The 573,150-nt window shown below is 33.3% G+C and overlaps 10 protein-coding genes across 14 annotated transcripts; 4 read left to right on the top strand and 6 right to left on the bottom strand.

Moving 5' to 3' along the window:
* Positions 1-6,896: 6,896 nt before the first annotated feature.
* LOC114327415 (equilibrative nucleoside transporter 3) lies at positions 6,897-119,300 on the bottom strand. 4 transcript variants are annotated; one of them, XM_050642541.1, is made up of 10 exons: positions 119,094-119,300; positions 87,115-87,365; positions 48,409-48,542; positions 38,801-39,047; positions 30,258-30,308; positions 23,488-23,625; positions 15,317-15,607; positions 11,508-11,593; positions 10,284-10,483; positions 6,897-7,094 (listed from the first exon to the last, which is right to left on the bottom strand). In XM_050642541.1, the coding sequence occupies exons 2-10, from the start codon at positions 87,173-87,175 to the stop codon at positions 6,986-6,988; spliced, it is 1,317 nt and encodes a 438-aa protein (XP_050498498.1). In that variant the 5' UTR covers positions 87,176-87,365; positions 119,094-119,300; the 3' UTR covers positions 6,897-6,985. The 4 variants fall into 4 exon arrangements, with proteins under 4 accessions (XP_050498498.1, XP_028131828.1, XP_028131827.2 ...); XM_028276027.2 differs by lacking the exon at positions 119,094-119,300 and adding an exon at positions 104,311-104,665; XM_028276026.2 differs by lacking the exons at positions 87,115-87,365; positions 119,094-119,300 and adding an exon at positions 77,963-78,050.
* Positions 119,301-164,918: 45,618 nt separating this feature from the next.
* Positions 164,919-172,422, bottom strand: LOC114327419 (uncharacterized). The gene is made up of 3 exons (XM_028276032.2): positions 171,997-172,422; positions 166,965-167,079; positions 164,919-165,221 (listed from the first exon to the last, which is right to left on the bottom strand). The coding sequence occupies exons 1-3, from the start codon at positions 171,999-172,001 to the stop codon at positions 165,033-165,035; spliced, it is 309 nt and encodes a 102-aa protein (XP_028131833.2). The 5' UTR covers positions 172,002-172,422; the 3' UTR covers positions 164,919-165,032.
* A 9,011-nt stretch (positions 172,423-181,433) lies between these two features.
* On the bottom strand, positions 181,434-228,172 carry LOC114327417 (uncharacterized). Its single transcript, XM_050642540.1, has 6 exons — positions 228,000-228,172; positions 212,788-213,001; positions 206,686-206,804; positions 202,205-202,462; positions 188,937-188,987; positions 181,434-181,711 (listed from the first exon to the last, which is right to left on the bottom strand). Exons 1-6 carry the CDS (start codon positions 228,058-228,060, stop codon positions 181,560-181,562), a joined length of 855 nt encoding a protein of 284 aa, XP_050498497.1. The 5' UTR covers positions 228,061-228,172; the 3' UTR covers positions 181,434-181,559.
* A 5,613-nt stretch (positions 228,173-233,785) lies between these two features.
* LOC114327416 (target of rapamycin complex subunit lst8) lies at positions 233,786-248,165 on the top strand. The gene is made up of 5 exons (XM_028276029.2): positions 233,786-234,171; positions 234,225-234,590; positions 242,653-242,855; positions 244,584-244,729; positions 247,892-248,165. The coding sequence occupies exons 1-5, from the start codon at positions 234,049-234,051 to the stop codon at positions 248,002-248,004; spliced, it is 951 nt and encodes a 316-aa protein (XP_028131830.1). The 5' UTR covers positions 233,786-234,048; the 3' UTR covers positions 248,005-248,165.
* A 2,608-nt stretch (positions 248,166-250,773) lies between these two features.
* On the bottom strand, positions 250,774-276,966 carry LOC114327405 (ADP-ribosylation factor-binding protein GGA1). 2 transcript variants are annotated; one of them, XM_050642538.1, is made up of 8 exons: positions 276,824-276,966; positions 276,200-276,771; positions 270,728-270,947; positions 270,367-270,645; positions 270,166-270,292; positions 268,375-268,930; positions 263,152-263,399; positions 250,774-257,795 (listed from the first exon to the last, which is right to left on the bottom strand). In XM_050642538.1, the coding sequence occupies exons 1-7, from the start codon at positions 276,861-276,863 to the stop codon at positions 263,193-263,195; spliced, it is 2,001 nt and encodes a 666-aa protein (XP_050498495.1). In that variant the 5' UTR covers positions 276,864-276,966; the 3' UTR covers positions 250,774-257,795; positions 263,152-263,192. The 2 variants fall into 2 exon arrangements, with proteins under 2 accessions (XP_050498495.1, XP_050498496.1); XM_050642539.1 differs by having other exon boundaries at positions 270,184-270,292; positions 276,824-276,960.
* A 384-nt stretch (positions 276,967-277,350) lies between these two features.
* On the top strand, positions 277,351-498,960 carry LOC114327420 (dynein axonemal heavy chain 2). The gene is made up of 59 exons (XM_050642537.1): positions 277,351-277,490; positions 281,151-281,576; positions 284,436-284,592; positions 294,498-294,619; positions 296,523-296,787; positions 298,199-298,406; positions 300,430-300,448; positions 302,100-302,329; positions 303,890-304,111; positions 307,758-307,904; positions 321,432-321,646; positions 324,949-325,249; positions 335,062-335,665; positions 338,598-338,946; positions 349,479-349,725; positions 351,929-352,177; positions 356,110-356,279; positions 357,407-357,599; positions 358,001-358,137; positions 362,095-362,281; positions 362,334-362,706; positions 367,222-367,460; positions 367,664-367,883; positions 370,796-370,958; positions 371,058-371,374; positions 373,651-373,847; positions 375,022-375,330; positions 381,118-381,409; positions 386,303-386,601; positions 396,614-396,816; positions 408,982-409,167; positions 412,061-412,317; positions 414,963-415,129; positions 420,688-420,867; positions 427,630-427,859; positions 431,270-431,580; positions 433,266-433,534; positions 435,187-435,471; positions 439,027-439,208; positions 443,598-443,805; positions 446,840-447,064; positions 447,360-447,586; positions 455,892-456,063; positions 456,295-456,507; positions 456,566-456,790; positions 458,442-458,826; positions 467,686-467,870; positions 473,672-473,871; positions 474,860-475,026; positions 475,130-475,276; positions 480,596-480,902; positions 483,118-483,334; positions 483,492-483,683; positions 484,840-485,024; positions 487,300-487,647; positions 489,324-489,466; positions 492,006-492,160; positions 493,163-493,409; positions 498,766-498,960. The coding sequence occupies exons 1-59, from the start codon at positions 277,403-277,405 to the stop codon at positions 498,918-498,920; spliced, it is 13,518 nt and encodes a 4,505-aa protein (XP_050498494.1). The 5' UTR covers positions 277,351-277,402; the 3' UTR covers positions 498,921-498,960.
* Positions 498,961-499,942: 982 nt separating this feature from the next.
* LOC114327421 (protein MTO1 homolog, mitochondrial) lies at positions 499,943-522,970 on the bottom strand. The gene is made up of 10 exons (XM_028276035.2): positions 522,709-522,970; positions 522,533-522,651; positions 519,764-519,971; positions 519,586-519,708; positions 518,826-518,992; positions 512,971-513,244; positions 506,620-506,813; positions 503,276-503,610; positions 500,767-501,046; positions 499,943-500,115 (listed from the first exon to the last, which is right to left on the bottom strand). The coding sequence occupies exons 1-10, from the start codon at positions 522,899-522,901 to the stop codon at positions 500,014-500,016; spliced, it is 1,995 nt and encodes a 664-aa protein (XP_028131836.2). The 5' UTR covers positions 522,902-522,970; the 3' UTR covers positions 499,943-500,013.
* A 10,577-nt stretch (positions 522,971-533,547) lies between these two features.
* Positions 533,548-537,518, top strand: LOC114327422 (uncharacterized). The gene has a single exon (XM_028276036.2). The coding sequence runs from the start codon at positions 533,821-533,823 to the stop codon at positions 535,087-535,089; it is 1,269 nt and encodes a 422-aa protein (XP_028131837.2). The 5' UTR covers positions 533,548-533,820; the 3' UTR covers positions 535,090-537,518.
* Positions 537,519-563,050: 25,532 nt separating this feature from the next.
* LOC126880672 (uncharacterized) lies at positions 563,051-563,617 on the bottom strand. Its single transcript, XM_050644727.1, has one exon. It carries the CDS (start codon positions 563,615-563,617, stop codon positions 563,051-563,053), a length of 567 nt encoding a protein of 188 aa, XP_050500684.1.
* A 1,418-nt stretch (positions 563,618-565,035) lies between these two features.
* On the top strand, positions 565,036-571,036 carry LOC126880671 (uncharacterized). The gene is made up of 3 exons (XM_050644726.1): positions 565,036-566,032; positions 566,153-567,166; positions 570,909-571,036. The coding sequence occupies exons 1-3, from the start codon at positions 565,036-565,038 to the stop codon at positions 571,034-571,036; spliced, it is 2,139 nt and encodes a 712-aa protein (XP_050500683.1).
* Positions 571,037-573,150: the final 2,114 nt, after the last annotated feature.

The following is a 573,150-nucleotide window of genomic DNA, read 5'->3' as shown; positions in this document are numbered from 1 at the left end:
AGTTTCAGGGGAGGGGGCAACTGCCTCCCCTAACCCTATCAAATGACGCCCCTGGTGCGGCAAAAATACTGTACAAAAAAAATTTGTATTTAAAAATTAAAATCAAATAACAAATATGTATATTCATCATTCATCCATCAATGAAATAGAAGTGGGCGTTCGTTTCTAAATAAAAGAAATTGCATTCATATCAAAAATAAAACAAACATAGCATTCTGTTATCTTAAACCTAACACTATTCATCCAAAAAGAACGGAAGTCATAAATTTAGTGATTATTGGGCCGCCAGAAGCTCCGCAAACACGGTGAATTGACTGAAAACATCAATATTGCAGAAACTAAAGATTACCAGTAGGAAATCGAGTTAGAGTTGGGATTTTCAAACTGTATTATTACAAGGAGATAACATTCGTGTCGTCGCACTGATATAATACTCCATCCAGGGAAATAAGCAAGAAATAAACCATGTTCGGGACAATGAAATTAATATCAAGGTAGCTGACTACTTTTTTAGTTATTGTGGGTTTGACCTATAGGATGAAAACCTTCATGTTTCCTGCCTAGAGATCGTGTTTTTTAATTATTAACAATTTGGTGCAATCAATGCGATTTTTTCCATTTTTTGCACTCAATTAAAAAGCTAAATAGTTGACATAAAATTACAAAATTTATTTTTTTAGAATATTGAAAAACCTCCACAATGACGATTTTTGAAAGTCAAAAAGTTAATTTGTTGCTTCGTAAACTGCAAAATAACTGAAAATCGTTATTTATTAATAACTTTTCCTAAAACTAACTTAGAACTGTAGTGTTTCGCTTTACTCAAAGTTGGGTATTGGGGTACATAACAAACTCCCAAAATTTGAGACCGATCCATTAATTACTTTAAAAGTTAGGTATTCTATTTTTTTTATCCCAGAGACCTTTGTTTTGCAATAACAAATGACAGAAAATAATGAAGATAGGACAATTCTGTGTATGCCAAATGAAAGTAGAAAAGTGATCCTATCAAAATGTATTAAGAAAAGATAACAAATTTTCTAATATAGTAAAAAATACTAGTTTATAAACATTTACAAAACATCTTACATAGGTATTCGGAAAGAAGATATTTTACTCGAATTTTTAAAAATGTAGTTCAAATGATGATTAGTCATAGTAAGTGAAGGGGGAGCTTCTGCGTTGATTGCACTAAATTGTTAATAATTAATAAACGAACGCCAACTCTAGACAGGAAACACAGTTTTCAGCTACCTGGCAGGAGCCGAAAAATGCACGAGTTCAAAAACTAAAAAAGCAACTTAAAACTACTACCATTTTCTATATCTTGGGATCTACTCAATGAATTTTGATATTTCTTCTTTTAATTTGTATGTACTTTTGTGTAAATTACAAATATGCAATTTGTCTAGACATTTATTCATTAATAAACAGTCTAATTTTTTAAACAATGTTTGAAAAAATAATATTTTCTCAAAAATCCATTTTTTGTAATGATACTATCATTATTAATCATAGAAAAAGTTAAGGTATATTTTAATGAATAAATTATGTTCAATAAATTATTAGTTAATAAAAATAATTTATTTATTAAAATATAGGTACTTTAACTTTTTCTATGATCATTAATAGTATGATAGAATTGATTAAAAAAATGACATAACCCAGACATCCAAAGTGAAAGTTATCCTCCAACACAAAATTGTTCTATATCGTCCATATAATGTTCAGAAAAAAGTCACACCTTTTTGAGCATCGTGTTTGGGGGGGAGAGGGGGGAGAAGTCGGTAAATTCGTAGTCTTTTAAGTTTTTCGTCAATATTTCTAAAACTATGAGGTTTAGCATGAACAACCTTTTATACAAAAATGTTCTACAATAAATTTGAAATAAAAAATGCCCCTATACATAATCCTTCTAAAATGAACGATTTCAAAGTTACGGAGGTAGTATAATTGGTCCAAAAAAAGGCCTAACCTAGACATCCAATGTAAAAGTTTTCCTCCAACACCAAATTGTTCTATATGATCCACATATTGTTCAGTAAAAAGTTACACCATTTTGAGCGTCCGGTTAGGGGGGAGATGGGGGGAGAAGTCGGTAAATTAGTTATTTCTTTACGTCAATACATATTTCTAAAAATATGTTTAAGCGTAAACAATGTTATATACAAAAACGTTCTACATAAAATTTAAAACAAAAATGGTCCTATCCTTAATTGTTATAAAATCAACGGTTCCAGAGTTACGGAGAGTGAAATGTGGAGGTTTTCGATACTTTTTATAATTCTTGGGCAATTGAAGATGATTTTGGGTGGTGAGGTTGACGTTTCTTCAAGGGCTTATCACTAACATACCATCGGCCACTGAAATAGCAAATCCTGTTAAAGAAAATTTCTTTCAATCAGTAAAAATATTATAAATTGCTCAAAAAATATAAAAAGTATCGAAAACCTCCACTTTTCACCCTCCGTAAACTGTGGAATCGTTGATTTTATAACAATTATGTATAGGACATTTTTTGTTTTAAATTTAATGTAGAACATTTTTGTATAGAACATTAAAGCATATTTTTAGAAATATTGACGAAAAACATAAAAAACTACTAATTTACCGATTTCTCCCCTATTTACCCCCCAAACTGGACTCTCAAAATGGTGTAACTTTTTACTGAATAATATCTGGACCATATATATAACAAGTTAGTGTTGGAGGAAAACTTTTACTTTTAATGTCTGGGTTAGGCCTTTTTTGGACCAATTATACTATTCTACCTCCATAACTTTGGAACCGTTCATTTTAGACGGATTATGCAGAGGACCTTTTTTGTTTCAAATTTAATGTAGAACATTTTTGTATAAAAGGTTGTTCATGCTAAACCGCATAGTTTTAGAAATATTGACGAAAAACTTAAAAAATTACGAATTTACCGATTTCTCCCCCCTCTCCCCCCAAACCCGACGCTCAAAATGGTGTGACTTTTTTCTGAACATTATGTAGACCATATAGAACAATTTTGTGCTGGAGAATAACTTTCACTTTGGATGTCTGGGTTTGGATCTAGTTATACCATACTATAATGATATGATTAAGAAAATAGGTATTTGGAAAAAAAAATTTTCAAGAAATGTTTAAACAAAGTAGACCCTTTATTAATTAATACATTTATAATAAAATTGCATATATGTAATGTATGTAGAAATTACATACAAATTAAATTGTTAATAATTAAAAAAACGGACGTGAACTCTAGACAGGACACGGGTAGGTTTTCTTGCTATAGGTCTACAATAATTAAAAAAGTAGTCAGCTACCTGAATATTTCAGTTATTATGAAAATGATGTAACAGTGTGAAATAGCTTCAGTGAAATAACAGTTAAAGAATAGCGGCTACTGCTATCGCAACACATTCCTATCTTATACTAGTGCAAATTGCAAATTATACATAATCATAATTTTTCATTTTTATGTAAAACATTCTGTGTTTATTTTCATCGGTCAAAAGTGAATTCATACCATACTGTGATCAGTGTGATTTTTGTTCTTCTCACTTGTGTAAAATATTATTTTTTATAATTTCTATGTTCCTCATTTTAATACATTTCCAAACAATACATTTCTTATTTAAGGGACCGTTCAAGTATTACGTAACGCAGGTTAGGTGGGGTCAAAAATCTTCAAAAATTGCGTTACGTAGGGGCTGGGAGGGGGGGTCAAAAATCTTCAAAGATCTTCAATAATCGCGTTCCATAATACTTGAACGCTCCCTAAATAAAAAATTCTGCTTGCATTTTTTTCTCGCAAAAATGGTACATGTTTGAAGGGCGGCTACTAGAGAATTGCCTAGGGCGGCAATTGACCTAAACGCGGCCCTGATGGTGTGTATTAAGAATTATGCTACTGCTACAATATGGAAAATATTCAATGATGTATAAACTAAGAAAAATTCGATAAGGGCACAACAAGATCAGCTGAATGTTGGACAGTCAGCAAGAATGAAGAATACACGAATACTCATGGTAAACATGAGAATAAGCAGATGGATGATGGATGAGCAAAGATATTCTTAGCATCACAGATAAAGTTAATGATACCATGTAATCAAATGAAATATTCGCGCCAATAAAGTCGTTTCAGAAACAGATCTCAAAATGTATTGAGAGTACCAATTTCCTCATCTGTTCTCACTTCTTCTAGTGAAGAAACACACAAACTACACTCCTGGCCAAAAAAATCGGGACACCAAAAAATGGGTCATTTTTGATTTCTCGAATCTCCTAAACCTGTTGTCCGATTTTAGTGATTTTTTTAATATGTTACAGCCTTATTCTCTAAGAATATCGATGTAGTAATAGGGTAATAGTGTTGCTGAACAGAAAAATGTCATTGTATACCGGGTGTAACAATAATACTGTGTTTTTCCTGAAAGTTCGTAACACCCTGTGGAATATTCTAGCATTTAAAAAATATTGAAATTAAAACTCAATTGTAGCTTTAGCCTTTCTTAACATTCTGCTTTTTGACTCGTTCACTTATGTTGGATAATGAAAAAGTTAGGTACTTTGACAACTGGCTATGTTCTTCATCAATACAGGGTGTTTCTAAATAAGTGCGACAAACGTTAAGGATTAATTCTGCATGAAAAAATAATGACAGTTTGCTATATAAATATATGTCCGCAAATGCTTCGTTTCCGAGATACGGGATGTTGAATTTTTTCTTACAAACGGACGATTTATTTATTGCTCTAAAATCGGTTGAGATATGCAAATGAAATTTGGTAGGTTTTAAGAGGTAGTTATTTCACATTTTTTGATATACAACTAAAAATTTTATATTCATCAGTGGCGTACATACAGGTAATATGACCCGTATGCACGCCAATGGTGAATATAAAATACATAGTTGTATGTCAAACAATGCGCAATAACTGCATCTTAAAACCCACCAAATTTCATTTGCATATCTCAACCGGTTTTAGAGCAATAAATAAATCGTCAGTGTGTAAGAAAAAATTCAACATCCTGTATCTCGGAAACGAAGCATTGGCAGACATATGTTTATAATGAAACGGTCATTATCTTTTCATGCAGATTGCCCCTTCAAGTTTGTCGCACTTATTTAGAAACACCCTGTATTTTGATGAAGAACATGGCTAGTTGTCAAAGTACCTAACTTTTTCATTATTTAATATAAGTGAATGAGTCAAAAAAACAGAATGTTAAGAAAGGCTAAGGCTACAATTGAATTTTAATTTCAATATTTTTTAAATACTAGAAAATTCCACAGGGTGTTACGAACTTTCAGGAAAAAACACAGTATTATTGTTACATCCGGTATACAATGACATTTACCTGTTCAGCAACACTATTACTACATCCATATTCTTAGAGAATAAGGCTATAACATATATTAAAAAAATCACTAAAATCGGACAACAGGATTAGGAGATTCGAAACATCAAAAATGACCCATTTTTAAGGTGTCCCGATTTTTCGAGACAAGAGAGTAGATAACAAAAGGGAGAAACATGACAGAGCATCATTTTGCATTTTAGTATTTCAGTGCTTCAAAAGTTATTGCTCTCTAAAGCTATTGATACATAGGTTAAACATATCTATCTCACAAGGTCGAACCACACCTATATTTGAACCATAATTACATATATTGGAGATTCTTTTGGAAAGAAAATCTAGATGCAAAAAATTGATCATACCGTAATAAGAATATTGCATAAGCAATTTAAAAAAACAGTGCATCAGGAATCTTCTTTGAAATCTCTGTAGCTTTTCGATACATACGAGTGAGTAAAGGAAAATCAGATCACAGTTAAACGTTGGGACCGAAAAAGACAAGTTTTTAGAGTTTTTAGAGATGTAGTCCTACGAAAAAAGCTTAAAAAAAGCTTCAATGAAACGGAGTCCAAGTTGAGAAAGTTCACAAAATGACATATTTGGGAACTGTGATAACGGACCAACTAGATCCAGATATAGAAATAAAACGTAGAATAGCAATGACTAAAACTACTTTTATGAAAATAAAAGTCATTTCTTTGCAATAATAATCTCAGTTTAGAACTAAGACAAATAATGGTTAAGTGCTGTTTGGTCCGTACTTTTGTATAGTACAGAAGTGTGGACGCTGAAAGTATCGATCATCAACAAAATTGAAGCATTGGAAATGTGGATTCGTAGACGAATGCTGAAGATACCTGCTAGGACAGCAAGGAAAACTAATGAAGAAGCACTAAGGAGGGTCAACAAAGATAGAGAACTGCTAAAGACTGTTAAACATCGAAAAATGTCTTATCTGTGACATATAGTGAGGGGAAGTCGATATAAAATATTACAACCGATCCTTAAAGGCAAAATAGAGGGCCGCAGAGGTGTAGGAAGAAAACAAGTTTCTTGGTTAAAAAACATTCGAGAATGGACTCAGATACCAAATGTAGGACAATTATTCCATATTGCAGAAGATCGAGAAGCCTTCGCAATGGTGATCGCCAAGGTCGGATAATTCTGATATGGCACGTGAAGAAGAAGAAGTTCTTCGAAAATCTCTGGTATTATTTAGTCTCTTAATACAACCAAGCAGTTTCATAGCCTTGTTGCATCTTTATGAAGATTGAAGATCTCTATCACACCTAAATCTCTGACATTATTGATAGTCTCAATCAAAATATCCTCTAAATTATAATTAAAAACTATAGGTACCATAAGGCTCCAGAGATCGACAAACTATCCAGAGATCGATTTTGACAACTAATAATTAAAGTAAAGATGATTCAAATTTGATTACAGAACAGGGCCTTCACTATGTGTTTATATGTATGTATTTCGGCTTTAACGTGGCCTCATCGGAGCACCAGGTGCCAAGAAGGTGTAAGAGAAACAAAATCTTCTTCGTATGTTTTATTAAAAAAACTATTCCAAAATGTACAAACGTTTCTAACCTAAATATAAATACCAATCAATTTATAAAAATTGCCTATAATAAATTAACACACAATACTCCTAACGGTGAAAATACTGCTCCAGTTATACCAATGACTGTTTGCATAATCAAATATGCGTTTTCTTCTTCCTCCGGGGCCAATCTAAAAAGAAAAATCATCTTTATAAATTTTTTTGAGAGACAGCTTTAGATTACATTCGATTCGAGGTCACTAGCATCAGCTGACCAAGGTTTCTGCTTTTCAGCGTCTTCAGAGCCGCCTGTGATGTATCCCGAAGCGAACTGAATACAAGCTGTCGAAGTATGTATATTAATAAAATATTAAATGCGTACGGACGCGTTAGCGACATCTATCTAGAGACAGAGAAAATTCTCTATAAGTCGGAGTGCACATAGTAACTATCTGTTACCTGAGCTTTTTACAAAATAAAGACACAGGCCGATAAATAGCGGACATTGATTTTTTGATGGAATTTTTTTTATATCGCTCCCCTACTTCGTTAGTGCCATAGCCCTAAAAAAATGGAAAAAATTTTTTTTTTTTGCCTATTATGTTCATTTAGGTGTTGTCTTCATTGTGCAATAATTTCATATAATTTAATTATTTTAAAATCAAGATATTGCGTCTATGTCATTATGACGTTTTCCGGTTTTGGCGCTTCCAGCGACAGCAAGACTGCCATAATACAGTTTGTGTCACGCGGCTGTGGTCGAGAGTAGATGTGTGGTAAGTAGATTTCATTTTTCAATATTGCCCTAACATGTGATCATGCATTTGTTAACCAAGAAAAATTACTCAAGTAAAACTTCTCTAGTGCCGTAATCTGTGATATGGCAGTAATGCAAATTGGAACTGTGGGTTTGTGTGATACACTCAACGTTGCTGACTGCCCTAACCTGTGTTATGGCTGTAATGCGAACTTGATTAGAAATAGATTTCCGATGGTAGATCATTTGTAATACTGTTACATTATGTGCTAAGGCGTATTGTAGGATAACTATAATTGATCTGTGCTGAGTTTTTAATAGCTGTATATAGCGTAATATGGAGTTGGCCCTTCATTGTTCGGAGTCAGCATTTCATTTTGACACATTGCATTATCACATTCCTTAATATATGGACTGCAGTTTACTATCACTAACATAATTTCTGGGGATACAAAGTATCCCCTTTGATGACAACTTTGGCATCAAGGTGAGGGAAACAGGGGGGCCAATGAAATTGCTTCATGCGTCTATGATTATTTGAAAGATTTGAGCACAAAATATGACAATGACTGCTTTGAGATCACTTTTTACAGTGACAACTGCTGCGGACCAAATAAAAATAGATTTTTTATAGCTATGTTTAATTTTGCGTTAAGTACACTAAAAATTAAGGCCATTAACCATAAAATTCTTATTTACGCAGGTCATTCTGTCATAGAGAAAAAGGTAAAAAGACACCTAAAATGTGGACCGATTTATATACCTCAGCAATATGTGACTCTAATTAGAGAAGCAAAGAAAACCGTAAAACCATTTGAAGTGAAAGAAATGTCTCATGCACATTTTTATGATTTCAAGGTACTCCAAAAACAGATGGGTGCCAACTTTGATGTTGATGAAGCTGACCAGAAGCATAAGCTTACTGAAATCAAGATTGCAAGGTACGAAAGGCCGGACTACTACTTAAAAGCTCCTTCGTACGAAGACATCGATGAAATGAAAAAAGTTTTCTTCAAACAGCGACAAAGCAACAAAAAATCTGTCAAATTATTACTGACGCATGCCTACAAGAAAAATGATATTGACGAAAAGAAAAAGCGTGATATTGAAGACTTGCTTAGTTAGCGAGTCATTCCCTAAACTTATGGTCCCATGTTAAGAACCATTTTAAAGTCACGAATGATCTTATCATTTTAAACAATTACAGTGTTTAGATTTTTAGAATAATATCCTCATTTGTATATTTATAAAATGACAAATTTAGTTTATTAAATACAGTACAATATATTGACCAATATTTTACAATTTTGCAGTTTTATTTCGTTTAAAGTTCAAGAAAACGATGTCTATCGCAATGAATTAATACAGGTTCATAGGCCCTAAGCCTCGAATTTTAAATATGGGCGCCACAGCAATAGCGCCTTATCATATTTTAAGGGTGAATTTCAGGGTAAAGCAATGTCAATAACTAAAAATACATACTAACATTAGATAGCTACATATCTAGTCAACATGAGTGCAGAATTTGGTTAACTTAGATACTGTAGTTCCAGAGAAAAAAAAAATGAAAAGTTCACATAAAACCTTGTATTTGCTCTCCTGAAAAGTTTGCGATTTCGGAGTAATGGCACTAACGAAGTCGGAGAGCGGTATATTCATATTTATATCTGCTAGTCTAATAAGTTAGCCGCTCAGGGAGGTGTGATATCAAAAGAAGCTTTCCCAAAAAAAGCCAATGCAAAGTAGTGCAATGAACACCGTACCATAGCCTGAATGAGTAATGTCCTGAAATTATTTTGAAAAGTACCTAATTCACAATAGAACACATACAAAATTGGTAGATAGATAATACACAAAATTTTTACCAAAAAAATAGATATCAGCTTTATTTGGGCGTAACTTGCTTACTTTGGATGCTAGAGACTTTTTTAAAAATCAAAAATAAAGGTTTTTTAAACAAAAATGGTTAACCATTTTCAATTTCGTTGCAAGACGAAAGTACAGCCGCATCATCATTCCAGTTCAATCACAGAGTTCAGCAAGCACCTCTACCGGTTTCGAAACTTATTAGTCTCTTATCAGGAGGCACATATGCTGCTCTCTCTGACCCAACTAGGGCAAACCCCGGCGTGCAGTCACGGATTGCAACGAACGAAATGGCAGGGATGCCCTAGCGGCAACTACTAGCAAAAAACGAAGTTTTCAATCTAATAGCACATAAAACAACACCCAAAAATGTTACTCTACATCCTACCAGACTGAAAACAATGGGAACCTTCTCTGGTAACACCTCCGAGGCTTCTACAATTTGCAAGCCATAACGGATGAGCTGAGCTGATAACGGAATGGAACTTTACCGCGCTGAGCAGATGGGACGTGAATAATTATAAATTGTAAAATTCCCTCATCTTCTTTAGTCTCAGCATCCGTTATGGCATGGCTTGCAAATTGTAGAAGCCTCGGAGGTGTTACCAGAGAAGGTTTCCATCGTTTTCAGTCTGGTAGGATGTACAGTAACATTTTTGGGTGTTGTTTTATGTGCTATTAGATTGCAAACTTAGTTTTTTAAACAATTTAAAAAAGTTGTAATGAGTTAACACATTAACAATGTTTTAATACTTACTTGATTACGTTTAAAAACGCTACATTAAAAAAGTATCCACTGGATATCATAAAACTACCCAATATTAACACGTACTGCCAGTCATGAGGGAAGAGCACGTGCAAATGTTTCCTAGGAAGTGCGTTGCAAAATATAAATAAAGGAACAAAAATCACCATCCTGACTACAGAGAGAAGAGCTAAAACAGAGGGACGAGGTCTCTGAAAGAAAAAAAATTATTTAGTAAATATTTAGATCTATTTAGAAGATATTAAATGGTTAATTCGATCTATCTTTCTATCTATAGCCCAAAATCTTTTTGCCATTTGTCTCCCATTTGTCTCCATTTGTCTCTGTCTTCTTGCCTTTTTCACATTGGATCTTTCCATCTTATTTGCGGTCGGCCTTTTGACCTTTTTGCAATATATGGTCTCCAGTGGTCAATTTTTTTATTCCATCTTCCATCCTGATATCTTTCGTTGTGCCCAGCCCATTTCCATTTTAATTTCAATGCATGTTCGACAGCGTCTGTTGTTCCGGTTTTGCCTCTTATCCTCTCGTTCCTCTTTTTATCTCTCAGCGATATTCCCAACATTTGTCTTTCCACAGCTTTTTGAATTTTCTTTATTCTATCTACATAAGTTGCTCTTGGCACACGTCTACGTCTGGGCCCAATATGGCAGAACAGGTAGGACTCATGCATTAAACACCTTGGTTCTTAATTTTAAAGGCTTTCTTGGTTTTTGATAGTACATATATGAGAGTTTTCCGAATTCCGCCCACCCCATTCTTATTCTTCTATTTATTTCTTTAGGCTGGTTACTTTTATCTGCTCTGATAGCTTAAGTAACTATATTCTTGGACGTGTTCTATGTTTGTTCCATATATGGTAATTACTGATGTGTCTCCTGTATTAGTAATTATTTTAGTTTTCTTTAGACTCACTTTCAGTCCTTTTTCGAGATGTTTTTTCTAGGTCTGAAATCATTATTCGTAGTTGTTCCATAGTTGTTGCTATCAGGAGTACATCATCGACGAATCTTAGATGATTTAAATAGATTTAGATGATTTAAATGCTTAATTCTATACTACGTTTATTTCCAAGTTAATCTGGTTATAAATTAATTTCTAATAATGACAAGCTGCGACGACACTACACACCCACCGATAACGTCTCTGAAACTGTGATCTCGAGCTTATCTTGGGATTGAACGAACTATTGTAGGTGCTATATTTATATCTTACCTTGTTTGTGGCAGTAGCAAGTCCTCTTCCAATCAGGCAACATATATCACTAAACAAAAAGGTAACTACGGCAGCAAAATATTTTTCTGAAACAAATAAATAGCTTAATCATATATATGTCGATGAGATTATCTAATAAAGTAATTAGAATAGGTAAGGATACACGGCCAAAAGAACAATGTGCGGAAATACAGCTAGGTATTACAACACAAACACGATTCATTCAGTATGCACAAAAAAGTTAAAGAAGCTGCAGGCTTATAAAAGCCTAAAAGAGTGGGTGATTGGCAGATAACCAAAGCGAACTACGATTAAAGTTTTGTTCCAACTCGATACAAAATGACAAAACCATGCAGTAACCGTTCAACGCATGTGCACTACATTATATGCGTTCCAACTAGATTTGTACGATGCACAGAATGATTTAAAATACGTTCCAACTAGAAAATTGGTGATTTCGGAACCGTTCATGTACGGTCAAATCGATTCACGAATTTTTGAAGAACTGATAGTTCTGACATGCGTAAAGCAAACAATTTCCGTTTGTAGGTTACATTTGGATAAATATATTCTAAAATATCTGAGTTGCTGTAAATATCGAAGTTTTAACAAATTTTAGACTTCGAAAACGGTTTTTATTAATTTTTTTAAAATGAGTGATATCGAAGGCAACAATGATTGCACCAATGACGAGCGTTACAAGCGTTCCAACTAGTATCCAATTCCAAAACTATTCAGAACTGCTTCGGACATATACAAAGAAAGGATGAACAACGAATACAAAAGGAAGTACTAAAATTCCAAAAGAACGAAAGAGAAAACGCGGTAGGCCAAGAAAAAATGGGAGCGAAGGAATAGAGAAAGAAACATAGAACAGGACCTATGAAACAACCGGACTAAGTGGCGATTGGAAGTTAGAAATCAGCGGAGGACGTTGTAAACTGACAAGTAGTAGTATATTTGTGCTCTTCGAAAAATCAATATGCCGCCAAAAAGATGCGCACTGGCCATAGATATAATATCACAATAGATTAAGCCAGGTCCGAAAAATAGCGTAAGGCGGAGCAGTTCGGGTCGGTGGTCTATCTATCTCTCTCTCTACCGGCGCTTAGCTTTCTCTCTCTAGCATATGATGGCTGCCGTCCCCGTTTCATTACTCCCACCTCTTGGTAGATACGCTCACACTCGCACAACAGACAAAGATAGCTAGACCACTGTACTTGATATTGGCGTTACACCCCGATGCATTGAGTGGTATATCCCTAGCCTGATCTATTGTTGACATATCTCTGGCACTGGCACTGTTTCTTATCTATTGATATATTTTATATTTTAATATTTATTTAAATTTTATTTAGCGTATGGCTTAAGTACATCACAGAATATTATTTAGATTTATGCATTATACAATGCATAACAAACATATGTCAAGTTTTTTTATATATTCGATTGACCCTTCGGTTGCCATTACAAAGTCTATAGTGTCGCCTGTGTATGCTCTGCGTGGGCAGTCCTGAACAATGTGTCTGATCGTCTGTCTTGCAGCGCCGCAGTCACAAGAAGGCGAGGGAAGTTTACCCCATCTGTAAAGGGGGGTCGGCGCATCTTCCACAGTTTGTTCGAATTCGGTTAAGGGCTGTCCAAATCTTACGGGGACGCTCAAATTCGCCAGGTTTTTTTATGAAGTCCGGTAGGCTATGGTAATGCGGATCTGTCTTACTTTCCCAATCTTCTCTCCATCGGGTATTTAATTCAAAGTTGGATTGCTGCAGCGCTTGAGCAGATTGTAGAGGGGGTAACCTGGATCGGAGTCGGTTTCCAAGAATATCGGGGATGTCGTTGTGGACTAGAAGCTGGCGACTCTCCATTATTTTGTTGTATTCTTTAACCAATGCATGTTCGCGGCGTAGGTTGGGTGGTGCTATATTACTAAGGGTGGGTAGCCGCATTGTAGGGGTGGGCTTAATTGTGCCCGTTATCATACGCATAGTACGGTTCAGTTGAGTGTCGACTTTTGGGTATGCTTGCTGTTTAGTTACACTGGTGCAGAGTATTCTGCCACGGGATATATCAGGCCAAGAGCAGAGGATCTTAAAGTGGATGCTGTGGACCCCCATGTAGTGCCGCAGAGTTTCTGTATTATATTGTTGCGTGTTTTCAATTTTGCTGCTGTTTTCGTCAGGTGTTCTCTGAATGTGAGCGTTCGATCTAGAGTAACTCCAAGGTATTTCGGGTATTTATTGTGTTTCAACAGCTTATTATTAAAATACACTCGCAATTCTGTTTGCCAGCTTGTTGTTGAGATGAAAAGCTGATACTTCAGTTTTTGTAGTACTTGGTTGTAGTCTCCATTTCTTAAGGTATTCGCTGAGGATGGATAGGTCATTCGTGAGAGTGATTTCTACAGTTTCTAAAGATCGGTGGCTTGTTGCAAGGGTCCAGTCGTCAGCATATCCAAACTTCCGAGATTCGGTTTCAGGCATGTCAGCAATATAGAGGCTGAAAAGTAAGGGGCAAGGACAGAACCCTGTGAAAGGCCATTGTTTAGTTTCATCTGTCTACTCGTCTCCTTTCCCATTATAACCTGGAAGGCTCTGTTTGTCAGCATGTTGTCAATGAGGTTAATTATCTTTCTGCAGGGGATAATACGGGCCAGTTTATATATTAATCCCTGTTTCCAAACAGTAGCATATGCTGCTGTTAGATATATGAATACTGTTGCTGTCTTTTGTTTCTTTTGAAAACTAGCTTCTATAAAAGTTGTTAATGACAGCACTTGGTCCGTACAGCTTCGATGAGGGCGGAAGCCAGCTTGTTAAATGGGGACGTTTTCTAGAATCCTGTGACTAATTCTGTTGAGGAGAAGCTTTTCTAATAGTTTATATACCATGCTGAGTAGAACTATGGGGCGGTAGTTTTCTGGCTTATCATTTGATTTGCCCGGTTTCGGAATTGCAATTATCTTTGTTCGCTTAAGTGAGAAAGGAATGTTACCTGACTGAAGTATATCATCAAAGAACATTGCCAGCCACTGTTTCGTGTATGCACCACTATGTATCAAGAACTCAGGATGGATACCATCAAACCCAGATGCTTTACCCGATTTCATTTCTCTCAGCGCATATGTGATTTCAGAAATCAGTATTCTTGCTGAATATTCGGAGTTCGTTCTGTTCGTTTGTTTTAATGCCCGTAAGTCTCTTTTCACGTTGGTAGTATGTGTTCGATCTCGTGGAGCTCTGGATAGAGATACTATATGGGAGGCAACCTTGTTGGGAGACATTTTAGAGTCTCTGGATTCCAGCTGGTTAGCTCCTCCAATTTTCCGCAACAGGGACCATGTCTGCCGGCTTGATCTTTTGAAGTCAAGGTTTTCGACAGTTTTTATCCATTTTTGGCGTCTAGCTGTATCGATGTTGTGTAAAAGCTCGTCGGCTATTTCTCGGTCACCACTTTCGAGAAACTTCGCGTATAAGTCTTCACATGTTTCAGTCCATCCGGGCACATATTCTTTGCGATACCCCCTAGGGATGGTTTCCTTGACAGCGCTTATTACTGCACCCACGAACCCCAGCTCAAGGTCCGGTCTAGTTGTTCAGAGAACTTCTTCCAGTTTGCTTTTCTAAGATTACACCTGGGTCGAGGATATGATCTAATTATTGGAATTGATATTCCGATGGTGATAAGCACAGGACGATGTTGAGTATGTGGGAAGTCTGCAAGGACACTTCTCGCAGTTGTTAGTGGTCTGTCATTAGTATCTTTTATTTATTTAAAGAAAACCTAGGATAAGACACTTGTTTACTTACTGGTGAAGTCGGTCTTGTATTCAGACACCACCAAGGCTGCGACGGAAGGGTGTGTAGGAACATAAGCCAAGGCGCCTGCAGTGACTATAACCAAACTGGTCCAAATTTTGCTAGAGATCTCCTTCACCTCACTTAACGTGATCAAATCTTTTTTGGTATCTTCTATGGAAGTCCCTGTTACTGATCTATAGAATCCTTGTTGTTGAATGAAATGGTAAAGCATCAATGTCGCTGTCGTGAGGATTGTTCCACATAGAAAGTAGATGAGGGCTGCTGCTTCTGATGATGTACCTAGAAACGGGATGAGATTTTTAATAAAAAGAGCAACAAGAAAAATATAGAAATAATTATGTATGTATAGTAATACAGAGTTATCTGCAACCGTGGGGAGAAGAGACGACATACGTTCATTTATACGGTGCAAGTGACCTTGAGGGTTTTTCTTAACTCTGTTATACTGTATGTAGGTATTAGTACAAATAAAGATAAAGTGAACTATGAAAAACTAAAAATAGACAAGGCGAAAACGACGGGTTTGTTGGAGAAAATATTCCCATGAGATTTTTTTGCATAATCACATTCGTGAGACATCCCAGAATAAGGTACAAGAAGTCGCCCATGTGAAAAGTGGGCCAAATTTTTTTTAACCATTTTTTTTAATCAAATTTCAAAAATCAATGTTTTTGGCCAGGGCAATTTTTTTTAGATGTTTTAAACAATTCTGGACAAAAAGTTCTCTTATAATTTTTCTCTGAAGTTGATCGTTTTCGAGTTATAAGCAATTTAAAATTGAAAAAACCAAAATTGGCGATTTTCAAGGCTTAATAACTCGATTAAAAGTTATTACTATAAAAGTCAGAAAGTGACTAAATCAAAGTTTAAAGCCCCCTACAAGATCCTGAAGAAATTTTTGTAATTATTTTATTACTAAGCTGTTATTTTTAAGTAATAATAATGAGCGCCATACACGTATTAGGCGACCGTGAATGTGAGTGCAAGAAAGTAATAAATTATTGACACAATTTTTTAGGATCATGTAGGGTAGGCTTTAAACTTTGATTTAGCCACTTTCTGATTTTCGTAATAATAATTTTTAACCGAGTTATTAAGTTTTCAAAATGGCCATATCCGCGTTTTTTAAAATTTAAATTGCTTATAACTCGAAAATGATCAACTTTAGGGAAAAATTACAAGGGACCTTTTTTGTCCAAAATGGTCCAAAAAACCTGAAAAAAATTGTACGGACCGAAAATATTTATTTTTAAAATTTGATTAAAAAAATTGTTAAAAAAAATTGGACCAATTTTCGCGTGGGCGACTTCTTGAACCTTATTCTGGGGTGTCTCACGAATGTGATTATACAAAAAAATATCATGGGAATGTTTTTCCGCCGTTTTCGCCTTGTCTAAAAAGGATTATAGTAACGAAGACAAACAACTGAAGTCCCTAAAACAAAAAAAAAATGACTATATTCATAGACAGTATTGTTCTTCGCGTGCTAGTCAAAAGTCCCCTCTCTCCTCGTATCTTTTGAACGGTTATACTTATAATAGTGACATTTGGAGGGAGAAAATAAACGGACCTAGGCTTCTCAAATAACAGGTGACGTAGTAGTCACAGATGATATAACAGGGCCACTTTGACGAATAATTTTAAATGGGACCTTATGGCAAGCGATATCTCGTTTGAAAGGAATTAAAAATACGTATTCAATCATACTAATTTTGTTTGGGTTTAAGATGATTTTGACGTATAAATTAAATAAATATAAAAGTGTAGTTTCGCATTTAATTAATAAAGATTCAAACGTCCGCCTATGGTTAGGATTTTCAAAGAGTGCTATTCTTTTTCTCATAGGCATCTTTCAGTGCGTCACAGTTTTTCGATTTCTTTCTAACGCATTAAATTGTATGTGACAAAAAAAGGCACGTCCGTGATTACAGACATTTATAACATTTATTCTAGTTGTCGATAGATGGCGCTATAATCGAAAAAAAAATATTTACGAATTATATAGGGGAGAGGCTTGTATCTTGGGCCAGCTTGTACCATGGGCCACCCCATTTTTCTTTTATTTTGCGCGCGAACTGTCAATGTTTCATATCTAAATTTCTTCTACAATCGTCGTCTTTCTGTGGATAGTTGTTGAACGTGATTAGAAATCGTTTGCGGCTATCTTAAAAATATCGTGTTTTATTTCGTGGTAAGTAACTAGTAATTTATAGGATAGAAAATTTTCTTGTCTAATTTTTGTGTTAACAGATATCGTAAATTAAATCACAAGGTGTGTATGCCCCTACTAATAGGTAGTTAAACAACATAGAGAGAAATATAACAAAACCGTTTTATTAGGTTAAATTCACATTTGTTTTCTTTTCGGCCAAGTCTTGTACCTTGGACCGCTATCACGTCTTGTACGTTGGACCGTACAAAATTAATGATAAAAAAGAAGACACAGTTTTATGTTGCACAAGTAACTGCTGTAAGTACCTATTTAATGGTCCAGTATCTGAAGAGAATTCTGAACAGCAACAAATATTCTGGCATAAGTGGTGAACAATTTGACATTGATATTGGAGATGTTTTGCTCAAACCTAAAGAACTAAGTCTGGCTGGTTTGTCTGAAACGCAAAAAGCAGTACATGTGTTTCACTTAGATTTTGAGAGGTTCAAAGTTGAATAACACAATTTTTTTTATATATTTTTTTAAAGGTTTACGTATAGGACTACGTACAGGTGGTTCAACGTACAGGACTACGTGGTTCAAGGTACAGTACTGGTTTGTACCTTGGACCAAATTAGCTCTGATAAATAAAATTCTAAAAAATGTGTTTGGTTTTGTTTTATTAAAAAAATTATGGTGTGTAAACTACAAGTTAGTCTAAAAATTTGTCCTTGAAATTTAAAAACAAATAATTGAGCTTTGAAAAAATCCGGTTCAAGGTACAAGCCTTTCCATATATTTACGAATATAATCTGTACAATTTATAAGTAAACACAATTGATTTGTTTTCATGTCAAATTGCAAATAAAATGTGACAACTGTCAGATTTAACTAAAATATCCTGTTAGAATAAATGTTATAAATGTGTATTATTACGGACTTACCTTTTTTTCTATCATTTGTGACGCACTGAAAAATGCCCATGAAAAGGACCATATTTAAGTTTCTTAATGTTTATAAACAAAGTCACGATTAATTTTTGAGAAAAAAATAGGTAAGTAGCTCGGGTTTTAAGGGTCGTAGGGCAATGTATTGTTTAAAGTCGTGTAAAAATCAGAGACATGTTAACTGTAGACAAGGCATACTGAGCAAAAAATCGTAACGCGCGGGCAGTCGATCGGTGGTCTATCTATCTCTTTTTACTAAGCGATGCCGCTCATATGACGGACAAAGATGGCTAGACCACTCAAAATGAATATTGACCAATGGCGTCCTTGATATCGGCGTTACACCTCGATGCACAGAGCGGCCCATAGCTAGCCTAGTCTACAGGTTATTATATCTATGGTAAAAATACATACTAACATGTCGAATAAAGAAAAATTACCTTCCGACATGTTGATGCGTCTGAGATATTGTAAATATTTATGAGCTTAAAATCACAGAACTTTTGTAAACCGATTTTACAATATTTAACATAACTACACTTTTTATTCATGATTTAATTCGATAATATGTCTTTATCTTTATCTGAGATAAACAAATTCAATTTTGCACTAACAATTAAGTGAAACTTCTTGAAATATTTAAAAATCAAACAGCGATTTTACATTGTTTATAAATTAAAAATGACATTTATGCCTGGTTGCACCAACAGATCTTAAACTTAAGCGCCGCTTAAGTTTAAGCGACTTGCTTTAAGCGCAGCTTACGAAATATACGCGTTGCACCATTGAGTCTTGGATCAATTTTCAGCTTGTCACAATGGGCCACGTGGATTGGGATCTTAGATCAATTTTCAGCTTGCCACAATAGTAGGTAACACAGTGTGTCAATGAGCCTAGATAGGTGGACAAAAGTCATATTCGAAACTAAAAGAATTATTATTGGAATATTGTAAACGATACCCCAAAACATGCTATTCTAATATTTGTTTATGTCTAATACATCCCATCGTTGAGTAATAGAGCCCAAAAGTACGTATTCTCATTGTAATAGAATAAATCAGTTGAATTCTGTACATCATTTCAATCACACGAAATTAAAATTTTCCTTAATTTTTAAAGATCAATAATTGTTGAAGATGGATAATAGTTATGCCGGTAAGTGCTTATTTTTTGTAATCCAATAAATCTATCTGATAATCAAACAATATTAAAAAAAGTTTTTATGATGAACAAAGCAAATTTTTTTCGTTTTGAAACTTTGGAAGGGTGGCAATTACTTGTACCCTTTTGTACCCTGGCTAAATTTTCTATATATCATAGCTGCACCTTTCCCATTAAAAATAATAATTATAACCTGCACACGCTTGCACATTATTTTTTTTTTTTAGTAATAGCGTCCAAAGGTACGTATTTTTATTGTAATAGAATAAATCAGTTGAGTTCCGTTCATCATTTTTTTCACACGAAATTAAAGTTTTCCTTAATTTATACCGATTATTTGTTGAAGATGGATAATATTTATGCTAATTTTTTCTAATTTAATAAATCTATCTGATAAACAAACAATGTTAAAAAACTTTGTATGATGAATTTTCTTCGTTTTGAAACTTTTAAATGATAGCAATGCCTTGTACCCTATTGTACCAGGGCTAAATTTGCTATAATAGCGTCCAAAGGTACGCGTATTTTTATTGTAAGAGAATAAATCAGTTGAGTTCCGTTCATAATTTTTTTCACACGAAATTAACGTTTTCCTTAATTTATACAGATTAATTGTTGAAGATGGATAATATTTATGCTAATTTTTTCTAATGTAATAAATCTATCTGATAACCAAACAATATTAAAAAAACTTTGTATGATGAATTTTCTTCGTTTTGAAACTTTTAAATGATAGCAATGCCTTGTACCCTTTAGTACCAGGGCTAAATTTGCTATATGTAATATCTGCACCTTTTCCACTGATAATAAGACTTATTATAACCAACACACTCGAGCACAACATATTTTTAGAGATTTGAAAATTTCTGTCTTGAATGCAGAGAACTTTTTCTTAGCCATAAGAACCATTTCATGGTACTGAAAGCCACTGTACATAAAATACTTATACATAGTATGGAAGTAATCAAATCAGCATTAGTTTCACTTGGACCGCTTTCAAAAGAAGCTCAAGAAGCAAGGAACAAAGATTGCCGCAAGTTCTGGGAGCAATACACCAGAAACTGTTCACGATTGCCACGACTACAGATTTACTTTCAATGTTGATCATAACATCTGATCCACTGATAAATAGCCTCTGAGAAATTGTAAACAAAAAAGCTAGTCAATTGTACCCAGAGGTTTTAAAGTTTATTATAGCTCCTACAGTAGAGTCTTAACCTCTGTCAAGTCTACTTCAAAATCAGACGAATATTTATTTATATATTTATGTATTTGTATTTATAATGTATTATATATGGAAAAACTTTTGTTTTAAATTTTTTTATTTATTTTCTAGGCTTCTAGACCTCTCTGATTCAGTTTTTAACTAATAATAATCATTTATTTTATTATCAAATTATATTATTGATCGATACAAATGTAAATATGATGAAAAATAATTTTGTCCACCTAGCTTGTTCTAATCGAAACACTGTGCGTAAGTGAGACTACCTATAAGCTGAACTGGGCTAAGCTGGAGCTTAAGATTTGTTGGTCCAACCAGGCATTAAACTTTTGCATATTTTGTCAATTACATATTATCACCAAATTTAGAGAAATCAGTTGTTAGATACCTGTATCAAAGAGTGTCTTGGAAAAATCGTTACTTTTATGGTCTATGAGAATTGTTCTCATGTTAGGCCTATTTTATAAATGACGAAAAACACATAAAAAAGTCAAGCTAACATGTAAAAACTTTTAGATCAAAATCTATGGAAACCACACATTTCTGTATTTGGAAAAAAATATCAGCTTTTTACAAACCAAATACCTATGTATTTTAAAAGACGGACCTGTATCCGAGTTGTGAACCTTGAAAATGAACTCTAACAAAATTTAAATAGTCAAACAGTTTTTTTAGGTATATTCACTATAGTGTTTTAGGTTTGACTCATTCATGCGACAAATTTTAGCAAAAATAATATTTAAATTAGTAGAAAATCCGCTGGCGCTGTTTGTTTTATCTTCACGGAAATTTTTAATTTTTTGTTTTTAAATTTATTGAGAGAAACATCTGCAAATAATATTGGCAACTGGCAAATCATGGTTGACCAATTGTTTGGCTTAAACAATTAATTATTGCTTTATTAATGTGGCCTCCAAATATGATCTGAAAGATTCGAAGATCATGTCAATAATCTGAGCGTTGTAGTCCAGGGATATAAATATGTGAAATAGTAAAGAAATATATGATATTTTTTATAAACAATTTCTTCTGCAGAAACAACAGAATGTTCCTCTTCTTTTTCCTCTCTTTAAGCAGTTCTCCTTGTTCATTGGCGGATTGATACCTCTACGAAAGGTGGTTTTCATCTGCTGATTGGTGATTTATCTGTTGCTGTTTCGACCACATGTGTTTCCTCCATGCTGCTTATGTGCTTATTCCATTATCTTCTTCTATTGATTATCCATTCGGTTATACACTATACGTTAGATTTTCTTCTAATGTCTTTACTCCTCTTTCAATATCCCAGCGTACATTTCGTGTAATTCTTTCTGTACTCTCATATCTACCGTTTTCAGTAGTCTTTGTGTTGTAGCTGTGTCAGGTCTTGATTCTGAATGCATATGTCCTGATAGGTCTTACATTGGCCTTTATAAATTCTTGATTTCATCTCAGTATTAATGTGTCGGTTGCACTTGATCGTTCATTTCTTTGTCCAGGGTCCAGGATCATAGCAGGATAGTGTAATTCCAAGGTATTTTATTTCTATTACTCGTTCAATACTTATGCCATCAATTTCTATTTTACATCTGATTGGTTCTTTACTTATTACTATTGTTTTAGTTTTCACAGATGAGATTGTCATATTAAATTCTTTTACTCTATGTTAAATCTGTGGACTATTTGCATACTATCTTCATCTTGGACTATCAATGTTGCATCATCTGCGTAACAGAGTATTTTTTCAGAGATTTCAAGAAAAGGTAGGGTCGAAAATTGCACCATTAAAGAAATGATGGGTATTGAACGAACAATTATCAATGATATCGACAAAAAACCGTATAGTAGACATGTGCTAGATTCTAGATCATTATTGCAAAATATTGCTTTTATCCAAGGTTATTTGCGATATAGAAAGAAAAGATACCATATCGTAAGCTCTTCGAGTGAAACACTTTTTTTTATAAAATGGTTTCTTTGACGATTATTATTGAGGTTAAGTTTCTTTTGACATATTAGCTGATTTTTTATTTACTGATGCACAAAAATACTATGAGGTAGCAAAAAAATGGTTTACACCATTTAACTGGTTTTTATAACGATGGACTTCGGATGACCAACCTTTTTTTGTTACACGGATGACCAACCGGGGTAAACAATGACCCCAGGTCAAAAATGACCTGGAATGAATGTTTTCAGCATTTAAATCTTCATCTAACAATACATCCTCGTTTTCTGATACTATTTCATCTTCTATATCATCATAAAAATCGTTAGCAGTAACAATTTCCTGTAACTCAGCCTCAGTATGATATTTGAGGGGCCATATCTTATATGTACACAAAATACTAAGAAACTATAATAATATACGCCAGGAAATAATAATAATGACTAACTGTAGCAGACAGGAATGTCATGATTCGTACATAACAGGCACCACAGTCTAAAAATAGATTTTGATAACGCGCAGTGTAAAACTACTTGGAATTCCACATAATAGACGGTATTTTACTAAACATCAACTTCAGAATATATTTTTTATTCGTAAACTATAGGGAATTTTTTTTATTTCAAAATATGAGGATATTTAGAATGATATTAAAGTCAAATAAAAAAATAATGAGGTAAAAATTAAAAATACTTTTGAATTTATTAAAGAAAAACATACGCATAGTAAGTATACGGTACTACATACCTATTACTAATGCGAGAACTTGAAGAGCTGAACAAAATATTCCTCCGATGCCTTGGCCGGTGAGGAAAGTTTTCATGTAGATTGGAGGAAATTTCGCCAGTAGTGCTAACGAACTGACTTGAAACAAAGCGAGGATACCTAAAAAAATAATTAAAACAATTAAGAACTGTTTTTTCTAGTCTTGCTAAAACTTACAAACATCTATATCGTTAAAGTATTGCCACATACAAGGTAGCAAAGTAGACTGTTTTCAGCGGTCCTTGTTCTTCTTTGTGTACCGTGCCCAAATTTTAGGAAATTTTAGGCCTGGGTAGCATCCATGCCAATTTGCCAATACTGTTTCATTTATCTGCTGATAAAGCACTCCATTGACGAAGTTTTCGGAGCCATGAATATTTCTTCCTACCAATTCCTCTTTTTCCCTCGATGTTTCCGTTGAGTATTAACTGCAGTATCCTGTATCTGCTACGTCTCATTGTAAGGATATTCAAGTTTTCTCTTTTTTATCATCTTCGTCAAGTCACCTTCGCCTTGACCTACTCTGTTTTTAAGACTTCGCTGTTTGAAATGCGTTGAGCCCATGAGATTTTAAGCATTCTATGATTCAGTGGTTCGCTTTGTATAAAATAGACGCAACTGATAGTTATACAGGGCGAGTTTTAAATGCGACGTTGGCCGATAACTCCATTGTGGTATATAGAATATCCAAATAAGTTATTTAGGAAAAATATAAACAATGATATTCTCCAGCCTTGGATAATATGCCGAATTCTACAGGGAGTTTAATAACTACGTTGTAAAACAAACATAAACATACATTTTTTTTAAATAGCAGACCCTGTATATTTTCTCATATTTAGATTCCTCTTATACTTATTGTTCTTACAGTTTGTAGTTTGACATAACTATACAAGGTATTTACCATACAGAGTATTTAACGGGTTATGACCATTTTTATTTGGAGATCGTTATGAAATAAACACCCTATATATTATAAGGAAGAAATACATAAACAATGTTTATGTATTTTTACTAAGGTAAACAATATACTCTAGTTTTTTAACTAAGTTTAACAGAAATCATTGACAAATATTCATATACAGGGTGAACTACAAAAGATTATAATTATAACAATAAAAAAGATAAAAAATAGTAATTATTACTATATTCTTAAATTTTTAAATGAACAACAACCCCAAGATTAAATTTATAATACTCTATTATTTTTAAAACGTTTTTATATACTTGGCTTCGTCTATGTCACTGTCTCCGCAAATATTGTAATCCATTTTAAATATAGTTCTAGGCTACCTAGGCACCTAAAATTTTCAGAATAGCTCAGAACTAATTAACAAAGCAATATTTAACTACTATTATATGCAGTGGCGCACCCAGGGGGTTTTGGGGGTTAAAACCCCTCCCAGAGCATATACAAAATATGTAAAGAATAGTAGGAAAATGTAACTTGTCTTTCACAAACAATACAAAAAAATTTCGGTACCCAAGCCAACCCACCCAGAGGAAAATTATGGGTGCGCCACTGATTATATGAATAAATCGATTTTTTAAATTTCAAATTTTTTAAAAATGTAACTAATGCAATGACATTTAGATTCCATTTTAAAGTACGTCAACAAATCGATGTTACAAATAATTGAAGGTGGCACAGTTGTAGGGCATTAAACTGCAGATCGAGAGGTCCCGAGTACGAAACCCGTCTGTTGCATATATTTTTTTAATTTTTTTAATAAATAATTAAAAGTTAATATAGTTAAAATTTATATTTTATAAGTTAACTATTATATAGTGATGAGCGCGCTAATAACCGGCAAAATAGCTCAAAAGATGGGAAACGTACATTGCGAAAAAAAAAAGAGATGAAACTAGTGGAGGTGGAAATTATCATTATAAACGTATAAAATTAACATTACACTACATGGTTTTTCCACCACATTACATGGTTAGACGTATCAGAGGAGTATGACAACTGTCACTGTGACAGTATAATTTTATAAAATACTCCTGTCACAGACGTCTGAACGTGGGATACTATGTAATGTAATGCTAATTTTATAGGACTTTTCATTCAGTCATTTGTTTCGAGCTTCTGTCATGTGTCACATAATATTAATATATCTACGTCATACGTTATTGGTATTTTACTATGATACAAACCAAAGACGTACGACGTAGATATATTAATATTATGTGACACATGACAGAAGCTAGAAACAAATGACAATCGATGAAAAGCCCTATACGTTTATAACGATAATTTCCACCTCGACTAGTTTCATCTCTTTTTGTTTCGCAATGGATTATGTTTTTCATCTTTTGAGCTATTTTGCCGGTTATTAGCGCGCTCATCACTGTATATAAATATTATACAGTGATGAACGCGATAATAACCGGTAAAATAGCACAAAAGATGGAAAATGTATAAGTTGTGAGATAAAAAGAAATGAAACTAGTCGAGCTGGGAAATTTAGCTATAATAACCTATAAATTTACGTTATATTGATTATTTCCCACCTTTACACTTATCAGGAGTATGTCAACTAAAACTGCCACTGTGACAGTGGTAGTTGCCAGACTCGTGCAATACGTCTTAAGGTGGGAAACCATCAATATAATGTAAATTTATAGGTTAATATCGATAAATTTCCCAGCTCGACTAGTTTCATTTCTTTTTATCTACCAACTTAATACGTGTTCCATCTTTTGTGCTATTTTGCCGGTTATTAGCGCGCTCATCAGTGTATATACCATTTTAAATATTTGCTTTGATTTATATGAGTTAAATCCGCTAGAGAAAATATGCCTCTCGACATACCTATATATAGGTCGATTACAAAATTATTTTATGACAGAAATTGAAACAACAAAATAGTTTATAATTTTATATTGGGTCCTATAAATAATGAAAACATGTTATTATAAAAAGTTATTTTTGATAAAAGTGTAATTATTTAGAAGCTTTCTCTATACCGAAACTTATTTTCCAAGATCGAGAATATCTTAAATTTTTGTAAGTAGTGTAATAATATGACTATTCTTATTCAATAAATAACTAATAGGTAGACATCAAACGTAAATCAAAACAATATGCAATAAATGCGACAGTTTTTAGATTAATGCTATATCAACAGTAGGTATTCTAAGTCAAGAAGTTTTTTACTAAAACATTCATAACTGTCAATAGGGTTTTTCAATGATTCTCATTTGTTTCGAGCGTCTGTCATGTGTCGTATAATATTAATACTTATATCTACGTCATACGTTATTGGTATATACCAATGATACAAACCAAAGACGTACGATGTAGATATATTAATATTATACGACACATGACAGAAGCTCGAAACAAATGAGAATCGTTGAAAAGCACTATCGTGACGAGCAATTATTAATAAGTAAAATACCACTTTTATCAGTTAACAACGGTAAAATATTAGGCTTTAAAAAATTGTAGTTTTCATATTATTATTATTATCTTTTTAATAGGTCTGTGTAGTTTGTCTTTAATTTTAAAAATGAAGTTTTCTAAAGAATAATTAACATAATTATTATCTGGGTATTAGGAGTAAGATCAAGAAATTGCCTACTTAGTACATGTGGTGAGACCGCTCCCGTCTGAAAAAAATTTCTGATTCGGTTTCTTTGTGGATTCCTATTCAAAAATGTCCCTTTTAAACAAATCTGAAGGGTGCCGGGCGGAATTTTTGGGCAGAAATTGTTTAAACAATTTTTTTAAACAAATACAAAAGATAATGTTTTTTTGCTCTGGTACATATATTTTTAGATTTTTTGGGTCAATCTAAACAAGAAAGGTATCTTATAATTTTTCTCAGAAATTGACAGTTTTGGAGTTATAGGTGATTTAAAATCTGAAAAATGTGAAAATACGCATTTTCGAGGCTAAAAACTCATATTTAAATTAGTATTTTTGAGGTTGCCAGATACTTAAATTGAAGACTAAATATTCATCTTCAAGATTCATTTTCGGATTTTAAATCGCTTATAACTTTAAAACTATTAACTTTTGAGAAAAATGGCAAGATACTTATTTTATTTAGAATATCACAAAGAATCTAGAAAAAATATTTTTTGGAGGAAAATAGAAGATTTCTGAAATGGAGCATACCGCACCGGCAAAAAAATCGGATAAACACGCATATTTAACAATTAAAAACAACGGTATAAATTAAAGTTAGACGCGATCACTCTTCAGAATCTTGAAGATGAATATTTAGTCTTCAATTTAAGTATCTGGCAACCTCAAAAATACTAATTTAAATGAGTTTTTTAGCCTCAAAAATGCGTATTTTCGCATTTTTCAGATTTTAAATCGCCTTAACTCGAAAACTATCAATTTCTGAGAAAATTTACAAGATACCTTTTTTGTTCAGAATGACACACAAAACTCAGAAATATATGTTTCGGAGCAAAAAACGTGATCTTTTTTATTTGTTTAAAAAAATTGTTTAAACAATTTCTGCCCAAAAATTCCGCCTGGGACCCTTCAGGTTTGTTTAAAGGGGACATTTTTTAATAGGAATCCACAAAGAAACTGAATCAGAAATTTTTCCAGACGGGAGCGGTCTCACCACATGGACTAACTCGGCATCCAGAATATATCAACAGCGATATCCTGAACAGACGAAAGTAATGAGTTAAGATATGGAGATGCTGTATAAAAATGTAAGAGTATCATAAATGCAATCCTTTGAATAACTAAAATAGGGGTTGTTCATTTAAAAAAGATGTGATAATTGTAATTTTATTTTGTAGTTTACCCTGCATACGAATATTTGTCAATGATTTATGATTTCTGTTAAACTTAATTTGAATAAATAAATAAACATTTATTTATTTCTTCTTTATATACTGTGTGTTTATAACAAAAAATTATATAAATACACAGGGTATCCTACTAATAAATATGTTTATGTTTGCTTTACTACGTAAACATCCTGTAGACTCCATCGGCACATTATCCAAGCCTGGAGACTATGGTCTACATTTATTCTTAATATTTTTTTTGGGTAATCTGTACTATAATGGAATTATCCAATGTCGTACTAAAAATTCACCTTGTACGTATGTTTAAGAGTTAGCAACGTTTTCGAGAAATCATTTTAAGACGGCTGATTCTTTCATATATTGTTCCCTATGCTTCCTCGAACATCGTACCGGCCATCTGGCTGCTGATACAGGTTGCGTTCATTACTGCGCAGCACACCCTTACAGGTAAACACAAAATCAGGGTGATTGATTAGTGTGAAAAATCTTAGTAGATCCGCTATAGTAATAGATAGCAATAGATCTTCACATTACAAAATTAGTTATAATGTTATAGGGTGTTCGATAACATAGTGGCAGACCAAACTTTTGTTTTTTTAAATGGAACACCCCATATTTTATTTTATATTCAAAATCTTCTTAACTTCCCCATCACAAAAATATAAAGCTTTGTTATGCTATACAGGGTATTTACAAAGTTAAAACCAATGTTCTATGAAAATCGTAATAAGTTCAGCTCCCTGTACAAATAAAAATAAGCACAACAGCAATGGTTTATTGGTGCCATATTTTATTGTTGATTGTCAGAATTTATAAAAATGGTTGACATTGCTAATTTTCTTTATATCGAATACAGGGTGAGTCAAAACGCAAGTACATTCTTTTCACAGTAACTTTAAATAGAACACCCTAAACTTGCTCTGAAAAATGGAAATATCTCGAAAACGGTCAAATTTAGGCATAGGGAATATTATATAAAAATTAAAGTACGGTAATGATATTTTTCGATGGTAATATAAAATACAGGGTGTTCCATTTAAAATTTCTGAGAAAAGAATGTACTTGCGTTTTGACTCACCCTGTATTCGAGATAAGGAAAATTAGCAATATCAAAAATTCTTAAAAATTTTCACAATCAACAAAAAATATGGCACCGATAAACCATCGCTGTTGTGCTTTTTTTTATTTATACAGGGAGTTGAACTTGTTACGATTTTCATAAAAAATTGGTTATAACTTTGTAAAAGCCCTATATAACATAACAATCCTTTATATTTTTGTAATGGGGAAGTTAAGAGGATTTCGAATATAACATAAAATATAGGGTGTTCCGTTTAAAAAAACATAAGTTTGGTCTGCCACTATGTTATCGAACACCCTGTAACAATCTAACTAATTTCGTAATGGAAAGCTAAAAGTTGGCCACAATTTTTATTATTAACTTTTATTGCTATCTATTACTATAGCGGATCTACTGAGCTTTATCAAACTCATCAATCACCCTGTATATTTAATTTAAATTATTTTAGGACGAAAAATTTTTTTGTCATTACTTTTTAAACCACAGAAATGTCTGGCAATTACAGTTCATATTTCTAATAATGTTTAAAAAGTAATGACACAAAAAATTTTCGTCTTACAATAATTTTAAATTCGACATGTTTACCTGTACAAGTGTGCTGCGCCGTAATGAACGCAGCCTGTATCAGTAGCCAGATGGCCGGTACGGTGTTCGAGGAAGCATAGGGAACAATATATGAAAGAATCGGCCGTCTTAAAATGATTTTTTTCCGACGTTCTAGCTCTTGGTCCAGTATTATCTAACCCACTAAACTATTTTACTTATACTAGAAAATTTTATAATCGACATAAAAACACAGATTTTTTTTATGTTTTTGCTTTTTAACTGTTTTTGTACGGAAACGGTTTAATAATTTACGTCAACTCGTAAAAAAAATGTTAATTACCGTTCATAACTGCTAAAATCGCCATGGTTAGTGCAAAAAATCCTGTTTGCCCTAAAAAATAAAATGATAATATTAATCACCTCGAAAAAAAAAAATAAATATGTTTTATGCATTGCGTGTGTAGAAATTAAACTGGACCGGAATTATATAAAATGTTAAAAGTTTATGAAAGAAGTAGTTGTATTATAGTTATTAAGGTACCAAGGGTATTATAAGGATAATAACGCTTGAGGTCAATGGTGTATATACCGAGGGCCTTTGGCTCGAGGGATATACGTTGACCGAAAGCGTTATTATCTATGATCTATAATACCCGTGGTGCCTTCAACGTTTAATGTCCGAGTAAATATTCTTTATATGCAAAAAATTTGAATGAATTTTGAATTAATTAGTTTTCAAATAAGTACATTTACTAGCAATAGTCGTAATGTAATTGCGGTAACTATAGTTTTACTTAGGTTGTTATTTGTCAACTTGACAGTATTTAACTAGTTATTTAAATATAATACCCTAGGGCGTTATTTTTCAAAATAACGCCCTAGGGTATTAAATCATACTTAACTGACTTCGAAATCATGTCATTATTTGTCGAATAATATACCAATCGGACATTAACAAAATAACAGAAAATAACAGAAATTAATTAATAATTAAAAATTACTTTTTTTTGGAAATTTACAAAAAAAAATCGGCCCGGGCAGATATTGTTTTAGATATTTTGGATCATTCTAGATCATCCTTCTTCCCATAAGGAACCTTTCTCATTAACAATTGAAAAAATATATTTTAAAATAAAACATGTCACAAGGTTTGAACTTGAATCAAAATAATATTTTTTATTTGTGCTTTTGACCCTTGAACATTTACATATTTCCTTTTATTTTAGTTTTAAATTATTTAAAATTCGAAAACGATCAGAAGGAAAAATTACAAAAGACCTTTTTTGTTTAGAATGATCCAAAAAACTGAAATAATATCTTATCTGCCCCGGTCTAATTTTTTTAAATATACAAAACAGTTATTTTTTATCAAAAATGAATAACCACTTTTAATTTCGTTGCAAAACGAAAATAGAGCCGCATCATATTCTAGTCCAATCAGAGAGGAGAGTGCAGCAAGCACCTCTACCGGTTTCGAAACTTATTAGTCTCTCATCAGGAGGCACATATGCTGCTCTCTCTGATCTAACCAAAACAAACTCCGGCGTGCAGTCAAGGATTGCAACGAACGAAATGGCTTAGATGCCCTAGCGGCAACTGCTAGCAAAAGACTAAGTCTGCAATCTAATGGCAAATAAAACAGCATAATGTTATTCTACATCCCACCAGAATGAAAACAATGGGAACCTTCTCTGGTTACACCTCCGAGGCTTCTACAATTTGCAAGCCATAACGGATGCTGAGACTAAAGAAGATGAGGGAATTTTACAATTTATAATTCACGTCCCATCTGCTCAGCGCGGTAAAGTTCCAACGAGAATAGTTCCCTTCGTACTCCAATCAGAGTAAACATGTAAATCAAAAATGAATAACCACTTTCAATTTCGTTGCAAAACGAAAATACAGCCGCATCATATTCTAGTCCAATCAGAGAGTGCAGCAAGCACCTCTACCCGTTTCGAATGCACTCTCTGATTGGACTAGAATATGATGCGGCTGTATTTCCGTTTTGCAACGAAATTGAAAATGGTTATTCATTTTTTATTTACATGTTTATTCTGATTGGAGTACGAAGGGAACCATTCTCGTTGGAACTTTACCTCGCTGAGCAGATGGGACGTGAATTATAAATTGTAAAATTCCAAATTCCCTCATCTTCCTTAGTCTCAGCATCCGTTATGGCTTGCAAATTGTAGAAGCCTCGGAGGTGTCACCAGAGAAGGTTCCCATTGTTTTCATTCTGGTGAGATGTAGAGTATTATGTTGTTTTATTTGCCATTAGATACCATACTAAATTACATATCAAATAATTTTAATCCATTAAATAGATCGATGCAGATCGACCATGTATCGGATCCTCTACTATGATAAGAAGCGAGGACTGCGAAGAAGAATAATTTAAGACAAATGCACAAAAGCGTGTGTAAATGCAAAAATAAGAAGTTATGTGCAATACACGTACTGACCATGAACAAGACAGGAAGTACGTAGAAGTATGTGGTAGACGCTCATGAGTAGAAATAAAAATAAGTTACACCAAATAAAACATAACGATATTAAAAAAAAAACAAAGTAGGATTAATATTATTAAAAAATTCAATGAAGATAACTAAACTACTATTAGTCCAGGAGACAGTGCTGTTTCGTGGTCAATCAAAGTTCAGGGAGTTTCAGAGTATGTTCCTGTGTATTTTGACTTGACCCGGTAAATTCGAATTTGAAGCTTGCTTTTGATTATAAATCGCAAATTATCACATGTAAATAATTTTGATTCACGGTTATATGTTGGTGGTCATATAATTCAAAGGGTTTTTTTTTAGCCTTTTTTTCTATTCGAAATGTCGAATAAAGGCCTCTCCCATTTCTCGCCATTCATCTCTGTTGTGTGTGAGGCGTTTCCACATTGGTCCTGCGACTCTTCTGATGTCATCGCTCCAGCGCATTTGAGGTCTTCCTCTTGGTCTCTTCGCTTCGTACGGTCGCCAGTTTCCAACTTCCTTGCTCCATCTACCATTTTCGAGACGTTCGTTGTGTCCAGCCCATTTCCATTTTAATTTAGCCGTTTGTTCCACGGCATCCCTTACTTTTGTTTTGTTTCGGGTTGCTTCGTTTGTTTGCCGATCTATTAGTGAGATACCAAGCATCTGTCGTTCCATGGCTCTTTGAGTTTTTCTAATCTTGTCCATGTTCATTTTTGTGAATGTCCAGGTTTGAGCTCCGTAAGTGAGAACGGGAAGGATACAAGAATCGAACACTTTGGTTCGAAGGTATTGTGGTATCTTTTTGTCTTTTAGTATATATGAGAGTTTTCCGAATGCAGCCCATCCCATTCTTACTCGTCTGCTTATTTCGGTAGTTTGATTTTCTTTGTTTACCTTGATATTCTGACCTAGATATATATATTCTTTTACATGTTCCACTTTTGTTCCTTGGATGGTTATCGTTGGTTGATCATCTTTGTTAGACATTAGCTTAGTTTTGCTCAAGTTCATTTTTAGTCCTTTTTTTAAGGATTCTCTATGAAGCTCATCGATCATCACCTTCAGTTCTTTCCAGCTGTCGGCTATTAGTACCACGTCATCTGCATATCTTAGGTGGTTTAAATACTTGCCATTTATCGAGAGTCCCTTTGTTTCCCAATTTAATGATTTAAAGATGTCTTCAAGTGCGGCAGTAAATAGTTTTGGAGATATGGTGTCTCCCTGTCTTACTCCTCGGTTGATTTTGATTGGCCTAGTTTTCATGTCGTTATCCATCGTGACTACCATTTCAGCATGTTTGTATATATTATGTATTAATATCCTATATCTAGAATCGATTCTGCTATTGACCAGTGCTTCCTCAATAGCCCATAATTCTATGCTGTCAAAAGCTTTTTCGTAATCTATAAATGCTAAGCAGATTGGTAAGTTGTACTCGTTAACTTTTTCCATTAGGATCTTTAGTGTGTGAAGATGGTCGCATGTACTGAAGCCTTTTCTAAAACCGGCTTGTTCTGCTGGTTGATATACATCGAACTTTGTTGTCAATCTATTTGTAATTATTTTTGTGAATGTTTTATAAAGTTGTGATAGTAGTGATATTGGACGATAATTTTTCAGATCTGTATTGTCACCTTTTTTGTGTATTAAGATTGTGTTAGCAGTATTCCATTCCTTTGGTATGTTTCCTTCAAATAGGCATTTATTGAAAAGTATTTTTAGGTATCTGATAACTTCTTCACCGCCGTCTTTCAGCATTTCTGCCAGAATTCCATCGTTACCCGGTGCTTTATTTCTTTTCATTTCTTTAAGTGCATTTTCTATTTCTGCTTCGCTTATTTCGGGCATTAATTCAGAGTTTACGTTTGTTATTTGCCTTTTCAGATTTTGCTTTAAACAGTCGGGGGGATCGTTTTTTGAATGGTATAATTCAGTATAGAAGTTTTCAATTATCTTCGATATCTGAGCTTTGCTTGTTTCTAGTTGGCCTTGTTGATTTTTTATAGCTATAATATTTTTCTTGCCTAATTTCGGTTTGGTATATTTCAGACTTCGATTTTTCTCTATCACTTCTTCTATATGGTCTTCTTGCTGTTTTCTAATGTCGTCTTTTATCTGTTTTCGTATGGCTCGGTTAAGTTCCTTGTATTCTGTGGTATTTCTTTTGTTTCGTGACAAGAGCTCTCTTCGTTGTTTCAGAATTCAAAGAGTACCCACTTTTAAATATCTTGGTTGCCATATTACTGAACAACTAGATCCAGATAAAGGGATAAAATGTAGAATCGAGATAGCCCGCACGACATTTTTAAAAATGAGGTCATTCTTCTGTAATGATAACTTGCAACTTCAACTTCGAAAGCGCATGATTAAATGTTACATTTGGTCAGTCCTCTTGTATGGTATCGAAGCATGGACATTAAAAATATCCACCATTAATCGTTTGGAGGCCTTTGAAATGTGGCTGCATAGACGTACACTGAAAATACCATGGACGGCTATGCTGACAAATGTGGCAGTCCTTAAGAGAGCAAATGCTGCCCGCGAGCTGCTTAATAACATCAAATATAGAAAGATGGCCTATTTTGGACACGTAGTAAGGGGAGACCGGTATAATATTCTTCAACTTATTATGATGGGTAAAATCGAAGGACGCAGAGGAATTGGTAGAAAGCAAGCCTCTTGGTTGAAGAATATTCGGGAGTGGACAGGAATAAAGAAAGCAGAACACCTATTTAGAATAGCTCGAGACAGAGACAGTTTCGCCATGTTAATCGACAACGTCAAGGAGACTTGATAGGGCACGTTAAGAAGAAGAAATAATTTTGACTAAATGCAATCTGTTGCTTTAAAAAAACCTACAAAATGGTGTTTGATAAACCTTGATCCCATAATTAGAACCGGAGATACTGCAAAATAAATACAATAACATTGCACAATATCCGTTTATAATTATTGTTATAACTTTGTTATAAATAATACTGCGATTATAATTATGTTTATATTATATGTATAGATTATATTATAGTTTAGTTTTAAATCTGATAGTTTTTACTTTAATTTGAGCTATTTAAAGTTATTTTACTCAATATGCAGTCTAGTTACCTACAAGTGAAAAATCGTTTAAATGTCGTAATTTACCTCTTTGGCAATGTTTTTGCATTAATTTTGCAATATCTCCAGTTCTAGTTATTGGATCAAGGTTACCAAAGATTGTTTTGTATGTTTTTTTAAGGAACAAATTGCATTTTGTAAATATTATTTATATGTATTCTTAGTATACAAATTATAATTATTTAAACAATGGAATTGTTTATAATAAATTTCCGCCAGTACCGCCAGTACCGACGCAAACTTGAAATTCGAATTCAGTGTCTCAAAATACATAAGGATACACTCTGAAACTCCAAGAACTTTGCTCTGACACGAAACAGCCCTGGCCCTATAGACATTAACAGGATTGACCAAGGAAAATAACAAATCAGTTTATGGAAAACAAATGAAATGACATAAGAAGAAAGAAAACACCAGATCTAAAATATCATCATCGTCATCATTACCATCATCATTATCATCATCATCATCATCATCATCATCATCATCATCATCATCATCATGGTGCTAGAGCCCTTAAGACCTGGACCTTCTCAAGTTTTCTGCGTCATTCTGCTCTGCCACTTGCTTGAATTTTTCAATTGGCAACAGCGATCTTCTCAAAAGCGATTTTAGATTTTCCAGTCGTCAACAAAGATCAAAAATATAAGTAGAAAGAAAGACAAAAATGAAAACCGTATAAACGCATGAATAAATTGTAAAAAGATCAAAATAAGTAGAAGATATGAACAGAAAAAATTAGGTTAGTGCCTCAGAAATGGCACAATCAATGTTTAACAGAATGAGAAAACTTTTCTGTAATCGCAGTATCAGTATAACGCTCCGCTAATGCTAAATAATGTTTGGATGTTAAATTTTCTCCACCCTTTTGTATGGGATGAGGCCTGGACACTAAAACAATCCAACATTAAGAACCTGGAAAAATTCGAAATGTGGTGTTATCGACGTATTCTGAAAATATCACGGATGGATCGCAAGACAGACGCAATAATTTTCGAACAGCTAGGAAAACAATACAAGTGGGAATACTTGGGGCACGTTATGAGGGATGAAAAATATGAACTAAGCAGGGGTGAGCAAAAGCCGGCCCGCGGGCCGGATCCGGCCCTTTTGCTTACTTTATCCGGCCCGTTTAGAAATTTCTCCAGCAATTTTTTTAAGAGCGTACGCGCAAAATTTCGGGCATATGCTTTTAAATGCATTTATTTTTTTTTTCTAATCCTGAGAGTATTTTGAAACATTTAAACGCAGAATGAAACATTACATTATTACAGAGGGCCGAAAAGTCCCTGAAAACTTCTATAATGTTTATTTTAATAAGTCACAGGGGTGAAAAAAGAGAAACTTAAGTGTGATTTTTAATTTCAAATATCTCATTCAAAAGAAACTTTTTGTTTATTCTAAGGAACTTTCGGTCCTTGGTAATAATGTAATCTTTCATTCTGCGTTTAAATTTTTCAAAAATATTTTATTAGTTTTCTCAGGATTAAAAAAAATGAATAAATTTAAAAAGCATTGGTCCGAAATTTTGCGCCTACGCTCTTTATCTCTTTAAGGCGATTTTGTTGAAATCAACAGTATTGGTGTTCGTAGTTTTCATATAAATAATGAATCTCTATCTTCTGCTTTTCTTAAAATTGTCTGTGTGTTTAACCCGGTCCAGACGCGAATATTTTTCGGCCACGTCATTTGTCGTCTACCAAGACCCCTTTTCCTTCGAGTTTACCCTTCATAATAAGCTGCTGCAACAACTTACAACAACGTACTTATCACATCTAAGTATGTGCCCTTTCTCCTTGCTGTCTTTCTCCTTTTAATAAAGGTCAAAAGCTCTCTAGTCCTTCCCCATTCTGTGTAACACCATTTCGTTCGTAATATGATCGGTCCATTTTTCAAAATTCTCCTAAAAAGCTACATCTCAAAAGCTTCCAGATTTTTCATTAAGTCAGCATTAATAATCCAATATTTTGCTGAAAATGGGGAAGGAATGAGAAGTCATAAAAACCAAACAAACGAGGAAACTCTAATATCTGGGCCACATAATGAGAGGGGAAAAGTACTCCCCACTAAGGCTCATAATCCAAAGAAAAATCTCGAAAAGGAGAAACGTGGGACGTAGGAGGATTTCCTGGTTGCAAAATTTAAGGGGGTGGCACGGGTGCAGTTCAATACAATTGTTCAGAGCTGCAGCCAACAAAGTTACGATTGCTGTGACGGTAGCCAACCTCCGATAGAAGACGGTACTGCAAGAAGAAGAAGAACAATCCAATAAAGAAGAATAGAGTAGATATAACATTTTTATTATTATCCCGGTTTTTCATGGTGTTCTCCGCCTTCCGGTTCCCAGTTTCCAGCTTCGTCGGTTGTTTCATTCGCCAGGGTGAAGGTTCCTTTCCGACATTGCCTTCTGAATGCCCCCTAGTCAGGATTGTTTCGGCCTTCCTCTCTTCCTTCTTTCCCTTGGCGTCCATATTAAAATTTGTTTTGGCAGCCTGTCATCGTCCATTCTTTCTACATACAAGATCAGTTGTCTCCTTTAAATTTCCTCTATGATGGTTGACTTGACATAATATTTTAGCATCCGATATCAGATTTGGAGATTGAATCTTTGGTTACTCAGAAATTTCTTTATCTTCAAAAAGACTGCTCTTGATTACTCTATTCTTGGTCGAATTTCTGAATTTCCATTTTTTATCTGGATCCTAGTTAAGGCTTAATATAATATAATGGACCATATTAAAAATTTTGTAATTTTACTGGGCATAAATTTTTCGCATGTACACCCAAGTAAGACAATTTATTTTTACTATTATTTATTATTAACAGTCAAATGTACTTGTCCAAATGTTTTAAAATGATACTTATATAGTATTTTTGTCAAAAAATTTCTTGGGCTGAAAAAAACTACCAAAAACATTAGCTTGTGTGTAGCGTACATAATGGGTATAGTCACAGACACAGAATAGGAAACAATTGCTTCCTATTCTGTGGTATAGTTCTCCGGCCCGGGAGACATTTTGAAAATTTTATTTTGGCCCGCGCTTAAAAGTATTTGCCCACCTCTGAACTAAAGGAATATAATGTGGCTATACAATGGTCTCGTGGCTATACAATCTCCGTGAATGGTTTGGATGTAGTTCAATTGAACTAATCGGACGTGTAACCAACAAAATTATAATTGCCAGAAAGATTTCCAATTTCCGATAGAATCGGAACTTGAAGAAGAAGTGCTTCAGGTATACCTAAAGGACATAAGCAATATGGATAAAACATAATACAAGTAAATACTTACATCCATCCGTGTCCGATTTAATGAAAACAGTGGATACCACAAAACAGGTAGCCAAGACGTAGAGAGAAGTGAGAATCCTGATCTTCACCTTGATTTTGTAAGCGAACACCACGGCTAAGACCATACATATCACAGTCGGAACTGATTGCGCTACATTCGTTCCTGATGCAAAGTTGGATTGAAGGATAGACCTGTAATTTGGATCCGTGTTGTCTGACGTCGTGTTCCGAAATTTGTACATCCAGTACTACAAAAAAAGTAATTATTAAATAAATTCAAGCATAGGTAAAGCAATTTACAAATTAAAAAGTTAAAAAGAAGGCGAAAGAAAGTTTTACTTTTAATATTAACAATATTAAAAAATAAAACTTTATCAAAACTAATTTTTTGGTCACACCATTCGTGGCTTCTAAAATTTGCAAGCCAACGAATCGCCGGAGCAAAGAAGGCCGAGGGAGATCTATCAAGTTGCATCTCACTGCCCGCCTGTCCAGCACGGTAAAATTTCAACAAAGATTAGTTCCCAATACTCAGAATAGGAGTAGAACTAATAAAAATAATGGATGTTTTAAAATCGAACTCTGAAAATTAATTCAAAAAACCAATGTAATACTAACAAATATTTCATTAAGTAGTGATTAAATAGTGTAATATCAAACAATAAACACAACAGAGACAGTAAGTCACTTTAATGTTAACAGTTTTTATTATTATTATCGAATATATTCATATCGGAATATACCTAAGCAGATAACCTACAAAAGCTAAGACCAGTAGTAAAATTGTTTATAGTCTGGGCTGATTATCGGAGAATAGGCCATTTTTGGGAAAAGTTATTTACCAGCAATTTTATTGCTGGAATCGAATTATAAGATCCTATATATTAATAATATAGGTATGCAAAGTCCTCAGATAGTGTGCTACTTTTTTTATAAACAAAATGGCGCACGAAAATCGTGTTTTTTTCAATTATTGCTCTATAACTCCGAAGATTTTAACTTTACAACAAAAACTCTCAAATAAAAATTCACCGTGATTAAATTCTGCATAGAGCCGCGTTTTTTCCGATCCGCTTCGACGAAAATTTTCCTCGGAAAATGCGGGTTTTCCCAACAAAATCTTTAATTTTCAAATAAAGTTTTAGATAAGTAATTATCTGCCAATAATTAAATAATTTGGTGACTTAAAAGCCTTTTTGGTTTAGATTATAGTTCTAGAAGCTGATGAAAATTAAACGAATATTTTAGCAACAATTCAATTGTAAATTGATAATTTACTGTCGCAATAATAACCAAAATAATTATGATACACTGATCAAGCTTTGAAATCTTATAAAGATGAGATGCCTATTTAATATTTTGTCGACAAAATATGAATTTTTTATTTTTTTGCATAATCTTTAAATGTTTAAAAAAAATAGTTATAAACAAATTAACGTTTCTCAGAAAGTTTTTATTATATTATAATTTAAAAAAATAGCTAAAATGGGCATTTTAAATATCTTTAAAATGAATGCTTTAAAACTTTTTTGCAATCATTTGTAAAAAAGTTATGAAACAGCAAAGTAATCATACGATTACTACTGTGTTTATACTTTTTTTAATTCTTTCAAAGCGTAGAAGTGAGTTTAAAGTACAAGCTAATTATTCACAAAAAAATATCGATTATCAGTTTAATAGTTATATTTTAATTAAAGATTATAAATATATTTTTTTGTAATTTACACGCGCGAAAGTAGAGTAACACAGTACTGTAGCTAACATTTTCACTCGGAGCGACGACCGGCCGCGTGATGTACACTTTCAATAAATAATGCATGCTGCGTGTCAGTCGCTTCGAGTGAACATTTTAGCTCCGACTCTGTATCAGGCCTACGTTTGCGCTAAAAATTACAAAAAAAAGTGTTTTTAATCTTTGATTAAAATATAACCATTGCAGTAATTTTTGACATTCTTTGTGAGTAATTAGGTTGTACCATAGACTCACTTTTAAGCTTTGAAACAATTAAAACTAATTGTAAACAACGGAGATTTCGTATATTTACTTTGCTGTTTCATAACTTTTTTGCAAATGGTTGGAAATTTTTTTAAAGCATTCATTTTCAAGACCTATGAAATACGCATTTTAAGTATTTTTTTAAATTAGAATATAATGAACAATTTCTGAGAAATGTTAATTTGTTTATAACAATTTTTTTTAAACATTAAAGATTATGCAAAAAAATGAAAAATTTATATTTTGTCGACAAAATATTAAATAGGCATCACACCTTTATAATCTTTCTAAGTTTGATCAATGTCTCATGATTATTTTGGTTGTTATTGCGACTGTAAACTGTTAATTAACAATTGAATTGTTGCTAAAATATTCGTTTCATTTTCACCGGCTTCTGAATTTATAATCTATAACAAGAAAGCTTTTATTTCACTAAGCTATATAATTATTGATAAATAATTACTGGCCCAAAAAATTTATTTGAAAATTCGAGATTTTGTTGGGAAACCCCACATTTTCCGAGGAAAATTTTCGTCGGAGCAAATCGGGAAAAACATGTCTCTATGCAGAATTAAATTGGGGTGAATTTTTATTTGAGTGTTTTTGGTGTAAAGTTAAAATCTTCGGAGTTATAGAGCAATAATTGAAAAAAATAAGATTTGTCGGCGCCATTTTGTTTATAAAAAAAGTAGCACACTATATGCGGACTTTGCATACCTATATTAATAATATATAGGATCTTATAATTCGATTCCAGCAATAAAATTGCTGGTAAATAACCTTTCTTTGTACTTTACTAATTAGACCAGCGTATTATAACTATTTTTTTTCAAAATTTAAAGATTATGCAAAAAAAAAAGAAAAATTTATATTTTGTCGATAAAATATTAAATAAGCATCTCATCTTTATAATATTTATAAGTTTGATCAATGTATCATGATTATTTTGTTTATTATTGCGATCGTAATTTGTTAATTAACAATTGAATTGTTGCTAAAATATTCGTTTAATTTTCACCGGCTTCTGGAATTACAATCTATACCAAAAAAGCTTTGATGTCACTAAGTTATTTAATTATTGATTAATAATTACTTACCTAAAACTTTAATTGAAAATTAGAGTTTTTGTTAGGAAAACCCGCATTTTCCGAGGAAAATTTTCATCGGAGCAAATCGTGAAAAACATATCTCTATGCAGAATTTAATTGCGGTGAATTTTTATTAAGCTGTTTTGGTTGTAAAGTTAAAATCTTCGAAGTTATAGAGCAATAATTGAAAAAAATACGATTTGTCGGCGCCATTTTGTTTATAAAAAAAGTAGCACACTATCTGCGGACTTTGCATACCTATATTATTAATATATAGGATCTCATAATTCGATTCCAGCAATAAAATTGCTGGTAAATAACTTTTCCATGAATTTTGCTAATTAGCCCAGAGTATTACTGTGGACTACGGAAGTTGTTTGTCAGGACCGTATTCTGATTAAACAAAAATGATGACTAAAATGAATAGTTTTATCCAATCTGAAATTTTTACTACTAACAATACTACAAATAGCTCCTCTACAAATCAGTTAAATGGATCACCTACATATTCTTCCGTAACCAACCAAACACCACACACCAACATATTTCCATCAAGAAAACAAGGAATTATATTTGATGCAATTGAAAATACCAAACAAGAAGATTACCTGTCTGCTCTGAGTCTTTTGCTACAACCAACCGACATTATTTTCTGTTCAAGGTTATCAAATAACAGAGTATGTATATATTTAGCAAACGAAAAACTAGTTGAGAATTTTATAAACAAAAATGAAAAAATTAAAATAAACCAACAACTCTTACAGGCTCGCAGACTTGTTAACCCAAGTCAGCGATTAGTATTGTCCAGTGTCTGTCCCTCAATCCCACACTCGGTCCTAATATCTGCATTAGAATCATATGGATTAAATATTCAGTCACCTTTAACATTCCTAAGAATAGGTACATCTACACCGCAATTCCAGCACATTTTGAGTTTCAGACGCCAAACCTACATATCTCCACTAAATAACCAGACACTACCAAATTCATTCCTTATCACACATGAGGAAACATCATACAGGATTTACCTATCATTAGATAACCAAGCTTGCCAAACATGTAGGCAAACCAACCACTTAACAAAAAACTGCCCAATGTTTACTTCGATTACAGCAGATAATTCAACATCAAATAACTTTTTTCCAAACCATTTACCAATTCTAAAAACCCAAAAAAAAACAATTACCAACAACAACAATCAAAAGAAGAAATTACAGTCGACTCTCGTTAATTCGAAACTCGAGGGACTCTTAAAATATTACGAATTATTGAGTGTTTGAAATATCAAATGGTCATCGCACACATCTTATGGAAAATATAATGTCACTCAAATTCAATAAAATTTATACGATTAGATTCGTTTTAATATAACGATCAATTCTTATCATTGCGCCAACTCTTAATTATGATTAATTACGGCGCAAATTGCAATTAAAGTTTATCGAAATCACATTTTTGGAGTCCATAAAATGTTAGTTTACAATCATTATTGCTCTGAGTGCTATTCATAACAGCTTAAATCCCGCTGGGCCTAAGCGGATTAGTGAAACTAATCCGCTGATTTATGGAGTACCGAAAATCTGGGTATTTTAAAATATTTTTTCTCTCTCTAACTTATGTACCTACCCATTTGTTTTCAGATTTATTTATATCAATTTCTGCTTTATTTTTGAAAATAGAGAGTTGGCGCAATGATAAGATTTGATCGTTAATTTAAAACGAATCTATTGGTATAAATTTTATTGAATTTGAGTGACATTATATTTTCCATAAGATGTATCGCACAGATGTCCTTTGTGAGAGAAAATAAATAAAACTTCGAATTATTAAGTGTTGATCAATTATTGTTTATTAAGAGGAAACAGTAGCGATCAACAGGTAGCGAAAATGCGTTCCAGGATTGCGGCTGTAATTTTGAATAATTTTTAGAGATATTTGGCACACATATTCGTAATATAATAAAGAATGGCGGTACAGAGTCCAATTTGAAAAATATATTAATATGTGGAAATTACTCTGTAATTAAATACAATATGTATTAAAAAACGAGCCTGTACTGCCATTAAGAAGAACAAAAAAATACACTTTCTTCAAATAAACTTTTTTATCCGATGCCTAGATTTTGTGTCATTTTGGAACTACTAATGAAATAAAAAATTTTAGTAGTTCCAAAATGACACAAAATCTAGGCATCGGATAAAAAAGTTTATTTGAAGAAAGTGTATTTTTTTGTTCTTCTTAATGGCGGTACAGGCTTGTTTTTTTAATATTGTATTTAATTACAGGGTAATTTCCACATATTAATATATTTTTCAAATTGGGCTGTGTACCGCCATGCTTTATTATATTACGAATACGTGTGCCAAATATCTCGAAAAAATCTTTAAAATTACAGCCGCAATCTTGGAACGCGTTTTTGCTACCTGTTGATCGCTACTGTTTCCTCTTAATGCTATTCTATAACAATGACAAAAGTTTAGAGGTACAGTTACGATCATTGAATAGTTTACAGGCTTACGTATCTAGGAGCCAATTTTTTAAATTTTTACCTCGTTTAAACCCACCTTTTACGTCAAAGTGACGTTAACAGTGGTGTATCTACAATAGGTTGATTAAAATTAAAAAATCAAAATGATATAAATATATTTTACAAAATTTAACAAAATGTATAGTATAGGAATAAGTTTTTTTGAATAAAATGGACGAGAAAATGGATTATGGTCTTAATAGGTAACGAAAATAGGGAAGTATGGTTTTAAAATATCCATTTTATTTTAAATCTATTTTATGTTAAATAATGATAAACAATGTTAAATAATAAATAATAATTTGTGTAATTCTTCTACGAGCAGTGCAAATACTGCCCGGAAACGCTGTCTCTTCGTTAGCTTTCATAGCTTCATCTTTCAACTATACAACAAAAAATCCAACCACTAACTACACAACAAGAACCATACATACACCCAACCAAAGAAGAGTCACAAGCAACAAGCGACCTAAAAATTGATCTAGAAAATGAGGCAATGCATATAAACACAGGCAGAAAACAAACCAAACGCACAATATTCCAAACCTCTCCATCGGCTACTACACCTAAAGAGGAACATACTTTCATAACACCGAAAAATAAAGAGAAGCAAGTCAAATCAGATCAAAATATCAAAACAAAAAAAACAATAGAAGAAATGCTAAGTTACAATGAAAGATTATATGATAACCCAAATTCTAACTACCCCCTAACTTACGAACAGGTAATAGATTTTATTGAAAACTGTGATGGCTCACCAGATCCATTGAGTATCGCCAAAACGTATGCAGGAGAAACAGCAGAGATTGTAGATCTGTTGAATAAAATATATCCTTACCTGAAGGACCGAAAAATTAAAGTCAAATGCGCTCGAATAAAAAATAAAATAGTAAAACAGAGCAACCTAGAAACAGACTTAGATAGCGACACATCTACCGAAACTTATTAATATATCAACAAATACCTACAACATATACACCGATACGTCAAAAATGAAGACAGAGAAATAAAAGACAGAAGAAAGCAACGCAAAAACAGACTAGTTTGTGAAGTGTGCAACAGTGTTCTAACGGTAAAACAGTGAACAGTAAACAGTGAACAGTGAACGACGGAAATATAATATACTCAACTACTTAAAAAATTATTCCCTAGAAGAAAACATAGATACCTATTCAAAATACTTTCTTAACTTAAAAACTACCAACTACTTCAATTGATCAAACACACATTGTAATACACATATTGTAAACTTATGTACAAATTTTATATCAACTGTAACAGTAATCTAAATACGCTAATGACCCTACGTGGTAGATGCGTTAATAAAATAAAAAAAAATTAAAAAATAATAAATAATCATTTCGTTGTGAATCAAAACAAGAGCCGTTTTATTTTAGTTAGTTCAGAGAGGGCCAAAAGTGCTCTAACTAGTTTCGACTCTTGTTAGAGTCTCTTCAGAGAGCACATATTTGATTCTCAAAGAGAAAGAGAATCAAATATGAGAATCAAATACTCTTTCTCTTTACGAATCAAATATGTACTCTCTGAAGAGACTCTAATAAGAGTCGAAACTAGTTAGAGCACTTTTGGCGCTCTCTGAACTAACTAAAATAAGACGGCTCTTGTTTTGATTCACAACGAAATGATTATTTATTATTTTTATTAGTTCTACACCTATTCTGAGTATTGGGAACTAATCTTTGTCGGTATTTTACCGTGCTGAACAAGCGGGTAGTGAGATGCAACTTGATAGATCTCCCTCGGCCTTCTTAGCTCCGGCGATTCGTTGGCTTGCAAATTTTAGAAGCCACGAATGGTGTAAGAGGATTAGTCCTGATAATAAAGTTTTATTTTTAATATTATTAATATTAAAAGTAAAACTTTCGTTCGTCTTTAGCAGATGCCGCCACGGCATCCATGTCATCATAATTTTTCGTTTGTGGGTAGAGACTGACGGCCAGAATTTTAGTGGTTCAGAGAGAATCAAATATGTGCTCTCTGAAGAGACTCTAACAAAAGTCGAAACTTGTTAGAGCACTTTTGGCCCTCTCTGAACTAACTAAAATAAGACGGCTCTTGTTGCAATTCACAACGAAAAGATTATTTATTATAAAAAGGAAGGCTTTTTTATTAAAACATGCACGTAATCCTACAACTAACCACTATTTTTATTTAGTCTCATCTGCTACAATTCTGGCCTAAGTATTTCCAGTGGTTCAATGTCTTCTTCTTCTTTTAATAAGACTATGTCCTGCATTGTCCTGTTTCTTCTGTTACAATCTCTGCTGCGATCCGGAGCTCCAGCTCTCGTACCATCGTTTTTTGGGTCTTTCTATGGGTCGCTTGGTGTTGGGCTTCTGTGTCTTCGACCATTTCGCCAGATGTTTAGGGTCCATCCAATCTACGTAGTCTCTCCACATGCGTTTTCGTGCTCTTGTCCATCTCACTAGTGAACCTACCTACTGAGATGGCAGTCTTAAATACAATCAAGACAAGAATATTGGAATATCTCGGACGTATTACACGTGGAGAGAGATACAACTTGCTCCAACTCATTACGCATGGTAAGATCCAAGGAAAAAGAAGCAGAGGGAGACGTAGAATATCATGTCTGCGCAACCTGAGAGAATGGTACGGATGTACATCAAATGAACTTTTCAGAGCAGCCGTCTCTAAAGTCCGAATAGCTATGATGATTGCCGATCTCCGTCGCGCAGATGGTACCTGAAGAAGAAGTGAACCTACGGCCAAACAAGCTCGAAAGGTTTGGTGCATTTGAGCCTATAAACTAGGTATTGTTTATCTATCGGTTCTAAGTGTGTGGTGTTGTTTTTTCTGTGTGCTGTGAGGTTCCTTTGTAACAATTTCTTCAAAATAAATTAAAAATTAAGCCAATTTTTCAATAGGCGTCAGAAATATTTACATTTTTCTTGAAATGTGTGTAGTTTTGTTTACATAATATCAGATATGTATCTGTTTTTTAAAGTGATAAGGTGTAGACAAAAGGATGATATTATATTTGTGAAAAGATTATTTGCAGCATCTTGTTTGTAAAGATTGTTTAAAAGTAAAAAACTAATAATAAAAATGGGCTAGAAATATTTTTTTGTTCATATTTGAGTTGTACAAAACTTTGTTTATATGCTTTATTTAGGTCTAAGTATTTTTCGGATGCTTTACTGATAATCCCTAAATATTGTTTCTTGTATAAAAATTTCACTTTTAATTATTTTGGCAATGATTTGAAGAAAAATGGTTACTTTGGAATAGACATAATATGAGATGAGCAGATCGTACAACGTGGATATCAAAGATTTCTGATTACGTCCCAATAGGAAAGAAAAAATAAAAAAGACCCCGAAGATCGTGGAGGGTAAAGTGGACGAGGCCATGGAAAACAACACCTTAGAAATGGAGAATAATTTGTAAAATGTTAGGTTTGGTATGTTTGACTCTATTTTTGGGATAAACAGAACGATAAGGATACAGTTAGAGAAAACGTGGCGGTAGGAAGAAACTATGCTGGTTTCCTAACATTAGAATTTGAGTAGACTTTGAACTACAGAACAACGCGAACGGACAAAAATTTGGTACCATAACCAATAATTTTCAGGTGACGGTGGTGAAGATGGTATATGAAATAGAAGAATTATTTAACTGATATATTTTATATCATTGTATATTGGAACTCTTCTAGTTTCGAAAAATTCGATTAACGCTTTGCTTCGCGTGGTTTTTGGTAAGATTCTATCAATGTTTTCTAATCATTGACTTCATTCTTTTCACAAACATCTCATTATCCAAAGCAACCATTTTATTTATGCTAGATATTCTAATCTCCTAATAAATTTTTAAACTTTTCTTCAAACATTGTTATGTATTGTCACAATGGCACCAGAAAATAGAAAATACAGATTGCGATCTGCGCAGATAGTCAGTAAAGATAACCCGGAACATATTGTTAATAAGTTATATAAATTATTCATGTATGTACTTACATCATTTGCCGTTACAAAAAAGGACACAGGTAATAAATGCATGATTCCAAAAACTAGAAAAACTATATGAGCCAAGTAGAATTTGTCTGTTTCCATTGCATTTTTCTTGTATGCAATGGCGAACTCTGCGTGACCTGAAAAAAATAGTTAATATGTATATATTTGTCAAAAACAAAACATTCTTCAAATAAAGGTAGTATGAGAAAATGGTTAAGCTTGCGAAATTTTATTTAACCCTACGTTAGGCGCGCGGTTATTGCTGACGAGCTTAGTCGCGCGGTCTACGATTGTAGACCAATAGTTTTTTATCGTATAATACCGGATTTTGACAAAATTAACAAATTAATGGTTAACAACATATTTATTTATGTCCGTACTTTAATATTAGATATGTCTTGTTCCTGGGCTTTTCTCATTTTGACAGTGGTAAAATTAAAAACGAGGTCATGATTTTTTGGGTCTTTATTCGCACGTAAATGAAAATGGTCACAAAAATAAGCTCAATTTAGTAAAAAACACAAATATTTTTTATCTTTGAACTTATAGAATGACCAATAGGGATGAATAATAAAGAATAGAACTAAAAATTAAATAAAAAAGAACAAAACTATTAAATGGTAAAAGTTGCACAATTTTAGTCCGTCAAACATTCAGTGCAAATGTCCCTGAGATGATCCTTGCATGCAAATATGTCACATCTTTGGTATGCCGTTCTTGTTGACATATTGCAAATTCGTGCACAAATACAGCATCGTCCCACGTAATTTGTTGGAATATTAGGGGAGGGGGTACGACCTCTTGAACTCCGAGCAGAACGCGAGCTCGTAGTTCTCTTAGGCTAAGGCTACGGCTCCACGGGCGAGAAATTGACGCTAGCAGTAGCAGTAAAATGAACTTAAGGTTCCGCGGAACGGAATGGGAATAGCCGAACTGTACCGACTATACAGGACTTGTGCGTAGTCGGTTCAGTTCGGCTACTCCCATTCCGTTCCGCGGAACCTTAAGTTCATTTTACTGCTACTGCTAGCGTCAATTTCTCGCCCTTGGAGCCGTAGCCTAAGGCTCCACGGGCGACAAATTTACGCTAGCAGTAGCCGTAAAACGAACTTAAGGTTCCGCGGAACGGAATAAGAATAGCCGAACTGAACCGACTACGCACAAGTCCTGTAGTCGGTTCAGTTCGGCTATTCCTATTCCGTTCCGCGGAACCTTAAGTTCGTTTTACGGCTACTGCTAGCGTAAATTTGTCGCCCGTGGAGCCTTAGCCTTAGCAGGGAAGGTATAGTTGATCCATATTCAATTTGTGGTTTGATTAGTTCCCACGCTAAGTTTTCAATGAAGTCGCTTCTTGAAACTTTTTCATTTATGTTTTAGCTTTATAGACACAGAAGGTTACATATGTATTAGCTTTATATATACAACTAAAAACTGGAACGCGCTTAGTCGCGCGGTCTACGGTTGTAGACCAGTGCTCTTTGAATAATGGTAAAAAAAATAATGCAAACAGATCGGCGGCGTTTAGCAAAAGCAAACTGAAAAGTAAGTTGGAAGTATTAGTGACAGCTACTAAGTGGGATGCGACCACTTAAAGGAGAGTGGTCTACGATTGTAGACCGCGCGACTAACGGTCGTTAAATGCTAACGTTAAATGAAAATTTTCTATAAATAAATTTGTATAGGTGAGTGTGCATGGTTTCTTCATATCTATAACAATATATTATTGTATATAAATCTTTCCTATGTTATGTCTTTCCTATATCTACTGTTGTACGAAGTTGAGTCGTGGACTTTAGAGATGTGTCTTTATCTTCGAATCCTGAAAATATCCTATATCGACCACGTTACTAATTAGGGTGTTTCATTAAAAATACAAGAAGAAAAAGAGCTGTTAACCACAATAAAAATAGCCATAATCGAATACATCGAAAAGTAGAAGGAAAAGGAAGACCAGTAAGGCGAGTGAAGGATTTCCTGGCTGAAAAGTCTACGTACGTGGTTCAGCACAACAACCGCCATTAAAAACACAATGCAGCAGGTTTCCGCCAGCGCGCTTGAACGTAGTGAGCAACGGTCAACAGCTGTTCCCATTCTTTTTACCCTGCGATTCAAAAACATATTCCGGCGTGCATCACTTTACGATTTGACAAACAGAAAAGACATTGAAAATAAAAGTTGACAATACTTTAAACGCATTTTTCTCAAAACGGCTTTTTTCAAAGGCGCTTTTTTCACTCAAAAACTACTTGACCAATCCTCCTGGAATTTTGTATATTTCCTTTAGACATTTTGTGAGGTAACGCTGTCGATATATTTTGTAATGGTATTTTTTGTTTTTTGCTTATTTTTTATTAACAATAATGAATATGTTGATTTTCACCCTGTTTAAAAAGACTCGACAATGTAACCACGAGAAACGCATAAGCTAATAAAATCTTTTTGGATTGTTTGTTTATCTTGATCCAATGATGAGTTGTGATCTCCACCGCAAAATCCATTGTTTTTTGGGGTGTCTTTAAAAATTTGCTACCGTTAGCTTTTTTTAATATTGTATGAAGTGTACTGAATATAATAATTAGATATTTCATTTAAAAACAATTCTACAAAATATTTCAAAAAAAATTTACAAAAATGTGCTTGTAATGTTGATTTTAAACCCTACGCCCCCTTAACGACGTTCTACACCTTCGGCAAAGAATTAAGGATTTGCCTGAAATTTTAGTATGTTATAGTTTACTTCAAAAAACTAAGACTTGATTTTTTAAAAATTGTTTTACCGTGCCGTTTAATTACTATTAATGGTCAAAGTTAAGTTTTAACATGGGCTCTTATGGGAATTCCTAGAAAGTTAATAACTGTTGACCCAAATTTACGATTTTTAATTATTTGTGCTTAAATTAAAGGTTTTTTTGTAAGGAATAACATATTAAAAAATGAGGATTGTTTACCGTACCATTTATTTTTAATTTATTTATTATAATTAATTCCGTAATTTATTCCGTAATTTCTGTAATTTATTATAATTTATTTTTTTAAAGTATTCAATACTGAAATATATGATTTGAGTATTCTGCTATAAATGCATTGTTACCAACTTTCGCTTGCATATAAGTTTCCCCCTTTCCTCTGAGAGGCATACCCCGCAACGAAGGTGTAGAACGTCGTTAAGGATAGCTCTAACAGACTTTGATAGGCAACCCATGCAAGTCATATTTGTCTGTGTATGAAATTTAATAAAAAAATGTTTCATCCCGTAAACTGATGGGTGAAGGTCGATCTAGATTCGGAGTTTGGACTAGAAGTGCGCTATTGATAAATGTAAAATAAATTGTACCGGGTGTCCCAATAAGAATGGCTCTCGGCCATATCTCAGGAACCGTTTCTAGTACAGATTTGAGAAAAAAATATTTATAACAAAGTTGCCTCGGGAAAAGCCTGGAAATTATTTTCATAATTGTAGGTTCACCGCTAGAGGGCGTAATTGAATCTCAAAAATTAAAAAATCTAAATTTTGCAAAATTTGCCTAATGAAAGTGAACTGGAAATCGGATCATTGTATTCTTCATGAAACTCTGCGCATACTTGATTTCACAAGTTTAAGTCTACCTTTGCAAATAAGAGGTGGGGTGAGTGGGAACCTTGTTATGAAAAAATGGCTATAAGTCCTCTTCTGCTAAATCTAATTTTGCAAACTTGGTCTTGTTGAAAACAGCTCTTTTTCGTCAATATAAAAGTTATAATTTCGAACCAGCTTACTAAGTACCTACCTAATATGCCAGCTAGGAGGCGTTATTTAATTTTTTTCAGAAATCTAGTTTTTTTTTTGAAAAATATTAAATACAAGTATGCATTTTTAATCCTATAGTACAAAATTAGACGAAATTAGCAACAGAATAGCGAAACCCGCATGTTGATACCTTTTTTCTATCTCGAGATATCTTCCGAAACGTGTAAATTTAAAAACGTAACTGTTACCGGTAAATTAATGAAGTTAAGGAAAAGTAGTGTGCTATGCAAAAAAACAAAGGAACATTTTCCAGATATCAACGTATATAATAGGGCTTTCCAACGCTTCTCATTTCTTTCGAACCTCTGTCATATGTAGTACATTAATATTATACACGAATTATAGGATAATATGACAGAGGCTCGAAACAAACCAGAAGCGCTGAAAAGCCCTATTAATTAAAGCAACAATAAGACAAACAACACTATAAAATATAACAAAGAAATAAAAACAACTATTTAGCAATGACCTAAATGTTCAATTTTTAGCCCATCATTTTCGATGCAAGGCATTTACCCTTTCTATAGTTTATTTTTTAACCAGGAGGAGTAAACGAAAAAGACAGATTCACACCCAAGAAAGTCACTAGAATAATAACCAAATACATATTCTTTTTTGGTTGATCTAGTCGGCCCTCAACGGTAATCCATAAATATTATATTAAATTAATACGTCGGTAAAGAGTTCCAAAAACAACTGCTTTTTATATAAAAGTAGACCAACAATATAAAAATTAAAGGAATAACCCAGAAAACACAAAAATCGCCGATATAACTTATTAACCTATGAAATGTCAGTAGTGTCAAAATTTTATAACAGTGGAGTAAACTTGCCTGCGGTTGGACCAATTACAAACAAGCAATAGAGCGCGGTAAATTTGAATCACTCCTCTTGGTTAAAAAACAAACCATAGAGTAGATTGAACAGCTGTCTCAATTTCTGCTCTCGAAATGTTTTCTCGAGTAATGTAGTAAATGCTTGCATCGAAAATGATGGGCAACAATTTGAACATTTAGGTCGTCACTAAGTACGAGTAGCTGTATTTATTTCTTTGTTTTATTTTGTGTTGTTTGTCTTATTGTTGTTTTAGTTAATTATATTTATATACCTTAACATCCGGAAAATGTTTCTTTGTACTTTCCATAATACACTACTTTTTCTTAACTTAGTTTACCGGTGACGGTAACAGTTATGTTTAAAATTTACACGTTTCTTAAAATATCTCGAGATAGAAAAAAGATATCGACATGCGATTTTCGCTATTCTATTGCTAATTTAATCTAATTTTATAATACAGGCTTAAAAATGAATACTTGTATTTAATATTTTCCAAAGAAAACTAGATTTCTGAAAACAATTAAATAACGCCTCCTAGCTGGCATTTTACTTATTGGGCTGGTTCGAAATTATAACTCTTACATTGACGAAAAAGAGCTGTTTTCAACAAGACCAAGTTTACAAAATGCGATGTAGCAGAACCGGACTTACAGCCATTTTTTCATAACAAGGTTCCCTCTCACCCCTAGCTCTTATTTGCAAAGGTAGACTTGTGAAATCAAATATGCGTAGAATTGTATGAAGAATGCGATGATCGGATTTCCAGTGCACTTTCATTAGACAAATTTTGTAAAATTTAGATATTTTATTTTTGATATTCAATTACGCCCCCTAGAGGTGAACCTACAATTATGAAAATAATTTCCAGGCTTTTCCCGAGACAACTTTTGTTATAAAATTTTTTTCTCTACGCTGTACTATAAACGGTTCCTGAGATATGGCCGAGAGCCATTCGTATTTTGACACCCGGTAATTACAATTAATTAGATATAAATTAACAAGTAATTCTTATTGGTACAAAGTAATTACATATAAATTCTATGTTTTATATATGTTTTAGTGTGTAAATAAAGTAAAAATAAAGACTAATAAATTAAATGATTTAAATTAAAATAAAGTGTTAAAAAGTTAATAATTAAATAAATAAACTCATTACAATACTATGATGTAGTTGATATTTATAACTAATAGTCCAATCAACAGCCATTTTCTCGTGGAATTTTGAGAATCAAGGTCGATTTCCTTGAAAATTTGGATTTAGGTAGTATTTATAACCTTTGTCAAAATCTACCCTAAGCCGAAGCGGGCTTTTGCCCTGAGGTGGAAACAACCCCATCTAGGGGATGAAATTGTTTCAATCAAAATATCTATCGAAGTCGATAGATTGACCTATTCTGATTAAATTTGGTCCTATAAGATTTTTTTGCAAAGTTGATAAATACTTTCCAAGCTATTAGCGATTGAAACTATACATTTTTCATTGAAAAAACTCACGTTTTATAACCGTTTTTCATGAATATCTTAAAAAAATTTAATTTTATAGAAAACATCATTAAGAACAAAATTGTATCTAATAAAAAAAGAAAGAGATTTGCCTCAGAAAGACCTATGCAAACCGGATAACGACTGAGTTATTGCTCTTTAGAGGATGGTTATTTTCGAAGAACCTCGAAATGGAAAACCTTCAATCTCAAATAACTCGAATGTGGTACAATTTTTTGGAAAAAGATATATTTTAAAGTTCATTAAAAAAACCTTTTAAATGAGCTCAGATAAAAGTTGTTGCATAAGAACTGACTGACTTACCGAAAATAAAGTCGCTCTTTTTCTTGAAATCGTTTTTTTTAACCTACCAATAATAACTAAACCCTCGTCATTACAATCTAATAGAAATGAATAGCTTCCCACCTGAAATTAAATTAATTTGGTATAATTGATACGATCCATGTGATTTGATCGGTTTGGAATGCTTAGTTTAGAAAAAATAATTGATTAAATCGAAAATGACATTTTCGTCCATTCATCCCCTAGATGGGGTTGTTTCCACCCCGAGGGCAAAAGCCCGCTTCGGCGTAGGATAGATTTTGACAAAGGTTATAAATACTGCCTAAAACCAAATTTTCAAATAAATCGACCTTGATTCTCAAAATTCCACGGTTTTACAGTTTTTTACTGGTGATGAGTGGTCTATAAACAAAAAACCAAAATAATTAACTGGTATGACATAAAATATCTTAAAATTTATTATCAAAACATCGGTAAAAGTAGAAAACTAAAATTATGTAATTAAATAAAAAATGATACAAACTGCACAGCACTATATCGTACTCGTATTACGCACTGATAGTATTTTACTATTAAATGGACTTATTAATTGCTATTTGTGAAGTCAATGTCAATGTCGCAAGCAACAACGGTATGTAATAATTATTGTAGGTCAATCAGATAATTTCTCCGACATGCGACAACTCATTAATGCTTTACTGGACTGTTTGTTTAACTTTTTGGACACAATGTTGATAAGGGTCATAAAAATACTCGAGAAGAAAACAAAATTGCAAAAAGTTGGAAAGTAATTGCTACAATTATCGATTGTTGTCAAACATGTCGACCATAATAAACTTTTTATTTGACGTTTTGACTTTCAGATCGGAGATTACACCAATTTAGTTATACAGGGTGACAATGTGCAAACTTTCCACCGACAGTATTTTCATTCTCATACATAAGATGAAGACAAGTCAATTTTCAATCCCCTATGAAGAGCAAGAGTCAAGTGACTTATCACTTTACAGGATGCTTAAATTTTTTGTCCAATGGTAGCTTTTAGGCTTGACCACAGGGGGTGCCGTGGAACCCACACTAACTTTCAAGATTCGCAAAAATTGGAATCGTTTACTCTGGTTGGAAAAATGTGTATAGGTACCTACTTATGCCTGATAACCACTTTTCTTTCTAAGTATTTAAACAGTTTTTACTGCCTAGACTACGCATTATTTTCATTTAAAATAGCTGACCATAAGTATGTTAAAAGCGCATGAAATAATTGCAACTTTAATGTCTTTTTTACGTACCCCGTTATAACGCTCATATTACTCTTCAAATATTAGTTAATCTGCTTAAAGCTATAAACAGTCAACACCAATATTTTATTTCATTTCTTAGTTTGTTGTCGAAATGGCTGCTGATGTTAATTATTTAGGTTTTATGAGTGGTGAAAAAAACCACGTTGTGTGGTAAGTTTTAATTATTTTTCTAATTCATTTAAACATGCTATTGAACAATTGACGCTCACCTCAGAGCATTTGATGTCTGATGTCTGATTTTCGGCAAACACATTCTTCTACAGTTTCCCTTGCATCTGCAAAATATTAATTTCAGAAGTTCGGGGTGCTGGAGTTTTGGATTGGTATCAAAATTTTTCCATACTTTTTTCAGTCCCAATCTTCAGGATCATAGTGTTTACCAAGCCACGACTGAATCTGGTAATAAACTCTGAGAATGTGGAACCTGGCTGTATCTTGTGTTGCAGGAAGCAATGTTTTTGGTCACTGTCTTGGCGAATCGTTTGTACATCATGCTGTCTAGGGAATTATCTTTATTTCCACCATATAAAGAGACGAAAAAACTTTTGTCAACGACAGTGAGTAAAGACGGCTTGACTTTCTCACTGGAAATTAATGCTATTTGGCTAGCTAAGTCAGGATGTTTGTGTAAAATTTGGATGAATTTTGAGTTTGCCGATCTTGTAACCTGTATATTGTGTCGCCTTCTGAAAAATCATGTAGAAACAGCAAATTCTCTGCAATGACATTGCCATATATAAAATTTAAAGGAAAGTGTAATTGATCCGACTTACAACCCTTTGAAGGTTTAAAAGAAATTTATATTAGTCTGCTTCCTTCACAATGCTGCCAGCAAGACAAGAATGTCAATGTCCTCTGTTAAGATAGTCACAGAATCATAGGATGGGGATGCAGCAAGTGCAGAATGGATGATGAATGCATCTACATCTGATTCAGCCTGATCTACAAGAATACCCACTTCTGATAGAGCAGTTTTGAGATGGTCTATTAAGTTCGTTTTGTTCTTTTTATTACCAAGAAATTTGTCTTGGGATTATGTTGATACGGAGCTCTTATTAAACTTTATTTCTGTCAATTGGTACTTTTTCCTGGGACTTTGTTTCGCGATATCAGGGTTTTCGGAGTCTTGGCTATTCTGGCTATGATGATTTTGTTGGTTGCTATTACGGAATAGTTGTGTTGAGGTCTTTCTATACCATGCTCTGAGGTTAGCAAGCCAGGATGTTCTTCTTCGTCTTGGGGCCCTTTTTCCTTCAATTTTACCTTGCAAAATGCATTGGAGTAGCTCGTATCTGCCTTGATTTCTCATTATATGTCCCAAGTACTGCAGCTTACGGTCCTTCACGATGCCGATGTTGACAAAATCTGCGGTTGTGTTCATCCTCCGTAGGACTTCTTCATTGGTGACTTTGTTCATGGTATCTTCAGGAATCTTCTGTACAACCATAGCTCAAAAGCCTTAGGTTTTGATAGAGATTCCGCCTTCAATGTCCACGTTTTCGGAGTAGCAGTCAAATAATATAGTTACAGATAGTCCATAGTGTACAACTTTTCTACCTACTTAGAATTCTCGTAAATGTACTACAATGTATTGTAAATACCCCAATGATAGGTATTCCATGAATAAAAGCCAAGATTTGAGGGGGAGGGGGGGAATCGCTAATAAATTAATAATAACAGGAATGATAAGAAAATGATAAATTATGTCAATGAAAAATAAATTAATGTAATAGAAAACTAACCTTAATGGTTCGTTTTTATTGTATTCGTAAGAGTATTCAAAAATCCGGTCAACTTACCCGCAGAGCGCTGTAAAACCCAGATAAGTTAATGAAATTGAACAAATTTTTAGTGAAAATTATTAGTTGAAAAACCGTCTATAATATTGCTCTGATGTCATTTTATTATAAAATGACCAGAAAAAAACCCAAACGAAACGTACAAACGCCCAACAAAAAGCTAAATATTTTTCAGTTATTTTTGCTAAGTTTTTGATTTTCCATTTTACTATAATAATAATAATATCGTATGACATTTTTCCCGGGGAAATCCTTTTGGACAGTTCCAGCGCCATTTACATCTTTAACCCTGTTTTTAAGTAACTAGTGCCGATGTACACTAGCCCAGGGGGACCGACGGCTTAACGTGCTCTCCGAGGCAACGTGAGATGGCTCGTGTCATTATTGGAAATGAAAATGATTTGTCTTTGGCAGGGCTCGAACCCACGTGCACTGGGGTATGAGGCCAGCGATTATGCCGTTACTCCACGGCCGCTCACCATTTTACGATAAAAAGTACTAATAGAAATAAAGTGGTAGACAATTTCCTACGAATAATATTTTATAAAATTTTCTGAAGGCTTGCTAGTTTACGAGATATACTGAGAAAACCCTTTACACCGCTTTTTCCAAGATGGCTGGAAAACCCAAGATGCTTACACCCCTGGTATTTTTGTGTTTAAAAATGTCTTAAATTACTGACAACAAAAAATATAAAAGACTAAGTGTAAGTGTAACATCAGAACTTAGACAACTATCATCGTTGCTATTCAATTTGGCCTTAGAATATGTAATAAGTAAAATATCATCTGAGTTTTTGCCTGATGTGGTATTCCCACTGACCAGTATATAAATTATGTAGGATAAGTAGGATAGAAAATGTTAAGTAGATAGGTATAGGAAAATATATAGTAAAATAAATGAGCAAAATTGGTGAATCGGCGAATGAGCCTTGAAGGGCCCGTAGTCATACAATTCCAAATAGTCCAGAAAGCCACTGCGCATCCGCTAGGAAAAATATTCTAATTCAGATTTTTTGCACAATCTTACTCAAAAAGGACTCCTTTTAACAAATTTGCATGTTGCCAGGACCAAAAGGTGGTCAAAAATTTTTTAAACGTTTTTTTTTTTTGTTTTTTTCCTAAAATTATTTTTTTTGCATGAAAAAAAGTTTTTTTAGGTTTTTTGGATCATTCCAAACAGAAAAGGTCTTTAGTGACTTTTCTCTAAAAATGATAGTTTTTGACATATAAGCGATTAAAAATTGAAAAATTGCGAAATCGGCCATTTTTAACCCTCAAAAACTATGTGAAAAACTGAAAATTTGAATGTTGCCAAGGTATATTCTTTAAACATCTATTGATGAAATCCCGAAGGGTTTTTTGCAATACAATATTCCAAACTCCTATTTTTTTTTTAATTGCTAATCAAGCGTGCTCGACACTATTTTCCACCGACAGTATGGTGCAAATGAAAGGAATAAATTCGTTATTTCGTAAACCGGCGACTTTAAGGAAAAATCCCGAAACAGATCGATTTTTATTTCTAAGTTATGATATTGTGGCATATATGGTATACTAGTGACGTCATCCGTCTGGGCGTGATGACGTAATCGATAATTTTTTAAATGAGAATAGGGATCGTGTGGTAGCTCATTTGAAAGGTTCTTCAATTCTCTATTCAGTAATGTAAACATTTACATAATTATTTATACAGGGTGTCCTTCTACTTCTTTTTTTGTCAAATAATTTAATTTAATAAAAATTTTTTGGACACCCTGTATAAATAATTATGTAAATGTTTTTATTACTGAATAGATAATTGAAGAACCTTTCAAAGGAGCTAGCACACGACCCCTATTCTCATTTAAAAAAATCATCGATTACGTCATCACGTCCAGATGGATGACGTCACTAGTATATCATATATGCCACAATATCATAACTTAAAAATAAAAATCGACCTGTTTCGGGATTCTTCCTTAAAGTCGCCGGTTTACGAAATAACGAATTTATTCCTTTTATTTGCACCATACTGTCCGTGGAAAATAGTGTCGCGCACGCTTGATTAGCAATTAAAAAACAAAGAAGTTTTGAATATTGGATTGCAAAAAACTCTTAGGGATTTCATCAATCGATGTTTAAAGAATATCTACTTACCTTGGCAACATTCAAATTTTCAGTTTTTCACATAGTTTTTGAGGACTAAAAATGGCCGATTTCGCAATTTTTCAATTTTTATTCGCTTATATGTCAAAAACTATCATTTTTAGAGAAAAGTCACTAAAGACCTTTTCTGTTTGGAATGATCCAAAAAACCTAAAAAAACTTTTTTCCATGCAAAAAAAATAATTTTAGGAAAAAAACAAAAAAAAACGTTTAAAAAATTTTTGACCACCTTTTGGTCCTGGCAACATGCAAATTTGTTAAAAGGAGTCCTTTTTGAGTAAGATTGTGCAAAAAATACGAATTAGAATATTTTCCCTAGCGGATGCGCAGTGGCTTTCTGGACTAAAAGAAAAAAAATATCATCTGAGTTGACAGGGCGATTTGCGAATCGAGGATCAAAATTATTGTTGGTCTTTGCTGATGGTCTAGGGGCAGTCGCTCATCCTGAATCCTGCAAGAGACGTGAGAGAGATGTTTTTACAACTCGAGGAAGGAACAAGTAGTCTGTGTCTTCGAATAAATGAAGAGAGAAGGCAAAACACATGCTAGTAACCAAAAATACAATACCAAGAGTTAGACAGAACATAACCATTAATGACCACAACTTCGAAGTAGTAAAAGAGTTTAAATATCTAGGGGCGGTAATCACAGATGACAATCATATATAAAGAGGTCTCAGCACGGATAGCTGCGTGGAATAGAACATTTTACTTCCTATCATCATTATTGAGAGCTAAGCTGCTAAAAAGACAACATAAATTAAGACAGTATATGCCAATTATTCGCCCAATTCTTCTATAATATGGAAGTGAAACATTACATAGACTTTAGATCAGTGAGAAATAAATAAGCTGCTGGTATTTGAAAGCAAAGTTCTCAGGATGATATTTGGTCCTCAAAGAGATGAGTTGACAGGATCGTGGAGAAGGCGACGCAAAACTAAATTGGTGACTGTATGGTACTGAAAACATCGTCGTCAGACATATTATAAAAGCTAAGATAAGATTGGCAGCTCATGAGGTAATATCAGAGGAAGACAAAATGCTAAAAACAGTGTTTTTGAGAGATGGAAGATCAATCCCAGAAAAAGTTGGATGAATGATGAAGAATCGAAGTATCAAGTATCCTATCCTGAACTAGTAAAAGCTGCTTGTATTAGAATTATTTGCATATTTAAAACAACCATTTTATTTTAATTTAAAATTCGTGAAATCCGAACATTGGGAGAAAAATTTAATACTTTTTTACACTTTTTCAATAATTGTTTAATTGCGGCTCGCGAAAAATTTCAAATTTTGAAAAATGGCTCGGACTATCAAGGAGCTTTGCCATCCTTGGCTTATAATAACTCCCTACACATCACAAACGTAAATTTTTGTCCTCTAAAAATGCAACTATATACTTATAATGACTTTATATAATAAATATCATGACGCAATAATCTTAAACGCAACTCACCAATAACCATTTTGATCGTTATTCCTATAGACACTACTCACTACTTCACCTGACTAATAAAGCAAATGAAACAATAGAACAATTTTAACTTTTTGTTAATAATTTAACAATCTAGATAACACTTTATATTATAAGAATACACAGCATGTCTTAGTTTTATGATCGCGCGATTACGATTACATGCAATTTCTTCTACTCCGCCCGTTTAGCCACAACTTTTTCAGATCAGACTTTAAAATGTATTCAAATCGTTTTGCGTGATCACGAATTCTTAAAACCCTTAGGCTATCCCAACAATTCCACCAGCATATTGTATAATAAACAATAATAATAAATAGCAACAACTTTTATGCAATTGTTTTCACTATAACAGAATCCAACAGTTGAAAAGTGTTTCTGATTATTTTAGATTTATATACACCTAAAAAACTTAGAGAAATAACTAAACTATTCAGAAACACACGTTTCAAATATAACACGAAACAACAGATTCATGTAATCGAATATATTTAATGGGTATTTATGCAAAACTACAATCTTAACCGAAAATACATTGTTTTGAGAAAGATGTGGAAATCGAATCGTCAAAATAAAGTTATTTTCAATTAAAATGAGAAAAAGATAACATAGAAAGGAAATAAGAAGATAGTTTCAGCAGTGGCGAGTTCGGTGGTGGCGACGCGTGACTTTTTCTAAAGTGTTACCAAAACCAGAAGTATTTTATAAATATTTTTATATATACAGTGTTCCCATACATCAAAGTTTGTCCGACTAGACACCGTGAATTTTCAGCTTGCTATTAATCAACTTTTTTTTGGTACGCGCGATCCAGGTCTAATATAAAAATAGATGAAATAGAGAAATAAAATTAAAAAATTAAAAATTTAAGAAACTATATAAAGTATCTACAAACTAAAAACATATTTGTTGTTTTTAGGTAAAATATGTATTATATTATTATATCACCTCTTTATACTTTATTAAAAAATCCAAATTGTATAATTAGTATACTAATCAGTACATTCATTTGTCATTTTTAGCCTAAAATATTAAATAATTTTTATTTTATTGATTATACACTACAATGTACTGTATAATCAATATTATTATATGTCATATAATAATGTTGTTGTTAATTAATATATTTCGACAAGTAATTAAAATCGATTAATATGATTTATATAGGATAAAAAGGTATAGATATGTTATCTGTATAGTAAGCAAGTACAGTTACAAGTTATAAACTAATAATTAATAATGCACATTATGCAATAATCGAATCCAAAGGGCCGGTACGGTTAACTAACCGGAGTTTAATCGAGAAAATACCGGCCCTAAGAATAACAGACTTCAAAAATGGAATTATAATTATTACCTATAATTATAATAATAATTAAAATGGCATTTATTAAGTCTGATATTCTTACGGTCGGTATTTTCTGTCCCGATTAGCTAACCGGGACATAAAGTACCTACCGGCCCTTACCTAGCCGTGTCACCAAATTAAAATTTGGTAACACGAATACTAATCCACAGCAGCTTAAGAGCCATCGTGCCCGCAAAATTTTCAGAGACGATCCAGTCCTCTGACCGATACAAAGATCCTACCATCGTTGCCACTCACAGAAGTGGTAAATAACGGCGCGGCGCACGGTAAGTAAGGGCACAGTATAAAGAGGGAACCTCTATATACTGTGGTAAGGGCGTATTATAATAACGTGCAACCGATTTTACATAAACTCTCTGATATTTTCGTGCTTCTAGTTGGCTATTTTACTGAATTAGGTAGATACTATTAACAAATATTTCTATTTTTAAAAAATATAAATGGAATTATTTCATAGTAGTCATAAAATATTTATTTGCAAATTTTAACTGTTACCAATGGTAACAATGGTTAAATGGACGCTTCGCCAGTGAGTTTCAGAACCCTACAAAACAGAATTATCACTGCATATAATGAGCTACGCAAAATCTGGAAAAATCTGGCAATCTGGGATTTGGGTGGAGGAAAGCATATTATCTCCTTATTCATGTGCCTCATCCTTTAAGGACATTGGCGGACATAAGTGTTCCAGCGGAACCACTGTCCTATGTTCCGCTTGAACCCTTCCTTCTTTATCATTTTAATGAATGACAGTCCACAGCTGTTCACTTGAATATACAATGGTGTAGGTGTAGTGCAGCCATATTGTCTTTAATAAGAATTTAGATGTGATTTTAATAATTGTAAAGGGTTTTCACCCTAGATCTGAGGCTTAGCCCAGTATCTACCCATTTTTAATATGTTGTTTTGCAATTATTACTCTTTTATGAAGGATTTATAGCTATAAGACGTAGATAAGTTTTTTTAATCTTGTATTTTTATAAAAAAAATCTCTTAACTTAAATGTCCTTGACATAGGAAGCTCTGATGATGCCACGTGACGTGCTGAAAGTACTCAGCTAATTTTAATAAAAAAATTTTACACACTATCAATTTTTTTTGAGAACTTACACCTGTTTGCCGGTTTGACCTACTTAGAAGTGAGTAGAAGTCATACAGTATTTTTCAATTAATTAGAAAAGAGCTAAATTGTGACATAAAAAATGGAACGGAAACTTAATAGAGCAAGCTATAGGAAACAACAGAGGTTTAAAATATCTAAGACCAACACTGGGTGTTCAGAACATTATCAAAATTAAAAACACAAATAAAAAGGAAGAGAGGGGCAAATATAAAATAACAAAGATAGTTGAAGACTTCTACAAAACCTTGTACATCTCACACAGCCAGCCTAATGAATCGACAAAAGAGAAAGTCAGAAGAAAAAGAAAAACTTTGGATCAGAGATACTACTAAATATTTATTCGAAATAGAATGGGCTATAAAAAAAACTAAGAAATAATAAAGCTCCAGAACACGACTGTATAATGGCCAAGCTTTTGAGAACAAGCAAGACAATAACAATCCCAATACTAACCGAAGTATTCGATATATATGTCTCCATAATAACAAAATCCCTAAAGATTGGAATGAGAGTCTAGTGATGTTCCTACATAAAAAAAGGGGGATAAATACGATCTAAAAAATTATAGAGCTATATCGTTGCCGAGTCAAATGTACAGACTGTTTACGAGAACTATTAAAAATGATTGACTTACACCATGGATAATTACCACCTGTAGGACAGGCTGGCTTCCGCAGAGTATATAGTACATAGTAGTAGTAGTCTACAAATAGAACAAGTCAAAGAATATATCTACCTTGGCCAAATTCTGAAAGTTGACAATGAGATAAAAAGTGTGGAAATCACTAGATGAGCAAGACTGGCATGAGCAGGATTTGGAAAACTTTATTGGATACTTAAGAGCCGCAAAATACCTCAATACTTCAGGAGCAAAGTGTTCAACCATTGCATCCTTTCTATCATGACAAATGGATGTCAAACCTGAACCCTAATCAAGGCAAATATGGACAAATTAACCACAACAGAAAGCATAATGAAAAAGGCAATTTTAGATACTCGACTGTCAAATACAAAGAGCTGGGAACGACTGGGTAAGACTTTGCAAATCTCTTTACTCATAGTTGTTTTTACAATTCCTATTAATTTATCGGGAAAATATGGAAAAATTCATGGATGACTTCATATAATTTACATCTTAGGACGCTATAAGCTTCAGTAACTACGCTGGCGGCTGAGGCTATCATGGAGAAACATTGTCAGAAATGGGAAAATATTATGTAGAGCTTTTTTTGGCTTTTGAAAACTTTATTTATTTCTTTACCTAATTTTACATACACTTAAGAAGTGTTCAGTCTGACAAAAAAATATGAATCTAATTTTTCTATGTACTTTCTTTTCGGACAGGGGGTGCTAGTGCACCCCCTTACACACCGATGCTGGCGCCAATGTATTTGAGGAACTATATGAACAGATATCATCAATTGCCAACTATTATAATTGTTACATCACATTCCGGTAAGTATAATGACACAATAGCGACCTCGAAAAATGCAATTTAACGATTTTCATGCCAGACGATTATCCAATTCTGAAAAGCTGACGAAACATTCGTTATGATGACAATACGAATTAACCTGGAGAATATTGCATTTCGGAATTGCCCAAACGTTCACCTGAAGATAGACAACTAAACAAAGCTTTACTTGTTTATAATAGATATAATTCCTGACGAAAACGAGTAAAATGTTACTAGGTATTGATGTGCAGAAATAAACATACCTACTAGATAAGATACGTAACGCAGGTGACATTGAAAAGCGACTTTTGTAGCAAATTTGTCTAGGAACTTTCCAAAAAATGTTTCCTTATCTTCTAACCACCACAAAAATGACAACAACCCAGATCAACCAACAGAAAACTTCCATTCTGATGTTTCAACGACCACAAGAACCGTAATATGATCCACAATATTAAAACAATCTGTACATACAAAGATACCAAAGATATCGTCTTTAACACGTTGGCGGACAGTGCGTCAAATGTGTAAGCAAGTGTTGTGACACTAGGTATATGTATTTTGCAAAGTAAAATAAGGAAATTGCTTAATTTCCTTTAGCGCTTATAGTTTATGGAAACAATGAGTTTTTTAACATTTTTTGTAAACATGTGCACGACGACGCCCATGGACATCGTGTCACATTTAATATGCATATGTATATGTAATGTGACATTTTTTGACACCGAATTGTGTCACAACTTGTTATTTTAAAATTGACGTCTAAAGACGTTGTGTCACATTACATCAATGAAAATTAGACGTCTATAGACGTTCTGTCCGTCAACGTGTTAAAAAAAGAATTTAACTTCACAGAATACTATACAAAAATTAGATTCTTTTCGTGATCAATATTTGGATAGGATTTATATTTAATCATCATCGTCAGTGGCATCACGGCTCTGTCACAGTATATAGAGGTTCCACAGTAAAATCACTCTTCTGTCGGCGCTTTGATCTCAGGAAGTAATACCGGCAGTACGCAATTGGTAATTCACCAATGGTGGATGCGGGTTTTCCCTGTTAAAAGCCGTACGTTTCTATGCAAATAGCAATGCGAGAGTGGGGCAAAAGCGACTGCCAACATTGCGCGGTCGCCATGCGCGACTACAGATTTTACTTCCAATTTTTCGGAGAGTGGTTCTACTGTCCCTCTTTATACTGTGGCTCTGTTATGAGCCAAAATCTTCTTCAGAACAATCCTCTATTCGCCCCTGTCTATGGCAGCTTTTCTCCATGCTATAGCTCCAATAGATTTGAAGTCGTCATCTAGGTTGTCTTGATACCTAAGTCTCGGTCTTCTTCTGGATCATCGTCCCATCAGCCCTCTTCGGTCAAAAACTATTCTGACTCGTGCACCTTCATCTCGCCTGATTAACATGCCCTATCGAGCTAAGGCGTGCTAAAATGAATTTTACAACGTCAGGTTCCCCAAAACTTCTGTACAACTCAAAGTTGCAACACCCGCGCCACAATATTCTTTTTAGGATTTTTCGCTCAAAAAGAAGAAGATGTATCTCTTCATAGTTTTTATTGTGTTTATTCTTGTACTGTCTTCTTTCATATACAGGGTGTCCCCGAAAATAGTGCGTTCCTTTAAGGTATGGATATAAGACACAATTTAGAACAAAAAAGTTCTATAACATTTTTTTCTAAAGTTAACCGTTTGCAAGAAAAAAATTACATTGTTCTCCATATAAGTGAATTTTTATTTTCATAAATTTGAATGTCATGGCAAGGTAGCCTTGAAGAACTTGCGTGACTGTGGAAATTTAACCTAATAACCCCTTGTTTATTTACTTTGAGGTGTGATTTTTGGGTTGTTGACATCGTAGGTACCTACCTGCAAAATAATGGATATGGGTTTGGTTAATATTTACATTATTTTACCTACCAGATGCAACCGACCTACAAACCTACTTTTTTAATCTTTAGATTTTTGAGTTGCGCGTTGTTGCCAGACTTCAATTTGCATATCAAAATGTATTTTCGTTTTTCGGTCAAAGGGATCGATTTAGAAAAAAATGTTATTAAGAATTTTTTGCTCTACATTGTGCCTTCTACCTATACCTTTAAGGAACGCACTATTTTCGGGGACACCCTGTATTAATCTTAGAATATTTTGGATCACCTAGGGACTCTCTGCTATTTGTTACTTTCTGTTGGCAATTTGGCAAATACCGATTTCATCAATCGGCCAATCGCGTCCACTGCTAAATATAGGCCTCCCTCAGTTGCATCCAGTGGTCTCTACACTAGCCCGCTTGTAGGTTTTTCGTGCTACTCTTTTACTTCGTCAATTATCAACCCATCTAGTTAGTGGTCATCCTCGGCTTCTTTATAGTTTCTGGATTTCCATTCCATGATTCTTGTCTACTGTGCATCTTATGTTCTAGCAGTGCCCTGTCCAGTTCCAATTTAGCGTCGTGATTCTTGTTGTGATAACGTCTTGAACTCCTGGTATTGTTGCATGATTTGTTGATTTGTAATTTGGTCTTTAAGACTCACGTCCAGCATTAAACGTTACATGGCCAGTTGTGTAACTCTAAGGGTAAGAACAGAACAAGTGGGTCGCGGTGGAGGTGGAGGTCGCGGTCGATTTCGATATCCATGTAAAACAAACACATTGTAGTGAATGAAAGAGAACAGAGCAGGTAAGTCGCGGTGGAGGTTTAGCGCGATGCCATCCAGGAGGTTTACATCGATGCTTTTGAAAATAAAATGAGTTTGTTTTACATGGATGGTTACTGCGCGGCCTACAAGGATGATTCCCTGTGATTGGTCCATTCGAAGCCAAGTTGTCATTACCTGCGCTATCTGAGTTGATACTTTTTATATAATCCCTTTTTTGTATTCAGTCTATTTTTGAATTTCTAAAGCACTCAAAGACAGTAAATTTTTGAAATATGAAGGAGGATCTGATTATTTACAGCTGATATTTCATCACTATCATCACTTGGCTGACACAACATCGCAAAAGCACAGTCTTTTTGTCATTCAAATTTCATTAAACTACATCACTTGATAGTGATTCTAGCTCTACTGACAGCGCAGGTGACCTCCTTGCTATGTGCCGTCGACATCGACCGCGACTTAACTAGTGGCATCCACCGCGACCTACACCTCCACCTCGACCCACTTGTTCTGTTCTTACCCTAAGGTTGTTTGCGGATTCTTCATCATCCAGCCTCAAAAGTCCACTGCTGAACATAGGCCTCCTTCCCTCGTTTCCAACCCCGTCTATCCTGCGCCGCCCTCATCCAGTTCTTATTCACCTTTCTTAAGTCGTCAGTCCATCTTGTAGGCGGTCGACCGACGCTTCTCTTGTCTTCTCTTGGCCTCCATTCCAATAACCTCTTCGTCCATCGCCCATCTGTCATCCTGGCTACGTGTCCTGCCCATCTCCACTTCAACCTGGCTATCCTCTCGATGACGTCAGTCACCTTTGTTCTTCTCCTGATTTCTTCGTTTCTGATTTTGTCTCGCAGAGTTATTCCTAACATTGACCGCTCCATTCTTCTCTGCGTGACTCTTAGTTTGGTAGCCGAGGCTTTAGTTAAGGTAAGTGTTTCTGATCCGTACGTCAAGACTGGGAGGACGCACTTAATACCTTTCCACACTGAATACCTTTCCACTGGGAGGACGCACTGAATACCACAGGAATACCTTTCTCTTTAGACATGTGGGTAACTCACTTTTAAAAGTTTCTCTCAGTTTTCCAAATGCTGCCCACCCAAGACCGATTCTTCTTTTCAGCTCATGAGTCTGGTTATCCCTGCCAATCGTAATTTCATGTCCCAGGTATTTATATCTATCTACGAGTTCTATTTCCTTCCCACCAATACTGATGTTCTGGTTGGGTACCAAATTTGTCATTATTTTTGTTTTTGACATGTTTATATTTAAACCTACATTTTCTGTAGCTACAACGAGTTCTTGTACCATCTCTCTTGCCATACCTAGATCCTCAGCTACTATGACTATATCATCGGCGAAACGTAAGTTGTTTAGGTATTCTCCATCTATTTTTATTCCCTTTGTCATCCAATCCAAACTCTTGAAAGCATGTTCTAAGACCGTATTAAAAAGTTTAGGTGACATTGGGTCTCCTTGTCTAACCCCCCGTTCTATTTTTATGCGATTACTCTTAGTATGTAATTTGGCAGTGGTTGTTGCCTGTAAGTATATTTTGTGTAATAATTTTGTATACCTATAATCTAGCCTGCATTCTTTAAGCGCCTGTAATATTTTGCTAAGTTCAACTGTGTCAAAGGCTTTATGAAAATCGATAAAAACTAGAACTAGGGGTTTATTGTATTCCACTACTTTCTCTATCAGGGTTTTTATACTTTGTAGATGGTCATTTGTTCCGTAATTTTTTCGGAATCCTGCCTGTTCTCTTGGTTGATAAGTCTCTAACTTTCTTTCCATTCTCTTAACTATTATTCGCGTCAATAACTTATATAAATGGCTGAGGAGGCTAATCGGTCTGTAATTCTCTAAATTGGCTTTGTCTCCTGCTTTGTGTAATAGAATCATAGTAGCGTTGTTCCAGTCTGTTGGAATATTGGCGTTGTGAAGGCAGATATTGAAAAGTTGTTTAATTTTTTCAAGTAGTATATTTCCTCCAATTTTTAGTGCTTCTGATACTATTCCATCTTCACCTGGGGTTCGATTATTTTTCATTTTCTTCAGAGCCTCTTTGATTTCTGATTTTGTTATATCGGGCATTAAATCCGATCCTTGATTTAATACCCCAGTTTTTACTGTAATTGGAGGTTGCGCATTGTCATCTTTTTTTCTTGATTTGTATAACACTGTGTAGACCTCTTCGACTATTGTTAATATTTCATCTCTGTTTGTAGTTTCTTTTCCAGTTCTGTTTCTTAGTTTGTTGATTTCTATTTTTCCTTTTTGTACGCTTACGTTCTTCAAAACTATCATGTTCTTATTTTGCTCTATTGCTTGTTTTGTTTTTTCTACATTGTAGTTTCTTATGTCTTTTCTTATTGACTTTGTGATAGTCTTATTTATTTGATTTAGCGCTTCTTTGCTGGAACTTGTATCTCCTTTCATCTGTCGTCTTCTCCTTTCATCTGACGCAAGAATCTGCGGATTCTTGCGTCAGTGTTAATCTCTGCTCCATAAGATTGTACAGGCAAAACACATTGGTTATATTATCTTTTTTATATAGCTTTATTTAATTATTTTTTGGTTCCTCTTTCCTGGGTTGTCTTCTTTCTAGGTCGATTTCCATATTTCCATGATTAATAATTCTGTTCTTGGTAGAACTGGAGAAGTCTCTCCTAATATTGCTTATTATAACGAACGAAAAAGAAGATAGATAGAATAACGTTTATTTCAGTGGTGGATCTACGAGGTGGGGGAATGGGGGAAATTTTGCCCCGCCCTCAAGAAGGTCCAAAATTAAAGAAGAAAACTTGTTGAAACATAAAAAAACATGACTGACATGAAACTTAAACCATAAATAGACAAATTCAACCCAATAAGACCAGATAGTTAGAAAAATTAAGAAAATTTAATGTTTATAAGTTATTATTTATGTCTTTTATGTAGTTTCGGTTTATCTTTTTTATGTTTTTGATTGGTGTTCCAGGGGGGGGGGAACTTCTCCCCTCCAAGGAAAGTTCCCCTCAAGCATATGTCTAGATTCTAGATCCGCCACTGGTTTATTTTTAAAACAGAGCAACTTTAATATAATTAAATTTAGATAAGAAATTCATAAAATTTTTCAGACATTTATTCACGTAGTCACTGAATATGTATAATAATAATATCTTGCAAGGATAGATATTGTTTTTGCTATAACTGTACATAAAATTTTCCTATTTGAAATCGGCCATAGGTAGTATTGTTTACATGAACTATAATATATCGATCTAATTGAAAAGCATGCATACTATTTATGACTCAACAAAGAAAATCACGAACGTTGTGACGTCGTGTTGCATAGAATTGATTAGGGACGACGCGACGCATCAAATTTCATTCACGCATTTCAATGCCATTTATTTTTATTGAACTTGAAGAAACCGATGCGGCGCGGCGCCATGGCGACGAGAGGCGACTCGTCAAAACAGTTGAGCGATTATTTTGGGCATTTTTTTATTTGTGATTGATAACGAATATACGTAGACGTAGAACCAAGGCCATGGTGGAATACAGAGTGAAATAAAATTTAAAAAAATACTAAATTCCTTTATAAAATAAAAGGTATATTTTATTAAAATCCTTGAAAAGGGCTACATCACAGAACGATTTCGGAATATCAATTCCATCATCAGTGCTTTTTACAGGTTAAAGGACATGCTTGAGCCTTTAATCTGTAAAAAGCACTGATGGTGGAATTGTTATTACGAAAACGTTCTGTGTTGTAACTTTTTTTGGGGATTTTAATAAAATATACCTTTTATAACAGATTTTAGTATTTTTTTATTCATGGTATACAGCCAGGATTTTGAAATAAAATCATTAAAGATCGGCAAGTGTCTATAGATATATTATTATAAAAATCAAACAAATTTTAATAATTATTATTGCAGTCAAACCCACTTATTATATATTATAATATTATTATAATATGGAATAGGTATGAATAGGAACATAAAAACGGTACATCATTGTGGATCTGCAAAGAAAAATCAACTATCCATCAAATATTTCTTCTAAGATGAGCATTGATACTCACCATTTGTTTGTGGATTTTTGAGGTGCCTATGACAGTGTAGACAGAAACGCACTACACAAAGCCATGGTAGAATCATAGAATTCAATATCTCAATACACTTAGTGAAATTGGTGAAAGTCTCAACAGTCAAGGGTGAGGTTAGAGTGCAGGACGCAGTATCAAGAATTTTCGGTAGGAACATTAATATTTACTTTCGAAGGTGTAGAAAGTTTATATATTTAGGCTCACAAATCAACCAAAGGAAATTAACAGACGTATCGGTCTAGCAAATAGAGCATACTATGGACTAAAGAAACTTTTAATATCAAACATAGTCAGAAAAAGAACAAAAATATAGAACTCTTATCAAGCCGATCCTCACAAACGCGTCAGAAACGTGGACAAAAGCGATGCAGAACGTTTTTAGGCTGTGTTGAATGTAAAATCCCCATACATATTTAATAGGGCATGCAGGTAAACAGAATATGGCGTAGGCGCTGTAATTTTGAACATTACCGCCTTTATAACGAACCTAGTATTGGTAGGTTCATCAAAATAAACAGCCTGCGGTGGTTAGGCCACTTTTATCGGGCATACAAAACGTACTCAAAAATATACACTTTGTCTAGTGTAGTGTATACACACTAAGTGTTTTCTCTACGGCTTTTTACCTCAGTTGGAATCCAGATTCTTGAATTGTCTGAAGTTTGTTTAGTGAATCTTTTTTGAAAGACATTTTTTATTATGGCGGTAACACCTCTGATTTCTTTTATTTTTTCAACTATAACAATACAGTGCCTGAAAGGAAACGGGATGAATAGGGAAAATACAAGATGGTCAGGGGAGTGGCTTCTGAAAATAAACGAGTATTCCCTTGTCTCGTTATTGAAAAAACTAGGCGAACCTGATGATTGGAGCAATTATTTGTGAATGGACACTTCAGCCTAATGTCAATTGCTAGGGTTGGTAATACCATACATAGTGACAAAACAACCTGCATGAGAGAAGCCATTACACCCATGAAAGACTCGATTATATCATAATCTAGTACAAGAGCAAGCAGTAGCACCATTACACTAATATACAGCCATTTGGTTCAATTTAGCATTGGCAAAACAAAACGTCAAAAAATTGACATTGGCCCTTTTAGCACTAAGCCACAGATATACAACTATACAATCATTTTACAGGTATGTACTTTTGGATTTTTGGTGGAATGATGCAACATCCACTTCTTAAATTCCAAGAAAAATTCAGACAAGAAGATGGACAACCATTTTATACCTGGGAATTCCTGAACAGTTAACCGTAATTATTTATCGTAGCAGCTGAAAATACTCGTTCAACTAAACTTTATTTGGTATTGGGAGAGAGTAACTACGAGATCACCCTTTCATTGAAAAACAGTTTTTTATTTTTTATCGGAGCTGTTTTTTGGTTAAGCTTAGATTTTCTCTAAAAAAGAAGTTAGAAAGGCTATTATGTTTCATTACACATAACTCTTGAATAATAGGTATTGAACTATTCTGGATAAATGCTAATCAATTACAGTCTTTCCAGTTTTGCTAATGTAAGTAAATTGTGTGAGTGTATGAGTCCTCAAAATGAAACAAATAATACCAATAAATAGAAACAGAAACAGAGAAAAACTTATGATGAACAAGCTAGTCAGGTTACAAACAGAAGAAGAAAAAAAGGTATACCAGTTCACACTTAACAAGAAACTGGAGCTTGTTACAGAAAATGACAACGTAGAACAAACATGGGACTTAATTAAAAATACTGTAAAAGCCTTGCAGATGATACTAACAAGCCAATCAAGAAACAACAAAAGGCCTAGTTCGACGATGAATGTAAACTAGAAATAGAGAAACGAAGCAAGCTACGATTGGAAAGTCTAAGACTAAAAACAAAAACAGCGGAAAGACTGTACATAGAGCAAAGAAGAAAAACCAGCGCAACTTTACGAAATAAAAAGAGAAGATTTTATGAAGATAAGTTGAAACACATTGAAGAAAACTATAAAAATAATCTTATTAGAAATATATATCAAGGCATTAAAAATCAAAAAAGAGAATATAAACCACAGCCCATTTATTACGAAGATAAAGAAGGAAAAATGATATTTGACGACCAAGAAATATTAAAACGATGGAAACAATATTTTGATGAATTGTTAAACGGGGAGTACAAAATAATCACAATGAAGAAGGCACAGATGATGGAAATGAAGAAGACATAAATCACGATAATGAAGGATACACAGACGAAATCATGAATATGCATTGGAGGAGCGCAGCTGACAGACAAAATACACAAATTACTAAAAAACATAAGGGACAAGGAAGAACTACCAATGGAGTGGAAGCAAGTAGTGATATGTCCTCTTTATAAAAATGGGGACAAAGCAGAATGTCAAAATTATAGGGGTGTGGCACTATTAAATGTAATATATAAGATATTAGCAGTACACATCAAAAACAAGCTAGCAAGAAGTCTTAACAATAGCATAGGTAGGTGAGTACCAGTGTGGCTTTAGAAATGGGAGAAGTACTATAGATAACATCTTTACTTTAAGAGAAATACAATCTGAGAGCTATGAATATAATAAACCGACAATGGCACTCTTCAAGTTTCACCAAAAATAATAAGAATGATAAAGCTTACACTTACGAAAACAAAAAATAGAGTAAAAGTAAATAACAAAGAAAATTTTGAAGTGAAAGAAGGAGTAAGACGATCCGTTATAATCACTGCTATTTAATGTAGTATTGGAAATGATAATAAAAGAGGCTACTAATACTAACAGATCAGAACACATATATCATAAAAAATATCAATGTTTGGCATTCGCGGATGATGTAGTAATTCTATCCAGAAGCAAGAAAGAATTAAAAGAGGTAGTAGAACGACTAGAAAAGGCAGCTCGAGAAAAAGGACTTTATATAAATGAAACAAAAACTAAGTACATGGAATGGACCGACAAAGAATTTGAACAGGGCAATATTTAATGATAACAACGAATGAAGGAAAAATGTATAAATTTGAAAAGGTAGAGAGATTTGAATATTTAGGTACCTTATCTTCTAGTAAACCAAGTATCAGGGAAGAAATACACAAAAGACTAATGTGAGGGAATCGTTGCATGTATGCACTCAATAGAATACTCAGAAGCAAAAATATATCCAAAGCAGCTAAATTAAGAACGTATAAAACTGTGACACGACCAATAGTTACGTATGCCTCAGAAACCTGGACTATGACAAAAACCGGGCAATCAATGTTACAAGTATGGGAAAGAAAAATACTTAGAAGGATATTTGGGGGGAAATGATCAACAATCAGTGGACACGAAGAACAAACAAGGAGTTAGAAGAATTGTATAAGGAGCCTAATATAATTGCAGTTGTAAGAGCACAAAGACTTAGATGGTTAGGACATGTCCAAAGAATGGTCCAAGTTAGAATGCCCAAAATCATATTAAGCGCTACAACAGGTGGTAAAAAGAGAAAAGGAAAACCTAGGAACAGATGGAGCCATGAAGTTAATGATGACCTGAGGTATCTCAATGCAACCAATTGGAAAGAAAAAGCGAAGAACAAGCAAAAATGGAGGAAGATTGTAAACCAAGCCATGAGCCTGGTTGGCTCGAAGTGCTAATGTATATATAATATGTATATATAATATGAGTCCTTCCATTAAATCAACAAAAAAAGGATTTATGTATGCTCATAAAGTCGCCTTATAGTATCCCCATGTTTTTAAAACCATGGCATTACTTGAACGATACTCCGATAGATTTGCGCCCTCCACCATCTCTGGCGGAACTTCTCCAACATCTGATGCTGTATCAGAAATACTTAACAAAATTTCTAAAATATTCACAATATCTAAGAAGGGTTTAAAATAGACTCTTCAGAAGAAGAAACCAGTTAGTAGAATAGTCACCACAGCGTTTTTTTTTCTAAAATTACACAGTTATATAGGGTGAGGCAGATAACTGGCCTATTAGAAATATCTCGAGAACTAAATGCAACAGAATCATGAAAATCGGAATAAAGGGGTTTTGATGGATGATCTATTAAATGAAAATATTTTCAGCTCTTTGCAACTTCCGGTTATACCGGAAGTTGCTTATAACTTGGTTTTTTTAAATGGCACACCCTGTATATTTTTACATTTTTGGATTCTCCTCAATATCTTCTTTCTTAAAATATGAGATTTTGTAATATTATACAGGGTATTTTAAAAGATATTTACGGTTTTTTATTAATTTCGTAGCAACCTTCACACCATGTACAATTGTAATAGTTTGACATTAAAAACTCTGCTTACGTTCAAGTGATTTTTAATATAGTCTATTATTGTTAAGAATCATTAGTATGGCTAATTTTGAAATTTTAGTTTACAGGGTTGGTCGAAACTCAGAATGAATATTTTCTGAGTTTTCTCAAATAGAACACCCTGTATTTTAGTATTGTAATGAAATGATATTTCATAGTACGTTTTTATTTTATAAGTATTCCCTATACCTAACTGCTTTAATTTGTGAGTTATTGGTGATTCAAGCTAAACACTAATTGCAACAAAAAATACGTAAAATTTTATTAGGTTAACCGTGAAAATATTCAATCACAAATAATTTTTCAGAAATAAATACATATTAATCTAGACTGATCCTTAAAATTACCAATAATGGTTTAGCTATCAAAATACCTACGTAGTTAAGATTGTTGGTGCGACTAACAATTAAGCACAAATTAAAGCAGTTAGATATAGGGAATGCTTAAGAAATAAAAAAATACCATAAAATATCATTTCATTACAATACTAAAATACAGGGTGTTCATTTAAGAAAACTCAGAAAATACTCACTCCGAGTTTCGACCAACCCTGTATACTAAAATTAAAAATTTAGCTATACTAATGATTATTAACAATAGTAGACTATATTAAAAATCATTTGAACGTAAGTAGAGTTTTAGTTGTCAAACTACTACAATTCTACAGGGTGTGAATATTGCTACGAAATTAATAAAAAAACGTAATTATCTTTTAAAATACCCTGTAAAAAATTACAAATCCTTATATTTTAAGAAAGAAGACATCGAAGAGAATCCAAAAATGTAAAAATATACAGGGTGTCCCATTTAAAAAAAAACGAAGTTATCAGCAACTTCCGGTATAACCGGAAGTTGCAAAAAAATAAAAATATTTTCATTTAATACATCATCCTTCAAAACCCCTGTATTCCAATTTTCATGATTCTGTTGCCTTTAGTTCTCGAGATATTTCTAATAGGCCAGTTATCTGCCTCACCCTGTATACATTTTTATACTAATTATGTAATCTCTAACCTTGTTCTTAAAGTTCTATCTTCTATCGAAGACTGAAAACCATCATTACTATGCAGATCTTGCTGACTGTCACTCGAAATAGTTCTGCACCAACGCATTCAAACCATTTACATACTCGAGTTCTAAAGCTAGGATATTCTTCTTCTTCCCACATTTCGCTTTTTTCGAATTTGGCCTTGCATAATAAGTAGTAATAGAGAGTATTTTTGCCCTCCCATCACATGTCCTAAGTACTTAAGCCCTCGTCTTTTGATGGTTAATCTTCCTCATTTGACATTCTTTGAATCCATGATATTCGTAGGATTCTTCTGTTACGCCAAAATTAATCTAACCTAACTGCACCCTCTCTATTGCTCACTGGTAAGATAGATCAGAAGGGGGATCGGTACTCACCTGAGGGACCGCAGACTTTCGGATACACTAAGCGTCTCTTTATAAAGGCAATGAAGTCGAAGTAACAAGACATTATTTACTAACACACACAGTCACTACACATTACACACTATAATCTGATTGCGACTGGCCGAATGGTATATATGTATATCTATTCCATTTAAAGATAGAAAATAAAGAAAAATAAAGAAAAAACTAATTGCACTTATTGAAATAATATTTGACCCATCTTGACCTACTACTTTTGATATAACTGTTTATAGTTTTTAAATATAGATCCAAATAATTTCCAATCAAAATCTGTTGCAAAATATCCTTCCAAAACTGGCAAAATAATAGAAAAACCATTCTGGTTTTTCCTGGACTAAGTCAAGAATATGGAAATTATTATTGATTCCTAAGAGTTCCATATAATTATGCAATGAGTTTACAAAAATACGAGTACGTCAAAAATACGTGTTTTGAATGACGAAATATGCATTTGTAATTATTTTTATGGCTTTATTTTTATTGCGACAATGTTTATTATAATCATAAATGTAATGTTTAATGAAATTTTTAATTTAATGTACATTATTTTTGAGATATGCTGTTACTAACCGAAATCCAATCAACGAAAATTTTTATCAAGTAGTAAAAAGGACAAGAATGACGCAAAATAAAAGCAAAATGACGAAACAGAAACATTAAGGGGATCGGCACAAAATAAATGCATTTATTTTTTTTCGAATCCTGAGAAAACTAATAAATATTTTTATAAAATTTACACGCAGAATGAAAGATTACATTATTACCGAAGCTGAAAGTCCCTTAGAATAAACAAAACGTTTCTTTTGAATGAAATATTTGAAATTAAAAATCACACTAAATTTTCTTTTTTTTTTTTCACCCCTGTAACTTATTAAAATAAACATTACCGATAGAAGTTTTCAGGGACTTTCGGCCCTCGGTAATAACGTAATATTACATTCTGTGTTTAATTTTTTCAAAAATACCTATTAGTTTTCTCAGGATTCGAAAAAAAATGAATGCATTTAAATAGCATTGGACCAAGATTTTGCGCCCACCCCCTTAAACAGATGGGCAAAGTATTTCGACGAATTATTAATGGTAGGGGAGCCCAAGCGGGGATTTTTGCAGTTACTCGAGCGCGTCAGATTATCATATGGGAGAAATCTGGTACCCTGCAAATGTACCTCTACCATATATTGGCTCTTAACACAGGGGAGTTCGTTAAGGGGGCACGAAAAAAAATTTATCCTTAAAAAACTCGAAATTGTCAGATTAAGATAATAGACGGAGAGGCAGCGCTGAAAAATCTCTTTGAATTTACTAAAGCTTTTTTTCTTTTTACTAAAGAATTTTTCACAGTTCATTACTGTGAGTGTGTAGAGAAACATACTGCGGTCGGTCAAACGAAACGTAGAACAGGGGTTACTGAGAGGGCATCAAAGTTGCTTTCCTACGAAGGTAATTGTTTCTATTTACTAAGGCTGAAAATCAGTACACAAATTCTAAATTAAATATAAATAAAAGTTATTATAGTCGGTCAGCTGTATGACGGGACAGAGCCGGTCAGTCGGCCCCAATAGTCGATTGAGGAAATGAAGCATTTTGGCCCACAATTTTTTCGTTCAGTATAGATTTACTTGAAATTTTCACAGAAGGTAGGGAATAGTCCAAGGATCATTTTCTATATCATACCGCTATCATACGCTAAAACCTTGGGGGTGGTTGCCACCCCATCTCGGGGGGTGGAAATTTTTTATTAAATTTTAACCATGTAATTCGATGGAAAAAGTGATTCTAAGAAAAAAATGTTTTTTACATTTTCTTCGAAAAACTAATATTTTTCGAGTTATTCGCGCTTGAAAATAACAGTTTTTCGACGAAAAAATCGATTTCTTTAGAGGGTTTTTTGAGAATACCTCGAAAAATATGCATTTATTCAAAAAAACTGTAGATATCAAAATTGTACCTTTTAGTAACACAAATCAAATTCTTTTCCAATAATATCTTTAAGACCAATACAAACCGAGATACGGCATGTTAAAAGTTGGCTATTTTAGACCTTTAAAAAATAATAATAAAAAGTTTCTAGCATGAAAATTAAGCGACTTATAATCAAAAAAATGTCGGTACCTGCTTTTCTCTACGAAAAAATCAGTGAAAACAACCCCCTAACTACCTTCCTAATTCAAAATTGGTCTTCAACTTTCTGTAGTTCCTTTTATATTTATATTATCAATACACTCAAGGAATTTGACCTATTTAAAATGCCTAATTTTGGAAAAATTGGAGTTTAAAGAAAAATTGATTTTTTGCCATTTGGTATTTTTCACCTTTTACTTCAAAATATCTCAGAAAATACTGAAGATACGAAAAAAATTATAAACTAGTAAATTGTAGCTTTTTAAAGACTAAAATTACCCTGTGCATAGATTTTCATTACAGTGAATAGTTAGCCAAATATAGCTGTTTATTTACCAGCTAACACCCCCTTATTCGAGCCCTTTAAACCCGCTCCAATTAAAAACTAAGGGATCTTACGGAAATTAATTTACACAGTCTTATAGCTCTTTAAAAATCCTACAAAATCATTTTTGAAGAAACTTTTTATCGCCAAAAATATATAGAATATTTTTCGAGGTATGTATGCTCAAAAAACCCTCTAAAAAAGTCGATTTTTTCGTCGAAAAACTGTTATTTTCAAGCGCGAATAACTCGAAAAATATTAGTTTTACGAAGAAAATGTAAAAAACATCACTTTTTCTATCGAATTGCATGGTTAAAATGTAATAAAAAATTCCCACCCCAGAGACGGGGTGGCAACCACCCCCAAGGTTTTAGCGTATGATAGCGGCATGATATAGAAAATGATCCTTGGACTATTCCCTACCTTCTGTGAAAATTTCAAGTAAATCCATGCTGGACGAAAAAATTGCGAGCGAAAATGCTTCATTTCCTCAATCGACTATTGGGGCCGACCGACCGGCTCTGTTCCGTCATACAGCTGACCGACTATAATAACTTTTATTTATATTTAATTTAGAATGTGTGTACTGATTTTCAGTTTTAGTAAATGGATTTAATTACCTTCGTAGGAAAGCAACTTTGATACCCTCTCAGTAACCCCTGTTCTACGTTTTGCTTGACCGACCGCAGTATGTTTCTCTACACACTCCCAGTAATCAACTGTAAAAAATCTAGCTTTAGTAAATTCAAAGAGATTTTTCAGCGCTGCCTCTTGGTCTATAAGGTAGGTTAAGTACATACGAAAGAGTGATATTTAAAAAATCTGACGATTTGAGCGGGGCTTAAGGAAATAGGTGAGTCCCAAAGTTTCATAAGAAAAAAGCGAATATTTCGCGAAATGCATGACAAATCGAAAAACTAAAAAATATGTGCTTAATATTTTTTAAAAATCTATCGAATGATACCAAACACGAATTCCCTCGGAGAGGGATGGGGGTAAATTTAAAATTTTAAATACGAATCCCGTGATATTTCTCGAGATGAACATCAGTTCGAAAAACTGTAAAATACACTTATTCAATATTTTTGAAAAATCTATCGAATGGCACCAAACACGACCCTTTACGGAGGTGGGTGGGGGGTTACTTTAAAATCTTAAATGGGAGCCCCCATTTTTTACATTTTTTCGAATTATGGATAGATGGCGTTATAATCGGAAAAAACGATTGTTGGAAATGGAAAATTAAATTAAAAAATGGCAAGCGCCCATTAAAACAGAAAACTTTACTTAAGTTTTTTTGGTTTTAGGACCTACTCTTCACAACCCAATAGGTCCCCATAACGCTCGAGTGACTGCACATTTAGCATACTTTGCTTCCCTACCATAAACGATAAAGACTAATACACCAGGGAAATAAGGCAAAAATATACCATGTTTGGGACACTTGAGCAGCCAGGTTGCAAATGGGTTTTTTGGGTACTATATACCTAATACATTATAAATACAAAAATGCCCGTCACAGTTTGGACGAGAAATTTAGTTATTAACAAATAAGTGTCAAAAATGGAAGTTTTTTCGTTTAAATCGCTACAGGTAAAAATAGGGTAATTAAATATCTTATTTATAATATTTTTTTTGGTAGATGACCCAAGGTTTAAAATAGCGCTTTTTGAATTCTGTTCTGATCCTTTGTTGCTTCGGATATTGCAAAATAAAACTAAAATTTCGAAAATAAAAAATTTGCTATAACTTTTGCGAAAATCAATTTAAGACTTTCATATTGCACGAAAAGTTGAGTCAAACAGTCCACACAATGCACAAAAAATTTCAAGACGATTAGTCAGTTAGTTTAAATTTTATTCAATTTGTTTATCGCAAAAAACTTTTTTTTTTGCAATATTATTGTTCAGAAAATAATAATGATATAGCAATTCTGTGAAAACAACGTGAAAGTAGAATAGTCATATTTTCAACGTATTTAAAAAATCATTAAAAAGTCTTTTTTGTCACTCAGACATTTTACTAAAATAGAGTCTTTTTGGCTTATTAACAATTTGAATAACTTTGTTAGTATTGACTGTAGGCTAAATTACAATGGGATTTAAAAAACTGGTATTTTTATACGAATTTTCAAAGAAAAACTTTTCGCCTAGGTTAATTACGGTCAGAGTTAGCCACTTTTTTTATTTAATTGACGGCTACTTTGTTTATAACAATTAAGCAAATTAACTAGAGCTATTTTGAAGTTGAAGATATATAGTTTATGTGTAAAAGTTTGAGTAAACTTTGAACCTCAACAGAGTGGTTAATAAAGTTTTAAAAATGGCGTTTGAACGGAATTAATTCGTGGTCGGTGGAGGGGAATTATAAAAATCCGTGCACTGAAAAAATGAAACTGATTCTGCAAACATATGCTGCGATTAATATCGCCGGAGCTTGTTGATGGATTTTGATCATAATTTTTTTAATTTGTGTGTACTCGTAGTCTTATAGAGTGCGTTATGTGCACGCATCCCCACCTAACATTACAAAATGTTAGGGGGAACTCCCCTTATCACTCAGGGATATGAAAAATAGATTACGACCGATTCTAAGACCTACCGAATATACATATATAATTTCATAAAAATCGGTCAAGCGGTCTCGGAGGAGTATGGAAAGTAGCACTATGACAGGAGAATTTTATAGATGTAAATATATAGATGGCTGTTAACAAATAGGGGTTGGTGATAAAAGAGTGAAAATGAAGGGTTGTATGTATTTTTTAATTCTATATCATATAAAATTAAAGTAGATAATTTTGTCTAAAAAAATAAAAAAAAAATGTCAGGGGAGCAACCCCCCTTATAACTTATGGGTATAAAAAATAGATTAAAACCTCTTCTCTGTCCTACAGGATATACGTGTAAAATTTTATAAAAATCGGCCAAGCCGTTTCGGAGTAGTATGGTAACTAACACTGTTACAGGAGAATTTGATGTATATAGAAGTAAGTCCGAATTAAATAATAAAGGTGACTAATTTTGAGCCTAATTAACCTAGGCAAAAAGTTTTTCTCTGAAAATTCGTGTAAAAATACCAGCTTTTTAAATCCTAAAGTAGATTTACTCTATAGTCAATATTAACAAAGCTATTCAAATTGTTTATAAGCGAAAAATGACTCTGTTTTACTAAACTTTTTTCGGAGTGATAAAAACGACTTTTTAATGATTTTTTTTCAACACGTTGAAAATATAACTATTCTTCTTGTATGTGGTTTCCACAGAATTGCTATGTTATTATTATTTTCTGAACAATAACATTGCGAAAAAAAGCTCTTTGCGATAAACAAATTGAATAAAATTTAAACTAATTGACGAATCGTCTTAAAAATTTTTGTGCGTTATATGGAATGTTTGACTCAACTTTTCTTGCAATATGAAAGTCTTAAGATCATTTTCGCAAAAGTTAGAGCACATTTTTTATTTTTGAAATTTTATTCTTTTATTGCGATTTCCGAAGCAAAAAATAATCGTACCAAAATTCAAAAAGTGCCATTTTAAACCTTGGCTGATCTACTAAAATGCGATTACTATAAATAATATATATAATTACCCTATTTTTACCTGTAGCGATTTAAACGAAAAAACTGCCATTTTTGACCTTTATTTGTTAATAACTAAGTTTCTCGTCCGAACTGTGACGGGCATTTTTGTAATTAGAATGTATTAGGTATATAGTACCCAAAAAATTGATTTGCAACCTGGCTGCTCAAGTGTCCCGACAAAAACCTTATTTCCCTGGAGTATAAACAGGATCAGAGATAGAACAACGAATACAAGAAACAGAATAATAACAAACGTAAGAACCGACAGAGAAATAGGTAACAGAAGTAATACGAGACCTAAAAAATAACCAAATTTGAGGGAGAAAGCGGAGTGCGAGAAGTATTAAAAGTAGAAGGAGATATACTGCAGCAAAAGATAGCTCGATTTATAAAAATATGGAAAAAAAAAACGAAAAATTGCCATAGCAATGGAACTCAGCACTCATCCGCCGAATTAGAAGATAAAATTGTCTGGATATTGGGAGGAAAAGTGTGAGGATCACACTATTGGAATTACCTAGTAGGTATATGAAGTACATATTAGCAAAAATTATAAGAAGTAGAATAAAACCTACGAAACAGAGATAGTATGAGAATACCAGGCTGGTTTCAGACAGGGACGAACAACAACCGACCAAACTTTTGTCCTAAACTTGTAACAAGATAACAATAATGAACAAAATCTAGTTTTGCATATGGAGATCACTAGGAATACTAGAGAAACTGATACGATTTGTTAAAATAATGCTAAGTAATACAAACAATAAAGTAATGAGAGAAAGAAGTACTTCTAATCAGTTTAACGTCAATAGAGGATTAAAACATGAAGACCCTGTCAACAGACTTATTCAACCTAGTACTAGAAAAAATAATCAGAGGAGCCATGATTCAGAAAATCAGCACGATTTTGAAAAAAAAAAACAACAGTGCATAGGTTTCGCAGATGACTTGGTATTTCTGACATGTTCAAGAATAGAACTTCTAAAAACGTGATTAATTATTTATATGGGAAATAAGCCACAATTAAAATGAAAAAAATAATTTTATTAACGTTTCGACGGCCAAATCGGGTGCCGTTGTCAAAATACAAAATATTACTAAAATAAACAAAAGTGTTGTTGCTAAGCAAAAAAATTCTTCTAATAATTTATTTAATCTCACTCATTTATATTGGCAATTCAGACATATATTATACATTTTAAAGTAGAAGACTTTAAAATGATATTGTCAATATTTATGAGTTGCGTTCCTGGGACGACTTACTGAAAGATAGTTCATTCGATTACATGAAATTAACCCCAACTCAAGAATATCCGTCATAAAAAATTATAGCATGTGATATGTCTTTAAAAAGACAACCAAATGCAACGACAGTAAAATTCTCGAGTTAGAGATTTCATAGTAAATCACAAGGGAAAACCAGGAAAAACCCTGTGATACTATCCCGACATCGTAAGTATTTGGTCTTACATTAATTTACTCTCAAAAAATAATACCAAATTCTGACTTGTAACATGTTTACATTATAAATAATACTAATAATACTAGATATATAAGTAATGCTAAAATATAAAATATGTACTAGCTCGATATTATTGACTTACTAATCTTGGTATTTTCTTTCTATTGACTTCCTCTTTCAGTATGGGTAACCACATCCTACTGCATTCTACCGAGGAATTTGCGACACAATTGGTTTCATTTAGCATAATTAGAGCCGCTTCTTTGATTTTTCTCTTTTTACTATCTGATTCTTTCAGGACTATACTTGAATCTCTCCACTGAACTCTATGTTCATTATCCCATGCGTGTTGACATATTTGAGATCTCTCAAATTCTCTATTTTTAATATAAGATTGATGTTCACTTATTCAGTGGAGAGATTCAAGTATAGTCCTGAAAGAATCAGATAGTAAAAAGAGAAAAATCAAAGAAGCGGCTCTAATTATGCTAAATGAAACCAATTGTGTCGCAAATTCCTCGGTAGAATGCAGTAGGATGTGGTTACCCATACTGAAAGAGGAAGTCAATAGAAAGAAAATACCAAGATTAGTAAGTCAATAATATCGAGCTAGTACATATTTTATATTTTAGTATTACTTATATATCTAGTATTATTAGTATTATTTATAATGTAAACATGTTACAAGTCAGAATTTGGTATTATTTTTTGAGAGTAAATTAATGTAAGACCAAATACTTACGATGTCGGGATAGTATCACAGGGTTTTTCCTGGTTTTCCCTTGTGATTTACTATGAAATCTCTAACTCGAGAATTTTACTGTCGTTGCATTTGGTTGTCTTTTTAAAGACATATCACATGCTATAATTTTTTATGACGGATATTCTTGAGTTGGGGTTAATTTCATGTAATCGAATGAACTATCTTTCAGTAAGTCGTCCCAGGAACGCAACTCATAAATATTGACAATATCATTTTAAAGTCTTCTACTTTAAAATGTATAATATATGTCTGAATTGCCAATATAACTGAGTGAGATTAAATAAATTATTAGAAGAATTTTTTTGCTTAGCAACAACACTTTTGTTTATTTTAGTAATATTTTGTATTTTGACAACGGCACCCGATTTGGGCGTCGAAACGTTAATAAAATTATTTTTTTCATTTTAATTGTGGCTTATTTCCCATATAAATAATTAATCATAAAAATGCCACAAGGAAATAGCTTCAGAACAACATTCTAAAAACGTTAATAAAATTTGAAGAAGAAGCTAGAAAATATGTCCTGACCACAAATCAAGAACAAACCAAATATGTATATGGAAATGAGAGGGGAAATGCAGAAGATAATAAATATAATTAGGTTAATTCTACGACTGTGTTTTGTAAAAAAATGTCATAGGTCTTGACCTACAGAAATAAATGCAAATAAAGAATCTAGCTGTATGAGAAACTTACACTGAGTATACAAAAAGGCGGGAAATTGTAGAGAATGACGCAACTTTTACTATAGTTTCATAGAAATGCTTACTTATTAATTTTAAATAAACTACAAATTGTAAATCATTCTAGCAAATAAAAGTATTACTTTGTGACTGAAATTTCAAAAAAAACTTCAAAAACTTACCGTTGAGTTTTATTTTTTCCTCCGCAGACGCGATTTCTTGAAAGTCTCCTGGTTTTTTCATCTTGAAACGTTGAGTTGAGATGCTCACTACATTGGTCCAGAACTGATCAGATTAATTGGCCCGCGTCTCCCCGGCTGTTTTTTGATGTCCTTTGATTGTTAACACGGTTCCTAGACGCTCGTGATAATATCAATTCCATTCAATTCAACGTCGTTAACATTATCAGAGAGAGTTCAAGCTGATTGATAATCTATTTAAAGAAAATATACATATGTTAAAACATGGTGAAAACCGTTAAATCATTGCATTCTATTGAAATGCAGCGCGCGGTTTGATATCAAGTGCGATTAGCAATAAAAAATGGTTTCGGCGTATTTTGCAGGATTGTGATTATTTGCGACTATTGCGACAACTTATGACGAGTTTGCCATGTGGTCTTTTATTACGTTAAATAACAATGCCGACAACGTGGCGTATAAATAGTTTTATATTTTTTTACAGGGCGGATTTTTAAAACGGATATACTTAAGTATCTATACAGTGCGGACAAAAATTATTATTAATTACAATGTGCAGAGCGCTCAAATACGTCTATTAGTCCAAGTAATGAAGCTAAAATAGGACAAATAGGTCTGGATCCCGCGTATGAAAAAAAAGTTGATTAATAGCAAGCTGAAAATTTGTTAATAGCTTAAGGGTGTCTAGTCGGATAAACTTTGATATATGGGAACACTGGAACAGGGGCAGTTTTAATTGTGGAACAGGTTAAAAATTTGGAACGGTCAGATCACGAAAACGGCACATTTATTTTGTCCGACAGAATAGACTTAAACTCTCCGAACAGAGATTAAACTTTCATGCAAAAATCAGACTGCTATTTATCACCAAATGGGCGTTTTAATGAGTGGAACATGTAGAATATGTAAAATGACAGGAATTATGACAGGTGATAGATAGCAGTCTGATTTTTGCATGAGAGTTTAATCTCTGTTCGGAGAGTATAAGTCTATTCTGTCGGACAAAATAAATGTGCCGTTTTCGTGGTCTGACCGTTCCAAATTTTTAACCTGTTCCACAATTAAAACTGCTCCTGTTCCAGTATTCCCATATATCAAAGTTTATCCGGCTAGACACCCTTAAGCTATTAACAAATTTTCAGCTTGCTATTAATCAACTTTTTTTTCATACGCGGGATCCAGACCTAAAAGCCTCGCAATTTTTACAGAATGGATCGATTTGCTTGAAAATTTGAAAATGAGTAGTGGATACTCCAAGGATCAAAATCTATATGATGCCGAAAGGCGCTTGTACCATAAGGGTGGTTGCCACCCCATATCAGGGGTGGATATTTTTTATTATATTTTAACCGCAAAAGTTGGTAAAAACATTCATTCTTAGCAAAAAACGTTCTATACATTTTTTTGATAAAATTGATAGTTTTCGATTTATTTGCTATCGAAAGTGTTACGTTTTATATAAAAAAAAATCAATGTTTTTAAACAGTTTTCTAACAACTCAAAAAGTTTTTATTTTATCAAAACAACTTTGCTTAACAAAATGTACCTTTTGAAAAAATAAACAAAATCGTTGTTTTTAATTTTCTCTAAGACCAATAGTAATCGAGCTATGCTGTTCTTCGTCAAATGCTAAATATTGTAGTTTCAAAGTCAAAAGACGGGAAAACTATGCATTTTTCGAGGATAATTTGTTGAAACTAATTTAAAGCATTTTAAAATATCTATTTCCAGAAATAAAAAAAGTACCTACAAAAATTAAGTGACTTATATGAAAAGAATGTCAGTCCCTATTTTTCCAGCAAAAAAGTGATCGGAAACAGCCCCCTAATCACCACCCTAATTAAAATTAGTCATTGACCTTATTTGGTCGTCTTTATTTATGTATTATTATTAGGTTCTAGAAGTTTGACCGGCTTAGAATGATAAGATTAAAAAAAATGGAGTGAAAAGCGAATAACGAATTTGTGTACTTCAGAATAGAAAGATAACCATCAAAGATACGAAAAAATGTTTAAATATAAAATTGTAGCTTATTTAATTCCTAAGAACTTGGTTTGCAAAAATTTTTCTACGGCAAAAATTGAGTGAGCTACTGACAATTAAAACTTGTAATAACATGCAAAAACTACCTTTACCAACCCTTTCAAAGTCACCTCTTTTTGCGACTGAGAATTTTAAAAGAATTTAGTATTAATAGCCTTATAGTATGGTATAGTTAGACCCAAACCCAGACATCCAAAGTGAAAGTTATCCTCCAACACCAAATTGTTCTATATGGTCCACATAATGTTCAGAAAAAAGTCACACCATTTTGAGCGTCGGGTTTGGGGGGGAGAGGGGGGAGAAATCTGCAAATTCGTAATTTTTTAGGTTTTTCGTCAATATTTCTAAAACTAAGCGGTTTAGCATGAACAACCTCCTACACAAAATTGTTCTACATTAAATTTGAAATAAAAAAGGCCCTATGCATGAGCCTTCTAAAATGAACGATTCCAAAGTTACGGAGGTAGTATAGTATAATTGGTCCAAAAAAAGGCCTAACCCAGACATCTAAAGCAAAAGTTTTCCTTCAACACCAAATTGTTCTATATGGTCCACATATTGTTCAGTAAAAAGTTATACCATTTTGAGCGTCCGGTTTGGGGGGGAGATGGGGGAGAATTCGGTAAATTAGTAGTTTTTTTAAGTTTTTCGTCAATATTTCTAAAACTGTGCTTTAGCGTAAGGAATGTTCTATAGAAAAATGTTCTACATGAAATTCTAAACAAAAAAGGATGTATACATAATTGTTATAAAATCAACGGTTCCAGAGTTACGGAGGGTGAAAAATGGAAGTTTTCGATACTTTTTATATTTACCGATTTCTCCCCCCCAAACCCGACGCTCAAAATGGTGTGACTTTTTTCTGAACATTATGTGGACCATATAGAACAATTTGGTGTTGGAGGATAACTTTCACTTTGGATGTCTGGGTTTTCGGTTTAGTTATATCATAAATATTGCCCAAAAAATATAAAAAGTATCGAAAACCTCGACTTTCACCCTCCGTAACTCTGGAACGGTTGATTTTATAACAATTATGTATAGAACATTTTTTGTTTTAAATTTCATGTAGAACATTTTTGTATATAACATTGTTTACGCTAAAGCATAGTTTTAGAAATATTGACGAAAAACTTAAAAAAACTACTAATTTACCGGCTTCTCTCCCATCTCCCTCCCAAATTGGACACTCAAAATGGTGAAACTTTTTAATGAACAATATGTGGACCATATAAAACATTTTGGTGTTGGAGGAAAACTTTTACTTTGGATGTTTGGGTTAGGCCTTTTTTTGGACCAGTTATACTATACTACCTCCGTAACTTTGGAACCATTAATTTTAGAAAGATTATGCATAGGGCCTTTTTTATTTCAAATTTAATGTAGAACAATTTTGTATAGAGGGTTGTTCATGCTAGACCGCATAGTTTTAGAAATATTGGCGAAAAACTTAAAAAACTACGAATTTACCGATTTCTCCCCCCCTCCCCCCCCCCCCAAACACGACGCTCAAAATGGTGTGACTTTTTTCTGGACATTGTGTGGACTATATAGAACAATTTGGTGTTGAAGGATAACTTTCACTTTGGATGTCTGGGTTATGCCATCTTTTGGATCAACTATACTATACTATTATAGATATTGTAAAAACCTACATTATTTTTTATCAAACTTTCTAAGATAAAAGATAAAAAGTTACGGTTAAAAAATCAATATATTTTTTTGAAAAAAAAGGAGAAATCAAATTGGAAGCATAATAATCTAATTTAGCGGTGTTTTTAGTCATTGGCCTTATTCATTCTTCTTTATTTGTGTATTATTAATAGATTCTAGAAGTTTGACTGGCTTAGAATGATTAATTTTAAAAAAACTGGAATTAAAAGCGAATAACGAATTTTTGTAGTTTGGTAAAAAATGCCATTTTCTTCAGAATAGAAAGATTAGCATCAGAGATGCGAAAAAATGAATAAATATGAAATTGTAGGATATTTAATTCCCAAGAATTTGGTTTGAAACAATTTTTTCTACGGCAAAAATTGAGTGAATCGTAAATGAGTATATCGAAAAACATTGATTTTTTCGATATGATACTAACACTTTCGATAGCGAATAAATCGAAAACTATTAATTTTATCAAAAAAATATATAGAACAGTTTTTGCTTAGAATGATTTTTTTTTATCAACTTTTACGGTCAAAATATAATAAAAAATTTCCACCTCCGAGATAAGGTGGCAACCATCCCCATGGTAAAAGCGCCGTTCGGCATTAATATAGATTTTGATCCTTGGACTATCCACTACTTATTCTCAAATTTGCAAGCAAATCGATCCATTCTGTAAACATTGCGAGGTGAAAAGTTTCGGTTCCTGGACTATATATGTTTTCCCAGTTTTCCAGAATGTGATGCAATTTCATTGAAAATTCATAATTGTATTATTAATATATCAGCAGCGTACGATACCGTGTGGAGATAAGAGATAAAATACAAATTAATGCGAGCGATTCCATGCATAAAGATCACTAATCTCATTAAACCTAGAATGGTTACCTTCGCAAAATATTTGTTTAAGCATAGATTTTACGCAGATACTTGATGATGTCTTTTTGCGTTTTTTATATATAAAACCATAGTTTATTGAAACCATTATTGAAAAATAAAACAATGGTTAAAACTAAGTTAAAGCTAAACATCTTCTTTATAGACTTCAAACAAACTTAATAAGTTGATTCTGTGATAAGAAGGCTTCTAGCGCCTGTACCAGGCTATATAAGTAATTTGGAATTCCGGAAAAGATCATCAGACTATTATATAATATAAAAGAGATAGATATATTATATATATAAAAGATATCATTAGAGATATTATTTATACTAAAAATGAACTTAATGAAGACCAACAATCAGTGGCGTAGCTGAAGATTGAGGGCCACCCCGCGAAAATTTTTGTGGGCCCCGTATTATAAGCATAACGACAACTAATAACAGTATAATTACTAAAATATGTGTAAATGACAATATTTGGCCTTCATCAGTTAGTGTTAATACTTAGATTGTTTGGGAATAGTCATGAAAACCGATACATGTATCTTAATCCGACAAACACGCTCGAACAGGTCGATTTTTAAAATAATCATAGTATATTATAGCATCAAAGTTTCGAACTTTACGCGATCCCTCTTCAGGTAAATGTCATACTTTTGATTTTTGAAGTTATACTTCTTTACCGGCGATATGAGGGTGAATTTTTATATGTTAAAACCTATGATCCCGGCGCATGCGCATTATAACTTTGTTCTGATTGGATGTTCAAATGACATGTCAAAAATTATTCAATATGGCGGCTGTGGCACAGCTGCAGTTAGATTATTTATGGTTGTTGCGTTTTAAAATTTGTGTGAAAAGAAACAACAAACAAAAGTTAGTTAATAGTTATACTGCCTTTTTAAATAGTTTTCATATACCTATATTTTTGGACTTTTGAACTATTTTGGACAAGGAAAACTCATTCTAATTTGGTAAGTAGTTTTTATTATAATCATATTGTAATTATACATTTGGATTAGGTTGAAATACAGTAGAGCGTCGATTATCCGAACTAATTGGGGGACATAGGTGTTCGGAAAACCGATTTCTTCGGATAATCGAACTACAATATATTGATACATATTTATAGTCATACATATTTATCCACAATTGAATAAAAGCCATATTTATATACCTACATATTTATTTATATCTTGATAATGACAACTAGCAACTAAACAAAAAAGTGCAGTCTTTGCAACAGCATAATTATTTTTGGATACAATATTGAAGAAGATTGAAGATATTTTAAGCGTCAATTACTAACGCTTGCTCGGTATTCGAGTGCAGGACGCGGGAGTCGATAGTTCAATAAGCGGTCGTTCGGTTGATCGACGTTCGGATAATCGACGCTCTACTGTACATTTCTTTTCTCAAGAATGGGGATTTTAGAGAGAAATCCCAAATTAGGTCCGATTTTTATTTTTAAATTATGATTTTTTGGCGCAGATTTATTAATCTAGTAGGTATGTAATGCTTTGATTTACATACTTAATTTGATTACCAACAAAAGTTCTATCAATCTTCATCTAATATATTGTTTTCTTACTGTTTTGTTATATTTTAATATTTTCTTCCACAAAATTTAAACTACATAATTTAATTATATTCAAAACAACTGTCAAACAGTAAAACGTTCAGTTACCCTATTTTTCCACATGACAAATAATGTGGAATTGGACGAGTGAGTCTAGGCTTCGATTACGAATCAAAGCGCCACGAAATTCACGGGTTCGATTCCCGATGCAAGTTTTTATTTTTTTATGCATTTTATGATTGTAAGTATATTTGCTATATATTTTTTTTTTCAGAAAATGCGTATTTAAAATTTTTGCCAAAAATTATTATCGTTCAGAAATCATTTTTTCTTTGTGGCATTTTTCAATGTGTTTGTGTGCGTTTTATTCTTTTATTTTTTTAAATTTTTGGTATTGTCTTAAAAATCACATAATATGTAGTAGAAGTATAACTTCTTACGTGCGTACAAAGTACACACACATTCTTTTTTTTTAATGGGAAAGCTCATCATGTGACACCTCACTTAAAAGCTTTTGAAATACTGATTACAAAAATGTATAATACTTGGCCAAAATTTTGGTCAAACGCTTTTTAAATGCATTCATTTTTTTCGAATACTGAGAAAACTAATGAGTATTTTTTGGAAATTTAAACGCAGAATGAAAGATTACATTACCGAGTGTCGACACTCCCTTAGAATAAAAAAAAGTTTCTTTTGAGTGATTTGAAATTAAAAATCATACTAAATTTTCTTTCGTTTTCACCCCTGTAACTTATTAAAATAAACATTATAGAAGTTTTTAGGGACTTACGGCCCTCGACAATAATGTAATATTTTATTCTGCGTTTAAATTTTTCAAAAATTCCTATTAGTTTTCTCAGGATTAAAAAAAATGAATGCATTTAAAAAGCATTGAGCCGAAATTTTGCGCAAGTATTATACATTTTTGTAATCAGTATTTCAAAAGATTTTAAAAGAGGTGTCAAATGATGTACCTACTTTCCCATTTAAAAAAATCAAAGTTATGCCTGTCACCTGAAGAAGGATCGCGTAAAGTTCGAAACATTGATGCTATAATATACTATGATTATTTTAAAAATCGACCTGTCTGACCGTTTTGATTATGTGCTAAAAATAATTAAGTTAACTTCAAAACTTTTTTGCTATAAGTTATTTTTTCGTCTCAGCTGAGCTCATCGTAAAATTTTTTATACGTTTTATCCGTTTATTTTTAAATTTTGGTGTAATACCCACTATTCTGCTATTCCTGCTGCTTTTGCTAAATTTTCGGAAAACGGATTTCTCATCTCTCGAGGATTATCACGAGGTTTTTAAAAAAGTTGAAGGGCGGTCGTTAACTCTGCCATTTCAGATTGCAAAAGTCTTGATGTTAGATTAATAAAGTTAAGTATTTTAGATTGAATAGTAATATTAACGACAAATTCAAAATTATTCATATGCTCTAATAATGCATTAACTTTAATTTTTCATCGTTTTTTAGATAGCAATGAAATTTTCAAAGATTTCATTACTTGTCGGAAAAAGCTCGACGCAAAGCCCTAACAGCATCATGTCTGGATGACCACCGGGTTTCACCTTGTAACTGTTGGTAAACGGGATGAATCCAAAGTCATAATAGTACATAGTACATACCATCTTTTAATACTTGCACTAACAAAACATAATCGTTTAATTAGGTATATCTTAAAAAAACAACTCCTGTACACCATCAAAGGCATCATTCAACACTAGGTTCAGATTATGGGATGCACAATGAACATAGGAAGCTGTTTTTCCAATGTCAGTTATGCACCTTTGTACGCCTGAATATACACCACTCATAACGTCCCATCATAACCCTTTCCTCGGCAGTTGTGTACGGAAAGGTGCTTTCTTTGATTGTATAAATTTTAAAATTTAATTTACAAGACTTTCTGCAATTTGGTCTAATATGCGAATAAATCCCAAAACACTTTCAACAACTTCTGCTTTGTAAGGTAAATTATTTTCTTCGCAACTTATTTTTTTATAAGTACCGGAAAATAAACCTCAGCTGATCGTGTTTTGAAATATCTTGAGTGGTATCAAGAATTATTGAATAAAAACAACAAAATATGTTTTGGTTCCCAATTTAAAGAAAGTAGAAGTATTAAACTTGAAGGCTTCAAGGGGCCCCTCCCAACGTCGAGACACCCCGCCTTGCGGGCCCTGCGGGCCTGTCAGCTACGCCACTGCCAACAATAGAGTAAGGATTGAAGGAAGTCTAATTAAATAGGAAAATTTGAAGTTAAAAAGAGATTAAAGCAGGGAGACCCGCGGTCCACAGTACTCTTCAATTTTAGTTGGAACCAATATTGAAAGATAGTGAAATACGAACGAAAGGTAGGTATGATCTATGACAACAGAAGTCAGGTCTGGACTTTTCGGGCGACGTAGTGTTAATAGCAAGAGCTGAAACGGAACTGCTGAGGATTTTCACTCTTCGAAGCAGTATGGACTGAGTATCAATGAGCAAAACACAAGTACATATATGGAAATGGAGCAGACCATATAGGTATGAATACACACAACTGAAGACTACCACAAACAATGAGAGTAGAGAGTATTGCTTAAAAAAGATGACGGAGTTTAAGTATCTAAGAGTAACTCTAACAGTAAAGGGGAACAAAGCCAAGAAATTGAGAAGCGAATTTAGAGAGGAAGGAAGACTGTAGGAGCCTTACCAAAACTACTAAAAATATCTCCAGAAAGGCAAAATTGAGATGATGACGAACAGTGATCCAGCCCACAGTCCTTTATGGAAGCGAAACATGGGTTATTAGGAGCAAAAATCAAGAAAATATGCTGAATAGCCGGGAGCAAAGTGTCCTAAAGGAGCTATTCGGGGGAATAAAAGACGATGAAGACGTTTGGAGGAAACAAACAAATGCAGGGATCAGAGAGCTGTACCGGAAACCAGAAATAAGCCAGATCGTTAGAACAAAGAGACTTAGTTGGTTAGGTCATCTTGCGAGAATGGCTGACGGATGGTGGGCATAGGACCTGCTGCTGAGAGGGGAAGGAAAGAATGCAAGAGTTAAGAGAATCTTAAAACAATAAAGTGCGAATGTATTAAAAGCAATTCAGAGGGTTTCGACCAACAAAGACGAATCTGGGCCAAACTAAACAGAAGAACAAACTGTGGCAAATACTCCGACTCAAATATAGCCATCATCATCATCATTCTCTTTGCCTTATCCCTATGCGGGGTCGGCTTCCCTAATTGCATTTCTCCACACAATTCTATATTGGGTCATATCAATATTAATCCCCTTTGCCAACATGTCCTCAAATATAGCCATACGCTATATTATTATAGTTGTACATTTTGTTTTGTTAACACGCTAAACAAAATAAAATTATTCGAAAAAGTTCAACCAGGTCAAAATAAAATAGTAACGCCGAACCAAATTTAGTAATTTATCTCGAAAAAATAATAGATAAGACAAACCATTAACTAGAAAATACGCAACAGGAAGTCAGGCGCTTCCTGTTGCGTGGTTGAATTTTCCAAGAAGAAAAACGCTAAGTGAAACAATTTCACCAAAATAGATTTTCCAAGAAGAAAAACAATAAAAGTGAAACAATTACCAAAATAGATTTTATGAAAATAACCACTGATGATTTGTTAAAAGCAACAAGAGTCACATAACCTACAATACTGATAATTAATCAAATCAACACACCAAAGCCTTGGAATGTACTGAGGAACAGCTCAGCTAGAATTTTCGCCAGGAACTATCACTTAAACTTAAAGAAATATTAATAGTATAATGGTAGGGAAGCCCAAGCGGCAATTTTTGCAGTTACTCGAGCGCGTCAGGTTATCCCATTGGGAGAAACCTTGTACCCTGTAAATGTACTTCTACCATATATCGACTCTTAATACAGGGGAGTTCGTTAAGGGGAGTCCGAAAAAAAATTCGATTCTTAGAAAAACTCGAAATTGTCAGATTAAGATAAGGTAAGTTAAGTATGTACATGTAAAACAGTGTATATTTCAAAAACCTGACGATTTGAGCGGAGCGTAAGGAAATGGGTGAGTCACAAAGTTTCACAAAAAAAAAGGGAAATATTTCTCGAAATGAACGTCATACCGAAAAACTAAAAAATACGTGCTCAATATTTTTCAAAAATCTATCGAATGATACCAAAAACGACCCGCTACGGAGAGGGGTGGGGGAAACTGTAAAATTTTAAATACGAACCCCGCGATATCTCGCGAAATAAACATCAGATCGAAAAACTGCAAAATACACGTATTTAATATTTTTGAATACGTGTATTGAAAGTAAAGATAAATAATAGGCATAGCATTAAGAGTCAGACAAATCAACAGAAGTATACGTGAACGATGAAAAATTCAAAATATTAACAGGTGGATAAAAACAAGAAAAACTGGAACGAACATGTTAACCGAATGGAACCAGATAGATTAGCGAACATCTGTAAAAACAACAAGCCGTATAGCAGAAGACCCGTTGGAAGGCCGCCGAAAAGGTGGAAAGACAATGTACAGTCAACAACAACTGAAACAGAATAAGAGGCAGACAAACAGGATTATTCCTAGTCGCACAAAAAAGAAGAAGAATATTTTTGAAAAATCTATCGAATGGTATCAAACACGACCTATACGGGGGTGGGATGGGGGTTACTTTAAAATCTTAAATAGGAGCCCCCATTTTTGTTGCAGATTTAGATTAATTAAATAAAAATAAGTAACTTTTATTCGACATTTTTTCGAATTATGAATAGATGGCGCTATAATGGGAAAACACGATTGTTGGAAATGGAAAATTAAATAAAAAATGAAAAGTCCCCCAGTTTATGGAAAACTTAACTTTTTGTGGTTTTAGGACCTAATGTTCACAACCCAATAGGTTCCCATAACGCTCGAGTAACTGCAAATTCAGCATACTTTCGTCCCCTATTAGAATATGAATGAGAAAACACTAATAAAATACAATAGTAAAGACAATAAGGCGATAGATCTCATTAGCACGACCACAGCAAGCAATATAGTCCAGAAAAACTCTAAGTACCTACATAAAATATAATTGTATCATTACCTACTCGAAATATCTAATAACTTTATTATTATAAAACTTTTTGTCGCGTTTGTTTTTGGATAATTAAATAACTTAAAAAAACGGTAACTTTTAAATCTTACTTAAAATTTTATACGACTATAAAAGTAGGTATTTACTTATGACTTAAGAGTAAACAGTAGCGATCAACAGGTAGCAACAAAATATAACTTCGGGAGATAGTATCATAAACTTTGGCAACAGTGGTAATCTTTGACATTATCTAAGATTAATATTTTGACAATATCATAGTCGTGCTAAATGGAAGTAATAGAAAACGATTTTATTATTAATAAATAGATATTTATAAAAATAAACCAAAATGGGTGAAAATTTTATGTTAAGATAGGTATTTAGAAAGGTATTTGCATGAAATATCTAATAATAAAACAATAATAAATAATCATTTTTTGTTGTGAAGCGAAACAAATTTCGATTTTCGCATAATTTTGGCACGGTTTTTAATGGACTTTTTCTTAGGTTTCACTTTATTTTTCGTTTGATTTACTTTTTCCATTTTGTTAAACTATTAATAATATTTTTAGAATAAAAAATCCTCCTAAAACTTTATATACTCGCATTAGAATTCGAAATATTTTTACGTAAAATATACTTACCTACATACATATAACTAAAACTCACAATTAACAACAATCTATTCTTTCAAAGAGGCCAAAAACTTATACAACAACAACAAATATATAATAAATTAACTATCAATAAACACTACTTTCCTATGAAACAACAAAAACGAATTCTTAAATTAACACACTACTGCACTGAACAGATATCGATAAAGATGACAGAACAGATTAGAGAAAATCTGACGCAGGTTTGTCAAAATGATAGTGATAATTCCTCTATGTTGCCTAATTAGTTATTTAGTTATAATATGTTCGATTTCTTGTTAGAAATAAAAAATTTTAGTAGTTCCAAGATTAGACAAAATCTAGGCATGGGATAAAAAAGTTTATTTGAAAAAAGTTTATTTTTTTTTTCTTCTTAATGGCGGTACAGGCTCCTTTTTTCAATATTTTATTTAGTTATAGAGTGATTTCCACGTACTAACATATTTCTGAAATTGGGCTCTGTACCGCCATTATTTATTATATTACGAATATGTGTGCCAAATATCTCGACAAAATATTCAAAATTAGAGCCGCAATCTTGGAACGCGTTTGTTGCTACCTGTTGATCGCTACTGTAGCCTCTTAAATTAAGACAATAAGACAACCATTTTTTTGTTTAGATTTGTATACTTTGTAGTTTATTTTTTAAATAACTGATAAGCAGCAGATGCTTGATTAACGACCAACACAACTCAAGTCTCGTGATATCTCGTGTTGATTTTCAGAAACCTTGATATACCATAATATATTGAAAATAAAAATAAAACCTAATGAAATAAAAACAAATCTGGTATTTATTGTAAACAGGGCCGGCGATAAGGGGCCTGGAAGGAATGCACTGAAGGCGGACGCCCCTGTTGGGAGTTCTCCAAAATGAGCTTTTTTGCTGGTGTTTTACAAAATACTAATTTTAACAAAAATACTTAATTAAAAAATCGAAGGGCGTCTGTGCTAGTTTTGCAGGCGGCAATTTGAGCTAAGGTTTTGAATATTTGGAATTTTTGGGATATAAGACTGGATCGGTATCCATACGACAGCACCTTAAGCCATCCCTGGATGCGACGTTAACTCCGACAATAACAGTACGGGAGAAAAGTATGCTAAATTTGCAGTTACTCGAGCATTATGAAGATCTATTGGGTTGTGAAGGTTAGGTCCTAAAACCAAAAAAAGTTAAGTTAAAGTTTCCATAAAGTGGGGGACTTTCCATTTTTTAATTTAATTTTCCATTTCCAAGAAGGTTTCTCCCCATTTGATAATCTGACGCGCTCGAGTAACTGCAAAAATCTCTGCTTGGCCTCCACTCCCATAATCCAATTGTAGTCACAATGAGAATAAAAACAAAGAAAATCCTAAACAGCAGGACAAGACAAAATAGCATGGACTAATGCAAGAGATGAACAAATAGAATAGTAAAGGGAGTATGAGTAACTAGAGGACAAAAGAAACAAAATTCTCTTTTTAACAAAAGCGATAAGCCTTCATTTCTTGCACTAATAGCAGACGATGGTCATGGTAATGGTAGATCGGAGCAGGACCCATTTGTGAGCCCTTTAGATAACAAATAATGTTTCTACGCAAACAGATGGCATTCGTCTTTCTTTACTTTTTTGACGGGAAAATACATGAGCAAATTTGAGGTTTTTCAAATCCGGAAAGTCAAGATGCTGTTGATATTTCAAACAGTATTTTGATTGTTACGCGCACCAATTTAAAAAATTATTGCAATATGCTTGGAACTGCGTAACTTGGAACCATATGGGAAACTTTTTTAATATCAATTTTACGAAAAAAAGTCATTCTTTATAAAGTGCTCTGCATAGTCTAAAACCTAAGATGCAATCATCAGATATCAAATCTTGTCAACAGTATACGAGGTATGTCAAAAAATATGAATTTCGCTCAAGAGCAAACTACCTTTATATTTCAAAATATCAAAAAATTTTATTATGAAAAATTATTTGTAATTAAAAACCATATTCAAATATGCAATAACAGCCTTCTACTTGAAAAAAAAAATTCTGAAATTTTCCTAAATTACCGATTCCGAACATCATTTTTATTTATTAGACATGTAATAACTCTTTTACTAATAATTTTAGGAAAGAAAGTTATTCTTCATAAGAATCTGTGCATGGTCTAAACCTCAAGATGCAACCATCAGTTATCCAAGTTTGTTAATTTTATACGAGGTGTGTCAAATAATATGAATTTAGAAATAATTTAGAAAGAATTCTTTCTAAATTTATAATATTTGACACACCTCGTATAAAATTAACAAACTTGGGTAAATGATCTTGAGGTTTAGACCATGCACAGAGTTTTATGAAGAATAACTTTTTTTCCTAAAATTATTAATAAAAGAGTTATTACATGTCTATTAAATAAAAATGATGTTCGGAATCGGTAATTTAGGAAAATTTCAGAATTTTTTTTTCAAGTAGAAGGCTGTTATTGCATATTTGAATATGGTTTTTAATTACAAATAACTTTTCATAATAAAATTTTTTGATATTTTGAAATATAAAGGTAGTTTGCTCTTGAGCGAAATTCATATTTTTTGACATACCTCGTATACTGTTGACAAAATTTGATATCTGATGAATGCATCTTAGGTTTTAGACTATGCAGAGCACTTTATAAAGAATGACTTTTTTTCGTAAAATTGATATTAAAAAAGTTTCCCATATGGTTTTGTTACGCAGACACCCTGTATATCAAGCGCCCCTAGTGTCAGTGTATTTTTTGGTAACATAGACAATATATCTGCATTTTTTTCTAATTCTCCTAGCAGAACAACAGCATTAAAGCAAGTGATGAACAAACGAACAACGAATTGAAAAACCACCGCAAACACGATGAATGCGAGAGTGTGACACAAACGGTATTTAAAAATCGCGACTAGTCCAGAAAGCCACTGCGCATCCGCTAGGGAAAATATTCTAATTCGGATTTTTTGCACAATATTACTCAAAAAGGACCCCTTTTAACAAATTTGCATGTTGCCAGGACCAAAAGTTGGTCAAAAAATTTTAAAACGTTTTTTTTTGTTTTTTTTTCCTAAAATTATTTTTTTTTGCATGGAACAAAATTTTTTTAGGTTTTTTGGATCATTCCAAACAGAAAAGGTATTTAGTGACTTTTCTCTAAAGTTGATAGTTTTTGACATATAAGCGATTAAAAATTGAAAAATTGCGAAATCGGAAATTTTTAACCCTAAAAAACTATGTGAAAAACTGAAAATTTGAATGTTTCTAAGGTAGGAAGATATTCTTTAAACATCGATTGATGAAATCCCGAGGAGTTTTTTGCAATACAATGTTCAAAACTCCTTCGTTTTTTAATTGCTAATCAAGCGCGCGCGACACTATTTTCCACCGTTGCATGTGTATGCAGTATGGTGCAAATGAAAGGAATAAATTCGTTATTTCGTAAACCGGCGACTTTAAGAAAAAATCCCGAAACAGGTCGATTTTTATTTTAAGTTATGATATTGTGACATATATGGTATACTAGTGACGTCATCCATCTGGGCGTGATGACGTAATCGATGATTTTTTTAAATGAGAATAGGGGTCGTGTGCTAGCTCATTTGAAAGATTCTTCAATTCTCTATTCAGTAATATAAACATTTACATAATTATTTATACAGGGTGTCCAATAATTTAATTTTTTTTTCAATTTGCCAAATGATTTAATTTAATAAAAATTTTTTGGACACCCTGTATAAATAATTATGTACAGGTTTATAATACTCAATAGAGAATTGAAGAACCTTTCAAATGAGCCAGCACACGACCCGTACTCTCATTTAAAAAATCATCGATTACGTCATCACGCCCAGATGGATGACGTCACTAGTATACCATATGTCACAATATCATAACTTAAAAATAAAAATCGACCTGTTTCGGGATTTTTCCTTAAAGTCGCCGGTTTACGAAATAACAAATTTATTCTTTTCATTTGCACCATACTGCATACACATGCAACGGTGGAAAATAGTGTCGCGCACGCTTGATTAGCAATTAAAAAACAAAGGAGTTTTGAATATTTTATTGCAAAAAACTCTTCGGGATTTCATCCATCGATGTTTAAAGAATATCTACTTACCTTGGCAACATTCAAATTTTCAGTTTTTCACATAGCTTTTGAGGGTTAAAAATGGCCGATTTCGCAATTTTTCAATTTTTCATCGCTTATATGTCAAAAACTATCAACTTTAGAGAAAAGTCACTAAAGACCTTTTCTGTTTGGAATGATCCAAAAAACCTAAAAAAAAATTGTTCCATGCAAAAAAAATAATTTTAGGAAAAAAACAAAAAAAAACTTAAAAAATTTTTGACCAACTTTTGGTCCTGGCAACATGCAAATTTGTTAAAAGGGGTCCTTTTTGAGTAAGATTGTGCAAAAAATCCGAATTAGAATATTTTTCCTAGCGGATGCGCAGTGGCTTTCTGGACTAGACAGCATCCTGGTGTTTTGAAAATATTGACTCCGGAAATCCTAAAATAGACACAAAACACATGTTGGAAATGGAAACAGACAATGGAAACAGAATAAATGCAATGGAAATGACGTTTTGGAGAAGGAGCTGCAAATTGACAATAATGGACAAAATGAGAAATGAGCGAATTAGAGTACCAAAATGAATGTAAAGGAGACAGTAGACACTAAATGACGAAATAGGAAAACGTATGGACATCTGCGAAAAATGAAGGAGACAAAAATACCACTAAGAATTTGGAAATTGAAACCAAATAGAATGAAGAAAAGATGATGTCCTCTATTACATTGGAACGGGCAAATAAAAGAAGCAAGAAATGACGATTGGATGTGGTAAACGGCAAACAGAATATACACTGTACATAGGGTAGGTAAATATTGTTAGATATGGTGATGAATGTGGACTTCAGCTATTCTTAAGGTCTGCGATAAGGGTCCTGCAGGCACTGCAAGCGGTGGTGTACAATACATAGGCATACTAATTAAAAAAAACCGGAGGGCACCTATGCTAATTTTGCAGGCGGGCACCTTATACCCAAGCACCGGTGGAACAGTACGACAGTGGAGGTAAATACATTAGAAAATTAGAACAAAAAAATAGTGAAAAATAGAGCGAAAACATAAAATGAAAATAAAAATAATGTCAAAACGGAACTAAAACCTACTAAGACGTTAAATTACAATTTGTGAAAAATCATAACACAGCTAAAATTTTCACTACAAACAACTGAAAAACACGTGGCCTATACTATAGGATCTGTAATACTTACTTGCCGCACTTCATTTTTGTGCAAAGTTCTTGCTCATATTACGGAAATAGTATAGGATGCGACACAATAATTTTTTATATTATCGATTTACACTGTGTTTTTACTACAACTGCCACTTATATCAATTTCCTTCGCTTAAATTTACACTTAACGTACACATATACGGAATTATTATCAATCTCTCAACTCGCGGTATATAAGCCAAACACGTGGTTTCACTGTAAAACCACGTTTTGAGCGGATATTATCCCACCACATGTAAATTAAAAAAGCAAATTGCTAAAGGTGTTTCAACGGAACGGAGGAGCCGAGTCAGTGACATAGAATTTTTGGTTGGCTCAAGTACAAAAACACCCACTTTGTGCTATCTATTTTTACTTTGCGTTATCGTATTTGGTTTATGTATCCAATGTATCGGGAAAAGCACCGTGCGTCGCTGCTTGTAATAGTAGTAGAAGTATTGAACTATTTTTATCAAAGTGTACGAGGACAGGTTAATTAGACGACCGGTACACGCTAATTAATATAGTATATGTCAGCGTTCTTCGCGTGTACCTGCACCACTACCACTATGCCATGGACTATCATTAACGGCCATTACTACAATTTCACTTTCTCTTAACGTTTCGATTTCCATTTCTTTTTATGTTTTTGTTGTTGTTGTTGTCTTTTTGTTTGTTTGTTTTGTTGTTTGACGAAAATAGTGCTAGAAACAGCAGATCTGAGAACCCTTGGAAAGTCGATGGTAAGACACTGTGGGACAGAGCTAGAGCTAGAAGCAGTGGTGTCATGGCAAAATTAGCAGTGCGGGAACGCAGTGCCGGAACGCATTGCTAATTTTTGTTTACAAAACCTAAATTATCTATTATTTTTTTTCTTTTCTTAACCAGTGTGGGAACGGCGTTCCCACGCGTTCCCACACCATGACACCACTGGCTAGAAGTACAGATATACGACGGACAAGCAAGATAGAGAAAATTAATAACTAGGTAAGAAACAGAAGAGTAGCATGGAACGAACACATAAGCCGAATGATAACAAATAGAGTAGTAAGGATGGTTCCCAATAGGAAGACGATCACTGGGAAGACCAGGAAAACTATGGGACAACAACTTACTGGAGGTACATTGACAAAAACAGAGTCAAGTTTACATAAAAAGAAGAAGAAGAAAAGATTTTTCCATTTCGGCAATCATTGTATTCAACATGCCCAACAAACATGACAACATTGTGTCAGTTGAAAAAGAAACCCTTAAACCACTATTTGTAGAAAAAAGAAAACCTTGGATGACATTAGAAATTCTTGAACCTATGGAAGAATGAAGAAAACATGAATGAATAAATACAACCAAATTCAGGTAAATATCAGAAACAAAATTTGAGAGGCAAAAGAGAAGTGACTCTCAGACAGATGCAAGGAAACAGAAAATAGGAACGGAAAGTATAATACATAACTTTAACTTACACAAAAAAATTCAAAGAAATGACAGGTTCTAAAAGAATCCCAAGAACAAATATCCTTAAAAAATATAAAGGAGATATTATTACTGACGTGAAAGAGAGATTATGTCACTCGCTGAATTACATCCAACAACTGTTTAATAATGAAAAAAAACTGTCATTAGAAACCACAGAGGATACAGGACCACCAATATTACCTCAAGAAGTCATCTATGCCATCAATCAGAAGTCATCTATGTCATTAACACAAAAGAGGGCAAAGCTAGATGTGCCAACGGCTCTGTCCCTAGGTCTGTTCATTTAATATATCAGACTGCCACAATTCTAAGACAATGGCTGCAATCCACTTTTGTAGCAATCCCCAGAAAATCCAGGGGCAAAAATCTGCTCAGATCACAGAACAGTAGGTAGCCTTAATAAGTCACACACTTAAAACATTTTTGAAAATAATACGAAGCAGAATTTTTAAAACTGGTGAATATGAAATTAGTGGCACACAATTTGTCTTTAGAAATGGTATGAGCATAAGAGAGGCTTTGTCTGGCTTGAATGGACTGGGGACTGACCCACAGATGCATGGACATGAATCAGGATATGTACTTTTTTGTAGACTTTGAAAAGGCTTAAATATAAAAAGCTTGCAGATTTATTAACACCCTAGATATCAAAATACAGAGATGAGTCCGCCAGGGTTAAGTGCTTTCCCAATGTCTGCGATGAAACGTTATCGGATTAAATACAAGGTATATCTATCAGAAGCCCTCTCAGATTCAATACAAGGTATATCTATCAACGGAGAAGTTTTGAATAACTTACGTTTTGTAGACATTGCCATTGACAAAAATCAGTGGCGGCTCGTCAGGGTCGGCAGTGCCGACCCACACATTTATGGACACATTATAGATTTTTTAAATATTTAATTTTAATCGGAGTTGATGATATTCGTTTCTGTGAAATAAAAAATATATCTGTGAGATAATACAGACTAAATTTTATTCATTGTTTTTAAAAGACTTCGATCCCGATACGTTAGTTAAGTGGTCCCTGTGCGCTGTGCGTAAGAGACTTTTCAAATTAATGATCCTATAGTCATGCACTGATCCTATAGTCATGCACCCGCACCCGATTGCGATTGTGTGAATTCTTATTATAAAGCCCGGCACGGCATGCCGTCCCCAGATCGAGGATTTGCTATATAATAAGAAGATATGGAATATTAGCCGATAGGCAACCAATTATACATTCTCCGTACTTATTTGAATGGCAAGTACGGCAGCGGGTACCTCTGCCGAGGCCGAGCGGTGATCTGCAAAAGGGTGGAAAGGCACGTACGTAGCCACGTATTGCCTTGCTATCGCGCCCGGGATAATTATGAAATAGGTAAGTAGTTTTACGTCGTTTAATTATTAATATTATTATTGATATTGTAATTCTTTTAAGTTGTTAGGAATTACCATTTAGGGGACAGGATGTATCGAAGCATTCGTTAAATCAAGTTAATTATAGAGAACAAATAAAATTGTTTAACAAATACGATCTGAAATTTTCTAATTTATTTTCTGACTCGAAGAATATACCGGCGTACCTAAAACAGCACAGAATGAAAGAATCAATTAGTAGTTACATTTTGATCCTTTTCGGTAGAAGTAGACGAAACTACTGATAGAGGTAACATGTCATTCACAAGTATAAATAATTGTTCTTCGATACGCGTTACGTCTAAATTTATGAGAGGTTGTTAGGTTTTCAGACTTGAGTAGAAGCCATAAGACAGAATATATTTTTGGTGTTTTAATTTAAAGGATAGATTAAATTTTTTGATATCAAAAATAAATTGGTAAGGCAAATTTATGACGGGGCTGTCTTGATGTCCAGTGAATTGTATGGTCTCCGGACAAAAGTTAAAACAATTGCACCAGGCAAAACTATTATTTACTCACTGTTATAAGTCATTGACCTCTTTGACTATTCAAAATTTAAAAGTTACGCCAAAGAATTTTCAAATTATCTATTAGACAAGTTCATTAAAAATTATCCATCATTTTTTAATCAAATAAAATAAGAAAATGAATTAACAGTTTTATTTTCTGATCCAAATATTTTCGGAAGGTGGGATAAGTTACAGACTATGTATAATTTTATATACTGCAATTCATTAGGTACAACAAACTGTTCCCGAAATTAATAAATTATTGTGCTCAAATGTGGGCAAATTCTGTCACAAATGAACGGGATTTCTCTTGTCTCAAAAGAGTCAAAACGTATTGTGGAAACACCATGAAACAGGAGGGAATGTCAAACTTGTCTCAAATTTCGATAGAAAAAAACTTTTAAAATCCCTCCAAAACAATAATAAATTTTACAATTACATACATTATAACCCATTTTGCTACTTCGAAACAACATAGACTAGAGTTAATTTATAAACAGGTATAGTTTCTAAATTTATAGGAAAAAAACAAAAAAAAAACAAAAAAAATAAAAAAAAAAACAAAAACCAAAGATCTTCTATGAAATTGAAGCCTTTGGAGACAAAACCTTGCCGACCCTGTCCCTAAAGCCAAGAGCCGCCACTGACAAAAATGTAGGAATTGCTATGTTATTGCATGTTAGTTGATAGATAAAATAAGAGTAAGCCCTTAGATCTTAGATTTAAGTACATATGTGTTCTTTACTAATTTAAGTCCGAAAAGAACTGTTATTTGGTCATTTGTGACCAGATCGCAGTAATATAAATATAAATACTACACAGGTGAAAAAAAGAGGTAGCAAAGCTTTGTGTGAAAGAGAATCATCATCATCTATCTTCTATATGTCTGTAATTTAAAAAAAAGAACACCCTTCATATTTATTTAGACGGAACGTTGATTTTTGCTAAATATAGAATAAAACTGTTTTAGCAGGACGGGAGTATAAAATTCATAAAACACGCCGATACTGAGGGAAACAGCAAATTAGATTGCATGTCGATGGAAAATCATAATGTGCAATATAAATGAAGATACTGACGGCAGTGGTTTTGAGTATGGATCGAATTTTTGATTATATGCGCTTGTAAAGTAATGTTTTCATTTTCTCATTAAGAAAAAATTTTGAGTGTGATTGTTATTATTTTATCAGTAAATACTTACCTACCACCAAAATTTACAAACAACAGAATTTGTAATTATTTTCTTCTATTTATGCTAATATGTACTTATATATTTATATTTCTCTAAATAAATATAAACTAAATTATCAGTTAAAACCAAAACAAAAATGTTTGCTTTTTCAACAGTGTTTCAAATATTGGAAAAATTTGCTATAAATGTTTTATCACAAAACCAATAAAAGAAAAACAGTAAATTCCAATGATGCAATCAACCAAAAACTAAATAATTAACGAAAATGTTTGTAGCCTTATCAATAAAAATTAAGATTACATAAAAAAATTCTGGTAGGTATCTATATCATAATAATATATTTTAAAGATTATTTCATTCATAGGAGATTCTGACCAATAGAAAGCTACAGAAATGCAAATTAAGGTGATCATTTTTGATAATATCCCGTCGTCAAGTATATTACGTCAGATGCCCTTCGTTGCTACGAAAAAATACATTCAGTGACATTAATGACAATTATTAATGTTTTAAAAGTTATGAAAGGGATGACTTTCAACCGTAAAATATTTTATATCAACTGTGTGTTTAACAGTATTAATTTGTACTTACATTAATACATTACAATAAAATTTTGGTTTTGAACAGTTTTATTCATGAAATAATCGCAACAAATTGCACTCGGTCTCTAAAATTAATATAGAATTTATGCCCTCGTGACACTTTGACATAATTTCAGTCGCCTTCGGCCCGTGAAATTAAAACTGTCAAAGTGTCACTCGGGAAAAATTCAATAATTTCAGAGCTCTTGTGCAATTACTACTGATTATTTCATTCATAGGAGATTTTGGCCAATAGAAAGCTACAGGAATCTAAATTAAATTGATAATTTTTGATAATTGCCCGTCGTCAAGTATATTACGTCAGATGCCCTTCGTTGCTACGAAAAAATACATTCAGTGACATTTATGACAATTACCTAATGTTTTAAAAATTATAAAAGTGATGACTTTTAACCGTAAAATATTTATAACAACTGTGTGTTTAGTTGTACTAATTTGTACTTACATAAATAAATTACAATAAAATTTTGGTTTTGAACAGTTTTATTCATGAAATAATGGCAACAAATTGCACTCGATCTCTAAAATTAATATAGAATTTTTGCCCTCGTGACACTTTGACATAATTTCACTCGCCTTCGGCTCGTGAAATTAAAACTGTCAAAGTGTCACTCGGGAAAAATTCAATAATTTTAGAGCTCTTGTGCAATTACTACTGAAAATTTACTATCGATAAGGAGATAATCTTGTAAAGGATTGACCCATTTTTATATATAAAAAACAATCTTACCATGAAACAAAATAATATCACTTTGCGATTTATACAAACAATTCGAACTGCCGTGAATGAAATTCAAGGTTTGTCAAATAAAATTTAAATTATGACGATTGTTTTACATAAATTACATGCTGATGATATTTTTATTGACCGCACTAATACTATACATTCCGATTGTTGAGGAAATACAATGCGAATACTTTGCTGAGAGAGACGCAGGCAGCTAGACATATGGCAGATATGTGCTAAATAGCAAACAAGTTAGAAAGACAAGAGTTTACAAAGAAATTGCAACGAAATTGAAATTTACGCATATATTGAACCATCTGCGCTGGCTGGTGCTCGTAAAAGTAATCGAGAGTCTGTAGGATGGCAAGATGACCATTGTTTCAAGAGACCTCTATATTCTGCAACACTGTCACGGACCAGGTTTTTGCAAATAATCAGCTGGATGCGTTTTGCTGATAAAGCTACTCAGAAACACCGTAGACAAACCCAAAAATTGGCACCTATTAGCAACGTGATTGAAATGTTCGTAAGTAATTGTTAAAAATACTATAATCCCGGTTCTCATCTTACCGTTGATGAAGTTAGTTCCATTTCGTGGTAGATGTCCATTTAGTGTCTCAATTCAAATCAAACCACCAAAATATGGGATATTACCCTAAGTTTGTCATAGTTTGTTTGTGTATTGACAGCGAAGATGGCGAGACGTGTTTTAGATATAAGTAATATTTAATTTGTACGCTTTTTTTACTGCTGAAAAAGCCAATGGAGGCCCTTTGCCCTTTACGACCAGTTCAATCCGTACATAAATGTGTGTCATGCATTACGTTCTAGTGAGGCAAAACTCAAGTCAGTTTTGAAAAACAGAGAAAGTCACGCAGCAGTTTTGGAAACATGGCAAGAAGAAGAAGAAGCATTGAATATTCAACAACGGAAGATGCGCTGACTCCCTCTACAATTAGCGTTTGGCCACACGCGCTATTTTTTACGGCCGCCGTAAGAGCCGTAAAAATCAGCGCGAAAATTGGTCCCACGGTGAGAATAGTAGATGGCCAGATTGAGCTGTAAAATATCGCGCAGCAACAGTCTGGCCATCTACTATTCTCACCGTGGGACCCATTTTCGAGCCGATTGTTACGGCTCTTAGAGTTTGGCTACACGGGCGATTTTTCAAAATCAGCGCGAAAATGGGTCCCATGGTGAGAATAGTAGATGGCCAGACTGTTGCTGCGCGATATTTTACAGCTCAGTCTGGCCATCTATAAAGCTACGGCTCCACGGGCGAGAAATTGACGCTAGCAGTAGCAGTAAAATGAACTTAAGGTTCCGCGGAACGGAATGGGAATAGCCGAACTGAATCGACTACGCACAAGTCCTGTAGTCGGTACAGTTCGGCTATTCCTATTCCGTTCCGCGGAACATTAAGTTCATTTTACTGCTACTGCTAGCGTCAATTTCTCGCTCGTGGAGCCGTTCGCTTATTCTCACCGTGGGACCCATTTTCGCGCTGATTTTTACGGCTCTTACGGCTTACGGCCGTAAAAAATCGCCCGTGTGGCCAAACGATTACGGCAGCCGTAAAATATCGCCCGTGTGGCCAAACGCTTAGGGCGTTAGGGTAAACAAGTAAACATCCCTCGCCCTCTTTATGATTGCGGCACAGCAACATAGACGATCAGGCACATCAATGACGGATCTACGGGGAGGGAAAATGGGAAAATTTCCTCCCCTAACAAGGTTTAAAATTAAAGAAAAATAATTGTTGAAGCATAAAAATATATTAGCTGACATGAAACTGAAGCCACAGACAGACAAATTCAACCCAGTGGCGTAGCGTAGTGGGGGCGGCAGGCACTTTTTAGGGGGCGGCAACATTTAACAATAAATAATAAAAATATTTTGTAAATATTTGAACTATTTTATATTTGTATCGCAACTACAAATTCGGACCGATTGAAAGGAGCACGGAATTTTTCATTACTTATTTTGTGACGAATTCGGTGAATTCCTTTTCTTTGAATGATATTTTGTAGCGACTGGCAACAACGTCTATACTGACTTGTGGGAATTCCCCGTTTATGACTAACAATCAGAACAACGTAAGACGCGAGGTGGAGTGCAAGAGGCGATGCCGTAAATGTGACATCATTACAAAGACATTCTCGTCACTTTGGATTTTGGAAAAACTGACAGAGTCAGGTGAAAGCTTAAACACTAGGACAGATGCAGGTGCTTTACTAATTTCGATGCAGTCATTTGCCTTTCTTTGTTTTTTGGGCCTGTGGCAGCCGGTGCAACATGAAGTGAATGATGCACAAAAATATTTACAAACAAGGGGACTTGACATAAGATTGTGCGCTCAGTAAAATGCTTTGCAGATGATATTGACAGAGAAAAGAGAGGAATAGGCAAATGGTGCTGTTGGTTATGCAAAAATATGTGTGAAGAACTTGGAATTTCCATAAAACCTCGGAAGCGCATAACAAGAAAGCATATTTTTGATGACGGAACCAGAGGTGCTAACTTGTCCTGTGAAAATGAGTTGAGACGAAAGTTGTTTTCTTCCTTAGATAGAGTTATTGTAGAAATTCGTGAGCGTTTTCAACAGCTACAGAATTTAACGGATAAGTTTGTTTATCTAACGTCGGCTATATTATTAGATTCAGACAAATGTAGACTACGCATCTGACGAAATTGACGAGCAGGGTTTCAAGCTATAAAAACTTCGACTGCGGACTTTCGTTGCTGCTGCAGGCAACGAAATTGATTAATGCAGACTCACTGGAATTATTTAAATTTGTTATTAAATCCAAGCTGGAAGATACTCTGCCCAATATTGTAATAATATTCCGAATATTTTTCACAGTAAGCAATGCCAGCTGTGAAGTTTTTCAAAATTGAAATTGATTAAAAATTATTTAAGATCGACAATGAGTACTCTAATTGGCTATTTTGTCTATTGAGCAAGAGGTGTGTGATGCGATAGACATTGACGGTGCAATAAAAGACTTTGCTCTTAAAAAAAAGTAGACGTATAAATTTTTAATTGAAGACGGAAGTTTTGTTTTTAATTCTAACAAATACTCATATTACTTTTCAGTAAAAATAAAAATATAACATTATAGAATCGTTCTAGTTCTAATCAAAAATTGATTTTATTTTTTAATTTTGTCGATCGTCAAGGTGTACCTAATAGTAATCGTAAGTGATAGGTACCTAAGTTATATCAATGTATCTAATTGGTTAAGTAAAATAATTTTTGTATTAATAAACGTGATTGTAAAACTTAGATAAACTTTTTTTATTTAAAATCCAACCTGTATAATGCAAAATAATGATGACTGGTTTCGCCGAAAAGTTCTCTATAATTAATGTATGTAATGTATAGTACACAACACAATAAATTAAAATACCCAAAGAGGGCGGCAAAATTGTCTTTCGCCACGGGCGGCCGACACTCACGCTACGCCACTAATTCAATCCAATAAACACGCCTGTCGGGAAAATTAAGGGAACTTAATTCATATAAGTTATTATTTGTGTCTTTTAGGTAGTTTGGGTTTATCTTTTTTATGGCTTTTGGTTGGTGTTTCACTGGAAGTTTCCCCCTAAGGCAAATTTCCTCTCCCAAGGCAAATGTCTAGATCCGCCACTGAGGCACATAGTACAGGACTGCTCACAGAGAGCATAATACACCCATACCTCGCTTTACGGCCTAGATACGTTACACGAAACATGGCCGCAAAGCGAAATGCAGTATAACGAATCAATTATTCTAATACAAATTCATAAAAATTTAATGGGATAGGTTCCAAATTTGTTAATAGCCTAATAAAATAAAAAAAAGTCAAAATGTAAATTCGTACAGGTTAAAACAAATTTTATATCAAATTTTAGGTGTGTACAAAAGATATTTTCAAGAAAGTATCCAAATCATACAAGGGGATCATTGTTTAAATAATTAAAAAGGGGTCATTTTTGCAAAAAATATACTTTTTTAACTGCTGAGGTAATTCACTTATTAATGAAGGTCTATGAGATTTTTTTTCTGCAAAGTTGAAGGGTAAATCTTTCTAAATTCGACCCCCTATTTATTTAAATAATTGTATATAAAACTTTAAAAACAAATTTGCAAAAAAATATTTTTAGCGTTTTAAATAAGCACTATAAAATATCTTATTTTACGGTGTAAGTTGCGCTATGTTACCAGTATTAATTAAAAATAAATTGGTCGAAAAATATTTAATAGTTTTTGAGATATTGAATTTGTTTATTAAATGTTACTATATTTTCAATTGCAAAAACGTGGTTGTTGCCAAAGAAATATTCACCTGCTTAAGATCCTATTATTTTTATTTTTATGTATATTTTCGATAAATGTATTGATAAATTCAAATTTCAATTAAACTGCCCCCTAAAATGGCATTTGAAAACTATTCAAATTTGTTTATAATTTGTTTTTTTAATAACGTCGCGGGGATTGAGTATTTTGAAATGCCGTTTGGATAATTGGGTTCCTGGGAATTTTTTACTAATTAACAAAATTTTTTTGTCGTTTTTTCTTCTTCTTTTTTTCTTGGAGTTATATTAATACGGGCCCTTTTAATGTAAAATTTTATTAAGAATGTCGAATCTCTGAGTTGTAGATTCTAGACCTAAAAATATTAAGATTTAACTAAAATCTCTTAAATAAAATGTGGCTACTTACTGAGTTACAGGGTGTTTTATTTAAAAATTTAAAAATTATTTTTACCAACTACTTTAAAACTATTTGACGTATCCTTATCATACTTGGCAGAAAGTGTGGCTATTATACTATACACCCTACTAAATTGTGATTAATAAACATTTCTAGCTAGTGCCAGAGGCGTACGACAGGGATAGTGAATTATTGACCCTTCCCAAATTCTACGCCACTGAGTGAATTACTATTTTAGCGTAATTTTTCGATTCTCCGATACTTTGTATGTAAATAGCTTTATTGGTATCGATAAAGTCATCAGTTTGAGAGATATTGGAAGTTTAAAATGAATGAATGAATGAATCAAAATAACTATGCTGTTTCATTTTTAACGTCCAATATCTCGAAAACTAATGACCTAATCGTTACCAGTAAAGAGTATATTATTTACATAGAAAGTATTAGAGAATCGAAAAATTTTGCTAAAATGGCAATCCCCTCAGCGGCGTAGAATTTGGGAAGGGTCAATCATTAACTATTCCCTGTCGTACGCCTCTGGCAGTAGCTAGAAACTTCAATTTATCACAATTTAGTAGACTGTATAGTACCCACACTTTCTGCCAAGTATGATAAGGATACGTCAAATAGTTTGAAAGTACTTGGTAAAAATAATTGTTAAATTTTTAAATAAAACACCCTGTAACTCAGTAAGTAGCCACATTTTATTTAAGTGATTTTAGACCAATCTTAATATTTTTAGGTCTGGAATCTAAAATTTAGAGATTCGACATTCTTAATGAAACTTAACCCTAAAAGAGCCCGTAGTAATATAACTCCAAGAAAAAAAAAAGAGGAAAAAAGAAGAAAAAATTTTGATAATTATTGAAAAATTCCCAGAAACCGAATTATCGAAACGGCATGTCAAAATATTTATGCCTTGCGACGTTATTAAAAAAACAAATTATAAACAAATTTGAATAATTTTCAAATGCCATTTTAGGGGGAAGTTTAATTAAAATTTAAATGTATCAATACATTTATAGAAAATATACATAAAAATAAAAATAATAAGATTTAATACGGGTGAATATTTTTTTGGCAACAACCGCGTTTTTGCATTTGAAAATTGAGTAACATTTAATAAACAAATTCAATATCTCAAAAAATATTAAATACTTTTCGACCAATTTTTTTTTGTTTAATACTGATAACATAGAGCAAATTCTCTTGTAAAATAATATATTTTATAGTGCTTATTTAAAACGCTAAAAATAATTTTTTGCAAATTTGTTTTTAAAGTTTTATGTATAATTATTTAAATAAATAGGGGGTCAAATTTAATTTAGTAAATCTTATGTGAAAGATTTACCCTTCAGCTTTGCAGAAAACAATCCTATAGACCTTCATTAGTAACTGAATAACCTCAGCAGTTAAAAAAGTAATTTTTTTGCAAAAATGACCCCTTTTTAATTATTTAAATAATGATCCCCTTATATGATTTGGATACTTTCTTGAAAATATCTTTTGTACCCACCTAAACTTTGATATAAAATTTGTTTCAACCTGTACGAATTTACATTTTGATTTACATGTAGTGTAATTTTATTTTACTAGACTATAAATATGTTACATGGTTTGTCGTTAAAAATGCATTTTATCTGTTTATTTTATTTAAATCAAAAATACATACAAAAAAGCACATACACTGGTATATAAAATAATAATAGATTCCAAAAACCAAAAATAATCTACAAACTCCAAGCTTTCTTGTTGTATCCCCATATAAAGGGTAAACGATTTTTATTTAGTCCTGTAATAGGCCTTGGATTTTTGGATTTTTGGACAAATTAGGTGGTTTTAGCTTAAAATCGCCAGTGGCATTCGCACCAAGTAGCAAAGTTAATCGTTCTTTAGACCATTTATAACCAGGCGCAGATTTTTCGGTTTTTGAAATGTACGTGCGATCAGACATTTGCTTCCAACAAAGTCCTGTTTTGTCTACGTTAACCACTTGTTCAGGTTTATAACCACCTTTTTCTATAATTCCCTTTAAAATGTTAAGATATTCCTTAGATGCGGCCTCATCTAATTTTATTTTAAAATTATGAATACACAAGTGGAAATAGAAAAGAGTGTGCATCGAGATTGCGTTTGCTCGAGAATGACAGACAACATGGGGTCGTTATAGCGAAACATTTTAGGCCGTAAATCGAACCCGTGCCGTAATTGAACAGGGCCGTTATAGCGAAATGCCGTATACAGAGCGGCCGTATAGCGAGGTATGGGTGTATACAGGCGACCCTACAAACTTCCTCATGGCAACGGAAGAGTCAACAGAATATGTATAATATAAAAAAACTGGACATCTGTTTGTAACGTATTTTATAATGCATGGTACATTCCATGTCAAATCACTCAGGCAAAAAATTTTGGATCTCCGATTTGTCTGAAAATTGGTATGTAGCTTCTGCGGGACGTAAAAATAGGATATTTAAGGTCAAAAAATCTTCTTCTTTTTTTCTCAAAATGTTATTTTATGCGATTTTACAGTGATTTGGTGTTTATTTAAACAAATATGCATTTTCTGTCGTAAAGTAACAATGAAAAACATAATATTTTAATAGAAAGGACTCAAAAATGTCATTATATGGCATTATAACAAGTTATTTTGAATCAAAACAAGTTTTTGATCAAATTTTATAGTGTAAAAACGTTAAAATACCGTTTTTTACATTTTCCTCCATTCCCAAAATACATCATCATCAATTTGGCTGAAAATTTGCCCACAGATAACCAAAAGATAGGACTTTAAGTGGATAGAAGGATTTCAATTATATTATAATACCAAAAAAGTTACATGCAGTAATATCAGACTCAAAAGTATATATTAGTCCAGTCGGGATAGCATTTGACCTTGAATGCCGAGCTGCCCAAAATTTTATTTTTCTGATCTTTAGGGGAGTCAACAGTAGCCTAAAGTTAAAATCACGAATGAATTCCTCCGTTACGTTAGCCGCCATCTTGATTTTAAAGGAGAACCTGTTTTGCTCAATATCTCCGCCATTTTTAACTTTTCGACAAAAACGGTAGGAACTGAAATTGTTCCAAATAAATCGTATTTACAATTATTACAATTTCTTTTTAACAATTTTTGTCGTGAGGTCGATATTTTCGAGTTAATTGTACTTACAGTAAGTAGACGCCTATATTTTTGACTATAATATTGCATGTAACTTTTTTGGTATTGTAATATAATTCAAATCCTTCTCACCACTTAAAGTCCTATGTTTTGTCTATCTGTGGGCAAATTTTCAGCCAAATCGATTATGATGTACTTTGAGAATGGAGAAAAATGTAAAAAACAGTATTTTAACGTTTTCTACACTATAAAATTTGATCAAAAGCTTGTTTTGAATCAAAGTAACTTGTTATAATGCCATATAATGACATTTTTGAGTCCCTTCTATTAAAATATTATGTTTTCTATTGATACTTTACGATATAAAATGCAAATTTTTATAAATAAACACCAAATCACTGTAAAATCGCATAAAATAACATTTTGAGAAAAAAAGAAGAAGAAGATTTTTTGACCTTAAATATCTTATTTTTACGTCCCGCAGAAGCTATATACCAATTTTCAGACAAATCGGAGGTCCAACATTTTTTTTGCTCCCAAATTGAGTGATTTGAAATGGAATGACCCGTATAAATGTAAATTCAATTACCTATTCTGTGATGTAACCCATATCGACGCTAAATAAAAAAATAAATAATCACTACAATTTAGAAACAGTAGAATCTGTAATTTTGTTCTATTTCTGCACTAATAATAATTGTATAATACCTAGTTCTCTTAATGAATGTAAAAGACAATTATCAGTTAAAACCGAATTTTTGCTTGTCGTAGACCATGCTTCAAATATTGGGGAAATTTTCTATAAGTTTTATCACAAAACCAATAAAAGAAAAACGTTAAATTCGAATGATGCAATAAACCAAAAATTAAATAATAATTATTATTATAATCAATGAAAATGTTTGTAGCCTTAGCCTTATAAAAAATTAAGATTCAAGATAAAAAACTCCTGGTGTAGGTATTTTATATTTTAAAGAAAATTTTGATCTCGATAAGAAAATAATCTCGTAAGTAAAGGATTGACCCATTTTTATAATATAAAAAACAATCTTACCATGAAACAAAATATCACTTTGCGATTTATACAAACAATTCGAACTACCGTGGATGAAATTCAAGGTTTGCCAAATAAAATTTAAATTATGACGATTGTTTTACATAAATTACATGCTGATAGTATTTTTATTGACCGCACTAATACTACATGCCGGTTGTTGAGGAAATACAATGCGAATACGGTGCTGAGAGAGACGCAAGCAGCTAGACATAAGGCAGACATGTGCTAGCAAACAAGTTTTATGAATGTCTACTGGGTGGAGCATCTCATCTGCCATTCATTGGATCCTCAAAGAATAAGAATGATATTATACCTCCAGCCGCCCGGCCGGCTTTTCCTAGAAGTGGAGGTAAACGATCTAATAGGTATCAAATAGTTTCGCAAGATACAGGATGTCCTTCTTCTATAAAGGAGTTTATGTATTGTCTCTTGTATATTGAATAACCGAATATCTAAAATGCATTTTGACTTTTGACTGTGTGTTATAGTCGAATCTATTGTCCCTTTAATAATTATTATACCTGCTATTCAGTATGTTTACCTCTCAAAACTTCAGGAGGAAACAGGACTACCATTCAAATACAAATGACTTTGTAGTTTACTGAACATACGGTTTAACATACGAATGGCTGAACATACGAACGTATGTCGTGTCTTCTCGTCGGGGTTGCAGATAAATGGGTTTTACTGTACAATCTCTCAAACCTATGTAAGTCATCGTCATCATCATCATTCTCTTTGCCTTATCCCTATGCGGGGTCGGCTTCCCTAATTGCATTTCTCCACACAATTCTATCGTGGGTCATATCAATGTTAATCCCCTTTACCAACATGTCCTGCCTTATCGTCTCCCCCCAGGTCTTCTTTGGTCTTCCTCTCCTACTCCTTCCAGGAATCTGCACTTCAGCTATTCTTCGTATTGGGTGACTAACGTCTCGACGTTGAAGATGATCAAATCATCTTAACCTATGCTCTCGCATTCTTGCATCAATTGGTGCCACATCTAGACTTCCCCTAATATACTCATTTCTAATTTTATCCTTCTTTGTCACTTCACTCATCCATCTAGGCATTCTCATTTCCGCCACATGCATTCGTTGTTCCTCTTTCTTTTTCACTGCCCAACATTCAGTTCTGTACATCATAGCCGGTCTTATGGCTGTTTTATAGAATTTTCCCTTCAGCTTCATTGGAATTTTTCTGTCACACAACACACCACTCGCTTCTTTCCACTTTATCCATCCAGCCCTAATTCTACTGCATGCATCTCCATCTATTTCTCCATTACTCTGTAATACCGATCCTAGGTACTTAAAACTATTGCTTTTCACAATCATTTCACCATCCAAAGATACCATTTTATTTGTAGTAACTCCATCTTTATATGAACATTCCAAATACTATGTTTTTGTCCTACTAAGTTTTAAACCTTTTTCCTCCAGAGCTTGTCCCCACTGTTCCAGTTTTTGTTCTAAGTCTCTTTCACTATTTCCTATTAACACTACATCATCAGTATACATTAGGCACCATGGAATGCTACCCTGTAGTTTCGCTGTTATCTGGTCCAAAACTATGAGAATAAATAAGGACTAAGCACCGAGCCTTGGTGCAATCCTACTTTCACCTGAAATTTATCAGTCTCTCCCACACCTGTCCTAACACTAGTCGTTACTCCCTCATACATATATCTCACAATCTTTACATATTCGCCAGGGGCTCCTTTCTTATTGAGTGCCCACCAGAGAATCTCTCGAGGAACTCTATCATATGCTTTCTCAAGATCAATGAATACTATATGAGCGTTGGTCTCTTTATTCCTGTATTTTTCCATCATTTGCCTTACAATGAAAATTGCATCTGTTGTTGATCTTCCCTGCATAAAGCCAAATTGATTATCGAATATTTCGGTTTCTTCACGTATCCGTCTATCAATTACTCTCTCCCATATTTTCATGGTGTGGCTAAGTAGTTTTATAGCCCTGTAGTTTGTACATTGTTGTATGTCTCCCTTGTTTTTGTAGACAGGTACTAATATACTGCTTCTCCATTCGTCTGGCATTTGTCCAACTTCCATAATTCTATTAAATAGACCTGCTAGTTAACTTATTCCTGTCTCTCCCAATGCTCTCCACACTTCCCCAGGAATATCATCTGGTCCGACTGCTTTTCCTTTCTTTATTTTTTGAAGGGCTTGAGCCACTTCCGCGTTTGTTATTCTCGTAACCATTGCTGTTACTGTCTCCGTTAACTCCACAGGCTGTCTGTCAAATTCTTCATTTAATAAACTGTCAAAATACTTTCTCCATCTCTTTTTGACATCCTTTTCGTGAATTAGTATTTTATTATTTTCATCTCGGATACATCTAATCTGATTAAAATCTCTTGCTTTCTTTGCTCTCTGTTTGGCTATTTTATATATCTTTGCTTCGCCTTCCCTGGTATCAAGTTGATCGTATAGGTTTGAATACGCTTCTGCTATGGCTTTTGCTACGGCTACTTTCGCTTCCTTTTTGTCGACCATATAGTTTTGAAGATCTATGTCCGATCTGGTTTCTTGCCACTTTTTATATAATTTTCCCTTCTCTTTTATTTTTCTTTGTACTTCATTTGGCCACCACCAAGTCTCTTTATCCTCAAACTTCTTTCCTGACGTCTTCCCAAGTATTTCAATAGCCGTCTCTCTAATAATATTGGCCATTTTTCTCCAAATTGTGTTAGGGCTTCCTTTCATGTTCCAATATATTTTTTCTACTAGTCTTTCCCTTCTCTCAAACCTATGTAAGTATGTACTGTACTGTTAAATAATTTTTATGGGGAGAATTTGAAAATAATTTTATGTCAAAGACCACGAGACCGTAGATTTTCATGACCCTGTATATGGTCAAATTTTGTAAATAAAATAATTTAGCTGTAAGAAGTGTTTCGCGGACGAGTAAAATATTAGTTGTAAAGTGTCTACGAACATTTTATAAATTTCAACAGAACCTACTGCAACGGTTGTTTAGAAAGTTAATGCATGCCGCGGTTGATTGAACAATAGATATTGCTTTCTAAATGGTTTCCCAGAAAGAAACGATCGTAAACATTTTTGTTTAGTTTAGGATAAAAGTTTTTTTTAGATTGTAAATAACAATAATTTTAATATCTCCTAGAAATTGACACGAAAGAAATTTTGTATACAATACTATTTTTTCTTAAGAAAGGAAAGTAGGGATATGATGTGTGGAGAATGCTTGTGATTGGCTAGGAGACCGATGGAAGGAGAATAGAGTGGTGAGTTTCAAATTGATGAGAGAAAAAGGGATTCATTGTGTAATTACCATCCAAAGCAATCAGTCCAGTTTGAAAGTAAAGTATTTGTGCAAAGTGTGTTAATTTGGTGGTCACAAATATGAGATCAAGTCGAGAAGTACAAACCTCTTGTGTCCGAAAAGATTCCAGTTTCTGTCAGTAACGAGTAGCAGTACTAAGTATATAAACTTGCACGAAATACCCAGCTAAGGAAAAAGATCTTTGAATTCTAAAGATTGATATTTTTTTATCGAGTCAGAGATTTTAATTGGAGGAGAGAATTCAAACGAGTGCTGTTTTTTGAAACAGTTTGAAGGAGAAGGACAGTTTACAGAATCCGAGGAGCACGTTGTGGGAGAACTAAGGGCAACACAATCCAGCAAAAGAAATAAGGACGTCGGCAAAGGTTAGTCAGATTATTTGTGAAAAAAGAGAGTTATTTTGTATTACATACCATATTTGTTTTTGTCAAATTAAATTAATGTCAAATTAAATTATTAAATTTATGTAAATTATTCATTCATAAATTCATAGAAGATATAAGTAATCTATTTAAAAAGTGGAAATTAAAATTTGTTTCTTTTTTATAATAATAATAAGAACAGTCTACCGATTCAATTGAATGAATTTGGTTCACAAAAAGGAGATAATAGACTTAAAAGTTTTTTATGATTAGATAAGAAATTTTACAACAAAATAAAGTTTAGCATAAATTGGACTTTTTGATATTTATGGTATAGTAAATAAATAAATAGTAGTTATAAAATTTATATGAGTTTTTGAGTATATTTATTTTCCCTGTTTTGTCCTGGATAAACAAGCAACGAGAAATACTAGAAGCCACAAAATAAAGGTAATACATACAATCAATTAGCCCTATACTCTGGGCTAATTAGCAAAATTCATGGAAAAGTTATTTACCAGCAATTTTATTGCTGGAATCGAATTATAAGATCCTATATATTAATAATATAGGTATGCAAAGTCCGCAGATAGTGTGCTACTTTTTTTATAAACAAAATGGCGCCGACAAATCGTATTTTTTTCAATTATTGCTCTATAACTCCGAAGATTTTATTTTTACACCAAAAACACTCAAATAAAAATTCACCCCAATTTAATTATACATACAGGCATGTTTTTCCCGATTTGCTCCGACGAAAATTTTCCTCGTAAAATGTGGGTTTTCCCAACAAAATCTCGAATTTTCAAATAAATTTTTTGGGCCAGTAATTATTTATGAATAATTATATAGCTTGGTGAAATAAAAGCTTTCTTGGTATAGATTATAAATTCAGAAGCCGGTGAAAATGAAACGAATATTTTAGCAACAATTCAATTGTTAATTAACAATTTACAGTCGGAATAACAACCAAAATAATCATGAGACATTGATCACACTTGGAAAGATTATAAAGGTGTGATGCCTATTTAATATTTTGTCGACAAAATATAAATTTTTCATTTTTTTGCATAATCTTTAAATGTTTAAAAAAATTGTTATAAACAAATTAACATTTCTTATAAATTGTTTATTATATTTTAATTTTAAAAAATACTTAAAATGCGTATTTCATAGGTCTTGATAATGAATGTTTTAAAAAAATTGTCCAACCATTTGCAAAAAGTTATGAAACAGCAAAATAAATATACGATTCCTCCATTGTTTGTAATTTGTTTTAATTGTTTCAAAGCTTAAAAGTGAGTCTATGGTACAATCTAATTACTCACAAAGAATGTCAAAAATTAGTGCAATGGTTATATTTTAATCAAATATTAAAAATACTTTTTTTTGTAATTTTTAGCGCGAAAGTAGGCTTGATACAGAGCCGGAGATAAAATGTTCACTCGAAGCGACTGACACGCTTAAACTCGCGCGAGTTGTGTATGTGGGCGGGTAGCTACGGTACTGTATTATTCTACTTTCGCGCGTGTTAATTACAAAAAAAATATGTATATTTATAATCTTTAATTAAAATATGTATAACCATTAAACTGATAATCGATATTTTTTTATAAATAATTATTGTACTTTAAACTCACTTCTACGCTTTGAAAGAATTTAAAAAAATTATTAACACCGTAGTAATCGTATGTTTACTTTGCTGTTTCATAACTTTTTTTCAAATGATTGCAAAAAAGTTTTAAGGCATTCATTTTCAAGATATTTGAAATGCGCATTTTAGCTATTTTTTAAAATTATAATATAATAAAAACTTTCTGAGAAAGGTTAATTTGTTTATAACTATTTTTTTTAAACATTTCAAGATTATGCAAAAAAATAAAAAATATATATTTTGTCGACAAAATGTTAAATAGGCATCAGGCATCTCATCTTTATAAGATTTCAAAGTTTGATCAGTGTATCATAATTATTTTGGTTATTATTGCGACCGTAAATTATTAATTAACAATTGAATTGTTGCTAAAATATTCGTTTAATTTTCACCAGCTTCTGGAACTATGATCTAAACCAAGAAGACTTTTAAGTCACCAAATTATTTAATTATTGGTAAATAATTACTTATCTAAAACTTTATTTGAAAATTAAAGATTTTGTTGGGAAAACCCGCATTTTCCGAGGAAAATTTTCGTCGGAGCAGATCGGGAAAAACACGTCTCTATGCAGAATTTAATCATGGTGAATTTTTATTTGAGTGTTTTTGTTGTAAAGTTAAAATATTCGGAGTTATAGAGCAATAATTGAAAAAAACACGATTTTCGGGCGCCATTTTGTTTATAAAAAAAGTAGCACATTATCTGAGGACTTTGCATACCTATATTATTAATATATAGGATCTTATAATTCGATTCCAGCAATAAAATTGCTGGTAAATAACTTTTCCCAAAAATGGCCTATTCTCCGATAATCAGCCCAGACTATTTTATTAAATTTTGGTTTTGTATTATGAGTAGCAATTAAAATAATTAATTAATTAATCTATATAATAAGATGCATCTTAATCTCATAACAAGGAGAAAATACAGAACATAATAGTACATACCAGTGACATGGGAGAGAGTATGTACCAGAGATATGGGAGTACCTATGTATAAACCAGTGATATGGTACATACTTATATCCTTAGATGCTTTATCGCTTTTCACGAACATTCCATTTAAACTGATCATTAAAATTTTAGAACAAAATTGGCACTTAGTAGAACCAAATACAACTTTATTTTTTCTAATATGGGTAGGTACCTACTTTTCCTTTGGTGGAACTCTTTACTCACGAATCTTTGGTACTCCCATGGGCTTTCCACTTTCCGATTAGCATAATATTCTAGTCAACATAAGTTTAGGTCATCTATTCAATATAGTAACTTCATATATCATCACTACCGTTCAAGTTACCGTTTATATAAAAAAATATGTGGATGATGTAATAAGTGCGATGCTCGAGGGCAGTATTCAAACTGCACTGGACATCTTCAGTGGATTTCACAAACATCTACAATTTTACCGTTGAGGTTGAGCAATAACATTTTTAGGAACTATTATAAGGTGATAAGAACATCAGATAGAGATAGAACATAAATATTTATAAATTATTTCTTTCAGCACTCAAAAAGCTAAAACCATAACGCTGTTCTTAGCATGAAGAACAGAATTTTAAACATTAGCAATGATATTTTCATACAAAATAATAAACATACAACACGTTTTTGAACAACGACTATCCTAGTAAAATGATCAAGCAACTAATCTACAACTCAGACGTATAATATGACGGGCAATATGATAACCGACCAACAGATCTTGTTATCTACAAAAAGTTACAGATATCTAATTAGAGTTTAGAGCTTATTCTCGAAGGTTAAAGACCAGACACCGCTTCTAAATCAGGGTCATCTCATTTACCAACTTTCTTTTCTCGAATGATATCTGATATGGACAGTAGACAGTATACAGTATACAGTGATGAGCGCGCTAATAACCAGCAAAACAGCGCAAAAGATAAAAACATAATACATTGCGCAACAAAAAGAGATAAAACTAGTGGAGGTGGAAATAATCGTTATAAACGTATAAATTAACATTACATTACTTAGTTTCCCACCTTTAAACGTCTGTGACAGGAGTATTTTATAACATTCTACAGTCACAGTGACAGTTTCCATACTCTGATACGTGTAAAGGTGGGAAACTATGTAATGTAGTGTTAATTTAAACGTTTATAACCATCATTTCCATCTCCACTAGTTTCGTCTCTTTTTGTTTCGCAATGTTTATGTTTTCTATCTTTTGCGTTATTTTGCCGGTTTTTAGCGCGCTCATCACTGTATAAAGCAAACATCGCAGTGGTTAAAACAAAACACCATACCATTTTAACATACCAGGCCAAACATTTAATTTATCAGATGTCAGGATCTTGGATAGAGAAAACAACTACTCGTATAAAAAGACAACTTATTTCTCGAAATATACAAAAATGCCGCATGTGAAAAAGGACCGAAATCAGTGCTTTTTCGGACGTTCGCAGAAAAACATAAATGTTTGTCTCGTATAAATACCTTCACAAAATAAATTAGATTTCTTAAGTGATACTAGTGATAGTGATAGTATTGCGAATGGTACCTGTATTTTTGTATTTAATTCTTGGTTAATTTTGTAGTATTACTTGGTTAGTTTTGTAGTATTATTATTTTGTAGTATTTGTAGTTAATAATCAAGTATATTCAAATGGGAAATAAGCCACAATTTTACCTAAAAATGATTTTATTAATTTATATTTATTAATATTTGAATATACTTGATTATAAAAATGCCACAAGAAAATAGCTTCAGAACAACATTTGTAGTTAATTTTGTAGTATTTTGTAGTAATACCTATATTCTTGATGAAGTTGCAAAAATAAACAAAATCAACGACATATCGTACTTCCGAAATATATTAACGCATTTAAACAATATTCCGTAGTGTCATACAGTCATACAACATCAACATACTTGCACGGTCGATAAAATTACTAAGTAACTACATACGTATACTACAAACAAGCTACAAGTAGCGACGAAACAAACTGAATACTCTCTCAGCTGTCTCAACCGACAGGAATTATAGACTATGAACTCCTACTATGCTCCTACGCTAACATGTACGGCGCCTTAGGGCGCCACTATGCCGTATAACAAAAGATATCAGTAATTATTACTAGTAATCGTTTTTAACATTTAAATGAACTACGGTTTTCCTTATACATATAGACCAGGGCATTTAGCACTAAAAACACCGGAATAAATCGATTTTTAAATACAGCATTTAGAGATTTGCAACCTTTTGCATTGTGTTCAGGATGATGTCAGTAAAAAAGTCTATGATAGAAAAATGGGTGGAAATGCATACTTGCATTTTAAAGTGTATAAAATGCATCTAAAATTACATAAACATGTCAAACTAAGCATCGACCCCCGGAGGCGTATTTCCGTTTGCGTGTTCATTTCAAGACATTGCGGTTTTGAAACGGACACCGAAACGGTGATACATATCTAGTTCCAAAAAAGTGTTGATTTGAAAGCGAAATGTGCACGGGTTTGTACCGAAACATGTGGCGTTGGAATTCTACAAACAAGTGCATAGAACCTAGAACTAAAAGGTCTATTATTCGTTGCACGTGCTGTTTATCAACTTAGCTTTGAGGGTCGCGTTGTTGTGTATTTAAGTCAATTACTTACGGTGCATTCGTAACTCGTTGGATCCATGGTATTTTCAAAATCCTTCTATTGCACCATATCTCAAATGCTTCCAACTTCTTTATGTTGTCTACTTTCAGTGTCTATCTTTCCATTCCATACAAAGAAGTCGAGAACAGGTAGCATGTTAAGGCTCTTATTCTCAGTTCCAGAGAAAGGTCTCGATTAACAAACATTTTTTCATTTTCATAAATGATTTTCTTGCAATTTCTATTCGTGTCCTGATTTCTCTACCTTGGTCGTTGTTTTCTGTTACCCAGGTTCCCAGATATTTATAGTTAAGTTATTCACTCTTTATACTTGTTTTCCCTCGATATCTAGCCTTGCTATTGTATGTTGCTTAGAATTAATCATGAAATTGGTTTTCTTAACGTTCATTCGTAGTCCATATTTTATACTGACTTGATATATCTATTTAGGTACTACTCGTTGCAGTGCTTCTAAACTGTCTGCAAAAATAGCGGTGTCGTCTGCGAATCTTATGTTTTTCAAGAATTTTCCGTTTATTGATATACCCTGTTCTTCCTCTGATATTGCTTCCTTAAAAATAGCTTTAAAAATAAATAACAATATGTTTGCTGAACAATAATTGTTTAGCTGAAACTAAAATATGTTTTAAATATATGTAACACTTTTAGTACCTATAGATATTGTTGTGCATTACTACAAAATGTATACGTATGTAATAGTTTATTTTGACAGGATATTTTGGCACTACTTTGAGTTTTTTGAAAAATTATAAAGAAAAAAAGAAGGTAACTTTGGTAACAAAATTGTTTTATTTCCACAGATCCAATGAATGGTAATTCGTTATTCTGCAGATAGGAGCTATTTGTGATAAACCGTTCAAATAAAATAAAATAATGTTACAACTTAACACGTATTTGTGATAATTTTACGCGCGAAGTTCTTTTACAAACCAGTGCGCATTTCAAAATTAAACGTCTTGAAATGCACACGTGTTTGAAAGCAGATATGTTCCGCCGTTTACGTGCCGACTTCAAAACTACCCGGTCTTGAAATGAACACGGAAACGTAAATACGCCCCCCGGAGCACCTGGTGGCGTATTTACGTTTCCGTGTTCATTTCAAGACCGGGTAGTTTTGAAATCGGCACGTAAACGGCAGAGCATATCTGCTTTCAAACACGTGTGCATTTCAAGACGTTTAATTTTGAAATGCGCACTGGTTTGTAAAAGAACTTCGCGCGTAAAATTATCACAAATGCGTGTTAAGTGGTAACATTATTTTATTTTATTTGAACTTCTTCTTCTTCTTTAGGTGCAGTGTCTGTATTCAGACATTGGCCGTCATCATGTTTACAATTTCTTGAAATCTCTCTCTATCGGCTGCTGCGCGAAATAATTCTTCTACTGTGCAGCCACACCATTTTCTAATATTACGCAGCCATGAAAGTTTATTTCGACCAATCCATCTCTTCCCCTCCGCTTTTCCTTGTATTATAAGGCGAAGCAGATGGTATTTTGGTCCTCTAATTATATGGCCGAAGTATTCTGTTTTTCTCCTCTTTATGATGCTTATGAGCAGACGTTCTGAATTCAGCATTTGAAGAACATTTTCATTGGAAGTGTGCGAAACCCACGATATCTTAAGATTCGTCGATAGCACCACAATTCGAATGCTTCTATTTTGTTTAGCATTGTGGTTTTTAACGTCCTTGTCTCACAACCATACAATAGGATAGACCACACATAACATTTCAGCACCTTTTTTCGAATATTCATCGAAAAGTTTCTGTTACATAAAACTAGTTTCCAGGTCATAAAAGCCTTCCGTGATATTTCGATCCTAGTTATTATCTCTTCATCAGAGTCACAATTTACATTTAACCAGCTGCCAAGGTACTTAAAATAATTTACCCGTTCTAACTCGTCTCCATCAAGAGAAAGCTGACCTTGATCTATATTAATCTTTCCAACTGCCATCCACTTTGTCTTTGAAATGTTGATTTTAAGGCCTCTCCGATAACTTGCTTCACTGACTAGATTTAGTAGTGTCTGAAGATCTTGTAAATTTTCAGCAAGAATGGCTGAAAATTTATTAAAACGTATTTGAACTGGGTAACAGAAAACAACGACCAAGGTAGAGAAATCAGGACACGAATCGAAATTGCAAGAAAAGCATTTATATAAATCAAAAAAATATTTGTTAATGGAGACCTTCCTCTGGAGCTGAGAATAAGAGCCTTAACATGCTACCTTTTCTCGACCTTTTTGTATGGAATGGAAAGATGGATACTGAAAGTAGATAACATAAAGAAGTTGGAAGCATTTGAGATATGGTGCAATAGAAGGATTTTGAAAATACCATGGATCCAACGAGTTACGAATGCAGAAGTGTTGAGAAAGCTACAAAAGGATTGCGAGGTGATAAATAACATCAAAACAAGAAAACTGGAATATTTGGGCCACATTAATAAAGGCGCGAAATATGAGATATTAAGGCTCATAGTGCAGGGCAAAATTAAGTGGAAAAGATCCATAGGTAGAAGAAGAATTTCCTGGCTAAGAAACTTAAGAGAATGGTATAGTTGCAGCTCAGTAGATCTATTCAGAGCAGCCGCCAATAAGGTACGGATAGCTGTGATGATAGCTAATCTCCCATATGAGAAGGAACTACAAGAAGAAAAAGAAACATATATTTTAGTTTCAGCTGAAAATTTATTGTTCAGCTGAAACTAAAATATGGACACTAAAGTATTATTGTGCATTACGAAAAAATGTAGTAAGTATACATATCATAGTTTATTTTAAAACAGAATATTTTGGTACTTCTGTGAGTTTTTTAAAAATTTGTAAAGAAAAAGGAAGAAAACAGATCCAATAAATCATAATTTTTTTATGTAAATACATATACAGAGAGAGTCTGTAAAGTGGAATAAATTCAATATCTCAAATACTAATTGTTTTTTTGGAAAATGCTGAGACCCGTCGATTAGTATTTCAAATTGTCCTTTTTGACATTCAATAATAATGTATACATGGTGTCCCAATTTAGAGATATGACGTCATCGTCGATTTTCTTAAATGGCAACACTGTCATTTTGATAGCTAATTTGATAGGGTTTGTAAAGTTATACATAACTGCAAAATATCAAATTTTTATTCTCTACCATTTACAAGATAATAGAAAATAACAAAGTTATATCTGTAATTTGGAATATATTCAATAATTAAAATACTAACTGTTTTTTTGAAAAATTCTCAGACCCGTCGATTAGTATATCAAATTGTCCTTTTTGACATATAATAATAATGTATACAGGGTGTCCCAATTTAGAGATATGACGTCATCGTTGATTTTCTTAAATGGCAACACTGTCATTTTGATAGCTATTTTGATAGGGTGTGTAAAGTTATACAAAACTGCAAAATTTCAAATTTGTATTCTCTACCATTTAGATGATAATAAAAAATAACAAAGTTATGAAAAAGAAGTAATCAACTAATAATTGAATTTAATTATTTCAATAAATTAAGCAAAAACTCATAATGTTGCCCTCAATTATTGTCAAATTGTCAATGGGCAACGTTATGAGCATTTTCTTAATTGAAATAAATAAATTCAATTATTATTTGATTACTTTTTGTTCTTCATAACTTTGTTATTTTTTATTATCTTGTAAATGGTAGGGAATAAAAATTTGAAATTTTTCAGATGTGTATAACTATACACACGCTATCAAAATAGCTATCAAAATGATAGTGTTGCCATTTAAGAAAATCAACTATGACGTCATATCTCTAAATTGGGACACCCTGTATACATTATTATTATATGTCAAAAATGACAATTTGATATACTAATCGACGGGTCTGAGCATTTTTCAAAAAAACAGTTAGTATTTTAATTATTGAATATATTCCAAATTACAGATATAACTTTGTTATTTTCTCTTATCTTGTAAATGGTAGAGAATAAAAATTTGATATTTTGCAGTTATGTATAACTTTACAAACCCTATCAAATTAGCTATCAAAATGACAGTGTTGCCATTTAAGAAAATCGACGATGACGTCATATCTCTAAATTGGGACACCCTGTATACATTTTTATTGAATGTCAAAAAGGACAATTTGAAATACTAATCGACGGGTCTTAGCATTTTCCAAAAAAACAATTAGTATTTGAGATATTGAATTTATTCCACTTTACAGACTCTCTCTGTATATCATTTTGCATAAAATTGGTATATAGGAGGTATGTAAGTTGATAAACAACACGTGCAACGTATAATAGACCTATTAGTTCTATGCACTTGTTTGTAGAATTTCAACGCCACATGTTTCGGTACAAACCCGTGCACATATCGGGGGTTGGCGCTTTCAAATCAGCACCTATTTGGAACTAGATATGTATCACCGTTTCGGTGTCCGTTTCAAAACCGCAATGTCTTGAAATGAACACGCAAACGGAAATACGCCACCTGGTGCCTAATGTACCTGCTAAGGCACATCATCTTCTGGGGGCGGAGGTAAATTCCTCACCAACCAGTAAAAACATATAATCTGACAGGTATTTTCCTCACCAAATTTAAAGGTTCCTATTAATCCGGTAGGTATTTTCCTCACCATTTCACTCAGGTAATAAAATAAAAATATAGGTTTAATTTAAGAATGTCTATTATGAAAGCATCCGAAATCCGAATACAAGACATTAATTTCCTTACATTATAATAATAGTTTATAATATAGATAATATGCAAGACGTATAAATTATTATTTAATATTTACTATAATAAGACAGACACTTTACAAAATCCATTCTAGTCATTTGATTAGACTGATATCTTATTAATAAATTTACTACATTTTTCAATTTCAGTTTAACTTGTGTATCTTTGATAGGTTTTGCAATATGCAAACTTTAAATTTTAACATACGTAACTACCTGAAATTCTTTAATTTTTTCAAAGAAAATATAATATATGGATGGATGCGTATTACAAAACGATAAATTAAAATGCGAATGAAAAGATTCGCAAGCATTCGTAATACGAATAACAGAAGAATTTGCCTCTGTCCACAAATATGGGGAGAATATGGCATTTTCGTCTATATAAGGTTCAACTAAATAATCAACATATCTATCTTAAATTTCATTTCCTGGTTTGCATGACATTAAATCAAACACAAAACAATCTGATACGTCTTCTGGTTTTATATGTAAGGCCAATAGTATGTTTGAGCCACTTGCCTCTTTCAGAATCATTTTTATATTCTGATATTTGATGACCTGTCCTATACATTTGTAAAAATGTCTTGAAAGGATCAATAAATATTTCTATTTCTATTTCTATTTCTATTAAATCAAGAGACCAAGATATTTCTATACCAAGCTTAGTGTAGGTGAAATTTACAACCATGTATTTTAGTGTTCGGACACATTTCAATGATTGCATTCCTTTTCAAAATCTTCAAAAATTTTACTAACATTAAACTCAATTTTGAGAGCTTTAAAAATTTCAGATTTTAACAAATAAAAAATATTTTTGTAAATTTCTGTTTTTTTGTTTGGCAGTAAACAGTATAATAAAGAAATATAATGCCCATTAATTAGCCCATGAATAATGAATAATTGCAATGTGCCATCCATATAATAAAATTCAATGTGGCTAAAAGTCTTATATTTGTTTCACAACTAAATACAATTATCCTACTTTTGACACAGTGTATAAAGAGAACATTTTCCCTCTTGGTTGTTTTTTGAGCACACCCCGTCACAAATTCTTGAACCTCATCAATATTGGAAGGAAGTCGACCAGGCATCATTTTTAGTCGATAATTATATATTTTTTCTTATGTAATTGACAACAATCGTAGTAATTGTTTCAGACAAATTAGCTGCAAGTGCTTGGCGTATAATTTTTGCTGGTTTTTCAATTCTCTTCTGCTTTACGTTTACAATAGTCAGAAACAATTTTTCGATCTAACTTCTGACAATCTGGTTCATGATTATGTTGTCGGCTATCTAGATATTGTAAAAGTTGCACCAATAGTAAAAAATTTCGCACTACAAGTTGTTTTATCCTCCAGAACACTTCTTCACTTTTTAAAACTTTCACTTTATAAAAAATAAAATTTTCAAATACCAATACCGCGTAAGGTTTACCGCGATCACTTTCTATTAAACATGCCATTTTTGTCAAAATTCCAATTGTGACTAAAAATAAAATACTATAATTAATTAATTAATTATTATAATTATAGGTACCTACTGTAATTTAATAGTAGATAAATAATTCAATTGAATGCCTTTTAGTAAAAGCTACCTGAAATAACTGAAATAACCATTTTGGTCTTGGTGAGGAAAATACCTGTGGGATTATGACATACCCTTATAAACGCAGGCAAAAGATTATTTTGGTGAGGAAATTACACCCGCCGATCTTCTGGAGTTTCGAAGGTTTTCGGCATTATATTGATGCAAATAGATTACTAGGTGTTTTTGGGGTCGCTGAATACGAATACGCCATCAGAACCGGCACCCGGAGCACTTGGTGTCTAGGGTCACGTGATCTTTTGGAGTTTCGAGAGATTTGGAACTAAAATGATGCAAACAGATTACACGAGGGGTTTTAGGGGTTATTGAACCTGAATACGCCATCAGAACCAACCTGACCAGATGACCACTCTAACTGTTAACGCACTTCATCTTCAGGAATTTCGAAGGTTTTCGACCTTGAATGCATGCAAATATATTACTAGGTGTTTTTTGGGGTCGCTGAATACGAATACGCCATCAGAACCGGCACCCGGAGCACCTGGTGTCTAGGGTCACGTGATCTTTTGGAGTTTCGAGAGATTTGGCACTAAAATGATGCAAACAGATTACACGAGGGGTTTTAGGGGTTATTGAACCTGAATACGCCATCAGAACCAACCTGACCAGATGACCACTCTAACTGTTAACGCACTTCATCTTCAGGAATTTCGAAGGTTTTCGGCCTTGAATGCATGCAAATAGATTACTAGGTGGTTTTTGGGGTCGCTGAATACAAATACGCCATTAGAATCGACCCCCGGACCACCTTCTGTCCAAGGTCACTGCTATAAGGCATTTTATCTTCTAAAGTTTGGAGGGTTTTTGGGTACCAGGTGAATCGGGGGTCGGTTCTGATGGCGTATTCTTGATCAGCGATCTCAGAAACCCCCGAGTAATCTGTTTGCATCAATTTAGCGCCAAAAACCCTCGAAACTTCGGATGACGTAGGTACCTTAGCAGTGAACCTGAGCACCAGGTGCTTCGATGGTCTGTTTTGATGGCCTATTCGTGTTCAACGATCCCAAAAACCCCCGAGTAACAAAATCTGACCCTACAGTTATTTTGACATGTTTATGCACTTTTGATGAATTTTATGCACTTTAAAATGCAATTAAGTATTTTCTATGGGAAATAAGCCACAATTTTACTAAAAAAATAATTTATTAACGTTTCGAAGCCCAAATCGGGTTTCGTTGTCAAAATACATATTGATTAATAATAGTATTTTGTATTTTGACAACGAAACCCGATTTGGGCTTCGAAACGTTAATAAATTCATTTTTTAGTAAAATTGTGGCTTATTTCCCATAGAAAATACTTAATTATAAAAATGCCACAAGGAAATATCTTCAGAACAACATTAAAATGCAATAATGCATTTCCACTCATTTTTCTATAGTAGACTTTTTCTTGACATCATCCTGAATAGAGGCGGATTTGAAGATTTGCCGCCCTTTGGCTATCCACAATTTGCCGCCGTTCCCCTCGCCATTTTTTACCTTTTTACCAAAATTTGCCGCCTCTGAATTCTGCCACCCTGGGCTATACCCCATATGTAAATCCAGCCCTGATCCTGACCACAATGCCAAAAGTTGCAAATCTCTAGGTGCTGTATTTATAAAATTGATTTATTTTGTGCTAAATGCAGGGGCGTAACAGAGGGCCCCGCAGCGTGAAGCTTGCGGGGGGGGGGGGGGGGCAATCGCTCCATCTTGTCATCTGATATTATGTAAAAATCTGTTATTCTTATATTATTTTTACGTTGTCTGTTTAAATTTAAAAACGTAAAAATTTCTAACTAGACGTATTTGCCAAGTGAATCATCTCATAATATCTATATATATTATAGAAACTTAATTGTTTCCGGCCTACCGAAATTTTATGGCAGCGACAATAAACTACCTATAATGCTTTGTACGTGACTATTGAAAGATATTAGAATTGCAATTTGACGAATTTAAGAACAATATTTTTAAATCTAAAAATGGGTTTTCTTTCTCTCTGTTCTTTACCTACTTTTAGTATTTCGATACAATATTATCGCCAGTAATTTCATATTGGTGGTTTGCATTGAATGTTATTTATGTTTGTGTTGTTTTACGGTTATAGTTGCATCAGTTTGGTACGCATTTATTTAACAATTATTGACGACTTTTCTTGTGTAGGTAATCATTGGACAATCTCTCAACAGATAAACGGTAAGATAAGGAAATTATAACACTTACGCTTTAGGGGAGTCAATGTAGAAAAGCTTGCATTTTTTCGGTTTCGGAAAAAATCAAACAAGCTTATATTTTTCTAAAACATTTTTTGTTAGTTTATATAAAATATCTTATCTTAAAGTGAAAAGTTCTACTCACAGATGCCTCTAATTGTTTATTAATTCTTTAAACAATAAAAATGTTTTATATTAAATAATTTTAAAAGATATCGGCGAATTTATCATTTTACTTTGTTCAAAAATATTTCTATTTGCTTTTTGATTATGCTGAATTTGAACATGTCATTAAATCAGGGCCATAAGTACGATGTTGGAGGCCCCGGGGCAAACGTGATCTGGGGGCCCCCTACCGGTAGGTCTGGGGTTAATCACCCAGCAGAAGGAGTCCGGGAAAGGATTTTACGAAAAAATTCTTTATAAAATTCTTATCAGATTCTTTATAAAAAGCTCTGCATTATCTCAAAACGAAGATTCAATCGTAATATATCACATTTTACCAACTTTATACGAGGTATGTCGAAAAATATGAATTTCTCTCTAAGAGTTAAGTACCTTTATAGTTCACAATATTTCAACTGGAATGATATAATTGCATATTTAAACATATGTTTTATATGTTTTATATGTTTTATAATAGTTTTTAATTGCGACCAACTTTTTATAATAAAATTTTTCAATATTGTAAAATATAAAGGTGGTATAGGTACTATTGAGCGAAATTAATATTTTTTGATATACCTCGTACAAAATCAATAAAATTTAATATCTGATTATTGCAACTTAGGTTTTATACCATGCAGAGCATTTTATGAAGAATAACTTTTTTTCGTAATATAGATGCCTATGTAATAAAAAAGTTTTCCATAGGTTCCAAGCTACGCAAACACACTTTTTTGGAATGGGTCTGTATAAACTTGTTAAATAAGTCGTATTTAGTAATTGTTTAACGCGGGAGTAGTCGCGCTCACTTCTGTCACGTAAGCAGTCGCGCGTAGAACAAAATCTAACAATACGAATTTAAAACAAATTTCAATTTTATAATATTTTTGTTTGCTTGTTATGTTAAAAATATCTATTTCTAACAATTTTAAAACTAATTGGTTTCCACCAAAGCCATAAATTCCACCAAAAAAAAATAAAAATGAAATTAAAAAAATTTTTAAAAAAAATCCTAAGCCTTTTCGAGGCACTTACAAGTGGAAAGTTATGTTGCAAAATTGTTCATTAAGTTATCACGGAAAATGATAAAAAGTTGGATTTTTTCTAACGGCGCGACTGCTCCCGGATTAAAAGGGGCCCCATTTCAAATTCTGCGGGGGGGGGGGGGGGGGGCGACGGAGTTTGTTACGCCACTGGCTAAATGCCCTGGTCTAATATCGGAAGTAAGAATATTATCGCAATAAATTAGCTTTACGCTTTATTTACGCTTTTATGAATGAATTCTTATCCTTATCTTTAGTAGCATTGGTTTATTTACTCAGATATGCGATAAACAAAATAATATGTTTCTTGAAATTTATTTCGTTTTGGTAAAATATTACTACCAAGAAATACAACATATCAATATTGAGTATGTTTAAAATAAAAAAAATGTTTCATCATTTTTTTGGTTGTAGGAATATTTTTAGAAGTTTACAATCAGTAGTGAATCAGTCGCATTTTCCCCAGGTATGTATCTTTCAGAACTTCAGGTATAGGTACTATGTATACAGCCTTTGAGTCAGGGCAAAAATAGAAGAAAAAATGAAGTTTTTGCGGGAAATGAAGTCCTAAACCAATTTGGTGAAATATGGCTATACTCCATATATACCAAAATTATATACACATACAAATTATAAAATATCTACAAGTGTTGGGATTGCGGATACCAAAGATATAAGAGTTATTGCCAATCTATATCGGAACCAGATAGACAGCAACAGTACGTCTTCAAAATTTTAACGAAACTTCAAGATTTCTCAATAAAAAAAGGAAATAAGGCAAGGTTGTATACTTTCTCCAATGTTGTTTAACTTACACGTAGAAAAAGCATTCCCAGAAGCAGTGGCAGTGGCAGATCCTAATAAGAATATTAAAGTAAATTGCCTATTTATGTATTAACAAAATTAGGTATGTCGATGACACAGCGATAGTTGCAAGTTGCAGATAATATCGAAGATCTTCAATGATGGTTTTAAATGATCTTAAATTTCAACTAAGCATTGGGTTTGAAAATATATATCAAGAAAACAAAAACAGTGACTTTAGGTAGTATGTACGTAGAAATAATTACCCAAATGCAAAAATATGTGTAGCTGAAGAAGAAATCAAGCAAGCAAGGCATTTTAAATACTTAAGTTGTCTGCTAAGCTAAACGATAGTTGGTACCGTGAGACTGAAATAAAGAGCAGAGTATAACAAACCAGAAATGCTTTTTTGAAATTTAGTAAATTTCGAACTGATGGCAAGTGGCATTTCAACCTGAGACAAGATACTAAATGTTACAAGTGTTACGTTCTATTGTATGGAATGGAATCGTGGACGTTAAAGGTAAGATTCATTAACAAACTTCAAAGTTTTTGAATATTATGGAAGGGCAGACTCGGAAATGAGGAAGTACTTATTAAGAAGAGTGAGCCTTCAGGATAGGGAACTTTTTGATTATGTAAAAAGTAAGCAGACTGCATGTCTGGGCACATATTACGAGGAGAATAACATTTTTCAGTAGCTAGTAGTACTAGAAGCGAAAATAGAGGTCAATGGACAGGAAACCAGTTATGAAATGCTAACATCTTACTTGACAATATAATAATGTATGGTGAACGCTTACGCAGAAATGCACGACACCTTAAGAAGAAGAAGAATAAAAACTAGATGAGAAGCTATTTCCTTGTGGCATTTTTATAATTAACTATTTTGATTGGGAAATAAGCCACAATTAAATTGAAAAAAATTATTTTATTAACGTTTCGACGTTATTAACGTTTTCGTGATGCTCTGGGAATACGGAAGGCCCTTTTTTCTGTGCAAGTGCTATTTCAAAGATTCAGGGATGTAAATTGTATTATATACGTATGCTTTATAGATTACCAGAAAGCATTTGACAGAGAAAAACATGACAAATTATTAACTCTAATGCAAGGAATTGGAATTGACAACAAGAATCTAAGAATTATCAGAAACATTTTTTATTACAATCAAACGGCCAAAATCAAAATAGAAGACCAGTTAACTGATAAAATTGCAATAGAACGATTTTATCTCCACTACTATTCAATATTTACTCTGAATGGGTATTTAAGGAAGCTTAGACGGTTGTGCGAAAAGAGTATTAATAAATTAATGGTGAATGGTTGAATAACATTAGATATGCAGATGACACCATAGTTTTTGCCGATAATCTGAATGATTTACGGATATTAACAAATCGTATAACAGAAGAGCAACAGACACGGACTAGCTTTTAACACAAAGAAGACCAAATTCATGAAAATTAGTAAAAAACCAATATTAAACGCTCAACTTAAAGTCAACCAACAGAATATCGAAAGAGTTGAGCAATATACATATCTGGGTACGAATTTAAATAGCCAATGGGACCACTCAACAGAAATTAAACAGCGAATAATAAAAGCGAAAGCAGCATACGTTAGAATGAGACCCATTTTCAAGAGTCGAGACATATCATTAAAATCAAAATACCGTCTGTTGAAATGCTACATATTCACAGTTCTGCTCTACGGAATGGAAGCGTGGACACTAACTGTTGCATCTATGAATCGGCTCGAAGCTTTCGAAATGTGGTGTTATAGGCGCGTCTTACGTATACCCTGGGCTGACCGAATTACTAATGTGGAAGTCCTGCCTAGAATGGGGAAAGAGTGTGAATTTCTCATAACCATCAAAACAAAAAAATTAGATTATCTAGGACATGTAATAAGAAATCAAGAACGTTACGGCCTTCTCCAACTGATTCTCCAAGGGAAGGTAAATGGTAAAAGAGGACCGGGAAGAAGACGCATTTCCTGGCTTCAAAATATACGAAAGTTGTATAACACCACTACCACTGAACTGTTCCGCGCTACGGTAAACAAAGTCGAGATAGCCATGATGATCGCCAACATCCGGAACGGATAGGCACTTTAAGAAGAAGAAGAAGAACGTTTCGACGTCCAAATCGGATGCCGTTGAGGACGGCATTTTTTTAAACGGCATCCGATTTGGACGACGAAACGTTAATAAAATTATTTTTTTCACTTTAATTCACATATATGTGCAACTCTCATCTATATAGTTAACTATTTTGATTGGGAAATAAGCCACAATTAAATTGAAAAAAAAAAAATTTTATTAACTTTTCGACGTCCAAATCGCATGCCGTTTTATACGGCATTTTTTTTCAACGGCATCCGATTTGGACGTCGAAACGTTAATAAAATTATTTTTTTCAAACTGTCGAAACCCAAAAGACTCCATCTTTAAACAAATAAATGTTTAAAAATAATAAAATCTTTGGATTTCTTGGTTCGGAAGCAGATTCTCTCTTATACCTATTCCACATCCTTCTAAAAATTGCAAGGAAAAGGGTGATGAATGTAGAGACATGGGGAGTCTACATATCTGCTTCCTAGTACTCAATACGTGAGTAAAACCGCGGGTAGATAAAGGGCATTATATTTAATTTCGACTCAGACATCATTACCATCTTTCTATGGACCATTTCGAACTCTTTTGTTCTCGTCAGGAAAGCATATGCAATGATGCTCTGAATCGAAAAATAAATACCTTTGCCATTCATGTCAATTACAAAATATAATTAACATTTAGACGCTATAGCGACCTCTTTTAACAAACTGTCGAAACCTAAAAGACTCCGTCTTTAAACAAATAAATGTTTAAAAATAATAAAATCTTTGGATTTCTTGGTTCGGATGGTAATGATCTCTGAGTCGAAATTAAATATAATGCCTTTTATCTACCCACGGTTTTACTCACGTATCGAGTACTAGGAAGCAGATTTGTTGATCTTTACCTCGGTGAATTGATATGTTGTGGAGTGCAACTATGTAGACTCCCCATGTCTTATCTACATTCATCACCCTTTTCCTTGCAATTTTTAGAAGGATGGGGAATAGGTATAAGAGAGAATCTGCTTCCGAACCAATAAATCCAAAGATTTTATTATTTTTAAACATTTATTTGTTTAAAGATGGAGTCTTTTGGGTTTCGACAGTTTGTTAAAAGAGGTCGCTATAGCGTCTAAATGTAATTATATTTTGTAATTGACATGAATGGCAAAGATATTTATTTTTCGATTCAGAGTATCATTGCATATGCTTTCCTGACGAGAACAAAAGAGTTCGAAATGGTCCATAGAAAGATGGTAATGATCTCTGAGTCGAAATTAAATATAATGCCTTTTATCTACCCACGGTTTTACTCACGTATTGAGTACTAGGAAGCAGATTTGTTAATCTTTACCTCGGTGAATTGATATGTTGTGGAGTGCAACTATGTAGACTCTCCATGTCTCTACATTCATCACCCTTTTCCTTGCAATTTTTAGAAGGATGGGGAATAGGTATAAGTGAGAATCTCCTTCCGAACCAAGAAATCCAAAGATTTTATTATTTTTAAACATTTCCCAGCAAACAGACTTGAGCCCAATTACGTGATAATTACGTTAAATTTACGGCAAATTTCAACGAATACGTAACTCGGTGATTTATGACGGGAAAAAAACGTATTTCAGTGCCAAATCATTCACCTATATATTAGTGCTTTCTTTATACATGTTTGACATTAGAATAATATAAAATCATAATGACGAATATAGTATCTACATGTTTTTTATATTTGTGAATTTCGGTTACATCGCAAAGGTACGTTTATTTCACGTCATAATCACGAAACAGAAATAACTTCCTTTGGTTAAATTTTGAGAAATATTTTGGAAAAAAAATTTTACAACGGTGTTGGTTAAATACGTATCGCTTGAATTTTACTCACTGTATTTTATGGACGTCGAAAAATTAGATGTATTTCACGTAAAAGTAATGTAAATAATACCATTATTTAAACAAAAAGTTTATGATTTCGCTTTTAAGATCATTTAGCATAACTATTTCAATCCAACTTGATTTAAAGCTATTTTTTTCTTTAAAAATATCACAGGAGCTAAAATGATGTCTTATTTTCAAATCGCGCGCGGTGATGAAGTAGGTACTACCAAGCCTTTCTCCTCCTTTAAATACCATCACGTGACTAACATAGTTGGTTCGAAAACTAAATTAATCGATTTATCGAATAATAGATACGTTTCGATAGGATTATTTTTTTTATATTATTCTGGTATTGAAATAGATTTTTAGTAAGACCAATTAGTTAATAGTAGAAAAAATTTAAAAACAAAAAGAAAATTCGTAATACTAATTTAAAGTAAGTAGAATAGTTTAACTGTAATTTAAAAATAATCGATTTTTATAATCGATGATCATATCCTCTAATATCAGCTTCTCTGGCTCTGGGCGCTGGCTTGGCTTCTCACATACTCACATTTCTCACAACAAAAAGTGAAACGTGAAGAGCTTTATTTCCCTCGATTTATTTTAGGCTGGTTTATTTTATAATAATGTCTTTCGTATTAACGTTTACCTCACTGCTCGAGGGTTGAAGTGCCATGATGCAATTAGGAAAAACAAGAAAGTGTCGAAGTGTCCTCCTCGAAATAAAAAGTGACCTGTGTTGTGTTTTATGTTGGCAAATTTTTTAATGTGTCTTTAGGTCGGTACCATTTTTGGTTCATTATCTTGTATAATAATTATACAGGACAAATGTTTTAAAGTCTCTAAATTCTACTAAATAAATACATTGTTAATACTTTATATGCTTGTTTTATTTATATCATATTATGAGGATAATAATTACGTGATTCATAAATTAATTAAGGTCGAATTATTTACGTGAACCGAGGACGTATCTTTCACGTGAATACTAATATATACATTCCCTAAAAGATATGTTAATCAACACGTATTTGCAACGTGAATTTCCCGAAACATTTTATTGCTATTTAAGGTAAATAACACATCTATTGAAGACGAGTTATTCACGTAATTTAAAGACGTATTTTCAATGTGACATTCCAACCAAATTTTCACGTGAAATTCACGTAAGCAATTTACGTATATTTGGTGACAAATGTACCCAAAATTCACGTAATTAACACGTCGGTCTGTTTGCTGGGTTATTTGTTTAAAGATGGAGTCTTTTGGGTTTCGAAAGTTTGTCAAAAGAGGTCGCTGTAGCGTCTAAATGTTAATTATATTTTGTAATTGACATGAATGGCAAAGATATTTATTTTTCGATTCAGAGCATCATTGCATATGCTTTCCTGACGAGAACAAAAGAGTTCGAAATGGTCCATAGAAAGATGGTAATGATCTCTGAGTCGAAATTAAATATAATGCCTTTTATTTTTTTCAATTTAATTGTGGCTTATTTCCCAATCAAAATAGTTAACTAGATGAGAGTTGCACATAGGTATGTGCGGATGGAAACAAGAGGATGCATATGAGGCTCGATGGTGGTCAGAATTTGTAAAGCTGTAAGAGTTGTTTGCCTAAATTTTTTGTAGATGGTGGATGCAGGTTTCTATTCTCAGTCTATAAAATTTTAAACAGATCAGCGAATACTATACAAAACAACCCACTTTTTTCGAGTTCAATAAAACCTTACCGTCATTGTACTTGACAAACTTATTGGTACTAAATTAAAAAGCGACAGTTTATGAATCATTTAGCATATTTAATTGGCGATTCAGACTTACCAATTAAGTATAATGTTACTTTTTTTAACCTTAGGTGAAGCGTTTTGTATTGGCATTGTTTGGCAAAGTGCATCAGTTCTGTTGCCCCATCCCATAACACAAAACAGCGAAAAAATTATTATTTTTTAATTATGAACATTAATTGACAACATGAATGACAACACGAATTTTATCAAAAATCAGTAAAAACGCTTAGGGCCGGTTGTTCGAACGCTAATCAACAATGATTATTATCAAATATTTAATTACTGTCACCAACTGTCAATGTCAACTTTGTTTGGGTTGCTGAAAACATAATTGATTACAATTATGAGACTAGTTAATCAATTAACATAACAATTATTAACATAATCGATTAATAAATCTCATAATTATTGTAATTAATTATGTTTTCAGCAACCCAAACAAAGTTGACATTGACAGTTGGTGACAGTAATTAAATATTTGATAATGATCATTGTTGATTATAATCAATCAGTTTATTGTAATCAATTTTCTTGATGGGAATCAAATTGAGACAAAGAAAATTAATGTAAAACACTAATCATTCATTGATTGTAGGTAAAGCAGTAATTAAAATGTAGCCGCAGCTCTTATATTATTAAAAATTGCTTATTTTTATTATTGATTTGTAAGTAAAAACAAAAAATTAACATCAAAAAGAGTTTAATTATAGTTTATTTTAAATTAAAACTAAAATAATAAAATAAAACAGTCCACATAACCTCAAAATGTGACATCTGTCAAAAGTACGCTTAATCAAATATAATTGTAATTAAATATTTGATAATGATCAGTGGATTCCATTTTTGATTAGCGTTCGAGCAACCGGCTCTTAGATACTAAATCTCAAATCAATTTTTTTATTTAGCTTAAATACCTCAACAACTAAGGCCAAAAGGCCATTGACATGGTACAGTGTATGATTTATGTGGTAGGGGAGCCCAAGCGGGGATTTTTGCAGTTACTCGAGCGCGTCAGATTATCACATGGGGAAAAATCTTGTACCCTGGACCTTTACCATATTATATTGGCTCTTAATACAGGGGAGTTTGTTAAGGGGGGTCCGAAAAAATATATCCTTAGAAAAACTCGAAATCGTCAGATTAAGATAAGGTAAGTACATGCAAAATAGTGTATATTTCAAAAATCTGACGATTTTAGAGGGGCACAAGGAAATGGGTGAGTTACAAAGTTTCACAAAAAAGCGAATATTTCGCAAAATGAACGTCAGATCGAAAAATTAAAAAATACGTTTTCAATATTTTTCAATAATATAATATCGAATGATATCAAACACGACCCCCCCACGGAGAGGGGTGGGGGGTAAATTTAAAATTTTAAATACGAACCCCGCGATATTTCGCGAAATGAACATCAGATAGAAAAACTGCAAAATGCACGTATTCAATATTTTTCAAAAATCTATCGAATGGCACCAAACACGACCCCCCACGGAGCTGGGGTGGGAGGTTACTTTAAAATCTTAAATAGGAGCCCCCAATTTTTATTGCAGATTTGGATTCTCTACGTAAGAATAAGCAACTTTTATTTCAGACATTTTTTCGAATTATGGATAGATGGCGCTATAATCGGAAAAAGCGATTGTTGGAAATGGAAAATTAAATTAAAAAATGGAAAGTCCCCCGGTTTATGGAAAACTTTACTTAACTTTTTTTTCATTTAGGACCTACTCTTCTCAACCCAATCTCTCCCCATAACACTCGAGTAAATGCAAATTTAGCATACTTTCCTCCCCTAGTAATACAATTATCAAGAAATTACAAAATAGGTACTTACCTATTAATTTTTATAAAAAAGATTAGTGGCTTTAAGGGATTGTACCTAGCACTTTGGCGTACTTGGTTCCTTTGGAATATCTGAAAGCGATATCTTCAAGTTATTTTTTCGGGTACAGCTGGTGTTCTGTTGGCGTTGGTAGTGTTGGCCTGACAGTCCGTTAATAATATGGTCAAAGAATATATACTACATATTATATGAAGGAAAACCTAGCAGTTTTGTTAGCAGTTGCCGCTAGGGCATCCCTGCCATTTCGTTCGTTGCAATTCGTGACTGCACGCCGGGGTTTGTCCTAGTTGGGTCGGAAAGAGCAGCATATGTGCCTCCTGATGAGAGACTAATAAGTTTCGAAACAGGTAGAGGTGCTTGCTGCACTCTTTGATTGAACTGGAATAATGATGCGGCTTTAGTTTCGTGTTGCAACGAAATTGAAAATGGTTATTCATTTTTGATTTGCATGTTTACTCTGATTAGAGTACGAAGGGAACCATTCTCGTTGGAACTTTACCGCGTTGAGCAGATGGGACGTGAATTATAAAAATTGTAAAATTCCCTCATCTTCCTTAGTCTCAGCATCTGTTATGGTTTGCAAATTGTAGAAGCCTCGGAGGTGTTACCAGAGAAGGTCCCCATTGTTTTCAATCTGGTAGGATGTAGAGTAGCATTTTTGGATGTTGTTTTGTGTGCTATTAGATTGAAAACTTGGTTTTTTGTTAGCAGTTGCCGCTAGGGCATCCCTGCCATTTCGTTCGTTGCAATCCGTGACTGCACGCCGGGGTTTGTCCTAGTTGGGTCAGATAGAGCAGCATATGTGCCTCCTGATGAGAGACTAATAAAATAAGTTTCGAAAAATAAGTTTCGGTAGAGGTGCTTTCTGCACTCTCTGATTGAACTGGAATAATGATGCGGCTGTAGTTTCGTGTTGCAACGAAATTGAAAATGGTTATTCATTTTTGATATACTATATGGTTTACGGTTAAGAGCACAATTGCACTGTTGACATGTTGGACGTTCATCGGTGAATGGTGAACATTGAGTAGCCGCGATTCGTTACGAGTGAGGTTAGTATGTTAGTAAGACTTGGCCGGGTGCTTTAAAGGTTGAATTTTGTGTAAGGCTGTATCACAGTTATTCCAACGAGTTTGCCAACATTCTAGGATTGACTTTTTAAACTTAAGGTCTTTGCTTAGTTGGATCGTTGTGTGGGTTGTTTGGCTAATTGATAAAATAATTGTTTCTTTAGCATGGCGATCAGCAGTTTCATTACCGACAAGGCCAATGTGCGATGGGATCCAGACAAGTGAGACTTTTGTTTCTCGAGCATGAAGCGATTGGTATATATCGTGTATACTCTGAACTAGTGGATGATCAGTAAATATTGATCTTAATGAGAATGTGGAAGAAAGGGAATCCGTGAAAGTTGCTACATTTTTGTATGAGGTGGAAATTAATTTTAAGACTTGGAGGATGCTAAACAGCTCTCCCGTGTGAATGCTGCATAATGGTGGTGCGCTTTGCTTCCCTGTTTGCTACCTTGTATATATCCTTATCTTTTTCCTGTTTTAGACCTGTTATTTTTTTTTCTAGCCTCTTTCTTCTCTCTAACCTTAGGTTGCACTTCATCATTCCACCACCAAGTCTCTTTGTCACGAGGACCCCTTTATCAGACGTTTTCCTTGGACTTCCTCTCCCACTCTTACCACAACTTTGCTGTTGGTTCCCATCAATCATTGACCGCATCTTTTACCTGAAACTCTTTCAGCTCTCTACTCTTAAACATTCTTGCCATATCTTTATCTTTCAACTTCCACCACTTTACTTTCTGGTGTCCTTGTTGCTCCTTTCCCCCTCACTTTTATCTCTATTCTATATCTGCTACCGTCCAAACCCGATTTCAGGACAAACTAGTTTGTCCTACACGCGATAGGATAAACTAGTTTAGCCTAGGCCAAAATAGTTTATTCTGATATCAATATCAACACTGCAGGATAAACTAGTATGGCCTAGGATAAACATTATATTATACCTTCAAAGCCAAAATAAATAGATAAACTGAATAAAATACTCTGTCATTGGAAAATAATAATTTTTATTAAAACGATAATGAGTCGTTGTTCAAACTAATGGACAATTATTAATACAAACATTCATATTATAAAAAATAATCAGTGTTTTTATAGAAACAACAATTATACTTCAATTATAAAAATTATTAAAAAAAAAAACCAGAGAAGGTTCCCATTGTTTTCATTCTGGTGGTATGTAGAGTAGCATTATGTTGCTTTATATGCCATTAGACTGAAAACTTAGACTTATAAAAATTATTATTTATTTTTCCATGGAGTGCTTTGGTGACGCTTAGAATCACGGTGTATATTTACCTTCTTGCACTTGCATTTTAAAGCCTTAGTTTACTTACATCTGCTACCTCTAGAATATTTTGATGGCAAAAATGTCTAATTCTCATCTAGAAAAAAAAAAAAATTAAAAACGTATGACAGACTTTAATACCCCAAAAAGTTAGGTAAATTATTAAGTAAGAAAAAATAAAACCCAGAATATAGATTTTGAAGTACACCAAGTTTTGTACTAACTTTGTAAAACCCTTCATCATTTGTCTGAAGAATAACTCCAATGATGTTTCTGAGATCACCTTTGCCTTTGTGAATATCTGAAATATGTGTAGTCAAATTATCTACAATGTTGGGTGGTGGATGAGACCTGTCAGAAGTTGTTTTCATTTTATTAGCCTATTTCACACGATTTTCTGCTACAGTTCTTCTATATTTTTGAATGTCAGATATAGAAAGTTTTTCTTAGTTACTAACTTCTTTAAAGTTATCACGTCTTCTCTTAGATTAACATTTCAATTTATTCTCTATTACCTTCCTTATTCTGGCTTTTATTTTTTCTTACTTAATAATTTATCTAACGTTTTTGGGTATTAAGGTCTCTAATAAGTTTTTAATTTTTTTTCTAGTTTAGAATTTGACATTTTTGTCTTGAGGAGGCAGATATAATAAGGCTTAAAAATGCAAGTGCAAGAAGGTAATGATACTCTGCGATTCTAAATGTCACCAAAGCACTCCATGGAAAAAGAAATAACAATTTTTATAATTAAGGTATAATTATGGTTTCTATAAAAAAAACTTTTTATAATATAATTGTTGGTATTAATAATGGTCCATTAGTTTGAACAACTAATCATTATCGTTTTAATAAAAATTATTATTTTCCAATTACAGAGTATTTTCTTCAGTTCATCTATTTATTTTGGCTTTGAAGGTATAATATAATGTTTATCCTAGGCGGTACTAGTTTATCCTGAAGTATCCATATTAATATCAGGATAAACTAGTATGGCCTAGGCTAAACTAGTTTATCCTATCGCGTTCAGGACAAACTAGTTTGGCCTAGGCCAAACTAGTTTATCCTGAAATCGGGTTTGGCCGGTAACATATCCACTATCACCGGTCGGTATTACGTAAATAGCTAGGTTTGATTTAAAAGGTTGTAAAAAAAGCATTAAATCGTCACATGAATATTTATTTACTATATTTTTATAATACATATTTAGTAACAAAAATTAATCTCAATCATATGTGCAGTTGGGACAAAAAGATCAGTTCTCTGTAATAACAGCTTTTTGGAAGATTTATTTATAATATAATCTGAGAAGAACTAAATCAAATTTAATAACATCTAATATTTATGAGGTAGTGTTGTGCTGAGTATAACGTTTGGTACATTCACAAAAAACTATAGAATAAGAAAGTTCTTGAAACGTATGACTATACTGAGGTTCGATATTTTTTACCTTTTTTGTTTTTTCCTATAATATTGACCATTGTATCAACACCAGCAGCAAGCAACATCCAAAATTATATGAAATCATAAGAATGGACAAATATTAAACAAAGTATTGTCTGAGCAATCGAATTTTTTAGAAGGAACTCCAAAAAAGTAAATCAAACAGATGTTAAATTGAATGGAAAAACCTTATTAAGAGTAAGACTAACGACAAAATTGTAAGTAGGGCAAAATTATGTCACAATGGAATAATTACGAATCATTTTAGTGACAGGACATTATCAAAATAATTGAAAAAATATCTGAACGCACACTGAAGGACCTAAAAAATTTTAAATGTCGAAAATATAAAAGATAAGCAATAATTCGTATAGGTATATTAAGCTATGTATTTAGAAAAAACCGTAAGTTTTTTCAAAATTACCAAATGACCTTCAAGTACCATCAAATTTTCTGAAAATTTTAAAGTAGGCAAGACTCATGTGACTCAAGAAGGTGGTGACCTAAAAAAAAGAAAATTTTCTAAAAGCGAGGGATTTGCTGTGGATCAAGCTGTCTTCAAAGCCGTAGGGCTCGAAACAAACATTGGCAAACATGAACTTGCCAATATCTGGGTTTATAATTCAAGCCAAAGCCATCGAAGTTGCGCAAGCGCAATGTGTAGGACTAATGCCTGGTTGCACCAACAAAAGGCTCAGAATCATCCGAAATGGAATAACTTTTGAACATCTAATAAGAATAGGGCAGAGAAAAGTTTGCAATTGTCTAGCCAACCTCCATTGCCTAAGCTCCTTACGCTCCCTACCTCCTTAAGCTCTATCTTAGCCCAGCTCAGCTTATAGATAGGGCCGCTTTAAGTCTCACTTATGTTGTACCATAATTTTCGTCTCTTATCTAAGTACGTCTTAACTGAGACGAAGTTTAAGATACAATCCACGTGACTTATATATACATTATGGCAAACTGAAAATTCATCTAAGGCTCAATGGCGCCACGTGTATGTTTCGTAAGCTGAGTTTAAGGCACGTTTTAAGCCTAAGATCTGTTGGTGCAACCAGGTATAGGTGAATTCAAGGCATCAAATTTTTGGTTAGAAAGATTTCGTTGTCGACACGATTTTACTTTCAAGATAATCTATCACGAATTCGCTGATGTTAATGTCGAAAGCACATGAATGAATGACATGAAGAAAAAACTGCAAAACAATGAATTACAATAAATTTGTGCTGTGCAAATATGGAAAATGAAAAGGAGGAACCATTATTTATCATAAGCAAAAGCAAAAATCCTTAATGTTTTAATGAGGCACACATCAATAAGTTGCTTCTTGAATGAGTCGCCAACAAAAGCATATATACCAGCAGACATTATGATGACTTACACAATTTTTACAAAAAGATGAAAAAGCAGAATAGAGAAGTAGTATTGTTTTTGGATAATGCTACATCTCACTTCATGATTGTACTAGATAATCTTAAAGTAATTTTTCTTCCACCCAATACTACCTCACATTGCCAACTCTTGTATCAAGGCATTATCCAGAATTTTAAAATGATATATACAAGCCACTTTAATAAAAGACTTTTAACTTGTATAGAGAGTGACTGTGCTTTTCAAGAAATAGACAATAGAAGTAGAATATTTACATAACCAACGCCTTGATATCTGGCTGAATGGCAAAAGCCTATGCCAAAAAAAACGCCTTGATATGGGCTACAGAAGCTTTTTCACTTTTCGCTGATGATAATAAAAAAATGTTTTGCTGAAGCCAGATTTATCCGTAATGTTGATGCGAATGGTTTTAAGAAGAGAAAAATATTCCAATTGAACAACTATTTCTCACCATTAAAGACACATTAGTAGATTTAGGACAATTTGCCTTGATTGATAGTGATATGCCAACAAAAAGTGAAGAATATACCATCAACGACTGAATTGAAGAAAGACAGTAATAAATAAAACTATGCTGAACTCCTAATTATTCTGAACCTGAGGAAAAACAACCTGAAGTTTTTCCATTGTCGAATACATAACGTAAGTAAGTCTAAGGGTGTGCTCACTACGGAGACCAAAGGATTGTATCCTCGCTCCGACCCTCGCTCCCTGGTATTTATATTCGTGAATTCTCGCATTTAAAATTATGTATTTATTTTACATACCGATCGAAACTATATTATCGATCGCTATATAAAATAAATACAATATTTTAAATGCGAGAATTCACGAATATAAATATCAGGGAGCGAGGGTCGGAGCGAGGATACAATCCTTTGGTCTCCGTAGTGAGCACACCGTCAGAGACTAAAGATGTGCTCACTACGGAAAGCAATGGATTGTATCCTCGCTCCGACCCTTGCTCCCTGGTATTTATATTCGTTATATTCGTGAATTCTCGCATTTAAAATAATGTATTTATTTTACATAGCGATCGATAATATAGTTTCGATCGCTATATAAAATAAGTACATTATTTTAAATGCGAGAATTCTTCTTCTTCTTCTTCTTCTTTTTGTATAGACATGACTCTGTCTGTTTTTTCAATGTGCCTCTAGTAAGTTGTCGTTCCATCTTTTTCGTGGTCTTCCCACTGATCGTCTTCCTATTGGGGAACCGTCTCTCGCTGTCCTGACTACCCTATTTGTTGTCATTCGGCTTATGTGGTCATTCCATTCTATTCTTCTGTTTCTTACCCAGTTGTTAATGTTATCCACCTTGCATCTCCGTCGTATATCTGTACTTCTAGCTCTGTCCCATAGAGTCTTACCATCGATTTTTCGGATCAAGGGTTTTCATCTCCGCTGTTTCGAGCATTTTTTTCCTCTCTGTGTCGGGTCGTGTTTCTGCCGCGTATGTCATTATTGGTCTGATGACTGTTTTGTAAATTCTGCCTTTCATTTCTTTTCCGATATTTTTATTTCTCCATATTGTGTCATTCAGGCAACCTGCGGCTCTGTTTGCTCTATTCACTTGATCTTCCACTTCTGTTTCGAGTCTTCCGTAGCTAGATAGTGTGATGCCTAGGTATTTAAACTCCATCACTTGTTCTATTATCTGACCTTCCAGCTCCAATTTACATCTTATTGGATCTGCTGTTATAACCATGCATTTTGTCTTTTTTGAGGAAATTAACATGTTAAATTTTCTGGCGATTATGTTGAATTGGTGCAGTATACGTTGTAAATCATCTTCACTTTGAGAGATTAGTAATGCATCGTCCGCATAGCAGATTATTTTAAGTTGTTTTTCTCCCATTTGGTATCCTTTTTTAGTTCTTACTTTTTTTATTATTTCGTCCATGATCAGGTTGAACAATAAAGGACTCAAGGAATCCCCCTGTCTTATCCCATTGCCGGCTTCAATTGGGTCAGTTAGTTCATCTTCCACTTTTACTTTTATTGTGTTGTTCTGGTAGATGCGAGAATTCACGAATATAAATACCAGGGAGCAAGGGTCGGAGCGAGGATACAATCCATTGCTCTCCGTAGTGAGCACACCCTTACACACTTATGGACACACCTCGCCAGGCACATTGCTCGATTTTCGATGTGATGCGATATGTTCTACCATGGCAATTATGCAATTTGTGGCGATGTGACTGGCGAGATGCTTGACTAAGTGTCTGATGAGGTGCATGGGGATGTACCTGGCGAGGTGCGATGCTCTACTCTAGCATATTTCTACAATTAAACTTCTTTAAATGAGAACAATTTTGACATGCTCACAAATATTTCTAAGCTTTGAATAAAAAGTAAATCTAAACTTTTAAAAAATAAATTTAACAGTATGAAGGAATCATTATTTTCCGACTATTTTAAAAATGAAAAAATTTGCTATACAGTGTGCCCAAAAAAAGTAGGTATGTAACCTATTCTTAAAATTTAATTGATCTCATTGTGCTCATTGGTCTCATTCTGCTTATTTCTTTTTCTAATAAATTAACATTATATTTCATATGTAAATAAACAACATAAATGCAGATCAGTTGCTTTAATTTTCCTATGTTCTCTCTTAACACTAGAAAGCCGGAGGGGCCAATTTGGCCCCTGTTGCGTTTTAAAGTTATTGTAGTTTTTTTATTTGAGGCAATAATATTTTCATATTTTATGACTTTTAATATTTTGATATAAAGCCTTATTTAAAACAAAAAAATATTGTTTACTAAATTTATTAAATGGTTCTTTTAACAAATCTACCATAGAAGTCTAAAGGGGCCAAATTGGCCCCGTGTAAGTTATTATCGTTTTCTGGTAAATTCGACGATCCTTTCTTTCAAATTCCTGTCGAATGGGTAAAATTATATTTATGTATGTTTATTGTAAATGGTTAGTTACCCTTATACTGGTACTGATCATCTACGTAATAAAGATACAATTGTTGGCGAACACAAGTGAACACAAAGATGCAATTGTTGGTGTAGAGTGTAGAGGACCAAATGACGCGTCTTTATACTACAAAAGCAACTTCAAGACGATGGCCTATGTACGTGTTTTATCATACTCTTGACTTGGAAGCAATAAATGCATGGATTGTTTATAAAGAAATAACTGGAAGTAGGCTCAGTTTCCGTAAGTTTATTCTTCGACTGTGTGAAGAATTATGGGAATATATACCTTGTCTCCCGAAATCTGGAACTACGTCTAGCAACACCAGGTCTACCAACAACTATCACTGTTACTATCCAAAAACGAAAAAAATATCAGTTGAAAATATTTTGTAAAGGAAATCATACTTCAAATAATTGCCACGGTTGTAACAAGGCAATGTGTGGCAAATATCAAAAACTGCAAATTGTATGGTGTTCCGAATGTTTTTGATGGGCAGCGAATGTGTTAAACAATAAAAGTAAAAAATAAAATTAGATTCTACCGTCTAGAGTTGATTTAATTTCTTTAAACTGAGTTTTAATTGATTAAAGAACGTGGGGCCAAAATGATCCCTTCCGGCTTTCTAGGTAGGTATGCTAAGCCAGACATTCTAGTGTTAAACGACCACTCCTCTTTAGCGACCAGCTTTTAATTACATGAGGATGGTCGCTATTGGAAGGTTTTACTGTACTACTATGGAAATCACATAATACGAATGTTAGAGCAAGACAGAAGTGCAGAAGGTAGGTTTAAGTTACATAATACATTAAATTTAATGTTTTAAAATGTAAAGTATGTAAAGTTTAAACTTTCTAAACTGAAAAGAGATAAAAACAGAAACTAACAAAAGAGGACAGGAAAGATGAAAAATAATGAGCGTACTTTTTATGGATAAACATGAGAATAGAGGGATACTACAGAGGATATTAAATAGCAAACGAGTTAAACGAACAATCACATAACTAAGTAGAATAGCTACGTAGAATGTATTTCGAGCTGCCTTAGATTTAAAGGTTGATATAACGATGGCCTAGCGTACAAATGTGCTAAGTGCTAATTTGTTGGTTTTCCAATAATTGAAAATTAAGCTTTTAAATCTTATTAAAATTATAGTTTTTATCATGTACCTATTAATAATTGCTCACATATTTTGTGACATCTGAAGACCTTGTGTAAGTTCTAAAGAGCCTTAAAATGTTAGCGGGTCCCGAAATAATAATAATAATAATAATTGTTAAAAAAAGTTAAGAAAAGTAAGAACGCACCTCATAAAGGCACAAAAACACCATCCAAAAAGTGCAGTAGAAAGAACGACATTACCACGGAATTTAGGAGGAAGAGGACTTATGGATATAGGTGAGCAATTAGACAAACAAATTGCTAATCTAAGATCTTATTTTCAGATGCAGGCTGAAACATCTACTCTACATCGCGCTATCTGCGCAGTAGATGACACAACACCGATAAAACTGAGGGAAGCAGAACTGCGCATAAACCACCTTACTAAAGACGAAAAAGTGCGCGCCTGGATGGGTAAACCTCTGCACGGGCGACATCCCAATGAAGTCAGCCAAGATTATGTCGACAATATAGCGTCGAACTACTGGTTGACATCAGGAAAGATGTTCCCTGAAACGGAGGGTTCATTACTGGCCATTCAGGATCAGGTTATACCAACCAGAAATTACCTGAAATATATAATCAAAGACCCTCATGTTCAAAACGACAGATGCCGATATGGATGTCAAGCCCAAGAAACCATCCAACATCTTACAGGGGGCTGCCAGGCATTTGCTGCAACTGAGTACAAGGAACGGCATGATGCAGTAGGAAAAATCCTTCATCAGCAGATAGCTATCAAGCTGGGACTTCTCCACACCGACCATCTCCCATATTATCAATACGTCCCTGAGAGTATGCTTGAGGATGGCAACTACAAGCTATACTGGGACCGCACTGTGCTCACAGACCAAACAGTGGCGCATAATAGACTAGATCTCGTATTAGTCAATAAATTAACGAGACAAACAACCCTCATTGATGTGGCGATTCCTAACAACAATAATCTACGTACTAAATTTACTGAAAAGATCGCCAAGTACAGAGATCTGGAAATTCAAATACGGAGACAATGGAGAATGCAAAGTACCCAGACGATACCGATTATTATGTCTACTACTGGAGTCATTCCGAAGACCCTCCGCGAAAGCATAAAAAAGCTGGGTCTTAATGAACATCTTTATAAGACCATGCAGAAAGCAGTACTACTCGCAACGGCCAGATGTGTACGAAAATTTTTGGGAGATACACCTGCATACCAAGTCACCTAGGGCTCGATAACACGGAAAGAGTCCCACCAGAGCTCAATCCTTTTGATACAGTAGGTATCTGGGATGAGTCAATTTTCCCCTTAGAGGGAGTGTGAGCCGTATGGCTAAATCTGGGCATTGTTGCTGTTACTTAACACCTTTGTAGTACCAAAAAAATTTTTTAAGGAAGTTAATACCACATTGAAAAAATAATTATTTTTATTGACACAAATACAAAAAATAATACTCTATCAAAGGCAAAGTAAAAAATCCTAAACTAATATTTTTATCGGATATTTATAGAGAATTGTCTAATCTGAAATGTCAGACTCTTCATTTCGACTTGGAATATTGTTGGTTGACACTGGAATGTCTTTTATAAACTGGGAGTATTCATCGGGAATAACTTTAGAATTTAAAAGATATTCCAAATCTTTTTTCTTTTTATGTGAAACTGGTAGTCTTGTCAAATACTTTTGGTTTAGTTCAAGGTTTGTGCTTGTTCTTTTTCTTTCAGCCTTTCCCTTACAATTTACTTCTATTTCTTCAAAATTTTCTTGAGATAAACAGTATTTATATCGTATTATAAATGGTTTTTCTTTGTCAAATCTCAACCCTTTAATATTTAGCCAATTCACTTTTTCTTTTTTTGTGTTCATGGCTGTGTTAAAAACATAATTATTTACCAGGTTTTGTAAATCAAAAAAATCATTAAATTTCATGTTTTCCACAATGTATTGTCTTGGTCTTATTCTAGAGGCCGAAACTAGCAGACACCACTCGCGAGTTGAGTAAATTTTTTTATGGGGCTTAGCTCGTTCAATCGTGGTATGCATTGAGTCGGCCTCCAAATAGGAATGTCCGACTCCATGAACTTCAGATCAACAATTTGTAGGTGGTTGATGTGACAACATATAACTGCATATAACATTGCGGCCGCAACATTTTTATTTCTGTTTTGGCCGCTACAGGTATTTGAAAATGATGCAACGTGGCAAACGGTATCAGGTAAGCTTTTGAGGTATTTCAAAAGGCAAGTACCTATCTCTGCACTAGGGTTATGTTATTTAAGCATGTTATTTATCTTGCATTACTTCTGGGTTCCACATTAATTTTCAAGAGCATTTTTTAATATGCGAATGGTTCTGGAACTCATTATCACTAATTAAACTGCTAACAATCAAGACCACTATTTTTCTTAACGTTTACCGACAAATTTGACGTAATCTAACCTGACTTTTAATTGTGTTTGGTGTAGCACAAATGTGTTAAGTAATTAACTCTGAAAGTTTTACGAATTTCGATTAGTAGTACAAATGTTCTAAGTGCACTTGACACATAAGTTGTAGAAACCTGCAGGTGCGTAGTACTTATTCCTTTTGAAAGATGGCGCTAGAAAAAAAAAATATGTACATATTTTACTTACCACATGTGTTTGCAAGATAATAATGTCTTAGGCGGTTTAGGTGTGCCAAATAACACGTTTTGACCATAATTGACACTTAGCACCTTTGTACGCTAGACCATCGATAAGTAGGTACTATTTTGGAAAGGCAGTCAAAGTGACAACAAAAACACAAAAGATCTAAATTAAAATAATTAAACATTTACGTATTAAGTTGTTTCCTAGATTCTGATGTGCATAAAATATATATTTTTGTTAATATATTAACCAAATATCCCATATCTGGGCCACGAGATTAAATTAGGAATAGTTAATCAAACAATAGAGTTAAACCGGAGAATAGGTCTAAGGGTACGAACATGCCGAAGATACATGGATGTGCGCGGTGTAGGTCGCGATCGCGGGCGCTACATCGATGTCAAAACAAACCTTCATTAAACGCTTTTATCCAGTGGCGGCCCGTGAGGTAGTGCCATAGAGCCATGGCACTACCTTGCTAACTATGCAGAAACATATTTTTTATCTTAAAAACATCTTAATGCCTGTTAATTTTTTTTGTGATTATTTCTGTGTAGCGCAATGCACATCTAACCACCGACTCTGGCCACCCACAGCTGACCGGATAAGGGATGAAGATCATGAAAATCCCGGTGCCGAAAGGTATAGTGGCACGCCAGAAAAGAGAAAGATTGTATGAGCATCCTATGTAAGTGACAGAGATAGAGCGGTATTGCACTTTTAATATACGTATTGGACTCTCCGTGCCAGGCTCGAAATCTCGAAAAGTAGATCTTAAGATACAATATTTTAGATCTATTTCTAGTTTCTTTACGCGTTCGCTTGACGCTATTGTGTTTATTATCTACTACTGTATTGTATATTTGTGTTTATACTCTACTATATTTTTTAATTTGTAATTATTAGTGCGTCGTGGTCGTGGGTGTCGTAGGTATATAAATAATATTTTGATTATTTTCTACGTTTAATTTATTTATTGACAATGAATCAAATTAGTATATTAAAAAACTCTTTTGGTGGTTTTTCGTTAGAAAAAAAAAACTTCAAAATAAAGAACTCGGTCGGCCTTTACCCGATTTAAAAATTGAAAAACAAAGTGGAAATGGACAAAAACTTCGCTGTCGTAAGTTTAATAAAACTATTTATGATAAAAATAGCTGGTTGTGTGGTTGCGAACAAACTAATAAACTGTTCTGTTTTGTATGCGTTTTGTTTGGAGGTGACGAGATATGCGATGCAGTTTTGTTGCGAATAAAAACAAGGCAGTGGCGACGCGTGACTTTTTCTAAAGTGTTACCAAAACCAGATGCAAAAAATCTTATTTAAAAAAATGAAGATATTGCAAAATGTATATATAGGTAGCTTCAATAATATCATTTTGTATATCACTTGAAACTCTCGAAAAAACAGTTGATGTTTCTAGATTTTGGCAAAATTTTTGATCTTTTTTGGCAATTAATGTTAACAATTCCCTGTAATTGCCTCCATTGTCAGAGTCGTCGCCCTCAAAATGACCACGAACCGTTAATTCTTGTTTGGCCAAAAAACATACGGTATCTATTATAAGTGTGCTAAGGATATACCTATCTATTTTTTTAACAAACTCATTATGTTTAGCAATATTTGCTTTAAAAGCTTGGTTAAGAGAACTTTCGATTTTTGTTTTGCCAAACTGAATCAAATTGGGTATACATTTTCAAGGATTTTCACTGTACAAACTAAATTTAAAATATCGAACTACTTTTTTGATTCCTTTTTAAATTGTTTAAAATAGGTCTTTCATTTTCAATTATCTCATTTTTTTCTTCAAAATTATACAAGGAGAATTACTTTTCAAGTAGTTGATCGATTACGCAGCGACACTCATCCATGGTTAAATGCACGCACACTTTTTATAGGTACTGTAACCAAATTGAAATCTGGTAACAGGGCTACTGATATACACAGTACGCTCAGCGCCGTCGCTCCTTCAAAATTTTCAGACACTAGCCGGTCCCGAGCGACAGCGAGGATATAACCATTGTAACCACAAATGAGACTGGTAACAAAATATAATAAAGTGCAACTGAGTCACATAAACTCGCCAATATTTTCGTGTGTCTACGAGTAGTTGGCTATTTACTGAATTAGGTACTACTAACACATAATATAATATATTTCTATTGGTAAAAATATTGGTAAATGGAATTATTCATCGTCATAAAATATTTATTTGCAAGATTTTTAACTGTTACCAATGGTAACAGTGGTTACATGGACGCTTCGCCAGTGAAACAAGGTTTACCTTCTCTGGACATTTAGTTGCTTCTCATTTATTTATGTCAAAGAAGTTTTCTGCTTATAAGGATAAGTTCCCCGAATCATTTCTTAATGAAACATGCACACAATTTTTATTTTTAAACAAAACTCGGCTTAAAACTTAATTACAAGTATTGTATCAGCGAGACGAATTAAGTACTACCTCTGGGGCTGTTTCGTTATCAGTTTTATTAAATGATGAAGGTTTAAAATGTACATTTGAAGAAACTGTTAAACTTTTAAGTATATTAATAACCATTCCCATGTCAACATCTGAAGCAGAACGTTGCTTTTCAATGCTAAAACGAATTAAGACATTCCTCAGAAATACCATGAAGGAAGAACGACTAAGTGATTTAGGTATGCTGTCTGCAGAAAGACATTTTGTAAATGGCATTGACAATTTTAATAATAAAGTAATTGAAAACTTTGTCACCAAAAAAGAAAGAAGGATGGACTTCACATATCGTAAACTTTAACAGCGATATTAAATAACTTTGTGCGTGTGTGTAAATAATAGAATAGTGTTATTTTTATAATTTTCTAAATAGGCTCTAGAGACCAAATCGTAACAACAAACTTCAAGTACATCAGCAGTGGTAGGAAGAATGAAAGATTGACAGCATAGGATTAAAGGACGTGGTGGTCGGATGAGTGCGAGAGACGGAAGCTGATGCGTGATGACGAGCGATTGAGAATCGGGCAAAAGAAGGACATCGGGGAGAAATCATGCCCTAACGGGCGATTCCACCCTGATGCCCTAGTATGAGAGGGGTGGGGTTTAGCTGGTCCCGGCTACATCGGAGTTACGGAGGGCAGGGAGGTCCGATTTAGGGCCAAACTGGTCGACGTGACACTGATGAGGTTTCAGCTCAGGAACCCAGCACTGTTGGAAATGTTTACTTCCGACGTATGTTTGCAGATTCCCCACCTAGTGATGAAAAAAAAAAGTACATCAGCAGTAAATACTGGTGGTAAGTTGAGTTTTTTTATTGTTAATTACTTAATTTACGGAACTGTTTTGATAAATTTTGGTCAATTTCTTGGCATCCCAAAAATAGTAATATAAGATAAAAATATCTGCACCTATTTTTTTTTAATTTCTATTTTATATCCTTTTTAACAATATCGTGAAACCGTCACTAAAAATTTAGGCAGCTGCCCGGATTCTGGCACTACCTTCCTAAAGTTATACGAGCCGCCACTGCTTTTATTTAGTTCAATAGTTTGCATCAAATCTTTAGACGTTAATTTGACTGCCTTTTCTTCAATGCAAATGAATGAAAATTTGCAGACATATGTATTCGCGGGAACAATACACGAATAGTCAATAAAAAATATTTTTTATGTTAATTAATTGTTTAAATAAAAAAAAACGATTTTAATGGGAAATGCTTAAATTCGCTTGTTTTTTACAATGTAGAAAATTGAAACTTTTACCTTTTGTAGCTAATGATATGAACTATACATAATTTCCACTTTTTCTGTTAATTGTTTACGTTATGCTTCATAGATAAACAATGAAGTTTCAAATTTTGAACGCTCATATTTGTTTATATAAAAATCGGCGCTTATGGTAGCGGAGCCCAAGCGGGGATTTTTGCAGTTACTTGAGCGCGTCAGATTATCATATGGGGAGAAACCTGGTACCCTGCAGATGTACCTCTGCCATATATTGGCTCTTAACACAGGGAAGTTCGTTATGGGGGGCCCGAAAAAAAATCTATCCTTAAAAATACTCGCAATTGTCAGATTAAGATAAGGTAAGAAGTACATACAAAATACTGTATATTTAAAAAATCTGACGATTGGAGCGGGGCGTAAGGAAATGCATGAATCAAAAGTTTCACAAAAAAGCGAATATTTCGCGAAATGAACGTCAGATCGAAAAACTAAAAAATACCTCTTCAATATTTTTCAAAAATCGATTGAATGGTACCAAACATGGGGTAAATTTAAAATTTTAAATTCAAACCCGCGATATTTCGAAAAATATCTAAACATCAGATCGAAAAACTGCAAAATACTTATAATTTCATTATGTTTTTGAAAAATCTATCGAATGGTATCAAACATGACCTCCCACGAAGGTGGGGTTGAAGGTTACTTTAAAATGTTAAATGGAGGCCACAAATTGTTATTGCAGATTTGGATTCTTTACGTAAAAATACGCAACTTTTATTCGAGACATTTTTTCAAGCTATGGATAGATTGCGCTATAATCGGAAAAAACGATTGTTGGAAATGGAAAATTAAATTAGAAAGTGGAAAGTTCCCACTAAAATGGAAAATTTTACTTAACTTTTTTTTGGTTTTAGGACCTAATAATCACAACCCAATAGGTCCCCATAACGCTCTAGTGACTGCAAATTTAGCATACTTTGCTCCCCTATTATTCGTGTCAAATTTCAATATGATACGAAACAAAACGATAGCTTTGAGTGAAAACCACGTATGTCATTTCACAGAAAATTTTACAGGATAGACTTTAAACTTAATTTCTGCATACTATAACTTAAAACAAAAAAACTGTGTTTACATATTTTTGATTCTGAGTATGTTTAGATCATTACATATACATTTTTCATATATATATTTTGGGTTAGAGTATGCAGAAATTCAGTTTAAAGTCACTCATGTAAAATTTTCTGTACAATGAGATACGAGGTTTTTACACTAAGCCATCGTTCAACCAAACCTCGAATTAAAAAAATTCCTGTTTTTATCGTAGTCTTAGAAAAACCACCGGTAGAGAGGTTTTGTGCTACAATTAACATTAACGCATTCGTTTTGGCGTATTAATTAAACGCTTTTCTTTAGTTCAATCGTTTGGGTTAAATCTTTGGACGTTAATTTGACTGCCTTTTCTTCAATGTAAATGACTAAAAATCTGCAGACATATGCATTCGAGGAAACAATACACGAATAATCAATAAAAAATTGTTTATGTTTATTAATTGTCTAAATAAAAAAACGATTTTAACGGAAAATGATTAAAATCTCTTGTTTTTTACAATGAAGAAACTTGAATCTTTTACAGATTGTAGCTAGTTATATGAACTATACATAATTTCACTTTTTACGTTAATTGTTTACGTTATGCACCAAAGTTTCAAATTTTTTGCCGAGTCCGCCTACTTTTCATGTTTGTACCTACATCATATGTGTTATACATATTTTAATAAACATGACGATATATTTTAATGTTTGAAATTGAAAAGTGTAAGACTAAAAAGTAAAAAATAAAAAAATATAAAAAAAAATTTTAAGACCGCTTTTCTTTAGTTATGAGTGCCTAAAATTAAAAATATAAAAAATCAACTAAAAAGCAAAAAATAAAAAAATTGAAAAAATCTAACACATTCGTTAAAGAAAAGCGTGGGGCGAAAACCGTTTATTCGATGAAGACGCGCCACGCTTTTCTTTAACGAATGTGTTGGATTTTTTCAATTTTTTTTATTTTTTGCTTTTTGGTTGATTTTTTATATTTTTACTTTTTAGGCACTCATAACTAAAGAAAAGCGTTTTTAAAAAAAAAAATTTATATTTTTTTATTTTTTTATGAGATTGCACATACCAAGGATGTGTCACCCGTTCACACTCGCGACCTATTATCGCGGTTTACAGCGATGTCGACGTCAAAACAAAATAGTTTGTTTTACATCGCGATCCTGCTGGTAATCGCAAAGAACACTGACAGGAAGGTATCTTCGGTATGTTCTTCCCGTCATCGATGTAAACCTCGACCGCGATCGCGACCTACACCGCGCTCATTTATGTATCTTCGGCATGTTCGTACCCTTACATAGGGAACTTATGGTACTACCGTACACATGACAGCGCTTAATGTCACGGTTTATCTGTTAGACGCGCGCTTGCATGTGTACGATACTATTTGTTCCTTGGTAACTTGAAACGCAGCGTTAGGGAAACGCGACGTCTAACACCTTCATGTGTACAGGATCTTACGGAAAACTGAGGAAAGTCTTTAGATCAGAAATTCCCATGTGCTTGAAAAGGAAGGTCTTTAATCAGTGTGTAGTCCAGTTCTAATGAATGGAGCAGAAATATTGACCCTTACTAGTAAAGTAATCAACAAAAAACCAGTGGCACAGAGAGCAATGGAGAGGTCAATGTTAAATATATCCTTCAGAGATAGAGTTTCTAATAAAATAGTTCTGGTGTCACGGACGCAGATAAAAGACATGTTTCCAGATTCAAAGATGGAAAATGGACCAAAAAATTTTTAGAACGAAGACCTAGACACGATGCTCATCGTAATCGAGGAGATCTTCAATAAAGTGGTCGGACGCATCAAGTACAACTGGATTTAGGGTGCCCAACATCAGATGCAATGGAATTATTTACGGGAGGTCTATGCTCAGCAGTGCGCTCGAAATGGCTAATGATGATGATGATGATTAACCAAAGATAAAGAACTGATACAGTAATTCCAATATTTTTTAGCCTGCTGTCTAAAAAACCATACGAAGCACCTTATTCTGATTCTAAACACGTTTTAAAATAGTCAATATATTAATTATTTAATATTCTAAAATACACAAAACAAAATGTAATCTGCAATATTGAAGTACAGAGAACTGTTCCGACATCGATTCCTGATTCCTGATCTAGCGGCCTTCGCGGTACATCTTCTGGCTTTCTTCTGATCCGATAATGGCGTTGGTAACTTCTGAGTTTCTTTTGCCTTGCAGTGGTAACCGGTAGGGGATGACGGGAACTTCGACGGGGATGATTTCTTTGGGCCGTAGCTGGGAAGCTAACCAACTGGCTAGCTGGTGGGCACCTGGACTAGCCAACTAAGAAAAAATTATATGTGATAAATAAAAAAAGTAATTTTGACAACTTTGTAGATCAAAGAAAATTATTATATGATAATACGAACACAGGAAGAAATAGAAGAACAGTGAGCAAAATTTAGGAGTCTTCTTGTTTACGTACCATCTCCGCGGAGGAGACTGGTAACCATCCAACCCTAATTTCAACAACATAAAGCCATCATACAATAAGCACCAGCAACTGCTAGGCTGTAGTTGCCGGTAATCTGATCCAAAACTAACGAGAATAAATAAGGACTAAGTACCGAGCCTTGGTGCTATCCCATTTCCACATGAAATTTATGAGTCTTTCCCATACTTTTAAAATTAGCTGTTATTCCTTCATACGTGTCTTTTACAATCTTTTTATATTCACCAAGGAATCATTTCCCATTGCGTGCTCACCACAGAGTCTCTCGAGGAACGCTATCATATAATTTGTCAAAATCAATGAATACCATATGAGTGTTTATTTCTTTATTCATATATTTTTTCATCAACTACCTTATAATCAAAATTGCGTCTGTTATTGACCTGCCTTGCATAAAGCCAAACTGATTATCAGATATTTGAGTCTCTTCCTCTTCACGTATCCGTCTATAAATTATTCTCTTCTATATTTTCATGGTGTGACTTAGTAGTTTTATGGCACTGTAGTTTTAAAATATTGTATATCTCCCTTGTTTTTGTACACAGGTACTAATATACTGCTTCTTCATCTTCCTGCTGTGCCCAACTTCGACAATTCAATTAAATAAAGCTGTTAGCCAACCTTTTTCTGTCACTCTTAATGTTCTTCACATTTCCCCAAGAATATCATCTGGTCCAACTGATTGACCTTTCTTTATTTTATGAACAGCTTGAACCACTTTGGCGTTTGTTATTTTGGTGACCATTGCTGTTACTGTCTTCGTTAACTCAACTAATGTTATGTAAAATTGTTCATTTAATAAACTGTCAAAGTAATGTTTCCATCTCTTTTTGATATCCTTTTCGCGAATTTCTATTTTGTTACTTTCATGTCGGATAATTCTAGTTTGAACAAAAGCTTTGTCTTTCTTTGCCCTATGTTTGGTTATTTTATATAATATTATATTTGTTTCGCCTGCCCTAGTATCATGTTGATCGTATAGATTTATACACGCTTCTGTTTTAGCTTTTGCTAATGCTACTTTCGCTTCCCTTTTGACGACTGTGTAGTTTTGAAGATCAGCTTCTGACCTATTTTCTTGCCACTGTTTATATGTTCTCTTCTCTTTTATTTTTTCTTGTACTTCGTTTGACCACCACAAAGTCTCATTATTCTCAAACTTCTTTCCTCAATTTTTTCAAGTATTTTAATAGCGCAGTGTCTCTAATGATACTAGCTACATCCCTCCAAATTATACTATGGCTTGCTTTCATGTTCCAACACATTTTTTTCTACTATTATTGCTCTGAATAGATCTTCTTTTTCATCTTTCAACATCAACCACTTGATTTTTGTCCACTTTTGAACGTAATAAGTTGAGATTTTCTCTGATTTTACTGATTACCTACTCAGTGAACACAAGGTTCAAAACTATAAAAGAATTTACCAAAAAGAAAGAGTTTGTGTTGCAGAAACAGTGTCAAAACAGAAATTTAGAGAACTGGACGAAAGCATTGAAAGGAACGATTGAATACTACTATATTTATTGGTAATTAATCACGATTGTAATGAAAAATATAGTAAATCTTACTTACATCTCGCTCAATGTATCTGTAGTCTTCTCCAGGGAATCCTTGTACCAGAGAGGCGGTTACGTAGCAGAACAGAAGAGGTAAAAGTATTCTGTTATTTGATTTTTTGGAGACGCACCTATGAACAGAAATTTGATTACTATTAAAAATATGATTTTTTTGCGTCACGTATTTATTTTATTGAAATTTAAATGTCTCGAGATTGTATTTCACTGGCAAAGGTAATTTACAGTACCTACTAGAACACACAGTTGCATTACAATGGTTTTGTACATAAACTTTTTGGCTTTAAATAATCAGAAATAAGCGATTGGAGACACTTAAACCGATTATAGAAGAAAAAATGTAATTATAATTATAAGTCTAGGTTGGTAATCATCAGGAGAAGCGTAGGAAGGAGATGCATTTCCTGGTTGAAGAACCTGGGAGAATGGTTTGGTTGCAGCTCAAGGCAACTGTTCAAAGCAGCTCCCTGGAAGGTCAAAATAACCATGATGATTGCCAACCTTCCTCGCGGAGATGGCACTTAAAGAAGAAGTTTGGTTTTAGAGAAACCACTCAACGATAGATCAGGTGCATAGAGATATAGTAGAAAAAGCTCTAGAAGAAAGAAAATTCGTGGAAAGTGATCTGGAATTTTTCTCGATGTATCGCAGGCTTTTGACAAAGTGTGACATGACGGATTATATCATAAAATGAGATGCTACTTACCAAAACAATATTCTCAACTACTAGAATCATATATTAATATATATATATCCGACAAATACTCTCGAGTTAAAAATGAGGAAGCATACCTATTCAGAATTAAGACAAGTTAAAGCTGGAATTCCACAAGGAAGTGTCCTGGGACCAGTGCAATAGGCTCCTGCTCTATACCAGCGATAGACCATCATTAGATTCTAGCACAATTGCGACATTGTTGAACAAATTTACATCTGGACCAGGCGATGTCATATCAAATTGAATGAAACAAAATCTGTTCATGTCAATTTCACTAACAAAAGAGAACAACCTATTCCAGTCAGTATAAATATAAACCAAATACCTTTGCATATACGGCAAAATATTTAAGTATGATATTAGATTCAAAGCTACGCTGGAAAGCGCACATTAAGAAGGAAAGGAAGAATTAGAAATTAAGTTCAGAAAGATATACTGGTTGATGGAAAAAAATCCAATCTTTCTACTTACAACAAATTGTTATTGTATAAGGATGTCCTTATCCAACGATATAAACCGATATGAACATATAGGATACAGTGATGTTCTTCTTCTTGTAGCTCCTTCTCCTATCGGAGGTTGGCTATCATCACAGCTATCCGTACCTTATTGGCGGCTGCTCTGAAAAGATCTACTGAGCTGCAACTATACCACTCTCTTAAGTTTCTCAGCCAGGACATTCTTCTTCTACCTATGGATCTTTTTCCCTTAATTGTGCCCTGCATTATGAGCCGTAATATCTCATATTTCGCACCTCTAGTAATGTGGCCCAAATATTCCAGCTTTCTTGTTTTGATGTTCATTATCACCTCGCAATCCTTTTGTAGCCTTCTAAGCACCTCTGCATTCGTAACTCGTTGGATCCATGGTATTTTCAAAATCCTTCTATAGCACCACATCTCAAATCCTCCTAGCTTCTTTGTGTTACCTACTTTCAGTGTCCAGCTTTCCATTTTATACAACAAAGTCGAGAACACGTAGCATCTTAAGGCTCTTATTCTCAGCTCCACAGTGATGGGGCTTTTACAAAAGAAACTAACATCCAAATTATACAACGATATCAGAACAAAGTGTTAAAGACATCGTCAACGCTTCCTGGTACTTCAAAAACTGTGAAAGTTCTGTGTGTGTGTGTGTGTGTGTGTGTGTGTGTGTGTGTGTGTGTGTGTGTGTGTGTGTGTGTGTGTGTGTGTGTGTGTGTGTGTGTGTGTGTGTGTGTGTGTGTGTGTGTGTGTGTGTGTGTGTGTGTGTGTGTGTGTGTGTGTGTGTGTGTGTGTGTGTGTGTGTGTGTGTGTGTGTGTGTGTGTGTGTGTGTGTGTGTGTGTGTGTGTGTGTGTGTGTGTGTGTGTGTGTGTGTGTGTGTGTGTGTGTGTGTGTGTGTGTGTGTGTGTGTGTGTGTGTGTGTGTGTGTGTGTGTGTGTGTGTGTGTGTGTGTGTGTGTGTGTGTGTGTGTGTGTGTGTGTGTGTGTGTGTGTGTGTGTGTGTGTGTGTGTGTGTGTGTGTGTGTGTGTGTGTGTGAAAGAAAAAAAAGTCGTGAACAAAGGATCTCCAACCTTGTCCAGGGAAATAAGGATTTTTCTCGTGACACATCCCCCTCCAGGCCGAAACCAAATTTTTTGAGTAGTATGGACATCTATATTAATAACCCTTATGTTTCCTGCAGCCGATTTTGATGATATACTTAGTTATAAACAAATGAAGATCAAAAAATGGTAAATTTTCGCTTTTTTCGTCTATAACCAAAAAATTAAGCATTTTAAACAAATTTGAGAGTAAGAAACTCACAAATCATCTAAAAAATTTAAATATGGTGTTCGCTGAATATGTCTATCCTTATTGGTTGCTTAGAAAATTGTAAAATAAATAATAAATTTTGAGTTTTTATAAATATTCATAACTTATGTAAAAATTAACTTAGAACCTTCTTATTACACGAATTGCTGAGACTTCTGGTGCTTAAATTATATTTTAAATTTCAAAGCAATTGGTCAAATAGTTTAAAAGTTATTTAATTTGTTTATCACAAATTCATTTTTTTGCAGCACTATAGGTCAGAAAATTATGAGGTTACAGTAACACTTCTGACAGTTTATGGAAGAAGAACATTTATACTATTGACTTAATTAAAAAAATGACAAAAAGTAAATTTAAACAGTGTAAAATTATTTTTCAAAACCACGTCGATTTTTTGCTTACTTATAAACAATTAGAATAACTTTTGAACCGTTACCCGTAGAAAAATTATTTTTTCATATTTGGAAAGACTGAATTTTTATACACATTTAGAAAGAAAAAAATTGTCCTAGGACAATTAGGGACGAAGTTAGCCCCCCCCTTTTCTTAATTCACATGTTTTTGCAAAATAATTTTGCAGTATTTAGAATTATTTTTTGTCATTTTTTTAATTAAATTAATACTGTAAATTTCCTTCTTCCATAGACTATCCAAAGTATTACTGTAGCTTCATCATCTTCTGACTTATAGCGTGGTAAAAAAAATTAATTTGGGATAAACAAATTAAATACCTTTTAAACTATTTGCCAATTGCTTTGAAATTTAGGGTATCATTTAAGCACCAGAAGTCTCAGCATTCCATAGAATAAGAACGTTCTAAGTTAATGTTTACATAAGTTATGAATATTTATAAAAACTCAAAATTTATGATTTATTTTGCAATTTTCTAAGCAACCCGACATATTCAGCGAACGCCATATTGAAGTCTTTTATACGATTTATGAGTTTCTCACTTTTAAATTTGTTTAAAATACTTAACTTTTTGGTTATAGACGAAAAAATCGAAAATTTACCGTTTTTTGATCTTCATTTGTTTATAACTATGTATATCATCAAAATCGGCTGCAGGAAACATATAGGTTATTATTATAGATGTCCATACTACTCAAAAAATTTGGTTTCGGCCTGGAGGGGGTTGTGTCACCAACAGGATATTTTTTTCCCTTATTTCTCTGAACTTACCATTTGAATGTCGGGGCCATTAAACTCCTAGACAACACTAATCAGATAAGAAGACTTAAGAGAACGAGGACGTTTGAGTAGGTGCGATAAGTGAAAAAGCAGAACAAAGTGCGGCTAACCGCACTAAAAGCTACAGAGAGATATCCGAGAGATATCGAAACTCTAAGTTAAAAGTTCCTTTATTACAGGATCTTTTAATAGGACAAATACAGGACATGTCTAATGAGAGTTATCGGAAACGCAGTTTTAAAGGAATCTCTTATTTTGACAAATGACACATTTTTAAAAGGAATCTCTTATTTTGACAAATTAATGACACATTAAATATTTTTGTAAATATAAAAATATCTTATAAAATTCTATTTGTTGATAAAAACATAAATATAAGTGAAGTTAGACACCTTTCTTTTCTTGTTTCTTCACATAATTTGACAAATTTGTCACATTTTTGACACGTTACGTCAAAATAAAGGATCCTTTATTAAAAGATTTTTGTCCTCTAAGAGAGATATCGAAACCGTCGTTTGGTAATAAAAGATCCTTTATTTTGACACTTTTGACATATAAGCATGGTTATTTATGTCAAAATAAAGGATCTTTTATTAAAGGACGATATCTCTCTAATAGAGAGATATCGAAACCCTATTTAACATCGTCCTTTAATAAAAGATACTTTATTTTGACATAAATAACCATGCTTATATGTCAAAAGTGTCAAAATAAAGGATCTTTTATTACCAAACGACGGTTTCGATATCTCTCTTAGAGGACAAAAATCTTTTAATAAAGGATCCTTTATTTTGACGTAACGTGTCAAAAATGTGACAAATTTGTCAAATTATGTGAAGAAACAAGAAAAGAAAGGCGTCTAACTTCACTTATATTTATGTTCTTATCAACAAATAGAATTTTATAAGATATTTTTATATTTACAAAAATATTTAATGTGTCATTAATTTGTCAAAATAAGAGATTCCTTTTAAAACTGTGTTTCCGATAACTCTCATTGACATATCCTGTATTTGTCCTTTATTAAAAGGTCCTGTAGTAAAGGAACTTTTAACTTAGGGTTTCGATATTTCTCTAGTACCTAGTGTTGTTATGTATTAGAACCTAAGGATTATTGGTAAATAGGACCTTAGATAAGTTTATTGTAATATTATAAGATAGCTTGTTTATTGATAGCAATGATCATAAAATTCCTGCTGGAGTTTTACTAAATATATAAAAAAGTTAGTAATATTTTGTGCAGAACATACATGAATATAAAAAATATATAAAAGAAGCATTGATTACCCAAGATACACAAAAAATATTAAAATAAAACACTTCCTACCTCATCTTTGCAATATGCACTTAAAACACGACGAGTAGAAAAGAATACTCTAAACTGAATCCTCAGGTTTCCTGAAGCTTTTTAAATAGTCAGCAATAAGCGATCGGAAACGCCTTTTCCTCCGATGGAAATCTATTGTTTTGGACATTTCAATGACATCTTAATAAAGATATTCCTGTTTTTCCTCCAATATTAAAATATTCTTTTGTCAGGTTAATTTAGTTTCTGGCATTTACGTCACGAACACGGCAATAACAAAATCTCAATCCGAGAATAAGTTTAGGAGATCGATTATTTTGTTTTCGCGGAAATAAGTCCTTTATGTAACTTAATTATATCCCAAGCGTAAAAGGGGGAACTGAAAACTACGTATTAATCAAATCTACGAACATAGGTACAATACCGTAAAGATAGAGAAAACTAAAGTTTAGGAGAAGTCCTGATATCGATAAAATTATAACACTGTGTTAAAAGACAAAATGGAAAAGTTATACATATCAAAAAAGAGAAAACTTAGAGAAAGAGAGAAAACGTAATAACCTTATAGTAGCTGATAACCTTATCACAAAAAATAAACAATATGATACAACAGATGTCTTTATGACCTTCAAAGCCTTATAAAATTGAAATAAAACATAACGTACAGAGATACAACTATATAAAACAATCATACGACCCGTATTGATGTATGGCAGCGAAACGTAGACGATAACAAACGCAAACGAAAAGTGACTACGTGTTTGGGAAAGAAAATTCCTAAGGAACATCTTTGGACCTGTGCCCAAGTAGCACCGAACGGGTTTATTAAGTCTTTTAAGGATGCTTTAAAACTGTAGAATAAAACTAAAATTAAAACCATTTGGTTTTTAAGTAAACCTTAAGGTTGTAATAAAACCGCTTTCAGCATAAAAGGGCCCACTCTGAAAGAGGTCAATAAAACCAAAAATAAAAACCTTTTTAAAACTTTGTTTTCTTAAGCAACTGGTTTTAACGCTTCTGTGAAGGTGCTTTTAAAACCATGTTAAAAGACACTTTAAGTGCAGACAGTTTTATAGCAAACTTAAAAAGGTTTTTTAAATGGAGACTTTTAAAGTCAATTTACCATATTAAATTATTCTTTAATAGTTATTTATGATATAAGTGTTAAAAGTACACGTTTAAGGCGCGCATGTGAAAGTTTGCAGAATGAGCGAAGCGAGTTCTGCAATTCACATGCGTGCCTTAAAAATGTACTTTTTAACATGCATATCATACAACATTTTTTCTACAAACGTAAGTACAGGACAATATCTACAAAAACTTTTACTTGAACTTGACTGACATTCCATTTTTATATTTTTCTGACATTACATCAAAATTGCCTATACGGTCAATACGAACTGCAGTGCCAGAAAAATTTTAAAGCACTAGTGCCTTAAATAGCATTTTTAACGCTCGTATGGAGTGCTAAAAATTGCATTTTTAACACGGTTGTAGAAAAACCCATATATTCCATATAGGCCAACAAATTTTTACATGTGTTATGATAGGTAGATACGTATTTGTAACCATAAAATACTAAAAAGTAATTGGTTATTTCTGACTTTCAAGGTAGAAAAACACTTGCGCACCCAACTTTATTGATAATGTTAACAAAAGTAGGTCTAAATAACTCACGCCCCCTAAAATTTCTGACTTTTGGCGATTAAAAAATAAAAAAAATTAAATCCGAAAAATATTAATTTGAAAGAAAAATAATTTTATCTACAATTTTAATGTTTTAATGTTAAAATAAATCGAATTTATGTCTTTAAGACGCTTATTTATAATTTTTATGTAAGCCTTATATATCATGGCTTTCAGCATCTGAGAAAGAAATATGGCCAAAATCCAAATAAAACTATTTGGTCTATCGACAGAGAATTGTTAAGATCAAATGGTTTTATTTTATACCTTTCCAAGAGTATATATCCTACATAAAAGCAAGGTTGCCTTGGAATTAAAACCGTTTAGTTTTAATGCTGCTGTCAATAATGCTACTTGGTTTTAATGTGAATCTAACCTAAAATCGAGGCGTCGTAGTGCTGTGTGTGTTGTATTTTTCTTTCAAAATAACCAGTTCGTTTATATTTTAAGTACTTGCGACTTATTTCTTCCATACTAACTGTACTTCCACTTCTGTTTCGCTCTAAAACAAATAGCCGACCATTTTGGATATGAAAGAAGAGGGGATGACTTTAGTTTTATTGTTTCTAACAAGAAGCATAGTTTAGTCTTTACGGTAACCAAATTGATTCAGTTAAGAGCGTTCGGTTTTATTAGAGCCTACAAATTGCATTTATGAAAGCAACTTTAAAGAAAACTAAAAAATAGTTTTAAGGCATATGTTTTACTGACATAATAGTCTTGAGATCAAGTAGTTTTAATAATAGGTTTTATTAGTTACATTAGGAGAATCTTTAAAACTGCAATAAAACTAAAAGGTAACAAACTAGTATCTAATAAAAGTTTTTCATAAAACTGATTAGTTTTAAAGTGAACTGAGAATAAACCATTTTAAAACTACAATAAGACAAATTATCTATTAAGATTAATTAGTCTTATTTGATACTCTTATTAGATACTTTAAAACTAGTGACAAATGCTTAACAGTTTTAAAGTTCTGGCAGTATATCTACAAGGTAACTTTAAAACCATTATCTTCTTATTTACCACAATAAAACCTTTCTAAACCTTAAATAAAACTAAAATGTTTTTATTGTGCTACTTACGTGCTTGATGAAGCAGCAAGACAATATCAAGAAGACTCCAATGGGCAGGCCACTTCAGAAGACATTCTCATGAAAGAACAGTAAGGATGGTATGGAAAGAAGCCCCAACCGGAAGAAGACCAAGTGGACGCCCTCAACTCCGGTGGCGAGATATTATAGCAGGGAACCTGAAAGCTATGAGCATGGAGAAGTGGATGGAGATTGCTCAAGACAGAGAAAAATGGAGCATGTTGTCAAGTAGGCTAAAACCACGAAGGGTTGTAACGCCACGGAGTAAGTAAGTAAACTGGTAACCTCATAGCAACGAAACCATAGAAGAAATAGATAACAAAGGAAATAAATATGTATTAAAAATATATAATACTTTCTGCAATAAAAGGAGAATTTCAAAGAAAACGTAAGAGTGTACGAGTGGGTCCTAGTACTGTAATAAATTAAAATATGGAAGCGAAAATTGTGCCATATTAGGCCCTCCTAACGTTGACAATTACGTTGGCGAGTTTTTCACGATCTTCACTAATCGCAATAGTTATTCGGCACTGTGTATTTCAGTCCAATGACAAATGTTTTTGAGCCATGGCATCTGTTTCCTTCTAATTCTCTTGTAGCCCTTGGTTTTAACTTTCATGATAGGCTGAAGGATTTTGTACTGGTCTTCTTTTATATGCAGATACTATCAGAGTAATGTCCCTATAGTCTGTAGTTATTGCAATTATTAAGTTCATCACCCTTTTTATGCAGTAGGCATATTAATCCCTCTAGTGAATCTGCTGGTATCAATTCGTTCTGCTATATAAGCCCATTATAAATTTATAAAATTGATAACAAACTGAGTTTGTTTAATATAGCATTTCACCGTTAATATCTTTACAATTTTTTATTTTTGTCTTAAGTTCCTGGCGACTACTATTTGGATTTGTAATTTTAGTGGCAGAGCTAGACATTTCCCTTGGGAGGTGAAATTTGCCTTATTTGGGGGAACTTCCAATGAAACACCGACCAAAAGACATAAAAAAGATAAACCCAAACTACATAAAAGACATAAATAATATGCATTAAGTTCCCTTAATTTTCCTAACTAGCGTGTTTATTGGGTTTATTTTTTTGTCTGAGGGTTAAGTTTCATGTGAGCTAATATATTTTTATGTTTCAGCAATTTTTTTCTTTAATTTTGAATCTGGTTAGGGGGGGATATCCTCTTTTTCCCTCCCCGTAGATCCGCTACTGGTAATTTGTAGTATTGTCTTGTTTCATTTTTATTAAATATAGATACTTTGTAAGTCATTTAACGTTTTATGTTCTACTTCCACTTCTAAAGTCGATGGAAAGCTATGATTTTTCCTGTGCCTTGAGGCGTCTATACTCTTCTTTTTTTTCTCCGTGTGTAATCTGCTTCAAGAATTTTTTTATATGCTGCGTATTTGCTGTTTGTTGCAATCTCGTACTCATTATCAAACCACTGAATTATTTTTTTAAGTTATACTTCTTTAGGCACGATTGAGGGTGAAATTTTATTATTCCCGGCGCATTCGCACACCGACAGTATGGTATTAGTCGTTATACGGGCTCTGATTGGGTGTTGAAATGATCTGTCAATAATGTTCAATATGGAGGTTATCGGTAAACAAATGTTGTATAATATATTAGTTTTTATCGTTGTGAGGACAGAAACAAAAGCAAGTTTATAATTGTAGTGACTTTTAAATAGTTTTTAAAAGCCACAAGTATATAATTCTAAATATTTCAGTTGTATTGTAATAAAAAATTATCTTCATAACCTATTTGGAAAATGTAAAAAAATAATGTAGGTATTTACCTATTAGTAGGAGTAGGTAATGCTTTAATTTACATAATTTGATTTCTGCAAATCTTTATCTAATATATCGTTTTCTCACTCTATATTTTGTTGTATTTTAATTCCACAAAAATCAAACTAATTTGATTAAATTCATATAAGTAATAAACAACTGTCAAAAAGTTTATGATAGGTTTGTTCTAGCAAACAGTCAAACTAGTCAGAAACCGTCAGCAAACAGTTGGTCAGTGAGAGAACATAATACAGTCACCAGTGCTATCCCCTCTACTCGCGCTGGTCCACTATTCGCTGATGGTTTCAAACAGTTTGAAACTGCTGCTAGAACAAACCTGATGTAAACGTTCAGTAGGTGTATATTCCCACATGACATTTACGCGAAGGTGGCGCAATGGAAAAGCGATCTGGGCCTCGATTTTTGACCCTTCGCTTCGTTATCGAACGTATTCGCTTCGTATCTGTTTAGTATACGTAGCGAATACGTTCGATAACGAAGCGAAGGGTCAAAAATCGAGGCCCCGATTTTCGATTGGCGGTATCGACTGGAAGCGGGTTCAATTCCTAGTGCAAGTTTATATTTTTTTTATACATTTTATGATTGTAAGTATATTATATAATTTTTTTTTCAGAAAATACGTATTTAGTTAAAATTTTTGGCAACAATAATTATTATTGTTCAGAAATTATTTCTTTGTGGCATTTTTCAATGTGTTTGTGTGTGTTTTATTCTTTTATTTTTTTTTTATTTTTGGTATTGTTTGAATAAAATTTTTTGGAAAGTAATAAGTATTAAAATTAGTTTAATATTTAAATAAAATATAAATAAACTGTTTAAAGTATATTGATTTCGTTGAAATCATAATATAATAGAAGTATAACTTCTTACGTGCGTACAAAGTACACACACATTCTTTTTTCTCCCCTGCTTCTACCCAATATTTAATACCGAATTCTGAAATACAATATCTCGTATTTTTATCCAAAGCTGGTTAATATCTTGTTTTTCTTCTACGTTTTCTGTCCTTATTTTATCTTCTATTGGTTCACTATATACATTTGTTTTTTCCGGATCTCTTAGTTTGTGAGTATTTATTTTTTCCGATCTCCTTTTTTGATTACCTACGTATTTTCTTTCTAAACCGTGACTTAACCAAATAGTGATCACTATCTATGTTTGCTCCTCTGAAAGACCTAACATTTTAAAGGTTGAAATAGTGCCTTGCATCAATGACTATATGATCGATTTGGTTAATCGTTTCATTATCAGTAAATTTCCCAATTTCCTTATGCATGTCTTTGTGGGGAAATCGTGTCCCACCTATTACCATGTTCTTGATCATAGAAAAGTTTATGAGTCTTCGTCGGTTGTCATTTGAGTCTAAGTGTAGGCTCTCTTTACTGATGGTGGGAGAAAAGATATTCTTTTTTCTAACTTTGGCACTAAAGTTTGCTGCTATTAAAAAGCATGGATCCGATCACAATAAATTGCACTGTGATAATGTAGGTACCCGTAAGGCACATGCAAAATAAGCAGGAATCAGTTCAGAGTCTGGCTGCCATAGGTATTAACTTAAAGATTAATTGCCCAAGAAGCAATTGGACGTAATATTACGACGTCTTAACGTTGGATTAAATGCCCCAAAGTTAATACGCGACGTTGCGACGACGGTCAGAAAAACGCTATTTGCACCTAAGTGGGGAATAGAAATACGGGTTGCCTCGACGTCCCCCTCTCGACTTCTCAGCTCGAGATATTTTATCGTCAAATTACGTTAGTTTTTAGGACTTTGGTCTTGTAAAGTAATAGTATAAAATTCTCTACTACAGAAGTACAGCCGACACACTTCATTTTTACCAAATAGGTTAATAATCTTGGAGGATATTAAATAATCAGAAACTAAGATGCATGACGGCCTGTTGATACTTATTTAAGTAGGTTCCTACTCTATTCAGAATATAACCTAAGTGACTTGTATAATTATTTTATTAATCATCTGCCTTATTGCATAATGCGCTCGAAAATGTACAAACGCAAGGAAGTGTACTGTTAAACTAGGTATAAAAATTGCTAAAAACTGAACGCGCCTCAGAAATTTACAGGTTAAATCGAAATAACCGAAACGGTAAAAATAGAAATAACCATCGTAATTAAAAAACATATTATTATGTCTAGACCCATACAAAATTATCCTTGATTTATATACAGAGAGAGTCTGTAATTTGGAATAAATTCAATATCTCAAATACTAATTGTCTTTTTGAAAATTGCTTAGACCCGTCGATTAGTATTTCAAATTGTCCTTTTTGACATACAATAATAGTGTATACAGGGTGTCCCAATTTAGAGATATGACGTCATCGTTAATTTTCTTAAATGGCAACACTGTCATTTTGATAGCTATTTTGATAGGGTGTGTAAAGTTATACATCACTGCAAAATATCAAATTTTTATTCTCTACCATTTAAAAGATAATAAAAAATAACAATGTTATGTCTGTAATTTGGAATAAATTCAATAATTCAAATACTAATTGTTCTTTTGAAAAATGGTCAAACCCGTCGATTAGTATTTCAAATTGTCATTTTTGACATATAATAATACTGTATACAGGGTGTCCCAATTTAGAGATATGACGGCATCGTTGATTTTTTTAAATGACAACACTATCATTTTTATAGCTATTTTGACAGGGTGTGTAAAGCTATACATAACTGCAAAATTTCAAATTTCTATTCCCTACCATTTATAAAATAATAAAAAATAACAGTTATGAAAAACAAGTAATCAAATAATAATGAAATTTAACTATTTCAATTAAGCAAATGCTCATAATATTGCCCATTGACCATTTGACAATCATTGAGGGCAACATTATGAGCATTTGCTTAATTGAAATAATTAAATTCAATTACTATTTGATTACTTGTTTTTTACTACCTACTTTGTTATTTTTTATTATCTTGTATATGGTAGGGAATAAAAATTTGAAATTTTGCTGTTATGTAGGTATAACTTTACACACCCTATCAAAATAGCTATCAAAATGACAGTGTTGACATTTAAGAAAATCAACAATGACGTCAAATCTCTAAATTGGGACACCCTGTATACATTATTATTATATGTCAAAAATGACAATTTGAAATACTAATCGACGGGTCTGAGCATTTTTCAAAAAAACAATTAGTATTTGAATTATTGGATTTATTCCAAATTACAGACATAACTTTATTATTTTTTATTATCTTGTAAATGGCAAAGAATAAAAATTTGATATTTTGCAGTTATGTATAACTTTACATACCCTATCAAAATAGCTATCAAAATAACAGTGTTGCCATTTAAGAAAATCAACGATAACGTGATATCTCTAAATTGGGACACCCTGTATACATTATTATTGTATGTCAAAAAAGACAATTTGAAATACTAATCGACGGGTCTGAGCAATTTTCAAAAAAAAAATTAGTATTTGAGATATTGAATTTATTCCAAATTACAGACTCTCTCTGTATAAACAAAATTCTTTAATTAAAATCAAATATTTATTAAAATCTAGCAAAAAAATTGCCAAACATTATGTTTCAAAAAATGGCTGAACCATGGCGATCTTTCATTAATGGCGGATTTGACTCGCGACCTAAATTGCACTACATTTTAACTGATTTGGACAAGGACACCCCCTGCCGACCTTTAGTATAACCTATTTTTACCTTGCACACCTCGAATTTACCTATTGGTATACCTAATACGTCCTAAAGTAAGCGCAAACAACCTGGTCTTGACGACAGACTCCCGACGACCGGTCGTCGTCGTGAACACGCCTTAATCTGGTGGACGATTTGAGATTGTTTTTCTCAAAGAACAACTATATATTTTTTTAACTACATATATAGGTATTTCATTCAATAAATTGTTATTGTTAATATACTGTTTATAGAAAAACTAGAAAAACCAAGTGTAAAAAAGTAAGGTTATGTTATGCAATGTAATATCTGTCATATTATAGTCATATAAGTCAAGATGAGTCAAGTCAGATAGGCCCTAATCAGCAAATTTTTACATCGTTTTGTAGTTGGAAACTAAACAACCAATTGTCGAAAATTTACTTTACGACGTTGGATAGTCGTCGACGTTTTTTAGTAAATTACAGGTATCTTATAAAAAAAACTTTGACATCAGGTTAACGTATACAACTTTACTTAAGTACTACGTTGTTATTACCTACGTTGTATTGTCGTTCTCACCTTCCCGCAAGTACACGCAGCAATCTACCATAAACCTACTGAGAAAACACCCGACGTCTCCTGAACGTTGGGTTCAATACTAATAAATACTCTGTAATCCCCGACGTTGAGCTGTCGTTAAATGTCTTCCAGTAAATTACATTGTAGTATCGAGGTTATACCCGACGTCAGCTTAACGTTAAACCTTAACCTAATAATTAACGTTGGTATTCTCAACATTGGATTGTCGTTGTCGTCTTCCCGAAAAATACGTCTACCATACTCGATAAAACACCAACGTCCTCTGAACGTTGGCATCTATCCTAAAAAATACGTTGTAATTCCCGACGTTGAGTAGTCGTTGATGTATGCCACTGAATTGCACTTATACTACAGATAGGTTAAGACCGACGTCAGCTTAACGTCAAACCTTATCCTAATAATTGACGTCGTTATTCCCGATGTCGGTTGGTCAACAGATTATATTACTTATTAGCAGCAACGTTGGTCCATAGGAAAAACAGACGTTGTCCTTGGTTAAGGCTTATTGTGAACCAATTTTGTCCTTAAATTTAACGTCCCATTAGGACAAAATTGGTTGCAGGTCGTAAAATTGCTACTTGGGTGGCTATTGGTCAGTTAAAAATTCAAATTTTAAAAGATGTTTATTTTCTATTTATTACATAAACATTGTATTTTCCAGCAAATTTCTTGTGTCATTAAAAACTGTTAATATCTCATGTTACATATCTTCAGATCCAAATTGATTTCTTCATAGATAGATTATTTTTTGTCTGCAAGTGAGGAAAGGTGGCAACTTACATTCGCATTGGACTCTTCTATCTTTATTATCGAAACTCTTAAAGACAGTTTCCATTCTTTCGCCTAGTTTATACGTGTCCGTTCCAAATTTGCAAGTCAAACCTAAAAGAAATATCGTCAGAATTATATAAGCAATAAAATAGGTTTTAAGAGAAAATAATATGAGTTTATGTTATAAGTTATAGTATGGTATAACTAGATCCAAACCCAGACATCCAAAGTGAAAGTTATCCTCTAACACTAAATTATTCTATATGGTCCACATAATGTTCAGAAAAAAGTCACAACATTTTGGTGTGCGGTTTACCATGAACAATCTTTTATAGAAAAATGTTCTACATTAAATTTATAATAAAAAAGGCCCTATGCATAATCCTTCTAAAATGAACAGTTCCAAAGTTACGGAGGTAGTATAGTATAGTTGATCCAAAAAAAGGCCTAACCCAGACATCCAAAGTAAAAGTTTTCCTCCAACACCAAATTGTTCTATATGGTCCACATATTGTTCAGTAAAAAGTTACACCATTTTGAGCGTTCGGTTTGGCGGGGAGATGGGGGAGAATTCGGTAAATTAGTAGTTTTTTTACGTTTTTCGTCAATCTTTCTAAAACTATGCTTTAGCGTAAACAATGTTCTATACATCAAATTTAAAACAAAAAAGGTCGTATACATAATTGTTATAAAATCAACGGTTACAGAGTTACGGAGGGTGAGAAGTGGAGGTTTTCGATACTTTTTTTATTTTTTGGGCAATTTATAATATTATTACTGATGAAAGAAATTTTCTTTAACATGATTCAATGGCAGGTGGGATGTTAGTGATAAGCCTTGAAGAAACGTCAATCTCACCACCCAAAATGATCATCAATTGTCCAAAAATTATAAAAAGTATCGAAAACCTCCACTTTTCACCCACCGTAACTCTGGAACCGTTGCTTTTATAACAACTATGTATAGGACCTTTTTTGTTTTAAATTTTATGTAGAACATTTTTGTATCGAACATTGTTTACGCTAAAGCATTATTTAGAAATATTGACGAAAAACGTAAAAAAACTACTAATTTACCGACTTCTCCCCCATCTCCCCGCCAAACCGGACGCTCAAAATGGTGTAACTTTTTACTGAACAATAATAATAATAATATATCCGTTCTTTAACGGTAAAATATTGCAAAATCTCTAAATTTTAAAGAACCGCTTGGATTGACATGAAATTTGGCATACACATAGCTAACAAGTCAAAGAAAAAAAGTGATATTGTGCCGATATGTGCTTTTGCCCTGGGGGTGGTTTTCACCCCCTCTTGGGGGTGAAAAAATATTCGTCCAAAGAAAGTCAGGAAATGGATAAACTGTTCTATAGAGTTTTTTCACTAAGTCAATTCTTTTCGAGTTATTTGGCAGTGAACATGTTCATTTTTTCAACAAAATATCCACGCTTTTAGACGGTTTTTCGCAAATAACTCAAATAGTAAGTATTTTGTCGAAAAAATATTCTTAGCAAAAATATAGCCTGTAAAAATTAAAAAAAAATGGTGTATATATCACGTCTCAACACCTAGTAGAAGCAGAGTTATAGCTAATGAAAAATAGGTTCATATTCGTTAAATTCCAAATGGAATACTTTAACGTGAAATAACCAAAAATGAAGCACATATCGGGGAAAACTCATTACAACTTATTTAAAGTGTTAAAAAAAAGCTTCATTTTTGTTTTATAAAAAAAATTTCTATCATCAAAATTAAACAAGTTACGCTCAAAATAAAGTTAGTCCCTTTTGGTTTTGGTAAAAAAAGCGAGAAAATCACCCCCTAATTAGTATCTTAAATTAACTTAATCGTTACGACTTCACAAGTTTCTTGACTCGTGTATATATTTTTTATATGATCTGTAAGTTTCATCGGTTCAAAGTCGTTATTATTGAAAGGGCTGTAGTTAAAAGGGGTTGAACGAGTCACTGATCACGAATGTATGCAAATTTAGAAACACCAAATCTTAATCAATTTTTGTCTAACAGAAAAACAAAAAAATACATGATATTCAGAAAAGCAAATCTGACTTTTTTTTGTTTTTCGAGATTTTTGGTATCTCTAACAATTTTTAAGTTATTTTGAAAAAAACATATTTTTCAAAATTAAATTTTTAAAAATTTTACTTTGTAACCACTTTGAATCGATAAAACTTACAGATCATATAAACACAACATAAGTAAAATAATTTGTGGAGCGGTAACGATTAATTTCATTTAAGTTGCTAATTAGGGTGTGGTCTTCCTGATTTTTTTTTTGCAAAAACAAAAGGGATCAACTTTATTTTGAGCGTAACTTACTTAAATTTAATGCTAGAAACTTTTTGCAAAAACAGAAATAAAGCTTTTTTTAAACACTTTAAAAAAGTTATAATTGATTTTCCCCAAAAAGTGCTTAATTTTTTCGATATTTCACGTCGAAATATTCTATTTGAAATTTGGTGAATATGAATCTATTTTTCATTGGCTATAACTCTGGTTCTACGAGATCCAGAGACCTAACGCGTACACCATTTTTTTTACTTTTTTATAAGCTATATTTTTACTAAGAACGTTTTTTTCGACAAAAGACTTACTTTTTGAGTTATTTGCGAAGAACCGTTTAAAAATGTGGTTATTTTGTTGAAAAATGAACATATTCACTCGCAAATAACTCGAAAAGGGTTGACTTGGCGAAAAAGCTCTATAGAACAAAAGTTACTTAAAATTAGTCAGTTTATCCATTTCCGGACTTATTTTGGACATATATTTTTTCACCCCCAATAGGTAAATAACATTAATTTATCTTAAAGGTTAACAAAAAGGAATAAAATATAGTCTTTTTCGATCATCTGACTTCAAATTTGGGCTCCTCTTCTCACCTAATTCAGTTACTGTTAAATTTTGTTTATGGGACCTCCGAAAATCTCTCATAATATTCAAGAAAGGATTCCAAACAATTTCTGATGGGATTCTTCTGACGAACTTCGTTTTCTATGAGAATTATAATGATTTTTTGAAGGTGTTTTATCCATTTTTACCATAATTTTCACAATTTAAACATTTATAAGTGACATTTGTCCACAATATGTGGACCATATAGAACAATTTGGTGTTAGAGGCCAACTTTTACTTTGGATGTTTGGGTTAGACCTTTTTTGGACCAATTATACTAGACTACCTCCGTAACTTTAGAACCGGTCATTTTAGAAGGATTATACATAGGGACTTTTTTATTTCAAATTTAGTGTAGAACATTTTTGTATAGAAGGTTGTTCATGCTAAACCGCATAGTTTTAGAAATATTGATGAAAAACGTAAAAAACTAGGAATTTACCGATCTCTCCCTCTGCCACCCAAACCCGACGCTTAAAATGGTGTGACTTTTTTCTGAACAATATGTGCACCATAATATAGACCAATTTGGTGTTAGAGGATAACTTTCACTTTGGATGTCTGGGTTATGCCATTTTTTGGATCAATTGTATCATACTATTACTGATATAGAAAAAAAACTGATATAGAAGGGGTTAGTTCAAGATTCAAGTATTGATATTATCAACAAGCTTAAGACTTATTGTATTTTAGCCTAGCTAAAACTAAAACTAGACTTTGTTTGGTATTGAAAGTGAGTTATAAATGTCCATTAGATATAACAAAAGTCTTGTCGGTCAGATAGCCTAGCGGTATGAGGCGCTCGATCGACAAATCTAGCTAGAGGATATGCGATAGAGGTTCGAGCTCCGACTGGTGAATAGAAAAGTAAAAAGGTTAACGTCGTAATAATCCACTGAGACCGAAGACCATTTAAGTACCTACTTGTTTCCTCTCTCTGTTATCGGAAGTGGACTGAGAATATCCATTGCAAGTCATTTAAAAGGCTCTCTGCAAAGAAATTTTTACGACGACATCTTGTTCTAGGACCTTTTCTACCGTTACATAGAATCCAGTAAAATCTGTCTCGAACTCTGGCAAGTTGTCGTCTTTCGTGCATATTTCCGTACCAAAAATATCTTACTCCATTTTTAAGACATTCTCGTACAACTTTTAAGTCATTATCTTTCTTTTGGCACTTTTTAAGGTTTTGCAGGGAAGTCTGATCATCATCTTTCTCATTTCTTCAAGTCTTTTATAAAACAGACCTTACAGAATGATCAATGATCATTCCTCTCTTTTACCCCAAAATCCCCACATATCCTTTTACTTTATCTTTTGCAACTTTAACATTAAACACTAAAATTACTATTTTTATCTTCTTTTTTGAAGATGTTCACCTTCTTCTTCATGTGCCTTGTCCGTTGCGGACGTTGGCTATCATCATAGCAATTTTAATTTTGTTTGCGGCGTTTATGAATAACTCGATCGATGTTAGTCCAAACCATTGGCGTAAGTTTTGAAGCCATGAGTGCCTTCTTCTTCCGGGTCCGCGTTTGCTTTCTATTTTACCCTGTATTATCAGTTGGAGTATATGATATTTATTAAGTCTCATAATATGACCGAGGTATTCAAGTTTCCGTTTCTTAATTGAGAAAAAGATATTTTTTTGTTTTCCCATTCGGCGCAGTACCTCTACGTTGGTGGTGTGAGTCGTCCAGGATATTTTGAGGATACGTCGATACACAAACATTTCGAATGCCTCCAGCCTTCTCATTAATGTTTCCGTCAGTGTCCATGCCTCTGCGCCATACAGCAAGACTGGAAATACATAGCACTTTAGCAGCCGTATCTTTAGTGGGAGAGATTAGGGCCTATTTTACCACTAGGCCCTTGAGGCCCCTGTAAAACAAAGTAAATTTAAAAAATTATTTTAGTTTACGAACAGGACTTATATTCATAAACCATAATCCGTTCTTATCATAAAACTGCAATAAGAGTAGGTTGATTGCCTTGTCGGTCGGTATCAATAACAGTAACATCACTCCGAAGGATTAACAAGAGGTAGGATTAACAAGAGGTATCGGCACGTATTGTCATAATATTATTTATTCGAAATGCACTTTTAAATTTAACATTTAGTTTGATGTTTAATGCCGTTTTCTGAATAGATAAGGTATTGCATTAGTCGTTTTATTAAATTTTACACTTATTTTTCTTAACTAAGTAATCGTTTCATTATTATCATGAGTTACAAATATTTAAGTGGCAGTGAAAACGAAAAAAGCAAAAATTAAGAGAACAGGAACGACAGACACAAAAAGATGCACTATTATCATATTTTACACCCCACAACAGTGCGCAAAAAGGAAGTCCCATCCTGTTCTTCTTCTTTTACGGCACTACAGACCAAATTGAGCCTTGACCTTCTTTATTTTTTGCCTCCACCCTTGTTTGTCTGTGGTCAGCGCTTTCGGCTTTCCAACCGGTCTCTTTTCCTGCAACCTAGCGTTCAGTGCTCTTTTTGGTAGCCCATCCTCTCCAATTCTTATCACATGTTCGGCCCATTGCAATCTTTGTTTTCTAATGAAGTCTGACAGGGGTGTTTCGTTATAAAGTTGATAAAGCTCGTTATTGTATCGAATTCTGAAGATTCTGTTTCCCCTCACAGCTCCTAGTATTCTCCTCAGTACTTTCGAATGTGTCAAGTTTGTTTTTGGATGTTTCTTTCAGGACCCATGCTTCACTTCCATAGCATCGTATTGGTCGAATTAAGGTTTTATAGATTCTTATCTTTGTATTTCGGTGGATACTTTTAGACCTAAATTTATGGGTGAGGGCAATATAAGCTGTATTTACTTGCGTTATTCTCTTCCGTATTTGCCCTTCTTCTCTTCTTCTGATCCGTCGGCATATATTTCTATTCCCAGGTATGTAAGCTTTCCAACCGTTTCAATGTCATCTTCATGTATAATGTTTTGTGGGACGACTATATTTATTCTCGTCTGTATCATTATTTTCGTTTTTTCTGTGTTAATTTCCAAACCTAGCCTTTTCGTTTGCGTTTTTAACTCTGCGTATGTTCCCTGTGCTCCTGTTGATGTTCTACTCAAAATATTAATATCATCGGCATAAGCGGCCAGTTGAACGGTTATGTTGGTCAGTAGGTTTCCTCGTCCAGTTTGCATTTGCCCAACAACCGCATAACCCAGTGCCAGGTTAAACAATGTTGGGGCCAGCCTATCATCTGCTACAATCCCTGCGAGATTTTGAAAAAGTCTGTCCGGTGGTTTTGTACTCGTACACATGCCTGAGTTTCATTAATTGTGGCTTTAATGAGTCTAATTAGCTTGTGTGGTATGCCAATTCAGCCAATATATAGTATAGTCTGATCCTTTTGACTATGTAAGTCGTATGCCTGCTTGAAGTCTACAAACACGTTGTGAACATCAATGTCGTGTTCTCATGATTTGCTCAAGACCTGCTGGACTGTAAATATTTGATCCATTGTCGGTCTTCCCCATCTGAAGCCCGTCTGATACTCTCCAAAAATAGGTCTGGATCCCGCGTATAAAAAAAAGTTGATTAATAGCAAGCTGAAAATTTGTTAATAGCTTAAGGGTGTCTAGTCGGACAAACTTTGATATATGGGAACACTGGAACAGGGGAAGTTTTAATTGTGGAACAGGTTAAAAATTTGGAACGGTCAGACCACGAAAACGGCACATTTATTTTGTCCGACAGAATAGACTTAAACTCTCCGAACAGAGATTAAGCTCTCATGCAAAAATCAGAGTGCTATTTATCACCAAATGGGCGTTTTAATGAGTGGAACATGTAGAATATGTCAAATGACAGGAATTATGACAGGTGATAAATAGCAGTCTGATTTTTGCATGAGGGCTTAATCTCTGTTCGGAGAGTTTAAGTCTATTCTGTCGGACAAAATAAATGTGCCGTTTTCGTAGTCTGACCGTTCCAAATTTTTAACCTGTTCCACAATTAAAACTGCCCCTGTTCCAGTGTTCCCATATATCAAAGTTTATCCGACTAGACACCCTTAAGCTATTAACAAATTTTCAGCTTGCTATTAATCAACTTTTTTTTCATACGCGGGATCCAGACCTATAATATTTTCTGCTGGTGGTTGGAGCCGCTGGTGGGGTGCCTCGGGCCTGATTTGAAATAAAATAGGCTCTGGGAGAGATATATGTCGGAATGGGTGAATATATTTTTCATGTTGTTAAATGTTTCACCTCTGTACTAATACTTGCAGACAAAACACTGCATCGCTTGTATATTCACCATTGAAAATAAACTAGTGTTCTGGTCGCGCTATAGACATTAAAAAACGCGTTATATATTAATAATTATTTTGTAGTCTCTATCACTTTGTTTCGCTTAATTCTTTATGATTTGTTAATTAATAGTAAGCACATTTTATACCTGTATCTTTCTCCGCTTTTGGATTAGCAGCTACCCTTGTTATATTTGTACCTAAAAAAACAAAAATATATTAAAAAAATATATAATTATTGAATCGGTCATTTCAGAAACAACACGGGTCAGATATTTTAGTTTTAATCCAGGGAAAACAGAAAAGTCAGTCGCAGTTAAGAGCGTAGGCGCAAAATTTCGGGTCAATGCTTTTTAAATGCATTAATTTTTTCGAGTCCTGAAAAACTAATAAATATTTTTGAAAAATTTGAAAAGATTTGAAAAATTTAAACGCAGAATGAAGTATTACTTTATTACCGAGGGCCGAAAGTCCCTCAGAACAAAATAATTTTCTTTTGAATGAGATATTTGAAATTAAAAATCACGCTCACTTTTCTCTTCTTTTTCGCGCAATTGAAAGATGAAAGCAATTGGGAGAGACCTACATTCAGGAGTGAATGGAAAGTTTTTGACGAAGAAAAAGAAGTAAATAAGCAATTGGGCTTCGTAAGTTCTAGGTTTTCACCCAAAGTGGTAGAAAGTAGAACTGGAAGTTGATATTTGAACTCTTCGTGCAACTTTGCGTCGATTGATATACGATTTCACCAATTTTGAGTCATTTTTGCTAATCTTCCGGTCATTAATTTTTACCGGAAATGACATCAAAACCGGAACTAAATATTCGATCTTGAGTTTTCAATACGCGATAACTGCTATATCATAATGTACTATTCCTGCGCCTATAATGTGGTACTTCCAATCATCATCATCATCACGTAGCGCTATACCCTAGGTGTTCCTAGAATGTTTATTTTTCGGAGATCTGATTGGATCTTATCTCTCCATCGCATTGGGACGTCCGAGTAGTCTTTTGCCTGTAGGAATCTCCTCCCATACCAGTTTTACAAGTCTCTCGTTATGAAGTCTGTGCACGAGGTCTGCCCATCTTAGTCGCTGTGATTTAATTTCATGGAAAATATCGGTGTCATTGTAGAGTGCTTTTAATTCGATGTTGGTTCTGATCCTATACTGGTTTGTGTTAATGTCGTGGTGAGGTCCGAAAATGTTTCTAAGTATTTTTCGTTCAAAACGTCTGAGCTTTTCTTCGTTTGATTTGGTCATGGTCCACGTTTCGCATTCATATTAGTACAGGTCTGACGATGGATTTATAGATTTTGATCTTGGAACTTCTTGTAAGATTTTTTGATTTTATAAGCTTATCCAGTGCGAATAGACAGCGATTTGCTGATTGGATTCTGTCTTTTATTTCTTCAGTAACATCGTTGTCACCTGTGATTACGGCCCCCAGATACTTAAAACCTTATACTCTTTCGAAATTAAAGGTGTTGACCGTCACATTTTGTCCTATCCTGTCTCTTCGTGTCGTTCTATTTATACACATATATTTCGTCTTCTCTTCATTAATCCTCAGTCCTACTTCGCTTGTTGCTCCTTCCACCTTGTTGAAAATGACTTTTGTGGATATAATGAAGTCTACAACGAGATCAATGTCATATGCGTAAGCTAGTAATAACTTGGAACCTTGAACCGATAGCAGTTCTGTTTTTATTTCGGCCGACCTCATGGCTAATACAAGGTTTAAAAAGTAGTGGAGATAACGCATCACCCTGTTTGAGTCCACTGTTGATTTCGAAGCTGTCAAACAGTTTATTATTTACACGTACTTTTGATATTCCACCCTCCATAGAGACTTTAGTCATCCGAATGAGTTTCTTTGGTATTGAGAACTCCGCCACGGCATTCCATACTTGGCTTCTTTCTACGCTATCATATGCCTATCGAAAGTCTATGAAGAGATTGTGTATGGGTCTGTTATACTCCCATCCCTTTTCTAGAAGTTTCTTCTTCTTCAAGTGCCGTCTCCTAATCGGAGGTTGGATATCATCATCACTATCTTTACTTTATCCACCGCTGCTCTAAAGAGTTCTATAAAACTGCATCTAAACAAGTCCCTTAAATTCTTTAACCATGACACTCTCCTTCTTCCTATACTCCTTCCGCCTCTTATCTTTCCCTGTATTATCAGTCTTAGCATTTCATATCGCGGTCCCCTCATTACGTGTCCCAGATATTGTAACTTTCTTATTTTTATTGTGTTTATTATTTCGCATTCTTTACCCATTTCTCGCAGTACTTCTGTGTTCGTTTTCCTCTGTGTCCATGCTATTCTAAGCATTCTTCTGTAACACCACATTTCAAATGACTGTAGCTTATATATGTGTTCTTGCTTTAATGTCCAGCTTTCAAGTCCATATTGTAGTATCGAGAACACGTAGCATCTCAAAGCTCTTGCTCTCAGTTCTAAGCTAAGGTCTTTGTTGCAGAGAACTGTTTTCATTTTTACAAACGCATTTCTTGCTATTTCTATCCTGGTCCTTATTTCTGTTGTTTGATCATTTTTCTCTGAAATCCCGGTTCCTAGGTATTTGTATTTATCAACCCTTTCTATCGGTACATTTCCCAAATGTATGCTTGTTTGTATGTTTGTTTTCTTAGTTATTATCATGTATTTGGTCTTTTTTATATTCATTTTTAGTCCATATTCTTTACAGAAATTGTTTGTTTTGTTCAGTAGTAGTTGGAGTTGTTCAGCAGAGCTTGCTATAATCACGGTGTCATCTGCATATCTTATGTTGTTAATAGATCTTCCGTTAATTATTATTCCTTCACTTTGAGATAGCAATGCTTCTTCAAAAATGGCTTCACTATATGCATTAAAGAGTAATGGAGACATAATACATCCCTGCCGAACTCCTCTCCTGATTTCAATTTCTGGACTGGGTTCGTTATCTATTACAATTTGTGCTCTTTGATTCCAGTAAAGGTTTGTTATTATTCGTAAGTCCCTTTTGTCTATGTTTTTTGTCTTTAGAATTTGGACTAATTTTTCATGTCTTACTTTGTCAAAAGCCTTCTCAAAATCAACGTAACAAACATGCACATCCACATTCATGTCCATGCATCTTTGAGCTAACACATTAAAAGCAAATAACGCCTCTCTGGTTCCTAGTCCGTTTCTGAACCCAAACTGACTATCATCTATTCCTTCTTCTAGTTTTTTGTTTATACGACCATGTATTATTTTCAAGAATAATTTGAGAATGTGACTTATTAATGATATTGTTCTGTATTCACTGCAATCTTTAGCGTTTGTATTTTTAGGGATAGCACAAAAGGTTGAGAGTAACCATTGTTTTGGTATGTTTCCTGTTTTGTACACTGTGTTAAACAAGTCTACGATAATGTCTAAGGTTTCATCATTTATACATTTTAAGCTTTCTACTGGGATTTGGTCTGGACCTACTGCTTTACCATTTTTGCTGTTTTTTAATGCCGATTTAATTTCTTCTTTTAATATCTTCAAAACCGTATCATCTTCTACTTCGACTTCCATCTGCTCTGTTCTATTGTCTTTGAACAATTCATTTATGTATTCTGTCCATCTCTTTAATTTTTCGTTAGTACTCAACACAAGTTTCCCATCTGTATCTTTTAGTATTCCCGGTTTTCTTTTTCTGTTGATCTGCGTTAATTCCTTAATTTTTTTATGTGTGTTAAAATTATCATGTCTTTTCTGGTGTTCTTCTATTTCTGCGCATTGTTCTTTTAACCACTGTTCTTTAGCCTGTTTAATTTTGGATTTTATTTGTTTATCCACATTTTTGTACATCTGATTATCTTTGTTTTTATGCTGACGTCTTTCTTCCATTAAATCTAAGATTTCTTCCGTCATCCATTGTTTCTTTTTGTATCTGGTTGGTGTAAGAATTTCTTTTTGACATTTATCTATTTCTGTCTTTATTAATAACCATTTTGTCTCTGTTTCAGTATTTTGCTGGATTTGTTCTTTAACATTCATTAAACGGTTATTAATTTCATCTGTCAGGCGTTGTTTTATGAGTGGGTTTCTTAGTTTACTTGTATCGATTTTTACATCTGTTGTTCTGCGTTTTATTATTTTCATTTTGAGCCTAATTTTGGTCACTACTGGGTTGTGATCTGATCCTATGTCGGCACCTGGATAGGTTTTTGAAGATATAATTGCGTTCTTGTATCTTTGTCTAATCAATACATAATCTATTTGGTTTCTTACAATTCTCCCTTCTTGATCTGCTGGTGACTTCCAGGTATATAGTCTTCTCTTTGGCATTTTAAACAATGTATTAGTTATGACAAAATTATTGTTTTGGCAAAATTCGATAAGCCAGTCACCTCTTTCGTTTCTGTTGCCCAGACCATATCCTCCTGTACATTCTAGAAGCTGTCTCAGCGTAAATAGTTGATCTATTGTGAATCTGTTTGCCCTAAAACCGGCTTGCTATTCTCCTAGGACATTTTCAGCATAGGGGGTTAGTCTACTAAGAATGATGTTTGAGAGGGTTTTATATGCCGTGTTTAGGAGTGAAATTCCTCTATAATTCGCGAATTTTGTTTTGTCCCCTTTTTTGTGGATGGGCACTATGATGTTTTCCTTCCATCTTGCTGGTATCCTTTCTTCTAACCATATTTGTGTTATTAACTGGTGGATTTGGCGATGTAGTGCGTCTCCACCATAATTCAGAAGTTCTGCTGGTATATCGTCCGTACCCAGCGCTTTGTGATTTATCAGCTTATTTAAGGCCTTTTGGGTTTCTTCAAAAGAGGGATTTTCGACGGGCATGTCCGCTGTGATATAGATCTCTTCTTTGTGCTGTTCTTTCTGTATTTACAAGGTCCCTGAATTCCCCTTTCCATTCTTCTGTTAGTTCTTTATCGTCGATTATCTTATGACCTTGATTGTCTCTCAGTGTATGGATAAAATTGGTTCTATGTCCTCTTTTCTCAGTGGAAATTGTTTTATAGAATTCTCTGGAACCTGGTTTGGGTCGGTCTCTCTCCATAGCTTCATATTTTTGTTGTTCGTAGTTTCTTTTCTTTGTGCGTATCATTTTTCTTGTTTCTTTTCGGCAGTCGTCGTATTCCTTTTTACTTTTGTCTGTTTGTGGTTGTATCCATCAGGGATTCAGAATAACATCTTTAAATTCGCTATTTTTTACACAGAAACCAATCTTGTTTATCTTGCATTGCAATACATTAAATAAATTATCTGAGAAAAGCAAGGTTAAAAAATTAAAATTAAAATAATTTTTTAAACTATCCAAAAATCCTCTCGGGCTATTTATGGTTTCTGCATCCCACTTTTCACATTTTCACCAGTCTCCAAAACCCTAAAATATATTTATAATATATTTATATAAATATTTAGTATTTATAATATAAATAAAATTCTATATATATTTATTTATATAAATAATTAAATAAAATCAATATCCATAATTCCACAAAATCAGTCGACGAAGCCCGTCATTGTCAAATGCTGGTAAATCCCATTTAAACTCACGAAAACAGCTCTTTGTATGCAATTCACAAAATTGCTTATAAGCGAAAGATATGCCCGAAATTTGAACTTGCCCCTCAGAGTGTAACCCCGGTAATTTTTACATAGGTTGAGGAGAAGCAAATTTGACATCAGATTATCTGCCGACATGTCTCCGAATACCAACGTAGAAATACGATCATGGCCTATGATGGGTCCGCGTCCGCGTACGGAACGAAAGCTTGCTCTTGCTATTAGATGCAGCATGCATTGCTGCTTACGAGTATTTCATTGCTTTGTTATTTACTGTATGACAAAAATAGAGTAAAATACGTTTGTCTTTTCTTATTACTTACTGCTTGTATTACATAATTAAATATTCTCGTATGCAACTTAAAATCCTGCTTATGTGTTTGTTAAATTTTTTTTGAAAATAATCTCAGGTAGTCAGTTGGTACGGTATTACCTACGGAAACCAAGGGAAGCAATGCTTCCCTTACTTCCATGGACCGCACGCCCCTGGTATCCATGTCTTCCTTACTGTTTGTCTTTTTTCCAGCTGTTTCCGACATTCCTCGTCATAGGTACCATGTTTTTGCCCTCTTCTGCCTACTCCTCCCAAAGATCTTGTCGGCTGTCTTGGTTATTATTTCGGCAGTCGTGTCCCACAGCTCTTCTATATCATTATAAACTGTTTCAGAGTTCAAGGTTTGTTCAAGTTGTTCTATATATTTTTGATGTTTCTCTGTATTTTCTGCATTTCGTCCATGTTCCATTGTAGGTTCATTGTTGTTTTGTTGTATTTGTGGCTAGATATTCTGGATTTGACTTTTGATCTGACTAAGTAATGATTTATATGTCTCCGTCTATTCCTCTGAGGCTTCTTTGAGGTACTTCCAATGACACCTTTTTAAACGGAAGTAATATAAATGCCGAATATAAATTTATTCTCGTTTTGCTAAGGCGTGTCGAGTAATATAGTATAGATTGTACTATTTCGGCGACTTTAAAACACCCTTGTTGAGCTGGCCCCCCCACTTGCAAAAATTAAAAACAAATAGCGCTGTTTATGAGCTATTTCTGAGCTTTCATATTCCGCACATCAAAAATTTTGAGCTCGTTACACTGAGCAGGAATTTAATATTTTAATGGGGGGGCTGACTCAGCCCCCCTCCACTACTTAAAAATAGGGATATTGAATCGATCTTTGTGACAGAATTACGAGCTATTTATGAGCTCTTGAAATGATATAGTTTCGATTTTTGAGCTCATCCCCGTCACCCCCAAACAACCCTTTAATTGATTTAACTTAAGAGAAACATGCTCAAAAAAATTAAAATATATCGTATCGCATATAACGAGCGATCCACAATTATTGGGATCAAAGCTAGCCGTGCAAAAAATTACGTATGTCTTGTTTTAATCTAAATTTATATCATTGGTTTATCAATTAATTTTGATTAACATTATAAAACATAAAAAATCAGTTAAAACCTTATAACACAGAACTTTATTCAAAAATAAAAAGAATTAACAAAATTATAAGTAACAATAATAAATAAAATCAAACAAGATGCTGTAAATGTCCACCACCAATATCTCTACATAACCTAACTTTTCTTGTTAAGTTGACGTACACTGCAAAGTTGACGTAAACTGGAAAGTATATCTGAATTAAGAATAGACATGCACTGTATAGCTATCTCTGTCGTTCAGAGCCACCTATGGTGACAATAAATTTGGATCACACGTTATAATTCCTATAGCTTATATATTCTAAGAATAAACTCTTAAATCAAGCGCATTTCGATTATTGAGTTACAACCCCTTCGCAAGAAAACCACCCCATCTTCCTGGCTTAAGAGTGAGTTGTACTTAAAATGCATTAACTTAATTAGTTGGCGACTACATATCATTTAATAATTTATGAGCTCCCAAAATACGCGCATTAAGATCATTAAATGGCAATTCCTTTTGTATAGTGCCGTCACTGAAGGTAAAAATCAACTATTACCTTTAATTTCAGTGAACCTTCATCGATTTTCACGAAAATTGGTGAGAGGTTATAGGATACATCAAGAAACAAAGGTGACATGGTGCTACCTTGCGCCTTTACCCTGAGGGTGGATACCGCCCCTTCTCGGGGGTGAAAATTATTTTATTAAAAATACTTCCACAAATCGATAGTAGGACAAATTATAAGTAGAATTTGTTATAATAAAGTTATTAAAATAAATCAATACTTTTTGAGTTATTGAAGATCTAAGATTTTAATTTTTCGTGAAAAAAATGCATGTTTTAAAGCGGTTTTTCATACATCACTTAAAAATTGTAAGTTTTTACAAAAAAGTTATCATTACCAAAATTAAAGCTTTGGAAAACCGTTTGTTATTAATTCAAAGAGAGTTATAGGTAATCATGTATTTTTTTTCGGCGTGTACTCAAATCTAATTATTCAAGCCTAACTAACAGGAAACCGATGCATTTTATAAAATATACTTAATATAAATTTGTCAAAGTACTCAGAAATACCTATTAATTGAGCACCGTAAGAAGTTAATATGATCAAAGTTAAGCAAATGAACATGAAAATAATAGGACCCTTTCAAATTTTTTAGTAAAAAATGAAGAATAAAACGAACGGCATCTCCACAAAAAAGAAAATCTTTAGTAATTCCTATAAGACTTTATTTACTTTAGCATAAGTAATGACCTTGAACATTTTGACCGATTTAGAATGCATATTGTTAAAAGATATATTTTATATGATTTTAAAAAATCAAAACTTTTCAAATTTTCGTAAATTATTTGCTTTTGATAATAACTCCAACAATACTCGATACACGTAAAAAATTCTAGATAGGTAACGAAATTTGAGTTTTTTTATTAGCAAAGATTTTACTTGTCTTTTGATTTGTGTATGAATCAAAATCACCAAGATAGAAAACGTTTAAGTCTAAATTTTACTGCGAGAACAATGTAACTGGAGCCCTTTAACCTATTATCCTAAAAAAAATAAAGTATTTGAAAATGTAATACAGTTTTATAGCTCTTCAAATTATCTTTCAAATAGTTGGATGTGCCTGATACCATAAAAATTAACAGAGTTATTCGATTATTCGAAAAAAAACACAATTATTTTTTTGGAAAAATTTTTGGATTATAAATTTTGATGCTATCAACTTTTTCTGAAGCTTATTTGATAAGCATTTCTAAGTACTTTGACAAGTATTTTGTAAGTGTTCTCGTTATTTAAGCTTGGATCCTTAGATTTAAATACTCGCAGAAAAAAAATATATATGTATATATTCAATTGCCTATAACTTACTTTAAATTAACATTAAATGGTTTTACAAGTAAGGAATTTATTATAGTTTTTATTAGCTTCAATTTTAGTAATGAAAACATTTTGTAAAAACTTACAGTTTTTGAGTTATTTATGAAAACTCGCTTTAAAACATGCATTTTTTCACGAAAAATTAAGATTTTTGATCTTCAATAACTCAAAAAGTATTGATTTATTTTAATAACTTTATATAACAAATTTTGCTTAGAATTTGTCCCACTATCGATTTGTGGAGTTATTTTTAATAAAGTAATTTTCACCCCCGAGAAGGGGTGACATCTACCCTAGGCAAAAACTGCAAGTTGGTACCATGTTATTTTTGTTTCTTAAGGTATCCTCTATCCACTCACCAATTTTCGTGAAAATTAATGGAGGTTCACTGAAATCGAAGGTCGCAGTTGGTTTTTACCTTCAGTGACTGCACTATAGAAAGAAAATTGCAATTCAATAATTGAAATGCGTGTATTTTGTGAGCTCATAAATTATTAAACGATATGTAGTCGCCAAATAATTAATTTAATTCATTTTAAGTACAATTCCCTATTAAGCCGAGAAGATGGGGTAATTTTCTTGCGAAGGGGTTGCAGCTAAATAATCGCAATGCCCGTGATTTAAGAGTTTATTCTTCGAATATATAAGCTATAGGAATTATATCCGCGATACGTTATATTTTAATTTTTTTCAGCATGTTTATCTTAAGTTAAATCAATTATAGGGTTGTTTGGGGGGCTAATCAACTAAAGCTAATCAACTAATCAGCTAAATCAATTATTAAAGCTATACGAATTAAACTACTATTAACTTTTTTGGAAAAACTTACAGTTTTTTAGTGATTTACGAAAAACCGCTTTAAAACATGCATTTCTTTCACGAATAATTAAAATCTTTGAAGTTTAATAACTCAAAAAGTATTGACTTATTTTATTAACTTTATATAACAAATTATGCTTATAATTTGTCCTTCTATCGATATGTGGAGTTATTTTTAATAAAATAATATTCACCCCCGAGAAGGGGCGGTATCCACCCTCAGGGTAAAGGCGCAAGGTAGCACCATATCACCTTTGTTTCTTGAGGTATCCTATAATCACTCACCAATTTTCGTGAAAATCGATGAAGGTTCACCGAAATTGAAGGTAATATTTGATCTTTATCTTCAGTGACTGCACTATACAAAATGAATTGCCATTTAATGATCTAAATGAGCGTATTTTGGGAGCTCATAAATTATTAAATGATATGTAGTCGCCAAATAAATAATTTAATGCATTTTAAGTACAACTCTCTCTTACGCCGGGAAGATTGTTTTCTTGCGAAGGGGTTGTAGCTCAATAATCGAAATGCGCGTGATTTAAGAGTTTATTCTTAGAATATATAAGCTATGCAGAGCTTCCCAAACCGTGCGTCGCGACGCCCTGGGGCGTCGCGGCGTTGTCCCAGGGGCGTCGCCTGTCAGCGCGGACTTTTAATACAGAAAATATATTTATTTGATTTTAAATGTGTAAAAAATATAAAAAGATGTATTAATAAATAAATTAAATAAAAAATATAACATCAAGTCGATAGACCCTTGAAATGCACAAAACTTTATTAATTCAGAGTTTATAATAAAATTAGCATATCTCTGTGACATATTTGACAAATTAAATGATCTTAATAAGTCTTTGCAGGAAAACTTTGCAGAAAATTACTGGGTTTCAGAAGAAGTTGCTTGTATGAAAGAGAAAATTAGAAGATCAGGAAATTGATGGTTTCCCTGCTTTACAAGGTATTCTACAAAAAAATTCGATAGAAATCCTCTATCCCTCTTTAAAATTATGTTTACACAACACATATTATCACTGAGCGAACAATTTGAGAAATATTTTCCCGAAGATCTGGAGCAATATGACTGGGTTAGAAATCCTTTCCATCCACACCATCGACACTTTGACCAAAGGAAGAAGAACAACTGACAGAATTGTCCTGTGGTTCCAGCCTAAAGCTTCAATACGACAAAGACAAATTGTTTGAATTTTTGAGCTCAGTTTCTCATGAATATCATGCCATCAGCACTGCTGCATTAAGGTTTTATTACCATTTGCGACTTCGTACTTGTACGAAACGGACTTTTCTGCAGTTGCAGTAATTAAAAACAAGTACAGGTCAAACATAAACTTAGAAAAAGAAATTAGAGTGACAATTTCCATATTGGAGCCCTGGTTTCATAGCTATGCTCAAACAAGCAAGCACTTCCCTCACATTAACCAGACTGTTACATAAATAAATATTCCTTTTTTTGTGCCTATGTCTTGATTTCGTTTTCAATTTCTAATAAAAATTATAACTGTTTAAATAATGTATTTGATATAACTATAACCTGTTACTAGGCTAGTACTAAAGTCTAAAATTGGTAAGTATTACTGGGGATTCGGTTGAGGAGCATCGCAAAAAAATAGCAAAGTCCCAAGGGCGTCATAGGACGAATAAGTTTGGGAAGCCCTGAGCTATAGGAATTATATCCGCGATACGATATATTTTAATTTTTTTCAGCATGTTTCTCTTAAGTTAAATCAATTAAAGGGTTGTTTGGGGGTGAAGGGGATGAGCTCAAAAATCGAAACTATATCATTTCAAGGGCTCATAAATAGCTCGTAATTCTGTCGCAAAAGATCCATTCAATATCCCTATTTTTAAGTAGTGGGGGGGGGGCTGCGTCAGCCCCCTAAAATATTAAATTCCTGCTCAGTGTAACGAGCTCAAAATTTTTGATGTGCGGAATATGAAAGCTCATAAATAGCTCATAAATCAGCGCTATTTGTTTTTTAATTTTTGCAAGTGGGGGGAGCAGCTCAACACCGGTCTTTAAAACAGTACTTTCAGTTGGAACTCTAACACCGAAAGTAGTAGGTCAAATGTCTCACCTTTAATGCCATTGTTGGGTTATAAGCTTTCATTAGAAATCTTATTTGTCATTGTATCTGATCTAATGACGGAGAAGTTGTATTTTTGAGACAGACAGACACGGATAATTTAAAGCTTTCACATTTTTTCAAAATGGGTGAAAACAAAATACACTATAATACAATATAAAAAGTCAATATACTTTTTTAACTATTTATAATGGGAAATAAGCCACAATATTATTAAAAAAATGATTTTTATTAACGTTTCGACGCCCAAATCGGGTGCCGTTGTCAAAATACAAAATACTACTAACAGAAACAAAAATGTTGTTGCTTAGTAAAAAAATTCTTCTAATAATTTATTTAATTTGACTCATTTATATCGGCAATTCAGATACATATGATACATTTTAAAGTAGAAGACTTTAAAATGATATTGCCAATATTTATGAGTTGCGTTCCTGGGACGACTTTACTGAAAGATAGTTCATTCGATTACATGAAATCAACCCCAACTCAAGAATATCCGTCACAAAAAAATCATAGCATGTGATCTGTCTTTAAAAAGACAACCACATGCAACGGTGACATTATAATTCTCGCGTTAGAGATCTCATAGTAAATCACGAGGAAAAACCAGGAAAAACCTCGTGATACTATCCCGACATCGTAAGTATTTGGTCTTACATTTAAATTACTCTCAAAATTAATACCAAATTCTGACTTTACTATAATTTTGTTTAAATTATAAATAATATCAATAATACATGGATATATAAGTAATACTAAAATATAAAATATGTACTAACTCGAAAAAAATCAAAGATGAGAAAAATCAAAGAAGCGGCTCTAATTATGCTAAACGAAACCAATTGTGTCGCAAATTCCTCGGTGGAATGCAGTAGGATGTGGATACCCATACTGAAAGAGGAAGTCAATAGAAAGAAAATACCACAATTAGTAAGTCAATAGTCGAGTTAGTACATATTTTATATTTTAGTATTACTTATATATCCATGTATTATTGATATTATTTATAATTTAAACAAAATTATAGTAAAGTCAGAATTTGGTATTAATTTTGAGAGTAATTTAAATGTAAGACCAAATACTTACGATGTCGGGATAGTATCACGAGGTTTTTCCTGGTTTTCCCTCGTGATTTACTATGAGATCTCTAACGCGAGAATTTTAATGTCACCGTTGCATGTGGTTGTCTTTTTAAAGACAGATCACATCCTATGATTTTTTTGTGACGGATATTCTTGAGTTGGGGTTGATTTCATGTAATCGAATGAACTATCTTTCAGTAAAGTCGTCCCAGGAACGCAACTCATAAATATTGGCAATATCATTTTAAAGTCTTCTACTTTAAAATGTATAATATACGTCTGAATTGTCTGAATTGAAAATGTATCATATGTATCTGAATTGCCGATATAAATGAGTCAAATTAAATAAATTATTAGAAGAATTCTTTTACTAAGCAACAACATTTTTGTTTCTGTTAGTAGTATTTTGTATTTTGACAACGGCACCCGATTTGGGCGTCGAAACGTTAATAAAAATCATTTTTTTAATAATATTGTGGCTTATTTCCCATTATAAATAGTTAAAATTGTAAAAATGCCACAAGAAAATAGCTTCAGAACAACGTCAATATACTTACTTGGACAAACCCATGAATGGGGACAACAAAGCGGGTTGTCATTATCGTATAAATAAAAGGGGGCGCAGTTATCTTTGATTTTATCTCTGTTATGAACCTGCACTAAACAGGACCTTCTCTGGCAAAACTCCGGAGTATATTTTCCAGCGAAACCTTTTCCGCATACACAACTTAGACAAGTGCCTTGTGGGTAGAATTCCTCGCCTTCCATGTGGATCGCTCCATCGGTTTTGCATTCGACAGGATGGTCTTTTCTGGCTGCAAAAATTAGTGGTCACCCTGTAGTTACAGATCTTAGGCCCACATATAAAATTATTATTTATGACCATACCGTTGCAACTTTTTGTACTTGTTATTTGGGTGGAGTTGGACAAATTTGGAGCTTGGCGCATTATGGTAGTGGGGCGTTTGTCTGTCACGCTGTGACGAAGTTGTCAATTTTATGCAAGAAAAAAATTTATAACCACATTGGTCATTTTATTTTAATCAATGGTTTTTATCATATAAACAGCGAAAACAATTTTGTCGGACAAAAATATTGGCGCATATGACCTGTCGGACACGCTAAATATGTCAAATTTATGAAAATAATAAATTTATTACCACATGGATAATTTTAACGGTATTAAAACCTTTTTACAATAATGTGGTAACCTTGTCGGACAATTTTCACGGGGCATATGCGCAGTCGGATGCGCCGAAGATGTCAATTTCCTGGAATTTTTATTTATTACCACAGATGCCATTTTTATTTTGTACTGTTTTTTTTACATGTGTAATGCATATTGAATCACTTGTCGGAAAAAAATAATGGGGCGTTTTGGTACAATTTAAAAAAAAGTAATTTTTATACATTTTTGACTTCATATTATATTACGTATTTTTCGGCTCATATTACCCGTATGTGCGCCAATGGTGAATATTAAATTCTTAATTGTAGTTAAAAAATGTGCAATAACTACCTCTTAAAACCCACCAAATTTCATTTGCAAGTCAAGTATGATAACTGAAGGTATTATAGGAACTATTGAGCTTGAAAAACCGTTTTTCCCATAGGAAATAGATTTGATCACATTTATGAAGGCTATAACTTAAAAATTCCAATTTTCCCAGATATGAAGTATATACCGTTAGACGCGTCTAGAGTCCTACTCAGTTATTGGCGCAATTCGTAGGTTGAAATTTTGAGTAATTATCAAAAAACCAAAATTTTCAAAGTTTAGTTTTTCAGTTTTTCAGCTGTACTGAGCCGTGCGTATCTCTGATTCTAACCACTTAGGCACTATTTGAAAGGGTAACTCAACGCTATAAATTTGGTGTATTTGCGGTTTTCCTGTCTCTCCTTGAACCTAAGATATATACCCACAAAAAATATGCCGTTTTGTACCTACCAAGTCCTATAGCTGGCTTAAGGTTGGTCGAAAGTCACAAGCTATACCGGTTCTGAATCGGCCCTGACCCCCTCTTGAAATGTAGAAAAAAAATTCAGATCGGTGTAACTTTTCCACAAACATACACACATACAAAACATTTTCCCCTTTTTAAATAGAAATTGAATAAAATTTCTGAGATCGGTAACTTTTGAATGGTATAACCAATTTTCAAAATTAAACATGCGTTGGAAAGGTAATGATCAGTACTATAAGAGGCCGTAAAGGTCGGACTTAAATTTTCGAAATTTTTGGGAGTTTTGGGGACGATAACGAAAAACAGACCCTAAATGGGAATGGCCGTAAAATCCACACCCTTGGACCAAAATGGATGGTTGACATATGTTGACATATCGATGGGCGAGTCTTTTCCTATATTTTAAGATTGGATTTGGCCCAATTTTTTCGATTCAGTCACATTTAGAAAATCGAAAATTTCTTGTACTTATATATAGTGTCGTATGTACGGGAACAGCCGTTCTCTGGGATATAAAAAAATAATAAGCATCAAGGAGGCCAAAGCGAACTATAAACAATTTTCTCGGTTAGCTCTACATAGATCAAACTGAAAATTTGTAGAAATACTTCTTATAATATTTATAAGGGCGTAACATAGAGAACATTCCAAAATTTTAGAAAAATTTTCCGAAATTTTCCCTCTTGTCGGAAAATTTTTTTGGAAAATTTTGGGTACAACTCTCCGTCATGCTCTTTTAAGTGTTGAACTTAGTGTATGTACCAATTTTTAGCTAAATCGATTCAAAAGTAACCGAGAAAAACTTTTAAAATTTATTTTGATAATACCTGCTCCTCGTCGATAGCCTAAAAGAAATTAAGTGTTCTGTTCGTTTGCCCCAACATTTTTGTCAGACAATTATATTTGTTGTTTAAGAATATAATTACTTGTAACTTACTACCTTTGTCGGAAAAATGGTTGTAAAGATAAGGGATGCACAAACTCATCATAGTTTAAAAGTATAGTTTATTAATAAAAATGAAATTTTTTGTCCGACTTTGGATTTGTCGCAATATTTTTGTCGGACACTTAGATTTTTTCATTTAGAATATAACTACTTATAACATGATACTTGTGTCGGAAATTTTTTTTAATTCGAGAAAAAAACTACAGAACGATCTTTGTCGTTGTTCAAGAAGTATGTACACAAATTATCAGATCACAATTTTTCTAAAATTTTTCCTCTTGTCGAAAAATTTTTTGGGAAAATTTTGGGTACAACTCTACGTCATACCCTTTTAAATGTTTTACTTAGTGTGCGTACCAATTTTCAGCTGAATCGATTAAAAAATAACCGAGAAAACTGTTTTAAATTTTTTTTGATAATACCTCCTCGTCGATAGCCTAAAATAATTAAGTTTTCTGTTCGTTTGCCCCAACATTTTTGTCAGACAATTACATTTTATGTTTAAGAATATAATTACTTGTAACTTACTACCTTTGTCGGAAAAATGGTTGTAAAGATAAGGGATGCACGAACCCAGCATAGTTTAAAAGTACAGTTTATTAATAAAAATTAAATTTTTTGTCTGACTTTGGATTTGCCCCAATATTTTTGTCGGACACTTAGATTTTTTGATTTAGAATATAACTGCTTATAACCTGATACTTGTGTCGCATTTTTTTTTTTAATTCGAGAAAAAAAACTACACAACGATGTTTGTCGTTGTTCAAGGAGTACGTACAGAAATTATCAGATCATAATTTTTCTAAAATTTTCCCTCTTGTCGGAAAATTTTTTGGGAAAATTTTGGGTACAACTCTACGTCATACCCTTTTAAATGTTTCACTTAGTGTGCGTACCAATTTTCAGCTAAATCAATTAAAAAATAACCGAGAAAAACTGTTTTAAAATTTTTTTGATAATACCTCCTCGTCGATAGCCTAAAATAATTAAGTTTTCTGTTCGTTTGCCCCAACATTTTTGTCAGACAATTACATTTTTTGTTTAAGAATATAATTACTTGTAACTTACTACCTTTGTCGGAAAAATGGTTGTAAAGATAAGGGATGCACGAACCCAGCATAGTTTAAAAGTAAAGTTTATTAATAAAAATTAAATTTTTTGTCCGACTTTGGATTTGCCCCAATATTTTAGTCGGACACTTAGATTTTTTGATTTAGAATATAACCTGATACCTGTGTCGGAAATTTTTTTTTTAATTCGAGAAATAAAACTACAGAACGATGTTTGTCGCTGTTCAAGGAGTATGTACACAAATTATCAGATCACAATTTTTCTAAAATTTTCCCTCTTATCGGAAAATTTTTTGGAAAAATTTTGGGTACAGCTCTACGTCATACCCTTTTAAATGTTTCACTTAGTGTGCGTACCAATTTTCAGCTAAATCGATTCAAAAATAACCGAGAAAATCTGTTTTAAAATTTTTTTGGATAATACCTCCTCGTCGATAGCCTAAAAGAATTAAGTTTTCTGTTCGTTTGCCCCAACATTTTTGTCAGACAATTACATCTTTTGTTTAAGAATATAGTTACTTGTAACCTACTACTTTTGTCGGAAAAATGGTTGTAAAGATAAGGGATGCACGAACCCAGCATAGTTTAAAAGTATAGTTTATTAATAAAAATTAAATTTTTTGTCCGACTGTCGATTTTCCTCAATATTTTTGTCCGACACTTTGATTTTTTGATTAAGAATATAATTACTTATAGCCTACTAATTTTGTCGGAAAAATGGTTGTAATGTCCGACGCGTCATATGCCCCAATATTTTTGTCCGACAAAATTGTTTTCGCTGTTTATTTGATAAAAACCATTGATTAAAATAAAATGACCAATGTGGTTATACATTTTTTTCTTGCATAAAATTGACAACTTCGTCACAGCGTGACAGACAAACGCCCCACTACCATAATGCGCCAAGCTCCAAATTTGTCCAACTCCACCCAAATAACAAGTACAAAAAGTTTCAACGGTGTGGTCATAAATAATAATTTTATATGTGGGCCCAAGGCCTATTATTTATTGTGATTACATTATGAGATACATTTTGCTGTTAACGCTTATGAACTTACCACATATTCTGCCTACAGAGCAACATTCTCCAAGTTTATACTTTAAATAGCAGTCATTGCTGGTGGGGCTCGGGTTTTCGTATTCAGGGCAATCCAATTCAGCACATTCGAAAGAGTTACTGTAAAAGAAATGTAAGTATTTTAAATAGGGTAAAAAATAATCTAGGTATAGACTACCATCCATGGGGTCGCCTCTGGAAGATTGGTTTGAAAACTCACTGATTCCAAACTTGAAGCCAAAAAGTACAATAATGCTTGACGATTAACCCTCAACTGGTATGGTGGGTCAATATGACCCAAAAAAATTTAGTTTGACAATACCTTAGAAGGATAATTAAATTACCATACCAGTTGAGGGTTAACAACGCTTCCTATCATTTCCGACAGCTCGCTATGATACCCAGAGCTGGCGATAACGGGTCTGCAAGTGATGTGCTTCAGGCGGGTGCCCCTGTTTTGCAGGTGCGCACCTTATACTCTAGCGCAGCTATACTCAACCTTTTTCTTTCCTGGGCCACATACTAGTTATTGCCACAGCTTGCGGGCCGCAATCAAGATGAAGTAGTATACAGGGTGTTTCATTAGGAAACGGAAACACTTTAATGGTGAATAGAGTTAAATGAGGCGGTTCTAGACATACTAAATTTATTGCTCCACCGACTTTATAACCAAGTTACAGGGTGCTTTATCGATTTTGCCCATTTTTTTCTGGACCCATAACTTTAGAACCACCTTGTACATTTTTTTGATATTTGGTACACATATGTCACATTTAGAACCCAAACCACCCAACTACTAATCACAAGAAAAATCAAGGTCCGGATTAAACAAAATTATAAATCCATTGTGACTTTGAAACAACTTCCTGTATATTGAAATTTTCAAAACACGTTTGCACATTTGAAAAGAGCTTTAATAGCTTCCATTTTTTGCGCAGACAATTCAATGACTTTAATTTCGAAATTATGTCGAAATTCTTAAAAACTCGAACTTTCAAAACAAAAATTTCGATAAAATTTCAAAATTATTGTCATTAAATTATCTACGCAAAATTGAAGCGAGCAATTAAACTTAGTTTTTTGGGCTCTTTTCAAATGTGCAGACGAATTTTGAAAATTTTAATATACAGGGTGTTGCTTCAAGGTCACAATTATTTAAAAAAAAATTTTGTTAATCCGGACCTGAATTTCTTTGTGATTACTAAATGGGTCGTTGCATTGCAGTAAATAAGTATTGATTATTTTTAAAATGATTATTTATTTGTTCATTAACTTTAATAATTTATTTTAAAAGTTAATAATACCTTGCTTTTTAATCAGACTTCTTAGGAATTTCACTATAATTTGAAATTAAAGTCTAAATTGTCTTCATCGGCACACTATCAAATAATTTGAAAAACACGTGTAATTCGACAAATAATTTGATCACAGGGCCCTTTAGTTAGCCTTCGGGCCGCATAAAAAACGCTAGAGGGCCGCATGCGACCCGCGGGCTCATGTTGAGTATCACTGCTCTAGCGCAAATGATTTGTATTTCTAATATTTTTATACAATAAAACAACTTATTGAAGTTCTACACACGAATCAATTTAACAAATTATTATACGTCCTAGCGTCAACGCTTCAGGGTTGATTTGGGGAAAAGTAAAACCAAGTATAAGGCGTACAAATATAATTCCTAAATTTAGTAAGAAGGTATGTAATTGAGATAATTAAAAAGAAGTAGGTATCTAATATTACCAAATATATTACCAAAGAAGATTGGCAGAAAAGAATCACCAAAGTGATCAAACTTAAAGAATACTATAAGAAGATTGGGCACATTAATCGTGGAAATAAATTTATTATTGAATTAAATGATGATATTGACGCAGAAAATACGGATGAAGGAGAAAATGAATTAAGTGTATTTTAATTGTTGTGTTATGTAATTAGTATTCCGACCAATTACAAGTGAGACGATAAAAAGACTCTCGTTTGAAAAAAATAAATTTAGGTGTTGTAATTCTAAAATAAATAAAAAACGGGGAAAGCTTGCATTTTTTGCTGAATTTAAAAATTTTTGAATACTCAAGTTAATTTTAAATTTAACTATGTTTTATCCTAAAGTTCTTTTAGTATAATTTTAACAATAACAAGAGTAATTGCAAAAGCTATTCTACCTAAGTGATTATTGCAAGCATGCTGTAAGAGGTAGAGTCCCCATGAAGTTAAATGTAAATTAAAAATGGTCAAAATTAATTTTAGCACCTATACGATATATCCTGCTTTAAAAGGAAACAGTAGCGATCAACAGGTTGCAAAAACGCGTTCCAAGATTGCAGCTGTAATTTTGAATATTTTTTGGAGATATTTGGCACACGTATTCGTAATATAATAAAGAATGGCGGTACAGAGCCCAATTTGAAAAATATATTAATATGTGGAAATTACTCTGTAATTAAATACAATATTAAAAAAACGAGCCTGTACCGCCATTAAGAAGAACAAAAAAATACACTTTCTTCAAAAAAACTTTTTTATCCGATGCCTAGATTTTGTGTCATTTTGGAACTACTAAAATTTTTTATTTCACTAGTAGTTCCAAGGGGGTGTAATGATAGATCGCCTCCACGTGGTGCACCCTGGGTAACGCTAAATGGTCTATCAATTTTTGGACGCCAAACTAGCCGCTAAGCTTTCCTGGCAACCAGTACGATAAAGAAAAGCAAGGAAAGGAATCTCCATATAGGAATATGGAAAACTACAAAGGTGTTTATCAACACCATTTGACGAGACGTATCGGACCAACCCTCCGTATATGTCAAATAAACATAGAGGGAATTAGTAGATCAAAATCTGAATTTCTTTCAAAAATACTAATCGAAAATAACGTTGACGTCATAGCTATTCAAGAAACTCACGCACCATCAGAAACCGAGCTTCTTAAGAGGGGTAAAATTCCGGGATATAGCATGATTGGAGCCACTTACAGCAATGTTTACGGAACTGCAACTTACGTGAATAACAGTATACAAAATTCCAAGGTGAAGGACTGCAGCTGCGAAAATAGTGTATCCATAATCTCTACAAAAGTGAATGACATAACCATAAAGAACATCTACAAACCACCATTAACTAAATGGCCAACAAATGTAATCAAAACTGAGGACAACCAACCTACAGTTTACATAGGGGACTTTAACAGTCACCACAACAAATGGGGGTATGAAAACAATGATGAAAATGGGGAAAAACTCCTGGAGTGGGCCGAAGAAAACAATATCCACCTTATCCATAGTCTAAAAGATAAACCTACTTTCTTTTCTAGAAGATGGCGCAAAGGCTACAACCCTGATCTATGCTGGGTTTCGAGTAACTCACAGTTACAACCACTCCCAAGCTCCCGAACTGTACTGCCTAGTTTCCCTCGCAGCCAACATCGACCTGTCATAATCGAAATAGGCATACAAATTTCTATCGTTGAATCCACGCCGAGACCCCGTTGGAATTTTAACAAAGCAAATTGGCCTGAATACACCAAAGAGCTGGACACCTGCATTCGCTTCATTGACCCAAAGGCCAACAATTACCACCGTTTTTTAGGAATGGTTATCTCTATCGCCAAAAAACATATCCCCCGAGGTTTTCGAAAGGAGAACATCCCAGGCTGGACGGAAGAAAGCCAAAAACTATATGAAGAATTTTTGAAATCAGAAGATCCCGAAATCGGTGACAACTTACTCAAGTCACTGGATTCAACTAGACTTAATAAATGGAAATCTACCGTAGAACATATTGATTTCTCCCGTTCCAGTCGGAAGGCATGGGGACTGATCCGCAAACTGGGCGAAGCAAGCAGAGCACAACACTTAAACAAATCAACAATTGAGCCAAATAAGATAGCCAATAGAATAATTGAGAACTCTCGAGCTCCATCTGAGAAAACTCATACATCGATGGTAAAAAAAGCTCTTAAACAACTTAAAGCAAATACCCCCACAATATCAGAATACTCACGTGCCTTCTCATTGGATGAAATAAACGAAGCGCTTAACCAAACCAAAACGGGAAAAGCAGCTGGTTTCGATGGAATATATCCTGAGTTTATAGTCCACACTGGTACAAAAACAAGACAATGGCTCAAAGAATTCTTTAGCGACATTGTGACTACAGCTTTGCTTCCCCCAGAATTTAAAAGAACAAAAATTATCGCAATCCAGAAGCCTGGCAAAGACAACAAGCTGCCTGAAAGTTACCGGCCTATCGCCTTACTCAGTTGCTGTTATAAATTACTAGAACGACTCTTATATAATAGAATATGTAACACCATTGAGGACGCTGTACCAATTGAGCAAGCTGGATTTAGAAAAGGACGAAGCTGTTGTGACCAAGTGCTGTCCTTAACTACATTCATCGAAGCTGGCTTTGAAAGACGTGAAAAATCTGCCATAACATTTATAGACCTTACGGCTGCCTATGACACTGTGTGGAGAGAGGGCCTTATTTATAAGTTGATGAAAATCATACCCTGTCTCAAAACTTGTCAGCTGATAAACAATCTACTAACTAACAGACTGTTTCAGGTATATATAAATGATGCACGAAGTAGCGTTAGAAAACTTAACAACGGCTTACCTCAAGGCTCAGTGCTAGCTCCTTTATTATTTAACCTTTATACGGCGGATATACCTGAAACAAAATCGAGAAAATTCGCTTATGCAGACGACCTGGCCATTGGCTTCCAAGATAATAGTAAGGAAGCTGGAGAACGATCTCTAAACGAGGACCTAACTACACTTAGTAACTACTTTAAGAACTGGCGCTTACGTCCTAACACAAGCAAAACTGAAACCTGTCTCTTTCACCTGTCGAACCAACTTGCGGGCGATACCCTCATTGTAACTCTAAATGATGCAGCTATCAAACATAACAACAACCCCAAATATCTAGGCATTACACTTGATAGAACACTCACCTTCAAAAGCCATCTTACAAACGCAGCCGGTAAACTGAGAACAAGAAATAATATAATAACAAAACTTGCTGGAACAACTTGGGGTGCTTCTGCAGATACTCTTCGGACCTCTGCTCTAGCTTTGGTTTTTTCAGTGGCAGAATATTGTGCACCAGTATGGTTAAATAGTGCACATACAAACAAAATCGATGTCCAACTTAATCAAACCATGAGATTAATCACTGGAACAATAAAATCAACCCCAGTGAGATGGCTGCCTACTTTGAGCAATATTGCCCCACCAGATCTACGCCGTACAGCAGCATTAGTGAGAGAGTATCAGAAAATTGTAGCCAACATACAATTACCAATCCATCAAGACATACCAGACATCTCAAAAGAGCACCAGCGACTGAGGTCTAGAAATCCTCCAATCAGAACTGCCCGAACAATTGGTGATTCCTATGATATACAAAGGCAATGGTTCACAAGATGGATGCCAACAATAGCAGCAGACTATATTCAGATATCCACCCCAACCCAGGGTTTCATCGGATCGGGTCTGCCCCGGCCCAAAAAAAAAAAAAAAAAAAAAGTTCCAAAATGACACAAAATCTAGGCATCGGATAAAAAAGTTTATTTGAAGAAAGTTTTTTTTTTCTTATTAATGGCAGTACAGGCTCGTTTTTTTAATATTGTATTTAATTAGAGAGTAATTTCCACATATTAATATATTTTTAAAATTGGGCTCTGTACCGCCATTCTTTATTATATTACGAATGCGTGTGCCAAATATCTCGAAAAAATATTCAAAATTACAGCCGCAATCTTGGAACGCGTTTTCGCTACCTGTTGATCGCTACTGTTTCACCTTAACGGTATATACCTAACTAAAAAATAAATATTTTTTATTACATATTTAGGTAACTACCAGAAAAAACCAGCCACCGCACTATAGCTTAAAACAGAACTATCAAAACCTACAAATCTGATCGTTCTACTATTTACTTAACTAAGAACTTCCTAATATAATACTATACGAGAGAATCTAACGAAATATATCGCTAAATGGAAAACCAATATATCAAAAAAAATTCTAAGTAATACTATATTAAATAAAATTCAGAATTCATAAACAAAAAAGAAAGCTTTTACTAATCTACTTACTCTTCTTGACAACTACACCCTACACTACAAGCGCTGTACGTATCGTTGTCAGATAGATAAGAACCAAAAGGAATATCTCTGTTTCTAAATCTGCAAGTATTGCCTTTGGCTTCCAAATCACACTTAAATTCTACAGGGCATTTGTGGCCTTCCTTCGTTATAGGCTTGCAGTGCATATCTTCATAAACAAGCGTCCCCCGGTTGTCACATTGGGCTGGAAATAAAACAAATTTTATTGAATTACGAATCCAAATTTTCCAGCTAGACCAGGAGTTCTTAATATTTGTCACTTATGGAAACCTAAATAATCAAGCTTCTTATTGGAATCCAAAGTCTCGTTTATAGAGACCTAATTGATTAACATTCAGTGGCGATGCGTGACTTTCTCTAAAGTGTTACCAAACCAGATGTAAAAAAATCTTATTTAAAAAAAATTATTTTGAACCTTTGAACCTCCCAAATGTAAGTTTTTGTTTTCAATCCTGTGGGATAAAATTAAACAAATCACTATTCCCAAATTATATGTATGTAATTATGTATATGTAACAGGTATAACAATAAATAATAAACAAACTAAACATATTATTCTACCATAAAATTAACATAAAAAATGAACAAGTAGGAAAAAGAATAGGTTTTGAAAACTATTTTTTATTCATATTTTAATTCTTCCACTTTCAATAATATCATTTTTTCTTCAAAACTATATATAAAAAAATATACAAGGAGAATAACTTTTCAAGTAGTTGATCAATTACACAATACGTAGCAACACCTGGCAACACTCTTGCATGTTTAAATGCACGCACACTGTAATCTGTAATAGGTACTACAGTTCACCAAGAATAGCTGAAAGTCTGAAAATAACCACGCCCATGATGCGCATTCGTCATCCGACGGATCTCACACTGAGCGTTCACTTAATATCTACCGTTTGTAACGTGAACAAGTCGGTACAGTCTGCGAAACAATTTTTGTAAGTACGAACCGCAAAGGAGAATCAATTTAAAATTTGCAAATTTTGTTTAAATCGAATCTGAAGAGAAAAGTTTTAAATAATCAGACACGGGAAGTGATAGCAAACGTGATTCATTTTATGATAAATGAAGCGAAAAACAATGAACCGTGTAAAGATTTGAAAAAAGTGCAGGAACGTGTGGTATTGGCAACAGGTGTTAGTTTAAGCAGCGTTCAAAAAATTGCTCGGGAAATGCAATTAATTGAAGATGGCGAATATTCCTCATTTGTAACTCCAAACAAAAAGAGAAAAAAAAAAGCGCTTCAAAAACGTGCTTGGATGATTTTGATATAGGGCGTCTTCGACGTTATATAATGGATTTTTGTATAACACAAAAACAAGTCCCAACTGTGAAACGCATACACAGAACATTTGCAGAAGAGTACGACTACTCAGGTTCCATAGAAAGCCTACGAACAGTAATTAGAAAGATGGGATTTCGTTGGCGAAAAACCAGAAATAATAGAAAATGATTAATGGAAAAGCCCAATATTCAACATCTTAGACTGAATTTCTTACGTAGTATGAAACGTTACAGGAACGCAAATCACCCAATTATATACATGGATGAAACATACGTCCATTCATCTCATACCTACCAAAAGAGCTGGTCTGATAGTTCAAACAAGGGCATACAAAAACCAGTATCTAAAGGACAGATGCTTGTGATAGTGCATGCTGGAGGTGAAAGTGGTTTTGTTAAAAACGCTTATCTGCGCTACAAACCTACTATAAAAACAGGAGATTATCATGATGCAATGAACTACGACAATTACAAAAACTGGCTTCAGGATAAACTGATACCAAATTTGCCCCCGAACAGCGTTTTAGTGATTGATAATGCACCGTATCACAACGTACAAACTGAGAAATGTCCAACTATGTCTTCCAGGAAAGCAGAAATGCAGCAGTGGCTGACAACGCGAAATATTTCCTTTACAGATGACATGTTGAAACTTGAATTATACGACATTACAAAATTACACAAACCTCTGTTTAAAACCTATGAAATTGACAAAATACTCGAGGATAAAGGACATTCAGTTTTACGGTTACCCAAGATATTATGCGGATTTGAATCCTATAGAGTTAGTATGGGCTTCTATGAAGCAATATGTCGCTGAAAAAAATGTCAGTTTTGATTTTAAATTAGTGAAAAGTTTGTGTGGACTGAATAAAACGATGACCACAAATGCTATGGAAATGGATACGAGAAAGGTTATAAATATCTCTTTTAACAAAAGGTACTGGTATAAAGACACCATATTTATGCTTCACCGGGACCGAACATCTAATTTCTATTTAGTATTGTAATAGACGATTTTATTACTACTTTATTACCCTACTGCTTACTTTACGCCCTTTTTCTCCGAAACCTTTTGGTCAATATAATGGTAATATAAAGTATAAATAGTCAATATAAAAATATAATTTTTGGTTTATAATGCCATAATTTATAGCAACACAAGCGGTTTTTGTTGGATCTATTTTATTACATCTCACTTTGTAAAAAAATACTACAAATATACTGAAGAAAAGTAATGACAGTAATAATAATTGTGTACGGGACCTATTAGAAACTATTCAAACTTTACGTTTCTATATTTGTGTCTCCGATTGTACCTATATTTTAAAGTTCACCCGCGCGTACAAGCTATCTTTTTCCTTCCGAGTGCGTTCTCACTTCATTGTTCGCGCAGGCAGTTAGAATTTCAGACTTTCAGCTATTCTTGGTGAACTGTAAACTAATGTTACCAATCCTCAAAATGGTGACAATACTGATATACACAGCGTGCCCCCGCGCCGTCTCTAACAGAACAGAGCCGTCGCGTCGCTCCTTCAAAATTGTCATAAACGCAAGATCTACACATTGCAGAAGTTACTTCAGGAATCACGGAATTTTAACACTTCCATCTTTATATATTCTAGAAACGGTTTGTTTAATTCGTAAACACCTTTATGCTTTTCCAGCAAGGCCCAATCATCTTTACTCCACCAGAAATTCAATCTTTGATATTTATTTACCGATCCCATGCACTGAGTTAGTAAAGAAATCTATATTATATTTCGCAAAAAAACTTTACAACCATCTGCCTTTACAACTTAAATCTGCAACATCTTTCCCAAAATTCCGTAAACTGACAAAAGCCTATCTATCTGAAAGACCATATTATTCAATAGAAGAATTTCTTAATGAATAACTAAGAACATTGGGTTTCATACGCAGTAGCTTAAACTGTCAATTCCTAATGTTGTATTTTAGTTGTTGTAAGTATGTTCAACTTTCAATTTGCAATGTATATAAATTTTGCAATTAATTGTTTTTGTCTTTGGTTTTATATCTTATTTACTGTATATTGACGATTTATCTAATTTTATTGAATTGTAGTTGTTATTTGTTATTTCTTGTTGATATTATTTTTCTTTTGACTGTATGTAAGCTTTGTCCATAAAATTGTAAAAATTTTCAGTGACAATAAAGCATATTTCTATTCTATTCTATTCTATAACGAGCTAGTCCCGAGCGATAGCGAGGTTTCTCCTGCGTTACCACTGCCAGTATTGGTAACGGCATATAATAACGTGCAATGGATTCATATATCTCGCCAATATTTTCGTGCGTCTAGTTGGCTATTTACTGAATTAGGTACTATTTTAACAAATATTTCTGTTGGTAAACAATATAAATGGAATTATTATTTCATAACAGTCATAAAATATTTATTGCAAGATTTTTAACTGTTACCAATGGTAACAGTGGTTACATGGACGCTTCGCCAGTGTTAACATTCTTTTGTTGTAGACCCTCAAGAGTGTCTTCTTTAAACAAACGTTTTATGTCAGCGATCCTAAATTTGAACTATCTCAATGGAGTCGTACATAACGGAATCTATAAAAAGTGCGAAACATTCATCGGAGATGATCAGTTTGTATTAAGAGCCGGCATGGGAAAGAGAGAAGCCCTATTCAATTTACTAGTTCTGGCCCAAAAATGCTACGACCAACAGAAAGATATATTTTTATGCCTCACAGACTTCGAAAAAGCATTTGATAGAATAACACGATCTACTATTAGAGCGATTGCAAGAAGTCGGATTAGATGGGAAAGACAACAAACTACTACAGAACTTATACTGAAAACAAAACGCCAGAATTAAGATTGAAGGTTCCACTTCCGCAGAAGTAGAAAGGAGGGGAGATAGACAAGGATGTGTTTGATCACCTTTGCTATTTAATCTTTATTCCGAATTTCTATTTATAGAGGCACTGGAGGATTCCAAGGAGGGAGTCAAGGTGAATGGCGTAAACATCAATAGCAACAGATATGCCGATGACATGGTGTTTAACATTTAGAAAACAAATGTCATGTCATTCCGAAAAAAACAGAATGTTACATCAACCATGCACAATAAACGGACACATTTTAGAAGCGGCCAATAAATTAATATTAGAAATAGTAGATAATAAAAGGTACAAATAATACTAAACAAACTATTTATTTTATAACCGAACCGTATTATAATAATATACAAACAAAGAAATTAAGATGTGTCTTCTACAACGTATACTTCAAGACTACTGTAAAAATATCAAATACAAAACCACTAAAATCGCTCTCACATCCATATGTCTTGTAACACGATACTTTCATGTAATCAATCCTATGTAAGAGTTTTCGACCTAAAAGGTTCGGGGAATTAGCCCGCCCACTTAGACTGCATATGTCCATTTTAACACTAATAGGAATACCATAATTTATAGTTGAATATATTCTAACATCCCCTCGCAACTAAAATTATTTTTGAATTAGTCAAACAGACCCCCTTTACTACTTAAGTACTCTAACTTAACCCTATTCAGCGGCTTAGTCAACATATCAGCTATCATATCCTCGGTAGGACAATATCTAAAGTTAACAACCCCTTTTTCTATATAACTAATTCCGGCTCTAAACCCACAAATTCCTTTATAACCTGTTTTAACCAAATTGCTTCCTGACATCCTTCAGCCAATGCTATGTACTCTGCTTCAGTTGATGGTAGAGACACGCAATTCTGTTTTCTACATCCCCAATTTATAGGCGAACCCCGTAATAAAAATATATACCCGCTATTTGATGTTCTGTTCCCTTTGTCTTCTGCCCAGTCAGCGTCTGCATAGCCATATAATGCGCTATCTGTTCCTTCTTGTCCTAAAATAAGCTTTTTATATTTTCCTTTATTTAAATATCTTAACGCCCTCTTTGCTTCGTTCCAATCTACTTCATTTGGATTTTTATTCTGTTGGCTTAGTATGGTGACGCTTGCCAATATATCCGGTCTAGTATTTACCGCAATATATACTAAACCACCAATCAATTGTTGATATATTTCACTGTTTTTCACCGGCTTTTCTCTGCTAGGCTTATAGTATCCAACATCCAGCGGTATATTGAACTCTTTTCCACCTTTCATCATAAACTTGTTCAGCAATTTGTCAATACAACTGGCCTGATTTAAACTACATATCCCTTTATCGCACATTTCAATCTTCATACCTATATAATCTTGTAATAATCCCAAACTCCTTATATAAAAATTACATTTTAGTTTCTCTTCAAATATATCAATTATTACCTGTGAATCCTTTGCTGCTATTAAAATGTCATCCACGTATATAAGTACGTAAACCCTTTCATGATTTATTACCTTGATATATAAATATATATCAATATTGCTTTTACAAAAAATTTTCCGTAATGACGTGATTTTCTCTTCCATAGCTTGCTTCCATTTTTCACTATCACTTCTTTTAAGCGCTTCTTTAAAGTTTCTAGGTTCTACTTCTTCGAGTTCTGTCAACTTTGCTATGTAGCGCTCAGGTGGAGTACCTTTATTTATTCTGCTAGATCTACGATCACCTGAATTCTCTATATTGAGATCTGTATCTAATTGATAGTTAGAATCACCGTCATCGTCATGGGATTCTTCCCAACTTAAGCTCTCATACGTGTTAGATGTGTCCGTAGAATTTTCTATTTCCTCCGTGTTTTCAAAATTTGCAACCTCTCTGTCTTCTACGTCGTTTGGCTCTATTTTTTCCCGTTCCATCATGGACCCAATGGATATTTCCTCACTTTTTGCCTCCTTTTTCTCGACGCATATATTTCTCTTGGAAAACACCACACTACGGCTAATTGTAATACGTTCTGTATCTACATTTAACAATCTATACGCTTTTGATTCATCAGAGTAACCTACAAATATCAGTGACTCACCTTTTGGATCAAATTTATCCTTCATTTTTTCTTTGGGAATGTGGCTATAAACCGTAGACCCAAATATTTGCAAATTCGACACATTCGGTGTTACTTTATGCCACAATTCATAGGGCGTTTTTTCTTTCGACTTAGTAGGTAATCGATTTTGCAAATAATTGGCTGTCACTATCGCTTCCCCCCAAAATTTCTTTGCTAAACCCGCATCGATTAACATGCACCTAGCCATTTCAACTAGAGATCGATTCTTTCTTTCTGCAACCCCGTTTTGTTCTGGAGAGTACCCCGCTGTATATTGAATTTTTATACCTTTACCCTTTAAAAATTCCCTTAAATTATTATTTACGTACTCGCCACCCCTATCCGACCTAATTACTTTTGGAACCCTACCTAACTGATTACTCGCAAATTCTATAAACTCTTTTATACATTTTACCGCTTCATTTTTATGATTTAATAAATATATAGTTGTATATCTAGAAAAATCATCAATTAAAGTCAAAATATAACGTTTACCCCCTGGAGTAACAGTCTTCATGGGCCCGCAAATATCCGAATGTAATAAGTCAAGAATATTAAATGTATTGCTATGAGAAAATTTTGGAAAACTCTTACGTAAAATTTTACCTTTCATACAGCATTCACAAGTTTCCCTAATCCTACAGTCAGTCATATCAATCCCGACTGCCATTTCCTTTTCCATTAAGTGTTTGACTGCATCCATGTCCCTGTGTCCAAACCGTCTATGCCATGCATGTTGACAGTTGCTGGAGTGCTCCACAGCACTCAATCCATGGTCCACAGTTGAAAGTTTGTATAAATCCGGTGAAGGCACCGCACTAGCGACGACTTTTCCGTGTAAAGCGATTTTACACTCGTTTTTATCGAATTGCACATTATGTCCCGCACTTGTTAGCTTTTTCACCGAAAGCAGATTTGAGTCTAATCCCGGCACATACAACACTTCGTCGATTTTTAAATTTTCCACTCCCGATCCAGTCACGCACTCAATAAGTCCTGTTCCTATACCCTGAACCTCGGAGTATTGCCCTTTCTCCGCCAAACTTACGACGCCTTTTCTGCTACCGTCAAATTGGGTATAGAATCCTTTGTAATTAACCATGTGGCTCGAAGCTCCTGAGTCCACATACCACGAAGCAGAATCCCTTTTTCCGTCCCTTGAGCTATAATTGACCATAAAACATGCATCATCAGTACCTTCAGTGACTTTATTGGCCTTTTCCTTCTTAAACGCTTTGTACTTAAAGCAATCTCGTTTAAAATGGCCCTTCCGGTTACAAAAATAACACTGCCTTGCTTCTGCCCTTGCAGTACCATTATTTTTGTTACCCTCGTATACTGACTTCATCACCGACTCCTCCTGATTTCTTCCCAAAGCTCCCTGACGTCTCCTGTACTCATCTATTAATTTACTGGTAACAAATTCTAGAGTAAATTCACTCGATGGCCTACTTTCCAGCGCTGTAATCAAAAAACTGTATGAGTCTGGAAGACTTCCCAGCAAAATTCCTGCTGAGAACCTGTCCTTAATTTCTTCCCCTAAGGCGGTCAGTTTATTCAACGATTCTAGGAATAAACTAATGTGTGCTTCCATATCACCATTCTCCTCTAGCGATAGCCTACAGATTTGCTTTAACAAAAACACCATACTAGACAAACTTGATTTCTGATGATACTCCCTTAGCGCTATCCACGCATCGCGCGCGAATTCCCTGTTCCGGATATGCACTAATTGATTAACGTCAACAAGTAAGGCTATAGTTGACAAAGCCTTATCATTTTGTTTTTTCCAAGAACTGCTTCGATCTGCTTCTAATGGTAACTCACTCGAAACTATTTCCCATAGATCAGCATTGATGAGTAACATTTTCACTAAATAACTCCAAGATTGATAGTTCTTGCCGTTCAACTTTTCGACGTTATATTTCGCACTCTCCGCCATTATGTATTCGGTTAACACGAAAATTTCGCGACTGTACACTTTTAATTATTATCTTAATACAGGTGAGCTAACAACGTAACTGAGCCCAGAACCTATTAGAAATAGTAGATAATAAAAGGTACAAATAATACTAAACAAACTATTTATTTTATAACCGACAACGTATACTTCAAGACTACTGTAAAAATATCAAATACAAAACCACTAAAATCGCTCTCACATCCATATGTCTTGTAACACGATACTTTCATGTAATCAATCCTATGTAAGAGTTTTCGACCTAAAAGGTTCGGGGAATTAGCCCGCCCACTTAGACTGCATATGTCCATTTTAACACTAATAGGAATACCATAATTTATAGTTGAATATATTCTAACAATTAAAGTACATAATATGGGGTGTTGGATCAAAAGCAGCCTAAATCCTGATCTAGATATATGATCGAGCATAGAACAGGCCAGAAAATTTTTCGCCTTTTAAGATGGAAATATAAAGCAACACAGAGTGGTGAATTACTCGACAAGGGAATCTATAATTATTGTTGCATTCACGACTTGTCGTTCACCGTTATAACAATCTTTAGCCAACTATTTCCTTTTATACCAACAAAAGTGAATAAAAATAAACTAAAGTAAAGATGATTCGGATTTAATTACAGAACAGGGCGTCTACTATGTGCTTATACGTATTTCGATTTCAACTTAATCTCATTAGAGCACCTTTGTAGAAGCACTGAACTGGAATCAGTGGCGTACTGATAGATCGGCGGGCCCTGGTTCCAGTTGGGAATAGTTGGGATGCGGGCCCCCGCCCAAAACATTAAATACAAATCATCATATATATCATAAAATATATCATAAAAACTCAAGCTAATTTATAGTCCATTTACTCAGGGTTTTTGCTGTAAATTTTAAAGAACTGCTCGGATTGAGATGAAATTTGGCATACACATAGCTAACATGTTAAACAAAAAAAGTGATACCTATTGTGCCGATGTGCTCTTCTGCCCTTGGTGTGTTTACCCCTTCTCGGGTGAACAACATACGTTCAAGATAAGTCCGGAATTGGATAAACTGACTAAATCTAAGCAACCTTTATTTTCTATAGAGTTTTTCACTAAGTCAATACTTTTCGAGTTATTTGTGAGTGAGTATGTTCATTTTTCAAAAAAAACACGTTTTGAGACGGTTTTTCCGTATATTAAAAATATAACTTATAAAAAAGTGAAAAATATAGTGTATATCGAAGTCTTTAAACCCAATAGGTCATAGAATGTAGGTTCTTATTCGTCAAATTCCAAATCGAATATTTCCACGTGAAATGACCAAAAATGAATCAATTTTCGAGAAAAAGTCATCACAACTTTTTTAAAATTTTTTAAAAAAGCTATATTTTTGTCATTTTTTAGTTTCTAGCATCAATATTAACTATGTAACGCTCAAAATAAAGTTGGACACTTTTTTTGGTAAATAAATCGTAAAAATCACCCCTTAAGAGGAAACAGTAGCAATCAACAGGTAGCGAAAACGCGTTCCAAGATTGCGGCTGTAGTTTTGAATATTTTCTCGAGATATTTGGCACACGTATTTGTAATATAATAAAGAATGGCGGTACAGAGCCCAATTTGAAAAATATATTAATATGTGGAATTTCACTTTCTTGAAATAAACTTTTTTATGCGATGCCTAGATTTTGGGTCATTTTGGAACTACTAATGAAATAAAAAAATTTAGTAGTTCCAAAATGACACAAAATCTAGGCATCGGAGAAAAAAGTTTATTTGAAGAAAGTGTATTTTTTTGTTCTTCTTAATGGCGGTGCAGGCTCGTTTTTTTAATATTGTATTTAATTACAGAGTAATTTCCACATATTAATATATTTTTCAAATTGAGCTCTGTACCGCCATTCTTTATTATGTTACGAATACGTGTGCCAAATATCTCGAAAAAATATTCAAAATTACATCCGCAATCTTGAAAGCGTTTTTGCTACCTTTGTTGATCGCTACTGATTCCACTTAATTAGCATTCCAAATGAAATTAATCGTTACCGCTTCACAAGTTACTTGACTTATGCATTGCCTATATGATCTTTAAGTTTTACCGCTTCAAAGTGCTCATTTTTGAAAACAATTTGGTTTTAAATTAAAAAAATTTAAAATTGTGAAAAGAAATTATAACTTATTAATTATTGATGATACCAAAAATCTCAACTAGTATAAAAATATAGGTTTTGCTATTGTGAATATTTTGGACTTTTTGTTTTCCTGAAGACAAACATTGGTTATAAGATTTGTCTGTTCAAATTTTGCATACGCTCGTGATTAGTGACTCGTTTAAGCCCATTTTACTACAGCCTTTTCAAAAATAGGCACTTTGAACCAACGAATCTTACATATCTTATAAACAATAAGTAAAGTAATTTGTGAAGCGGTAATATCATTTCGGATGCTAATTAGAAAGTGATTTTCACGACTTTTTACCAACCAAAAAAATATACCAACATTATTTTAACCGAAATTTACTTACTTTTGATGATAGAAACTTTTTAAAAAAGCAATATACTATTAAAACAGTAAATTAATATTTATCCTATCGTTTTTCATACTCACATCATTGATCACTTTACGCCAGCCGTTTTTATAAATAATTAAACTCAAAAATTTTCTACATCCAAAATTCCAGTCATAATTAAAAACCTTAATATCGGAAAACTAACACAGCTTTTAAAAAATGAACATTGGAATAAAATTTATATCAACAAAATAGTGTATGTAATTAAATAATTAAATAATTACATACAAATCTGTAGGAAGATAAAACGATTAAAAAAAAAGTACAAAAAAACCTTGGATAACGGTGGGATTGATATTTTTTATCAAACGACGAGATTTTCTTAAAAGGAAATTAGTGTCTATATATAGTGTCTTGTTATCCTTACTACTATTGTCTATATTTAGAATTTAATTTCAATTTTTAAGAATAGGGATGTTCACTAATTTTTAAATATAGTTTAATTCAATAGATTACAAGGTATATAAAAACGTAACAATCATAAAACTGTTTAAAAATGTATATTTTTTAAGATAAATGAGTTCATAATGTTGATTTTCTTGGAGGCTAGAAAAACGGTACCCTGCAGCGAGGCTACGGTCTGTGACGTCAGCAGTCGTAACGTCTTTGATCGACGACTGACGACTAGTTTTGTATACTTATTTACTCAGTGTATTTGAATGTGCGCAGTTTTTTACGTATTTAATTATTAAAAATAAAGCCAAATAAGTAGTGTTTTGTTCCTGGGTGTGTAAATACATCAAAAAACAGTTCTGACAAGATTTTTATTACCGTTCCAGCCAATTTAAAACAGAAAAAGAAATGGTTTGTTGCAGCTAGAACTTAAAATAACTAACTTAAAGAACTAACTTAATAAAATAAACATAGAAGTTTTCCAGAGACTTTCGGCCCTTGGTAATAATGTAATTGTTCTTTCTGCATTTACATTTTTCAAAAATACTTATTAGTTTTCTCAGGATTCGAAAAAAATGAATGAATTTAAATATCATTGGACCAAGATTTTGCACCTACCCGCTTAAAGAGTAAATGAAAAAGTTTCGGGACCTCAAATTTGTATTCCTTAAACTGGGATATTCCTAAACACGGGATTCTAATAATACATACAGTAAAAGTAAACCTTGAAATAACTACATGTGGATGTAGGTATGACTTTATATTATATTAAAATCATTAATAATTTAGTGAAAAGATTGGTTGAAATGAAAATGTATAATACCCAAGTTCAAAAATATTTTTTACCTTGGAACAGTTGTCAACTCGAAATACGAAACAACCGAAATAAGATCTAGAGTTGAAAAGGACATAGCAACATTTAACAACATGCATGAGAAATATTTTCACCCATTGCGACACAATATCTCTCCCACTAAAAATGCGGCTGCTAAAATGTTATTATTTCCGGTCTTGCTATATGGCGCAGAGGCCTGGACAATAATGGAAACATTAATGAAAAAGCTAGAGGCATTCGAGATGTGGGTGTACCCACGTATCCTCAAAATATCCTGGGCGACCCACACCAAAGTACAGGTATTGCGTCGAATGGGAAAACAAAAAGAAATCTGTTTTACAATTAAGAAACGAAATCTTAAATATTTCGGTCATATCATGAGGCATGATAAATATCGTATACTCCAACTGATAACGCAAGGTAAAATACAGAGCAAACGCGGATCCGGAAGAAAAGACACTCATGACTTAAAAACTTACGCCAATGATTTGGACAAAAATCGATAGAGTTATTCAGAAACGCCTCAAATGAAATTAAAATTGCCATGATGATAGCCAACGTCCACAACGGACAAGGTACATGAAGAAGAATAAAAATATTTTTAATACACCTAACCAAGGTAAAGTAATAACCAGCCAATATATGCATACAACTTTCTCTATTTTTTTTTGTGGAGTATTAAGCATTTATTTTTTTAGCTTAAAGAAGACATGGAAAATTATATGGAATATACACTCAGTAAAGCTGTGGTAGATTTATTTTTTTACAAGATGCCAATAAATCATACACCATTGTTACATCTACACTACAGTCGGTAGTTTATACGAATCGGCTTTCTGAAAACCTTCTTCCATTTTATTTGTTTATTTTTGTAAAACCCAAAATATGTCCTTACAAACAGTCTATCCACTTTAAACTAAACAAATTCACTATAAAACTCCACTTTAACCCTGATAAAACAAGAAGAGAACAAAATAAAATGACCTGAAACGTCAAACAGGTAAACAGTAACACTATGAGAATGGCGCGCGCTTGGGGTATGCAACTAGTGACGTCAGGCCAATAGAGAAGCGTTCTTGAAATTTAAAATAATGCTAGATTTCTAATAAAGATTTTTTATAGAAAGGCTTTTTCAATTTTGTTGAAATTTTGGACAATTATTCCTAGGGTGTTTCTTAATCGTTTTACATGTTTGAAATGACTTTTTAATTTTTTGTGAACATCCCTATTACGTACCTATATAAAAGTACAGGCTGAATGATGACGGTTCTATAAACACGAGTATCGAGCCTATTGTATTGGGATTATTTTTATGACCGTATAAAACTTGCAATGCATATTTACAACTTTGTAGTTTACCTACATCTTATTCATGGATCTTGCTAATATACAAGTGTTTGAGTTATCACGTATAGGCATGTCCTGTCGGTTAGTCTGTACAAATGTTGAAACATGGGCTTTGGAAAGCACGTAAAACGTGTAAGAAACGTTACAACAGCAGCGTTCCCTGTATTTCAATCAATTTTGTTTTCAAATTTTTTGAGAAATAGGTATTCTTCGTGTTTATTTATAAGTGCCTACACAAAAATTAAAATCTATTAAGCAGTTACATTTTCTATGTGTGTACTTGTGCAGTTCAAAATTTTCCCATCAAATCCCCATCAATCAAAGCGGGTTCCTGCGGGGCCCGGGCCCTGGTTCCGCGAAACCTGCGGAACCATGCTCAGTACGCCACTGACTGGAATCAAATATCTAGCACATATGGTGCTATTGTTGCTAGTTGCATCTTTTGTAATTATTTTAATAATTACACCGAAAAGATGAAAAGATCTGATTCCAGTTCAGTGCTTGCACACAGGTGCTCTGATGAGATTAAGTTGAAATCGAACTACGTACTTATAAGTACATAGTGGACGCCCTAATCTGTAATCAAATTTGAATCACTTTTACTTTAGTTAACAATAATAAAAGTTGTGTATGTACTCCAGTATAATAGTATAAAAGCCAATTGGAATCATAAATTTATAACAAACAAGCTGAAAATGCGAGCATTATCATAACGAAAACTTTGTTTATTTACGTATTTTAGTTCATAATATGGAAAGTTGCTATTATGAAAAGTAGTTTAGAATTAATAATTATGTTTTAATGTGCAATTATATCATTCTAATTTAAATGTTATGAACTATAAAGGTAGTTTACTCTTGATCGAAATTCATATTTTTTATATACCTCGTATAAAATTAATAAAATTTGATATATGATGGTTGCATCATAAATCCTAGAACATGAAGAGCTTTTTATGAAGAATAACTTTTCTTCGTCAAATTAAAAATAAAAGAGTTATAAATGAAAATGTTGTTGGTATCCATATTTGAGAAAAATCTTCAAATATTTGTTTCCATTAGAAGGATGTAATTGCACATATCAGACCATAATTTTTATACCAAACAATATTATTTCATATACTGTCGGTTCGCTAAACTCAAACACAACTGGCTAGTGATTTTAGTCAATAATTTTTCCAATTGGGCAAAAAAAATGATTACTAATTAGTTAGTAATTACTAAATGATTAGTAATTTTCCCAATTTTGGCAAAATTCGCAAAAAACAAAAAAATTACCTACTAAAATCACTAGCCAGTTGTGTCGAGTTTAGCGAACCGTATACTCGTATAAACCTTTTTAAAGCTGTTAATAAATTATTGCTTTTAAAATATACTCAACTTGTATTTTTGAACATCTTATTTATTTTATATAATAATTAAATTCACTATCAAATGTCATTGATGTTTTATTAATACTTAATTTAAAATTTAGTTTGACATTCACGAAGTGTCAAGCTCAAATGTAAATAACCTATGCTTTGCTTAACAAATAGAGATTAAAAAACTAGCCTACTTAATAGCAACGATTTCAGCTGGAAGTGTAGTGTGTCGGCAGAAAATAAAACGATTGTGACGTCACATTTTAGACTTTGAGGTCGATTATCTCGAAGACGGTTAGAAATATCGAAATGCCGTTTTCATATTTGGATTCAGAAGAAAAAACTACATAAGAATCCATCGATAAATCTGATCTGAGTATTGCAGGAGCGGCAACGTAATAACACACACACTTTTGCGAATTTATAAACGAAATGTTTTCGTTGAAAATCTTAAAGTTTAACTTACAATCCAATTCCAAGCTGAACACCAATTTTAAACAAATAAGATACACTGCTAATAGCTTCATCTTGATGAAATTTTATAATAATTAACAATATTATTTGGTAGGTACATATACCTACATATATTATTTTATATCTATCGTCTGACTTTTATCCAATACGTTATCCAATATTTACATAAAATTTTATTATCAATCTCTATAGCTTACAGTTATTACTTACTGTCATAATAATTTTTGTTTAGAGAAGAGTGGGGCGTTTCTTCGACTGAAGTGTAGGAAATTGGTAAAAATAAAAGGGAATTGGAAGAACAAATTATGTTTTCTGTATTTTGAGCTCTGATCGAGCTATGCATCTTTTGTATTAAGAGGCTACATTATCGAGGCATCAATATTTTTTTTGTAAGTTTAGCGAACTTTCATCAGTGCCGCAACAGTACGTCAGCAGAGCTACAGTGACAGTGACACTATACTATCAAAAACAAAAGGCAATATTGTGACAGCAATAATTATTATACTCACAGGCGCTCTAAATATTGCCAAGTCAGTCAAGTTCGATTTCTTGTTATAGATAATCGATTTTTAGTAATTCCAAATGTGACACAAAATCTAGGCATGGGATAAAACAGTTTATTTGAAGAAAGTGTATTTTTTGTTCTTCTTAATGGCGGTACAGAGTCGTTTTTTCAATATTTTATTTCAATATTGTTTAACTTTTATAAGGTATAAAATTATCAATTTTAAATAATAAGAAACATTTTAAATATAAATTTTATTAAATTTTGATTATATTTATAATAGGGAAAATTTAACGTGGGCAGGGTTTGGAACGTTAAGATGTATACTAAAAAGCACAAAGATACAACAGTACCTAAAAACCCGTGTATTTGACCAGTGCATCCTTCCTGTTCTGACGTATGGCTTAGAAACATGGACATTAACAAAGGCCAACATAAACAAAATAGAAATAACTCAGAGAAAAATGGAAAGATCCATGTTGGGAATAAAACTGCAAGATAGAAAATCAAACAAATGGATAAGAGAGAAAACAAAAGTAAAAAATGTAACTGAACATAACAGGGTTAAAGTGGAGATTTGCGGGCCACAATGCAAGACAGGAAGATAAAAGATGGAATGCTGAAATACAAAACTGGAGACCGTGGAAAGGAAGAAGTGGAAGGGGAAGCCCTCAGATGCGATGGAAGGACGATATTGTAAAAGCTGCAGGAATTCACTGGAAAAGCGCAGCCAAGGACAGACAGTTATGGAAAGATTTAGGGAAGGCCTATGTCCAAAGTTGGATAGAAATGGGCTAAAAAAGAAGGGAAATTTTTTATAATACAGGTGTCTTTCGAGTTTTCAGGTTGGCAAAGATGTCTATAATTTTCGAAAAATCGCATGATTTTACCAAATCATTATCAATGCACAAAGTTGCTAGGCCAGTTAACCGATCCTATTTCATTGTAGATTTCATAGCATTTTTAATGCGAGAAAGTCAACTAAAAGATCTTTCCTCTTCAGCGGGTTAAATTGCTTAAACAATCTATGGCAATATTAAATATTTCGTCGTGCTCAAAATTATCAGTTGCGTTACTACTAGGCCTAGGCAAATCATAAAAAAATCTGACAAGCTTCTTGCGCCGATTTTAGAATAAAACAATAAAATACCGTGCGTCCATAAAGTAACGCATAAATTCATTATTTCGTAAACCGGCGACTTTAAGGAAAAATCCCGAAACAGGTCGACTTTTATTTTTAATTTCCGATTTTTTGGCGTATATCATACTAGTGACATCATCCATCTGGGCGTGATGACGTAATCGATGATTTTTTAAATGAGAATAGGGGTCATGTGATAGCTCATTTGAAAGGGTATTCAATTCTCTATTCAATAATGTAAACATTAACATAATTATTTATACAGGGTGTTCAAAAAAACATTTTTTAATTAAAATAATTGAGACAATAAGAAGAATGTACTGTCAGAAAACAGAAAAAAAATTTATTTGACAAATAAACATTGATTTTCGCTTAACTGAAATGTCCAAACTAGTAAGAGGCAGATGGGTGGCAGCTTTAACATTTTACTTAAACAAAAAACAATATTTATTTGTCAAATAAACATTTTTTTCCAGTTTTCTGACAACATTAACACGTATTTTGAATTAGATAAATTACATACCTACATTCTTCTTTTTGTCTCAATTATTTTAATTAAAAAAATGTTTTTTTTGAACGCCCTGTATACCTAAATAATTATGTTAATGTTTATTTTAGGAAATGAGAATTGAATACCCTTTCAAATGAGCTATCACATGACCCCTATTCTTATTTAAAAAAATCATCAATTACCTCATCACGCCCAGATGGATGACGTCACTAGTATGATATATATGCCAAAAAATCGGAAATTAAAAATAAAAATCGACCAGTTTCGGGATTTTCCTTTATAGTCGCTGGTTTACGAAATAATGAATTTATGCGTTACTTTATGGACGCACTGCATATTTCAAAATAGAGGTAAAGCTAATATAAAATATAGCAGAGTGTTAATTAAACGCATTATGCACATAAAGTGAACAGCAAAAATACGGAAAAAACTACGTCTTTGGTCTGGTCGACGCCGGGCCCCTTACATTGCCGGACCCCGGTAAAATGTACCGGCTGTACCCCCCTCTCGGCGGGCCTGCCTGTGTTGCTCAACGTGGACTTAGTGAGAGTGGTAATGCAGTGGTACGTGGTACGGGCATGTACACAAAGAATGCCAGAGCTCAAGTGGCCGAAAAGAATCTTGAACTGGGACCCGTCAGGAAGAAGACGAAGAGGAAGACCTGCTACAAGATGGAAAACTTACATAGAAAAATGCTATGATAGAGACCTCAGAGAAGCGAAGGTGACTGGGAGAGTACAGTGCTGTGGAGACCGAAAACGGCAAACTCCTAATAGTGTGACACCCGACTGTTTTCAGCTCCCGGACTAACAGACGCCGAAGGTGTTTACCGGGAACCTATTTTTATACAATGATTTACGCACCTGTGGTTGATTGATTTATGGGAGACCCTCATTTAAAGAAAGATCTCGACCGAGTTTGTTTACATACCTTTCCTAATAATTGTTCTTTTGTTATTGTACTAGAAAATTCGATTTTACGTGCTTTAAGTTATTATGTAAATACTCGTTTATTCTGGATCATTCTTTTGTATTCGATATGATTAAGCATTGTATAAATAAGAGGGATTTGGAAATTAGCAGTTAGTTGTGAATTTGAATACGTCGGTGTACTTGATATGTATCGAGCGCGATATTTTTGAACTTGTAATTATGTAAATAAATGAATATCTAGATTTAGTGTAATACATAAATTAGACATCGTAGTTTGTAAAATAAAAGATATAAATTCAGTGTCCTTCATTTGTTTAGAAGTAAGTTATTAATAAATAAATAAAGTCAACTAAAATTAAACTTAGTGCCTAAAAACATAAATAATAAAATAGTACCTAAAGTCAACCGCTTAAAGTCAGTTTTGTAACAATAGGAAAAAACCGAAGAAGAAGTAGGTATAGTAAATATTTTTTTTATGTGAACTGTATTCTATGCACATATATGATTTTGAACAGTTTTGCTCCTTTTACCCCCCGTCAGACATTAAAAACACATAAATTCTTTGTTAGGCAATCAAGATATTTTAATGTACCTACAAGTGATGATGGATTGTTAAATAGCGTTTAACTCGTAAAAACATTTACAACTCTCTCCCAATACATAAAATAATATTTAAATAACAAAAACAAAATGTTATATTTAAACCTTATATAATAATATATATTATAATATATCGGTTATTCAAAACATTTCGAAGCTTAGAGGTCAAATTGCAATCTCTGGAAATATTTTGACTGATAGACGTTGCAATACGGTTCAGGTTGTGAGGCTTCCGTATGAAAAAAAAATTAAATCGGTTTCTTTGCGGATTCCTACTCAAAAATGTCCCCTTTAAATAAATCAGAAAAGGACGAAATTTTTGGGCAAAAATTGTTTAAATATTTTTTTTTATTAAAAAAATCACTTTTTTTCTCCGGAAAATATTGTTTTAGGTTTTTTGGGTCAATTTAAACAAAATAGATTTCTTGACATTTTTCTCAAAAGTTGAAAGGTTTCGAGGTATAACTGATTTAAAATCTGAAAAATGATAAATGCAAAAATACGCATTTTCGAAGCTTGAAAACTCATATGTAAATATTTTTGTGGTTTCTACGTGCCTGAATTGAAGTTTAGATTAATTTCAAGATTATGAAGAGTAATCGGGGCTTATTTCTATTTAGACCGTTGTTTTTTAATTGATAATTATAAGCGTCCACTCGATTTTAAAGCCGCCGCCCGTCGCACTATACCGTGCGTCTCTGTTAAACTATTATATGAACTTATGCGAAAAATTCCCCTATATCAACAAAAATAGCCAAATACATAAAAAAAAGAATAGAATAACATCAGCTTTCAGAGCAACCAACAATTTAAGCAAATACAAGAACAATAAGACAAGAAACAAAAAGCAATTACAGAATGGTGTTATGGTGTATATGTACTTGTATACAAACCGAGATTGGTGACTGTCCCAAAACTTAGGTACATCGGTCAAACTGGCAGAACCTTTGACAAACACATAGCAGAACACAAAAGGTCTTTCAATAATAGAAAAACACACTTCTACATACGCACTTCACTTTCTAGATTCTAGATCATAATTATTCTTTTAATGAAGAGTTTCAAATTCTTCATATTTCTTCATATATCTTCATATTTCTTCATATTCAAAATAAAGGCCTTAAGCTATCTTTATTAGAATCTGTGGAAATTAATAAATTAAAAAATATCTAGGTACAGATATCATTCTGAATGAACAACTTAAGACAAACAACAAACAGCTCCCCACTCCTCAACCTAGCCAGTGAAGGCCGCGTCTCACCATCAAATAATTTGATTAAACAGTTTGAGCAAACTCCGGAAGTACGTCAAAGTGACGTCACAATTGCAGTTTTTTTGAAATTCTAAAAATCTGTGCTCTCACTATCAGTCTAGTTTGATCAAATTTTTTGTATTGAGTTGTCTAACTTGTTTGTACTTTATTTGACACGCTGTCATTTTATACACGTATTCTTATGGAGTAAATGACTTCATATGCAGTCATGACCGCGAATGTGTTAAAATTAAAATTTTTCATTATTATCCACAATGCACACTCAGGATGTGACGTCACTAACTGTTACTTTCAGTTTGCTCAAACCAGTTTGATCAAATTATTTGATGGTGGGACGCGGCCTTTAGAGGCTTTAGAGTGCAGACACATAGTAAAATAATCAAATAAGAAAGGCACTCTGCTTGCAAATGTAAAAATTGCAATAAAAGCTGCACTCTTCACATGTAAAACGCATTTTGATTTTTTTTTTTTCGGTATGACGACACACTCTTATCAAAAGATATCAAATTTTTATCGTCGAGTTGATACAAATGTTATTTAAAGAAATTGATTTCGCGCACGTAACTGACATACGAAATCGCCGGTCACTTCAATCGTTGTCTCTAAAACGGTTCATATACAAAAAGTGCTGATACAACATTTTTGTTAAAAATTCTGTGCTAGATCTCCTCTTTGAAACAATTTTTTCTACGGAGTACAGGTCTTGGTAAATCGATGTTTTCAATTTTCCCTCTATTGGATGATCGGGAATGAGGGAAGCCCGGAGGGTCCGAGTAGCAAACTTTTTTGCATCTTTGTTGAGGTCCCAAAATTTTAATTCTCAACAAAATTCGGCTTATTCGTATGATGTTTAGAGACTATTACACATCGTTTGTATTTTTATAGATCTCATTTATTATTATTATTATTTTTTTTGCAATTTATTTGTTTGTAGCGTCTACGCTTTAGACACTGGCATCTGTCGCGCTGTGAAATGTGAAAGTTTAGCCATATTCTAACCTAACTTTTTGACAGTGACATTTGCTTGTTATTGAAAATTATTGTTTTGAATCAAAAGAATGTTAAAATAGTCTGCAAAAATGACTATAGAAACTTTAGAAAACGACAATATAATTTTAGCCACTGGGGGCTACGACCATACCATAAAATTGTGGCAGACGCACACAGGAATTTGTACTAGAACTCTACAACATGCAGAATCGGTAGGTACTTAGTTATTATAAATGAAGTGAATAATAATTAAGAACTATTTCAGCAAGTTAATGCTTTAGAAATAACTCCAGACCGACAGCATTTAGCCACAGCCAGTTACCAGCATATATACATGTATGACTTAACTTCCAACAATCCAAATGCCATTGTTAACTATGAGGGAACATCCAAAAATGTTACTTGCGTTGGCTTCCAGGAAGACGGAAAATGGATGTACTCAGGGGGTGAAGATAGTAGAGCGAGAATATGGGACTTGAGATCTAGGAACAACCAATGCCCCAAAATTTTCGAAGTACAAAGTGCTATAAACTGTGTTGCTCTGCATCCAAATCAAGTGGAATTGTTTGTTGGGGATCAAAACGGTATCATTTACAAGTGGGACTTACGGACTGATCATAACGAACAACTTGTAAGTATTTTTTAAGGGTGAAAATCTTTTAAAGGCTGCACCAGGTGAATTGTACTTGTAGAGAGTTGGATTTAGAGTAACTGGAATACATCTGAATGCAATTCTCCTTCTGGGTGTCTAGGTCTAGGTCCTTTTAGTATCAAAGATTCCATTTTATGCGTAGCAAGTGTCGACTCACGGTCTTTCAGCCACATTTTCGTACTATCTTGTGCAGTATTACGTTACTGTGTTCATTATAAGCCTGTTATCAGTGTGCTCTACTAGAATGACCTGATTATCCTTATAAGCTATAACCTGTGTCTTTTCTCCTAAATCTTCTTCCTGTATATCATTGTAGAGGACATTCTGAAGAAACCATCCTAGGACCGAGCCCTGTGGCACCCCAGCCGATGTCTGCATGACATCACCCCTCGCTTGTGTCTACTTGAGAAGTATTCTTTCACCATGTGTTGTAGGTGTGGAAATACCTCCAATTTCTCCAGTATTCCAGTTATTACTTGTCAGCTTGCGCAGTTGATGGCATTTTTGATGTCTAAAAAGGAGGCCACCAACCACCTGCTCCTACATGTAGTGTATCACGAGTGTATCCAAGATGACGGACGGAGTGAATGTGCCGTCACTTCTCTCTCAAATAGATGAGGGAACATTTGAAGATAAAACATTTAAATGTTGTAATACTAAGCCAAATAAAACGATAGTATGTGTGGTGTGCGGAAAAAGTTATCGTATTTCCTGTGTCATCAAAAGCAAGTTAAAATGTTCTAAAATATGTGACACGCGCATGGTGTGTTGTGAAAAACAATCTGATGTTACCGAACCCATGAATCTTATGCAGTTAGAAAATAAAATGCTAAGACACTTACTGGAGGAAAAAGAAGATAAGTATAAATTACTGTTAAATAATAATGAACTTTTAAAATCTAATAACTATTTGCTGCAAGAAAAAGTCGATTTATTGAAGACTGAATTAAAAAACTATCACACCAAAGATAAAAATAAAATACCAATTAAACTTAATGACCCAGAAAATAAAAATATCGAACATAAATATAAACAACCAATTCAATCAAATGTCAACAATTTTGTCAACAAAGCAAACAAGTTATCAACAAATATACCTAACCTACAGGTGGAAAACGAATATCAAAACAATAAAATGGAGGACATAATTAATCTAGCTTTACCTGTGGGACAGGAGTCTAAATTTCCTGATACCCAACAACAAGTGAAGGAGAATATTGGACAGAATAATAGTGCAATTAAAGATCATGAATGGCAAACAGTTCAATATCGTCGAAAAAGTAGTAAACAAAACATTATTATTGGAAGTAATAAATCAACCGACATAAAAACAATTCCGAAAATGGGTTATTTACATGTCTACAGAATGTCTGCAAACGAATCTGAGGAATCATTGAAGAAGTCTCTGGCGAAAACTGCTCCGCACATTCATTTTATCTGTGAAAAAATTGATAAAAAGGATAAGTCATCTTCTTCCTTTAAAGTAGCTTTCCCTATGTCAAATGTGGGAGACGTATATGATTCTGAAATTTGGCCCGACCAATGTGCAGTGAGAAGATATAAGTTTTTGAAAAATTTTCAGAAGAAACCAGTGAATCAGGTGGTAACATAAGTGCTGACGATTGTATAACCACTTCTGAACATTTACATATTTTTAATCTTAATGTACAAGGTTTAAACATAGGTTGTAACAAAATATCATTAATTGAAAATTTTATTGCTGATTTTGAGTTCTCTTTTTTATTTCTGTGTGAACACTGGTATAATAACCAATATATAGAAAATGTTTTCTTAAATAATTTTAGGCTAATCAGCCATTTTTCCCGTTGTAATAACGTTAAGGGGTGGAACCTCAATATTTGTAAAAAATGATTTAAGCAGAGAGTGTCAGCCTTTGAATTTCATTAACAAACTGTCAATCGAAATGATTATTGAGGTATCTGGTATAACTTTTAGGAGAGACTACTGTCTTATTAATATTTATAGAAGACCCTCTGATAAGGCCGAAGATTTGGATAGGTTTTTCGAGCAATTTACACATATTTTAACTGTTGCCTATAGTAAATTTGAGTATGTCATAATTGGCAGTGATTTTAACATATGTCAGTTTCAGTGGCGGCTCGTGATTTTTACAATAGGGGAGGCTATACCTAACGTAAAATATCTAGAAAAATTTGCAAAAAAAAATCCGCCAAAAAAATCTAATTTAGGGCCCCATTTTTTTGACCATTTTTTATTTACCTTTTATAATATCATCATAATTCACAATTTCATAACATCATATCATTTTAAAAATAGCTAGTCTAATTGTAAAAGTGTATTACCAAAGTTTGTGTCGTTTATTTGTTAACAATTCTCTGTAAGTAGATATGCATATCAAAATAAATACAGATTTGAAGTTTTGCAGTCCATTCAGGTTGAAGCTTCACAGTTTTTAAGATACTCAACTGAATTTTTTTAATTCTAAAAGCGGCCTACTGCGAATCCAAAAACACGTTAAATTACTGATATTTTGCTTTGCATTACAGATATCGGAAAAAGTTATTTGAACAAGTTGTTCCAAATATTATTCTAATCCCACATACCAAATTTCATCACAAAATTCGCACTTTTAGTTTTTTCATTATTTGTAGTCAGGATTCTAAAATCGCCGATTAGCCGCCCTTGCCCAATCTCCGGACAGCGTGTGAGTTAAGCGATAATGCAGCTCTAAGGAGACCGGGTCTCCTCATGGTAAAAGTACCATGCTTACACACTACTGGGCTGCGCGAAGCATTAGCAAGTGAGATTTTCCGGCCAGCAGCCTCCTCTGCGATTTTAGGATTCTGACTACAAATAATGAAAAAAACTAAAAGTGCAAATTTTGTGATGAAATTTGGTATGTGGAGTAAGAATATTATTTGGAATAACTTGTTCAAATAACTTTCCGATATCTCTAACGCGAAGCAAAATAGCAAAGTAAACAAAACAGTGTAGCACATGTAAAAAATTTATGGGGAGGCTAAGCCTCCCTTGCCTCCTCTGACCAGCCGCCACTGGTCAGTTTGAAAACTTAAATAAGTCAAAAAACTCTTTGATATCTTTAATGCTTTTAAGCTTAACTCACTAATTACTGAGTATACGCGAATTTGTGCAACAATAAACTATACTAGTTTTACTTCTATTGATTATATACTAACAAACAAACCAGAAAACACCACTATTTCCAATTTTGATCCGGCACTATCGGATCATCATTGCCAAATACTTAAGTTTGACTTTGGAAACTACGTTACTGAGGGAATTTATAAGACTGTTTCTAGTCGAAACATTAATGAACACTCAATAGCAGAATTTTGCCAGTCCATTGCGCGATCTAATTATGTTATCAATTCTGAGGAGGATGTAGATGAAATATTCGATAATTTTTTAAATGATTTTTTATGGCATTTTAATATAATTTTCGAAAGGAGGGAGAAAAACATTAATGTGAATAAATTGGATGCGCATTATAAAATTAAATTCTCTGACCAACTCAATATCAAAAGACAGAGACTTAGAAATCTTAACTGGCTTAGGAATAGAACATTTGATATGAATGTCAATAATGAGTATAAATTATTAAAAAAGGAAGTTAGTTCAATGATTGTAAGAGAAAAACAAATATTATTTTAAAAATAAAATCGATCACTCCAGTAATAAAAATAAAACAGTATGGAATATGGTCAATTGTATTAAGGGCAAAAGGACAGATAATTCTATACCAAAAGTAGAATACAAAAATCAAATAATCACTAATTCTTTTGATAAATCAATGGCTTTTGGTGATCATCTCTCAGTTGCCGTTGTTAATAAGCTTACGGCTCATTTTGGATCTAATTTCTCAGCAGTTGTACCACCGGTCCACAACTGAACAATAGTATGTTTTTTAATCCAGTTGTAGATGATATTATTGAAATTATTAATAATTTGCCAAATAAAAAATGTTCTGGACCCGATGGTGTTCCTGCTTCAGTAATTAAAAGTTGTAAATCAATTATAGCACCCACATTAGCTGATATTATAAATATATCAGTTACTCAAGGTAAGTTTCCGTCTAGTCTGAAACTTGGGTCAGTAATTATGCTTTTCAAAAAAGGTGACCGTCTGAATATGGATAATTATCGTCCTATATCTTTATTAAGCTTGTTTTCTAAAATAATCGAAAAGGCTGTAAGTAGTAGAGTTGAAAAATTCTTATCGAGTTTCAGACGGCTCTGTAATAATCAACATGGTTTTCGTCAAGGATCATCTACTGAGACTAGCTTGGTAGAGTGTACTCAATTTATTAGTGATAGGATGGATGAGGGTCATTTTGTTGTATCCTTGATGTTTGACTTGAGTAAGGCGTTCGATACAGTTAATCACGTATTCATTAGCAAAAAATTGGGTTCTTTAGGTATTAGAGGTCCCCTCAATGATTGGTTTATGTCTTTTCTTAAAAACAGGAAAATGATAGTGAAAATTGATGATACTATCCAGCCCATACGACATAGATATGGGCACCCCACAAGGAAGTGTCTTAGGTCCACTAATTTTTTTAATTTTTATTAACGATCTTCCTTCTTATATATCTGAAGGCAAGGTCCTTATGTATGCAGATGATACGTGTATAATTCTCTCTGATTCTACAGAAAAAGGTTTAAATGAGAAAATAAACATTGTTCTTAATGAATTTTCAAAATGGTGTCATAGTAACAAACTCATGATAAACTATGATAAAACAATCTTTGTCAACTTCCACACTATTCAAAGATGTCCACCGAACTGTAGTTTTTTGTTTAATAATGTTTTAGTAACACCAACCAAGTCAGCAAAGTTTCTAGGAACAACCTTAGATAGCAGTTTGTCTTGGGTACCACAAATAAATATTACTTGTAAAAAATTAAACAATTGATTTTATCTTCTGTTGACATTAAAACAAATGTTAGACAGGAATACATTATTAGCAATTTATTACTCTTATGCATATTCCGGTATTTCATATAATGTAATAGTATGGGGCCAATCGAGCGACGTACAGCGAGTTTTCGTTCTTCAAAAACGGCTGATTCGACTAATATTCGACTTACCATTCCGAACTTCATGTCGACATACTTTTAGACATTTTAAAATCTTAACAGTCCCATCTATTTACATCTATAAAATAGTTTCATATGTGTTTAAGAAGAGATTTAATTTGTTGAAATTTTCGGATGTACATTCATACAATACCAGGTATAAAGACAACTTTATTCTGAATAAAATATACAATTTTTCAAAAAAATCACCTTTAAACTCAGGTATCGCTTTATATAATATGCTACCAGAACAATTAAAGAACTCAAAGTTAACAACTTTGTTTCAAAAAAAAAACTTAAAAGATTACTGGAAAATGGATGTTTTTATTCCATTCAGGAATTTAAAGACAGCCTTATGAACTGCGTGTAGTGTAATAGTGTTTTTGTATTGTTATCTGTTTTTTGACTTTGATTATGTTGTGTATGTTAACACACTATATTTTATATTATATGTAATTGTAATTATTTTTAGTTTTAGCTTATTACTTATTATTATATACTTATTATACATTTTTTTGACACGTCCAATCTGTATATTTACAGTGTAAAGGGATTAAATAAATTTGATTTGATTGATTTGATTTGTAGCAGTTAATACTCTGATCGGACTTACTGTGCTATTGCCAATTTCCCTGTCCTAAACTCATATTATCGTTCAGACAAACCCACTTTGTCTATGAATTCTTTTTATAGTCTTGTCTTTATAAGTACAGTAAAACCTGTCACATTCGGATCAATGTGGCGACTATGGAGACCTGTAAGAAGGAGTGGAAACGCAATGCATCGTTTGTGGGCTAACTTTTCAACCTCTAATTCAACTTTCAGCAATCGCCGCTAGAGGCGCAAGTGTTCGAATAGGTGCTACAAATACATTAGCTCTTATGGACTTATTTAATATTTAACTCATTTTATTTTTGTTTTTAGCGTAATTAGACATTAATTTATTGGTGGATTGTAGCTGAATATGTTTTATGCCAAAAATAAATTATTTTAACCTTATAACATATCGACGTGTGGTAAAAAGTGTATTCTTTTTATACCATTGTAGATGGAGATGTGACATCAAATTTAAATTTGTCATTACTTTAATATGTAGGACAGCTTATTTTGAAGCGGAAATATTTTGTCACATTATCTAACTGCCACATTTATATACCAATGGTATTTCAACTGCAAATTAATTTTTTAATATCTTTGTAACTGATATCAAAAAGTTTGTTAGTTGAAAAAATTGACTTAACTGTACGTAATTGTTTTTAAAAAGTTTAAAAAGTTATTTAAATAATTTGAAGTTTATTGATAAATTTTTTTTAATTATTCTTTTTATCAAAATTTAAACTGCTTTTTCTTTTGAATACTATCATTTATCTATATTCTGAAAGCTTACCTATCAGATGTTTAAATTTAGTTAATAAAAATATATGTCTATAAACTACGCAGACGATAGTCTGACTTTTATAAAATTAATGTTAATTTTTGTGAAATATTTTGTCTCAAAAAATGCATTGTTTCGACAGAAAAACTTTCCAAGATCCTCCTACTATTATCACTATAATTTTCAGGTTAAAATAAAAACCAATAATAGACACAAATTTTATTTACACCGAAGGAAATAACATACAAACGAATAGGTATATTCCATGAACGTTATAAATAACATAAAGACAAATATTTATAAAAAGTCTTTATTAACTTCATTAAGTTCCCTTTTGAATTTTTTATCGGAACGATAACTCGATATAAATCCCGGTATGAAGCAAGTTCTTTTAGTGTAAGCTTTCTTGGAACTCATATTTAAATAATATTAACCACCAAAACCAATAATCTTATATTAACTACGAATAATTAATTATTTTCGAAATTTTCACATTCACTCCAATGCAAAAGTAGCATCTATCTCTACGCCACCGCCGCCCTAGCGAGAAACCAAGCAAACAGGCAAAATCGTGTACAAAAATTTCAAGGTCGTCCTATCTCGATTCCTCTCCTCTGTGTAGGTCTCCATAGTGGCGACAGACCGATCCGGATATGAAAAAATCCGGATATCAACAGGATATACGCTGTGAGCTTCGCTGGTGTCGCTCCTAGTGGATTACTAATCAACTTTCACTGGTAATTTTTAAATTTATTATTTAATTGTTATCGCTTAATATTTACAACGCAAAAAAGTAATTAAATTATAATCGATTTTTTTTAAATTTTGCTAATCATTTTGACGTTCTATTGATAAAATATGAATTTCTTACTTCGGATACTTTCACAATTATCGTGTAGATGGCGGTAAGATTAATATATTAATTTATAATTAGATATTACGGAACATTAAAAAAACTTAAATTCAGTATTTAAAACTTAAGTATATTTAAGGTAAAAATATATAACACAGCTTTGACAAACTAATATTGTTTATAATTAATGTTTTTAATTTTAATTTTAAATTAATCACTTTGACATTTATGTCAAATTTCCAGTAATCGTTTACAGACTTGTCACTAGTGGCGCTCGCGAATTTGTAAATATCCCTTCTACGTACGAGCTCACAGCGTATATGAAAATATCCGGATATGTCCACTTTTTCTAGAGTCTCTAACGTTTTCTCCTTTCATCCATTCCAGCAATCAATGGCGTCAATAACTTTCGTCGATAGACACGTTTTATAGATTCTACAACAGCTTGGTCCATAGACTGACAGAGGGATGTAGCATTTGGGGGCAAAAAAGACACTTTATTTCGCCATCTCTTAGTTCTTTTTTCTGGGTCGGGGTGAGAGTGTGAGAGGGTGCATTGTCCAACAGCAGGACTGCCTTTCTCGGCAGATCCGGACAGTAGAACCATCTGGATATGGGGAGGTCTGGATATGACCGGCCCGGATGTGACAGGTTATACTGTATTTCGAAGATCTTGTTGTAAGCTAACATGGTTTTCTCTCCTGGTAGTTATTATTATAGACTGTTTTATTTTAGATACCTGAAAATGATGCTATGATCTTGGATGTGGAAGTATCTCCTGATAGCCAACTTATGGCTTCTGTAAACAATAAAGGCAGGTGCTACATCTGGAGTTTGATCTCCGGAATGATTGACACTCCAACAAAGATGATACCAAAACAGAAATTCGAGGCGCACACAAGGCACACATTAAAGTGTAAATTTAGTCCAGATTCAAAGTAAGTATTGTAGTTAGAGATTTTTCCTATGTACAGGGTTTTGATAAGTGAAGTTTTGATGAAATAGTAATAAAGTATGATAAAATGAAAATATATGCTATAGTCCAGCCGCTGAAAAGATGGACTGATCACGTGAACGGCACGCACTCTTAAACGTTCCTCTCCCGATGTCACCACTTTTCCCACATTTACACCGCTCAACAAAACCGAATTTTTAAGCACTGCCAAACTAAATTCACCAGCGGAAGTGCGAAACATAAATAATGACGGTGTAAACCGTTCTTAGAAGGTCTGGTTTCGAACGATCGGTCAGTGCTTGCATTGAGTGATCATGCGACCTTGGATTCCATCTTTTAAGCGACTCGAGTATAGAAATGCATCGAATAAAAAAAGTCACTTTATAGGTTAGAAATCTATAGAATAAAAGGGTAACAGATGAAAATCAACACAATTCAAATGCAGAAATGTTTCACCACAACTACCAAGTATTGGTAAACCAGCTAAAAAAACTAAGTGTCCTATAGTCATTATCATTCTGCTGTCATTATCCATTCCTATAAGATAACCTGTCCAGCATAATCTTTGTATTTTTGCATAATTTGCTATAGAGTGTTCTGTGTAATATTGATACAACTAGTGGTTGAACCTTAAGGTACTAGTACACTTTAGAAGCCCAAAAAAAAATTATTTTTTTCAAGAATTTTTTTCTCAAAACCTTTATTAAAAATGAACATAAAACTTTTTACATATTAATATTTAACTCTTAAAGAGTACAAAAAATATATCTTTTTTTATTTATGCACGTACGATAATATGATAGACGACGCAAAAGTCGAGGCCTCGAAAAATGATGGCGGACAGTTAATCTCAGGATTGGGATATATGAAACAAAAAAATCGTACTGCATTTGAAAGAGGAAGGTTTCTTACGTGACAATTTACCACAATTTGATCAAAAAATAAAAAATAAATATTTTGTAACCATGAAAAACTGTACAAAAACGGTCGATTTTTTCACAAAATTTTTTCCCGAAAAATCTTTTTTTTTTGCGGAATTTTTCACTAACGGTGGTAAATTGTCACGTAAGAAACCTTCCTTTTTCAAATGCCGTACGATTTTTTTGTTTCAGATGTCCCAATCCTGAGATTAACTGTCCGCCATCGGAACTACTTTTTTTCGAGGCCTACACTTTGGCGCCCTCTACATTAGTGTACATGCATAAATGAAAAAAGATATATTTTTTGTATTCTCTAAGAATTAGATATTAATATGTAAAAAGTTTTATGTTCATTTTTAATAAAGATTCTAAGAAAAAAAATCTTGAAAAAATGCTTATTTTTGGTCTTCTAAAGTGTACTAGTACCTCAAGAATTTCAGCTGGTGTGTTATCAATACCTGGGCTTTGTTATTCTTCAGTGCTTTAATGCATCCATTGTTTCCTGTCTTGTTGGTAGGTATGTTAATTCGTTACTCTAGTTCTGATCTTGTGTCTCGAAATCTGCTACTGCATGGACTGCGTTTGTTTGTACTAGCACTGTTAGTAGACCTCCGAAATAGTTTTTTCAGCCTGCTTTTTTTACTGCATTATCACTGATAATTTGTCCTTCACTCATGCTCTCTAACTGATTAGTTAACTGAGACTGCCTGGTGACTGTTAAAAACTCAATCCTCAAGGTCCGCAAAAAGAAAATAAAGCAAACAAAAACTTATCAGTAATATATTTTTTAGTATGTTGGTAACAACTTCAGCTGATACAACTGCTCGAATATGGAATTGTGCTGACTTCAGCCTATTACAAGAATTAAAACAGCCAGAGAGTCAAAGATGGGTTTGGGACGCCGATTTCAGTGCAGATGGCCAATACATTTTTACAGGTAAAGTACCTTTTTGGGGTAAAGAAATTGTTGTATTGTATTACTTGTACAATGCAATTACATTTTGTCATTATTACACAAAAAGATGCAAAAAACACTATAATATCTAACTTAACCCAGATGTGCCTGACGTACAATAAATTGTACACCATCAACATGTTTTGACTTATACATATATGCACATTCTTTGTCTTGGTAACAGCTTAAATACTTTCAGTAAGTCTTAACCAAGTCTTAACGGACCATAAGGTGTAGTTGTGAATTGCTCACTTTGTGATAAATAATAGAATAGAATAGAAATATGCTTTATTGCCATGAAAAATTTTACAATTTTATCGACAAAGCTTATAAATAGTCAAAAAAACAAAACAGTAACAATCCAATTTACTAAAATTACATAAATCGTCAATATATTTGGCGATAATTTTATGATAAAGATTATAAGTTTTATAATACGGCTAAAGGAAAACGATTTGCTAAATAATTAATTATTTCAAAGTAAGTTATCAATCGAAGTAGCACAGAAAACGACAAGAAATATCGCTGTACCACCAGATTGACAACAGGTGGAATACTTTCTTTGGGTACACCTCCTGAGATTTTCAAAATTTATAAATCATACAGGGTGCCGAGGAAATTAAGATGAGAGAATTTTAAATAATTCACAACTCATCTACTCAGCGTGGTAAAAGCTCCAACAAGAAAGATTCCTTAATACTCAAACAAGAGTAAATGAATTAAAAATGTATAAACGTTCTCAATTTCTTTGCAATACGAAAATGCAGCAGCTGTATAATACTCTGGTTAAATCGGAGAGTGCAGGAAGAGTCTATACCGGTTTCGGAGATCTTTTTCCTCTCATCAGTAAACCCATATCCTCTTCTCTCCGATTTACCCAGGTACCATAGCTTGGGCCTTCCCGAATTGCAAAGAAAGAAATGTCACGTATGAACTAGGGCCATCTACCGAAAAACAAAGTAAGTTATCAGTCGAAGTAGCACAGAAAACGACAATAAATATCGCTTCCGTATCACCAGATTGACAACAGGTGGAATACTTTCTTTGGTTACACCTCCTGAGATTTTCAAAATTTATAAATCATACAGGGACCGAGGAAATTAAGATGAGAGAATTTTAAATAATTCACAACTCATCTACTCAGCGTGGTAAAAGGTCCAACAAGAAAGATTCCTTAATACTCAAACAAAAGAGTAAATGAATTAAAAATGTATAAACATTCTCAATTTCTTTGCAATACGAAAATGCAGCAGCTGCATAATACTCTGGTTAAATCGGAGAGTGCAGGAAGAGTCTATACCGGTTTCGGAGATCTTTTTCCCCTCATCAGTAAACCCAGAGTATTATGCAGCTGCTGCATTTTCGTATTGCAAAGGAATTGAGAATGTTTATACTTAATTAATTATTTGTTATATTTATGCAGAAAATATATATATTTTTGTACATACCGGTAGAGAACACGTATTGGGACCGTGCAAGTTCGGCAAAGCGACCCCTATTTCTGCGCTCTGCAACTTTATTCGCACTTTTAATTATATTGTCCAATTATATTAGTCCTGGTTACTGGATAATTGTCGAGGCCATAGCTCAAAAAAATAATAAGAAGAAAAAATAAGATTCAGGTTATGTTATCAAAACGTATCAATTGTATGTAGTAAATAAAATTAGTTATTAAAATGCAGTACTGCAAGCAAAATACAATTAATTAAATTTACCTTTATATAATAATTGCATATCATATCAATATTGTGGAGCAATATGTAATTTTTCTGCTTCATTGACAGAAGGTATGAAATATACGTCAATTTGACAATTTCAATTGACGATATGAATTATTTAAGATAGTTGCAATATTTCTCCGCGACTCGCGCACGGTCATTTCTCGTTTCCCTTCCAAGTACTTGCACACCGCGAATATATTTCTATTTAGATTTAGAAATTGATTAAATTTTTATTCTACAATATGCGTTGGGCTATTTCATTTTAGTGTACAAAATATTGTACGCCAGGAAAATACCATACTATTTATTATTAGGGGCTTTTCACTGGATGATGCGCTTGGTATGTTGGAGAATCATGAAAATTTAGTAGCAATTGTAGACAGTATTTCAGTGGAGTCTCCAGTAAATGCATGTGATGTCCTTACAGACGAAGACTGATGATAGAGATATAAGGGCAATGGATAATTTACCTGGCTCGCAATTATAACCTCGTTCGCAAATATATGTGCAAAATAATGACGAAGGCATATTGTTACCCGATTCTCAATAAAACATTCCATTCACAGAGCTGAGAGGTAAATGGACAGGTAAAGGATCAAAGAAAAAATACATATCACTAGGTAAAAGAATACATGCAGAGAGAAGGTGAATGTATTGGTGAAAAAGGAACTTCCAAAATATGATTCTAAGCGTTCCGCTAAATGTTCTTCACGTTTCGTTGATAAGTAACTTATACTAAAGCTTATACCGTCAGCGTCAGCAGCCAATCGATATGCTTCACAGAAGGATCGCCAACAAGAAGTTCGGGAGTATGAGGTCAAAGCTTTTCTGGGAACTCTACTATTGAGTGGTTATGTCAACATTCCTTGCAGGAGAATGTTTTGGAAACGTGAAAGGGAGGGAACTTGAAATCGACTCCAAGCTGTGACTCTGTTAATGGGCCATAGCCCTTGTGAAGGGCTCCCTTACTTACAAAATTGGCTCAGTTATAATTTAGAAGACGCTAATGTAGATTAGGTCGTCCATCTGCCAATGAAAACGTCTAAATTTGCTATGATCGACTAGACCATTTGGTGATTCCACAGGAAAAAAGAACTCGAAAGTATGATTTGTGCCATAATATTTCATAAATAAGGTGTTCAAAATGCAACGTATTCTTAAATTTCAAATGTTTTGTTTTATACTATACCCAAACCTAATACTAGGTTATATGCCTGGTGTACCATATTTTGTACAGCATTTTTTTTACTTATTTTACATAAATATTTTGTTTTGACGACAAATATGTTTTTGTTACCTTACATTCTTACATAACACGTAAATTTGAAGAAAAATAATAAAAAATATTTTAAGGTAAGTTTTAGGCACATCTGGGTTAATCCTGACTACAATGAATGTGATGTAACCTTTTTGAATATTTCAGCTTCTTCTGATGGTTGTGCAAGACTGTGGAATGTCAAAACTGGAGCGATGGAAAGGGATTACACAGGGCATCAAAAAGCAGTCACAGCTCTGGCGTTTAGAGACTCTTCTTAAACCATTTATGTATAAAGATGTATTTTGGGTTTTTTTATTATGGGTTTCTACGAGTATGACCCAAAATAAAACACAGTTTTTAATTTAAGACAATTTATTAACTTTTGTACATAGGTACCTTTGTTATAATATACATTAAGACAAATAAATATTTATAAATACTTTTCTTTTAATAAAAATACAACGTAAGTAACACAGTACACAGAATGGCATCATTTCTTAAGCAAGTAAGTACAGATATTTTTATATTTCGAAGTTATTTTTTGGGAACAAGACTGTGCAAATTAATTTTTTACAGAAATATACTAAATATTTGACTCAGTGACGTCGTTTAATGAGTATGAAAAAGGTACTAATCCTTTTTCTACCGAATGAGAAAAACTTTTACAGATGATGATAGAAAAGCAAAGTCGCTTATATTTCAGTGTGTTACAGGTAAGCATTTAGAGATTATCAAAAATGCTAATACCTCTAAAGAAATGTTGAAAGCACTCGAAGCCATTTTGCGAAAAAAAGTAAATTCACCAAGCTTACATTAAAAAAGAAGCTGTTGACTTTAAAATATAAAAGAAATCAAAAACTGGAAGACTATTTTATGGATTTTTACAGAAATATAATAGACGGATAGGCAGCGCTAAAAAATCTCTTTGAATTTACTAAAGCTAGATTTTTCACAGTTGATTACTCTGAGTGTATAGAGAAACATACTGCGGTCGGTCAAGCGATACGTAGAACGGGGGTTACTGAGAAGGCATCAAAGTTGCTTTCCTAAGAAGGTAATTAAATCCATTTACTAAGGCTGAAAATCAGTACATACATTCTAAATTAAATATAAATAAAAGATATTATAGTCGGTCAGCTGTATGGCGGGACAGAGCCAGTCGGTCGGCCCCAATAGTCGATTGAGGAAATGAAGCATTTTGGCTCTCAATTTTTTCGTCCAGCATGGATTTACTTGAAATTTTCACAGAAGGTAGGGAATAGTCCAAGGATCATTTTCTATATCATGTCGCTATCATACGATAAAATCTTAAGGGGGGTTGCCCCCCATCTCGGGGGTGGGAATTTTTTATTACATTTTAATCATGTAATTCGATGGAAAAAGTGATTCTAAGAAAATGTTTTTTACATTTTCTTCGTAAAACTAATATTTTTCGATTTATTCCCGCTTGAAAATAACATAGTGCTATTTATGTGCTAATTAGTTTTTCGACGAAAAAATAGACTTTTTTAGAGGGTTTTTTGAGAATACCTCGAAGAATATTCTATATATTTTTGGCGATAAAAAGTTTCTTATCCCTTAGTTTTTAATTGGGGCGGGTTTAAAGGGCTCGAATAAAGGGGTGTTTGCTGGTAAATAGAGGTTTTAAAGAGCTATATCTGGCTAACTATTCACTGTAATGAAAATCTATACACAGGGTAATTTTAGTCATTAAAAAAGCTACAATTTAGTAGTTCATAATTTTTTCGTATCTTCAGTATTTTCGGAGATATTTTGAAGTAAAAGGTGAAAAATACCAAATTCCAAAAAATCAATGTTTCTTTAAACTCCAATTTTTCCAAAATTAGGCATTTTAAATAGGTCAAACTCCTTGAGTGTATTGATAATATAAATATTAAAGGAACTACAGAAAGGTGAAGACCAATTTTGAATTAGGAAGGTAGTTGGGGGGTTGTTTTCACTGATTTTTTCGTAGAGAAAAGCAGATACCGACATTTTTTTGATTATAAGTCGCTTAATTTTCATGATAGAAACTTTTTATTATTTTTTGAAAGGTCTAATTGTATACTTGAAAAAAGATTATTTAAGTTTTCCTCGAAAAATGCAAATTTTTCCCATTATTTGGCTTTGAATATTTCAAATTATGCATTTGACGAAAAAAGCTAACCTTTAACATGCCGTATCTCGGTTTGTATTGGTCTTAAAGATATTATTGGAAAAGAATTTGGTTTGTGTTACTAAAAGATACAATTTTGATATCTACAGTTTTTTTGATTAAATGCATATTTTTCGAGGTATTCTCAAAAAACCCTCTAAAAAAGTCGATTTTTTCGTCGAAAAACTGTTATTTTCAAGCGCGAATAACTCGAAAAATATTAGTTTTACGAAGAAAATGTAAAAAACATTTTTTTCTTAGAATTACTTTTTCCATCGAATTACATGGGTAAAATGTAATCAAAAATTCCCACCCACGAGATGGGGTGGCAACCACCCCCAAGGTTTTAGCGTACAGCGGCATGATATAGAAAATGATCCTTGGACTATTCCCTACCTTCTGTGAAAATTTCAAGTAAATCCATGTTGGAAAAAAAATTGCGAGCCAAAATGCTTCATTTCCTCAATCGACTATTGGGGCCGACCGACGGGATCTGTCTCGTCATACAGCTGACCGACTATAATAACTTTTATTTATATTTAATTTAGAATCTGTGTACTGATTTTTAGCCTTAGTAAATGGATTAAATTACCTTCGTAGGAAAGCAACTTTGATACTCTCTCAGTAACCCCTGTTCTAAGTTTCGCTTGACCGACCGCAGTATGTTTCTCTACACACTCACAGTAATCAACTGTGAAAAATCTAGCTTTAGTAAATTCAAAGAGATTTTTCAGCGCTGCCTCTTGGTCTATAAAAGAAATGGAAGGTGCAGGTAGTAAGATAGATGAATCAGGCAAAGTATGTCATCTTCTCTTAACCCTTAACAAAGAGTGTGAATCAATAAGTACTGCAATAGGTACAACACTGAGGTAATTATAGGTTTTGTTAAATCTAGATTATTGGATGAAGAGCTGAAGAAGTTTGATAAAAAGAAACCACCTAGTATGAGCAAATGAGGCAGCTTTCAAAATAACCTATATTAAATGCTTCTAATGTGGTACACTGAGCTATAAACCATTTGAGTGTAGAAGCATGAGCATCAACTGTAACAACTGGATTTTTTGTAGGCCTTTAAAAAATGCATTAAGGGATTAAAGACATCTGACAAACTTGGAATAGATATACATAAATCTTAAAAAAATATATTTTGCACATCTCATTTTAAAGTAAGTGTCAGATTAACAGTACATAAAATATTTTTAATTTACTTAACAAACATAAACATATGAAACACAAAAATACAAAAGTTACCCTAAAGAGAGTTATAAAAATATAAAAAGTAAACAAAATGAATTACAAAATACTAAAATCAGTTTTAATGCTCTTTAATAGGTTCGTTTCTGCAGCAATTGTGGAATGATTCACTTAATATAATTTTTCTTATAAAATAATAATTTTTTATACATTATTTCCTAAATTTAATTGCACATTTTGCAATATACAGCTAAGTGACGTTACCATCTTTTTTTGAAGTCATACTTCTTTAGGCGCGTTGGGAGTAAATTTATATGTGCGCGAATTCATCAAAAGTCTTGGTCCTGAGCGCAGCTCAAACGTTATACGGGCTCTGATTGGGTAATTACAATGGCCTGTCAACAATTGTTCAATATGTCGGTTATGGGTAAACAAATGTGTATATTAATTTTTATTGTTGTGAGGACAGAGAAAAAAGCAAGTTTATAACTGTAGTGACTTTTTAAATAGTTTTTAAAAGCAACAGGTACGTAATTATTGTAAATGTTTCAGTATTGTAATAAAAAATTACATAGGTACCTACTTACCTTTTTGGAAAATCCACAAGGAAAAGAAAATGTTTTTCCTGTAGTTGGCTGTATACCATCAATCACAAAAATTGGAAAAAATCCTTTGTAAAAGGTATAAAATTTTATTAAAGTTGCCATTAAGTCATTGGAATGTAAACAACTCAATTTGCATCCCACGTGTTGGGAAATTCAATACATTACCTTAGGGCATTATCCTAGCTGCCATGTGACCATCATAAGGCATTTTATTAAAGTATGCACTTTTAATGCATCCATGTTATATATAAAGGGTTTTTACCCGAATATTTTTCTTTGGTGGCTCAGCTAGCATCCAGTCTATCTAACACTGATGATTTTATTTTCCCTCCTTTTCCCTATTTATAGTAATGTCTTTTAGTAATTTTTAAGAGGTTTTTTTTTCTTTTGACTATTTTGATCTGTTTGCAATAGTAGGTATAGATAGACACTTTTTTATTTAGTATTAAGTAAATTAGAATAATATGTTTTTCTTTTTAATAATTTGTATGGTTTAATAGTTTTTTTGTATTAGTATTAATTATTATCAAGTTGTATCTGGCTAAATAGCTAAGTGCTAAAGTCACAAATAAAAAAAAAAAAAAACACTGATGATGATTTTTCTATAAAATAAACGTTTTGTTGTGATGTAGCCCTTTAAAGGGATTTTAATAAAATTTTATACCTTTTACAAAGTATTTTTTCCAATTTTTTATTTGGAAAATGTATGTACCTACTTATCTAGTAGGTAATGCTTTGATTTACATTGATTACCAACAACATTTCTACCAATCTTCATCTAATATATTGTTTTCTTACTCTGTTTTGTTGTATTTTAATATTTTAATTTCACAAAAATCAAACTACAGTACAACCTGCCATATCCGGACCTCCCCATATCCGGACGGTTCTGCCGTCCGGATCTACCGAGAAAGGCAATCCTGCTGTTGGACAACGCACCCTCTCATCCCGACCTAAAAGAACTAAAAGATGGCGAAATAATTTATTATAGAATCTATAAAACGTGTCTATCGACGAAAGTTATTGACGGCGTTGATTACTGGAATGTATGAAGGAGAAAACGCAGAGACTATAAAAGAAGTGGTCTTGATATCCGGATTTTTTCATATCCGGATCGGTCTGTCGCCACATTGATCCGGATACGGCAGGTTTTACTGTAATTTGATTAAATTCAGAACTGTCAAACAGTAAAACTTTCAGTTGGCCTATCTTCGGACCATGACAGGTACGTGTAAGTGGTCAAAGGAGTAGAGGCTTCCTCTTCAAATCATAAGCACCCGAATAAACGCGGGTTCGAATCCCAGTGAAAGTTTTTATTTTTTTTATACATTTTATGATTGTAAGTATATTTGTTATATAATTTTTTTTCCAGAAAATGCGTATTTAGTTAAAATTTTTGCCAACAATTATTGTTCAGAAATCATTTTTTTGTGGCATTTTTCAATGTGTTTGTGTGTGTTTTATTCCTTTTTTTTAATTTTTGGTATTGTTTTAATAAAAAAATTTGGAAAGCAGTAAGTATTAAAATTAGTTTAATATTTAAATAAAATATAAATAAACTGTTTAAAGTACATATTAATTTCGTTGGAATCATAATAGAAGTATAACTTCTTACGTGCGTACACGTACTACGTACACACACATTCTTTTTTTGTTTCATTGTTCGTTGTGTCTCTGTCTTAAATCAAGTATATATAGCAATGTCTCTTTTTGGTGGGAGAAGAAGTGATGGTTTCAATGAGATAGGGAGAGATAGATCACAACAGATTTTGTCGTCTATGTATGTATATGTCGTACTGACGACAAATGAAAAAAAAGATAAAAATAAGGTAAAACTTGTACAGTAAAACCAATTTATCTGCAACCGTGAAGAGAAGACACGACAGATGTTCGTTTATGTGGTGCAAGTGAACTTGAGGGTTGCAGTCAAATCTGTTTGCCTGTAGATAGCGTTTCAACCGGAACGTTTTGATAGCAAACAAGTTTCCTGAGGGGATTTCCTCTACTGTAAGGGAATTATTATTGTAGCTTACTTATTAAATCATTTTTCGGTTATTCTGAGCCTCCTAATAGTTCAAAAAACGAGGGCGATTGCAAAAACGGTGTAGTTTTTATAGGCTTCTATTGAATGTCCTCCCAATATTTCAGACTTTGTTCTATGTGATTAGCAGGAGCTTAATTTGACGATAATATAATCAAGTGAAACAGTTAGTATGCACATTATTTCAGGCAAACACCACTTCCTTTTTATTATAAAATTGGGATAAAGAACATAACCATATGAGAAAAATGTATCTAGACTGGACGAATATACAAGAATTATAAATTATTTACTTATTGTAAATATTACTGTAAAGCAAAAGTGTAAAGGAAGATCATCTTATATTAAATTTCATCCTGCCTCGTAGTTGTAAGAAAAATAAAGAATGTGTGTGTGTACTTTGTACGCACGTAAGAAGTTATACTTCTATTATAATATAATCTAACTTCATATTATGATTTCAACGAAATCAATATACCTATCTACTTTAAACAGTTTTTTTATTGTATTTAAATATTAAACTAATTTTAGAAAGAACAAAAAGAATACCATAAATTACAAAAAAAAAATAATGTGTGTACTTTGTACGCACGTAAGAAGTTATACTTCTATTATTATGATTTCAACGCATGTTTAATACACTTTTAATATACTTAACGTTGAATATACTTAACAGGTTATTTGTATTTTATTTAAATATTAAACTAACTTTCTTTGCCTACCACTTTTAAAAAAATTTTATTAAAACGATACCAAAAATATGAAAAAAAAAGAATATGAATCGTCCGGGATTTGAACCCGGGACCTCTTGATCTCCGGTCACACGCTCTACCACTGAGCTATATCCCTTTTGCTTTGACAGGTTACAAGATTTCTCATACATATTGACCAAGTGAAGTATACAAAAATACTTTAAATATACTTACTATTATTATAAAATATCTTATTCCCGAGGAAGACAAATCCAAAGACACAAAAATTATAATAAATAATACAGTAGAACGTCAATAATCCGGATTAATTGGGACTGGACCCGATCCGGATGAACAAATTATCCGGATTATCGAAATTACCTTAAAAAAAGGCCAGTATACACATTAAAGTACAACAAACGTTTTAAAATTTTATGTTTTCTCTTGTACAGTAAAGTGTCTAGAGGTGAAATTAATCAAAACATTTTTTTATGTTTAAACACTGTATTTAAATTAATTTATAATAGCACCATGTGTACAGTAAAAACATCAGACAGTATTTGGGCTTTTAAAAAAATGTGTAAAATATTTTTGAACTGCGGTAGAGGTTCGTTTTTCGCAGCGAAGTTCTTAATTTATTTTAAAAGAATCAGATATTTTTGCTAGATACAAATCCGGATTATTGAGGGGCCGGATTTTTGACGTCCGGATTATCGACGTTCTACTGTACATTTACTAAGAACACTAATATATCCTTTTATATGATATAATATGACTTATTTGCGCTGACAGCGCTGATACATACATATCTTAAAAGATTAGCAACGCGAAATACATACTGTCTGTGTGCGCATGCGCCCGGCATGTGATAAAAGTTCACTCTCGATCGTAAAGAAGTATAACTTCAAAAAAAGGATATGACTTTGTCAGGATTCGAACAGGGGACCTCTCAATCCCTAGGCGAATGCTCTACCGATCAGCTACCACCGCTTTTGTAGTCGATCATTTCTCGGACATAATTACAATGACGGTGACAGATACATTAATTGAAAATAAACATTTTCAATAATACTTATAAGGAGGAAGACAAATCCACAGACATAAAAATTATAATAAATATATTTACTAAAAACACTAATAATATATAATTATAATATATTCTTTTCACGCACACTTTATTTGCGCTACATAACTTAAGAGGCTACAGTAGCGATCAACAGGTAGCAAGAAATGCGTTCCAAAATTGCGGCTCTAATTTTGAATATTTTGTTGAGATATTTGGCACACATATTCGTAATATAATAAAGAATGGCGGTACAGAGCCCAATTTCAGAAATATGTTAGTACGTGGAAATTACTCTATAACTAAATAAAATATTGAAAAAAGGAGCCTGTACCGCCATTAAGAAGAAAAAAAAACTTTCTTCAAATATACTTTTTTATCCCATGCCTAGATTTTGTGTAATCTTGGAACCACTAAAATTTTTTATTTCTAACAAGAAATCGAACATATTATAACTAAATAACTAATTAGGCAACATAGAGAAATTATCACTGTCATTTTGACAAACCTACGTCAGATTTTCTCTTTATCGATATCTGTTCAGTGCAGTAGTGTGTTAATTTAAGAATTCGTTTTTGTTGTTTCATAGGAAAGTAGGGTTTATTGATAGTTAATTTATTATATATTTGTTGTTGTTGTATAAGTTGTTGGCCTCTTTGAAAGAATAGATTGTTGTTAATTGTGAGATTTAGTTATATGTAGGTAGGTAAGTATATTTTACGTAAAAATATTTCGAATTCTAATGCGAGTATATAAAGTTTTAGAAGGATTTTTTATTCTAAAAATATTATCAATAGTTTCAACAAAATGGAAAAAGTAAATCAAACGAAAGATAAAGTGAAACCTTCCAAGAAAAAGTCCATTAAAAACCGTGCCAAAATTATGCGAAAATCGAAATTTGTTTCGCTTCACAACAAAAAATGATTATTTATTATTGTTTCATTATTAGATATTTCGTGCAAATACCTTTCTAAATACCTATCTTAACATAACATTTTCGCCCATTTTGGCTTATTTTTATAAATATCTATTTACTAATAATAAAATCGATTTCTATTACTTCCATTTAGCGCGACTATGATATTGTCAAAATATTAATCTTAGATAATGTCAAAGATTACCACTGTTGACAAAGTTTATGATACTATCTTCCGAAGTTATATTTTGTTGCTACCTGTTGGTCGCTACTGTTTACTCTTAAAAGATGTAGCGACTAATACCATACTGTCGGTGTGCGCATGCGCCAGGGAATATAAAAATTCACCCTCGTGCCTAAAGAAGTATAACTTCAAAAATCTTGGTATTTGGATCTTTTTGGTTATTTCATAGTTCAGTTTTAGTATAATAGAGTTTTAACAGAATTGCCACAGACACAAACAGTTCTCTGTAAATAACAAAAATCGTATCCATACATCAGACCTGAACATTCAAATATTTATTTTTTACAAAAATGACTAGATCTAATTCACAAAAAGTGTTAAAAAAGCATACAATACTTTTTGGTAATAATGAACTTACTATTTTCTAAGCAAATGAGATCCGTCTCCAGCCTATTGAAAAGGAACATACACTTTATGCAGAAACAAAATATTATAATATTAATAATGTTCACCGCTCAGTAAATTGTTCTACAATCACTTAAAAAATATTGTTTTCCTTGTCCTTAAAAATCAAAGAGAGACATGTACAGTAACTATACCTCGTAGTTAGCCTAGGAGTAATTCAAATTTACCGCGCCGTAATGCTTGTTTGTCATTGGTCCAACCGTAGGCAAGTTTACTCCACTAACTTATGAATTGACTCTAATGACATTTATCAAATTTTGACACTAATGGCATTTAAAATCGAAGGGTTAATTAAGTTATATATGCGATTTTTTGTGTTTTTTGCTTTATTCCTTTAATTTTTAGATTTTTAAAAAGAAGACGAATTTGGTGATTTTTCAAGTGACAATATGGGGTGTGAATATGTCTTTTGAGTTTACCCCTCCTGGTTTAAAAACAGGGTGTACTACACCTGAACTGGATTTTATTCTCCACTGGTAAATATTCTAGCCCCCAATTCCCAACTGGCTTTTGGTGAGAATAATAAGTTTACTTTTCGCATATAGCTAATGTTCCTGATTATTAAGTTAAGGATAAATACATTGACTTAAATTAAAATATTTTCTGTTGAATTAATCAACAAAAAAAATTAGATAATACCTTAGTTTTTACAGTCCTACAAGACCTTAGCCCCTCTTACGGCCAAAGTATTTTTAAGTTTAGAAAATTGATAGTATTGTGGGATGAAACAAGGCAAAACTTGCAGTTGTGTTTCCTAAAATAAAATAGATTAAGTTAGAATGTTGGTTTTGAAGAATGTTGCAAATAAGTTGGACAAGCAGCATACAACCGCAACTACCTAACACTTGGTAATCTATTATGACCTAGAGAGTTTGTGCTGTTTCACATTATAAGATTTTTGAACGTGCGGGGGATTTCTCGTGCCGTAGTTTTGTCGCACTTGTCCTTTTCACACAATAAGAATTGAGTCGCACGAAGATATTTTGCTGTGTTGTTTGGTATATTATTTTTATTTACACTTTGTGGCTGAGGTTACTGAGGTAGATACATGATACGATGTCGGATATGTATCATTACGATGTATCATTACAAATGGTTATTTTTTGACCATACTTTTGTCCTAATGTACTGTTGTGCGTATTTAATTCATTTGCAATTTCTATTTTGTCAGTTATTATTTCTTATGCTTTTAATTAAAAGCCTTAATTTGTTCTTCTATCGTTGTTCTACTAAGTTATTTGTGGGATCTTGGATTAGCTCATCTAATTAGCTCATACAATCTATGTAATAAACTATTCTAAATGGGAAATAAGCCACAAATGAACTAAAAAAATGATTTTATTAACGTTTCGACATCCGATTTGGGCGTCGAAACGTTAATAAAATTATTTTTTTTTAGTTAAATTGTGGCTTATTTCCCATTTAGACTAGTTTATTATAAAAATTCCTCAAGAAAACAGCTTCAGAACAACATTACAATCTATGTTTTTCATGTACAGAATTTAAAAGACCCTCTGTCCATTCATTTCATTTTTAAATGTTGTTCCCCTCGTTTTAAATAATGTTGTTTTTAGATAATTTCACACAAGACGTGACCGCCGCCCTACTCTAGTTTTCACCGAGTTGTTTACCCTATAAAACTAAATATAATTTCGTAGAATAAAAGTTATATTTTATATGGAGCGAAATCAAATTATAGCGTTGTTTTCTTATCGTCGAAGAAAGAGAAATACGAGGAACCGAATTCATTGGGTCCATCCTATTAACTCAAAAAGATCCGATTTATATATTTTATATTCACATATATTGATGGAACACCCTCTATACTCATCGTTAATTGCAACTATGTAAAATAAAGTTTATTATAATATACTTAGCAGTTTTAATTACTGTTGTTATCAGTAACGGGCGTGCATGATTTGGACGCTAAATTTAAAATTCGACGCTGAAAAATAAAATTACCTATTTCTGCATACATGATTTGGACGCTGGGTCTAATTGAAATGTAAATTGAAAGTCAGGTAATAAAATTCTAGAGATTAAGCTTGATAAGATTTATTTGTCACTTTGAAATAAATACGACATACATTTTACGAAATGGTATCGATCGATACAGTTAGTTTGATACTCATGTATCCTATCTCTAACGAACATAATTTTTTTTCTACTCTTTGAATCTTTAAGTCTATTACTTTCATGGACACTATTAATTTTTTTAATGTAAGTTTCAGTTTGAAAATTTTTTAAAACATCAATAAAATGGAAAATATTTGGATGAGCATGGTAAAAATTATCATTAAAACGCGAGTGGAACGATTCACAAGCATTAGTTGTTAATTCTAAACTCTCACTCATCGTAGCCCACATCTCCGGCGGAAATGTTGCGTGGTCGCCAATGTAGTTGTCCAATAAGTAGTCGGAAAACTTTTCAATTTTTGCATCCTTTGGTTGAATAGCCATAAAATCATATATGAAAGATTCTTCGACTTCTGAGGGAGGTAAAAATGGCAGCTCAAAAATATATTTCAGCCATTTAGATATTTCACTGTCTGCCAATTTATATTCCCGAATTAAGCCACAACTGCCGATATTACGATACCAAGCTTGCATAAGATGAAAACGGCACCCTTTAATGTGCACATTTGGAAATTCAAAACGCGCAGCATTGTGGATAGCAATTTCAAAATCGGAGAAAATGATTTTTGAATTGAATTTCAGACCAATTACTTCACATTTGCTTTTCAAAACATTAAATAGTTTTATATAGGTTTGTTCCGATTTGTCGGGAAGTAAACAATAACACAATGGTATATAATGTCCGTTGATAAATACATGTATGGTAAAAACTTGCTTGAAATATTGAGCACAGTAACTAAATGTACCGTCCATATAAATCGTTTCACTGCCTCACAGAAAACGCATGTTAGTGTTACACGAGAAGATGATAATGTTAGAACTTGGTTCAACCGCAAATATAAAATTCTCGTCTTTAAGTGTTTTCATATTCATAATATTTACCGCAGCAATAGTTTCTTCTTTACTTTTGGGCAGTTTCGGTTGAGCCATTCGCCGTTCACTGTATATTTGATTTCGTATTAAATTAACGTCTTTAACAGTCATGTGGCTCAAGCAATCTACATTTTCTTTCAACGCACTATGTATGATTTTGGACGGCCTTTCGGTCAAATTATCCTTAGCCTTCCTTTTGACACTGCTACGCACAATCTGTCTATTAAGCGTCTTGATATCACACTCGTGATTATGTTCTAGATTACTTCGGATCACTAACTTTTCTGGCCCTTTCGTGAATATCTTCGCTTTACACGACCGTTTTACGCACCTCCAATACGTTTCTCCCGATTTTAGTACTTTATCTTGAGAAAAAGTAAAACTGTTCACTTTGAGCAAAATTTTACCACGATTACTTACTAACGTTGAAATTTCCATATTCACTATTAGTTTATATTCCTGTCTAGTACATGAGTTATTGTAAATAGACACAGGTTTATGGATTACAAACAAATTACCAGTTTGTTTTTTGCGGGAAACGAAAGTAATTAGTTTCGGTAGTACCGTAAATAAATTATCAATATGTCATCAGATGTTACTATACAGAATGTCTCACCGAATAAATCCTATTCTACCTCTTACTCTACATCAGTGGAATTTATACAACCCGTTAGATGTGCATGATTTGGACGCTAAATTTAAAAGACCCAAAGGAGGAAGACCCAACCCTTCGGTCCTAACTTTACTTTCTGGCAGCGTCCAAAACACGGGTACTTTTAAGACCCTCAGGTACTTTAGCGTCGAAAACATGCCCGCCCTCAATTTGGCTGTACTTATAAAATGTGTTTTTTTCTTTATCACCTAATTCGTCAAATTAATTAATTCAAATTAATTCGTACACTGTTAAGTGCACGGCATACACCATTCCAAGCATTTCTCGTTAAGTTTCTATCTTTATATATTTCTATTGTTTTGTCCCAATGAACAGGTCTCGCTTCAATTAATGTTATTAATATTTCACTATCAATCTGAGATATCATAATATAAAATATATGCACCTACTTTAAAAAGCCACAAAGTGTAAATGAAAATAATGTATCAAACAACCAAAGAAACTACTTTCTTGCGACTGAACGACAGTATCATATGAAAGAATGCATTAAGTCCCCTATGCTAGTGGGTGCGTAAAGACGGCACGGCTGCCGTCTGTTGTTGTAAGCGAGGGACGACATAAACACGGCAACTTCACCGAACGTTTCAACCAGGGCCCCCGCTACCATATGTGCAAAGTGTGCAATGCACACGGGCGCCATCCTTTAGGGGCGCCAAAATCCGGGGTCAAAAATTGCAAAAAAGCAAAAAGAAACAAAAAAACAAAAATTAATTTTAAAATAAAAGTTGAGAAATTAAATAGGATTCAGTTAAACACACACGAAATTTTATTAGTATATTCAGGTAGTCGTGCATTTTAATTTATTTTGTTATGCTTTTACTCTGTTTGTTTCATTTTGATATTTTAGCCTACTAATAATAATCCATTTACTCACGGTTTTTGTTGTAAATTTTAAAGAACCGCTTATATTGACATAAAACTTGTCATACACATAGCTAACATGACAAGAAGTGATACCTACTGTACCGATGTGTGCTTTTACTGTGGGGGTAAAAGGGGTATTCCCAGGGGAATACGCCCGAGAATCCCTGAGGGTATTCTCGGGAGTGAGAAAACATTCGTTCAAAATAAGTCCGGAATTGGATAAACTGACTAATTCTAAGCCTTTTGTTGTATAGAGATTTCCACTAAACCAATTCTTTTCGAGTTATTTGCGAGTGAGTATTTTCATTTTTCAACAAAATAACCCCGTTTTTAGACGGTTTTTCGCAATTAAAAACTAATTATTTTATCGAAAATATACTCTTAGCAAAAATATAGCTTACAAGAAAGTGAAAAAAATAATTTATATAATAATATGAAGTCTGAAAAACTCAGTAGAAAGCAGAGTTGTAGCTAATGAAAAGTAGGTTCTTATTCTTCAAATTCCAAATCGAATATTTCGACGTGAAATAACCAAAAAATTAAGCACTTTTCGGGGAAAACTCATTACAACTTCTTTAAAATGTTTAAGAAAAGCTTTATTCATATGATCTGTATGTTTCATCGGTTTAAAGTGCTCATTTTTGAAAAAATTCGGTTTTAAGGTAATTTTTTTCAATCTTGAAAAAATTTATTTTTCCAAATAACTTTAAAATTAATTAGTGATACCAAAAATCTCAGGCAGTAAAAAAATGTAGATTTTGCTTTTCTGAATATTTTAGATGTTTTGTTTTCCTGTAAGACAAAAATTGGAAGACATGGATGTTCAAATTTTGCATACACTCATGATTAGTGACTCCTTCAACCCTTTCGGCCTTTTATCTACAGCCTTTTCAAAAATAAGACCAACATTATTTTTAACTAACTTTTGAAGTTAAAAAAATATAGCTTCTTTTAAAAACTTTTGACGAATAAAAACCTCCTTTTCATCAGCTACAACTCTGCTTCTACTGGGTCTGCAGATTTCATACATCAGTACTTACACCATTTTTTTTCACTTTTTTATAAGCCATATTTTTTTGATAATATAATACTTACTTTTTGAGTTATTTGCGAAAATCCGTCTAAAAACTTGTTTTTTTTACTCGCAAATAACTATTGAAAAGTATTGACAGAGTATTGAACAGTATTTTTTGAACGTATGTTTTTTCACCCCCGAGAAGGGGTGAAACTCACATTCTAAAGTTCAGTTTTCTGGTTTATTTCAAGCATCTACCTACCTTCAAAAAATAAATAAAAAACATGATCCAAAATGCCTTAAGGGGCGCCAAAATCCTTTTTTGCACACAGGCGCCGGTACCTCTTACGGGGGCCCTGAAAGTTTCAACACCGTCTAGTGAGAAAGGCTCCATATGATTACATGCGCCACCACTGGAATGTCGTCGTGCGTTCTAACCCTCGCACGTTTAAACTCTTATAATGCGAAACAGCACTTTCAAGTAATATTAGACGTGAATATTAAAATTTTCTTTAAAATTAAAATATTAGCAAAAATAGTTACACTCACCCGTTTTTTAAACCCTGACACTATTTTATCCGCAATAAAAACTAGTGAAGTCTTGGTAACCTCTCCACCTCGCCCATTTCAGTAGTCGTTTCGTCGTCCATTACATAACTTACAATAAATTTTAGAGAGATCATCAGAGATTCGGGGTTCGCTATTAATAATATTTGAGTAATGGCTGACGGCGGTAAAAATGGATTATATGCGGGAAGATCAGTTGACGATGGAGGTTGCAGCTTCAATTTGCATCCCTAAAATTAAGTCGTATATTTATACAATGGTCCTTTGAGCCGGATAAACAACAGTCAGAATACCCCAAAAATAGACACTAACAAAAAGTATCGCATAATTTTCGAAACAGAAAAAAAGGATAAAAATAATTTTTAATTTTTAGCAGAATGTTGTAATACTCGTCTATCGTCTCCTTTAGGTGTCTACAAACCCGAAGCGTGTTTTTGCCAGAAAAAAAAAACAGTAAACAAAACGTTGTTAAAGAATTCTATTATCTTTTTAATTCTATTATCTCTACTTTATATTCTCTATTTTTTTTCTGGTTTCCCTTATCTCTTTGCACCGGGTGTCCCAATGAGAATAGCTCTCGGCCATATCTCAGGAACCGTTTATAGTACAGCTTTGAGAAAAAAATATTTATAACAAAAGTTGCTTCGGGAAAAGCCTGGAAATGATTTTCATAATTGTAGGTCCACCGCTAGAGGGCGTAATTAAATATCAAAAATTTAAAAATCAAAATTTTACAAAATTTACCTAATGAAAGGGCACTGGAAATCCCATAATCGTATTCTTCATAAAATTCTGCGCATATTTGATTTCACAAGTTTAAGTCTTCCTTTGCAAATAAGAGGTGGGGGTGAGTGGGAACCTTCCTATGAAAAAATGGCCTGTAAGTCCGGTTCTGCTAGATCAAATTTTGCATACTTGGTCTAGTTGAAAACAGCTCTTTTTCGTCAATGTGTCTTATTTTCGAAATATCCTAATAAGTAGTATGCAAGCTAGGAGGCGTTATTTAATTATTTTAAGAAATCTAGTTTTCTTTGGAAAATATTAAATACAAGTATGCATTTTTAATCCTGTATAACAAAATTAGACAAAATTAGCAACAGAATACCGAAAACCGCATGTCGATACCTTTTTTCTATCTCGAGATATCTTAAGAAATGTGTAAATTTTAAACATAACTGTTACTATCACTGGTAAGCGAAGTTAAGGAAAAGTAGTGTGCTATGTAAAATACCAATAAACATTTTCCAGATGTAAACGTATATAATTATTAATTAAAACAACAATAAGACAAACAAAACTATAAAATATAACAAAGAAATAAAAGCAACTACTTACTTAGTACTTAGTGATGACCTAAATGTTCAAATTGTTGCTCATCATTTTCGATGCAAGTATTTACTCTTTCAAGAGTAGATTGAACAGCAACTGATTTAACTGTTTTAGACTTTTATATACGGATTAAAGACCTTGTTTTTGCCGCTAGGCCTACTACTCGAGGAAACATGATCTAGAATCTAGAGAATACGAAACGCCATTTAAAGCATTGGGAGAGCAGAAATTGAGACTGCTGTTCAATCTACTATTGAAAGAGTAAATGCTTGCATCTAAAATAAACAACAATGAGCAACAATTTGAACATTTAGCTCGTCACTAAGTAAGTAGTTGCTTTTATTTCTTTGTTATATTTTATAGTGTTGTTTGTCTTATTGTTGTTTTAATTAATTATATACGTTTACATCTGCAAAATGTTTATTTGTTTTTTCCATAGCACACTACTTTTCCTTAACTTCGTTTACCGGTGACAGTAACAGTTATATTTAAAATTTACACATTTCTTAAGATATCTCGATAGAAAAAAGGTATCGACATGCGGTTTTCGGTATTATGTTGCTAATTTTGTAATACAGGATTAAAAATGCATGCTTGCATTTAATATTTTCCAAAGAAAACTAGATTTTTGAAAATAATTAAATAACGCCTCCTAGCTGGCATATTACTTATTAGGCTATTTCGAAAATAAGACACTTACATTGATGAAAAAGAGCTGTTTTCAACAAGACCAAGTATGCAAAATTTGATTTAGCAGAACTGGACTTACAGCCATTTTTTCATAAGAAGGTTCCCACCCACCCCCACCTCTTATTTGCAAAGGTAGACTAAATCTTGTGAAATCAAATATGCGCACAATTTTATGAAGAATACGATGATGGGATTTCCAGTGCCCTTTCATTAGTCAAATTTCGTGAAATTTTGATTTTTTAATTTTTGATATTCAATTACGCCCTCTAGCGGTGGAACTACAATTATGAAAATAATTTCCAGGCTTTTCCCCAGGCAACTTTTGTTATAAATAATTTTTTTCTTAAAGCTGTACTATAAACGGTTCCTGAGATATGGCTGAGAGCCATTCTTATCGAGACAACCGGTACAAAGAGATAAGAGAAACCAGAAAAAAATAGAGAATATAAAGTAGAGATAATAGAATTAAAAAATCAGAGCTGGAAAATAAGAGGAATTAGAAAAACAAAGCAACATCTAAATGAGGTGGAAAATAGATTGGAAAGCATCGACAAGGAATTGAAAAGAAACAATATTGTAGTAACTGGAATAAAGATGAATACAGATGAAGAGAAAATAAAAGAAGACATGACAAAATTTTATACGACTAAACCTAAATGGAGAAGTAAATGTAGAAACAGCAACACAACTAGGGCAGAAAACAGAACGGCAAAAGAGCAATATAAAGGCTATAGGGATGAGGTTTTTGAAAGATTTGTGAAAAGTAAAAGACTGTCATGGCTGGGACATGTTCAGCTACAAGAAGATACGAAAACGATAAAGAAGATATTACAGTGGAAGGCGGAAAAAAGGAAGGCCCAGGACGAGATGGTTGGATGACGTGGAAGACGACCTGAAAGCATGAATATAAGACAATGGAGGAGAAGGGCACAAGAGAGATTTGAATGGAAGGACATAGCCAGACAGGCAAAGACCCATCCAGGGTTATGATGCCAAAAGAAGAAGAAGAATAAGAAGGGATGAGGTTTTTAAGAAGAGTTAAAGGCGCTACCAAAATGGATAGAATGAGGAACGAACTGAAAATATTATTCACATTGGAGTTTTTATAGAATAGAAACAGTTGAGTTGGTGGGGTCATTTACCCCTGATGAGAGATATCATACTAGTGATAAGAGTGTGGGAAGCAAAATATTGAAAAACAAAAAAAGAGAAAGACCAAGATAGACATGGGATTAAGTAATCCCATGGTAATTATAGTCCAGGAACCGAAGCTTTTCACCCCGCAATTTTTACAGAATGGATCAATTTGCTTGAAAATTTGAGAATTAGTAGTGGATATTCCAAGGATCAAAATCTATATGATGACAAAAGGCGCTTTTACCATGGGGGTGGTTGCCACCCCATCTCGGGGGTGGAAATTTTTTATTATATTTTGAACGCAAAAGTTGAAAAAACATTGATTTTAAGCAAAAAATTTTCTATACATTTTTTTGATAAAATTAATAGTTTTCGATTTATTCGCTATGGAAAGTGTTAGTTTTATATCGAAAAATCAATGTTTTTCGATATTATAATCGTTTACGATTCACTTAATTTTTAACATAGAGAAAAAATTTTCAAACCAAGTTCTTGAGAGTTAAATAACCTACAATTTCATATTTAAACATTTTTTCGTATCTCTGATGCGAATCTTTCTATTCTGAAGAAAATGGCATTTTTTACCAAACTACAAAAAATTGTTATTCGCTTTTATCTCCAGTTTTTTTTTTAAACTAATCACTCTAAGCCAGTCAAACCTCTGGAATCTATTAATAATACATAAATAAAGAAGAATGAATAAGGCTAATGACTAAAAATACCGCTAATTTACATTATTATGCTTCCAATTGGATTTCTTCTTTTCTTTTCAAAAAAATATATTGACTTTTTAACCGTAGCTTTTTATCTGTCATACTAAAAAAAGAATATTGTAGGTTTTTACAAGGTCTATAAGGCTATTAATATTAAATCCTTTTAAAAACCTCAGTCGCAAAAAGAGGTTACTTTGAAAGGGTTGGTGAAGGCGGTTTTTGCATGTTATTATAAGTTTAATTGTCAATAGCTCACTCAAATTTTGCCGGTAAAAAAATTTTGACAAACCATTTTCTTGGGAATTAAATAAGCTAAAATTTTATATTTAAATATTTTTTCGTATCTTTGATCCTAATTTTTCTATTCTGAAGACAAGGACATTATTTACCAAACTACAAAAATTCGTTATTCACTTTTAACTCCATTTTTTTAAAACTAATCATTCTGAGCCGGTCAAACTTCTAGAACCTATTAATAATACACAAATAAAGAATACCAAATAAGGCCAATGACTAATTTTAATTAGGGTGGTGAGTAGGAGGAAGTTTCCGATCACTTTTTCGCTGAAAAAAAAAATAGGGACTGAAATTCTTTTTATTACATGTAACTTAATTTTTGAGCTACAGACTATTCTTTTATTTCTGGAGATAGACATTATTAAATACTTTAAATTAGTTTGAACAAGTTATCCTCGAAAAATGCATAGTTTTCCCGTCTGTTGACTTTGAAACTATAATATTATTATAAGAAGAGCTAACATATAATAAAGTATAGCGCGATTACTATTAATCTTATAGAAAATTTAAAAAATAGGTTTTGTTTATTTTTTCAAAAGGCACATTTTTGTTAAGCAAAGTTGTTTTGATAAAACGAAAACTTTTTGAGTTATTAGCAGAAAACTGATTAAAAACATTGTTTTTTTTTTCGATATAAAACTAACACTTTCGATAGCGAATAAATCGAAAACTATTAATTTTATCAAAAAAATGTATAGAACGTTTTTTGCTCAGAATGAATGTTTTATCAACTTTTGGGGTCAAAATAAAATAAAAAATTTCCACCCCCAAGATGGGGTGGCAACCACCCCCATGGTAAAAGCGCCTTTCGACCTCATATAGATTTTAATCCTTGGACTATCCACTACTTATTCTCAAATTTCCAATCAAATCGATCCATTCTGTAAAAATTGTGAGGTTTTTTCCTATTTTAAGCTTCATTACTTGGACTATTAAAAGATATTGGAGAGAAGAGGAGTGACATGGAGAGACGCAAAGATATTGACACAAAACAACTTCGAATAATATTATCCCGATAAAACATAAAGTAATAACTTACCTTAGGAACGACGGCTTGGAATAAGTAATTGCTCAATGGCGCTTCATTCTTACTGACAGTTGTAATGACAAAAACGTTAACTCCGTCCCTTGGTTCATCTCTGGCCATGTGCAACGTCACAGTTATGCCATTCTTTTCATCAAGAATCACCATAGGTGGCAAACCGCTTGGTTTAATGCTTTTCAAGTCAACGAAGATATCGTTCAGCTTCACCTCGGGTTTAACAAATTTTTCCGACACCGTATTCTGTTCAATAGAGCCTTTTTCCAGTTTTGATATGGCAGATAAGGTGTGTATAGCATCTGAATCTGGATTCTTGTCAACTTCCAACATAGTTTCGTCAGCTATGTCAACTAAATAATCGTCGGAGGTGTCGTTACATTTATTCATTTCGTTGCTGTTTAAGTTGGTGTCGTTTTTAGTGTTCAGCAAGTAATTTAAATCAAGGTTTAAAGATTCCATATTGTTTGTTGGCGGATTCGAAGTTGTTTGTTGGCTTTGCTTTATTTCTGATATTTTGTTTAATAGGTTCATTGGTACCTTTTCAGTGTTAGTTCTAAAAATAAACAGCTTAATTATTTAAAATATATTTATAGTCCGTTCTTTAACGGTAAAATATTGCACAATCTCTAAATTTTAAGAACCGCTTGGATTGACATGAAATTTGGCATACACATAGCTAACAAGTCAAAGAAAAAAAGTGATATTGTGCCGATATGTGCTTTTGCCCTGGGGGTGGTTTTCACCCCCTGTTGGAGTGAAAAAATATTCGTCCAAAGGAAGTCAGGAAATGGATAAATTGGCTAATTTTAAGTAACTTTTGATCTATAGAGTTTTTTTCACTAAGTCAATACTTTTCGAGTTATTTGGCAGTGAATATGTTCATTTTTTCAACAAAATAACCACGCTTTTAGACGGTTTTTCGCAAATAACTCAAATAGTAAGTATTTTGTCGAAAAAACATTCTTAGCAAAAATATAGCCTGTAAAATTAAAAAAAAAATGGTGTATATATCACGTCTCTACACCTAGTAGAAGCAGAGTTATAGCTAATAAAAAATAGGTTCATATTCGTCAAATTCCAAATGGAATACTTTAACGTGAAATAACCAAAAATGAAGCACATTTCGGGGAAAACTCATTACAACTTATTTAAAGTGTTTAAAAAAAGCTTTATTTTTGTTTTATAAAAAAAAATTTCTAGCATCAAAATTAAACAAGTTACGCTCAAAATAAAGTTAGTCCCTTTTGGTTTTCATAAAAAAATTGAGAAAATCACCCCCTAATTAGTATCTTAAATGAACTTAATCGTTACGACTTCACAAGTTTCTTGACTCGTGTATATATTGTTTATATGATCTGTAAGTTTCATCGGTTCAAAATCCTTATTATTGAAAGGGCTGTAGTTAAAAGGGGTTGAATAAAAGGTCACTGATCACGAATGTATGCAAATTTAGAAACATCAAATCTTAATCAATTTTTGTTTAACAGAAAAACAAAAAAATACATGATATTCAGAAAAGCAAATCTGACTTTTTTTGTTTTTCGAGATTTTTGGTATCTCTAACAATTTTTAAGTTATTTTGAAAAAAAGGATATTTTTCAAAATTTTACTTTTCCAAATTTTTTCAAAAATAAGCACATTGAATCGATGAAACTTACAGATCATATAAACACAACATAAGTAAAATAATTTGTGGAGCGGTAACAATTAATTTCATTTAAGTTGCTAATTAGAGTTAGTTTTTTGATCTTTCTCGTGTTTTTATTATTATTGCCCCTATGAAGTTACCTGCTAAACCCAACTTGCCTTAAGCTTTGTAAGTTTTCTCTTAGTAAGTGATCTCCAAGAACATCAAGATCATCGAAGCCTGTGGGTTTTGACTTTTCTTTGCTGTTTTCACCTAAAACGGTGGTATCTAAAAAGATTAAATATATGAAAATAATTAATAATTTATCAAATTCAGCTTGAATTGTATATGATAGTACTCACCACATTTTCCAAGAGTGACAGGCTGTAAGACATCTCCTGAATCTGATAAAGCAGATGCAGTAAAAATATCACATAGGACATCAATTGATTTGTCACTATCACAATTCTGAGCCGTTTTAATTTTGCCATCAATAAGTAATCCTTTGGAACTGGTGCTGTCAAACTGAAGAAGACATTCAGCCGAATCTGGCTTCTCTGGCAAATGTTTTTGTTGAACAATCAGTATGTTATATTTATCAAAAGTTGATGATAGTTCGTCATTTGTTTTTAAAATGTCATCTAGAACAAAAAACATTTCATTAATTGTTGTTTTTCATTCAAACAAAGCAACAAACATTTAGAATGAATAAGAATGGGTTACCTAACATTCCTTCTTCATGGTGAGTTTCTAAAATTAATTTATTTACTGAAGGCCTTAGCCTTTCACAGTTTTGATATAATTCTTTAATGAGATCTAGTTCACCAGTTGAAGAATATCCTGGTTTATATGAATCCAGCATTTCGTTTAAGAGCCTTACATTATTTTGAACAGATTCCAGTTCTGAGACCCTTCTACTTTTAAGCTCAGCCCTTTTGTCATCCTAAAACATTGTTAAAGATGTATTCTGGTTCTTAAATGGGTGAAATTGATTTAAGCTTCATTTTTTATAAAAACCACAAATGTTTAAGGTACACTAGTACACTTAAGAAGACCAATAATAATAATTTTTTTCAATAATTTTTTTCTCAGAACCTTTATTAAAAATGAACCTAAAACTTTTTACATATTAATATCTAACTCTTGAGAGTACAAAAAATATATCTTTTTTCATTTAGGCATGTACACTTATATTGTAGAGGGCGCAAAAGTCGAGGCCTCGAAAAATGATGGCGGACAGTTAATCTCAGGATTGGGATATCTGAAACAAAAAAATCGTACTGCGTTTGAAAAAGGTTTCTTACGTGACAATTTACCACAATTTGACCAAAAAATAAAAAATAAATATTTTTTTACCATGAAAAACTAAAGAAAAACTGGCGATTTTTTCACAAAAATTTTTCATATTTTCGTAAAATCTATTTTTGCGGAATTTTTCATTAACGGTGGTAAATTGTCACGTAAGAAACCTTCTTTTTTCAAATGCCGTATGATATTTTTGTTTCAGATATCCCAATCCTGAGATTAACTGTCCGCCATCGGAACTACTTTTTTTCGAGGCCTCGATTTTGGAGCCCTGTATAATATTAGTGTACGTGCACAAATGAAAAAAGGTATATTTTTTGTATTCTCTAAGAGTTAGATATTAGCATGTAAAAAGTTTTTTGTTCATTTTTAATAAAGGTTCTGAGAAAAAAAAATCTTGAAAAAATGCTTATTTTTGGCCTTCTAAAGTGTACTAGTACCTTAATATACAAATTACACTTTTAATAACATGCAGATAACAAAATTCACTCAAATATGTGATTTGCTACTATTACTATTACAGTTATATTTAACACATTCACTGCTGACCACACCATAGTGGCGTGGTGTTCAGGTTTATGGACAACGATGTTTTTAAGTAGTTGGCACCTGAGGTTCTATTCAAATTTTACACCTGCAGTGAACAGGTGTAAGAAATTCGCTGAAATCATTACTATCCTCAAGCCAGGAAAAGAGCCCAATGAAGTAACATGTGAACCGATCAGCCTACTCCCAACTATAAGTTTTTGAAAGATTGCTACTACAAATGATATACGCAGATCGTGAATTCCTAACATTACTACCAAAACATCAGTTTGTTTTTTTTTGGGAAATCAATCTGCTACCCAACAAGTCCATAAAATGATAAATGAAAAATCAAAAAGTTGAAGAAAAGAAATATTGCAACATTATATTCCTAGACATCTCACAAGCGTTTGGCACAGAGGCCTGCTGGTTTTTTTTTGGAAAATCAATCTACTACCCAACACGTCCATAAAATGATAAATGAAAAATCAAAAAGTTGAAGAAAAGAAATATTGCAACATTATATTCCTACACATCTCACAAGCGTTTGGCATAGAGGCCTGCTTTACAAAGTAAAAATACCACTATCCAGTAACTATTTTCTCCTGGTCAAATCCTACACATCAAATAGATATTTTTCTGTAAAATTCAAAATAACCAACAGTCCAACCTCTGTTCTATCAAATCTGGAGTACTCTAGGGTAGTGTTCTCGAGCTGCTGCTTTTCTCATTCTACACAGCTGATACAGAAGAGACTAATTATACTACAATTGTTTCCTTTGCTGACAATACAGCAATACTAGCTATAAATGAAGATCCCATACTGACCTCACAAGACCTGCAACATCATCTGGATATACTCAGTGAATGGGACACTAAATGGTGAGTAAAGGTAAACAAAACAAAATCATCTCAAATAACATTTAACAACTGCCACAAAAATGCTCACCTCACCTGTAAAAATGGACAATGTTAGAATACTAACAGTAACAGAAGCTAGATACTTTGGCCTCCATCTTGCCAAACTTTTCACTTAGAAAAAACATATCCAAGCCAAAAGAAGGCAGCTTGAATTAAAATTCTGGCAAATGAATTGGCTCCTTGACAGGAAAAATTAAAACTCAACATCCAAAACAAAATTCTTCTATAGAAATCCAAACTCAAACCAATCTGACGTCTCTTAAGCTGGCAGAGCAAGGTCAGCAGAATCGAAAAATTTTTTGTGCAAAATTTAAGGCTAATTAAAGGCTAATTAAATGCCCTAATTAAAAATTTAGGGCTCAATTAGTTTGCCGTAAAATAAATGTTCTGCTAGCTTAAGTTTAAGTCAGCAGAACAATGCGAAAAACAGTGCTAAAACTATTTAATTCGCAATTCTATTGAGCCCTGAATTAAAGGCTATTTAAAGGCTCTAAGAAAAACCAAAAATGAAATTGATTGAATAAACGATTTTCCGAAAAATTAACCATATCTATAATCAGAAGTTCGAACCAGCAGAGCAATGCAGAAAAAGTAATCAAAACTATTTTAATCGAATTTAATCCAACGTCATATTTGAAGGCTATTTAAAGGCTCTAAGAAAAACCGAAAATGAAATTGATTGGAAAAACGATTTTCCGAAAAATTTCCCATTTCTATAATCAGAAGCTCGAACGAGCAGAGCAATACAGAAAAAGTTATAAAAACTATTTAAATCGAAATTTATCCAACGTCATATTTAAAGGCTTTTTAAAGGCTCTAAGAAAAACCGAAAATAAAATTGATTGAAAAAACGATTTTCCGAAAAATTTCCCATTTCTATAATCAGAAGCTCGAACGAGCAGAGCAATACAGAAAAAGTTATAAAAACTATTTAAATCGAAATTTATCCAACGTCATATTTAAAGGCTCTACGATAAACCGAAAATGAAATTGATTGGAAAAACGATTTTCCGAAATTAAATTTTTTGGATAATCGTTTTTCCAATCAATTTCATTTTCGGTTTTCCTTAGAGCCTTTAAATATCACGTTGGATAAATTTCGTTTAAAATAGTTTTTATAACTTTTTCTGTATTGCTCTGCTCGTTCGAGCTTCTGATAATAGAAATGTTAAATTTTTCGGATAATCGTTTTTCCAATCAATTTCATTTTCGGTTTTCCTTAGAGCCTTTAAAGTGCCTTCAAATATGACGTTGGATAAATTGCGTTTAAAATAGTTTTTATTACTTTTTTTGCATTGCTCTGCTGGTTCGAGCTTCTGATTAGAGAAATGGTTAAGTTTTCGGAAAATCGTTTTTCCAATCAATTTCATTATAGGTTTTTCTTAGAGCCTTTAAATAGCCGTTAAATATGACGTTGAATAAATTTCGATTTAAATAGTTTTTATAACTTTTTCTGTATTGCTCTGCTCGTTCGAGCTTCTGATTATAGAAATGGTAAATTTTTCGGAAAATCGTTTTTCCAATCAATTTCATTTTCGGTTATTCTTAGAGCCTTTAAATAGCCTTTAAATATGACGTTGGATTGAATTCGATTCAAATAGTTTTTATTACTTTTTCTGCATTGCTCTGCTGGTTCGAACTTCTGATCATAGATATGGTAAATTTTTCGGAAAATCGTTTTTCCAATCAATTTCATTTTTGGTTTTTCTTAGAGCCTTTAAAGAGCCTTTAAATATGACGTTGGATAAATTTCGATTGAAATAGTTTTTATTTCTTTTTCTGCATTGCTCTGCTCGTTCGAGCTTCTGATTATAGAAATGGTTAAGTTTTCGGAAAGTCGTTTTTCCAATCAATTTCATTTTCGGTTTATCTTAGAGCCTTTAAAGAGCCTTTAAATATGACGTTGGATAAATTTCGTTTAAAATAATTTTTATTTCCTTTTCTGCATTGCTCTGCTCGTTCGAGCTTCTGATTATAGATATGGTAAATTTTTCGGAAAATCGTTTTTCCAATCAATTTTATTTTCGATTTTTCTTAGAGCCTTTAAAAAGCCTTTAAATATGACGTTGGATAAATTTCGATTTAAATAGTTTTTATAACTTTTTCTGTATTGCTCTGCTCGTTCGAGCTTCTGATTATAGAAATGGGATATTTTTCGGAAAATCGTTTTTCCAATCAATTTCATTTTCGGTTTCTCTTAGAGCCTTTAAATAGCCTTTAAATATGACGTTGGATTAAATTCGATTAAAATAGTTTTTATTACTTTTTCTGCATTGCTCTGCTGGTTCGAACTTCTGATTATAGGTATGGTTAATTTTTCGGAAAATCGTTTATTCAATCAATTTCATTTTTGGTTTTTCTTAGAGCCTTTAAATAGCCTTTAATTCAGGGCTCAATAGAATTGCGAATTAAATAGTTTTAGCACTGTTTTTCGCATTGTTCTGCTGACTTAAACTTAAGCTAGCAGAACATTCATTTTACGGCAAACTAATTGAGCCCTAAATTTTTAATTAGGGCATTTAATTAGCCTTTAATTAGCCTTAAATTTTGCACAAAAATTTTTTCGATTCTGCTGACCTTGCTCTGCCAGCTTAAGAGACGTACCAATCTGGTACTACAGACTACACCTATGAGGCTGTGCAATGCCAATGTCATTGAATATCATCCACATTTCTAAGATTGATACTAGATGCACCATGGTACCATTCATCAGAGAAGAAATCGACAGAGTTACTAAAGGCAGGTACCTATTGGGACCGTGCAAGTTCGGCAAAGCGACCCCTATTTCTACGCTCTATACTAAAATTCGCACTTTTAATTATATTGGCCAATTATATTAGTCCTGGTTACTGGATAATTGTCAAGGCCATAGTCCAAAAAAATAATAAGAAGAAAAAATAAGATTCAGGTTATGTTATGAAAACGTGAACAATTGTATGTAGTAAATAAAATTAGTTATTAAAATGCAGTACTGCAAGCAAAATAAAATTAATTAAATTTACCTTTATATAATAATTGCATATCATATCAATATTGTGGAGCAATATATAATTTTTCTGCTTCATTGACAGAAGGTATGAAATATACGTCAATTTGACAATTTCAATTGACAATATGAATTATTTAAGATAGTTGCAATATTTCTCCGCGACTCGCGCAGGGTCGTTTCTCGTTTCCCCTTCCAAGTACTTGCACACCGCGAATACCACGAAAATGTGCTAGTAAGGGAATTATTCAACAACGGTTCAGCCATAAGGAGGCTAGATAGAACCTGGCCCCAAAACATACTTCAAAATTAAAACAAAATAGGATAAGGTGAGACACTATTGGATGTTCACCGATTCACGCCCAAAATTTTACTTAATACTCTAATGTAGATTGTAAATAAATATAGGTACCTAATTATAAAAAAATGAGCACAAAATACAAAATGTCATTACTTACTTCTTTAACCATACTTTTTATTAACCAATTTGCAGCTTGAATGTCCTCCGGATCTTTGCTCTGTAATAACTTCTGTAAAATTTTTGATTTTTCCTCATCTTGAAAGACAGAATTCGCCACCTTTCTTTTCGAAACACTGCTAGCATCTAAGGAAGGAACATTTGGATTCGGAATGTCCCTCACAACCCCTTGCTTTCTGAGCATATCAAAAGCTTCGATAATCTTAGTTTCTTTGGGATAATCTAATGTCCAAACATACAATAGTTGTAAGATTTTTTGTTTGACACTCAAAGGTGTTTGGGAGCCTAGATATTTTGGTGAAACCAACTTGATCAATTCGTTTAAAAATCTAAATTTTCCTACTTCGTTTTGGAAGTTTACGCCGCACTTGGACATGCAATGATCCAAAACATTCAGTGTTTGTAACATTTCCTTTTCTTCGCCTGTAGGTAGACGAGCAGCGATGACTTTGACTCCAACGTGGGGCCCATCCTTGTCCTTGTTAATCAAGGTACAAAATGCATCCACAGCGGCTGTATCGAAGTTCAGATTTTTGGAATTCGTAGCTTTTACTAAAAATTATATTGCCAACAATAGTTCTTTTAAAGTCTATATTATACTTACGTAGTAATGCTTCTAGGCTTGTTTGAGTGACCAGATCCATTTCGATGATTTTTGATAGTTATCGTTTTATCTTTAATAACGAACTATCATTTTAAAAGACTTTTTTAACAAATTAAAAAATGTTTATTTTCGTTAACATTGACAGTGACGTTTGTAGTTTGTAGACGTCAAATAACCGGTTCATTTTGTTCAAAAAAGTAAGAGGCCACTAATACAGAAGAATTATCTGAAGTTAGAGACAATTGTGCCTATCTTGCTCTTAGAGAAGGAAAGAGAGACTTGCGCCAAATATAGGCAACTTACAGTATCCTCATTGGAATACCGAGAATACCCAATCTAAAATTTCACTTAAACCCTTATATTAAGCTTTTTAAATTCGATTAAGTATGTACTACATAATTATTTTAAAATACTTTGGTAAAATTTTCAAACAACAAATTGTTATACAATAAAAAACCATCTAAGAAATTAAATTATTGATAAAACAGTGGGTTGCTACAACAAACTGACGTTGATATTAATTTTAATAACGAGAGATTATCAAAGTTAAAAAAATATTATTATATATACGATTAAGATATGGCAGCTACGCCGCCACATGTTGTCTTACACGAAGATGCAGATGTTATAGAAAAAGATTCATTATTTTCTTCGGAGGAACCAGAAGGTATTTTTATTATCCAGTACCGTTACTGTATAGTGTCTTAGTTTTAGTTAGTGCTATCTTTAGATGTGTCAAAGAATTGATAGTTTAAAACGATTAGATAATATTCTTAGATTGTTTATACGACTTTTATTTGTCTAGGCGGGATCTGATTTGAATTGGACAATTTCCATAAGAGTCTATTTTTTGCAGGAATTTAGGTACTTCAGGATGTAAATTCCTTGTAGGTGCTAGAGATGCCCGTCTGCAAAACTAGCATAGACAACCCTCGGTTTCTTTAAATTAGTATTTTGTATAACACCTGCCGAAAAAAGCTCATTTTGGCGCCCTCAAACAGGGGCGCCCATCTCCAATCTATCCCTTGCAGGCCTGTTATCGTCGCCAGCCCTAGTGCAGCAAGCACCTCTACCGGTTTCGAAACTTATTAGTCTCTCATCAGGAGGCACATATAGGGCTTTTCATCGATTGTCATTTGTTTCGAGCTTCTGTCATGTGTCACATAATATTAATATATCTACGCCATACGTCTTTGGTTTGTACCATGGGTATATGTATACAGGGTGAGGCAGATATAAAAGTTCTATTAGAAATATCTCGAGAACTAAAGGAAACAGAATCATGAAAATTGGAATGAAGGGGTTTTGAAGAGTCTCTGGGGTTGATCTCTTTAATGAAAATATTTTCATCGATTTGCTACTTCCGGTTATACCGGAAGTGGCTTATAACTTTGTTGTTTTAAATGGAACATCCTGTATATTTTTACATTTTTAGATTCTCCTGGATGTCTTCTTTCTTAAAATATTACGTTTTGTAATGTTATACAGGGTAGTTTAAAAGATAATTACGTTTTTTTTCTTAATTTCCTAGCAATATTCACACCCTGTAGAATTGTAGTAGTTTGACATCAAAAACTCTATTTATGTTCAAATGATTTTTAATATAGTCTACTATTGTTAAAAATTGTTAGTATAGCTAAATGTTGAATTGTACTATACAGGGTTGATCGAAACTCGGAAAGAGTATTTTCTGAGTTTTCTTAAATAGAACACCCCATATTTTATTATTGTAATGAAATGATATTTTATGCTACTTTTTTATTTCTTAAGCATTCCCTATACCTAACTGCTTTAATTTGTGAGTTATTGGTGATTCAAGCCAAACATTAATTTCAACAAAAAATACGTGAAATTTTATTAGGTTGGCCGTGAAAAGATTCAATCACAAATAATTTTTCAGAAATAAATACATATTAATCTAGACTGATCTTTAAAATTGCCAATAATGGATGAGCTATCAAACTACCTACGTAGTTAACATTCTTGGCGCGATTCACAATTAAGCACAAATTAAAGCATTTAGGTATAGGGAATGCTTAAGAAATAAAAAAGTACCATAAAATGTCTTTTCATTGTAATACTAAAATACAGGGTGTTCCATTTAAGAAAATTCAGAAAATCCTCATTCCGAGTTTCGACCAACCCTGTATACTAAAATTTAACATTTAGCTATACTAATAATTTTTAATAATAGTAGACTATATTAAAATCATTTTAACATAAATAGAGTTTTTGATATCCAACTACTACAATTCTACAGGGTGTGAAAGTTGCTACGAAATTAATAAAAAAACGTAATTAGCTTTTAAACTACCCTGTATAACATTACAAAACCGCATATTTTACGAAAGAAGACATCGAGTAGAATCTAAAAATGTAAAAATATTCAGGGTGTCATATTTAAAAAAACGAAGTTTTAAGCAACTTCCGGTATAACCGGAAGTGGCAAATTAATGAAAATATTTTCATTAAACAGATCACCCTTCAAAACCCCTTCATTCCAATTTTCATGATACTGTTGCCTTTAGTTCTCTAAATATTTCTAATAGGCCAGTTATCTGCCTCACCCTATATACCAATAACGTACGACGTAGATATATTAATATTATGTGACACATGACAGGAGCTCGAAACAAATGACTGTGAATGAAAAGCCTTATGCTGCTCTCTCTGACCCAACCAGGACAAACCACGGCGTGCAGTCACGGATTGCAACGAACGAAATGGCAGGGATGCTCTAGCGGCAACTGCTAGCAACAGACTAAGTTTTCAATCTAATATTACATAAAATAACATTAAAAATATTATTCTACATCCCACCAGATTGAAAATAACAATGGGAACCTTCTCTGGTTACACCTCCGAGGCTTCTAAAATTTGCAAGCCATAACGAATGCTGAGACTAAAGAAGATGAGGGAATTTTACAATTTATAATTCACGTCCCATCTGCTCAGCGCTGTAAAGTTCCAACGAGAATGGTTCCCTTCGTACTCCAATCGGAGTAAATATGTAAAACAAAAATGAATAACCATTTTCAATTTTGTTGCAACACGAAACTACAGCCGCATTATATTCTAGTTCAATCAGAGAGTGCAGCAAGCACCTCTACCGGTTTCGAAACTTATTAGTCTCTCATCAGCAGGCACATAGATAATTTTATTAAAATCCTTTCAAGGGCTACATCAAGTCACAGAACGTTTTCGATATAAACATATCATCATCAGTGCTACATGCTCAGTGCTTGGATGAAAACCTCTAACTTACGAAGTCCAGTTGCTTGTTGTTGTTATTTCTTGTTCTGTTCTTCAATGTTCTGTGAATTGTTCTACAAATATACCCAATATGGAACTTGCATAAAATTTTAATTTCGTAAAAAATGCTATAAATCACAACAGAACATAATTTAAAACATATATCAAAGAAAAAAAGTTTTTTTAAAAAAAAATTTAAATTATAGCAGGCAGCCCAAAACGTGCCCTCATTGGTCGTGACGATATCATTATAGTATTTGAGGTCCTCGCCATTAATTCATTAGGTTTGGCATTCGTTATGACCGTGTATGACACTCAGTTTTAGAAATATTTTGATTGTTGCTATTTCTGACTAATAGTTTTTAGTGTCTTTGTTAAGACATATGTATACAGTGATGGGCGTGCTAATAACCGGCAAAATAGCGCAAAAGATGGAAAACATATTAAATTGTGAGATAAAAAGAAATAAAACTAGTAGAGTTGTTAAATTTAGCGATAGTAACATATAAATTGACATTATATTGATTGTTTCCCACCTTTAGACGTATCAGAGGAGTATGTCAATTAAAACTGTCACTGTGACAGTGGCATTTCTCAAATTCGTCATATACGTCTGAAGGTGGGAAACAATCAATATAATGTCAATCTATAAGATACTATCGCTAAATTTAATACCTCCACCACTAGGTTCATCTCTTTTTATCTCACAACTTAATATGTTTTCCATCTTTTGCGTTATTTTGCCGGTTATTAGTGCGCTCATCACTGTATATTATTACAATCACATATACGATAAATGTCATTATAGAATATAATAATGTGACGTCACACGTGTTCCCGCGCTTTTTGGGTCGTTTGAAATGGTTTAAATACACAGATAAAATTTTAAATTTGTACTTCTAAGTTATTATGAGTTTTTGAGGAGTGAAATTTTGGAAATCTCATTTTTAAACAAAACTGAACATTATTATGTAATAAAAAATGTACAAGTTCCCTATTCTGCCAAATTTGTGATCAATATATTTCTATCTGTATACCTATATCAGTTATTTAGTTATTTTTTGTAATATTTCAGAGGTCGTAGTAGAAGAAGTACAAGAAGAAACCTCCCTAGACCGCTTGGTGGACTACAGCGAAGAAGACATAAATACTTTGGTATCATACGTAAAAAGTATAACAACATTATACAAGCTAAAACCGACAGACTGGACGGAAGAAAATGAAGATGTGATAAAGACTTGGTTCCGGGATCCGAGTCTACCAATTCTTTGCGTGTTCTTCAGCACCGATAATTTAATTTGCACGACCGGCTTGCCCGATGGAGCAATCGAGATTGATCTGATGTATTTTTTGCGAGAGACAGCCCAGGAGTTCAGCGTACAAACTTTTCATGACAATATAACTTTTGGGACGGTAGATGAAAATATCGAAGGGACGCTGTTGAATATTATTAAGGATGTGTTCGTTCCCATACTCTTATCTACCGAGAAATGGCCTGATAGAATCCTTTTTGTCTAGTTAGCCCTTATAAATATAAATAGTCCTTTGAAATGTTAAGGCACGTATCCACTACACTTGCGCTCGGCGCTCCTGCAACTGCTCCACATAGTGGATACATTGGCGCTCCCGGACCGTGCAACAGTGAGCGCTCCACCTCGGCGCTCCAATCGGTGGCGGCCTATATGTAGAGGAGCGCATGTCGTATCGATTGTCGAAGTGTAGTGGATACGTGCCTTTACATTTTTTTAGAACAGCGTAAGTTTTTTAGAAAATGCAATTTTATGGGTGGAACTTAATCGATAACTGGTTGAAAGAAATAGAAAATTTGAAAATAGAGGTAAATGCAAAGAAAACGAAGACCATGGTAGTAACACAAAAGAAAATGGAAGAAATAAACCAAACGATATTTAGGTGCAAAGACAAAAAAATTGAAACAATCTTGACGTTTGAATACCTGCGAGTAATAATTAGTCCAGAGAAATAAGATTTTTCTCGTGACACATTCCCATCCAGGCCGAAACCAAAATTTTTGAGTAGTATGGACATCTATAATAATAACCTATATCTTTCCTGCGGTCGATTTTGATGATATACATAGTTATAAACAAATGAAGATAAAAAACGATAAATTTTCGCTTTCTTCGTTTATTACCAAAAAGTTAAGCATTTTAAACAAATTTGAGAGTAAGAAACTCATAAATCGTATAAACAACTTCAATATGGCGTTCGCTGAATATGTCTATCCTTATTGGTTGCTTAGAAAATTGCAAAATAAATCATAAATTTTAGAGTTTTTCTAAATATTCATAACTTATGTAAAAATTTTAGAACCTTCTTATTACACGGAATACTGAGACTTCTGATGCTTAAATCATACCCTAAATTTCGAAGCAATTGGTAAAATAGTTTAAAAGTTATTTAATTTGTTTATCCCAAATTCATTTTTTTTGCAACACTATAAGTCAGAAAATTATAAGCTTACAGTAATACTTCGGACAGTTTATGAAAGAAGAATATCATTTATACTATTAACTTAATTTAAAAAAAAAAATGACAAAAAGTAATTTTAAACAGTGTAAAATTATTGTGCAAAAACATGTCAATTTTTTGCTTAATTGTAAACAATTTGAATATCTTTTTAACCGTTACCCATAGAAAAATTATTTTTTCATATTTAGAAAGACTAAATTTTTATACGCATTTAGAAAGAAAAACAATTGTCCTAGGACAATTAGGGCCGAAGTTAGCCCCCCTTTTTTAATTCACATGTTCTTTGCAAAATAATTTTGCAATATTTAGAATTATTTTTTGCCATTTTTTTTTAATTAAGTTAATAGTGTACATCTTCTTCTTTCATAAACTACCCAAAGTATTACTGTAACTTCATCATTTTCTGACTTATAGTGTTGCAAAAAAAATTAATTTGGGATAAACAAATTAAATAACTTTTAAACTATTTTACCAATTGCTTTGAAATTTACGGTTATGATTTCAGCACCAGAAGTCTCAGCGTTCCTTTTAATAAGAAGGTGCTAAGTTAATTTTTTACATAAGTTATAAATATTTATAAAAACTCAAAATTTATGATTTATTTTGCAAGTTTCTAAGAATCCAATAAGGATAGACATATTCAGCGAACGCCATATTGAAGTTTTTTATACGGTTTATGAGTTTCATACTCTCAAATTTGTTTAAAATGCTTTTTGGCAATAGACGAAAAAAGCGAAGATTTACCGTTTTTTGATCTTCATTTGTTTATAACTATGTATATCATCAAAATCGACTGCAGGAAACATATAGGTTTATATTAGATGTCCATACTACTCAAAAAATTTGGTTTCGGCCTGGAGGGGGTTGTGTCACCAACAAGATATTTTTTTTTCGTTATTTCTCTGAACTAAATGTCAGAGGACGGAAAGCTAGACCAAGAAATATCATACAGGGCGAAAAAATCAAATAAGATCTACTATGCACTAAATACAACAATATTTGGAAAAGAAGAAATAGATGAAGGAATAAGACTGAAGGTATACTATGCAATATCTGTGTACCAACTTTAATATATGCAAGTGGGGCATGAGATAATGGGGCATAATAAGAAATGAGGATATTAGACAAAGACTGAAACAGGAATCGATAATAACAAAGATCCAAAAAAGAAAATTAAAATGGTATGGACACATTAACAGAATGGACCAGGGAAGGCTACCAAAGCAGCTGATGAAATCAAAAAGATATGGTAAAAGCAGGAAAGGAAGGCCAAGGAAAAGATGGATCGATCAGATTATAGAAATTGGACAGGAAAAAAGAAAAACACATTAACAAATGAAAGAGATAATAGCAAAGAACCGCAAGAAATGGAAGAGATGGATAGAGGATGAATATAACCTCCGACGCCCCTATTGTGGGGCATAACAAATTTCGAGAAAGAAGAAGAAGTTGTGTTGAGTGGGGGGGGGGAGGTTAGTATAAACTTACTCAAGTTTGTGGAGGCGCAACTTTTATCCCCCACCTAAAGTTGTAATTTTTGAAAAAGGGGTGCAAAAGGTTTTCGCGCTGTATCTCGTAAACTAGAAACCAAAACCATAGATAAGAGGGTGGAACCAAAACCCGCTAGAAATTAAACAAATTTGTAGCGGAAAGTATTTGTTGAAAAAACGTCTGTAAAATTGCTAAGATCTCATTTTATGGTAAAATGACCAGAAAAAACGTTATAACTGCTAAAAAAATTTATTCAATAATATTCAGGTATTTTGTTTACCTATAACTTTTTTATTTTCCCTTTTACGTTAAAAAGTAGTAGGAATAAAAATGGGGGATTGAAGATAGCTAGGTATATTCCTTAACAATGTTATTATAGGTGTTAAAAATGAGTTTTGTCAAAATGTTCAAATGTTTCTGGCGAGACTGACCGACCTTCATTATAAGTTGTTCGGTTTAACAATATTATATGTTCCTCAAGAGGTTTTGAGAATATCCTTGGAAGATGCAAACGTCGACAAGGAATTGATTAAAAGGTAATATTTACAAAACATCGGTAAGTATCATTTGCATTTTTATGATTTCCTATACCAATTGAGGACGAAAGATAGACTGAAAAAGAGGAAGAGCAATTGGTAGGAAGAAATATTCATGGCTCCGGAACCTTCGTCAAAGGACTGGCTCATCAGCAGATGAATTGTTACATGCCGCGCAAGATCGAGAACGATATCGGCAAATTGTCATGGAAGCTACCCACGCTTAAAATTTGGACACGGTACTCAAATAAGAAGATACAAATTGTATCAAATCATTTATATAGGCTATTGATTATATTCAAAATAAGAGAGCCAAAAAGGAACTACAACGTTAACGGGATTTTATTGTATCGTATGGTCAATGGACCTCTAGATTTGAAAAAACCGCGGAGAGCTACCATTTAAATAGGTGCGTTTTTGAGAAAGGGGTGAATTAGTCCCTAGGCACAGGGTGAATTGGGTGAGTTCTATGCACTTTTGGTACAAACACGTCCACAGGAAAATTGTTCCAGGTTAAATTTACTATCGAAATCTTCTTCTTTTGCCCTTTAATTCGTCCAATTTTGAACATAGGCTTCCCCCAGTTTCCTCCATTCGCTTCTGTTTAGTGCTTTCTGTTTCCAGTGCGTTCCTCCTATCTTTTTAATGTCGTCTCCCCATCTCATCTGGGGGTCGTCCTCTTGCTCTCTTTCCTGTCCATGGTCTCCATTGTTGTATCGTGCTATTCCACCTATTGTCCGTTTGTCTAGCGTTATGACCTGCGAAGCTCCATTTTAGCCTGGCTATATGTTGGCCTGCGTCTGTGACTTTTGTTCTATTTCTGACCCAGTTGTTTTGCTTTTTGTCTGTCAATTTTACTCCTAACATTGCTCTCTCCATGGCTCTTTGTGTCTTCATTATTTTATCCATGTTTGCCTTGGTCAAGGTCCATGTTTGGCATGCGTATGTGAGAATTGGGAGTATGTACTGGTCAAACACTCTTGTTTTTAAGTATTGTTGTATTTTTTGATTCTTTAGGAGCCATTTTAATTTTCCAAATCCTGCCCAGGCCAATCTGATCCTTCTTTTTACCTCCGCTGTTTGGTTTTCCTTATTTATTTTTATCATCTGTCCCAAATATATATAATCATTAACCGCTTCTATTGTGGTGTCGTTTAGTATTACGTTTCTATTGCCTTGTGTGTTTGTCATTGTTTTTGTTTTGGCAAAATTCATTTTTAGACCTATTTGTTCGGATTCATTTGCTAGTTCGGTTAGCATGGTTAGTTCTTCAAAACTTGATGCTATGACTACTACATCGTCTGCATATCTTAGGTGGTTTAGTTTCTTTCCATTTATGTTTATTCCCATGTTTGTCCATTCCATTGTTTTGAAAACATCTTCCAGTGCTAATGTAAATAGTTTAGGAGAAATAACATCTCCCTGTCGCACTCCTCTGTTAATTGGTATGGGTTTTGTGGTTTCTTCCAATTGTACTGTCATTGTTGCTTTCTTATATATATTATGTATTAGCATTCTGTATCTGGAATCTATTCTACAGTTGTTTATAGCTTTTTCTATTGCCCACATTTCCACGCTGTCAAATGCTTTTTCGTAGTCAGCGAACGCTTAGTGCAGATCTATATGGTATTCGTTAGCTTTTTCTATTAGTGTCCTAATTGTTAAAAGATGGTCAGTGGTGCTATATCCCTTTCGGAATCCTGCCTGCTCTACTGGTTGATACGAGTCCAATTTGTGTGTTAGCCTGTTTTTGATAATCCTCATGAATAGTTTATACGTTTGAGACAGCAGTGAGATGGATCTGTAATTTTTTATGTCCTTTCTGTCGCCTTTCTTAAATAGCAGGATTGTAAGACTTTCGTTCCATTCGTCGGGTATTTCTCCTTTATGTAGACACTGATTAAACAGATTTCTTAATGTTTGTAAGATTTCTTCTTTCCCTTCTTTCAACATTTCAGCAAGGATTCCATCTGGTCCTGGTGCTTTGTTGTTCTTTAATTGTGATAGTGCTGCTTATATTTCATAATTTTCTATTTTTGATAATGTTTCTGAGTTTACATTCGTGATTGTTTTCTTGATATATTCCTGAGTGTTGAAGTTTGCGTCTTTCTTTGAGGTGTATAGTTCTTTATAAAACCTTTCTACTTCTTCTGATATCTTATCTTTTCTCCTCTCTTCCCGTCCTGTTTCATCCTTTATTGAAATGAGTAGTGGTTTCCCTAAATTTGGTCGTAAGCATTTTAGGCCCTTATTTCTCTCAATTACTTTCTCGATTTCATTTTCAGTGTGTTTTCTTAGATCCTCTCTGGTTTTTCTCCTAATAAGTTTGTTCAGTTCTACGTATTCTACTGTGTTTCTTTTGTTTTCGCTTATTAGTTTTCGTCTACTTTCCATTAATTTAACTGTCCCGCTACTTAATCTATTTTCTTTTGTTGTTAGTTTTTTGCGGAATGGGACGTTTCATCGCCGCCGGTTCATCGTCGCCGTTTCGATGCCGCCGGTTCATCGCCAGTCCATTTCATCGCCGGCCGTTTCATCGCCGGCCGTTTCATCGTCAGTAAGTCAGTTGATCTTGTATTATGGGAGATGACACGACACGACGTTAAATTCAGTTCAAAACTTATGACAAATAAATAGATAAAAAATATTATTATATTAATTTACTGTTCTATTTCTACTTCCCCTAAATTTGATACTAAACAGTATTAAATTTGTAGTGTTAAATTATATTTTATATTATAAAAGTTTAAAAGTCTATTAAAAGATTAAGTATGGCAACGGGAATGGTCATATCTCGCATTTCATAGAATTCCTAATTAATACTAAAAATAAATAATAAATGTAACTGTCGAAAATTGGTCGAAAATTCGGAAATACATCAGTTAGCAATTAACTGACTGGCGATGAACCGGCCGCATCGAAACGGCCGGCGATGAATCTGCCGGCGATGAACTGGCGGCATCGAAACGGCGGCGATGAACTGGCGGCGATGAAACGTCCTAGATCCGTTTTTTGGCAGTTTTCATTCCCGCTTCCAAGAGTTTTTCTTTCATTTCTTCATTAATCTTATTAATTTCTGACTCTTCCTTTGCTACTTGTTGTTTATAGTTTTCCCTAGTCAATAGCCGTTGGTTTTCTTCTAGGGTTTTGCGTCTCTAGTTTGCTTATTTCTATTTTGGCTCGTAGTATGCGGTGGTCGCTGCCAGTTGAGAATTAATTAAGTGCAGTTACGTCTTCGAAGATTTGTTTATTTTGGCAGAGGAAGTAGTCTATTTCATTTTTTGTCACCCTATTTGGGGAGACCCATGTCCATTTTCGGTTTGGCTTCTTATTAAAGTATGTATTTATTGCATGAAGGTTTTGTTGTTCCAAATATTCTAGTAGTCTTTCACCCCCAATATTCCTTGATCCAAGTCCGTAGTTTCCTATTTTGTTTTCTGAATCTTCCATTTTCTTTCTGATTTTTGTTTCCAATATATAAGAGAATATAAAAGTTATCAATTTCTTCCTCATCATGTGTTGTTGTTGGAGCATATACTTGTATTAGTTTCATTCTTGTCTTCCTGTTAATTTCTAGTATGATATATCCTACTCTATCTGATATACTATCGAAATATCACATTTGAAAGTCAAAAATATTTTTTTTGTACAAAAATATATTCAAAAGAAAAGCAAGAAAAAAACACGAAAGAAAGCAATTTTGTTTTTTGCCTCATAACATTTTTCCACAGGGATATAGGTATAGGCATTGCTTCAGCGAAAAATAACTTCCACCCTTCTTCTTTAAAACGAAGTTTGGTAAAAGTCTATAGGATTTATAGTTTCCGAAATAGGATTTTTCAAAGTTCGCCGCTTACATCATTTTTGGGCAATTTTCCCCATTATTTCGCAAACATTGTACTGTAACTTTTTTCTACGCATTTCTAGGTAGGTATAATAATATGCAATGGTATATGTAGTGGAAAGAGAAGTCAATTACCTTTAAAATGGTCTACTGTATAAGGTTATACGGCTCTTTTTAAGCATGTTATTCTTTTTCAAGGTTTTATACTTTTAATGATTTTTGATATTTTTAATGATTATTTTTTAAATTTCTCATTATGACTTTTTTTCTTGTACATTTAAGCATTGTTTATTTACACATGGTCTACGCATGGTTTACACATGGTCTAGTTATACAATGATTTAAGTATATACATTGTGAAATAAAAAAGCTTATTTTCTTTGGGTACTTTAAAATCGTGCATTGCAAAAAATTCTAGGGCTATTTTTAAACAAGATACCCGTATGATATCCAAGGGTATCCGTAATTTGAGAAAAATTTTATTTTTTTAAATTTTTTTCAATTAGAAGAATATAATTGCATATTACAGTAGAACCCCGGTCAACCGAAATCGGGTTAACCGGAACCCGGGTCAGCCGGAACGTAAATATTTAAAAGTGTTTGTAATACTCCTACTGACGTCCTTCTAATTAAAAGATGGCGGAACATCGCCGCTCGAAAACGATGTGAAGGACCTAAGAAAAAACAAACAAAAATTACTGACTTCTGTATTAAGTAATGTACAATGCTGTAGTAACTTAAGTTGTTCAGTTTATACAGTACATACTCTAGTAGCCTACTATGTATGTATTTACCAATCCATTATTGTATTTTAAATATGTTGTATAGCTGTAATAAAATACTGTATTACTGTACTGTACATACTACAGTATATATAGACATTGTTTGTAAATTCATTTTCCCTATACGCCATGTTATTAGGCTATTTTTAGCATAGGACGGCTAAACCGAAAAATTGGTTATCCGAAACGGCTCTCCCCCTTTTATTTCGGTTAACCGGGGTTCTACTTTATAACATAATTTTTAATTCCAAATAACTTTTCCTAATAACACTTTTCGATATTGTGAAATATAAAGGTACTTTACTCTTGAGCGAAATTCATCTTTTTTAACATACCTCGTACACTATTGATAAAATTTTATATCTGATGATTGCATCTTAGGTTTTAGACTATGCAGAGAATTTTATAAAGAATTTTTTTTCATAAAGTTAATAATAAAAAAGTTTTTCATATGGTTCCAACTTAGTGGGAAGTGGGACCTATTGCATGTGCATATGTCACATTTTGAAAAAGCATAGCTTCTTTAAAAATAGTCCTACAATTTTTTACAATACACCATTTTAAAGTAAAGAAAAGAAGCTTTTCTTCTTGTTAGACAATGTATCTACCTAAAGATACAATAAAAAAAGTTATAATGAGAAATATTAAAATAATCGTACAATATATCAAAAATGATTAAAAGTATAAAACTTTGAACAACAATATCTTGCTTAAAAATAGTCATACGGCCTTCTACAGTAGACCATTTTAAAGGTAATTGACTTTTATTCCATTAAATATAACATTGCATATACCTAAATCTACGTAGAAAAAAGTTACAGAACAATGTTTGAGAAGTAACAAGGAAAATGGGCCAAAATCGCTGTGAGTGGCGAACTTTGAAAAATTATATATTGGAAACTGTAAATCATAGAGACTTCTACTAAACGTCGTTTTAAAGAATAAGGATGGAAGTTTTTTTTCTGTAAAGCAATGTTTATACCTATATCACTGTGGAAAAAAGTTATGGGCCAAAAAACAAAATTGCTATATTTTGTGTATTTTTCTTGCTTTTCTTTTGAATATATTTTTGTAAAAAAAAATATTTTTGACTTTAAAATGTGATGTTTCGATAGTAAATTTAACCTGGAACAATTTTCCTGTAGATGTGTTTGTACCAAAAGTGCATAGAACTCACCCTAATTCGCCCTGTGCCTAGGGACTAATTCACCCCTTTCTCAAAAACGCACCCCTTTAAATGGTAGCACTCCGCGGGTTTTTCATATTTAGAGGTCCGTTGACTATATGAAACAATAAAACCCCGTTAATGTTGTAGTTCCTATCTAAAATACAAAATCAATAGCCTAATATTTCCGCTATCATAACTACATATTTCATCTTCATTATCGTCTTTCTTCCTTAAGTGCCATCCCTAAAACGAAATTCGTCTATTTTCATGGTCACTCTGATTCCTTTTAAAGATATTTGTGTTTTTACGCATTATTATGTTCGTTATTGTATGTTTCGTTCCATTATTGTCCTTTGAATTTCTTTTTCTTTATTTTTCTTAAAACTTCAACGGTCCTAAGATCCACTGATGAGATCTTCGGAATCCGTCTATATATATATATATATATATATATATATATATATATATATATATATATATATATAATGAATTTCTACGGCTGTCGCCGCCTCTCCATACCCAGCTTCCAATTTTTTCTATCGTAACACGTATCTTCATCTAATTGCCTCGAATCCATTGCGTCCTGAATATTGTCCCTCCAGCTTCTCCGTGGTCGTCCCCTTCTTCTTCTCTCCGGTGGGACCCACTCTAATATTTTTCTCGGCCAGCGAGTCTCACTCATTCTTTTAACGTGCCCGAACCATGTCAGCTGTCTCTTTTCAATATCGTCCATTATAGTTTTTTCCACCTTCATACGTTCTCTAATTGTTTCATTTCTTACATGTTCTAATCTGGAAACCTGACAACTTCTCCTCAAGAAGTCCATTTCTGTACTAAGTAGCTTCTTTTTATTTCTTGCACTTATGTCCCAAACTTCTGCACCGTAGATTGTAGCGCTCTTCATTATACTTTCATATATTCTTTTCTTTGTTTCCTTCCTGATATCTTTGTCCCATAAAATTGAATTGAGGGATCTAGTGATGCTTCTACCTTTATTGATCCTGTGTTGTATTTCATCTTCACTATTTCCTCGTTTGTTAAATATAGCTCCCAAATATTTGCATTGTTTCACACCAACAATATGTCCTTGTTCCAACGGTAGGTTTTCAATGTCTTCGTTTCCCACTATGAAGTATTCTGACTTATCCATATTTATTACTAATCCTGCCTGTTGGTAATGCTCATTTAGCTTCCGTATCATATCGTCGCCTTAGTACTATAACTTGATAACTCCAAAATTGACGTTTTTGAGATAACTAGTTCACAAGATGTATTTCATTTGCCTCCATATTGTGTAAAAACTTGATAGCTCACTTCAAACGGGTTAAGTATTTATTTATGATTGACGAAAGTTGATAAAACTCAAATGCCACTAATATTCAGTGCTAAAACTTGACAAGATAAGTTATCAAGCTATTATTTAATCGAAATAATCGTGAATACGACATACACTGAATGCTATAACTAGATAACTCGAGTTATCTAGTTTTAGCACGTGTTTCTCTGAAACCATTGAACTTACCAAATAATTGCTATCTGTTTATTCGGTTCATTTTAATGCAAGAGTTCGAGAATTGTTAGCAGATCTGGCAACCCCCATGGCAGAGGGCTAATATTCAACAAAATAATGTTTAAAATATTAGTTGTGTTAATAAGTTCACTTATATGCGACTTAGCACAACATGCGACATTACCAAATGTTAACATTATGGTAGCGCTAAAAGTTGATAACTTTAATTTTTCATGTTTTTTTCCATATTGGAAAACAAATTTACACCATATTCCTAAATAGATCAGTTGCCAAAAAGTTAAGGAACAGTATTTTAGAGCCGCAGAGTGAATTCCGTATTTACCAACATCATGGTAGCAGCACAAATATCTTTAAAATCTTTAAACTCGTTTATCTCAAAACTACTAATTTCGAGTTATCAAGTTATAGTATTAAGGCGACGATATAGCTTAAGTCATCTTGATCTTGGGCTATTACAACTTGGTCGTCCGCAAAGTATAATGTAAATAGGGAGTCATCTCCCACTTTCAGTCCCATCGGTTTTACTGCTTTTGTCCACCTCTGTAAGGATTGGTCAAGGTATATTTTAAAGAGAGTGGGAGATAGACAACATCCTTGTCGGAGGCCTTTTGAAGTATTAAATGCCTCAGTGAAATTTTTGCCGTTTTTGATTCTGGTGTTAGTGGTCTCATACAACATTCTAGTTGCTTGTATGAGTTTTCCATCGATACCGATGTCTTTCATTGAATTCCATAGTTCTATAATGGGGACACTATCATAGGCTTTTTCTAGGTCGATAAGAGCGATGTGGGTTTCCTGATTTCTTTGTATTCTTTTTTCTAGTGCTATTTTTAAAGTGAAGAGATTGTCTACCGTTGAACGTCCCGCACGAAAACCAGCTTGTTCTTCAGCTTGCTTTCCTTGAATTTCTTGTTCTATTTCATTTCTTAATAGCCTGGAGTATAATCTTCCAATGGTGCTGATGACTGCAATTCCCCTATAGTTTTTGGGGTTATTTTTAGGTCCCTTCTTATGTGGGAGTAATATGTGATGTTAGCCATTCATCTGGTACTTTTTCTCCATTCAGGCATCTTTCGAAAAGATTTTTAAGCATATCCCATAGTTTGGGTGGTCCATATTTTATTAATTCAGGATTAATTCCTCCAGCTCCGGGTGCTTTCCGGGATTTCATATTTTTAATAGCTTCTTCCACTTTGGTTTTATCTAGTTGTATTTCGTGTTCACTCTGTATGCATATCATTCTCTTTTTCTTGTATTCTTGTTATGTATTGTGGTCGTTTTTCTACCAATAATTCCTTAAAATGTTGTTCCCATTCGGCATCAGATATACTCTTAATTGTGTGTCCACCTTTATGTGATGTTCTGACATTCTTTATCATCTTCCATGCTTCTGAACTCCTAGTTCCTCCTAATTGTTGATCTATGTATTCACATTTTTTGATCCAGGTGGCGTTTTTTCTTTTAATCACTTCTCTTTTTACTTCTCTATTTAGGTCCCTGTATTGTTGTTGAATCTCAACGTTTTCCTGATTTTGTAGACGTTGTAGGTGAAGTTGTTTTTTCTTCTCTATTTTCTCTTCGATATCTTTATCCCACCATTCTGGTTTCTTTCCGTTTTCTAAGTTTCCTAGTGCTTCTTGTGCTGCTTGTTTTATGCATGCTTTTATGTGATTATATTCTTCTTCGGTTGTTCTTTGTTCTTGACTTAGTTTCTGTTCAAGTCTGTTACGGTACAGATATTGTGTTCTTTCATGTTGTAAGCTATTAATATTATATTTTTCTATTTCTGGATTATATGAATTCCTTTTGTGTTCTTTTTCTTCAGAGTTATTTTGTTTTGGTATAAATGGAACATAAATTTTACCGATTACTAAGCAGTGGTCTGATCCGCAATCAGCCCCTCTGAAAGCTCTAACATCCTGGATGCTAAATTTTGCATTTTGTCTCGAGATTAGATAGTCAATGATTGACTTAAGTCCACGTGTATGTTGGTACCAAGTCATATCCGTCTATACTTCTATAAATATACATTTCAAAAAAATTGTTTGCTTTATCTGCTATATATTTCAACATTTCTGGACTAATTTCATCGTTCCCAGGAGCATTTCTAGCCTTTATCCTTCCTATCGCTTCCTCAAGAGCTTCTGCTTCCTAAGCGGTTTTCTCTAATCCGCCCATTACGTCCTCTTTTCCATTTCTTTTCCTTCCTCTACATTCAACAGTTGTTCGAAATGTTCCCTCCATCTTTCCATTATATCCTTGTCAGAGGTTAATTCCATAATGTTTCCATTTTTGGTCATTATTTATCTTAGCTTTATTTCTTTTTTTACTTCGTAGATTTTTCAGTGTTCTATCAAACAATTTTACATTTTCTTTATTGTGCTATTAAATTTTTTTTCCGAAGCTGTCTCGGCTTTTCTTTTTATTATTTTTGAATTCTTATTTTTTGTTTAACTTTTATTTTCTGTATTTTGTATCTTTCATATTTTTGTAAGTATAAATATTATAAATAAAACAAATTATTATTTTCTAATAATTGCATATTGCTAATGATTTTAGTAAACAATCAAACTGTTGTAGGCTTGAAGGTATAGTTGTCTACTGGACCAAACAAATACGTGTTGGTTTACAAGACCAAGACCAAAATACTCCAGAAGATCTCTTATGTCCTCAAGACGAGTTTGAGTTTTGGAAATACAGATGTAAGTATATAGGTAATATGTTTCTTGTGTGGTTCTTAGTAAATAATATGTAAGTATTCATATATATAGTACATTCTTTAACGGTTTTGGCTCTAAATTTTAAAGAACCGCTTGGATTGACATGAAATTTGGCATAGCTTACATGTCAAAGAAAAACAGTGATATTGTGCCGATGTGTGCTTTTGTGCCGATGTGTTCCTGGGGGTGACTTTCAGCCCCTCTTGGGGGTGAAAAAATATATGTCCAAAATAAGTCCGGAAATGGATAAACTGACTAATTTTAAGTAAGTTTTGTTCTATAGAGCTTTTTCGCCAAGTCAACACATTTTTAAGTTATTTGCGAGTGACTATGTTCATTTTTCAACAAAATAACTACATTTTTTAGACGGTTTTTCGCAAATAACTCAAAAAGTAAGTATTTTGTCGAAAAAAACGTTCTTAGTAAAAATATAGCATGTAAAAAAGTAAAAAAAAATGGTGTACATCTTAGGTCTCTGGACCTCGTAGAACCCCAGTTATAGCCAATGAAAAATATATTCTTATTCGCCAAGTTTCAAATAGAATATTTCGAAGTGAAATATCCAACAAATTAAGCACTTTTTTGGGAAAACCCATTATAACTTTTTTAAAGTGTTTTAAAGCTTTATTTCTGTTTTTATAAAAAGTCTCTAGCATTAAATTTAAGCAAGTTACGCTCAAAATAAAGTTGGTCCCTTTTGTTTTGGCAAAAAAAATCGGGAAGACCACCCCCTAATTAGCAACTTAAATGAAATTAATCGTTACCACTCCACAAATTATTTTACTTATATGATTTGTAAGTTTCATCGATTCAAGGTGCTTATTTTTGAAAAAATTTGGTTTTAAAGTAAAATTTTTAAAAATTTTAATTTTAAAAAATATGCTTTTTTTGAAAATAACTTAAAAATTGTTAGATATACCAAAAATCTCGAAAAACAAAAAAAGTCAGCATTGCTTTTCTGAATATCATGTATTTTTTTGTTTTTCTGTTAGACAAAAATTGATTAAGATTTGATGTTTCTAAATTTGCATACATTCGTGATCAGTGACTCGTTCAAACCCTTTTAACTACAGCCCTTTCAAAAATAAGGACTTTGAACCGATGAAACTTACAGATCGTATAAACAATATTTACACGAGTCAAGAAACGTGTGAAGTCGTAACGATTAATTTCATTTGAGATACTAATTAGGGGGTGATTTTCAAGATTTTTTTACCAAAAGAAGGGACTAACTTTATTTTTAGCGTAACTTGTTTACTTTTGATACTAGAATTTTTTTTATAAAACAAAAATGAAGCTTTTTTTTAAACACTTTAAATAAGTTTTAATGAGTTTTCCCTGAAATGTGCTTCATTTTTGGTTATTTCTCGTTAAAATATTCCATTTGGAATTTGACGAATATGAACCTTATTTTTAATTAGCTGTAACTCTGCTTCTACTAGGTACAGAGACGGGATATATACACCATTTTTTTAAATTTTTTACAGGCTATATTTTTGCTAAAAATGTTTTTGCGACAAAATACTTACTATTTGAGTTATTTGCGAAAAACCGTCTAAAACCTTAGTGAAAAAACTCTATAGAGCAAAAGTTACTTAAAATTAGTCAGTTTATCAATTTCTGGACTTACTTTGGACGAATATTTTCTCACCCCCAAGTGGGGGTGAAAACCACCCCCGGGGCTAAAGCACATATCGGCACAATATCACTTTTTTTCTTTGACTTGTTAGCTATGTGTATGCCAAATTTCATGTCAATCCAAGCGGATCTTTAAAATTTAGAGGTTGTGGAATATTTTACCGTTAAAGAACGTACTAATAGGCATACCAATCAATTTACAGCATGTCTGTTTTTCTTAATTTAAACAATATGTTCCCAATTTAAGATGAGAATCTCCTCGGTTTGAACTACCAATTGAATGATGAAGGTATACAACACATTTGTAACATTTTACAGTCTGTGCAGTCGACTTACGTTCGACAATTTAAAACCTTTGAAGAAGAAATCGTTAAATGTATTGAAGAATCGAAATCAAACATTGAATACTTAAATGTGCTAGTGGAACCGTGCGACGAATTAGCTCAAACGAAGAATCCTGAAGAATTTGCAGATAAGTTGCCGAAAATTTTCCATTTAATTAGATTTATTTGGTAAGAAATGTTTAGAATATAAATATAGTGTACCCTAGAGTTTTGGCCCTGAATAGATTGTGGTCTGATCCACATCTGATTCTAGTATGCTCCTAACATCTTGTAGCCAGTTCCATTTTGACTGGATCAGTACGTGGTCGATTTGATCTCTGTATCTTCCTGGAAGACCTCCATGGTTCCTTGTGTATCTTTTTGGGCTTAAACATACTTCCACCAAGTATAATCTCGTTATGTTCACAAACCTGTAACAGTCAACTTCATTCATCCTTTCTTTTTCCTAATCCTTACTTTCCCATAACTTATTTATGTCCTGTATTATCAATTCCTACTTAGCGTTTATGTCTCCAATTACTATTTTTATATCTCTTTTGTATTTACTGTTCACATTATCGTATGTTGCTTGGAGTTGCTCATGGAGATCTTCCTTCTCTTCTTTATTACTTTCGTTTATAGGAACGTAAACGTTAATTGCTAATATGATGTAAGTAGTATTTTGCCTTGAATCTCGCCCATACAATTTGGAGGGACGCCGGTGTTCAACATTCCTCCATGGAGAGTTTGGAGTAGTTCCAATGTCTCTTTCCAGCGTTTTGCACTTGCAGTAAGTTCAATGTGTCGCTAAGCTTTCGATAGCTAAGAGGAGAACTTTTAATGAACCGTAAGATGCTGTAATTCTGGCCTGTTGAATTGTTTATGTAAATAAAACACTTTCTATTTTGCTATGACTGTAATGAATTTGAAAAAGGGCAAGAAATAGAATTTTACATGTGAACAATTGAGTTACAACTATCCGTGAAAGACGCCACCACACATAATTTTACACTTCATGTACCGGCTTTTTGCTAATTGCCGCGTGAAGAATACTCTTCGAAAAAGCGTAATGAAAAAGTGCGTTCTTAAGAAGTGTCGATAGTTGACTGACTGTTAGTGCTGTTTACCCTTGCATCTTGCATCCCGTTAACAAATTTTCCGTTGGGTGCTTTGGGTAAAAGAAGGCGGAGATTAACATTCTTGGAAGATTTCTCCAGTCACTGCGTGATGGAATTATTTATGGTTGTTACAGAGGCGGCGCGGAAATTTGTTGTTGGTGAAATAGAGTTTATTTTGGGTGGAGAATACAGTTCTCCAACACAATTATTATTCTTTCACATGATGCATCCAATTGTAATAGACTATTTTTTCCTATTTCTGACATTATTATTGCAAAACTTATCGTTTTCATTTATATTTCTTGAGTATTCATTTATGACTCGTTGAGTATTTCTTGAGTATGCGTTGTCTATGCCAAGTCCGTCATATCTTTTTTATTATGGTACGTTATATTGTTTACCATTTTTTTGAATTTTCGGGAAACAAGCTTTTTTCTCATAGGTTTTTGTCTCTATTCCATTATAATTTTTAACGATTTTAGGTTGAAGAGTCCGTATTACAATACCAAAGAGAAGATTACTCAATTGTTTCGAGCAGTGAGCAACCAACTAATATTTCAGTGTAGAGAATTTATAGATCTAGAGGTTTTGTTCAGAGACAAACAAACTAGAAAGGCCATTAAGATGTTTCAAACCTCAGTAGATGCGTTAACAAATTATATCAGAACTTACGTATTGGTAAGTGCACTGGTAATTTTATTGTATTCAGTGTAAGAAAATGCCTCGAGTTCGAAGACACCAAAATTACCACCATGTTAGCGATTTTGACAGTGGTAGAATTATTGCCAATAGAGATATGGTTTGGTCGTATTACGAAATTGGCCATCGTGTTAATTGTACGGCAATGACGGTTATGCGTGTGTGTCGTGTACGGACAAACGAAGGTAAAGGAATACGAAGAAGACCAATTGGTCAACCGAGGAGTACCACAGAGCGTCAACATTAGCGTTTTATACTACTGGATCTGCGGGACCGTTTTACTACTACATGTTTGACCAATGATTTGGAGTAGAAGTTAAACCTGTTAATATGCGTACACTATTCGCGGTGTGCAAGTACTTGGAGGCGATACGCGAAACGATCGTGCGCGAATAGCGGAGAAAAATTGCAACTTTCTTAAATAATTCATATTGTCAATTGACGTACATTTCATACCTATTGTCATTTAAGAAGAAAAATTATATATTGCTCCACAATATTGATATGATATGCAATTATTATAATAAAGATAAATTTAATTAATTGTATTTTGCTTGCAGTACTGCATTTTAATAACTAATTTTATTTACTACATACAATTATTTACGTTTTAATAACATAACCTAAATCTTATTTTTTCTTCTTACTATTTTTTTTGGACTATGGCCTTGACAATTATCCAGTAACCAGGACCATATGATTGGCCAATATATTTAAAAGTGCGAATAAAAGTGCAGAGCGTACAAAACCAGGTGTCGCTTTTCCGAACTTGCACGGTCCCAATACAGTCGCATTCGAGCCTTTGGAATGGTTTATTCCGTCCACGACTAGTGCTTCCTTTGACTGCGAACCACCGTCATTAACGTTTGAAATGGCGCAGAGAACGGCAGCATTGGGTGGCAGATTGGCATAATTTATATTTCAGCGATGAATTGCGATTTTGTTAAGGAATTCATGATGGTCGTAAAATGGTAAGATGCAGCAATGGAGAGCGACGAGATGTCGAGTTTGCTGTTGAGAGGCATGTATATAGGACAGTTGGAGTAATGGTTTGGGGGGGGGGGGGCTATTGGCTATGGTAGCCGATCACCATTTGTGTTTATTCGACATATTACAAATAAGACATATGCCATATTAAAAAACACTTCACGCCTTATCTAGATCGATGCTTCCTTTTTCATCATCGAAGATGAAATGGGTATGAACTACGTAGAAGAGAATGAAGTAGATAATGGAGTAGAAGCTCCAACTGCAGAGGAAGTTCTCGAAGCTATTAAGGCCCAGAAAAACAATAAAGCTCCGGGAGTTGACGAAATACCAGCAGAACTGTATAAGGTAGGTGGCGACCACCTAGCAAGTCACATCCACGTGCTCATCAAAGACATATGGCAAGAAGAGAAAACACCCGACGACTGGAAGAAAAGTATAGTATGGCCGATCTATAAAAAAGGAGACAAATTCCAGTGCAAAAACTACCGTGGAATCTCTCTACTATGTACAGCATATAAAGTCCTCACGTATATTATAAACCAGCGGCTCCAACCACTAGCAGAAAATATTATTGGAGAGTATCAGACGGGCTTCCGACGGGGAAGATCGACACTGGATCAAATATTTACAGTCAAACAGATCTTGAGCAAATCATGGGAAAACGATATTGGTGTTCACAACGTGGTTGTAGACTTCAAACAGACATACGACTCAGTCAAAAGGAACAAACTATACTATATATTGGCTGAATTGGCAATACCACACAAGCTAATAAGACTCATTAAAGCCACAATTGATGAAACTCAGACATGTGTACGAATACAAAACCACCGGACAGACTTATTCAAAATTTCGCAGGGACTAAAGCAGGGAGATGGGCTGGCCCGAACATTGTTTAACCTGACACTGGAGTATGCGGTTAGGCAAATGCAAACTTAACGAGAAAACCTACTGACCAACCGAACAGTTCAATTGGCCGCTTATGCCGATGATATTAATATTATGAGTAGAACATCAACAGGAGCACAGGAAACATACGCAGAGTTAAAAACACAAACAAAAATGCTAGGTCTGGAAAAAACAAAAATAATGACTCACACGAGAAGAAATATAGTCCCACAAAACATTATACATAAAGATGACATTGAAGCGGTTGGAAAGTTTACATACCTGGGAGTAGAAATATTATGCCGACGTATCAGAAGATGGAGAAATACGGAAGAGAATAACGCAGGCAAACAGAGCTTATTTTGCCCTCTCCCATATGTTTCGGTCTAAAAGTGTCCCCCGAAATACAAAGATGAGAATCTATAAAACTTAATTCGACCAATAACATGCTATGGCAGTGAATCCTCGGTCCTGAAAGAAACATCCAAAAACAAACTCGACACATTCGAAAGGAAAGCACCGAGGAGAATACTAGGGCCTGTGAGGGAAAACGGAATCTTCAGAAGTCGATACAACAACGAACTTTATCAACTTTATAAGGAAGCACCCCTGTCAGACTTCATTAGAATACAAATATTGAAATGGGCCGGACATGAGATAAGAATGGCTTAGCGCAGTAAGTTCCAACGAGAATGGTTCCCTTCGTACTCCAATCAGAGTAAACATGTAAATAAATAACCATTTTCAATTTCATTGCAACACGAAACTACAGCCGCATCATATTCTAGTTCAATCAGAGAGTGCAGCAAGCACCCCTACCGGTTTCGAAACTTATTAGTCTCTCATCAGGTTAATAAGTTTCGAAACCGGTAGGGGTGCTTGCTGCACTCTCTGATTGAACTAGAATATGATGCGGCTGTAGTTTCGTGTTGCAACGAAATTGAAAATGGTTATTCATTTTTGATTTACATGTTTACTCTGATTGGAGTACTATTCCGGTGGTGATGTTGACGGAATTAATTGAAAACAATAAGAATAAATGTAACAAAACGGACGGTAAATATTTTGTGTTTTGTTTAGTTCTCGAAAGGGCATGTTGATAGTGTCGAGCAGGGGTGTGTCTACCTCGTGCGGATGCTGGGAATGAACTGCCTCCTTCGAACCCCACTTATCATGTCTACTCATTTTGTGGTTTTAGATAATGACCAGAAAAGCCATAAATTCTGCCTCTGCGTTTTAAGGATGAGAAACTTTTATGGATTTCAAGAAATTGACATGACGAGTGTGGCACTCTGGAGGCATCGTAATCAATTAAGTGTTTCTTTGAAAGAAACATTAATCTTATAGAATCGTTTAGGATAACATTTCGTTTCGTAAAACGTGTCCCTCTTAGCATCTGCTCTGTATTTACATGTGAATTTTGAATGACTAATGTTGTTTCGTTTTCGAGAAAAAATAATTAAAAATTAAGAAAATAAAATTAGCAGAAATAGTAATTATACCGTATCGCTATAGTACGAAGGGAACCATTCTCGTTGGAACTTACTGCGCTGAGCAGATGGGACGTGAATTATAAATTGTAAAATTCCCTCATCTTCTTTAGTCTCAGCATCCGTTATGGCTTGCAAATTTTAGAAGCCTCGGAGGTGTAACCAGAGAAGGTTCCCTTTGTTTTCAATCTGGTGGGATGTAGTGTAATATTTAGTATTATCTTATGTGTTATTAGATTGAAAACTTAGTATTTTTATTAATTATATGTTTATGTACCGTAGATAGCCAAAAGCCATAATACTTTTGGCGAAAAAGAAAAACCTTGGGAATTGGACAAAGCCCCGATATTCAACCACATCGATTCGTTTATTCAAAGATGCAAAGACTTGATCGAAGTCTGTGAGACGATGATCTGCTTCGGCAGGTACGACGAGACCGAAAATATCCCTAAACCGATGTTTGGTGGAGCAAAAGGTGTCGATTTTGACAACTGGGCCAAGAGAATCGAATCGATGTATAATGAAGCATTGACAGATATTGACAAAGTAAGGATTTTAAATATTTACTATGTACACTACCGTAGAATCATCCCACATTCTTAGTTTCCTTTTCTTTTTTAACGTTTTTCACAACATTTGGTCTATTGTTACTTTTATCACTATTACCTTTCCATAATTTTCAAACAATGTTCTGCTTGCTCCCCCATATTACCTGATAGGTACTCTAAAATATTTTTTGGGCGTATATATCTCAGGTTCAAGGAGGGACAGAAAAACCGCAAATACACCAAATCAATAGCATTGAGTTAAACTTTCAAATGCTGCCTAAGCGGTCAAGATCATACCTACACACGGCTCAGTATAGCCGAAAAACTGAAAAATTAAACTTTGAAAATTTTGGTTTTTCGAAAATTACCAAAAATTTCAAGCTACGAATTGCGACGAATACCTGAGCGTTTGTAGGAGGACTCTAGACGCGTCTAACGGTGTATACCTGTATTTTTGTACTTTTACCTGTATACTTGTATTTTTAAGTTATAGGCTTCATAAGTATGATCAAATCTATTTCTTATGGGAAAAACAGTTTCTCAAGCTCAATAATTCCTGTAATACCTTCAGTTATCATACTTGACGTTGGATGCGTCAGATGCGTACTTTGACGTCAGATCAGGAGCGTCATTTGAAATTTTGCTAGGGGGGGCAAACATTATATATACAATACATTATATATGCAAACATAATACAAAATTGATCTATATCAAATGACGCCCCTGCATCAGATACTACTTGTCAATACGTTTCAAACTCATGTTTAATGATCAAAATCGGTTAAGCCGTTCATAAGTTATCGAGCTCCAAAAGTATAATCCATTTAACCATTATCGCCGAAATGGTTTATGTAGTTGTAGCGGTTACGACGCTAAGTTTAATCGGGCAATCCGAGTTCATTTGCCGGCCATAATTATTAGGATGGCTGGGATATGAACTCGGATTGTCTTATCACAAGTCTGGTGTCGTAACTACTAGATCACTTGGGAGAGAATGCGACAAAGGCGACCATTTTAACGCTTAACGTGTAATCGAGAAACATTACATTTATCTTCATACATTTAATTTATAAAAAACTTTGAAAAACTCCTGATACAAGAATAAAAAACCGCTAAACGCCGTAAAAATGAGTGGCGCGTACAATATTCCAGCTACAAAATACAAAAAAGCTGTTATGAATATTACGTGGCGAGAAAATGTATTTTTATTTTAATGGAAAATAAAATTTTAGTTTTATTTTGAAAGATTTTTTCCATAATATTTGCTAAATTTGAAGTAAAATGCAAACTGTATCAAAGTTACTCTTTTGTGTCGCGCTTTATTTCAAATTTAGCAAATATTATGGAAAAAATCTTTCAAAATAAAACTAGAATTTTATTTTACATTAAAATGAAAATACATTTTTTGGCGCCACGTAATATTCATATCAGATCTTTTGTAGCTGGAATATTGTATGCGCCACTCATTTTTACGGCGTTTAGCGGTTTTTTATTCTTGTAAACTATACCTTAAAATTTATTACACGTAATATAATATATTATACGTATATGATCTTAGGTCAAATTTAGAATATTGGAAGTGAATGCCTCGGAATGGTACGACGATATCCTCAAATTCAGGACGAGAATGAAAGACATTGAAGTGGTTATAGAGAATCTGACCAACGCAGTGTTTGATAATATTGCCAATATTGAAGAAGGCATCGAATCTCTTGCTGCGTTGCACAATTTCACAAAGAGAAAAACGTTGACGTCGCTATTTGAAGGAAAAACTCTTTTGGTAAAAATATGCATATATTATAATTTACGTAGTTTACCTATAGGGTAAGTGCACTAGCAATGGACACCCAAGAGAAAATTTTGTACTATTTTTATTCGTTCTAATGAAGTATTTGACTTACAATTTTTTTTACTGTGCTAGGATACTAAGAAAGGTATATACAAAAAAATATTTTTTGCTACACAAATGCCAAAATCGCCAGTAATGGTCACAAAAACTCTAGTGATGGACTCTCGATAATTTAGTAATGGACACTTTATCAAATATATTTTTATATAAGCTTTTCACTGCGTTACATTGCTGAAATTTTTAACAACCATTCAAAAAAAACATAGCAAAATGTAAACTTATGTCCCATGGGCGTAGCCGGGGGGGGGGTTTCGGGTTTCAACCCCCCCCCCCCTATTAAATATTAAGATTTATAAAATTTTTCTTATGAATATAAGGGTTATTTTATGTACTTTTTGTCGTTTTATTTTCTTAAACCCCTCCCGAAACTAAAACCTGGCTACGCCCGTGATGTCCTACAAAAAAATGTTTCACTTAAAAATTGTATAACGCACTTTAAAGAAAACTAGATAGTTCTGGTACTGAGTAATAACCCCGTTTGCCTTTAACTAATGGTTCCCTTATAATCTTTTTAATGTCCTCATAAAAATAAAATAATACATCTTCTTTTTCTGGCCATTTCCAGTCATAGCCTGCTTTTTCCATTGACGAAACTTCTGCTCCTTCCTGGTTAGCTTTTATCACTTTTCCTAGAACAAAGAAAAATTTTGATCATTAAAACATAATTCTGTTAGGAGACGGAAACAACAAATATATTATAGTTATAGAATGTTACCTGGATAAAGATTTCCATTGTATTTGATAATAACAAAATCTCCATCATGAATATTCTTGATCGTATAATTTTCAACATCACTCGCATCTAGATCTTCATCACAGTAAGGAACATCATCGGCAGAAGATTCAGATTCGCTTATTACTTTTCTCTTTACTGCAGGCTTTTTTATTTTAATTTGTGATTGTTTTGAAGGGCCACTTTTAGACGTTATATTATCATAATGGGCCCTGTAAAGTGTAGTGGATACAACTGCTGGAAATATTTTTCGTTTTCTTTTGGGTGGTTCTTTTTCAGGAGTCTTAGGAAAAATGAGACATTTTTTGAAAGGAGTGCTAACCACATATCCTTGGTCTTCTTTGTCCTTATACAGCGCAACGTTTTCTAATTTATCCGGTGAAAGAAATGACTCTGAAACATTTAGTGAAGTAGTACTTTTATCTTGTAAAATAGTGCTGTTCCCGTTCTGTGACTGTTCTTCATTTGGAAGAATTACACTCTCTTCTCTCTGCTTACCGTTTGGAGTTGAAGTTGACGCTGTTGGAACTGAAAACGATATTGACATTTCTTCATTTCCTTCCATTAAGTTAGAGTCATCCTCCCCAGTGACATGTTTATGTTTATTTGTTACTAATAAAGCTTCATTTTTAAATTCTGCCCAAACCTTATAAAGTTTCTTAAATTGTAAGTCTCCCTTCCAGTCATCTTTATTGTCGAAATTTGTTCTGAAATGATTCAATTCAAGTGGTGGTATTTTTTTCTCAAGTTCGGATAATATATTCCCTTTTGTAATAATTGTGTTTTTAATATCTGATAGATTTGTAGGATCTACAACTTGCCGAGTGGAAACACATTTGGTGTAATCAACATTGCTTTTTTCAAAAGGAAACAGTTCACATTTTCTAAAACCGTTGCGTATTGTACTTTCCGTTGCATATTTTTTAAAAACCGTACTTAGAATGGTTGCAAATGTATACTTTGTTACATCCTTCGGAAAGTTTTAAAATTTCCATGTTCTTACTATTGTCTGCCAACCAGATTTTAAAGGTTTAAAAATTGAAACATCGGCTGGTTGGAGAATATGAGTGGCGTTGGGGAAAAGAGCAACCAGGATGATACCACTTGCTTCACATAATTCGCTGACTTGTTTAGTTAGATGGGACCTATGTCCATCCACGAAAAACAAAACAGGTTGTGGTATATTTTTTTCTTTGAGATAGGGCAAAAAATGGTTGCCGATATACTCATAAAATACTTCCGAGTTCATCCATCCGGAGTCTGATCGTCTCACTGCCCATTCTGGTGGTGCAGAATTAACTATATTCTTTGGTATTTTTTTGTACGGATATATGACCATTGGTGGAACTGTGATACCATCGGCTGAAAAACAGGCCATAACAGTTATTTGCTCTTTTTCTGCATTAGATTTTCTCTCATAAAAGTCTTCTTCCAATTTCGCCGGCCCAAGGACAATACCAGATTTAGGATCAAGGCTAAACCCGGTTTCGTCTGCATTGTATATCCTATTTGGGTATTTTAGTATGTCAATCATACCTTCTTCTTTTAAATAGTTTTCAATTTCATTAAACCATTTTTCTATATCAGCTTTAGAGACGGCAGCTCTTGATTTTGTAATAGACTCTGCTCTTCGTTTTTTTTTCTCAGGATGTCTTCGAAGAAAAGCAGCGAACCAAGTTTTCCCGGGCATCCCATCTTTAAAAACAGTCGACCTCCCAGTTTCTTTCATAATTTTATGCACCATGGAGAGTAGATTTGTTGCATTAACAGGAAAGCCCTTTCTGCCCATAGACAAGATCCAATTAGCTAATAATTTCTCTTCGCCTTCTGAAAGAATAGTTTTAGGACCCATTTTTCGTTTAAGACAATTGTTTTCAAGTCTACGCTTTAAGGTTGTTCTAGGAACACAAAATTCTTTAGCTGCACATTTTTTGGACATGCCTTCATTTTTTACTGCGTCTATAGCAAGGCTCATTTTATCTTCCATCCATTTAAAAAAAGGCCTTTTCTTTCCTCTCTGGGTATCCATGTCTATAATAATAAGAAATTACAGGTTACTTTAAATTCTTTAAAGCTCTAAATTCGAAATGGATAACGAGACCATTAATAAATGATTGTATTTTAACGATGGCCACCCATAATCAAAAACCTCCACAATGATGTAATAAGCAAACAAACATAAATAAAAAAATAACACATAATTTTTAAAGCGCTAAATGGATCGAATATATTGGTGACCATTAATAGATCATTGTATTTTAGAAATGGACACCCGTGGTGACCATTTCTAAATTTCTAACAGAATTTTCATTCAGTAATGGTCACCCATGATCAAAAACTTTCATAATAATGTTTTTAGTAAATATGAATAAAAAATACAAAGTACTTACCCTTTAAATGTGTAACAACACAAAATAAATATATAAATTTCAATAATACGTTCACGGCACTAATTTCAACCCAACGACTACACAACTTGTCTGATAGATCAAAACAAACTGATTTTTGGCGCGCCAAAGTTTTACGCATGACAGTTAGTCAAAAACCATTGTCAGATGGCGCAGAGTTCGTCCTTGTATTATGGATAGTATAATCAACAGGGTAATGTAAAAATGTGCGGTAAAATGTAATAAGAAATGAATATAATGACGTTAATTGGCTTAAGGTGACCAACACTAGCGGTATGTCCATTACTGGTGCACTTACCCTATATTTTTTTCTACATATTATACGAAATATGTTACCTATATGAAATCATGTTAATAATAATAATAATATCTTTAGATATACAACATGTTCAAAGAAGAAATAATAGATACCAAACTAGATATCCAGGCAGAGTCTGAAATGCGTCCAGCTTTAATGCCGTATTTTGCTGGAAGAGCACATATGATGAAAATGAAGAAACGTAGGCTTAAGATGCTTCGATCGGTAAGTCAATGAAAAAATGTAATATCTTTAATAATATCTCACCATATTGTGCCAATTCAACACTTGGTTTCTGAAATGCTCTCCCCTCATCGGGAACAAGAATTTTTTACTAATTCTCTTGTAAGAAATAATTGTTTGGGTAAATTCCTTGTGAACGCATTTACTACACAACCGCACACTATAATTTGATCCAGACTAATGGAAATAAATAAGGACTAAGCATCGAGCCTTGCGGCAATCCTACTTTCACATGAAAAATATCAGTATCTTCCATACCTATTTTAACATTAGTTGTAACTCTCTCATACATATTTTTCACAATCTTTAGATACATACGTATTCACATAACTGCAGCCGATTGCAAGCCGCGGAAATGAGGTATTTAAGAAAAGTGGCGGGAGCTAGGAGAACCGATAAAAGACGTAGCGATGATATTAGAAGAGAATTAAAAGTAAAATTATTAAAGGACCCAGATGATAGACGAACGTATGCAAGATCAAACAGAGAAGTAAAAAATCTAGTAACGAAAGCAAAAAATAATTCCTGGGAAAGTAAATGCGAAGAGCTCAACAAATATATAGGGTCAACAAGATCAAGAGAAGCATGGAAAACGATAATAAATCTGAGAAAAAACAGAAAAGAGACTAGTAGAATAGATTTAATAGAAGAAAGATCTTGGATCGAACATTACTCGCAACTTTTGACTGAAACAAGACCGCAATTCACGAACATCAGTACAACAACATATGAAGTAGAATACGATGAAGACGATGAAATAACAGTACAGGAAGTCGAGAATGCAATACGAACTCTAAAAAATCGAAAGTCATGCGGATTACAAGGAATACCGAACGAATTACTAAAACACAGCCCACAAGTATTACGAGAATTACTTGCGTATGTTTTCACCTTATTCTATAAAGGTCATGATTTACCACATGAGTGGACAAAAGCACATATTAACAATATATACAAAAAAGGAGATAGAAAAAATTGTTCAAACTACAGGGGGCTTAGTGTCATAAACTCACTCTCAAGACTCTATGGAAAAATAATAAAAAATAAAATTGAAAAAGAGATGACAGATGTCGAAGAACAAAATGGCTTTCGTGCAGGCAGATCCTGTATGGACAGCATATTTTCTCTAAAGCAAGTTATTGAGAAAAGATTAGCCCACAACCTTTCCACCCATATAGTTTTTATTGATCTGACAAAGGCATACGATAGTGTACCACTTTCAATGCTCTGGATAGCAATGGAAAAACAAGGAATAAGCAAAAAAAATATACAAGCAGTACAACAGCTTTACAAAAATATGACGGTAAACATTAAAACTGGAAACAAATTAACGAGAGAAATTCCTATTAGTAAGGGCCTAAAGCAAGGCTGCTGCATAGCACCTACACTCTTTAAAATATATTTAAATGAGGCACTCTCACTGTGGAGAAGAAAGTGCTGCAATATGGGCATCCCAATCGATGACGATAGATTGTACACAATACACTTCGCTGACGACCAAGCCATTCTAGCTGAAGACGAAATTGATATAGACTATATGCTCAGAAAACTGGAAGAGGAGTACACTAAGTGGGGCCTTACAATTAATATACAAAAAACCGAGTACTTAGTTGTAGGAGAAACACCAGAACGCCTAGAAATTGAAATGGGAACTATAAATCCAACAGAAGTCTTCAAATACTTAGGAGTCCAAATATCTTCAAAAGCAGGGAGTAACGACGAAATACATTCCAGGATTGGCCAAGCAAGATCAGCCACCAGACAGCTACACGGACTATTGTGGAGTAATAAAATAACAAAAGAAAATAAAAGAAGAATGTATAAAACAATAATAGAAAGTATTGGGTTGTACGGCGCTGAACTCTGGGAAATCAACCAAAGAAACAAGTCAAAAATCAAGGCGATGGAAATGAACTATTGGAGACGATGTTGCCGACTCACTAGACTTGATAGGGTGAGAAACGAAGATATTAGGAGACAAATGGAAATCGATCTAGATATAATAGACACAATCGAAGCCAAAAGACTTAACTGGTATGAACACCTTCAGAGAATACCTGAAAATAGATGGCCGAAAAAAATAGAAAAATGGACTTCACCCACAAGAAGATAACGAGGTTGTCCAAGACGATCCTGGAGAGAAGATGTCGAAGATGCAATGACCGCCAGAGACTTAAAAACTGAAGATTGCTTCGACAGAAATCGCTGGAGATTAGGATGCGAGAAGCGGCGACAGCTGTAGAAGACTCGCTTATTATATTATATATATTATTAAAGGAAAAAATTCATAAAAAGAAATTAAAATGGACTGGGCACTTATTCAGAATGAACGACGGCAGACAGGTTAAAATGACATAAGAAGCGAGGCCGATAGGGAAAAACAGGAGAGGCCGACCAAGGAAAAGTGGAATACCAGTGTAATGAAATATTGCAGGATAGAGGAAAATCGTGGCAGGAAGCCAAAGAATTAGCTAGGGACCGAAAAAAGTGGCGTAAGTTCGCAGAGAATAACGAGTAAAGAAGACACCTCGACACCTTCCGGTATAAGGAGATCATCGATTATGTATGTATGCACGTATTCACCAGGACCTCCTTTCATATTGAGCAACATTGATCACAGAATTTCTCAAGAAACTGTATCATATGCTTTCTCAAGATCAATTAGTACCAAATAAGCGTTTGTTTATTTATTCCTGTATTTTTCATCAGCTGTTTTACAATGAAAATTGGATAGGCTATTGGAACCGTGCAAGTTCGGCAAAGCGACACCTGGTTTCAACATTTTCCGCACTTTTAATTATATTGGCCAATTATATTAGTCCTGGTTACTGGATAATTGTCAAGGCCATAGTCCAAAAAAATAATAAGAAGAAAAAATAAGATCAGGTTATGTTATTAAAACGTAAACAATTGTATGTAGTAAATAAAATTAGTTATTAAAATGCAGTACTTCAAGCAAAATACAATTAATTAAATTTACCTTTATATAATAATTGCATAGCATACCAATATTGTGAAGCAATATATAATTTTTCTTCTTCAATGACAGTAGGTATGAAATATACGTCAATTTGACAATTTCAATTGACAATATCGTCGGTGAAAAGTGTAAACCTGCTAACTCCACTTTTGGGTGATTTTGTGATTTTGACGTAATTAAAAAGAGAAAAAAGATCTCTACATAATCGTAAAAAATGCCATATCCATTACAATTCTAATAAGCGAATTAATTTGCCTCAATATTTCCTGCTAACTCAACACATTCTTAACTTATCACGGAAATACTGCTATCTCCAGTAGTTTGGTTAGAACATACAAACTACAAGCACGCCGGGTGATTTTGCTAACGTTTTGTTTAGATTTTTTATTATTTGGAAGTTCTTTTGTTACCAATATTTAAAGGTATGTATGTTTAATGTATTACATAATTGTTTTTGTTAGATAAATAGCTTTAATATTTTAATAATAATTAGCTTTAAATCATAATAAGAAAATTGGCGCGTTTTTTCATTGGCGTCATGTTTTACAATTTTGGCGCTATTAGTTCAGGCGCTTCATCTCTATTATTGTTATTTATATTTAAATCGAAGATAAAGTTTTTTATGTTTTATGTTGAAAGGGTTTCCTAATATGTTTGTTATTATATTATGCTTTAAGATGTTTACTATTGTTACAACCTTTCTTTTTTATTTTATAGATGTCTTTCAACTCTCGTTCAAAGAGGATTATATCAATGGTAGAGAAAATGAAAGAACCGTCAAATTTTGATACCGAAGACATCTACTGCCTCGCTAGTAGTTCGACCAGCAGCAATTTTTCATTATCAGGAGTAGTATTAGCTAGTAATGACCTGGAAAAAAATAGTGAAACTTATTCTACAGAAAATCTAGCTATTGTTGACAATATAGACATTGAAGTAATAGATGTTCCATACGTAGAAAATAACGAGAGAACTGATGAAGTAATACAGGTGTGCCTTACAAGTGAAAGTGAAAATAGTGAAACTTATTCTACAGAAAATCTAGCTATTGTTGACAATATAGACATTGAAGTAATAGATGTTCCATACGTAGAAAATAACGAGAGAACTGATGAAGTAATACAGGTGTGCCTTACAAGTGAAAGTGAAAATGAAAATACAATGGGTATTTTAAGCCACCGCGGCAAATTGGTAACCTATTCTGACTCCAGTTCAGATTCTGAAAGTTTACCTTAGAAAAGTAAAAATAGAAAAAGGCGGTTCCAAGTAGATAAGAACAACTGGTTTAGTGAGCAGAACAAAAATAGACGAGAAAAAGGTGAAGCATATTTGTGTCGCCAAAAGGTAGATAAAAAATGGGCTTATGAAAAAAAAAAGAAAGCTAGGCAGATGAAGACAAGATGTTCTTGTACCGATAAAGCATCAACACTTTTGAAATGTACACAAGTAACGGACGATAAACGCAAAAGTATTTTTGAACACTTCTGGAAGAAATTAACGTGGGGAGAGAGAAAAGTTTATGTAAATAACACAGTCACAGCCGCCCCTACGCAAAGACACAGAAATCGTAAAAATGCACTGGTTTCTAGAAGATCCCAGTCACTATTTTATCATCTCAGAATCAACGATATTAATATACGAGTTTGTAGAACCATGTACTTGAACACATTATGCCTAGGAAGATGGACAGTTCTCAATTGGAAACATAATGGAAATATGGACATTTCAAGTACTCCAAAGCCAGCGGCAATGAATGAAAATCGTGCAAAGCCATTTAAAGCAGAGAAACAACATCTAAATGCCTTTTTAGATGCATTACCTGTTATGGAATCTCATTACTGTCGAGCTTCGTCGTCTCGAAAGTACCTCCTGCCTGAATGGTCCTCAAAACAGTCACTTTATAAGTTTTATGTAGCAGACCATTGTCAGAAACAGGATATAAAACCGCTTTCCAGGACACATTTTAACCTGGCTCTAGACATGCGTAACATTTCTCTATTCCGTCCAAAAAAAGACGAATGTGAAAAATGTGCTGGTTTTAAGGTAGGAAGTGTTTCCGAAACAGAATATACGGCACATCAAACGAGAAAACAGGAAGCTAGACAGGAGAAGGATAAAGAAGAAGAGGCCCATGTTTTCACCGCAGACTTGCAGGCGGTTTTATTGGCACCAAAATCGAAGGTGAGTACTTTGTACTATAGAACAAAACTACAAGTTCACTACTTGTGCTTCTATAATTTAATTAATCATGATGGATTCTGTTTCCTGTGGAATGAGACTGAAGGTGGTTTAAATGCAGAAGAATTTGCTTCAATTTGGGTATATTTTCTAAAAGAATCTGTTATACCAAGTGCTCTACATGACGGCGCTAAAATAATTTTATACACTGATGGCTGCACCTACCAGAATCGTAATGCCGTTATGGCAAATGCTTTACTAAATTTAGCTGTCAATAATAACATCACAATTGTACAAAAATATTTGGAACCTGGCCATACTCAAATGGAAGCGGATAGTATGCATTCTACAATTGAAAAGTGTATACGTAATAAAGTCATCAACATGCCAGCAGAATACATCCAGCACTGTAAGATGGCTCGAAAAAATCCGAAACCATATAGTGTTAAGTATTTGGAACATACATTTTTTAAAAATTTTACTGAAGTAATGACTTACAAGGGCGATTTAAAGGTGACAGACATTAAAGCCCTAAAATATACACCTCAAGGCGATATTTTTTATAAAGTGCAATTTAGTCATCCTTGGAGTAATTTGCCACAGAGAAAATTTAATATTATCCACAAGCAATTCGACGAATTGAAACAATTACATGAAAATAAATTGCCCATAACAACCCGGAAATATAATGATTTGCAGTGCATTAAACGCACTTTGCCAGCTGATTACCATGCTTACTATGACAATATACCACATCTGTAAAATTGATTGAACATTAAACATACAAATATTATTGTGTTTTTATTCTTATACATCTACTTACATCTTACACAAAATAATACAAATAAACAATTCAGACTAACTATAGAATGTTACATCACATGCTGCTAACTCCCGAACATTTGACAAGTTTTGGTTAAGAAATCCTGCTATCTCCACTTTTTTTAAATAAATGAACAGTGAATTCCTCATTCTTATGTTATTTGTATTCCAAAATGCGGCCCTTTTGCATATTCGTTATCAAATGACTTCATTGCTTGCTAAAAGCTACTTTAATTTTTTTTATTAAGTTTTTACTCTCTCCTGTAAAGTTAGGTCAAATGGAGATAGCAGGTTTACACTTTTCACCGACGATATGAATTATTTAAGAAAGTTGCAATATTTCTCCGCTATTAGCGCACGATCGTTTCTCGTATCCCCTCCAAATACTTGCACACGGCGAATTGATCTGCCTTGCATAAATGCAAACTGGTTACCGGTTATTTAGAGTTCTTCACATACTCGTACTCGTCTATCGATTACTCTCTTCCATATTTGCATCATCTGACTAAGTAGTTTTATGGCCTCTATAGTTTATGCGTTGTTGTATTATATTATGTCTTGTTTTTGTAAACAGTTACTAGTATACTGCTTCTATATTCGTTTGGCATTTGTCGTACTGCCGTATTTATATTAAATAAATCTGTTAGCCAACTTGTTCTTGTTTCTTCCAATGCTGTCCATACTTCCCCAGGAATATCATCTACTCAAACTGTTTTTTTTTTGCACGATTGATCATTTTTTACTGTTTACCGTGACAGATTTTACGTCAGTAGGTGACATTTACTAGCAACTCGACGGTAAGTAATCCAACTCGACGGTAAGTACTCCAACTCGACGGTAAGTAATTCACTTAACCGTCGAGTTAAAAAATCTCTTAATTTTAATTTATTCTCCATTGTTGTTATGCACCCTAGTTACTACCTACCAAAGGTAAATTTATGGAGTTCCTGAACCATCGGGTCCTGAAAATTTGTCTAAAACTATGCTTGCTATATTTACAACTACAATGCATCTGGAATTAGATGAAAGAAGTATAGAGTTCTGCTATCGACTGAACAAGAAAGAAACCCACAAAAGTAGACCAGTTTTGGTGAAATTTTCCTCAAATTATTATAAAAATGTTGTTTACAAAAATAAAAGGTCACTGAAGTCTACAAATATAATAATTCGAGAGGATTTAACGAGAGAGCAGCTAAATATTGTAACGGAGGCAGTGAAAAAAATTAATGGTTCAGGTGTGGTTTGGACAAATTATGGTCAAGTTTACGTCAAACTGAATGGTCAACAAAATGGTAGAAGAATCAGCTCACTGGAGGATGTCGCTAAACTACTTACTTAGTATATAATGTATTATTATTATTCTCTATTTAATGGCTTTTGAAATTAACAGATAGAATCATGATGTTTGTTATTTTTATCTTTTACGAGCATAACAATGTTAAGGATTATATTTGCAGCATTTGACCAATTGAGTTGTTCCCGTTACTAGATTTTTATCTAGGTGGAACAAAAACTACAAGAACTATAATTTTTTGTTTAAGTTAGATATCGTTTGTTTTGGTATTGTTTTAATTTCGAACTCGAGCATTTAAATTGTTTAAAATAAAACAAAATGTTTAAAGTAGGTTGCTGTAATGCAAGATCATTAGTACCTTCATTGCAAAATATTAAACAAATAGTTTCGGATAATTCTTTAGACATTCTTTTAATATGTGAAACATGGTTGAAATATAGTATTGTTGATGACCAATTAAATTTTAATAATTATAAATTATACCGGGCGGATAGAAATTGCAGAGGTAAAGGAATATGTATATATGTTGGAGATGGATTGCGTTGTGAACCACTTATAAGTAGGCAGGATTATATCTGGGAACAGTTATGGATTAAAATTACGGTTCATAAAAAAACATTTGAAATAGGTGTAATATATAGACCTCATGAAAAAAATTTAAATTCTTTTCTGGATGAGTTTGAAAATAGTCTAATTGATATTGGACCAACTGTAGATGAAATAATTTGTATGGGTGATTTTAATTTAGACTTGTTTGACTATGACAATAGTAGTGTTAAGAATTTTTATTCAATTTTAGAATCACTGAATTATTGTCAATTGATAGACGTTCCTACTAGAGTCACTGCTACATCTGCAACACTTCTAGATTATGTAATAGTACAAAAAGGAGCTGCAGTGGAGGGGGGTGTCATACATCATAACATCTCAGATCACTCTATTGTTTATTGTAAGGTAAATGTAGGTGGTACATCGCAACAATCTAAAATGTGTACATATAGAAGCTTTAAAAATTTTAATCAAGAATCCTTTCAGGCTGATTTGTTTAATACTTCATTTTTCAGAATATATGACCAGGAAAATATTGATGCAAAAATATCGTACTTAGTTAATTGCTTAAATAATTTATTTGATAGACATATTCCCATAGTTACCTCTAGAGTCACTAAAGCCAGAGCACCATGGATGACATATGTCATCAAAATTATGATGAACGAGAGGGACAAAGCTTTAAGCAAATTTAAAAGGACTAGATTACAGAGACATTTAGATTTTTATAGACAAATGCGTAACTTTACTAATCAGGCTATTGAGAGAGAAAAAAAGGCATACTTTATACATCAATTCAATAATAATTCATCAAAAGAAATGTGGAAGAAACTAAAGTTGAATAAATTTCTTCCCGATAAAAATAAAAATATTCCAGAGGATTTAAAAAAGCCTAACGATCTAAATAATTTTTTTATAAAATCTGTTCCTAATAAAAAACCACCCCAACATCTTTTAAATTTTTATAATAATAATAGATTACTCAATGAAAACTTTAAATTTAAGGAAATTAATGACTTGTTTGTTTTTAAGACCATATCAGATATAAAAACGAATGCGAGAGGGTGTGATGGTATAAATATTAAATTAATTAAACTTTGTTGTCCTCATATCGTACCTTACATTACACATATTATAAATTATTGTTTAACAGAGAATGTCTGTCCGGCGATGTGGAAGAGGGCAGTTGTGAGGGTATTGCCGAAGAAACAAAATCCAAAAGAAATGAAAGACTTGCGAGGTATCAGTATTTTACCTACTTTATCCAAAATATTGGAAAGAGCTATGGAAATTCAAATAAAGGAATATATACAAAAATTTTCTCTTTTACCTGACGTTCAATCTGGATTTCGCAAAGGCTTTAGTTGCACAACTGCACTTTTGCATATTGTCGATGACATACTTACGGCTATAGATGACAGAAAATGTACTATATTGATTTTATTAGATTTTAGCAGAGCTTTTGACACTATTAACCATGAATTAATGATAAGCATTTTAAAGTATTTAGGATTTTCCTATGATGCGTTGTTACTTATAATAAGCTATTTGGAAGGGCGACAACAGCATGTTAATATAGAAGGTCAAAATTCAAACTCTTTGAATATTAATTCAGGAGTTCCACAAGGCTCAATATTGGGTCCTTTATTATTTTCTCTATATACTTCTAATCTTCTCTCTAAGCTTCAGTCATGCCAAGCTCATTTATATGCTGATGACACTCAGCTCTACTACAGTTTCCCAATCGAAAATTTAAAAAACGCTAATGATCTGATTAATGCCGATTTAAAAAGATTTGTAGAAGCTGCTTTAAACCATTGCCTATGCATCAATTCCAGTAAATCAAACATATTAATATTTGGGCCAAAAAATCAAAGGGAATTAGTTTTACCATCAATCCAAATCCAAATTCAGGATTCAATTCTTGATGTTGTTGATGTGGCAAAGAATTTGGGTGTATTAATGGATTCAGAGTTAAGATTCGAAAAACATATAAATAAATTGATACAGCGTGCCTACGCTTCAATTAAGATTATATACGGTAATCGACATTTTCTACCATTTAATGTTAAGAAAGTTTTGTGTGAATCTCTTGTACTTTCAAATTTTAATTATGCTGACGCTCTTTACGGTCCTAATTTAGCCACTCACTACAAGAATAAAATTCAAAAAGTTCAAAATTCCTGTCTAAGACTCATATTTGGCATTCGCAGAAGACAAAGGGTTTCACATAAAATTAAGGAAATTGAGTGGCTGAATATGGAAAATAGAAGGGTACATCATACAGTCTGTCTTTATCATAAAATAATTCTAACAAAAAAACCGTCTTATCTTCATCGTAAAATCACGTATCGAACGGACATACACAACTTAAATATTAGATATAAAGGTTTGCTGGCAATACCGAAATTTAAAACAGAGATATTTAGAAGGTCTTTTAGGTATCAGGTATGTCATTTGTATAATTCATTACCATCAACAATAAAAGTATTAAACATTGGGCAGTTTAAATCCAAATCTAGAGACTATTTGTTTATTTCTCAATCATAATTTTGGTTCTGGACGAACATAATGCTCGAGCTCGAATAAATTGGTAAATGAAACGAAATTATTGTTGTTTTTATAATGGCACTATATAGATAAGTTTCTTTTTTCTTTTTCGGGTTAAGTGGAAGAACATTTTCTGTAAATGGCGACATTTCAGAAAATGAACTTCGCCCTTTATTTCTGAAAATAATATATTATGTTTTATATAAAAATGTACATTTCTATATTGAAGAAATAATAAAGACGATATTATTATTATTATTATTATTATTATTAAAGTATCTATCTTGTCAAAATGGATGAATCTAGTCAATATGACGAAAATGTTTAATTTTATAATTTATAATGGTATCAATCGTGCAAAAAACGTTATAAGCATGTCGAACGTTAAGGGTAACCGATCTCAGACAATAATGGGAGTCGTCGCTCCGCTCCTCCTCCAAACAATTGTCTTCGATCGGTATAAAACCCTTACCGTTCTCCATACTTAATATACTATTTCTTACTTTATTTTTGAAGTACTTGAACCACTTTATCGTTTATTATTTTGGTGACCATTGTAAACTTCAAAGTATTTTTTCCATCTAGGCCTAGATCCCGCGTACCAAAAAAAGTTTATTAATATCAAGCTGAAAATTTGTTAATAGCTTAACGGTGTCTAGTCGGACAAACTTTAATGTACGGGAACACTGGAACAGGGGAAGTTTTAATTGTGGAACAGTTTAAAAATTCGGAAAGTCAGATTACGAGAACGTCCCATGTATTTTGTCGGACAGAACATCCAATTGATTTGTTACCCCTTCATTAAACTCTCATGCAAAAATCAGACTGCTATTTACCACCAATATAATTCCTGTCATTTGACATGTTCTATGTGTCGGACTTATTAAAATGCCCAACATATTTGTCAGACAAACATTTTTTCAAAATCCACAAGGAAGAATTTCCTGTAACTCGCTGTATACCATTAATTACAAAATCATTTTTTCATATATTATATAAAGTTTGCTATTGAATAAATTTAAAAACAACCTGCTAGTTTTCACAATCATAAACTTGTCAGGATGACACGTTCCACAATTAAAACTTGCCCTGTTCCAGTGTTCCCATATATCAAAGTTTGTCCGACTAGACACAAATATGTCAATATTTGTCAATAGTTAAGCTATTGACAAATTTTCAGCTTTTGATCAACTTTTTTTTGGTACGCGGGATCCAGGCCTAATCGCTTCTTGAAACCTATTTTGAGAAATATTTTATATATCTCCCAATTTTTATTTTTTCTATATTTTATATTTTCAAGTCATGAAAATGCCTGTACAGTTGTTAATACCATGTGTTTAATTTTAAATTAGATATAGAAGTACACCCAATACATGGCAACACTGCTTCCTCGCTTTCCACACCCGAGTCGCTCCAATTTATTCAGTCATTCATCGATTCTACAGTGGCAATGCAACTCATTCTCTTAAGCAATGTTGCCGATTTTTTTGGTCGCCTATCTAATCGAAAACTAAACGTATGGTATAATAGCTTTTATCGCCAACCGTCACTAAAGTCATTCATTATTGTACTCATTTGACGCCATTTGCGGCAGTAAAGTAACACTTTATTGTACTGAAAGAAGAATTTTACTTTACCTGCCGCGATTAATCAAATTAACCGAGATTGAATGTAAGTGGTCGATGGCAGTAATCGATTATTTATTTGAGTGAACTTAAAATTTATTTACTTTAATTATTGAAAATATTGTACACAATTTACGTTATTATTAATTCAATTTATGCCAAAAAGTAATATTCTGTAGTATTTTGCAATTATATTCATATAAAATTAATCAAAATTTTACCGATTTAGTAATTATTCAATATTGATAACTAGCTATCGATTAAAAATCGAAAGCGGCATGCAGAAGTCACCTGTCATCATTGTCATATTTAAAAAATTTAAATTGAAAATTGTATTTATTGTACTAAAAGTGTTAAAACGAATATCAAATTATAGTACAGTAGTGCTGCTTTGGAAATGGAAGAAATTACATGTTATGTACGCCACCTAAAATACGCAAGAAATCGTTAGAGGCAGTTTCAGAGCTTCTCCCAGCAAAATCTATCGAAAAATACAATAGGCAATATGACATATTTGAAGCATGGCGTGAAAAAAATTGTATTACAAATTATAGTGAAAGTGTTTTACTAGCATATTTCTCTGAATTGCCTAAAGAATATTCTCCATCGCCTATGTGGTCCTATTATTCAATGTTAAAGGCAACTTTGACCAGAAATAAAGACATAGATATAAGCAATTATAAAAAACTGACAGCTTTTTTTAAACAAAAATGAAGGATCTCACAATAAAACACTGAAAAACGTTGGTTTTTCTATAGTATAGAAAAACCAACGTTTTTCAGTGTTTTATTGTGAGATAAAATGAACTTCCATCAAGTAACGGTCGAATCCATCAATTATCAAAAATGAAGGAATTACATTCCCAAAAAATCAAAAACCCTGCCGCAAGAAGAAGTGCTAAATTTCTTATTAAATGCACCTGATAACGATTATTTTTAATGATGAAGTTAATTCAACAAAAATGAAATTACTATTACATATTATATTGTACGTAAAGTTCTTTTTCATATCGTTGAATCTACCATGATTTATGCATAATGTCTTTTCATTTTATGTCAATTATTTTTTTACATTTTTTACTTGCCTATTTATTCTTTTTATACGTAATATCGGCTGTGTCTAGCAAGTGGTTGCGTAGGCTAGCGGTATGTGTATCTAGCTACGGACGTGTCAGTACTTGGTTCGAATCCCACGTAAGGAAAACTTTTTTGTTAATGGTTATTGACATACTTAACTATTATAAGGACTAAGTACACACACCCTTTTTTCATTAAAAAGATATAATTAAGTAGGTATATGTTAAGTAAGTGCTAGTGTTTTTTACGATTGGCGATAAAATTTTGTATGCACCACGTCAGTAAAGACTCTTTATCGAACTCGTCTGTTATTCGCCTTGCTCGCTACGCTCCCTCGGCTCATAATATCAGACTCGTTCGATAAAGAGTCACTTTACTGACTTGGTACATAAATAACTATTATGTAATACCACTACAAAGAGTGATGTTTTTCAGTTATTCGAAGGTGCTGGATGGATGATGCCTTGTAGCATAGCAAGAGACGTTTTTGGCCAATACGAAAAACTCATTGCCGCCATTGCTGATATTATTTTAAATTTATACCGAAAATGGGTGGACAATATAGGAGAGGATGTCAATTTAAGATTGAACAGATCGCTAATGATAAAAAGTGTCGCTAGACCTGGACTTCTAGAGTGTAACATAGACAGGTAAAGGTTACTTTGTAATTTTTTATTATATCAGAACTTAACTGCACAAACGTTTGTTTATTATCTTAGACAAATATCACCCGATCTTGAACCAGAATTTTACCACATGAAAAATATTTGGAAGAACATGAAAATTGACGGAATAATAGAAGCAGTACGTACAGGTCATGGTTACAGAATGGAGTACGACAACAAAGCTTAAAAGCAAGTAAAGCGGCGCGGCGGGATCTCTTAATGACACAATCTGGAAGAATAAACACCTAACACCAGACACAACACCAAGAATCTATAAAGCAGCAATTAGACCTATATTGACATACATGGCGGAGACAGGACCTGACACATCTAAAACGAGACTACTAGAAACAACAGAGATGAAAATACTTCGACGAATTTCAGGGAAAAGTCTGTTTGATAGGGAGAGAAGCGAAAACATAAAAAGAGCATGCAATGTAGAAGACATAAATGGATGGATGACAAAACGGAAGCAGGAGTGGAACGAACACATTAGTAGAATGGCAGAGGATAGGATAGTACGAATAGCACGGGATAAGTCACCAAATAGACGAAGAAGTATTGGCAGACCAAGAAAAAGATGGTGCGATAATTTAAACAATTTAAGAAGCTAATATTGAAGAAGAAACAGGCTTTAAAGCCTACATACAAGAAGGAAGCAGAACAAGAAGAAGAAGACTTGTAAAGTGAGACAGGATACCCCGTAACTCGACAGGTTGTCATAGAGAACTGGACACGTTGTCACAAGTTAATCTTTCTTCTTCATCTTCTGCTTTTTTCTGTTATATTTTCCTCTCTTTGGCCCTTATTTTTTGTTTCACTCAAGACTGGTATATCTGTGGCTGGTCTTTCAATTTCCGGAAGTATTTTATTTTATTTCGTGACGATTCCTTGTATATTCTACGATCCTAGTCTCATGATCCTTTTTCTTCGCATGATGTCCTAGTCTCATGAACCACAAGGTTCGCGTAGGCAGGAGCGCATCCCTGAAGCAGATTTGTTACATATCGGAATCATAGATCAGTATATACCCGCTTTGTCTAAATTTAAAATCGTTAAACATTTTGGCTATCGTACTGGAGAACATTTTTCGAACTGTTGTTATTTCTTCTTTTTGATGTGCCTATCCGCGACGAATGTTGGCGATCATCATGGCAATCTTTATCTTATCTGCAGCAGCCCGGAAAAGTTCTTTGACCAGGCCTGTTCTTTGACCAGGATATTCTTCTTCTTCCTGGATCTCGCTCTCCAAATATTTTTCCTTATAGGATGGCTTGTAGGAGGGCATATCTGTGTTTATTTTGCATAATGTGTCCCAAGTATTGTAACTTTCGAGATTTGATGGTGGACAGTACCTCTCGGATCTTCTGAGGACCTCTTCATTTGGGACTCGGTCAGTCCACGGAATTTTAAGAATTCTCCGATATAACCACATCTCAAATGCTTCCAATTTTCTGCACATATCTTCATTAAAAGTCCACGATTTAACACCATAAAAAAGGACAGAGAAGACGTAGTATCGCAACATTTTTACTTTAATACCAAAAGAGAGGTTGTCGCTCTTAAGAAGGTCCCATTCTGTTGAAGGTGGACCTAGCTTTTCCGATGCGCGCTCTTATCTCTTGATTGTCGCTCCATTCTTAATTTATTATAGTGCCGTGATAGTTGTAGTGCGTAACTCTTTCCGATTCGACCTATTCCGATTCGATTTTTTTTACACAAACTTACTCAAAAAGAGGTCCTTATAACATATCCACAGGGTGCCGGGCGGTGCCGTGGTCGAAAAATTGTTTAAAGTTGTTTTTTTTAAACAAATTCACAAAAATAATTTTTTCATTTCAAACAATATTTTTTTAGATAATTTGGATCATTCTGAGCAAACAATTTTTTTTTCATTTTTCTCTAAAATTGATTGTTGTCGAGTTATAGGTGATTAAAAATTTGAAAAATGCGAAAATAGCCATTTTCAAGTCTTAATAACTCGATTAAAAATTATTATTATGAAATTCAAAAAGTGATCGAATCAAGTTTAAGCCCCTTCTTCAAGGTCCTGAGGATATTTTTGTCATTATTTTATTACAAAGGTGCTATTTTTAATTATTATCAATTAGCGCTATAGTCCAACTGTATCGTCGCCCCCGGTAGCGAAACTATTTCGATTAGATTTTTTTGCACAAACTTACTCAAAAAGAAGTCTTTATAACACATCCATAGGGGGCCGGGCGGTGCCGTGGTGGAAAAATTGTTTAAACAATTTTTTTAAACAAATTTACAAAAATAATTTTCTCATTGCGAACGATTTTTTTTACATAATTTGGTTTATTTTGATCAAAAAAGGTCTCTTGTGATTTTTCTCTAAAATTGATTGTTGTCGAGTTATATGGCCATTTTCGCATTTTCCAAATTTTAAATCGCATATAACTCGACAACAAATTATCAAAAAAATTTTGTTCAAAGTGAAAAAATTATTTTTGTGAATTTGTTAAAAAAAATTGTTTAAACAATTTTTCGACCACGGCACCGCCCGTTACCCTGTGGATATGGTATAAGGATCTCTTTTTGAGTAAGTTTGTGCAAAAAAATCGAATCGGAATAATTTCACTAACGGGGGCGACGATACATCCTGGACTATAGAGCTAATTGTTAATAATTAAAAATAACAGCTTTGTAATAAAATAATGACAAAAATCTCCTCAGGACCTTGAAGAAGGGGTTTGAGACTTGATTTGGTCACTTTTTGAATTTCATAATAATAATTTTTAATCGAGTTATTAAGCCTTGAAAATGCCCATTTTCGCATTTTTCAAATTTTTAATCGCATATAACTCGACAACAATTAATTTTAGAAAAAAATGACCAGAGACCTTTTTTGTTCAGAATGACCCAAATTATCTAAAAAAACTGTTCGAAATGAAAAAATTATTTTTGTGAATTTGTGTAAAAAAAATTGTTTTAACAATATATCCACCCTGTGCATATGTTATAAGGACCTCTTTTTGAGTTAGTTTGTGCAAAAAATTCGAATCAGAATAATTTTGCTAGCGGGGGCGACGATACAGTCCGGTCTATTAGGGGTTTGGTTTACGTAGAGTTGACCTTCTGTTATCTTTTTATTGTTAATGATCATAAGCTTTGTCTTGTTTAAGTTTATATTGAGCCCATATTGTTGACTGTAATACGTAATTTTGTTCATAAGGACTTGTAGGTCTTCTAGGTTGTCCGTAGTTACTGTTCTTTGATCAACTGATTTAGCAATGCTTTACTTTTTAAGGTATGAATTTTTGTAGGTCCCTTCTGGAAATCTTTCACGAAGCCACCTACTGGGAAATGCTGCAATACGAGATCCCTATGTACGTAAAATCGGTGTATCAGAAGAAAGACACTATTAAGTTTATGTACGAATGTGTCTTGAACGTGGTTCTTGATTACAACAAAATAATCTCATCGTTCTCGGACGATGAGCGTCTTCTGTTCAAACCGCTCATATCTGCAGTTGAAAAGAAAATATCGCCAGGATTAAGTAAACTTACTTGGGGAACTGATATAGGCGACGAGTATATTGCTGAATGCAGTAACACAACAGCAGAGGTGAGTATCTATTATTAAAGTTGGGACTTTGTTGCATAAAAATGCTTTAAATATTCGCACAAATATGTAAAATAATTAGCTTAAATATGTTAAAAATCTTCTTTTCCGAAAATCGGTCAGGAACTTTGACAGTTTTGACAATATTTTTGAAAGAAACGTTCGATATTTCCTTATACCACTTATACTTAGCCGTTGCGTTTCTTGGAAACGAAAAATAACTGTACGGAATAGCTATTTGTATAGCAAGGGAGAAAAGTGCTACTTTTCCTCCCGAGAATGAAGTTTATTCCCGAGTTTATTCCTCCCGAGAAATCATTCAAGGGAGGAAAATGCACTTTACTCCCATGTTATACATATGGTTTTTCCACCTTCCTCAAGTACAAGTAATTTTTTCATTTTTACTTAATTTATTTATGTAACTAACCAACAAAATTTATTAATAGAACTAAAACTAACAAGTAGGTACAATATAACTGTCAACTGTCAAATATAAGTCAAATTATTAATGTAAACATTGTTAAATCAAAATACAAATTTACTGTTTTTTACCATTCTGCAAAATACAGGGTGTTTTATAAATAAACGTTAAAATGTATAGATACTTAAGTAATAGAAAATAGATATTGTACAGGGCGTCAATAAGTTATATTTCATGAATGAAATACCATGACGTCACTTTTACTTTTCCTCCCTAGGGAGGAAAAGTACAACTTTGCTCCCTACAATCAGGTCCGGAAAAGTATACTTTCGCTAGAGGTAGGTGGAAAATGTTATTTCCTTACTGTAAGGAAATATTTTGTCCTTACAGCAGGAGAAAACACCAAAAATCAAATTTGACAATTCAATATTTTTGTTTCTATAATTACAAAACCTGTATTTGGTGGCATCACGAATATTTGAGTCAAAATAATAATATGTCTATTTGAAAATTTTAACATATTTATTTTAATATAAGTTAAATGTTCGATTTTCGGAAAAATAGTATGTATTCCTTGTAGGAAAAGCCACATTCCCGGACTCTGTATTGCCTTGTCTAGGCTTGCACCTCGACGGCAATCTGTACATTGTCCGGGAATGTTAAGCTTTTCCTACTAGGTACACAATGTACTATTGTTTTTATCATTTATATATTTTTTCTACAAACGTGTTAAATATGCAATTTTTAGCACTCCTTAAGAGCCTTAAAATGTCATTTTAAAGCACTAGGTGCTTTAAAATTTTTAAGGCACTGCAGTTAAAAGTGAAATGTCAAATTTTGAAAGCAAACGTCAAAATATTTATATTTCATTTATTAACATTAATATTAAGAGCAAACAGTAGCGATCAACAGGTAGCAACAAACGCGTTCCAAGATTGCGGCTCTAATTTTGAATATTTTGTCGAGATATTTGGCACACATATTCGTAATATAATAAAGAATGGCGGTACAGAGCCCAATTTCAGAAATATGTTAGTATGTGGAAATTACTCTATAACTAAATAAAATATTGAAAAAAGGAGCCTGTACCGCCATTAAGAAAGGCAAAAAATACACTTTCTTCAAATAAACTTTTTTATCCCCTGCCTAGATTTTGTGTCACATTGGAACTACTAAAAATCGATTTTTTTGTAACAAGAAATCGAACGTCACTGACTTGGCAACATTTCGCGCCTATCCCGTTGTCCTAGGTGAACGACAAACGCGACAACGCGACACGACGCGACGCGACGCGAAAATATCAAGTAATGGTTGTATTTGTGTATGGCCTACGTTTTCGGGTTAATCAGTCTACGACAAGACGCGACGAAGTGCGAACTTGATTTGTTCGCGACGAGACACGACACAGTGTGACGCCCCATTGCTTTTTTCAATTCAAATTATGCTACGCAATAACGCAATAGTTTATTAAATAAATAAAAACTAATAATAACTATATAGTACCAGTGTTTTTTCATTAACATACCTTAAAGTCAGTAACAGCCTCTCCTCAATAGAATTTGGTTTTTGAAAATTACTTATTGATAGTTATTGATAGCTCAGTTATTAATACTGAGTTTAACAGCTGCAATTATTTAATCGAAAGTGAATAAGCCACAATACTCTTTAAACCAACGTGGATTATTTCATTAATTTCGGATATAAATGATTAAACTCTCCAAATTTACTCGTTCTAAATATATGACATTTGTTGTCTTTCTTTTTCGTTTATGGAATTTTTTAGCTAAGTATTTAAAATATGAATTTTCTAGTAACACTGCCGTATACTTCCCCACACTTAAGAATAGGAATGAATAATTGACATCGTCACGTTTGTCCTGGTTTGAGTGATGGAAAGCGACGCGATGCGACGCTACATAAGCCACACGTCGCGTGAATTACTGGTCGCATCGCATCGCATCGCGTCGCGTCGTTTTCCGTCGCTCACCTAGGACAACGGGTATGTGTATAAAAATTATCGTTTTTGATAGTATAAACGTCACTGTCAGTGTCAGTGTCGAATTACCGACGCACTGTTGCCTCACTTTTGAAAGTTCGCAGAACTTTCGCAATCTTGGACCGCGTTTTTTGCTACCTGTTGATCGCTACTGTGTGCTCTTAATAGTACAATTTGCGCAATTTAAAAAAATGAATTTCTTTAAAATTTAATTTAAACTGTATTATTGCATTTTTAACACGTTTGTAGAAAAAATATTTATGATATAAGTGTTAAAAGTACATTTTTAAGGCACTCATGTGAATTGCAGAATTCGCTTCGCACTTTCTGCAAACCTTCACATGCGTGCCTTAAAATTGTATGTTTAACACTTATATCATAAATATCTATTATTCACTTAATTTTTGAAGAGAACAACTAATAAATTTGCAATATATTATATAGCGATATTTTGCTATATTGCAAATTTCGACAATTTGCAACATAACATATAATACATGTCGTTTCATCCACAACAATTTACAGAAATTGAGGATTTATATTCTACCCCTCTCGTCTGCTAGATACCATGAATCCAATGACTAAGCAGTAAATTACCTTTGAGGACGTGAGAGGAGGATTTGTTCTCTCTACCCTATGGCGCTATAGCCCAAGTTGGCCCTGGACTCCCCCAGCATCCGCCTTCAAGTATCTATGTCCCTGGATGCTCTCCTCCAGTTATCCACCATCAATATCTCCTATCGGTTCTCACTTTGTCTACTCACCTCCTTCTTGATCTTCCTACTGACCAACATGCCACCATAGTTCCACTAAGCGTTCTACGTGGTGTTATGTCATTATCTATTCTTATAAGATGACCTGCCTTACCTGTTGGTTGAGCCTTATTCTTTACATACCATTATCGCAGATGGCCCCAATAGACTTCTTAATATCTGTCTTTCAAAAGTATTGATAAGGCCTTTTCTGGCATGATCCATATGTCTACACCATATGTTGGTAGTATGATAGTTTTATATACTTTGAACTTTACTTCCCTATGGATGTTTTTGGATCCAAATACCTGCGACAGATATAAGTATGCTTTATTAGCCAGCAATATCCGTTTCCATAGTTCCTCCTCCTTGCTGCCATCTTCAGTTATCTGTACGCTCAGGTATATGACCTGTTTTGCTACTTCAATATTAGCGTCGTTTATTGTCAAATTCTGAAAATTTCGATATTTCCTTACATGTATTATGTATTTCGGCGTTATCGAAATGCCTCCCACTTTTTCAGGTGAATATTTTCATACATGAAATGCCTCCCAGGTACAATCGAAATGCCTCCGTTTCGTTAATCATTTAGGCTTATATTTTGTCTATTTAATCTCTGTTTAATGCCACAATGTTGCCAAATCATAATTTAAATAGGTAGTATCTATCTCACAATAAAACACTGAAAAACGTTTGTTTTTCTATACTTCCACAAAATGTATTACAACTATGTTATTACTACAGCTGTTTCGGCAAAGTGCCTTTCTCAAGTGATGTCGAATCCATGAATTAGTATCTATCTATTTTGATTTTTCTAAATCTTCATGCAGTGTACATAAAATTTTTTTCACATAAATATTTCACAGTACGACATATTTCTTTTTAGAAAAGAAAGTTGTTAGCCGACAATCTAATATCTAGCTTTTCTGGGTAATTCCAATTCCGATTCTAAGCTCTTCCATATTTATACATAATTCCATTTTATAATTCCATAAATAGGTACTTTTACCTTAATCTTTTTGTTTCTTTATATTATCTTTTGTAAATTGTGCTAATGGGCTAAATGTTGTATAAATACGTGAAAGTTTATTAGTTCCTGCATCAGTCAATTTGTCTATTTCAAGCTTGTCAGTTCGTCGATTTCAAGATCAAATTGTGTTTAAGTCATAACATCCGAAATAATGGAATCAACGATAAGTGTGAGTCAAAAGGGCAAACCTTTATTATCAATTGATGGTTTTACATTCGGTTTTCAAATGTTGGCCAAAGATACAGTAAAACGGTGGACATGAACTAAAAAAAACCTGCAAAGCATTTGTGAAAACCCAGGGATGTGAAAAAGGGATAAAGTTTGGGCTGAACACTCTTCATCCTTACAAAGAATCACAAACCCATGCAAAAGTTTTCATTCCAGGTATATTTCTTCTTTCTACTGCCCTCATCCTAACATTAATAATTTTATTGATATAATTTTAGAATTTCAAATAAATACCTACATTAAAATAAATTCTGTTTCGACACCAAAAAAATTGTTGCGGAAAGTACAGCAAAAATAAATTTCTAAATGAAAGTAATTTCTAAATGAAAAAATTTTAGAATTAAGAGAATGTAAAATACATAAATAGATTAGAATTTGTCAAAGTAGTATCATATAAATTTAGGAAAAATATTTTGTAATTTTATACTTCTATACACATTTTGTAATATTTTCCAAATAAGTTTTTTGTGATGTTATTTTTAATAAATCTATAAAATACTTATTACATTTTTGTATTTTTTGTTAAATTATTAATAACAAAAAATAATGGTTATTATAAAATATATTATAATGGTTATAAAACTAATTACATATGTATAAGTTAGATGAAATTTATAAATACCGCCAAGTGTCAATAATGTTTAATACATAAAGGTTGAAAATAAAATAAATAACAAAATACCAATTTTGCCAAAAATTTACAAAGAGACGAAGATGTGGCAACGTCTCACGTTCACATAAAGATTAGAAGCATGTAAGTAATTTATTTAAAGCTTGGGAGGCAATTCGTATGTGACCATTTTAGCGACAGGTAAGAAAACCTTTTTCGGGAGGCATTTCATATGCGGCCATGTATTTATAGACCAGTAAGGATCTGTGAAAAAACGTCTATTTTTTGATGTGAGAGGTGGCATTCGGATTTTTGCATATAAAGTTAGGTGACACCCAGTAATAATAATTGACTTATGCTCCTTCTCAAATATGCCCGGAACATTAATAAAAAAATTAAAATATTTGAAAATTTCGAAAAAGGTCGATTTTTTTCTGCTTTCTTTGCTTGTAACTTTAAAACGATTCGTTTTGGAACAAAGTCGTCAAGAAATAAAATAAAGATAATTGAATTTTGTATGATATACGACTGGTCAAAAATGTCTTAAGGTATTACCGTTTCTGCAATATAGCAATAAATACAAAATAAGGGGGCAAAATACGCCTGTTGGTATTCAATGTTTCTTAACCACTTTGGTGGCACTTAGGACCTTAGTAATTCGCTTAGAAAAGTTTTTGTAATAGACTTAATCTGTGTACCAAATTTCATTAAAATCGACCTAATAGATTTTGCATAATAAAGGACCAGGCAACACTCCTTATGGAAAAGTGGTCCCGGTCAAATTTGATGAAAGTTTGGTCAATGATACTTCTTGATGTGTAGATTAAAAAAGTCCATGGCACCTTGGTCTGAATAACTACTATTCTCGAGTTACAGCCTTCTGAAGTTATTGGATTCGAGTGCTCGGTTTACGTTAAGTGCACTAATTCACGGTCAAGTTAACGAAAATATTTATTATTAGAAGAAGAGAAACTCATGTTCTTCATACATACTTGCGTGTTGTATATGAATTCGTAGTCAAAAATAGTTGGATCGTATTTTAGTCTTCAGGAAACCTCCGAAAAGTCTTCAGAAAACTAAAGAAGTGCGGTATAAAAGGTGCTGCTAGATCGATATAAGCATTATCATGTTTTTATGAATGCTTCTCAGTTATGGAATACCAGCAAAACTACAGTTCCGCCTTATCTTTACAAAACTACTGAACAGTGGTGGATCTAGGGGGAATGGGGGTAATTCCACTCGTAACATGTTCCAGAATAATTAAAGAAAAAAATTGTTGAAACATAAAAAAATACATTAGTTGACATGAAACTTGTGCCGCATATCAGATATAAGACAGGTAGAGAACATAGACTTGATTTCAATACAAAAAAACAAAGTAAATGGTAGTTTGTAAATGCTAAATATTAATTACAATTGTCTATGGAAAAATCGGGTTTAAATCATCTTCGACTATTCGTAAGTTAACTTTTGCTGATTTCGCTTAGATGCATCATACGTCGTGTTAACTAACGACCTATCAGGATACTTAACATTGGGTTGATGTCTTGCAAAGCCTAAAAACCATAACACACTGGTGAAATGAGCACAAGTACCTACAGTTCTTGTACCAGATTGACAGGTACAGTAGTACCCGTTATTCGGTTCTTCTACAGGCTCATCTTCATCATTATCTTCATCAACTGTATAGGAAATGAATACTTGGTGTTTTGTAGCTTGCCGAAACCTAGAAAATATTCGAACTCTTATGAATCCCGGTTCATCCATATTCTCATCAATTTGAAACTTTTCGTCATTTTCTCTTATTATTTTATCTTGTATGTAAGATGGTGCCAATTTAATTTGATATATCCCAATCGTAAGGTCTTTTAGGTAGTCTAAGTCGAAAACAGGAAAGTTAGCAAAATCATGATTATGAAGCCTTCTACATTGACCATTTCTTCTATATGATTATACCTAAGTATGAATATTATAGTTGTTAAAAAATAACCCTACAAAATTATTCTCCATAACATTTTGTATTAAAAAGCTCATCATCATTGGCTGTAGAACCCCTGGTGGACCTCGGTCTGTTCGAGAATCAGCTTCCATTCCATTCTATCCTCCGCCTTGGTTTTCCAATTTCGTACTCTTAACACCCGTAACTCATTTTCTCTGGTCCTTAAATCGTACTCTGGGCCATGGGCGCCCATACTCATGGGCAGGGAGGGCCGTGACCCCCCTGGCTTTTCGGGTGCTTTGAATTATATCTGGTTATTCAAAGTATACAAAATATAATGTGCAACATCTTCACGTTTGCCACCCCCCTAAAAATTTTTATATGGGCGCCCGTGCTCTGGGCTTACGTCTTTTCGTCACACTATCCGCTCTTTGGTTATAAATGTGTTTTGATGGCTCCATCTCGTTCATTTTCGTTAAATAAAGTTATTTCATTAATTCTGGAACATGTTATCGGTGGAATTACCCCTATATCCCCTAGATCCGCCACTGTTCAGTAGTTTTCTAAAGATAAAGCCGAACTGCAGTTTTGCTGGTATTGCATAACTGAGAAGCATTCATGAAAACATGATAATACTTATATCGATCTAGCAGCACATTTTATACCGCACTTCTCTAGTTTTCTGAAGACTTTTCGGAGGTTTTCTGAAGACTAAAATACGATCCAACTATTTTTGACCACAAATTCATATAAAACACGCAAGTATGTATGAAGAACATGAATTTCTCTTCTTCTAATAATAAATATTTTCGTTCACTTGACCGTGAATTAGTGCACTTAACGTAAACAGAGCACCCGAATCCAATAACTTCAGAAGGCTGTAACTCGAGAGTAGTAGTTATTCAGACCCAGGTGCCATGGACTTTTTTAATCTACACATCAAGAAGTATCATTGACCAAACTTTCATCAAATTTGACCGGGACCACTTTTCCATAAGGAGTGTTGCCTGGTCCTTTGCAATCTAAATGTTTTTAAAAAAGTTCAAATTTTTTAAAATCTTTCTGAACAAAAAGTAGACCATTTAAAAGTTGGCTAATTTTTTTACATATAAAGAGGTGCTCTACCTATCTAATACACTTTACAGAATTAAAATCGGATTATTTAAGGGGCCTCAGCAATGTTTTAAACTTATAAACAATTTTTTGGCTTATTAACAAATAGCTTTGTTTAATAATAAAAAAATTAATTTTTAGCAATGCAAATAATTAAAACCGGTACAATTTGACTTAAACTTTCAAATGCTGTTAGCAGAATTGCTATTTTATTTTTTAATCAAAAGCTATTCGCGTTTAAAAATTGCAATTTTTCGATTTTTTGAAAGGTCCACTGCGTTTATCTCGAAAACTATGCATCCTACGAAAAAACTTGTAAGAACATTTTTTGCTTAGAATTACCCAAGAAATACAAAAAAATGTTTTATTTTGCGAAAAATCGATGTTATGTAATTCCTCAAGTTTTTTGTTTATAACAATCTTATCGAAATCCGGATCAACTATTACCCAAAAGAATCGTGTTCTACGGGTCAAAAAATACATAAAAATCTTGGGTAAGTCCATCTAAATAAAGGAGCCCGTAGCACCCCCTCTTGGCCACAGCACTAATTTGTTTATAAACCAAAAAATTGTTTATAAATTTAAAACATTACCGAGGCTGCTTAAATAATCCGATTTCAATTATGTAAAGTGCATTAGATAGGTGGAGTGCTTCTTTATTTGTAAAAAATTGACAAATCTTTGTATGTTCTAGTTTTTGTTGTGCAAGAGTTTAAAAAAATTTAATTTTTTAAAAAATGTTTAGATTGCAAAATTATTATTCAAAATCTAGTAAGTAAATTTCAATGAAATTTGGTGTACGGTTTTAGCACATTACAAAATTTTCTAAGCGAATTAGGAAGGTTCCAAGTGTAACCTAAGTGATGGAAAATCATCGAATAAGGACAGGCTTGTTTTGCCCCCTTATTTTATATTTATTGCTATTTTGCAGCAAGGGTGATAAATTAAGACATTTTTAGCTAATCGCATCTGATAGAAAATTTAATTATCTTTGTTTTATTCCCATACGACTTTGTCCCAAAATGAATCGTCTTAAAGTTATAAGCAAAAAAAAACGAAATTTTTTGAAATTTTTAAATATTTTATTTTTTTTTTATTAATGTTCCGGGCATATTTGAGAAGGGGCATAAATCAATTATTATTAACGAAGTTGTCACCTAACTTCATCCATAAAAATCTGAATGCCACCGCTCACATCCACCTAAAAACAGATCCTTACTGGTCTATTAGTTTTATCTACATTGACGGCTAGCCCTATTTCTGTCGCATTTTCTTCAAGCTCCACATAAAGTTCTATAATGTATCTTGCGGTTCGTCCCATCGATTTAACATCGTCTGCGTGCAACACAATCTGCTGAGACTAATTAAACAACATTTTTTTTGGGTTTATGGTCATTTTTCTTATAACATATTCCATACATATATCAAACAGAATCGGATCCAGCCAATCTCTCTGTTTTGGAAGGGATCTGTCAGGAGGACCAGATCTGGAAGGGATTTGTCAGGAGCACCAAAAGGGAGATCAGAAGGGATCTGGAGGATTTGTTGGCAGAACTTAGTTCTAGAAATAATAACTTAGTAGCAACATTTGGCATTTCTCAAAGTTTTTATATGAACTGGAATTGTCAAACTAATTCATTCGCCTCCAAGAGTCCCCAACTTAACCACCCTTAGCCTTAAAATTGTGGTTTATTCCAACAATAAATAATAGCTGACTTTCTTTCAGTTACAAGCATTTGTTGACGATTACAAAAGCTGCAATTTGAAAATAGTGGCCATTTGCGAGAAGATATGTGACAGCCCTCTGATCTGTCTAAAACCAAATTACGCATTCGACAAAGACGAGTTGATAGAAGAATTAACTGACAGCATAGAAAATGTCGTTTCGAAACTTGTAGATTACTATCAGGAAATCATTCAGTTTCTTATTTTCGTTTTTGAAGGATTTGAGTTTCACATGGGCACAATGGGCAACCAATGGATAAAATACATAAATAATTTTGACACGTTGATGGAAGAAGCATTAAAAATATGTTGCAAAAATTCCCTCGAGCTAATGTACGAAGCATTACATGGAGATGGCACGACAGAGCCCAATCCTTTGATAAAACTTCAAGCTAATCTGATAGATAATAGAATCAAGTTTCAACCGACGCTGTCTGAAGTTGCGCACGTCATAGCAAACATCCACAAAAGTTTAGTCGAAGCTTTGACAACTTTACCCAGACTCAATGACAAGTTCCACATCGCCGAAACTGCTTTTAAACCCTACAGCGAGATTATTGCGCAAGATCCCAAATGTCAAGAGTTACAAGTGTTGTTAGATAAAGGTAAGTAAATTGAACAGTTGTTTTACAGTTTAAAGGGGTGATACACACGCGAGTAAGTACGCGAACTTACGGCTCGCGACCTTTTTCGCGCGTGTATCACCGCAAGTACGCGTACTTTAAGTCCGCCGAGTAAGTACGCCGTCGATCCAACAAGTTTGAAATCTTACTCGTAACCCGTACGTGTATCACTGCTACGAGCCACGAGCCTCGAGCCATCATGATATTGCGTTTAAAGTTACACTTATATTTTCACTAATTAAGCAAATTGCCTAGAAATAATTCAATCGTTTATTGTTGAAAGGAGACAAGATACATTTTATAAGTTTTGAGAAAACCGTAAAACACTATTTTAAGCTATACTAAATTATTTTGATTATTTGTTTTTGAGTAAACCTAATTATTTATAGGCTGTTTTATCCTCCTGATGAAAATATTACCATCTTATCTATGATATTTTGTTTGTTTATGCCTACCTTGTATTAAATTAAAATAGATCAAAAACAAGTGCTATGCCATCACGATTTTGACAGCTTACCACACTTATAAAAAATCAAATTATTCTTCTATTTAACAAAACCTGATCAAAAAATAATCAAACTTTACTAAAAAACATAAGATTTCAGAAAAAATTAGGTACACAGAAAATAAAAAATTTAACCACGAGGACAGTTTCTAAATTTTTTGCTACCGATGGCGACCGCGATCTTTAAAACCGCGTACTTTAAGTCAGCCGTGTATCACCGACGGCGAGCCGAGTAAGTCCGCGATCTTTAAACCCGCGTACTTAAAGATTGCGTGTGTATCACGCGCTTTTACAGTTTGTAGTACTAAACCTAAAAACATAATTAATTTATAATAGGTTTGTTCTAGCAAACAGTTAAACTAGTCAGAAACCGTCAGCATACAGTTGGTCAGCGAGAAAACATAATACAGTCACCAGTGCTAACCCCTCTACTCGCGCTGGTCCACTATTCGCTGATGGTTTCAAACCGTTTGAAACTGATGCTAGAACAAACTTAATTGTATACTTACCACTTATAATAATAATAATATGTAAGCACTACGAGCGTACCTAGTAGGCCCATAGCTTGATGCAGTATTCTTTTCCACCTCCTTTTGTCAGTCGCTTTTCTTATCCAGTTCCTAAGGTAAAGCCTTTTCATATCTTCTTTAACCCCATTACTCCATCGTGACCTCGGTCTTCCTCTTCGCCTTTTCCCTGCCAATGCACTAGCACTAGATAGTATCATTATGGGAATTCTAGATGGAATCATTCTCTGCACATGGCCCAACTATCTAAGTTTTATGCTCATGAGTGTTTTCCTCGCTTGTTCGATTCTTATTAGAATTTATTTTTTTGGATTACACTGGCTATTGACAGTTGCTCCAAATATTTTATGGACGTTACCTGCTCTATTATTTGTCCCTTGGAATACAAATGTACTTTTATTGATGTCTTTGAGAATACTAAAACTTTAGTTTTGGAAACGTTTAAGTGTAAACCAAACATTTCGCTATGACGAACTACTGCATTTATTATATTTTGTAGTTTTTGTGCGTTGCTTTCTATTAGGACGGTATCATCGGCGTACCTGATGTCTATGCTGGTTCCGTTAATCTTGGCTCCACCTTGGAACTCGTCTAATGTTTCTCTGAATATAGAATCCGAAGTCCGAATACAAATAAAATAATACCGGTGATAAGACGCAACCCTGTCACACTCCTCGTCGAATTTTTATATCTTTGGATGTTGTGTGCTCTATTTCAATTGTTGCTGTTTGGTCCAATATAGTTATGAGATAATTCGCAGGTCTTGTTCTTCAATTCCAGTTGTTCTTATAGAGAAGGCGAAAACATCGGGTTCGTTGGGAAAAATACTACCATGAGATTTTTTTGCATAATCACATTTGTAATACACCCCAGAAGAGGTTCAAAAAGTCGCCCAAGCGTAAAGTGGTCCAATTTTTTTAACAATTTTTTTTAACAATTTTTTTAATCAAATTGCAAAAATGAATATTTTCGATCCGAATAAATTTTTTTAGGTTTTTTGAACCATTCTGGATGAAAAAGGTCTCTTGTAATTTTTCTCTAAAGTTGATGATTTTCGAGTTATAAACAATTTAAAATTTGAAAAACGCGAAAATGTCTATTTTTAAACTTAATAACTCGGTTAAAAATTATTATTATGAAAGTCAGAAAGTGACTGAATCAAAGTTTAAAGGCCCATCTACATGATCCTGAAGAAATTTATGTCATTGATTAACAACTAAGCTGTTATTTTTAATTATTAACAATACGCCGTAAGATCGTATTGACGCGGCTGTAAATGTGAGTGCGAGTAAGATGCCCCATTGGGCTGCCGGAATGGCATTTCTCTCTCACTCACCATAGACGGCCGCCTAATACGCGCAGGCGCTCATTATTATTAATTAAAAATAACAGCTTAGTAATAAAATAATGACAAAAATTTCTTCAGGATCTTGTAGGGGGGCTTTAAACTTTGATTTAGTCACTTTCTGACTTTCATAATAATAACTTTTAACCGAGTTATTAAGCCTTGAAAATCGCCATTTTTCGTTTTTTTCAATTTTAAATTGTTTATAACTCGAAAACGATAAACTTTAGAGAAAAATTACAAGAGACCTTTTTTGTCCAGAATGATCCAAAAAATTGTCCGGGTCAGCAATATTGATTTTTGCAATTTGATTAAAAAAAATTGTTAAAAAAAAGTTGGACCAGTTTTCACGTGGGCGACTTCTTGAACCTTATTCTGGGATATCTCACGAATGTGAATATGCAAAAAAATCTCATGGGAATATTTTTTTTAACGAACCAGCCGATTTCGCCTTGTCTATTAGAATTTCGATCATCTGTTGATGGTTAACGCAGTCAAATGCTTTTCGATAATCAATAAAAATTTCCTCTTTTATAGAATTTAAAGTAAACGTTGACAAAATAAAGGAGTATCTCCAAACTTGGGAACCCTTCCGCGACCTGTGGGAGGTCGATAAAGAGAAGTTTATAGTGCGCTACGAGAAAGAAGATCCCAGCCCTCTATTATTCGACGCGAACATCGCAAGATATACTGAACTGGCGAATAACGTCAACATTCAGGAAACGGTGACTGCGGTGCATTTTATGCAGATCAATTGCGCCGAACTGAAGCATGCTATCATAGAGCACTGCATCGAATGGCAGGAGAAACTCTGCGCTTTGCTGTTCAAAATGACGAATACGAAGATCATGGAGTTGTACCAGTATATCAAGCTTTACAGCGAGGAGTAAGTTAATATTTTAGAAATTAATTTTATTAAGCCTCCGTTAGTACGGCGGGGCCCATTAGACTCTAGCCCACAACAAAATTAATATTTAAATATTTACGCATATTGCTGGTAAACTAAAAGTCAAACAAGTAACATTTAATAAAAAATGTTTGTCCTGGTAAAAGGTATATTAGTTTAAAAATCCCCTATAGGGCTACAAACATAGAAACAAAACGTTTTCGCTCTGTAACAAGAGCATCATCAGTGTTACAAGGACATGGTGAGCCACCCAAAAATACAAAGGTTAAAACCTTTTAAAAATAGACTAAAAGTCTTATATAAATGTAAACATTGTAAAACCCGAAGTATGGATATAATTCCTATGGATGTGGCTTTAGAGCAACATATGACTCCCACACGTGGTAAGTGGGTTACTAGGTAATAATTAATTAGGTCATTGTGTTGTAAGAGGTGACAGCAACTGAATTAGGTCATTATGTTATGTATTAATGACCTAATAAATTATCACCTAGTAACCCACTTACCACGTGTGGGAGTCATATGTTGCCCTAAAGCCACATCCATAGGAGTTATATCCATCCTTTGGATTTTACGATGTTTACATTTGTATAAGACTTTTAGTCTATTTTTAAAAGGTTTTAACCTTTGTATTTTTGGGTGGTTCATCATGTTCTTGTAACACTGATGATGCTCTTGTTACAGAACGAAAACGTTTTGTTTCTATGTTTATAGCCCTATAGGGGCTTTTTAAACTAATATACCTTTTACCAGAACAAACATTTTTTATTAAATTTTACTTGTAATTAATGGTATACAGCCAGCTACAGGAAATTCTTCCTTGTGGATTTTTAAAAGTCAAACAATTAGGCATGCACGTCATAGAATTAATGACATCATTCATAACCCACCGCTACAAACTTGAAGGCAAACAAATTCAACAAAGTTTTCCTAAATTATAAGATAAAATTGTATTAATATCTTCAAAAATGAACAATGAAGATAACGTGTATATGTTACAGTTAAAGTTGATTCTCAGTTAGAGTTGACTCCAACTAGTTGGAGTCATGAGTCGTTGACTCAATAGTTGACATGAGTCAACTAGTTGGAGTCAACTCCAACTGAAACGAGCAGTAAAAGTTGATTTTAAAAATTTAAATCAACTTTTACTAGTTGGAGTTGACTCTTCCTGGATCGATTCAGTAAATGTTGATTATACGAGAATCTCAAGTGCATTTTTGATGAGTGTGCGTTTCTTTGTTTTGACCGTTTTAAGTACAGTGGAACCTCGATAACTTGGATTAATTGGGACCGCGGCCGATCCGGGTTATCGAAAATCTGGGTTAGCCGGAGAATATGGTAAAAATTAATAAAATACGGTATACTTACAGACAAACTCCGTTATAATTGAAATAACATGAAATATATATGCATAGTACACATCTAAATTACGTATATAGTTGTATAGAGTATTGTTCATTTCTTGGTAAAAAAACTCGGTACTGTTACAATCGTATGGTCACAATCGGAACTATGTTATGTTATTTATGAATAGTGGAGACTAAGGCCATTGTTTAAAAACGAATTTTTTAAATAGTATTTTTTAAACAATGCTAAGACAGTTTGAAATAAATAAAGGAACGTAGATACAGGTGCCTGTTATTTCCGATAATCCGAGACAATGAACGTCGCTCTGCCGACGTGTGCCATGAGTCATTTTTACTATCGTATAGTTCAAATTACACAAATACACATTATCTCTCAAATATTATATTACATACATTTTTCTTGTTGAAATGATTGTCTGATGAAAATCGGTCCGGGTTAGCCGGACTTCCGGGTTATCGAGGGCCGACTTACCGGGGTTCCACTGTACTTATTAGTATAGTCTGTAACGTCGCCCTCGTTAGGTAAATTATTCTGATTCGATTTTTTGCACAAACTCTTACTTAAAGAAATATGTACATCCGTATAACAATCCTTATAACAAATACACAGGGTGTCACGCGGTACCGCGGTCGAAAAATTGTTTAACCAATTTTTGTTAACCAAATTCACAAAAATAATTTTTATCTACTCTATCTCATATTATGTAAAGCAGCGGTTCTCAATCTGTGGTACATGTACCACTGGTGGTACATATAATTATTTGCGGTGGTACACAATACACACAAAAACTTAAAATAGTAGTACATAGTAAATCTTGATTATACAATCTAAAAATATAGAAATACAATAAAATAAACTTTAGATGGTACATGACTCATAAAGATTGAGAACCGCTGATGTAAAGGTTTTATTGTGTGAAAATTGTAAATATAGATAGCAGTACATGAAGGGTTTAAAGTGTGTCTGAAGTAACAATGTATTTTAAATGGGTTTTACTTTTTCGCATTGTTTTTTAGCACACTGTCATATAATTAAACATCCTTAACTTTCGCCTTCGGGAGGAAATCAGACACGCCCTTGCAACGGCAACTGAAATGCTCACAAAACAGCGACCACGGAAGCAAAGATGGATGACAGAGGAAATATTGGATTTAATGGATGAAAGAAGAAAATGAATATTACCATCCTTGGATTATAAGCTTTCATTTGACACATCATTTGTCATATCGGAAAAGAAATGAAAGGCAGAATTTACAAATCAGTCATCAGACCAATAATGACATACGCGGCAGAAACACAACCCGACACAGAGAGGACAAAAAGATTGCTCGAAACAGCCGAGATGAAAACCCTTCGAAAAATCGATAGTAAGACCCTATGGGACAGAGTTAGAAGTACAGATATACGACGGAGATGCAAGGTGGATAACATTAATAACTGGGTAAGAAACAGAAGAATAGAATAGAATGTAGTCAGGACAGCGAGAGACAGTTCCCCAATAGGAGGACGTTCAGTGGGAAGACCACGAAAACGACGGAACGACAACTTACTAGAGGCACATTAAAAAAACAGACAAAGTAATGTTTATACAAAAAGAAGAAGAAGAAGAAGAAGATTTGTCATTCTACCTGTTATAATGACGGAGGAGTTATATTCGCGGACGGACGGATAGACAGCTTAGGTTAAATTTGTCACCTTTAGTACCATCCTTGGATATTAATCTTTCCTTTGACACCTCATTTGTCATTCTACCTGTTATAATTAACGAGGAGTTATACTCGCTGTCAGACTGATGGTACTAGGCAGTACCGTGGTCGAAAAATTGTTTAATAGTTATTTATGTACCAAGTCAGTAAAGTGGCTCTTTATCGAACGAGTCTGATATTACGAGCAGAGGAAGCGAAGCGAGCAACAGACGCGTTCGATAAAGAGTATTGAGGTGGTGCGTACAAAATTGTATCGTCAATCATAAAAAACATTAACACTTACTTACAACTTTGAGCAAATTTTTTTAATTTTAGACGAAAAAAAAATTCGTATGACAGTAATGACAGATGACTTTTGCACGATGACCGGTTTTGATGTTTAATCGATAGTTATCAATATTGTATACCTACCTAATTACTAAATCTGTAAAGTTTTGATTTATTTTGTATGAATATAATTGCGAAACACTACAGAATTTTACTTTTTGACATAAATTTTATTAATAATAAGATAAATTTTGTACAATATTTTTAATAATTAAAGTAAATAAATTTTAATTTCACTCAAATAAATAATCGATTGCTGCCATTGACCACTTACATTCAATCTCGGTTAATTTGATTAATAATCGCGGCAGGTAAAGTAACATTCTTCTTTCAATACAACAAGGTGATACTTTACTGCCGAAAATGAGGGCAAATGAGTACAATAATGAAGGATTTTAGTGACGTTTGGCGATAAACAATGATTTTAAACAAATTCGCAAAAATAATTTTTTCACTTCGTACAATTTTTTTTTAGATCCTTTGCGCCTTTTTTCTCTAAAATTGACTGTTGTCGAGTTATTAGCGACTTAAAATTTGAAAATCGCAAAATAACCATTTTCAATGTTTAATAACTCGGTTAAAGATAATTATTGTGAAAGTCGAGCGAGCGGCCGTGGAGTAACGGCATAATCGCTGGCGAACGTGGGTTCGAGCCCTGCCAAAGACAAACCATTTTCATTTCCAATAATGACACGAGCCGTCTCACCGTGCCTCGGAGAGTACGTTAAGCCGTAGGTCTCCCTGGGCTAGTGTACATCGACACTAGTTACTTGAAACAGGGTTAAAGGTGTAATTGGCGCCAGAACTGTCCGAAAGATACGATATTATATATTATGAGTGTCAGAAACTAAAAAAAAAATCAAAGATTAAAGCTACCTCTATAAGATCCTGAAGAAATTTTTGTCATTATTTCATTAATAAGATATTATTTTTAATTATCAACAATGAGCGCTAACCGTGTATTGAGGCGGCTGTCAATGTGAGTGCGGGTGAGATTCACCATTGGACGGCTGAATGGTGCATCTCTTTAGCACTCACCATTGACGGCCGCCTAATACGCACTTAGCGCTCATTGTTAATAATTAAAGATAAAGCTTAGTAATAAAATAGTGACAAAAATTTCTGCTGGATCTTGTAGAGGGGGCTATAAACTTGGTCACTTTCTGACTTTCATAATAATGGATTTTAACCGAGTTATTAAGCCTTGAAAATGGCTATTTTCGCATTTTTCAAATTTTAAATCGCGTATAACTCGACAACAATCAATTTTATAGAAAAATCACAAAATACCTTTTTTCTACGAGCGTGCAAAAATGTCTACTTTCGCGAACGCGTTTTAGTTTAGAAAGTTTTACTTTTCCGCACGCGTGTTACTTTTCCGCACGCGTTTTACTTTTCCGCTCGCGTTTTACTTTTCCGCACGCGTGGTAATTTACATATGTTAATATGGTCTTAAAGTAATTATAATACATACAATAAACTAATATTTAGATATTATTTACTAATTTATTTCAAATATATCTTATTGTGTTACATGTTTTAATGAAATTAACGCGAGAATTCGATGAAATAAAATAATTTTGACATAATATTCGAAAGTCAAATCAGTAGACAATAACAGTGGTTTTGAATCGTCGTCATGGAAACCAAGATCGTCGTCATGCTAACCAATTATGCTGAAAGTTTGGTTTTGACAACCTTGTCAAAGAATTAATTTGTGTATGTATTTTCATATTAATTAAATTAATTGATTAAGATTTGGTCATTTTTTAAAGACTCGTACCTACGCCTGCAGAAAGTCTCTTTTCCGCACTCGACTGCTTGCCGAACTCCGCGTCGTTCGGCAAACTGCAGTCGCATGCGGAAAAGTATGACTTTCTGCACTTGTTAGGAAAATTATTTTGTAAAGTGAAAAAATTATTTGTGTACATTTGTCTAAAAAAAATTGTTTAAACAATTTATCGATCAAGGTACTGCCTGGCACCCAGTAGATTTGTTATAAGGACCTCTTTTTGAGTAAGTTTGTACAAAAAATTCGAATCGGAGTAATTTACCTAACGGGGGCGACGATACAGCCTAGACTAATTTGAACATATTCAGTAACATTTAATTTCTAGAATCGGCTGTTTGTGTGAATCAGAATAAACTTTTACTAAATGGCATTGGGAAGAGTATACTTTTCCTAGTTGGAGTCTACTTTTACTAGTAAATGTTGAATATAAATCTTCATTTTATATTTATAATCAACTTTTACTGAAACCAGCCGTTAGAGTTGACTCCAACTAGTTGGAGTCAACTCCAACTGGATAATCAACTTGAACTGTAAATACACTATTAGGCAAATATAAATTATAATTTGTATGGAGAGGTTAACGCGCGAACCTTTACGCTGTGAGCCGATCATGCGCCTCAGAGCGCGCTATTAAAATATCGCTATGTTGGCCAAAAATAAACCTACGAACATTTTTCTAAGCTCAAAATGTTCCTTTTGAGTTCTTCTGTCATTAATGTTAATTAAAGTATAAATGTTTATTGCTCAAATTTGCTTAAAACCCTTATAAATCAATGAATGTATAATTTTTCAAAGAGAATTATAATTTCAAACTGCTATAACTTTAATAAAAATAAAGATAAAGATATTTATCAAACTTTGTTTGGAAGTCTATGAATTAAGCTTTAAAATGAGACTTTGCAAAGCTCATTTTCATGCGTAAGAACCGGGTTACGAGCGAAAAATTTCTATAAATTTGAAAAAAAAAATGTATCTGTTTTTGTTTGTGAGCTATAGCTTTATAAACAATTAAATTGTTTATAACAATTTTTGACCATTCTTATCGAAATCCACCCTCGAAATTCGTAATCAGCAGCCAAAAATACATCCAAATACAAACAAAACTAATCCCATAGAAATACGTAGAGGCGTAAGACAAGGAGATGTAATATCCCCAAAACTCTTCACCTTAGCTCTGGAAGACGTCTTTAAAGAACTGGAATGGGAAGACATGGGTATCAACATAAACAGGAAGAATCTCAATCACCTCAGATATTGCGATGATGTTGTCCTTATTACAACCAACCAAGAAGAACTAGCCACAATGCTGACTTATCTAGCACACGCATCAGAGAAGATAGGATTAAAAATGAACATGAGTAAAACAAAAATCATGACAAATACAAATGACAGAATAATTATAGATATAAATAATGTCAATATTGAGAATGTTGACGAATATATATATACCTGCGTAAAATAATCAAAGCTAATAAAGAGAACCAAACAATTGAAGTACAGAGAAGAATCCGATTGGCGTGGGCAACGTTTGGAAAGTTAAGATGGATACTAAAAAGCACAAAGATACAACAATACCTAAAAACCCGTGTATTTGACCAGTGCATCCTTCCTGTTCTGACGTATAGCTCAGAAATATGGACATTAATAAAGGTCAACATAAACAAAATAGAAATAACTCGGAGAAAAATGGAAAGATCCATGTTGGGAATAAAACTGCAAGACAGAAAATCAAACAAATGGATAAGAGAGAAAACAAAAGTAAAAAATGTAACTGAACATATAAAGGGTACACGGAAAAAACCGGCTAAGTCCATTTTTGTAGAAATTGCATTTTTTACGTCATCTTGTTGTAAATTCCAGTTTGCATCTTCTGAAACCTTTAAACAAGGCAATAACAAGACAAGTCACGAGAAAAAGCCCATAAATATATAAATATACACGAGAAAAATAAGCTAAGTCCACGCGGTACAGGATAATAACACGTTAAGTCCAAAATATCGAGACGCGACGGCTTCCTTATTTCGGTATCAATCAGACGGTTAGTCATAACAACGCCACATAAACAGAATGGTATTTTATTTTCTTAATCCGGAGAATTAACATATAAATATAAAGCAATTGTTTTTTTTATTGAACAGGGAAAAAGCGGCTAAGTCACTACCCTTTTAAGATACAATGCTGGATTCCCAGGGCTGAAATTATTATAGCAAAGTTAAACTATTCGCAGAATGTAACAAATATATCTTCTTTTATAGTTTTTTTGTTAGAAATCTAAGAGTCAAGCTAGCGACAAACATACAATGGACTAAAAGTTAAAAAATCCAATAACTCCAAATTGTTAATCTGTGACAGCCGGTTTTTTTTTTGTGTACCCTTCATATAACAGGGTTAAAATGGAGATTTGCGGGCCACAATGCGAGACAGGAAGATAAAAGATGGAATGTTGAAATACAAAACTGGACAGGAAGAAGAGGAAGAGGAAGACCTCAGATGCGATGGAAGGACGATATTGTAAAAGCTGCAGGAACTAACTGGAAAAGCGCGGCCAAGGACAGACGGAAATGGAAAGATTTGGGGAAGGTCTACGTCCAAAGTTGGATAGAAATGGGCTAAAGGAGAGCCAAAAATACGCACGAAATACTTGGATTTACCCATCAGAATTGAACAGACCACTGTGACCTCTATATTTCGCCTAGACTATTAGGTCATTTGCTGTTAAAAATGATTTTTCAACAGAAATTTTTCACTAAATAGACCAGGGCATTTAGAACAAAAAACACCGGAATAAATCGATTTTTAAATACAGCACCTATCGAATTGCAACTTTTTGCATTGTGTTAGGAATGAAGTCAGGAAAAAGTCCACAATAAAAAAATGGGTGGAAATGCATATTTGCAAGTAGGTACAGTTAGTCCAGAAAGTCATTGCGCATCCGCTAGGAAAAATATTCCGATTCGGAATTTTTGCACAATCTTACTCAAAAAGGACCCCTTTTAACAAATTTGCATGTTGCCAGGACCAAAAGTGTGTCAAAAATTTTTTAAACGTTTTTTTTTTGTTTTTTTCCTAAAATTATTTTTTTGCATGGAACAAAGTTTTTTTAGGTTTTTTGGATTATTCCAAACAGAAAAAGTCTTTAGTGACTTTTCTCTAAAGTTGATAGTTTTTGACATATAAGCGATTAAAAATTGAAAAATTGCGAAATCGGCCATTTTTAACCCTCAAAAACTATGTCAAAAACTGAAAATTTGAATGTTGCCAAGGTAGATAGATATTCTTTAAACATCTATTGATGAAATCCTGAAGAGTTTTTTGCAATACAATATTCAAAACTCCTTTGTTTTTTAATTGCTAATCAAGCGTGCCCGACACTATTTTCCACCGTTGCATGTGTATACACTATGGGTATGGTGCAAATGAAAGGAATAAATTCGTTATTTCGTAAATCGGCGACTTTAAGGAAAAATCCCGAAACAGATCGATTTTTATTTTTAAGTTGTGATATTGTGGCATATATGGTATATTATTGACGTCATCCATCTGGGCGTGATGACGTAATCGATTATTTTTTTAAATAAGAATAGGGGTCGTGTGCTAGCTCACTTGAAAGGTTCTTCAATTCTCTATTCAGTAATATAAACATTTACATAATTATTTATACAGGGTGTCCAAAAATTTTTTATTAAATTAAACTATTTGACAAAAAAAGAATGTATGTAATTTATTTAATTCAAAATACATTTTACTGCTTTCACAAATCAGAAAACAAAGTTTATTTCACAAATAAACATTGCTTTTTGCTTAAATTGAGGCTTGTGGCTGTCGGGAGCTGGCTTGAACATTAAATTTAATCGAAAAGCAATGTTTATTTGTGAAATAAAGATTTTTTTAGTTTTCGGGTAACAGTAAAATATATTTTGAATTAAATAAATTACATACATTCTTCTTTTTTTTTCAAATAATTGAATTAAAAACTTTTTTGGACACCCTATATAAATAATTATGTAAATGAAAAAGAAAATAATCGTTTTCGTTTTGATTCAATTCGAGTCTCTTGCCATCCTCTGACCGAATTGACCGAAAGAGACTCGAATTGAATCAAAACGAAAACGATTATTTTCTTTTTCTTTTTCATGCTTTACTCGGTTTAGAGTACAAAATGACCAAGTGTTCTTAAGATATTCTGAGATGCATTGTTGGAGAAGCTCCTCCTAGCGGCGCCGCTTGATACTATCGTATCTCGGTTAACAGAATCCTGACTCTTGGTCGAAATTTATTTTATTAATTATGTAAATGTTTATATTACTAAATAGAGAATTGAAGAACCTTTCAAATGAGTTAGCACACGACCCCTATCCTCATTTAAAAAAAATAATCGATTACGTCATCACGCCCAGATGAATGACGTCACTAGTATACCATATATGCCACAATATCATAACTTAAAAATATAAATGTTTCGAGATTTTTCCTTAAAGTCGCCGGTTTACGAAATAACGAATTTATTCCTTTCATTTGCACCATACCCATACTGTATACACATGCAACGGTGGAAAATAGTGTCGCGCATGCTTGATTAGCAATTAAAAAACAAAGGAGTTTTGAATACTGTATTGCAAAAAATTCTTCGGAATTTCATCAATAGATGTTTAAAGAATATCTACCTACCTTGGCAACATTCAAATTTTCAGTTTTTCACATAGTTTTTGAGGGTTAAAAATGGCCGATTTCGCAATTTTTCAATTTTTAATCGTTTATATGTCAAAAACTATCAATTTTAGAGAAAAGTCACTAAAGACCTTTTCTGTTTGGAATGATCCAAAAAACCTAAAAAAACTTTGTTCCATGCAAAAAAAAATAATTTTAAGAAAAAAACAAAAAAAAAACTTGCTGAACATGAATACGCCATCAGAACGGAGCCCTGGAGTATCTGGTGTCCAGAGTTACTTCTAAGGCACATCATCTTCTGGAGTTTTGAGGGTTTTCGTCACTAAAGAAATTCGAACAGGTTACTCGGGAGTTTTTGGAGTCGCTGAACACGAATACATTATCAGAACCGACTCCCGGAATACTTGGTGCCTGGGACGTGTATAGTAGTTACTTACAGTCCGAGGGTGGATTCTAATATCATATTCGTGTTCAGCAACCCAAAAAATCTCCCGAGTAATATATCTGAATCAATTTAGTGCCGGAAACCCTCTAAACTCCAGAAGGTGACGTGCCTCAGCAGTGACCCTGGGTACCAGGTGCTCCGCAGATCGGCGTGTAGGTCCTAGATTATAAATTGTATTTCTTATTTCCTATTTATCAATTTTTAGGATAATGAAAGAACCAACTAATCTTGAAGAAATGCAGGCAGCGATTAACCTTTTCGATATATTAAACGCAGAGGTGCCCATTCGCGAGGAAACATTCTTGCTAATCCATGAACAAATCGTAACTCTAGATAAATATAACGTACCCATCCCGGATCTATTGCGACAACAGGAGAAGAATATACCTAAGGAATGGGCTGCATATCTGGAATTACTGGAACAAGCTGACAAGATGTTAGAGTATTCAAAGGTACTCGTCAACGAAGCCAAAAAGAAGTAACCTATGTACCTTTCTTTCCTTCTCAATATAAAGTTACAAGTATTCTTCTTCTTCAAGTATCATCTCCGCGACGGAGGTCGGCAATCATCATAGCTATTCGGACTTTACAGACGGCTGATCTGAAAAGTTCATTTGATGTACATCCGTACCCTTCTCTCAGGTTGTGCAGCCACGATATTCTGCGTCTCCCTAAGCTTCTTTCTATTTCTCTTCTATTTAAGACTTCCATTTCTTTATTCATCTTTCTCAGAACCTCTTTGTTTGTGACGTGTTTTGTCCATTATATTTTCATAATTCTTGTATATACCCACAACTCTAATGATTACAGTTTTTTCATTGATGCAGCATTCAAGATCAAAGCTTCCATTCCGTAAAACACAGTCGAGAAAACGTAGCACCTAGCCAATCCTTATTCTTAGCTCTAACTTCAGATCTCTTGTGCATAGCACTTTCTTCATTTTGTTCAAATTCGCTCTAGCCTTTTCTATTCTAATTTTAATTTCCTGGAAGTAATCATTTTTGTGGAGTTGATCATTGTTCCAAGATATGCATATTGGTTTAGTCCTAGTCGTTCGACCTTGGTTCCGTTTATGAAGAGATTCTCGTTATTTCTTTGCGTTTTAGATGTTCTCATAAATTTTGTCTTCTAGACGGAGAGGCAGCGCCGAAAAATCTCTTTGAATTTACTAAAGCTACTTTTTCACAGTTGATTACCGTGATTGTGTAGAGAAACATACTGCGGTCGGTCAAGCGAAACGTAGAACAGGTGGTACTGACAGCTTGTCAAAGTTGCTTACCTGCGAAACTAATTACATCCATTTACTAAGGCTGAAAATCAGTAGACACATTCTAAATTGAATATAAATAAAAGTTATTATAGTCGGTCAGCTGTATGACGGGACAGAGCCGGTCGGTCGGCCCCAATGAATGTACAGGGTTATTCACTATATTTTGACCCGCTTGTAAACTGCTTTATTTACAGAAGTAGAAAATAATGTAATGTTATTCGATTTTTTAATTAGGATTTTTTGACAAATATATCGTACTAGTGACGTCATCTATCTGGGAGTGATGACGTAATCGACTATTTTTTAAATGAGAATAGGGGTCGTGTGCTAGTTCATTTGAAAGGGTATTCAATTCTCTATGCAGTAATATTAATATTAAGATCATTATTTAAACACGGTGTCCAATTTTTTTTTTTAATTATTATTTAAACAATTAATTTAATTAAAAAATTTTTTTGGACACCCTGTATAAATAATCATGTTAATGTTTATATTACTGAATAGGGAATTGAATAGCCTTTCAAATGAGCTAGCACACGACCCCTATTCTCATTTTAAAAATAGTCGATTACGTCATCACGCCCAGATGGATGACGTCACTAGTACGATATACATATATGTCAAAAAATCATAATTAGTTAACGGTGAACAATTGTGACTGATAGCTTGGGGTTACAGAGCATTTTACGCATGTTCATGAAACCAGACATTACTATTTCAATACGTCCTCTAATTTCTTTTGAGTGGTCTAGCTGGCTATTTAGCTCTCTGCCCAGGTATATGAAGCTTTGGGAACTCTAAATATATTCTTCCCATCTATTTATTTTCACTGCACTTTCAATTATTATTTTGTTGTTTTTGTCCATTATGTTTTTAATACTTTGTATATGCCAGCTGTTTCTTTAATTTTCCTGCAAATATTAAAGTTGTCATGTTGTTTTTCTAATCTTTCACATTTTTCACATTTTTCTGCTAGCAACAATTCCTCCACTTCTTTGATTTTTTGTTTGATTGTTTTATTTGCCTTTTTGTATTGTTGGTCGTTTTTATCCTTGTATTTTCTATCTCTCAGCATCAATTTACCCATATGTCTCTTTGTTTTCCTTTAATTATTTTTTGTTTCGTTATGCTGGCTTTTATAAGAGACCTGATTTCTGAAGTATACTCTTCCTAAGAACTTGGTTCTTAGTAACACTTAAGTTAGCTTTTGTCTACATTAACGACATGCTTCTCCTACTGTAACTTTGAATCCAATTTCCTACTCCTTTCTTGTTTAAGCTACTTCAGTACTTCCGTACTTCAGTACTTCTTCACAACATCTCTTTGAGCATGTAGTAGGTATATTCTATTAAAAATAAAGATTTTTTTTAATTTGATTCTTTTAGGAAAAATTCAAAACTGCTCTTTTGGAACAAGCTGAAATATCCAGAAAGGAAGCGAGAGAGCTGTTGGCAGATTTCCAAGAACATGGACCGTTCACTTCAGAGATTTCCGCGAAAGATGCCCTCGCTTACTTAGCTGATATACGAGCTAAATTGAACGCAATGAGAGGCAGAGATGAAGAGCTTAGAAATGACTTGACTATATTCGGTATAAGCTTTGGAGATAACATCGATTTATCTAAACTTGATGCTGTAAGTTTTTTGTTTTTTTTTACATTATTATATATATACAATAACCGCCACGCTACTACCCAGACAACCAAATAACGTTTACAAAACGTTGAAAAGACGTCATAATTATCACCAAACCACGTCAGTTTATCACGTTTTTTCGACGTCGAAAGTCCCGTGAATATGTCCCACCACAACTGACGTCATTTTTATCACCTTTTAACCTACGTGATATCAATAACGTAGTTTTTATGTCGTTTTTTATATTATTTTTCATTTTATGGTTTTAAAAATACACAACAATTATTCGTATGGGCATTGTTGGGTATTGCAATTTTTCATTTAACTGTTCTAAATTTAGCACATAGGCTCAAAGTGAAACCAAATGGAAGACTATCTAAAATGTATAGAATTACAATACTCTCAATGCAACAAATACAGAATTTTCACTTTTTATATATACTTACTGTATCAAAACTGAAACAACATATAAACTAATAAATAATTTATTAACAAATTAATTTAATTAAACTCGATAACACATAATTAGTTCATTAACAGAAAATAAACACCAAAATAAAACAAATAACATAACCTCAAACAGTTTTCAAGAAGAACTATTGCACTGAACTAACTCACTTGAGAAAAACGAACAAAAATCTCTTAATCAACACGTTTCTTAAACTAAATATCTAAATGAAAAATCTTATTTTACCACACAATAAATGAAAAATTTCGTATGGAAATTGTTTGGAGTCATAACCATTACCTAAATCTTTAAGCTCCTCCCAATTTTGTGACGTCAGACTTAGGCTATCAAATGAAAACGTGTTTTTAAACGTATTTTAACGTCATTAATCTTACGTATTTAAAATCACCTACAAAAGACGTTTCTACGACGTAATGTTCAAACACGTGTATATATTCAACCAAAAACTGACGTTTGCTCGACGTTATTGACGTCACTTGGTTGCCTGACCCGGGTATATTGAGCTAATACAGTCCTGGACCCTTCACTTGGTGCACCGTTTACTTTTATGTCTAGTGACGTCTAAAACGTCAGAAAATGTATAGAAACCAATATAAACATAGAAAGTTGACCGTTTATAGAACAGTTGTATTTGAAGTTTATAGTTGTCATTGTGTTAAAGTTGTAAAAGTTATAAAGTATTGTAATACTGTTGGTGTTTGAATAAAGTTTTTTTAAAGCAGTGTAACAATACTATTAATTAGTGTATTTTTTGTATGTAAAAGCAATTATCTTGAATAGTTTCATGACAATCACATGACATGACAGACAGCTGTGAAAGTCACAGGTGAGAACGGGCCGGATTAGCCCAAGCCTAGGTGTGTCTACTAGTGTGGCGCTTACTGTATTTATTATCAATTAGAATTAAACATTCAATAAGCTAATTTGATAACAAGCACGACTTATATAAACTACAATGCCATATTGTACACTAAAATGGCGTTATGAGGTACATCACCCAGCGGTTTTACCTCAGTTTCAGCGAAGATATCCACAATCTTTGCAATCTTCCATTGTTTAGTGGCTGCAGTAGTAGTAATATTAACTGGTTGGGGTGCGTTTCAGTTTTTCATGGTACAGTCGAACTCGCTTATTAGAATACCTGTTAAAGGAATATCCCGGTTTAAGGAATAGAAATTTGATATCCCGAAACGTTTTTACTAGCCAGCAATGATCGGTTATTAGAATATCCCGGTTATAGGAATACTTTTGCTTGGCACCAAGGCTATTCCAATAAGCGGGTTCTGTTAGATCTGTTGGCTCTTTCTTGAATAACTGTGCTGACTAATGGGATATTTAGGTCTATGAAGTGTTTAATTAGTAATGTAGCACAGGGCATTTCCGATGGTGCGTAGAATTTTTGATTTTGTTCTTTGGATTATTTTAGTATTTGATTTGCTAGCACAACTTCATAGTTTGATTCCGTACGTCCATATAGATCTGATGACTGTTTTATAAATGAGCTAGTAGAGATTTTCGACCTATAAGCCAACTAATTTCTTTCACTTTTAACTCAATTTGTTTCTTATTTTTTAAAATGCATTGTTTCCAGTTTAATTTAGAATCAAGCTGAAGTCACAGGCATTTGACGATATTCTGTTGGGATATGTTGACTTTATTAAGGCTAATATTTGGTCATTGGTCTTTCCTCAGTGTGAATGTTATACGTGTTGACTGTTGTTCTCGTTGATTTATTGGTAAGGGTAGGCAGTGACTGCTGTACTTCTTGTACTTGGTCATTGTCGTATGGCTTGAAGACTTCAGTTAGATGTTCATCGGTACCCCGTCAAAATAGCCCCGTCAAAAAAGCTCCGACAAAATAGCCCCGACATAATATCCGGCACACAAAATAGCTTCGACAAAATAGCCTGCAGACAAAATAGCCGCGGAATAATAGCCCGCCGACAAAATAGCCCCGACAAAAAAGCTCCCTTCAGAATTCATCATGAAATAATTCCTTAAAAATACATTTTTTCGGAAATGGTAATTATCCTCTATTCAGATGTTTATCTTAACCATATTAAAAAATAAAAATGATCTTTTCAGAGAACTCGAGTCCTGTCTTCTCTGCCTCTTGGAAGTTTGAACATTTAGTTTAAGCGAAAATCAATGTTTATTTATAATAAACATTTTTCTGTTTTCGGGTAACAGTAAAATGCATTTTAAATTAAATTAAATACATTCTTCCTTTTTGTCAAATAATTTAAATTAAAAAAAGTTTTTGGACACCTTGTATAAATGATTATGTAATTGTTTATATTACTAAATAGAGAATTAAATAACCTTTCAAATGAGCTTAAAAATAAAAATCGATCTATTTCAGGATTTTTCCTTAACGTTGCGGGTTTACGAAATAACGAATTTATTCCTTCCATTTGCACCATATTGTACGTCTGAATGGCTGATATGAATGAGTCAGATTAAATTAAATTATTAGAAGAATTTTTTTACTGAGCAACAACATTTTTGTATAATTTATTAATATTTTGTATTTTGACAACGACGTCCGAAGTGGAAGTCGAAACGTTAATAAAATAATAAAAAAAAGTAAATTGTGGCTTATTTCCCAATTAGAATAGTAATTTAAAATAAATGGTACTCCGTTAAAAGGTAAAACTTTTTAATGGAGGTGTTTTCTAAGAGGCTATTTTAGCCGGGGCTGTTTTGACCGGGGCTATTTTGTGTGCGATCTATTTTGTCGGGGCTATTTTGTTTGCGGGCTATTTTGTGTTCGGGCTATTTTGACGGGGCTTTTTTGACGGGGCTGTTTTGACCTGGCTATTTTGACGGGTCACGATGTTCGGTAAATATAGATATCATTTCTTTGTTGCTTTTGCCCATGGTCCTGGTGGTGTTGAGTTTTTCCGAATTGGAGGTGAAATATTTATTGGTTGATTTTTGTTTTTGATTGGTTTCAAGATAGATTTATCTAGACGGGAAAGGTTTGATTCATATTTTTCAAATGAGTTGTTTTTCATCTGTTATGTTGTTTTTAATTTCCTAGTTTTGGTAGTATAAATTGTCCTGTCGTCTGGTTTGTGAGTTTTTGGTCAGATTGATCTGGCTTTTCCTTTTTCTACTACTAGTTTTTTTATTTCAAAAGCCATATTGGTTAAATTTTTTTGCCCAGGTTGATAGGTAGACTGTTTGGCAACATTTTGATGTAAGTTGATTAGATCACTGGTTTCTGTTTCTGTCTGATTGGGAGTTTGCAATCTCACTAAGAGATTTACTTCATGCGCTATGATTTGCCTAGATTTGCCTAAGAGTCCTAGTTTGTTTTGAAATTGTGCAGTCGAGGTGTTGGTTTTTTATTATCACCGTTGTGCTAATTGTGGCTATTATGGGACTATGATCTGGTGATAAATGGAAACTTGGTTTTTATGATATTAACATTAACTAAACATATTTTGACATATTTAAGGAACTGACTACCTTAGAAATCGTGTGGACTATAGTGGACGAATGGGATACGGCATGGGAGAAGTACAAATCGGGAGAATTTTGGGCTATAGAGACAGTAGAAATGGAGGAAACTGCTCAAAACCTCTTTAGAAAACTAACGAAACTGTCAAGGGAGTTCAAAGAAAAGGGGTACGTTCTGGTGCTGTTTATTTTTTGTTTTATATTAGGTTTATTAGACCAGAGCTAAAGCATTTGAAAGTGGTAAAAGTGAAACAAAGTAGAAACAGGATAGAACCCAAGGAAGAAAAGATAAAAAAGGGTTTATAACCATTTCCGCAAAACTACAAGTCCTAAAAATAATTTTTCCTTTAATTCTTGGTATAGTCGGTTCGCGGTACCCCATCAAAATAGCCCCGTCAAAAAAGCTCCGACAAAATAGCCCCGACATAATACCCGGCACACAAAATAGCTCCGACAAAATAGCCTGCAGACAAAATAGCCGCGGAATAATAGCCCGCCGACAAAATAGCCCCGACAAAATAGCCCCGACAGAAAAGCTCCCTTCAGAATTCATTATGAAATAATTCCTTAAAAATAAATTTTTTCGGAAATGGTAGTTATCCTCTATTCAGATGTTTATCTTAACCACATTAAATAAGAATGATCTTTTCAGAGAACTCGAGTCCTGTCTTACCTGCCTCTTGGAAATTTGAAATTAAATAAATTAAACACATTCTTCCTTTTTGTCAAATAATTTAAATTAAAAAAAGTTTTTGGACACCTTGTATAAATAATTATGTAATTGTTTATAAGAGGCTGTTTTAGCCGTGGCTATTTTAGCCGGGGCTGTTTTGACCGGGGCTATTTTGTGTGCGATCTATTTTGTCGGGGCTATTTTGTTTGCGGGCTATTTTGTCGAGGCTATTATGTGTTCGGGCTATTTTGACGGGGCTTTTTTGACGGGGCTGTTTTGACCGGGCTATTTTGACGGGTCACGGTCGGTTCGCTAAACTCAGACACAACTGGCTAGTGATTTTAGTCGGTATTTTTTTTGTTCTTAGTCAATTTTGTCAAAATTGACAAAATTACTAACTATTTGGTAATTATTAACTATTTAGTAATTATTAACTATTTAGTAATTATTTTTTGCCAATTTCACCAAATTGGCAAAATTACTTACTAAAATCACTAGCCAGTTGTGTCTCGAGTTTAGCGAACTGACTTTATATATTCTTCCTTTTACAATGGGTTACATCCTGTTACTAATTCTTTTTGCTCTGTCCTATAATTAGTTTCTTAAAAAAACTTTGATATAGGTGGACAATAATTGATGACACTAGAGCTCGCGTAGATGCCTTTAGAAGAACTCTTCCATTAATAGGAGATCTGAAAAATCCAGCTATGCGAACGAGGCATTGGGATAAAGTACGGAAAGTTGTAGAAGTCGATTTTGACGAAACTTCTAAAGATTTTAACCTGGAAGCAATATACGCAATGGAACTACACAAGGTAATGAGATGAATATTGAATCCCGAACGAACCTCTTTTATATATTTAGTCAAGCTATCTCTTCTCTCTCTCTCTCTCTCTCTCTCTCTCTCTCTCTCTCTCTCTCTCTCTCTCTCTTCTATTTTCCAACCTTCTTTTGCTTCATGTTGTGTATTATTGCAGGCGTTCCTTTCCTTTCATTTTTTTTGCTTTACCTTTTTTCCGCCTTATCATTTTCATCTCCCTTGTTTACTTAATCCTCTTTCACTTTTCGTTGCTCTCTCGCTTATTTTCATTTCATCTGGTTTCCCTTCTTTTCCTTTCTTTTGTTTTTCATTTCTTTATTGTTCCTTTATTTTTCATTCTCCATCATAAGAATTTTTTTATAGCTATAATCACAATCTTCTAATGTATCGTTTTAGTTCGCTGAAGAAATAAACGAAATATCCAATGCTGCTACCATGGAATTACAGATTGAAAATGGTATTGCTGCCATTTCTAAGACCTGGGAAACTATGAAGTTTGAGATGATTCCGTATAAAGAACGACATTTATATAGGTACTGACTATTACCTGTGACATACGATAACCTGTTTTTAATCTAGGAGGAATAATTCAAATTTAACGCGCCGTAATGCTTGTATGTAATTGGTCCAACCTCAGGCAAGGTTATTCCACTGTCACAGAATAGGAAACAATTGTTTCCTATTCTATGCCACTGTTATGAAATTTTGACACTATTGGCATTTATGAAATTTTGACACTATACGCTGTGAGCTTCGCTGGTGTCGCTCCTGGCGGATTACTAATCAACTTTCACTGGTAATTTTTAAATTTATTATTTAATTGTTATCGCTTAATATTTACAACGCAAAAAAGTAATTAAATTATAATCGATTTTTTTAAGATTTTGCTAATCATTTTGACGTTCTATTGATAAAATATGAATTTCTTACTTCGGATACTTTCACAATTATCGTGTAGATGGCGGTAAGATTGATATATTAATTTATAATTAGATATTACGGAACATTAAAAAAACTTAAATTCAGTATTTAAAACGTATTGTATATTTAAGGTAAAAATATATAACACATCTTTGACAAACTAATACTTTTTATAATTAATGTTTTTAATTTTAATTTTAAATTAATCACTTTGACATTTATGTCAAATTTCCAGTAATCGTTTACAGACTTGTCACTACTGGCGCTCGCGAATTTGTAAATATCCCTTCTACGTACGAGCTCACAGCGTATAGGGCATTCCAAGACTTTGACATTTGGGAGGCAAACTGACAAACATTGTGTTTGTTTATATTATTTGCACCACATGTTTCTTAAGTTTTTTATCGTTAACAGTTTTTTAATTGTATTTTCCGAACATTTTGTTGTAGATTTTGTTAGTTTTTAGTGGTAGAAGTACTTGAACGATTGTATTTAGTTTTAAGCAGTGAATAAATAAGCATGAGTGCATATAAAGTTGTTGGTAGACAATACAAATTAATGTTACTAGTACCTAGGTACCTAGACGCACAGTGGTAGGTGGTAGGTACAAGCAAAAGATTGGTAAAATTAATAATATAGGTCCACTTTCCCTCCAAGGATCTGAGTTAATCTACGGTCTAGACGTTTTCCAAGCGTAAGTACACACGTTAAGTTTACAAACGTGGACACAGTTAGTTATTTAGCATTTTTATAGGTTATTTTATAGCATTTAGCCATTGTTCTTGTCTCTCAGATAATGACTTATTTAGTTGTTTTATGTTTTTGTCTCTCAGATGATAACTTCTTTAGTTATTTTATGCTTAAAATGTAGCACTGATGGTAACCGATAAAACTGAACTTTATCATGAATACTTAGCATTCCACACTTCAAAACACAACAGAAATGAGACATATTATCTTTTAAAATTAATTCTTCTAGTGAGAATGTTAAATTATTCCTTTTAAAAAAATTAAAAAGAAATGCAACTAAAATGATCTAAAACACATTAGGATCTGATAGAATTTATGTTTGCCTCCCCACTGTTAGATTGATTTAATTTTGACAGCATGTTGGAATGCCCTATTGGCATTTCATAGGTTAACTTTAGTACTCTTTAGCGACCTACTAGTATAATATATCTAATATTTATGGATTCCGTCGAAGGTCGACATGATCAACCAAAAAAGAAAATTTATTTGGTGATTTGTGTAGTGACATTGTTGGGTATGAATCTGTCTTATGAATTTACTCCTCCCGGTTTAAAAATAGGGTATAGTAAAGTTGTAAACATTTTTTGATGTTTTTTGGAACAAATAAATAGTTGTTTGACTGAGAGCACAACTGATAATCTCCTCTTCTTATTTTTCTTAAGGCCATGGGTACATAATTTGCAAATATTTTACGGCTATCCCTACTTTTTCTGTCTTTACACGGCAAATTACGTGTAGTAAAATTCACACTGGTATGGATATGTAAACATTACTAGAATGTCATTCTACTTGAAAATGTCATCATTAAGTTAAAGAGATGGCTTTTGAATGTTCTTGGATAACTGTTATTTATATAATTGCAAATTATTAATTTAGTTAATAAATGTGATCATTTTTTCACTAACTACGTATTCATTGATGGTAATAATTTATACGTACAACAAAAACTAATACTCAATCGAGAAAAGAGAAAACGTGTTAAAGTGATTTTTTAATAATATATTGTTACTATGGAACGCTTACAATTTTGAACATCTTTAACAGCAAAATACTTGGATCACAGAATATATTATCCTGATGTATTCTCTGCTTGGATCTTCCACAAATAATACACAATAAATAACTTTATCAAATACACTATACATACAGGGTGTCCCGAAAAGATTGGTCATAAACTATACCACACATTCTGGCGTCAAAAATAGTTCGATTGAACCTAACTTACCTTAGTACAAATGTGCTCATAAAAAAAGTTACAGCCCTTTGAAGTTACACAATGAAAATCGATTTTTTTCAATATATCGAAAACTATTGGAGATTTTTTATTGAAAATGGACACGGGCATTCTTATGGCAGGAACATCTTAAAACAAAATTATTGTGAAATTTGTCCACCCCATAAAAATTTTATGGGGGTTTTGTTCCCTTAAACCCCCCAAAACTTTTGTGTACGTTCCAATTAATTCATTATTGTGGTACCATTAGTTAAACACAACATTTATAAAACTTTTTTGTCTCCTAGTATTTTTTAGATAAGCCAGTTTTTATCGGGATGCGGCTTCTTTTTTAATAGGTTTACATAAAAATTTTATGGGGGTTTTGTTCCTTTAAACCCCCCAAATGTTTGTGTACGTTCCAATTAAACTATTATTGTGGTACCATTAAGTAAACATAGTGTTTTTAAAACTGTTTTGCCCCTTAGTCTTTTTTTTGATGTCACCTTTTATCGAGATGTGGTTTTTTTTCAAAATATACCTAATAATGTAAATTATAAATAAATTTTCAGATTATTAACAGATCTGTATAATCGTACTTAACCATATACACATATGTGGTGGATTCGACAAATATTCAAAATATCTCGATAAACACTGGATTATCGAAAAAGTACTGAGAGGCAAAAAAGTTTTAAAAATATTGTGTTTATCTAATAGTGCCACAATAATAATTTAATTGGAACGTACACAAAAGTTTGGGGGGTTTAAGGGAACAAAACCCCCATAAAATTTTTATGGGGTGCACAAATTTCACTTTAATTTTTTTTAAGACGTTGCTACTGTAATAATGCCACATGTCAATTTTCAATAAAAAATCTCTGTTTTCGATATATGAAAAAAAATCGATTTTCAGTTTGTAACTTCAAAGGGCTGTAACTTTTTTTGTGTGCACTATTGTATATAGGAAAGTTAGGTTCAATCAACCTATTTTTGACCTCAGAATCTGTGGTATAATTTATGACCAATCTTTTCGGGACACCCACATCATTATTATTTAATCAACAACTCAAAATATTCCCGATGCCATGTCAAATATTTAAAATTGTCACTGATTGTCAATGTCTGACTGACAATATTATATTCGACTGAGTGCGTTGTAAGACAAAGATAGATTTGGAAAATATTACCACGGACATGGTGTCCATTTTTTTCGAATCCTGAAAAAACTAATAAATACTTTTAAAAAATTTAAACGTAGAATGAAAGACTAGATTATTACCGAGGGCCGAAAGTCCCTTAGAATAAATAAAAAGTTTATTTTGAATGAGATATTTGAAATTAAAAATCACACTAAATTTTCTCTTAGTTTTTCACCCCTGTAACTTATTAAAATAAACATTATAGAAGTTTTTAGGGACTTTCGGCCCTCGGTAAGAACGTAGTCTTTCATTCTGCGTTTAAATTTTTCAAAAATACTTATTACTTTTCTCAGGATTCGAAAAAAATGAATCTCCATTTGAATAGCATTGCAGCCGAAAATGCGTACCCATCCTCTTAACCAGAACTAAAAAAATAAAAATTAACATTTTGACCTATTTAACAGGATTAAATCTGTGGACGAATGCTTTCAAGTGCTGGAAGAAAATCTCATGCAACTCTCCATAATGAAGAGTACACGGTTCGTGGAACCGTTCACCAAAGAAGTGGACAGATGGGAAAGAGGATTGTCTTATATTATGGAATGTCTAGAAATGGCTCTGCAAGTTCAAAGAGAATGGCTTTATCTAGAGGTACAACAAAATTTTATCGTCTACCAGTCCTTTCTATTTATTCATGTTTCAGAACATATTTTTTGGCGAAGACATCAGGAAGCAGTTACCGAAAGAAAGAGAAGATTTTGATCATCTGACCGAGACTTGGGTAGATATCACTACTAGGTTGTATTTTTCTAAATCAGCTCTAAAGGCCACTCATTTCCGACCACCTCCGTATCTGTTAAACAAACTAAACAAAATGTTCGAAAGGTTAGATCTACTTCAAAGAGCTTTGGAGAAATATTTGGAAACGAAGCGTCACATATTCCCCAGGTTTTATTTTATTTCCAACGACGATATGTTGGAGATTCTTGGGAACTCAAGAAAACCTGAGCTGGTTCAGCAGCATTTGAAAAAGCTCTTTGATAATATAATCAAGATCAAAATACTAAAAAATGTAGGTATGTATAAGACAAGTTTTTGTTCATTATCAAATTATGTCTATTAGTACAGGCGGGATCTGTTTTGAATAGGGCATTTTCCATAGGAGTATTTTTTTTGTTTTAATCACTTCAGGATGTACCGTGTATCAATAATCACTATATGCTTCAATCGAAAACCTTGTGCTTAATTTTCTATTTAACGAAATCTGAAAAAAATTGAAAATTTTTTGCTTTTGCGCTTATATTTTTTAATTATAGGTTTCTATTGATAATTTTCCACCTCTACTAGTTTCATCTGTTTGTGTTTCACAACGTATTATGTTTTCCGTCTTTGCGTTATTTTGCCGGTTCTTAGTGAACCTATCATTGTATACAGTATGGTGCAAATGAAAGGAATAAATTCGTTATTTCGCAAACCGGTGACTTTTCGGAAAAATCCCGAAACAGGTCGATTTTTCTTTTTAAATTATTATATTCTGGCATATATGGCATACTAGCGACGTCATCCATCTGGGCGTGATGACGTAATCGATTATTTTTTTAATAAGAATAGGGGTCGTGTGCTAGCTCATTTGAAAGGATATTCAATTCTCTATTTAGTAATATAAACATTTACATAATTATTTATAAAGGGTGTCAAAAAAATTTATTAAATTAAATAATTTGACAAAAAAAAAGAAGAATGTATGTAATTTATTTAATTCAAAATACATTTTATTGCTGTCACAAATCAGAGAAAAATGTTTATTTCACAAATAAACATTACTTTTCGCTTAAATTAAATGTTCAAACTTCCAAGACGAAGGTGGTTGGTGGGAGCTGGCTTGAACATTGAATTTAATCGAAAAGCAATGTTTATTTGTAAAATAAACATTTTTTTCTGTTTTCGGGTAACAGTAAAATGTATTAAGTATTTTCTATGGCAAATAAGCCACAATTTTACTAAAAAATGAATTTATTAACGTTTCGAAGCCCAAATCGGGTTTCGTTGTCAAAATACAATAGTATTTTGTATTTTGACAACGAAACCCGATTTGGGCTTCGAAACGTTAATAAATTCATTTTTTAGTAAAATTGTGGTTTATTTCCCATATAAAATACTTAATTATAAAAATGCCACAAGGAAATAGCTTCAGAACAACAGTAAAATGTATTTTGAATCAAATAAATTACATACATTCTTCTATTTTCTTTGTCAAATAATTTTACTAAAAAAAATTTTTTGGATACCCTGTATAAATAATTATGTAAATGTTTATATTACTGAATAGAGAATTAAATAGCCTTTCAAATGAGCTAGCACACGACCCCTATTCCCATTTAAAAAAATCATAGATTACGTCATTACGCCCAGATGGATGACGTTACTAATATGACATATATGCCAAAATATCATAATTTAGAAATAAAAAACGACTTGTTTCGGGATTTTTCCTTGCAGTCGCTCGCTGGTTTACGAAATAACGAATTTATTCCTTTCATTTGCATCATACTGTACATTAAACAGCAGTTGTGACAATATATAGCCCTGTCTTACGCCCTGAAGAAATTTCTATTTCTTCCAACAGTTGATCCTCAACTATTCTTATTTTGACTTTGTGGTTTCAGTAGACGTTTGAAATTACTCTGATGTCGCGGCTGTCGATGTTGTTCAGTTTTAAGATGTTAATTAATTTATCGTGCTGTACCTTGTCAAATGCTTTTTCAAAATCAATAAAGCATGTGTACATGTCTTGGTTCATGTCTAGATTTCTTTGCATGAGCATATTTATACCGAATAATACTTCCCTTCTTCCCGTGCCGTTTCTGAAGCTTTTCATCATCATCCAGCTTTCTGTAAATTATGTTGTGGATTATTCGTGAAATACAAAGCTTGGCTCATTATTGCAATTGTACGGTGTTCTGAGCATTATTTTGCATTTTGCTTATTGGGACCGTGCAAGTTCGGCAAAGCGACCCCTATTTCTTCGCTCTGTACTTTTATTCGCACTTTTAATTATATTGGCCAATTATATTAGTCCTGGTTACTGGATAATTGTCAAGGCCATAGTCCAAAAAAATAGTAAGAAGAAAAAATAAGATTCAGGTTATGTTATGAAAACGTGAACAATTGTATGTAGTAAATAAAATTAGTTATTAAAATGCAGTACTGCACTCAAAATACAATTAATTAAATTTACCTTTATATAATAATTGCATACCATATCAATATTGTGGAGCAATATATAATTTTTCTGCTTCAATGACAGAAGGTATGAAATATACGTCAATTTGACAATTTCAATTGGCAATATGAATTATTTACGATAGTTGCAATATTTCTCCGCGACTCGCGCACTGTCGTTTCTCGTTTCCCTTCCAAGTACTTGCACACCGCGAATAGGAATAATTACGAGTATGGAAACTAACCATTCTTTTGATAAAATTATTCATCGATCAGTTTAAGAAACTCAATCTGGATTTTATCCGGACCTGTAGCCTTTTTTCCTTTTTGGTCCCGATTCTTCAGATTCCTCAGCTATGATTTGTTGTCTGTCATCCCCGAATAGTTCTTTTATGTATTCTGTTCATCTGTTTAGTTGTTATTTTATATCTGTGAGAATGTTACCGTTCGAGTCTTTTATATCATGTATATTATTTTGTTTTCCCGACGTCATTTCCTTCACTTTCGGATAAATAGTGAAACTATCACATTTCTATTCATGTTCCTCTATTTCGTGACATTGTTCCATCCATCCAACCATCTTTCATTTCATTTTTTTTTCTTCGTCTTCAGATGCAAATCCACTAATGGATGTTAGCGATCAAATTTTCCATTAACTATCTGCTTCTTGCAATGTGTATCAGATATTGTATGGCGTTAATCCCTGTCCATTGCCTTATGTTTCGGAGCCAGGACATTTTTTTTCTTGGGTCCTATTCCTCTCTTGCCTTCAATTTTACCCTCGATTATATGTTGTGACCCAGATACGCCATTTTCCCGTTCTTGATGGTTTCGAAAAGTTGGCGTTCTTGGTTGATTCTCTTAAGGACATCTACATTTGTGACTTTCGCCGTCCAGGGTATCATTAGGATACGGTGATAAAGCCACATTTTGAAGCCTTCTAATGTGTTTATATCCCTCGTTTTGAGTGTCCAGTCCTCTACGCCATATAGCAGCACCGACCATACGTAGCACTTAGTAAACCTTAGTCTCAGTTGAAGATCGAACTCTGAACAGGTCAGTACATTCCTGAATTTTACGAAAGCTTGTCGAGCTTCTTCTTCTTCTTCTTCTACGGCACTACAGCCCAAATTGAGCCTTGACCTCCTTTATTTTTTGCCTCCACCCTTGCTTGTCTGTGGCTGCTCTTCTCCATACACCGACTCCTAAAAGGGCTTGTGCGTCGCTGTTTACTGTGTCTTCCCAGCGCTTTCTTGGCTTTCCAACCGATCTCTTTCCCTGCATTCTAGCATTCAGTGCTCTTTTTGGTAGCCTATCCTCTCCCGTTCTTATCACATATCCGGCCCATTGCAAATTTTTGTATTCTAATGAAGTTTGACAGGGGTGCTTCCTTATAAAGTTGATAAAGTTTGTTGTTGTATCGACTTCTGAAGATTCCGTTTTCCCTCGCAGGACCTAGTTTTCTTCTCAGTACTTTCCTTTCGAATGTGTCGAGTTTGTTTTTGGACGTTTCTTTCAGGACCTAGTCTTCACTGCCATAGCATGTTATTCGTCGAATTAAAGTTTTATAGATTCTCATATTTGTATTTCGGTGGACATTTTTAGACCGAAATATATGGGAGAGGGCAAAATAAGCTCTGTTTGTCTGCGTTATTCTCTTTCGTATTTCTCCATCTTCTGATCCGTCGGCATATATTTCTACAATCAGGTATGTAAACTTTCCAACCGTTTTAATGTCATCTTCATGTATAATGTTTTGTGGGACTATATTTCTTCTCGTCTGAGTCATTATTTTTGTTTTTTCTGTGTTAATTTCCAGACCTAGCATTTTTGTTTGTATTTCTAAGTCTGTGTATGTTTCCTGTGCTCCTGTTGATGTTCTACTCATAATATTAATATCATCGGCATAAGCGGCCAGTTGAATCGTTCGGTTGGTCAGTAGGTTTCCTCGTCCAGTTTGCATTTGCCTAACCGCATACTCCAGTGCCAGGTTAAACAATGTTGGGGCCAGCCCATCTCCCTGCTTTAGTCCCTGCGAAATTTTGAACAAGTCTGTCCGGTGGCTTGTCGAGCTTGCTCAATGTGGTATTTTGCTTCCCTGTCCGTTGCCCAGTCTTCAAAAAGCCACGTTCCCAGGTATTTCAATTTGCTCACTCCTTCAATGTACTTGGTATTCAGTGTTATGGTGGAGTTTTCAAGTGCATCCGGAATGATCATGAATTTGGTCTTTTTGGTACATATTAACCTCTAATCCCATTCGCTTACTGTATTCTCTGATTATAGTCAATTATAGTGTCAAGTTGTTGATTGAATATCGACTAAGTCATTTTTTATATAAGAATAATTTAAAATATGGTCGATCGTTGTAGGTGCCAATAAGCAAGAATGTGTAGGAATGTTTTCTGACGACGGTGAGTTTATTGAATTTTCCAAAGTCTTCTTCATAGAGGGTCCGTCAGAAGAATGGTTGGGGCGATTGGAAACAGCGATGCAGGTCACGTTAAAGACGCTTTTTAAACCGATTAGAAGTGATCTAAAGAAAAACCTTAACAAACGGGATAGATGGTTGATGAATAACTGCGGGCAGTTATGTAACGCTTGTAGCTTGGTAAGTTCCATTATTTATAAACATCCTTGAACTTTGCTTACGTAGACAGGTTAGATAACTTTACAGGTTCTGATAATTTCTAGCCTTGTTAATCGACTTGCTTCCAAGCTGGTGTATCTAGTAGTGTCTGTCTACAATTTCTATGGTTATTATTACAGTGGCTATTATAATGGTTATGTGCCAATACAACATATTTATTTCAGATTCAATGGACTACAGACTGTACGCGGGCTTTAGTACACTCAAAAATCCTAGAAAGCAAAAAACCTCTGAAGAGGCTCCGAAAAAAGCAAAATCAAGTGCTAAACAAATTATCAGAACTCAGCAGAAAAGAACTGACGAAATTACAAAGACTGAAGACCAACGCTCTTATTACGATAGAAATTCATTCGAGGGACGTCATTGATAGATTATATAAAGCAAGTAAGTTAACGTTTTCTCCTTCTTGATTCCAGATTTGTATGGATTGGTTGAGCATATTTCATTCTATACAGAGTGAGTCTATAATTTGGAATAAATTCAATAGTTCAAAGTTCAAATACTAATTGTTTTTTGAAAGATGCTCAGACCTGTCGATTAGTATTTCAAATCGATTTTTTTTTACATACAATAATAATGTATACAGGGTGTCCCAATTTAGAGATATGACGTCATCGTTGATTTTCTTAAATGGCAATACTGTCATTTTGATAGCTACTTTAATAGGGTGTCTAAAGTTATACATAACTGCAGAATATCAAATTTTTATTCTCTACCATTTACAAGATAATAAAAAATAATAAAATTATCTCTGTAATTTGGAATAAATTCAATAGTTCAAATACTAATTGCTGTTTTGAAAAATGCTCAGACCTGTCGATTAGTATTTCAAATCGAAAGTTTTGCATACAATAATAATGTATACAGGGTGTCCCAATTTAGAGATATGACGCCATCGTTGATTTTTTTTAAATGGCAACACTGGTATTTTGATAGCTTTTCTGATAGAGTCTGTAAAGTTATACATAACTGCAAAATATCAAATTTTTATTCCCTACCATTTAGAAGATAATAAAAAATAACAAAGTTATGAAAAACAATAATCAAATAATTGAATTTAATTATTTCAATTAAGCAACTGATCATAATGTTGCCCCATTTTAAGGATATTCTCAGATATTGTCAAATAGTCAATGGCAACATTATGAGCATTTGCTTAATAAAAATAATTAAATTCAATTATTTGATTACTTGATTTTCATAGCTTTGTTATTTTTTATTATCTTCTAAACGGTAGGTAGGGAATAAAAATTTGATATTTTGCAGTTATGTATATCTATTATCTCTAGCAGAAAAGCTATCAAAATACCAGTGTTGCCATTTAAAAAAATCAACGATGACGTCATATCTCCAAATTAGGACACCCTGTATATATTATTATTGGATGTAAAACATTTCGATTTGAAATACTAATCGACAGGTCTGAGCATTTTTCAAAAAAACAATTAGTATTTGAACTACTGAATTTATTTAAAATTACAGACTCACTCTATATATTCAAGCAACGTCCTACACTGTTAAAATAAAAACACACAGATACACTCTTTTTTTTTTCTTTGTACCATTTATCTCCTTTTAACAACCTCATTTTCCTCTCTTCTTTTCAAATAATTTTCCCATATTTTAAATATAATTTTTGATTCATTTTATAGCGTATCTTGAAGTTGCTCCAAAAAGAGCAAGTTATTAAATACAAATTTACCAAATCAAATAACGTGAATAACAGGAAAAATCTAGACAAGTTCTAACTGAAAATCGCCATCAAACAATATAGAAGCGAGGAAACCATTACCACCTACTTGCAATTCAGCCAAACACTCAAGAATAAAAATCACATCCCAAAATATCAAAAATCATTTTTGCTTGGCAACATTTCATATTTCACAAACTTGAAGCATTTGAGTTTCCAAAATTTTTTTAAGATATACTTCAAAGGCTTAGGTACATTGGTAGGGACCGAATTTAATGAATAGTTGAACAGTAGAAGAGTGAGAGGCGAAATTTCTAATTAGTGTAATGCGCACAATTGCCCGACCTATTCGGCTAATGGTGCGCATATGTCGGATAACTGTGCGCAATAATAGAACTTTAAAATGACCTTCGAAAATGTAGCTTATTGAACATAAATATTAAAGGAACAAACAAATATACGAAAAAAGTTAAGAAACCAAGTTACAGATATTTAAAAAAAATCTAAGTATTGCAGAAGTCACAAATAATATATCCTTTTGGACTATCTGGTCGTATACAGATGGCATGAGACCATTGACAATATATCGAACACTTGCACCATACCTCGTCTTTTTTGCTACCATCACGACAATACAAAAGAGTCATTTTTATCTGACACGAGATCTTCCAACTCATTATCATGGCACAGTTCACTTTCTGAAATAACTTCGGAGCTGTTGTGTTCAAAAATTTTCCTTTTTGTATTTTTTTTCAATTTCGTGGTTTTCTCTTTGCCCCTTTCTCTACTTTGACAGTTGTTTAACGCTTGTTTACGTTTTATGACGCAGTCACAAAACGTAAAAAATGCCTTTATATACCTTCCCGGTAACGACGTTACACTTCGCCACATAACACAAAATTTGATAAAAACAAAAAATTATCGAGCAAAACTAACTGCATCAGTGTTTATAATGGTAAATAAATAAAGGATATAAGTATTATTTAAACTATATTTCTGTCAAGAAAAAAGTTATCGCTTATTTTCTCAGTCACACAGACAATATCATACCACGCGAAAACATGCAAACGATAACTGCCAACCGGTAAAGTATCTCCCGACGTTCGTTTGTGTCGGATAGATATGGCAGTTGCTACTAGATGGCCCGACAATATAGTTTTTGCAATTTTATTAAATAGGAGATTAGAAATTTGGATGCGCACAATTACCCGACGCGCACCATTAGCCGACTCTCCCCTAATGTGTCCTAAGTATTCTAACTTCCGAATTAACACACATACACACACAATGCGATATAAATTCAGATATACCCTCCTACAAGCCATCCTACAAGGAAACATATTTGGAAAGCCAGGTCCAGGAAAAAAAAGAACAACCTGATTAAAGAACCTCAGAACCTGGTTCAATACAACATCTGTGCAGCTTTTCCGCGTTGCTGCAGATAAAGTGAAGATTGCCATGATGATCGCCAACATTCGTCACGTGTAGGCACATCAAGAAGAACCCTTTTTTATTTTCTTCGTGGTAGAAAGACCTTCCCTTCAATTTGTCAGTTTACTTTTATTATATTGTCTTCTTTTTACGTTTTATGTTACTTGACTTTTAGATTGCCGTGATACAAATGCATTTGAATGGTTTTCCCAGCTTAGATTCTATTGGGACAGAGACTTGGATGACTGCGTTATAAGGCAGACCAATACAAGCTTCATGTACGGTTATGAATACAATGGAAACTCAGGACGTCTAGTGATAACCCCCCTAACAGACAGGTAGATTTTTCTGATCTATCAAATCGATCTACCTATTTCTGATCTATCTGAAAACTAGCAAATAGGTAAATAAATCCAACGGATAAATTCCTTTTTCAGATGTTACATCACCTTAACCACCGCCCTCCATTTATATCGAGGAGGCAGTCCCAAAGGTCCCGCAGGTACAGGGAAAACGGAAACTGTCAAAGATCTCGGCAAAGCCATGGGGATGTGGGTCATCGTGAACAACTGTTCAGAAGGGCTGGACTACAAGAGCATGGGCAAGTGTTTCTCTGGATTAGCTCAGACCGGAGCTTGGGGATGCTTCGACGAGTTTAATAGAATCAACATCGAAGTGTTGTCCGTAGTTGCCCAGCAGATCTTGTGTATTTTGTCTGCCGTGTCGCAAAAGGAAAGGCTGTTTGTTTTTGAAGGTAATAAACTACTTTGGTATTCGTAATATAAGAAACATAATAATACATGAAAACGAATGTTCACACCTGGTCTAACTCACCATTCTGTGACACATGTCTCGCTATTTTTAGCTCTTCAGACAGACCTTGCTTGAAAGACGAGGCACAGAAAATCCGTTTCATATAACGGTTGTTAATAATAAAAAAAGAATGTGTGTGTACTTTGTACGCACGTAAGAAGTTATACTTCTACTACATATTATGTGATTTTTAAGACAATAATAAAAATTTAAAAAAATAAAAGAATAAAACGCACATAAACACATTGAAAAATGCCACAAAGAAAAAATGATTTCTGAACGATAATAATTGTTGGCAAAAATTTTAAATACGCATTTTCTGAAAAAAAAAATTATATAACAAATATACTTACAATCATAAAATGCATAAAAAAATAAAAAAAAATAAAAACTTGCATCGGGAATCGAACCCGTGAACTTCGGGGCGCTTTGATTCGTAATCGACGCCTAGACTCACTCGTCCAATTCCACATTATTTGTCATGTGGAAAAATAGGGTAACTGAACGTTTTACTGTTTGACAGATGTTTTGAATATAATTAAATTATGTAGTTTAAATTTTGTGGAAGAAAATATTAAAATATGACAAAACAGTAAGAAAACAATATATTAGATGAAGATTGGTAGAACTTTTGTTGGTAATCAAATTAAGTATGTAAATCAAAGCATTACATACCTACTAGATAAATAAATCTACGCCAAAAAATCATAATTTAAAAATAAAAATCGGACCTAATTTGGGATTTCTCTCTAAAATCCCCATTCTTGAAAAAATAAATGTACAGTAGAGCGTCGATTATCCGAACGTCGATCAACCGAACGACCGCTTATTCGAACTATCGACTCCCGCGTCCCGCACTCGAATACCGAGCAAGCGTTAGTAATTGACGCTTAAAATATCTTCAATTTTCTTCAATATTGTATCCAAAATAATTATGTTGTTGCAAAGACTGCACTTTTTTGTTTAGTTGCTAGTTGTCATTATCAAGATATAAATAAATATGTAGGTATATAAATATGGCTTTTATTCACTTGTGGATAAATATGTATGACTATAAATATGTATCAATATATTGTAGTTCGATTATCCGAAGAAATCGGTTTTCCGAACACCTATGTCCCCCAATTAGTTCGGATAATCGACGCTCTACTGTATTTCAACCTAATCCAAATGTATAATTACAATATGATTATAATAAAAACTACTTACCAAATTAGAATGAGTTTTCCTTGTCCAAAAGTCCAAAAATATAGGTACCTATATGAAAACTATTTAAAAAGGCAGTATAACTATTAAGTAACTTTTGTTTGTTGTTTCTTTTCACACAAATTTTAAAACGCAACAACCATAAATAATCTAACTACAGCTGTGCCACAGCCGCCATATTGAATAATTTTTGACATGTCATTTGAACATCCAATCAGAACAAAGTTATAATGCGCATGTGCCGGGATCATAGGTTTTAACATATAAAAATTCACCCTCATATCGCCGGTAAAGAAGTATAACTTCAAAAATGTTTTATGAATAATGTGGATAATGATAAATATCGACAAATATTTGCATTAGTAAGTATCTGTATTTGATGAACCGAATGATCATATTTGCCATGGTATTGCTGAACTTCTACACAATTGATACATACCCCACGAACATTATGCCCCTATTTCCATATCCTCTGCTGCTAAAAAGAGCCACCCTCCGTCATTTTTAGTCATTCTTTACCTATATGAAAACTATTTAAAAAGGCAGTATAACTATTAACTAACTTTTGTTTGTTGTTTCTTTTCACACAAATTTTAAAACGCAACAACCATAAATAATCTAACTACAGCTGTGCCACAGCCGCCATATTGAATAATTTTTGACATGTCATTTGAACATCCAATCAGAACAAAGTTATAATGCGCATGCGCCGGGATCATAGGTTTTAACATATAAAAATTCACCCTCATATCGCCGGTAAAGAAGTATAACTTCAAAAATGTTTTATGAATAATGTGGATAATGATAAATATCGACAAATATTTGCATTAGTAAGTATCTGTATTTGATGAACCGAATGATCATATTTGCCATGGTATTGCTGAACTTCTACACAATTGATACATACCACACGAACATTATGCCCCTATTTCCATATCCTCTGCTGCTAAAAAGAGCCACCCTCCGTCATTTTTAGTCATTCTTTAATGTTTTTTAATTACCGTTTCTCAGGATTGGAAATTAAGCTGAAACTCACAGTTGGCATTTTCATTACCATGAATCCTGGCTACGCCGGTAGGACAGAATTACCAGATAACCTTAAATCCATGTTCAGACCCATATCCATGATGGTACCAGACAGCAATATTATCGCAGAGAACGTGTTGTTCAGCGATGGGTTCCAAAATACAAAACAATTGGCCAGAAAGGTAAAAATTCGAATTATGGTATAGGTTCGGTAGATACATTATTACACTTTCACATATTCTGAGGTGGATTGGTACTGTTTCTCTTTTGGTTACAGGTTATTGGTTGTCCGAGCGGATTTCTTTATGTGTCTCTTTTTTATCCTTTGGATTTCTTTCGTCACTTTTCTTTTGGTTGGATACTTATTTATTATTCCTCTTGCACATATACCTCCTCTTGATTTTCTCCATTTTCGTGGTTTCTTACCCTTATTTTTTATTTTTTTTTCTACATTTTTTAAGCTTGAATGTCTCTTTTACCTGCTCCGCTTCATATTCTGTTATCCCCTTCTTTGTTGCGTAAGATATAAGATTTTTATGTTTTTAGTATTTCTTTAAATTTCCAACAATTATTTCTGTTTCCTTCTCTATTCATACACTCTTCCTTTTATTGGTTGCCTCTGCCATGTTTCCTTTAATTTGTTTTATCTTGTTGTTTAGTTTTGTCGTTTAAGTTTTTCTTCCTTTTTTTGCTGCCTAGCTTCCTCAAATACTTGATCGCATTATTCTTTACTACTTGTTCTGCTCTATGTCTGTTGTAAGACAAAGGAAGATATGGTCTGACTAAACCATACATGAGGCTAGTACTGAAGAAGAAACAGGCCTTAGGAGCCTATATATATATATAAGAAGTAAGAGGGAGAAGGAGGTATAAATTAGTTATATATAAATTTTGCTTTAAATAGATGATTATAGATGAGTTGTAGGTGATCATTTCAATAAGTGTCTCTTAATCTATGTTTGTCCCGGATTTAATATTCCAACATTGTATCCAACAAGTATTGTTTCTAGTAGTCCTTTTCCTTGATAAAGGCGTCTTCAAATGTCTTTATTCTATTCCGAGGTTTATAATCAGATCTATGAACGTCTTTATTTTTACTGGGACAGGCTGCTCGACTCACTTTCGAACTTTCCTCTTTTATTTAAGCTTCGGATGGATTGTCCTATTGTTAAGCTAGGTGATCTACCTAAGAACAGCACAGGATAACATCAAGGTACCTACTTAATCCCTTTCGAGAATGATGGTCTTGTTCCATTTATGATTGGAGGTTGAATTGCTAATCATCTTACAGTCCAGAGCACCAAATTCCTCTATTTCTAGATTATTTAATTTCAAAATGTTGCTATGTATTCGCAGGTATTTACATTATATCGATTGGCTGTCCAACAACTGAGTAAACAAGACCACTACGACTTTGGACTACGATCTATGGTTGCCTTATTGAGATACGCAGGTAGAAAGAGAAGACAAATGCCGAATTTGCCAGAGGAACAGATGGTATATTTGGCGATGAGAGATATGAATATAGCTAGACTTACTTCGGACGATTTACCCCTCTTTAATGGAATTATGTCCGATATATTTCCAGGAGTAGTTATTCCCATGGTCGATTATATGGATATGAATATTGCTATGACTGAGTATATGGAAGAACACAATTTACAGGTGAGTTCTGTTATTTATGAGTACAGGTGATTTCTGTTCTTGTTCTAGTGCCATACAGTGTGAAATTATATAGCAACACACAAAAAATTCCTACATCCTGGAATGAAAAACATAAGAAGATAAAAATTACACTGATAGGTCCTAAAATGATTTAGAATAACATCTACTGAACACTAAAATGGACATCGATATTGTTTTTCTAAATAATTCTATTGTTTTACATGTCTTCTAGCGTTTAATTTTTCCTGAATTTAAAACTTTTGGTTAGACCTGTACTCAGTTGTATTATTCTTTGAGTTTTAGGGTCCCGGTGAATTCGTAACTATTTTAATCCCCCATCCTAATTACAGGCCAACTGGTAACTCTTGCGCGGAGGTAATTTTGCGGTAACCCATCAAGTACCGGTGAATTTGTAACTTACTTTTCTAAGTAATTACTAACGATGTTGATAATCTAATACCGGTATTCCAGGTATGTACCTGTATAAATTACCCTCTTTGAATGTGGTGTAAAAGTTATTTATCATTTATGTATTATCTCTTGGACGAGTTACATGAGAAAGTCGAAATAAATTTTGTTAAAATGGCTGAAATACTTGTAGCAGATTTCGTAATGAGTGAACGTGGATAAAGTTAGGTGACAACTTCAATAATTATAATCGACTTATGATCCTTCTCAAATATGCTCGGAACATTAATAAAAAAATTGAAATATTAAAAATTTTTGAAAAACATCGATTTTTTCTACTTTCATTGCTTATAACTTTAAAACGATTCATTTTGGAACAAAGTCGTAGTGAAATAAAATAAAGATAATTGAATTTTGTATGATACACGACTGGTTAAAAATGTCTTAAATTATTTGGTTGCATTTAGAACCTTCTTAATTCTATTATAAAATCCTTACAATATACTTAAATTGCCCACCAAATTTAATTAAAATGGACCTGATAGATTTTGCATAATAATTTTGCAATCTAATTTTTTTTTAAAAGTTCAAAATTTTTAAAAACTTTCTGAACAAAAAGTAGACCATTTAGAGGTTTGCTAATTTTTTTACATAGGGAGCGTTCAAGTATTACGTAACGCGATTTTTGAAGATTTTTGACCCCCTTCCCCCTGCGTAACGCACTGTAATGGGCGTTTAACTATTACGTAACGCAATTTTTTAAGATTTTTGACCCACCTCCCCAACCTGCGTTACGTAATACTTGAACGGTCCCGTATAAAGAGGCACTCTACCTATCCAATACACTTTACTTAATTAAAATCGGATTATCTAAGCGGCCTCAGCACTGTTTTAAAGTTATAAACAATTCTTTGGCTTATAAACAAATACAGTGAGGACGCTTGAGACGGAATAAATTCATTTTTTCGCGAATGGGCAACTCTGGAGATAAATCCGAAACAGGTCGATTTTTCTTTTTTTAATTATAAATTTTTTGGCATATATATCAAACTAGTGACGTCATCCATCTGGGTATGATGACGTAATCCAGTGGTTCCCAACCTTTTATGTCTGGCGACCACCTTCTGATGTTTTTTCATATTCGCAACCCATCCCTCACCCATGATGATATATAATGTATGCTACTCAGCTACTGTAAGAACCACGCCGGGACCCACCTGAAATCTGCCCGCGACCCACTAGTGGGTCACGACCACAACCCACCGGTTTGGAAACGCTGACGTAATCAATGATTTTTTTAAATGAGAATAGGGGTCGTATGATAGCTCATTCGAAAGAATATGCAATTCTCTATTTCCTAATATAAACCTTAACATATAATTATTTATACAGGGTGCCCAACTTTTTTTTAATTAAATTGAGACAAAAGAAGAATGTATGTATATAATTTATTTAATTCGAAATACATTTTACTGTTGTCCTAAAACAGAAAAAAAAAGTTTTATTTGATAAACAACTACTGTTTTTCACTTAATTCAATATTAGTTGCCACTCACCAGCCTCTTAGCAGTTTTAACATTTAATTTAAGCGAAAAGCAATGTTTATTTTTCAAATTCACATTTTTTTCTGTTTTCTGACTGCAGTAAAATGTATTTTGCATTATATAGATTACCGTCCTACATTCTTTTTTTGTCTTAATTAAATTGAATCAAAAAACTTTTTTTTGGGCACCCTGTATAAATAATTATGTTAATGTTTATATCAGTGAATACAAAATTGAATAGCCTTTCGAATGAGCTATCACACGGCCCCTATTCTCATTTAAAAAATCATCGATTGCGTCATTACGCCCAGATGGATGACGTCACTAGTATGATATATCTATACCAAAAATTAGAATTTAAAAATAATTTATCTCCAGAGCCATTCTCCAGAAAATGAATTTATTCCAACTCAAACGTCCTCACGGTATTTGTTTATAAGCCAAAAGATTGTTTATAACTTTAAAACAGTGCTGAGGCCACTTAGATAATCCGATTTTAATTCTGTAAAGTGTATTAGTGTATGTAAAATTTGTAAAAAATTTGATTTTTTTTTTAATTTAGATTGCAAAATTATTATGCAAAATCTATCAGGTCGATTTTAATGAAATTTGGTGGATGATTTAAGTATGTTATAAGGATTTTCTGTGCGAATTACGAAGGTTCTGAGTGCAACCAAAGTTGTTGAAAAACACTAAATAAAAAGAGGCTTGTTTTGCCCCCTTATTTTGTATTTATTGCTATTTTACAGAAAGGGTAATAATTTAAGACATTTTTAATTAGTTGTATATCATACAAAATTCAATTATCTTTATTTTATTTCCCTACGACTTTTCTCCAAAATGAATCGTTTTAAGTTATAAGCAAAGAAAGTAGAAAAAAATCAATGTTTTTCGAAATATTTTAATTTTTTGAAATAATGTTCCGGGCATATTTGAGAAGCAGCATAAGTGAATTATTATTATTGAAGTTGTCACCTAACTTCATCTGCAGAAATCCGAATGACACCTCGCACATCCGCAAATAGACGTTTTTTTTACAGATCCGCCCTTGTCTATACATATAATATTGTTTCAATTATTTTATTAAGAGATTTAAATTTTTATTTTTTTATAGGTACATATTATACTACACAACATGTTTTAAAGTAAACCAAGAACCATTCGCTTACATAATAATGCTATATGCCCCGTGTTGGCTTAATCCGTTACTGTTCAAATTCATTTGTTACCTTTTAAATTAACTAACTGGTGTATTAGAATTAAACAATGGTTTCGAATTCACCTGTATAAGTTGTGAGTTGGGAGGGTCAGGTAGTAAAAAAGTTACGAATTGGCCGGTGTACATTTTGATTTGAAAAAGTTTGTCATTAAGAGTTACGAGTTGGCGCGTGTCCGAGTTTTATATGGTTAACCGGCATGTGTGTATAATAATTATACCCGATAGCCAATTTGCTTTCTAAGTATAATATAGACAGTTTTTATTGCCTAAACGACGCACTATTTCAAATGTCCCCCTATAATTAAAAACGTCTGGATGTAACTATGTCTAAGTGCAATTCCTTCTGTTCAGTACCCCTTAGGAATGTTAATCTATAAGTTTTTTGAGTAGTAAAAAAACCACAGTATGTGGTAAGTTGTTATTATTTTTCCAATTCCTTTAAACATGCTATTAGAGGTATTTTTCTTTTGTTAAAGGGTTTTTGGCATGCCTAATTAGTCCGTTCTTTAACGGTAAAATATTGCAAAACCTCTAAATTTTAAAGAACCGCTTGGATTGACATAAAATTTGGCATACACATAGCTAACAAGTCAAAGAAAAAAAGTGATATTGTGCCTATATGTGCTTTTGCCCTGGGGGTGGTTTTCACCCCCTTTTGGGGGTGAGGAAATATTCGTCCAAAGAAAGTCAGGAAATGGATAAACTGGCTAATTTTAAGCAACTTTTGTTCTATAGAGTTTTTTCACTAAGTCAATACTTTTCGAGTTATTTGGCAGTGAATATGTTCATTTTTTCAACAAAATAACCACGCTTTTAGACGGTTTTTCGCAAATATGTAACTCAAATAGTAAGTATTTTGTCGAAAAAACATTGTTAACAAAAATATAGCCTGTAAAAAATTTAAAAAAATGGTGTATATATTACGTCTCTACACCTAGTAGAAGCAGAGTTATAGCTAATGAAAAATAGGTTCATATTCGTCAAATTCCAAATGGAATATTTAACGTGAAATAACCAAAAATGAAGCACATTTCGGGGAAAACTCATTACAACTTATTTAAAGTGTTTAAAAAAAAGCTTCATTTTTGTTTTATAAAAAAAAATCTAGCATCAAAATTAAACAAGTTTCGCTCAAAATAAAGTTAGTTCCTTTTGGTTTTGGTAAAAAATCGAGAAAATCACCCCCTAATTAGTATCTTAAATGAACTTAATCGTTACGACTTCACAAGTTTCTTGACTCGTGTATATATTGTTTATATGATCTGTAAGTTTCATCGGTTCAAAGTCCTTATTATTGAAAGGGCTGTAGTTAAAAGGGGTTGAACGAGTAACTGATCACGAATGTATGCAAATTTAGAAACACCAAATCTCAATCAATTTTTGTCTAACAGAAAAACAAAAAATACATGATGTTCAGAAGAGGAAATCTGACTTTTTTTGTGTTTTGAGATGTTTGGTATCTCTAACAATTTTTAAGTTATTTTGAAAAAAAGCATATTTTTCAAAATTTAAATTTTGAAAAATTTTACTTTGAAACCAAATTTTTTCAAAAATAAGCACTTTAAATCGATGAAACTTACAGATCATATAAACACAACATAATTAAAATAATTTGTGGAGCGGTAACGATTAATTTCATTTAAGTTGCTAATTAGGGGGTGGTGTTCCCGATTTTTTTTTTGCAAAAACAAAAGGGACCAACTTTATTTTGAGCGTAACTTGCTTAAATTTAATGCTAGAAACTTTTTCTAAAAACAAAAATAAAGCTTTTTTTAAACACTTTAAAAAAGTTATAATGGGTTTTCCCAAAAAGTGCTTAATTTTTTGGATATTTCACGTCGAAATATTCTATTTGAAATTTGGTGAACATGAATCTATTTTTCATTGGATATAACTCTGGTTCTACGAGATCCAGAGACCTAACGTGTACACCATTTTTTTTTACTTCTTTATAGGCTATATTTTTGCTAAGAACGTTTTTTTCGACAAAATAGTTAGTTTTTGAGTTACTTGCGAAAAACCGTCTAAAAATGTGGTTATTTTGTTGAAAAATGAACATATTCACTCGCAAATAACTCGAAAAGTGTTGACTTGGCGAAAAAGCTCTATATAACAAAAGTTACTTAAAATTAGTCAGTTTACCCATTTCCGGACTTATTTTGGACATATATTTTTTCACCCCCAATAGGGGGTGAAAGTCACCCCCAGGGCAAAAGCACACATCGGCACAATATCACTTTTTTTCTTTGACATGTAAGCTATACGTATGCCAAATTGCAAGTCAATCCAAGCGGTTCTTTAAAATTTAGAGCAAACACCGTGAAAGAATGGACTAAATCGTAGAGCAGCAGTGCTGCTGCAGCACTTCATCTCTTCAACTGGTGTAGTACCGGTCTCTGCCTTGTCTAAGAACGCTATCTGAGGGCATAACATCCTCGTCTTTTTGATGTCAGCCTCTCAAGATCTGCTTTCTTCCTATAATGGTTTTTGAGAGTTCATCTGCTCTTGAATTATTAAGGTATTTAGTGTTTAATGATTGTCAAAAAAGTTGAAAAACTGTAAACTTTAAAACATTGTATTTCTTTAATACTCTAACAAATTTATAAAATATTTTAGCCCATCCCTATTGCCACCATCAAGGTACTACAGCTCTACGAAACGAAAAACTCCCGTCACTCGGTTATGATACTCGGAAACACTTGTACTGCCAAAACGGTCACCTGGAAAATGTTGCAAGGAGCCAACAGGATACTGAAGAAGCAAAAGAAGCCTGGATTTAACAATGTCGAGGTGTTTCCTTTGAATCCGAAGGCGTTAAATTTGGCAGAACTGTACGGTGAATACAATTTAGCCACCGGTGAATGGTTGGATGGTTGTATCAGTGCGATCATGAGACAAACGTGTCATGGTAAGATTACATTTTTTTCTGTATGTCTACAGAAATCTTTAGAAATTAAAACCTTTCAATATGCTAGAACCATCTATGAGAATTTGATACCAGGAGTATCCTAGATTTGATATATGAGAGCCATTCGTAAAATAAGGTTCCCATGATAGACCATTCATCAGCGGTAAAAAAACTATAACTGTGGAATTTTGAGAACCAACACCGATTTTTCAACACACTTCTTCAAAATCTACCCTATGCCGAACCGGGCTCTTGCCCTGGGGATGAAAACAACCCCATCTAGGGGATGAAAATTTTTTCAATGAAAATAACTATGGAAGTCGATAGATTTACCAATTCTGAGTAAATTTTGTTCTATAAAATTTTTTTGCAAAGTTGATACTTTCCAAGTTATTAGCGATTGAAACTGCATTTTTCATTGAAAAAACTCACGTTTTATAACTATAACCATTTTTCATGAATAACTTAAAAAAATTTAATTTTATAGAAACAATTATTAAGAACAAAATTGTAGTTAATACAAAAATAAAGAGATCCGCGTCAGAAAGACCTACATAAACCCAATAATAACTGAGTCATTGCTTTATGGGATGGTTATTTTGAATAACCTCGAAATGGAGAACCTTCAATCTCAAATAACTCGAATGTGGTGCACTTTTTTTGGGAAAACTTAAGAGACATGTTTTAAAGTTCATTAAAAAACCCTTCAAATGAGATCTGATAAAAGTTTTTTGCATAAGAACTGACTGACTTATATCACGAAAATAAAGTCGCTCCCAGTTTTTTTTTGAAATGTAACAATTAAACCCTCGTCATTACAATTCTAATAGAAATTAATAGCTTTCCAGTTAAAATTAACTTTACTTATGTTTAATTGATACGATCCATGTGATTTGATCGGTTTGGAATGCTTAATTTTGAAAAAATACTTAATTAAATCGAAAATGGCATTTTTATAATTTAAAAAAAGTGAATTTTTCTTAAATAAACCTAAAAGTTTTCATGATACAAAAACAAAAAAAAATCAAAATTTTGAGTAAAAAAATTCTACAATTAATATTTGAAACGTTTTTTATATATTGTGAATACTTTTAGATTTATTTAGGAAAAAATGAACTTTTTTTTTAAATATAAAAATGTCATTTTCGATTTAATCCACTATTTTTTTTAACTAAGCATTCCAAACCGGTCAAATCACATGAATCGTATCAGTTATACCTAATACTCTGGGCTAATTAGCAAAATACAAGGAAAAGTTATTTACCAGCAATTTGATTGTTGGAATCGAATCTTATGATTGTATATATTAATAATATAGGTATGCAAAGTCCGCAGATAGTGTGCTACTTATTTTATAAACAAAATGGCGCCCAAAAATCGTGTTTTTTTCAATTTTTACTCTATAACTCCAGAGTTTAACTTTACACCAGAAACACTCAAATAAAAATTCACCGTAATTAAATTCTGCATGAAGACGTGTTTTTCCCGATTTACATCGACGAAAATTTTCTCCGGAAAATGCGGGTTTTCCAACAAAATCTTTAATTTTCAACTAAAATTTTAGATAAGTAATTGTTTATCAATAATTAAATAACTTGGTAGTATAAAAGCTCCTTTCGCATAGATTATAATTCCGGAAGCCAATAAAAATTGAATGAACAGTTTAGCAACAACTAAATTGTTAATTAAAAATTTACGGTCGCTGTAGTAACCACAATAATTACGATACATAAGAATAACTATAATTTTTGTATAAAAAGACACTGTACCTATCTAATGTACTTTACAGAATTGAAATTGGACTATTTAAATGGCCTCAGGAATATTTGAAAATTATAAACATTTTTTGGCTTATAAACAAATAGAATATCTCGGGAAATATTAAATTAAATTAAATCATGAAAACGGTATTGGAAAAAAAGCGGCAGGACGCTTCTCTTAAAAGAAAAGAACGTTTAATTGTGATATATGTTTTCTGAGATACAATCGGTTAAAGTTGACCGACATTTACGTGAAAGATATAAACAATAGGATCATATTTTTTGAACCGTCACCTTTTTATTTTTATCCTCTTTCTTCACGCCAATTTTCATATCTTTAAAATAATTATAACATCTATTATTATAATAAAAACTATCGATATTACGAGTGAAAATTGCCAAAAATAGCAAAATTTGAATAAAAAATCAGGTTGGAGAAAATGTAATCTCAAAGTTCAAAATCGGTATACGTTAAAAAAATACATTTTCTCGGCTTCCCATGGAGTAATTTTCTTCATTATTTTTTTGTTCCCAAGTAACTCGAGTAGAGCCATCTAATTAACGCATTACTAAATGTCAAACTTGCTTTGTTTTGTTATAATAAATTAATTTATTTATAAGAAAAGAAAACTACATATTTTTTCCAGTTGTAGACTTTTTTTTAGATAAACTTACTAAAAGTGTACCTTTTAACATTAAAAACACAAATATTCTCATTTGAAAGCTGTATAATTATTTAAACAATCTTTATTTAAACAAATTAAAATTTTTGTTATAATAAATAAATTAATTTATTATAACAAAACAAAAGCAACTTTGACATTTAATAATGCATTAGTTAGTTGGCTCTACTCTAGTTACTTGGGAACAAAAAAAGAATGAAGAAAATTGCTCCATGGGAAGCCGAGAAAATGCATTTTTTTTAACTAATACCGATTTTGAACTTTGAGATTACACTTTCTCCAACCTAATTTTGGATTGGAATTTTGCTATTTTTGGCAATTTTCATTCGTAATATCGATAGTTTTTATTATAATAATATATGTTATGATTATTTTAAAGATATGAAAATTGGTGTGAAGAAAGAGGATAAAAATAAAAAGGTGATGGTTCGAAAAGTATGATCATATTGTTTAAATCTTTGCCGCCAATGCCGGTCAACTTTGAACGGTTTTATCTCAGGAACCACTCATCACAATTAAACGTTTTTCTTTTAAAAGAAGCGTCCTGCCGCTTTTTCTCCTATGCCGTTTTCATAATTTAATATTTCCCGAGATATTCTATTTGTTTATAAGCCAAAAAATTGTTTATAATTTTAAAATATTCCTGACGCCGCCTAAATATTCCAATTTCAATTCTGTAAAATACATTAGATAGGTACAATGTCTTTTTATACAAAAATCATAGTTATTCTTATGTATCATAATTATTGTGGTTATTAAAGCGACCGTAAATTTTTAATTAACAATTCAATTGTTGCTAAACTGTTAACTCAATTTCCATCGGCTTCTTCTATACGAAAAGAGCTTTTATGCTACCAAGTTATTTAATTATTGGTAAACAATTACTTATCTAAAATTTTAGTTGAAAATTAAAGATTTTCTTGGAAAAAACCGACATTTTCCGGGGAAAATTTTCGTCGAAGTAAATCGGGAAAAACAGGTCTCTATGAAGAATTTATACGGTGAATTTTTATTTGGATGTTTTTGGTGTAAAGTTAAAATCTTTGGAGTTATAAAGCAAAAATTGAAAAAACACGATTTTCGGGCGCCATTTTGTTTATAAAAAAAGTAGCACACTATCTGCGGACTTTGCATACCTATATTATTATTATATCCTATATTATTTGCATACCTATATTATAAGATTCGATTCCAGCAAGAAAATTGCTGGTAAATAACTTTTCCCAAAAATGGCCTATTCTCCGATAATCTGCCCAGACTATAAATAAAGTTAATTTCAAGTGGGAAACTATTCATTTTTTTTAGGATTGTAATGATGAGGGTCTTTCTTTGACGAGGACATTTAAAAAAACCAGGTAGCGACTTTATTTTCGTCATAAGTCAGTCAGTTCTTATGCCAAAAACTTTTATCAAAGCTCATTTGAAAATTTTTTAATGAACTTTAAAAGATTTCTCTTAAGATTTTCCCAAAAATTGCACCACTTTGAGATTATTTGAGATTAAACGTGTAGTGCTCCATTTCGAGGTTCTTCGAAAATAATCATATTTTAAAGAGCAATAACTCAGTCGTTACTGGGTTATAAAAGAGTTTTTCAATGAAAAATGCAGTTTCAATCGCTAATAACTTGGAAAGTATCAATTTTGAAAAAAAGAATATAGAACAAAATTTACTCAGAATTGGTCAATATGCCGACTTCCATAGTTATTTTGATTAAAAAAAATTTCATACTCTAGATGAGGCTGTTTTCACCCCCTGGGCAAAAGCCCGCTTCGTCGCAGGGTAGATTTTGACAAAGGTTATAAATACTACCTAAATCCAGATTTTCAAGAAAATCGACCATGATTCTCAAAATTCCACGAGAAAATGGCTGTTGATTGGACTATGAATTTTAAAAACAGACAGCGTTATTTTTGTTCTTAGTGTTATACATCATTTGAAAACCTAAAACTTACTCTATTTTTTTTCACATAATCGCCGTTTCTGTCCAAACACTTCTGCAGACGATGCTTCAACTTATCTATCCCCCTGTTATAGAATTCTACCGTCAATCCTCTGAGGAATGGAGTAACCTCTTCCTTGATATCATCATTGCTACTGAAGCGTAAGTCACGTAAGTGTTTAATTTTGGGAATAAGTGATAATCACTTGGTGCCAGGTCTGGACTGTAGAGGGGATGGGGCACAATAGTGCAGCCAGAATCGTTCAGCAGTTGTTCAGTTTGATGTGTTCGAGCGTTATAATGGAGATGTCTACACAACTGGACAATCGTCCACGCCGGCGGTTCTGGATCGCACGTCTCAGTGTTTTTAATGTCGCGCAATATCTATCGGAGTTAACTGTTGATCCATGAGGCAATAAGTCGATTAATAGTAGGCCCTTCCTGTCAAAAAAGACAGGAAGGGCAATAAAATAATTTCAATATTGGTAATGCAGCAATCCTCCTCTTCAGACGAAAGCCCAGATGAAAAATGGATTCTGTTCGACGGTCCCGTGGACGCCGTATGGATTGAAAACATGAACAGCGTGATGGACGACAACAAAGTACTTACTCTTATTAATAGCGATAGAATAACGATGCCTGAACAGGTGTCTTTGTTATTTGAAGTTGGAGACTTGGCAGTTGCTTCTCCAGCTACTGTCAGCAGATGCGGAATGGTCTACAACGACTACAAGGACTGGGGTTGGCAGCCATACGTGTATTCTTGGGTTAAGAGTAAATCGTCATACGGAAATGAATTTATGGAAAGGGTAAGTATTCGTAGTTTATTAAAATAACAGAAAAATGGGTGAAGCTAAATTGTTTATATGATTTTTTTATTACCGCAGAACGCTGATTTTATTATACGTCTAATTAATAGTCGGTGACTACCAATGTGGCTTCAGGCCAGGAACATCGACTATTGATCAAATATTTTTTTCATAAATAACAAACTAGAGAGATAGATTATTAATAATCTGAATAATATGTGATTGATGTGATCGTTCATGGGTATTCTTTCATTTTTCTATTAGACTCTTAGATATATAGGTACTAAACAGGAATACGAATCAATTCATCGTCTAAGACTATGGAATGCAATTATTGAGTTGCAGTAGAACAATCAGGAAGAGAAGTTAAGGATACTTTTTTGAGCTGCATTCAATATCGGTCTAAAAGTGAATGAACACAAAACAAAATACATGGTCATTATTATGGTTACCTTAATAGGAAATACATTTCAAACGAAGAACGACAGCGTGAAATTTTTTTTATCTTGTCATGTTTTTCCCACACCAACCAAAATTGCCAGTTAACTAAAGAAGAAGAAGAAGAAGAAGAAGAAGAAGAAGAAGAAGAAGAAGAAGAAGAAGAAGAATAAGAAAAAGAAAAAGAAGAAGAAGAACAAGAAGAAGAAGAATAAGAAGAAGAAAAAGAAAAAGAAGAAGAAGAAAAAGAAAAAGAAGAAGAAGAATAAGAAGAAGAAGAAGAATCAAATTGTACAATGTACTAACTCCAAATTGTAAGTGAATAAGGGATTTTTCCCTTATTCCGCGACGATGAGCTGGCCAAATACCCAAGTAGGTGGAGGCCAATAAACTAAAGAAGAAGAAGAAGAAGAAGAAGAATAACGACAGCGAATAAGGCAAAATGTTACTATAAACGATCATAACTTCGAGTTGGTTATAATTATGAAGGTACCAAGGGTATTATAAGGATAATAACGCTTGAGGTCAGTGGTGTATATACCGAGTGTACAAGAATTCATCTGTACTCAGTAGATATATCTTAAAAACACCCTGTAATTATCTACGATAATTACTTTCAGTTATTTATGTCATCATAACAATATTACAACCTTCATTCGATTATATAAATATTGTTATCCTAGATCACGATTCAACTAATAATTGCAGAGTCAATTATAAACACTTTTCATGGTCGATGCTGAATAGGCATTTCTAAATATATAAACAGTTAAACTATAACAAGGGAATTCATATTATTATAGAGACATTCGTCATTCTATTTTGGTGATCAGACGTAATATTTCCACATTAAAGATAGTGTCTCTTTCTACACGAGACGTTCTTTGGGTGCGGTGCTACCAGCTTATGCTCATGTGAGTGTAAATAAAACAACTCAACAAGTAAAAGCGTATCAATTATTCCACCCCTCGGATAAGGGATACCACCCTCACCGGGAGCAGATAGTCTTAATGCCAGGGCTGTCATATGGCGATCCAAGACCAGGCGAGAACTCAGAACTAGCAGTCTAGAACGAGAAATGGGAAAACACGTCAATGTTCAGGCACCTAGACCACCTTAGACAACAGTGTGGTATGTAAAATGGATGGAGACATCAGGCCGACGCGGAGCTGAAAAGGGAATAGTATGGAGATGGAACATCGTGGGACAATGGAAAATGGACAATGCTATGGAACGTGCAGCGAGGACTTGTGATACGAACAAAGACGCGTAAAAGTGGTAAGTCCATATTAGCTATTTTTATGGTATTTCCTGATTAATATAAAGTATAAAGTATAAACATTATGTGCTACCTTAATTACATTAATATATGTTTCAAGGTTACCTATTTTTACTTAATTATTCTATTCTATTACCAATATTTATCAATATACAAAGATTTTTTTTACCCTCATATTAAGTTATTATAGGACGCAATGATACAATTTTATATGATTTTTACATATTTATCAACGTATACTTTATCCTTGCTGACTTTTATTCATTTATTATTTGACTACTGATTTTTAGTACATTTTTGCAATTTTTATGATTTTAATATTTGCTATCGTAAATATACCTATCAAAATAAATATACGATATATAACAAATATACGCTATATGCATAATACATTTAAATTATTATTCTAACTACTTATTTACAAGGGTTAATATAACGTTATTTATTTTTGAATTTTTTATTACCACTGCAATTTTTACATATTTTTACCATATATTGACGTATTATTTTATCTCTATATTTTTTTACTATATATCTATATACTACATATCTATATACACCGTAAGACTATCGAATTTATATTTTCGCTAAGAAGGGCAGAAGCTGGAAAAAAGAAAAAAATTATGTATAAATGAGTAGCAACAAAGTTACTTGGGAAGATTTTGTCAAAATAGTTGAGGAAATTGCACAAGAAATAGACAGGCAAAGTAGAAGAGTCTTAAAGAAAAAAGTTCCGAAATCTAAGGACATAAAGGAAGAAGTGACGACACAGCTAATTAAAGCTTATAACAAGTTCACGCAATTGACTAGGAAAAACTGGGAAGCACTTTCGGACAAACAAAGGGAATCGTGCAACAAATATTTTGGAAAAATCAGAGACAAAGTTATACGATCATTTCAAGCAGTAAATGTGAGAACAGTGGTTCCAAGTTCAATACATCAACCAATCGACAAGGAAGTTGAAGAGGAACAAAGCGATGAGGAAATAGAAGAAGGAAAAAGCGACGAGGAAGGAGAAGAAGAAATAATTAACGACGGAATAAAAGAGAAAAAAGGTGACATAAAACAAGATATAACAATATTAAACATGGCTTTGACAATCAATGAATTTTTGAATATCGCAAGCAAGATATTGCCCAACGAGTTCGATGGAAGCGCAGGGAAATTACAACCATTTTTAGACGCATTAGAACTACTTGGAAAATTGGCAGAAGGTCATGAAGACACAGCTGTAACGCTAATAAAAACGCGACTCACCAATAAGGCTAGGAACCTAATAACCACAGAAGATACGATTCCACGGATAGCTGAAGCACTAAAGAAAGAATTAAAAGGTGATAATCCGAAGAATTTAATAGCCAAATTAGCCCAGAAAAGGCAAGGGCATAGAGATGCAGCAGTGTACGCATCTGAAGTGGAAGAGTTAGCAGAACAATTAAAAGTAGCATACATAGCGGAAGGAATGCCACTTGACTTAGCAAAGAAATATACGACGGAAGCAGTAGTAACAACAATGAAACGAAACGCCAATGCAGAGAAAGCTAAGCTAATACTGGAAGCAGGTAACTTTACATCACCGCAGGAAGTAGTATCTAAATTTTTGTCGATCGATACGACTGAAGAAAATGCACAAGGAAGAGTCTTAAATTATAGGACAAACTACGAGAATAGGAGAGGACAGCAGCAATACAGAAGAGGATACCATAACAAATATGACAGAGGAAGAAGAAATAACTTCGGACAACGGAACGAAGGAGAAGCAACGGACAATCAACGAAATTATTCGAACAGAGGATACAGACAATTTAACAATCAAACATACAGAGGAAACCAGAGAGGCGGACGTAACAGGAACGTAAGGTTACTAGAAATAGAGGACAGTCAAGAAGAGCAAGAAAACCAGCAGTTGGGGTTTTGAATGAACAAGAAGTTGGAAGCATACAGGCAGAAATAAAATATAACATTTACAACTTCGACCTAAACCTAACGAACTTTGTACGAATGAAAACAGGAATTCTTGAAAACACAAGCACTTTTATCATAGACACAGGAGCTGACATTTCAATACTAAAATGTTCACAAGATTTTATGAAGGAACAGGTGAAACCAAACACAAAGGCGAAAATAAAAGGAGTCACTAAAGGAGAGTTGCAAACAATGGGAGAAGTTGAGACAACACTCGAAGTAAAAGGAACTCGATTCCAACACATCTTTCAATTGGTAGAACCTAACTTTCCAATTCCAACAGACGGAATCATTGGGAGAGACTTTATTTCTAACTTTCAATGTATACTAGATTACGCAAACCTTAAAATGCACATTAAAGAGGACAACGATTGTTACATTAGTACGAAAATTCTGGATAATATAGACAATGACACCATAATAATACCGCCTAGATGTGAAATTTACAGAATCGTAAAAATTTTTCAAACGTTAAAGAAAGACAGGATAGTGGAACAGCAAGAAATACAACCAGGAATGTTCATAGCAAGAGCAATTATTTCAAGTAATAATCCATACATCAAAATTTTGAACACAACGTACGAAACAGTAAATGTAGACGCAAGCACAATCAGGACGTTGGATATTAAACTATTCAATATATATAGGCTAGTCAACGACAGCAAGGACAGAAAAAAAGAATTACGAGAATCACTGAAATTAGACATACCAGAATACATACGAGACAACTTAGTATCGTTATGCGAGGAATATTCAGACATATTCGCCCTAAGGCATGATATGTTAACCTGTAACAATTTCTACGAACAAAAACTAAGAGTTAAAGACCAAACTCCGGTATATATCAAGAATTATAGGACACCTCATGCGCAAACAGAGGAATTAAATCGACAAGTACAAAACCTAAGAGACCAAGGAATCATAGAACCATCTACATCCGAGTACAACAGCCCAGTAGTACTGGTACCGAAAAAAGCTATAGATGGAGGAAAAGCATGGAGATTATGCATAGATTTTAGACAACTGAACAAGAAGATAGTTACAGAAAAATTTCCATTACCAAGAATAGATTCGATATTAGATCAACTAGGAAGAGCAAAATGGTTTTCAGTTATAGACTTAATGTCAGGCTTTCACCAGATACCATTAGAAAAATCATCGAGAAAATACACATCGTTCAGCACAGAAAATGGAGCATTTCAATTTACCAGATTACCTTTTGGATTAAATGTAAGCCCAAATAGCTTTTCAAGAATGATGTCAATAGCATTTTCAGGATTAACACCAGACAAAGCATTTCTTTACATGGACGATATCGTAGTAATTGGAATATCCGAAAAACATCACTTAGACAACCTGAAAAAGACATTCGAGACATGTCGAAAATTCAATTTGAAACTTAACCCAGGAAAATGTCAATTCTTTAGAAGGGAAGTAACATATTTAGGACATGATCTTTCTCAAGAGGGAGTATCACCAGACAAAGCGAAGTATGCAGTAATTGAACAATATCCGACACCTAAGACAGCGGAAGAAACAAAGAGATTTGTAGCATTTTGCAACTATTACAGACGTTTTATTAAAAATTTTGCGGAAATATGCAGACCACTCAACAAATTATCGAGGAAAGGAGTAGAATTTTCGTGGACCGAGGAGTGTGAAAAAGCATTCAAAAAGCTTAAAGCATCTCTGACGAAACCACCAATTTTAAAATATCCCGATTTCAACAAACAGTTTATCTTAACAACAGACGCATCCAATGAGAGTTGTTCAGCAATCCTAAGTCAAGATTATAACGGAATTGACCTACCTATAGCATATGCATCAAGAAGTTTTAGTAAAGGAGAATGTAATAAACCTATAATCGTTAAGGAATTACTAGCGATTCATTGGGGAATTAATTATTTTAAATGTTATCTATATGGAGCACCAACATTCAAAGTAAAAACAGACCATAAACCTTTGACACACCTATTTGCAATGAAAGAACCAACCTCAAAACTCACGAGGATCAGATTAGACCTAGAAGAATATGACTTCGAAATAGAGTATATAACAGGGAAAAGTAACTACGCAGACAGCCTTTCAAGAATAACATTGCATCAACTAAAAAACCTATACATAGACAACGCCCATATACTAGCTATAACAAGAGCTCAAGCAAAAGAAAAGGAGAAAGAAGCAAGACAAACAAAGGCTGAAAGTGAACTCGCACTACAGCCAGAAGCCACCAAACAGACAGTAAGGAAGGTACTAAATAATTTAGAGGCGCATAGACTACCAATTTTGTCCTTTGGAGCAGAACTAATCTCACCAAGACTGAGCATTAGGGCCAAAAACAAAATAAAATGCAGCAAAAGCATAGCCACAGGATTGAATCGTTTCGATTTAAACCAAGCGTTGGTACAGCTTGATAAGCTGGCGGTAGAGAATGCAGTACGTAAAGTAAAAATATACGTAAATGATATTATTTTTAAAATGTGCACAATTGATGAATTTATTAAAGAAGGAAATAAAAAATTGAAGAATATAGAAATATACATATGTGAAGTACCAGAAACAATAAAAGATGACAAAGAAAAACACAGATTAATAGAAGAATACCATAATCACCCGATGTTCGGAGGACACTTAAAGAAAAATAGACTAATAAAGAAGCTAAAAGCAAGATTTAGATGGAAAAATTTGGAAAAAGACGTAAGAAAATACGTTAAACAATGCCATAAATGTCAAATTAACAAACCGAATAGAACACTTGTCAAAGAAGACGTGATATCGGACACTTCTTCGAAACCAGAGGACACAGCGTACATAGACACGATAGATCACCTCACTAGAAGCAATGAAGACAAAAAAGAGCGGCAAGAAGAAAAGAATAAGCTCAAAGCAACACCACAACACTTTAAAAGAGGAGACCTAGTCCTTGTAAAAAGGGAAGAGAATGGTAAGTTTGATAGTCTTTAGGTAGGTCCTTTCACGATAACAGAAGTAAATAACGTTAATTGTAAAATCAGAATAGAAAACAATAAAATCAAGGAAATACATAAGAATAGATTATATGCTTACAATCCGAAAACACAGTGAGTGACAAGTGTTACGAAACAATGTTGTTAAACGAACATTTTATATTATTTATGTATTTGCGTAGGCTTAGGAAGTTTGTATATAAAATAAATTTTTTTGTATTGATTACAACACAGTATGAGTTGGTAGCACGACTTGCAAATTTCCCTCCCCGTAGTCGGAAAATTCCTAAAAAGTGAAGGTGTACAAGAATTCATCTGTACTCAGTAGATATATCTTAAAAACACCCTGTAATTATCTACGATAATTACTTTCAGTTATTTATGTCATCATAACAATATTACAACCTTCATTCGATTATATAAATATTGTTATCCTAGATCACGATTCAACTAATAATTGCAGAGTCAATTATAAACACTTTTCATGGTCGATGCTGAATAGGCATTTCTAAATATATAAACAGTTAAACTATAACAAGGGAATTCATATTATTATAGAGACATTCGTCATTCTATTTTGGTGATCAGACGTAATATTTCCACACTAAAGATAGTGTCTCTTTCTACACGAGACGTTCTTTGGGTGCGGTGCTACCAGCTTATGCTCATGTGAGTGTAAATAAAACAACTCAACAAGTAAAAGCGTATCAATTATTCCACCCCTCGGATAAGGGATACCACCCTCACCGGGAGCAGATAGTCTTAATGCCAGGGCTGTCATACGAGGGCCTTTCGCCCGAGGGATATACGTTGACCGAAAGCGTTATTATCTATATTATCCGTGGTGTATTCAACGTTTAATGTCTGACTAAGGGTCGATTTCTCATACCTGCGTTAATCTATGGTTCAGTTGATCGAGGTTCACCGGTGAACTTCGGTTTTTTTAAGAATGCATTTCTCATTGCACGTTCATGTCAGTGCACGTTCTACAGCTTTCGAGAAATACCAATAGATGGCAAAAGTTAAAAAACTATCCCATTTTGAACGACCTTTTTAATGCTGTTTTTGAATAAAGTTAAATTTAAATATTTATAGTCAAATAGTCATTTTAATAATTATAAATAAATGTTATAAAAACAAAAATAATGTTATCGTTTATCGTTGGGCTTAATATAATAAAATAGGTTATATTTATATTATGACAGCGTTTCATATAAATTATCTGAACTGGGTTCTGAAATCTTTGCAACGGCCGAATTCCAGCGTTCAAGCATCGTTCAAGTTTAACCATCGGATGACCAAGCGGGGGAAATTGTGACCCCAGCGTATGTTTTCCTTTAATAAATTTAAAAGTATTTTTAATTTTTAACTCATTATTTTTTTATTTGACTTTAATATCATTCTAGATATCCTCATATTTTGAAATAAAAAAAATTCCCTATATTTTACGAATAAAAAATATATTCTGAAGTTGATGTTTAGTAAAATAGCGTCTATTATGTGTAATTACAAGTAGTTTTACGCTAATGACGTCGACTTTGCAAAGTAACAAGACACTTACTCAACATGCACACTACACATGACACTAATACTCATTTTGTGACTGGCTGAATGATATAAAGTCCATGCCAAAAAAAAAATTAAAAATTAAAAAAAATTTTTTTTTTATTTGTCATTTTTGACATTTTTGACCTGGGGTCATTTTTCCCCCCCTTGGTCATCCGGGTAACAAAAAAAGGTTGGTCATCGGAAGGTTAAACAACCATCGGTTGAATGTGAATTGAGAAAGACGATTTTGTCTTTAAACTGACGTTCATAAAAGTTCAGGTTAAACTGGAGTTGAACTCGATATGAGAAATCGGCCCTAAATTATTCTTTATACGCAAACAATTTGAATGAATTTTCATTTAGGTACCAGCAATAATCGTAACGTAATTGTGGTAACCATAGTTTTACTTAGGGTGTTATTTGTCAACTTTACAGTATTTAACTAGTTATTTAAATTTAATACCCTAGGGCGTTATTTTTCAAAATAACGTATTCTAGGGCATTATATCATACTTAACTGACTTCGAAATCATGTCATTATTTGTCAAATAATATACTAGTCGGGCATTAAAGAATTTAACTATCAAATGAAAGAGAAGTTGAAAGGCAAATAATGGCAGGAAACAGATCTTTCTTTGCAATACAACATCTAATGAACTCACGAGGTGCAAAAAATTCAGATATATATGACCATAATACGACCACCAGACGCGTATGGAAGTAAAACAGGGAGGCTAAAAGAAGAGAAGTAAATAAATTGCTGGTATGGTATGGTGTGGGAACGTAAAACCCTTCGAATGATATTATGGCCCTTGCAGAGACAGTGTGTCAAACGAATCTAGGCGCAAATACAATAACGAGTTAGATTCTCTCTTCGGAAAAGAAAATCTAGTCAGATATATAAAGGCCAATAGACTCAGATGGGCAGGGTATGTGACAAGAAGTAACAATAATTACCTTTAAAGAATGTGTTTTGGGAAAGACCAGATAAGAAATGGTCTGTAGGAGGGCCTAGAAAAAGTGAAAAAATTCAGTCAGAAGTAATCTTGATGGAGGGAAATGGGATTGAGGCAATGGGAAACAGTGCCACAGTTTCCACAAACTGGAAGTAAATGCGGCGAAAACTCACGAATAGCTGTCACGCCGTTGATGATGATAATGATGATCGTGTTTCTTTGTATTGGGACCGTGCAAGTTCGGCAAAGCGACCTCTATTTCTACGCTCTGTACTTTTATTCGCACTTATAATTATATTGGCCAATTATATTAGTCCTGGTTGCTGGATAATTGGCAAGGCCATAGTCCAAAAAAATAATAAGAAGAAAAAATAAGATGCAGGTTATGTTATGCAAACGTAAACAATTGTATGTAGTAAATAAAATTAGTTATTAAAATGCAGTACTGCAAGCAAAATACAATTAATTAAATTTACCTTTATATAATAATTGCATATCATATCAATATTGTGGAGCAATATATAATTTTTCAGCTTCAATGATAGAAGGTATGAAATATACGTCAATTTGACAATTTCAATTGACAATATGAATTATTTAAGATAGTTGCAATATTTCTCCGCGACTCGCGCACGATCATTTCTCGTTTCCCTTCCAAGTACTTGCACACCGCGAATATGTTAAACCTATTTCTAAATTTTTCTCCATATTTGAGTTTGCATACACTTGTAATATATTCCCATTTATTGTTGTTGATATCACTTGTAGCATTAATATAGTGTTTGAGAATAGAGACTGTCTGGTCAGACTCTAGGACACTGGAAAAGACTCTTCATTGACCAATATTCATAATTTTGTAGATGACAGATCTGTTCCAAGTTTACGTTAAGCCTATTCTTGAGTTCAAACGACTCTACTGCGAAGAGAACGTTCAATGTGCAGAGCTGAACTTGGTCATTTCCTGCTGCAATCTTCTGAATATTTTTATGACCAAGGAATTCGGATTTAACCCGAAGAACGAAGAAAAGTTTTACGATTGCACTAAAAGTTGGTTCTTGTTCTGGTAAGATTATAATTTATCCACTGGAGCATAACTACACTTAAGAGCAAAATAATCGACTCACTTGCTGAATTGTACACCTTAGAAGTCTCGAATTTTCTAAACTTCTCCGATTTGAGTGATTTTTTAGTATGTTATAGCCTTATTATTTAAGAAATTCGATGTAATATTATTGTAGCTAGACAGTAGGGTGGTTCGAAACAAACTTTTTCTCTTATTTCAGATCGCTATAGTGCGCAAAAGTTGCCATTGGTATTGACTTGAAAAAATCACTAATTATTATTTTTTTATTAATTTGTCTTCTGGTCGCGCAATGCCATCGAAGTTAGCAAAAATTGTGAAAAACCTTAATTTTTCATATATTTTTTTTAACAGGCCAGATGGTTTTAATTGCGTTCCTATACCATGAATTAACTACTAAAAGTATGTAAAATCAATATAAATGCACTTATTATACATTTGTTTCATATCTTCCGGTCGCGCAACATAATACAAAATGAGTAAAATTAGTAGTTTTTGCAAAATTTCAAAGTTTGACTGTTTAGTACAATTTAATCATACTACTTTTAGAGATGCTATAGTTTAATTCAATTACAATAATATATTTAAAATCCAAGCATATAAGATACCTTTTGATATTCAAGTGGAATTCGGTCGCGCAGCTTCGTCAAAAACAGCAGACTACTGAGAGGCGAGGCGAAAGTGACGATTGCCAGCGAAGTTCGTGCAGCCACAAATAGAGGTACATGTGGGAAGACCTCTACAATGGAGTATTTGTCTTCTCCATTACAACGAACTGCTATTCCGCCACCTTTTACAACACTTAGATGGAAATTCAACAGGCACTATAGGATATCCGGACCGATTGGAAAGGCCCTACCCGATTGTGAAAGACTACCAGTTGTTGTTGATTTTAATCGTAGGCATCGCTGAGCGATGCAATACTGTGGTTCTAATATAGCCGTCTCTGGAACTGTGTCCACACACTTTACTTGAATCTTCGGTCACTAGCTTAACGCATCTTTCAACTGCCTGTGTATGGCATGGCAAAGTATCTATACTCATAACAAGCTTGAAGTCATTGCTCACATACTGTTTTATCTCTTCATTAGTCAATGTTCTTAGCAGTAGAGGGGAGTCAGTGTACTGGTGTTCCATTTGATAATTTCGTAATACATACTATTTAAATTCAAAGTTTAAGTTTGGTGGATTAAAGATTCTGATAGAGTCACTTTCAGATATTGCTTAATTTTCCTTTATGATACGCCTAAAGCCCAGCTCTCGGACATGGTTTCTGTCATCAGTTATCATAGCCAAAAGTAAATTTTCGGGATGGGCAAAGTAAGCATTACGTTGTAAAACGGGATCAACAACTTGAAGCAGCTCTTCTGGTAAGTACCTTGAAGATTCAACGATTTTGTAATCATGTCTAGGCCCATCTGTGAATTTGTGGTTTATTTTTGTGGCAAACCACATAGGCATATTATAACATTTGATAATGAATGTGACAATCTCTCTCAGATTTTCAGAAGGGTGGGACAAACTGATGTAGAAACGCAAAACTCGGTTTGCAGTAGTAAGCCATCTTGAATGTGACGTTGGGCTAGGATCATGTACCCACTACAAAGTCTTCTGAACAATGTCCTGACTTGATGACTTCTGATATCTCAAGCAAGTACAATTTTTGGTGCTGGCTAAGAATACGCTTGTCAACTTTTGGAATTTCACAATCAATAGGATTAAAATCAATAAGTGGTAGTCTTTCACAATCAGGTAGGGCCTTTCCAATTGGTCCGGAATATCCTATTGGGCCTGTTGTATTTCATCTAAGTGTTGGAAAAGGTGGTGGAATGGCAGTTAATTGTAATGGAGAAGACAAATACTCCATTGTAGAGGTATTCCCACATGTATCTTTACTTGTGGCTGCGCGCGCTACGCTGGCATTCGTCACTTTCACCTCGCCTCTCGGTAGTCTGCTGTTTTTGACGAAGCTGCGCGACCGAATAACAATTGAATATCAAAATTTATCTTATATGCTTGGATTTTAAATATATTATTGTAATTTAATTAAACTATACCATCTCTAAAAGTCGTATGGTTAAATTGTACCAAACAGTCAAACTTCGAAATTTTGCAAAAACTACTCATTTTACTCATTTTGTATTATGTTGTGCGACCGGAAGATATGAAAAAAATGTATAATAAGTGCATTTATATTGATTTTTTATACTTTTAGTAGTTAATTCATGGTATAGGAACGCAATTAAAACCATCTGGCCTGTTAAAAAAATATATGAAAAATTAAGGTTTTTCGCAATTTTTGCTAACTTCGATGCCATTACGCGACCGGAAGACAAATTAATAAAAAAATAATAATTAGTGATTTTTTCAAGTCTATACCAACAGCAACTTTTGCGCAGTATAGCGATCTGAAATAAGAAAAAAAGTTTTTTTCGAACCACCCTACTAGACAGGTAAAAGGCATTTTATACTGGGTGTAACAATCATACTGTGTTTTTTTTTCTTAAAGTTCGGAACACCCTGTGTAATATTCTAGCATATATAAAATATTTAAATTAAAACTCAATTGTACCCTTAGACTTTCTTAACATCTTGTTTTTGGATTCATTCGCTTATGTTCGATAATAAAAGAGATTTGTACTTTTATATTACAAATGAGGTATGCTATTTGGTCTTGATCAATATCATTTCAAATCTCGAGAGCTACTGTTTTTACCTCTTGTAAGGTTCTAGGAGGTGGCAAACGTTGTCGTAGTCTTCTGCCAATTATGTCCCACAAATTTTCAAGCAGGTTAAGATCTGGACTATGCGAAGTCCGAAGATTTACCTGTTGTAAATATTCGGTTACAGTTCGTGAACGTGGTCTTGCATTATCGTGCATTAGCAAAAAATTGTTACCAATATAATAGGCTATTGATTATATTCAAAATAAGATAGCTAAAAGGAACTACACAGTTAACGGGGTTTTATTATTTCATATGGTCAGTGGACATCTATATATGAAAAAACCGCGGAGTGCTACCATTTAAAGGGGTGCGTTTTTGAGAAATGGGTGAATTAGTCCCTGGGCACAGGTTACATTAGGGCGAGTTCTATGCACTTCTGGTACAAATATATCTATATAAAAATTCTTCCTGGTTAAATTTGCTATCTAAATATCACTTTTTAAAGTCAGTGATACTTTTTTTTACAAAAATATATTCAAAAGAAAAAGCACAAAGAAACCCAAAAGAAAGAAATTTTGTTTTTTGCCCCATAACTTTTGTCCACGAGGATATAGGTATAGACATTGCTTTACAGAAAAAAAACCTACATATTTCTTCTTTAAAATGTTGTTTAGTAGAGGTAATTAGGATTTATAGTTTTCGAAATCTGATTTTTCAAAATTCGCCCCTCACAGCAATTTTGGGCAATTTTCCTTGTTATTTCGCAAATATTGTCCTGTAACTTTTTTTTACGTAACTTTAGGTATATGCAATGGTACACGTAATAGGAATGAAAATCAATTACCTTTAAAATGGTCTACTGTATAACGTTGTACGACTTTTTTTAAAGAGACTATGGTTTTTCAAGTTTTTAAGGTTTTATACTTTTAACGATTTTTTATAATATAATATAAAAATAAAATAATATTATTATATAATATATTATATATTATATATAGTATATATAATATAATATTATATTATATATTATATATTATATATTATATATTATATATTATATATTATATATAGTATGTATAATATAATATTATATTATATATTATATAATTCGTACCTAATATAAAAAAATATTATTTTTTACATTTTTACGATTATTTTTGAAATTTCTTATTATAACTTTTTCTTTCTTTTACAGGAATATACTATATATTGCCCAATAAAGAGGGCTTACTTTCTGTTCTTTAAAATGGTGTATCCTCTATATTTAAATGATCGAAACCGAGTGATTCTTTGATATTTTTTTACCTGTATTATTTAAAATTATTTCTTTTACAAAAATTACATAAACATTAGTCTTAGAAAACATCACTTTAGTTAAAATTATTTAAACGTTAACATTTAAAAAAATTTCAAAATCAAAGTTCATCTCTTCGTTAGTATTAGCTTCAATATCATCCTCTGACACCTCAGTTACCTTAGAGTTCCCACAATTAGTACCCATACACATGCACCCTTGGCAGAAAATTGAACAACTAATTCCTATCTTCCTACAACCGCAGTTTTTTGTACATCCTTACATTTACATGCTATTTTTTCAAGCAAAGCTTGTGTTGCAGGAGCTTTGACAGTACCTAAATATTGGTATTAATCCATATTTTGAAGTTTGCCCGGCCGAGTCAAGTGGATCCAAAGTATTACCTATAAACAATAAGATTTAATCATAACACACAATCACATAAAAAAGTTATAATGAGAAATTTAAAAAATAATCCTAAAATCAAAAATCGTTGCAAGTACTTATTACATTTTGAAAAAGCATATCTTATTCAAAAATAATTCTAGAATTTTTTATAATACCCCATTTTAAAGAAAACAGAATAAATAAACTTTCTTTTTTATTACTTATAATATATACCTAAATGTGGAAAAAAAAAGTTATAATGGGAAATTTAAAAAATAATCGTAAAAAATATAAAAACTCGTTAAAAGTATAAAATTTTGAAAAAGATAAACTCTTTAAAAGAAGTCGTACAACATTATACAGTAGAACATTTTAAAGGTAATTGATTTCTATTCCTCTTACATGTACCATTGCATATGCCTAAAGCTACGTAGAAAAAAGTTACAGAACAATATTTGCGAAATAACAAGGAAAATTGCCCAAAATTGCTGTGAGTGGCGAACTTTGAAAAATCATATTTCGAAAACTGTAGATCCTAATGACCTCTACTAAACATCATTTTAAAGAGAAAATATGTAAGTTTTTTTCTGTGAAGCAATGTCTATACCTATATCTCCGTGGACAAAAGTTACGGGACAAAAAACAAAATTTCTTTCTTTTGGGTTTCTTTGTGCTTTTTCTTTTGAATATATTTTTGTAAAAAAAAGTATCTTTGACTTTAAAAAGTTATATTTAGATAGAAAATTTAACGAGGAAGAATTTTTATGTAGACGTGTTTGTACCAAAAGTGCATAGAACTCACCCTAATGTAACCTGTGCCCAGGGACTAATTCACCAATTTCTCAAAAACGCACCCCTTTAAATGGTAGCACTCCGCGGTTTTTTCATATATAGAGGTTCATTGACCATATGAAATAATAAAACCCCGTTAACGTTGTAGTTCCTTTCTATAGTACATAATCAATAGCCTATAAGGAGCCGATATCATGGTAGCTAAATCCTTCGCTATGTAAGATCACTACTTGAACACACTCATCGTGGGTCCAATTCCTTCCAAAACTTTAAATAATAAATCTACTAATTTTCACAACAAGCCACTTGTTGACTGTTAACCATTTGACATCCATTACATTGTTAATTTCTCATAGCCTACTTTAGGCTTGTTTATTAAACTAAGCAGAAATTGAGGATTTGTTGATGAGAAACATCGCTAGTTGTTAAGGTGATACAGTAGCGATCAACAGGTAGCCAAAACGCGTTCCAAGATTGCGGCTGTAACTTTGAATATTGTTTCGAGATATTTGGCACACGTATTCGTAATATAATAAAGAATGGCGGTACAGAGCCCAATTTGAAAAATATATTAATATGTGGAAATTACTCTGTAATTAAATACAATATTAAAAAAACGAGCCTGTACCGCCATTAAGAAGAACAAAAAAATACACTTTCTTCAAATAAACTTTTTTATCCGATGCCTAGATTTTGTGTCATTTTGGAACTACTAATGAAATAAAAAATTTTAGTAGTTCCAAAATGACAAAAAATCTAGGCATCGGATAAAAAAGTTTATTTGAAGAAAGTGTATTTTTTTGTTCTTCTTTAATGGCGGTACAGGCTCGTTTTTTTAATATTGTATTTATTACAGAGTAATTTCCACATATTAATATATTTTTCAAATTGGGCTCTGTACCGCCATTCTTTATTATATTACGAATACGTGTGCCAAATATCTCGAAAAAATATTAAAAATTACAGCCGCAATCTTGGAACGCGTTTTGGCTACCTGTTGATCGCTACTGTTTCCTCTTAACGTACCAAACTTTTTTATGATCCAACTTAAGCAAATGAATCAAAAAAGAAAATGTTAATAAAGCCTAAGGCTACAATTGAATTTTAATTTAAATATTTTTTATATGCTCGAATATTCGACAGGGTGTTCCGAACTTTAAGAAAAAACACAGTATTATTGTTACAGCCGGTATAAAAATGACCTTTACCCGTCTAGCAACAATAATATTACAACGATATTCTTAAATAATAGGCTGTAACATACTCAAAGAATCAGTCAAATCGGACAACAGATTTAGGAAATTCGAGACTTCTAACATTAGTCCATTCTTTCACGGTTTTTGCTCTAAATAGCAAGCAAGCAATTTGATTCAACCCGACCCATGAGACTTGTTCACCCCTGAGGAAGTACGTTCGGGTGTAACAATTCATTGGAGCGAGGTGTATTAACTCGAGTCTAAGACAGGAGTCACTCCACCGCGCTCCAATGCTCCGGGCCATCCCTTTCCCCCCTATAGCACGCTGATGCGCGATAGGGGCACAACTATCAGCCAAATGCTTTTCACGTGGGAATCCTGGGTAATAGAATACCAACGTGGTGCCCTAATCGATTTGCAAATCAGGCCAGCGTGAAGCGCTATATGCCTGTTATCTTCTTGTGACTTGTCCGCGGTACTAAAATTGCTTGCTTGGGCCCCAGGCCTCTGAACCGAGTTAAGCTCGGTTCAGAGACCTGGTGCTCAAGGGTTGGGCCCTACTTGCCCGGGTTTTTTTTTTTTTTTGGCTTGCGCCGGTGTTAGTAATTTTTTTTTTTTGGCCAAGGCCGATTATTTTGGGTTTTTTGTATTTTTTTTTGTAGGATGTCCTGAAAATAAAATCTTAATTAGTAAAAATTAGCGAGTATGGGGCCCACACTAATTGCCTTGTCGTTGTTGATGGAGCCACGTATTGTCCACTTTTATTTTATTTCTTATTTTATATCTTATTTACTGTCATTTTATTTATTTCTTTTTATTTTATCTCTAATGTTTATTTTCTTTAATCCACTATTTGTTGTTTTGGACGTTTGTGCTTCCATCGGTGGAAGGCGTCGTATCGCATTATCTCTCGCAGTATGGGACTTGGATGATTTTCCAGCTCTGGGAATTTTGTCCTGGCTCTTTCCGTCATTATGTCGGTCACTCTGATTTGTTGGAGTTCTCTGAATAGGTGTCTTTCCGCCACGTATCTTGGGACGTTCGCTGCTTCCCTTAGGCTGCTGTTGTGTGCCGCTTGGATCTTCTTTTTTGTTGTTTTGCATACGTGTCCCCACGCGAGAGATGCATATGTCAAAATTGGTATTATTATGCTATTGATTAATCTTATCTTCGTTTTAGTTCTTAATTTACTTTTTCTACCTACGAGTCCTCTTAGTGATGCTTTGGCCATATTGGCTTTTTTAATTGTGGCTTCTACGTGTTTTTGAAATGTTAAGCCTTTGTCCATTATGACTCCTAGGTATTTCGCGTGATCTTTCCACTCTATGGGGTTGTTTTGCACCGTAAGTTGTTCTTCTGGGCTTTGTCTTCTCTTTTTGAATAGCACCGCTTGTGTTTTTTCTGAGTTTATGGCTATTTTCCATTTAATACACCATTCTTCAACGTCGTCTAGCGCTGTTTGTAGATTGTTCACTGCTACATCTATGTCTCGGTGTTTGGCCGCTATCGCTGTGTCATCGGCATAAAGGCTTAATAGTGTTCCAGGTGTTCTTGGAACGTCGGCGGTGTATATTGAGTACAGTAGTGGCGACAGGACCGCTCCTTGTGGTACTCCAGCTTCCGGAGTCCCGAGCCCAGACAGAACTTGTCCTATACGAACTTTAAAACTCCGGCCTCTTAAGTACGAAGAGATTAGTCTTGTCATTGCCACGCTGTATCCATAGCCTCTCATTTTGTATATTAGTCCTTTATGCCAGACTCTGTCGAAGGCTTTGCTTACATCCAGAAAGGCTGCGCTGGTATATTGTTTTTCATTAAATCCTGCTGCTACGTATTCTGTTAGTCTGAGTACTTGTAGCTCACTGGAATGTTCTGCTCTAAAGCCAAACTGAGCTTCGGGGATTATTTCTAGTCTGTTTGTCTCGGCTTGTAGTCGGCTTAGAATGACTCTTTCTGCTATTTTGCTTATTGCTGGAAGTAAGCTTATCGGCCTGTAATTTTGCGGAAAAGTGCTATTTTTGCCGGGTTTTGGTATCATAATGACATGGGCCAATTTCCATCGATTCGGGAATTTTCTGTATCTAAATAAAGAACCGCTTGGATTGACATGAAATTTGGCATACGCATAGCTCATAGCTTACATGTCAAAGAAAAAAAGTGATATTGTGCCGATGTGTGCTTTTGCCCTGGGGGTGAAAAAATATAAGTGTAAAATAAGTCCGGAAATAAATAAACTGACTAATTTTAAGTAACTTTTGTTCTATAGAGCTTTTTCGCCAAGTCAACACTTTTCGAGTTATTTGCGAGTGAATATGTTTATTTTTCAACAAAATAACTACATTTTTAGACGGTTTTTCGCAAATAACTCAAAAAGTAAGTATTTCGTCGAAAAAAACGTTCTTACCAAAAATATAGCCTGTAACAAAAGTAAAAAAAAAATGGTGTACGCGTTAGGTCTCTGGACCTCGTAAAACCAGAGTTATAGCCAATGAAAAATATATTCATATTCGCCAAAGGGCCTAGCCGGGTAAGATGGTGAAAAGTGCCCCCAACTCGATTTAAATTCCATATAGGCCACTTTTTAGCACATATAGAGGAACTCACTTTCTGAAATTTTTAGCCCCCTAGGTGGTCACGTGACCCCCCTAGAGCCTAATTAGGCTTTTTATGTTTTTATTTTTTATCTCAGCCGCATCAAGAGCTAGCCAAAAACTTTATTTAAAAAAGTTGTAAGTTTAAAAAGATCTATATGAAATTTATTTTTTATTTTTTGGCGGAAAATTCGAATTTTTAGAACAATTTTAAACTTTTAAATAACTCTGAAAAAAAAACTAAGACACTCGTTTTTACGCAAATCAATTATAACGTGTATTTCTGCACAATATTTCACCCTGAATTTTTTCAGATTTTTAAAATTGGTGAAACGTACCTTTAAAAATAAAAAACCGCATTTTTTCGGTTTTTTTTTTCGTTTTTTGATACAATTTTATACATATTTTTCAGAAAAGGTAACACCGTCACTAGAATAGGTAAAAAACTGAAAAATAATTGGGGTTTGTTTTATAAATTTTTTTTGTAACGCCATCCATTTTCAAGATACAGGGCGTTGAAGAAAACTTTTTAGAAGAAATTTTACACATTTTTTTACGATTTTGCTGAAACTACTGGCAACATTGTAATAAAACTTGGCGAGTTTTAAGAGGTAGTTATTGTGCATGTTTTGACATACAATTCAGGATTTGATATTCATCATTGGCGCGCATAGGGGTAATGGTCTGAACTTTTTAAAGAATAAAGATAGTACGCCACTGACATATTTCAAATTAACAATCGTTTTTGAATTCCACGTTCAATTTGTGACAAAAAATCTATCTTCTTATTTTTTCCTACGACGCGCCATTTTTATTCAAAAAATAAAAGATCTTAATCCTTACAAAGCATTCGAACTTCTAGTAGTTTCTACATCTACATACATAAACTCGTACATCCATTATAAAAATTAATTCGAATACTTTGGAAGCGTTAAGATATTTTATTTTTTGCAACAAAACGGCGCGTCGTATGAAAAAATGGGAAGATAGATTTTTTGTCACAAATGGAACGAGAAATTAAAAAATGATTGTTAATTTGAAATATGTCAGTGGCGTACCATCTTTTTTTCTTTAAAAAGTTCAGACCATTACCCGTATGCGCGCCAATGATGTATATAAAATTCTTAATTGTATGTCAAAAAATGCACAATAACTACCTCTTAAAACCTGCCAAATTCTATTGCAATGTTACCAGTAGTTTCGGCAAAATCGTAAAAAAAGTGTAAAATTTTGTTTTCCTCAACGCCCTGTATACAAAAGGGTATTCATGTGTTACAAAAAAATTTTATTAAGCAAACCCCAATTATTTTTCATTTTTTTACCTATTATAGTGACGGTGTTACCTTTTTTGAAAAATATGTATAAAATTGTATCAAAAAACGAAAAAAAAAAACCGAAAAAATGCGGTTTTTTATTTTTAAAGGTACGTTTCACCAATTTTAAAAATTTAAAAAAATTCAGAGTGAAAGATTGTGCAAAAATACACATTATAATTGATTTTCGTAAAAACGAGTGTCTTAGTTTTTTTTCAGAGTTATTTGAAAGTTTAAAATTGTTGTAAAAAATCGAATTTCCCGCCAAAAAACTTAAAAAATTTTTTCATATAGATCCTTTTGAAACTTACAACTTTTTTAAATAAAGTTTTTGGCTAGCTCTTGACGCGGCTGAGATAAAAAATAAAAACGTAAAAAGCCTAATTAGGCTCTAGGAGGGTCACGTGACCACCTAGGTGGCTAAAAATTTCAGAAAGTGAGTTCCTCTATATGTGCTAAAAAGTGACCTATATGGAATTTAAATTGAGTTTCGGGCACTTTTCACCATCTTACCCGGCTAGGCCCTTTCAAATAGAATATTTCGAAGTGAAATATCCAAAAAATTAAGCAGTTTTTGGGGAAAATCTATTATAACTTTTTTAAAGTGTTTTAAAAAAGATTTATTTCTGTTTTAATAAAAAGTTTTTAGCATTAAATTTAAGCAAGTTACGCTCAAAATAAAGTTGGTCGCTTTTGTTTTGGCAAAAAAAAATCGGGAAGACCACCCCTTAATTAGCAGCTTAAATGAAATTAATCGCTACCGCTCCACAAATTATTTTACTTATGTTGTGTTTATATGATCTGTAAGTTTCATCGATTCAAAGTGCTTATTTTGGAGAAAATTTGGTTTTAAAGTAAAATTTTTAAAAATTTTAGTTTTGAAAAATATGATTTTTTTCAAAATAACTTAAAAATTGTTAGAGATACCAAAAATTTCGAAAAACAAAAAAAGTCAGCATTGCTTTTCTGAATATCATGTATTTTTTTGTTTTTCTGTTAGACAAAAATTGATTGAGATTTGGTGTCTCTAAATTTGCATACATTCGTGATGAGTGATTCGTTCAACCCCTTTTAACTACAGCCCTTTCAAAAATAAGGACTTTGAACCGATGAAACTTACAGATCATATAAACAATACATACACGGGTCAAGAAACTTGTGAAGTTGTAACGATTAAGTTCATTTGAGATACTAATTAGGGGGTGATTTTCCCGATTTTTTTACCAAAAAAAAGGGACTAACTTTATTTTGAGCGTAACTTGTTTACTTTTGATGCTAGAAATTTTTTTTTATAAAACAAAAATAAAGCTTTTTTTAAACACTTTAAATAAGTTGTAATGAGTTTTCCCCGAAATGTGCTTCATTTTTGGTTATTTCACGTTAAAATATTCCATTTGAAATTTGACGAATATGAACCTATTTTTAATTAGCTCTAACTCTGCTTCTAGTAGGTATAAAAACGTGATATATACACCATTTTTTAAAATTTTTTACAGGCTATATTTTTCCTAGAAATGTTTTTTCGAAAAAATACGTATTATTTGAGTTATTTGCAAAAACCGTCTAAAAGTGTGGTTATTTTGTTGAAAAAATGAACATATTCACTGGCAAATAACTCGAAAAGTATTGACTTAGTGAAAAAACTGTATAGAACAAAAGTTACTTAAAATTAGTCAGTTTATCAATTTCCGGACTTACTTTGGACGAATACTTTTTCACCCCCAAGAGGGTGATAATACCACCATAATTCGGTCTTAAATTTCTGTGAAATATAGTTTTTTTAGTGATATACAGCTCGAATGATTCCAGTTTTTTCATTAATGTCGCATTCAAACTACACTATTATTACAAAGAATTAGTAATGTACAAACTACACTACTATTAATAACTAAGTTAAATATGTTTTAGTGTCATATGGTCCATCTGCAGCACGACGGACGAAGATGGAAGAAAGAAACTGGACGCTTATGTTAGGGAACGTGAGAGCGTCTTTCCCATTAAAGACACCATATACGAATATTTTGTTGAACAGCCAACGTTTGGTTTTACTTCTTGGTCGGAGAAACTGCCGTATGGATGGCGATACGAACAAGGGTAAGACAGTTCCATCATACCGTCATAAGAAGAATATTGTTTTCAATAAAAAAAAAACAAGCAATTGAACTTCGTAAATCCTAGGTTTTTATACAACAAGACCGGAAGTAGAATTGTGAGTCGATATTTGAACTTTTCGTGTAATTTTACGTCGATTGATATGCTATTTTACTAGTTTTGAGTCATTTCTACCACACTTCCGGTTATAACTTCTTCACTGGAAATAATATCAAAACCGGAATTAAATATTCGACCTCGACTTTTCAATACGCGAGGATTGAGCCCTAGCCTCAGCTAACACTGGAACAGATCATAACTTGGTTTTATGTAAAATACAGATAGAACGACCAATTAAAATCAAAAAATCCCACACATACATCGAGAGATACAATATAGAATCAATGACCTCAGAGAGCACAAAAAGATTGTATGAAAGCAGGCTGACAAGCAAATTGGAAAACATTAACATGCACAACTGTGAAGTAGAAGAATGCTGGAATGAAATCAAAAACTACATCTAGCAGGCTGCGGAAGAGTCTATTGGCAAAAGAAAAACAAACACCAGCGCAATAAGAAACAACAAACCATGGTTTTGTCAAGAAGTCAAAGAACTCGCAGAACAAAATAGAAAACGCTATCTGTGTTACAAAAGCACTGGAACGCAGGAACAACGCGCCATCTATATAGAAACAAGAAACAGAATAAATTCGCGAATAAGAGCAGTAAAAAGAGAGCATTGGATCAAATTCACAAGTGACATGGATCACGACATCTATGGCGCACAGAGGAAAGTTTGGAAAATGCTAAAAAACAGAAAAACCAGTAACTGAATTTGTACAGACAAAGGGGATACCAACTAAGACATGGAAAAAATATTTCAGAGAACTCTACAAAGGTGAAGACGCCAATGACGAACACGATTACAATACAGCAAGACAGATATATCACTAAAGAAACTGAAGTAGAAGCGAGAATGAAGATCTTAAAGAATAGACGATCGCCAGGTACTGATGGAATACCGAACGAACTGCTGAAATACGGCGGTCAAAAACTCACTAATTGTCTCACAACATTGTTTAACAAAATCTTAGACAGAGCAAAGATACCACAAGATTGGCACACCATTATCACAATACCGATTTTTAAGAAAGGAAAAAGATCATGCCCGGACAACTACAGAGGAATAACTGTCTTAAATACGACAATGAAGTTATTCACAGGCATACTCAAGGATAAATTGGAATCACAGATAAAGAACAGAGAAGAACAGCAAGTGAAACAAGTGAAATAGAAGTCGATAGAATATAACAAACCTGCATATATTTGCTTCGTAGACCTAACGAAAGCATTTGACAGAGTCAGACTTAGCGATATAATAAAGAAAATTAAGCAAAAAAGGATACCGGCAAACATTGTTGAAGTCATAAAACAAATGAACAATTTCTCTGCCAAAGCCATTTTTCAAAAAAAAAAAAAATAACAACACGACAAAAATTAAAACAAACGACACCACTACGGCCAACATACCAACACCAGGAGGAATCAGGCAGGGAGACAGCCTCAGTCCATTTCTATTCAATATGCTAATTGATGAAATAATAGAAGATGTGGAATCGCTACAACTAGGATACAGACTCGGTCACAGTAGAATCAGTACAGTGTGCTATGCGGATGATGCAGCCCTGATTGCAGAGGACGAGGATGACCTACAAAGACAACTTTATCGATTCTATCAAGCATGTCGACGACTCAACATAAACATATCCATGTTGTTCTAAAGGTATTTCCTTGTGGCATTTTTATGATTAACTATTTAGATGGGAAATAAGCCACAATTAAATTGTGGCTTATTTCCAATCTAAATAGTTAATCGTGAACATATCCACGCAGAAAACAAAATGCATTACCATTGCGAAAGACCCAATTAGATGCAAGCTCGTGGTAGAGGGGAAACCCATAGAACAGCTAAACCAGTTCAAATATCTAGGTGTAGAGTTATTAAGTTATCATGACCCAGCCAGAGACCTAAGAAGACAAATTAACAAGGCCGCTGTCTTGTCCGGATGTTTGAGAGATGTGGTCTGGAATAACCCATATATGAGAAAGGACAGCAAAGTTAGAATTTATAAAACTTGCATCAGACCTGTTATGACCTATGGCATTGAATCAAGAGAAGACACCAATAAAACCAAAAGCATGCTACGAACAGCTGAAATAAAGACACTAAGAGCAATAGCAGGGAAGACAAGAAGAGATAGAATACGAAATAACATCATCAGGGAACAATGTGGAGTGCAAGATGTAGTCAGTTGGGGCAGGCAAAGACGAAGAGAATGGTTCAGTCATTTAAAAAGAATGGAGGAGCACAGACTAGCAAGAATTGCTCTAGAAGGAAAACCAGCAGGCAAGCGTCCACCGGGGAGACCACCGAAAAGATGGAGAGATAGCTGGCAGTCTACCTCTCAAGAAATACTTCAACGTCGGAATTAACAGATCGACAGATCTAAAACAAGTATAAGAAGAAGAAGAAGAAGAAGAAGAGGATTGATATATCAAAGACTATAATGTGGCACTTTCGATTACACTTTTTTAACCGGAAGTGATATAATGACCGGAAGTATATATTTATTCTCATCTTACCAATTTTCGCGTCGAGTAATATATCGCTTGTACTATTTCGGCGACTTTAAAACAGTACTTCCGGTTGTAACTCTAAAACGAGTTAGGCGATTTCCCTGCGAGCAGGCCTAGGTCCACAGAGGATTACCGAGCCAATTATAATGAGGATGAAAAAATAAGTTTTAATCATAATATACATAGAAACATAATTTATACGTATTAAATTATTATTAAACAGATAAATTGACATTTTTACTACCTCTTCTAATTCTAGATGTCCTTTCTACAAAATCACCGTTCCAACAGTGGATACCATACGATACGACTTTTTATTGAAGTCTCTCTTGATTAACGGATATCCGGTACTGATGACAGGTCCTGTGGGCACTGGAAAATCTTCGGTTGCTCATTCTGCACTCGCTGCCTTGGATGCAGAAAAATACACGATCCTTAATGTCAACATGTCAGCGCAAACTTCTTCAAACAACTTACAAGATTCTATAGAGAGTCGACTAGAGAAACGAACCAAAGGTATGTAAAAATAATAATATATTTATTTTCATAACTAATAAAATCATAGGTAATCATTGTATGGGCCATTCCACGAACAGACGCCTGTTTTATATTACTTCGACAACTAATATTTTACTGTGCAACATAAGAAGTACGAAAGTATATGGCGCTAATAATTATTCCCATAAACAATGTAATTTGCAATTTACTAGAAAGCGAGGTGAAAGCGGCTTTAAAACAGTCTAAGAATGGTAAAGCCACAGGTCCGGACGAAATACCCGTCGAACTTATTAAGGTGATGAGTGAAGTAAGCACGAAGGAGTTAACTGAACTGTTCAACGCCATATAGGTCTGGATCCCGCGTATGAAAAAAAGTTGATTAATAGCAAGCTGAAAATTTGTTAATAGCTTAAGGGTGTCTAGTCGGACAAACTTTGATATATGGGAACACTGGAACAGGGGAAGTTTTAATTGTGGAACAGGTTAAAAATTTGGAACGGTCACACCACGAAAACGGCACATGTATTTTGTCCGACAGAATATACTTAAACTCTCCGAACAGAGATTAAACTCTCATGCAAAAATCAGACTGCCATTTATCACCAAATGGGCGTTTTAATGAGTGGAACATGTAGAATATGCCAAATGACAGGAATTATGACAGGTGATAAATAGCAGTCTGATTTTTGCATGAGAGTTTAATCTCTGTTCGGAGAGTTTAAGTCTGTTCTGTCGGACAAAATAAATGTGCCGTTTTCGTAGTCTGACCGTTCCAAATCTTTAACCTGTTCCACAATTAAAACTGCCCCTGTTCCAGTGTTCCCATATATCAAAGTTTATCCGACTAGACACCCTTAAGCTATTAACAAATTTTCAGCTTGCTATTAATCAACTTTTTTTTCATACTAGGGATCCAGACCTAATATACGACTCAGGTAATATCCCAGAGGAATGGCTCTTGTCAACGTTTGTAACAATACCAAAAAAACGATCTGCGAAAACGTGCGAAGATTTCCAGACTATCAGCCTTATGAGTCATACACTTAAGATTTTTCTTAAAATCATACCTGCCAGAATTTACAAGAAATGCGAGGAAAATATCGGTGAAATGCAATTTGGATTCCGCGATTCCATGGGTACACGTGAAGCACTTTTCACCTTACAAGTTCTACTTCAGAGATGCCGCGATGTTAGTTGTGATGCCTATGCTTGTTTTATTGACTACGCCAAGGCATTTGACCGTTGCCAGCACCAGAAGATGGTCACCGCCCTGCAAAGAGTAGGATTAGATGAGAAGGACATTCGGATCATCATGAATTTATACTGGAACCAGCGTGCTCAAGTCAAGGTCGAATACCAGTTGACCGACCAAGTGAAGACCATGCGAGGAGTAAGGCAGGGCTGTGTGCTCTCGCCGACTCTTTTCAATATATACTCTGAGGAAATTTTTACTGAAGCCCTCACAAACCTAGAGATGGGAATCCGAGTGAACGGTGAATACATCAATAATATCCGCTACGCCGATGACACTGTATTACTAGCAACCAGCCTAAATGATCTACAGGCCTTACTAGACCGTGTGAGAAATGTGAGCGTAACATACGGACAGAACCTTAATATTAAGAAAACTAAATTCATGGTTGTCAGCCGTGTAAATTTAGATCCCGGGGCACTAATGGCAGATAGCGAAGAGATCCAGAGAGTCGACAGATTCACTTACCTCGGAACTACCCTCAACTCACAATGGGACCACGCTCAAGAGATTAGATCCAGAATTGAAATGGCACGGTCTACATTTATCAAGCTGAGATCCTTGCTGTGCTGCGGTGATCTCAGTTTGGGAACCAAGATGCGGATAGTGAGGTGCTACGTTCTTCCAGTGCTACTGTATGGAGTTGAAGCCTGGACACTGACGCAATCCACTGAAAAGCGGATTGAAGCCTTTGAGATGTGGATCTACAGGAGGATACTAAAAATTTCTTATGTGGACCATGTCACCAACATTGAAGTCCTACAGCGCATGACAAAAGAAAAACAAGTGCTTAATTTAGTAAAACAACGTAAGCTTGAGTACCTTGGCCATGTGATGCGGAACGAAGAATAATATCGAGTTCTTCAACTCGTCATGCAGGGCAAAATATTTGGCAGGAGAGGACCGGGACGCCGTCGTATCTCGTGGTTGAAAAACCTCCGACAATGGTTTGGGATAACCTCCGCGGAGCTGTTTCGCAGAGCAGTCAACAAAACAATGATAGCCTTGAGGACCGCCAACATCCGGACCGGATAAGGCACTGAAGAAGAAGAAGAAAATATTCGTTGTCGAAGTAATCCAAAACAGGCGTATGTTCGTGGAATAGGGTATAGTGTTATGTAGTTGACTGTCTTCCCAGACCCCTTGTCGATAAACATTGGCGCCAGACCTGTAACAGTAAACAACCTTCCACACCGTTCTCGAAGGCTTACCTCTATTTCGATATGGATTTCGAATAACGGCGAACGACACGGAGCTACTTTTTCGAAAATAATCCAGTAACAGTCAAAATATTAATGAGTCCGTTCCAAGTTCTCTTATTTATACTAATTGAGACCGGTTCTAAAGTATTTTCAACCTCAGCTTTCCAAAAGGTAGCATAAAATTTATGACATTCTTAATCTGTTTCTAGGTCATTATGCTCCACCACGAGGTAAAAAACTGGTATCATTTTTGGATGATATGAATATGCCCGCCAAAGAAACGTACGGTTCTCAGCCTCCTTTGGAGCTCCTACGACAATGGATCGACTATGGTTTTTGGTATGACAGGGCAAAACAGGCTAGGAAATATGTCGAAGTAAATATAAATTTTAGTTTCCCATTTTTTGGTTGTTGTTTATTGGTCTATTCTGCCGTGATAAGGTAAAAAGCAGTAAGTGCCAAAATAATGGTTTTGAGTTATTTGTATCTAATTTAAGATTTTTTCTTTCACACAATTTATTATTTCTTTAATTTTAGACAGAAAAACATTAAAAAATATGTATTAATTTTTAACAAATCAAACAATTGTGTTACTTATTTTTTGGCTGAAAATTCAGCAGTTACTGCTGTTTGCCCTAATAATGAAATTGTTTTCTTATACGTCAGTCAATGGGAGCAAGAATAGGATATTACCTCCGATTTCTATCCTACTGCATGGATTTTAATGAAATTTTGGGAATAGCCTCTACTTATCTCCTAATTCTAAGTCTACCCTAAGCCGATGTGTGCTTTTATGTAAAATAGGTACTAAAACTGTATAAAACATTTTTGTAGGTTATAAAAAAAATAAAGACACACTTGCCTTCATAAATCTTCTAGTTTTAATACAAAAAGAGATATGGTAGGTGAAAAAGTTTGTTTTAGCTACATGCTCAAATTGGTGTATTCAACTTGAAATAACAGAGAAACGATCGATTTTATGTGTATAATGCTACCAATACTTTTTGCAGCGCTTAAAAAGACCTTTAAAATGAGCAATATCAAAGGTAAATTGCATTCAAACTAAGCGAGATATCTTGCAAACAAAATTGATAACTAATGTATTTTAAAAAAAATGAGAAATAATTTTAACCCCTATCCACCAGAATGTAAATGCATCATTTTCCGTCTATAATACCTTTTATTATAGTATTATTTCTATGTTCAAACAGTTGGACGAGTTTAAAATGAATGGTTTTTGAAAAAAATAAGATCAAATTGTAGAGCGCATTTTTAAATTTTCTTAAAAATCTTCCTTTTTCTTCATGTAACTTGAAAATTATAACAGCTACAGTAATGAAAAATAAAAACGAAATTTTTATATAAAAAAACTCTACATTTTTTTATCATATCTTTTTTTCGTATCTCTTTATCATTTTCGAGTTACATGGAGAAAAAGAAGATTTTTAAGGAAATTTAAAAATGCGCTCTATAATTTGATCTTACTTTTTTCAAAAATCCTTCATTTTAAACCAGTCCAACTTTTTGAACATAGAAATAACACTATAATAAAAAGGAGTTTAGAAGGAAAAGGATGTATTTAAATTCTGATAGATGAGGGGTTAAATATACTTCTCATTTCTGCTTAAAATACATTAGTCATCAACTTTTTTTGCAGCATATTTCGCTTAGTTTGAATGTAATCGACATTTAATACTGCTCATTTTAAAGGCCTTTTCAAGCACTACCAAAGTTATTAGCACCATTATACACCTAAAATCAACCGTTTCTCTGTTATTTCAAGTTGAATACACCAATTTGAGCATGCACCAAAAAACAAACTCTTCTCACCTACCATACCCCTTTTTGTATTATAACTAGAAGATTTCTGAAAGAACGAATCTCTTTGTTATTTTATAAGCTACAAAAATATTTTATATAGTTTTTTTGTTAGATGCATAGTTTTTAAGTTATTCGCAAAAATCCGTCAGAAAGGGCATCATTTTTCAATGAAAATGGCTAATTTTCAACCACGAATAACTCAAAAAGTATCGAGTTTTCAAAAAATAATTATGGAACAGTTTTTGCTTAGAATTAAATTCTCTAGCCTTTTCCGTGGCTATTTTATCAAAAAAAAATTTCACCCCCGAGAAGGGGTGGGAACCACCCCCAAGATAAAAGCACACATAGGCATAGGGTAGACTTTGTTTCATGAGCCATTTCTTACTTACTGTGAAAATATTAAGTAAATCGATGTAGTAGGATGGAATTCGGAGCCAAATACCCTCATTGACTGCCCTATTAAGCAGAAATGTAGAATTGTCAGCTTTATGTAAATATCGGTTTTAAAAATAAAACAAAAATGCAGAATAAAGCGGTAGTGTAATCAAATGTAATTCACATTAGAAAAAGAAAAAAGTCTTAATTAATTACATAATATTGAAAAAACTATTCAAAAATTATTAAGTCTTCAACGTCATCTCGTTTTAATGAAGTCCAAAAATGCCGTCTGTTTTCAGGTATGAGAGATGAGAGGGCACAGTTGCGAAAATATACCTTGTTTCTTTTGCGTAGGGACACCTCTACATTGTAACAATTGTCGCGTAATTTACTAGGAATTTCAAGTTTATTTTCTGTCATGTGTTTATTTTAACGGATGTTAAATCAGGTGATGTTTACGTAAATTTCAGTACCTGAGAAGATACTGCCTTATGCCATGATATAATACAAACTTTGAATACAAATGTGAAGGAAAATAGCAGTATCTACTTTATACTGTTACCATGATACTGTGTAGGCTTGTTCCAACTCGACACAAAACCGTTCTTGAACCGCCACGCTCATGCGCAATAACGAACAATTATGCGCAGTAACACATTTTTCGTTACTGCGCGGTTCACGAACCGTTCAAGAACGGTTTTGTGTCGAGTTGGAACAAGCCATGTATCACAGTACTGTGATACTGCCTGTTACCATCACATTGAGAGTTACTTTGTTAGTTACTGCTTTTTGCCATTGCTAGTTCTGGTATAAGTTGACTATAAATGTGCACCAAACCCTTTGTAAAAGTTAGAGCAGTTACTACTATTGGGACCGTGCAAGTTCGGCAAAGCGACCCCTATTTCTACGCTCTGTACTTTTATTCGCACTTTTAATTATATTGGCCAATTATATTAGTCTTGGTTACTGGATAATTGTCAAGGCCATAGTCCAAAAAAATAATAAGAAGAAAAAATAAGATGCAGGTTATGTTATGCAAACGTAAACAATTGTATGTAGTAAATAAAATTAGTTATTAAAATGCAGTACTGCAAGCAAAATACAATTAATTAAATTTACCTTTATATAATAATTGCATATCATATCGATATTGTGGAGCAATATATAATTTTTCTGCTTCAATGACAGAAGGTATGAAATATACATCAATTTGACAATTTCAATTGACTATATGAATTATTTAAGATAGTTGCAATATTTCTCCGCGACTCGCGCACGGTCGTTTCTCGTTTCCCTTCCAAGTACTTGCACACCGCGAATACTACTTAGGTAGGATACATTAATATCTCATTTTTGATAAAAATGGCACTTACTGCCTTTTACCTTAACAGGGCAGTATTCTACTGCTAACTTAGACAATTGCGGTCCAATATATGAGTCATGAGGAACTGTACATACTCCTACCTCGTATAGAGGGCCCTATGGGGAATAACAAATGACCATTAAAAAGTGGCTGCTCCCATTGTTTAATAATATACAGGGCGAGTTTCGCATTTTGACAGAAATTTGTATTCGTCATAATTTTTGAACGGTCAGGTCGATGTGTCTCTTATTTTGGTCAATCGTTACACTATTACCACCCAATCAACTGATTTATTCAAACTAGAAAAAAATCAGGTCCGGCTTTAAAAAACTAGTTCGTTTGGGTCTTAGAAAAAAATTCACCCTGTATACGCTTTTTGAAAACTCTTAATATCAATTTTACAAATTAGACAAACAGGCAATTAAAATGGCATATTTATTTTTTCCCCACACGTTTACTTAATTTTTTATAAAAAAATTCAAATTTGACTATGAATTAAAAGTTTGGTAAAGTGAACCATAGATTTAAAAAAAATTAACTTTTATTACAAAAATTAATTTTTTTTAAACAAATATTTAATTTATGTTACCAACCAATCAACTGATTTATTCAAACTAGAAAAAAATCAGGTCCGGCTTTAAAAAATTAGTTCGTTTGGGTCTTAGAACAAATTTCACCATGTATATGCTTTTTGAAAACTCTGATATGAATTTTACAAATTAGACAAATAGGCAATTAAAATGGTGTAAGTATTTATTTTTTCCCCACACGATTACTTAATTTTTTATTAAAAAATCAAATTTGTCAAAATCGCAATTTTACCATAAAAATAAAAAAAATTAAACAACGTTATTCTTAAAATTAAAAGTTTCACCTTTTTTCCTATAACACATCTAGATCTAAAACTCCCCATAACACTTCTCTTTGGACTCTACAGTTTAACATAGACGTGATCAAATAGATAAATTTTAAAATTTTTCACTTAATTTTTGCGCTTTAACTTTGCAATTCACGAATCTGCACCTTTTATTTTTAAAAATTCATTCAAGTTTTACGAGAAGAAGACTGAAAGTCTACAACAATTTTCATAGTCTTCACAATGGTAAGAGATATATGTGCTGTAAAAATTTCAGAAAAAAAAATATTAAAATGGAACAGAGTTGTAGCGAGTTAAAACCGTGATTTCATTTTTTTCCATTTTTATGTTAAAATTCCGATTTTGACAAATTTGATTTTTTATTAAAAAATTAAGTAATCGTATGGGGAAAAAATAAATATGCCATTTTAATTGCCTATTTGTCTAATTTGTAAAATTCATATTAGAATTTTTTTAAGACCCAAACGAACTAATTTTTTAAAGCCGGACCTGATTTTTTCTAGTTTGAATAAATCAGTTGATTGGGTAGTAACATAAATTAAATTTTTGTTTAAAAAAAATTAATCTTTGTAATAAAAGTTAATTTTTTTAAATCTATAGTTCACTTTACCAAACTTTTAATTCATAGTCAAATTTAATTTTTTTTATAAAAAATTAAGTAATCGTGTGGGGAAAAAATAAATAAGCCATTTTAATTGCCTATTTGTCTAATTTGTAAAACTCATATTAGAGTTTTCAAAAAGCGTATACAGAGTGAAACTTTTTGTAAGACCCAAACGAACTAATTTTTTAAAGCCGGACCTGATTTTTTTCTGGTTTGAATAAATCAGTTGATTGGGTGGTAATAGTGTAACGATTGACCAAAATAAGAGACACATCGATCTGACCGTTCAAAAATTATGACGAATATAAGTTTCTGTCAAAATGCGAAACTCTCCCTGTATATTATTAAACAATGGGAGCAGACATTTTTTAATGGTCATTTGTTATTCCCCATAGGAGCCTCTATACGAGGTAGGAGTATGTACAGTTCCTCATGACTCACCCTGTAGATGGAATTTGCTATTTCGAGTGGAGATGCATGCAGTTCCCCGATAGTTATCTGTTTTCCTCGACTTATAGGTTTGTTCCAACACGACGAGAACACGAGAACACGGATAGCAAAATAATACATTCCATGGGTTATTTTGTTTACTGCGCAGTTTCGTGATCGTTTCTTGACAGTTTTTCGTTATCTTGGAACAAACCTATTAGTCTGCTAATTTAATACTTTTAAGTATGTAAACAATTTAAACTAATCCACTATTTGGTTTTGCGATTATTAGCGCAAGTACTCCAAAGTTCACTGAAGATGGATTGATAAATCCGAAAACGTTCATTCTGAACAACCATTGTAATCCAGTTGGATTTTTAATTAATACTTATACCAATTACAAGCAGAAGTTGTTTACTTCGATGTTAATGTTTTTTAAAGAGAACCCATTACTTATTGTAGATGATGCATGTGATTGGAGCTATGGGACCACCAGGTGGTGGCAGAAACGTGATATCAGAACGACTACTCAGTTGTTTTAATGTCATTAATATGACGTTCCCTGAAGACGAAACATTATCAAGGATCTTCGGTACCATGCTTGGGCAACATTTAGCAGATTTTGATGAAATGGTCAAATTGGTGCGTACTAAATTTAAATAAAAAATTATTGAAAATCCACAAGGAAAAATTCCCTGTAGCTGGCTGTATACCATTAATCACAAATAAATGTTAATGAAAAAATCCTTTATAAAAGACATATTTACATATTTAAAAAAATCCTTAAATGGCCACATCTATCACAGATCGTTTTCGCTCTAAGTAAAGCATCATCTGTGCTGTTACAGGCATCACATGCGTAGCCACTAAAAATATAAAAGTAAAAACCCTTTAAATATTAATAAACTGTGCGTCATAGAAAACGGGCACCCTAACAAATGGGTAATTTTTGAGGTTGCGTATCTCCTAAACCTGTTGTCCGATTTAAGTGATTTTTTGAATATCTTATAGCCTTATTCTTTGTCAATATCCCTGTAATAATATTTTTGCTAAACAGGTAAATTTTCATTGTATACCGGGTGTACGAATCAAACTGTGTTTTTTTCTCAAAGTTCGCAACACCCTGGGGAATATCCTAGCATTTATAAAATACTGAAATTAAAACTATACTATATATACTATAGCCTCAGGTTTTCTCAACATTTTGTTTTTTGATTCATTCGCTTATGTTGGATAATACAAAAGTTAGGTACTTTAACAATAATTAGCCATGTTCTTTTTCAGTACAGGGTGTTTCTAAACAAGTGCGACAAACTTTAAGGGGTAATTCTGCCTTAAAAATGATGACAGTTTGCTTTATAATCGTATGTCCGCAAATGCTTCGATTGCGAGATACGGGATGTTGAATTTTTTCTTACAAATTGACGATTTATTTATTGCTTTAAAACCGGTTGAGATGTGCAAATGAAATTTGGTGGGTTTTAAGATGTAGTTATTGCACATTTTTTGACATACAATTAAGAATTTTATATTCACCATTGGCGTGCATACGGGTAATAGGATCGGTCATATTACCCGTATGCACGCCAATAGTGAATATAAAATTCTTGATTGCAAGTCAAAAAATTCGCAATAACTATCTCTTAGAACCTACCAAATTTCATTTGCATGTGTCAATCGGTTTTAGGGCAATAAAATAAATCGTCAGTTTGTAAAAAAAATTCAACATCCCGTATCTCGTAAACGAAGCATTTGCGGACATAAGTTTATAAAGCAAACGGTCATTATTTTTTTATGCAGAATTGTCCCTTAAAGTTTGTCGCACTTATTTACAAACAACCCATACTGATGAAGAACATGACTAGTTGTTAAAGTACATAACTTTTGTATTATCCAACATAAGAGAATTAATCAAAAAACAGAATGTTCAGAAAACCTGAGGCTATAGTCGGGATTTAATTTCAGTATTTTATAAAGGCTAGGATGTTGCGAACTTTGAGAAAAAAACACAGTTTGATTCGTACACCCTGTATACAATGAAAATTTACCTGTTTAGCAAAAATATTATTACAGGGATATTGACAAAGAATAAGGCTATAAAATATTCAAAAATCACTTAAATCGGATAACAGGTTAAGGAGATACGCGACATCAAAAATTACCCATTTTTTAGGGTGCCCGTTTTCTATGACGCGCAGTGTATAATCTATTAAAATGGCATTATATGACCCCCCCCACAAGGCACGAGGGTTGCTTAACTGACAATATTATGTCTTCACATTAAGGACGGTGAGTGTCGACTCACAAGACAATAATTGACAATATTATGTTTTCATTTTAAAGACGGTGAGTAGCAACTAAGTTGTGAGGCAACGTGCTTTGTGTGGGGTCACATAATGCCAAAAGGCCATCTCCTTACGGATTTTATCCATCTACTGGATTTTTCAACAATAATGTCATTTTAACACATTTTGTTAATATTTAAAGGGTTTTTACTTTTGTATTTTTGGTGGCTCAGCATGTGATGCCTGTAACAGCACTGATAGAGCCAAAACGTTCTACGATACATATGTGGCCCCAGGGGCGTAACAAATTCCGTCGCCCCCCCCCCCCGCAGAATTGGAAATGGGGCCCCTTTAAAAAATTACTAAATGCGATTTGTGTAACAAAAATGTATATGTGTTATAGCCCAATAAATGAACGTGATACGGTGATACTGTGTAATTTTCAGTGTTACCACCGAAGTGATCAAGTCAATAATTTTCAAGTTATTTACAAGTGAAAATGTTTATTGTTCAAAAAAATTTCAGGCGGTTTTTCGCAAATAACTCAAAAAGTAAGTATTTGATCGAAAAAATATTCTTAGCAACAATGTAGCTTATAAAAAAAATGAAGTCTATCGACCCAGTAAAAGCAAAGTTATAGCTCACGAAAAATTGTTCTTATTCATCAAATTCCAAATCGAATATTTCAGCGTGAAATAACCAAAATATGAAGCACTTTTCGGGGAAAACACATTAAAACTTTTAAAGTGTTTAAAACAGCTTTATAGTTGTTTTATAAAAGTTTCTAGCATCAAAACTAAGAAAGTTACGCTCAAAATAATGTTTTACCGAAAAAAAAGGGACAAACTTTATTTTGCGCGTAACTCACTTAGTTTTGATGCTAGAAACTTTTATTAAAAATAAAAATACCTAAAGTTTTTTTTACATTTAAAAAAGTTTTAATGAGTTTTCCCCGAAAAGTGCTTCATTTTTTGGTTATTTCACGTTGAAATATTTGATTTGGAATTGGATGAATAAGAACAATTTTTCATGAACTACAACTTTGCTTTTTCGGTGTCGATAGACCTCATCAATACACCATTTTTGTTTTGTTTTTTATAAGCTACATTTTTGCTAAAAATATTTTTTTAAAAACCGTCTAAAAACGTGTATTTTTTGTTGAAAAATAAATAATTTCACTCGCAAATAACTCGAAAAGTATTGACTTAGATAAATAAACTCTATAGAACAAGAGTTGCTTATAATTGATCCATTTCCGGACTTATTTTAAACGTATGTTTTTCACCCCCCAAGTAAAAGCAGCCAACGGCATAAGTCTGAAGTGGAGGGTAAATAGAACCTAAATCCAAATTGTCAAGCAAATCCGCCGTGACACTGATAATTACACTCCAAAACGGTCATTTGCTGGCTATTAGTGTATTCAATGTATTCATGCACTGTTTATGACAACTTACATTTTTCATCTTTATTGGTATAGGATAAAATATATATGAGCAATATTTCTACTTTTCGGTGAATTTTGTGGGGAGGGTCCTCGGATTTTCTTCAAATTTTAGTATGTTATTGGACCTATTTAAAAAACGTTATCCTGAGAGTTACAGACCCCTAGGGGCCTTAGAGCCCTAGATAGGGCCCGTCAAAGACCCAAAAAAGGTCGTTTTTGCCGTATATTTGACAGGCTGTATATCGGCTCCCATTTAACCGATTTTGACTTACCAAACGTCATTGTCTTTGTAATTTTAAGTAGTTTTTTCAGTGACAATTTCAAGGCTTTAGTCAATAACCCTGATTTTTGGGACCATTTTAAGTAACGCTAAAAATTTCAAAAAATTACTATTTTCAAAAATTTGTCAAAAATCTAATTTTAATCCGATTTTCATTTTCTGGACGACAGTTTAAAGGTATTAAAAAGGGCTTTAAAATTATATTTTGTGAGTTAAAATCCGTTCAGCAGAAGTGGAGATAAAACAGATTGAAAATAGACATTTTTGTAAAAATGGGGTTTTTACGGATTTTCAAAGTGCTGACACGTTTTGGGGTATATATTAAATTGTACAAAAATTTTTTTACAGGCAGTTTTTTATATAAATAATAACGTTTCATTGGAGATTTTCTTGGCCCGTGCCTCTATCTACCTTATATAACCCTCTAAAAATGAGTATTTTGTTACTCAAATGAGGCAACTTAACAAACAACTTACGGCTTATTTCTATCAATCAGATAGCCTGAAGACTTTATCTATCACAGATTATAAAAGTAGAGATTAAAACCTTTTATTTAAGGGGTCATACAAACTTCTAGGTAGCCTAGAAGTCAGTTATGATATTTCAAAGTCTTAACTAAAATCAAAGTATCAATTCTGTGAACGCTACTTTTATAGACTAAGAGCCGCTATAGATGAAATTTGATAATTATTTTAAGCACGATAAAAGCCTAAAACTTAAATAGTAGAACCTAAAAGAAAAGCTATGAACACTTTGCCGTCACTTTTTAGAGGCACACACCTCGACAGTGGCGCATCAAACATTCTACTTATGGAGGGGATAAATAAATTAAAAGGTACTCTCCCTCACTCCCAGAATTATTTTTCTTTATTTTTTAAAGTTATACGTGATTCAAAAATAAGACTCAGTGTAATTTCAACCCGCCTCCCCTGTTTTCCTACCCCCACCATCAAAAAGTTCATTTCTCGTTTTTTATTTTTTTTAGGTGGGATGTAATCAATTTTAAAATTTCAAAAAATTCACACGCATACTTGTGGCTTTTACAAAACATGTCTATTTTTTATAGACACGTAGGTTGAGTGACGTAACCTAAAAAAAATTATTTTTTTATTTTTATAAACTTTTAAACGAAAAACTTTTTTTTGGGGATGGCTGTTGGACTATTTTGTTTTAATCTTGTGTATTTTATCAAATGCTATATTTCTAATTTATTTCAGAAGTTTCCGTAAGGTTCTCCATCTTCAAAAATCCAAAAAATTGTTTTTCGAGGTGGTTTTTGGGGGTTTCAACGTATTTCTCCAATTTTTAAATATTCTACAGGACACAGTTACTTCAATTTACATATAACCTATAAAAAACATTAATTTAATCTATTTTGAAGTCTATAAAATAGGGAAAATCACCAAAAATCCCCTAAAAAATAGTTAAATAGTTTTTTGGATTTTTTGGTGGTGGGGGAAGGGGGATGGGGGTGGTGTGTTAAAATTACACTGAGTTTTATTTCTTAATAACGTAAAACTTTAAAAAATTAACAAAATTGAATTCTGGGTGTAAGGAAGGGTACCTTTTAATTTATTTATCCCGTTCATAAGTGGAAAGTTTGATGCGCCACTGTCGAGGTATGTGCTTCTAAAAAGTGACAGTATAGTGTTCATACGTTTTCTTTTAGGTTTTATTGTTTAAGTTATGGCCTCTTATCGTGCCTAAAATAGTTAACAAATTTCACCCATAGCGGCTCTTAGTCTATAAAAGTAGCGTTCACAGAATTGATACTTTAATTTTAGTTAGGACTTTGAAATATCATAACTGTACTTCTAGGCTACCTAGAAGTTTGTGTGAGCCCTCAAATAAAATGTTGTGATCTCTACTTTTCTAATCCGTAATAGTTAAAGTCTTCAGGCTCTCTGATTGATATAAATAGACCGTAAGTTGTTTGTTAAGTCACCTCACTTGAGTAACAAAGTACTCATTTTTAGAGGGTCATATAAGGTAGATAGAGGCCCGGGCCAAGAAAATCTCCAATACGAAGTTATTATTTATATAAAAAGCTACTTCTAAAAAAATTTTGGTACAATTTAATATATACCCCAAAACGTGTCAGCACTTTGAAAATCCGTAAAAACGCGATTTTTACAAAAATGTCCATTTTCAATCTGTTGTATATCCGCTTCTACCGAACGGATTTTAACTCTTGAGATACTGTTTTAAAGACCTTTTTATTACCTTTAAACCGCCGACCAGAAAAAGAAAATCGGATTAAAATTAGATTTTTAACAAATTTTTGAAAATAGCAATTTTTTGAAATTTTTAGCGTTACTTAAAATGGTCCCAAAAATCAAGGTTATTAATTAGAGACTTGAAATTTTCACTGTTAAAACTACTTAAAATTATAAAGAAAATAACGTTTGGTAAGTTAAAATCGGTTAACTGGGAGTCGATATACAGCCTGTCAAAGATAGGCTAAAAACGACCTTTTTTGGGTCTTTGACGGGCCCTATCTAGGGCTCTAAGGCCCCTAGGGGGCTGTAACTCTCAGGATGACGTTTTCTCAATAGGTCCAATAACATACTAAAATTTGAAGAAAATCCGAGGACCCTCCCCACAAAATTCACCGAAAAGTAGAAATATTGCTAATATATATATATATAGTCTTTTAAGTCCCTTTTACTTTTCAGTGTCGGGACTAATGTCTATTCACGTGTGCACAAACTTTGACCATTGTTTTCTATCCTGCGCCAGTCTGCTTGCTTCTGCTACGGTTTTCCCTTTCTTTTGGATAATCTTCGCAATGGTTGTATCCCAGTTTTCTGATGGTCTTCCTCTGTTTCTTTTTTTCTGAATTCTTGCTTCCCATACTTTCCTTACTGGTATGTTTCTTCTCATTCTTTTCATGTGGCCCCACCAACTCAGCTGTTTTTCTTCGATGTATTCTAGGAGTGGTTTAGTTTTGAGCTCCGCTCGTATATCTATATTTCTTAGGGATAAAATATAACAAAAGTTAATAAATGATTACAGTATTACGAAGTATTATTCTATGAGATGAACAACTTTCTTCGTGCACTACTATCAGCGAATACATCTACAATTTTATTAATACATAAGTGCCTGATAGGCAACTCCATTACATATATTAGAAGACAAGATGGGGCCCCTGGCATATCAGGGCTCCCGGAAGATTCATGCTGCGGGGGCCTCTGTTACGCCTCTGTGTTGCCCTTTAAGGGTTTTTTTAAATAGGTATAAAATAATAAGTAATAATATATAATAATAGGTATAAAATAATAGTAATATCTTTTATAAGGGATTTTTCATTAAAAAAAAAAAAAAAAAAAATTAAAAAATTGTTGTACATAAATTTTTTCCTATATGCTCCATAATTTTGACTCTTAAAACAGGTCGGAAGAGAAATCACAGAAACAACAATCGATCTCTACAAGAACGTCGTCGTTAAGATGCTTCCAACACCAGCCAAAATGCACTATCTCTTTAATTTGAGAGATATTTCCAGAATCTTTCAAGGAATGCTGCGGAGCCATAAAGACTATCAAAATGACAAATCTACGTTGCTCAGGCTCTGGATACACGAGTGCTATCGAGTGTTTTATGATAGATTGATCGATGAACAGTAAGTGATAACTTTAATTGAAGTAAGCATGAAAGAGTACCCCCCCTCCTCCTTAAAAAGGCAAAATGTCCCCACTCCCAGAAGTCAGTGTTTTCATTCTTTACGTGACTAAAAAGTGATTAAAAAAAGACTCAGCGCAATTATAGCCCAGCACTCCTCTCCTTCCCCTCACCCACAATATAATTTTTCCGTTTTTATTTTTTTTTTCGGTGTTGCGATCTATTTAAAAGTTAAAAAAAAACGAAGCGAAGTGCTTAGTTGAGGCTTTTAAAAAAAATGTCTATTTTTGATAGACTCGTAGGTGGGATTTACATAACCTAAATATGCATTTTTTAGCGAAAAAACGGTAGGTAGGCACATCTTTTTGTTTTAGATGGCTGCAGGTCTTTTTTTATTTTGTGTAGGTATTTTATAAAAAAACATATTTTACCCCAGGCTGTGGGTGAAAAATAGATCGATTTCAGGATATAATTCAGGAATTTTTGAAACCTATCAGGTGTTGTAAAGGACGATGCCAGGAATAACTTCTACTAAAATGTAACCAAAAATATTGTGCGCTTTTCTTTTATTGCGATTTTCATTTGTTAAATTTGCAATTTTTAATGATTTTTAATTTTGCAGCTTAGTATATTGATTTTAGAGAAAAACTTTTTAATAGAAAGTTGTAGTAAATTAAAAAACCTACAATTTGAGGTACGGTAAGTTTAATTTGGTTAATTGGTTATGGGAAAACAGCCTGCGAAAGGTCCAAAATGGCCGTTTTTTACAATTTCATTATTTATTGTACAAATAATTTTTTTTTACTTTTTAAAGCTTTAAAATGAAGATCTTTCAATTCCAAATATAAAAAAAAATTGTAAAGCCAGATTAACGAATTTGTTGCTTAGATATTATAAATTGTTTATCCCAATGTTTATGAGTTTTAACTTAGAGATTATTGTTGCTGAAAATGAAACGAAGATTTATAAAAAAATAAAAAATTTCTACGACCAACTGAAGCCGAGATAATTGTTAGGTTTGAAAATAAGGGGGCAAATTTCGTTATAAACATTTAGAGCTGAAACGGCCCTGTATATCCTATGAGTTTCGAACTTACAGATTATTGTTGCTGAAGACGAAACGAAGATTTATAAAAAAATTAAAATTTTTTATAGTTCTCTTCATTTTACTATAAAGTAAATTTTTTGCAAAACGTACAGGAAGGGCTACGTTTCGCAAAAACCACAAATTACCCCCTTTAAAGGGATAAAAAGTTAGTCTCATAATAAGCACCCCTTGATATACCAGAAAAAAATAAAACCAGACTTGTGTCCATTTTTGGTTCAACGTTTGTTTCCTACACTATTTCATCATACTTCATACTGTCGCTTCTATAAAAATTCACTCTCAACATTTTTTCCAATCGCGCCTAAAGAAGCATAACTTCAAAAATATGGTGTCAGATGTATTATATTTATTAGTCCAGGGCGCATCTGTTTTGAGATGGACGTTGAGAGGTGACTCAAATTTTGCAGAAATTGCTTAAAAATAATTCAAATAATAATATTTGAGTTATCCTCCCACTCAAAATGGTCCGGAACATTGTTTAAATAATCAAAATGTCAAAATATGAAGGAAAAATTCGTTTTTTTATTGGTTTTTTGATTATAACTTTAAAAAAGTTGTGCTGACATAAAAGTTGCGTAATTAAATTTCCTACCATATAGAATTGGCTAAAAATTTAAAAAATAGTCACCCTTGTTGCAAAATAGCAATAATTGCGAAAAAAACCATACAAAAACAAGTATTCGCATTTTACGTTTTTTAAACATTTATGCTAAACTTAGGACCTTCATATTTTACACAGAAAAACTTTATGATATAGTAAAACAACACTGTAATTAAAATAGATTAATTACCACGGCATCAGGAAATTTTTTAACTAAACATTAATTTTTGGTGCTACGCGCAGGACAGCGGTGTTCGATTTACACAAGTTGATTTCCACCAAAATTTCTTCCAATCTTTCTCTAATATATTATTTTCTTACTCTATATTTTGTTGAATTATAATATTTTAATTCCACAAAAATCAAACTAATTTTATTATTGTTTGTGAAATATTGTTTAAAGAATTTCATATGTTTAAAACTAATAAACTTTTATTCTCTAAGTTAAAATATATGAACAAAGAAAGTTTTTGCTAAAAAAAGTGTTATTTCAAAGGATAGAGTATGTGTTTTTATTTTGCAATAAACAAATTTATTTATTTATATCGAAATGTAATAAAAATTAAAATGTATCAATACTTATCAAAGGTCATTGGAAATTGGAATGCTCAATCAGAGCAAACTATCCGCTGTCCTGCGCGTAGCACCAATAAGTAATGTTTATTTAAAAAAATTCCTGACGCCGTAGTAGTTAATCGATTTTAATTTTGCAAATTGCAAATAAAAGGTACACGCAAATAAAAGGTACAGTACACTTCTATACGCAAAAAAAATTCAACTTACTATCTGCTTTATTTTCAGTCTTGTAACATTTTGAGAAAATGAATTTCTTTGGCGAAAGCTGGATTGCAAAATTTATTTTGAAAAATCCATTGAACCGATCTTAATGAAATTTACAGTATTGTTTTACTGTATCATATAGTTTTTCTGGGTGAAATATGAAGCCCCTAAGCCTACGGCTCCACGGGCGAGAAATTTACGCTAGCAGTAGCAGCAAAATGGACTTAAGGTTCCGCGGAACGGAATGGGAACAGCCGAACTGAACCGACTACGCACAAGTCCTGTAGTCGCTTCAGTTCGGCCATTCCCATTCCGTTCCGGGGAACCTCAAGTTCACTTCACTGCTACTGCCAGCGTCAATTTCTCGCCCGTGGAGCCGTTCGCTAAGTGTAGCATAAATGGTTGAAAAACGTAAAATGCGAATACATGTCTTTATATGGTTTTTTCGCAATTATTGCTATTTTGCAACAATGGTGATTATTTTTTAAATTTTTAACCAATTCTATATTGTGCGAAATTTAATTACGCAACTTCTATGTTAGTACAACTTTTCTCGGAAATGAATACTTTTTTAAAGTTATAATCAAAAAACGAGAAAAATCGAATTTTTCCTTCATTTTTTGACATTTTGATTATTTAAACAATGTTCCGGACCTTTTTGAGAGGGAGGATAACTCAAATATTATTATTTAAGTTATGCAATTTCGGCAACAAAATTTGAGTCACCTCTCAACGTCCAAATGTACTAATATTTTTACAGATGCGCCCTGGTCTATATGTGTTGCAGCTGTAGCTGCATTCAATGGTTCATAAATAGCGTATATCAAAGATATATTATTTAGTTGGTTCCATACTTTATCTCAACCCTATATTTTGTTAACTTAGTTAACTTATTTATTAACTATATTAATTATTTTTGTAGGGATCAAGAATGGTTCTCTAATCAAATGAACGAACAGTTGGGCCGCCATTTTGAGCTGACACTACATAGCCTCTGCCCTGCAAAACAAATACCAGTTTACGCGGACTTCGTGAACCCGTATCAGGTGTACGAAGAATTCACCGATTTTACGGTGTTAAGGCAGTTCCTCGATCAACAAATGGAAGACTATAACGTATCTCCAGGAGTTGTCCGAATGAACTTGGTTTTGTTCAAGGATGCTATTGAGCATATTTGTAGAATAGTCCGGGTTATTTCTCAACCCAGAGGCAATATGCTACTTATAGGAATAGGTAAGTCAAACATCGAGCTCTACTGTTTCTTTTCTTTTTTCTTTTCTTTTGGCTAAGTTCGATTATCTTTTGTTGTTGCTCCAAGTTGGTGGCTGGCTAGAATTCATAACTGTACACATTGGTCTTTAGCAGCCTCCAAAATAAAAATGTAGGGTAGCTAAATCGGGTGACCGAGGAGGCCATTTTATTGTACCTAAACCCTGTTTTAAAACCAGGAAGAGTAAACTCAAAAGACAGATTCACAACCAATAATGTCACTATAAAAATCAAAAAATACATCTTTTTTAGTTAATCATCTCGACCTTCGACGGTAATCCATAAGTATTAATTAGTCTTCCTAATCAAGCAAAAATTATTCGTGTATGTAAGACTGTATGCAATAAAAAAATAGCTAAAAAGTTACTCACGATTACACTTTTTGTCCACTAATGTCCATTTCCTTGCAATGTCCTCTTGAAGCTGGGCGTGGTCCCATGTCTCCAAACCTTCGTCCATGTCGACGTCTGCTATTACGACCCTGTGCATATTTTCTCTCTCATATTTTCTCTCGCATTCCTCATACCATTCTCCATCTAACGATTTTCTTTCTTCTCTTCCAATTCCAAAATCTCGCCATCTTTATTCCAGTTCCTGTGGTTTCCCCTGGTCTAGATCGCCATATGGTGGTACGGGGGTTATTACCCCCGATGATGGGGTTGATTTGTTAAAACACTATTTACCAGAATATATTTATTTAGAACACTAAATACGACAGTAACTAGTTGGTGGACAACGTCTCTGATCTAACCACGTCGATGTCTGAATAATGAATAATCTCTTCTTTACTTTCTCCTTATCTATAAATAAATCGTAATTGTTTTGTTATGATTGACTACACCCGAATGTGACCGTGAATTCCTAATAGTAACATAATTGCTGACTTCGGTGTTTTCAAAACGAGTGGCCTACATTGCAAAACCAATGTCACCCATTTACGTAATGTAAACAATACATGTAAATAATATTTGTGTAAGACTTTTAAACATTAAATCGATATGGATTACTCTTATTTTTTGGATGCTAATATAAACCCTGTACACTAAGTTTTCATCCTAATAAAAATATTTAAAAATATTTTTAAAGATATTTAATTGAAAACTTATTGGACCACTTTCCTGGTAACACCTCCATGGCTTCTAAAAATTGCAAACCAGATGGATGCTGAAGGGAAGAAGACAAAAGGGAATTCTAAAACTTACAATTCAAGACCCCGTCTGTTCAGCGTGGTAAATTCCAACGGAAAATGGACCTATGTTACTCAAAGGAGTAACACTAGTATAAAATAAAAATGTATACCATTTTTATTCAGTTGCAATGCGAAGCCAAAACTGTCTTAATTTTTACTTAGTTCAGAGAGCGCAACCAGCACTCTTATAGACGATTTCACCACTTTTTAGAGTAGTTCTTCAGAGAATGCATAGGTTGATATCTCTTATGCTGTTAAAATAAAAATGGTATATATTTTTAGTTTAAATTATACTAATACGTAGCTAAATCTTGTCACGCATGGGGAGCTATACTATAATATAAATATATATTATATCATATCGCTGTCTATAGTAATAAGTGAACCTGCATACACGGAACTAATGATTCCGTCTGTGCAGGACATGGAAAAAGACAAATTTTTTCATAATTTTCTACAGGTGGCAGTGGTAGAACATCCCTAACAAGAATCGCCGCGTATATTTGCGAGTTCGGCACCTTTCAAATTAACATAACGAAAAATTACAAGGTTTTCGATTTAAAAGAAGATCTGAAGAATCTGTACGCCTTGACAGGAGTGAACCTAAAACCTCAGGCGTTTATATTTAACGATACCCAAATCACGGTCGAGAGCTTCTTAGAAATTATTAATAATATGCTCAGTAGCGGTGAAGTTGCCAATTTGTATAAACCAGACGAATTTGAAGACGTAAGTATTTACGATAGTAATTTAAAGTGTGTTCTAATATATTGGAAAGATTTTATTTTATTTCTTGAAAAATTGGGAAATTAAGATCAGTTTCCTAGATATTGTCTACAATCAGATCTTCGATTTAAGTACTCCCCGACTTTGTTCTTCAATATTCTAGACCGGGTCTGGAACAAATAGAATAACATCGAATTGAATATATTCAGACAAGTTTGCCCCTCGCGTCTGAAAGGGGTCTACAGAAGCATTTAGACATGTCAGGACCGGCCTGCGTGATGTTGGGGATCTTAATATTATGTGTTATTTTGTGACATGAGTCTCGCGAAATTGCAATTTTCAGGTTTTAGTCAATTCTTGTCTGTTTTTAGTAGCTTTTGCTAATGGGAAGTATCGATAGGACAGTTCGACACCGGCTATGTTATACAAAAGCAAAGAAACTCATTCTTTGTTTTATTGGTTATCGTTATATTAAACAATTTTGGTGACGTACATACAACCTTCTTTCAGTCCTTGGGTTGTTTTTATTGGTTTATTGTTTTATATCACTGATATTCAGTTCTGTTTCTTGTTCTTCTGTTCTTGAAAGTATACATTTTCTGACCTGATTGTAGGGAGTAAAGTCGTGCTTTTACTCCCTAGGAAGACAAAGTACATTTACTCCCTAGGAGTAAAAGTAAAAGTGACGTCATGGTATGTCATTGATGAAATAGCTTATTGACGCCCTATATAATATTCCATTTTCTATACTACGTAAATCTATACATTTTAACGCATTTATAGAACACCCTTTATTTTGCAGAATGGTAAAAAGCAGTAAATTGTTATTTTGATTTAACAATGTTTACATTCATAATTTGACTTATATTTGACAGTTGACAGTTATACTGTACCTACTTGTTAGTTTTAGTTCTCTAATAAATTTTGTTTGTTAGTTACATAAATAAATTATTTAAAAATGAAAAAATGCCTTGCTATTTGAGGAAGGTGGAAAAATCATATGTATGACATGGGAGTAAAGTGCCTTTTCCTCCCTTGAATAATTAGTGCCTTCCGCTACGCGTCGGGCAGTAAACTTCATTCTCGGAAGAAAAGTGGCACTTTGCTCCCTTGTTATACAAATAGCTATTGTTTTTGATATTTGTCACTGATATGATGTCACTGTCACTGTCGTATTGCCAACGCACTGTTGCCTCCATTGACATATTAAGCGTAGACTCGGCATATTCACCAAAAAAGCGTAACGCGGAAACAGTCGATCGGTGATCTCTTTTAACCAAGCGATCCCGCACATGTGACTGACAAAGATGGCTAGACCACTCAATCCTATGTCGACGTTACGCCCCGATGTATTGAGTGGCATATCTTTAGCCAAGTCTATCCTTAACATGTCTCACTGTTGAAAGTTGAAAACGGTGTCATCTGCATACCTCAAGTTATTAATAGGGATTCCGTGTGCTGCAGCGGTAGTAATAACTTCCAGTACAAGTATTTACTTCTTCTAGTGTCTCTTGCATAATAACTTCCGAGTACAAGTTAAATAGTAATGGAGAGAGAATGCAACCATGCCGTATCCCTTGTTTAATTTTTATGTTTTCCCATTGTGCGTTATCTATTTTTTATTTCACCTGTAAAATATATCTGTACATTTTTAGGTAAAAAGATCTCTGGAAACTGCCATCAACAAATTCAACATATTACCCACGAACGAAGCCATCTACGAGTTTCTGGTAAGCAGGGTTAGGGCGAACATGCACATTGTGCTATGTATGAGCCCCATCGGAGACGCTTTCAGGAACCGCCTCAGACAATATCCAGCTCTAATTAATTGCACCACCATCGACTGGTTTCAAGAGTGGCCGCAAGAGGCTCTTCTGGAGGTGGCGAATAAGTACATCGCCGATGTCAATTTCGTTCAAACAATAACTGGAGAAGAAGCGGTGAGCACCTTTATCATTAAGTGTTTTATTTATAGAGATGATCCCAAACCCTTTTTTCAGTCATTAATTTTGACATCATATAGTGTTCTTCTTCTTCTTACCCTCTTTCTTGGCTTGCATACTTGTGCATCTGCCAGTACATTTCATTATATTGCAGCTCGTCTTGCTCTAAGCAATGCTGCAAGACTGAAATGAAAACCTAAAAATGGTGCCTTGATTTACCAAGTAACCAGGGAAATATTGGGGGACGTAAGTGCGGGTCGAAGTATTTTAAATTCATAAATTAATTTTGTTAATATTTAAATGAATAATCACTGCCTCTAGTTGTTCATGAGTAAGATGTTGCAATATATTTTGAACATTGGAATTCTTTGGTACTCCTAATTATGTAAGTACGGCTCTCAGATTAAACTGCTTGGATACTCTTATTGGACACTGTAGAAGAATATGATCTAGATCCTCAATTTTTCCGCACTCACAGTAAGGATGTTCTTTTACTTTTAATCTATATAGGTGTGAGCTTGTGCAACAATGTCCTGTTCTCATTCTTATTATATTTGTCAATATATTTGTCAATATATTCTATTTATGTATGGGAATTTGTGAAACCAGGGTTTTTCTGGAAATGTTACTTGTATTTCTGAATACCATTTTCCTTTAATTTGTACTTTTGACTTCCAATAATGATGTGTTCATTTTTTATATTATCTTTTAGAATTGGCCAAAGTTCTGTATAGTTTATTTTTATCTCCTGGGGAATCTTAAAACACCTGCCAATGTTTGCCAAATTATCCACATGTTCATTGCCCTCTATTCCTGAGTGACCTGAGCATAGTTTATAGTTTCCTCATATAGTGTTTTAAGAATGTCGCAAATCATTACTGACACTGATAGTTGTCAGAATGTTGAATTTTATATAAACATCAATATGTATACAAATATTTGCCAGAATATTAATTTTTAAAAATATTTTAATGTAAAAATAAATAAATATAAAATCAAATTTCACTATACAATGTCCGAATATACCAATGACATAAAATATTTATATTTACGTCGCGTCGCTGAAAAATACTAACCTAGAAATTACAATTGTCATTTTACCATATTATGATTTGTGAAAATACGATCACAATCGATTACTTTTGTATCAAATTACCTTTATTCGCATCATTGATTAGTTATCTATTTAGAGTATTGTAATCGCCAACCAATTATACATCTTAAATGTAAGTCGTTTTAATATGCAAATACCCGTCAAGGAATATATAATTTTCTAAGTTAAATGTATAATAATCACAGAGGTACGTTTTTTCTGTGACTTCCAACATTAAGGGAACATTAATGCAGTCAATGAAGGTTTCCACCTCCAATTTCGTTGAACCTCCATCGATTTTCATGAAAATTGGTGAGCAATTAGAGTATACCTCAAGGAACAAAGGTGACATGATGTCAACTTGCGCTTTTACTCTGGGGGTGGATGCCACCAAAATTTGTTATATAAAATTATTAACGTAAATCAATACTTTTTGAGTTATTGATGATCAAAGATTTTATTTTTTTCGTAAAAACAATACATGTTTTAAAGCTGTTTTCACGTATAACTCAAAAACTATGAGCTTTTACCAAAAAGTTATTATTACCAAAATTGAATGAAGACAATAAAAAATTGAATACACTCTTCACTTAAAGAACTTAACTAATGTTAATTCAAAGTGAGTTATGGGTAACTGAATATATATTTTTTTCGACGGGTAGTCAAATCTAAGTATTCAAGATCAAATAACGGGAAAACGATACATTTTGTAAAATATACCTGCTAAACACTTGTCAAAGTACTTCGGAAGACCTATCACATGAGCTCCAGAAAAAGTTAATAGCATCAAAATTAAGCAAGTTATGATGAAAATAAGAGAAACCTTTCTAATTTTTTAGGAAAAAGTGAAAAATAAAACATACGCCATTTCCACAAAAATTAAAATGTATAGTAATCCTTAAAATAATTTTTTTATATTAGTATAAGTAATGATTTCAACAATTTTCACCGGTTTAGATCGCATATTTTTGAAGAAAAGCATATAACTCAAAAAATACTCGTAAAAAATGATAAATAATCAAATTTTAGAGGTTTCTATATCAAATACTTTTCTTGTTTTACTGTTTCTGTAGGGTAAAAAATAACCGAGATAGAAACGTTTAAAGCTTAAATTTTGCTGCGGGAACCATGTAACCGTAGTCATTTAACCTTTGTTTTTTAAAAAAGCAAGAAAGCTAAAAGATGAAGTTCAACGTGGTTTAATAGCCATTGGAATTATCCTTCACATCCTTTTTAGCTGAACCTGATATCGTAAAAATTACCGGAGTTATTAAAGAAAAGCGATAACATTTTTTTGGAAAAATTAACAGATAAAGTTTGAAAAATTTTTGGAACATAAATTTTAATGCTATTAACTTGTTCGGGATCTCATTTGATAGATAGTTCTGGGGACTTTTACAAATGTTTAATAAGTTTATGTTGTAAAATGAATCATTTTCCCGGAATTTAAGCTTGAATACTTAGATTTGGGTACTCGCCGAAAAAAATGTACATTCAATTACTTAAGTGTTAACAATAAAAGGTTTTTTTAGTAGGGAATTTATTTTGTTTTTTATTAGCTTCAATTTTGGTAATAATAACTTTTTTGTAAAAACGTACAGATTTTGAGTTATTTATGAAAAATCGGTTAAAAGCATGCATTTGTCTCATGAAAAATTAAAATCTTTGATATTTAATAGGTTTGTTCTAGCAAACAGTCAAACTAGTCAGAAACCGTCAGCAAACAGTTGGTCAGTGAGAGAACATAATACAGTCACCAGTGCTATCCTCTCTACTCGCGCTGGTCGACTATTCGCTGATGGTTTCAAACCGTTTGAAACTGATGCTAGAACAAACCTAATAACTCAAAAAGTTTTGATTTATTTTAATAATTTTATATAACAAATTTTGCTTAGAATTTGTCCCCCTATCTAATTATGGGGCTATTTTTAATAAATTAATTTTCACCCCCGAGAAGGGGTGGCATCCACCCCCGGGTAAAAGCGCACGTTGGCACCATGTCACCTTTGTTCCTTGAGATATCCTCTATCCACTCACCAATTTTCATAAAAATCGATGGAGGTTCAACGAAATCGGAGGTAATAGCTCATATCCACCTCCAGTGACTGCACTACATCCATAAACTACGTCGTTGAAAAGGGTAAAGGGGACTTTGCTTATTACGACGGTATACTAACAGGGTGAAGGAGGCAAACTCCAAAATTTTTACGACGTAGTTTATGGATGTTCCCTAATGCGTTAGAGAGAATTCGATAATCTGTGACGCACTGAAAAAAGGGTTTGGGATCATCTATATTTTGATTTTTAGGTGTAAATGTTATTTATTATTTTTATTTATTGTCTGTCCTTGCTTCTCCCTAAATTTCTTTCGAATGGTGCTTTACGTGCTTTTTAATAATAGTTTACACGTACGATCAGTAATGTTCAAACGAAGTATAAAAGTATTACTTGTTTCTCAGACCAAGAGACGAGATTCTTTGATCTTGACAACTCAAGACAAAATGCGCCAAGCAGTTTCGACAGTCTTTGCGACAATTCACGGCTCTGTAGCGGCATATTCTAAAAGAATGCTGCGGGAAATTAAAAGGCACAACTACGTAACACCTACAAATTATCTGGAGTTGGTTGCTGGTTACAAAAAGTAAGTAAATTAAATTTTTACTTGTTACTCCTTTAAAGGTTTAACTGAAAACCTATCAATCTTATACCATCATCATCAATGGTATTAAAATTCTTCGTGAGTCTTGTCGAATTTACTATTGCCGGTCTTGCGGGCCACTATTTCCCACTGACTAACCTCCATGTCCTCTAAATCTTCTCTGACTATAACTTTCCACCTATTTTATGCCATGTCTGCAGCTGTTCTCCTATCTGGTGGTTCTCAAAACACTTTGTTTATAGTGTTACAAAACTGACTTTTCTATGACCTTTTAGGCACTAATGTTTAGTTTTAGTTGACTTTATTTATTTTTAATAACTTACTTCTAAACAAATGAAAAACACTGAATTTATATCCTTTATTTTACAAACTACGATATCTAATTTATTTCTTACACTAAATCTAATTTATCTAATTACAAATTCAAAAATTTAGTGTGACATTTAATTTCAAATATCTCATCCAAAAGAAACTTTTTGGTCATTCTAAGGGACTTTCGGCCCTCGGTGATAATGCAATCTTTCAGTCTGATTTTATATTTTTCAAAAATACTTATTAGTTTTCTCAGGATTCTAAAAAAAAATGAATTCATTTAAAACACATTGAACATTTTGACAGGCGACACTTTGCGCCTATGCCCTTAAGTCGAAAGATTTTGCGCCTCTACACCAGCAATTTATTAATTTCTGTTTGTTAGTGTCCATATTTTGCTTTTGTACGTTTTTGTCGGTTCTGCTTTGAGAGAACCATGTATCTTTTTAATATTTATTTATATTTATTATTATACATTAAATTTGAGCAGGGGTCGCAAGACCCATATGACCATTAAACTACAAGGTAATATTATGCATGGAATGTTAAATGGTTACATTACAATAGTTTCATATTAAGCAAACTAACTAACTAAATAAATATAAATAAGTATACTAAACATAAGTAGCAAGTGTACCGGGTGTCCCAATAAGAATGGCTCTCGGCCATATCTCAGGAACCGTTTATAGTAGAGCTTTGAAATAAAAATTTTTATAACAAAAGTTGCCTCAGGAAAAGCCTGGAAATTATTTTCATAATTGTGGGTTCACCGCTAGAGGGCGTAATTGAATATCAAAAATAAAAACATCTAAATTTTACAAAATTTTCCTAATGAAGGGGCACTGGAAATCCGATTATTGTATTCTTCATCAAATTCTGCGCATATTTGATTTAACAAGTTTAACTCTACCTTTGCAAATAAGAGGTGGGGGTGAGTGGGAACCTTGTTATGAAAAAATGGCTGTAAGTCCGGTTCTGCTAAATCAAATTTTGAAAACTGGGTCTTGTTGAAGACAGATCTTTTTCTTCAATGTAAGCGTGATAATTTTGAACCATTCTAATAAGTATTAAGCCAGCTGGGAGGCGTTATTTAATTTTTTTCAGAAATCTAGTTTTCTTTGGAAAATATTAAATACAAGTATGCATTTTTAATCATGCTTTATAAAATTAGATTAAATTAGCAATAGAATAGCGAAAACCGCCTGTCGATACCTTTTTTCTATCTCAAGATATCTCGAGAAACGTGTAAATTTTATACATAACTGTTACTATCACCGGTAAACTAAGTTAATGAAAAGTAGTGTGCTGTGGAAAAAAAGAAAATAACATTTTCCAGATGTCAACGTATAAAAATATAATTAATTAAAACAACAATATAAAGAGAAACAATACTATTAAAATTAAATATAACACAGAACAAAAAAAACTACTTAGTGACGACCTAAATATTCAAACTGTTGCCCATCATACACTTCTCTAGAATACATTATCCAGAGAATACTAAACGCCATTCAAAGCATATCGAGAGCAGAAATTGAGACTGCTGTTCAATCTACTCTTGAAAGAGTAAATGTTTGCAACGAAAATGATGGGCAAAAATTTGAACGTTTATGTCATCACTAAATATTTGTTTTTATTTCTTTGTAATAGGGCTTTTCAACGCTTCTCATTTGTTTCGAGCCTCTGTCATATGCCGTATAATCCGTGTATAATATTAATATACGAGATATGAACGAGGCTCGAAACAAATGAGAAGCGTTGAAAAGACCTAATATACGTTGACAGCTGGAAAATGTTTCTTTGTTGTTTCCATAGCACACTACTTTTAATGAATTTCGTTTACCGGTGACAGTAACAGTTATGTTTTTAAATTTACACGTTTTGTAAGATATCTCGAGATAGAAAAAAGGTATTAACATGCGGTTTTCGCTATTCTGTTGCTAATTTTGTCTAATTTTGTAATATGGTATTAAAAATGCATGTTTGTATTTAATATTTTCCAAGGAACACTAGATTTCTGAAAAAAATTAAATAACGCCTTCTAGCTGGCATATTACTCAGTAAGTTGGTTCGAAATCATAACTTTTACATTGACGAAAAAGATCTGTCTTCAACAAGACCAAGTTTGCAAAATTTGATTAAGCAGAACCGGACTCACAGCCAGTTTTTCATAACAAGGTTCCCACTCACCCCCACCTCTTATTTCCAAAGGTAGACCTAAACTTGTCAAATCAAATATGCGTAGAATTTTATGAAGAATACGACGATCGGATTTCCAGTGCCGCTTCATTAGGAAAATTTTGTAAAATTTAGATTTTTTAATTTTTGATATTCAATTACGCCCTCTAGCGGTGGTCCCACAATTATGAAAATAATTTCCAGGCTTTTTCTTAGGCAACTTTTGTTATAAAATTTTTTATTTCAAAGCTCTACTATAAACGGTTACTGAGATATGGCCGAGAGCCATTCTTATTGGGACACCCGGTACAAGGTACAAATAAAATGTTCAATTATGAAACAAGTGGTCATCCAGTTTCTTTTTGAAAATATTTACAGATGGAGCATCCATAACCTCAGCCGGAAAGCTATTCCATATCGAGAACACTCGATTACAGAAAAAAAGTTTGTGGCCACGAAGACGATTGTCATTGTCTAGTATAAACAGACCCCTCATATTTCCAAAGTTGTATTTTACTATTCGAAACGTAATAATGAAATCGCCTCGAAGTCGACGTTGTTCAAATGTAGTGAGATTGGCCATATTCAGTCTTTCTGTAGGTCTTGAGCGACCAAAAAACATCCTAGTGCACTGCCGCAGTACGTTTTCGAGAATATTACGATCGCGCACTAATATCGGGCACCACACAGTTCCGCAATATTCCAGAACTGGACGAATGTACAGTTTATACAGATGAACTGAGCTCATAAATGACACTTTCACGAACGTTTGATTTAGTAGATATAATTTACTGTTAGCTTTTTTAGAAATATGCAAAATATGTTCCGACCAACTTAGATATTAATTATAACACCTAGATCATTATGTGATTTCACTGTTTTTAACACGCGTCCATCAATAGAGTAAGGAAGACACGGATTATTTTTACCCATGTGAAGAACTACACATTTGTCCACATTCCACATTAAGAGGCAGCATCCAAGTAGAGCACCATTCCAATATGCAATCAAGGTCATCTTGTAGTAACTGGAAATTTACGGAGGGATCGGAAAATAGCTTCGTGTCATCTGCATAGAAAGCTTTGTTGCATTTAATGTGAAATTGTAGATCACTGGAGTATGCTATGAATAAAAGTGGGCCCAAAACTGATCCTTTCGGTACCCCACTCAAAACCGTTCTCTCGGCTGAGAAAGAGTTCCCAACTCTAACACAAATCTTTCTATCTGTTAAATACGCGTCGATCAATTTCAGTAATTGACCACGGATACCAAGGTGTTCCAATTTATGTAATAGTCTTCGCTTTGGAACTCGATCAAAAGCTTTAGCAAAATCGAGGTAAATAATGTCTACCGGGGCTTTTATGTCTAATGCTCTACCATTCATTGCCACACCAGAGAAGATTTGTCATTGTAGAACGTCCTTTGACAAAACCATGCTGCATTCTTCTGGTATAACCAGGTCATTTTGCAGAAAATCAGAAATTGTCGGCAATAATAGATTCCATTTATATCAATATTTTATGCAGCGTCTTTAAAACGTGAAAATATAACTTTTTCTGTTGACATATTTGTTTAATCTGTCATATTTTTAATACTAGACTTAATGTATATAAAACCAAAGTCATGAAACATTCGTCATTCGCAGTCCTGATTTAACATCGTGTGACTTTTATATATTTGGCGCAATAAAACACTTAAAGCACTATTTAAAACAATATTAATTGTTTCATACTTTTTTCAGTAATTTCTACATAAAACCGTTGATTGATGTATTGAGGGACCCTCCAATACATCAATCAACGACAGAACCCGTAATAGTATTAAATTTAGAGCTTGGAAAGCTTAGTATTTAATATAATTGTGAGCATACTTCTGTTTTAGAATGTTAGCAACAAAAAGAGAAAGCATAGCTTCACAAGCCAACAAATTGAGGAATGGGTTATATAAAATTGACGACTGCAAAGACAAAGTATCATCAATGTCTATAGAACTAGCGGAAGCCCAAGTTCAGGTAGCGGAATTCCAACAACAGTGCGACGAATATCTGGTCATCATTGTCACCCAAAGGAAAGAAGCTGATGATCAACAAGTAAGTAAAATTTGGTGATGACTTTAAATGTATTTATTTTTCCTCTTTCCTGAGCTATTTGTTAGTATTTTTTATTAATAGGTCGCAGTTACACGACATGAAATATCCTCTGATAATAATAATAGAGGAACAATCTGTTCAAACCATCAATATTAGTCCAGAGAAATAAGGATTTTCTCAGTACACTCAAAGATCCAGGTAGCTGACTACTTTTTTAGTTATCGTAGACCTATAGGAAGAAAACCTACCTGTTTCCTGCCTAGAGTTCGCGTCCGTTTTTAATGATTAACAATTTAGTGCAAAAATCGCGATTTTTTCGATTTTTTGCACCCCATTCAAAAGCTACATAGTTGACATAAAACTACAAAATTTGATTTTTTAGAACATTGAAAAAGCTTCAAAATACCGATTTTTGAAAGTTAAAAAGTCAGTTGGTTGCTTCGCAAATTACAAAATAAATGAAAATCGATATTTGTTCATAACTTTTACTAAATTTAACTTAGAATTTTAGTGTTTCGCACAAAGTTGGGTATTTTAGTACTTAACAAACCCTCAAAATTTGAGACCGATCCAGTGATTAGTTTAAAAGTTATTATATTTGTTTATCCCAGAGCCCTTTATTTTGCAATAACATAAGACAGAAAATAATTAACATAGGGCAATTCTGAGTACGCCAAGTGAAAGTAGAAGAGTGATAGTATCTAAATGTATTAAAAAAAGATAAAAAAATTAATGAATATAGTCAAAAATCATAATGCCAAATTTTTGAAATTTTGAAGTTTACAAATATTTAGAATAACTTTAAAAATATTGTTCGTAGAAACAATATTTTTATATATTCAAAAAGTTAGTATTTTAACACGAATTTTCAAATAAAAAAATTAGTCTGGGTTTATTTGGGACAAAGTTAGCCATGTGTTTTTTAATTCACAGCTAATTTGTTAATAATAATTAAGGAATCTCATTGATGCCATTTTAAAGAATGGGATTTGTATTTTTTGGTAAAAAATTTGCACGAACATTGTACCTTCACAGCACCCTCTACGATTTTTCAAAATTGTAGTTCAAACGGTTACTACGGGGAACATACAAATCCACCCAGTTAAAATATCGAAAAAGCAATTTCAAACTCATACAATTTTCTGTGTCTCCGGATCAGCTCTATGGATTTTGATCTTTTTTTTTTTAATTAATATGTAATTTCTCTGTACATTAGAAATATGCAATTTGTTTATAAAATTAATTAATAAACAGTCTAATTTGTTTAAACAATTCTTGAAAAAAAAATTTTAAATCTATTTTTTTAATCAGAGTATCATTAACGACCATAGAAAAAGTTAAAGTACACTTATAAATAAAATATTTTTACTAGATAATTATTAATTGAAGATAATTTATTTATAAAAGTATACTTTAACTTTTTCTATGATCTTTAATGATACTATGATTAAAAAAATAGATTTTTGTAAAAAAAATATTTTTTCAAGAATTGTTTAAACAAATTAGACTGTTTATTATTTAATAAATGTCTAGACAAATTGCATATTTGTAATGTACAGAAAAAGTACATACAAATTAAAAAAGAAAGATCAAAATATATTCAGTAGATCCCGAGATATAGAAAATAATAGTAGTTTTAAGTTGCCTTTTTTAGTTTTTGAACTCGTGCATTTGTCGGCTCCCAGCTCCCCCTTCACTTACCACGACTATTCACCAATTGAATTATATTTTTTAAAATTCGTGTAAAATACCGGCTTTTCGAATATGTAAAATGACTTTTTCTACGGACAATATTTTTAAAGTTATTCTAAATGTTTATAAACTACAAGAATTTCTAAAATTTTGCATTTTTTTGACCATATTAGATAATTTTTTTTAGTAAATTTTGATAATATCACTTTTCTACTTTCATTTGGCATACGCAGAATTGCCTTATCTTTATTATTTTCTGTCTTATGTTATTGCGAAATAAAGGTCTCTGGTATAAACAAATAGAATAACTTTTAAACTAATTAACTGATCGGTCTCAAATTTTGAGGGTTTCTTAAGTATCCCAATACCCAACTTTGGGTGAAACACTAAAGTAGTTTTAGAAGTTATTACAAATAACAATTTTCACTTATTTTGCAATTTGCGTAGCAAAAAATTAACTTTTTAACTTTCAAAAACCGGCATTTTGGAGGTTTTTAATTTTTCTAAAAAATTTAATTTTGTAATGTTATGTCAACTATTTAACTTTTGACTGGGGTGCAAAAAAATCGAAAAAATCGCGATATTTGCACTAAATTGTTAATAATTAAAAAACGGCCGCAATCTCTAGGCAGAAAACAGATAGGTTTTCTTCCTATAGGTCTACAATAACTAAAAAAGTAGTCAGCTACCTGGATCTTTGAGTTTCCCGAACATGGTCTATTTCTAGCTTATTTCCTGCCTATTCATCAGGCAAAACCACTCAAATCTCTAAATACGAAATTCTCCTGTAGCAGATGAGATCACCAAAATAATATTCAGGCAACTTAAAGCGCCTACAGGAAAACTTTGTTACATGCGGACATTCACCCCAGACCTAACTGCGTTTTTTCTACAAGAGAAAAAAACAAATATCATTATCACAACAAAAAGAATCTAAAAATCTGTAATACTTACAAACGCAGTGGTTCAAACGAAGAACTGAACTTAAAAATAGAAAATGTTTGGAGAATTTATATCGACGTAGAATGGGTAGTGTCGACTGCTCACGTAAAAGGAAGTGTTGCCACTATTGTAAAACTTAATTCGGGCAGAATTTGAAATATTTTTAAGAAATTCAAAATTAAATTTAACGACAAATCAAGCAGGTTACATTAATAATTATTGTAACATGTTATGTTTTTCCTTTTACCATGAGTTCCATCTTATTACTATGTTTTTATCTCAAAAATTATCAGCCCTAGCCTAATAGAGTTTTTGCTCATTGAATTTAATTATGCACTAGCATAAAATCCACTTGTACTCATCCGCTTTTACTTTACAACAAAATTCTATTTTACTTTAGAAAGAAGTTACAAAAACGAGCATCAAAATCGGTGAAGAAGAAATTCAATGTAAACGACTAGCCGAACTAGCTCAGGCCGATTTGGACGAGGCTATGCCTGCGCTGGAAGAAGCAATAAGGGCTTTGGATGCTTTAAGTAAGAAGGACATTAGTGAGATGAAATCTTACCAAACGCCGCCACAAAAAGTCAAGATGGTTATGGAAGCTGTTAATATACTAGTAGGGGTAAGTAATCAGAAATAGTCTGTAGCTGACGTATAAAACATGCCGTCAGGAATATAGTAATTCTATATGTACTCTTGAAATGTATCTCACCTTTTCTTCTTCTTACAGTCCAAGTGCCTATATATACATTAAGTCTTTCATTTATTTTGTTCTGTTTCTCCCTTTTTCCTTGTTCGTTGCCATTGTTTGTGCATGCTTTTCTGGTTCTATTTCTTGAATCATTTCTAGATTTTTTGCACAGCCAGTAAGGAATCTCTTTACAGATGCCATACGTTATAAATACTTTTTTATTTAGATTGAACCTAATTGGGAAAATGCCAAGAAACTATTGGGAGGTATGAATTTCTTGCAAGATTTGAAAGATTTCGACAAGAACCACATATCCGAAAAAACGTTAAAGAAAATTGCTACCTATACAATGAACGAGGAATTCATTCCTGATAAAGTGGGCATAGTATCTTTTGCAGCCAAATCTCTGTGTATGTGGGTCATAGCCATCGAAAAATATGCGAAAATTTGGAAGTAACGTATTTTTTTATTTATCATATTCTTGAAAATTGGAAAAATCATATTTTGAGCATAATAATTGTTTTTGTCTTTATACTTGTCTTCATAATATAGTCTATCGCTAGTAGATTAACGACACACGTACATTTTTGTGCTCCTAGTAATTTTCAAGATTACGCTGTAAATAATAATAATTTCGCAAAGAAATTTTGCATACCAGTTCCATATACCAATAGTCATTAGTGGTTGTAAAAAATTTTGTGTAAAAAAGTGCAATTACAGTGAACATAAACAACTGTGAGTACCATTTCACAATTTATTAATAATAAAACAAACTATACTAATTACATACCAGTAAAAAACCCGATCATGCCTTCTACCTCAGTTTGTTCTAACTGCTCCAAAAACATAGCAACAGCTGACCATAAACTTCAGTGCGATGGTTGTAAGCGACAAATACATATCACATGCACGGATCTTTCTTCCGACGATCGCGTTACTCGACAGAAAATTCGTGGGATAAGTATCCTATGTAATTCTTGCAGCTCAAATATCTCTAATTTTTCGGAAATAAAAGATCTTTTGCTGGACTTTAAAATGGAAATTCGTACGAAAATTAATGATTTTGAAAGTAAAATAACTGAGTTAAATAATAAGCTAAGCCAAATTGATTTGTTTAAGTCTACCGAATTCACGGATAATATTGCAAACGAAGCTGTAGATCGCATGACATGTGCGAAGAATATTCTAATCAGAGGCGTTCCAGAATCTTCCTCTGGGGATGCACAACGCAGAAAAGATGACGACGCAAATAAGATTAACCTTGTCTTGGAAACTGTTGGCTGTCAGGAAAAGCAAATCACTTTCTACAGAGTCGGCAAAGCGAACCAACGCTTTCCCCGAATGATAAAGGTAGTAATGAGTTCGGAATACCACGTTAAAGATATTTTGAGAAATAAAGCAAAACTTTTGGAAAACAAAGCCACGGAAAAATTCTCAATAATTGACGATAAGACGCCCATCCAACAAACACGCTTAAAAGAACTCCGAAATGAACTAGAAATTCGCAAAAATAACGGTGAACATGACTTAACAATTAAATACATTAATGGCACTCCCAGAATCACGAAATTTCGTTCATAATTTTTCTACCGATAGATTTAATGATTGGCTATTTCTATATACGAATTTAGATTCACTTTCCGCAAAATTTGATGAATTTGTATGCACAGTGCAACTTCTTCAGCCACACATTATTTGTATTGCTGAATCCTGGCTTAAACCCTCAATTTCTGATTCTTCTGTTAACATCAATGGATATACAATTTATCGTAAAGACAGAGAAAATCGTGTCGGTGGTGGTGTATGCATTTATTTATCTAATATTATTACAACAACTTTCAAAATTAACATTAACCCATTGGATATTCCTGGAATAGATGCTATTCACGTGTCTATTACTAAAAATCCATTTTGCCTTAATTTAGTCTGTATATACCGTCCACCTCTTACAGTACTTGCACACGATAATATTATGTTTACTAAACTTGAAGAACTATCATCTCTCGATAATCTCATTATTACTGGAGATTTTAATTTTCCGGAGATCACCTGGCCAATAACTTCGTTATCTGACACCGAAAACTCTCATAATTTATTTAAAAGTTTTGTAGTAAATTCGAACTTAATACAGCTCATTACAGAACCTACCAGATTTAGAACTAATAACCAACCATCTACTTTAGATCTGGTGCTTATTAACGACGAACAGCTGATTTCATCTCTCGAAATCAGCTCTCCTATAGGAAAGTCAGATCATGCAGTTATAACGGCTCACATCCAATTCAATCAAATTCTACCCCGCAAAAATAATATTGTAACATACACCACAACAGATTTTTCTGAAGTCGACGCTGAATTCTCTCAAATCAACTGGAATTTGTTTTTTGCTGACTTAAACGACCCTTCATCAATGTGGACTGCATTTTTCGATACCGTCCACAATATAATTTCTAAAAATACTACCATCCGTAAGACTTATAAAAACAATCTTAAACCGTGGATTAATCAAACGGCAACAGAAAAAATTAATCACAAACGACATCTCTGGCGGAAATTTAAACAGACCGGGCTTTACAGCGATTTTCAAAACCACCGCAGATTTTCAAATAACTTACAAACATTTCTAAAAACTTTAAGACGTAATTTAGAAACAAGTGTTATTGAAAGCGGTAACATTAAAAAAGTTTACAAATATATAAGATCCTCATTGACATCTAAAGTGTCCATACCTTTACTACAAAAACCTAATCAGACTTTATGCTCTTCTGACACAGATTCTTCCGAAACCCTCTCCTTAGCATTTTCACAGGTTTTTACTAAAGAATCGAATGATGGCAATCTACCTCCTATTAGGTGTAACCGTGTCGGCGCATCCTTAGAGCAAGTCGAATTTACAGTGGATCATGTCAAACAACATTTAATGAAACTTCGCACAGTCGCTTCACCTGGTTTAGATGGTTTAACACCAAAAATGTTAAAAAGATGCGCAGACACGCTTGCAATACCTTTAACGTTAATTATGCAGACTTCTTTTACCCAGAATTCCTTACCCCCTAGTTGGAAATTAGCATCCGTCACCCCTATTTTTAAAAAAGGCAACAAACTCGATCCCAACAATTATCGTCCGATTAGCTTGCTGTCAGTAGTTGGTAAGGTCATGGAAGCCATTATTTCCGAGGAGATGACTAAATTCCTTCTCCAGGAACATGTCATTCCAACACAACAACATGGATTTGTGTCTGGCCGCTCTACTCTAACCAATCTCCTACATTGTGTTAACGACTGGACGCTATCCCTTAACAGTTCGCAGCCGGTCGACGTTGTTTATCTAGACTTCTCTAAAACCTTTGACCGTGTCCCTAAGCGCAGACTTCTACATAAGCTAGAACATTTCGGAGTTCGCGGTACTTTACTTCGTTGGATAGATGATTTCCTGACAGATCGACATTACAAAGTTAGAGTTGGCGAATCTTTCTCACAGGACAGGTTAGTGGAAAGTGGAGTGCCTCAGGGTTCTGTCCTCGGACCTCTGCTTTTTACGGTTTATACCAGCGATGTTTCTTATTATGTTTCTAGTAAAATATCGTTCTATGCTGATGACACAAAAATATATGCCAATCCTATGACAAACCAGTTAACCCTCCAAAGGGACTTGGACTCTATCTTTACTTGGTGTTCCCAATGGTTACTACCCTTAAACGCGGAAAAATGTGTAGTGCTTAGAATTGGTAAAAATAACCCACTTGTGCCGTATTTTGTTAACGGGCGACCATTAGATTCAGTGTTCTCGTATAACGACCTTGGTGTTATCGTAAACAGCAGTCTAACGTGGTCCGACCACATTACTTCTATTTGTAAACGTGCGAACTCCAGACTATATCTTATTCGGAGGTGTTTTGCGAGAGTTTCAATGCAGTCATTCTGTAAACTTTACACTATTTACGTAAGACCGATTCTTGAATACGCTGGTCCAACGTGGCATCCTGATTTGGTTCGAGACAAAACATTGTTGGAAAACGTCCAAAGAAAAGCAACTCGAATTCCATTGGGACTGAGAAGACCCTCCTATGCAGAGAGACTTAGTATGGCCAATCTAACTTCCTTCGAACTTCGTCGACAACGTGGAGACTTAATAACCACTTTTAAAATATTAAAATTCAGTTTCGGAAATCTCGACGAAATGTTTACTATAAACCAAGATGAACGCCTCAGAGGTCACCAGTTCAAACTTAAAAAAGAGAACTTTTCTACGAGATCAAGGCAGAAGTTCCTACCAAATAGAGTGTTCGAGAGTTGGAATAACCTTAGTGAAAACATTGTCTCGGCCCCCTCTACTAACAAGTTTAAAAACAGACTTGACCGTTTCTTATTATAGCTGAACTATTTTATTTTTTTTTATGTAAACAAAAATTATATCTTTTTTTTTTGTTTTTTATTGTATCTACTAGTAGGTTAGTATGTAATTTCTTTGTTTTTGGGCATAATAGGGACTTGTCCCTCTGCCCTTGCTTATGTATAATAATAATAATAATAATAATAATACTTATCCAAAGGGAGCTTTAGCTAATTACATTTTTCAATAAATTTCTATCTTGGGTACTAATGCCAATATAAATCCGCTTCACAGAGATGTCTGCTTAAACATATATCTAAAGATCTTGATGATTTCCAGCCTTCGATAGAAGATATAGGTAACTTTGAATAAGAAGAAGAAAGTCCGCTTGCTTTTTTCTTCGATGCACGCGTTTTTCCTCCTTCTTTAGTTCTTTGTACGTTTGCTCATCTCCTGTTCTTTGTTGCATAAGTTTATATACCTATGTAATTTTTTCTTTTAGTGATATTTTCATTCCTCTTGGGACCAATCGTTGCATGGCGTGGATTTTTCTGGTCATAGGACATCATTTGTCGCTTCCTTAATTGTCTTTCTACATTATATCCCATTGTTCGCTAGATGTTAAATTCTCATATATTAAGTTATCATTTTCAAAATTTTATATGGACAATCTTAATGTTGTAATTTAGAATGAATTAATTTATAACAAACGACAAACTGCGACGACACCAAAAACCCACGGCAGCTAGACCTGAACCCCGATTTTTGACCCTTCGCTTCGTTATCGATCATTCGTTATCTGTACACTTTACTGATACAGATAGCGAATATCGATAACGAAGCGAAGGGTCAAAAATCGGGATTCTGGGGCGCTATTCTTGACCGTTCGTAAGCTTCAAGGTCCTTGGGATTTAGTATAAAATATACTAAATCGCGAGCGACGAGAGCTACTAAATATCGTTAAACAGCGAAATAGTGTAGGAAACAGAGGTTGAACCTTGCAAAATGGACACAAGTCCGGTTTTATTTTTTTTTCTGTTATATCAAGGGGTGCTTATTATAAGACTAACTTTTTCTGAAAAAATTTCGCCCCGGAACCCCCTTTTTCACCCCTTTAAAGGGAGTAATTTGTGGTTTTTGCGGAACGTAGCCCTTCCTGTACCTTTTACAAAAAAACTTTTTGATAGAAATATGAAGAGGACTATATTTTCTACGATTTATTTCCCGACAGCATATGTCTATCATCCACCGTTTAGCGGAGGTGGCTCCCCAAAGTTGACAAGTTTTTAGAAAAGATGTTTTAAAAAAATATATATTTTTCCCTAACTGTAACGGAAATTAAGAAGAAATTCTGCGACAATTATTCACAAATAAGTGTCTGATTTTTTGGTATAGGTTTGACTTAAGGGTAATTGCCCTATTTTTAATTACAGGGTGTTACATTTTAAAAAATCCCTTTTTATACCATCTGAACCGTTTATGCTAGAGCAGTGGTTCCCAACCTTTTATGTCTGGCGACCCACCTTCTGATGTTTTTTCATATTCGCGACCCATCCCTCACCCATGATAATACATAATGTACGTTATTCAGCTACTGTACAAGCCATGCCACGACCCACCTGATATCCTTCCGCGACCCACTAGTGGGTCGCGACCCACCGGTTGGGAAACGCTGTGCTAGATTAAAAAAAACTTTCAGCGATTACCCATGTACTGGTGTTATTTACAAATTTGTATAATGCACCCCCATTTTTTCCCCGGAATCACCCCAAAAAAAAGAAGAATTAATAAATAAAGTGATTTTCTTGGAATCCTTCACACACAATGCCCTTTATTAATATGCTTCATATACCATTTTGTGCACGTTATTATTACCCATGCATGGACACCAAAAGCGATTTCCTAGTGCAACCCCTGTAGGCAAAAAAAATAAATAAAATGGGGGGTTGAAATTTTTTTTTGTTTTTTGCTTTTTGATCCATATGAGCATATGCTTCATCAATAGTGCTTTTCAAAAATATATATGGTTATTGCAACATCCCTGCGGAAACCACCCCTGTCTTTGAAAATATACTGCAGAAACTACCCCTAGCCCTTGGCGAGCATGTTTTTACGATTTTCTCATTACCTATGGATTCTTTTTAAACAAAACTTATACAAGGTTAAAGATCACTATTTACTCTAAAAATTAGGTTCTATTCATTTTTTTCGTATAAGCAACCGTTACGGCACAGTGACGCCGTAAACCTCATATATGCTTTGACGGGCTCCAGTTTTTGTTTTTTATTTCGTCATCTGTACGTTTTATCGATAAAGTACTTATGTAAAATAAAACAACACAGTGTAACCTACAAATTATGACCTATGCACATTTTACATTCTTTGCGCCCCAAAGCCACAGTGGTGGCCCAAAATCAATTTTTGCATATTTTCGCCACCTACACGTATTTTATTGCATTACTGCTACTTTAATAGCACAATATTCACCCTTAAGTGGTCACTAAGCAGTGGCGGATCCAGGGAGGGGTGATGGGGGCGATCACCCCCCCTCTTAAACCAAGTGATATTATATTTAAAGATTATAAAAATATTCATTTATTTTTATAAAAATTAAGCCAATTTGCACCCCCCTCTTAACGATGCTGGATCCGCCACTGTCGCTAAAGCATAAAAAGTACGCCATTCTTATAAAAATAATAATATAAGTATTTCTATAAAAAGAAATGAATATTTTTATAATCTTTAAATAGAATATCACTTGGTTTGACAGGGGGGGTGATCGCCCCGATCACTCCTCCCTGGATCCGCCACTGCTTAGTGACCACTTAAGGGTGAATATTGTGCTATTAAAGTAGCATTAATGCAATAAAATGCGTGTAGGTGGCGAAAATATGCAAAAATTGATTTTGGGCCACCATTGTGGCTTTGGGGCGGAAAGAATGTAAAATGTGCATAGGTCATAATTTGTAGGTTACACTGTGTTGTTTTATTTTACATAAGTACTTTATCAATAAAACGAACACATGACGAAATAAAAAACAAAAACTGGAGCCCGCCAAAGCATATATGAGGTTTACGGCGCCACTGTGCCGTAACGGTTGCTTATACGAAAAAAATGAATAGGACCTAATTTTTAGAGTAAATAGTGGTCTTTAACCTTGTATGAGTTTTGTTTAAAAAGAATGCATAGGTAATGAGAAAATCGTAAAAGCATGCTCGCCAAGGGCTATGGGTAGTTTCTGCAGTATATTTTCAAGGATAGAGGTGCCGCAGGGATGTTGCAATAACCATATATATTTTTGGAAAGCACTATTGACGAACCATATGCCCATATGGATCAAAAAGCAAAAAACAAAAAAAAATTTCAACCCCCCATTTTATTTATTTTTTTTGGCTACAGGGGTTGCACTAGGAAATCGCTTTTGGTGTCCATGCATGGGTAATAGTAACGTGCACAAAATGATATATGAAGCATATTAATAAAGGGCATTGTGTGTGAAGGATTCCAAGAAAATCACTTTATTTATTAATTCTTCTTTTTTTGGGTGGTTAAGGGGGAAAATGGGGGTGACTTATACAAATTTGTAAATAGCACCAGTACATGGGTAATCGCTGAAAGTTTTTTACTCTAGCATAAACGGTTCAGATGGTATAAAAAGGGGTTTTTTAAAATGTAACACCCTGTAATTAAAAAAAGGGCTATTACCTTTAAGTGAAACCTATACCAAAAAATCAATCAATTATTTGTGAATAATTGACGCAGGATTTCTTCTTAATTTCCGTTACAGTTAGGGAAAAATATATATTTTTTAAAAACATCTTTTTTAAAAACTTGTCAATTTTGGGGCGCCACCCCCGCTAAACGGTGGATGATAGACATATGCTGTCGGGAAATAAATCGTAGAAAATATAGTCCTCTTCATATTTCTATAAAAGACATTTTTTGTAAAAGGTACAGGAAGGGCTACGTTCCGCAAAAACCACAAATTACCCCGTTTAAAGGGGTGAAAATGGGGGTTCCGGGGCGAAATTTTTTCAGAAAAAGTTAGTCTTATAATAAACACCCCTTGATATACCAGAAAAAAAATAAAACCGGACTTGTGTCCATTTTGCAAGGTTCAACCTTTGTTTAATACACTAAAATGTGATGAATATATAACCTCTTGCATGTCCTCTAAATAGACCAAATTGAAAATTGATGCCTACCAGATCATAAAAATGCTCACAGTGACATACAAACTGGTATAATTTACTAGACGTGATTACAATAATAAGAGGAGCAGAAAAAGATTCCTATACATACTCCAGCCAGCATAAGATAGAAGAAGACACTAAAAGAATCAGAAGAAGAAGACGTCTTCGTTTGTCCCCTGTGTATTATTAATTGCTCTTAAACATTTTCTAAATTTATTTTTTATTTCATAGGATAGTAGGTCCGAAGAAAGCCAAACTAGACGAAGCTTTGGAATCACTCCAAGAAAAACAGAGGCAGCTAGCGGAAGCCCAGGCCAAATTGGCTGAACTAAATTTGTATCTTCAGAAATTGCAGAAAGAATATGAGGAAAAACTGTTGCAGAAAGAGGAATTAAACAGAAAGGTAAATTTTCTACTGTTTTTATTAGCAATCTGAAGTATAAGACGTACAGTTATTGTTAGTTTTACCTATTTAATATAATAAGTATACTGTTGAATTTTGTCTGCATATTATTGACAAAAATAATTCTTTTGCGCAAATCCTTTACGTTTGAATATGCATATTTGCCTAAGTCTGACTATTATGCACTTCCAAATCAAGTGTAATATTGTATTTTTTCTTCTTCTTCTTTAGGCAGAACTATTGAAGATAAAGTTAGAAAGAGCAGCAATGCTGGTAGAAAATCTCTCTGGCGAAAGAGAACGATGGAGTGAAACTGTTATGGTTCTAGACGACCAGTTCGTCATGTTGCCAGGGGACTGTCTGTTGGCTACAGCGTTCATTTCGTACTTGGGTCCTTTTCTATCAAATTACAGAGAAGAATTACTTGACTTGTGGCAAACGGAGGTTTGTATTTTGGTGAGTAGTTGATAATAATTCGTATTATTGATTTATTTTATTTCAGAGCCGCGAGCAAGAAATAGTTTTTTCAGCAGATTTTAATATAATTCATTTTCTAACTGATCCCACTACAGTACGTGAATGGAATATCCAAGGATTACCTGCCGACAACTTTAGTACTGAAAACGGTATCTTAATTTGCGAAGGAAACAGATGGCCATTAGTCATAGATCCACAGTGCCAGGCGCAGAAATGGATCAAAGCCAAAGAGGAAGAATTTAATTTGCAGGTTAGTTGCTCTAGATTTTAATAATTGCGGTAAGGTCAGGTCGGGTAAGTCTTCTTCTCAACGTACCTCTAGTAAGTTGTCGTTCCACCGTTTTCGTGGTCTTCCCAATGATCGTCTTCCTATTGGGGAACCGTCTCTGGCCGTCCTTACCATAGACGCCCATACTCATGCTTTTCGGGTGCTTTAAACTATATATATTGTCATCCAAAGTATACAAAATATAATGTGCAATATCTTCACGTCTGCCCCCCCTAAAAATTTTGCGCCCATGGTCCTTACTACTCATTTTGTTGTCATTCGGCTTATGTGGTCGTTCCATTCTACTCTTCTGTTAATGTTGTTAATGTTCTCCACCTTGCATCTCTGTCGTATATATGTAGAGCTAGATCTGTTCTATAGTATCTTACCATCGATTCCTTGATGAGGTTTTTATCTCTGTTCTTTCTAGCATTCCTTTCTGTATCAGGTCGTGTTTGTGCCGCGTATGTCATTATTAGTCTGATGACTGCTTTGTAAATTCTGCCTTTCATTTCTTTTCCGATATTTTTATTCCTCCATATTGTTTCATTCAGGCAACCTGCGGCTCTGTTTGCTCTATTCACTTGATCTTCCACTTCTGTTTCGGGCTTTCCGTAGCTAGAAAATGTGATGCCTAGATATTTGAACTCCATCACTTGTTATACTATCTGATCCTCAAGCTCTAAAGGACTTATCGCTTATATTATAATTAGTAAAAGTGACGCTGAATCTGCGTAATCCTCTTTTGGTCACCACTAGCTACGGAAGAAGCATTAAGATGTGCTCAATTCCTACAATACAAAACTTTCTTCCTCTGGGTCTGCCCAAATAAAGGAATTGGTAACAGACATATCTAACGACCTCATCCTTCTTACAAACATGATTTCTACTTCATCATCTGCTTTGTTTGCTGAAACAAATTGGTCAATATAATTTTTACCTGTTTTTTATATGCAAGAATCATCAACACCCACTTATTACAATCCACAATTTTTGGTGTGTTGTTTATTTGATCCAAATTTTTGTTTAAGGCTTCTTCCCCTTTATGCTCTCTAAGTTCTTGAAATGATACAGTATGCGCATTCGAGGTGCCAGAAACTGGTAGTTCTTCTAGATATCCATTGTCTTCTGGTGTTACAATTGTTCAAATATCCATTGTCTTCTGGTGTTATAATTGTTCAACAATTTTTCAAAATATTTTCCTAAGTTCTCAGATTATAGATTTCTTGTCAGATACACGCACGGTCCTATAAGATTTGTACGCGGGAGTGAAATTTTTTATGATTTATGTTCAGATTTGCATCCTTTTTTTTATCATAAATGTTATATCACTTTATCAGAAATCCTTCATTGTTTTTATTGTATTATTATTGTATTGTGTTATTTATTGTATTAGTATTTGTGTTATTGATTCTGTTTAATTTTGTATTAGGGATAGGATTGTATATTCTTTATTGCAACTGGCTGAATGACTAATGTCTATGCCATTAAATAAAAAAAAACTTCTCAGAAGGAAATCTGTTACATTTTCTTTGGCATATGAATAACTTGCTGGATTATTTTAGAGACCGTAAAGGCACATTTATTTAACGTTGTATAAATCCAAGTTTTGTATTTATATTTTATATTTAAGGTGTTTGATCTCCGAACGGCCGGCTATATGACAATAGTTGAAAGAGCCGTCCAATTCGGCTACCCAGTGTTACTTCAAAACATCGGAGAAAGCATAGACCCATCCTTGGAACCGATCTTAGCCAAGGCGATAGTAAAATCCGGAGGTGAACTGCTCATCAAACTCGAGGACAAACTAGTGTCGTACCACAGTGATTTCAGATTTTTTATTACCACCAAGTTGACCAACCCACACTATCCTCCTGAGATATGTACCAAAGCGACTTTGGTCAATTTTGCCGTGAAAGAACAAGGTTTGGAGGGGCAATTGCTCGGTATTGTGGTCAGGAAAGAGAAGCCGCAGCTGGAAGAACAAAAGGATGAATTGGTAACGGCAATTGCAAAAGGTATAGTAACATTTTTATCCTCTCTATATTTTTCTTTTTTTATTATTACTGGTTATCCGTGTTCAGTCTCTTCAGTCATGGGCAATGGGATTTTTAAAATTCATACAGGAGTAAAAACTTCAAAAGAACTTAAAAAACTATCTAAAATGTCATCCAAATGGATTGCAAAACGTTTTTGGTCTGCGCCCATTGAACTGGCAAGAACCTAGTATTTATGGGCAGGGAAACATGTTGACCTTTGAGCATGTATTCAAATTAATATAACAACATCGACTTGTAGTCACAATATTTTCTTAAAATATAATATGTAAACCATATATTATGAGGTTACCACTTTAAATAGTGTGCTAGTAGAGCAGGGCTGACCTGTGAAAAAACGTCTATTTTTGGATGTGAGAGGTGGCATTCGGATTTTTGCAGATAAAGTTAGGTGACAACTTCAATAATAATAATTGACTTATGCTCCTTCTCAAATATACCCGGAACATTGATAAAAAAATTAAAATATTTAAAAATTTCGAAAAACATCGATTTTTTTTACTTTCTTTGCTTATAACTTTAAAACGATTCATTTTGGGAAAAAGTCGTACAGAAATAAAATAAAGATAATTGAATTTTGTATGATATACGACTGCTTATGTCTTAAAGCAGTGGTGCTCAGACTTATACTGCGTGGGATCTACCACATAAACTTCAAGCTTCCAACGATCGACTGATAGTAAAAAAAACAATTTTGAAAATGAAACACTTTATTGCACATTTCTATTTGATAAAAAGTTGTAACTACAGAGAGTCGTAATAAAAATCATGTTTTTCATCTTAATTTTATTTGGATGTTGATGCATGGCACTGCGTATCATCCACAAGTTTTTCATATTATGGAGAAATATTTATTTTTACTACCTTAATTTGGGGAAATGCAGACTGACACAAGTATGTTGATCCAAAAATGCTGTGAACTGCAGAGCTACTTGCCTCAAAGACGGATATTTGTCTGGCGATATAAAAGGCAAAAAAATTTCGTATTGGTCGCTCTGGATTGAAGATATATTATTTTCAGTACCTCATTTTGGACGGAAATTAGCTGATTGAATCTAATTGAAAGTAATGGAGATTTCAGTGGCAATTTTTTTCATCCGTTCACAAGAAAATTGATTAGACATAAATATTACAATATATGTGTTTTTTAAAATCAGCGAAGCGTCTATCAAGCTCACTACGAACTGCTTGTAGCTCAGTCTCCTAATAATAAACATAATTCAACTGAGAGTTACTCTTTTTTTCAACGATGGAAAGTTGTTTAAATCCTTTCTGTTCATTTGATTAATCAATAATTTCAATTTGTCGATAAAAGAATATAGGTACTGTGCTCATCACATCGATAATAATTGTTTTATTTTTATCCTGTAGTTCCAAATTAAAGAGGTTCAAATGATTTGCTAAATCTGATACGAAAGCCAGATCACTGAGCCATTTTTTGTTTTTGAAGTAGATGAGTGTCGTTCCCTAGTTCTTCTAGAAAACAAATTATTTCGAAAAGTAACTCCTGGAACCTATCTAAAAAATTTCCACGGCTCAACCACCTCACATTTTTATACAAAAGTAAATCAGTGTGTTCCGCAGAGTTGCTAGCTTTCAATTGCGCTTTAAAAATGTCGTTGCAAACTTCGCGCCCTGATTGAATTCACAATTTTTGTTGTCATTTTCATGACGTGTTTCATATTTAAAATTTTGGAACACAAAACTTGCTGGTGAATGATGCAATGAAATGAAAAAGCGATGGAAAGTCATCGTTAGCTCGACACAGTGCAACACATCCATTGTTAACGCCAGTCATGGATGGTGCACCATCTGTTGTAATACACACTAGTTTGTAAATCGGTAGCTCCTATTATTTTACAAAATTAAAAAACAAAACGTTGTATATATCTTCTCAGCCATTTTTCTCTTTCAGAGGCGTTGTTAACAATTCTTATTTAGCAAACATATCAGAAAATACCATCCGAATAAAAATACACAACTGGGCGGTATCATTAATATCGGTTGAGTCGTCAAATTGCAAAGAAAAGTTCACTTCATAGTATCACTTTTAACTTTGCCTTCCAAATCTTTCTCATGATTTAGATACGTCTATAGAGCGTTTCACGTTAGGTATTGAACATTGCTAAGATAGCCGCATGATAGTAACCGTTGGACCTTACAACGGGACTTCTTTGATAGCAGACATAATATCTTTTCCATTTGTATTTTTCCGTGAATCGCGATCGACTTCAAAAACTTTGGCGATCGACCGGTCGATCGCGATCGACTCTTTGAGCAAAACTGTCTTAAAGTATTACCTTTTCTGCAATATAGCAATAAATACAAAATAAGGGGGCAAAATAAGCCTGTTGTTATTCAAAGATTTTTAACCACTTCGGTGGCACTTAGAACCTTAGTAACTTGCTTAGAAAATTCTTATAGCATACTTAAGCCGTCTACCAAACTTCATTACAATCGACTTAATAGATTTTGCACAATAAATTTGCAATCTAAATTTTTTTAAAAAAGTTCAAATTTTTTAAAAACTTTCTGAATAAAAAGTAGACCATTTAGAAGTTGGCTAATTTTTTTACATATAAGAGGCGCTCTACATATCTAATACACTACAGAATTAAAATCGGATTATTTAAGCGGCCTCAGCAATGTCTTAAAATTATAACCAGTTTTTTGGCTTATAAGGAAATAGCTTTGTTTAACAATAAAAAAATTAATTTTTATCAGGGCCGTCTTAACCCGAGGGTGCAAGGGGTGCGAAGCACCCGGGCGCCAAGTCCAAGGGGCGCAATCTGAACACTTGCTAGGTTCAAACTTGCGCCTTTTGTCCTACAATGTCCTACAAAACTACAAATAACAAAAACATACAAGTGCACTTTCGGTATTTTTTACAAAGGCTATTAAGGCTTACTACACCTACGATATAGAAATGAAATATGAAACCCATTTAGATTATTCCGACAATAATTTCAAAAAGGTGACACGTACACTATTTTGACCAATATTGAATGTGGAGTGACAATGAATCACCATCTTGTAAAAATTATCAGTGTATCCGAATCGCCGCGATAAATCGCAGCACTTTATTGTGACGATAAATTGTTGCGATTGATTATAAACTGAAACAACTCGATCGTTACAATAAATTGATGCAATCCGATATCAACTAGAATTCAATTACAATTCCGAAAAATCGCCGCGATTTACCGTTTACACACAATGATAAGTTGAACCAACTCGATTGATATCTATAAATTGCTGCGATTTATCGCTGTGTCTAAACGCTGCCTAAACAAAGTTTTAAAGTTAACTTCTATTATTATATATTGGACATTGCCATTGCAAAATTAAGTGAAAGATTTGAAATGTTGAGGGAACATAATTATAATTTTTCTTTCATGGTAAGTATATTGAGTTGGAGAAACTCCGAAGAACACTTCAAAAACAACACAATGTTTAAATTTACAAAAAAAAAAACTAGCGCTTGGAAACAGATCTGATATAAATTATGGAGATCTATTCCATGAGTTAGAATAATTGTTACCAATATTTTTTAAAATATAGACACAACTCCACTCAATATTTTAAGCTATACAGTGAGCACGTAAAGGTTGGAATAAATTCATTTTCTCGAGAATGGACGATTTTAGAAAAAAATTCCGAAACAGGTCAATTTTTATTTTTAAATTGCGACTTTTTGACATATGTGTCATACTAGTGACCTCACCCATCTGGGCGTGATGACGTCATCTATAATTTTTTTAAATGAGAATAGGGGTCGTGTGATAGCTTATTTGAAAGGTAATTTAATTCTCTATTCAGTAATATAAACATTAATATAATTATTTATACAGCGTGTCCAAAAAAAAATTATTTAAATTAAATTTATTGACATAAAAAGAAGAATGTGTGTAATTTATTTAACTCAAAATACATTTTACTGCTATCAGAAAACAGGAAATAAAGTTTATTTAACAAATAAATATCGTTTTAGCATTTTAGCCGCCCACTCACCTTCCTCTTTTTGAACATTTAATTTTTTACATTTGAACATTTGATTTAAGGGAAAAGCAATGATTATTTTTCAAATAAACATTTTTTTCTGTGTTCTACGAACCTTAAAATGTATTTTGGACTAAATAAAAATTACATGCATTCTTCTTTTTATGTCAATAAAATTAATTTAAAAACAATTTTTTAGACACCCTGTGTAAATAGTTATGTAAATGTTTATATTACTGAATAGAGAATTAAATTACCTTTCAAATGAACTATCACACGACCCCTATTCCTATTTAAAAAAATCATCGATGACGTCATCACGCCCAGATGGGTGACGTCACTAGTATGACATATATGCCAAAAAGTCGTAATTTAAAAATAAAAATTGACCTGTTTCGGGATTTTTTTCCCAAATCGTCCATTCTCGAGAAAATGAATTTATTCCAACCTTTACGTGCTCACTGTATATATTCCAAAATAATTTACTCTCCGTTTTTCCAAATATTTCTACATGTCTAAGGATAATATTTAACCTTTCCAGTAACAATAGCTGTAGGAGAAAGCTCTTTTTCTAAACTTAAATTGATCAAAAAACTTTGGCTGTAATAAGTAGAGAAAAGCAAGTAAAAATAGATATCACTGCAGCAATAAAAACTTTTTCCAACTTAAAAGCTAATAAAGTTGATTTTGATATACCTACTTTAAAAAGTATGGTATAGTTTATAAGATTGATCTCTTTTGAATACTGAAACCATGTTTTTTAATACACAAGGTAGGCCAAAGAAAACAGTCCACCTCGATATTTGGCAGTAGTTATTAGATTTTAAGGAAATGGAGAAATATTTCGATTTTTATTTTTATATTGCAATTCTTTAGCATGTATTTCATACTGGTGACGTCATCCACCTGAGAGTGATGACATAATCGATCATTTTTTAAATGGAAATAGCGATCGTGCGTAGCCCATTTGAAAGGATGTTCAATTCCCTATTCAGTAATATAAACAATAATATCACTATTTATACAGGGTGGCCAAAAAAATAATTTTTGAATTAAATTAATTGACACAATATTTTTGGACTTAAGTTGACTGCAAGAGAATTGAAGTAAGTTTATATGTAACCTTTTATAAGCACTACGTATAAAGTACGTAAGTATTCATTTTTAAGAAATTTTAAATGTCAAATCCCTATTAATCCTATATTGTTCAATTTCTGGTTTTACTCTGTATAATAAACAGGTTTTTAAGTTTTTGTCGTGAATTTTTTAATTTTGTTCACTTTCTGTTGGTTCGGATTTGCTAAACGTTCGGATTAGCGGGGTTCGGATTTGCGGGTTCTACTGTATATCAAAAAATTGTAATTTAAAAATAAGAATCGACCTGTTTCGGCATTTCCTTAAAATCAAATAACTACTGCCAAATATCGAGGTGGACTGTTTTCTTTGGTCCACCCTGTATAAATAAAGAAAGGAAACATAATTAGTTTTAATTTTAGCGTACTTATAACCTATATAATCTTCTGACAAAAGGGGGCGCAAAGATGAGTTTTGCACCCCGGCGCCATGTATGGTTGAGACGGCCCTGATTTTTATCAATACAAATAATCAAAACCGGTATAATTTGACTTAAATTTTCAATGCTGTAAGCAGAATTGCTATTTTATTTTTTAATCAAAAGTTACTCGGGTTCAAAAATTGCAATTTTTCGATTTTTTGAAAGTTCAACTGCGTTTATCTCGAAAACACTGAATACAATAACAAGAACAAGAAATACAAAAAATTTTTTGTTTTACGAAAAATCGCTGTTATGTAATTCCTCAAGGTTTTTTATAACAATCTTATCGACATCCGGATCAACTGTTATCCAAAAAATTCGTGTTCTCCGGGTCAAAATACATAAAAAAGGCTTGGGTAAGTATATCTAAATAACGCAGGCCGTTGCACCCCCCCCCCCTGGCGACAAAACTAATTTGTTTATAAGCCAAAAAATAATCCGATTTTAATTTTGTAAGGTGTATTAGATAGATAGAGTGCCTGTTTATATGTTAAAAAATTAGTAACCTTTTAGATAGTCTACTTTTTGTTCAGAAAGTTTTTAAAAAATTTAAACTTAAAAAAAATTAGATTGCAAAATTATTATGCAAAATCTATTAGGTCGATTTTAATGAAATTTGGTGGACGGTTTAAGTACGTTATCTATAAGAATTTTTTAAACGAATTACGAAGGTTCTATGTGCAACCAAAGTGGTTGAAAAACATTGAACAAAAACAGGCTATTTTGCCCCCTTATTTTGTATTTATTGCTATTTTGCAGAAATGGTAATAATTTAAGACATTTTTAACCAGTCGTATATCATACAAAATTTAATTATTTTTATTTTATTTCTGTACGACTTTGTTCCAAAATAAATCGTTTTTAAAGTTATAAGCAAAGAAAATAGAAAAAATTCGATGTTTTTCGAAATTTTTAAATATTTTAATTTTTTTATTAATGTTCCGGTCATATTTAAGAAGGAGCATAAGTCAATTATAATTATTATTGATGTTGTCACCTAACTTTATCTGCAAAAATCCGAATGCCACCTCTTACATCCACCTCAAAACAGAATGCACTGAAGATGTTCTGAATTAGAACGAAAACCTTTTGCAATCCATTTGGATGACATTTTAGATAGTTTTTAATAAACGATTTTATACCAGTCTACAACTTGAAGTTTTTACTTTTGTATGAGTTATTTAAATTATGGTATACAGCCAACTATGGGATTTTCCCATTGATTTTATTTTTAAAATTATTAAGATTAAGTAGTATTGAACGGGGTCCTTATTCTCCCGACTTGAATATGGGATTGAGCCACAATTATTGGTGTAATGAAATTTACCTACATTTTTAGTTAGGTAACTAATGTTTGACGTTTCGATTTCCATTCCGGAAATCGTTCTCAAAAAAAGATTATTCTAAAAATTCGGAGATTTTATACTTAACCTAGATGTATTAGGTTAATATAATAGACCAGTAAGGATCTGTTTTTAGGTGGATGTGAGAGGTGGCATTCAGATTTTTGCGGATAAAGTTAGGTGATAACTTCGTTAATAATAATTGATTTATGGTCCTTCTCAAATATGCCCGGAACATTAATAAAAAAAAAAATATTTAAAAATTTCAAAAAATTTCATAATTAAATTTTCTATCAGATGCGATTGGTTCAAAATGTCTTAATTTATCACTCTTGCTGCGAAATAGCAATAAATATAAAATAAGGGGGAAAAACAAGCATGTCCTTATTCAATGATTTTCCATCACTTAGGTTACACTTGGAACCTTCCTAATTCGCTGAGAAAATTTATGTAATGTGCTAAAACCGTACACCAAATTTCATTAAAATTGACTTACTAGATTTTGAATAATTATTTTGCAATCTAAACTTTTTTTAAAAAATTAAAATTTTTTAAAATCTTGCACAACAAAAACTAGAACATACAAATATTTGTCAATTTTTTTACATATAAAGAAGCACTCCACCTATCTAATGCACTTTACAGAATTGAAATCGGATTGTTTAAGCAGCCTCAGCAATGTTTTAAAGTTATAAACAATTTTTTGGCTTATAAACAAATTAGTCCTGTGGCCAGGAGGGGGTGCTACGGGCTCTTTTATTTAGATGGACTTACCCAAGATTTTTATGTACTTTTTGACCCGTAGAAAACGATTTTTTGGGCAACAGTTGATCCGGATGTCGATAAGATTGTTATCAACAAAGAACTTGAGACATTACATAAGATCGATTTTTCGCAAAATAAAACATTTTTTTTGTATTTCTTGGGAAATTCTAAGCAAAAAATGTTCTTACAAGTTTTTTCGTAGGATGCATAGTTTTCGAGATAAACGCAGTGGAACTTTCAAAAAATCGAGAAATTGCAATTTTTGAACGAGAATAACTTTTGATTAAAAAATAAAATAGCAATTCTGCTGACAGCATTTGAAAGTTTAAGTCAAATTATACCGGTTTTAATTATTTGCATTGCTAAAAATTAATTTTTTTATTATTAAACAAAGCTATTTGTTTATAAGCCAAAAAATTGTTTATAAGTTTAAAACATTGCTGAGGCCCCTTAAATAATCTGATTTTAATTCTGTAAAGTTTATTAGATAGGTAGAGCACTTCTTTATATGTAAAAAAAAATAGACAACTTCTAAATCGTCTACTTTTTGTTCAGAAAGATTTTAAAAAATTTGAACTTTTTTAAAAACATTTAGATTGCAAATTTATTATGCAAAATCTATTAGGTCGATTTTAATGAAATTCGGTGCACGGTTTAAGTATGTTACAAAGAATTTCCTAAGCGAATTACTAAGGTTCTAAGTGCCACCAAAGTGGTTAAAAACATTGAATAACTACAGGCGTATTTTGCCCCCTTATTTTGTATTTATTGCTATATTGCAGAAAAGGTAATAAGTTAAGACATTTTTGACCAGTCGTATATCATACAAAATTCAATTATCTTTATTTTATTTCTCTACGACTTTGTTCCAAAACGAATCGTTTTAAAGTTATAAGCAAAGAAAGCAAAAAAAAAATCGACGTTTTTCGAAATTTTTAAATATTTTAATTATTTATTAATGTTCCGGGCATATTTGAGAAGGAGCATAAGTCAATTATTATTACTGAAGGTGTCACCTAACTTTATCTGCAAAAATCCGAATGCCACCTTTCACATCCAAAAATAGACGTTTTTTCACAGATCCTTACTGGTCTATAAATATGTATCATAAAAGTAAGCTTAGTATTTTTATATTTTTATCACAATTTATATTTATAGGTAAAAGAACCTTAATGGATCTAGAAAACGAGTTGTTGAGGTTACTTGCCGAATCTCGCGGATCACTTTTGGAAGATGCAGAACTCTTTGACACTCTACAAGTGTCCAAAGCCACTTCGGAGACAGTGAAGCGAAGTTTGGAGATATCTGAAACTACTGAAGTGCAAATTGATGCTGCAAGGGAGGTAAATATGTTTTAACTGTATTATATGCTTTTTCTCATGAGGATTTTTCAGTGCGTCACAGTTTTTCGATTTCTTTCTAACGCATTAAATTGCATGTGACAGAAAAAAACGCACGTCGGTGATTACATTTAGTCGGTAACATTTATAACATTTATTCTAGTTGTCAATAGATGGCGCTATAATCGAAAAAAAATTATTTACTAATTATATAATATATCTACGAATATAATCTGTTCAATTTATAAGACATACAAATCAATGAAAATACCATTTAGCCCAGTAAATGAACGGGAAATTCGGCGATACCGTGTAATTTTCAGGGGCAACTCCGAATTGTATGAAAATTTGGATTTAGGTTCTACTTACTCTCCACTTCAAAGTTGAAATTGTCCGTTGGTTGCTTTTAATTTTGGGGTGACAGTCACCCCTTCTCGGGGGTGAAAAAACATACGTCCAAGATAAGACCGGAAATGGATAAATTGACTGATTTTAAGCAACTTTTCTTCTATAGAGTTTTTTACGTAAGTCAATACTTTTCGAGTTATTTGCCATTGAAAATGTTGATTTTTCGACAAAAAAACTACGTTTTCAGGCGGTTTTTCGCAAATAACTCAAAAAGTAAATATTTTATCGAAAAAAATATTATTAGCAACAGTGTAGCTTATAAAAAATCCCAAAAAAATGGTGTATCAGTAAAGTCTATCAATCAAATAAAAACAAAGTTGTAGCTCATGAAAAATACGTTCTTATTCGTCTAATTCCAAATCGAATATTTCAAGGTGAAATCACCGAAAAATTGAGCACTTTTCGGAAAAAGCCCATTTAAACTTTTTTAAAGTGTTTATAAAAAGCTTTGTTTTAATTGTTAACAAAAGTTTTAGCATTAAAAATAAGCGAGTTACGCTCAAAATAAAGTTGGCCCTCTTTTTTTTTTGTAAAAAATCATGAAAATCTCGCCGTGTTTAGCTCCCGAAATGAAATTAATCGCTACCGCTTTACAAACAATTTACTTACCTATCTATTTTTTATATGATCTGTCAGTCTCACCGGTTTAAAGTGTTTATTTTTGAAAGGGTTATAATTAAGAAAGCTTGAATGGGTCACTAATCACGAGTGTATGCAAATTTTGAACAGCCATATCTTAACCAATTTTTGTCTTACGGAGAAACAAAATGAAACTAGCATATTTATAATAGCAAAACCTACATTTTTTTACTCTTTAAGATTTTTCTTATCACTAATACTTTTTAAGTTATTTTGAAAAAATGAAATTTTTCAAAAATTTTTAGAAATTTTTTTTATTATAAAACCAAATGCTTTCAAAAATAAGCACTTCAAACCAATCAAACTTACAGATCATATAAACAATACACATACAGTTAAAATAGATGGTAAAGCCAAACGATTAATTTCATTTAGGGTGCTAAGTAGAGGGAGGTTTTCACGATTTCTTTTACCAAAAAAAAGGGGTCAACTTTATTTTTCAGTGTAACTCGTTTATTTTTGATGCTGTAAACTTTTGTAAAAACAAATAATAAGCTTTTTTTCCGATACTTTAAAAATGTTAATAAGGTTTTCCCGAAAAACGATTATTTCTTCGGTGATTTGGCGTTGAATTATTCTATTTGGAATTAGACGAAAAATAACGTATTTTTCATGAGCTACAACTTTGCTTCTACTCAATTTGTAGACTTTACTGGTACACCATTTTTTTCGTTTTTTTATAGGCTACACTTTAGCTAAAAATATTTTTTCCATAAAATATTTACTTTTTGAGTTATTTGGGAAAAACGGTCTGAAAAGAACGGTCTTTATAGAACAAAAGGTGCTTAAAATAAGTCAATTTATCCTTTTCCGGCCTTATTTTAAACAAGCGTTTTTCACCCCCCGAGAAGGGGTAAATGTCACCCCTCAAGTAAAAGCAACCAACGGCACAAATTCAACTTTGAAGTGGAGGGTAAGTAGAACCTAAATCCAAATTTTCATGCAATTCGGAGTTGCCCCTGGAAATTACACTCCAAAACGGTCATTTATTGGGCTAATTATATAAATGCAATAAACACAATTGATTTGATTTTATGCCAAATTGTAAATAAAATGTGACAACTGTCAGATTTAACTAAAATGTCATGTCACTAAAATGTATATTATCACAGACTTACCTTTTTTTCTATCATTTCTGACGCACTGAAAAATGCTCATGAAAAAAAGTGTTTTGGCCTCATTAAATTTATTTCATTCGAAGTACCTGGCTTATTTTCTTGCCCAGATATTGTACTAAATTTTTTGTTTTCTCTTTAATTACCTTTCGTTAGTACTAACTAGTCGTGGTTCTCAGTAAGTAAGAACAACTCAAATTGTTAAGTCGTTTCGCATAGTTATCCAGTGTCGCCAAAAAACGCCGGTTTCAGTTATAGTAAAAAATAAATTAACCCTTTCTCCCTCCTTCCTTCACCTTACCAATAACTGAAGACTTCTCGACCTACCAGTTAAAATAAGGTAAGACTTTTTTTTGTTAATATTTTCCTACAGTCCGCTTTAAATTTGATTGCGTAATAAACCAGCATCGCCTAATCGCCACCCCAAAAAGCATAGCCAAGATATTTGTACTATAAGCAACGAGCAAAAGTACGTGTTACCGATCAGCTGTCAGAGGAGATTGAAATCAGACGTGGGGTGAGACAGGGATGCGTGTTGTCGCCAATTCTTTTTAATGCCTACTCGGAAGAGATCTTGAGGGTGAAACAGCTGGAATAAAGGTAAATGGAGTTCCCATTAACAGCATTATATATGCGGATATTGGTGATCTTCAGAGGTTGGTGACCAGAATAGCGGAATTTGGACAAGAATACGGTCTAACAATGAACGTCAAGAAGACAAAGTTTGTGGGAATATCGAAAACTCAAAGAAATAACGAGAATATCTTTATAAACGGATCCAATGTCGAACGAGTCGACCAATATGCATATCTTGGAACAATAATCAACTCCACTAGTACGTTCTTTAACGGTAAAATAATGCAAAACCTCTAAATTTTAAAGAACCGCTTGGATTGACATGAAATTTGGCATACACATAGCTAACCAGTCAAAGAAAAAAATGATATTGTGCCATGTGTGCTTTTGCCCTGGGGGTGGCCTTCACCCCTTCTGGAGGGTGAAAAAATATACGTCCAAAGTAAGTCCGGAAATGGATAAATTGACTAATTTTAGGTAACTTTTGTTTTATAGAGTTTTTTCATTAAGTCAATTGCGAGTGAATATGTTCATTTTTCAACAAAATAACCGCGCTTTTAGACGGTTTTTCGCAAATAACTCAAAAAGTAAGTATTTTGTCGAAAAAAACATTCTTAGCAAAAATATAGAGCGCAAAAAACTGAAAAAAATTGTGTATATTTTAGGTCTCTATACCTGGTAAAAGCAGAGTTATAGCAGATGAAAAATAGGTTCATATTCGTTCAATTCCAAATGGAATACTTTAACGTGAAATAACCAAAAATGAAGCACTTTTTGGGGAAAACTCATTACAAATTATTTAAAGTGTTTAAAAAAGGTTTCATTTTTGTTTTATAAAAAAAATTTTTAGCATCAAAAGTAAACAAGTTACGCTCAAAATAAAGTTAGTCCCTTTTTTTGGTAAAAAATCGGGAAAATCACCTCCTAATTAGTATCTCAGATGAACTTAACCGTTACCACTTCACAAGTTTCTTTACTCGTGTATGTATTGTTTATATGATTTGTAAGTTTCATCGGTTCAAAGTCCTTATTTTTGCAAGAGCTGTAGTTAAAAGGGCTTGAACGAGTCACTGATCACGAGTGTATGAAAATTTAGAAACACCAAATCTTAATCAATTTTTGTCTTACAGAAAAACAAAAAAATACAAGATATTCAGAAAAGCAATACCGACTTTTTTGTTTTTTGAGATTTTTGGTATCTCTAACAATTTTTAAGTTATTTTGAAAAAAAGCATATTTTACAAAATTAAAAATTTTATTTTAAAACCAAATTTTTTCAAAAATAAGCACTTTGAGTCAATGAAACTTACATATCATATAAACACAACATAAGTAAAATAATTTGTGGAACAGTAACGATTAATTCCATTTAGGTTGCCAATTAGGGGGTGATCTTCCCGATTTTTTTTGCCAAAACAAAAGGGAGCAACTTTATTTTGAGCGTAATTTGCTTAAATTTGATGCCAGAAACTTTTTATAAAAACAGAAATAAAGCTTTTTTAAACACTTTAAAAAGATATAATAGATTTTCCCCAAAAAGTGCTTTATTTTTTGGATATTTCACGTTGAAATAGCCTATTTGAAATTTGGCGACTATGAACCTATTTTTCATTGGACTATGTTCTACGAGGTTCTACGAGGTCCAAAGACCTCAAGCGTACACCACTTTTTTTATTTTTTTTTTACAGGCTATATTTTTGCTAAAAACGTTTTTTTAGCACATAATACGACAAAATACTTACTTTTTGAGTTATTTGCGAAAAACCGTCTAAAAACGTGGTTATTTTGTTGAAAAATGAACATATTCACTCGCAAATAACTCGAAAAGTGTTGCCTTGGCGAAAAAACTCTATAGAACAAAAGTTACTTAAAATTACTTTATCTATTTCCGGACTTACTTTTGACATATATTTTTTCACCACCAAGAGGGGGTGAAAGTCACCCCCAGGGCAAAAGCACACATCGGCACAATATCACTTTTTTCTTTGACATGTTAGCTATGCGTATGCCAAAATTCATCTCAATTCAAGCGGTTTTTTAAAATTTACCGCAAAAACCGTGAAAGAATGTACTACACAGGTGATTACTTCCAGGAGTTAGGTTGGCTAAGTGCTACGTTTTCTCGGCTTTGTTTTATGGAATGGAAGCTTGGACCTTGAATGCGGCATCAATGAAAAAACTAGAATTATTCGAGCTGTGGGTGTACAGAAGAATTCTGAAAATATCGTGGACAGAACACGTCACAAACAAAGAGGTTCTGAGAAAAATGAATAAAGAAATGGAAATCTTAATACCATCAAAACAAGAAAATTAGAATACCTCGGACATATTACACGTAAAGAGAGATACAACTTGCTCCAATTGATTATGCAGGGAAAGATTCCAGGAAAAAGAAGCATAGGGAGACGCACAATATCGTGGCTGCGCAGTCTGAGAGAATGATATGGATGTACATCAAATGAACTTTTCAGAGCAGCTGTTTCTAAAGTCAGAATAGCTATGATGATTGCCGACCTCCATCGCGGAAATGGCACTTAAAAAAGAAGTCGAGATAAGCATTACAGTCTAAAAACTAAGCAGGCTTCCGGGTTGAACCGCGTCAATATACACAGGGCCGAGCTTTCGACCTCCTCTCTGAGGTCATCTTCAGGGCTTCCGGGGTCTCATTCTTCTGAGTCCCCAGACACTACGACACTCTTTACTGTTCACTGCAATACTGCTGTTGGGAATGACGGACGGTTCATTTATACCGTCGATAATATGGTTCACTGACAAGGTGAGTTGGCGCCAACATGGGGTTGGTGAGAAGATTCCTGACGACTAGATTTTGATTGGTAGGTGGACCGGGAGATGCTTTCTTCAGAAGAGGTGTCCATGTCGAAGGCAACCGGGTGCTGGCATCTCTTTTATTTGGACAATTCAGCCGTTTTTCAATCTTTATGGTTTCTTGGATACATTCTTAGTTTATATGGCGTAAAAATCGCAATGACCCAACAAGCATAGCAGCCACTTGAGGATAATTTAAGCAATTATTTGACAGAGTTAAGACCGTTTTAAATCTTTTAGGGCTACAGACCGTCAGCAAATAGAGCCTCCATTTTGTTTTTCGTATTAAACGATATGGGCCAAATAGATCCGATGTACCAGTTCGCTCTAGATGCCTATATTCTTCTGTTCATAAATTCCATAAATCGTAGTCCAAAATCGAATGAACTATCAGAGAGGATCACTCTTATGAACGAATACCATACCTTTGCAGTATACCAGTAAGTTAATACATTTTTTGTTTTATCCATTTCCTCATTGTAATATGAGTTATTGTTATGAGTTATGAGATAGGTTATAGATGCTATGAGTTATATATCCAAAATTCTATATTGGTCAAACAGATGAAAGTCTCAAAAAACGTATAACTGAATATACAGTTACTTTTTTTCAAAGAAAAAAACTCCACAATATGTCAATCATACAAAAATAATAAGAACAATGCATCAGTATAAAAATACAACGAATAAATGTAGATAGAATACCTAAGTATTTTAGTCTTGCATTCGTTTTTTATATGAGAGGTATAGATACAAAACCCGCCAAGTCACATTTTTGTGAAATTTTCGTTTGACACGGGAATTTGTTCTTTGTGTGTACATAGATAAGTTCAAACATAATTTAGGTGCAAATCCCACCTTAAATCGGAGTAATTTAAAGGAGAAAATACACTTAAAGTTCAAAACCCGCCTTGTAAAAAAAATAAAGTTGCAAAGACCGCCAAGTCCAGTCTGACCAATGGCATAACGTTTGGACTGACACGTGATTTACCCTTTACCGCAAATTTTTTATGAGTTTATGTTATTTTCAATTTTATAACAATAATTATAATAATAAATATTAACAAATAAATGTGTTTTAAGTAATAAGAGTCTAATGTTTAAAATAATTTATTAAGTGAAGTTTAAAAACACGTTGTTCCGAATTTTTTGGGAATTTCAAATCCAAAGTTTCTAAATTTTGTTGCAAATCCCGCCATGTCCATAAATAAAACTAATTTTATACTAAAACTACATATCACATATTTTGTTATTTTGTATTCTTCTAATACTGGAATACAAGTAAATCAAGCAGAAAGCTCAAAATATCGCAGGAGTCCTCTGTAATGGTTTTTCACGTCTCCTGAAAATTTTGATAGATGTGACTAGGCGAATTTTGCTTCTATACCCCTCATATAAATTTTTATTAAATGTGATTGTACTGTTTTAGAAATACTTGCAGAGCACTTTTTGAACACCACAAGCTTTTGTTTTCTTTCCATATGTGTATGAAAATACTAAAGGCCCAAGGAAAAATTGTCAAAGCCGAATACGACTTTCTGTTAAAAGGTGGCGTCGTATTGGATAGAACAAAGCAAGTGGACAACCCATGCTCTGGTAATCTTCTTGTTTTAAAGAGTTGTTTATATTTTATTTATATTATTTATATTATACTTTAAACTCAAGGACAAGAGTTTTCTTGATTTCTTTTGTTTTTTAGCATGGTTAAGTGAAATTGCCTGGGATAACATTACTGAGTTGGATAAACTTCAAGGTTTTCACGGAGTCATCGATACATTTGAGCAGTATCAGAGAGACTGGATGCAGTGGTATATACACACCGAACCCGAAACTCTACCTTTAATCGGTGAGTAGGTGAGACTGACTGAAGGTGAAGTGGTGAATCGGTGAAGCACCTACAATTTGTGAGAGTTGATCACTAACGGAGTTTTTAAGTATTTTTAAAGATTAGCTAACCTATCGTTTCCGATGTGGCATTAGCATTTAATTCTAGTCATACTGATCCAGCAGAGCCCTCCATCGTCTATGTATGGATAAAAACTTCTTGAGCCATGACCTCTGCTTGCTTCCAATTTCTCTGGGGCCCTCGGTTTTACCTTTCATGAAAATGTGAAATGTTCTCTACCGGTCTCCTCTAAGAACATGCCCTTATATCTCCTATAAGTCTTATTTTGAACTCCAAAATAGTTTCCATAAATTTGTCTTAACCTGGGAACAGTTGCGCTCTCTTCTGCCATGTAAGGGAAGATCCATAAACTACGTCGTAAAAATTTTGGAGTCTTTAATACCCTCCCCCGCTTCCGTCGTAAAGCGTCGTTTACAGTTGGCCCCTTTCTCATACCGGGTCGCCCATGTTTCCCCAACTGTCATCAATACGACTAACTTCACGCGTAACTTTGATACGAGAATTATAAAAAAATATGCATTGAAATCCACATTCCGTAATTTTTTAAGCGTTATAAAGTGAGTACAAAGACATACATATTTCTTTTTTTGTAATTACAGCTTCAATTTACACGTACACTTCTCGTAGACTTTGCCGATAAGATAGAGTCGTGTTGGGGAAACCTGGCGCGCCCCTCATACCGACGTCGCAATTGCAACTCATGGCCCCCTTTCTAGAGATTTTTTTAAAATTCAATATTATTTCTGGATTTTTTATTATTAGATCTCCAAGTTTATTTACGAATATTAGGCCAATCAAGTTAGGTTTTTACTAGACATAACGGAAAAGACGAGGTTTGACAGTTGAAATGTGTAGTATGAGATATTACAAAAAGACTACCATCTTTGGATTCATCAATTTTTTAGTGGAACATTTTTTAAATAAACAATCAAAACGTCAAACTTAGTTTTTTACTCATAACTTAAAAACTTGTTTATTTAAAAATTTGACGTCCACAGGTAACTTTCTCAGAAAAAAAGATACATCGAATGAGATACGCTAAATAAAAATCGGTTAATAAACAAAAAAGTTATTGCAAAACGGATGACAAAATCACTGTTTTTGAATATAGTTAATAACAATTTTATTGTTTGTTAAAATACGTTTTAATATACCCAAAATTGGGGGCACTATGGTGTTTGAATGTTGTGCAAAAAATGGTCCAGATCTGTTAAATAGTTTTCGTAAAATTGAATTTGTTTATAAAATTTTTTGAAAAACGAGCTAATTTCTGAGGCTTGTCCAGTTAATATGGCTGAATGTATCTCAATAATCCGGGGCTCATTTCCTTCGTTAAGATGTATACTAACAGCTTATGAAAAAAAAAGTAAAAAAAAATTACATATACGTACACAAAATTATTTGTTAATAAATAGCAGTTTTTAAGCTTATAAACAATTACAATAATTTCGTAGAAATTAGATCAAATTAAATGGCAATAAAAAATACGGAAAGCTAATTAAAATACACAACTTTCAAAAAAAATTTTTAGGTACTACGACCCTTGGGGTTTCAGATAGCCCCTTTTTTGAAAAAATCACTGTTACGTTAATTAACATTAAGAGCTGAAATTAACCAATCTTTTATAAAAAAATCAAAGTTTTTAACAAAGTTTTTAGTAAGAAAAAATGTTAAAAATTGTTTAAATAGGAGTGTTATAAACACAGAGTATTTTGCGTTCCGACTAAAGTAAAAAATAGCGGGCGTAGTCGACTGACTGAATAGTGGGCGCGGTTGGTGACCGGCATGCGGCAGCAACTATTAAAATTACGTTATCCCGACCACAAAAATCCACTTTAAGGTGAATGACAAATTTTCGTCATTCCTTATGTTTTCGAGGTCTCTGAATCCGAATATGGAGTTAATTTTTTTCTAGAATTAATGGAACATGTTCAAAAATCAAATTTTATGCAAAAATGCAAAAAATAAATTTTGATGATTTTTCAATTTTAACGCACTGTATTTTTGGTCGCTGTAAATATTTCCTTTTGAAAATTTTACTGTGTTATCTTTGAAGCATTTAAATAACAATGAGATTTGTCCAAAATGACTCAACACGTTAAAAGAGAAGTTGTTAATTTTTAAACATTTTGTCGTCAGATTTCGTTAGTTTCATGTTTACTTAAAAAAGTTGAGTGACAAACTTTTTAGTTTATAATTTTAATTAACACAGAAATAAAATAAAATTCATGAAGAAGTTTTCCAAAAAAATTTAATTTAAAATATGCAATAGTAAAAATGTTATGTGACTTTATAGACGAGCGGCACATCCCAAAAAAAGCTTATTTCTCGAGATACTGATACTAATTTTGGTCATACTTTATATTTCTTATGGTGCTGAAAACTAAAATTAGGGTTGTTTTGAATTTTACGTGGGGAAACATAAAAAAATAAATAAATAAAAATAAAAAAAATCACGTTTTTTTGAGTTTAATTTGCTACAACTCTGTTCCATTGTAATATTTTTCTCTGATATTTTTATAGTATATATTTCTCACCTTTCTAAAGACAATGGGACCTGCTTCAATATTTCTCTCTTGCCATAAAGAAAGTTATAAATTGTTTGAAGTAAAAGGTGCAGATTCTTGAATTGCAAAGTTTAATCGCAAAAGTTGAGTAACAAAATTTGAAATTTAGCTGTTTAATTAATTTTAAGTTAAAATCTAGAGTACAGAGAACAAAATGTTTTATAGAAAAAAGTGGTGTAACTTTTAATTTTAAGAAAAACGTGATTTCATTTTTTTTTATTTTTAGGATAAAATTGCGATTTTGACAATGTTTCCCCATCTAAAATTCAAAATAAAACTCATTTTCGTTTTCAGCACCATCAAAAGTATAAAGTAAGACCAAAATTAGCCTTTCACCACACCGTGGTTGATATCTCTAGAAATGAGCGTTTTTTTTTGGGGGGGAGTACCACTCGTCTATAAGGTCGCGTAACTTTTTTTCTGTTGCATATTTTGACTTTGTGGCCTTTTTATTGTTATTTTTTAAATTTATTTATTTAAAATATAATTTTACTAAATAAATGTGCAGCATAATAATATTCATAAAATTCAAGTTTCTACCAAAATATATAAATATAATATTAAGCTTCAAATCCGGTATACTGTCAATGTTAAAAAAATGGGCTGCAACGGTCTAGCGCTAGCGAATGCTAGTCCGCGAATTTATTCTCATTCGGCTGCGCCCATCATTTTTTTTACTTTAATCGGAACGCAAAATACTGTTTCTTTATAACAATACTGTTTAAACAATTTTTAACATTTTTTCTTGCAAAAAACTTTGTTAAAAACTTTGACTTTTCTTAAAGATTGGTTAATTTCAGATCTTAGTGTTGTTAATTAACGTAACAGTGATTTTTTTTCAAAAAAAAGGGGCTATCTCAGGCCCCAAGGGTTGTAGGACCTAAACATTTTTTTTATAAATTGTGTATTTTAACCAGCTTTCAGTATTTTTTTATTGCCATTTGATTTGATCTAATTTCTACGAAATTATTGTAATTGTTTATAAGCTTAAAAACTGCTATTTATTAACAAATAATTTTGTGTACGTACATGTAATTTTTTTTAATTTTTTTTTTCATAGGGTATTAGTATACATCTTAACGAAGGAAATGAGTCCCTGATTATTGAGATATATTCAGCCTTATTAACTGGACCAGCCTCAGAACTTAGCTCGTTTTTCAAAAAATTTTATAAACAAATTAAATTTTGCAAAAACTACTTAACAGATCTGGACCATTTTTTGCACACCATTCAAACACCATAATGCCCTCAAGTTTAGGTATATTTAAACATATTTTAATAAACAATAAAATTGTTATTAACAATATTCAAAAACAGTGATTTTGTCGTCCGTTTTGCAATAACTTTTTTGTTTATTAACCGATTTTAATGTGGTGTATCTCATTCGATGTATCTTTTTTTCTGAAAAAGTTACCTGTGGACGTAAAATTTCTAAATAAACAAGTTTTTAAGTTATGAGCAAAAAACTAAGTTTGACGTTTTGATTGTTTATTTAAAAAATGTTCCACTAAAAAATTGATGAATCCCAAGATGGTAGCCTTTTTGTAATATCTCATACTACACATTTCAACTGTCAAACCTCGTCTTTTCAATTATGTCGAAAAACGGCTTATTTTTTACTAACTTGATTGGTCTATATATCCAAATCAGTATTAGGAACTATGTAGCTCATTAATATCCGCGTACTGTTTTCTTTCAATTCACTGTACAACTAATAATTAGCTTTATTGGGACAAAATATAACACTTTTATCGGAGTTCCTATGATTTCTTAACTGCATCATATAAATCTTAATATTTATTTTGTTTTGATTCCAATGCCATTTCTTTTATTAAGTATAAATAGATACAATGTACTAACTAAATACAATAGAATATTTTATTTCTATTTATTCTTGTAGAATTGTTTCACACAGTGTATTCAGTAAATAAGTGAACAGTTTAATATTTATTGCTTCCAGACGTTGTTCTGAAAAAAAGCGTTTGTGTAAAGACATAGAACAATGTTTTATTGTTTGTTAGTCTGTATAAAACTGCTAGCAATATTATTAAGGCTGTAAGTGATAAAAACAAAATGAAAAGTATGCGATAAAAATAATATACTATTTTTTTTTAATTATTCTAAAATAGGGTATATTTTTTATATTCGTGAACTTCAAACGACGTCGGATGTGCACTGATGGCCCCCTCCCCCTGTCGTATACCGTCGTAATAAGCAAAGTCCCCCTCCCCCTTTTCAACGACGTAGTTTACGGATGTTCCCTAACAGTCGAGCGTTAGATTAAATCTAACAATACGAATTTAAACAAATTTTTATTTTATAATATTTTTATTCACTTTTATTTTAAAAATATTTATTTATAACAATTTTAAAGCTAATTAAATAAATAAAAAAAATACCTACGCATTACTACAATCTTCCTTGAGTTTCAAGTCTTTGAGTCCCAAAATTTTTTATCAAGTTATCACGGAAAAGGATAAAATGTTAGATTTTTCTAACGGTGCGACTGCTCCCGAGTTAATGGAAGGACATAGCCAGATAGGCAAAGACCCATCCAGGGTTATGTTGGCCAAAAGAAGGAGAAGAAGAAATTTGTCCTCGAATGTCTTCATGAGTTTTTTTTTCCGTCGACTTCATCGGTTATATTTCCCTATGTATAGTGTATGATACGAATACTAATATGCTGTTTCAGGCGAATGGGATGGAATCTGCAACGAATTCCAAAAAATGCTGTTCATCCGGTCTCTTCGTCAAGACCGCGTGTCATTCGCCCTTTCGAATTTCATAGTCAACCAACTAGGGCCCCAATTCGTCGAACCTCCCGTACTAGACATAAAAGCCGTTTTGGAAGAATCCTCCCCTCAAACTCCGCTAATATTCGTTTTGTCTCCTGGTGTTGATCCGACTCAGTCATTGATACAACTAGCTGAGCAGGCAAATATGAGTTCACGATTCCAATCAATAAGTTTGGGGCAAGGACAGGCGCCGATTGCTACCAAGTAAGTGTAATTGCAGTATTTTTATTTTAAATCTTTTGTTTTCTCTACAAAATTGTTCATATTGTTGCTATTTTACATTTCTTTCGAATTTTGTTTTTTGAGAATTGAGAATCTATCAGATAATTTTAGGTTTATCTAATTGTAGCTGAAGGTAGCTGAAATGAAAATGTTACGATGGGTGCTGGGTAAGACGAGAAGAGACAGGATCAGAACGGCTACAGTCTCAAAAAAAATTCAAGAAGGAAGACTACAATGGTTTGGTCACGTTAGATGTAGAAATAAAAACTATGTGGGGGCGAAGAATAGAGCTGTTAAAAGTGTTACGGGTTTTTTTAAACCTTCACAATTCATTTATATATGTTAAACTGAAAGATATTTAATAGATACTTTAAAACCCCCTGGGTACGCCTATGGTAGTTCCTTTAAAACAGTTTGTTCGTTCGCAAAAAGGTTCTGTTCTGTTGATTTGTTTAGGAATGGTTTGAGAGTCTAAAAATATGCTGTCTTTCTCTCGTTCACAGGTTGTGCATAGGTTCATAGGTTCTTGTCACGTAACTGAATCAATCAGTGGTTCCGTGCTTGAATGGTTCGACTGAGTTGGAACTCAGATCGAATGACATTAAGCAAAGACGGATGACATCCGGTCTGTCTTCAATAATTGTTCTGGAACGAGATCGGATTGCAAGGGGTGAAACTTTACTAATCCCTTTCCATCGGCGAAAATAATACAGCCCAAGTTTATGGAAAGCTCCTCGTCTCGAGGAGCTTGTGCCAGTGACGGATTTGGGGCTGTACATTTTGTTGTGTCGATGGACATTTGTTTGGTTACGGGACATAACCCCTTGTGACTGTGAGAAAAGACATCGTGACAATTCTCTTGTGACCACCTAACACCAACAGGTAAATATCTTTAAAGATGTTATTAGGCTTATAGCCACTCGTATTTCTACTGTCTCGTATAGTCCCTACTGACAGTTGTATTTTCTCTCCTTGGTAGGCCACCTCCTTGAGGACATAGCTAGTGGCCCTCTAGTAACCAACATCTAGAGCTAATAACCAGCTAGTAGCTAGCACCTTTAAGGTAGAATTCCGCATCAAGCGACCGAGACAGGAGACCGCGACAGGCGACAGATAGGTCGGGAAAGGCGATAGTTGGTCGCTGGTCTCGGTCGCGGGCTGCAGCACTACCCCGATTTAATTGCATTGAGAGCAGTAGTGGGGAGACCTCGCCAATCTATCGCCTGTCGCGGTCTCCTGTCTCGGTCGCGTGGTGCGGAAGTCTACCTTTAGTGTAACCAGAGACACCACGATTAGAATACACACCTACAAGACCCGTAAGCAAGAAGAGGAAGTCAGTATTAACCATATCACCTCTATTTTTATATATTCCATATACCCTATACTGTGTCTATACCTACCATTTTGTTCAGATCTAAGTCCTTCCTGTTACCCTCATTGTACACCTGAATCTAGCGCTATTTACCTGTTGGTGTTAGGTGGCCACAAGAGAATTATCACGATGTCTTTCCTCACAGTCACAAGGGGTTATGTCCCGTAATCAAACAAATGTCCATCGGCACAACAAAATGTACAGCCCCAAATCCGTCACTGGCACAAGCTCCTCGAGACGATAAGTTTCCATAAACTTGGGCTGTATTATTTTCGTCGATGGAAAGGGATTAGTAAAGTTTCACCCCTTGCAATCCGACGTCGATCCAGAACAATCGAAGACAGACCGGATGTCATCCGTCTTTGCTTAATGTCATTCGATCTGAGTTCCAACTCAGACGAACCATTCAAGCACGAAACCACTGATTGATTCAGTTGCGTGACAAGAACCTAGGCACAACCTGTGAACGAGAGAAAGACAGCATATTTTTAGACTCTCAAACCATTCCTAAACAAATCAACAGAACAGAACCTTTTTGCGAACGAACAAACTGTTTTAAAGGAACTACCATAGGCGTAACCAGGGGGTTTTAAAGTATTAAATATCTTTCAGTTTAGAATTGTGAAGGTTTAAAAAAAAACGTAACAAAAGTTGATGGAAAGAGAGATAGAGGAAAAGCGAGGAAAGGATGAAAGAACTGTGTGGCAGGGATTTGAGAGAGAAAGTTTTAAGTGAAGAAGATACGATGGGCAAAAATGGGGAAAGCACATGAGAAGAAGAAAATAAAAAAAACAGATATCTTTTTTAAAAATTATTGATTTTTAGGTTGCTACAGATGGGAGCTAAAGACGGGCATTGGGTTTTCTTAGCAAACTGTCATTTGTCTCTAAGTTGGATGCCGAAACTGGACAAAATCATAGAAATGCTTCAATCAGGTAAAGTTCACAGCCATTTTAGGGTATGGCTTAGCTCGAGCCCGCATCCAGAGTTTCCAATATCCATTCTGCAAGCTGGAATTAAAATGACCACTGAACCACCCAAAGTAAGTATCCTGATTTATTATAAAAAGTTTGTGTTTTTCTCAATCTCTTCTTCTTGTCTGTTCTTTTCTTAATGCTTTTATATTTAAAATTATTTCTCCATATCTTCTAAATTCTTATAAGCGTTTCTTCCTATAAGCTTAATGTGCTGATTTTTAGGGTCTTAAGGCGAATTTGAAGAGGTTATACCAACTAATATCCGAGGATCAGTTTACAGCTTGTCAATATCCAGAAAAATACAAAAAGTTATTGTTTGCTTTGTGCTTCTTCCACTCTATATTGCTAGAAAGAAAAAAGTTTCAACAACTTGGTTGGAATGTCATTTATAGTTTCAACGATTCCGATTTCCAGGTACGTGTAGAGAAAATACTTTTTTAAATAATTTTTGGAAACAAGATAATGTGTTAGGATATGTTAGGAGGTGTGACGATAATATACTTTTATCGTCTAGCTAGAGTACGACTATGTATTAAACAAAACGTGTTTTTATACCGTCTCTGACAGTATAAAAGATCGAACAGAAATCCATTACGTCATTCTCTGTGAGTTGAATGGAGGATAACCAACCAGGGATAGGTGAGCTGAACATATCCCAAACGTATTCCGAAACCTTCCAAACCCCGTCGATTTGGCGAGCTGAGCGAAATCGACGAATCCCAATCCTATCCAACGGCTATGTGCGTTGAACGTAGCCGTCATTATCTTTCTTTCCATCCGAGGTGCTGAGCCAGGTACCTCCTTTCTACTTTCTTATACATTTATTTCGCGTCAAGAAATAAACGTGATTCCTAATTAATTCCTTCGATCGTCGGTTATTATTCATATATCAAATATCGTCACACTAATCTGAGGTTTATAAAAGCCCTCTATGTAGAATTTAATTATATTTTCCGTCGACCGTCGATTTATGATCAATTTTAACACCCTCAAAATCATTGATTAATGACCCCTATTAATGAATGAGTTTCTATTAATGAACGATTTCATTATTTATAGGCAACACAACATACATTGCTTGCATAAATTAATTAAACGCTCTGTGATTGGCAGTGACCTGTGGTATAGGCAACCAAACATACCTATTTATATTCCCACTAAAAAATTTAAAATCAAGTAACCGCTGTTAGTACTATCTGTCATTGTATGTCATTATTTACTTTATTGTTTAAAATTCTGTGTATTTGAAAAATCAAAAGATGGATATATCTTTATTTCTGAAAAGTACGGTCGACGGAAAAGTTTTGTAACGAACTCGTGAATTAAAATGGCGATTAACAATCTCGAACATTAACGCGCTCGCGCCGCTCACGCGTTAAAATATCTCAATTGTTAATCGCCCTTATTAATACACTTGTTGGTTAAATAACTATTAAATAACGAAATTAATACTTAATTAACGATAATTACCTTTTTTCTGTATGTTTGGTTCAAAATAAAAAAAAAACAAAAACGAATCTTGTCTCTGACTGAATTTATTACCCGAGATTAACACAATTTCCATACCTAGGTATCTGAAAATCTATTAACGATATACTTGAACGAGTATCAGGTTACCCCTTGGGACGCTCTTAAGTACCTAATAGCTGGCGTTAGTTATGGAGGCCACGTTACCGACGATTGGGATCGAAGATTGCTGACGACTTACATTAATCAATATTTTTGTGAAGATGCTCTGATGATCGCTTATTTTAGGTATGATTTTTTAAAACATCTCTCATCCATATATTTTCAATTCTGTTCATCTACAAAAATTTTTTGACACCTATATTATTAAACTAACCAAAGTCACTGAAACATGGGCCACAAAAAACACTAAGCTAGAGTTGTTATTAGTTGGGGAGGGGAAAATACTGCGAAAAATATTTGGTGGGAAAAACTTAAATGAACAAAGTATAAAAAGAACCAATCACGAACTAACTAAACTCTATCAAGAACCTAAGATATTACCGGTAATTAAGGCGCAAAGACTTAGATGGTTGTGATTCTGGGAATTCCATCTAGAACTGGTATCTACTGGAATCTATCTAATTGGAATCTAGAATGGTACTAGCTAGTTATCTAGTACATTGGCAGACAAAAGGCGAAGATGAGGACCGAGACCAAGATTAGAAGCAACGGAGTTAAAGAAGATATGAGAAGACTTCACGTAACGAACTGGGAAAGAAAAGCAACTGACAAAAGGGAGTGGAAAAGAATAGTACATCAAGCCATGGGCCTACTAAGGCCCATCACTTATTATTGTTATTAGTTTGTTATTAACCTTATCGAAAGCCACGAACCATAAGTAAACATGACATTGAACTGTTCGTGTTGTGGCAACAGTTTCTTGTGTATTAATACAGACTCAGGTGAAAGACCTGATAAATATGAAAAATAACGCAAAAGATGCAAAACAATACATTGCGAAACAAAAAGAGATGAAACTAGTGGAGGTGGAAATTATCGTTATAAACGTATAAATAATTAACATTATATTACATAGTTTCCCACCTTTAGACGTCTGTGACAGGATTATTTTATAAAATTCTACTGTCACAGTGACAGTTGTCATACTCCTCTGATACGTCTAAAGGTGGGAAACTATGTAATTTAATGTTAATTTATCAGTTTATAACGATAATTTCCACCTCCACTAGTTTCATCGCGTTTTGTTTCGCAATGTATTATCTTTTCCATCTTTTGCGTTATTTTGCCGGTTATTAGCGCGCTTATCACTGTATTGTTGGTATAGGTCTTAGATATTATTGTTGACAGTTAGAGTTAGTCACCGTTGTGTGTAAATAATATACCTAATATAAATGAATTGAAATACAGCTTTATTTAATACGGACCAAATAGTGCTGTCGCCAGGGGGATTACAACGGCCTCCTTTATTCAGATGAACTTACCCAAGTTTTTTTATGTATTTTGACCCGTAGAACACGAATTTTTTGGGTAACAGTTGATCCGGATGTCGATCAGTTTGTTATAAACAAAGAACTTGAGGAATTACATAACAGCGATTTTTCGCAAAACAAAACCTTTTTTGTATTTCTTGGGTAATTCTAAGCAAAAAATGTTCTTACAAGTTTTTTTTAGGATGCATAGTTTTCGAGATAAACGCGGTTGAACTTTCAAAAAAAAACGAAAAATTGCAATTTTTGAACCCGAATAACTTTTGATTAAAAAATAAAATAGCAATTCTGCTTACCGCATTTGAAAGATTAAGCCAAATTATATCGGTTTTGGTTACTTGTATTGCTAAAAATTAATTTTTTTATAGTCAAACAAAGCTATAAACAAATAGTGATTTAATGCGTTTTAATGCATGCTAGGTACATATTGCCTGTTTGTAGTCGCGCCTACTCGTTCGATTTTATATGGGAGATGCATTGAAAACATCACTCAAGCACTATGTGTTTATAGCCTTGTTTAACAATAAAAAAAATTAATTTTTAGGAATGCAAATAATCAAAACCGGTATAATTTGACTTGAACTTTCAAAGGCGGTAATCAGAATTGCTATTTTATTTTTTAATCAAAAGTTATTCGGGTTCAAAAATTGCAATTTTTCGTTTTTTTGAAAGTTCAACCGCGTTTATCTCGAAAACTATGCATCCTACAAAAAACTTGTAAGAACATTTTTTGCTTAGAATTACCCAAGAAATACAAAAAAAGGTTTTGTTTTGCGAAAAATCGCTGTTATATAATTCCTCAAGTTCTTTGTTAATAACAATCTTATCGACATCCGGATCAACTGTTACCCAAAAAATTCGTGTTCTACGAGTCAAAATACATAAAAAAACTTGGGTAAGTCCATCTGAATAAAGGAGGCCGTTGTACCCCCCTGGCGACAGGACTAAAAGAAGCGAATAAAATGCCAACCCTTTGCTGCATCAATACAAGCCCCTTCCGTCCTCTAAGGAATATCCTTCTATTTAAAGCATAATAAAGTATTCTTTGTAACATTTATTGATTAAATTGATAGATTATCGTCATTATCCACATACTACATTCCAAGAGACGGGTCCATCCAATCTTACCTCGATTATATAACCCTACTACCCAACGTAGACAGACCAGAAGCGTTCGGGCAGCATCCAAACGCAGACATAACCTCCCTAATCAATGAGTCTCGAATGCTATTCGAAACGTTGATGTCTCTTCAAGTACAAACTGCCGCTGAAGGTGGAGAGTCGAAAGAACAAAAAGTACACGAGTTGTCCGATGATGTTTTGAGCAAGTTGCCCAAGACAATCGACTATGAGAATACCGAAAAGTTAATGGGAGCTCATAAAACTCCCTTGGATGTGGTGCTTTTGCAAGAAATTCAAAGGTAAGGAATTAAAATAGTACTATAATGCATTCTTCCTCAATTGTGGTTGTTATTATTTTTCCTGTTTTTATTCTATTTGTTGTTATTATTTTTCCTGTTTTTTGGCAAAGAAAGTACATCAGCAAAGCCAATTAAATGCGATGTGGCTCCAGAAACAACCAGTCTATTGTGTTCAACAACCAGAAAATCTAGAGTGATGGAATTTGTATATCTTGGCAGCATAATTATTGACTGTAACATATGAAAACCCAGGATTTACCCAACTAAAACGAAATTAAAACATCAATCAACACAAATGTAAAAACTGTATTACTATATAGCTGTGCCACGTGGAAGATATCAGCACCCATAGTCCATCAATTATAAGTTTTCATCAATAGAGGGTTAACCAAAAACCTTCGTATATTTTGGCCTAACCAAATCTCGAATGAAAAATGGAACCAAACCAACCAAGAAAATGTTCCAAAGCAAATAAGGCGGAGAAAATGGAGTTGGCTAGGCCATACACTTCGGAGACCCCCAGATGATATTGCTAAGACAGTGCTAGATTGGAATCCTGAAGGACAACGAAAAGTAGGCAGACCTTAGGAAACTTGGAAAAGACAATATTAATCGAAAGGAAAGAAGGGAAAATCCTGGTTTGAAACCAAAGCACTAGCGAAAAATAGAGTTCGCTGGGAACACTTCCTGGAACTCCTACATTTCTCTTACAAATATCAGGACTATACAGTGATGAGCGCGCTATAATAACCGGCAAAATAACGCAAAAGATGGAAAACATAGCACGTTGTGTAATTAAAAGAGATGGAACTAGTAGAGGTGTAAAATTATCTATAGGAACCTATAAATTTACATTATATTACACAGTTTCTCACCTTTAGACGTCTGTGACAGGAGAATTTTATAAAATTTTCCTGTCACAGTGACAGTTGTCATACTCCGCGGATATGTCTAAAGGTGGGAACGTATAAAATGTAATATTAATGTATAGGTTACTATCGATAATTTTACACCTCTACTAGTTTCGTCTTTTTTTATTTCACAACTGGGTATGTTTTCCATCTTTTGCGTTATTTTGCCGGTTATTAGCGTGATCATCACTGTATAAAGGGATATACAGCTGATAACCGGCAAAATAGCGCAAAAGATGGAAAATATAATACATTGCGAAACAAAAAGAGATGAAACTAGTGGAGGTGGAAATGATCGTTATAAACGTATAAATTAACATTACATTACATATAGTTTCCCACCTTTAGACGTATTAGAGGAGTATGACAACTGTCACTGTGACAGTAGAATTTTATAAATTACTCCTGTCACAGACGTCTAAAGGTGGAAAACTATGTAATGTAATGTTAATTATTTATACGTTTTTAACGATAATTTTCATCTCCACTAGTTTCATCTCTTTTTGTTTCGCAATGTATTATGTTTTCCGTCTTTTGCGTTATTTTGACGGTTATTAGTGCGCTCATCAGTGTATAGCAATTTTTGATGCGAAATTTAATTTTCAATAATTTTTCTTTTATCCAGTTTTGTTATAGATTTAATAAGACCCTTTTGTTTCGCAGAAATTTTAAAGAAATTTTTCTAAATTTTTCAATTTAGAACAAAAAATCTTTATTCAAATATTTCTGTGTATTTTGTTAATATTTGCTGAACATACTTTTTAGATATAATACACTTCTAGTAGTGATCCAAACCTCATTGGAAGATTTGGGACGAGGAATACGAGGTTTGGTGGTTATGTCGTCTGAGCTGGAAGAAATCTTTGATTGCATATTTGACGGACGAGTTCCGTCTACTTGGCTCACTGGTAAGTCATTAATGCCTGGTTGCACCAACAAATCTTAAGCTTCAACTTAGCCCAGCTCAGCTTATAGTTTAATGCTGAAGCCATACTAGCGTCTAATGCCGTTAAATAAATAGGCAGTTTTTGTGCACACAAATACGTAAACGTAACGTATCTTTCTGACATATACACATGCGCATTAATGGTTGAACTAACGCATCGAGATACGTATTACCTAAAGTAACGCTCTGATACGTACGTTAGAACGCATCCCTATCGAGACGAAAGTTACCGAATGCACAAAAGGAACTTGCCCGATTACCTACCAAATCAACATTTCATCAGCGGGCCGCCCGTGTATTGTATAAACATTTAGGTTATATTGGTTTAGTCTATTTGAGTAAAATTATTCTTTGTTTGTTATTGGAAATTGGAACTTCATAATAGATTTAAAATTTGATTGTTTTTTAAGTTGTCTATTAATAAAGCAAAACAAACAAATCTTGTATTTAAGAAATACAGTGATTACCACAATAACTTGATAAACAAATGACCTAATTTCAGTAAAATTTTCAAATAAATATGAACAAACTTACATTTTACTGGAATTCTGATGTAGGTACAAAAATTTACAACTAAAAAGTAGGTATAAACAAAAATAAAAAATTTAAAACTAAGGAAAAATAATAGTTTTATTTTTAAATAGAAGCAATTAATTAAAACCATATAATTTCATCATTCACATTTATATTTTTTACATTTGTATATTAATTGTATATTGTGTGAACATTGTTTTATTTTTTTAATGTCAACAGAATTTAAAAATGATTTTACGTTACGTTAGGCGGTTACAAAAACTACCTATTATCATTCTTACTAGTACATTATTTCACGGTTTTTGCTCTAAATTTTAAAGAACCGCTTGGATTGACATGAAATTTGGCATATGCATAGCTTACATGTCAAAGAAAAAAAGTGATATTGTGCCGACGTGTGCTTTTGCCCTGGGAGTGACTTTCACACCCTCTTGGAGGTGAAAAAATATATATCCAAAATAAGTCCGGAAATGGGTAAACTGACTAATTTTAAGTAACTTTTGTTCTATAGAGCTTTTTCGCTAAGTCAACACTTTTCGAGTTATTTGCGAGTGAATATATTCATTTTTCAACAAAATGACCACATTTTTAGACGGTTTTCGCAAATAGCTCAAAAAGTAAGTATTTTGTCGAAAAAACGTTCTTAGCAAAAATATAGCCTGTAAAAAAGTAAAAAAAAGGTGTACGCGTTAGGTCTTTGGACCTCGCAGACCCAGAGTTATAGCCAATGAAAAATAGATTCATATTCACCAAATTTCAAATAGAATATTTCGACGTGAAATCAAAGTACTTATTTTTGAAAAAATTTGGTTTTAAAGTAAAATTTTTAAAAATTTTAATTTTGAAAAATATGCTTTTTTCAAAATAACTTTAAAATTGTTAGAGATACCAAAAATCTCGAAAAACAAAAAAAAAGTCAGCATTGCTTTTCTGAATATCATGTATTTTTTTGTTTTTCTTTTAGACAAAAATTGATTAAGATTTGGTGTTTCTAAATTTGCATACATTCGTGATCAGTGACTCGTTCAACCCCTTTTAACTACAGCCCTTTCAAAAATAATGACTTTGAACCGATGAAACTTACAGATCATATAAACAATACATACACGAATCAAGAAACTTGTGAAGTAGTAACGATTAAGTTCATTTGGAGATACTAATTAGGGGGTGATTTTCCCAATTTTTTTACCAAAAAAAAGGGACTAGCTTTATTTTGGGCGTAACTTGTTTACTTTTGATGCTAGAAATTTTTTTTATAAAACAAAAATGAAGCTTTTTTTAAATACTTTAAATAAGTTGTAATGAGTTCTCCGCGAAATGTGCTTCATTTTTGGTTATTTCACGTTAAAGTATTCCATTTGGAATTTGACGAATATGAACCTATTTTTCATTAGCTATAACTCTGCTTCTACTACGTATAAAGACGTAATATATACACCATTTTTTAAAAAATTTTACGGGCTACATTTTTGCTAAGAATGTTTTTTCGACAAAATACTTACTATTTGAGTTATTTGCGAAAAACCGTCTAAAAGCGTGGTTATTTTGTTGAAAAAATGAACATATTCACTGGCAAATAACTCGAGAAGTATTGACTTAGTGAAAAACTCTATAGAACAAAAGTTACTTAAAATTAGTCAGTTTATCCATTTCCGGACTTACTTTGGACGAATATTTTTTCACCCCCAAGAGGGGGTGAAAACCACCCCCAGGGCAAAAGCACATATCGGCACAATATCACTTTTTTTCTTTGACTTGTTAGCTATGTTTATGCCAAATTTCATGTCAATCCAAGCGGTTCTTTAAAATTGAGAGGTTTTGCAATATTTTACCGTTAACGGCATTAGACGCTAGTGTGGCACCAGCATTTAAACTTGGTACGTCTTAAGCTTAATATCTATAGGTGCCACCAGGCATAAATATTTTGAGGATATAATTGTAACATGTATTTTTCTTGCAATGTACAGCTTATTCGTCACTAAAGTTGTTGGGAAGTTGGACCAGAGACCTTGTGGCACGTGTTGAGCATTTCAGTGTTTGGGCTAAAACGCTTCGTCCACCATTATTCTTTTGGCTTGCCGCTTATACATTTCCCACCGGATTTCTAACTGCTGTGCTTCAGGTTAAGTATATTATTTATATTTTACAGTTAAAACAGTGATTTTTGTCCCTACGTGATCATTTAAAAATGAGAAATAAGTCGAAATTAAAAATGATTTGTTTTGAAACTACTAACGCGATGATTATGTTAGGTTAGGTGGGGTTAAACCCCACCAGTTAGAATTAATTATATTCTGCCTTATAAAAAACAGGCAATAAAATAATAAACCGATCATACTTAAATTACATCGACCACATAGCCATAAGAACGGGGGTATGTAAATATTGGTAGTAAAAGGAGAGATTAAAGGTCGAAGTCTAATATGAAGATCTCTAACATGGTGGGCAGACCAAATGAAGACCTTGTTATAAAATTCCTACATGAATCCGTTTGTTTGACTTATGGTCGCAATCAACGGAGATATCAAGCAACAATATTTAGAATGTCACCATGCTCTGTCAAGAGCTCAAGAGATAAGGGAGGAGAACTCAGCCTGAACTCAAGGGAGGGGAACTCAGCCTCAATCTGAGCCTGAACTCAGATATGAACTGTGACAATGTGTGAGAAAATTAACGGGTTTACTTCGAGACACAGATATATTATTTCTAACATATAAACGTATCCATTGAACCGAAATACATGATTGAATACAGGTCTTCTAAAATCTGATGTAATTCAGTGGTCGTTTGCCAAAAGCAGTTATGTCCATTTTGGTACTTCTCAGGAGAGCAAATTCAAATTTCCCCGACGGCCATAAAATTAGAGTTTTTTCATATATGTCAACTCACATAAATAGCTGTATAAACATTAAACTCAAAACCAAATATGATATTTCTTAAACTGTAATTTTATGGACATCGTGGACATTTGAATTTGCTCTTCCGAAAAATATCGAAAGTGGACATATCAGGTTTTGGCAAATGGCCACTCAATTAAGAAAATAAGGGGTGAAACGATCGTATCCTTGGCACCATTTCAACTTTTAGGGAGAAAAATTATTTATATAGTTATTTCTGATTACAGACAACAGCACGTGCTGCAGAAGTACCGATTGACACCTTGGGATGGGATTTCACCGTACTCACAATCGAAGAACAGATGATCCAATTACCTCCAGAGAACGGCGTTTATGTCAAAGGGACGTTTTTGGAAGGAGCAGGTTGGGATAAGAAAAATGCTATGTTAATCGAGCCGCAACCTATGCAGCTCGTATCATACATGCCGCTGATTCATTTCAAGCCGGTGGAACAACTCAAAAAGAAAACTAAGGGTATGAACGTTTGAATAACTTTAATGCGTGAAAAAATCTTTCTTCTTCTTGTGGTACTGTCTCCAGGGCCGCGCCGTCCACGTGTGCAATGTGTGCGGCGCACACAGGCGCCAGCAATTAAGGGGCGCCACTAGAGTTGTTACAAAAATTTTACGCAGGTCAAAACAACACTTACCCATTTAACCACCTTGCCACCCTGCATATCTCAACTTTAAAGGTAGGTACGTTACGTATTGATTTATACAATCTACATAAACAAGAAAAATTCCTGTAAAGACATGCAGCCCCAGCAGAATATATGATAGAAATGTATGATGCTTTATATAGTAAGTATAACACATTCGGATAAATTTAATCTTGATTCAAAATTCAAACTAGATATTTAGAAGATAAAATATAAACTTTTAGATTCATAACATGCTCAGTCCACATATAGGTATGGTGTGAAATTCTGATGAAAGTTAACTTCGTTAGCAAAATTTTACATTCAAAAACAATGAATATGCTAAGAGTTAAGGACGTAGGCGCAAAATTTCGCGGCAATGTGTTTTAAATTCATTAATTTTTTTTCAAATTCTTAGAAAACTAATAGGTATTTTTGAAAAATTTAAACCTAGAATGAAAGATTGCATTATTACCGAGGGCCAAAACTCCTTAAAAATTTCTACATAAATATGTAATGTTTATTTTAATAAGTTAGAGGGGTGAAAAAAAATTAGTGTGAGTTTTAACTTCAAAGATCTCATTCAAACGAAATTTTTGGTTCTTCTAAGGGACTTTCTGCCCTCGGTAATAATGTAATCTTTCATTCTGCGTTTTAAATTTTTCAAAAATACTTATTAGTTTTCTCAGGATTCGAAAAAATTAATTCATTTAAAACACATTAATGATGTTATTACTACAGCAAATGAAACTTCAGAGAAACTGGATGTGGAGCTTAGTAGTCCAAGTAATGAAGCTTAAAATAGGACAAAACCTTGCAATTTTTACAGAATGGATCGATTTGCTTGAAAATTTGAAAATAAAAGTAGTGGATAGTCCAAGGATCAAAATCTATATGATGCCGCCATGGGGGTGGTTGCCAACCCATCTCGGGGGTGGAAATTTTTTTATTATATTTTGACCGCAAAAGTTGGTAAAACCATTCATTCTAAGCAAGAAACATTCTATACATTTTTTTACTTTTTTTATTTCTGAAGAGAGATATTTTTAAATACTTTAAATTAGTTTCAACAAGTTATCCTCGAAAAATGCATAGTTTTCCTGTCTTTTGACTTTGAAACAACATTATTTAACATTTGACGAAGAAGAGCTAACATATAATAAAGTATAGCTCGATTACTATTGGACTTCAAGAAAATTAAAAAACACAGTTTTCTTTATTTTTTCAAAAGGTACATTTTTGTTAAGTCAAGTTGTTTTGGTAAAACGAAAACTTTTGATAATAAAGTATAGCTCGATTACTATTGGACTTCAAGAAAATTAAAAAACACAGTTTTCTTTATTTTTTCAAAAGGTACATTTTTGTTAAGTCAAGTTGTTTTGGTAAAACGAAAACTTTTGGAGTTATTAGCATAAAACTTAATAAAAACATTGATTTTTTAAATATAAAACTAACATTTTCGATAGCGAATAAATCGAAAACTATTAATTTTATCAAAAAAATGTATAGAACATTTTTTGCTTAGAATGAATGTTTTTATGAACTTTTGTGATCAAAATATAAAAAAAATTTCCACCCCCGAGATGGGGTGGCAACCACCCCCATGGTAAAAGCGCCTTTCAGCATGATATAGATTTTGATCCTTGGACTATCCACTACTTATTCTCAAATTTTCAATCAAATCGATCCATTCTGTAAAAATTGACGAGGTGAAAAGCTTCGGTTCCTGGACTACAGATTTCAATCAGATATAAAGACGAAATGATTTTGAATCCTAAAATGTCATACAAAGTTCATTTATTTTATTGTGTTCTCGACCAAGAATTAATTTCAGTAAATGAAAGATTTTCCATATTGAAAAAATCATGTTAACTCTTTCAAATTTTTATATAATTTAAACGACAGTACAGAACACTCACAATTAAAACTTTTGTGTAGAAATTTGTAAAAAAAAATAAGATTTAATGATCATTTAGATATCTGATGCCTCTCCTGAGTGATCTTTTTATAATCTGAAACTTAAAAAATTATTTGAGATCGACCATCAGTCAAGGGCGGTTGATAAATTTATCTACCAACTCTATAGAGTCGTCAGTATTAAATCAATTTGATATTCACCATAAAAAGATTTTTCAAACTGAAGATGCGAAAAGTTAATTTTTTATAAAATATCTAAGGATTTCATGTTTTTCTACCTATATCTTTAGTTTTTTATGGTATTACGCCAAAGATTTATTTTTACTTAATTATTTTAACTTGCTTCATTTTCCTGTTGCATGTGTAAGAATTTTTAATTTTTTTTTTTTTGTTACAATAAATAATTATTCATTTTGGGCGCCATTAAATGTTTTGCACACAGGCGTTACCACGTACTGGCGCGGCACTGACTGTCTCCTTTAGTGGAGGTTAAATATGTTGAATCAAGGCCGATCCAGTCTCTGGCCATTTTTAAACCATGAAATCTGGCGCCTACCGGGACCCCATTTTCCTTCAATCTTTCCCTGGATGAACAAATACGTGATGCGGTACTTTTCGTTTCTCATTATGTGTCCCAGGTAGCTAACTTTTCTAACTTTGATGATCTTTAGTAGCTCCCTATCTGTACCTATTCTCCTCATGACATTTTCGTTGGTGGTGTGGATTATACAAGGTATTTTCAAGATCCTTCTATAAAGCCCACATTCAAAGGCTTCTAAATTGTTCATCAACGTGCTTACCTTAGCTTAGTACGTACCATCTTTTTATTTCAGTACTTAAATTACGTCTCAACAGCTACTGAACTAATTTTTCTCCGTTATTGATATTTTATGGACTTATACGGTCTTTAAATATTTATTCTTCTTGATATAGTAGTCATGTTGTGACTGGCTGATTGACATAAAGTCCATGCCATTAAAACAACGTTATGTTGAGCATCCAGGCTTCCGTTCCATACAATAATATTGACCATACATAGCAATGAAGAATTTGACAGACAGCCTGTAGAGTCAACGGAGACAGTAGCAGCAATGGTCACCAAATTAACAAACAAGGAAGTGGCTCAAGCGCTTCAAAAAATAAAGAAAGGAAAAGCGGTAGAACCAGATGATATTCCTGGGAAAGTATGGAGAGCACTGGGAGAAACAGAAACAAGGTGGCTAGCAGGTCTATTTAATAGAATTATGGAAGTTGGACAAATGTCAGACGAATGGAGAAGCAGTATACTGGTACCTGTTTACAAAAACAAGGGAGATATACAACAATGTACAAACTACAGGGCTATAAAACTGCTTAGCCACACCATGAAAATATGGGAAAGAGTAGTTGATACACGGATACGTGAAGAGACCGAAATATCCGAGAATCAATTTGGCTTTATGCAGGGCAGATCAACAACAGATGCAATTTTCATTATAAGGCAGTTGATGGAAAAATACAGGAGTAAAGAAACAAACGCTCATATGGTATTCATTGATCTTGAGAAAGCATATTATGATAGAGTTCCTCGAGAGATTCTGTGGTGGGCACTCAATAAGAAAGGAGTCCCTTTCTTAAGGGAGAAAGGAGGGATATGTATGAGGGAGTAACGACTAGTGTTAGGACAGGTGTGGGAGAGACTGATAAATTTCATGTGAAAGTAGGATTGCACCAAGGCTCTGTGCTTAGTCCGTATTAATTCTCACTAGTTTTGGACCAGATAACAGCGAAACTAAAGGGTAACATTCCATGGTGCTTAATGTATGCTGATGATGTCGTATTAGTAGGAAATAGTGAAAAAGACTTAGAACAAAAACTGGAACAGTGGAGGCAAGCTCTGGAGGAAAAAGGTTTAAAACTTAGTAGGACAAAAACAGAGTATTTGGAATGCTCATTTAAATATGGAGTTACTACAAATAAAATGGTATCTTTGGATGGTGAACTGATTGTAAAAAGCAATAGTTTTCAGTACCTGGGATCGGTATTACAGAGTAATGGAGAAATAGATGGAGATGCATGCAGTAGAATTAGGGCTGGATGGATGAAGTGGAAAGAAGCAAGTGGTGTGTTGTGTGACAGAAAAATTCCAATGAAGCTGAAGGGAAAATTCTATAAAACAGCCATAAGACCGGCTATGATGTACGGAACTGAATGTTGGGCAGTGAAAAAGAAAGAGGAACAACGAATGCATGTGGCGGAAATGAGAATGCTTAGATGGATGAGTGGTGTGACAAAGAAGGATAAAATTAGAAATGAGTATATTATGGGAAGTCTAGGTGTGGCACCAATTGATGCCAAAATGAGAGAGCATAGGTTAAGATGGTTTAGTCATGTTCAACGTCGAGACGTTAATAACCCAATACGAAGTGTAGCTGAAGTGCAGATTCCTGGAAGGAGTAGGAGAGGAAGACCAAAGAAGACCTGGGGGGAGACGATAAGGCAGGATATGTTGGTAAAGGGGATTAACATTGATATGACCCAAGATAGAATTGTGTGGAGAAATTCAATTAGGGAATCCGACCCCGCATAGCGATAAGGCAAAGAGAATGATGATAGCAATGCAGAAAACGACATCTAAGACTGGTATTAATGCTACTGTTGCAAAATGAGCTTTTTATTTTGATAAAGTCTTGTCGGGCTACCTCTATTCTCACTCTTACTTCTTGTTTGTAATCAAGTCGATTGTTTAACCAGTAGCCAATATAATATTTATATTGAAGCTGTTGGTGGTTCACATATATTGGAAGGGGTAAATGTTATTTCTTTGATATTTTCATAACTTTGCTTTTCGCAGTATTGACCTTCATCCCCATTTTTACACAACTCTCAGTGACCCTATTTAACATTATCTGGAGACTATGGTCTCCAGATGTTTTAATCAGTCATTAAAACAGTGCATCTGCATAGCGGATATTATTTACTCTTTGTGCGTTTATCCGTTTATTTTTCTGAAGAGTGCGTTAAAACGTTCGCAAATATTGCTTCTTAGTAGACATTAAATAGTTTCGGTGATAGCATACGACCCTGTCTGACACCTAGTTGAATTTCAATTACCCTTGACGTGACACCATTGGTCTTTATAATTGCTGTCTAATTCCAATAAAGAGCTTCTATAATTTGAGAATCTCTTTTGTCGATTCCAGTGTCGTTCAATCTTCCTATCAAGGTCATGCGCTTCACCCAATCGAACGCCTTTTCAAAATCTATAAAAAACCTTTAATAAACATTATTTTTAAGGTCTATATCAGTGTCCGTGCTACTACTTTCCGATAAGAACAGGATCTGCTAATAGACCGGCATTCGTGGTTGCTGTTGACTTGAGGGTAGGTCTTGAGTCTTCAGACTTTTGGATTAAACGAGGTACGGCATTATTGTTAAGTTTAGCCAATTAGGCGTTTATTAGTTTAATGTTAATAAAGGATTTATTTAGTTGTTTTGCGTTCTCTATTATAACATATGCGTAAAATCTGAGGTTCTAGTGACAAAAAAATAAAAACCAAAGCTATAGCTCTTGGAAATAAATAAAAATACATAGTACCATATTAAGACTCTGACCTGACCAATTATCTGATACGTTTATGCACTACTATTTTGGTTTAGAAGTTCGATTCATTCAATTATATATCGTATCTATAAATGTCACTAATGTATTTCTCTAAAAAATAAATCTATTTCAAAAGACTAAGTTTCACTCTAATGGCATATAAAACAACATAATGTTACTCTACATCCCACCAGACTGAAAACAATGGGAACCTTCTCTGGTTACACCTCCGAGGCTTCTACAATTTTCAAGCCGTACGGATGCTGAGACTAAGGAAGATGAGGGAATTTTACAATTTATAATTCACGTCCCATCTGCTCAGCGCGGTAAAGTTCCAACGAGAATGGTTCCCTTCGTACTTCGTTCACTTCGTAATCTGAACATGTAAGTGAAATCTATGTCACTTATACAATTTTATGTAAAAACATCCAGTAGCTATTAAAAGAAAAAATAGCTACTAAATGTAAGCTGATTGATCTAGTTTTGCTTCCTCATACCAATCATAAATAAATTCATCACACCTAAAAATTGTTTTATATTATGTTAATAATCATCAATTTCTGTTGGTTCTGATGATTTTTACTCTTTCAATTTTACAAACTGAGCAGTCTGTAGAGCTAAGTAACGATACCATCTTTTTTTCGTTGTTCGTTGTGTCTCTGTCTTACATCAAGTAAGTATAGCAGCGTCTCTCTTTGGTGGGGGAGAGAGAGATAGAGAGTGAGGAGTTTCAATGCACTAGAGAGAGACAGATCGAACAACCGTACATGATCTTGTAGTCAGCACAAGGTATGTTCGGTCTATTGGTTCCCGATTTCTGGCCTGTTTTTATTATGGAAATTGAATTTTCTAACAAATAAAAGGCAAGAGTAAAGTGAAATACCGTTTATTTATACATATTCGTTTAAGATTTAACATATTATGTAACATATATTTATATTTCACGTTGTCACATTTATAGAGTTATCATTTTGTTTCACGAACCTCAGTAACCTAAATAGCGATGAAGGTGTAACGCCAGGTATTCTACTAGCCGCAGCAATCTAAAAAGACAAAAAATACATTTATAGAAATGTATTACAAAATTACGCGTAGAAGTTTATTTGATAAATTTATAAAAAACGTACTTCTTTCACTCATTTGCCTTTCAGAAGGGTTAATATAGAAATTGAGTCGATTGGTTGTAGGAAAATTTTGTTTTAGCATTAGCATGGAAAAATTGGGTTGGCGAAAAGAAACATCACGGAATACGAAAATGAAAGTTTTCAAAGCAGTTTATAGACCTGTTCTGATTGGCAGCGAATCATGGGTACCAAAGGAACGGCAAAAGAGCAAGATATAAAGATGCCAATATACAAATAGCAAAAGTTGATGTTTTTAAGAAGAGTTACAGGTTACCAAAATAGATCAAAATAAAGAACACAGATATAAGGAACGAACTGAAGATACAGTCCACATTGGTGGGATCATTTACACCAGATGAAAGATACCATAGCAGTGAGGAGAGTGTGGTAAGCAAAAATATTAAAAGACAAAAAAGAAGAAGACCATGGCAGACATGGGATGAAGTAATTGAAAAGATATTGGAGTGAAGAGGAGTGATATGGGCAAACGCAAAATCCCAAATAACGTCATACTTATAATGAGTACGTATACTTGTCTTGTTGATTAATAAAACACAAAAAATTACATACCGTTTGCGGCTGTACAACCAACAACTTCTCCCTTTCCTCAAAACTGAGATTTAGACTGTCTAACGTATAATTCATACTCCGTGGTATCACCAGAGATTCATTCTCCTGCACTTCTCGTACCTCTTCAGCTTGCTCTTGGGCAGCTGCTTCATACATAGCTTCAATATGAAGTCTGTTTTCTAGAGCACTATCCGTGGTTAGTGGTCGAAGCTCCGGCGCCACTGTTGCTAACAAGCTGATAGTAATTTTTTCTCTATTTGGGTCTATCATACTAAAAGCGCTAAAATACAAGAATTAAACTAAACTAAGGCTTAAGCGGTGACTCGCATTTTGATAATCCTACACACAATATAAAAGAAAAAGAATAAGTTATGCTAAAAGTCAACTGTTACGCCACGGACTCTATATCTTAACAGTAAACTGCCTGCCTTCTAGAACAAGACGAGTAAAGTCAGGTGTTCCCCGCCAAATCTGTCTGAGTTCCACGCTGTTCTATTGAGAAATTCACACCGAGAAAGCAGTACGGCTAAGATAGGGCAATACATTTCTAATGGGGAATAAACGCACAGGGTTGTCGGTCTTCACCAGTTATTGATTGCTCTCTCAAGAGCGTCGCACAGGAACTGTGGCAACACTGAATGCTCATTCTTATCTTAACCGTACTGCAATCCCAGTCCAGTGTGAATTTCACGTTAGACGGCGGCAGTCCAACGGTGTGGTGTCACGAGGGATCTCCTCCGTAGAGAGTTCTCGATAAGGAAACTCCGTATAAATAGGGGAAATTTTGTTTAAGAGGCAGTCTGAGCTATAAATTAATTTTATAAAGTCTGATAATAAGCACGTATCGTAGGTCGGAAATATAAACTTGTAATAAATATGTATTATATAGGGTGTCTCAAAAGTAACGGGATGGTAGAATATCTCGCGACATATACATCGGATCAAAAAACTGAAAAATATGTGTTCAACATTTTTCAAAAATCTATCGAATGACACCAAACACAACAGCCCTCTCCACATCCTGGAGGTGGGGTGGGGGTAACTTTAAAATCTTAAATAGAAACCCCCAGTTTTTATTGCAGATTCGGAGTGCTTACACATAAATCAGTAACTTTGAATCGAGACATTTTTTCGAACTATGGATAGATGGCGCTATAATCGAAAAAAAAAATTATCCTGATACCCTAGGTAAATTATAGAAATGGTCTAATATCTCATACACTTCCAAATGAAAAACCAAAAAACACGTGTTTAATATTTTTCAAAAACCTATCGAATAATACTAAACACAACCCACCCCCCCCCCCCAATCCATCCCATGGATGGAGTAACTTTAAAATTTTAAATGGGAACCCCCATTTTTATTGCAGATTTGAAAACCTCATAAAAAAGTAAGCAACATTTATTCGGAACATTTTTTTAGATTTGGTGATAGATGGCGCCAATAAATCGTATTTGTTTAATTACAGCGCCATCTATCAACAATTCTAAAAAATGTCTCAAATAAATCTTCCTTATTTTTTCATGAGGAATCCAAATCTGCAATAAAAACGGGGGTTCCTATTTAAAATTTTAAAGTTACCCCCACCCCACGTCCATGGGATGGAGTGGTGGTTCGTGTTTTGTGTTATTCGATAGGTTTTTGAAAAACATTAAACACGTGTTTTTTTCTGGTTTTTCATTTGGAAGTGTATTTCTCGAGATATTAATCCATTTCTATAATTTACTTAAGCCTGGTTGCACCAACAGATCTTAAGTTCCAGATTAGCTAAGCTCTACTTATAAATAGGGCCTCATTGAGTATCACTTACGTTGCACCATAATTTTAGATTCTTACCTTATTATCAAATATATCAATTATTATATTATGGTATTCTTATTGTAATATATTATAATTATATTATATTAATTCTTATGATATTCTCGACTTAAGCTTAAGATCTGTTGGTGCTACCGGGCATTAGTGTATCAGCGTTTATAAATCGTTTTTTCCGATTATAGCGCCATCTATCCACAATTCGAAAAAATGCCTAAAAGTTACTTATTTTTACGCAAGGGATCCAAATCTGCAATAAAAAATGGGGATTCCTATTTAAGATTTTAAAGTTACTCCCATCCCACCTCCAGGGAGTGGAGTGGGGGGCCTTGTTTGATATCATTCGATAGATTTTTCTAAATATATTGAACACGTATTTTTTGATCGGATGTTCGTTTCGCGAAACATTCGATCATCCCGCTACTTTTGGGACACCCTGTATAAATTATGTGTTATTGTAAATAGTGAAATAAAGAAGAAATGTGAAGAGTATAAATAAATGAAAATACATATGTGTAAATAAAGACTAAATGAGGTAGGTGTAACATTCTTAATCATTTAGACATTAGTAAAATCGCAAGAGGACTGGTCTTATTAACGTCTTGTACTCGTTTCTACTATTGAAATTACCAACCTCTGCCCTGCAGCTTGCGAAAAACGACGAAAAGGTCATGACAACAACTATCCACTTACCTCTTTTGTAAATGACTCTTGCTGGGAGTCAGTCTTAATAGATTTCTCCATTGATGAGCCGTTTTGGAAACTTCTTTTAACAACTGAATGCCATCTCGAAGCTGTTCCTGTACTTTGAGGGTTTCCTCATATCTCTGTCGACTAACGCAACCCATTGCATACCCCTTGGGGGTTAGTCTGTTATCTGCGTTATCCGGCCGCAGCGTAAGACGGAATTCGGCTCGGCTGGTGAACATACGATAGGGTTCCGTGGTGCCTAGAGTTGTTAGGTCGTCAATCATTACACCTAGGTAACCTTCTGTGCGACTTACTATCAGAGGATCTCTCTTTAATGCCTACAGGAAAACTATCAATGAGGGATATGAAAGGATGATCAACATACAGAAGAATTGAGAGATTGTAAGTTAAAGGCTCTAGCGGGGTTAGATGGTAAAATCTGCACTCGGCTGATATTTGGGATTGGGCACTCAAAAGTATATACTTAGAAACCCTTTTAGCCAAATTTTTAGTTCCCTATGTAGCTCTAGGAGTTTCCTATGGGGCTAACTGGCTTTAAATGATAATCAGCTACCGAATAAAGGGGTGGGGGAAATGAAAATTTTTCACATTTAAATGAGGTTATGTGCTTAAAATATGAAAAAAAGTCACTGAAAAATACAGTTTTTGAAGTTATACTTCTTTACGGGCGTAATGACGGTGAAATTTTATATGGGAAAACCTAGCGACCGGGCGCATGCGCATTATAACTTTGTTCTGATTGGATGTTCAAATGACATGACAAAAATTATCCAATATGGCAGCTGTGGGACTGTGCATGGTTTGGTTATAATGTATGCTTGTTGCGTTTTAAAATTTGTAGGAAGAGAAACAACAAACAAAAAGTTAGTTAATGGTTATACTGCCTTTTTAAATAGTTTTCATATTATATTTTTGGACTTATTTACATAGAAGAAATGATTGTTGCATGCCAATGTGAAAGCTCATCAAACTGTGCCTAGTATGAGTGCCGCAGATCTCGCTTATTCAAAGCTAAATAATCTTTCACTGGTAAGTGTTTTATAAATAGTTGATCAAATTTTGTTATGATATTTGAACATAGCCACTTCGCACGACGCAATTGATTGCGAAATTTATTAGTCGTTATACGGGCTCCGATACCTACCTTGAACCTACCAAAATACATAAGTAGTATGTAATACTTTTATTTTACACCTTAATATTCACCTAATATATTGTCTTCTTACCCTATGTTTTGTTGTATTTTTTCAATTCTAAATCATTTCAATTCAAAATCAAAATAATTTGATTTACATAAGTTAAAAATGTCAAAAGGTTAATCTGTTTAGTTAGACGATCTTCGCACATAATGACAAGCTGTCTCTGTGGCGCAGTTTTAATGCGAGAGAATCCCAATACAACGCAAATACCAGCCGCGTGGTAAGTTGGTTCGAATCCCAATAGAAACTTTTATTTTTTTATTTTTTTTATACATTTTATGATTGTAAGTATATTTATTATATAATTTTATTTTCAGAAAATACGTATTTAGTTAAAAAAATTTCCGACAATTAATGTTCAGAAATCATTTGTGGCATTTTTAATGTGTTTGTGTGTGTTTTATTTTTTTATTATTTTAATTTTTGGCACTGTTTTAATAAAAATGTTTGAGAAGTATTAAGTATAAATTAATTTAATATTTAAATAAAATATAAATAAAAAGTATATTAATTTCGTTTATAATCATATAATCATATAATCATATAATAGAAGTATAACTTCTTACGTGCGTACAAAGTACACACACATTCTTTTTTTCGAATGTAGAGTATTTCGGTATGAAAATAGCATCGTAACTTTTGTTATTAGAAAAAATAGGTGAAAAATCGTTCTTCAACCACATGCAGTTGAGGTTATGTATTAAATCATGGGAAAACATGGAAAACAATCTCAAAAACAGGATTCGTCGTATTTTCTGTTCTGAAAATGGCAAGCCTGATCCCTCCATTAGAAATAAAAAATATATCACAAATCGTTATTTACTGTAATGCACTTGAGTTTACGTGCTAAAAAACATGGGGTAAATCAGGGCCGTACCGTGCTATGATGCGGCGAGGCAGTCGCATCAGGCGGCATCACAAGGGGGGCGGCATAATCAGTAAAATAAAAAAAATGTCAGATTGTGTAAAAATGTTGTCAGAAACTATAGAAAAAATGAAAAGTTACAGACAATATGGCTAATGACCAAATTAAATAAAAATTTAATGAAATTGGGGAAAATCTTAATATCTAGAAGTTCCGAATTTCCAGGTGAAAATGAAATTCGAGCCAAGAGAAAAAAGCATTTATTTGATTACGAAAAATCTGTGGACGAGCTCTTTTGTTCATCTATATTTTAGACATTGCAGGTAATTCTTTGATTAATCGATTTTCGCTTCTAGAAACTCATAATAAAGATTTTAAATTTTTATATGATATTTTCAAATTTAGGGAAATAAATGATAAAACACTAGAATAGAAAAAGAAAAGGAATATGATATAGAGACGAACGATCTTCTAGAAGAATTGCGTGATATATCCCAAATGATACTAAGCCCTCGGTAATAATGTAATCTTTCATTCTGCATTTAAATTTTTCAAAAATATTAATTAGTTTTCTCAGGATTCAAAAAAATAGCATTGGATTCCCTTAGACCCCCTTAGGCGCAAAAAAGATTTTGCGTCTACCCCCTTAATAAAAATAAAAGTTAAGTTTCAATAATATTTAAGGGGCGGTATTTCGAAGACTTGCATCATATTGAAAAGATGTACCACACGGCTCTGGGGTAAATCACCAAAAAATGGGGTTTCTCGAATTTTTAGGATGTTTCGGAGAGAAAATGACAATTATTATGACAATTATGACATAATTATTACAACCCCGTCATTCAAAAGAACGGACAAAATTACACGAAAAATAATTATTTAGAAGCTTGCCAAAAATTACCTACATAACCTCAAAATTCTTAAAAGTTCAAATATTTTTCCTGAGCTTAATTTTGATCCAAAAATTCTGAAAAAAATCAGTGTTTTAAGACATGAAAATGTATGTTCACAAATTTTTTCAGATGCTTTAAAGCAGAGGATCGAAAAATACATTTTTGCGATAGGGAGCACCTAGATTGCTAAACATTTGGCTAAAGAGGTTTCTAAATATATGTACTTTCGAGTGCCCAATCCCAATCACGCCGAGTGCAGATTTCACCATTTTATTCCGCTATAGCCTTTAGTTACGCAAAAATTGTGAATATGTAACCAAAGAATACCCATCTGGTAAAGAATAATTTAAAAACGAAGTTATTTGTTACCTTTGCACCGGCATTTATTCCAGCTACGACGCCCTGAGCTGCAGCTTCTTCGTATCCGGTAGTGCCGTTTATTTGACCGGCCAAAAACAAGCCTACTACTCGTTTAACTTCCAGACTGGGCATCAATTCTCTTGGATCTACAAAATCGTACTCCACCCCATAGCCCGGTCTTACAATAACGGCATTTTCCAGACCTGTAAATTGAGATGAACAGTTCACTACGTTTTTGGAATATATATGTAAAAGGGTAAAACTCACCGACATGAGCACAGGGACGTATTTAGGGGTTGGCGAAAGAGGCGCCCGCCAAGGGCGCAAGAGTGGGGGGGCGCAAAATTAGCGGGAGAACAACTTTTAGGAAATCCAAGATTTTAGTTTTATAAACTAAGCATTTTTCATACTTTTGATGAAAAAATATGATGCCGTATTCTAGCAAAATTAAAAAGATAAGACACTACATAAATACCGGTACGGTGTCAGTAATATTATAAAAATAATTGTAATATATAAAGGATTTAAGCTTCAAAACTTAACTTTGACGATGTCATAAATGAATTCGCATCTATTAAAGCACGCAAAGTGAAATTTTAACAATAATAAAAGATACCAGGTTAATTCAACAAAATTAAATTGACTAAAAATTTAAATTTTAAATCAAAACTTCATGAACTGTTGTAGGCTATTATTTATTATTATATATCAATATGTTTTCACTTAAAATAATGTACCATAAATGCATATTTATGATAGTTTATGTAAGTATAAAAAAATATGTAAGTACATTTTCTCATGAATGTAACATATTCACAAATTGTGAATCACAATATTGCATGTAAAGTAGTAGTGAGTAAAATAATTTTATAAGTAAGTAAAATAAATAATGTTTCAAAAATACCTCCTTTATTGTTATTGTTTTTTGAACCCATAGCCCGATCAGTTAACACAAAATTTTACGAAAACCTCCACAAAAATAAAGGAAGGATGAAAATTTGGGAATAGGTAGTTGAAATTGTCTATTATTATATAAGAAAAAGTTTACAACTCTACATCCCCTCCATTTTACAAAAATTGGGAAATGCGGGGTGAAAAGTATTTTCTGGGGGGTGAAAAAATATAAGTTTAAAATAAGTTCGAAATTGTATAAAATGACTAATTCTAAGTAACTTTTGTTCTATAGAGTTTTTTCACTAAGTTAATACTTTTCGAGTTATTTGCGAGTGAATATGTTCATTTTTGACAAAAAAAAAAACATGTGTTTGGACCATTTTCGCAGATAACTCAAAAAGTAAGTATTTTAGAGAAAAAAATATTCTTAGCAAAAATATAGCCTATAAAAAACTGAAAAAAAAAATGTTATATGCATGAGGTCTGTAGACTCAGCAGGAGCAGAGTTGTGGCTAATGAAAGTAGGTTCTTCTTCGTCAAATTCCAAATCGAATATTTCAATTTGAAATAACACAAAAACGGAGCTCTTTTCGGGGAAAATTACAACTTTTTTAAAGTGGTTAAAAAAAGGTTTATTTGTGTTTTCTAAAAAAAACTTCTAACGTTAAAAGTAAGTGAGTTACGCTTAAAATATTGCTGGTATTTTTTATTTTTTTGCTAAAAAAATCGCGAAAATCACTCCCTAATTAGTTTCCCAAATAAAATTAATCGTTACCGCTTCACAAGTTACATTTTTGCACGATTGATCATTTTTGACTGTTTACCGTGACAGATTATACGTCAGTAGGTGACATTTACTAGCAACTCGACGGTAAGTAATCCAACTCGACGGTAAGTACTCCAACTCGACGGTAAGTAATTCACTTACCGTCGAGTTAAAAAATCTCTTAATTTTAATTTATTTTTTGAAAGAATAAAGAAAACTAACGAATTATTTATTAATATTGAAACTTATGGTACAATTTGTTAATTTTTCTCTTCAAATACGCGATCAAAGTTGAAAACTTGGAAATATCAATGCCACCATAAAGAAAAACGGTGGATTTAATCATTGAATATTCTGCCCAGAGGCTTCCAGGAGCTTTCAACTGCATATGTCTTTAAACGAAATATGCCAATAGAGTCTTTTCTTCGATTCTTAAATTATTGCCTTCGCACCATTTTTTAAAACTTTGGTAGGTATTTTGATAACGGATTTTGGATTTTTCGGGAATAATTGCCGAACACCCTTCTTCCCAAGCCCGTTCAATTTCTTCAAATTCACTTTTGGTCATATTTTAATTTATAATAATCAAAATTGTACTTAAAATTATTGACAACTAAATAAAAACTCAATTCTCCATTGTTGTTATGCACCCTAGTTACTACCTAACAACCAAAGTATCTATCTTGATAAAATGAATGAAACTAGTCAATATGACGAAAATGTTTAATTTTATAATTTATAATGGTATCAATCGTGCAAAAAACGTTATAAGCATGTCGAACGTTAAGGGTAACCGATCTCAGACAATAATTGGAGTCGTCGCTCCGCTCCTCCTCCAAACAATTGTCTTCGATCGGTATAAAACCCTTACCGTTCTCCATACTTAATATACTATACTTATGTATTTTTTATATTATCTATAAGTTTCATTGGTTCAAAGTACTCATATTTGAAAAAAATTTAGTTTAAAATCAAACATTTTTTTATAATTTTGAAAAAAAAATAGAATATTTTATGGAATTAACTTAAAAATTATTAGTCTGTAATACCTAAAATCTCAAAGAGTAATAAAATGTTCGTCTTGCTTTTCTGAATATTTTTGATTTTTTGTTTTCTTGCTAGACAAAAATTGGATATGCTATGGCTGTTCAAAATTTGCCTAAACTCGTGATTAGCAACTCGTTTAAGCCATTTTAACTACAGCTTTTTCAAGAATAAGCACTTTAAACCGATGAAACTTACAGATCATATAAATAATACATAAGCAAAGTAACTTGTCAAGTGGTAATGATAAAATTTATTTCTGATGTTAATTAGGGGGTGATTTTCGCGTTTTTTACCAAAAAATAAAAGGGACCAATAATATTTTGAGCGTAACTCACTGACTTTTAATGTTAGAAGTTTTTTTAGAAAACAAAAATAAACCTTTTTTTAACCACTTTAAAAAAGTTCAAATGAATTTCCCCGAAAAGTGCTCCGTTTTTTGAGTTAGTTCACATTGATATATTCGATTTGAAAGTTGACGAAGAAGAACCTATTTTTCATTAGCTACAACTCTGCTTCTACTGGGTCTACCGACCTCATGCATACACCGGTTTTTTCAATTTTTCATAATCTATATTTTTGCTATGAATATTTTTTTCAATAAAATACTTACTTTTTGAGTTATCTCCGAAAAACCGTCCAAACACATGTTTTTTTTTGTTAAAAATGAATATATTCACTCGCAAATAACTCGAAAATTATTGACTTGGCGAAAAAACTCTATAGAACAAAAGTTGTTTTGAATTAGTCATTTTATTCAATTCCCGTCTTATTTTGAATGTATATTCCCTTCCATTTTTGTAAAATTCAGGGGATGTAGAATTGTAAACTTTTTCTTATATAATAATAGACAATTTCAACTACCTATTCCCAAATTTTCATCCTTCCTTTATTTTTTTTTGAGTCAGATTGTTCTTTGATCGGGCTACCAGGCCTAATACATTTTAAAGTAGTAGTTGTAGTAATTTGCCTACAAATTTTTAAAAATTGTTACATTACAGTCCTGTGAATTTTGGGTGCAATTAATAGGAGTCTCGTTTTTTGTGGGAAGGGGGGGGGGAGCATTGAATTTTGCCAAGGGCGCACGAATGGCAAGATACGCCCCTGCATGAGCATAAACATATCGGAGAAAAGCTTAGCCACCTGAGGTTTACAGATGATATTGTACTAATAGCTGATAGGGTAGATGAGACCAAAGAACTTTTAAATCAGCTCTACCTTTCCTCTCTAGAAGGGGGATTGAAAAGAAAATATATTTAAAACCCAGATGACAAATATTGTAGTCAGCGAAGATATATGTATAGGAAGAAGATCCATAGACCAGATAATGGCCTATAAATACAGTCGAACCCGCTTATAAGAATCCCTGTTATAGGAATATCCCGGTTTATGGAATATAAATTCGAGTTCCCGAAACGTTTCCATTTACTCCTTAATAAATTTATCCTTTTATTGGAATAGGTTCTAATTAGATAATACCGCTTATTAGCATATTTTGCAGGTCAACGAATATATTTTTTTACAATTTACTAAAATTTAAATTATGTTTGGTATTATGGTCAGTCGTCAAGGCCTGTAGTGCTGGATTAGATATTATTAGGGTAATAAATATTTATTACTTTCTTACGAGTACCTACCAATTCGATCTTTAGCCGAAAAATGCATGGGTCATAAAGTAGTTTTTATTTGTCTACACAAAGGCACTGTTGCCTGCTATAAAATTGTTAGAAGCAGTTTATTTAGAATTCACCCAGAGACTATTTACCTACTTGTTTGCAAGATGTGAATTGAATCGTTTATTTCAGAAAGGGGTCAAGTCACAAAAACCTGCTTTTGAGAAAAACGAAAAAAACGTGTTTACATTCAACAAAAAATTTTATTTATATAAAATAAAAATTCTCACTAATAACCTGTAGTGTTTGTCAAAAAGTATTGTATTTTTCAAAAATTTATCTTGTTAATTTGTTTAAGAAAAAAATAAATAATTTTTTGCACTTGGCCCCTTTCTGAAATAAAGTTGGTGTTTACATTCAACAAAAATTTTATTTTTATATAAAATAAAAATTCTCACTAATAACCCGTAATGTTTGTCAAAAAGTATTGTATTTTTCAAAAATTTATCTTGTTAATTTGTTTAAGAAAAAAATAAATAATTGTTTGCACTTGGCCCCTTTCTGAAATAAAGTTGGTGGTTACACAATTTTTAAGCAAGGAGTCATGCGTTGCATGGCCCCTTTCTGCACTAAACGCTAATTTCTCTGCGCTGCCAAAGCAACACTATGGCAGCAATTGATTCCTTTCTGCAATAAAAGCTGTATTTACGTTTAAATTAAAAAATTTCACCAAAAACTCATTTTGTCAAAATTAGTCACTTGACCCCTTTCTGAAATAAACGATTCAATTATGGCTTTGTTAAATTCATCCATTTCTTGCCGCCAATAAAAGTTCCATTCAACCTATGGATTAAGGATGACCACACGGATTAACAATAAAAAACTATAATTACCGATAATTTCTCAAGAAAAAATAAGTAATTTTGTTATATGCATTTTAATAAGAAAATATTTACATATCTACATATTGCATACATTTTATATTAATTACCTACTGCTACTGTATTCATTCACATACATAATATAATGTAATTTGCTATTTAACACATACATAGATAAGTAGTAGTTACACTACTGTATTATTGACGTAAAAAGACCTAAAAACATTTACATATACATACTGATTATGTAGGTATATATATGATATACATATTGGCATAGTATGTAAAACTACATATTGGCATAGTATGTAAATCTACACATTGGCATAGTATGTAAATAATATTATTACGTATATTCGGTACACTTATGATACAATGATTTAGAATATCCCGGTTATAAGAATATTTTTGCCTGGTACAAAGGCTATTCCAATAAGCGGGTTCGACTGTACCTAGGTCATGAGATTCGCATAGGAAAAGGTAACCAAACCGTTGAGCTTCTCTGTCGTATAAGACTGACTTGGGCAGCCTTCGGCAAGCTGAACCATATGTTCAAATCGCATGATATACCAATATGTCTTGAAAAAAAACCTTTAATCAGTGTGTTTTGCCAGTGTTGACTTACGGTGCGGAAACGTTGACCATGACAAAGAGAACAGTGAAAAAGATCCGTGTATCTCAAAGGGCGATGAAGCGTGTTGGGCGTTTTACTACGAGACAAGATCCCAAACCGCCAACTACGACAAAGAACAGGAGTGGCTGATGCAGTAGAGAGAGTAGCAACACTGAAATGGAACTGGGCACGTCACGTGGCTTGAATGACACATAATATATGGACAAAGTGCATACTGGAATGGTGACCAAGAGATGATGCCTACCAAAGCAGAGGTCGTCCACCAACACGTTGGACTGATGATCTAAAACGTTGTCATATGAATTGGATGTGAGAGGCACAAGATCGAAATAGATGGAAAATTATGAGGGAGATCTATGTTCAGCAGTGGACAAGCGAAGATTGAATGATGAAATTGAGATGTAGTATCAAGGTGTTGCCTTTTGTCTGTTCTTAGATAGTCAAACGATTTTATAATACAAAGTGGAATCGCAAAATGGAACAAATTTGATGAGCAATAAATGGGGGCGTGTTAAAAAAAATTCATACCTCTTATATTCCTGATAAGATCCCACTGGAATTCTTCCGGTAATGTACAAGATAGACCATTTGGATAGATGACGTCACTAGTGAGACCCTCGGGCTCCAACCAAACTTGGTGTTCTCTTCCTGAAAACTTGAGAACTTTGGATTCTATACTCGGGCAATACCTCGGACCTGCGATCTCTTCCATGACGTGTCTATTCACGTGGAGATTGTCTCTAACGATTTTTTCTATGCCCAATGTCGTTTTTGTTAGGTAGCACTTTAATTGATCTTCAGGCTGAAAATTGTACTATTTTAATAAAATTATTGATATCTATCACATAACGGACCGTGATAGTCGTGACGTCAAAACGTCAAAAAATATTTTCCAAACACGTTGTGTCTAGGTACACGCTAAAATGTACGCAAATAAAAAAGTTAAACTTCATCAAACTAGTGACTATTTAGCGTGGGCAGTGACTGTATATTTTGATACACGCTATTTTGATATGTTTAGTGTTTGTTCGATAGAAAAATATTTGTTATGACGTTTAATTCTACCTAACTTTTTTATTTGCGTACACGTTATCGTATACCTAGACACAATATGTTTGGAAAAATTTTGACGTTTTGACGTCACACTATCCCGGTCCATTGTCACAAAATGATGAAAAATTCAGTTTCTTGGATCTCCTACAGATGGCGCCAACATTCCAAGAAATGTCATGGGCAGGAAACTGCATTATGCAAAAAAATAACATGATATCTATTACATCTGCAACCAGCACCGACATGGATTCAGAACCGTGTTCCTAATATCACAGAAAATCAATACTGTTATTAAAAACAGCTTATGGTTCATTTCGGTTCAGAGATAAAGATGAGAAATGATCCACCAGCCACATAAGTCTGTTTCGGTCTCTGGACTTTTTCAGTGGGGCTACAAGGACACCTCTGAATCGAAACTAAACCTAGCTGCCTATTTAAGTAGAGTTATAAAGATCTAGACATCTATATTACAGAGAAATGAGAAGTCCCAGGACTAAACAATAAATCTGAAAATTTTCTTGGAGCCGCTTTCTGGTAACATCCTTAATATCTGCCTTTTACAAAGTATAAGGCAGGGAGACGACGAATAAATGAGACGTAGATGAGTGGGACTCTACAGTATTTTATGCAGTCACATTCCGTCTATTCGTCTAGGAAAAATTCCATGAGTAAAAAGTACAAAATTAAAAACAGGGTGTTTCATTTTGGTTTAGAGATGATCCACCATCCCCATACGTCCTTTTCGGTATCTAGAACTGTTCAGAGGAGCTACATGGACACCTCTGAAACGAAACGAAACCAAGCTGCCTATTTAAGCAGAATTATGAATATAATAATTTTGCGCATCGGACGCTGTAGCGGTAGCGACATCAATTACAGAGAAATGAGAAGTCCTAGATCTAAACTAATAATTGTGTGCCCAATACGCAGAATTATTGAAGTTATACTTCTTTAAAAACACCTACAATGTTGGCAAAAAATGAATGGATGAACCAAGAAATTCTAGACTTGATGGAAGTTCGACGAAAATACAAAAATAGAAATATTATCAAATACCGTGAAATTAACAAACTCATAAAAAGAAAAATTAAACAGGCCAAAGAATCCTGGCTCGAGAATTCATGTCAAGAAATAGAAGACCTCCAAAAAAAGCATGACAGTTTCAACCTCCACAAGAAACTTAAATATACCTCCGGAATTAGAAAACAGAAAAATGCTCACGTACTTAAAACCGCAGACCGAAAAATTTGTGATCACGAACAACAGTGCAAAGAATGGGAGAGACACATCAGTGACCTTTTTGACGATGCTTCTCGAGAAAATGCTCCAAATACTACCTGTGACAACCAATTAAACAGAGGTCCCAGTATACTGAAGTCAGAAGTCATAAAAGCAATACAACAAGCCAAAAACAATAAAGCACCTGGACCAGATCAAATCCCTGTTGAGCTACTTAAACTTTTGGATGAGGAAAACATTACCTACTTGACTACTTTCTTTAACAAAATTTACAACGAAGGAAAAATACCAGATGATTGGTTGGAGTCACTGTTTATAACATTACCAAAGAAAAGCAGGCCCACCAAATGCAGCAATTTTAGACTAATCAGTTTGATGAGTCACACACTTAAGATACTTTTACGTATTATACAAAACCGAGTATTCCTTCTGTGCGAAACTAGAATGGGTAATAAGCAATTTGGATTTAGAAATGGTCTAGGAACTAGATAAGCACTATTTTGTATGCGCGTTCTATTACAAAAAAGTTGTGAATTCCGAAAGAACGTTTATGTTCGTTTCATCGACTTTGAGAAGGCATTCGACCGAGTACAACATGATACACTTTTCGATTGCCTGCAGGCAGCAGGACTTGACCACTACGATATAAGACTGCTGAAATACTTATATTACAATCAAGTAGCCTCTATCCAAATTGGAGACAGTCGTACTGAAAAACTGCCGATAAAACGTGGAGTACGACAAGGTTGACCCACCCTTTTTAATCTGTACTCTGAAGAAATCTTTAGGGAGGCTTTGGATGACAGACAAGAGGGAGTAAGGCTGGGCGGAGAAGTAATCAACAATATTAGATACGCTGACGATACAGCCATTCTTGCTGAAAATTTACAAGATCTTCAGCCACTAATAAATCTAGTCAGTGAAGCAAGCTATCGGAGAGGCCTTAAAATCAACATTTCAAAAACAAAGTGGATGGCAGTTGGAAAGATTAATATAGATCAAGGTCAGCTTTCTCTTGATGGAGAGGAGTTAGAACGGGTAAATCATTTCAAGTACCTTGGCAGCTGGTTAAATGTAAATTGTGACTCTGATGAAGAGATAATAACTAGGATCGAAATATCACGGAAGGCTTTTATGACCTGGAAACGAGTTTTATGTAATAGAAACCTGTCGATGAATATTCGAAAGAAGGTGCTGAAATGTTATGTGTGGTCTATCCTATTGTATGGTTGTGAGACATGGACGTTAAAAACCACAATGCTAAACAAAATAGAAGCATTCGAATTGTGGTGCTATCGACGAATCCTAAAGATATCATGGGTTTCGCAAACTTCCAATGAAGATGTTCTTCGAATGATGAATTCGGAACGTCTGCTCATAAGCATCATAAAGAGGAGAAAAACAGAATACTTCGGCCATATAATTAGAGGACCTAAATACCATCTGCTTCGCCTACAAGGAAATACAAGGAAAAGTGGAGGGAAAGAGATGGATTGGTCGAAAGAAACTTTCATGGCTGCGTAATATTAGATAATGGTGTGGCTGCACAGTAGAAGAATTATTTCGCGTAGCAGCCGATAGAGAGAGATTTCAGGAAATTGTAAACATGATGACGGCCAATGTCTGAATACAGACACGGCACCTAAAGAAGAAGATACTTCTTTAGGCGCGATTGAGAGTAAAATTTCATAATACTGCGCGCATGCGCACACAGACAGTATGGCGTTTAGTTGCTAAATCTTTCAAGTTATGTATAAAAATATCAGTGCAAGAAAAGTTGTGAAAAGAATATATTAGTGTTTTTAGTAAATATATTTATTATAATTTTTGTGTCTTTGGATTTGTCTTCCTCAGGAGTAAGATGAGTATTATTAAAACATTTTATTGTATGTATATTTATTATACTTCACCTTGTCTGTTTGTTACCATGAATTGTCATTAGGTACGTCCGAACCGATACAGACACAGTCCTCGTAGCGTATTTGGTATAGCATTCGGCCAGAGATCGAGAGGTCTTAAGTTCGAATCCGGAGCAATTCTATACTTTTTTTTTATTTTTTTGAAAGCGGTAAGCACAAAATTAGTTTGGTGTTTAAAAAACATTAAAACAAACTATTTAAAGTATATTTATTTTTAAGAAATCATATAATAGACTACCTAAATCATATTTTGGACTACCTAAATGTACATCTATCTTCACTGCCGAACTGTATGCTATTGAAAGAGCCCTAACTTACGCGGCTGAACAGAAATTTGGAGACACGGTTATACTATCAGATTCTTTATCTGCTCTTGAGGCAATATCACAACCAATAACCAAAAACACAACAATGAGTTGTTATGCCATATTAGAAAGACAATCGCTCGATTTAAAAATAATAGCAGTGACTTGGTCTTTATCTGGGTAAAAGGACATGCCGGAATCAAAGAAAATGAGATAGTGGATGAGATGGCAAAGAATTCAGCAACTTGAAATGAAATAGTAGATTTAACAATCTCCAGCGATTACATTCCAGAATTGCATAAAAAATTAAGAAAGAAATGGGAAACTATTTGGCTCAAGTTTGTACAAACTTCGAGGAATCCATACACTTACATATACCCACAACTTCCGCAAAATATCCCACATATATTTGATTATCACGTTACTCGATTTTATTCCACATCCCTAAGTCGCTTAAGATTAAACCATGGCAATTTTCCTGCACATTTAGCTAAAATAGGAATGCGTGTCAACTCTCTCTGTTCATGTGATAACTACTCTACTGCAGATTTAAATCATATAATCTTTAATTGTGAACTTAATAAATACCATACGAAAGCACTAATTGCTAGACTTCAGGAGCGGAATGTAAGTTTACCGCTGAATATTTCACACCTACTAGGCTTCAATACCAAAACTATTAATGATATTATCATACAATTTCTTAAAGATTCTAAAATAAAAATTTAATATGACATCTTCAATGTTCAACTTTCAAATATCTGTGGCAAAAAGTTTATCTAATGCCATCCCCTCTTTGTGAACACACACACATATAATAGAAGTATAACTTCTTACTGTGACTGCATATTGTAGAGTCCCTTTCATCTCCTTTAGTTGTCATCTCCTTGCCTTATAAATTGTAAAAGGCAGAGATTAAGGATGTTACCAGAAAGTGATTCCAAGAGAATTTTCAGATTTATTGTTTAGATCTGGGGCTTCTCATTTCTAAATAATGTTATTATTTTTCTGGTCTCTACAGTGCCGGCAAAAAAAATCTTTACATTGTCAAATAAATCACCAAATTTGAAGACAATTTGCATGCGTTCTGTCTGCGCTTGGAGGGGAGGGTAGCGGAGGGGGGATAGCGTACTTGCGATTGCAATTATCTGTAGTTTATGGACCGCTTGGCTTATTTAGGGTATTCTGCGCGTTTGCACTGTAAACAGTTGGATTTGTGCGCGTAGTCAGTGTTAAACTTCGTCTCATTCACCGCGTAAAGTTTGAGATCGTCAAATTCTAAATTGAACTGACCAATATGGGTCGAAAGAAACTCACAAAAGAGGAGAAGGTTCATACTTTAACATTACTGGAGAAAAGAGACTCTGTAATTACCGTAGCACGTGATATTGGTGCTTCAAGAGAGGCTATTTATCAACTGAAACGTTGCAGCCGAACGTTTCAGTTGATAAATAGCCCCTCTTGATATAGCAATATCACGTGCTACGGTAATTACAGAGTCTCCTTTCTCCAGTAATGTTAAAGCATGAACCTTCTCCTCTTTTGTGAGTTTCTTTCGACCCATATTTGTCAGTTCAATTTAGAATTTGACGATCTAAAACTTTATGCGGTAAATTAGACGAAGTTTAACACTGACTACCCGCACAAAGCCAACTGTTTATAGTGCAAACGCGCAGAATACTCTAAATAAGCTAAGTGGTCCGTAAACTACAGATAATTGCCGTCGCAAGTACGCTATCCTCCCTCCCCTACCCTCCCCTCCAAGCGCAGACAGAATGCATGCAAATTGTCTTCAAATTTGGTGATTTATTTGACAATGTAAAGATTTTTTTGCTGGCATGTATACATATTTGCAATACAAGCATACCTTTATCCACACTTTGTTATTCATGAATGAAAACGGAAGTGGTGGATTATCCCCATACTGTACTTCACAAACATCATAGTTTATCGTATCCGCTTTTAATCTGGGTGGAGTCCCTGTTTTCAGCCTGCCCATTCTCAAATTCAAAGATTCTAATGTCTTTGCTAAACCTGAAAACATATTTTGAAACAATATTCTTTTAGAATCTAAAGCCATATGAATTGCATAAAAATGAAGTAGAAGACTAGGATAACTATAAGGAATTTGTTAATTTAATTCTAAATGTTAACACGACAAACGAGCAATAGTGTTTAAGGCACATAAAATGAATTAATTAGCTTTGCTCAGAATTGGAAGGGATATGGGAGTGGTTATAGAAAAAACTAGAAAAAAATAGAAAAAAAAAACTTACAAGATGTGGTTTGGGCTGTGATAAATATTGGATATATTTATTCTATTTCTTCTCACAGTTCTTATTGTAATTTTTTTAATAAGTGTTTTTTCAAAAGGTTTTAAAATGTTTAAAAAAACATTTGATGAAATAAATAAATTTAAGATGCAAAATTGAAACATACCAAATATTAGAAACATTATACAGGATCGCATAAAAGTTACTGCGTTCTGAATTAACACATTCACAGACATGACTGCATATGAAGTCACTTACTCCATAAGAAGACTTGGCTACATGTGAAGCGTGTCCGTGAATGTGTTAACTGTTAAAGGGAATTTAAAAAAAAATAAAGTTTTTTTGATCACTCACCTATAGCTGGTTCGTCTCCTATTCTACCGGCTGGATAAACTTTTAAACCCATATTGATTTGCCCATTCAAAAAGGTTCCTGTTGTTATAACCACACTCTTTGAATGTACTTTTGTACCATTTTCTAAACACAAAATCGAAAGTTAGCAAAAAATATACGGCTATTTCAGCAGACCTACTTAAAATAACACCTTTACATTCTATACAACTTTGCCCATTTGAATTTGTACTTGGACTGTCAACTATTAAATCTTCTACTGGAGCTTCGAGAACATCTAAATTAGGAGTGTTACTAAACAGTTCTGTTTGCATGTTTTGTCTATATAAATCTCTATCAATTTGGGCTCTATAACCCCAAACAGCTGGGCCCTTACTCCTATTGAGAACCTACGCAAATCAAATTATCATAAAAGATTCAATTATAAGACATTAATGCATGGTTGAACCAACATTTTAAGCTTAAGATGTGCCTTAAGCTCAGCTTACGAAACATACACGTGGCACCATTGAGTCTTAGATCAATTTTCAGCTTGCCACAACGGAGTGCCACATGGATTGCTTAGATAAGAATCAAAAATTATGGTGCAACGTAAGTGAGACTTAAGGCAGTCCTATCTATAAGCTGAGCTGGGCTAATCTGGAGCTTAAGATTTGTTAGTGCAACTAGGCATAAGTCAATAATGTAGCAAAACCATATGCAGTGAGCACCTAAAGGTTGGAATAAATTAATTTTCTCGAGAATGGACGATTTCGAAAAAAAATCCCGAAACAGGTCAATTTTTACTTTTAAATTGCGACTTTTTGGCATATGTATCATACTAGTGACGTTACCCATCTGAGCGTGATGACGTCATCTATAAATTTTTTAAATGAGAATAGGGGTCGTGTGATTGCTCATTTGAAAGGTAATTCAATTCTCTATTTAGTAATATAAACATTAACATATTTATTTATACAGAGTGTCCAAAAAAATTGTTTTTTGAATTAAATTTATTGACATTAAAAGAAGAATGTGTGTAATTTATTTAACTCAAAATACATTTTACTGCTATCAGAAAACAGGAAGGTTTATTTGACAAATAAATATTGTTTTTTGCTTAAATTCAATATTCACTGCTGTGATGTATCAAACACGTTATAAATAATGTGCATGTTATCATGCATTTACGTTAAATTCTACAAATTGATGTGATGTATGACAAATAACATTTCTCAAAAACGTTATGTGGTAACATAACAGGTTCATTTTAACGGGACCTACTTAACCTTTTGTTATAAAATAACGTGTAGTATAAAGAATAAATAAATATAAAAAATGGACAATTTAGTCCATAATTTTGTCAGATTGTAAACGTCGGGTTATTGAAATAATTAGATGATGCTATTAGAAGGTTTGTTAAAGTTATTTTTTAGAAATAGTGTATTATTTTTTGAGGTTATGTTATTTGTAAACAAAAACATTTTATTCATATAAATGAAGAAATCATACAGTCTATAAGAGACCAGTTTGGCCAGATTGGGTAAATCCATTTGAATGTTCGTTTTGTAGTTTATTTCAATCCTTGAAACAACACGACAAACAAAAATTAAATAAACTGCACAATAGAAAGAACACCTCGCGGACCGAGGGCTGGGAATTTCAAATAACATCTTGGTTTTGGTATTTTGGTGCCAGGGCCAAGCCAGATGTGCAAGTGCAATGAACAAGATGCGTACTTTGCCGCACGCTGCATGTTTATGTCTGTCTTCCTCTAACGTATTCAATTTCTGTATACTGTTATTCTTGTCGCGCAAGACGATACTTTAACATTTTGAAAATAACATGCTGCATAACATGCACATTAAAAACATGATACGTCACATCTAATTTTTGGCAACACGTTATACAGGCTGTTATAATCAAACGTTATGTTAACATAACGTGTACACGTTATTTATAACGGGTTTGTTACATCACAGGGCTGATTGAAGCCGCCACCCACCTTCCTCTTGACAGTTTGAACATTTAATTGACCGAAAAGCAATGATTATTTTTCAAATAAACATTTTTTTCTGTTTTCTGAGAGCAGTAAAATGTATTTTGGACTAAATAAATTACATGCATTCTTCTTTTTATGTCAATAAATTTAATTTAAAAAATGTTTTTTTGAACACCCTGTATAAATAATTATGTAAATGTTTATATTACTGAATAGAGAACTAAATTACCTTTCAAATGAGCTATCACACGACTCCTATTCCCATTTAAAAAAATCATATTTAAATGGATTTTTTTCCAAAATTGTCCATTCTCGAGAAAATGAATTTATTCCAACCTTTACGTACTCACTATATATAATAATACAAAGAATAGGCAATGTATGAAAAATAGCGTAACGCAGAGCAGTTCATCGGTAGTTTATCTATCTCTCTCTACCAGCGATTAGCTTTTTCTTGTACTCCGTGTCATATGCTCACACTCGTACAACAGACAAAGATAGTTAGACCACTGTACTTGATATTGGCATTACACCCCAATGCATTCAGCAGCATATACCTAGACTGGTCTATGATTAATATGTCTATGAGCAAAACTAATAGCTAATACTAAAACAGAATTGTAAAGCTGCGAAATGTGGGAAACGTGTTGAAGATATAATATACCCCATTCCACGAATATACGACTCTTGGATTATCGCGACAACGAATATTCTACTGTGCAAAATATGAAGAACGAAAGTAAATTGCAAATTATATTGTTATTTATTGGAGTAATTATTAGAGCAAAATACTTTCATACTTCTTATATTGCACACTAAAATATTCGTTGTCGCGATAATCCAAAACAGTTGTATATTCATGAAATGCAATATGTTTGGTTATATTAGGTTGGAACTAGATCAAAACCTTCACTTAAATACATAAGAATATACGAAACAACGAAGGAACTTTGATTTAAAACTGCTTACTTTATATTGTATTCCCGATATATCACAGATTCTCCCACAAACACCATCTAATGCATCAACTTCCCTCATCAAATGGCCCTTGCCAATTCCTCCAAAGGAGGGGTTGCAAGACATCTCTCCTAAACAGAAACAGGCAAATAAAATTTACAAATTACGTATATTAACCCAACACTTACCTACAGTGCTTCTTTTGTGGGTAATAAGTAGCGTTCGAGCCCCCATTCTTGCCGCGGCACTGCAAGCCTCACTGCCCGCATGACCTCCCCCCACGATTATGACATCGTAATGCTTTTCAGTGCAAAAATGTCTGGTGTAATAAAGTTTGGAAAATAATTTACGATTTTTACATTTCCTTAAAGTACTAAACATTGTTATTCAAATTTTCTAAGGTTATGGTAATAACATAACCTAGAAGTAGATGTCAAAATTTTCTTCTGTTAAGTTATTTCAACTACGGAGCATCACAGTTAATTTATATAACTTAGGGCCGGTACTTTATGTCCCGATTAAACCTCGGTTAGCTAACCGGGGTTTAATCGGGACAGAAAAGTACCTCATAGAGCCTCTTGCGTTGTAATAAAAGCAATTATAATTATTATTATAATTATTTATGAATATAATAATAAGTATAATTGCGTTTAATGTCTATGTTATGCATATATTTCTGTCCCGATTAAACCCCGGTTAACTAACGGAGACATAAAGTACCGGGCCTTATACAGCTCGGCGTGGTCTCGGTAACCCGAACCCCATTCCCGTGTTTACAACCGCTGTGGCTAGGTACACGCTAACGTGTACGCAAATAAAAAAGTTAGGTACACGCTTAAACGTTATCAAGTCAGTGACGTCACTATTTAGCGTGCACTCTGACTGGGTTTTTTGGTACACGCTAATTTGAGCCGCGTGTATGCTGTGGTAAGTATGTATCGCGAGTGTCAGAGTGTACTTAGAATTTGTCTAATTGTTTAACACTTTAATATTGATTAGTACAGAGTTTTCTTACTTTTATTTGTTTAGTGTTTTTTTTAATTAACTATGGAATGTGGACAATTATTTAGTTCTTTTAATGAGTTTAACAACATTTAAAACAGTAGCTATGTAAAAAATAAGAGACAAAAATTCGTTATTAAGGGTAGCAGAAGTATTAAGATAAAATATACACGGCGATTGATTAATGTGATAAAGCTCAGTAGATCCGCTATAAATAGATAGCAATCAATGTTGGTAACAAAAATTGTAGCAAACTTTGAGCTTCATATTACAAAATTTGTTAGAATGTTACAGGGCGTTCGATAGAATTCGCTCCGAGCGTTAACAAAGTGTCAAAGCAAAATCGACCGACCTGCTCATGGTGGCGGTTTTTTGAAATTTTATAAGGACGCTTTGTGTATGTTTAAATGAGACATTTAAAAAAATGTCGTGTCACGCTAGTGATATTATGTATTAATATAAACAGAAAATAAAAACGCACTATAAATTCTTCACTTTCCAATATTGATTATCAGTTTGATTTTGTATGCATAACCTCACTATCGCTGTTTATGTCAATAAATATTTATTAACGAAAAAGAAAATATTTTGTTGCACTATAAATTACAGTATAAATTAATAACTAATGAATTCTAACAATTGTATTCGGTTATTATCACTACAAAATAAAATATTCAAGTTTAACAAAATAATCCCATAATGTTAAAACGTCCTTACAAAATCTGACAGCGTATCACGTGACTGTACGTAGAGGGGAGACGCACGGAGCCAATAGTGGCAGACCAAACTTATGTTTTTTAAATTGAACACCCTATATTTTATTTTATGTTCGAAATCTTCTTAACTTCCCCATCCCAAAAATTTAAAGTTTATTATGTTATATAGGGCATTTACAAAGTTATAACCAATTTTCTATGAAAATCGTAACAAGTTCAACTCTCTGTATAAATAAAAATAAACACTGGTTTATTGGTTTATAAACTGGTATGTATAATTAACTTATTACTTATTATTTCAACAGTGTTTTGTACATGTCATGTCAACTAAATATTTATTTTGCCTGCCTGAATATATACTTGTATATATACATTGATTTATTACATATAAGTTTGAAACATCTGAATAGCTCTGCTTCCCTTCCCCTAATAACAAATATTTTTCTATCAAACAAACACTAAACAAATAGCGTGTACCAAAATATACAGTCACTGCGCACGCTAAATAATGACGTCACTGGCTTGATGAAGTTTAATTCGCGTGTACCTAACTTTTTTATTTGCGTACACGTTAGCGTGTACCTAGACACAGCGGTTTACAATAGACAATAAAATAAAGGAACCGTCGTCTTAAATTAACACAAAATACACTACTTATAAAAAATGTGATATAAAAGTATTTTAAGAAATGGTAGGTAATCAAGATTTTTTTTATTGGCTTTATACACCATGCGGCCAGAAACAAAGTAGTACATACATAAACATAATATATCTTATCTAAACTATCTAATTAGTAATTAAAGTTAAGGTTATCTAAGTCTGAGCGACCTTTTTGTTAAGAATAGATATACTAAACATTTTTTTTTTCAAAGTGAATTTTTTTTTGTTAAATTAATCTTAATAAACATTTTAGGTTAAGGACAAGGGTCACACTTTTCTCATCCAAGGGTTTTTCTTAGCATTTTTTATTAATTATTGATTACCTACATACACACCCCACACACGGTAAGGTATTAAACTCATATATAAAAATGAGAGAAAATATAAGCACTTTGAAAATCTATATATTTTTTTCTTTTTGTGCACTTTTCTTTATAGATTGGATTTTTTTTTAATTGTTTGATATAATTATTAATGAAAATATTATCTAAAATAGGTAACGTTAAATCAATAAGAACTTCAGCTTGAAGTTGATTACTCAATAAATTTTATCTTTATTGTGATTTGAATATTTGATGATTTTACAAAAATTTAACTGATATGTATATTTACATTTTAAAAATTGTTTTTCAGTCTTTAGAAATTAGTGTTTGGAATGTATTATAAATTCTAATTTGCACAGTAAAAATCGATGAAACAGTTATTTTTTGAAATAAAATCTTCACTCAAACTACAAAAATGCTTTATCATAACTTGTCATTGACCTTTTTATTGTTGTTGGCAATTTATAATTAATTCTGCCCTTTTTGTGGGACTGTTCCTTTTAGCACCATCGTCTTAGTTTGTCAAATATTTTAAAAGTTCTGGAAAATTTTTGGAAAAAGTTTTAAAACACCAACAGAATGCATTATGAATATTATGCAAACAAATGGATATTTTTACACTATAGGACCTCTATTCACTGTTGGCAAATTTCAATGCAGTGTTGGGGTTATGGGAAAATAAATAACATGACAACATTGGGTGCATTCAGCAGACGCAATCGCTAACTAATCGATTAGTAATCGATTTGTGATTTACATGCTGAATGCCACAATTTATAGCGTCATAAAGTTAGCGAAACGGTTTTTTTAAAGTCGTTATTTTGACTTCTACCATAGCTCAAAAAATTGCACCTCGTTTGCGGATAATTGCACCATTCAAAATTTCATTTGCGGAGTTTCCGTTTTCGAGATATAAGCAAATCAAAAGTGGAGATTTCGGCGCAGCGCTAAAAATAAATGTCGATTTTCAGGGTATAAAATGCCGTAAAGTCACTAAATAACCATATCAAAAAATTGCACCTCGTTTGCGGATTATGAATAAACTGGTTTTAATTGAAAATTGTGAAAATTGAAAATGTTATAAAGGAAAAATGTTTTTAATGTTGGTTGCCTATACTGTAGGGGCAAAGGTATGCCAGAATAATTTTCACTTTTGGTAAACCTAAACTGTAAGGCTAAAAGTAGTATGTACCATAGTCAAAATAACTCCTCCTGACTTAAAGGTAATCCCTCCTTTGAAATTTCATTTGCGGATATTCCATTTTTAAGTTATATCAAAATGAAATTTCTCGGGACAGCGCCAAAGTATATATTTCCATTATCGGGATATTTATTAAAAGCTGTAAAAATAACAATAACTATATCATTTAATTTCTTCTGGTTTGAGGATTACGAATAGACCTGGTTTAAACTAAAAATCATAAAGCTTAAAAAATTTCCGAAGAAAAAATTTTTCCATTTTGGTGGTCCTAAACTGTATTTGCAAAAGTATTATCTGTATTGTAATGTATATCTAAAATAATTGCTACTGACCTAAGAAAATCCCTCCATTCGAAATTTCATTTGCGGATTTTCCGTTTTAGAGTTATAAAAAATAAAAATTTTCGGCGCCGCACCAAAGTGTTTATTTCCTTTTTGTAAATATCAAAAGCTATAAAACCACTAAATAATCATATCTTTTAATTCCTCCTCGTTTGAGGATTATGAATATACCTTTTTACTAAACTAAAATTTTTAACTTTTAACTAAAAATCATAAAAATTAAGAATTTTCCGAAGAAAAAAGATTTCCATTTTGGTGGGACTAAACTGTATTAGCAAAAGTATTATCCACCATATCTAAAATAATTCCTCCTGATTTGAGGATAATCCCTCCATTCGAAATTTCATTTGCGGATTTTCCGTTTTCGAGATATAACCAAATAAAAAGTTGAGATTTCAAATAAATTTTCATTTTCTGGGTATAAAAAGCCGTAAAATTGCTAAATGACCATATCACCTAATTGCTTCTCGTTTGCGGATTATAAATAAACTGGCTTTAATTGAAAATAATAAAAAAAATTTTATAAAGAAAAACGATATTAATGTCGGTTGTGGTTGCCTACACTGTAGGGGCAAAGGCAAAGCAATAGTAGTGATGTTGATTATAGTTACTTTCGAGGATTCGTTACAAATCGTTACTTTTGTATAAAATAATCATTTACAAAATAAAAATGTATACCATTTTTATTCAGTTACAATGCGAAGGCAAAACAATCTTACTTTTCAATTAGAATACGGAGTGCAATCCAGCTACCGAGAGCTTTTCCCACACATTGCAACTGAAACAAATAGGGTAGGGGACTTCTGGCAATTGAAAGATGAAGTTTTTCAATCCTAATAGCAACATTAATAATATTGAAAATATTAAAAATATTACTAAAAGATTTTTAAATTGAAAAACTTATTGGTACACTTTCCTGGTGACACCTCCAAGACTTCTACAATTTGCAAGCCAAATGCATACTGCAGTGAAGACAAAGGGAAGGAATTCTACACTATGCAATTCACATCCCCGTCTGCAGCTTGGTATAAAGTTCCAACGGAAAATGCACCTAGTTACTCATTTTCAGTTGCAATGCGAAGGCAAAACAATCTTACTTTTCAATTAGAATACGGAGTGCAATCCAGCTCTCTGAATCGCGATTTTCGATTCTTATTGGAATATCATCGGAGAGACCGTAGGCTTGTTATCCATATCCTAACTGACCAGCACCGAGAGCTTTCCCATACATTGCAACTGAAACAAATAGGGTAGGTGACTAGCGTCATCTGGCAATTGAAAGATGAAGTAAGAAAAGTAAGATTGTTTTGCCTTCGCATTGCAACTAAATAAAAATGGTATATATTTTTATTTTATAGTCGTATTACTCCGTAGAGTAACTAGGTGCATTTTCCGTTGGAACTTTACCAAGCTGCAGACGGGGATGTGAATTGCATAGTGTAGAATTTCTTCCCTTTGTCTTCACTGCAGCATCCATTTGGCTTGCAAATTGTAGAAGCCTTGGAGGTGTCACCGGACGGGTGAACCCTGGAGAACCTGAGCAACCTTACCGGAGATTGGGTAACCAACCCCAGTGGAAAGTAGGGTAAGGGCTGACGAGGAAGGGAGAAATAGTCCTCCGAAAAGGGGGTTGGGCGATAGGCCAGTAACCTATTCTTGTAAAAAAAGTACTACTACGAAACCTTCAGATAGGCCCCGGAATGGACGGATATCAAGACGACGACTTTGGCAACGGAATATGGAATTTATGCTGGGAACATGGAATGTCAGAACGCTAAATAGACCAGGAGCTCAGAGGATCCTTCTACGCGAACTGAAAAGATATAAAATAGGAATCACTGCAGTACAAGAAACTAAATGGTTGGGAAAACGTAGCCGGGACACTAAAACACACACTATACTGTATAGCGGTAAAGATGAAGGAAATAAAGAATTTGGAGTAGCCTTTATCGTAGATAATAAAAATGATAACAGATTTTCAAGCCATCAATGAAAGAATCTGCAAGCTTAGGATAAAAACGTATTTCTTTAACATAACCCTTATAAATGTGCACTGTCCCACAAATGAACAGGAAGAAGACACTAAGGTAGCCTTTTATCAAGATCTAGAACGAATCTATGACTCAATACCAAGAAACGACATTAAAATGGTGATAGGCGACACAAACGCCAAGATCGGAAAAGAAGAAGAGTACATAGGGGTAATAGGGAAACATAGGGAAACACAATAAATTAAATAGACCATATACTGACTGAAAAAAGAATGGCGACGAGTATATTAGATGTAAAAAGCAGACGTGGTGCAAGCTGTGACTCAGACCATCTACTAGTGCAGACACGGTTTAGATGCAAAATCAGTCGAAAGGTAAAGGAAAAATATCCAAAACAAGAAAAACTAACCTTAGATAACCTAAAAGTCCCTGAGGTACAAGAAAGATTTGAGAGAACAGTGGATGAAAAATTACTAGAAGAAAACAGAGCAGACTCCACAATAGAAAATCAATGGAACACCATAAGCAGTATCATACTAAACACAGCGAAAGAAGTCCTAGGAACAAAGACACAACGGAGAGAAGAAACATGGTTCGATGAAGAATGCAAACAAGCTATACAGGAAAGAAATAAAGCACATAAGAATTACATACTCAGACGTACTAGAGAGAGAAAAACAGAATTTGAGAACAAAAGACGAAGAGCAGATAAACTGTGCAGGCAGAAAAAGAGAAAGTACGAAAACCAACGGATACTAAATATAGAAAGGGAGTTTAAGGAAACGATAAACACGTAGTTCATACCAACTTATCAAACATTTAAGACAGGATACAAACCGAAGACTAGCCTCTGCAAAAATAAGAAGGGTGAAATCATTAGCGATATGGACGAAATTAAGATAACCTGGATGACATATTTTAAGGAAGTATTAAACAAAGGGGCACAACCACCATTACAACAACAGAGGCAGCAGCAGACATGGCAGGAGGTACAACAAGAACTGGGGGAAGATGGAGAAGAAAATGAATTAACTAGACCCCCAAAGCTAGAGGAGGTCCAAACGGCAATCCACATACACAAAAGCCATAAAGCACCGGGAATAGATAAAATACCGGCAGAACTACTCAAGCAAGGAGGAAGGAATTTGACACAACAGATGTACCAGCTAATACGAGAGATATGGATAGAAGAAGAAATCCCCCAACAGTGGAAGAAAAGTATAATCTGCCCTATTCATAAAAAAGGAGACAAACTGTTGTGTCAGAATTATAGAGGCATCTCTTTACTTTGTTCAGGATACAAAATATTCACAAACATCCTTAATCGAAGACTTCAACCTCTCACGGAAAAAATCATCGGGGAATATCAAGCAGGGTTTAGGCAAAATAGATCTACCATTGACCAACTATTTACAGTTAAACAAATACTAGCCAAAGCATGGGAATATGACATGGACGTTTACAATGGGTGCGTTCGGACGACCATAGCGGCTGATTGTCAGCAGAAATCGGCTGAGTGGTTGTATCCAGCCATGATAGGGAAAGCTTAGTAAATCTCTCAGCGGCTGACTTCCAGCGGTGACGTCTGACAGCTATTGCTAGCTCAGCTGTCCAGCCACTGTGGTCGTCCGAACGCACCCAATCTCTTTGTAGATTTTAAAGAAGCCTATGATTCAATAGATAGAACAATTCTACCTAATATATTGGAAGAATTTAGCATACCATCAAAATTAATACGACTAGTGCAAATGACAATGACAGAAACAGAAGCACAGGTATGTATTCAAGGACAGATCACTGATGCGTTTACGATAACGCAAGGATTGAAACAAGGCGACGGACTGGCTCCAACGCTTTTTAATCTTGTTCTTGAATATGTAATTAGACGGTTGACGGTGAGAGGAAATAACATACTTACAAACAAATCTACCCAATTAGCAGCATACGCAGATGATATAAACATAATGAGCAGAACAATAAATGCAGCGGAAGAAACCTACGTTGGGTTGAAACAGAGTGCAGAAGCAGTAGGGCTAGCAATAAATACAAATAAAACAAAACTACTCATACAAAACAGATCAAATAGACCGGCGCAACAACACTTTATTGACGATATACAACATATGAATAGATTCACGTACCTAGGAATGGATCTGGTTGCAAGCAATGAAGAAAACCGGAAATAAATAGAAGGCTTGTGCTGGCAAATAAAGCCTATTTCGCGATGGGCCACATATTCAAATCGCGAGACGTACACCGGAAAACAAAACTCCGGGTATATAAAACAACAATCAGGCCCATAGTAAGTTATGGCTGCGAAACATGGGTGGTGACACAGAAATCTGCCAATGCATTAGATGTGTTTGAAAAAAAAATATACCGTAGGATACTGGGCCCAATAAGTGAAAATAACAACTTGCGAATTAGGTATAATAGAGAAATATACGAGCAATATAGCGAACCAACTCTAGCACAATACACTAAACTGCAGAGATTACGGTGGGCAGGGCACGTGGTCCGCATGCATGAGAATTGAATCCCCAGAAAATTGTGAATGCAAGAATGCAGGGAAAAAGACCTGTTGGAAGACCTAAAAAGAGATGGGAAGACGAAGTCGATGAGGATGACAGGAACTTCCTGGGAACGCGTTCATGGAAAAGAACAGCGGTAAATCGAAATGATTGGAGAAGCTTGTTGAAGGAGGCCAAGGCTCAATTTGGGCTGTAGTGCCATTGGATGGATGGATGGATGGATGGATGGAGGTGTCACCAGGAAAATGTACCAATAAGTTTTTCAATTTAAAAATCTTTTAGTAATATTTTTAATATTTTCAATATTATTAATGTTGCTATTAGGATTGAATAACTTCATCTTTAAATTGCCAGATGACGCTAGTCACCTACCCTATTTGTTTCAGTTGCAATGTGTGGGAAAAGCTCTCGGTGCTGGTCAGTTAGGATATGGAGAACAAGCCTACGCTCTCTCCGATGAGATTCCAATAACAATCGAAAATCGCAATTCAGAGAGCTGGATTGCACTCCGTATTCTAATTGAAAAGTAAGATTGTTTTGCCTTCGCATTGCAACTGAATGAAAATGGTATACATTTTTACTTTATAGTCGTATTACTCCGTAGAGTAACTAGGTGCATTTTCCGTTGGAACTTTACCAAGCTGCAGACGGGGATGTGAATTGCATAGTGTAGAATTCCTTCCCTTTGTCTTCACTGCAGCATCCATTTGGCTTGCATATTGTAGAAGCCTTGGAGGTGTCACCAGGGAAGTGGACCAATAAGTTTTCAATTTAAAAATCATTTAGTAATATTTTTAATGTTTTTCAATATTATTAATGTTGCTATTAGGATTGAAAAACTTCATCTTTCAATTGCCAGATGACGCTAGTCACCTACCCTATTTGTTTCAGTTGCAATGTGTGGGAAAAGCTCTCGGTGCTGGTCAGTTAGGATATGGAGAACCAGCCTAAGCTCTCTCCGATGAGATTCCTATAAGAATCGAAAATCTCGATTCAGAGAGCTGGATTGCACTCCGTATTCTAATTGAAAAGTAAGATTGTTTTGCCTTCGCATTGTAACTGAATAAAAATGGTACACATTTTTATTTTGTAAATGATTACTTTATACAAAAGTAACGATTTGTAACGAATCCTCGAAAGTAACTATAATCAACATCACTACTATTCCTTTGCCTTTGCCCCTACAGTGTAGGCAACCACAACCGACATTAATATCGTTTTTCTTTATAAAATTTTCAATTTTTATTATTTTCAATTAAAGCCAGTTTATTTATAATCCGCAAACGAGGAGCAATTAGGTGATTATACCCAGAAAATGAAAATTTATTCGAAATCTTAACTTTTTATTTGGTTATATCTCGAAAACGGAAAATCCGCAAATGAAATTTCGAATGTAGGGATTTTCTTACGTCAGAAACAGTCATTTTAGATATACATTACAATACAGATAATACTTTTGCAAATACAGTTTAGGACCACCAAAATGGAAATTTTTTTTCTTCGGAAAATTTTTAAGCTTTATGATTTTTAGTTTAAACCAGGTCTATTCGTAATCCTCAAACCAGAAGAAATTAAATGATATAGTTACTGTTATTTTTACAGCTTTTAATAAATATCCCGATAATGGAAATATATACTTTGGCGCTGTCTCGAGAAATTTCATTTTGATATAACTTAAAAATGGAATATCCGCAAATGAAATTTCAAAGGAGGGATTACCTTTAAGTCAGGATGAGTTATTTTGACTATGGTACATACTACTTTTAGCCTTACAGTTTAGGTTTACCAAAAGTGAAAATTATTCTGGCATTCCTTTGCCCCTACAGTATAGGCAACCAACATTAAAAACATTTTTCCTTTATAACATTTTCAATTTTCACAATTTTCAATTAAAACAAGTTTATTCATAATCCGCAAACGAGGTGCAATTTTTTTATATGGTTATTTAGTGACTGTACGGCATTTTATACCCTGAAAATCGACATTTATTTTTAGCGCTGCGCCGAAATCTCCACTTTTGATTTGCTTATATCTCGAAAACGGAAACTCCGCAAATGAAATTTTGAATGGTGCAATTATCCGCAAACGAGGTGCAATTTTTTGAGCTATGGTAGAAGTCAAAATAACGACTTTAAAAAAACCGTTTCGCTAACTTTATGACGCTACAATTTATGTGGCATTCAGCAGAAAATCACTAATCGATTAGTTAGCGATTGCGTCTGCTGAATGCACCCATTGTCATGTTTGACATTATGATGACATTTATTGGACAAGTGTACCTAACTTCAGCGAGAAATCATTTAAAATTTATGAATTACGGAATTTGGAATCAACAAACAACAAAAAAACGTAATGTTGAAACAGTAAACAGTCTACAGAATTTAAGCTTATGTTTCGGAAAATTTAAAGCTTATAGGAGTAAAATCTAACTGCTGTCTATTAGTATAAGTAATTTAAGTATAAAAGAAAAATGTCCAGTAAATAATATCACTCTACTTTAGTATATTGTAAATAATTATATTTTACAAAATAGCAATGGAAAATTCTAAGTGTAATTCAGAAATTACTAAAGAAGACACCAAGTCTGAAAAAAATAATACAGTAGTTGGCGACAATTGTTACAAATTAAGCACCAATATTGATGCAAATGATTTAGATAAAGAAACAGCAGAAAAATTGAAAGGGGACACAATAGGAGACACTTTGTACAGCCAGTCGTTTGTGTTGAAGACTCTTTTGCAGTTTTCAGAATTGCAGTGGAATGAACAAGTTGAAGAAGACTTGTGTTTTTTGTGGGACATGACAGTGGAGAAGGATGTGTGTGAGTTCTTACTTGGTATATCCTATCCTTCCATAACTGCAGCAGCAGTTGTTCAGCATAGTGAGAACAATAGATTTGTTGAGATTGTTATTGGTGTTTTAGCTAATGTATTTTGCTCGGGTTGTGATAATAGTATGACCAAAGAAGAAATTGCTATTGTATTGAGCCTACTACAGTCAGACGACCCATTAGTATTAGTTCAAGTTATGAGATTTATTTCATTATCTGTGGAAAGTTCAGATTTGATGATTTCTTTAGTAGATGAGGACATTTTTGAGCAGTTATGTTTTATTTTAAAAAATTCTGTAAACACTGATCTTCTCTTAAAAACAATGGAAGCAGTTGCTAAGTTAACTACTAATTTTAGGATAAAAGAAGCACTAGTAACTTATAATGTGTATGATTCAGTGATGATCTGTTATAACACTTTAATGAAAATGGATGGGGATCAATTTGATCCAGATACAAAAGAAAAAGTCTCATCTATAAGATACATGGTAGAAATAATTGTAAATGTTTATACTTTTATTGAACGTTTTGAAAAAAATGAATTGCTCTCACAAATTCAAGCAAATTCTAATATTTTTGTTAATGAAATCTTGAAAATTCTTGGTTTTTTCTGTCTTCAAGAAAACCTACTACCAATAACAGACAATTTAACATTTATTATGTCTGCCATTAGTTATACATACACAAATCTCAAATTGAATTATTTACCAGATATATTTTTGTCTGTGACAAAAATTTTAGAGCAACTTATCGATATTAAAGACGAAGTGGGGGATATTTTCGACTCTACTTTAGAACTACAGTGTTATTTGATATCGTGTACCAAACAAGAAGACATTCATAGAGACTTAAAATGTTTATCAAGGAGTACAGTTAAAAAGGTTTTAAATGTGGTGAATGAGAATTTTAGTAAATATAGTTTAAGTTCAGATATTAGTGATTCTTTGTTGAAATATTATAAACAACTAAGGTAATTTAAATATAAATATTTTAAATAAAAATTGTTGTTTATAGTTATATTTGAATCTATGGGTAGAGGGGTCAGAAAATTAATCCAAATAATTGTTTCAAGCAAATTTTGTTGGGGTCTGAGTTGAAATCACTCAGATAAATATCGTGATCTTTGTGTACAAGAAAAAAATAAGTGTTGGAAGAATATGGAATGTATTGCTTATATTTGCAACTTTTTGATTTATTCAAACATATCATATTAGTTTCTTTCCAAAACACAACAATCTAAAAAACTTTAATTTTTTAAAAATCTTATTTTTTTTTTTAATGGCATGGACTTTACGTCAATCAGCCAGTCACAACATGACTAATATATCAAGAAGAACAAATATTTAAAGAGACCGCAAGTTCATAAAATATCAATAACGTAGAAAAATGAGTTCAGTAGCTGTTGAGACGTAATTGAAGTACTGAAATAAAAAGATGGTACTAAGGTAAGCTAACTATAGCCTCCTTTCAACATCATAGGTGTGTTCAAAAATGATCTACAATAATTTAATAACAATCATCATCATCTTGGTGCTACAGCCCTTAGAGGGCCTCGACCTTCTCAAGCTTTCTACACTATTCTGTTCTGTCCCTTGCTTGCATTTTCCAGTTGCCGACTCCGATCTTCTCGGCATCTTGTGTTACCCCGTCCATCCACCTCAGCTTTGGTCTACCCCATCTTCTCATTCCCACGGGTTGCGCTGTTAGAATCTTTTTTATCATGTTTGATTCAGGGGCCCGGGCTACATGTCCTGCCCACTGCAGGCGGTTTCGCTTAATTATAGCAAAGAATACATATCTCCCAAGAACCGACACAAACGGATTATCTATGAACTAAATTTTTATGCGCATGTGTCAGATCGGCCATTTCTCAATTTGTATGAATAGCAAATAATTTTGGTGACATTTGTCTTGTACAGGATCGGCGTTTGTTGTCACAGTTGTTTGTTTGGCTTGGCTTGGCGTTAGTATTTTGTTTTTGTATCAGTTTGTAGCTCATAATATTTTGTATAGACTTATTTTCTATATATATTTTCTTATATAGCCTACAACTATTAATTGTTATTTTCCAACATTTATACAATTTAATTCTTTTTGAGATATCTTGATTATGTGAATTCATTATTTTAAGCTTTTTCATGAACTATAAACTATCGTATAAAAAATTAATTTTGTATTTATTGGGATTTCACAAAGAATTTGAATCTAAAATATCATACAAATTCTCTAACCTTTCTTTGACCTCTACTGTACCAAATGCATCTGCAGGAAGAGCACATAGTCATATTTTATATGTGTTCATTCCACAAGCCACGTGCTGTGTTTAAAAAGTTGAGAATCCAATACTCACAAAAACTTCCATAAAGTACTTTTATCAGCAAACCTAAATTAAATTTAATAAACTATGTTTCATTAAATTGTTTCTGTAGTTTGTATAAAACAATAACTTAGGTCAAATATATAAAACAATTTATGACTGACTACTTGAAATTCAGGATTTTCAGGAGTAACATTATATAATTTAGCTAATTCAAAAAGTTTGATCCAATATCACTTGAAATTGTTTCAACATACAAGTTAATGCTTGATAATTGACAATACACTCTTCATAACAGGTTTACATTCTCTTGATTATACTTGCGTTCCAACAAAAAAAGCTAAAGGCTGCTTTCATATGGAATATAAGCTTCTGACCATAATGATCAAAACGTTTCCATATATATATTAATTAATATATTAATTAAAAAAATTACTTTTTCTCTTTTCTCGATTGCTTATTAGTTTTTATTGTATACTATATATATATTTTTTCAGTTATTACATCTTTATATTTATAGAAATAAAATAGTACAATACTTATTGGTTTTTTATTTATTTACCCCGATATTCGACTTTAAAGAATGTACTGGCTGGTTTTGGCTGGAATGTACGGAATGTTTTGGCTGGTTTCCAAGACAATAAAAATTGAAAATATTGACATTCGATTTTAACATACAGTTTCTTGTTGTTGATCACGAACATTTGTCATCCAAAAAGAATTGGATTCAAATAACGAATATAATGAATTAGGAGATACCTCGACAAACAAGTAATTGGTCCTAGGTTTTCACCCAAAGTAATCGAAAGTAGAACTGGAAGTCGATATTGGAACTCTTCGTGTAACTTTGCGTCGATTGATCTACGATTTTACTAATTTTGTCATCTTGTTTTACATTCATATCATATTTTGAGTGACTTTAAAGCAGTACCTACGGTTGTAACTCTAAAACCGAAGTCCGATGTCAAATTTCTCATCTTTAATACCATCCATGGGTTATAAGCTTTCATTCGACACCTCATTTGTCATTCTATCTGTATTAGTAACTGAGGAGTTGTATTCGCGGTCGGACGGACAGACAGTCATGAAACCAGAAGTATATATTTGTTCTCTTCTTGCGAATGCGCGTCGAATAATATATCACTTGTGCTATTGCGGTGACTTTAAAAGAGTACTTCCGGTCGCATTTCTAAAACCGGAAGTCCTAGGTCAAATTTCCCACCTTTAGTACCATCCATGTATTATGAGCTTTCATTCGACACCTCATTTGTGATACTACCTGGTATAGTGACGGAGGAGTTACATTTCCGGTCGGACGGACAGACAGTCTAGGTCAAATGTCTCACCTTGAGTACCATCCATGGATTATAAGCTTTCATTTGACACCTCATTTGTCATTCTACCTGGTATAGTGACTGAAGGAGTTATATTCGCGGTCGGACGGACAGACAGCCTATTAGGTCACACCAAGTCGTTCAAATTCTCACCAACTTGTTCACACTTTTTCAAAATTGGTGAAGACAACAAATTATATTTTGTATCGTTGTATCAATATAAGCCAAAAAGAATAATTAGTGAATGTCACGCCACTATAATATATTTTATTATTGGTCTTTCAATGCTCAGGATAAAAAAAGGTATTTTATCCATGGTTTTAATCAATATAATTCTCACCATTACTTTGTGTTGTATTTGCAACCTTTTGTAAATCAAAAATAATTCCACCATATTAAGAATGTCAACTAACAACAAAAGAATCGCCGTCCGTGTCGGTTCTTGTGAGAGATATGTATTCTTTGATTATAGTAATAATATCTTTTCCACCAAACATATGCTTGTAGATATTCTCTTTAAATAACAATCTTTGCTTACAAAATTTTGAATTTATTGATAATGAATGTATTGATGTGGACTCAAGGTTTAAAATGTTTATCGATATTTTAACGCAGGCAATAAATCTGTCTTTTCCTGAAAAATCTAGGCTTGTTGAGCAAGGTAAACAATGTAAAAAAAATTCTTGGTTTAATGATGATTTGAAACTTATGAGGGAGAAACTACAATTTTTGACATCTTTAAATAAAAGTGACCCCGTTTTAGTGACAAAGAAAACACTCTCAGAATATAGGAAAAAATACAGACATGCTATACATCAAAGATTAAATCTAATGATGATTTTATATTAAACTCTAACAACCGTCAACAGGCTATGTGGTCCCTAATAAACTCAAGATGTAAGAATTTACCAATAAAAAATTCATCACTCAATGCAAATAGTTTTAATGATTTCTTCTGTGGTATTGCTGAAAATGTAATAAATACACTTAATCATACTGACCAATCATTCAATACATACCTTAGTTTTATACCACATGCTCCTTCATTCGCCTCTAATCATTGCTCCTTCAGATTTGAGCCAACAAATTTGGAGGAAGTTGTAAAAGCAATTGAAGAATTAAAAAATAGCCAGAGCAAGGACCCGGATGGAATGAACACAAAAATAATCAAGGCAATTAAACACAACATTAGCTTACCTTTAACTAAACTAATAAACTACTCAATTTCATCCTGCATTTTTCCTTCAGTGTTTAAAACTGCGAAAGTCATACCTCTCTTTAAACGTAAAGGTTCGGCTGATGATCATAATAACTTTCGTCCAATTTCTCTTTTGCCAATTCTTTCCAAAGTGTTTGAGAGAATCCTAAAGAAGCAGATCAATGACTATTTTGAATCTAATCGGCTTTTTGCAGTGCAGCAATTTGGATTTAGAAAAAACAAAACAACAACACTTGCTATCGATCATTTTACAGGCAGTATTTTGGAAGGATTTGAAAACTTTCTTGATACCCTTGCCTCGTTCCTTGATCTTACTAAAGCTTTTGATTGTGTCACTCATAGTATTCTTCTTAAAAAATTACATGCCTATAATTTTCATCCTATGTCTGTTTAAACTACTTTATTTAATGGGTTATAAGTCAAACAATCATAGTATTGAGTAAACTTATATATTTTTATAAAACTTACTAAACATCTTACATACAATAAATCATACGAGTGACAACCATGTTGACTGGCTTGAAGTTAGCCATGTCATGTCTAGCACGCAGCCCCTTGCTATGCTGTTACACAGCTATATATATTAAACACCTTCCCCCTAAGATCGATATCTATAAGGGGTCTTTATATTACGACCAACTCTCGTCTTATAACTGTTAGAAGTCTCAATATTTGGGTTGACTTTATGACTCAATGTAGGTACTGATTTTACATTTGGGCTTGGGCAACTAATGGTTTTATTAACACTATCATTTACGTTAATGTGAGTGGTATCTTTATGAACACTTTGTGACTGAATATCAGGGTACAACTCGGGTTCTAAAATGAGTTCTTTTTCAAGTGTTGTGGTGTATGAATGTTTCATTTGGTGTGAATTCCGTCTAATAATTTTATTGTTATCTTCTTTTTTCACCCAATATGATCTAGGTTCATTGGCCTTTTCTAACACAATTGCTTTACGCCAATAATTATCTTTTGAACTTCTTATTACTACCCTATCTCCCTTTCTAAACTCTACTGGTTTTCTTCGTGCTGTCTTATCATAACGTACTTGTAATTTCTCTTTTTCTTTGCATAAATTCTTATATACTTGTTTCTGGATTGTAGGTTCTAATTTATTAGCTGTAGTTGGTAATTGTCCTCTCAGGATCCTGCTCTGTAAAATTTGAGCTGGAGATGCATCAAGATTTATTATGCAGGTATTATTATATTCCATCACCAAATCTCTAAAATCAACATTTTCCTCATTACTCTTTCTTAAAATTTGTTTGCTTATATTGACTGCTTTTTCTGCAAGTCCATTACTCTGGTGGTAATGTGGAGTGCATGTCATAATTGTAATGTCTTTTTCTCTATAATAATTTTTACATTTTACCGAAGTAAATGGTAGATTATCTGCAATTAAAATTTCTGGATATCCAAATCTACTAAAAGTATCTTGAAATGAGTTGATTACTGAACTGGAGGTTTTATCTTTTAATATTGAAATGTCCAACCAATGCGAAAAATAGTCTACAATTACTAAATATGCTTTTGAACCATACTCTAAAATGTCTGTACCAACTTTATTGAATCTTAGTCTGGGAATGTCATGAGGCATCATTGGTTCTTTAAAATTATTTGGTCTGTATTTCTCACATATCCTGCATTTTTTTATATAGTTTGTCACATCATCATTAAGTCCTGGCCAATAATATATACTCCTGGCTTTGTTTATAGTTTTACTGACTCCTATATGGCCTTTGTGAAGCAATTTTATCATGTCAAGCCTAAGTTTTTTCGGAATAATTATTTTGTCATCAATAAATGCGATGCCAGCTTCAAAATACAGTGAATCTCTTATACCATAGTACTTTTTACACACTTGAGGAACATTTTTTTCTTTTGGCCACCCATTATAATAAAAATCAAAAATTACTGCTAATGCCTCATCCTGGCTAGTAGCTAATCTTAACTCAGATTGCTTTTCCTGGCTCATAGGTAAATGTTTACTCACTGAGTGGACCATTTCAAACATTTCTGGGTCATGTGTCTCTATATTTAAACTGGACCTAGATAGCATATCAGCAAAATGTATGTCTTTCCCAGGAACAAAATATACATTTAATCTGTACTTGAGAAGTTTAAGCCTTAAACGTTGGAGTCTAACTGATCCAATTTTGGAAATTGGCTTCTTCATAATGGAGATTATAGGTTTGTGATCTGATTGAACGTCAACATCAAAATTATAAATAAAATTGTGAAATTTTTGAGTAGCATAATAAATTGCCAATAGTTCCTTCTCAGTCTGACTATAATTTATTTCACTATCATTCATATTTCGTGATGCACAAGCTACTAATTTTAAAATAGAATCATATTTCTGGAACATACAAACACCTAAACCATTTTTAGATGCATCACATTGTAAAATAATTTTTTGATTAGGATCATAAGGGACTAACGCTGGTGATTTACAAATTATGTTCTTTAAATTATCAAAACATTTTTGATGTGACGGGAGCCACACCCATTCTACATTATTTTTAAGTAATTGACAAAGAGGTTGAATATGTTCAGCCATGTTCGGAATGTACCGTCTAACGTAATTAAATGCGCCCAAAATTCTTTGTAATTCTACTTTACTATTTGGTTTTTCAAGTTTACAAAGTGATTCCACTCTGTCAGGATCTATTTGCATCCCTTTATGTGAAAAAACTTGACCCATAAATCTGACCTCTTCTTGACAATATTGAAATTTGTCCCCATTAAACTTTGCTCCTACTTCTTTAGCCCTTTCTAACACTTTTTTAACAGTTGTATCATGTTCTTCTTTTGTTGTTCCCATAACAATCATATCATCATGACAAATCAATAAATTCTCTATACCTTTAAATTTATCTTCTACTACTTCTTGAAACAGATCTTGGGAATTTGATAATCCATATGGCAATACTTTATATCTGAAAATTCCATAAGAAGTTGCAAAACAGCATTTCCATGATGATGTCTCGTCAAGTTCTAAATGATGATACCCTTCAGAGAGATCAAATACAGAAAATATCTTTTTACCTATCATTTGTGCACAAACATCTTCCAATTTATGTACTACTCTTGGTTTGCGGACTATTTGTTTGTTTAGATCTAATGGGTCTAAGCATAAACGTAACTTACCATTTTGCTTTTCCACAATAACAATGCGGTTTATGCTTGCCCTGGGGTCAATTTCGTTAACTTTGACAATTGCCCCTCTTTTTGTCAACCTATCTAATTCATTTTTTAAATTATCTCTAATTGCGACAGGTACATTTACAGGTGGGTAACTTACTGGCTCAAAATTGTCTACTGTAGTGATCCTATGTTTACCACAAAATTTACCATGACCTCTAAAAACTTCAGGGTTAAGGTTTATAAATTTATCCCTTTCTGCTAATTCTAAAGTACCACAACTCTCAATATTGTTGATTCGTTTAACTAACCCCAAATCAATACATAATTTACCACTTAAAAGAACTCGAGTTGCCCCATTAATAATTGTAAAATCCTCGTAAACATACTTATTTTTATGTTTACAAAATAAATTTACGACACCCATTGTTTTAGCCTGAGTACCCTCAAACCCTTTCAGTACATAATGATTATCCCTAATTTTAAATTGTTTATCAATTTTCTTAAAAATTTTTAATGGAATTATACTTACATCTGCACCTGTGTCAAGTTTTACTTTAATTCTCTTGTTTTCAATTTCTATAATTTCATCCCAAATATTTTGACTACTTACATTTTGGTATACTTTATTGACATTTCCTACAAAACTATCAGCTGATCCATCACTGCTATCTTCATCTATGACATCAATATTCTTCACTCTACACGACTTTGCAAAATGGTTTAAAAGCCCACATTTCTTACATTTCTTTCCATACGCTGGACATTCTCTGGCCCCATGAGTTGATTGACATCTTTTACACTTGAATTTTTCATTGGTATTCGCTTTACTTCTAGAGTTATTATAATTTCTATGGCCCTGGTACCTATCTTTACGAACTTCTCCTATGTCTACATCTTTTCTTTCGGTATGAAATTTCAAATTTTGGTTCTTACTTTGTTCACTAGTTCTACAAAATTCGATGGCTTTTTGTAGGGTAAGTTTGTCCACTCTCAATAGAGCTTCTCTAGTAACTGGATCTCTGATGCCCATTAATATTTTGTCTCTCAGAGCTTTATCTTCGGCTGTTTGTTCTGGATCAATTTCATTATAATTACATGTTCGAATCAAATGTCTACAACTAGTAAGAAACTGCTCAAACGACTCTCCTTCTTTCTGGACCCTCATGATAAAATTGTATCTTTCAAATGATTCATTCATCCTTGGATTAACATACTTATCGATTAGTGATATCATCAAGTCATACTTGTTATTTTCGGCTTCTGGGATCTCGAATGTGGACATAATTTTGGCAGACTCAGCCCCAATTATATTTCTTAAAATTGACATTTTCATTTTATCTGCTGACTGGTCTTGTCCACAAACCATACATACTTATAGACGTTTCACGTAAATTGTCAAGGTCAAGACCACAAACCATACATACTCATAGACGTTTCACGTAAATGGTCAAGGTCAAGACAGCAAATTAATTACCATTCCAATCCAGAGATGTCGCTGTCAGTCAATTCTCTTGTCATATTTAACAACTGACAGTTGACAATTAAATTAATTTGTTTTGTTATTTACTTTTTATGTTACAGTTTGTGGCTTAATTATTTTATTGTGTAAAGTGGTGTTACGTTTTTAATTAGATTTAATCACAATTTTAATCAATTGTGTTAACCTCCTCTCCGTTTTTATGAGTAGAATTTTTAGTTTACATTGATTGATCATCCCGTGTTGTTTTTCTCCACATTTAAAAAACAATATAATAGATCCTGAAACAGTTTATTCCAATAGACAAGTGTGTTATCAACATTTCGGGCCTATATATTTTTGGAAGTTTGTAAAAGATTATAAGGTATTTATCTAAACAATCATCCTACAAGATTCTTTCAAAAATTTTCATTCAACTCAATATTACATCATCAGTGCTTTCACGTGACATATGGCAGTAGTGTTTAGCATTTTCAAAACAAATTGGAATATTTGAAGTTTTCAATAAACCATTGAATTGTCTTTCTGTTGTTTTAATTTCCTGCGAAATTTCATCAAAAATCCCGCAAAATTTATAATTTGAAATTCCCACGTAACTAAAATTTGTCAATTGAGTTCCCATTCCAATCAAGAGATGGCGTTAATTCGATCCAAAAGATTAACATGGTCGTGAAACGTCTATAAGTATGTATGGTTTGTGGTCAAGACAGCAAATTAGTTACCATTCCAATCCAGAGATGTCGCTGTCAGTCAATTCTCTTGTCATATTTAACAACTGACAGTTGACAATTAAATTAATTTGTTATTTACTTTTTATTTTACAGTTTGTGGCTTACGCCCGGTTTCATAATCAACTTAAAGTGAACATTAACTAAAGTCCACTTTAACGTTGACATTTACCCATATGAATTGCATTGACAAGGGTACCAACCTAAAACTTAATGTCCACTTTAACTGATTATGAAACCGGGCGTTAATTATTTTATTATAGTGGTGTTACGTTTTTAATTAGATTTAATCACAATTTTAATCAAGTGTATTAACCTCTTCTCCGTTTTTATGAGTAGAATTTTTAGTTTACATTGATTATCCCAAGTTGTGTTTCTCCACATTAAAAAACAATATAATGGATCCTGAAACAGTTTATTCCAATAGACAAGTGTGTCATCAACATTTCGGACCTATATATTTTTGGAAGTTTGTAAAAGATTATAAGGTAATATTTATCTAAACACAAGATTCTTTCAAACATTTTCATTTAACTCGATACACATCAGTGCTTTCACGTGACACATAGCAGTAGTGTTTAGCATTTTGAAAACAAATTGGAATATTTGAAGTTTTAAGTAAAATATGGAATAAAACATTGAATTGTCTTTCTGTTGTTTTAATTTCCTGCGAAATTTCATCAAAATCCCGCAAAATTTATAATTTGAAATTCTCACCTAACTAAAATTTGTCAATTTAGTTCCCATTCCAATCAAGAGATGGCGTTAATTCGATCCGAAAGATTAACATGGTCGTGAAACGTCTATGAGTATGTATGGTTTGTGGTCTTGTCCCGTTGCTAGTAAATAATCTTCGAAACTAGTCTTCCAGAACTTCCATTCGCTTGCAGCATTTTGATCCTGCAGGTCAAAATCTGGTGGTAATTTTACATTTATTCCCATCACTGCCATTGTAGGTTATGTATGGTACCTCGTGTACAAGTTGCTATAAATTTAGCTTTTCGACTGTAAACTGTAACCCAACTAGCTGTTTGACTGCGCCATGTTTAAACTACTTTATTTAATGGGTTATAAGTCAAACAATCATAGTATTGAGTAAACTTATATATTTTTATAAAACTTACTAAACATCTTACATACAATAAATCATACGAGTGACAACCATGTTGACTGGCTTGAAGTTAGCCATGTCATGTCTAGCACGCAGCCCCTTGCTACGCTGTTACACAGCTATATATATTAAACAATGTCTATTCAATTGATTGAGTCTTATCTATCAGATAGATTTCAATATGTGTTTTTTAACCAGCTTAAATCTGATAAAAAATCTTTGATGTATGGAGTGCCTCAAGGGTCAGTTCTAGGTCCAATATTATTTCTCATTTATATAAATGACTTGGGATTTTCACAAGAGGGCCCGGTAAGCACAGTCCTATTTGCTGATGATACTACATGCTATCAAAGTTACCACCCTTCCCAAATCAGTGATATTGATCTTGAGACCACAGAGAGCAATTTGTTCCAATGGTTTTTGGCAAATCGTCTCTCTCTCAATAACTCAAAATCACAAACAGTGAACTTTACCCTAAGACATAACACCATTACACATCCCATTTTAACAGATTGTTCACAGGAAGCTAAATTTCTTGGTGTTTATCTTGATCAGGGACTCACTTGGGAACGGCACATACTGAAACTTTCCCAAAAGCTCTCAAGCCAACTCTTTTTATTTAGAAACCTATCTAAGGTTACCTCCCTTCAAACCCTTCTTACATCATATCACAGCAACTTTCACTCACGACTAACTTACGCAATCCTTTCCTGGGGACACTCTTGCCATATAGATAAGGTGTTTGGTCAGCAGAGAAAGTGTATTCGCATAATCACAGGTCAGGGTTATCGGGACGATTGTAGGCAGTCTTTCAGAAACCTGAGGATTCTCACACTACCTTCTGTGTACATTATGCAGTGCCTGTTGTATGTTCATCAAAATGTAGATCTGTATAAAACACAACAGCATACTTATCAGACTAGAAATCATGATGCCCTTGTACCAGACTTCAGTCGACTTGAGAGGACCAGAAATGGAACCAGATACCTAGCATTGAAATTTTATAACTGTATACCAATATCTATTAAAAGTCTTGATTTTAACCAATTTAAGAGACAAATTAAAAATTATCTTCTGATGGGTGCTTTCTACTCATTTGAGGAGTACTTCAGATCTAAATTTTGTTTTGTCCTGTAATTTAATTAGTGTTTAGTTTTTAAATTTTAGTAATAGGTTTTTTTTACTGAAGTACTGTCAACTTTTAATGTAATTTTAGACAATTTTAATTATTGCTGACCTGTAAAAGTACATTTGTACATTATTACCAATAAATACTCTACTCTATTCTGCAGTTCAAAGTTATATCTATGCCTCCATATTCCGTTCTCACAGACCGCTTCGAATATCCTACCTAGCACCTTTCTTTCAAAAATCGATAGAGCGGATTCATCTGTTTTAGTTAGCGTCCATGCCTCTGATCCATATGTGAGAACTGGGACTATCAATGTTCTATACAGCCTTATACGAGTTTTTTGAGACAGACGTTTGTTAGCTAAGTACTTTGATAGACTATGTGATAACACCTGTTTGTAATTACTATTTGTCTTTTTATTTCCCTTGACATGTTATTATTTTGGTTAACCGATGTCCCTAGATATATGAACTCTTTGACTGCTTCGAAGTTTTGGTCATTGATGATTAGATCTGCGTCAACATTTCCAGCTCTTGTGTTTGTGTTAGTCGCCATGAATTTGGTTTTATTTCGATTTATATGTAACCCCATTCGTTCTGCTGCTGCTACCCACATAACAATGATGTTCGTATCATGTTCTAAGCATATACTACCAACATTCGTCGGAGTATATTCTGTTTAGTATATGCGTAGTACAAGCATAGCATGTACCTTAAAAAACATTCTAAATTTCATATTCTTTGCATATACTTTAAAGTATATTCTCGTACCGAATATACTGAGTACATTCGTGTACGTAGTAACTCGGAATATTCGTAAAAGTTTATTCTTAGAATATACCTTTATCGAATATTCTTAGCACATACTTATAAGTACATTCTTAACACATCCTTATAAGTAGATACTATTCTTAGAATATACCTTTATCGAATATTCTTAGCACATACTTATAAGTACATTCTTAACACATACTTATAAGTAGATACTTTTAAAATATCTAAAAAATAATATGTATGTATAGTATAGGAAGTATGAATAATATTAGCCTTATAGATTATCAACTTCGTTATATTTTAGAATAATTAATAAAATTGATGTATGTAAGTAGTATTGGACGAATTTCATTTCAAAATTGTTGTATGGTAAAAAAGTTTAAAGATTAATTGTATTAACGTTTACATAGATACTATTAAAAATTCGTTTTCATAATTGAAATGACTTTACCATTTCGAGTTTATCATGAATCATTGAGTATTTTTATATCCTTGGAATTTGAATTTAGGTACATTCAATTCAATATGGGCCATTTCGCAGAACCAAAACGTGCCAAACTGCACAACCAAAGCAACCAAAGGCTTTGGCGTTGCCAACCGTCGAGTAAGCTTTTTCCGTCAACTTACCTTAAAAATTCCCACTTTTATAAAAAAAACTTCCCTCCTGTTTACAAAATCTGAGAAGATATGTTTAATTATTTTCAAATATTTTGATTTTTTCTTAATATTTTACAATTTGGAATGGATAAGTTACCTTTTGAGTTAACTTTTTCCCTTTATCACCTTTTATGTTGAAAATTCCTGCAAAAAGGGAAATTTCTCTCCGTTTGGCAACACTGACCACCGATGTTATTCCACAATACATTCCCCCATCTGACCATTTCTTACCTGAGTGGATCAGGGATAGGAAAAAACCGTAAAATATGAAAAAGAAAACAGGCATTATTTCATTATTTCTATCATCTATGGATCTATGCAGTGTTGAGGATGAAGACGAATGATATAGTACTAGGACTAAAGAACATACATACAATATCTTTATTGTAATATCTTTATTTTGTTTGCGGTGCTTCAAAATACATAAAATATAATCTATTTTGGTAACCCATTAAATAGGTAAGTACATATAAGTATTATATAAATTTTAGTTACTTATGCATAGTTTAGTTTAGCTAAATATATAATGATTTATACATATAAATAACTAAAATTTATAAATATGTACTTACTTTTTAAGTAATATTGTAGAATGTAGGTACTATATACATTCTCATTTGCAATTAAAATATGTAAATATAATAAGTATTTGGTAGAACCAGTAGAACCTAAGATGAGATTAGGTGATGCTGAAAGCATACTTCTAAGAATATAGCACTTGATAGCACTTTCTTAGAATATTCTTTAAAATATATATTCTTCCCATACAAAGATGTGCGGTAGTAGGTACGTTCTAAGTATATAAATAGAAGGTTTATAGCACTTCCTTGGAATATTCTAAAAAGTACCTTCTTGGTATAAACTAAAAAGATGTGCGGTAGATATGTTCTTAGTATACACATAGAAGGTTTATAGCACGTCCTTGGAATGTTCTAAAAAGAACATTCTTGGTATATACTGAAAAGAAGTGCGGTAGTACATTCTAAGTATATACATAGAACGTTTAAGTACTGTAATGTAGTATATACTCAGTATGTGCTCTGCACATTCGCAATGGTAATTACACATATTCTCAGTATATACTTTTTCTGAAAAGTATGTTCTATGAATCTACTAAGAACATGAAATTGTTATGTGGGTACTAGCTCGGTAGGATTTCCGCAGTTCTCGCTCTGGTATGTCCACATCGTCTGCATATGCTAGAATTTGGACAGATCTATTGAATATTGTTCCCCTGCTATCTATACTTATTAGCGTCTCGTACGACCTTTTCTAATGCTACATTAAAAAGTTGACACGCCAGCGCATCTCCCTGTCTTAACCCCCTATGTATTTCAAATGGGGTTGACGAGTCGTTTTGAATTTTTACTGCTGATATCATCTTCGCCATTGTCACTTTTATCATATGTTTTCATTTTTTAGCATATGTAAATTATATTTTACTTGTCTAGTGCCCCTTTCTTTCTTGGCATTGGAAATTCTTTGTCGTAACTTGGTCGTAATAACAATGTCTAACAATAATATAAGAATGATAATATAAAAATAATAATAAACAAGACGGTGAGGTCCTCAAAGTTCCATAGCAAGTTTTTTCTTTGTTTTTATCTTCCGCGGCTCCCTACTCAATTCGAATTAAGAAAATTAAAACTTACAATATTTTGATTTTTACAAAACTCCACAACACTATTATTCTTTACTTTTGATTAACCTTGCATTACTTTATTTACTGACTGCTAAAGACTGGATTATATGCAAAATGCATATGCATATATATGCTGCATATTTCTCATGTTTTTCATAAATGCATATGCCTTGCATATTTGGAGATTTAAGAGCATATAAATGCATATTTTGATGGGAATTTACTCTACCCCATTTAAAAATAAGGTATATATTAGTAACATCAACATCCATTAAAATAAAATGTGAAAGTAAATATTTTGCTGTTAAGCTCCTTTGTTGTTGTACCCATAAACATAATGGGCGTTATTTATAGCTGCAGGTATCATTATCCGGATATTTAAGATTTATAGACTTCTCAGAATTTACAAATTACCTAAGTAAATACCGATTATATTTTGAATAACATTACAAATATTACCTGTACTTTCTGCTGGTGTCGGCCAACTATGAATTATTCTGGGAAAACCAACCAAAACGAAATTTTAAGCATTTTAAGGGTAGGATAGATTATTTTATTTTATGAATGGTTAGTCTTAAATCAATCGCCGATTATTCAACTTTTGTGATTGCAAGTTATTGACTATACTGTGTAAAAAAATCATTTTATTATTATTGTGAAAATGCCTAAAGTAGCAAGGGAAAAATCAAGTCTTCTCAGAAGTTGGATTGGAAGTAACAATCATCTAAAAGTTATCGACAGTGAAAGTATGTTTTGCACCATTTGTGATAAAAAGGTAAGTTCTCCACTTCAATAGATTTTTAAACTTATCAAACTTCTTTGCACATCTATGTGTCTGTCTATTCTAAAATGACAAACCGTCCCATTTCTTCAAAAACTGTTTTTTAAAGTTCGCAACGGTTTGGCTTATACAGAGCGAGGTGTTGAGAGTGGCCCACCCTGTATACTACGGTACACTGACTGTACTTTATTGTTTGACGATTTCAATTTCACTTTGAGAAATAAAAAAAAATTGGGGGAGGTTTAAAAAGTTTGATCATTTTAATGTAGGTATCTATTTACGAAAACATCTAAAACATCATTATCATTATATTCCAGATTCCATGTCAAAAGAAATTCCAAGTAGTTCAACACATAAAAACTTCACTTCACCAAACTAAGCTATCAAAAAATGATAATAAACCTCGCCAGCAGATTCTACAGAACAGTTTGCAGATTCAGAATACGTCAGTTGGGCAAGAAACCTTTGCAAAGGATTTATGCCATTTTTTTTTTGAACTGCAATATCCCTCTGCACAAGTTAGAACATAAATCGTGTCAAAACTTTTTAAAAACTTATTGCAAGATTAAAGATAAACCAGCTCAAATACCAAGTTCTTCAACTCTTCGGAAAAAATATGTCAGTGCATGTTACAAAGATGTGATGACGAGTATTAAAAATCAGTTAAAAGCCGAATATCTTTGGATTTCCGTCGACGAAACAACGGATACAAAGGGTCGACAAATTGCGAATCTAATTGTTGGAGTTCTTAACGACTCTGGCGATTTTAAAAACTCATACTTAATTAGTGTAAAATGTTTGGAAAAAACAAACTATGCTACAATAGCTAGATTTGTTAACGAATCCCTAACAAAATTTTTTTTACCTGATCAAGTACCATTTGAAAAAATATTATTAATGCTTAGTGATGCCGCCTCATATATGATGAAAGCTGCATCCAATCTTAAAATCTTTTTCCCTAATTTAATTCACTGTACATGTTTGGCGCACGGCCTAAACAGAGTTGCAGAGAAAGTTAGAATTGAATTTCCCAATGTAAACACCTTAATAAATAATGTAAAAAAAGTATTTCTGAAAGCACCACTACGTGTACAGGTATATAGGGAGATGCTTCCCGATATTCCTTTACCACCAGAACCAGTATTAACCAGATGGGGAACTTGGCTTAAAAGTGCTATATTTTTATCTGAACACTACGACGACATCAAAAGCGTTATTTCAAGTTTTGATCCGACTTGTACCGCTATTGATAACTGTCAAAATATTTTTAAAGAAAAGTCTATTAAAAATCAATTGTTGTATATAAAATCGAATTTCGATATCATTGAAAGTTCAATTACAAAATTAGAGGCTCAAAATTTATGTCTTCACAATAGTATGTCTATTGTTGATTCGGTTAAACAGAAAATAACAAATCTGAATGGGGAAATTGGAGTAAAAATTAAAGATAAACTTGATGACGTTTTAAACAAAAATGAGGGTTTCACTTTATTGCGTTCAATAAATAATATAATCAATTTTGGAAACTTCGATGAAAATATTAATATGGATCCGTCTCTAATAGCAAAGTTTAAATATGCCCCAATTACATCTTGTGACGTTGAGAGATCTTTTTCTGCCTATAAACAAATATTAACAGATAGAAGACATAATATTAGTTTAGAAAATATGAATCAATATATGATTATTTATTGTAACAATAAAAATATGTAAATTTGTTTTATTGTACTCTTTTTATAATATTAGTTTAGAAAATATGAATCAATATTGTAACAATAAAAATATGTACATTTATTTTATTGTACTCTTATTTATCTTGTGGTCAAAATAAAATATTTTGCCGTTTTATTTGTCACAAAACCTGAAGTTAAAAAAATATATTAAGAAATAATAATACAATTTGGTTTAAATTCAAACCTATTTATTTATTTTTATTATTTTTTATTTATTTATGTATTTAACGTAAACCATAAAATTATTCATATAAAAATAAGTGCATATATAAATGCATATTTGCATGTTAATTGTGCATATTCAGCTTGTTTTAAAATGCATATTGCATGCATATTTTAGACATTTTTTAGTGCATATTTTCCAGTCTCTACTGACTGCTTACTTCACAAAACTACACCATTAACTACTGCCACAGATGAACAAAGAGACACATTTTTTTTATAAAAGAAAAATTCTTAAACATTCTACAATTGCCCATTTTGACTGAATTGGAAAGCCGGTAGGCTCATCAGCTTCAACTCGACTCTCTTAGATGTAAATTGGAAGTAACATGAATTTTCACTGTCTCATATCTATTCACTGGAAAAAAATCTCGTGGTCGTATGATCATTTCAACTAATAAAATGACAGTTATGACACTATTAGTGGTATGATAAATATTGGATATCATTCCTTTCTCAAGTATCTCCAGTGATATTTTAAATAAACAGACTTTTCAAGGTGCTTTTTACTTAGAAAGGGTCAAGATGTTTATACATAAACTCATTCGGATATCTCTAAAAATGGGTTTCAGTAACCATAAAAAGTTTATGATAGATATAATATACAGGATAGGATTTCAGATACGTTAATTTAAAAAATTGAAAGTTTTTTTGGATCCTTATAATTATTAAAATTATTTATTTACAATTTATGTTCGACATTTATAACATGGGACATCAAGATAAGAACTAAGTCTGTAATGTATTTTCAAATTACATGCTTCACTACACTGTTTAAAACAAATTTCACAATTGTGAAATTTTTCCCCACTAGGCGATTAACTATGTACTTTAGAAAGGAACTACAACGTTCACGGACATTTATTATTTCATATAGTCATATGGACCTCTAAATATGAAAAAACCGCGGAGTGCTCCATTTAAAGGGGTGTGTTTTTGAGAAAGGTGTGAATTAGTGATGTACCTAACGAATATTCGTATTCGCATGTTTTTGTATATTCGCATTCGAATTCGCGAAATTTGTGCGAATGTCTGCAAATATGAATATCAGAAAAAAATAATTTGAATATAACATTAGGTTTAAAATCAAAATCTATTAAGTTCTCATCTCTGTGCGCAAACTCTTTTGTAATCGTGATATCAACATAAAGTTACGAATACGAATGCTGCGGTGTTATGTCTTTTCCACCCTGTTATATGGAGTTGAGACATGGAAACTAAAACAGTCGACCATAAAAACATCGAAGCATTCGAGATGTGGTGCTATAGGCGCATTCTCAAAATATCATGGATGGACCGCGTCACTAACACGCAAGTAGGTACTCCAAACTTTAGACAAAAGATGCGAAATTATAAATGAGATACAAACTAGAAAGATGGAATAGGTACTTGGGGCACATTATGAGGGATGAAAAGTATGAACTTTTAAGAAATCATGAAGGGCAAAAGAAGTGTGGGAAGAAGAAAAATATCGTGGCTTCGCAATCTATAGGTGAATGGTTCGGGTGTAGTTCGATTGATCTTTTTAGGCACGCTGCTAACAAAGTCGCAGTGGCCATGATGGTTTCTAATCTTCGCTAGGAGTGGCACGTGATGAAGAAGAACCATATATGAAACAATAAAACCCCTTGTACGTTGTAGTTCTTTTTAGCGCTCGTATTTTGAATAAAATCAATAGCCTACACTGTGCATTCTCAAATGTATTTTTTAGATTACGTTGATTAGTAAACCGCTTAAAACAAATTTCACACATGTAAGGTTTTTCCCCAGTATGGGTTCGGAAGTGGACTTTCAACTGGCCTATATATAGTAGTAAACGGCTTACAACAAATGTCACACTTGTGAGGTTTTTCTCCAGTGTGCACTCTCACGTGTGTTTTCAAACTAGTTGCTCCATTAAACTGTTTAAAACAAATTTCACACTTGTGAGGTTATCTTAAAATTAAGGAAACAGGATTTCGCAATCTTAGTTCTATTTATCGTAACAGTCATGATCTCTCACCTACTGTTAACTACCTACTTAGTTCTTGAATACTACTCTGTTGTTTGGTCTCGATTTCATCAAGTCTACATTGATGGATTGGAGAGCGTTCGGCGGAAGTTTCTAAGATCTTTAGCTTTTAAAACACATACTAATATAAGAAATAGGTACTGAAATTTCATCATAAATTATTCTGGAATAATGTCTCAATTTAACATTGCTACGCTGAAGAACCGCAGGCTGAGAGTTGATAGATATATTATTTCTATTTAAAATTCTAAACAATGCTATTAATTGTCCCTTGTTATTGGATAATTTGTACTTAAACACAATACATACAACTCGACACACTGCACTCTTTTATATGGGAGAGTTGGATAAAACGGGATAGTCGGATAAAATGGGATACCTAGCCTAGAGACCCAACTATATAGTGCTGTTATTAATCGGATAACGACGAAAATTTGTTCTTAGTCGTCATTTTAACATTCTCAGTTCGTTTTACCTCGATGCCACTATTTGATGAAAAGTTGTTCTGTTTAGAATTGTTTGACTCTATTTTTTTGGTACTTTGTACTTTTAAGTGCGTTGTTTTCTACATTATATTGCCTACATATCTATATAAACATATAATTCCGGTGACTAATACACTTAATAGCACTCATTAACGAATATTCTCATGTGTAGTCTATCTAATTTTACTTTCGCGTTTAGGCAGGCGCGAGACATTTTTGTTTTGAAAAATGTCTTGAGTTGGACAAAACGGGACACTTATAAGTTGGATAAAATGGGATAAGTACAGTTTCTTATGTCTCGTTTTATCCACCTATTTATTTGTTGGCCTATTAATTTTTTAAATAGCGATAAAGCGTGTTCTCATACTATACTGCAGAAAAGAACAACATATTTTTATGTGACTTTTGTTCTGATATACGTACCTAGTCCTAAATAAAAGGTCTTATTTCCTATTTTGCAATAAAACATAAAAAGGCCTATTTTTAAGTTTCTGCCTACTGAAGATATTGTTTTTTCAAAGGTAAATTTTGCTTTGCAGTCTTATGTCTACTTACCTAATTATACTTTTTAGATAATTTTATGCAAAAAATTAAATATTGTGAACCTATCCCGTTTTACCCAACCGTGCTATGCTAAAAAGGGATGTGTAGGACTTTAATAAATATTTTTTTTACTATTTTCCAGTCATTAAAAATAGCTGAAAATATGTTTTTTGTGTATTTCAATAAATGTTATACCTATTAAAAATAATAATATGATAATTTCTTTAACATTTTTTTTCGTAATAAAAATAAACAAGAATGGTATCCCGTTTTGTCCAACTCTCCCCTATTCCTTTTCATAGGACTATAGGACTGAGTATGCTCCGTCATTTTCACCTGTCGAGAATGCTAAGGTTTTGCAATAAGATGTTACTGGATCCATTCTGTCCAAGCATTAATATCTTCAAAAGTCAACTCGGAAGTTTAATGATTTAAATATGTGATATTTTTCATCTTCTGTGGTTTCATATACTGTATTATTTTACAAATTTGACTTTACTGTTTAATTGTCTTATATTCGTTGATTTTTTGATGTTTTTCAGTTTTTCGTACATGATATTTACTTTTACTATTTTTTTGTATTATTTTGTAAATATATGGTTCTATGGTTAAATATATATAATCTTTATCCCTTCTACCCTGAGGTAGGGATCTGTTTCTGATTCTTTCATTCTCTTTTGTTCTTCGCAAATTTCTTCCATGTTTTATTGGTCTACCACGTTTTTTCCTCTCTATATTTCTACTTTCCCAGATTCTTTTAACAGGCATATTATCACTCATTCTTTGAAGGTGTCCCCACCAACCCAGCTGTCTTTCTTCTATATAAGTTTCTAATGGTTCTATTTCTAATTCTTCTCTTATTTTTATATTCTTAACTCTATCTCTTCTTGTCACTCCCATTACTCTTCTTAGATATTTCATTTATATTGCCTGCAGTTTCCTTTTTTCCCTTTTTGACAATATCCATGATTCACATCCATATGTGAGTACAGGTCTATACAGTTTTATATATACACTCATTTTCGTTTTTCTTGATATTTCTCGTCTATTTACAAATCCACTGTTTATTGCATAATATAAGGTACTGTCGCCAAATAAGGCCAGTGTCTTAATTAGGCCAATTGCAAATATTTTCTTCAATATAGATATTATATATTAGAGGTCACCGTAAATGTTTTCTCAGTCAAAATCGTCTACGCCATTCAGTCGGTAGTATCACATAGCAGCGCCAAGTAGACTAGACACGTGTTTGTTACGGTGAGGAAGTTCTTTATAAATTTTAGGTAAGTTATAAAATTACTAGAATGGTACTTAATGAATATAAGCCAATTATTTTTTCTTTGTAAAGCGATAGTAAATTAATACTTTTTAAGGAACTGGAACTGTTTTTTCTCTATATTGCTTTTTATTATTTTTTTTATGTTAAATAAAAAAGTAGACAGTGTCCTAATAAAGCCAATTGCCCTAGATGTGTGTAAATGTGCGATATGTGTGCTTAATGTATTGACAAATTTTTGTTTTAAATATGAATAAAACTTTTTTCACTAAATTTTGTATTTGTTCTTTAATTCTTAGGTTTAAAATTTATTATCCACCTCAATTTGCGTAAAAAATGAAACTGGCCTTATTAAGCTGCCAGTTCCTAATAAAGCCAAATATTCCAGATTTATTCAATGTTAAAATTTTATATTTCTTTATTTATTTAGTAAGTATTTTATCCTGAAATTCGATAGCTAAAATGTTAGGCAATAGGTATACAAGAGTTTTCCCCCATATTGTTCCTGAATAAAATATTACAGATATTTAAACCTTAAGGTTGTATGGTTAATGATACTCCATGGTTAGGTTATAAACCCTTCTTTATTATCATGCTTCTACCAACTATACGAATAGCAGGCAATACACCTTTCCAACATATGGTGAATGTATTGCCTACCTTACACCTCTCTTCCTAAGTCTAAGTCTAACAAACAAAATAAAAGTTCACATGAACAGAAAACACAATCCAGATTAAACATACTACAACTACATCATATATTCTTTCAAGTACGAAGGTGTACGAGAAGGTCTACCACTACGAGTATATTTTGTATTTCCTTCCTCTCCCCCAACATCACTACTTACACTTTCACTCTCACAGTAATCACTAGTAGCTGTCGAGGTTGAGGGAAGTTCCAGACTTGAGTTACCGAATCTGGGATTTGGATTTACAGAATTTTTAGTAATTGGTATATAACTGTAACTCAGGGTTTTATTATTATCTATAAACAAATCGTTTTTAGGATACTCTGCCGACTTCTCTTGACTAGTATTAAGAATTCTAATGAATTTTCTGTTTCTTACTATTTGTGTACCATTAGATAGCTTCATTCTATATGATCTAATATTAACTTTTTGTAAAATTTTTCCCGAATGCCAGAAATTGTCACCCGGTTTGATTTGTACTTTAACCCTGGAATTGATTTGCAAATCAGGAAGCTCTTTAACACCTTTTTTATCAAAATTAATTTTTTGTTTGTATTTATTATCTTCTAAAAATTTATCATATGTTGATGTGTCAAATTGTTTAGTTTTATCATTAGTTAAGTTTGGCATTTGGTCCCTAAGGTCCCTATTCATTAGAATTCTTGCAGGAGTGTCACTATTATTTAAGGGAGTATTTCTTAAATCTAATAACGCTAAATATATATCCTTGTTTTCGGCAGCGCATTTCTGTAAAGTTTTTTTAATTGTTTGAATTTGCCTTTCCACGAATCCATTGGATTGTGGATATCTCGGTGAGCTAGTTATATGAGTAAAGTTCCATTTTTTCGTGAATTCTTTAAATATATTACTTGAAAATTCTGGACCATTATCTGTCATTAGTTCTACAGGAATGCCTTGCCTGGAAAATATTGTTTTAAGTGCTAGTATTACATTTTCACTTGTTAAATTTTTATTTAAATCGACAATCTCAAAAAATTTTGAATAATAATCACAAGCTATTAAAAATACACAGTTTCCAAAATGAAATAAATCACAACCTATTTTATACCATGGTTTTTTTTCATATAAATGAGGAATCATGGGTTCAGGCTTTTGGGAATTTTGAAAAGTTTGACATATGTTACAGTTTAAAATCATGTCCTTTATTTGGTTGTTCATGTGAGGCCAAAAAAAGGATAGGTTCGCTTTATCGATACTTCTTCTCACACCAATGTGACTATAGTGCAGTTTTTCCAAAATTTCCTTTCTAATTGTTTTTGGTACTACTAAAGTTTGGCCTTTAAATATTAAATCTTCTACTAAAGTTAGTTCATCCCTGTATTTGAAATAAGGTTTAATTTCTTCTGGTACTTGTTTAATACGATTAGGCCAACCTGTAAGGATTTGATTTCTTAGTTTTTTAAGTACTGGGTCATTTTTAGTTGCTTCTATTATTTCATCTCTTTTTTGTTTTGAGACATTTACATTTTCCATTATCATGCATACTTGTGCTTTTAATTCTATGTCTATGTTTTCGTTGAAGGTTTTGTTTTGGAATGCTCTGGATAGTGTATCAGCTAATATTAGATTTTTTCCTGGTTTATATACTAATTCGAATTCATATTTTCTAAGTTGAATAAGTATTCTTTGTAGTCGAGCTGGGCATGTATTCAAAGGTTTCTTTATTATACTGGTTAACGGTTTGTGGTCTGTTTCCACTACGAATTTTTTTCCAAACACATATTGTGAGAACTTGTTAACACCGAACCAGACTGCAAGCAACTCTTTCTCAATTTGCGCATAGCGAGTTTGACTTTCTGTAAAAGAGCATGAAGAGTGAGCACAAGGCATATTATCCTGTAATAACACTGCGGCCATGCCATATTTAGAGCTATCTACAGAGATAGTAGTTAATTTATTTATGTCAAAAAAATTTAAACAAGGGCTACTACTAATGATTTTCTTAAGGTTATTAAATGCATTACTGTGAATATTAGTCCATTCAAATATTATATCTTTTTTTATCAATTGTCTGAGGGGGGCAGTCTTTTCTGTCAAATTGTTTATAAACTTACCTAGATAAGTAACCATGCCTAAGAATCTTTGCACATCCGCTACGTTTTTTGGATAAGGCATGTTTTTTATTGCTTCCACTTTTTCATCATCTGGTTTCAGGCCTTCTGCTGTAATTTTATACCCCATGTATTTAACTTCTGAAAGACCAAACTTACATTTACTTCTATTAAAACGAATGTTGTTTTCTTCGGCTCGCTTTAAAACTTCTTGCAATCTATTATAATGCTCACTTTCATTCTTGCCAGACACTATAATATCATCAATAAAGACACTTACGCCTTCTATGTCTTGAAAAATCTCAGACATTCTTTCCTGATATACCTCTGGTGCACTGGATAGTCCATAGGGCATTCTAAGGAATCTATACCTACCAAACGGTGTAGAAAAAGTACACAGTTTTGAGCTATCTGCATCCAACTTTATCTGAAGGAAACCTTGAGTAGCATCTAGGGTGCTAAAAATTTTTGCTCCTGCCAGTTTTTCTATCAGTTCATCAAATGTTGGTAGTTGGAGATAGTGCCTTTTGATAGCGGTATTTAAGTCCTTGGGATCCAAGCAAAGTCTTAAATCTCCATTTTGTTTTCTCACCAAAACGTATGCATTTACCCAGTCTGCAGCATCATCTGCTTTTTCAATTAACCTTTGCCTTACTAAACTATCAAGTGTTATTTTGAACTTTTCTTTAATGGAAAATGGTATTTTTCTAGGGGGATATATTACTGGTTTTGCGTCTGGTTTGAGCTCAATATGATAAGGTTCTTCTAGACAACCTATGCCTTTAAACAGTGAGTTATAATCTATCAATAATTTATTTACGCTATTTTTTTGTTCTATATTTACCATATCAACCCTACTGATTAAATCAAATTCTATGCAGCCTTTTAAACCCAATATTGGACATGTGTTTAAATCAATAATATGAAATAACATAGTTTTTTGGTTATTTTTATATTTGCAATTTAACCAGCATTCTCCAATTATAGGTAGTAAATTTTTTGAATATGAACTTAAAGTGACTTTAGTCTTTCTAATTCTATTGAAATCAAAATCTATTTTATTTAAAATACTTACAGGTATAACATTAGCCATAGAGCCTGAGTCTAATTTAAAATTTATAATATTACCTTCTACATTTAAGTCCTGAGCCCATGCTATGTCACCATTGTTTGAAATCATATCAATTGCTTCCACGTAAAGGAACTCATCTTCACTGTTGTCTCCGATAGCATGAACACTTCTTCTATCTCTGTTGTTCTTCTTACTGTAGCAGGCTGACGAAAAATGGTTGTAACCTCCACATGTTGCACATATTTTACCGAAAGCAGGGCATTTTCTAAAATCATGTTTATACAAACATTTCTTGCATTCTTGGTTATTGTTGCCTTGACGTTGGGTAGCAAATTTTGTCTGGATTCTCCACTTACATCTCGTGAGGGATTTTTGTTTACTTTATCTACATTTAAGTCACTGGTACGCAGAGGCGGCTTTACCTATTGTGCAGGGTGTGCGGTGCACACGGGCGCCGGGATGTTGGGGGGCGCCGAGCGCCAAAGAGCGGGTCCTTTACTTTGTTTCAACATAAAATATGCTTTAAAACGATTAATGAAAAATTACATTGACACTTAAGCGCGATTTATAGATTGCCACTCGCCCGTCCAGATTAAAGATTGCCGTCCATTCCTAAAGCTTGAAGTCTTTTATTTTGTCGGTCTTTTACTTCCCACACTTCCGAGTTGTACAGGACAATTCCTTCCACGATAGTTTGGTAGATTCTTTTCTTTGTCTGATTTTGCAATCCTTTACTCCACCAAATGCCAATCAGCTGTTTTATAGCTTTTCTTTCTTGACTTATTCGATATTCTATATCTTGATCGCATGTGGAGTTTTTGTCAAAAATAGAACCTAGATATTTAAATTTTTCACATCCTTTTATGTATTCCCCTTCTAATTCTAAGTCTTCAGTATCACTTCCGACTACAAGGTATTTAGTTTTCTCAATGCTCATTTCCAAACCCCACTTTCGTTACTCCTCTTTCAATTTTCTAATCATGTAACTGGCGTCTTCTTTATCAGCAGCAATCACAACTTGGTCGTCAGCAAATATCAACGTATACAAATAAGAATCTCCTACTGGTATGCCCATTGTGTGGCATTTCCTAGTCCAATATTCTAACACATGTGTAAGGTAAATTGTAAATAAAGTGGGCGACAGACAGTATCCCTGTAAAAGGTCTTTCGAAGTTTTAAAGGTATTTGAAAGTTCCGTTCCAATTCCTGTTGTTGCATTAGCATAGAGATCTTTTATTGTTTGGATCTATTTTCTATTTAAAGTGGTTATTTGTAATACCTTAAACATTTTTTTCTCTGGGAACGGTATCGTATGCTTTTTTTAAGTCTACAAATACCATGTGAGCTTCCAGATTTCTAGCAGAACGTTTTTCTAGTAGTTGCCTTATGCAGAAAATGTTATCTGTGCATGATCTTCCTGCCCTAAATCCACTTTGATCTCCGGACTCTTGCGACTCCTTTTCTATCCGTTTCTTTATTATACGTCCGTACTGTTTTCCAACTGAGCTGATCACACCAATGCCTTTGTAATTACTACAATTTTTTCTACCACCCTTTTTGTATGTAAAGGTAGTTATGGACTTTTTCCACTCAGAGGGCAGGTCACTATTGCCTGAAAAGCATGAGTTGAATATTTCAACTAAAATTTCTTTTGCTTGTGTCGTGCTGTGCTTGATGAGTTCAATTGGAATACCTTCGGGACCAGGAGTTTTATCGTTTTTCATTTCTCTTAACGTTAGTTCTAGTTCTTCAATTGTTATATCTTCTAGTTGTTCCAGTTTTTTCATTCCAGGTTGTTTGGGTCGATGATAGTTTGCCTTACATATTCCTGTCTATTCTCTTGCAATAGGTTTTTAAAGTATGTTTCCCACTCGTTTATATTTATAAGGGATATCTGGCATCTGTCTTATACGTTTTGTCTTGTATTTGATATTGTTCTCCAAGCTTCTCCGCTTTTTTTCCTCCCATAAGAGTGTCTAATTCTTGACATTTCTTCAGCCACATATATTCTTTGGTTTTAATCACTTCTTTTTTTGTTTCCATTCTTATTCTTGCATAGGTTTTTCGGTCTTCTGAGCAATTGGTATTGAGCCATTTTTGATATACTTCTTTTTTCCCTCGTCTTTTGTTTTAAAGAATCTGTAAACCAAGGGTGATGAGTGTTATTTGAGGATTTTTCTCCTAACGCTTCGAATGCAGCTTCATGTAAGCACTTTTTTAGCCGATCATATTTTTAAAGGTTCATTTTAAAAAGTTCTTTTTTAATTAAATATTTTTAACAGATTTGGGTAGGTTGTTCTGATGCCGTGAATACATATTGGCTCCCGACATCATTTAATATTGCATTATTTGCATCTGGATTTTTGTTTGCATTATAAGCGTACCTAATACCCTCTAATACTCTATGTACTAGTACTAGGTAGGTAATACCTATTCAACTATTCCATTAATTTTGACTGCGCGTCTACCAAAGGGCGCCAGGGCATCGACTGCACACGGGCGCTACATAGGCTAGAGCCGCCTCTGGGTACCTGGCTCCATGTAACTGGATATAGCCATGTTACGTTCTTTGGTTTTTTCTATATAAACTGCTTTCTTTATGACTTCCTCTAATGTTACTAAATCATCTTGTAGGAGTTTTTCTCTAATTTCGTTAGATTTTATACCACAAATTAAAATATCTTTAACTAGGCTCTCTCTTAATTCACCTAGTTCACAGTGTAATGATATATTTTTCACTCTTACACTAAATTGCTCAATGCTTTCAAATTCTGTTTGCTTACTGGTTAATAGTTGATGTCTTTCATAGGTTAAATTTTTCTTTGGTGTAAAGTGGTTATCATATTTTGTAAGTAAAACTTCTAGATTATTTTTTTCTTCTTCTAAGAATGTGAATGTATTATAAATTCTCATTCCCTCGTCGCCTATTAACGTTAACAACTGGGCACATTGAGTCTCGTGTGCCTTTTTTGAAATTTCCGTTGCCACGAGGTAAGTTGTGAATCGCTGTTTCCAGAATTTCCAATTTTCGGAGACATTCCCTGACATCTCCATAGGAGGTACACCTTTAAAGTCCATGTTTACTATAATTATTACTGCTTTATCTTCTTTATTAATTTTATTTTATATATTTTTTGTCGCAGCGCCATGTATAGTTAATGATACTCCATGGTTAGGTTATAAACCCTTCTTTATTATCATGCTTCTACCAACTATACGAATAGCAGGCAATACACCTTTCCAACATATGGTGAATGTATTGCCTACCTTACAAAGGTGGCCTTAATTGGCGACCTTACCTTAGTCCATTTGTTTTTTGTATCCTATAATTTATATCTATTTCTACTCCATCTTTTTGCATATTTATCCTTTTCCTATTTCTATTTATTACCATTGTCTTTGTCTTACTCTTATTCAATTTCATACCATATTTTGTTAATACCTCATTCCATACTATCAAGCTTTCTCTTAGATCTTTCTCGTTTTCTGCTGTAATAACCACATCATCCGCAAATGCACATTGTGTCATCCCTATTTGTTCTAATTTCCTGTATCCAATGTGTTCCGGAAACGCGTATTTAAAATCTAAATTAAATATTAACGCGCCATACATTGAACTTGTCGATTCGTTGTTCCATTTTTATTGGCCTGACGGGCGAGAAATTGTCCTCGTCTCGTCAACTCGCTAAAAAATTTATCGCCAGTACCCTGACTCAATTAGAGTTGTACACATATTATGTGTGGTTAAAAATTTGTAGACCATACGTAAAAATTGTATTTTGTTGTTTTGAATAAGTGTGTTTAATCATTTATTGTTTCTTAACTCCTTTATTTTATACAGGAGTAAATACAAAATTTCACGTAACTGTTCAGTTTGTAGTAGACTATATTGGAGTCTACTTATTTATTTGTGATTTTATTACCGCCAAATTCAGCAAAGAACTACCAGATTTGTGGTGTTTGGGCTAAGTTTGAGCCGTGGCCGTTCGAGACCAGCAGCAGTTCCTCGACTTGAAACCAGCCACCGGGAAGTGCAATAATGGGACTATGGTAGCTATACAGAACTTTTTGAGTAAACATTTTCAAATAAATTTACATTCATAGACATTTTGAATTTTGACTTCATATTCAGTACACGTTTAGATTGGTTCTTTTTTTTTATTTAATTATTGTTTTATTTTGTAACCTTTTTTTGTCTAGGATAATTAAACCTTTACTTTCTCAACTCGCTTTATTAATTTAATCTTAGTTAAAGGATTAGATATAACCTTTTACCACCTCTTTATGGGGTGTGATTTTTGAACCAAAGCGTTGGTAACTAACATACAGTCCACAGAGGTCAGTGGGACCTTATTTAGTCATTAACAAATTGGGAATTTAACCCCCAGTTTGTCCATGGTCCTTCGAGCCGGATCTAAACGATAGAGTTTGAGAAATAGTACAGGTTTTATATCCAATTTTCAATTTATACTTATTTTATATTTTGGTTGATAAAAATGGATGAAGCAACGGCTCGTTCAAAGAAAAAGACGGGTAAATCGAATATTACTCGCGTAGAAACTTGGATTCGTGATCATTTAGATCAAATAAATAGTAAATTTGCAATAGCCGTGAAACTAGATATGCTAAAAGAAGCATTTCATAATTTTAATGACGGTTATAACTACTTAGAAGGCATATTGCCCGATGGAGGCAAATTAGAAACGCGAGAAGAGACAGACGCGCTTTATTTGGGGTGTTTTGACATTTTGAGCACGAAACTAGATTTATTGTCTAAAGATAGTTTAGATTTAGACTCAGTTAGCACAAGCTCAACAAAAAATGTATCGCCAGTAGCCGTTAGACTTCCGGAGTTTTCAATCCATCCGTATTCAGGTAAAATAACGGAATGGGACTCGTTTTTTCAAATATTCGATATAACAATTTTAAAAAATGATTCATTATCAGATATTCAAAAACTGATGTATTTAAAATCATATGTTAGAGGTGAGCCGGCTAAATTAATATCAAATTTTCCGGTTGTTGCAAAAAATTTAAAGTTAGCTTTGGATACTCTAGTAGAGAGGTATGGAAATAAATATAATTTGACTAAAACATTATTTTTGGAACTACTTGATTTTAAACCGGTACCACAAAATGCAAATCACATACAACTTAGAGATTTATATGTTCATGTGTCTAATAAACTTAAAGCTTTGGATAATTTAAATCTAACTGATAAGGATAAATTAGATTGGATACTTATATTGTTAGTAGAACAAAAACTTGATAGCGCTACGCTAAGGTCTTTGGAGTTTTCACGGGAACAAAAGGCAGAAGTTACCTTTGAGAAATTTTTAAATAAAATTCAGGAAAGAGCAACACATCTCGAAAATTTAGTACCGGTTAAGCATTCTGATGCATCTACATCGAATAAAAATAAGTCTGCAGCTCCCACTTATAATAGAATGAATAATAGAGTTTTATCTGCTACAGACAGTGGAAAAATATCGTGTAACTTCTGTTCATTACAGAATCATTTAATTTGCGACTGTAGAAAATTCAAAAAATTGTCGGTCTCTGATAGATTTAAATTTGTTAAAACAAATAAACTTTGTATTAATTGCCTTGAAGGCCAACATTACGTCACAGCCTGTCCCAGTAAAAAATCTTGCGTAGTGTGTCAAAAAAATCATGCGACATTATTACATTTTTCAAAGAGATCGTTGTCGCCTTGTTCCCAATTGCAAACAACGGAAATATTAAATTCTTCTCCGAGCCTCGCAAACGATAAAAATGTTAGTAATGGTAATAACGCGAGTATCGAATTTACGACTTTGACAATGTCTAATAAAAATTCGGTTGTCCTGTTGGGAACTATAAATGTTTTCTTATATTCAAAATATGGTCGTAAAATTTTGGTCAAAGCGTTAATTGATCCGGGTAGTCAATTATCTTTTATAACCGAAGAGCTTGCAAATAGATTAAAATATCCTACGCAGGAAAAGAATATGTCGATTTATGGTTTAGGAATTAGTTTAACGAGGTCACAAAAGACGGTCAATATCGTAATAAATTCGTCGGTAAATTCAGAAAAAATGAGAATGTCTTGTGGTATTTTGAGCAAAATAACAAATCCATTACCGCAGTTTGAAATTGATAGTAAAAAACTTTGCATTCCCTCTCATTTTGTTTTGGCAGATTCTCAATATTACGTGACGTCGGATATACATTTGTTGATTGGAGCAGATTATTGCTATAAAATATTGGTAGATGGTATGCACCACATGGGGGAAAACATGCCAACCCTTCAAAATTCAAGAATGGGATGGATTATAGCCGGTACAATACCAACTTCGTTTATAAAAAACCCTTCGAGTAAGAATTCACATGCACATCACGCATGTTTTGGAACTAAACAACTGGAGTCTATTCACACAAGTGAAGATGCATCACTATGCGTTTCATTGTGTATCTCTTCGAGAAATTCTGAGACTCTCGAGCACATTGTACAAAAATTTTGGTGCACTGAGGACGTTCCGAGAGAGAAGCCAAGTTTGAACTCCGATGAATTAATAGCGGAGAAAATATTTGTAGATAGCACAGTTGTACTTCCAGATGGAAGATATCAAGTAGATATGCCTTTTCGTACTCCTAACTCTTTTGGAAAGTTAGGAGATTCGCTGGCTATGGCTAAGAACCGTTTCTTTAATCTAGAAAAGAAGTTAGGTAAAAATAAATCTCATTTCGACGAGTATAAATCGGTTATTAACGAATATTTGCAACTAGATCACGCCAAAGTGATTCCCTTGAAAAAATATAATAAAAATTTTAATAAATATTTTTTGCCTCATTTCGCAGTCATACGCGAAGACAGTATTTCGACTAAAGTTAGAATTGTTTTCGATGCTAGTGGGAAAACCTCTACCGGTCTCTCACTAAACGATATAATGCTAAAGGGGTATCAGGTACAACCTAACTTGTACGATATCTTATTACGATTTCGCACTTTTAAATTTGTTTTAATAGGAGATATTGAAAAAATGTTTAGGCAAATAAAAGTTAATCCAAATCAAACATTTTTGCTAAATATTTTATGGAGAAATAACGTTAGTGAACAACTATCGTGTATAGAGATGCAAAGATTAACATTCGGCACGAATTGCGCGCCCTTTTTGGCTACTAGAATACTAAAAGATATCGCAAATAAAAATCAAGCGAATTATCCTTTTGTCTCGCACATTCTAACAGAACAAACGTATATGGATGACATCTTGGCGGGTTGTGATTCTGTTAGTGAATTGAATAAGCTAAATAATGACTTAAGTACAGTGCTTAATGGATCTGGATTTACATTGCACAAAATTGTTTCAAACTTTACTGAGTTGTTACAAGAGGATCAGAATGTTTCAAACAGTTTCGAATTACAGAACATAGATCTGTCAAAGGAACACTCTAATAAGGTGCTTGGTTTAAGATATAATCCAGCTACTGATGTTTTGAGCTTTGTAGTACCGGAAATTGCGGAAAGTAAACCGATCACTAAGAGGAAGATTTTATCGTTGGTTGCTCAATGTTTTGATCCATTAGGTTTGTTGACACCATTTATCGTTAGAGGAAAAATTTTAATACAAAAGCTTTGGTTATTGAAAATTGGTTGGGATTCGGAAATCACAGAACCGCATTTGTTAAGGATTTGGGAAGAGTTTTGCTCGGACTTTATTCAGTTAAAAACAATAAGTATTCCTCGTTACGTTTTAACAAATTCAGATACTTGTAAAATAGAATTGCATGTGTTTTGTGACGCAAGTGAAGCGGCATATGCAGCAGTTGTATATATGAGAACGATTTACAGTAATGAATCAATCTCTTCGGTATTAATTACGTCAAAATCACGAGTCGCACCTTTGTTAAAAATGACGATTCCCAGATTAGAGTTGTGTGCAATAAGTTTGGGTACGCAGTTGGCTAGTTCTCTTATAGATATTTTTAAGGATCGTATTAGGATTGACGAATGTCATATATGGTCGGATTCAGAGATAGCTTTATATTGGGTTAATTCAAGTTCGTCAAGGTGGAATGTTTTTGTGGCAAATCGGGTAGCAGCTATACAGTCAATAGGGAAAAGTTTTCTTTGGCATCATGTTAAATCTAATTGGAACCCAGCAGACTTGCCTAGTAGGGGTGTAGTAGTGAAAGAGCTGTTGGTCCCTTCGCAAATGTGGTGGCGTGGTCCTCCATTTTTATCGTCATTAGAGATAAATTATGAACAATTCAGAATGAATTTTGATTTGGAGAATATTTCCGAAGAAAAGAAGGTCGTATTGTCTAATATTCAAGTAGAAAATAGCTTTTGGTTATTAGCTTCGGAAAGATATTCATCGCTTAAAAAGACTCAACGTATTTTTGCATACGTTTTACGATTTGTAAAAAACTGTAGGTTGTCGAAAACTGATCCAAATCGATTAACGGAGGTTTTAACTCCCAGAGAACTAAATAGTGCAACAAATCTTATAGTACGGGAGCTTCAACAACAATATTTTAGTAAAGAAATTTCTGACCTTAAAGTAAATAAAGTTTGTTCAAATAAAAATTTAGCTGCATTGACGCCCATGTACACTCTAGAGGACGGCTTCTTACGTGTGGGTGGACGATTGGAAAATGCTGACCTTCCATATGATCAGAAACATCCTATTTTGTTGCCAGCTCATAATCGTATTGTTTCGCTTATGTTGAAAGAAATGCATGTAAAATTAGGACATGCAGGTGCGCAAACCACTCTGTCAAACTTTCGCCTAAAATTCTGGCCTCTTAATGGTTTAAGAGAGGTTAAAACAGTGATACACCGCTGTATGATTTGTTTTCGTTTTAAGTGTCAACCAATGACCCAAATTATGGCAGACATTCCCAAAGATAGGGTAACTGTCTCTAGACCTTTTCGAAAGGTAAGCATTGACTATGGTGGATACTTTTTAATAAAAAGCTCTAACCTTAGAAAAGCACCAATTACAAAAGCTTATATAGCTATTTTTGTTTGTTTAGTCACTCACGCAGTCCACTTGGAATTGGTTTCAAGTCTGACTACTCAGGATTTTCTATTAGCCCTGAAACGTTTTATTTCCCGTAGGGGAAACCCTACCGTTATTTATAGTGATAATGCAACTAATTTCTTTGGAGCACGTAATCAGCTTAAGGAATTGCACGAATTTTTGATAAGTAAAGAACAGAATAGTAGTATAAAAGATTATTGTCTAGAGAATTTAATAGAATTTAAATTTTTGCCTCCAAATGCTCCACATTGGGGAGGTTTACATGAGAGTGGAATTAAAAGCGCTAAGTTTCACATTTATTGATTACTTGGTAAAAATGTTGTTACCTTTGAAGTGTTCTATACAATGGTCGTGCAAATTGAAGCCATTCTAAACTCACGACCCCTTACACAATTATCGAATGACCCAAACGACATGGCATGTCTCACTCCGGGACATTTTTTGATTGGCACAAGTTTAACTGCATACCCGGAGTTGGATGTTACTTTGGTCAACGAAAATAGATTGGATGTGTACCAAAAGATTTCGCAAGCACAACAATTGTTCTGGAACAGATGGGTTACTGATTATTTAAATCAGCTACAGCATAGACCAAAGTGGAGAACATGCACTAAAAATCTTGAGGTCAATGAATTGGTTCTTGTTAAAAATGAGGAAAATCCTCCATTACTTTGGCCTCTGGGCCGTATTGTTGAAACATATATGGGACGAGACCAAAAGGTTAGGTCCGTCAAGGTAAAAACTCGGACGGGAGAATATGTGAGACCAATCACCAAGATTTGTCGATTACCTTCTTCCGATTTGTAGTTCTACAGAATTTTGTACATATTTATATTTTATATATATTTTTTATCGTTTTAGTATAGTTTCGTTTTGTAGGTTTAACGCAATTCAATACATAATATAGTAAGGTATTCTATTTAGTATATTTTGTAAACCTTGAATCAAGTCTACACTTAACTGGACAGGGCCGGACTCGGAATAATTTTGGCGGCTTCTGGTGAGGCATATATGTTGAGTTGAATATTGTTTTCTCTGGACAAGCCAGCGGGGGGAGAATGTTCCGGAAACGCGTATTTAAAATCTAAATTAAATATTAACGCGCCATACATTGAACTTGTCGATTCGTTGTTCCATTTTTATTGGCCTGACGGGCGAGAAATTGTCCTCGTCTCGTCAACTCGCTAAAAAATTTATCACCAGTACCCTGACTCAATTAGAGTTGTACACATATTATGTGTGGTTAAAAATTTGTAGACCATACGTAAAAATTGTATTTTGTTGTTTTGAATAAGTGTGTTTAATCATTTATTGTTTCTTAACTCCTTTATTTTATACAGGAGTAAATACAAAATTTCACGTAACTGTTCAGTTTGTAGTAGACTATATTGGAGTCTACTTATTTATTTGTGATTTTATTACCGCCAAATTCAGCAAAGAACTACCAGATTTGTGGTGTTTGGGCTAAGTTTGAGCCGTGGCCGTTCGAGACCAGCAGCAGTTCCTCGACTTGAAACCAGCCACCGGGAAGTGCAATAATGGGACTATGGTAGCTATACAGAACTTTTTGAGTAAACATTTTCAAATAAATTTACATTCATAGACATTTTGAATTTTGACTTCATATTCAGTACACGTTTAGATACAAGAATCTACAGGTCGAGCAAGTCTCGTAAATTTCACGATTGCGAGCCACGCTTCACGCAACCGTGTTTGCGTACTTGTGTTTCAAGTTGCGTGGTCGTACGGAGTTATATTTACCAAATTTAAATATCGTTTTCAAAATTAAATCAATATGTCAATATGGCTACTGGGTGTAAAAGATAAATCTTATTCTATCTGTTCTTAATGAGTTTTAGATAATTTTAGTTGTATTTCTTTGTAATTTTGTGTTGTACAAAGATTAATTTAACATTTTCTCTGGAAGTATTCATTTAGAAAGATAATATGCTTCATTGGTGTTGTGTTTTGAAGTGTGAAATGTGATAAAGTCAAGATAAAGTTCACTTTTAAACTGAACTAAATAAGGTATCTGAGAGACAACAATGGTTAAATGCAATACAATGTACAGGTTTTACTAGCGAAATGAAAATTTTCCTGTCCTGTCTGCTGTAATCATTTTATATCTGGTAAGTTACAATTACAACAGTAACGATTTTTGAAGATGTTAACATTTTAATCTTATAGGAAAACCAGCCGACTTAATAGATAATAACAATCTCCAGATTGGGTTCCTTCAATAAATATGGTCTATAAACACAATGAAATAAGTTCCCCAAAATCTAAAATGGAGTGGTATCAAAGGAGAATTAAAGGGAAAAATATTCATATTGAAATTATTTATAAGGCACTGGACTGTCTTAAATTCTACAATAATACTAGGTGGGTAAATGATTTTAGACATTTTTCATTAAGAGTAGATTAAGATTAAGTAGATTTTCATTCAGTAGATTTAAGACTTGTTTACACGGGTAGAGTAATGATGCAAGTACTTGATAGAGTAGAGTAACTCTACCTGTAAAAATGCTCAGCACAGTAGAATAGCTGGTAGAGTGTATAGTTGGAGTTAAAGTAGAGTGACTGGCAACCTATGGCAAAGTAACTACTCTATGACCACCACTACTGCCAAAATGTCTACTCGGCTGCACACTCTACCCATGGAACACGCTCAATTATGGCAGAATAGAGTAGGTAGGAGAGTACATGGGGGCGCTGTCATTCTGGCTGGAATTGTGTTTTGTGTAAATAGTGAAAATGAAGTTCACCGAAGATGAAACTTTAAAACTTGTAGAGCTATAATACGGCGAATACCAGTGTTTATGGAATTTAGGTAGTGTATACTACAGAAATAAAAGTTTGCAGCAAGCTGCGGAGGATGAAATCGTCGAAAGAATGGCAAAGGGGGCTTTGGAGTAAACAAGCTTAAGCAAAAAATTAAGAATTTAAGGTGCACTTATAATCAAGAGTGTTTAAAAATACAAAAATCGGTTTCACTATACTAGCATCAGTACTATACTTGTACTCTCCTCACGTGAATGGTATCAAGCCATTTTTGGTAGAGTACTACCACTACTCTACTCTCCTCAAAACTCTACCCATGTAAACAAGTCTTTAGAAACAGTGGAAAATGAGGTAGCTAGTAGAGTAGTAGTAGAGTAAAATATACTGGTTTAGCAAATTGCAATGTTTTAAGGTAATACAGTAGCGATAAACAGGTAGCCAAAACGTGTTCTAAGATTGTCACTGTAATTTTGAATATTTTTTCGAGGCATTTGGCACACGTATTCGTAAAATAATAAAGAATGGCGGTACAGAGCCCAATTTGAAAAATATATTAATATGTGGAAATTACTCTGTAATTATACAATATTTAAAAAATGAGCCTGTACCGCCATTAAGAAGAACAAAAAAATACACTTTCTTCAAATAAACTTTTTTATCCGATGCCTAGATTTTGTGTAATTTTGGAACTACTAATGAAATAAAAAATTTTAGTAGTTCCAAAATAACACAAAATCGGATAAAAAAAGTTGTATTTGAAAAAAGTGTATTTTTTTGTTCTTCTTAATGGCGGTACAAGCT

The sequence above is a fragment of the Diabrotica virgifera genome, chromosome 2 (assembly GCF_917563875.1).
Source record: "Diabrotica virgifera virgifera chromosome 2, PGI_DIABVI_V3a".
In the NCBI taxonomy this organism is placed as follows: Eukaryota; Metazoa; Arthropoda; class Insecta; order Coleoptera; family Chrysomelidae; genus Diabrotica; species Diabrotica virgifera.
This window is presented reverse-complemented; position numbering and strand designations above follow the sequence as displayed.

Bases quoted from the DNA above. Each gene is read 5' to 3' on its own strand.
- LOC114327416 (XM_028276029.2), top strand. From the start codon at position 234,049: ATGACTATAGAAACTTTAGAAAACGACAATATAATTTTAGCCACTGGG. The intron at 234,591-242,652 runs GTAAGTATTTTT...GTTTTATTTTAG, and splicing joins CTGATCATAACGAACAACTT to ATACCTGAAAATGATGCTAT. The intron at 242,856-244,583 runs GTAAGTATTGTA...TATATTTTTTAG, and splicing joins AAATTTAGTCCAGATTCAAA to TATGTTGGTAACAACTTCAG.
- LOC114327417 (XM_050642540.1), bottom strand. From the start codon at position 228,060: ATGAAGCTATTAGCAGTGTATCTTATTTGTTTAAAATTGGTGTTCAGC. The intron at 206,805-212,787 runs GTAAGTAGATTA...TTTCTTTTACAG, and splicing joins GGGTGTAGTTGTCAAGAAGA to TAACTCTTTCGAATGTGCTG. The intron at 188,988-202,204 runs GTAAGTATATTG...TTGTTTTTTTAG, and splicing joins CCATTCATGGGTTTGTCCAA to GTACAAATATAACAAGGGTA.
- LOC126880671 (XM_050644726.1), top strand. From the start codon at position 565,036: ATGGATGAAGCAACGGCTCGTTCAAAGAAAAAGACGGGTAAATCGAAT. The intron at 566,033-566,152 runs GTAACTTCTGTT...ATTGCCTTGAAG, and splicing joins AGACAGTGGAAAAATATCGT to GCCAACATTACGTCACAGCC. The intron at 567,167-570,908 runs GTACTCCTAACT...TATTTTATACAG, and splicing joins TCAAGTAGATATGCCTTTTC to GAGTAAATACAAAATTTCAC.
- LOC114327420 (XM_050642537.1), top strand. From the start codon at position 277,403: ATGGCAGCTACGCCGCCACATGTTGTCTTACACGAAGATGCAGATGTT. The intron at 352,178-356,109 runs GTAAGTTTTTTG...GACATATTTAAG, and splicing joins ATTTATCTAAACTTGATGCT to GAACTGACTACCTTAGAAAT. The intron at 458,827-467,685 runs GTATAGTAACAT...TTATATTTATAG, and splicing joins GGTAACGGCAATTGCAAAAG to GTAAAAGAACCTTAATGGAT.
- LOC114327421 (XM_028276035.2), bottom strand. From the start codon at position 522,901: ATGTTTAGTACTTTAAGGAAATGTAAAAATCGTAAATTATTTTCCAAA. The intron at 506,814-512,970 runs GTATGAATTTTT...CTCAATTTACAG, and splicing joins TCTTATCAGGAATATAAGAG to GTCTGGAAAATGCCGTTATT. The intron at 503,611-506,619 runs GTAACAAATAAC...GTTTTCCTGTAG, and splicing joins GAATAAATGCCGGTGCAAAG to GCATTAAAGAGAGATCCTCT.
- LOC126880672 (XM_050644727.1), bottom strand. From the start codon at position 563,617: ATGGACTTTAAAGGTGTACCTCCTATGGAGATGTCAGGGAATGTCTCC.
- LOC114327415 (XM_028276026.2), bottom strand. From the start codon at position 78,035: ATGTCTTGTTACTTCGACTTCATTGCCTTTATAAAGAGACGCTTAGTG. The intron at 30,309-38,800 runs GTAAGTATTTAC...TTTATTTTTTAG, and splicing joins TAAATCGGACACGGATGGAT to GGCAAACAGGATTTTTTGCA. The intron at 7,095-10,283 runs GTAAGTATTAAA...TTTTCTTTTTAG, and splicing joins GCGTTTTTAAACGTAATCAA to ATTGGCCCCGGAGGAAGAAG.
- LOC114327422 (XM_028276036.2), top strand. From the start codon at position 533,821: ATGGAAAATTCTAAGTGTAATTCAGAAATTACTAAAGAAGACACCAAG.
- LOC114327405 (XM_050642538.1), bottom strand. From the start codon at position 276,863: ATGGATCTGGTCACTCAAACAAGCCTAGAAGCATTACTAC. The intron at 276,772-276,823 runs GTAAGTATAATA...TATAATTTTTAG, and splicing joins AAGCCTAGAAGCATTACTAC to TAAAAGCTACGAATTCCAAA. The intron at 270,646-270,727 runs GTAACCCATTCT...TTTTTGTTCTAG, and splicing joins CCATGAAGAAGGAATGTTAG to ATGACATTTTAAAAACAAAT.
- LOC114327419 (XM_028276032.2), bottom strand. The intron at 165,222-166,964 runs GTAAGTAAGATT...ATTTTTTCTTAG, and splicing joins ACAGATACATTGAGCGAGAT to TTGGCTAGTCCAGGTGCCCA.